The sequence below is a fragment of the Grampus griseus genome (genome assembly GCF_964374135.1).
Source record: "Grampus griseus genome assembly, chromosome: 18".
In the NCBI taxonomy this organism is placed as follows: Eukaryota; Metazoa; Chordata; class Mammalia; order Artiodactyla; family Delphinidae; genus Grampus; species Grampus griseus.
Window position 1 is genome coordinate 73571808 of NC_139012.1, and position 407618 is coordinate 73979425.

General features: G+C 44.0%; 1 protein-coding gene and 1 pseudogene across 4 annotated transcripts; both read right to left on the reverse strand.

Moving 5' to 3' along the window:
* Positions 1–8786: 8786 nt before the first annotated feature.
* MTUS2 (microtubule associated scaffold protein 2) lies at positions 8787–336066 on the reverse strand (the record flags this gene model as incomplete). 3 transcript variants are annotated; one of them, XM_082675664.1, is made up of 14 exons in its annotated part: positions 8787–9358; positions 10464–10561; positions 12939–13058; positions 14151–14249; positions 18865–18938; positions 22182–22287; positions 29901–30115; positions 57778–57844; positions 120025–120236; positions 140350–140448; positions 169062–169223; positions 302470–302667; positions 328781–329021; positions 333856–336066. In XM_082675664.1, 14 exons carry the CDS (start codon positions 336064–336066, stop codon positions 9145–9147), a joined length of 4116 nt encoding a protein of 1371 aa, XP_082531790.1. In that variant the 3' UTR covers positions 8787–9144. The 3 variants fall into 3 exon arrangements, with proteins under 3 accessions (XP_082531790.1, XP_082531791.1, XP_082531792.1); XM_082675665.1 differs by lacking the exons at positions 120025–120236; positions 140350–140448; positions 169062–169223; ... (1 more) ...; positions 328781–329021; positions 333856–336066 and adding an exon at positions 68461–68555; XM_082675666.1 differs by lacking the exons at positions 14151–14249; positions 120025–120236; positions 140350–140448; ... (2 more) ...; positions 328781–329021; positions 333856–336066 and adding an exon at positions 68461–68555.
* On the reverse strand, positions 101160–101573 carry LOC309836176 (2-iminobutanoate/2-iminopropanoate deaminase-like; annotated as a pseudogene). Its single transcript has one exon. The product of its transcript is annotated as a 2-iminobutanoate/2-iminopropanoate deaminase-like (transcript).
* Positions 336067–407618: the final 71552 nt, after the last annotated feature.

A 407618-nucleotide genomic window follows, 5' to 3' on the forward strand; every position in this document is an offset into this window, starting at 1 on the left:
GGGTCTCCGGAGAGGCAGTGGGCCCCGAGCCACCCCCCGCCCTGGGGTGGGGGATGGGGGCCTCGGGCAGGAGCTCGAGCCTCCGCACGGCCCCCGGCTCACCTGCTCGCATCTCCTCTGCCCGACTTTGGGCCGGCTTTGCTTTTACAAACCCAGAGGGCCGCGGGACGGAGCACCTTTCCAGGCCGGCTTGCAGAAGCTGCAGAGTTTACACTGTCGTCAGGGTCACGTGCGTCTCCCCCACGCTAGGTTTTGTTCCGTTGAGTCCGTGCCCATCAGGTGGTCGGCTTCCTGGTTCCGTGTAGTTTGGACACCACGGGCCTTGCCCTGCCGTGTCCACTGGCGACTGCAGCAGCACTGCGGAGGCTTCTGTGCCCACCCAGAGCCCCTGGGCCCGCGGCACTCCCTTCTACACCTCTGACACATCTGTTCACACCTGAGAGGGGCGCGGGCCCAGCAGGAGCCTCACGACGTGTTTGCTGTGCTTTGTGCATGGCGTCAGGGGGGCGGACAGCGGGAGGCGGGGGGCGGGGGGGGGGAACGGGGCTGTACCTGGCCTCCTCTCCTCCACCTCGTCCTCCAGGCAGGCAGGGTGAGTTGACAGGTCTTGCCGTCCCGCCTAGGATGGCGTCTAGCCTGACGTTGTAGGCAGAGCTGTCAGCATCGGGTGTGTGGACACGTCTCCTAACGGCGCCACCCAGACTGTCGGCGAGCCCACGGGCGTTTGACGGGGCCTCGCTGCTGGAGAAAAGCTGCCTGGCTTCACGCTGGGACCTGTCTCTCCTGACCTGGACGCCCCGCCTTGACACATTCAGAGCCGCTTGTTCTGTTGGCACCCGAGAACCAGCCCCCTGGAGACAGGCGGGAGGGGACTTGGTGCCGGGCCCGGTGGCCCGAGTGTTGTAGGATGGATGGAGAGGCATGGCCGGCATGGCCGCACTCTGGGCGCAGGTGTGTGACGCTTGTGTGAGTTAACTTCAGACGGAACTGAATATATGTTGTGCATAATTGTTAGGTGTAATTTAAAATGCATGTTTGCCTTGGGAATGAGAGAATTGTATGTGAGGCTCCTTAGGGAGAGCAAGATGTACATTTTATCAGACTCTTGTGGACTTTTTTGGGTAATGAAATGCTTTATTGGTCCAGTGGTGCAAGAAGCTACATACATTCTGTATCTCGTCATCGTAGTTACAATACCTAATGGGAGGTTAAGTCAGAAAAAAAAAGGCAACTGACCTTCCCGTTCATCACTATGGCCCAGTCTTTCCGTGCCCGCTGCTTCGCTGGGTGGCAGTGCTCTTCCAAGAGGGGCGTGGACTGGCCAAGGGTCTGGGGGCGCAGTTCTCCGAGCCCCCCGGGCCACCTTGTAAGTGTGTTGAACTGCTGAAAACTCCCGTGAGATGGAAGACCTTGGCTTGAAGTCCAAATGGGATTTCTCCGGAGTCGCGGAGGAGGGCTGGGGAGATGCATTCAGGCTTTGTTAAATTATTAACAAGGTGTATGATTTTGTGTTTCTTGATGACAAACTTTTTAAGTTTGGGACTTATTTTCCCATTGGAGAAGTTATATATTTAAGATAAGTTTCCTGCTTACGTTGTGCCTTTCAGCATTGATGGGTCTAAGGAGCACAAAGGGTGATGGTCTTCTTGAGGGTTGGTTTATAATCAAACCTGAAGAGCTGTGGTTTCTTCAGTACTCTTTCTTCTACTGATCGTGGAGCCATTATTAAGAGAATTGTTTTTTTTATTATGTAAATTGTATAATATTTTTGCTTGTTTGATGTTCTATTTTTCTAATAGTTTTCTTATAGTTTCTTATAATTGTGATACTAGATTTAGATTCTGACGCTAACTGCAAATCAGATTGGCCTCTGCTGGTCCCCCCCCCCCCCGTTTTTATTTTAAGGACAAGAGTAGATGTTGTCCATCGCCTTTAAAAAATGTGAACCTCTGCTCTGTATCCCAGTTTTGCTGGCAACACTGTGCACTGATGCCGTACTTCATGTTGTAAAGTCAGGCTGTTTTGTGGTACATCCTCTCATGCTTCCGCAAATCCTAATAAATTCCGTCTATGGCCTGGGCGTGCTCAGTGTGAGCTCAGGAATTCCGGCAGCTCTGGGGGGGGGGGCGGGGGGGGTGCCCCGGGGTGGGTGCCCCGCAGGGAGTTCAGATCCTGCTCTTTGCTTCTTGAGAATCTGCCTGCTTCCCCACAACCGGAAGGATGTCGCGTTGCCTCGTTCTCCTTCAGCCGTTTGGTGGAAATCCTCATTCCGGCTTTAGCGCCTCTGCCAGGGAACCCCTCGACCCTCATTTAGGATCCTCTGATGCTGTCTCCCCACCTTGCACTCTTTTCCGGACTTGGCTTGGGTTTGGGCCCAGAGGTCTTCCTGCCAGTGGGTCTGCGGGGCATGACGCTGCTCGTTTGCAGGACTTGGGTGTCAGTGCAGCAAACCCCTCTGCCTTGGGCACTGGCCTTGTGTTGCCCGCCACACGCCCGCCACCCATCTGGAGGGTGGGGTGCGCGCAGGAGCGGGAGGGTATGGGGAGGGCTGTAGCTGTAGCTCTTCTCATAATCCTTGATCTCTCACCACCCCCCGCCCCGCTTGAGAAAGGAAGCGCTTGCTTACACAGGAGGCACACGCAGTCAAGGGGGCCTGAATTCACGCTGGGAGGTCTGCTGCCGGCCCCGCACGCTCAGCATCAGGGACGTGAGGGGCATCTGTCGGCCGCGCGGTGAACCACCCACCAGGCCTGGACCGCGTGGACGCTTTCCCTCCTTTTCCCCAGGGCTCTGCGGGGACGAACGCAGGCAGGGTGCCCCTTCCTGCCCTCAGCCGCCCCGCCCTCCCCCGCCCCCAAGGCGATCTGTGACAACTGGCAGGCGCCCGTGAGCCCAGACCCCGACTTGTAGACGGGCCGGCTTCCCCGGGCGCCCCCGAGCAAGTCTTCCCGGGAGCCCGCCTCGGCGCGGTGCGGCCAGTCCCGTGGCGCCACACTGCCGCCTAGCGGCCGGTGCGGGCGGGCGCCTGAAGCGCCCCCGCCAGGCTTCCGGGCAGTTTCCTAGGAAACCCTGACGGGGCGGGGGCGGAGGCCTGGGGGTGGGGAGTTACCTGGAGCACAAGTTGGTGATGAAACACGTCTGGTGAGTCAGACGGACAGCTCAGCCTCCGCAAAGGGGAGGAATCTCACGGACTCCTTGGGGGGGGGGGGTGCTGTTCAGCCACCAGACGGCCGGGAGGGTGGGGACACCTCCCCGGGGTAGCCCTGTCCGCCCCTCTTCCAAGGGGCATCGTTTCGCTTTACTGTATAAGCCTGTCCACCAAGCCATAAATAGGGCCAGAAAAAATGCGATGTGAGAGAGGCTTCGGGAATAAAGCAGGTGGTACGTCCGCTGATGACGTGAGCTCTGGCCTCCTCCTCCTCATCGATCCGCGGGCACTCAGGACTGAGGTGCGGAGCCGGGAGAAGCTGCGCGGTCGGACTTTCCCACGGACGCTTTACATCTTTACTCCTTGAAGCCGTGCGGTTACTTGTTGAGCGTCTGCTAACGCAGCCCTTGCTACGTGGATTTGGGTGCAGGTGAAAGACAGCAGCAGCTGAGCCTGTCCAGGTGGTCTGTGGGGAGGGACCCGGGCATCCCGCAGGGACGGGAGGGCCCAGCTTAGGCTGCACCGCACTTTATCCCGCGTGGTGCTGTCTCTGGAAAACTCGCCCAGACTTGGTGAGGGAGGCAAATTCGCCTGCATGTCCCCCATGCTGAGGGGGAAGGAACAGAGCTGGGCGTTCAAGAAACCCGAGGTGTCCTGCTTTTGTTTTTAAAGAGGTTTGAGAAAAGCAGACAGGTTCAAAAAAAAAAAAAAAATTTAGCAAACTTAAGCGAATGAGCTCTAGCCTGTGATGGTGGTGGTGACTGTTTAGAGCATTTGACCCAAACTCCCCAGCGGGCAGGACCCTGCCTCTTGCCTACAAGGGATGCAGGGACGCGATGCGAGGGTGCCCGTTCGAGGATGCAGCCACGGAGTGAGAACAGCCTCCAGCAGCGGGTGGGACGCCCTGCCCCCCGGTTTCTACCTGAGCTTCGCTCTCCTCAACTCCTTCCAGCCTCACAGGCAGGGAGAGCCGGCCGTGGCCTCCCTTGGCACAGCGGGGACCGAGCGCTGACTTCAAAGGGCTCTCTGCCACGGCAAGACAGCTGTGCGGGACACAGCTCTCCACGGATGCGAGGCCCCTCCACCCTGGTTTCCTCCGTGGGCCGGGCGCCAGCGCCCCTCTGTTAAGCGGCTGTGCTGACGGGGAGGACAACGCAGGGTGGGTATGATAAAGGTGGTGGCACAAGACCCCAGAAAAAACGAACAGGTGGGGACGGGTCGACAAGCAGATCATGAATAGCAGCCGTCGCCGATAACCTGGACACGTGGGTGACCCAGGGGGTCCGGCAGTGGTGCTGGCGGGTCCGGAGTAACTCAAGGGGCTATATCACCTGCCAAGGGGCTCCTGTCCGGCAGTGGTTCGGGAGGGCAGAGTGGCTGGAGTCTCCGGAGGTCCCTGCAAACCCCACAGGGAACCAGCCTGCGACCCCAGGCAGGGCAGGCCCCGAGGCTGAAGGCCCTGGTGGGGGAAGTGAGCGTGTTTAGGTTCAGGGAGTGGCCTGGCCCCCGAGAACCCCGAGGGCATGAGAAAGCGCATGACAAGGCAGTGCTGTGCCCACGGGGCCCCCAAGCCGGGTGGGCCTTTTCCCAGTGCTCTGAGAGGAGAGCTCTGTGACCAGCCGGGTGCAAAGGGACGGGCTTGAGGACAGACCGAGCTCACTCTGGGGTAGAAGCAATAGGTCCACGTCTGAATTCGACGCTGATGGTGAGGGGACTGGCCTCAATCCCGTGTCCTTTTTCCAACCTCCTCCAACCCACCCGGGCCTCCCCAGGACGGCGGAGACGGAGCAGAGCCGCTGAGCCCCCAAAGCCTGGGCAAGGCTGCTGAAGGATCCGGGCTGGAAGATGGGTGCAGGGATCCTGAGTCCGCCGAGTCGGGGGAGACTCAGTGACGGCAGCCGGCGCACACACAACGCGGGGGGAGACTCAGTGATGGCAGCCGGCGCACACACAACGCGGGGGGAGACTCAGTGATGACCAGCCGGCGCACACACAAGGGTGGGGTGGGGGGGAGACTCAGTGACGGCCAGCCGGCGCACACACAAGGCGGGGGGAGACTCAGTGATGGCCAGTCGGCGCACACACAACGCGGGGGAGACTCAGTGATGGCAGCCGGCGCACACACAACGCGGGGGGAGACTCAGTGACGGCCAGCCGGCGCACACACAAGGGTGCGGGGGGGAGACTCAGTGACGGCCAGCCGGCGCACACACAAGCGGCGGGAGACTCAGTGACGGCCAGCCGGCGCACACACAACGCGGGGGAGACTCAGTGACGGCCAGCCGGCACACACACAAGGCGGGGGGGAGACAGTGATGGCCAGTCGGCGCACACACAAGGCGGGGGGAGACTCAGTGATGGCAGCCGGCGCACACACAACGCGGGGGAGACTCAGTGATGGCAGCCGGCGCACACACAACGCGGGGGGAGACTCAGTGACGGCCAGCCGGCGCACACAAGGCGGGGGGAGACTCAGTGACGGCAGCCGGCACACACACAGCGCGGGGGGAGACTCAGTGACGGCCAGCCGGCGCACACACAAGCGGCGGGAGACTCAGTGACGGCAGCCGGCGCACACACAACGCGGGGGGAGACTCAGTGACGGCCAGCCGGCGCACACACAAGCGGCGGGAGACTCAGTGACGGGCAGCCGGCGCACACACAAGGGTGGGGGGAAGACTCAGTGACGGCAGCCGGCACACACACAACGCGGGGGGAGACTCAGTGACGGCCAGCCGGCGCACACACAAGGGTGGGGGGGGGGAGACTCAGTGACGGCCAGCCGGCGCACACACAAGGGTGGGGGGGGGGGGACTCAGTGACGGCCAGCCGGCGCACACACAAGGGTGGGGGGGGGGGAGACTCAGTGACGGCCAGCCGGCGCACACACAAGGGTGGGGGGGGAGACTCAGTGACGGCAGCCGGCACACACACAACGCGGGGGGAGACTCAGTGACGGCCAGCCGGCGCACACACAAGCGGCGGGAGACTCAGTGACGGCCAGCCGGCGCACACACAAGGGTGGGGGGGGGGAGACTCAGTGACGGCCAGCCGGCGCACACACAAGGGTGGGGGGGGGAGACTCAGTGACGGCCAGCCGGCGCACACACAAGGGTGGGGGGGGGAGACTCAGTGACGGCCAGCCGGCGCACACACAACGCGGGGGAGACTCAGTGACGGCCAGCCGGCGCACACACAAGGCGGGGGGAGACTCAGTGATGGCCAGTCGGTGCACACACAAGGTGGGGGGAGACTCAGTGACGGCCAGCCGGCGCACCCACAAGGGGAGCCCGGCCTTCTGACCTCCCTGCCTGACCCCACCGGACCTCCTGCAGCCTGGGAGGGCCAGGCCAACGGTCACATCAAGTGCATGTCACAGAGGTCCCTCAGGTTCATTTTAGTATGCTTCAAACACAAATCGGCAACACAGAACCCGCAGGGGCCGTAAGAGGAACGAGCGACCCCATTCAGATGGCCACCAGGTGTCCCACCCCGCCAGAACCTCGCCGGGTGTGTGCTGGGCGGCGGGAGGGCAGGGCGCCGACGGGGTCCCACGCGCCAGGAAGAGGTTGGTGCGGTTTCGCGGGTCTGTGAGTGGCAGGCGGGGAGACTGCGGCATCTCCGCGTGGCAGCAGCTCTGGCCTGGGAGGTGGACGCCAGGGAGACAGAGGTCCAAGTCCTAACAGTGTGGGGGCTGGAGAGGCACAGAAGGGGCCCGGTGGCCGCCACCCCTCGTGTTCTGGGATAGGAGCCGTATATGATGGGCGTCCATGACAGGGAAATGAAGCCAGGGCAAGGGGGGAATTAGCTCAGGCACCCAAGGTCAGGGCTGGTTAGAGCCACGCTCTAGTCGCCTGGTGAGGGACTGCTTCGTTCTAACACCACTACAACTTTGACTGCAACAGGCTAACACACTGGACCCCATTCTAACATAACACTGGTGTCTGTATTGCTGCGTAACTGCATTTAGCAAGTGCCGTTAGGGAAGCAGCTCCTAGTTCAGAGGGCTGAGCGATCGTGTCTGCAGGTGTGCCTGCTAGAAGAATAAACACGTGTGTGTCTCGTCAACGTGGCATGATCTACTCTAATGGGAGGCCCAACTCAACATCACAGCATCATGCAGAGCCACTAAAGGAAAAAAAAGTTTCTTCAGTGGATACTCCTGCGCATGTCCCCAGGATGGGCAAACACCTGGAGGTTTGCTAGAAATGAGATGTACACGAGGCCGGGAAGCCCAACCTTGACTCACGCAAGGAACACAGACCAGGTCTGTCTTTACGCCGGCCCCGTATTCACAGAGCAGGCAGGGCTCTGGGCCAGCCAAGCCCTTGCGTGGGCCGTTTCTTCCCTGCTCTGTGGCTCTGGCCCACGAAGCAACCCTACATGAGGCCGCCCGCCTCGGGTAAGCTCAGAGCCAGTCCTGTGCTCAGGACCATTTTGAGGGGCCTTAGGGAGAAAAGCGCAGGGTCTTCGTCACAAACAGTGAACAAAGGCATCCTTGTCATCACCATATCAACTGTTGAAACCGCTTCTTTCTTTTGTGTGTCTTGCTTCTAATCGTCCACAGCACTACAGGAATACCTCTCAGGTTCTAATTCTACCGTTTCAGAGCCAAACGCCAGTCCAGAAGCCAGCCACCGCTGGCTGGCTGTTTCCCGGGCTCCTTCCTCTGTGTGGAAGAACCTCCTGGGCCAGGGACGGGACCTCTGTCAGCTGTGGCACTGCTCGATCACCCGGCAGAAAATGCACCTGGGTTTCTGGGAGGCCACGGGATGGTCTAGCACAGCTTGGAACTGATCCCCCAGGATTTCTGGAAGCCCCTGCTGGAACCCCTGAGCTTCTCAAGGTACAGGAATGAGGTTGGGTTACGGAACCAGGCCGAAGGGGGCGCCAGTGAAGTGGGGCTGAGGGTCACATTTTGGTGGGTTGACCATTTTCAGCATCACATCAGAGTAAAGCAACTAGGATGGCAGAGTACGCTTTCCTACCCTACGCCTGGTCAGAACACAGACCCTATCAGCGGTCTTCCTTCTTGAGGACGGAGCGTGAATGGTCTTGGCCAACTCCAAGGTCACTCTCACCCTCAACCTATAAGGTCATGTGCTTCCATATTTTCCCAAAGATGAAAGAGCTTAATGATGGATTCCAAGATGCCATTTAGGGAAAAAAAGCAGAACTTGTGTTTACAAGACTATAGATGATCCACTGTCATGAGTGACACCTGCCAAACTCCTCACCCCCTCCAGGTTTCCCACTGCTGCCCCTTATCCGCTCATGACAGAAGTATTAATGATTGAAACTCGCGGACGGAGTAATGGTGACCTCACATCATGTGGACTAAGAAGCCGATTGTTCCGAAGGCAGGTACCGTTCGTGAACGGCCGGTGCTGGTGTTGAACAGAGTACCACGTGGTGGTAGGTCGGAAGGCGCTGCTTCTCTGTATCTTTTTTTTTTTTCCTTTTTCTATTTTGGATAGAAATATTCCCGGGAAGGTAGATAGAAATGCATTTTCATTTCCCAATAATTCTTAGGCACGAGTTAGAAAACTGCTGACCTTCACCAAAATATGTCAGCACTTCATGTTATAAAAAATGCAATTCAGAACCGCTGCACGTGTATATACGTATATCTAAATAAACACACATATCGGTGCAGTACACAATGATTGTTCAATGGATATTCAAAACTGAGCTATTTGTAACTAACCTGATATTCTGCAGTGAAAGTTCATTGCTCAAGAACAGTTGGCGTTTCTTTCTTTTGGCTCTAACTACTGTCAAACGTTTGCACATCAGACGCTACCATTTACACTTTCCGAAGTGCCAGTACCAGGACAGTCTTACACGAGGATCAGAAAAGGACTCTGCCTAGGATGCAGCTATACAGCTACTGGGCATGCGCGCAGGGTCAGTCGGGCCGGTCCACAGTCACCACTCCCTCGAGGCGGAAACCCTCGTGGACCAGGCGCCGCAGCTCGACCCGCAGCGTGGTGGCGTCATCTGGGCGTCATGCTGACTCTGGCGGGAGAGGAGGGCCCGGAGGAGGAGCCTCGGTAAACGGGGGACGTGGGGGACAGTTTAATCGGGCTGGTTGGGTCCCCCGTTTGCAGCTTCCAAAGCAGCTCTTCGTTGGTTCGGCTCAATCTTTTCTTCTCCTGTGTTTCTTTCTCCACGTATTCCTGGAGGTTAGCATTCTCCTCTGACAGCTGTCTGCACGGGGAGAACAAGCAACTGTCGAGCAGCAGTCACGCCGGAAGGCACTTAACCTGAGGTCTGCAAGGCCGAGGGTTGCAGGGAAAGGGGGTAGGTGGTGGGTGCCCGCGAGGAGAACAGGGTCCTGCCAGACCCCAGGGACCAAGAAGCGGGGTTGAAACGCGATTGCTACTCATCCCAGCCACACATCCGTTCCCAGAGACCCTCCGCCAACAGCCGATCTGCCCACAGCCCCTCTGCCCGGGTCAGGGGAGGCGCTGGGGGCCAGGGGAGAGAGCAGAAGCCGCCGGGAGAGAGAGCGGGAAGTGCAGCTTGGTGTGGGACGCCCTGCCCCTGGCTCAGGCCTCCCTGGCAGCCATCACCTCTGGTCTGTGCATCTGGCCGCCTGCTGGACCGGGAGCCCTGGAGAACAGGCCCCAGAGCGGTCCTCCTCGAGTGCCCGGCACCCAGTCTGAGGCCTGGTGCGTAACGGATGCTTAGTTGATGTTTGCGGCTAATGGATGCTAAATGAAAAAGGAACCGAGGCGTTCTGTGCCTCTGTCGTGACAGCAGTGGGTCTGCCCCCCCCCATCTCCCTTCCTGGGGCCCTCCGAGCAAGGAAGGCAGCACCAAGATGGAAGCAGTGTCCCTGGGGAGCAGCTGCATTGGTGCATCCCCTCCCTGCTGCCCTTTGGCCAGGCCAGCTCTCCTCTGCCATGACCACCTGGCTCAGCGCTGGCGCAGCAGCCGCAGGCCCCCGCAATGGAGCTCGGCGTCGGCTCACACGGTGGTTCTCTTTAGCCTAGGAACCCCCAGCTGGCAGCCTCTCCAAAACCTCCTCCAGAAACATCCCCGTCACCTCCCAGCTGTGCCCCAGGCTTTGGCTGGTGTCACTCATTTCCACCAAGGTGGGACCTACCGCTCTGCGGAGCCCGGGCATCGGCTGGGTGCTCAGAGCGGTGTGTTCTATGCTGCCCTCGGCGCGGGGAGTGCCAAGAGCCTGTGTGGGGAAGCCTTGGGGCTCGGAGGGGTGAGGATAAAAGCAGAGTGCTCCAAGGTCAAGAGCAAAGCCATCCTGTCGGCGACACATGCTTTGGAAGCTCCGACGCCCAGGCCCACCTACCTCGTGACGACGGTGTTCTGGTCGATCCTGGCTTTGAGGTCTTCATTCTGCTGTTGGAGAACTTGGATCTTTTCCTCCAGGATAATGTTCTTCTCTGCCTATAAAAGATGCAGTGTCAAGAGCTGCTCAGCAAGGCCCTATGGACAGATGGCAGACCAATGCCCTCGGCTTCTGGGCTTTGGAACTTTATCAAGAACAGTGTTTTCCAAACCGCGGTTTGCAATGCATCAGTCGGTTGTAAAATCAGGTTAGAGGGACGTGACCAGCATTTCTTTTTTAAACAAAACAGAATAGAAAATACCAGAGTGCACCGTGTGTAGTAGAAGTATTGTTGTATGTATTTTAGATACAGTATATATTTCCCTCTTAGATGTATTATGTGTGTATATATTAGTGTATATAGTGGATCGTATGTACTGTATATCTACAACTTACGTGTGTGCCTGTACTGGATCCCTATGTAGAATATATCTCTCACAGTGAGTGTCCCCAGACCCCTGCCATTGTCGGAAACGAGCTGCGAGCACCACCTGGACCCCGTGTGGCTGATGGGTCCCCCGGTTCTTCCCATCAGGCCGTCTGCCCTGCACTGGCATCTCTGGCCAGGCCTGTGTGCATTCTACGACATTCTGAATTAATGGAGGGCTGGAAATGCAAACAGCATGGACACGCTCTTTTCCTTCTGAGGCTCTGGGCAGCCGGGAACGTGCAGCGCGAGCCCAGCGTGGCACACGATCAGAAGAGAACATCCTCTGTGGTTGCCACTCCTCTGCAACTCACGCCCCGCTCTCTCTGTCGGTGTGTCCCCAGGGCCTGAGACCTAGCCGAAGCAGAGCTCCATTCTAAGATGCACTGAGAAATAAATGCTAGAGGAATCTTTAAAGAAAACCGCCGCTTCTCCATGACTCAGGCTTAGGCATCAGAGCCAAAGGACTGGGCTCTGCCCCTGCCCTTCAGCAAGGCCCTCCTAGGAAATGGGAAGTGATTAAATCAGTTCTTCCCCCCACCCCTACCCACCCCTCTGCCTGGAAAGATTTCAGGAATGAGAACTCTTGTGTACCTGCAGAAGGCCCGGAGCATGGCTAAATACAGCCAAAGCAGCCCGGAGGCTTGTGGCTGACCAGATAACGATGCAGGTGGCCCTGCCTGGAGGAGGAGGGCTGCAGGGCTGAGACGGGAGGACTCTGTTCGCGAGCCCCCCGCTGGCCTTAGCTCTGGCCTTGCTGGGAAGCTCTGGGCTGCTGGAGGGCGCCAGGACGCCAGCATTGCCTCTGATGCTGGCAATAGGCACTCACACCCCCGTCTGCCCTTATCCTGACTGACAGGCATCCGTGCAGTGAGAGATGTCCCCAGAGAGGGATGGTGCTAGATCAGGAGAGGGGACGTGCCGACTGAATGCAACAGGTGGTCTGGGACCAGCTCCTGGTTTGGATATAGCGGCTTCAAGGACATTTCCGAGACATACGGAGAACTTGAAAAGTTAGAGGAGGTGATCAGTTACTGAGATGGTAAGCTGAGGGTTTGCTAACTGAAAGAAAGCAGGATACAAAACACTCGTATGTATGTGTGGGTCGTATATTAGGGTGTGTACACTTGTACAGAAGAAAGGCTCTGGAAATATTAACAGTGTAGAAATATGTCATTTAAATTTTCTTATCTATATCTTATAATTTCCTTTTAGAGGAAATTATATTTCCTTTTAGAGTATCAAAAATTTATTTTAAATATAACAATAAAAAAGAAAAAATTAATCTACCTGCGACCCTTGGGCCAACCTTCCCCTCAGAATGGCATCTCCCTGGAGGCAGGCTTCTCTGCTGCTGACTCTGGATGACTGTCTCGGCTTCAGCCCTCGCACCCACAGGGGCGGGGAGTGAACTCTGGCTGCTCTACTCCCCCACAGGGGTGCCCTTTGCTAGTTCTGCGGGAGCCAGGCTGAAAGGCGAGGCAGAGCGTGTGCTGAAAGCCGGGGCCTGGAGCTCTGGCCCAGGGCTCACGCCTGGGCTGGACCACTGTTTGGCCCTGGGTGAGACAGGACCTCATCCTAAGCCTCCGTCTCCGCATCTGTGAAAGGAGGCTCCTGACAGCACCTACGCAGTGGATTGCTGTCAGGGTTAAAGAACAAACGCGCACAGCGTGTCTGCGCCGTGCCTGGTGCACAAAAGCGACGCTCCACAGATGCAGGCTCACCGCACACCTGCCCCGGGGGGGGGGAGGAACTGGCACGTCACAGAGGTGGATGCGGAGCCGGGCGGGGCATCAGACGGCCTCCGGGTTTCTACAAATGAGGCCACCTCTGAGACTTCGGAACTCCTGGCTTCCTAAGAAAGGCGTTTTCTGCTCACTTGTGAGCAACGGACATGTAAGGGCCCCCACCTGGATGGGGCCGTGGGTGCTGTTAATATTGACATCCACCGTGGCAGCAGGGATATCATGCAGGTTACTGGGGCCTCCCAAGGTAAGAGGCCGACTCACCAGCTTTTCCAGCTCAATGATCTTCTTTTCCTGCTGGTGTATTTGCTGATTCTTCATCTCTAATACCTGCTTCAGACTCTTCATGTCTTCTTCCAGGTGCTGATAAGGAGCCAATGCAATCTACAGGGGCAGAGAGCAAGGGGCTGTTTACCAGGCAGCCCGGCGAAGCCCAGTATCCACCAGCACCATGAATTCAGTGCAATCTAGTCATCCGTTAACAAGCTTCCTAACGGGCACTGGAGAATGAGAGCGAGAGGGCGAGAGGGAGACAGTGCTCACAGCCTTCCTGATAACGATGCCCACGAGTTTCCACTGGGGGAGCGACTGAAAATCCAGCTCCTTGGGGAGCAGGAGAGATGAAGCCGTCGTTCCCTGAAACGTCGGATCCTGGGGTGGCCGGATACTACCAGCCTATCGCCCCAAGGGAATTCAGTGGGCAAAACCAGTACATTCAACATTGGCTTTTAACATTCACGCAGAGTACTTGATTCAACAGACAGGTGGGGATTGAAAGGTCCCAACTGTGCCCATGGAAGGCCCCGCCCCCTGCCATGCATAGCAAATGAGCAAAGTGGTTTAAGAAGCAGAAAAGGCTGTTGTAGAAAAGTAAATGTGAGAATAAGGTTGCCAGATGTGACAAATAAAAAGACAGGATGTTCAACTATGTTGGAATTTCACGTAAGTATTGCATGAGACATACTTGTTACTAAGAAACTCACTGATCTGTAATTCACGTGTAACTGGCTGTTGTGTGTTTTGCCTCGTGTGTTTTATCTGGCACCTTACATCAGAGGGAAGGAATTGTGCCAGCCTGAGGAAAAACCCCTCACCCTACCAACTGGGGCTTCAGGGATGCCTCCCTTGCAGGCGGCACTGGGAGGGAACGGGACGTGGGGCTGGAATGGGGCCTGGCCAGGGTGGGGTGTTTCCAGCTCGTCACAGCAGCCCAGGGACAGGGGCTGGGGAGCCGTGTGCAATGAGGCAAGAATAACACTTAGATGGAGAACCCAGGGCCATCCCGACTCAGCACAGGTGCTGACAGGCACATGCTTAAAATCCCGGGAGGCCCTGACCGCTGTCGCTCTGGCGTCAGATCATCACAGGGGCCCTGCCTTTGGGGTGACTGCTGGGGGAGCCCCGGGTTTCCTGGAGTCCAACAGAACTGCCTTGCAAGGGCCCTGCGGGTGCTGGGAGACCGGAAGCGCATGATACCTCCAGCTGCTCCTCAGTGTTTTTCCTCAAAGCTTCCTCGAAGCGTCTGGCTCGGTCCCGCAGAGACTGGCTCTGGAAGGTCAGCGTGTCCACCTGGTCCTGCAGGTAACACACGAAACGTCCAGCCCGGTCCCCTGCAGACGTGGCACCTGGGAGGCGGTGATGACGGCCACCACCCTGCCCTGGGGGCTCTTCCCAGGGCGTCCAGATCAGAGGTCCCCCCCACCGGGCTCCACCAAAAGGCCTTCGCATGCAGCAGGGAGAGGCCCCCAGTCTCCCTGCCTCCGTGCCTTGTCCAGAATGGACCACAGAACACTGACAGATGCATGTTTCTGTCCCACGGAAAGTGCACGCACACTGGTGGGGCACTCGAAGCAGGTGGCCCGACTCAGCGCCTCCTGAGATCAGAGAGCTGTCCTCGCCCCCCACCCCCAGGAAAGCAAGGAGCTTGCGGAGCGGAGGCGTTTAATAATTTATCATCTGACTTCACAAAAGCAGCCCATCAGCAGAGAGGCATCTTAGTCTGGGGGGGCTCTAGCCCCCCGCTTCAGGAAGGACGGTTAATCCATCTCAGAGAAGAACTGTGCTCATCTGTCAAGTTCAAGCCAGAAGCTGTCGAACCAACCTTGACTTCTGGCTCTGCCCGAGCCCCTCCCCCCACACTAAACACAGCAATGGCAGGGCCCGGAGGATGCGGCCTCCCGCGTCACGTCCCCGGATCCACACACACTCCTGATCCTACTCCGTCCACCGGGTGGAGCCACTCGCTGACTTTGTCCCGGACCCGGCAACTCGTTTGCCCTCAAGGGGGAGTCAGGGTCGGGGCGCGGGGGAGGGGGAGCTTTCTAAAGCGCAAGTCTGAGCCCCTCACCCCCCTACGTAAAACCCCGTGCCCTCGGGACCAAGTGCCGCTGACGCAGCGTCTGCACCCTCCGCATCCGCCTTTCTCGTCTCGCTGCCCCCAACCCACCTTACATCCGCTCTTCCCCCACAGCCAGCTCCCGCTCACCCCCGGCCCTCTTCTGGCCTCCGCTCGGCGCCCCTGGGTGGCAGGCCCCTGGCCTGAGCTGCCACGTGAGTGAAATCTGTCCCGTTCAGACGCTCCCCCCCGACCCGGAGGGCCCTCCTGACCCCCATCCCAGCACGTGCCCGCCACGGGGCTGCTCTGTGTGTGAAGGTGGAGAGAATGGAGGCGTGTGTGGGGAGGCCCGGGGCCCCAGCCCTGCTGCCAGCGCAGGTGCCACCACGCTGAGCCCTCTCCCCGCAGCCCTGGCCCTGACCGATGGCGGCGGGCAGCAAAGGGAGCCGGGCAGAGCCTTGACGCCCAAGCAGAGGGAAGAGACGGTGCCTTGCTGGTGCCACGTGTTCCAAAATTCTCCACCCCCATCACCACTTCTGTAACATTAAAACCCAGGGACTGAGGTCTTCCCGTGAACACTTCTGGCAAGAGAGATGGCCCCGCTCACCACATGTGAGCAACTGGGTGCGGTCAACGATAGAACTGCACACGAGAGCACTGCCACATAGCACGTGCTGGCTCGACCGCTTTCTCGTCATCACAGAGAACCCAGCCTTGGCGGGTTCCTTTTCCTTCTCTCCTTTTTTGTTTCCAGTTACTTCCATTTCATTTTTAAGAAATAAAAGCCCCCCACAGTGCCATTAAGTGCACTTGCTGCTGCATGAGGGCAAGACAGTGTCAGTGGAGCTGGAAGGCACATGAGCCAGCAAGTGTAAATCAGGGCTCAGGACAGCCGGCTGGGCCGCAGCACGCATGCGTAGAACGTGACTATAAAATGACTGGCGCGCTCCGTAGTTTAACCACTGTGTCCAGGTTTCCCCATCTGTAAAATGGGTACGGTAATAATAATACCTAACCCAGAGGATGGTGGTGAGTTAATACTTAGAACAGTACCTGGCATACAGTAAGTGCTCTATAAATATTAGCTATTATTTTATTGCAAAAATTAAAATCACTGGAGTGCTACCCACCTCCTATACAAGCCTCGTCAGAGCAAGCATTCCTCTCGAGCCTCTTGTCCTCCATTAAAATGTGAAACAGTGCAACACTCAGGCAAGTACCATCTAGGCGGCATCTAAACTATCACACTGTGTTTTTTCTGCTTTCTTCGCCATTATTCAAAACAGATCCTCAGGCACACAATGGTGCCCCAGCAATCAGACAGGACGTGCTGTTCTTCAACTTGGATTGGCTACTTTATGCCAAGGTAAGAGCACCAAGACCCAGCTGGTGACCTGGCCCGGCAGGGACCACTTGGAGTTAACCAACGGCCCCATAATAATGATGATGATGGCAAATGTAACAACGCCTGAAACTATTATAATAGCACTAGCTGCTGCCTAGTGCTCTATGCCCTTTACACACGATGAAATCAATTTATTTTTAAGGCAGGATCAGAAAATTTTTAAACAGAAAATTCTCTCTCTGCCCATCTGGGCCACTACCCCTCTTTAGTGTGCACGGTGCATCTGCATTATACATTAACTAGATCCCCTTAGAAGACACAGGAATGCCTGCTCACCGGAAAAAAAAAAAGCAATTTTCTCCTGGAGCCAGCAAGGTAACTCCTTAGGAGATAACATTCCTTTCTCAATCCTGTAAGGGGTCACGATGACCCACTACTTGCCCTGTTGGACTACGTACACTGTCAATATGTTACTTTGATGTAAGACCCTTTGCCTCAAAAATTTATATAACTGTGCATTGACCTCTAAGGGACAGTCCTTGGCGCTTTGTCTTTTAATCTTTAAAAAAAAGTTAATACAATTTTTAAAGGTTACTATTTACAGTTATTACAAAATATTGCAATTACAAAATATTCCCCGTGTTGTACAACACATCCTCGAGCCTATTTACACCCAGCAATTTGCACCTCCCCTCCCCCATCCCTACGTGCCCTCCCCCCACTGGTAACCACTAGTTTGTTCTCTGTATCTGTGAGTCTGCTTCTTTTATGTTACATTCACTAGTTTGTTGTGTTTTTTATATTCCACATATAAGTGACATCATACAGTGTTTGTCTTTCTCTGACGTATTTCACTTAGCAGAATGCCCTCCAAGTCTATCCATGTTGCTTCAAATGGCAAAATTTCGTTCTTTTCTATGGCTGAGTAGTATTCCATTGTATACCACATAAAGACTGTCTCCTGGGTTCTAATCCTCAGGTTGGTTCAAATAAAATTCTCCATTTCTTTCTTGGATTGACTATTGATTAATGTTTTCATTGACACACATATTATTTCCCTTAAGCTGCTCACACTTTGAGGAAGGAATTGGCATTATCCCCATTTTACAGATGGGTAAACTAAGGTTTACAGCTTATGTAGCTGTCCAAGATTTCAAAGCTATTAAGAGAAGGTACAGTGGGGATTTAAACCTCAAACTCAGATCTTTTACCCCAAACCTGTTTCTCTAGCTGCCAGCAGCCCAAGGAGACTGGCCTAAGCAACTGTACCCACCTCACACCAGAAAATCTCCAGCTCAAATGCATTCTGCCCATGAGTTACCACTAAAATGTGCACAATTCATGACTGTGTGATGTGAGTGGCAAAGTGAAGACTCATGGATGAAGCAGAACTCTCCCTTCTTTTGGTTTTGGACCGTTTGGGGTTTTCTGATACATCACAGTATGGCTGTTACCTTCCTGGGTTGTGTTCCTTAAGGGTAATGTATCTGGGTGGTGTGGGATGTGGGGTACACAAAGAAGTTTGGGGTTAATTTGCCAAGGACAAGCCACACAGGGAGCACGTGGGCATGTGAGGCCCCCCGATGGGTCCATGGATCGACGGACCGGGGGTGGGTTTGCAGCAGGTGGTTTCCCATTTAAAAACTTTTGAATAGTACACTCAATAGTGCGACACTCCATAATCCTAGATTCTTTTCTCGGCAGGGCAGGCTCTGTGGGAGAAACACTGCCTGGGGAAAGTGAGCCATTGAAGAAACAAAACTCCTGCCTTTGTATTAGAATTATGGTAATCACCTCCCAAATTTCCAGATGTGAATGTCCCTAATATTTAAAAGGTAATCTTTCTATGACTGGGACGTCCACAGCTGGCAATGGAAGCAGGGCCACCAGCCTCCCCCTGGCTTCCCAGGCAGCCCCTCTCTAGGGCTGGGGGCGGTCAACATCTTTTCACAGAAGCAGCTGATTGGGGTCTCTGGAAGGCAGAGACCTCCATTCTCCCCTCCGAGATCAGAAGGAAGCCAGGCAGCGCCCCTGGCATCTGAGACCCACACTCTGTGTAGGTTTCAAGCGGGACGCCAAGAAGCTTCGTTACATCTCCAGGGGATTGAAGTTGCTTTTACAATTCCCAGAACATGTCCTGTGATTTCTGCCCTACATGAGTCTCCTTACCCCGTTACCTCTGCCTAGAATGCTCTGCTCCCTAATCCTCCCCTTTCCCCAAACATGACTCTGACCGCAAGCACATGGGCCGTCTCTTGGAACCCCTGTGGCGCTAACGGTATTATTCATTCTGTGCAAGTATGTGTTACCTTCCGTGCTGGTCTGTCACTATTTGTATCACAGCTCTGAGTAGACAGTAAACTCCTTAAGAGCAGGGAGTAGGTCTTATTTACCCCTGTATTCCAATGCTTAGTACAGGATCCAGTACACGGTAGGTGCTGGATAAATGTCTGTGGACAGGAATAACAATGCTGTCATTACCTTGATGTTGGAGTTAAGGAAACACTAACCTGTAATGACAGCCGCAGCTTTTCAAAATTTTCTTCCAATTCTTTCTTTTCAAGCTCGTGGGTAGATATCAGTTCTGTTGAGAAGACATCAAATTGTTAGGTTGATCTTTCTTTTGAAAAGGGATCAAACAAGATTCTTTTGCCACGCTAAGACTAGTGACGTAGGTGAGTAAGGGACACCAGTATATAGCGGACTTAAGCCTAAGGAGACCTCTCCATTAGTTTGAAATTGTATGCAGTGTTATTTAGGAGAGAGGGAGAAAGGATGAGGAAGGAAATAGGAGAAAGGGCGAGGGTTAAGAGGAAAGAAAGGAGGGAGGGAAGCAAACAGAGCACACGCACGCGTGCGTGCGCGCGCACACACACACACACACACACACACACTCTCTCTCTCTCTCTCTCTCTCTCTCTCTCTCTCTCTCACTTTTATACCCAGCTCTACCAACACCCTGGCCAAGTCAGATTCTCCATTCACAGCACTCACTGAATTCTCCAACTATTCCTAATGGTAAAACCACTAGGTAATTAATGTTAAATCTCCCTTTTCTTCCCTCCCAGGATCACTCTTCTTTTCTACCACGAAGCCGCAATCTCGGGCTGAAGCAGGGACCTTTCCAAGGAGAGCGGGGCATGGGCTGGAGAATGGACAGGTGAACGGGACCAGTGCTGTGCCTGCGAAGTCACCTTGGTGGCCTCTGGGCCACACTCTGGAAACCACAGATGCTAGGATTTGCTTGAGCAAAGAGTCGATGTTAAGCCACTCAGAAGGAAGGACTCATTGGACTGGTTCCTCTTGGGGAGTTTGGAGCAATTCTATTCCGTGAAAAGTGTCATTCCAGTGATAATTTGCAAGATAGGCAGCAAGAGATGTCATGTAAGAGTTATTAAGCAAATGGATTCTATTTTCCTCCAGATGGGAACAGTCTTATTAGCTGGGTGAAGCCCGTCTCATTCTAGCTACACAAGCAATTTGTTTTCATGTTATAACTGGAGAGAGGAAAGGTCTCATTAATCAACCTGGATCATATGCTTAGCACAGGAGAGTACTGGAGACCAATAATTATCATTCCGGCTGGCATAAGCTGCAATTAAGAAAAACTTTGTGGTTTCCATTGACCCAATCTTTTAACTAATGATGGTTAAAGGTCTCTTAGAAATCCAGTTGTTATAGCTGAAATTTACATTTGGGAAAAAAGAAAAAAGTTTGTGCTTATTTTATTGACATAAAACCACGTGTGTTTCTGGTCTACCTGCCTTTGTCTAGATGATTACTTTTAATAGGCATTGAGAGCACCATCCATAATAATGAAGGCTTTAGCTACCATTACACACGCCTACATTGTATCACATCATATGTAATTCAAAGGCCCTGGATGTGGCGTCTAAGCGAGACTTCATTAGTCAGAAAGATCTACCAAGTCTATTTATACGAAGATCCGGAAACAAAAGGCAACACTCCTTGTAACATTTCCGTTCCTGTTCGCTTTCCTGAGACCATTTTCCTACAGCGCAGTGATGGGCTCTAGGGCATTTTCAGATACCCTAACCTCACAAGCAAAGAAAAGTCCGTATCTATTAGGTGGCATAAACCATGGCGACTATCTATGTACTCATAATGTATTTCATTATTGTAAGGTCCTGACACTCTGTCCCATGCTTAAGACTGTGCTCTAAGAGAGTGCTTCTCCAATTTTGCTACATATTAGAATCACCCGGGGAGCTTTAAAAAAATCCCGATGCCTGGGCTGCACCCCAGAGCAATTAGATCGGAACCTCTGTCAGGGGAGCTACACGTCAGTATTTTTAAAAAACTCTCCAGGTGGTTCCAATGTGCATCCAGGGGTGGGAGCTGGTACTCTAAGCATGAGACACGCTCTCAGGAACAGGTAATGCATTTAACCAGTTCTCAGGAAATTCCTCTCCCTTGCGTCCAGCTTGGACTTTTCCACGTATGGGTAGTTCCCAGAGGCGGTGGGGTTGGTGCTCGAGGGGGCAATCACATGAGTATTGACTACTGCACAGTGGGCCTTGCTGTTTACAAAGAACATTTTAAAATAATTTTAAAACTCTGATATTAATTCTCAAATTTTTGGAATTTATTAATCTATTGTTAAATTAACTGTGTTTCATATACTTGAACAATCAGCTGACTGGGGAGGAAAAAATGAGGAAAGGGGAAATTGAAAAACAAATTCTCTATATGACGTAAATGCACGTTAACGTGTAAAAAGCTTCTTTCACAGTCAAAATCTTAGTAGTACTTAAACGCTGTCGCTATTGTTACAACCCACATAAAATCCTACATATCCAAAGATAAGTCAAAGTTATAAAAAATGTAAAAAGAAAGATCCTGAGAGTCCACTTACATCCATGGTGAATGTGGTCTGAGTGCAAGGTGTGGAGAACCAGGCCCAATCAGATGCTGGCGTGGCCGTGACAACACCACACCTGTGGGATGGTTATAAGGCCACAAAACAAGACAAAGCCTAGGATTTCTACACTTACTGTAGAACAGTAGGTCTCAAGCTTGGCTACCTGTTACATTCACCTATGAACTTTAACAAGCCCAGGCTGTAACCCAGACCAGCTACCAAACCCTGCTCTGGGACCAAGGCTCCAGTATTCAGGCAGGGTTGAGAGGATTGGCTTCAGAGGAAAGTACAGTAAGTCCCCTACAAAAGAACCTTCAAGCTGCGAACTTTCAAAGATGCGAATGTGCATTCCATCAACGTCAGGCGTGAGTGACACTGCAGCTGGCCCTCCGTCCCCTATTGCTGACGATCCTTCAGCTCTACCATCTCCTACCTCCTCTCTCTCCTCCAGTCAGTAACTCTTCTTGCCTGTTCGGGCAATGCCAGCCCCTGGATGCCAGCTGTTGTACTGGACTACTGTACTTTTCAAGGTACTGGACTGTAAGATTAAACATGTTTTCTTTACTTTTGTGTTGTTTGTTTTTTATGTATTATTTGTGTGAAAAGTGTTATGAACCTGTTACAGGACAGTACTATATAGCTGATTGTGTTAGTTGGGTACCTAGGCTAACTTTGTTGGACTTACGAACGAATTGGACTTACGAACGCGCTCTCGGAACGGAACTCATTCATACGTAGGGGACTTACTGTAGTTACCCGGGTCCTGGATTTCTGTCTTTTCTGAACCCAAGAAGCAACACAAAGGACACACCAGGAAGGAAAGGAAGGAAGAAGGGAAAGGGAAGCAAGAGAGAAAGGGAGGGCTCCCCATGTCTGCAGCCGGAGAGGGTCAGTGCGCACAGCCCACCCTGCCCGCCCACCGCGCGCACCAAGCCTCGTAGCTACCTTGCACCTTGTGGTCGTGGTCATCCTGCAGGAGCGAGATGGCGACCGTGTGGCTGTTTTCCATCTCTAGGAGAGCCGCCTCATGGCTGGCGGTGATGTCTTCCACCTGCAGGAGATCACAGCTCTGGTTACACAGAGAGCCGGGGACCGGGGGCTCCAATGGCCTCGCTGCTTGGAGGACTGAGGTGGACTGCAACGAGGGGAAATGTCAGTGGCCCAAACGTCAAGGGCAGGACACTCTACTGTGATGGCGGCTACCTCCAGCCTTGTGCCGAGGCAGCAGAGCCAGGATTTGTTGGTGACGCGGGAGTCCCGGAGTCAGGGGCGGCGGGGCAGGGGATGTCACAGGGAAGTCACTGCCACAGCCCTGCCGCTCATGCAACGGGAAGCAGCTCCCGGGGTGGGGTGGGTAGCTGCCGAAGCCACCTCTTTACTGCCCTGCGCCCCCTCTGGACCATTTCCTTCCACCCCATTCCTTCCCCTTCCACCAAGCATTCCGTGAGGTAATAAGGGACAGAAGACGGTCCTCCCCTACCAGAAGGTCCGTTCTGCTTCCTGGCAGCAGGTGGGAGCTACCGCACGCGAGGTATCTGGAGGGAGCTAACATTTATTAAGCTACACTCTCGGCTTCTCCACTCAAGCCTCACAGCGATATGATAAAGTAAATGTTTTCATGTTCATTTCCCAGACGAGGAAACTGAGGTTCAGAGAGGCTTGAAGTGTTTTGCCCAAAGGCTAGTAAATGGCAGAGCCAGCAGTCAGCACAGGGCTGTCTGACATCCATGGCGAAGCTCTGAAACGCACTGCCCTTGCCTCCCCCCGCAAGACCAGCAACCAGTGCCCAGGGACCCTCTCACCAGCCCCAAGGCAAGTGGGCAGGTGTGTGTGTGTGCTCGCCACCCGTTCCAGCCGTGAACCTGCCCCCCGGATCACGGTGCAGACCTCCCCCTGCCCAGGCTGTGGGACCTGCTCCCAAGAAGCTGCTGTTTCTCTGGCTGATGGTACATTTCCAGGAGTTTAATCACAGGTAGTGCAGCCAGCCCAGGATTTTTTTTTTGTTTTTGACTGTTTTTCATTATATATATATATATTTTTAACATCTTTATTGGAGTATAATTGCTTTACAGTGGTGTGTTAGTTTCTGCTTTATAACAAAGTGAATCAGTTATACATATACATATATCCCCATATCTCTTCCCTCTTGCATCTCCCTCCCTCCCACCCTCCCTATCCACCGCCTCCCCCAGGTGGTCACAAAGTACTGAGCTGATCTCCCTGTGCTACGCCAGCCCAGGATTTTTTATTTTCCCCCTTCCTGATCTCTGGCCCCACCACACACCTTCCATCTTTACTGCTTTTGTTACTTTTGTTGTTGCAGCTGTTATTTTAACTTCAAATGTATGACTTACAGGACTCATTGCATAAGACGACCTCTCCCTGTGATAGCAAACCAGAACAATGTTTTTCCAAATTCTCTGTCGGTGACCCACTGTAAAAACACCATTGTACATTGTTACACACACACACACACACACACACACATGCATACACGGGGCGTGTGTGTGAAACCAAAGTTTCACAAAATGACACTTTCCCCTCTTACCTGCAGTAATCTCGTTTTTAAATTTTTATTCTATGTTCCTTTGTTGTTTTTCAAAATGCAGTTACAAACCACTAAATTCATTTCACAACGTACTAAGGTGTCAAAACCTAGCATTTGAACAACACTGAACCAGCGCACCTGCCCATGCCCTGAAGCTCTGTGGCGGACCGGCTCAGAACACTGTCCAGCCACCTCTCAGAGGGTCTCATTTCTCTGGGGATAATTCACAGGCTGATCTTTGATCTGTAAAAGGAGGAAGAACTCTTCACAAGAAAGGAAGCCCGCTTGTGAAGGGGATGCATGGGAGTGTTTGTATTGTAAAATGGGATAGATTCCCATTCTGGATACCATCATTGCTTGGGAAAGTTGGCCCGACTTCTGTCTCCTATGGTAAAAGGAAGTGTCATCCACTAAAACAGAAATATCACTGCCAAGACCAACAACGAACTTGGCAGCGTCCGGAAAGCTGCATTACGCCATGAAAATGGACGTGGTATGCGATGGTTCACTTTTACCTACTGGCCATTCTTGATTAAACAATACTTCACTCGAGGCTCGGAGCTATGAATCCACTCAGCAGAAAGGCCGATTACTGCAGTTTTTAATTGCCCAAATCCTGTTTATATGAAGGTTTTTTATGGAATCTTTGTCCAAAGACTTTCAGTCTCTTGGAAAAACAAATCATCGGTTAAAAAAAATGGAACTGGTTTTCCTTATGCTCCGCTGGTGACTTCCGTTAGAAACAAGTACCCACACATTGTTTGGAGGTATGTTAGTTCAGTAGAAAGAAGAATCTTTCATCCGTCCTTAGTATGATTCTAATTTATTGGGTTCTTACCCAAATTGCCACGGGTGGTTTCAGAAAAGAGAGATGGATGCCGGGACTACGTTCCAGAAGAGTCCCTTTCGTCCTGGCGGTGGGTCTGCTCTGATCAGCAAGGGTGGCGCTTCATCGCATGCCCTCCTGCCTTGGTGGAGTCAGGTCTTTGATTTAGTGGTGATGGAATACCACACCCAATATACCAAGGATGATGTAAGGGTGTGATCTGTCTGTTACAGCCTCTCAGAGGGGCTTCTGGGGATGAAATACTGATCCCCGAATTCCTCCACATGCAATGAGAGGAAAGCCCAGGATGTTCTGAAGGAAACCAGTGAGAGTCAGTGAGCCAAAATCTGGGCATCATGGTCCTTACTCTCGAGTGATTGAGGTTTCCAGACATGCGTATGGTTTTTAAAGACTGTTCCCTCTACAAGGAAGGGGCCGTGCACTGTTGGCCGTCCCCTTTCTTATCCCAGTTTCAATCCCCATGGCTTCTCCTCTATGGCTCTAGGCTTCTTTCCAGAGCACGGGGCAGCAGCCCGTCCGAGCTCTCAGCCTGAGAAGACCTCCAGGTCGGCAGGCATTTGAGGGGATTCAGACAAGCTGACCCAAGGGACACACAAGATATGTTTTGCGTTGCAGATCACCGAAAACGAGACAGAGGCGCTAAGCCATTATCCGGCCACAGCAAACTTATGCTGGGTGAACCTTCATCTTCTTCCTTTTAGAACCCTGGGTGCCCCCGTCCCCCCAAAATCTCTGCTGGGCCAGCCTCCTCCCTCTTCCAGGAGGACAAAGTTCTGAGCTGGCTGCGGAGGTCTGTCCATGTGCCCATCAAGTAGTCCCAGGGGTACAGAGCAGCAGCTGGTCCCTGCACCAGGCTCTGTTCCTGCAGCTGTTTGCTGTTTAGCTGAGTTCCAGCAAAGCAAAGGGCTGGGAAGCCGCCCTCTCTGATGGGTAAGAATAGAGCTGTGGGCTTACTTCATTCAGCCATTTGCAAAATGCAATTATGGGAGCCTTCGGCAATTCACTGAGAGAAGACTTCCATTTAGAATGAAGACGCATGGCCTTTACATTGTCTCGGCTTTCCTCATTAAAGAAAACCAGATTAAACTCCCATTTGCCCCCATCTGCGACGCGTCTTCCTATCTGATGAGACAGAGGGAGCTGCCCCTGTCTTTTCTCTCCAGGGCTCTCTGAACGACTCTCCTTCCGGATAACAAGACGACTCACCATCCCTTCTGTCCCTGCATCCCTGCTACATCATCCCGGGTACCGACTCCGAGCAGGCAGCCAGCCCTGCCAGAGCTCCTGGGCTGACCTCATGCCCCTCCGGGCTGTGCCTTTGCCCCTTTGCCGCCCACCACGTGGGCAGGTGTTCACAGAGGCTTCTATCTCCCGGCTCTGCCTCTTTCCAGTGTCCGGAGGCTCTGGGCTGCGATGGGCGGGGCTCTGGCGCCGGAAAACAGAGGGGCCCTCGGGACCTCATTCTATTTGATCAGAGAGTGTGGTTTCGCTGATGGCAGCTGTGCACCTGCCGTGCGGGACGGATATGGGACAGAATGCGAGATGATGGCCGGAGTGGCCTCTGCACGGTCTGATTAAGTGTGGGCACGCTGGGCCTCCCAGTTAAGTCTAAAAGGATGATTTCTTTAGGAAAGGTTACAAAGTGTGTCCCGGATATGAGACAAAGCCAACGTAAACGCCAAAGGCTGAACGCTACTGCTCCTCTGGAAAGGAGTCTCTGCTCAAAATGCAGAATCCAGAATGCCTTTAGGAACCAGGGGGCCCTGCACGAGGGGCTTCCGGGCCGGGTCAGGGAGAGAGACAAACTACCATAGGGTCTTGGAGGGAGAGGGTCAAAGGTCACAAGTCTGATCACTGAACACCAGGCCCCGTGGGCGAGTACCTTTGGAGCAGAAAAGGAAAAGCATTTGTGTTTACGTTGAAAAATCTGTTTCGTGTGCCCTGAGATAGGGAAGCTTGGGAAACCTGGCTTCTGTTAGTGTGCGGCCAGCTCTAGAATGAGCACTGATCTGATGAAACACCTTTATAATCCGACTTTAAAGATAAGAGTCCTAGCATGTCTTTAAAGGCACGTAAGAAAGCCAGGAGGCCAGGCCACGCCCCTGCTCATACCCCTGCAGGGCTAAAGAAGGAGGCCCTGCACATCCCCCGACACCAGACAGCTGCAGCTCTGGGCCCCGGGAAGCCCCAGTCCGTGACTCTGATTCCATCAGCGCGGGGTGCAGGCAGGAGCAGTGCTTTGCCAGAAGCTCCCCAGTGACTCCCATGTGGAGACAGAGAGAGAGAGAGATGGTCTTTGCCGCTCGAGGCAAGTGGACGGCTGGATCTTCCTAGGGGCATCCTGCGGTAAGGTCAGAGGTCAGCCGGCCTTCTCGAGGGAGTTCCTCATGAGAGAAAAGCCTCAGAACTTCCTGCGTCAGAACGGAAGCAGCCTCCGCGCTGCCGGCCGGGGCACCGGGGCGCCAGGAGAGGCCCCATTGGTGAACTTGAGTTTTAAGGCTCGAGATGGCAGGATCTATGGGTCAGCCTTGCCGAACGCCGACTGTCCCCCACAAAGAGGCCCTGAGTGTGGAGGGTCGGCACAGATCGCTGGAACCACGGACGTTCCAGACCCCCACTGCGGCCAGGCACCGAGCCCCCTCCTGGACCAAATACATGAGCATTTACTCTACCTGGAAATTAGAATATGGCTTGATGCGCACTTCACCTTCTTCCGGGTTGCCTGCGCGCTCCCTGCTGGAGAAGCTGAAGGTCAAGACAACAGCCAACATCCAGCAGCAGGAGCCAACATCCAGAATCAGGAGCCTGAGTGATACGTAGATTTCAACCATCCATCCCTCCCCCTGCCCCCAAACCAGTGGGTTTCTATAGGAATGATTTACTCGAATGTAAAGCGTGCAGATGCTCTTTCCACCATAAAGCTTTCCCTCATCCTCCCATCTGGAAGGAAACTCTCAGTTCCTAAACACAGAATCTGCATTTCCCACCCAGTATTACAGTTTCTGGAGAAAGTGCCTCAGAACTTCCCTGGATCTATAACCCGAGGCTACGGAACAAGCAAGTCCACGTTTTATAAATGTTGGCATCCCTTGCAGTGTGACGTCATGAGGCCGCGTGTGCGGCGGACCTTCACTGACTATTCTTTGCTTAGATGGATGAACAAGCAAATGAATCACTTTAGCTGTAAAGGATCAGGGAGAACAGGATCAGAGCTCTCAGGAGACGGAGCACTTTTAAAATATACATAAGTGGCTCATGTAACTCACTCTCAAGTGGGAAAGTCAGGGCCTCCAATCTCTCCCGGTATGATATCTTTAAAAGGCCGCTGTCCCAGCTCAAAGGCAGATGAGGCCACAACCCCCCAGCACAGGCTCCTGCACCGACAAAACTTAGCGAGGTTCTGCCCCGGCTCCCTCCACTGGCGGACGGGCTCCGCTCGGCAGTGGCCCTGGCCTCCCGGTTTCCCACACACGACACCCCAGCATGAGCGTTTGTTCAGAGGCTCATCCTTCTGCCAGGGGACCACCTCCTGCCCTTCCTTCCATCTCTTGGCATCTTCTCAACCAGCCCAGAACTTTGGACCCAAAGTCAGTGAATATGGGTATAAATACATTCTTTGTGTAAAATTGGGAATGAATAGCCCCAGGATACAGGGCACAGAACAAGCCAGTATCTGCACCAGGTCTGAGCTGTATCAAGGGACCACGAAGCAGGTAAGACTAAAGACGGCAGCCGTGCAAATGTCCACTTAAAGCCAGCTGAGAAGCCAAGGTGCTGAATCTAATCTTCTAATCTTAGCCCAGCAGGTAACCTTAGCTGTAACCTATCTGTCTCCCAGCCTCTAAGTCTGTACCACCTCAAGCAGGCAGATGCGTCTGGTTTCCACAGGCCTCTAGAAAAAGGGGGATGACTAACCCAAGATGCTGAATAGAAGAAAGTGTTGTCAAACTGGAGACCGTTTATCCCAACAATAGCACTTATTATTACTCTGAGATTTCTCCCATGCCCGCCATGATTCACAAGCCTCTGGGGACCAGCGCCATCCAGATTACCTACCGGGGAGGCAGCCCAAACGTTCATGATAGTGAAGGGCCACTCGGCACCAGCCTGAGATGTAAAGTGAGCTCTTCACAAATGCCAGTTTACCTTAGGGATACCATGAGCAGACCAGGAGTAACGATACACAATTAGAAGGTGGGCATTAAGGCGTCGGAGCCTTGGGGACTTAGGAGGAAGAGAAGAGGGAGGGGCAAACGAGCTCTCTCGGAAGCAGGGTGGTCTCGTCTTAACCTGCCTGTCACACCGGCGCCAACACGGTAACGGACACGGCAGCTGGCCGTGGGGATGGGCACGCCAGGCTCCTACCTGCTTTCAGGCTGACAGGCTCCCTGGGAATTCTTCCCCAGCTATGCCAGGATGAATGACCCTCTCTAGGAAGACTGCTGGGCTAAGGTCGATGAGCGGAACCCTTCTTTCATTCAGCAAACACACACTGAAGGCTCGCTCTGTGCAGGCAGGCAGTCCCGTGCCAGAGATTTAGCAGTAAACCCGGCAGAAAACTCTAGTTCAGTGCTCGAGAGCACGGGCCCTGGGATCAGACTGGGTCCAACCCTGGCTCTTTCATAAGCGTGAATGCTGGCAAGTTATTTAACCTCCGGGTCTCAGTTTTCTCACCTGTAAAATGGGGACAATAATGGTACTCCCTCTAAGAGTTATCGTGGGGGTTAAATGAGTTAGTACATGTAAAGAGGGAAGAGCAGGGCCTGGCACACAGCACGTGCTAGATACACACGTGTCTGTCATCATCACTGTCCTTATGGAATACGCAGAAGATCAATAGGGTACAAAGTAAAAGTTCTCATACATTAGGTAGTAGTAAGTGCCGAGGAAAAACTAAACAGGAAAAGCGTGCACAACGTGGGGAAGGAGCTGTGATTTTGGATCAGGAAAGGCCTCACGGAGAAAAGTCTGCAAGGGAGGGAGAGAGGGAGCCATGGGGTTTCTAGAGGGAGAGCATTCCAGGCAGAGGGCACAGCGAGCAAAATCTCGGAGGTGGGAGTGTGCCTGGGAGCACAAGGCGGGGAGACCAGAGTGGCTGCGGGGGACGACGGGAGGGGACAGAGGAGAGAAACGAGGTGGGGAGAGCGGGCTTGACCGGAAGCTCACCTGCTTGCTGCACGGACTCCTGGCCAAAGCGGCTCCCCTCCACCTCCCACCCACGTCTCCCGACGACGGCAAGGACAGGGCCCGGGCCGGGGCGCAGACTGACCTGCCGCTGGTGCTGACACCCGATCCGCAGCAGCTGTGCGCGGTGCTCCTCCTGGAGCTGGGCCACCTCGGTCTCGAACTGCAGCTGCAGCCGCCGCTCCAGGTCGCGCAGCTCGGCCTGCTGCCGCCAGCCCAGCCTGCGCACCTCATCCTCACAGCGCCGCTCCAGCTCCGCCTTCTCTCTCTGCAGCTTCTCGCACTTCGCTGCATGGAAGGCTGGGGACAGGGAGAGTGACACTTTAAAAACTGGCCAGGACGCACCGAAAGCGCTGCAGCCCCCACGAGTACCACATCAAGGTGGACGTAAGGACCAAGGCCAGGTCCCCATCCTTCTGCAGAGCTTCACCGTTTGTCAAGTGCTTTCCTCCCTACCACATTTGATCCCCAACACAGACCCTGGATGCTGGGGGTGAACCTGGGCCCTGGGGAGCTCCGGCAACCGGCCCAAGGTCCCCACTCAGCGTGTGAAGCATGAGCTGCGAAGGCAAATCTGGGCTTTCTGACCACAAGCCGCATGTTTCTGCCGCTAGATCAGGGCTCGCTGAGGGTCCACAGACCATGGGCATCACAGATACTGGGTGCTTGTTACAAATGCACGCTCCTAGGCACACCCTGGTGGATCAGAAACCCCAGACGGGAGCCCAGCACGTCAACTCTTCACAAGGGCCACGGTCTCTTACACCCATCAAGGCTTGAGACCCGGGCACGCCTGGAGGCTGGAGACAAGACGGGATGCACGGGATTCTCTGCAGGCTGACATGCCGCATGGGACAATCGCAGAGGAAGTGTGCGTGCGGGTCCTTTCAGTGACCGAGACCTCACCAGCAGCATCCTTCCCCACTGGAGGAAGGACGGGTAACCACTCAACGCCCCTTTGCACGGGTGGGTCGCCCTGCCGCAGTTCTGGTTTGCTTCGCGGGGAGGGGCTGCGACAGCACTTAGAGCTCGTGCCTCCCCTGGGCCAGAGCGGACTGCTCTCATTTCAAAGTCTCTTCCTCAACTGCAAACTGCTTCCAAGAAGGAGAAAGCCTTCCCTGACAAGCTAGTCTGTTTAGGTCCCGTGGAGGTGACGATGCCCACGCACGCGGACATCAAAGTGGACGGACACCTCACTCGCTCCACAAAGACTGGGGCCTCTACGCTCCCTGCTCTGTGCTGCAGTCTGGGGAGGCTTGTCGCTTACTCTGAAGTTGAGTGAGCAGTATCGGTACTGGTTCAGGATAATCTGCACACTAGGGGTGGCTGTTATGATCAGGACCCTTCATCCAAGGTAGTTACATGGCGTTTGAAACACCCTAATCAGAAGTCCCACCCTAAAGGTGCAGCTAATTCAACGGTTTCTTTGCCCCACTCGGCTCTCAAAGGGTTTGTTCATTAGCACAGGGGATGTTTAAAGACATTTGTTCCCTGGCGAAATGAGCTGTGGACGGGCTGGATCTTGCCCTGTGTGCACAGCGTGTAAGAGTCTGGCCAGCCCAGCAGCCTAACGCTGTCCCCAAAGGCCTTCTTGGTCCAGGGCTTCACCTGGCCCTGTGTCCTGTGTCCCATCATTGTTTGGAGGATTCTGACACACAACCGTGAAGAGTTGTTAGGATGTGCCAGTGTAATCAGGGTGTGCTGAGGGTGGGTGGGGGGAACCCCCATAGAGGACGCACCGTCTGCAGGGAATTTTAAAGCAATAACCACACTGACTTGAAAAGCCCTCTGCTTTTTGCTGTCACCTGTGCCAGCAACTCTAAAGCATGTTGGTGAAAAAATACTCCTCCGAAGCTTTTGGTTGGTCTACGTTCTAAGCAATTGCTACAATTACCGTCGAGGTTTTTCAAAGCAATTTCTGTATTTAAAAAAAAATCACAAACAGAGAAAAGTCGGAAGTACGGTACAGGGACATTATTGTCCAAATGACGTTTTCCCCCTGAACCATTTGAGAATCAGAGGCTGACTGCTGTCTCATCAACCCCGAATTCCTTAGCATATATTCCCTACAAACAAGGACATTCTCTTACGTAACCACAATGCAGTCATCAAAGTCAGGAATCAACACTGATCCAACAGTGCCCTCCAATGCTCAGACCCATTAAAATTTCACCAGTGGTCCTAATAATGTCCTTTCTAGAAAAAGGATCTCGTTCTGAATCACGAGCTGCATTTAACTATCCCCAGTCTCCTTTTGTCTGGGATACGTCCTCAGTCTTCCCTGGATTTTCAGGACCTGGACACTTTTGAAGATGACAGGCCAGTCTTTCCATTTGGCCTCTCTGAGCTTTCCTCATTGTTACATTCAGGTCAGGTAGGCCTGGCAGGAATATCACAGACTTGGCACTGTGTGCTTCTCATGTGAATATCAATCGAATCATCTTTAAATTGAAATTTCTTTTTTCTAATTGTTTATAGAGTGAGTCAGGAAAGTTAGGCTTCTGACTGATTATCACGGCGTTATCCTGAAAATGATTTTGTGGTATAGAGGGGGGAGTGTCACAAATGCTGGGTGTCAAATATGCTAGGGATTCCCTTGAACATATATCTTATTGTCACACCTGCTGTGAGTAAATCCTTCCGGTCAGGTATAGGTACCTCAGGACGAATGGCTGGGCGTGCACCGGGCTTCCCACCACAAGTAGTGAAAGGGCGTTTTGCTCGATCGCTAACAAATACAGCAGGAACAGCAGACTCGGGCTGAGGCTTTCTGGTCCCTGGTAGTGAGGTCACGGGAGGCTACAGTCCCCACAGAAAGAACCTACCAGGAGCTAAAGGTCACAGTGGCTCAGGCCTGGAGGTGGTGGTGAGGAATCACCTGTTCCCAGGAGTCTGAGCCCCGGCTGAAACAGAGCTCCAGCTTTCCCCAAAGACCCTCCAACTTGGGGAAGTTATTAGAATTTCACCAGGGACCCTAGCTAGTGAAAAAGCTATCAGGATCCACAGACTAGGGAAGAGGTGTATATATAAAGACAGGTTTATCCTAGGGTGACTGGGTTTTAACAGAACAAAGACCATGGAACGTCCATTAAAAAACAGTGTTTCATGGATTGAGACAAAGCCAGATTGAGGCCAACGGAGAAGCACTTAGTTACACACACAGACACTCTTTTTCCTCTTCGTTTCCATCATGGTTTATCACAGGAGACTGGATATAGTTCCCTGTGCTCTGCCCATCCTATATGTAATGGTTCGCATCTACTAACCCCAAACTCCCAGTCCATCCCTCCCCCACCCCGCCAAGGAGCAATTATTTTACCTACATTGGGGGAGGGTGGAGTGTCATCCAAAACACAAGAATGGCAGGGGGCGGGCACAGGGTAATGACGGGTAAGTCCCGGGCAGCGAGCCCCGGGGCGGGTTTCTGGGTGCATGGGGGGCCTCTTTGGAGGGTGCTCTTGTTTCCGTAGAACTAACTTCCTAGCCGTCTTTGCCCCATGCATCCTGCCCCGGTGGATGGGATCAAAATGAAGCAGTGACAACAACATGTTTGTTTGTATTTAAAATAGGTCCACAAAGTGGTGCAGAGATGAAGCATAAACAGCCCAGAAACATGAGAACAGATGGTCGGCACCATCCATGATTCAATACGTGCAGATCGAAGCAGGAGATGTTGTCCACCTATGAGGCTGATCAAATGAAATATTCTGATAATACAGGGAGGGTCTGAGGAAACCGGCCTTCGAGGGACCGATGGGGGGGTATAACTGAGAGCTGCTTTGGGGGGCACAAGTATCTTTCAAAATTTAAAAGCTAGGGATGGGAGCTTGAGAAGGGTGACAGCCAAAGGATTTCTTTTTGGGGTGATGAAAATGTTCTAAAACAGATTATAGTTACAGCTGCATAACTGTGACTATACTAAAAACCACTGAATTGTTTTCAATTCACATTTTAAATGAGTGAATTTTATGGTACGTGAATTATACCTCAATAAAGTTCTTACCAAATATGGAAAGAAAATCTGCAAAATAACATGACAGGAAAAATATCTCAGGGGATAAATTTAGATGTTTTTGTAGAGGAAAAGTTCACGTTTGAATTTTGAGATTCTGTGTAACAATGATGACGATGTTTGCTGACAAAATAAAAATTCCACCACTACACTGTTTTATACGCGCGCACACACACGCACACACGGATATCTGTGGAGCCTAAGGGAACCTGAGAACCACTCTTACTGTTTCTTAACTAGAAATAGCACATAAGACTCAAATGAAGATAATAAAAAATGCTCATCATGTATTTTTCTTTAACAAGTACTATTTTGTATGGGAAAAATGTATTTGTCATATACTAATATCAGTATCTTTAGGAAATCAGAACAGTAAGTTGACTATATAGATCGCATAGATGGAATAAAACAAAAAGGTAAAGAAACGAATAATAACAAATCAGTTACATTGGAGGAAAAATTAAATGACACCTAACTTTTAACCTAACAATTTCCCAAGGGCACAAAAAATTTGGTCAAGGATGACTACTACAGCACGATTTGCGTTCAGGAAATAGTGGAGGGCTAGTTAAATAAATGATGATAAATCCACTATTCACATAGGACAAATCCTACGTGCCATGGGATACGGGTAACCAGTAAAAAAATAAGGTGAATCTTTTCATGTTATCCTGGAATGATCTGTAATACACCGTTAAACAAAAAAGGCCAGATGCAGAAAGAGTATGACCGTGTACTTCTACTTGGAATGGAAATGCATCTGTATTTCTGACCCTCCCTTAGAGGCTGTGCGTTTCAGTTACAGGGATCACTGCCCAACAAAACACCTGCAACAGTATGTATTTGAGAAAATCCTATTATGTGTTTTCATATCTTATGAGTTAAAACATTTTTAAAAATTACTACCATGACTAAGGAGAAGACTAGGTTTTAAAAGGTTATGTAGCCTGTGGTCAGAAAGGACAGGACTTTTCCATCTAACGTGCGATTTTATTTGTGTTCGTGGCAGGATGATTCATGGGCCTGGCACTCTTTTGAGGGGTCAGAAATGACTGATTTTCATCCGACAGCTGTCCCTGAACTGTACTGTTGCCTTAAACAAATCATGAGCTTGGCAGGCCTCAGTTTTGCTGTCTATGAAGTGGCAACGTAATCACTTTCCCACATATAGCACCAACCCCCAAATTCCCAAGCGCTATTATATATGAGAGGTGACACTTCTATTCTTGAAATGACCCCATGTCATAAGCCCCAGGCCTGCAGAAGATATTGGATAAGAAGCGCAGCTGAGGCACCAGGGAAAGAGCTCCAGTAACAGAGTCCCTAAAGAAATAAACATCCTCTTGCCTCTGGTAAATCTTGAAAAATGTATCTATTGGGGCAGATAGGGATTAACGTAGGCTAACTTAATGGGTAACATCTGGAGTCTTGCTTTCATTATTTCTATTCATGAGAAAACATTTGGTACTTTATAGTGTGAGAGGCAAACACCACAATAATAAATCCCTAGAAACTGAGAAGCTGAGAAAATAATTTCTAAAAGAACAGGATTATGACAGGCCAGGAGTATTATGACATTTCTAATTCATAAGCGTGAGTTTGAAAAGCAAAAACAAGATTATTAGTCTGTTGTACAGTTTTAAATCATGGAACATACAGATGTACGTATGCATGAATAGAGAGTGTGTGTACCCAGTATATACATATATACCACAGTTCATAAATCAAATGAGAGAGAAAAAAACCCAGTGAGTAAGATCAATTTTCTTTAAACAATTGCCCCAAATGTCCCTTGAATAATTACAACTTGTTACTGGTTTACCAAAGAGGCAGCAAACATTAGTAATTACAGCACTACACTTAAACTGGAGAAAATTATCTGGCTCTAACTCATGATAAAGCATGAGGAATGATACTATACTGCCTTTTATGTCACAGGAAGTGCTTTAGATGTAACGATCATAAAATAAGCCATCTAAATATGAAGGAATGAGACTGTACACAAATACGTGGTACTACTGTAACAGTCACTGTTACGGGCTCAACTGTGTGCCCCAGAATCTATATGGTATATTTATTATATTATATATATTATAATAGATATATTATATATATAATATATATAATATATATTACATTATATATAATATATATTATATTATATATAATATATATTATATAATTATATATATTATATAATATATATTATATTATTATATATATTATATTTATTTATATTTATATTTATATGTTATATTTATATGTCCTAACCGCCAGTACCTCAGAATGTGACCATGTTCGGAGACAGGATTTTTACAGAGGTCATTAAGTTAAAATGAGGTCACTAGGGTCAGCCCTAATCCAATATGACTGGAGTCTACAGGACACAGACACCTGTAGAGGGAAGGCAAGGTAGCCATCTATAAGCCAAGAGGAGAAGCCTCAGAAGAAACTAACCCTGCTGGCATCTTGATCTCAATTTCCAGCCTCCAGAACTATGAGAAAATTAATTTCTGTTGTTTAAGTCCCCCAGCCTGCGATACTTTGTACGGTAGCCCTAGTAAAATAATAGTATCGTTACATAGTGACAGGACATCTCACAGTAGATAAAAGATTAAGTTGTTTCTTTGAGAGATGGGGAGTAATTGAAAAGACAAAATAACTTTCAAGGAAAAAATGTAATTTAAAAATTACCCGCAACTCACTACACAAAGAAAATGAAATTTTCCCTTTGTGTTGTCCCTTCATAGCTGTTGCAGTGGTATGACTTCTGAATATTCTGTTAGGAAGTTTCCATGTCTTCCTAGTTAATATTTTTACGGCTACCTTGTACTTTCATGTGGACGCACCGTAATTTACATGTCCTTATTGTCGGACATTTGTCTTGTGTCACTCATATACTGTTCTGCTTTGTTCATCAGGGCACATTTCTAGGAGTAGAGTTACGTGGGGTTAAAGACTGTGAGCGTCTTTGTGAAGCTTTTTTGGTTTTTTTTTTTTTTTTTTTTGATGGCAGTGATCCTGTAACAAATCAGTGCCCACCAGGCGGAGCTATAATGCCTGGGAAAGCCCTCTGGTGCCGAAGGTCTCTGTCCACACTTGTCAAATCACAATGACCCACAGGAGGCCGCAGGCTCAGTCCATGAAACGCGCTGCCTGAGATCCTGGCCACACTGCCCTCTACTGCCCCGCTCTCTCTTTCTCTTTCTTTAGGACCTTCTTTTTGATGAAAATGTCAACAAGAGAGAAAAGGAGGGGCTGAGATGGAGGAAAGGTTCAGAGACTAGGAGTAGAAATGGGAGTGAAAGAGCCAGGCGGAGAGTCCTGGGTCTCCTGGCATCTTTGCAGGTCCGTGCGGTATCCCCAGGGCCCGGTCAGAGAGGCAGGTGGAACATCAGTAGACAGTAATTGAATTTACTGAGCACCTGCTACGGGCCACGCCCAGTTCCATGGTGAATCAGACACGCTGTCAGGTGGGCAAAGACAGACGCGGGCAAAAATTTTAAACGGCAAAAAGTTAGATCGTGAAAACCTGAGACAACTGTAGTGAAGGACGTTAAATGAGAGCAACGCTAGGGAAGGGCTAGGGCCGGGGTCAGATTCCGGCGGCCGGCGGATGAAGGAGGTGCCGTAGAAAACACCACCCAGGTGGATGTGAACGACGGGGAAGGGGCGGCGTCCAGAGAGCTAGAGGTAGGGGTTTCGAGGCGCAGGAACCGCCACAGCAAAGGTCCGGAGGTGGGAACACTCGGCTCACTTAAGGAACAGGAAGACAACACGGGGCTCGAGGACCCGTGATGGAGCCAGTGGGGGGAGGTGAAGATGGAGAGAGGCGGGGTCAGATCACGCGGGGGCCCGTGGTCCCCGGAGAGGAGTGGGGATTGTAGTCCTCTAACTGGAAGACCGCCCTCCCCCGCCCCCGCCAGTCTTAAACTGGGGAAAACAAGAGCTCATGAAGCTTTTACAAGAGCCCCCTGGTGGTTGCATGGAGAATTGCCCGACAGAGGCAAGGAAAGCCGCGCGGAGGACATATCTGGGGTCCAGGCGGATATAACGGTGCCCGGGACTGGGGATGCAGACTGGTGAGGGCTGGATGGGTGTGCGAGGCATTTGGGAGGCACAGTCACCTTCATCTGCTCCTGGATTGGACGAGGGAGGTGAGGGAAAGCCAGGAATCGGCATCGAGGATGACTCAGGCTATTGGTCTGAGCGACTGGGGACGGTGGTGCCGTTTAAGGAGAGGCAAACATCAGAGGAGGAGTCGAACCGGGGAGAAAGGCACACATTAGGCACCAAATAAATCTCTACTGAACTAATAGCCGGATTCATGTACATATAAGGGCCCATGGTTCACAAACGTTATGGTGGAATTCACCTCTGGTTCGCGGTACTCAAGAAGGGCCCTTCTGGATGCTGTCAATTAGTATGAAAAATGTGAAATTCAGGACTGCTGAATTTTGACAAGCCTTGCGACACTTCAATCATTAACGATAATATTTCATTTCGCGTGGGCATATGCTGTGGCCTATTTTATAAGTGTTGAAGTCTTAAAAGCATGAGACCTCAGGATAAACTCTCATTATTAAATCTCCCCCAGTGAGGCGGGCACAGGTTGACAGATGTGCTTCCCTACCTGAGGGTGTGTAAATGGTTCGGGGGAGAACACGAGAGGCATGGGATGCAGTAAGATGAAGGGCACTTTCTAGCTGCTAGGCGTTTCCAATGCTATGGAACAAATACGGAAAGGTTTCTCATCAAGGTGGCTTTTTAGAGTGCATTAACATTTACCTGGGGGTCAAATTTTGGGAACACGGCCTCCAAACTGGATGACTATATATATATAGGAGCCTCAAGATCCCCAAATATGTGTCCTGAAGTGCCCACTTACACCCCACCCCTTTACAACTTAAACTTCCACACAGTAAGAAACCCTTCCTGCACACTGAATCCGGACTGTCAGAGTTTCCAACAGATTTAGAAGGAGTGGGGAGGGGTTGGGGAGTGAGAGCCCAGAACAGAAGTGGTCAGATGACACCCGGAAGGGACAGGAGACAAAGGCAAGACTCAGTAAGGCGGGGGAGGCAGAAGGAGCCCTGGTCTCCAGGCCAGCCTCTGTCCCAGGCTCTGCGGACACGAGCTGTGGGAATTTTGGCAACTCACTCAACCTCTCTGGGTCTCCACATCCTTATCCGTAAAATGAGGTGGTCAGGCACTGTTACAGGCTGAAGTGTATTCGCCTTAAAGTCACATGTTGAAGCCCCCATCCCCAGGACCTCAGAGTGCAACCCTATTTGGAGATGGGGTCTTTGAAGGGGTGATTAAGTTAGAATGAGGCCATTACAGTGGGGCCCTAGTCCAACATGACTGGTGTCCGTACAAGAAGAAAAGCCACCAGGGATGTCTCAGAGGCCAGGTGAGGACACAGGCGGAAGATGTCCTCCCAAAGGCCAAGGACAGAGGCCGCAGCAGAAACCAGCCAGCCCCCGATCTGGACTTCAGCCTCCAGAACTGTGGGAAAACAAATGTCCGCTGTTTAAGCCACCCAACGTATGGTATTTTGTTATAGCAGCCCGAGCGGATGAAGATAGGCACCTTTAGTGTTAAGCCCCCTTCCGCCCTGGCATGCTAGAATTCTATGGATATTGGAATGGTGACCAAGGGTCATCAAGAAGAGTTTATATTTGCCCACTGTCCTCTCTTGAAGAAGACAGGGAAGGGTATACCATTTTTATGATGATCTCCCTCCAAAATGGAGCCCTAAAGAGAGAAGCTTCACCTGCAGAGAAAATGTGCTTTGCAGAATGACTCGGTGCCCAGCGACAGGAGACATTAGTAGCAATATCAACGACTGACGTTTCTGTGTCTTCATTTATGAAGCTCTTTAACACACAATATTAACTTGTTTAAATCTTTGCAACAAATTTCAAAGCTGGGGGAAGCCAGCATTTTTGCTCTGATTTTATAGAAGAGAAAATGGAGGCTCAGAGGGGTTAAATCACTTGTCCAAGCTGACACAGCGAGAACTCGGGAGGTGGAAGTCCCTCCAGGTGCTCTGAATCTCAGCAGTGCTCTTTCGAATAGTAATAGTAATACTGCTCTTATGTTTTGGGAGAATGGAAACAAAGAAATATAAGGAGAAACAGATACAAAAATCCCAATTAGTTTAAGGTGCTTTTCGAGTCATAAATTACTTTGTGCCATTTCTATGTGTTCCTTAAGATAAAGGATGAGCCTTTCAACAAACGGATAATGACCGATCCTGTGTGTGAATGTAATTGCAATGCTTAGAAGTAACCTTCTTGGTCTGAGAGGAGAAAAATGCAAGTATGGGGGCAAAGGAGGAAAGAGGAAATGGATGTAAGAGGATGGTTATAATGATGAGTTTTGAAAAGAGAAACCAATGCCATCTACATAAGACCTAATAACACCACTGCCCATAAACAGGAAGCGGCTTTCTGGGGAGATGATTCTGCACAGAATCTGCTCTTTCCTCTCCTCCAGGTTAATTTGGGCTGCAAAGCCGGTGCCGGCTCATCTAACACACCATGGGAGCCGCTCTGACGGCTGGCTTTGAACAGGCCAGATAGTGGGTCCAGTGAGCATTTACTGCTTTTAATATTTTTAATATTTTTTTTGTCCTGTCCAAAATGGTATTGAAAAATGACCCTTTAATTTTACCTCAAATTAATATTTGTTACATAAATTGAACAGTGAACATTATCTCTAGGTTGGACATCCTTTTTAGAAGGCGTTTTCAATGACTTCCTGAAAAATGTTTAAACAGAAGCTTCAGTTGAGATTTTGGACCCCTTCTCACTGGCTAGAACCCACCCTACAGGGTTCTAACCAGTGAACTCCTGTGACCCTGTCCCTTCCTTAGCTTCCTAGCTGGCGGGGATTCCACGGCGTGTTGCTGACCTCCACCCTCTATCCCAGTTTGGGGGCCCCATTCCCCTTATTTGCTTTTGGAGGGGATGGAGACCAAGGGGCTGCTAGATAATACATCTCAGTCCATTTGATGGTGGTGAGTTTAAATACTGTCATTCCCTCCTTTAGGATGTCAAATGCATGGCCTGGATATTCTGTGTTCTCCATGGGATTTGGGACATTTTCTCGGAGGTTTTCCCAGACTTATGACTCTTTACTTGTTGTTCGAGGGTTTATCGCTTTTAGTTTTGCACAGGAATGAAGGGTTGATGTTTGAAATCTACAGAATCTAACTTTTAAAGAGGTGTGCATTTCCCCATGAACTCGTCCCATGTGCATTTCCCCATGAACTCGTCCCATGTGCATTTCCCCATGAACTCGTCCCATGTGCATTTCCCCATGAACTCGTCCCATGTGCATTTCCCCATGAACTCGTCCCATGTGCATTTCCCCATGAACTCGTCCCATGTGCATTTCCCCATGAACTCGTCCCATGTGCATTTCCCCATGAACTCGTCCCATGTGCATTTCCCCATGTGCATTTCCCCATGAACTCGTCCCATGTGCATTTCCCCATGAACTCGTCCCATGTGCATTTCCCCATGAACTCGTCCCATGTGCATTTCCCCATGAACTCGTCCCATGTGCATTTCCCCATGTGCATTTCCCCATGAACTCGTCCCATGTGCATTTCCCCATGAACTCTTCCCATGTGCATTTCCCCATGAACTCTTCCCATCCTTTTGCTATACTACTTCCAAATACATCAAGTCGACTCCAAGGAACAAAATGGACCACCTCGAATTATTTCTACCCACCAGTTTTAAGCATAGACACAGAAGAAGTTAAATTTTTAGGCAATTAATGATAGCTCAAGAGTATGTTTATGATGAGCATTAATACTTGTCTATTACTCTATAGACCCCGTGCAGCCTTCCTCTATGGACGCCCATCTCAGCACAATGCCAGGCCCGGGCAGATTTCCATAAATACATGCTGGCTTGAAGAGTACCAGGGGATCACTTCCCTCAGAGGAGACAGCGGCCTGGGCAAGCCACACCCCTTTTGAGTTACCCAGGGCCTTCTCCAGTTGCAGCGAGCAGGGGCTACTGTTCGTTGCGGTGTGCAGGCTTCTCATTGCGGTGGCTTCTCTTGCTGCAGAGCACGGGCTCTAGAGCACGGGCTCAGTAGTTGTGGCGCACGGGCTCTAGAGCACGGGCTCAGTAGCTGTGGCACATGGGCTTAGTTGCTCCGCAGCATGTGGGATCTTCCTGGACCAGGGCTCGAACCCCTGTCCCTTGCATTGGCAGGCAGATTCTTAACCACTGCGCCACCAGGGAAGCCCATGGCTGTTTCTTTATGCTAGGTCCCACCCTAGCATTCATGAAGGGTGGGAAATATTCTTACTGTAATATTTCAGTGATTCTATGTACCCCCCCCTCAAAAACAATAAACAGCTAATAATAGAGGCCAGGCACGATGCTGAGCCTGGCACTTACTCTGAATTATCCCATTTCAACCTCACACTAGAAGCTGGGAGGTAAGTCCTAATGCAACCCCCATTTCACAGATGAGGAAACTGAGGCTAAGAGGGCTTAATCTCCTGCACAGGAGCATTGACTAAGACCAAGTCTGTTGGACCCTGCAGCCCATGCTCCTGCCACAGCACTTGGAGGAAGGAGGTCTTTAACTCAGCACTGTGTAAAGACAATAACAGGACTGACCAAGAATGACTGAACCTCTTCTGAAATAACCGAGGATTTTACTTCACTGAAATACGTTATAACCTTTCTTAAAAGCTATAACATGGACCTCTGATATGGTCCCCAGATGTCCCCTACTGGGGATACCCACAGTCTTACTCAGGCCCCCCACCAGCACAGCCGGGATCCTGCTGGTCCAGAGCCAAGCCCAACCTCTCCATACTCATGCCTGTGTGCGCGGTGACTCTGCCTCTCTTACAGGGTCTCACCTCCATCTAACAGCTGCCTCCCACCCCAGCCTGTCATGTACAGTAAGCACTGCCCGACTGGTTCCTTATTTATTGCTGGAGATTGTAAGCTCTTTGTGTCTCCATCACCCAGGAGCCTTTTGTACACCTGAAACTAACAACACTGTAAATCAACTATGCTTCAATGCTTTAAAAAGCCAAAAAAAAAAAAAAAAAAAAAAGAAGAAGAAGAAGAATAGAGAGGCAGACATGAAAACAGAACCAAACAAAAACGCCGTCTCAGAGTAGGTCTGGGAGGCACGTTAGACGCTCTAGCTAGAGGCGAGTGCTGTTTTTGTCACAAGCATTTCTGGTTACTGATGGTTTTTAATCGGGGAAGTGACAGGGGATGGACGCTAGGGGCAGGAAGGAAAGGAAGGGAATGAGTGAGAAGGCGTTTGCAAAAGGAGAGATGAGGTCACTACAGGAATGAAAAGGAGAGGACAGAAGTAGGACGGACCTCCGAGCTAGAATCAACAGAACCTGGGACTTCCTGGACATCAAGCATGAAGCAGACGCAGAGGCAGAGTCGGCGATGCCCCCCATTTCTGTACCGGTTTCCTCTGCAAACTGTGGTGTCAGTAACTGAGCTTCAAACTGTGGTTGAGCCTACCTGTCCCCCATCTCCCTTTCTTTCTTTTATTCAAAATACTCTCTAAGTGTTAGCAGAAACGGATGCCCTGCTGGACACGCCATCTTCCAGCCTCCCTTGCAGCTCCATGGGGCCACACGACTGTCCTTGGGTCAAGGGATGTGAAGAAGTGATGTGGCAACTTCTAGACCAGATTCTTACGAGGGAGCTGCTTGCCCTTGACTTTCCCTCCTTCTCCTTCCCTCAGGCTGAAACCTGGGGCTTCTTGTCTGCGGACAATTACACGAGAGAAAAATACCCCTGTTTCTTATTTATTCCATTGAATCTGGGTGCCTTTTTGTTACAGCAGCTTAGCTTGTACCTGAAATAAATCAGGACTGTGACAGGAGAAGTGGCGATTTGGTTCTGCTTTGAAGTGGGGAGCGTGGGGTACGTGGAGACGAAATTAATTGCTCCTGAAGAGCTGTACTGCCTGTGGTTCACCAAGAGGTGACCTCAGGAGAGACCAGGACTGGAGCCATGGTCTCGGGAGGGCACTGCTTAGGGGGTAGCTGAAGCCACGGGGGTAGATGAGATCACCAGGGAGACCACGGAGAGCGAGGAAAGGGGGCTTAGGACAGCATCAGGGGCAAAGAGGGATTTTTAAGGAGAGAGCCACTAACTTTATTTCATGCTTTAATCATTCACTGCCATGTCTGCTTTTCCAACTAGTTACAAACTCTTTGAGTTCTTGGATTATAGCTTACTGACCTCGGGACAAAACACTGAGAACACGTTTGTGCGAAACAGGCACTCAGACACCTTGAGGGCGGCGCCGCACACGGTTCATATTTCAGGAACAGAAGCCAGATCATGAGCACGAAGAGGGCGGGCCGGGTGGGAGTGCGGCAGCCTTGAGAGCACCTGCGTGCCCAGGTGAAGGGGCCGTCTGCCGTTCAGCAAAAAGACAAACCGCGCAGGAAAAAGTGGGCGACAGACGGCTCGCGGAAGATATCCAATAGCTAATTAGCACATAAAAGTGCTCAACTTCCTTAGTGGTCAGGGAAGTGCAAATTAAAACCACGATGAGATATTGTTCACACCTGCTCTAACGGCGAAAACAACAACATAACTGACAACACCGAATGTTGGCAAGCACGTGGAGAGACTGGAACCCTCAAACACAAGCGCAAGAATGGAACAGCCATTTCCAGAACTGGAAGCTTCTCCTAACGTGAAACTCACATCTGTCCTATGAGCCAGTCACTTCTCGTGTAGGAATTTAACTGAGAGAAATGAAAAGCATCTCTGTCCACAAGAAGACCTGTGCGACGATATTCATAACAGCCTTATTTATAACAGCAAAATGTGGACACAACCCAAATGTCCATTAGCGGAAGAGTGGATAATTCATGTTGGCATATGCATGCCAGTGGAACGCGACTCAATGAAAAGGAACAAACTACTGATATGCTCAGCGACATGGATGAATCTCTCATGCAGGGCAAAAGCACCCAGACACCCAGACGCAAAGGACCATACACTGTCTGATCCCATTTGTAGGAAATCCAAGACCAGGCAAAACTAATCTATGGTGACAGAAATACGGAAGTGGTGGCTTCAGAGGTAGGGAGGGGGTGGAATTGACTGGAGAAAGAGGCCTGGGGGAACTTTCGGGAGTGATGTAAACATCTTAGGTCTTGTCTTGGGTGGTGATTATATGGATGTATTCACAGACAAAGATCATCAAGCTGAACACTTAAAACAAAATGAATAATCAGGGCTTCCCTGGTGGCGCAGTGGTTGAGAGTCCGCCTGCCGGTGCAGGGGATGCAGGTTCGGGCCCCGGTCCGGGAAGATCCCACATGCCGCGGAGCGGCTGGGCCCGTGAGCCATGGCCGCTGGGCCTGCGCATCCGGAGCCTGTGCTCCGCAAGGGGAGAGGCCACAACAGTGAGAGGCCCGCGTACCGCAAAAAAAAAAAAAAAGAATAATCACCTTAAAACAAAATGAGTAATCTTTTATATTTATCCACACATTTACCATTTTGACAATCTTATTTCTTTCCTATAATTCCAAGTTTCTATCATTTTTAAAAGATGTTTTCTCTGGATACTGACTTCTGCTTTTGTTTTTTTTATTATTCTTTAAGCAGTTCAAACGTCATTCCACTGCCTCGGTCTGTTTCTGGCGAGGTTAACTGTCACTCACAGCCCTGTCCTCTGTATGTGATGTGTGTCTTTAGCTAGGCTGTCTTTGGTGTGATGTGTGTATTTGCATTTATCCTGTTTGGGGTTCACTGCTTCTTGGGTCTGCAGGTTGCTCTTTTAAAAAACCAAATTTGGGATGTCTTTCCACATCATTTTTTCCAAAAAGGTTTCCCCCAATCACTCACTCTTCTCCTTCTGACAAGCCAATTACACATCTCTTACACTGCCACAGGTCCCTGACACTCTGTTCATTTTCTTTTAATCTTTTTTTTCTCTCTGTTCTTTAGATTGGATAGTATCAGTTGATTGTCTCCAATTCACTGACCCCTTTTCCTGCGGTCTCCAACCTGCTGTAAAGCCCAGCCAGTGAGTCTTTCATTTCAGAGATTCGACTCTTGGGCTCTAACATTTCCGTTTGGTTCTCTTGTAGTTTCTGTTTCTCTGTTGTGCTTCCCCACCTGGTTACTCACTACATTCCTCTTTTTCTGGAAGTGCCTGAACATGTTTATGACAGTTTTTAAAAATTTCACATCTGCTAGTTCCAACATCTGGGTTATTTCAACACGCATGTCTATTGACTACTTTTCCCCTTGATTATGGGCCCTGCTTTTTGCAGGTCTAAGTTTTAAAAATAAGTGTTCAACATCATGGATGGTATACTGCAGGAAGCGTGTACTATTTTGTCTTCCTTTAGCAGGTGTTGAGTTTTGTAGGCAGGCAGGTAAATTACTGGATGCCTTTGACTCCACCACACTTGGTTTTAGTCTTTGTTAGGGTGGGTCCACTTGAGTTTCCTAGAGAGACCCTTACTCTCGGTCATGGTCCTTACTCCTAAAGCCTGGCCTTTCTCAGGTCTTGTCTCGAGGTGCTCAGTGAGGTCTATCCACCCTGGCTGGGCTGGAATCCAACGTCTCCCAGCACGATGCAGCCTCTGTTGCCCTCACCCATGTCAGTCCTGCAGCAGCTGCCCTCTGCCAGGTCTCCCCAGACATGTGATGCCCATGCTTCATCTAAGACCACCCGGGAACCCCCCGTGCAAACTCCTGGGGCCTCCTCTGCATAGGTTACTGCTCTCCACTGCTCGGCCCCATGATTTGTTTCTTTTTTTAAAAAATTTTTTGGCCACGTGGCACGTGGTATCTTAGTTCCCCGACCAGGGATTGAACCGGCGCCCCCTGCACTGGAAGCACGGAATCTTAACCACTGGACCGCCAGGGAAGTCCCGATGGCCTCACGATTTTTAGCTGCTTTAATCACTGGATCTCTGGTAACTGCTCCTTCAGCTCAGCAACATGGCGGTCACTGCTGGAGCACCTCTCTGTGCTGTGGTCTGGTAAGTGACTCCAGGCAGAAAGCTGGGGCCAACAGGGGACTCAGTGTGATCCCTTTTCTTCAAGGATCACGGGCCTGTGCTGTCTATTGCTTGGAAACAGCTGCCTTATATATTTTGTGTCTTATAGCTGTGTACAGTGGGATGTTAAGTCCAGTACTAGTTACTCTATAATAGCTGGAAGCAGGGCAGGCATGGGTACTTGGTAGAAGCTCCCAGGTGATCCTAATAGGCTTCCATCTCCTCCCATGGGGATCCCTGGCTAAGAACTGAGGTCCCAGGAACAAAAGAGGTATGCAGATGGCTGCCCAAGGCTATCTCAGTGAGATGCCATTATTATAATAGCACATGATTGATTCTGGTCCACTAAGCTGTCCTCTGATTACAATTTTAGCTTTCTAGGTAGATGTGCCTACAAGGAGACATATCATTACTTATTGTAAATTAATAAATTGGGATTTTCGTTTTCTATATCAGGCTCTAGTAAACTTACTTAAAAGGCGTTTCCTTGAAAGTCAGAGCCATTCCTGGTGCACTAACGATGCCCACACTTAGGCGCCAGCCTGGTCTGTCCATCTGGAACCGTCACTCTGATTAGCTAAATTCTGACCAAATTCTTCAGCACTAGCTTTTCCTTTTTTTTTAAGAAAATAGCTGTGCTAAGGGGCCCTGAGATCAGAATCAGATTCATCATCACCAAAACCTAGTAAGCCTTTACACGGTTCCTTGCAATGCAGAGTTGGTCTAGTTCTCATCTTCACCAGAATTAACCTCCTGAAGACCTGCCATTTGGCTGAAAAACTGCAATTTTAATCAAAAAGAGTGATCTGAACATAACATAAGCATATACTGCAATTTATATATTACTTGATTCAAATTAACTGCCAAATTAAGGAAACAGATTGCCAGTACTCTGGAAGCTGGACCTGGTATCTGTGGTTACCTGAATGAGTGAGAGTAATTTCATAATGGCATTAGACAAGAAAAACCAAAGGTCTAAAAAATCTATGAAGAGAGATTCACTGGAGTCTAACATCCCAAACACTGCCCTGCTTTGTATGCAAGTAGTTTAAAGAGTTTCACAGATAAATTCATTTGCCCTATTCCTCTGGTTTAGGGGTCACCCCATGGAAAACCAGTCTTTACTATTTTTCCCATCTCCCAAAGGAGAAATTGAGTCAATGACGTCATTAACGCTGTTGATATAATTGCTCAAGCGTAGAAGAGCCACTTCTTCAATGACTCCTCCATTGCCTTTAAGCTCAGCTGTTTTACCCCTAAAAGCCCTTCCTGGACCCCTGACTGGGTTACAAACCATCCTCTGAACTCCCAGATCTCCAGCACCTTACTCAGTACCCTGGGTTTTAAGTACCTGCTTCTGCATCTGCCTCCCCAGTGCCCAGGTGTCCCCTGAAGTCAGCGACCATGTCGCATCCATCTTCCACTCCTGGTACACTAACAGGTGCATCTCCTGGGTTCAGTCAAGTTTATACAATGAAGCAATGAATGGTTCCCATTTAATGCGCTAAGCCCTGGGATGGGGCTCAAGATACAAAGAAAAATAAGAGGGATCCAAGTGCACGGGAAACTCACAAGTGGGCGGTGATTACATTTGCATAATTTGTATGTGATTGTCATTTAAAGCACTGTGTTTTGCAAGATGCTCTTCAGCAATTTTCAGGTTAAATCTACATAGCAGGTCACGTCTTTTCCTGCTTTTTCTTATCTTCCCCAAGACACCACCTGAAATCTTACAACACAAAGGCAGCATGCTATGGTCATGCTGGAACAAGGTAAGGACCCAGCTCCATTATCCTTAGTAGCTACGTGATTTGGGGTTTGCTTTCATTCTCTATAGCCACAATTTAGTCACCTTTACAACGGTGGTGGTATTATCTACCTTACCTGTCTGTCTCCTAGGGTTGTTGTCAGGATTAAATGAAATAATATGTGAAAGAGCTTTGTAAACCATACACCACTGTAGATATTGGATTTATTATGAAGTCACAATTGTATGGAAGCTGCTGACTCCAAGTTTCAAGACACTGCTTGTCCGCAGGGTAGTTTACGGGCAGCCCTTGGTATCCTTATTTTTTTCGGTCTATTCAGGTTAAGGATTAAACCCCCAGATTTAAAAATATTAACATTTTTCATAAAGGAGTAAATATTTCAGAGCATCACAAAACAGACATCTCCATATAAAATAACTAAAAGGTGCTATACCTATAGACTTCAAAGAATTTTATAAATATCAAAAAATGTGTTGCTGCCAGTTAGAATAAATCATTGTCTCAAAGAAAGTAGCAGCTTTGTGGAACTGTAGCTGATGATGTACTTTCCATGGCAACCAAACCCAGTCTCTGGTACATCTAAGGGAGTTTGTGGTTTTGATATTACTGTGCATGGGTAAGCACCTGTTTGAGATAGAAACTAAAATGACTTTTAAAAATTACATTTACTGGGATAAAATCTAATCATGGCAGTTGACATCACTGGCTTGAATTTTTCCCAGCTCAGAACATCATTTTACCATAGGAGGGACAGGTAACTCCCAGACCTCGTCACGCTGAGTGGTCCATCTTGCAAAGAAAGCAGTATATTTGAATCTCTACTGTCACACTCAAATTTCTGACAGCAGACCAAACCTTCTAGATCAAATCTTCTAAATAACACTATTTGCACCCCACCATAGAACCTAGGACAGTGATAGTTAAATAGTAAATAAGTATTTGGGTCCCCCCTGCCAAAGTTGTTGAGAAGATTAAGAAGATTCAACTCTGCTGATCAGAGAGAATTTCGCATTCCAGAGAGGTTGTGTTTTTTTTTTTCATTCAATTCAACATAAATGTCTAATTTACTTTGTGGTTTTCTCTTTGACCCATGTGTTAGTTGTGTGTTGTTTAATTTCCAAGTGTTTGGAGTTTTCCAGGTATTTTTGTGCTACTGCTGTATAGTCAGATTCTGTTAGAGTCCAAAGCAGTCTGTATGGTTCAATTCTTTTATATTTGTTGAGGTTCGTTTTATGGCTCAGCATATGGTCCATGTAGGTCAATGTTCCACGTGTATTTGAAAAGGATGTACATTCTGCTTGTTGGATGCAATCTTCCATGAATGTCAGTTAGGTCCTATTGGTTGATACTGTTGTTTGGGTCTTTTAAATCCAACTGATTTTCTGCCTGTTCGTTCTCTCAGTACTGAGAGAGGAGGGCTGAAGTCTCCAACTGTAATAGTGGAATTGTCTATTTCTCCTTTCAGTTCCACCAGTTTTCGCTTCATGTGACTTGAAGCTCTATTTTTAGGCGCACAGATATTTAGTATTATTATGTCTTTTTGGTGAACTGACTCCTTGATCATTATGTAATGGCCATCTTCATCCTTAGTAACACTCCTGGTCTGAAGTTTACTCTGTGATATTAACATAGACACTTCAATTTTCTTTGGATTGGTGGTAGCATAGTATATCTTTTTTCTATCCTTTTACTTTTAAATATCTATATCTTTATATATGAAGTGGATTTCTCTTCGGCAGCCCATAGCTGCATCTTGCTTTTTTATCCAATCTGGCAAACTGTCTTTTAATTGGTGTGCTTCGAAGAGATATTTTTATAAATCAGAAAATGTACATTATTTTTGTGATCCCAAGATTAGTTATTTTTTCTGAGGTGTCCTCTTGGGTTTTGCATTTTAACTCATCTTTTTTAAAGCTGTGAGGGGAAGGAATACAACAGAATCTAATCTGAAACTTAAGGGAATTAGCATATGCTGTGCCCTCAATTTTCTGCCAAACATCCTGCTAGATCCTTTGCTCTCATTCAGCTCGTGCGACAGGACTATTCCCTCCATCTTACTGACGGAGGCAAGTGAGGCTCCACAGCACAGCTCTCCCCTTCCTCCACAGTAACAAAATATCTGGGCAAGGTCACCAAGAAAAAAGAGCACATTTCCCAGTCCCCTTGTGACTAGGTTTGCCCTGTGACTTAGGTCTGGCCAAGGAGATATAAGTTCCGGGAAACTTTTCCCCAAGAGGAGCTGACTCACTGTTTCTGCTTCTTCGTTTGTTCCCTCCTCCATCCTACTACTGGACTAGAGATATGATGACCACGTGGCACCCAGTGCTGACCACTGCCACCCGGGACCACAAGGAGAAGTACCACTGTCTTGGGGATGGGTGAACGCTGAGCTGTTGGAAGCCTGGGCCCCCTGTGGACTCTGTGGAACAGAACCACACCTGCTTCTGGGTGCTTACCTCCTGACTTTCATATAAGGGAGGAATAAACATCTAGCTTGATTAAGCTACCATTGTTTAGGGAGTTTGTTATTTGTTCCTGAATCCGATCCTAATGGCTATAGCTTAGGGATGAATTAACTGTTATATAATTTAATCTACGTTTGGACAGATTCACACTGGCATCTATCATGGTTTTGGGTGGGAGTCATAGAGAACTGGGATACAAAACTATTTTGTTTATCTGATTTTTCAATCTATTAAATTAAAAGTTACCAAAAAAAGGTGGTGGGGGAGCTGGGGATGCCGTGGTAAAGTTACGCATGATGTGTAAAGTCACGCACCATGTGTAAAGTTACTCACGATGTGTAAAGTTACATACGATGTGTAGAAAAATTCTAGACTTGGGTTAAGACCTGACTCTGTCCCATCCCAGCTGTGTGCTCTTATGGAAGTCACTTAACCTTTCTGAGCCTCAATTTCCTATCAAAGACACCAGCACCTACTTCACAGAGCTGTTTGAATGAATAAATAAAACATACCATATGACAGAGCTTGGTAAGTACTAAGTGCTTTGTAAATCCAAGGGATTATGATCATAAATTGGAAGACACATTTTATGCATAAACCCTGGAAGGTCATCTCACAGATACACTTACAATGGTGTGTGTAAACATATTTAGGTTGCTAGTTATAAATGAGAATAAGTTGAAAAGTTCATTCTATTTAGTAACTTAAGAACGTAATAACAAGTCAGTGTTTACTGTCATAAACTGAGATTTCTATCATACCTTTATATCAAGCTCTCAGAGGTCTTTAGTATGACTTTATTTCATGTTATAGAAAACATTCAGGTATGATGTTTTGTTTCAATAAGCTAACTTTAATCTAAACGGGGATTTAACCATTTAGTTTCCTGTACAATACCTGAGAAACTTTAACAGAAGGATTGCTTTGTTAATTACCGCTTTCTGTTTTAAAACTGTATTTCATGTTAAGTGTTTTTAAAGTTTTCAGTAGAGACGAAAAAGCAAAGTCCATCTTAAGTTTGAGGCTGGCAGAAAGCTAAAAGCCCATGGCCTTGGCTCGGGAAGCGCCAGAGCAGAGCTAACAAGTTCAAGAGAGGAAGGGGTGACAGAGCCACACGTGGGTGCAGAGAGAAGCTTTGTCCATCAGCAGTGGGACTGGGGCAGTGGCAGGTAAAGAAGCCTAGGAGGAGGGCGGCTGGGTGACTGAGAGCTTCAAAGATGAGAGGCAATTTCACAGCACATTCAGACAGTCACAGTTCTGAGCGGCCTCGAGGAAGGAATCTGGTGGGAGATGTGCAGTGCTGTTAGCGTTGGTCCAACTTGTGTCTGCACGTACATCTCAGCAGGGCTCTGGTCTGCCTGTGAGAGCACTGGGGCTAAGTAAGGAGTGTGAGCCAGAGGCCTCATTTGAACCTAGCTATTTATTGCATGTTTTTCTGTGGAGTTCATCTAATTCATATTTTTTTAATTCGCATTTCTTATAGCTCAGGTTTTCTAATAAGGCAGCTTTGCTGGAGAGAAGACCATAAATATCTACCTGATGGTGGTCAACAACCTGAAGCGTAACGTCTCAAAAGGAAGTAATCTGCTTCCGGGAAGAACATCTCACAAATCTATCTCGGCATCTACAAATGTAAAGGATGAACCTTCAAGGATCCAGTATTTGACTTCCAAATCTGGAGAATGCCACTTTATCCAAAAATCAGGGCTCATATTTTAATAACTGTACTTTTGGGGAAATTTTAAGATGTGATTAAAAAATCATATATTAAATATGTTTCTAGCATCTTTACTCCTCCTTCCCTGGATGTGATGCTGGATTCTGGTTTCCTGGAGATCCGAAATGCCCTTTCATCCCACAACCAATACAGCTAGAGGAAGGCTTTTCCAAGGATAGACCCAATTCAGGCCAACTCCAAAGACAAGGCAAGAGCCATCAACCCTGGAGGGTGACCTGAGATGAGAAGCTTTCAGGAGGATTACTAGAGATCCCTGTCTTCATAGGAGATACAAATACCACAGATGACAGAAATTTCAGCCACTCCACAGGGACTCTACCCTTGGACCACAAAAAGCTCCATCCCAAACTACATCTTGGCATATGACTGGCAATTACGTGTCCCTTCTCAGGTGTGTGTGAGAGAGAGAGGGAGGAAGGGGGGAGGGGGAGGGGAGGGGAGGGGGAGGGGAGGGGAGGGGGAGGGGAGGGGAGGGGAGGGGAGGGGAGGGGGAGGGGAGGGGAGGGGAGGGGAGGAGAGGGGGAGGGGAGGGGAGGGGAGGGGGAGGGGAGGGGGAGGGGGAGGGGGAGGGGAGGGGAGGGGGAGGGGGAGGGGAGGGGAGGGGAGAGGAAGGAGAGGGAGAGGGAGAGGGAGGGAGGGAGGGAGAGAGAGAGGGAGAGAGAGAGAGAAATTGATTTAATTCCCTTCTTATAAGGCAACCCTAGCTACACTGAGATTAAATCCACCATAATCTTGTGCAGTGATTTACAGAATAAATATCCAGGACACTGCACATATAGATGAGTTTAAATCAAATGTGAAATCCTACCCAAATTATTGGTCCACACTTTTGAGATTATATTCCAACAAAATAACACAAGAGGAGAAAAGTAATTTGCAAACAGTACACTCACTGTAGCGTAATAGCAAAAACTGGTAAAACCTCAAACACTCAAAGGCGAAGAGTAGCTGATTCTAGTTTACGACAGAGTGTTTTATAACTCTTAAGTGACAAGTGCGATAAGTGTTTTTAATCCATGGAAGGAGGAATGGGTTTTCCTTTCCAAAGGTACGCAGGATGGGTAATGCCCCCAAATGGTCATGGCGCCTATAGGTCCAGGGCACATTCACTGGGGGCAGCAGGCACAGCTGGTGCTCAGTAATTGTGCTCTTTCCCTTCCCACGTGCATCTACCCGAGCCTCAGTCACTGTACAGGCCCCTCTCAGATGGCCCCTCCTGCACGGAGTCCTGGGTCGTAAGCTCCTCGAGGACATGAGCTGTGTCTTATCCACCACTGACTTGTCCGTATACGGCACCAGGTCATAGCTAGTCCACATGGTGCCTTTGTGCAAACCAGAAAAAAAGACCCCTTCCTGTGGGTGGCAGCAACCGCAGGCTGGGGTCCAGGGCTTGGTGAGCGGCTGCAATGTGGGTGCCTTTCAGCCCCCACTCAGAGGGGTGCCCCCTGCAAGCTATGACCGCTTCACCATCCATGGGGACCCTGCCTAGCCTGTGCCTGGCACATACTAGGCACCTAATAAATATCTGTTGAATGAACGAATGGACTGAGATTAAGGAGAACTAAGGTCTTCTTCTTGGTACTTCTTACAGACGTCCCAACTTTAGCCAAGATCTTTGACCATGTCTCAGTTTACCGATCTCACAAATGCGGTGAATAGACTATAGTCATTAAGACCTGGATCACCTCTGAAATGCTATGAAGCTGCCTGCTGCATCAAGGTGCTCAGAAGCTTGTTAAATGAAGGAACTGGGCAGAGCCTTGGCGAGGTACCTGGGCTAGGTGTGGTAGAACAATACATTGCTTTTTGTCCCTGGAGCTCCTAAAACCCTTTGGATTTCCTGAGTGACACGAGTGCCTTTGTATTTACGATGAGCTCCTTCTCTGAGTTTATGCTAACGAGGTAACTTACTGGGGGGCCCCTAGAGAGCCTCAGGATGGGGCTGGTCACAGGACAGACCAGGTGATTAGAGGGATGGAATTTTCAGCCCCACTCACCAACCTCTAGGGAAAGGAGACGCTGGAGAAGGGGTTATAAAATCTCTTGATTCAGAGAGCTCCCAGGTCAGTGAACACAGCTAGCTCCTGGGGGAGGGACCTGTCCTGGGAGGGTGTGGAAGCTCCGTACCTCCCCCTCCCCCCAAACACCTTGTCCTGTGCGTCTCTTCCACTTGGCTGTTCCTGAGTTGTATCCTTTATGATGAACTGGTAAACGTAAGTAAAGTGTTTTCCTGAGTTGTACAAGTCATTCTAGGATGGGAATGGGAACCCCTGAATTTATAGCCAGTTGGTCAGAAGTATAAGAGGCTCCTGGGACTTAGGACTGGCACCTGCAGTCTAGTGGGACTGGCCCTTCACCTGTGGGGTCTGCACTCACTCGGAGAGTTAGTGTCAAAACTGAACTGAACTGTTGAACACCCAGCAAGTGTTCTCCATGTGGAAAAATCTCCTACACACCTGATGCCCGAAGTGGGCTCAGAAAACACCACTTGGGCTTCCCTGGTGGCGCCGTGGTTAAGAATCCGCCTACCAATGCAAGGGACACGAGTTTGAGCCCTGGTCTGGGAAGATCACACACGCCGCAGAGCAACTCAGACTGTGTGCTACAACTACTGAGCCTGCGCTTTAGAGCCCGTGAGCCACAACTACTGAGCCCATGAGCCACAACTACTGAGGCCCACATGCCTAGAGCCCGTGCTCCGCAACAAGAGAAGCCACCACAATGAGAAGGCTGCACACCACAACTAAGAGTAGCCCTTGCTTGCCACAACTAGAGAAAGTCCATGCGCAGCAACAGAGACCCGACGCAGCCAAAAATAAATAAAAATAAATTAATTAAAAAAAAAAAGAAAACACCACTTATTTGGAGATGTCCTCAAAGTTTACTTGTAAGTCAATTGCCAGAAATTTCCTACTTAAAAACTACTATGGTCAGAGATTCCATCAGTGTGGGATGACACATCTCAAAATCTCTGAGAGGGATTCTAACTACACGCCTTCTAGAAGATTCTGTGGTAGCTCCCCCAGAGAAGTCACAGATGGAAATGTATTGTAAATGTGAACTGTGTCAGCGAACACACTAGGGGGTTCCTTTTTGTGTTTAGTTCCCGGAAGCTCATCTAATCCAGATGGGAGCGGACTCAGAGGATGGACACCCAGCCTGACCGGCAAAGGCGAGGGAAGGAGGATGAGAAGGGAGGGGGACCTCCCTCCCCTTTCCCGGGAGCCAGGCCAACCCTAAGGGTGAGATCAAAGCAGGTGGAATCTGTCTTCTTTCGGCACCCTCCCTCACCCGCCTGGCTCCTCTGCCTGGGCCCCTCCTGCTGCCCGGAGCCCTGGCCTGCGGGAGCCTCCCACTCCCCGGCCTCGTTCCCGATCCAAATCAAAACCCCTCTTCCTTCAACGCAATTCAGTGATTCTCAAACTGCACCTAAGGAACACCTGGGGAATGAAGCAATGCCTCAGCCTCACCCTCAAAGATTTTGATTCTGTTGCCCTCGGGAAGGTCCCGGGAATCGATGTTCTAAAAAGCATTCCAGGTGATTCGAACACGCACCAGGGCTGGGAACCACCAGCAAAGCTGATTCTGGCTGGAGGCTGAAGACCTTTGATTGAATTTCTTCACATCAAGGGTGCAGAAAGCTGACGGGTACTTACGAGCAGGTATCGGTAGAATTTAGGGCAGCATTTTAATGGTCGTGAAGAATTTTAAGCAGCGATTTTTGAATGTGGGGGACAGGCCAGCCCTGTTCTGGGATCTGTAGAAGTGCCCCTAAAGGATTCTGACTTTTCGCAGCTTCTTTGTTTTCTTCTATGTCAAATTTACAATCTTTAGAAATTCCATCTCCCCGTCAGAACCGCACCCCTGGCCCCTCCCCTCCAGTGACCCCGCCCCCCAGACTCAGCTTATAAGAGGTCCAAATAAGGCTGGGGGGTAAGAAGACAGGACTCATCATCTCTCTACAGGATCACTGGGAAGTCTGGTTTGTAAGCTCAATACCCCTTTCCCTTCAAGGGAATACCCTGCAGGTCAAGACAGTGGAATTTATGACTTTACGGTTAACAGACGATCCTGATATTCCCGTCTTTCCCTCTCACAAATGCAGCCTCTCCAGTGGTTCAGGAACTCGCTGCTAAAGTGTCCTCTGGGGCCGAATGCTGGGCTGAAGGGCCCAGGCCGTGGTGCTGCCTTCCCCTCCCCCCATGGCTTTTTCATTTGGCAGATGAATTCTTGTTCTGTTCTTAGCACTAATGCAGAAATCAAGTAAGGCTTAAACACAAAATCCCAGCATGATCCCCGTGTGGTTCCTGCCGCACTCAGAAGCTTCGGGAAAGCACAGAGGGAGGGGCGCTGGTTACCACATCCCAGGCTCTGGGGATCTTCCTGTCATTGGCAAGGTGTCCTGCGGGTCAGCCAGAACTACACCATCGTATCAAAGAGAAGGAGTTTCAACATGAACCCTAGCATTTTCTAAGCCATCCAGATCCGTGTTCTAGATCACAGAGTATTTCACGGCAGGGTGTACAGTGGCAGGAAGGAAGTTACAGGGAGCACCTCAGTTACCCACCAAAGCTGAGCTGCTTCTGCTGGAGCTGTGCCTGTCCAGGGGTGGGGCGTGACACGGAGGGGTGCTTGTCACCCCACACAAGGCAGACAGAGAGATGTGCTGCCATCTGGGAGGAGCAGACTCAAGCCTGATTAGTTCCACCGTGAACTGTTAGGAAGCTGCCCGTATAACAACGGAGACATGACATAGAAATCATAGCTCCCCGCAAGGCTACAAGAACCCACCACTGTGCTGGGGATGATACTTCCTTTTGTCCAGGCAGGTGTGCTCTGGTCATTACCTGAGACATAACTGCTTTTGTTATACATTCACAGATAGCAGAAAAACACTTTTTACGTTCCTCATTGTCAATGCCCTACTTACCAACTTCATCCCTGATGTTTGCAAGTTCGATTGACAGCTCTTTTTCTTTCACAAGGGCACTTTCATTCTGAAAAAACAAAATGGATACCGAGAGTCCCCTCGTTTTAGGCTAAGTAAGCACTTTCACATGTTCAATTGATGAATCATATTAAGCAAATATTTATAAGTTGAGCCCTTAAGGAGATAATTTTCTCATTATATAAGCATATAAAAAACGTACAAAGCCATGTCTGACTCACTCATTTGTATCACATTCAAATCGCAAAGCTTGCCGTATAATAATATTAATAATACCCATGTATTATTTCTGCACTCTGTATACCTGTACTGCACTCTGTATACCTCAACCTACAGTAATTCTTTGCATGTCTATGTCCTACGCATTAATCTGCTGTTATATATTATTATATATTTTTAATTATTGTCACTATTACGAGATTTTTGACCATGAAAATACCATATTTCTCTGAGGGACAGATGCTTATTTTCCCAGCTGTCCCCTTAAACTTACCCTTTTGTCCATACATGCACTGTTACCTACCTAATGAATAATGGGCAGAAAACCTAACATGAAACATTTCTCTTTGTAATAAGACCAACACCAAAACTTAAGTTTCCAAGGTTTTTTGTTCCATTCTCTGCATCGGTAGAAGGAAGACGAAGAAAACTCACACTCGAAGTGTTACTTACTGTGAAGAACGCCATTTGTCACTAAGTGATTGCTTAGCTGTTTTCAAATCAAACACATACTATGACATAAAACAGATGAGTTGGAGGCATGAGTCAGCACCAATATTTACATTTGTTGTGATTTTTATTACTACTAAAAATAACTAGGAAAGATGTGGTACATAAATTCTCTTCAAGTGACAGATGCCAAAAGTACAGGCCCTCAAGGAAAGGCTCCTTCATCATGTAGAATGTACTCCCAAAGCAAACGTTTCCAAAGAGGGAATTTTGGCCAAAATGGGTACCAAGTATCTAGCACAGACATCCTCAGGGCCTCGTGAATGCTCTTTCTTTCTTAAACTTGCTTTGACTTCGATGTCAGCACCTCTGGACAACCTGTGCCGAATGGGAACAGACAGCTGTCACGATCTTGTCTCTGTGTCTGCTGCGTTTAGACCCCGGTGACACGTGTGCTACTGTGGCTTGATGGCAGGGTCGCAGGTTATCCAAAGGGCATTTGCTAAGCAATGTTAGAATGTCATGCCTAGGTAAAACTCTACTTGCATAATAAGCTGCGAGCTATTTTAGTCACAGGCATTAACAATGAGTAAGTCATGCTTCTCTTAAGACTAATGTAGCAACCATACACTACTTGAGGGACAGTGGACCCCCATCCCACTCATGGAGCTCCCTCCTCACCCCAGCCCATAGCATCCTCGCCTTCCCTGAGTTTGAAGGCTGGAAATCACCCTGAAAGTGTACATTCTCCTAATCACTACGTGACACTGCCTCGATGCCACGCCCACGGCACAGGGCTGTCCTGAGGGTTAAATAAATTAACGTACGTGAAGCAGTTAGAACGGTGCCTGGCACTTACAAGCGCTATACAAGTGCTAGCTGTTACTACAACTCTGTTGTTTCCTTTGATTTTGTTTGCCACTGGATGACTTCCTATAGATGACAGGTGCTTTTCCACGTTGAGTGCCTGAATGTGTTTAGAGTTGGCATATGTCTTGTTCTCTGCTTTTTTTTTTTTTTTAAAGCAACTTCCTGACTCTGTCTTGATTCTACTCTAAGTTCAAAGACTAGAGAACTCAGAACAGGCAAAGTGTCTAGTCAGACTGATCACAGGCACAGGTGCTCGGTCTAACAGCAGCGTAATACAGCCGGCTGACTTGTTACTACAAATTAAGAAAACCTGGTATTCCTGAGAGGGTAAGTTTCAGTATTTACCCTGAAATAATCTCAAACTAGTGAAAAAACTAACTTGTTTCTACTATCAAGAATAATTCTGGGGCTTCCCTGGTGGCGCAGTGGTTGAGAATCTGCCTGCCAATGCAGGGGACACGGGTTCGAGCCCTGGTCTGGGAAGATCCCACATGCCACGGAGCAACTAGGCCCATGAGCCACAATTACTGAGCCTGCGCGTCTGGAGCCTGTGCTCCGCAACAAGAGAGGCCGCGATAGTGAGAGGCCCGCGCACCGCGATGAAGAGTGGCCCCCGCTTGCCACAACTAGAGAAAGCCCTCGCACAGAAACGAAGACCCAACACAGCCATAAATAAATAAATAAAATTAAAAATAAATAAATAAATAAAAGAATAATTCTGAACGCTCCTATCCTCAATTTCCAAAGCACAGCCAGAGAATTGAAATATTGTCCTCACTGGTCCAGAAATAGCATCACCAAGGATTCACTCTTGGGCCGCTGAGAGTTGCAAAGACTTAGACGAGGTTAGGCAGGGATCGACTAGAATGTAACAAAAAACAACAAACTGACTCTAATCTTTCACCCAAAGCCAACGTTTCCCTCAGCGCCTGCAGAAGCCCTGGGACGAAGCCCTGGGTGGATGTTACCCGTGCAGAGGGATCCTGCGTCACAACCCATCACACCCCGCTTTCCAGCCACGGAAGAATCAGGCATTTGGGGACGGAGTGGCTTGAAGGTCCAGCGAGGAGGACAGGCCTCAGCTGGAGATGGTAATGATGCTCATGAAGATCTTCAGACTCGAGTCACTTAGATGAAAAGCCACCGCTGGTATCTGTGGCCAGGCCTGCCCACCCATCTTTGCTTTAGGAGAAACGTTAAGTGAGAGAATGAAAGAGAAGACGCAAGAGAGGAAAGGGAAGAGGATGGGAAGGGAGAAGAGATGCAGGGGAAATAGGAGGGAAACCAGGGAGGTGAGAGACCCTGCACCTTCTCCCTTTTGAGAGGCAGAGAGGAAGACGATCCATGAAGACCCAGGCCCCCCTCACCCCCAACCTTCTGCAGGCACAGATGACAAAACCAACTGATCTCAGAGTCATCAAATAGACAAAGACAAGCAACAAACCTGGTGGCTAAAATGTCACGGAAAACGAGCTTGGGTAAGGTTTGCTGATCACTACGTCAGTATTAACACCAACCTTGACCAAACACTTCCTAGATGCCAAGGCACAGTGCTGGGTAAGCCCTTTTGCTCACTTACTCCCCCAAATACTGTCAAGCAGGTCCTGGGTTTTATTTCCCATTCTGGAGGACGGGACTGGGGTTCTGTGGTTAGGTAACTGGCCAAGTAACCTGCACAACCAGCCAGGAAGTGGCCAAGCAGGAGTTTTCACCCAGGCTCCACACTCTTTATCAAACACTAACACAAGGAGAAGCTCCCCTCTGTCCCGTGCTTACCTAGACCCAACACCGAGATCCCAATTGCACCCATCCTCAGCTTGGATCCGAGCTCTCATTACCACGAAGCTTTCCCCGTCTAACTGGAGGAGAGGCAGCGCCACCCTGATGACTGCTCCATGGAAGTGTTGCCTGGCTGCATTCACACCCCACCCGCCCCAGGCCCTCGCTGTGTGTGTCCTTGGTGTGGATTTGTCAGTTGCACTTCATTTCCATTCTAGCCTCTGTGTGGCGGTAACATCGGAGAGGGCAGCTACTTCGCTTTTCCTCAGTCAGCTTTCTCAAGCCCTTCCCGATGGCCTCCCAACGTGCTCCTCCTGCAGGCGCTGGCACGGCTCTGCTCACGGAGGCCAGCCGGAGCAGTCTGGCTGCAGCCCTCCTTCCTTAAGTGCTTGATTTTGAAATGATATCAACTCTTCTAATCTGTGAATTCTCTGCATCAATTACGTTACGTTTTGTTTCCTGCAAACCAAAGCAGAATGATGCGATGCTGCCCTGCAACGGAATGAGTCAACAACTGAGACTTCAGGGACACTGCTCCTTAGGCAAGAAAGGGACCTAAAGGGAATTGCCACTCTCCACTCCCTGCCTCAGAGAGTCACCTTTCCAGCCACTGTGGCTCAACGGAGCCCAGCAGCCTTCCTGCCGGGCCCTGAGGTTCTGCTCAATGTCTGGAGTGGGGCTGCCCCAAAGGCTCCCTTCCGAGGGCTCTCATGCACCATCCCCCCTCCCCCACCCCAAGCCAGGTCCGGAGTCATGATGCAGTGGGAGGGCTGAAATACAAGCAGGGCCTCCTCGAGGCCTCAGTGTCAGATCAGTGCTTCCCTACATGGGGAATGAGTGGAAAATTCCTCGCTGGTGCCAAGCACACGAGCCCCTGCGTTCAGTCCGATGGGCTAAAAATAGAACTCAGCATTAGGCATCCCAACTCCCCTAGTGATACAGTCCAGAAACTGTCAAGTCGAAGACGCCCGTTTCTCTAAAATTACTGTTTACTCCAGGACGGGCTTAACTAGAAACGGACACTTGGAGAACATTCATCTCGGCCCCTCACCAGCAGCTGTGTTTCTTAGCCGCCTCTTTTATGTTGTCACGCACCTCTCCTTTGCAGTCCGAGTCCTCTAGTGTCTCTGGTGTGGTCCGCTGCGCTCACAGACGGAATCCCAGATGTGCTCTCCCCACGGAACATCCGAGTCTCCCCTCCACCTCTTGTCCTACCAGGTCTGCTACAGTGAAGCCCACATTTCTTCTTAGACATGGCGCTGCAAACTCTGAAGAAACGCTGCCTTTGATCTTTCCTAGCTACAGAAGCCTGGCAAAGGGTACAACCCGCTCATCAGCCCATTAACTTCGAGCAACTGGATGTGTGGCCAAGCCCCAAGCAAGCCTGCCACACTCTGTCATCCTAACATGCTTGGTCAACGGGGGGCTGTCTGTTCTGGGGCTGCTGCTGCCTGTGTGACTGGTGGTGGCGGAAGGGAAAACGCCCATCTGTGTTATCATCATCCACGTGACCCTACCTAGGCATCAGCCACCTAAGCCCCTCCCCCAATTAGAAATCGACAGGACAGTCTGGTTTTGATTAAAATTGAACAGATCTGTTTTGAATGATAATCAACACATAAAACGCTGCGTGAATCTGAGGTGCTTTCACCCCAAATGATCCAGAAACAGGAATGTATCCAACACTACACATACTTACTTAGTGTCTACTATGTGGCAGGCAGACAGGCCAGGCAGGATACTTCTGCCTTCAAGACGCTTAAGAGTCTCCCAGAGAGTCAGTAAATAAATAAGCAATTACAAAACAATGTGATACAACTCAACCAGGCAGGGCTGGCTTGGAGATTTCCTGAGACCGGAGGATGCGTAAGCAGGGGGCCCAGGAAGGGAGCAGCCCAGGCAAAGGCCAGAAGGGCCATCGACACAAGACAGCACCTGGGGCTATTTCTGGGAACCTCTGTCACCCCCATCAGAGGGGCCCTTTGCCTTTTCTTGCCAAGTGTCTGCTTCTGGTCTCTGACTGTCCCTGAAAGAATGCTTGATCAGCTAAAAGCGTACTGATGACAACTTCATAAAATTCACTGTAGTTCTGAGTGTTTTTATCAGCTCCCTCTTCCCCATCTGATTTTTTTTTTTTTTTTTTTGCAGTACACGGGGCCTCTCACTGTTGTGGCCTCTCCCGTTGTGGAGCCTGGCCATGGTTCAGGGACCCAGCCGCTCCGCGGCATGTGGGATCTTCCCAGACCAGGGCACGAACCCATATCCCCTGCATCTGCAGGCGGACTCTCAACCACTGCGCCACCAGGGAAGCCCTGATATATATTTTTAAAGAGAGACATATGTATGTACATTAAAAAAAATATATATATATGTAAGCTTAAAGTCTCCCAACTAATCTTTCCTATCTTTTTAGCCTGCCCTGAAATCGGTGCAGATCAGGAAAATTCAATCATGTGAGCTGGGCCACTTTTTCCCAGGCTAAACAAAAGAACCCTAACGGGGAGTGAAAAATTAAAATATCTACAGAATTCTGGTATTTGAGGAAACATCCAGATCCTTTTTATTATGAACTGTTGAAATCCTAAGTCATATACCTACACATGAAATGACAAAGAGGTTAAGGGATTTTTTTCATTCTTCCCAGAAACAATATTGCTTCTCACTCATGAGTTCACAGCTGAGGGTTTAATTCTACACGGCAGAACTTGTCTTAATAGGGAAACATTTTCTTTTGTATTTCAAAATGAACCAGCCACCAGGTGACATCAACAGAACACCTAAGTCTTCAGTGTTGCTCTCTTTTCACCCTTTGTGAATACTGCATTCATTTTCAATATTAGTATTATTGTGAAGATTGGCCAGATTCATAATACAGCTCTGTGGAAAATTCCTTTGGGAGGTGAACTGACCTTTTATTCATTTCAGTTATTATGGCTTTAAGGCAGCATTGATGCCATGCTTTGACTTAATCAATAAGTATTATTTCTTTCACATATAATTAACACAGCCCACTGTATTTTATGTCTGCTTTTCTACTCGGAAATGAAATCTAATATAGACTGGTCAAAGGGAAAGCATCATTCACATTTAATATTCTTAAATACGTGTCAGTGTCTAGTCGCGTGGAAAATGAGCAAAGCCATAACTGGTTTCAAAAGAAACCAGACTAAATTTTAAGATGCATCATTCCAGCCTTTGCCTTTGTGCATGCTTGGGTGTTGACGACCGCAAAACATCTAGCTTACCTAGAGGCGGTAGTTAATAGGGGGGCATCAGAACAAACCTGGATAACCTAGGAACATTTAGGAAGGACAGAGACTTGTGGGGCCCAAGGAGAAGAAATGTGAATCGAAAGAAGTAAGGCTGGAAAATTCTGGATCCCAGAGCAAGCAAAAGAAAGGAAAATTAGCCAGAACCATGATTTTTAATCCACTTATGTCTCACTGAAGAAGTCTCTTGACCTTTCTGGATTCTATCGTCTTTGAGTGACCTTCCCAAATTTATTACTGTCCCATCACCCGTGCATACCTGGGAGAAGCAGTGAGGTGCCTTCCCCCAACTCACACCCCTACCAAGAATTTAGAGAAAAGGTAAGTAAGATTAGCCTCTGAGATGATAAGCAACACAGAAAAGGTTAGGGTAGAGACATGCAAAGTAACCCCTAAAGGGAAAGGACCGGACCTAAAGCAGTAAGACAAGAGCGGGTCATACAAATGGAAGCAAAGCAAAGGGAGACTGGAAGAGGCAGTCACCAGGGTGAGTAACAATCGCACAGCCTCCCACGTGATTTCAGGCTGAAGTGGGGATGGGACATGAGGTCACTGGATGCCTAAATAACATTCCATCCTCATCAAAGCTTCTTATGAGGCTAGACTTTGACTCTAAAAAGAAACCCCATGTTTATCGGGCTTGTAATCATTCGCTTGCTTGTCAGGTGTATTACTCATTGTTAAAAAACAAGTTGGCGTTCTAATTGTACATCTACTCGATTTCTCTTAGTACCTCAACGTTCCTAAGAGTGACCAACTCTGGGAAGTGTCTGCATGTGCAGAGCTGCTGGCTTGGGCCTGGACCACACTGAGTCCGCTGGTGAATGGACTCTTGGGGATCCATCTGGGTGTCCCAGGGGCCTTCCTGGGTCATACTTGTCCCTTCCAAATAACTGTAGAGAACGAGTCTTTCTACAGACCGCCCCTCAAATCCCAAGATGGATCCCTACTTCTTAACTCAAGTTAAAAAAACTGGGTCTGGTTTTCAGCCTAGAAAACATTTCCCCACACTCCTTATGTGCTTCTGTGTCCCCATGTTGACTCTCATCTTTCACCAAAGTGGGCTAAAACATCTTCACCCCTGCACTCTTTGCTTAGAGGTACAGTCCTTCTCAAAACTCTACCCCATTCCTCAACGTGCAAGTCAGGATCCACTCCTTCCAAGAAACCTCGCCTTTGATTCCAGCACTGACTTCTCCTTTCACTGGATGCCAGAAACAGGCAGGATCAGTACCACATGACTTTCACTTAATGATACTCCAGTCTTGTACTAATGCTTGAATTGCCCTGTATGTGTTACTGTTGCCTACCTCACTTGCAATTTCTCTGGAAAAGTGGAAATACAACCAAACAAATAACTGGTAAACTCCATAGGACAGGCTGTGCCTTTTAAGAATTCTTTGCTAGTCCCCATAATAACTGGGCATAGAGCAAACGAGTAAGAAATACCGTCGATGTTTTTACAGGTGTTTTCAACGTTAAAATGCCTAGGCGTGATCAGCTTTTAAAAACTATTTGTTCACTTAACAACTTTTTATGCATTTTATACTCTAGGTAAGATTCCTTACTTTCCGCCCCCCCCCCCAATAAATTCATGTTAAAGAAGCATCTTAAGACTAACATTTCTTGGGGCTTCCCTGGTGGTGCAGTGGTTGAGAGTCCACCTGCCGATGCAGAGGACATGGGTTCATGCCCTGGTCCGGGAAGACCCCACGTGCCGCGGAGCTGCTGGGCCCGTGAGCCATGGCCGCTGAGCCTGCGCGTCCGGAGCCTGTGCTCTGCGACGGGAGAGGCCGCGGCAGTGAGAGGCCTGCGTACCGCAAAAAAAAAAAGACTAACATTTCTTGGCGAATCTCTGAACTGATGACTTATCTACAATTGTCTCCCCACTCTTTTCAAAACATCTTTAGCCGCACTACGATCAAACTGTTAAAGACATTTTTACTTCACAAAATAAAGTTTTCTATTTTGTATCTATACAGAGTTCGAAGGGAATGTTTCTTTTCTTTTTTTATGGTTTATTAAAATGGGCTAAAGTAATCAGAAACAACTTTATCGACCATTATATCAGGTCTCTTTCAAACCAGGTTGATGCTGGGATTGTCAGAGCTGATCAGCAAACTGAAGGATTTTATTGTGGGACTTAAAGAGTAAACTGATTTCCAGAGTTTGGAATGGAATCCCATAATAGTCCTAGTAGACCATGCCTGGCCCAATAGGTAACTATTGAATAAACAAATGATTTTGGCATACTGCCTGCGAAGTTACGCTGAAAGGTGGGTAACTAAATAAAACAACAAATTTTTTAATGAAAAAAGGAAAGCCCTTAATTCCTAAAATGAGCACCTATGAACATACATCTATAAAACCACCAATGGGAATACCATTCTAAAATATAGCAAAGAAACATCAAGAAATGAGGGTGTAAACTTAACGAGAAAGTTTATAAATGCTGTGTAAGCTTTTAAGTTTGCATCAGGAAAGAATAATTTGCCTTAAGTTTGAAGTTTCAAAGCTAAAACATTTGCAAGTCACTTAAACATCACACTGCGATGAAATAACATTTAATTATCTTCCTAAAATCTCCAATTTAAAGATTGACACAGGGATAATAGTTTTCAACAACTTGATTTGAAACAAAAGAGGAGGATGGATTCACTTCAAAATATATTTTCTCTAAAAAGACCTTTAATCGGCTACTATTTCGAAAACTTTTGTACCAGAGCTTAGAAATATGAACATTATAATATTGTTGTACTTGTAGCAAATCCTTCCCTTTTATAATAATTACTGTTACAAGGCTTCCTTCAACACCTTTTGGTGACCATTTCTCTTGAAAAAAGGCTTAATCACTTCCACGTTGGATCTGCAGATAACTGAGTGCAAATGTTGCATATTTCTACTTGTCAAAAGCACATAAATGTATACATAAATATCTCAGTTCTTAGTCATGGTAGCAAAAGCCAATCCCACTGAGATAGTTACTTCTACCGGAAGAGAAGGACCAGGGGACTTGTAAGGCATCAGTTTAACTTTCCTAGGTGGTACGTAACCCTCCTTTAGGTCAAGGTTCATAAACACAACTGATAACTAAGATGTTCCCAAGTGACCTCCTCGTAATGTGTTTTATATTAAGCCATTCACTTCCCTTCACCTGGTCACATACTATACCTCAAGCCATACAGCTGACGCCCATGAGTAGAAAGGAGGCAACTTCAACCTCTCGTTAAACTCCATTTCATGCATTTGGAGAAATCCAGATGTGTGTGATAATAAAATATACCACAGAGACAAGGGTGATATATTTTATTTTATATCACTACTAGGAATGCCAGCACATTTCTAATAGTGAAATTCAAAGCATATCTTAATCCCTCTGCAAGCTCACAGGCAAATGTCAAAAGCAAAGAGGCTTTGTGTCGGAATTGTCATACAATGCTTGCTCACACTCTGTTCTCCATTCCCTGGCTGTGAATTTTCCTTCCAGTGAAAACTGGAACACACCCTCAGGCTCTCCAGCTTCTTAAGTTTTCACCTCTATGTTCTTCACCCCTACGTGAGGCAAACACGTACAGAGAGAATAACTGGGCCGGTGCTTGCTTCTCTGACCTTAAGAACAGAAATTACAAGGATGGGTGCTGTTTGTCAAAAAGAGTGGCAAACTTTCAAAGTTACCAGTTGGCCAAGGGAAACACGTCTAGCTAATCTAAATTCCCCACTGGACCGTCTTAGATTTCGCAGGTACATTAAAATGCAGTAAGAATATTCCAAGGATTTCTTGGCAGTTTGAATTTCAAGATGTTGGAGCAGAGCCCTCCTGTTTCAGGAGAATGCAACAGTTACATCTGAGACTGCAGGAAGGCAATTATGTAAGGCACTGCAGAGTATGGGAGACCCTGGTGTTTCTGCCAACACCGCTCCCATTCGGCACCGGGAGCCAGTCAGGGCGGCCTCATGCTCACCCACAAGACAAGTGCACACGCATGCCGGGGACAGGGACAGAGGCGCTGGCTCTGGCCTTCTCTCTGCCCTTTGGAAGGAGGAGGGGAGGGAGAGAGAGACAGGGAAGGCAAAGTACCGTCTTGTCCAGGCACTGAAGGCAGTTATAAGGCTTGCAGCAGCAGTGGCCCATCTCGGCAGGCTGGCTGGCAAGGGGACCTCCTTCATTCAGTGTGTCGGCGGGTAATCGCTAAGGCGAGGTGATGGCTCCAGCGAGAGGGGCGCGCCGCTGGGAGCTGTCACAACTTCCATGTGGTCCCCTCGGCTACCTTATTTCTCCTAATAACTTCTGGAATCCGGGAACCAGAGGAAGGAGAGGAGGAGGAGGAACGCGGGGCGGCCGCGTTGGGTTCCCGCTGCGGGGAGAGGCAGGGCGGGAGCCAGGAAGGGAGGGGACAGTTGGAGGGAGGGTCACTTTGCCACTGGAATCCTCAGAGTGAGGCAAATCAATCGTCGCGTAACAATCGAGCATTTACCAATGCCACCTCCCGGAGGGGACAGCCGGCGCGCCGCTCCCGGCCCTCCCCCTCGCGCGGTCGCGCCCCAGCGCGACGCAGCCACGCCTGGAGAGGACGCAGGAAACACAAAAGGGCTGGTCTTCCAGGGATGCTTGGGCTGAGGACCACGGAGAGGACTGCGAGAGACGTGGCTCTGCTCAAATACTGGCTTTCTATTTTCCCGAGAAGTAAAGACGCTTATAAACGTGATGCATAATACACGGCCTTTCCTCCATGTAACCCGCCTCTCAGGGCATCGTTGCCTGGGCGGAGGGGGGCGGCGCGGAGGGGACCACCCATTGCTCCTTTTCAAATTTGTGTGCCACGAACAGTTTTGCCCCATTGGAGGAAATCTTTATATTTGAAATACAGTCGTGAAATCGCTTGTCTTATTTGACAGACCAAACCATTCAAGTGGCTTAAGTAATTAAAATTGGGGTGTGGGCAGCTATATCTCGTGGGCATATCAGCATAAAAGTCTTAGCGGACTGGATCTTTCTGGACGATTTGTAATTTTTCAAAAAGTTCAAAATCAAAAAGGGACAGGGGTGGGAGCGAAGGTTTTTTTTTTTTAATTTCAAAAGAAACGTGGTATTTAAAAATATGTTTGTGTAATCCTGAGAGAGATGCAAATATTTATGAAATTAACTTTATACTTCCTGATATCTCAGGGGAGAAATCCTGAAATTTACTGTCTGCAGAAGTATACAATTACATTTTTGCCCATTAAATTTACCTAAGACTGGAAGCAGACAATAGTAAAAATTAGGTAATCTTACTAACTTGAGATTTTTCCAAGCCGATTTTAATTAAGTAGCACAGGCGACTCAGATTGCTTGCAGAGAGGTCAAGGGTATTTGGTGATTAAATAACAACAGACCAGAATGTCTGTCCCGAACTTGAAAGAATAAACTCAAATCTTTCTTTAGCACTAACAGGTAAACTGGTATAATTCTTTAGGCTGTTTCTATCAAAATTTTAAATGTACATACACTTTGACCCAACAGATCGACTTCTATCCTACGGTAACACATATATACGAGAGTGTATGCATAAGCATATTCAGTTTAGCATCATTTGTAACAGCATAAAAATGGGAACACCCTCGATATCTAGCACCTTTCCAGTGTATGGAAACTTTTATGAAAAATGAAGCAGAACTGTACACACATATGCGTTTGTATATGTCTACGATAAATCTGTTAGAAAAAATCCCACCGTTCATCCAACAGCAGCTGATCCTTGGGGAATGGAAAATAGGGGTGAGGGAGTGAATTTCCACTGTTTACCATCTTGCCAGAATGTATTACTTTTATTGTTTTCAGACAAAGTGTATCAGGGGAAGGCAGTGGCCACCGCCTGGGCTCTTTGATGTCAGGAGGTACACAGGTGCCTCCCTCTCACACAGGCTTGCCCTCTCTGGCAGTGAGCTCAGGCAGACCTCTCGGAGAGAGAAGAGCTGACAGGACCTTGAGCTTCAACCTGGGCTGAGAGCTGTTGCTGGAGGCTTTTGACACCATGGGAGAAAAACTTGATATTGCAAGAAGCGATGCCTTGGTACACCCATGTTCATAGCAGCACTGATCACAAACCAGGACACTTGGGAAGCAACCCAAGTGTCCATCGATGGATGAAGGGATAAACAAAATGTACCCATCCATACAACGCAATATTATTCTGCCTTAAAAAGGAAGGAAATCCTGTCACATGCTACAACGGATGAACCTGGAAGACCTCACGCTACGTGAGATAAGCCAGTCACAAAAAGACAAATACGGTATGATCCTACTTACATGAGGTCCCTAGAGTCCTCGAATTCCTAGACACAGATAGTAGAACGGTGGTTGCCAGGGGCTGTGGGAAAGGCGGGAATGGGGAGATACTTACTGGGGACAGAGCTTCAGTTTTGCAAGATGGAAAGAGCTCTAGAGGCTGGAGCCTCATAATGTGACTGCACTGAATGGTACTGAACTGTACACTTAAGTGGCTGAAGTGGTAAATGTTATGTCATGTGCATTTTACGATAGATAAAAATAAAGAAGTGGTGGCGTGCATTCCCCTGGGCGTAGGCAGTCCTTGCACAGTAAGTTTCTGATCAAATGAAAACAGAGCAAAGCCTTTCTTGTGGGTGGAGCAGCAGGGCAGGGGGGCTCTAAGAAGCTGGCCAGCGCCGCGTGCAGAAGGCTTTCTTCAGGCAGAATTGCTTTTCTGCACCTGAGGACACCCTTTCCTTCTAAATTAGGATTTAGATTGCACCGTCCTAGAAAATGACTGCTTGTTCTTGTGCAAGGTCTGAGCATGCTTGCTCCCGCTGCTGCCCACAGGAGAGAGGGTGAGAGGCGAGGCTGCCCAAAGAAAGATGGATTCAGCTTCTCTTCCTGTGCACAGAGGGCGCCAAGGGGCCCGGGACTGGCTGTGCTCAAATCGCACACATGGTGAGATCTCAGAGCAAACAACCCAGATTTTGAGAAATGTACCAGTGTCCTAGAGTTACACCGTCTTTATTTTGTCAGTGAAAAAACTTCAAATGTACTCAAAAACAGAGGGATAAATATGAAGGACCTTCATATACCCAGTTTCAACAGTTACCAAGATGTTGGCGCATATGTTACATCTATCCCTTTTTTATTTAAACTTTTTTTCATACGTCCATCACCCAGATTCAGCAATTATCAAGATTTGAAACTTTATTTTCACTTGTCCCTTTTCTTTTTTTTTTTTGTTAAAGTATTTTAAAGTCAAGCCCTACATATTTTAGTATGCATTGCTGAAAATTCTGAGCATTTTCACATAATCACAATGCCGTTAAAACCCCGAACAAAACTGACAATATATCCTTGGCATCTAACACTTAGTCTGTAATAACATTTCCCTGGCTTCTCTGAAACAAAATTATTTTACAGTTGGTTTTCTTGACCCAAACTAGGTTCACATATTACATTAGGTGTTAAGTCTCCTAGGCCTCTTTTATCAACCAGTAGGGCCCACCCTCCCCTTCCTATCTCCCTGCCGCCATTGATTTGTTCAGAAACTGGGTTGTTTGGCTTATAGAATGTCCCACATTCTGGACTTGCCTCTTTGCTTCCTTGTAGTGTCATTTCCCTTGTTCTTACAACCCTGTAAATAAAATTCAGTTCTTGCGGCTGGATGAGATTCGAGGTTGAATGTACCTGGGCAACAATACCTCGGATGTGATACTGTGGACATGACCCTGCAACCCATCGGGAAGCACACAATGACTGGGGGTTCCATCGTCAGTGACACTACAGTGAATCAGATGTGATGGCTTCATCTCTTCCATTAGAAAGTTCCCCATCATCAGCTCATCTAATGCTTTCATTAATGATTATTACCTGAATCGATTATTTCATTAGGAGTTACAACATGATGTTCTGACTCTATCATCCTTTTGCATTTCTTGGCTAGAATTTTTATATAAGAAAAGAAGTTTTCTTCATCAACTAGGGCGATTTCAATTCCCAGCAATACAGGATGTACAGGAAAGATGGGATAAATGCTCACTCCTTTCCCTTTAAGTGCCAATTTTCTGAATAAAGACTTGGGGTTGTAATGGTACCCAATGAGGTTATTTGCTTTCTCTCACTTCTTCCAAACATCATTATAAATTCATGTTTTTATGTTAATATACGCAATGTGTTTTAGTCGATTGCATTTATTACCCTTTTTAGATGCTCAGTTTATCTCATCTCTGACCAATGGGAGCACCTTCTTAATAGCCCCTGTGTCCTGTTGACACAACTCATTCGTCTCCCTTTCTTGCTTTCTGACACAACACGGTATCTTAGGCTCACCTGGGATGTTTCCTGCTACAGATCTGGGACCAGCCATCCCTCCCCTCCAGGTGCCCTGGTTCCTTCTAGTTGGGGATGGGAGTTACACATCACAAATCCCGTGTTGTTCGTTGTCTTTTGAGGGCCACCTGTTTGGACTGAGATTTCCCTTGAAGGAAGTAGTCCTTCCCTCAGACAAAACGTCCTTGGAAGATGTCATGAAGAAATCAAGATGGGGCCTTAGGATGGAATGAGACAGTAACAGCTCCTTCTCTTGGGGCCTTTACATGAGAAAAAGTGCTCAATGAAACTCAATTTGGGGGAGATCAACTGGCCTATACAACATGCCCAAGCCAAGGGCCGGCATAGGAATTTTCTAAAGAGTTCCCCAAATGCATAGATATCTGAAGAAAAGGCTGAACTTCTTGAAGGCATATAGAATGGGGGATTAGACTATTGTAATTTAGCACAAAGGAAGCTGTGACCTCGCAGCCTGATGAAATCTGGGACATTTTAGTTCCTAATATTTAAAAAAAGCTTGAGATGAGTTTTATTCCTGGTATATATTTTTTTGCATGGGAGTAGGAACAAACATTCAGAAAAGTTATAAGAAGGTCTACTGGGATACCTCTTCAGAGAAAACCTCATAAACACGTGATGTTTTAGAGCAATAAATAATGATGAACATTAACTGATCATTAGTAGATGCCAGGCACTGTGCTTAGGGCTTGCATGCAAACAGCTCATGTAACCCTCAAAGAGCAACGCGAAATCAGCCCTATTATCGTCTTCATTTTGCAGATGAGGAAAATGAGGCTCAGAGATCGGACATCCTGCCATGCAAACATCAAGCGAGGAAAAGATGGAGTGGGGTCCTGAACTCAGATCTGACTCCGAAGCTGTGTCTTTACCACGGTGCTTTTATCTGTAAGGCCTACATAATTGTAAGTCTGTGTTATAATCTGGATGAGGGATGTGAGTATATAAAAATATAAAAGAAATTCAAACATACTTATGAAATTGCCCCACATTTTCAGAATTTGGAGCAAGAGCCTCTACTGTAGTGTTTTTTTTTTTTTTTTTAAGGTACATTTACAAACCAATGTACGAATAACTTTAAACTGACACAGTAGAAACCTTGGGCATAAGTCAACGTTAAAATAGTCAGTTTTATGATTCTTGTTTCTCTGTCTTCCTTGAACTTGGAGTTCCTGACCTATCCCCCAGCCCCAATCACCCATCAGACGCAAGGCTCCCTCGGCTCAAACCCGACTGCGCTGTCCCCTCAGTGCCGCTTCACCTCTTCTGCCTGATCCTTCCACTGCAGTGAATTTTCTCCTTCTCTCTGATTTCACATCACTGTGTGTACTTGCTCTTGCTCATGACATTCTGCTCCATGTAATCATAATTGTTTACATCTGCCTTCCCCAAAATATCCCGCCCCCTTGCTGTGCCTCCCTCAGTTCACACCCACGGCACCAGGAGTCTGCCTCGGGACTTGGTCTCCGTGACCACTGCCTCAAGGGACGCGGGAAGGACCTCGCAGGAGTGGAACCCAGTGATCGTGGCTTCCTGGCAGAAGCGTTTTGTTGTTTCGTGCGTTTGTCAGCCATGGGCCATGTGCAGGAGGTCAACGAGATCAGAACTGTATGTCTGTCTCACTACTTATTTCAAAAGAAAAACCATGAAAAACGATCATGAGAGAGCCTCTTACAGACTGTCAAGGCAACCATCTGTTTATTGTGGTTCCGCCGTCCATGCCCCTCCTGTCTCCATGCATCTAAAATATGGGCTGCAGCTCTTGCACTGGATTTCAGCAACGGGGACGCCAGGAAAATAGGCACAGCATTTACCAGACACAAGCCATCTAGAGATTTTAATGAGGTGGGAACGGGCTGGAAAGCGAAAATATGAAACAGAAATTTTGAAACTGGAAGTAATTGATGGTTACAATCATTTGCATACAGACAATAGATGCTCTGAAACACCTTTCATGTAATAACCAGGATCTAGAATATTAAGAGTATTAAAAAAAAAGAAACAAATGACATATATACTATTCTGTTCTTAGATACTTGTCAAAAGAGCTGTCACTTTTCTGTAATACCCAAGTAGGAAGGCTGCTATTTAGGTATGACAATCTTTTTTGTTTTGAATCTGTTAGTCTTTGACAGTACCTTTATTTTTTTTCCTTTTAAGTCAGTGACTAGGATGACTGCAGGAGAGGTATCCTCCTTAAGTTTCTGCATTATATTCAGAAGAGCTGTCTACTCTTGTAAGAGCCGTGAAATTCAAAATGACCTTTACTAGCTGGATAAAGAGGCTGGACAAGACTGGATAACTGATAGAATCAGATACAGAGATGGGCAACAGTTGGCAAAGCTGCAAAGTGCATCTGTCTATTTGACATACATTAGATAAGAAGGGTGGTCACTGTGGACCACAAGCTGAATATCCATCAGCAGTGCGACTGACTGGCCATTATAAAGAAAGGGTGAAAGGACTTGGACACTGGAATGGTGTCTGTGACCAACCTAGGTGTCTATCCCAGTGCCCTAGCCCTTCTTACTATACCATGATGAAGCAGCAGCCTCTCCAAGGACAGACGGGATCACTGCAGGAATGGGAATGATGTGTAACTCACTGAACTCGGCATATGGCTTCTTCCTTTTGTTAAGACTAGTCCCCAGCACCTCAGTTAGGTGAAGGTTTTCCCAGAAACCTCTACTCTTCCTTTGTAGCACCTCTCACCATGGCAATCAAACAGTTCTCTGACCTGTTTGCCTTCCTGTATAAGGTCACCAGCTCCGAGAGAGCCTCTAAGGACCTGACAGCATCCTTATCACTCAGCACGGCACCAGGCACACAGTAAGTACCGGTACACGTTGAATAAATACATTAAACGTTGAGCAGACTCATCCTAGTTAAAGTCGAAGAACTTCAAGACATAGAGACCTGCTAATAGGGAACAACACAGCTGTTGCTCTAATGTTTGGTGGGGGGTGTTTACGACCCCTGCAGAACATTAATCCTCAGGCCCAACTGCATAGATATCATCAAGCAAAGACAGAGAAACCGCTCTGACATCCGCCTGGACCTTTCTTTCGATTTGCAGCTCTGAAGAAGTACAAGACATTAAGGGTGCCACTGCGCGTTGTTATCTTTACTGCCTAAGCGTGGGAGAAAGCTGACTCTCCCAACCGCCCTACTATTTTCCTCTTTCTCTTTTTCCACTGATGAGAAGACCCTGGCCATTTACCTGTGTGGGTCTGTCGCTAAACGTTATCAGCAATGCTCACTGGAGATTTGCCACATGGCCTCCAACCAACGGCTCCATAGCTTCTATGCTACATCATATGCCCAGATTCTCAAATATGCGACCACTTCAGGGAAGGAAATGGTAGGTGCCTCACAACTAGTGAGTATACCCAATGTTTGCAAAAAGTCTGCACTTGCAGTGAAGGTGACCACAATTCTTTGAAAATAATATAATGAACTCTAATCCTACATACAGTCCAGCAGCAAATCCTGTCAGCTCTCCCTGAAAAATAGCCCAAGAATCTGACCACCTCTTACACCTCTGCTATTGATTGAATTTTGAAATGGAAGAAAATGACAGTGATCTCAAAGATGAAGATTAAATTACAAAGTACTCAAAGCAAGATAAATTAAAATGAAAATTTAATAAAAGGCACTTTAAAAGGCAGAAAAGCAAACAAGAAAATAAAAATGAGAAAAAGAAAGAATTAAAAAAGGGCCATGGAGAAAATACAGGAAATGAAAAACAGATAAAGAGGGATTAATACTCATATTATTAGACTCCTGAAGAGAAAAAACAAAATAATGGAACAGGTATGATACTTAAAAAACATACTGTAGGACAGGAATAAAGATGCAGATGTAGAGAATGGACTTGAGGACACAGGGAGGGGGAAGGGTAAGCTGAGACAAAATGAGAGAGTGGCATGGACATATATACACTACCAAATGTAAAATAGATAGCTAGTGGGAAGCAGCCTCATAGCACAGGGAGATCAGCTCGGTGCTTTGTGACCACCTAGAGGAGTGGGATAGGGAGGGTGGGAGGGAGACACAAGAGGGAGGAGATATATGTATACGTACAGCTGATTCCCTTTGTTATAAAGCAGAAACAAACACACCACTGTAAAGCAATTATACTCCAATAAAGATGTCAAAAAAAACACTGTAAGAAAGCTTTTCAGAGAACTGAATCTTCATTTTGAAAAAACACACTGGGTACCTGGGAAAAGTAGCCCAGATTTAAACAGCGCTAAGATGTTTAACTTCTACTAAGTCTGTTAGAATTTAGAGATTAGAAAAAAAATCAAGATCTCTAGGCAAAAAGATCACCTAATTACAAGGGCAGAAATGTTAGATATTCAAAGTAAGACAACAATGGAGCAGTATTTAAAGACGAACAAAGAACAACTTAATGAAAGAACATATAAAACAAGGACTTTCTAAAAAGTCAAGCTTCCCAAGTATCAAGGCTATAGAGAAAGTTTAAAACACAAGGACGTAGGGAATTTTGTACCTATGAGTCTTTCTGAAGGAATAGCCTAGAGTTTGTGTGTCATTCAACTGAGAGATGACTGGGAAATTTTCATCAAAAGGACTGACGTAAGGATTTATGCACAGAATTGTAGATCTAAGACAAAACCAAACGTGAGTACGAGGATGGAAGACTAATGTACAAATTCTATATGCCGTGACAACTAAAAAGAAATAATGCAACTAAAAAACTAGTAAGAAAGAAAACTAGGAAGACGAAAACTAGAAAATAGGAAGAGGATAAAGAAGGTTAAGTTAAGCTCCTTGGCTGCTGTGAAGGCAATAGGTAGGAGTTAAAGGATACAATTAAAAACTGGCAAACCAGATGGTCAAAGGTTAGATAAGAAAACAGGACTGGGAACACTGAAAAAGGTGTAAGTGTAAAGGTAACCACTAAAATAAAAATAAAATGTTCCTAAATTCCATTCTTTAACCTTAAAGGGCAAAGAATATACAGCTTTAGAAAAAGAAACACATCAACAGAACATAATAGATGTAATTATAAAACATTATGATAGAATTGAGACCAAACGTATCAGCCATATCGATGCGTGTAATGGGCTAATTTCACCAATTATAAGAAAAAGATTCTCAATTCAGCTCACAACGTAAGACCCAACTATATGCTGTATTCATGTGATATATAAAACAAAATGATTCAGCACGGCAAAATATAAATGGATGGATAAAGGTATTCCAGGAAAATGAAAACAATAAGAAAGCAGAAGCAGCAATCTTGATATCTAACAAATAGGAATTCAAGCCTAAAAGTGTTAAACACAGCAAAGAAGGGCACCTTTTAATGCTAAAAGCCAAATTTACAATGAAAATAAAATACTTATGAATATCTATGCTCCAAATAACAAAGTAACCAACTTTATGAAGCAGATTTACCACTCCCAGCTCAAGACAGATCAAGTGGATAAACAAACAAAGCAGAATCAATTAGGTAGGCCTATTGGATATATACTGAACTTTATATTTTGATAATTTAAGCAAATATACCTTGTCAAGAGCCTTTGAACCACGCATAAAAACTGATCATAAAGAAACATCAGTAAGTTCCATGAATGAGAAATATTACAAGCAATACTCTGATCACAGCGCAATAAAAGTAGAGATTATTAACCAATGAAATGAAAAGAGAAATCATTAATCAAAACTAAAAACAGAGCTTCCCTGGTGGCACAGTGGTTGAGAGTCTGCCTGCCAATGCAGGGGACATGGGTTTGTGCCCCAGTCCGGGAAATCCGACATGCCACAGAGCGGCTGGGCCCATTAGCCATGGCCACTGAGCCTGCGCGTCCGGAGCCTGTGCTCCGCAACGGGAGAGGCCACAACGGTGAGAGGCCCACGTACCGCAAAAAAAAAAACCCAAAACTAAAAACAATCCCATTAAACAACTCTTGGGTGAAAGAGAAAATACAAATTGAAATTTTTTAAAGTTTTAAAAACAAACCACCAAACCCCTAACACATGGGATACATTTAAAGCAGTTATGAGAGGACAACTCATAGCTGGAAATGCTTTCATAAGTGAAAAATGAAAGGATGCAAATAAATGACTCATATACCTAGCTGAAAAAACTGAAAACAACAACAAAGTAATCCAAAAGAAAGCCCTGGGAATGAAAGAGTAAAGGCAAAAGCAGAAATTAATGAAGTAGAGAATAGGAAACCAGTAGATTTAATTGAAAGAAGTTAACAAAATTGCAAGCCACTAGCTAACCTGAGCAAGGAAAAAGAGAGAATGTACAAACAAAATAAGAAATGACAAGAAGAAAACAGAAACAAGAATTAAAAGTTGTAACAGGCCGCTATACAAATAAATTTGAAATCCTTTATTAAATGGATAATTTTCTAAAGAAATACAGATAACCAAAACTGAGCCCATCAGAAAAAGTTTAAACAGAGCAAATTTCCACAGATTAAAGCACTACCACACACACACAAAAACAACAGGCCCAGATATTTTCACCGTGGTCTTCTATCAAACCTTCAAAGATCTGACTGTTCCGGTGTTCTATAAATTGATCTAGAGCACTGAAGACTGTGGCAGGCAGAATAATGCCTCCCTTCGCCAGAAGGATGTCTATGTCAGAATCCCCAGAACTTATGACTATGTTATGCTCCATGGCAAGGAGGAATTAAAGTTGCAGGCAGAATTAAGGTTGCTGATCAGCTGACCTTAAAATAGGGAGATTATCCTGCATTATCCAGAAGACCCAAAGTAATCACAGGCACTTCTAAAGGTGGGAGAGGGAGGTAGGAGAGTCAACGTCAGAGAAACGCAATAAGAGAAAAACCATTGCTGGCTCTGAAGGTGGAAGACCGTGAACTGAGGATTAGAGGCAGCCTCTAGAAGCCGGTACAGGCAAGAAAGTGGATTTTCCTTTAGAACCCCCAGAAATGAATGCAGCCTGCATTCAATCTTAGCTCAGGGGGACCCACTCTGGACTTCTGACTTTTACAACAGTTAGATAACAAATCTGTTTTATTTTAAAGCACTAAGCTTGTGGTGATCTGTTACAGCAGCAAATAGAAAACTGGCTCAAAATACTGATGCAAAAATAAAGGAAAATTTCCTAATTCTTTTAATAAATTGAGTATTTTGATACCTAAACCTGATGAAGACTCCAAAGAAAGTAGAAAAAAACTTGCCGATCATCGTCACTCGTGAATATTGATACAAAAGGACTGAAAAAAAAATATTAGCAAACAGAATCCAATAGCATATAAAGAAAATAATACACCATGACCAGTTGAGATTTATTCCAATAATTTAAGGTCATTTCAATATTAGGAAATCAATATTGATAGATCAAAGGGAAAAAATATAATTATCTCCATAGATGCTGAAAGAAGACTCTGACAAAAATTCAATACCCATTCCTGTTAACAGCACTCAAGAAAACAGGAATTGAAGGACGCTTTCTTGACATGATAAAACACCTTAACACGGGCTTCCCTGGTGGCGCAGTGGTTGAGAGTCCGCCTGCCGATGCAGGGGACACGGGTTCGTGCCCCGGTCCGGGAAGATCCCGCATGCCGCGGAGCGGCTGGGCCTGTGAGCCATGGCCGCTGAGCCTGCACGTCCGGAGCCTGTGCTCCGCAACGGGAGAGGCCACAACAGTGAGAGGCCCGCGTACCGCAAAAAAAAAAAACCAAAAAACAAAACTTAGATAACGAGCACATACGTGTCATTAAATAATTCCTTATACTTTTCTGTATGTTTGGAGTACTTCACATGCGTAAGAACCTCACTTGTAGCAAGACATTCTCCAGTGTCATGGCAAACCTGCAGAGGTGACGATTCTGCTCTCTCACTACTAAATATGCCAAGTCTTTTCTGAAAGGTTTTATAAGTCATTTATACTCTGCAGGATTAAAATACAGAACCTCAGAAGCTAACTTTTTTGGGTGGGCTGTGCTATGTAATTTGGGTTTCTGTTCCAATAAATAAGAAACAGTATTAAACTGGACACTTTCATTTAAAAATTTTTGCTGCTTATAAAATTTCTAAAAACCCTTACCCTCAGGACTTCCCTGGTGGCACAGTGGATAAGACTCCGTGCTCCCAATGCAGGTGACCCGGGTTCGATCCCTGGTCAGGGAACTAGATCCCACATACATGCTGCAACTAAGAGTTCACACGCCACAACTAAGGAGCCTGCGGGCTGCAACTAAGGAGCCAGTGAGCCACAACTAAGGGCCCTGGAGCCGCAACTAAGGAGCCTGCTTGCTGCAACTAAGACCTGGCCCAACCAAATAAATAAATAAATAAATATTAAAAGCCCTCACCCTCATATTTGGATAATAAAGTCAAGAACAGGTTGTCAATATGATTTAAAGCTGAAAAAACTCTGTCGGGATTCTGATAAGATTATTTATGAAGCAAATCAAAATGCTTAAGCCATAGCTATTTAACATGATTATAAGTGCTGATTACTCAAATGAAATTAATCACAAATTCCCCTAAGAACATTAAACTACTCCTCAGTGAAAAAAAACCAGGCACTTTTCCTCCGTCATTGACTATAAGCTGGATTATTTTATTTTCCTGAAAATATGAAAAACAATTGAAGATTTACTGGTCAGTATTTAAAAAAGATAAAAAATTTAGTTCCACAATCAATATAGCAATGGTGAACAACAAGAAAAGCTTCTTGAAGCTTAGTAACTCAATGTAACATTTAAAAAACAAAACTTGCTATTACTGAATCTCCAGTGACCTCTTATTTGGAGTTAAGTAAGGATTCCAGGAGACTGGGCAGAAAGATTTCAGGAAGGCAGAAGGAAACCCGGATTTCGCGTTTATCAGAAGTTTAGCCACAAGCACAACTTTGAGCACATCTCCCTTTTGGTGACAGGGCAGCTATTTGCTTCACACATTCTGATTTGTCATGAGGACAAGTCCCAAGGGAAAAAGAATGGAGCACATCTTTTTTCTACCCAACCTCTTCCCCTTCCTCATTCTGTCCGTGATGTAGGTTTAAAGTCTAGAGGTGGTTCAGGGAGTCTGATAGGACACAGGGCTGACTCAGGCATTAGCACAGAATTGAATCTATCCGTTCGGTGGTCTCCGTCTGGGGTAAGTAAGCCAGGGAAGCCTCCGGTGGCTCCAAGGACAATGCTAAAATGGGATTTCTGTGGAAAGAAATAAAGCCAGGGAGGCAGGCAGGGGACAGGTAATGGCCTAGACACGCAAATCAAGGAGCTTGGCTCTATTTTGTTGACCCTGTGACCCTGGAGGGCTGCTGGAAGGTTCTTAACAGGGAAGGGACATGGTGACTGCTATTTCAGGTAGCTCCTTCTCAAGCAATCAAGACTTGAGACAGGTGAAGTACTAGATGGACTGACTGTGGATGGAGTGTCCTGGAGAGACAAGATAAACAGATGTAAGAAAGGTATATAGATGTAAGTATACATATTCATGAGAAAACACGGGAGAGAATAAGGCAAGGAGGGTGTATCAGTCCAGGTTCTCCAGAGAAAAAGAACCAATAGAGATATACATATCTCCAATTACATATCCTATATATATGCATCTGCACAGTTACACAGAAAATGTATGCTATGTATAATGTATATACATGTGTATATGCATATGTATACATACGTATGTTTTAAATATAAGAAGAGATTTATTTTGAGGAATTGGTTGATGCAGTCATGGAGGCTGAGAAGGCTCACAGTCAGCCGCCTGCAAGCTGGATCCCAGGAGAGCAGATGGTGTAGCTCCCAATCTGAGTTCAAAGGCCTGAGCCAGTGGTGCAGGTCCAGTTGGAAAGCGGGCTTACTCAAGACCAAGGAATAGCCCATGTTTCAGATCGAGTCTGAAGGCACGAAAAAGCCAATGTGCCAGCTTGAAGGCAGTTAGGCAAAAGAATGCTCTCTTACTCAGCCTTTCTGAGTAAAAGTCTGTTCTGGATCAACTGATTGGATGTGGCCCACCCTTAGTGGACAGGGCAATCTGCTGTATTCAGTCTACCGTTTCAAATGTTAATCTCATCCATAAACATCCTCACACATACACCAAGATAACGTTTGAACAAATGCCTGGGCACCCCATGGTCTAGTCAAGGTGACACGTGGAATTCACCAACAGAGAAGACTACCAGTTTCCTAGTTTAGGTGACGGTGGTGCCAAAATGAAATAGAGTGAACAAGGGTAGGAGAAGGTATTACAGCAAGCCCAGGAACACTGTTTGAGATCTGCTGAATTGATGTTCTTGGCAGCTGGGCGGAAACAAGCAGGAAGCTGGATGTACACATTGGGATGCTCAGGGCTAGAGTCTGGGCAGCCCTTAGTAGTAGCCTAGTAACCAGGACAGGATTATCCAGGGATGGGATAAAAAAGAGGAGCTCAGTTTAAAAAGAAAGAGAGAAAAGAAATGGTAAGAAGTGGTAGAAAACAAGGAAAATCAGAAGAGTGTGATATCAGAGGCTAAGGAAGTGAAGTTTCTAGAATTAAGGCACAACCAAAATGATCAGCAAAGAGAGTCTAGATAGGGATTGAAAAATACCCTTTACCACCGGCAACTCGGACATCGTTGGGGATGCCCTCCATGAATGCAGCACCCACAGGAAGCTGATTAAGATGGGTGAAGGAGCAGAAAGATTAGACCACAGATAGAGAGGGGGCATGACAGGAGCTGTACCTTAGGGAGAAGAGCATGTTTATAGGGTGAGAGGGGTCAGGAAGGAAGGAGGAACTAAAGAAATAAGTAGGGAGGGTGGTTGACGAGCAAAGCCCCCAGAGTAGAGGCCAGGGATTATAATCAAGAGCACAAGCCTGTGTGCATGGGGTCAAGAGGTGGGGGGAGAAGACACTGAACTTGAATCAGACGAAGGGGCTACTCATCCTGAGACTGGTGAGAAACAAGGGAGGAGTAATAGAGAGGTATGTTTGCAGGAGAGCAGGGGTGGGAGAAAGTGAGGGAGATCGTGCTTATTAGTCTTATTCTTCATGACGAAGAAGGTTTTCTGCTAAGTAGGAGAAATAGGTTTTTCATTTAAGATGGTAGCTTGAGGACATGCATCTAACTCCCTGCCCTCCCTCCCAAAGCTGAGCTTTAAGTTTATGGGCATTTATTGGAAAGAAATACAGAGAAGTGAAAAACAATATCACAGACCAACTTCATAGAAGACTGGAATACACAAGAGACAAAACAGCTCTGGGTGGCTCGATAATACGACGATTCAAGAGGCTGCCCCAGTGATCGTCTCATCCTTCAGTAACAGGTGTTCCCTGCTTCCCACACTCGCAACTCTGCCATACGCATGATTCAGCTTTTCCTATATTTTGTACTTGCTTTACTGCAGCTGATGCCCACTATCACCTCTAAATGCTTTTCTTTATCACGTGCTTTATGCTTACTCATACTGCCTCTTGGCTTTTGCTCACTGCTTTCTCTTTTTCAGCTTCTTGACTCCACTACCCCTGCGGATTCTATTGCTATATCTCAAAACAAAATCCCTAAGAGAGAGGCTCTGACTGGTTCAAGCAGACACTCTCCAGGACAAAACATGCCACTGGGCAGAGTTCTTGTCTGTTGATGGTCAAATTTGTCGGGGCCAAGGTGCTGGGGTTTGGGTACCCAGCACAGTGACATAATCAAAAGGCACTCGCATATCACTGGTGATTCTTATATAGGTGGTTGTGGGCGGAAAGTTGAAAGGAGGAACAAACCCATGCACACATTTCATATTCAGAAAGGTACAGTACCAATACGAAAACGTATGGATATCGACACAGACACATGTGCGTGTGTGCACACGCATGCACACACACACACACACACACACACACACAACTTAATTCCTGAATAAATGAGGTAATACCATTTTTTGCTCTTGATTAAATGATCCTATATTGTAAAGATGTCAATTCTTTTCAAATTAATCTCCAAATCCGGGGCAATTAAAATTTAAATCCCAATGAGCCATTTTTTATTAAAATTGACAAGTTGTTTTAATAATTCAACTGAAAGAGAAAAATGCCTGAGAATAGCCATGAAATTTATTTTTAAATAGTGATGAGGAAATGCTTGATATCGCTATCTCTATCAACTAAACTACAGTAATTAAAACAGTTTGGTCTGGCCCAGGTAAGTTGATCAATGGAACAAAAGGAGGCAGAAACAGAACAATGTACCTTTTGGAACTCATAATATAATAAAGGTGGCATTTCAAATCCATGGGAAGTAACGGAGTATCCATCAGTGGTGTTAAGACAATAGACTACTTACGTGGAAAAACAAAAAGGTGAACCCACTACCTCAAACCACATACCAAAGCAAATTTCATATGGATTTAAGATCTAAACATTGAAATTAAAACTATCACGGTATTGGTGGCAAATATATATGAGTATCTTTACCATCTTGGGGATGGAAGGTCTTCCTAAGTATGAAATCAAACCCATAAGACATAAAGGGAATAGTCATAGACTTGACTACAGAGCAAAGCAATCTTATATATGTTAAAAGACAGCATAACCAAGTAAAAAGAAATCTACAGATCAAAGAACATTTTTGCAACGCTTATGATAGATAAAATGCTAACGTCTCTAATATATAATTTATCATAAATCAACATGCAAAAGACAAACAACCAAAGGGAAAGAAGATAAGTAGGAGATTTTAAAAATGATACCCAGGCCCACTCTGCTAAAGCACCAGGTGCACCTCTGAACTGCTATGCATACTATATCCTAGGGAGAGGGTTTGTTTAACTCGTAGGAATGAATAACTAATGATGACGTTTCAGCATTAACTCTGGCCATTGTTGACAAAGGGCCATCCTACGACTCTCTGTTCAGTCCATGGAAGAAAAAAGGCCAGATTTCAGAGATTCCAGGAGAGATTACTATCTTCTCTGATTAGATATTAGGTCTTTTCAGTTTATTAAACATATGCCGCAGTAATAACATCACACAATCTCCTCTTTTCCAGAACCTTGGGTCTTTATCATTTCATCATTTCTGTGCCACTCGGAGATGTTCTTAAGGTCTCAATCAATTCATAAGCTCTTCCAAGGCAGTCTGTATCCTTATTTCTTCTTTATTGCCGCCCACTGTTTTACTGGGGTTCTTCCTTCATTCCTCATTAAGTGCTGACTGCTTATAACACATCCATTTCCAGACATAACATCTCTTCTTCCAAATCAGACCTTCTTTCTGAGATTATTTTTTCTCATTTTTGTTATTTGTAAGTTCCTTTAATGAGAGTCTGTAGGCGGGTAAATCTTTTTTTTTTTTTTTAACATTTTTACTGGAGTATAATTCCTTTACAATGTGTGTTAGTCTCTGCTGTACAACAAAGTGAATCAGCTATATGCATACGTATATCCCCATATCCCCTCCCTCTTGTATCTCCCTTCCAACCTGCCTATCCCACACCTCCAGGGGGTCACAAAGCACCGAGCTGATCTCCCTGTGCTATGCTGCTGCTTCCCACTAGCTAGCTATTATACGTTTGGTAGTGTATGTATGTCAATGCCACTCTCTCACTTCTTCCCAGCTTACCCTTCCCCCTCCCCATGTCCTCAAGTCCATTCTCCACATCTGCGTCTTTATTCCTGTCCTGCCCCTAGGTTCATCAGAACCAGTTTTTTTTTAGATTCCATATATATGTGTTAGCATACGGTATTTGTTTTTCTCTTTCTGACTTACTTCACTCTGTATGACAGACTCTAGGTCCATCCACCTCACTACAAACAACTCAATTTCGTTTCTTTCTATGGCTGAGTAATATTCCACTGTATATATGTGCCACTTCTTCTTTATCCATTCATCTGTCGATGGACACTTAGGTTGCTTCCACGTCCTGGCTATTGTAAATAGTGCTGCAATGAACATTGTGGTACATGTCTCTTTTTGAATTATGGTTTTCTCAGGGTATATGCCCAGCAGTGGGATTGCTGGGTCATATGGTAGTTCTACTTTTAGTTTTTTAAGGGACCTCCATACCGTTCTCCACAGTGGCTGTATCAATTTACATTCCCGCCAATAGCGCAAGAGAGTTCCCTTTTCTCCACACCCTCTCCAGCATTTGTGTTTTTTTAAACATCTTTATTAGAGTATAGTTGCTTTACATTGTTGTGTTAGTTTCTGCTGCATAACAAACTGAATCAGCTATATATATACATATATCCCCATATCCCCTCCTTCTTGCGTTTCCTGCCCACCCTCCCTATCCCATCCCTCTAGGTGGTCACAAAACACTGAGCTGATCTCCCAGTGCTATGCGGCTGCTTCCCACTAGCTATCTATTTTACATTTGGTAGTGTATGTATGTCAATGCCACTCTCTCACTTCTTCCCAGCTTACCCTTCCCTCTCCCCATGTCCTCAAGTCTATTCTCTACATCTGCGTCTTTATTCCTTTCCTGCCCCTAGGTTTTTCAGAACTATTTTTTAGATTCCATATATATGTGTTAGCATACAGTATTTGTTTTTCGCTTTCTTACTTCACTCTATATGACAGACTCTAGGTCCATCCACCTCACTACAAATAACTCAATTTCATTTCTTTTTATGGTTGAGTAGTATTCCATTGTATATATGTGCCACATCTTCTTTATCCGTTCATCTGTCAATGGACACTCAGGTTGCTTCCATGTCCTGGCTATTGTAAACAGAGCTGCAATGAACACTGTGGTACATGACTCTTTTTGAATTATGGTTTTCTCAGGGTATATGCCCACTAGTGGGATTGCTGGGTCGTATGGTAGTTCTATTTTTAGTTTTTTAAGGAACCTCCATCCTGTTCTCCATAGTGGCTGTATCAATTTACATTCCCACCAACAGTGCAAGAGGGTGCCCTTTCTCCACACCCTCTCCAGCATTTACTCTTTGTAGATTTTTTAATGATGGCCATTCTGACTGGTGTGAGATGGTATCTCATTGTAGTTTTGATTTGCATTTCTCTAATGATTAGTGATGTTGAGCATCCTTTCATGTGTTTGTTGGCAATCTGTATATCTTCTTTGGAGAAATGTCTATTTAGGTCTCCTGCCCATTTTTGGATTGGGTTGTTTGTTTTTTTGATATTGAGCTGCATGAGCTGCTTGTATATTTTGGAGATTAAACCGATGTCAGTTGCTTGGTTTGCAAATATTTTCTCCCATTCTGAGGGCTGTCTAATTTCATTCTTTTACAGAGAGCTGTCCAGTTTTCCCAGCACCACTTATTGAAGAGGCTGTGTTTTCTCCATTGTATATACTCTTGGCTCTTTTATCAAAGATAAGGTGACCATATATGTGTAGGTTTATCTCTGGGCTTTCTATCCTGTTCCATTGATCTATATTTCTGTTTTTGTGCCAGTACCATATTGTCTTGATTACTATAGATTTGTAGCATAGTCTGAAGTCAGGGAGCCTGATTCCTCCAGCTCCATTTTTCTTTCTCAAGATTGCTTTGGCTATTCGGGGTCTTTTGTGTTTCCATACAAATTGTGAAATTCTTTGCTCTTGTTCTGTGAAAAATGCCATTGGTTCTTTGATTGGGATTGCATTGAATCTGTAGATTGCTTTGGGTAGTAGAGTCATTTTCACAATGTTGATTCTTCCAATCCAAGAACATGGCATATCTCTCCATCTGTTTGTATTTCTTCAGTGTCTTATAGTTTTATGCATACAGGTCTTTTTTCTCCTTAGGTAGGTTTATTCCTAGGTATTTTATTCTTTTTGTTGCAATGGTAAATGGGAGTGTTTCCTTAATTTCTCTTCCAGATTTTTCGTCATTAGTGTATAGGAATGCAAGAGATTTCTGTGCATTAATTTTATATCCTACTACTCTACCAAATTCACTGATTAGCTCTAGTAGTCTTCTGGTAGCATCTTTAGGATTCTCTATGTATAGTATCATGTCGTCTACAAACAGTGACAGTTTTACTTTTTCTTTTCCAATTTGGATTCCTTTTATTTATTTTTCTTCTCTGATTGCTGTGACTAAAACTTCCAAAACTATGTTGAATAATAGTAGTGAGAGTGGGCAACCTTGTCTTGTTCCTGATCTTAGAGGAAATGGTTTCAGTTTTTCACCACTGAAAATGATGTTGGCTGTGGGCTTATCATATACGACCTTTATTATTTTGAGGTAGGTTCTCTCTATGCCTACTTTCTGGAGAGTTTTTATCATAAATGGGTGTTGAATTTTGTCAAAAGCTTTTTCTGCATCTACTGAGATGATCATATGGTTTTTCTCCTTCAGTTTGTTAATATGGTGTATCACATTGATTGATCTGCATATATTGAAGAATCCTTGCATTCCTGGGATAAAGCCCACTTGATCGTGGTGTATGATCCTTTTAATGTGCTATTGGATTCTGTTTGCTTGTATTTTGTTGATGATTTTTGCATCTAGGTTCATCAGAGATATTGGCCTGTAGTTTTCTTTTTTTGTGACATCTTTGTCTGGTTTTGGTAGCAGGGTGATGGTGGCTTCGTAGAATGAGCTTGGGAGTGTTCCTCCCTCTGCTATATTTTGGAAGAGTTTGACAAGGATAGGTGTTAGCTCTTCTCTAGATGTTTGATAGAATTCGCCTGTGAAGCCATCTGGTGCTGGGCTTTTGTTTGTTGCAAGATTTTTAATCACAGTTTCAATTTCAGTGCTTGTGATTGGCCTGTTTATATTTTCTATTTCTTCCTGGTTCAGTCTCAGAAGGTGGTGCTTTTCTAAGAATTTGTCCGTTTCTTCCAGGTTGTCTATTTTATTGGCATAGAGTTGCTTGCAGTAATCTCTCATGATCCTTTGTATTTCTGCAGTGTCAGTTGTTACTTCTCCTTTTTCATTTCTATTTCTGGTGATCTGAGTCTTCTCCCTTTTTTTCTTGATGAGTCTGGCTAATGCTTTATCAATTTTGTTTATCTTCTCAAAGAACCAGCTTTTAGATTTATTAATCTTTATAAATTGTTTCCTTCTTTTATTTTTCATTTATTTCTGATCTGATCTTTATGATTTCTTTCCTTCTGCTAACTTTGGGTTTTGTTTGTTCTTCTTTATCTAATTGCTTTAGGTGTAAGGTTAGGTTGTTTATTTGAGATTTTTCTTGTTTCTTGAGGTAGGATTGTATTGCTATAAACTTCCCTCTTAGAACTGCTTTTGCTGCATCCCATAGGTTTGGGCTGTCCTATTCTCACTGTCATTTGTTTCTGGGTATTTTTTGATTTCCTCTTTGATTTCTTCAGCGATCTCTTGGTTATTTAGTAGTGTATTGCTTAGCCTCCATGTTTGTATTTTTTACAGTTTTTTTTTTTTACTGTAATTGATATCTAGTCTCATAGTGTTGTGGTTGGAGAAGATTGTTGATATGATTTCAATTTTCTTAAATTTACCAAGGCTTGATTTGTTACCCAAGATATGGTCTACCCTGGAGAATGTTCCATGTGCACTTGAGAAGAAGGTGTATTCTGTTGGTTTTGGATGGAATGTCCTATAAATATCAATGAAGCCCATCTTGTTTAATGTATCATTTAAAGCTTGTGTTTCCTTATTTATTTTCATCTTGGTTGATCTGTCCACTGGTGAAAGTGGGGTGTTAAAGTCCCCTCCTATGATTGTGTTACTGTCGATTTCTCCTTTTATGGCTGTTAGCATTTGCCTTATATATTGAGGTGCTCCTATGTTGGGTGCAAAAATATTTACATTTGTTATATCTTCTTCTTGGATCGATCCCTTGATCATTATGTAGTGTCCTTCTTTGTCTCCTGTAATAGTCTTTATTTTAAAGTCTATTTTGTCTGATATGAGAATTGCTACTCCAGCTTTCTTTGGTTTCCATTTGCATGGAATATCTTTTTCCATCCCCTCACTTTCAGTCTGTATGTGTCCCTAGGTCTGAAGTGGGTCTCTTGTAGACAGTGTATTTATGGGCCTTGTTTTTGTATCCATTCAGCCAGTCTATGTCTTTTGTTTGGAGCATTTAATCCATTTACATTTAAGGTAATTATCAATATGTATGTTCCTATTATCATTTTCTTAATTGTTTTGGGTTTGTTTTTGTAGGTCTTTTGCTTCTCTTGTGTTTCCTGCCTAGAGAAGTTAAGGTTTTAATTTCTTCGTTGAACCTGAATGAGATCCTTGCTGGGTAATCTTGCTTGTAGGTTTTTCCCTTTCATCAGTTTAAATATGTCCTTCCACTCCCTTCTGGCTTACAGAGTTTCTGCTGAAACATCAGCTGTTAACCTTATGGGGATTCCCTTGTATGTTATTTGTTGCTTTTACCTTGCTACTTTTGATTTTTTTTTTGTATTTAATTTTTGATAGTTTGATTAATATATGTCTCGGTGTTTCTGTTTGGGTTTATCCTGTATGGGACTCTCTGCACTTCCTGGACTTGATTGACTATTTCCTTTCCCATATTAGGGAAGTTTTCGACTATAATCTCATCAAATATTTTCTCAGACCCTTTCTTATTCTCTTCTTCTTCTGGGAGCCCTGTAATTCGAACGTTGGCATGTTTAACGTTGTCCTAGAGTCTCTGAGTCTGTCCTCAGTTCTTTTCATTCTTTTTTCTTTATTCTGCTCCCTGGCACTTATTTCCACCATTTTATCTTCCAGCTCACTTATCCGTTCTTCTGCCTCAGTTATTCTGCTATTGGTTCCTTCTAGAGTATTTTTAATTTCAGTTATTGTGTTGTTCATCACTGTTTGTTTGCTCTTTTAGTTCCTCTAGATCCTTGTTAAATGTTTCTTGTATTTTCTCCATTCTGTTTCTGAGATTTTGGATCTTCTTTACTATCATTACTCTGAATTCTTTTTCAGGTAGGTTGCCTATTTCGTCTTCATTTATTTGGTCTTCTAGGTTTTACCTTGCTCCCTCGTCTGTAACATATTTTTTTGTTTGTTTGTTTGTCTTTGATGGCTGGGGCTGTATTCCTGTCTTACTGGTTGTTTGGCCTGAGGCATCCAGCACTGGCATTTGCAGGCAGTTGGATAGAGCCAGGTCTTGGTCCTGAGCTGAGGACCTCTGGGAGACCTCACTCCGATTAATCTTCCCTGAGGTCTGAGGTTCTCTGTTAGTCCAGCGGTTTGGACTTGGAGCTCCCACCACAGGAGCTCAGGCCCAACGTCCAGCCTGGGAACCAAGAGCCTGCAAACTGGTCACTGGGGGTTCCTCCTGTCACCTTAGGTGTCCGTGGTGCCCCACTAGTGCCTGGTAGGGGCCCTAGCTGTGCGGAGACACGAATTCCATGTCCTCCTAGTCTGCCATCTTGACTCCGACCCCCCGGTAAATCTTGTTTGTTTAAAAATGTCCTTATTTTCTCCACATTTTGGGAGTAAGTTTTATTAACATGGAATGCCAGTTATTTCTTCCCAGAACTTTATTCCACTGTTTTCTCTCCATTCTTGTTGCTATGGAGTTACTCCCCAGTTTGTGTTGCTCCTTTTGTAGATACTCTTTTTTTTTTTTTTGGCCCCTATGAGTGCTATAAAAATCTTTGTTTGTTTTTTGTGTTCTGCAATTATGCCACACAGTATGTGCGTGTGAATTTCTTTTTATTTATTTTGATTCATTGTTCTTTTTAAGTCTGAGGGTTCGTGTCATTTATTAATTCTGAAAAAAGTCTTGGTCATGATAGTTTTTAATGATGATTCTTCTAATTCTCTCTCTTCTTTCTTTCTGGAAGTCTCATTACATATGTCGGCCTATTTCATTCTTACCCCCACCACCTCATGTCTCTTAACCTTTGCTATTTTCCATTTCTTTGTCTTTGTCTTCCTGGGCTACACGCTGTAATTTCTTCAAATCTTCAATTTCATGAATTATCTCTTCTGTAGCTGAACCATAAAGTTTTAAATTTCAATTAATTATTTTTCAAGTTCGAGAATTTCTACTTGATTCTTTGGTGATTTTTTTTTACAGTCTTTGAGTCATACTTTGGATTGACTCTCTTCTAAAACCACATATTGCTCGTAGACCTTTTGAGGATGGCCATTCTGACTGGTGTGAGGTGATATCACATTGTAGTTTTGATTTGCATTTCTCTAATAATTAGCGAAGTTGAGCATCCTTTCATGTGCCTCTTGGCCATCTGTATGTCTTCTTTGGAAAAATATCTATTTAGGTCTTCTGCTCATCTTTTGATTGGGTTGTTTGTTTTTTTGATATTGTGCTGCATGAGCTATTTGTAAATTTTGGAGATTAATCCCTTGTTGGTCTCATTGTTTGCAAATACTTTCTCCCATTCTGTGGGTTATCTTTTCATTTTGTTTATGGTTTCCTTTGCTGTGCAAAAGCCTTTGAGTTTGATTAGGTCCCATTTGTTTATTTTTGTTTTTATTTCCATTATTCTAGGAGGTGGATCCAAAAAGATACTGCTGTGATTTATGTCAAAGAGTGTTCTGCTTATATTTTCCTCTAAGAGTTTCATAGTGTCTGGCCTTACATTTAGGTCTTTGATCTATTTTGAGTTGAGTTTTGTGTATGGTGTTAAAGAATGTTCTAATTTTACTGTGTTACATGTAGCTGTCCAGTTTTCCCAGCACCAGAATGGCCATCATCAAAAAGTCTACAAACAATAAATGCTGGAGAGGGTATGGAGAAAAGGGAATCCTCCTACACTGTTGGTGGGAATGTAAGTTGGTACAGCCACTATGGAGAACCGTATGGAGGTTCCTTAAGAAACTAAAAACAGAGTTAACATATGATCCAGCAATCCCACTCCTGGGCATATAACTGGAGAAAAACATGGTTTGAAAGGATACATGCACCCCAATGTTCATTGCAGCGCTGTTTACAATAGCCAAGACCTGGAAGCAACCTAAATGTCCATCAACAGATGAATCGATAAAGAAGATGTGATATATGTGATTCCATATATACAATGGAATATTACTCAGCCATTAAAAAGAATGAAATAATGCCATTTGAAGCATTAGGGATAGACCTGGAGATTATCATACTAAGTGAAGTAAGTCAGACAGAGAAAGACAAATATCATATGATATTGCTTATATGTGAAATCTAAAAAAAAAAAAATGATAAAAATGAACTTATTTACAAAACAGAAACAGACTCACAGACTTAGAGAATGAACTTACGGTTACCAGTGGGGAAGGGTGGGAGGGGATAGATTGGGAGTTGGCGATTGACATGTACACACTGCTATATTTAAAACAGATAACCAACAAGGACCTACTGTATAGTACAGAGAACTCTGCTCTATACTCTGTAATAACCTAAATGGGAAAAGAATTTGAAAAAGAACAGATACGTGTATATCTATAACTAAATCACTCTGCTGTGCACCTGAAACTAACACAACATTGTTAATCAACTATACTCCAAAACAAAATAAAAATTTAAAAGTCCCACATATTACGCACACTTTTTTTTTAAGCAGACTCTTTTTTTTAATTGGAGTAAAGTTGCTTTACAATGTTGTGTTAGTTTCTCCTGTACAATGAAGTGAATCAGCTATATGTATACCTATATCCCCTCCTTCTTGGACTTCCCTCTATGCATGCTTTTGTTTTGAACACTGTTTATGATAATTTTAATAATGAAATCTTCTGTATGTGGTTCTCTTGTTTGTTGTTTTCTGCTGGCTCTAACGTGGGACTTTTTGTGTGCATGTTTCGTGATTTTTTAAAAAATTGTGTGCTCCTCTTTTTGGAACTCTGTCTGCAAGAATTCTTTGAGGTCTGGGTTGAGAATGCATTCCTCTCAGGAGATTTTTCTTTTATTCAGACCCAAGGTCATTTCAAATTTAAATTCTTGATTTGCAGTTTTTCAGATTAGGCAAAGGGTATAATGAGAGACACGTGGGCTGGCCAGTGTACATATTATCAAGGGAAACTTTTAAATTCTCTTTGCACCAGCATGATCTTTAAATTTCCTTTGAAAATATAAAACATCAAACTCACAGAGAAGTACAGTAATAGAACAGATATCTGCAACGGTAACACAAGCAAACAGGTGGTTTTTGTTCCATTTGTTCACTTTTTTTTTCTTTCTAATTCCTAATTGTTCCACAGTTCTCTTTCTTTCTTGGAAAAAATTTGTATTAACAAAATATAACAATTACATTCAAAGAGATTAAAAACATGAGCAAATATTTTACTCTAATACATATTAAACAAAACTAGTTTAATTTATAAAGAGGAGTCGGGGTTTGAATCAGGGCTTGAAGGAAATGGTAAGCATGTGGAAAAGCTGTTGAGAGAAACTGCAGATGACAAAAACAAATAAAAGGGTTGATAAACAACAGCCTGACCGCTCCACCGTGACTGGAGGCACAGATCAGCCATGGCTCGTAACTGGGAGTATCCACACTGCAGTGTCCTCGTAGGACCGGAGTTCTGCTGGGTGGATCTGGCAGAAGGACAACAGTTAGGGAACCTGCAGGTAGAGCAGCTTACAGAAGTGCTGCTTAGATTTACTGTGCATATAGATCACCTGGGTATCTTGTTAAAATGCAGATTCTGATTCAGGGGGTCTGGGACGGGGCCGGAGACTAAACATTTCCAAAGTTCCCAGGCATTGTTAATGCTGCTGGTCTAGGGACTCACCTTTCAGCCAAGGGGCCCTGGGTCATGGAGGGAATGGAGATAGGAAGGGTCCTGACACAGTGGAAGAAACCAGACGGCCCTAGCAATTGGAGGGAGGTCTTTGTGTGTTGAAGAAGAGGATTAGCAGGAGTCAGAGATGAGAGCTGGGCAGAGAAAGCAGACTGGTCAGAACGAGATATGACACTTTAGGGTATAAAGTGGATCTGGCTGAAGGCGGAATCCAGGACCTATTCATGGAGCAGATAGCTGAAGTGGAATTGTAAAGGTATCGGGAGTTAAGAAGGCCCAAGATTTGGAGGTTTAGTTGTTAGCTGTTGGTAAAATCTACAGTAATTGTGGGAGGAGTCGGGGTAGCAAAGATGGGGAGCCTGCCTGACGGTCTTTGATGAATGGGGCTTGATGGGGTGGTCATGAGAGCATCTGAGAAGTTGGTAGCTGAGCCTGGCAAGGAGGGGTAGCAGGCAGACACAGCCTCAGGCTAGGATGAAGTTTGAGGTTTGGGTGGGAAACACAAGAAATAGTTGGTATGTGCACAGTTAAGAGCCTTAGTTAAGGCAAGGAAATGGAGAGAACATTTTAGAAGAAGGTCAATGTGGTTGTCCTAAAGCTTGTTACCTCTGGACAGGAGAACGCTGGGGGCAATTTATGTCCTTGAGGCTCTTTGTGGATCAGGCATGACTAGACCTCACCCAGGCCACACCCTTGCTCAGCTGCTTCCCTTTTCTTGCGCTGCTTCCCTAATGGCTTTTTCCTGAAGATTACACCCTCAATAAATGCAAGCACCTGAGTCTCTATCTCAGCTCTGCCTCTGGGGAGCCTGATGTAAAGCAGGTGGTCCCAGAAGTAGTGCTGGGAAGCAGACCCTCAGGATGGATTCTGGAGGTGAACCATCCACCAGCCCCTGGCGATGATGGGGCAGGAGGAGTAGCGATGGTCCCTGGAATTCTACAGCACGTGTGCTGAACTGGGAAAGGACGTGTGGGGGGAAGGACACACTGGCTCGTGCGTTGTCTCTGGCTTTGTGAGATCTGAAGGGATACAGGGATTTGGGGGACCACGAAACTGGGTGGCTACTGCTGATGCTTTGATGCTTTGAAGAGAAAAGGACAGACTGGGGCAACGAAGCATCAATCGAAGCTAAGTATGAGAGCCAGAGGTCTCCATGGCAGCACATAAGGAACCCTTCATCCCCGTCAACTAGACTCAGGATCTAATCTAAGAGTAGAGGCATGTCCTTTCAGAGAAGGAAGACTCTCAGCTCTGGTAAGTCTCCTACATCACAGGCAAAGCCCTGAGGGGGAAGGGGTGGGATCTCGACACTCAGTATGAAGGTATCTGGGTAGATGTGCTCATATTTCCCTAAATGCTGCGGGCTGCAGAAGTGATTATCCCCACTTTGTTGGTGAACAGAACCCCCCCCCCTCCCAAATGAAGCGGGTGCCTTAGAGGACCACGCTTGTCCTCCTCAGGTCTGCCCCACCTCCACTGGTGGTGACCACACTAATAACTAGGGTCAGATCTCAGCAGGAGCCAACCAGAAAGTCCTGGGCCTGCAGAGGGAGGAGAGAGATTAAAAACCAAAGGACCGGCAGGAACAGGAGAATATGCCTGGGAGTGGATCCCAAGGGTGCGGGTCGAGGGGAAGAGCAGAGTGTGAAGCTGGATGACGGGGAGACTGTTGATATGGCACTCTCCATGACAAAGATTTCATTCCCTGCAAGGGTTTGGGATCCGGCCCAGAGAAGCCTGGAAAAAGCGAGAGCCCACAAGAAATGAAGAAGGGACCTCAGAATTGCCACAGCAGCCCACGGAGGAAGGGACACAAAGCTGGAGAACTGGGCAAGCTGGGAGACTGGAAGACCCACCAGCTGACTATGGTCCTCAGGAGGACCTTTTACTAAGGTGACAGGGGTTACACCGCTGTCACCAAGAAGCTCAGCAGAGGCTCTCCTCTGTAAGCCCCAGCTGATAGCAGGAGATGCTGTCACAAAACAGGACTTTCCAGTATCCATGGGAATAAGAGGACCCCAGGATGCCCAAGGCCATGTGGCAGCACTCAGCCATCAGCCAGACTCTGAGGACAGTATGCTGGGTGAGCTGCAAGACCTACAGAAGAGAACACAGTGTTCCTGGAGACAAGACATATGGGCACCCAACAGGGCACTGCTTGACATACAACCAAAAGAAACCAGGAGTGGGCAAGCCAAAGACTGAGGTGAGTCACCCCAGTGGAAAGCCAGGATGCCTTGTCCAGCTTCCAGACTGAAATCAGTTCTCAGACACAAAACCCATTTACTGAAGAAGAAACTGGGTCCCCAAGACTCTGAAACACCATGACACACATATGTATAGTGATTCCTCTAGTCCTTCAGCAAAGAAACTACGGTCTTGACTTGGCTAACTGTGTATTGTAGAAAGGGGAATACCCAGACCTCCTGAGGGATGTTGGATCCAGGGCCGTGGCAGACACTGGCACCCAGTGGCCTGGTACTAAGCACTATCAGGCACCCCTGCTAGAATAGGCGCACATGGGACCCAGGTAACTGATGGAGTCCTAGACCAGGTTCAAGTCATGCTGTAGCCATCAAGTCCATGGACCTCAGTGATTATTTCCTTAATTCCTAAATACATGATCAGAATAGACATTCTTAGCAGAACCCTCACGTTGGTTCCTTGACTTATGGAGTAAGAACTACTGTAATAGGAAAGTCAAAGCAGCAGTCCACGAAACCGTCCCCTCCCATCCCAGGTAAGACAGGACATTACGAGCACGACTGTATCCTAGAAGGCATGGCAGAGGTTAGTGCCGCTTCCAAAAGCTTAACAGATGCAGGGCTGGTGGTCCTCATCATACCCCACTCAATTCACTAGCCTGGCCCCTAGAAAAACCCAGATGGACATGGTGAGAGATACAGCTCCACCACAAACCTAACCCACCAGCTTCAACGTGCCTGATGTGGTAATACTTTCTAGAGCAGGTGGACACGGACCTTGGTGTGTGGTTTGTGGCTACTGAGTTGGCGGATGCATCCTCCACCCTGATCAAAACAGAGGATCTGAAGCAGCTAACGCCACAGGGAATGACCATTACTCATGGAAGCCTCGTCCCAGGGCTGGGTTAATACTTCTGCTCTCTGTCACAGTAAAGTCTGAAAGGACTTAGGCCATCTGAACATTTGCAGAAGATCACACTGGTCCAGGACATTGATGAAACTGTGTTACTCCACTTGGATGAGCAAAGAATGACAAGTACTTTGAAGGTCTTGGTCAGAATCATGTGCTCCCGAAGGTAAGGGAAGAACTCTTCAAAGATACAGGGGCCAGCACGTCAATCAAGTTTTTAGGAGTCCGGTAGTCTGTGGCAAGGGAGAACATTTCCTCCAAAGTAAAGGACCAACTACTGTACTTTGAACTTCCTGACACCAGGAGAGAAACATGGCCTTGGAGGCTGCTGTGCGTTGAGGGGGCAGCATATCCCTCTCTCGGAAACACTGCTGTGGCCCATTCATCAGGTTTCAGCATGATCCTAGCAGCCCTGCCATTTCCCTACCCTGACTCCCTCATGGGTGTTCTTAGAGCACAATTCCCTGTAACTCATGGGCACCGAGATCCCTGTCTCAAGCTCTGCTTCTAGGAAACTGAACCGAAGACAAGTTCATAAAAGGGATGAGGTAGTCATGGACGAGGGAGCAGGGCTGGCTTTTATGTGATGGCTAAGGAGTACAAGGATGAAAACAAACCATAATTAAGTGTGGTCGGCCTCAAGTATCCTAACTGGATGCAGGTCTCAGACAGAGGCTGCCCCCTGGGCAGTGAGTGAACAAGAACGAAAACCTTGCTCCACTCCCTCGTCACTGGCCTAGCATCTCCCCAGAAACGTTTGATTTGGGGGAATTGCAGACATGTGGTTCCCATGTCCCAATTCTCCAGACATATTTGGAGAAAATATTTTGACGAGAGGCGCTACAAGCAAGCCCCCCAAACCCACTAAGAACGTGGCTGACTTGGATTCCTTCTTTGGATTCCATGCAGGCATGATGGTAGCTACACAGGAAATCCTTCCTGAATTTAATTTTATTAAAACAGCAAATCTGTACCAAGCACTGTGATAGTCACAACCTCCACTCCTAACATTACATTTTCAAAGGTTACAAATTGTACGGCACTTCGTAATAATCCTTTTCATGTCATTATTTCATCCAGCAAATATGACTGATGGATCTGAAGATGATCACACTAAGTGAAGTAAGCCAGACAGAGAAAGATAAGTGTCCTATGGTATCACTTATATGTGGAATGTAAAAAAAAAAAAAAAAAAAAAAAGATACGAATGAACTTATTTCCAAAACAAAAAGAGATTCACAGACATAGAAAACAAACTTTTATGGTTACCAAAGGGGAGAGGGGGCTGGAGGGAGGGATAAATTAGTAGGTTGGGATTAACATATATACACTACTATATATAAAATAGATAACCAGCAAGGACCTACTGTATAATAGCATAGGGAACTATACTCTATATTTTGTAATAAACTATAAGGGAAAAGAATCTGAAAAAGAATATATATATATATAATATATACATAATACATATATTTTATATATATATAAAACTGAATTGTTATGTTGTACACTGAAACTAACATGATACTGTAAATCAACTATACTTCAATTAAAACAAATTTAATTTTTTTTAATTTTAAAAAATTAAAAAAAAACACAAATATGATTGAATGCTTACTATATACCAGGCATTATTCCAGGCTAAGCTAATAGTGACTCTGGGATTTTTTTCAACACATCATTTACCTATATAGATTCAAATGCCAGAGAACTGAAACATATAGACCAGGACTTTTTACACACTCATTATAGGTTCCCTTTGTTTGTGTTTCCTGGTGTTTTGAGATGTGGTCCTCTTTCATTCTTTGGAGTATAAGCTTCTAAGTGACGCAAACTATGTGACTGTTCTTTTAAGGAGTCTTTCATCAATGTCTGGCAGTGTTCTCCCACAGGAGGTGACTGAGTGACATCCTTCCCACAGATGAGCACAAGACCACAAAAATACAAGTTCATTAGTCCACAAACAACTGTAATTAGTTTCATGAAGCTCGGAAAGCAAGACCCCCAAACTGTGTCAGTGTAGGAGTCCTGGATGGGTGTTATGTACTTCACTTCAATTCTGACAGCATGAGAGACAGACCAGGACTACTTCTCCTTTTCTCAGTGTACTGCTGATGAATTTTGCAGGACAGCAATTTTAAAACAATCCAAAAGACATTATGTTTTGGAAACATGACATGACAGTGTTCCCCCAACATAATGAATGTATTAATGAATTCTGACACAAAGAGTTATATTCTGGTCTTTTTTTTTTTTTTTTTAAATCTGCATGCTATTTTATTTCCATTAGAAAAATATTACCTATATAAAATTTGGTCAGCTGCTTCTCCTTTACCTCTACCATTCAAACTTAAGTGCTTTAATTTTACTCAACTAAAAGCAGAATCATGTTATCTGACACGAGAACTAAATACTTCACACCATTAAATTAACAGGGTTTAATTGAATTAGGTGTGCTCTTTAGTATTTCTCAGGAATAGGAACTCATCTTTCCTACATGGCACTTCCCTTTACTTTTATTTTTCTGAGTAACTATGTAATGCGTGTCTCTTCTCCCACATCCAGTAATATGAGTGTTATAGAGGTGTAATTTATAACATCAGTAACTAGATTCATCATTAATCTTCAATTCACATTCAATTCCCCTTATTATATGGTGTTTCCAAAATAACTTCAGATATTTCAGTCAACCTTACACTTCCCAACAAAGATTGTAAAAATTAAGGTGTTAATTTAAAAACATTATTAAGATTCCAGACTAAATAACACTGGGCCCACTCAGAGCGATGCTGTCATGAGGGGTCCTTGCACAGCTACTGCTTCAGTCTCAACACTTTGCCCTCCTCTGGGCAAAGCAGCAACCTGAGCAGCTCTCGCGGGAAAACTACTCTGGAAATACTGCTTGTAGATGTCATTGACAGTATTGAAGTCGTTTATGTCAGCCGGCAGAACAGCTGTTCTTACCACGTTCGTGAAGTCACAGCCCGCTGCTTTCAGGATTTCACCCATGTTTGTAAGAGCTTGTTTAGTCTCTTCTGCCACCCCTCCTGGCACAAGCTATCCACTTGCAGGACCCACGGCTAGCTGTCCTGAAATGTAAATGGTCCCGTCAACTAACACAGCCTGACTGTAGGGACCAATGGCCGCTGGGGCTTTCGCGGTGCTGATCACCTTTCTGATCAAAGACGACATGGCTAATGCTTTTCCCTTGGAGACAACTACCCCGTATACTGCTCCTACACGCGTCTCACGGGTCTGTTCTGGTCTTCTTAAAATTGCCATTTAAGCAAAACAGGTAGCATCCCCAGAAGGGTTTGTTAAGTGGAAGTACAGCATAGCCTAGTGAACAGATGATAAATATGGATTTTAGGCATTCTAATTAAAAATCTTGGCCCTGCTGTGCATAAACGCTATGGATTTTCCTTTTTTTTTTCTTTTTTTTTTTTGCGGTACGCGGGCCTCTCACTGTTGTGGCCTCTCCCGTTGCAGAGCACAGTCTCCGGACGCGCAGGCTCAGCGGCCATGGCTCACGGGCCCAGCCGCTCCGCAGCATGTGGGATCTTCCCGGACCGGGGCACGAACCCGCGTCCCCTGCCTCGGCAGGCAGACTCTCAACCACTGTGCCACCAGGGACGCCCTATGTATTTTATTAATAGGGCAAAACTCAGCCTGACTCTCTACGTGCCCTTGGAGCAAGGAGACCCCACCTTTTCAACGGCATCATTTGCAGTGACTCTGCTCCCAGCCAACGCCTCTTTCAGTTCAAAACATCTTTTCAGATTCAATGTAAATGCATCTTACAAACCCACTGTTTGCCCAACGCATCAATTGATTTGACTCATAAGCCACTCTTGACCCTCTTGTACATCCCTCTCCTACAAATAATTTGGGCCTCATGCTTCCTTACTCTTCCTTCCTTCTAGTAGTTTCTCTTTAATAAAAAAAAAAAGATTATTGTCAAAACAACCTTTGGTTTCTCCTTTCTGTCAGTAAAAGGAAACAATGATTGAAACAGCTGTGCCCAGGAGCACACAGCCATCCAGAATGTAACAGCGTCTAGGAGATGTTGACAAGCGTAATTTACAGATCGTCACTGTTACAAGAAAAAGAAGGGATGGATAAACAAATGCAATGGCACTTTGTGATGGCAGTTCCACTAGGACAGACAGCTGAGGGCAAGACAACAGCCTTGGGCAAGATATATACAGTGAGACACAAAGTATGAACCTGTCTTTTCAGTTCAGATGGAGACAAAAGGCGAAAACGTGCCCATCAAAAATCATATACTAACAGAGTCAAACTCAAATTCTACTCAGAGGTGATAATCCGATATAAGTCATTCACAGACCATGTATCATAGGGCATTTCCCTCGTTTTTAGCCCAATTTGCAATGCCTGCAAAGGTGGCTTAATTACTTCTCAGTTTGAAGATAAAATGACATGTAGTAGGAAAGTCAAAATTGACTTGATTATTGTAAGCTATGAACGTGGCTTTTAGCTGTCTTGATAGCTAGGAAGCCAAAATAAAGAATGAAATCCAAGCTCTGCGTGTGCAGACAGAAGCCGGACTTTGGATCCTAGAGAACCAAGTTTAGTCTGAGCATTCTTTCCGTTTGGGGAGATGGCAGAGGACTCTTCTGTTTAGAAAGCTCGGAGTGCTGCATTTCATCAAATGTCACCTCATTTACCCACAAAATGAATCAGGGAAAGCGTAAAAGATGAAGAGAAGAGGACAAAGCCAGCCTTCTGGGTCGCACCTTGATTCTTCCACTGTTGAGATCCACAGCTCCCCAGGGCCTGGCGCCGGCGGACTGAATGCCAACCCTGGGCATATACGCTGGGGTTGAGAGCAGACTGAAGGCCAATCCCGGGGACACGCTGGGGTTGTGAGCAGGCCCGGGATGTGCCGCAGCCCCCTCATCCTGGTTGCTGCCCAACCTCGGGGTGATTTCTTGTAGGCTGGTAGAGCTGGGGACAACCCACCTTGGCTCTGGGGCAGGGGCTGTGCTGGGTCCTCAGAGCCACACAGCTGTGGTTTCACAGGGCAGCACAACAAAGTTCTGAGCTCCAGCAAACGGTGCACAGGGCGAAGCGCTGCCACCACCATATATGCACTGTGTTTCCTTCTTTCTTTCTTTCTTTCTTTTTGATTATTTTACATGAAGTATAGTTGATTTACAATGTTGTGTTAATTTCTGCTGTACAGCAAAGTGTATCAGTTATACATAGACATATATCCACCCTTTTTTAGATTCTTTTCCATTGTGTTTATCATAGGATATGGAATATAGTTCCCTGTGCTCTACAGGAGGACCTTGTTGTTTATCTATTCTATATCTCATAGTTTGCACCTGCTAATCCCAAACTCCCAGTCCATCCCTCCCCCTCCCCCTTGGCAACCACAAGTCTGTTCTCTATATCCATGAGTCTGTTTCTGTTTTGTGAATATGTTCATTTGTGTCATATCTTAGATTCCACATATAAGTGATACCATGTGGTATTTGTCTTTCTCTTTCTGACTTACTTCACTTAGTATGATCATCTCTAGTTGCATCCATGTTGCTGCAAATGGCATTATTTCATTCTTTTTTAATGGCTGAGTAGTATTCCATCGTATATAGGTACCACATCTTCTTTTTCCATACATCTGTCGATGGACATTTAGGTTGTCTCCAAGCGTTGGCTATTATGAATAGTGCTGCTACAAACATAGGGGTTATGTGCTCTATTTCTAGGTGGGACAGGCTAACGGAGCTTCTGGTTTTTATAATGATAGCTGTAAATATCACTAAGAGGATTTTAAAATGCTAACTGCCACTGATAGGACCTCAGTTCCTCAGATTGTGGAAGGTACCACATCAGTCTCAGCAAAATGGCATCACCGTCCACCCAGCTAAGCAACTGGAAACCAAGCTCTCCCTAAACACCTTTCCTAAGCACCCCACACCTCACAGCCAACCCTTCACCCACTCCTACCGTTTACCTTTCCCAGTATGGGAAGATGCAAGGAAAGGTTTGATCAGAAAGCTAAAATAATCATGTCTTTCTCCCAGTGGGTGAGAATCTTTCTCCTCTTCTGGCAAACAAGAAAATGTCTCACTTCGTTTCACGTCCGGATGAGATGGTGGTGTAGGTGCTGGCGATTCTGTCACTGATTGACTTGACACATGGCTGCTCCATCCTGCGTTCATCTGCCCCTAAGCTGGGGTGACAGGACAGATGGCCACCAGTGGAGGGAGGGCTCCAGTAATGCCAGGCAGTAGGACACCTGCACTAAAGACTTCAGTGCTGGGGAACACCGGGGCCCCTGCCCAGTGTGGGTGTGATGGGGCAGGGGGCTAAAGGAATTCTCTAGCCCCCTTTTCTGACGGGAAGCGCAAGACCAGTAAAGAAAAGGCTCTGGAAGGAAGCAATTGGGACCTTCTTGGCTGTCTCTGCCATCTCTAAACTTCCTAGCCCCTCTCTGCCTGGGCATTTGGGCAACAAGGGCGGCAACTCAGTGACCTGTGGGTGTGGGGTGCGCAGCACCCAGGGGTGCTCCAAGCATCGCTCCTCAGAGAACAGGGACAGGCTGAAAGAGTTACTCTCGGCGCCACTGGGACAATGAAACCGGAAATGATCTGGTCAGACCATAAAAGAACATGTGCTGGGAGAGTATTTTGGTAGAATCATCCTGTATTTCTTACAAATGATGACACATCTTCAGCCTGCCTTACGACGCTCCTGATACCTTACCTCACGCTCACCCACTGCAGCCCAGAAGTCAGGGTGCCTCTTGTTCCCTGAGGGACCCTGGGGGCCCAGCAGCATGGCTGGCACACCAGAGACCCAGAAGAAAAATGAAATGAATGGATGAATCTAACTGGGATTGGAATTAAAATCTGGTCCCAACACTAGTGTTATAAACTGATATGGTGGTTCCCCCAATCGTATTTTGAAAACTGTAGTTAGATGTTTTCAGGTCACCAGTACTATCTGAGCAGCAGCTGTGGTCCGTTTTCAGCTGGGAATAACTGTCTCAGGTGAAGGGGCTTACACTAAGGCAGTCTGGACACAGGAGTGGGGAGGGGACACTGCTGGCTGGCGCTGCCGCGTTTGAATGATTCCCAGGCTGTACTCGTGGCGGCACTGGCTGTCTGCAGTGTGTGGCCCGGAGTGAGGTCGGCAGCTGTGGCCGCACAGCTCTCATGTATCCGAGCTGTTGTCGGGACCGAAGATGAGAGAAACAAACCACACAGAATACGCGCCTCGGCGATCCCAAGTAGCAGAGGCCCTTGTTTCAGTCCTGTTGCTCTCCAGGGGCCCAGACTGTTCAAGGATGTGGGAATTCTATAGTTTGGGCCGAGCCCTTCTCCTGGACTGTTTGGGTTCCCACCCTACGTGCTGAAAGAGCACCCAGAGCATGAACACACGTGCTTCTGCATCTGAAACTACTTTCTCCTGGACAGAATATAACAGACCAGACCCTGGACTGCAGAAAGCTGGTATTTTTATTGAGTGGGAGCATAAATCCTGACTATATCAGAAGTTTCGGATAATACCAAGAGTCCAATGAACACAGGATCTCCACTGGACTTGGACAAGTAAATGGAATGAACCCATCAGGACTTTGTTTCATTATAAAAAAGTCTCTTCCAACGGAAGAGAAGATAATCCTTTTGGCTGTGATATTTCCCCTTGCTGTCTTCCTCTCACAAAATATATTCATCCAAAGAGTATGTCTTATAAATACACACAGATATTTTTTCTCCCTTTCTTTGGGGATTCTGCTGTGGTGCACTGAAAAAGGATAAATCAGCTTAAGAGAATTTTTCAAAACGCAATCCCACTCCAGGTTTAATTATAGACAATATAGGTCAAGTTATTTTAAATAGGCCCCAAAGTGGTTGTCCCTGAACTACTTTGTATGTTTCGCATGAGTCAGTTTCCCTATTACTGAAAAAAGTGGACAGTCAGAAGTTAGACAAACGCCTCCTCTCTGTAAGTAGCCTGTGGACGGGCTCCCTTGACAGTAATAAGCAGATGGAACTAGAAGATGCTGATGTTATGGTCACTGGGTCTCCTTTCCTAGCACATCAGGAGGGCGAGCCCACACCCGCAGCTGCCCTCTCCTATGCTCCCGTGTGAACACTTTCTGATGGGCTCTGAAATCACAGTGGCTGGCTCCCACTCCCAAAGGAGGCAAGGGGAGACGGCAGGCCTGGCGTGGCAGCAACGCAAAGCCCAAAGCCTGGGAAGAGACATCCTCCCTGTGCCGACACATGTTTTTACTCAAATCAGAAGACATTTTTCCAGGTGAACCAAAATCCGAGAATAGTCATTTACTCCATTTCTGGCTTGGCTCTCCAGAGCTGTCCATTCCCTCTCAGTGCAGGGCCCCTAGGTTTGATTACAGGTCACCCCAGCTGCCCCCAATAGTTGAGATTAGGAGTGGAAATAGACATCATTTCCTTGAGACCCTCACATCTATTTTAAAATATCATTTTCACTAAGCTGGCTATTAGATACTGCCTAAAGCTTTGCATGAGGGTGGGAAAGAAACACACATACATAAACGCGCACGCGCACACACACTCAATTTTCATGTCATTTGAACTTGGGTTTGCCATTTGCCATGACTGATCTGTCTTTTAACAAGACCAGAAGCCACTGAAATAGAAAGTCACAATTCCAAGAATACAAGTCTCATCTTCAAATACATCTCTGTGTTAAGCGGCTGGATGCCGTGACCCAATGTCTTATGTATACGCTGCAATCTTCAGTCGGCCTCCCACCTCGCTCCCGCTGCCCGTCACAGCACAGAGCTGTGTTTATTCTCTCTTCTCCTGCTCACGTCGGTGTATCACTGTCTTCCCTCCCACCTGTCCCTCAGCCTGCCAGGTGTGTCCCGTGTATCAGTTTTCCCAGGAAGCCTCTGCACTCACTTCCAGCACACCCCGAGCTCTGCTCATCAGTCTCACACTGACTTATAATTTCTGATTGTGTCACGTGGTCATCTGATCTCACAAACGAGGCCAACTCCGGAAGGAAAAGCACTGTGTTTTATACCAAAGAAGAATCTCTTTGGACCCAGACCATGAAGGCCCCCAGGAGATGCTCTGTCACTTCCTCTTAAAAGTCAGACAACACGTACCAGCTACTGGTGTCAAGAGCACCAGTTCTATTTAGCCTACTGGAGATCTTCAGTGGATGTCTCAAAGGACCTCAAACTCTTCATGTCTGAGAACTCAGTCCAGGAACCTCCGTGGAGCCCACCCATCACATCTTCCATCTCAGTGAGTGGTACCCCATTCATGTGGTTCCCCAGCCAGAGACCTTGACCTCAGCCCTGGCAGCTACCTTTTCCTCACCCCTTATTCCAACACATCACCACTCTTACCTGACTTACCTCCTAACATCTCTCCCACCACCATGGACATCTCTCCATCTCCACATCCATCACGCTGGTCCAAGCCACCACCATCCACGCCCGTGTGGACCACAGCCTTAGCTTCCCATTTGGTCTCCCTGCCCGTCTGTTCTGGAAACGTGAGTCTGCTCAGATCACCGTCCACACAGGGTCTTCCTTTTGCTCCTCCGTAAGGAGCGGGCTCCCCCTCACTGTTTAGGAGGCCCTGCAAGGTCGGGCCTCTCAACCAGCTCCCCAGCCTAGGGCTCTATCGGCGCCCCCTCAACTCCATGGACTCGCACGTCCCCTCCCCTCCACAGTGATTTTCCACACAGGCCCCTCTCCCCGCCACACCTGCTGCCATCGTGTCCCCTCTTTCTTCCATTTCAGAGCCTGCACCCCGGAGCTCCGAGACGAGGTTGCACCCTCCAATACCGTTTCTTGTATTTAAAAGACGTGCCCAATCCCTCCACCAAGCTCCACGAGGGCACAGAGCACGTCTGCTTTGCCCTCTGTTGTATTCCCAGTCCCGAGCACAGCTGCTGGTCCAGAGCAGGCACTTGACTTGAGGATTACTTCCTGATTCCACAGTCATCGTCACCAAGTGGTAGCATCTCCCAACCACTTTCGTGGACACTAGCTCGGTTCACCCTCAGAACGGTCTCCTTTCACAGATGAGGAAAGTGAAACAGACAGAGGGTCTGTGGACTTTGCAGACCGCAGTGCTGACAAGGATCGGGCTGGATCCGTTTTCTGATGCCCAGTTCTGTGCTTTCTCTACATTGCGCTTTCTCACTTTACTGTACCAAGTATGAATGTAGTGATGAAGTCTGAAGGACCCTGCCCCTGGGTCAGACTTCAGCCTGGCTCTGCGTCACTGTGTGACTTCAGGCAAAGTGACGCTTCTCTCTAGGTCCCAACAGTGCCCATCCACAGGGCTGCGGAGAGAATTAAACGGGACAAGGGGTGGTGGGCCCCTGCCAAGGGCTTGGTCCACAGTAAGATACATAAATGTTAGCTAGTAACAAGGAGGGATAAGCAGTCTTACTTCCAGTACCTCTACGTAATTCCCCTACGCTAGCAGGTTACTTTCTACACTGTAACTACGCTAAATGCCATAAGCACTACAGCTTCTGATTATATAGCATCAAACCCTTTTGCTTCGTCGTGTTAGGGATTTTAGCCCTTCTTTGCTTGCTACAGATGCAAACTTCCTCCTCACTCTGGCTAGCCTACTTTATATGCCCCAGAGCTTCCCCTCTCTTCCTCAACTCCGGGACCACCTGTATCCGGGCAGAAGCCCAGAAATCTGCCCCTTTGGTCCCCCGGCTATAGACTCCCAGGGGCAGGAAGGATTCTAGCCAGCCACAGATTCTCATTTGGGTTGTTCTACCTCCTTCTTCCCTGGCTAGGCCCAATTCTCCTAAAATCAGTGTAGATTTTCCTAGAAGGGAATGCAGGAGCAGGCGGCCACGGCTGTGCCCGGGCAGGCACTTGCTCTGGGGCAGCCTAAGCTGACCTGCTTCTGCTTTGCTGAGAAGCGTACTCTGTCCATCCATCTCGGGTGCATTCCTTCTTCTAGCAGAACAACTTACCTATTGCAGATAGAGGTTAATGACTGAGACTACCAACACGGGACAGCTCACTGGCTACGCCAAATCCACCCCACGGAGAAATGAGTCCCCCGTCTCCTGGGAACTCCCCACTTTAAACCCTGTTATCTTTAAAGCAAGCGCTAACATGTGTTACTTGAAATAACAATACAAACTCACGGAGTACGGGTGAGTTCACGGTCTGAGACTGTTCTCCGGGGTCAGCTGAGATTCACAGCTGCCCAATGTCAGGACTGATGATGGCCACTCTGATGCCAGCACGACTGTGTCCCCTAAGCCTCTCTATGTCCCCGGCTATGGGACAGGGGTACCCTGGGATCTGAACGGCTGGTTACCCTTGTGTTTCTTCCTGTTGTGAGAGGCTTGTGAAACACCAGGGAAATAGGACAGGTTGAGAGTCAGATGCCTTCAAATCCTGGCTGTGCTATGCGGCCTTTGCGACTTAGCCTCTCTGAGCTCCAGTGTTCCATCTGAAAAAAGAGACTGTCTCATGTATAGTCTCTGGGTGGTTGTTATAGCCCTGGGGGGCCTCATCTGGCGGCTAGAACATATTACCAGGTCAAAACACACGACTTGCACCATTCCTCCCTATTTTCAGTTATAACAATTCTTTAAAGGTATGTTATATATATGAACTTCAAAAATTCAAGTACTCCCAAGTACAGTTTTCTTTTTCTCTGACTGCCCGTAATCTCTACCTCAAGCCTCTGATTTTCCTCAGTTTGGGGAAAGGTAGTCTAGTTGCTTTTAGGCGAAAGTTAAATCGCATAATTTCTCAATTTAGATTGACAGAAATCAGCCACTTTCCAGTTCGAAACCCCCCTCTCCTGGGTTTTCTTCTCTCCTATGCCACCCCGGCTTGATTCCAAGTGGGTCCTGGCGTGGGCAGGGGCGGGTGGCCTCTGTTTCTCCTTCCATCATGCTCCTGGGCTGGCAGCCTTTGAGCTGTGACTCATCTGGAAGGATTCTGAGTGTCGTCTTTCACATCACACCCACTGCTGTGTATAACCATGCCTTAAGGGCTGTGATCCCTGGCTCTGTCCTCACAACGTCCTCACTGTGGCCTCTCGTTGTCACGTCCACGCCCATCCCCTGTTCCACCTCATGTTGGTGGTGTTCTCCATCCTTTGAAGCTCTCGGGAGTCTTATTCTGCCCTCCCCGCTCTCCACCTGCCTCTGCTCTGTCACCCTCAATCCACTGCAGCTTGAGGAAGGTCAGGGAGGTCTGTCACCACCAGGAGTCCAAGTGAGACGAACAAGGCAAAGCTCCCCATCACCCTGGGATCCCCCAAATTATGGGGGTTCCACTGGGTTTTAGTCTCTCCTCTTGGACTTATCCTGAGGCAGGTGCATACAGACTAAGCTTGCATCTTGAGATTCTTCTGGAACACTCTTCCCCCTTCCCAGCTTGGATAATTTCCCTCTAATTGAGGAAGAGTGGGAGGCTGGAGATTAACAGCTGCCCAGATTAACGGCCCCCTTCAAATCTTCTGGCTCTCAGGCTTTTCAGGGCGAAGCTGAGAATCTGAGTCCTTGCTGAACTACGAGGCTGTACTGTTTCGAGTGGTTACCCTGTCAGAGGCCAACCAAGTTAGAGGCTGGGCCAGAGCACATCGACAGATGCTTTGAAGATGACTCACCACAAACTGACACTTTACACACTGTCCTGCTATAGATGTAACTTGTTGCCGTGAAGAAGTGAGAATCTGTCTCACCAAACACTAAATCTATTTGCCTTTCCTATAAGCTTCAAAAGAATAAGACCCAAAGGATAATAAGAAAATGACCATATGGACTGTGACTTTTTCTTTTCAAAAAAATTTACTTAAAAAATTAAAAAATAGTATCATTGACTGTGTTGTGTGTGTGGGAGACTTTTATGTGTACGGTTCTATGAATTTAAAAACATGTATAGATTTATGTAACTACCGCCACAATCAGAATATAGAACAGCTACACTACTCCAAAAATCTACCTTTGCACACCCCACATCCCTGAACCCTGGCAACTACCAATCTGTTCTCCATCACTATGGTTTTGCCTTTTGGAAAATATCATATACATAGAATCAGAGAGTATATGCAAATTCTCGAGTGTAGCTTCTTCAACGCAGCATAATGCCTTTGAGAATCACGCGAGGTCTCACGTGTATCAATAGTTCATTCCTTTTTAACACCTGTGGGGTCTGTGGAGATTTCCCCTCTTTCATTCCTGATGCTGGTAAGTTTGTCTTTTTGTTTGTCAGACTTACAATAGGTTTATCGATTTTACTGACTGTCTCAAAGAACCAGCTTTCAGTTTCATTGATTCTATTATTCTTCTGTTTTCAATTTCATTGATTTTTCCTCCTATCTTTATTATTTCCTTTCTTTTGCTTGCTCTGGGGTTATTTTTGTGCTATACTGTACCCTACGATACATGCTACAAGCACACATTCTTTTTCTAGTGTCTTGAGGTAGAAGCTTAGATCACTGATTCAGACTTTTTGTCTTTTCTGAGTTTCTAATAGTATAAATATCATCCTAGGCACTACGTTAGCCATGTTCCACAAATTTCTAAATGTTGTAATTTTATTTTCCTTCAGTTTAAAGTATTTTCTAATTTCCCTTGAAACTTCTTTCTGATACACGGGTTATTTGGTAGTATGTTATTTAATTTCCAAATGTTTAAAGAGTTTCCTGTTATCTTTCTCCTACTGATTTTTGTCTAATTTCATCAAGGTCAGACAACATATTTTGTATGATTCTAATTATTTATTTATTTATTTTATTATTATTATTTTTTTTTTGCGGTACGCGGGGCTCTCACTGTTGTGGCCTCTCCCCTTGCGGAGCACAGGCTCCGGACGCGCAGGCTCAGCAGCCATGGCTCATGGGCCTAGATGCTCCGCGGCATGTGGGATCTTCCCAGACCAGGGCACGAACCTGTGTCCCCTGCAACGGCAGGCAGACTCTCAACCACTGCGCCACCAGGGAAGCCCCATGCTTTTATGTCTTTTGGAGAACTGACCCCTTTATACATAATGCAGTGTCCTCTTTATCTCTGATGATCCACTTTGTTCCAAAGTCTGCTTTGTCTGAAATTAATATTGCTACTCCAACTTTCTTTGGATTAGAGTTATTTAGCATGGTATATCTTTCTCCATCCCTTTACTTTTGTGAGCATCTTTATTTTTATTTCTTTTTCTTTTTTTTTTAATTGGAGTACAGTTGATTGACAATATTGTGCTAGTTTCAGGTATGCAGGACAGTCTTTATATTTAAATCGGGTTCCTTGTGGACAATATATAGTTGGGTTAAAAAAAATCCTTTCTACCTCTGTCTTTTAATTGGTATGTTTAGACCACTCACATTTAATGTGATTATTACTCTAGTTGGATTAATATCTTTGTAACTTTTCTAATCATTGCATTTATTCTTCGTTTCTTTTTTCCCCTCTTCTTCGGCCTCCTTTCTGCCTGTAAAATAGATATAAAATTATGGCCCTGCATTTCTTTCGAACTGAAAAAATAATGGGGAAATACTGTTGCAGAAAAGTTTGAGAAATGATATCACTTCCTATTTATTTTGTCAGCACAGTTCGCACGTTGTCTCTGTTTTCAAGAGAGTACTGTCATGTCACAGAGGCTCAGTACATTTGAATTTTAAATGTTTCTTCCTCTGTTCCTGGTAAAGCAGATGTCACGGGCCTTCACGCTCTCCAGGGACTGAATTACAGATATAGATTGTTTGACTCTCAGGTTTGTGCAATATATAATTGCTTTTATGAATTATCTCTTAGGGAAGCTGCTTGCAGTGTGTGACATCAATCTTATTCTTGCTTAGTACTTTGATTGTCAGGAATAAAATGAAAAATGAAAGCAGTTGTGTGATTTTAGTATCAAACCTAATTTCAATTACGTCTGTGGAACAGGCAGGTCTGCAGTTCGCACTTTAGTGAACAAGGGGCGGAGAGTGGCACCTGCTTTTTGTAAAACGCCCTGGAATTTAAGGGAATATTTGGCAAGCACTCTTCTGCGGGCACAGATTTCATTTCCAGCCAATGCCCTGTAGATGTCACCATTGCCACTTCTCACAGGGAAACGTTCACCGCGGGCTGACAGAGGCCAAACTTGCTAAACCATTTGGTTGTCAAGGAACCAGGAGAATCTGGTCGTCCTGACCTGTTCACAGATACTCCTGTGAGCGTGCCAAACTCTGGGATATATCCTCATTCTGTGTCATTTTCATCCACTGCCTGGTACCTGGTATTACAAATCACTCCAACCTACAGAAACTCCTCCCTCGTTTGGCTTCTTTGAGGTGGGACTTCCCCTGTTTTCAACAGCCTTTCTCACCATCTCCTGAGTTTCCTTTCTCTCCTGCTCCTCCTTGGGCTGAGGGGCTGTCCTGTGTCTGCCTTCCTCTTCTGTACACATGCTCTTGTCAATTTCCTCCCTCTATAATGTCACTTCTATACAAATGTCTCCCAAGTCTACAGCTTCCTTTCTACAGCTTCCTGTTTCCTCCCCTGACATCTAAACCCATGTTTAACTCCCTAATGGAGCTCCCAGCATCACAAAGCACAAAGAATCTTGGAAACCAGCAAAGGGGAGCCACACCAGGTAGGCAGGGATGCTGCCTGTGGGATGGCCGGAACCCATCAGCTGAGCTAATTTAAAAGAAGCAGAAATTCAGAGCCACAAGTAACTATACAAAAATAAGCTCATCCCACCTGAAATTCCTGAGAGGATGGGAGATAGGGAGGATGCTCCTGGAATGTGGGATGGCTTCCATAACTGACACCCCAGGCCAGGGATTCTTATTACTTCAAAGAGCTGCTTGGCATAGCTGGGGCGGGGAGGGGGTGTTCTATCCCTTGATATTGGGAATATTTTGATATTTGGGGGTTACGCTAAGCATTTCCTTAAGCTCAAGTCCTAAGGGTAAAAGCTAACACTCACGGTTCTCCCAGCAAAGGAATGTGGTCACAATGACCTTTGGGACACAAAAGTTCTTTTAGAACAACAATCGTTGGAATAGCCAATTTACTATTTCATCAACATTCCCATCAGGTCATATACTGAACTGTCAGAAATGCCAACCTAGGTGCTCACTTTTTCTCTAAGGCTTTAGTTATTCAAGGTAAAATTAAGGAAGAAAAGATAATCACAGGGCACTGTTTATAAGGGGGAGAAGCACAAAATACTATATTTAAATGGACATTTTTAGGATTTAGGGAGCAACAGAGAGCGTACGGTTTTCAGGTTTTTTTTTTCTTTTTTCTTTTTTTGGTTGCATTGGGTCTTCGTTACCGTGTGCAGGCTTTCTCTAGTTGCGATGAGCGGGGGCTACTCTTCGTTGTGGTGCGCAGGTGTCTCATTGCGGTGGCCTCTCTTGTTGCGGAACACAGGCTCTAGGCGCGCGGGCTTCAACGATTGTGGCTCGCAGGCTCTAGAGCGCAGGATCAGTAGTTGTGGTGCACGGGCTTAGTTGCTGCGCGGCACGTGGGATCTTCCCGGACCAGGGCTCGAACCTGTGTCCCCTGCATTGGCAGGTGGATTCTTAACCACTGCGCCACCAGGGAAGCCCCTCGGTTTTCAGGTTTGATCAGGTGTAATCATTGCCCTGAAGCTCCCGACGGTGGGAAAGTGTCCTGACACATAAAGTCCCTTGGCAGCCGGATACAACAGCTTCTCTGCTGTTTTGGGGCCCTAGGGCAGACTTTCATCCGATGATCCATGCGAATGTTATCAAATGGCAAAAGCAAGCAAGCATGCATTTATTTTCCAAAAGGATTCTACACAGCCTGCTCGGATGGAAGCAGCCAGCTATGGAGCCCGGAAGGTGAATCTGGGCCACCTTGACCAAGAGGAGCCGCCGTCTGTTACAGAGGAACCTTCACACTTCCAAAAACAGTTCTGAGTCCCTGGATCTCCATCCGCAAATCATTAACTAATCTACCCTGGGCTTCAAGATAGGGAGGGGCCACCACTCTGCAGACAACCAGGTTGGACTGTCCTCTGCCCGTACACACGCTCCCCCTCCTCTTTACTCACAATAATCCCTCCCAGCTCTCTGTCCCGGCCCCTGCCAGTCTCCTTCCCAGGGCGTCCCTTCCCACTCACAGTGGTGGGCTTCTACCAGAACATACACCATTTTTGTTTGTGACTTCAGGTTGACTATTACCTTAGATCATTTTCTCTAAGCATCCTCTACATGTGTTTAACTTTTAGATTACTGTTTCACATTTTGTTCTTCCCCCTTAACTACATCAAAACCTTGAAGGCTGGGTGGAGAGAGAGAAAAGACCACAATATTGTGGGAAAAATATGAGGTGGATACGGGCTGACCTGCATTTGTATCGTGGCTCCACTGCTTTCCAATTCTGTTGTCTTCGGAAGGCTACATAACCTCCCTGAGCCTTGGTCTCCCCGACTGTCACATGAGAATAGTGTCCACACCAGGGCGGGTTAAAATACTATATGGAAAGTGTCCAGGACATAGGAGATGGTCAATAAACAGGAGCGATATTGTTATTAAGGTGCTTTGCCTTCTACTTTTTTGAACCCTCCACAGAACCTTTCATATGGTCGGGGCAGGGTTGATAAAAATCTACTAACGTAAGTGAATTAAAGATGAAAAGTTAAGTATATGAACTATATTTAAAAATATGTATCCCTAACTAACAACAAAAACATAGATAAAATGGGACTAAAGCTGCAACTAAAGAGCTGGCAAGACGCAACTAAGGAGCCTGCCTGCCACAACTAAGACCCAGCACGACCAAATAAAGAAATAAGTAAATATTTAAAAAAACATAGATAAAGTGAATAAGGAAACATGTCATTAAGTATTAAACCTAAATGGTGAGTATTTGGGTGTTATTCTTTCCATACTTCTCCACAATTATTCAATATATTTTTGTGATAAAACGTCAAAGAGTAAAAGAAAAAAATATACATTCATATATATACACTTTAGGGAGAAGGAGGCTGATGCATCATTAATTTTGATTAAGCTTAGAAAGTACACAAATGCTTGACATAAATTTTCATGCCTTGTAGGCCTAAACTATTTAATAATAAATAAGAAATAGTTAAAAACCATCGTCTATCACAGTCATAAAGTTAATGATAAAAACGACACAAACCAATATGAAAAAATATAGAATAAATATAATAAATCTGATTAAAACTAAAACGAAAATAAATACACCCTCAGATGTAACCTGTGTAAAACCTGATGCTACAGGGCGAGGCAGGACCACCTCCTGGATTAGCCGCCAGGGGCTGCCAAAGAGTAGCGTTCCCGGGAACCAGGCAGCAAAAGGTAAAAGTCTTTTAACTTGACCCTGAGAAGTGAGAGTCCCTGAGAATCACACTTATCAGTACAGTCCCCCCAGAGGTCTGGGACCACGGATTTCAGCACAGCTGTCCGGCCTGTGGTGAGGACCGTGCCTTGTTAGGGGGAACAGAGCTGCCTGGAACGAGCACAAGCGTGAGGTAGGTGTTGGCACCTAAATGTGGCATCTTAGCATCCCTGGACGCTGGGCTCAGGCTGTACCACAGCTGACAGCTTTCACAGCCGCCCTGCCAGGAGCTGTGAAACATGGGGCAGAAATGAAAGATCCCTATCCGGGCTCCAAATTCCTTTTTCTAGTGACCTCCCATACTTAATAGCATCAGCACATTCTGGAAAAAATATACAGCAGCAGCAGCTGAACAGCTGGACTAGAAGATTAATTCTATTCTTAAAGTTCACCCCAAGCCAAATTCTTTATATACATAAAATGAAATAAGAGGGGTGTGGTCTGTGTTTCAGCTTTACATTCCTCACATATGTCTTATTCAACCCGCTGGAGAGTAAAACATTTGTCACATTTTCCTTGTCCTCAAAAAGAATGTTTTACTGAATATTTGTTCAAAGCACCTTCGCCCATTAATTCACTCCATTCTCACAATAACCTTGTAAAGAGTTATTATCAAACCTACTTGAAATTGAGGAAACTGAGAGTCAAAGATGACTCTCATCAGAGGTGATTCTGCAGCGGGAAGCCGAGGGGAGCAAGGATGTACTCCCGTTGGTGATGCTGTCACGGCTCAAAGAGGGGCCGCAACTCGCTCAAGGTCTCGTGCAAGATGGAGGTGGAGGTGGGACCGGCTCCTTGCTGGCACGGTCCCCTCTCTCCACTACGCCTGCTTTGTAGACGCATATGCTACAGCGTAGAAAAGATACAGGTGTAGAGTTCCAGCAGGGTCTTCTAAGCAGAAGAGCAAAGAGATACTGCTTTTTCAGGCTGGCTATGGAGGCCACGCCCTGCACAGCTGCCATGCTGGGCTGTGACCACTGCCCCATATATAACAATAATAATAATAATGCATTGGCTTCCCCCAAGAGGGACACGGGTCATGAGAGCATCTCAGGATCCTGAGCCCTTGTAGTAGGGGCCCCATCATCAGAATTCCCAGGTTGCCTGGCCTCCACTTCCCCGCGTGCTCCACTCTGGTCACACCCCCTGGTCTAGTCTGGTATTCCTGGAAAACTCTCAAATCAATCATCTTAAACCATGTAGAACACATGCCAGCCTGAGTGGAAGCCACTTATGTTCAACTGCAGACTTTAAAAATGTCCATTTTTTCTTCTGAGGTGTCTCTGGAGAAAGAGTTGAGATCAGAAGGACGGAAAAAAGAGCACACCGTGTGGGAAGTGAAATGCCATGGCCATTGGGGAGGCCTGTCTGGAGCTGCTGGCTGTGACTTACTGCAAAGAAAATGAAATTCGTGCCCACCATCCATCTTGCTGAAATGTCATGCCGAGTGCGGCTCCAGCCAGTAGGGGGGTCTGATGGAGATGGCTACAAATCACCTGCCTTTGGGTCTCTGCTTGAAGAGCCATGTGTATGCTGCAGTGAAATAAAACTCGTGGTCCATGGGCCAAAAGGAATTTTCCTGGGGCCTAGAAATGCATCACTACAGGAAACTGACCCTTATTCAACACAGGAACTCTCTTCTCTGCCATGACGCCATAAATGGGGTCCAAAAGTTCTAACTTGAAAACACAGCGCATGTTACCAATGTGTTAATTCGATGTCTGCTGGCATATCTATCCACACGAAACCTTTATCAAGGATTTGTCATGAAGCTGGATGATGTATGGAAGGTGCAATCCCAGAGCGGGCAGAGTTACAAAGTAAATGTTATCACTGAACTGCAACGAACAACGCTGTTTTCCTCTCTTTATTAAAGACTTCACAGTCAGTGGAAAATACACATCCAGCTGAAGAACGGAAAACACGTCACTCTTTGTCTAATAAGAAAAATGCTCAATATTTACCATGGCAAGTCTGGCCCCTTTGGCACCTCAAAAATGTGTTTGTAACTTTAATTCTTACAGGGGTGAGAACGCAGCAACTGCAGCTCTTTAAGGTTGACCCCAGTGGTACTAGACCAGAAGGGAAGACATAAAATTCAAATTGGCCATTTACTGCTGGTGTTAACACTTTGATCAGGGAAGAGGCAGAAACTATTGGTAAAACTGAAACCTGTTTGTCTGTCTTCCATCACAACAATAACTTGGTAATTAGCTCTTTGGGCCAGAAGCTTTAAGCAAGAAAGGAAACAACAGAACAGGTCAGCTCAGGCTTCCACACTGTAGGGCAAGAGAGGCTGCAGGCTATCGTCAAAGGTCAGAGAGCCCTCCACACTTCACGGTACAGATAATAAAGGAAACCAGCGGGCATGGTGCTGGTTAATATTCTTCTGATTTTCTTCTTTAAATTAGTTAGAAATTTAGTTAGTTCATTTTCTTAGTTGGGGGGCATTTATATAGCATTTTTACCTTCATTTACAGATACCGGAAGGTCCATACATGAAACTAATGCCTTATGGGTTACTGATGTGCTAACTGATAATGTTTAAACCTCAAAGGTAAATGTTCAAGTTCTCCCCCAAATAGGGCTTGGCCACCTCAGGGTGGAGCACAAACGCACAAAGTCAGACAGACCCGCGCTCCCACCACCGCCCTTTCACATTCAGAGGCAGGAAAGCCAAACTACACCATGGCTGGTAACAGACTCGGAGTCCGGATGGCCCAGGAGCCTCTGGACACTCAGGCTGAGGGAACCAAGCCTCTCTGCACTGTCAGAAGAACCGAGGAGGCAGGGAGGACGCCCCTACCCCATGCTGTCCCGCGTGCACTGTGAGCGTGGCCCCGAGGAGAGGCCCCAGCCCGGCACCTTCCAGGTCCCCTCAACAGCCAAAGTGGCACCGCCCTGTGGCCCTGGCTCCCTCTGTACTGAAGGTGTAGACAGTTCAGACCCTGGCCGTCTCGGGTCTAAAATGCACACAATCACGTGCTCCATTCTCTTCCAAGACCTCACCTTCAAAGCGTTCATTTATGCCCTTTCCCTTCTTTTTTACACCATTTTCCCTTCTGCAGTCCAGGTTATGGATCCTTCCTCCCAGACTAACGTCTTCCACGCTCAAGTCTAAACTGGGCACCCAAAACATTACGCGGTGCTGGCGGAGATGCTGTATGACCTGAAAATCAAACTGGTCTCTAACCCCAAACTCGAACTGAAACACACACACACAACAACCGTCACCACCGCCATCCTCCCCGCAAACCGAAAGCCCTTCAACATTCACCAGATGTGGACTCACCTTCCTGAAGAAAAGCTGAGTGGACACGGCGAGTGCCTCAAAGCCCCGGACGGCCTTCCTCAGCTCCCCCTGCACGAGGCCCAGCTGCCGCACCTGCTGTTCGTACCGCTCCTTCAGCCGCTGCACCAGCTGCCGCTCGGCCTCTCGGGCCTGCGGGTCCGGCTTGGGGGAGGCCCCGTTGCGGGGGGCCGTGGGCCTCTGCTTGGGGTATCCTAGAAAGAAAAACAGTCACCTGTGAGTCACATTCAGCCCGAATGTGACAACCGCTCCTTATGACCGAAGGATTCCATCAAGTAGCTGACAAGGAATTGCCCATCATTTGTCATTGTAGGTGTTACAAATTGAAAACAGGGACTTTAAATATGGCTCTGTTGATGTGGTCTGAAGCGCAAGGTTTCAGGCCTGGAAAAAAGAGTACCAGACAAAATGGCCCAATTCCTTCTAGCTGCCTGCATTCTTCTGGGTCTGCTTAGAGAGACTGGAGCTGTTGTGTTTTTGTTTTTGTTTTTGTTTTCTTCAAGGGGATTCCTCTTTGAAAATGTCTAATGGGAAATCAATCAGTCAATCCAGGTCGAAGTCAGAGTTAACACCTAGCAACTCTTTCACTGGGCATCGGGGAGTAACGCCTACACGCCCTCCCCTCCCTTCAACCCTTTCTTTAATGTCAGGTTCAAGTCACGTGTCTGATGACCTCTGCTGCAGGGATTTCTGGCTTTAAATTCCTACAGCACCCATGCCCTGCATGTGAGCATTCACTCCACCTCCACGGCTGAAGGTCCAGCCCCAGCCACCATAACCTCTCACCTTCTAACGGGAGCCCTGCTTTTTCTCATCTTTCACTGCACAGAAGCCAGAATGATCTCTATAAACAGAAGAGAGCCCACGGCCCGCGTGGACCCCTCCCTCCACTCCTTATGCTGCGCTGCAGTAAGAAGAAAGTGCTCGTTCCTTACACGGCCCACAAAGCCTCTGAGATCTGGCTCCTGCTGGGCAAATGTTAGGGGTGTGTGTTGAGGAGGGTGCACAGAGGAAAGAACCAGAAATTCTGCCTGGGGTTGGGGAGGCTTTAAGAAGATTATTAGGCTGAAGCATTAAGGCGTAAAGGCCCAGGAAAGAGCTCAGAGACAAGCACTGCATCACGGTCCCAGATCCTCGGGTAAGCCAGAGTCTTCCTCGGATCGGCTGTACTTCTAGCATGAGGCTCAGACAGACCTGACACCCCCAGAGAGCCCCTGCGGTGGCCAGTGGACTTACGTTCCCAAGAATATTCCTTCCTTGGCTCCAACAGGTCACGTCCTAGAGGTCATGGCAGGGACACTGACCACACAATCATGAATAAACTTTAATGTTTCCACCGTTCTTTCGTCTCCCCGCTCTGCCTCCAAAACATCAGGGCGTAACATATAGAACAAATCGGAAAGCAGTGGCCTCTTCAGTACCTGATACCGTGAGCTGCAGCAGAGTCATGGGCCTGCGAACACACAATGGCCTCACCTTTTAAGGGGAAAAGATTGTTAATTGATCTAAATACTTCTGATTGTTAATTTAATGGTAACCATGCTAATTTTAATCAAATCTTCCTCCTTTTAAGAAATCATCAGAGGGCTTCCCTGGTGGCGCAGTGGTTAGGAGTCTGCCTGCCAATGCAGGGGACATGGGTTTGAGTCCTAGTCCGGGAAGATCCCACATGCTGCGTAGCAACTAAGTCTGTGCGTCACAACTACTGGGCCTGTGCTCTAGAGCCCATGAGCCACAACTACTGAAGCCTGCGTGCCACAACTACTGAAACCCGCGCTCCTAGAGCCCGTGCTCCGCAACAAGAGAAGCCACCGCAACGAGAAGCCCGCGCACCGCAACGAAGGGTAGCCCTGCTCACCGCAACTAGAGAAAGCTCGCATGCAGCAACGAGGACCCAACGCAGCCAAAAATTAATTAATTATAAAAAAGAGGAAATCATCAGAGACTGGAATATGACATATCTTCAACTAGTATGGCTTAATGGAATAGGTGAAATTATTGCTTCTTTAAAACTGTCTTTGCGGCATAAGAGTATACAGCATTCCAGAAGGCAAATCAATCTTAATATATACTTAATCCCAACATTCTCAATACTGAAAACAAAAGAAAAATAACTACTGACAAAGTGTGAGAAATTTCACTGCCTGCATTAAATTCTAAGGCACAGTCTAAGGCCCAAGGCACACTTTCCTCAGGGTTACCGTCTGCCGTTTTATCGCTGCGGCTAGTGATTTTACAAACACTCCAGTGTTTGTAATGTGTTGAGGTACCGGGGGCCTGACACCATTACAACAGAAGGTACTTCTTTTAGAAATCTAAAGAAATAATAAAACATCCTTCCAGCTCAGCCAATTAAAGCTAATTGCAATCTATAGCATACAGAGTTACCTCTGCACTTGTGGATATTAGTAAATGTTCACGTTGCCCTGTGTTTCTGGCTGTCAGATTTATCCTCTGTTATTATTACCATCATCATCATTGTTTTTAGGTTAGCAATTATATTGTAAACAGCCGATATGAAAGGATTTGGTGAAATCCTATTCTTGGTGTTTACTTTGATACTGGTGTTGTTATTAAACTGGTTTTATTCACACACTCAATATTCGAGGGTTCTACTGAACACCGGTATACTCAGTCCACGTTTCTACTCCTGGGGCCACCAAACCGATGTTCTGAGCCAGGACGTTGGCTCCCCTGTTAACATCAGCTTTTGACATGAACATATCAAGCCAATGTTTAGCCGTACTGTGACACCACACCGCCTGATGAAACCAGTCCTTGCGTGGGACTCCAGGCTGGCTGCCCTTCACAGCACAGACCAACGCTCAGGCCTCAGTGCTAAGACTACTGGAAGGAAACGTGGAGAAACAAGGTTGCATGTGAAGTTCTCTATCGCTCTTAGTTGAAAAGGGATATGGGGAGGGGGAAGGGTAAGCTGTGACAAAGCAAGAGAGTGGCATGGACATATATACACTACCAAACGTAAGGTAGATAGCTAGTGGGAAGCAGCCGCATAGCACAGGGAGATCAGCTCGGTGCTTTGTGACCACCTAGAGGGGTGGGATAGGGAGGGTGGGCGGGAAACGCAAGAGGGAGGGGATATGGGAACATATGTATATGTATAACTGATTCACTTTGTTATAAAGCAGAAACTAACACACCATTGTAAAGCAATTATACTCCAATAAAGATGTAAAAAAAAAAAAAGAAAAGGGAACTGCCATCTTTTTAAAAATTGGGTTGGCCAAAAAGTTCATTTGGATTTTTCTGCAAGATGTTATAGAAAAACCAAATGAATTTTTTGGCCAACCCAATATATCAAATATAACTTTGCCTGTGACTAATAATCATTTGACTGTCGTCAGCATAGCTCTGATCCTCGCTAAAAACAGCATTCTTTTCCTGTGCTGTGGATTTTGTCAAATATGTCTACAGTTATTCCCTGAAGTATCGTTCTGTCACTCACTTTCCTGTCCGCCCATATGTCCGACCATTCCCAGGACGGTACGGAAGGACAGCCTCACAGCCTCACCCACCGTCCTGGGGACAGAGAGCTTATGTTGAAAGAAGATGAATGACACTCAGCCAGCTTCACCTGGTTCATTAAAAATTAAAAAGGATTTTGCTTCCTTCTGCTGTCTTTTCTTAAAAGCCAGCACATGATGAAGTTTAAATACAAACCTGCTTAGGAAGTAAAGGGTAAATGGGAACATGGGACAGAAAAGTTGTGAGCCAGTGATCACAGGCAGCTCATGGAGCGCACGGTCGGCACTGGAATGGCTGTGATGACGGTGACCCACTTCTGACCTCTTACACCCAAACTTCTCTGGAAAAGCCACCATACACGCTTCAAATGAGGGCCGTGCCACATCCCCTGAGGACATTTCCATGCGCTGGAAGATTTTATTACCTCCTTCCCTGTTCTTTGTGGTACTTATATTGCTTCTGGGGAGGTCAAAGGTTCAAGGCAGGCAGACATGCCACTGACCTCTGTCTGCAGCCAGGCAGAGTCAAGTTACGTGTGTTTAGTCTCTTTCCAAAAAAAAAAAATCAAAACTCTGGTCGCCTAGAATATTCTGATTTCCATCCAGTTAAACTAGGAAACTGAGATAGCCTCATCCACCAGAGGGCAGACAGCAGAAGCAAGAAGAACTACAATACTGCAGCCTGTGGAACGAAAACCACATTCACAGAAAGATAGACAAAATGAAAAGGCAGAGGACTGTGTACCAGATGAAGGAACAAGATAAAACCTCAGAAAAACAACTAAATGAAGTGGAGATAGGCAACCTTCCAGAAAAAGAATTCAGAAAAATGATAGTGAAGATGATCCAGGAGCTCGGAAAAAGAATGGAGGCAAAGATTGAGAAGATGCAAGAAATGTTTAACAGAGACCTAGAAGAATTAAAGAACAAACACCTAGAAGAATTAAAGAAAAAACAGACAGAGATGAACAATACAATAACTGAAATGAAAAACACACTAGAAGGAATCAATAGCAGGATAACTAAGGGAGAAGAACGGATAAGTGACTTGGAAGACAGAAGGATGGAATTCACTGCCACGGAATAGAATAAAGGAAAAAAAATGAAAAGAAATGAAGACAGCCTAAGAGACCTCTGGGACAACATTAAACACACCAACATTCGCATTATAGGGGTCCCAGAAAGAGAAGAGAGAGAGAAAGGACCGGAGAAAATATTTAAAGAGATTACAGTAGAAAACTTCCCTAACATAGGAAAGGAAATAGCCACCCAAGTCCAGGAAGCACAGTGAGTCCCAGGCAGGATAAACCCAAGAAGAAACACACCGAAACACACAGTAATCAAACTGACAAAAGTTAAAGACAAAGAAAAATTATTAAAAGCAACAAGGGAAAAACGACAAATAACATACAAGGGAACTCCCATATGGTAAACAGCTGATTTCTCAGCAGAAACTCTATAAGCCAGAAGGGAGAGGCATGATATATTTAAAGTGCTGAAAGGGAAGAACCTACAACTAAGATTACTCTACCTGGCAAGGATCTCATTCAGGTTCAACGGAGAAATCAAAAGCTTTACAGACAAGCAAAAGCTAAGAGAATTCAGCACCACCAAACCAGCTCTACAACAAATGCTAAAGGAACTTCTCTAAGTGGGAAACACAAGAGAAGAAAAGGACCTACAAAAACAAACCCATAACAATTAAGAAAATGATAATAGGAATATACATATCGATAATCACCTTAAATGTGAATGGATTAAATGCTCCAACCAGAAAACACAGGCTCGCTGAATGGACACAAAAACAAGACCCGTATATATGCTGTCTACAAGAGACTGACTTCAAACCTAGGGACACATACAGATTGAAAGTGAGGGGATGGAAAAAGATATTCCATGCAAATGGAAATCAAAAGAAACCTGTAGTAGCAATACTCATATCAGATAAGATCAACTTTAAAATAAAGAATGTTACAAGAGACAAGGAAGGACACTACATAATGATCAAGGGATCAATCCAAGAAGAAGATATAACAATTATAAATATATATGCACCCAACATAGGAGCACCTCAATAAATAAGGCAAATGCTAACAGCGATAAAAGAAGAAATCGACAGAAAGACAATAATAGTGGGGGACTTTAACACCTCACTTACACCAATGGACACATCATCCAGACAGAAAATTAATAAGGAAACACTAGCCAATAGACCAGATAGATTTAATTGATATTTATAGGACATTCCATCTGAAAACAGCTGATTACACTTTCTTCTCAAGTGCACACGGAACATTCTCCAGGATAGATCACATCTTCGGTCACAAATCAAGCCTTGGTAAATTTAAGAAAACTGAAATCATATCAAGCATCTTTTCTGACCACAACGCTATGAGATTAGAAATGAATTACAGGGAAAAAAATCGTAAAAAAAACACAAACACGTGGAGGCTAAACAATACGTTACTAAATAACCAAGAGATCACTGAAGAATTCAAAGAGGAAAGCAAAAATTACCTAGAGACAAATGACAATGAAAACACAATGATCCAAAACTTATGGGATGCAGCAAAGGCAGTTCTAAGAGGGAAGCTTATAGCAATACAATCCTACCTCAAGAAACAAGAAAAATCTCAAATAAACAATCTAACCTTACACCTAAAGGAAGTAGAGAAAGAAGAGCAAACAAAACCCAAAGTTAGTAGAAGGAAAGAAACCATAAAGATCAGAGCAGAAATAAATGAAAAAGAAACAAAGAAAATAGCAAAGATCAATAAAACTAAAAGCTGGTTCTTTGAGAAGATTGATAAACCTTTTGCCAAACTCATCAAGAAAAAGAGGGAGAGAACTCAAATCAATAAAATTAGAAATGAAAAAGGAGAAGTTACAATGGATACCACAGAAATACAAAGCATCATAAGAGACTACTACAAGCAACTCTATGTCAATAAAATGGACAACCTGGAAGAAATGGACAAATTCTTAGAAAGGTATAACCTTCCAAGACTGAACCAGGAAGAAATAGAAAATATGAACAAGCAATCACAATTAATCTGTGATTTAAAATCTTCCAAAAAACAAAAGTCCAGGGGCCAGATGGCTTCACAAGTGAATTCTATCAAACATCGAGAGAATAGCTAACAACCATCCTTCTCAAACTCTTCCAAAAAATTGCAGAGGAAGGAAAACTCCCAAACTCATTCTACGAAGTCATCATCACCCTGATTTCAAAACCAGAAACAGATACTACAAAAAAAAAATAAAGCTACACACAAATATCACTGATGAATATAGATGCAAAAATCCTCAACAAAATACTAGCAAACAGAATCCAACAACACATTAAAAGGATCATACACCATGATCAAGTGGGATTTATCCCAGGGATGCAAGGATTCTTCAGTATATGCAAATCAATGAATGTGATACACCATATTAACAAATTGAAGGATAAAAACCATATGATCATCTCAATAGATGCAGAAAAAGCTCTTGACAAAATTCAACACCCATTTATGATAAAAACTCTCCAGAAAGTGGACATAGAGGGAAACTACTTCAACATAATAAAGGCCATATATGACAAACCCACAGCAAACATCATTCTCAATGGTGAAAAAATTAAAGCACTCTAAGATAGGAACAAGACAAGGATGTCCACTCTCGCCACTATTATTCGACATAGTTTTGGAAGTTCTAGTTTGGGAAGTTCTTCTCTAGAACTAGAGAAATAAAAGGAATACAAATTGGAAAAGAAAAAGTAAAACTGTCACTGTTTGCAGATGACATGATACTATACATAGAGAATCCTAAAGATGCCAGCAGAAAACTACTAGAGCTAATCAATGAATCTGGTAAAGCTGCAGGATACAAAATTAATGCACAGAAATCTCACGCATTCCTATACACTAACAACGAAAGATCAGAAAGAGAAATTAAGGAAACAATCCCATTCACCATTGCAACAAAAAGAATAACATACCTAGGAATAAACCTCCCTAAGGAGATAAAAGACCTGTACTCAGAAAACTATAAGACACTAATGAAAGGAATCAAAGATGACACAAACAGATGAAAAGATATACCATGTTCTTTGATTGGAAGAATCAATATTGTGAAAATGACTATACTACCCAAAGCAATCTACAGATTCAATGCAATCCCTATCAAATTACCAATGGCATTTTTTATAAAACTAGAACAAAAAATCTTAAAATTTGTATGGAGACACAAAAGACCCTGAATAGCCAAAGCAGTCTTGAGGGAAAGAAACGGAGCTGGAGGAATCAGACTCCCTGACTTCAGACTATACTACAAGGTGACAGTAATCAAGACAGTATGGTACTAGCACAAAAACAGAAATATAGATCAATGGAACAGGATAGAAAGCCCAGAGATAAACCCACGCCTAATCTATGGTCACCTAATCTATGACAAAGGAGGCAAGGATATACAATAGAGAAAAGACAGCCTCTTCAATAAGTGGTGCTGGGAAAACTAGACAGCTACATGTAAAAGAATGAAATTAGAACACTCCCTAACACCAAACACAAAAATAAACTCAAAATGGATTAAAGACCTAAATGTAACACCAGACACTATAAAACTCTTAGAGGAAAACGTAGGAAGAACACGGTTTGACATAAGTCACAGCAAGATCTTTTTTGACCCACCTCCTAGAGTAATGGGAAAAAAACCAAAAATAAACAAATGGGATCTAATGAAACTTAAAAGCTTTTGCACAGCAAAGGAAACTATAAACAAGATGAAAAGACAACCCTCAGAATGGGAGAAAATATTTGCAAACGAATCAACGGACAAAGGATCAATCTCCAAAATATATAAACAGCTCATGCAGCTCAATATTAAAAAAACAAAAAAACAAAACAAACAAACAAAAACAAACAACCCAATCCAAAAATGGGCAGAAGACCTAAATAGACATTTTGCCAAAGAAGACATACAGATGGCCAAGAGGCACATGAAAAGCTGCTCAACATCACTAATTATTAGAGAAATGCAAGTCAAAACTACAATGAGGTATCACCTCACACCAGTTAGAATGGGCATCATCAGAAAATCTACAAACAACAAATGCTGGAGAAGGTGTGGAGAAAAGGGAACCCTCTTGCACTGTTGGTGGGAATGTAAATTGATACAGCCACTATGGAGAACAGTATGGAGGGTCCTTAAAAAACAAAAAATAGAATTACCATATGACCCAGCAATCCCACCACTGGGCATATACCCAGAGAAAACCATAATTCAAAAACACACATGCACTTCAATGTTCACTGCAGCACTATTTACAGTAGCCAGGCCATGGAAGCAACCTAAATGCCCATAGACAGACGAATGGATAAAGAAGATGTGGTACATATATACAATGGAATATTACTCAGTCATAAAAAGGAACGAAATTGGGTCATTTGTAGAGACGTGGATGGACCTAGAGACTGTCATACAAAGTGAAGTAAGTCAGAAAGAGAAAAACAAATATCGAATATTAACACATATATTTGGAATCTAGAAAACTGGCACAGATGAACCAGTCTGCAAGGCAGAAATAGAGACACAGATGTAGAGAACAAACGTATGGATACCAAGGGAGGAAGTGGGGGGGGGGGGCTGGGGGGATGAATTGGAAGATTGGGATTGACATATACACACTAATATGTATAAAATAGATAACTAATAAGAACCTATTTTATAAAAAAAAAATAAAATTCAAAAAACAAACAAAACAACAAAACAAACACAGACCTTCAAAATGGGGCTTAGTGATGGTTTGGGAGTCGTTAAATGAAAGAGTAAAAGTACTAGTTTTTTACTCTCTGACCCTTGTAAACTTCCCAACTGTTAATGAGGCTTATCCCCAATGCAAGTGTTCAATGTGAAATATATGAACAGAAATACCTAGACCAGTGTCTTGTGGTGACCTTCAGACGATTTCACGTGTGCACTTCATGTCATGTGTTTTGTGGGGACCAAAATATCTGACGACTTTTACCAAGCACCTGCTCTGTGAATGACACAAGCACAGCCCAGTGGATATGCAAAGGAATGAGGTCCTGCCCTTGCCGGTAAGCAAGCGTCAGGAGGGGCCCGGACGCGGCTGGGTTTCTAGTATTGACTCCTCACCGGGGCTCTCACCGCTCAAGCACACTGCTGATCCACTCTGCAACATCTCTGACAGATCTCACGGGTTTGGGGGCATACCCTAAATCCAGAACATTCTCCCATTATCTCGGTCTTGCCCCAATCACATCCTACTGGTTGCATTACTCTGATTAGGGGCAGAGAGAATCTACGATGGTCCCAGTGACAGCTGACAACCCAGAGGAAAGAGCTAGTAACCTTATATTGTTACAAAGGTGAATGCAAACAGTTTGCGTGCAAAGGCTGAGCGCCAGCAAGAACACGACCCTTCAAAATGGAAAGAGAACATGAAAAATTCATCTGCAGTCATCTGGTCACTATCCAGAGGATTCTAATGGAGGGAAAAGCCTGGTTTAATTTTAAAGCTGGAAGCTTAACTGACATTATAACAAGCAAACCGTGCAGCATTGGGACCTGCATATTTATAATCTCAGAGAAGGCCCATGATCTTAATACTTGTAAACGAGAAAGAAAAGAATGAAAGGACACAACTTTGACAGCCCTCCAGCTTAAGGAAAAGCACTTCATGAGTTTGGTCCACATCCTAACAGAGAGGGGGTCTGTTTCTTGCAGGCTAGCACCAGCATGACACCCCGGGGAGCACCCCAGGCCAAATTCTTTGTGGTCCTGGACAGGCTTTTTCTTAAACGGATCTAAATTTATTTCAGAAAAATTTGCCCAGCGGCACACTCCCTTCTACTTAGCACTGGCACTCGTTTGCCTGCACGTGGTTAGTGGTGGGGAGAGGTGAAGGGCAGACGGCAGCACGGTAGGAAATTTCCTTCCGGCCAGTTCCGAGCACGGGTGAGAGCAGGAATTACTAAATTGGGCAGCGCCCGGCCGTATAATAAGTACCCTAGAAAGAAGAGGTTTACCTTTCCCACTCCAATGAAAGAGCAGACTTTTCTATTTCGATGTATAGAAAAAGAGAGAGAAAAAAAAAGGATGTTACAAGCAGAGTTTCCAAAGACAACTATGAAAAATCTGTTACTATAATCCACGCTCTAGACAAAAACTGATGTAAAATAGTGTCATCTTCAGGAAATTTCTTATTATTTACCAGAAGTACAAGTGCTATTTATGAAGGTAAATCTGATTGCCTCCTTTCTTTGAGGGTGAAAAATCATGGTTTAATAGTATTATAGCAATTGCTTAATTTTTATATTAAAAATTATAGCTACTTCTGGCCAAGATGAAGGATGGGATTTCCCTTCTCATCTGAAACTACCCAAAACACTTGACCAAAATATATAAGTCAGTGGATTTCAAGACATTAAATATTAGGAAATGAAGCACAGTGAGCCCCAGAGTCAGAAAACAAATGAGGTGCTCCCCACAATCCCTACAATCACCTGACCGTATGGCCTGGGTGGCCTTCCAGGCCATGGCACAGAGAGGAAACCCACGGGGAGCCTGGTGGCTTCCCCAAGTCGGGAAGGTGGAGCTGCGGGCTCGGGAAGTTCAGAGGTCAGAGGTTACAGGTCAGAGTAGTCAAGAGGACAGAGACAGACAGAGACACACAGAGGGACCCCTCGAGTATCTGGACAAGTCTGATCAGTGCAGCCTGTGAGGACAGTGTCCAAGGCCAGGGAAAGCATTCCAAGCAGGATTAGAGGGAACACTCCCAAGAGCTCACAGGAGGCCAGGATTAGTTCTTGTTCCCACTGGTAGAGTGGAAAACCTCACGATTCCCAGGGCATCTGAACACCCGGGAGGGTCATGCCCTGGTGCTGTGCTAAAATCAGCCTTAGACTGATCCCTAGTCGGGACCACGTACCAAGGCTGATGAGAAAGACCCAAGATGCTCAAACTCTTTCCAAGTCACATAGTTTCACCCAAGAACAAAGCTTAAGAATATTTACAGGATTAAAAAACATCCAGTACCCAAAAAGGAAAAATTCACAACGTCTGTCAGCTAAAAAAATATTCAGGCATGCAAATGTGCAACGCATAATTGGGAGGAAATGCAATCAATTGAAGCCCGCCAAGAAATGACACCTGTGATTAACAGTCATTATAACTATATGCCATATAGCAAGAAGCTGGAGGAACAATTGAACACGTCAAGTAGAAACAAAGAAGACAAAAAAAAAAGATCTAAATAAAAATTCTAGAGATTAAAACCTCAAATGCCTGAGATGAAAAATACACTGGATGGGATTAAGAGTAGATTAGACACTGCATAAGAAAAGATTAATGACATGGATTTTCATAGCAGCATTACCCACAGTAGCCAAATGTTGGAAACAACTCAAATGCCCATCAACTGATGAGTGGATAAACAAAATCTGATATATCCATGTAACGGAATATTATTTAGACAAAATCAGGAATGAAATATTGATCCATGTTTTGACATGCATGAACCTCGAAAACATGCTAAATGAAAGAAACTGATAGAAAAGGGCACATACTGTATGATTCCACTTATGTGAAATGTCCAGAATAGGCAAATCCCTGAAACACAGAGTAGACTAGTGGTTGTCAGGGGCTGCGGAAAGCAGGGGATGGGAGTGACTGCTGAGGGGTGTGGGTTTCTTTTGGGGGTAAGTGAAAATGCTCTGGAAGTAGTGGTGTCAGCTGCACAATTCTGTGAATATACTAAAAACCACTGAATTGTACACTTTAAAAAAGTGGAACGTACAGTATGTGAACTACAGTTCAGCTAACAAAAAAACTCAATCAGAATGTTCTGACAGACCAGTCTGGACACGGGGACTCGGGGCGCTTTGCTGCCGTGTTATCAAAATGCCAGGGTCAAAACAGCTGCCTCAGAATGTCCTGTGTCCCTTTAAAATATGCTTTCTGTTATCAGAAGCTTAGAGTCATGGAAGGGTAACAGGTCTGACACGTTGGTGCAGCGCATGACCACGACCTGCAGCACAGACGTAATTCCTATTTTACCAAAGAAGCAGCTGAGACTCAGAGAAGTTACGTTATTTGTCCAAAGTCATATATCACGTGAGCTACTGAGCCAGGATTTGAACCTGGTTCAGTCTATTCTTTTGGGCCAAGCAACCTGGCAACCTTTAGAATTTGCAGAAGAGTTTCGAGTGAAGGCAACTCAGTGTAAGCATTTTCAGATGCAGGAAGAGAGCCAGTAGGAATTGCTGTCACAGAGTTGAAGGAAGGAAAGTTTCAGGAAGGGAGTGATCAATAATGCCAAATGCCACAGAGATGTGATAAAGAACAGGACATGTCCACTTAGACCTAGTAACCAGGAGGTCATTTGTGGCCTTTGCAGGGCAGTGGACTGGGCGGGGTGGGGTGTGGCGCTAGCCGGCAGCGACGGGAGGAGTCCCTTGTAAGCAAAGGGACAAAGACGGGGATCATGGAAGACTCTTTCCCAAGCCTGGCTACAAAGGTGGGGAGAGAAGTGGGTCAGAAATACGCAGGTCAGGGGAATTTTGTTGTTATGGCTTGTTTTGTTTTGGGGATGGGACTGATGACATAAAACACAGTGACCATCCTCAGCTAATCTACAGATCAGCAGGGGAGGGGAGCACACCTCAACTTCACCAGTCACTCCTCACCCAGATGACAGTAGAAGGCTCAAGGCCTGATATAGGCATCACTGGTCCAGTTCCCTTTCTTCTTTGGTATCCAGTAATCTGAAGAAAGGAGAGTCACCCTCAGAGAGGGATGAAGGAAGCAAGGAGGGGAGGCTGGAACCAAAATACTATGCCCCCAGGTCTGTCCATTATCCATTACATAGGTTTCTATTCACCAAAGCTGGCTTGAAATTCCCGTGGTAATCTGGACTCGTGTTTCTGCTCCCTTGCATGCATATCCTGCTGTTTTGAACTGAATGTTCCGGTTCTCCCAAAATTCATATGTTAAATCTCTAATACCCGATGTGATGGTATTCTGAGGTGGTGCTTTGGGGAAGTAACTAGGTCATGAGGGTGAAGCCTTCATGAATGGAATTAGTGGTCTTAAGAGAAGAGACACGAGAGAGATTACCTCTTTCCCCCACATGATGACACAGCAAGAAGGCATCCACCTGAAAACCAGAAAGAGGGTTCTCACCAGTAGCCAAATCAGCCAGTACTTGGATCTTGGACCTCCCAGGTTCCAGGACTGTGAGAAATACATTTCTGTTGTTTAAGCCACCGGTATGGTATTTGTTATAGCACCCTGAGCTGACTAAGACACCTGCAGAACGCCCTTGAGTGTGAGTGGAATCTGTGAATAGGACGATTATGTAACATTATATACAAAGGGGGAGATTATCCTTGGTGAGCCTGACCTAATCAGGTGAGCCTGTTAAAAGCAGAGTTTTCTCCAACTGGTTGCAGAGTGGGAAGTCAGAGATTTGAGGCCTGAGAAGCATTCAACACCAACACTAGCTGTGTTGGGTCTTCATTTCTGTGTGAGGGCTTTCTCTAGTTGCAGCGAGCAGGGGCCACTCTTCATCGCAGCGCACGGGCCTCTCACTGTTGCGGCCTCTCTTGTTGTGGAGCACAGGCTCCAGACGTGCAGGCTCAGTAGTTGTGGCTCACGGGCCTAGATGCTCCGCGGCATGTGGGATCTTCCCGGACCAGGGCTTGAACCCATGTCCCCTGCATTGGCAGGCAGATTCTCAACCACTGCACCACCAGTGAAGCCTGGGTGTTATTTTTTAAAAAGAAAAGGGAAAGGAAAAGATTAGCAAACATATAGCAGGAGAAACTAGCCAAAATTAAACACACAGAGAAAGAAGACTGAAAGAAATGAACAGAGTATCAGTTTGGACAGGTGTGGGGCAACTACCAGGGGCCTAACATATGCATAATTGGAGTCCCTGGAGATGAGGCTGTTAGGGTGGAAAATTTTTGAAGAAATAATGGGCAAAAATTTTCAAATTTGATAAAACGTACATACCCACAGATCAAAGAATCTCAAGAAAATTCAAGCACACACAAAAAAATCCCACAAAGAAAATAACACCAAAGTATAGTGTAATCAATTTGCTCCAAACCAGTGATAAAGAGAACATCTTTAAAGCAGTCAGAGAAGAAAAAGACACACAGGCACAGAGAAATAAAGATAAGGATGACAGTCCATTTTAAATTGGGAACCATTCAAACCAAAAGACAGTGGAACAACATCTTTAAATACCTCAAGAAAAAAATAATGCCAACTTGAATTCTGAACCAAATAAAAGTATCTCTCAAAGATGAAGGTAAACAAAAACAGGAAGATTTTATCACCAGGAAACCTCCACTATAAGAAATTTTAAAGGAAATCCTTCGGGTAGAAGAAAGATGATACCAGACAGAAATCTGGATCCACATAAAGGAATGAAGAGCACCAGCAGTGAGAACTAATTGAGTAAATCTAAAAGACTTTTGCTTAAGAAGAAAACTGAGTGCTGATAATCAAAAATAACACTGTCGTGTGGGTTTATACACAGAACGTACGTAGAAGGAAAATGTTTGCTAACAGTAGCACAAATGCCAGGAGGAGAGAGATGGCAGCATACTGTTGTAACTCTTATACTATATGTGAAGTGATATAATAATACACTTGAAGCTAGAATGTGTAAAGATGTAGACTCTGAACCTTAAAATCACCACTAAAATAACACGACAACGAGATATAGGTAGCTAATACATCAACCAAGGGGAGGAATGGAATCACAAAAAATAAGTAATGTAAAAGAAGGTAGTAAAATAGGGGGAAAAAAGAACATGTGGGATAAATAGAAAATAATAGCAAGATGGTAGATTTACTCCCAATCAAACCAATAACATTAAATGTACATCAAAGGTAGAGATTTGAGACTGGATAAAAATGGAAGAGCCAATGATAAACTGCCTATAAAAAACCAACTTAAATATAAAGAGACAAATAGATGAAAAGGAGAAGTATGGAAAGAGGTATTCCATGCTGAAATGAATAGAAGGCTGAGTGGCACTATTAATACTGAATAAAGTAGACTTCAGGGAAAAGAATATTACCAGGGATAGAGGTTCATTTCATAACGATAGTGGAAAATTCATCAAAATGATAAACAATCCTAAACATTTATGTACCTAATAACAGAGCTTCAAAATACACAAAGCAAAATGATGATAGAGCTGAAAGGAGAAAGACAAGTCCCCAATTACACTCTGAGATTTCAATAACCTTCTCTCAATTACTGATAGAACAGTAGACAGAAAATCAGTAAGGCTATAGCATACTTGAACAATGCTATCAACAAACTTGAACTATGACACTGTAGAATATTCCACACAGAAACGGCAGAAAAGGCATTCTTTTTAAGCACATATGAGAGATTCACCAAGACAGCCCTTGGTGTGGGTCATAAGACGAAGTCTCAATAAATGTGAAAGGATTCAAGTCATCCAAAGTATGTTCTCCAACCACAATGGAATTAAATTAGAAATAAAATCAGAAAGATCTCTGGAAAGTCCCAAATACTTGCAAACTAAAAAAACACATTTCTAAATAATCAAGGGGACATAAGAAATCAAAAAGGGAAACTTGAAAATATTGTGAACTCAATGAAGATGAAAACCCAATATATCAAAATTTGTAAATTATATATCTAAAAGCAGTATATAGAGGAAAACTTACTGTACTAAGTGCACACTAGAAAAGCAGAAAGACTTCAAATTAATGACATTAACTAATTAAATCCAGTGTAAGCAGAAGAGAAATAATAATGGTCAGAGTAGAAATCAATTGTATATCCTTCTGCAAAAAGAGAGTCAAGCCATACCTCACACTATATACAAAAATTAAATTAAATGGATCATAGACTTAAATATAAACCCTACAACTATAAATCTTTTTAGAATAAAACGTAAGAGAGAATCTTTGTGACCTTGGGTTATGCAAAGATTTTTTAGATAACACTCACAATATGGTCCATAAAAGAAAAAAAGTATGAATTGGACTTCATGAAAATTAAGAACATCTAATATTCAAAAGACATTGTTAAGAGAAGCAAAATAAGCCACAAATTGTGAAGAAAAAATTGCAAATCACATAGCTGAAAAAACTGTATCCAGAATATATAAAAAGTCTCAAAATTCAATAAAAAGAAGGCCAAAAAAACCCAAATGATGAAAGACTGGAATATATATTTTATCAAAGAATATACACAGATGTCAAATAAACAAAAAGATGCTCAACATTATAACATCATTAGTTATTAGGGAAATGCAAATTAAAACCACGAGATACCACTGTGTACCTACTATAATGTATACTATTAAAAAAACTGACCATACCAAGGGTTGGCAAGGATGTGGAGAAACTGGATCTCTAAGACACCACCGATGGGAATATAAAATGGTAAAACCACTTTGGAAAACAGTTTGGAAAACGTTTAAACAGTTTTAAAAAGTTAAACACATAGCTACCACATGACTCAGGCATTCCACTCCTAGCTATGTGCCGAGAGGACTAAAAGCAGAAGGCCATACCAAGACTTGTACAAATGGGCATAGTAGCTTAATTTATAACAGCCAAAGCCTTGGGGAAAAAACCCCAAAGTCTCTCAATAGGTAAATGGATGAACTGTGGTATTTACACAGTGGAATTCTATTCACCAATAAAAAGGAATGGACTATTGCCATGTTGGATAGATCTCAAAAAAGCCATGCTGAGTAAAAGAAGTCAGATAAAAGTACAGTATACATGATTCCATCTGTATCAACCTTTAGCAAATACAAACTAATCTTTAGGGACAGAGTGGGGACTGGGGTGTGGGTGCAGAGGCCTAGGTGGAGGGGATGACAAAGGGGCACCAGGAAACTCCAGGGGATGGTGGACACGTTTGCCGTCTTGACTGTGGTGATGGTTTCACATGTGCATACACATGTCAAAACTCACCAAACTGTACACTTTCAATATGTGTAGTTTAATCTTTATTAATTATACCAAATAAAGATGTTTCAATACAGAATACCACACACTTTTTTTTGTTTCGTATTTTCTTGGCATAAATATTTCAGTCCTTTTATTTTCAACCTTTTAGGATTTTTTTTTTTTTTTTTTTGCCACGTGTCATGAGGGATCTTAGTTCCCCGACCAGGGATTGAACCCGTTGAGGAACTAAGATCCCTGCAATGGAAGTGTGGAGCCCTAACCACTGGACCACCAGGGAATTCCCTAGTATTCTTATATTTTAGGTGTGTACTTTGTAAAACAGCCTAAAGCTAGATTTTACATCATACAATGTGCACTTAATAAATCCTGTGTGACTGTTCAATAAATGAATCCAGGCTGGTAATCTAAATCTGTGATTTAGTCTAAGAGTTTAGTTCATGTACATTCATTATGACATATTTAAATTCATTTCTTTTTTTTAAAAAATTTATTTATTTATTTTTGGCTGTGTTGCTGCGCGCGGGCTTTCTCTAGTTGCGGCGAGCGGCAGCTCAGCTACTCTTCATTGTGGTGTGTGGGCTTCTCATTGCAGTGGCTTCTCTTGCTGCAGAGCATGGGCTCTAGGCACGCAGGCTTCAGTAGTTGTGGACGCGGGCTCAGTAGTTGTGGCGCACAGGCTTAGATGCTCTGTGGCATGTGGGATCTTCCCGGACCAGGGCTGGAACCCGTGTCCCCTGCACTGGCAGGCAGATTCTTAACCACTGCGCCACCAGGGAAGTCCCTGAATTCATTTCTAATACCTTATTTTATTCTTTCAATTTCTTCCATATCCCTACCTCCTCCCTTCCTTCTTTCCTCTCTCTCCCTCTCCCTGTTTTCTTTTTCCTTTCTCCCTCTTTTGCTTTCATTTATATAGATTTAAATTTTTCTTAACCCCTCTTTTCAACTTTTCCCCTTACTGGTTCAGAACTCTATTTTATTGGTAATTCTAAAAATGTTAACATGTATAGTTTAACTTAATCAAGTCTGAAATTACACAATTAATTATTGGTGAATAGAATTCCACTGTATAAATACCACAATTTATCCATCTACTTACAATATAAGGACCTCACTCACAGTGGCTTATTTCCTTGTGTGTGTAGCAGTTTCACATTTTATTCACCAAGTGGACACAAGTACTGTAGCATTTTAAGTTGAATTTTCAGACTGTAGCAGTAGCAGGCATTCCAGCTCCCTGATTGAGGCAGGGCGGATTGAGGTGAGGATTTCCTAAGGGAGGACTGGTTCCCTTCCCACCTTCTCTCAGAGCCAAAGCACAACAGGCCAGACTCCTCCTGCAGGGTGAGCTTTTTTCCCTTCCTAATTTGTCTAGTGAGGGTGTTGCCCTTCAGAAATTCCAGATTTATGAAGGGTTCTCCGATCTCATCTCCCACCCTCTTTAGGCACTGGGCTTGTAATAGGGAAGAACAAATCTGACTCCATATTAGATCTGTTTCTTTTGCTTTGCTGCCTGTGCTTAGTCATGCTGGCTCTGCACCTTTTGTAAAAGAATGTTGCCTATAGCCTGAACTATACAGGATAGCCTATTCTCAAGGCGCTGACCTTTAAGAAGGTCATTCTTATAAAGAAAAAATGTTGCAGAATAGAGAAAAGCATTTGTCTTGTTGGAGGTTTACAGGAACAGCCTAACCTGACCTACACCCACAGCTGCAAGAACAAAGGATTTCGACACCAAGAAGTTTGCAACAACTAACCACGCCCCTCCCTTACCTTGCCTTTAAGAATGCTTTGCTGAAACCCTTTGAGCAGTTGGGGGTTTTGTGGGCACAAGCCACCCATCTCCTTGCATGGCCCTGCAATAAACCTTTCTCTACTCCAAACTCCGAAATTCCCGTTTGTTTGGCCTCGCTGGGCATCACGCACACGAACTTTCGATTGGTAACAGGTTTTGTCTCCTGACCCTCTCGTGTGTGGCTTTGGATTACTTCCTATACATTTTTAATTTACCAGAAATATTAAAAAGTTCACTATTCTCCAAGCTTTCTGGTTAACAGTGTGGCAACTAAGAGTGCAGTTTTGGGATTCAGAGTGTCTGCATTCAAACCAATACTCTACTACTTACTTCCTGTGGCTCTGGGCAAATTAACAAAAATCTCTGTACCTCAATTTCCTCACGTGTAAAGGGAGAGGCAATAATAGTACCTGTCTCCCAGTTACTGTGGGCCTTAAATACATGGATCTATCTAAAGAGCTTAGGACTGTGCGTGGTAGACAGTAAGAACTCAAACATTAGCTGCTATTACTGCTACTACTTGTGTGCTTAAAGAAAATGTTCTGAGGTTATATCGCACTCTATTCTACAAAGGGGTTGATACCTTACAGCATGAGTTTTCTTAATAAACCATTTTCAGCTTTCATGTGACATTACATAGCCTATTCATATCAGGATGTAAATAAACAAAATAACAAGTATTTGATATCTACCATTTATTTCTCTGTTTTTCTTCTTTTTGGGAAATATTCTCTCTTGAAGTTAGATCTCCAAAGTCTATTTTTCAATTATAAATTATTTTATATTCTGTTGGAATAGCAGATACTCCTACACAGAGAAGATTCTACCACTTAAACGTAGCATAACATTTTGTGTTTTAGGACAAAATGATGCCAACAGCTGGTTCATTTCAGCTAGACTCAGAACACATCCATACGTGTATGTCAAGCCCTGGAACCATCACTCATACCACATGGGCTGGCACTGCTCCACTAATGACATTTGAACACAATAACCTCCAAGTTCAAGTCTCTGCAGATAACACAGTTCACGTTTCTTAAATACCTGGCGAATGAAGCTTGGCGGCTGAAGCCGACATTCTCTTAGGAGATGAAACTGCAGGTTTATTAGCATCTTGATCTTTCTGTACTTCTTTCTTTGTTCCTATATACAGTTTAAAAAGAGAAAAAGAAACAAAGAGAGTTCATTACAATTGAAACAAACACAGACTGTTTGTGCAAAGGGAGGCTTAACAAAAGGCACAGAGAACAAATAATATTTGGGTGATTTGTTGCTATGGTCACCACCCCCTGCGCTTCAGGAATGACACACTTGTTTATAGCAGAGGGAATTTCGTTTTGAGTGGTCAGAGGAATAAGTACACTGCTGTCTCTGATTTGATGAAAACCACCCCTATCTCTGGAGGTCACCGCACCCCAAAGACCCTGACAAACTATCTGGGAATTAAAATTGTGCTGTCCTCAGTCTGCCTGCCTCCTTCTGCCAAAACAAATTTTCATGACATGGAGAAGGAAGCTGCAGCCGAATCTAACTGCTGACGACTCCACCATCATGACAGTCGAGCCGCGGGGGACACAGTCTGCCTCTAATTAATTTCCACGCAGCTGGTCCACCGAGGTGACCTGGACAGCCTCTGAGCTCTCTCTCTGCTGCAGCTGAGCCTTTGTAGAACCTGCTGGCAGAGCCGGCTGCAGCAGCACGGGACAGCCTGAGCTCGGGCCATGTCTAAGACCAGGCACTCAGGACACAGCACCGTTTCTCCCTTGTGTGCTGGGCACAGACCCTCCCCGTCACATCCCCTTCATCAGAAAGTCCAAGAATGATGGATGGAAGATCAGGAATAACGCCGACCTGGGTGTACCTAGACCCGTCTCCGCCTCAGCACAGTTTATTATGTCGTTTCAGAAATAAACCCTCGAGATGGTGATGGCTCCTTAGAAGCGGAACACAAACTTCCCACTTTGCCCCATGCCCTGCACCCTTACTCCTCTTCCAGAGGTAACCAGCTAGCAATTTGGCGTTTACGCTTCCAAACCTTCTTCTAGGTATTTCTAAGTATATCTACCCAAATACAAATACAGCTATTAATTAGCTAAATGCATCCCATACTGCAATTTCTTTTTACGTACCCACACTTCTGAAGATCTTTTTCATATCATGTATTCATAGGTCTTTAAAAAAATGCCACATCATATTAATGGGCAAAGATGTACCATAATTTACCCATCCTCCTGTTGACGAACGTTTAGAGTGTTTGCACGTGTTAGCTATTAAAATAGCTAAATGTGCTATAATAAACATACTTCTACTTGTTTCTTTGTACGCATGTACCAGTATCTTTACAGGATAAATGCACAGATACACTTTTGCTGGATTAAGATCCTGCTCATTTGCAACATTACCAGACACAGCCCAACTGTCCTCCATAAAAAGCTACTAAATTTACACTCCCAACCACGTGTAGGAGGCCAGTTCTTCCTACACGCCCCATGCCCTACCGACACTGAAGTCTCATCATTTCAATTTCTGCCAGACACTTAGAATCTTTTCACATTGGTCATGTGCATCTCTTTATTTGAAAATTGCCTAATTAAACCCTCTGCCCATTTTTCTTACTGGTGTGTAGGAACTCTTCATTTATGCTGGATATTAATCCCTTGCCTGCTATACAAATTGTATTTTCCAGCCTTTCACTTTTTACAACTTATTTAGAGTACCTTTCCTTGTACAGTAGTTTTAAAATATTTAAATGTTCAAATATGTCAACTTTTCCCTTACAGCTTTAAAAGCACTATTACAGATCATTTATACGTATGTGTGCGTGCAAGTGCGTGTGCGTGTGTGTGTGTGTGGATGACTGGGGAGAGATCATTTCCAGGCTTTGGAGAGGGAGGCAGGTATCTGGAGCCAAGCTCTCTGTCCCTGTCTCCTTTTCTGGCCGCCTGACTGGGCTACTGCTTCTCCCGACGCCACCGGACCTGCCTCAGCCCTCTCTATCCTTGTCCACCTGTCTCCTGCGGCTCTTCCCACACACCTGTGAGCACCTCCTCTGTTTCACCGCCTTTGGACAAACTGTTTGGGTCTCGTTGGTTTACCTCTTCTTTGCATGTCTAGCCACTACTTTTTTCTTCCTACTCTCAAAAAAGGTGCTTCACGCATTTAGCGAACATACCCCAAGCCTTTCCCGTCTCAGCAAACGGCTCCACCCTTCACTCACTGTGCTCAGGCCGAACACACAAGGAGTCACCTTGTTTGGCTCCCAGCCCCCATTCAGTCCATCAGCAAAGCCTGCTGGATCTCCTCGGTGAACATCTCCCAGGTCTGACCACTTCTTCCCCCTCCCCACTGCCCCTGCAGAGCCCAGGTCACCATAGCCCCTTCCTCCTTCTTCAAGGCCTCCCACCGGCTCTGCTGCCACCACCGCCGCCCCTCTACTGCATATGCCCCCAGGGCAGCAGGTGAATGAACTTCAACCCAACTTAGAGCAAGTCATTCCCAATCTCAAAACCCTCCTCTCACCTCCCAAGCTACTCAGAGTGAAATGCAGACTCCTCGCCACACTAACAAGGCCCTACAGACCAGCGCTACCCAACAGAAATACAATGTGAGCCACTTATGTAATTTCAAATTTTCTACCAACAACATGTAAAATGTACAAAGTCCAGTGCGATTACCTGTAATAATACGTTTTATTTAAACCAACGTGCTGAACATCACTTCAGTGTCCAGCACTGGTCATATTTCAAGGGCTCACTGACTGACTGTGGGCCAGTGAACAGCACAGCCCAGAAGTGCTGGTCCCTAGGCTACATCAGACACCTGTGGGAGTTCATTTTATGTGTCAACCTGATGGGGCTACGGTTGCCCAGACATTTGGTCATACCTTATTCTAGATGAGAGTAACATCTGAACTGGTAGACTGAGTAAAGCAGACTGTCCTCCCCAGTGTGAGGGGGCCTCATACAATCTGTTGAAGGCCTGAGTAGAACAGAAGGTTGGGTAAGATGGAACTTCAGCTGCCTGACTGGTTGATCTGGGACATCAGTCTTCTGCCCTTGGACTGGAACCTACACCATGGGCTCACTGACTGCAGGCCTTGAGACTTCTCAGCCTCCATAATCATGTGAGCCAATTCCTCACAATAAATCTCTTTTTATATATATGTATTCTATATTCTATAATATATATAATATATACTATACTATACTATATATGTACTCTATACTATATTCTGTAATTATATATATACTATATATAAGAGTATATATAAAGCATAGACATAATTACATATTTAAAATATATAATATATTTTTATATATTATATATATATAAATATATTAAAATATATTAAAATCTATATATTTAAAAATATATTTATATATTTATTATAATTATATATTAAAATATATTATATAAAGTATATATGTAATAGTATATATGTTATTCATAATAAATATAATAGGATATTCTGTATTATAAATGTATTAATACATAAATATATATTATTTTCCTATATAAAATATGCTATGTATGTACGTATATATCTCCTACTGGTTCTGTGTCTCTGGAGAACCCTAGCTAACACACACACACACACACACACACACACACACACACACACACACACACACACACACACACACACACACACACACACACACACACACACACACACACACACACACACACACACCTCTGCACCTGCTCACACACTCCAGCCACACTGCCAGCCTTGCTGGTGCTCAGACTCGTTGTACTTCCTCCCATTCTGGTCACGTTAGCTTGAGCTCCTTCTGCGTGGAATATGCTTCCCCGAGACCTTAGGCTTGGTTCACTCATCTGCTCATTCAGGTCTGCGCAGATGGCAATCTTCAGGGAGGCTGTGCCTGACACTCCAGGTAAAACAGCCCTCCTGCCACCTGCCACTCTGCCCCTCACCTGCTTCATTCTTCTTCACAGCACTTGTCACCGCCCAAAACATCCACACATCTGTTTGTTTACTGTCCACCCTCCCCACTAGGACATAAACTTCAAGCAGAGGACACACCCTGCCCTGGACAGCGTGGCCATTCAGTCTATGCCCCACTGTCCGCCCATCTCCTACCGGGCTCTTTTCAAGGCAGGCCATGTCCAGGCATTTGGGGGTTACAGAAGGCTGGACCGGCGGGGTCGTGAAAGCCCAGCCCTGACTCCACTCCACTGAAGCCACGCCCACTCTGCAGAGTATCCCACTTATGGATCATCTCTCTCTTCTATTGCCTCCCTCTGCTCAGATTTTAGGTTTCAACGAACACAGAAAGTCAGCCAGACTCCTAGGAACTCAGAAGGGAAGAGTTAAAGGCCAAAGTGTGTGCTAAACACCACACTTTAAGGGGTAACTAAACGTAAGTATTTATTCAGAGTCTCAAGAGTTTCCATCCAGCCTTCATGGAGTGCTATCTGGCAGCTTCCATCAAAAATTTAAACAGTGACAGACTTGACCCAGCAATTCTGCTTCTACAGATCTCTCTTTGGAATACTTCTGCAAGTGTGAAAAGATGCACATTTAAAGACATTTCATACATTATTCACAACAACAGAGATGTATAAATAACCAAAAATGCACACAGGGGAATGATTAAATAAACTACTGTATAACCATATGATGTAGCACTACGCCACCATTAAAAAGAATGAGGTTGTTCTGTATTATACTGGCATGGAAAGATGTCCATGAGAAATAAATTAAAAAGCTAGCTGTTGAACAGTATGCACGGTATTATCCCATATTTATGATGCAAAAATGTTACCTGTATTATAGTTGTAAATATATAAAAATAACTGAAAGGCCATTTACTAGTTTTTTTTTCCATTTACTAGTTTTTAAATGTTTTTAATAATGGTTACTTCTGAGAAGCAGGATCAAGGGAATTTTACTTTTTATTTTAATATGCTTCTGCATTATCTCCACTTTTAATGATGAGCACACACATTACTTTTATAATAAAAAATAAAAGGCCTGAAACCAAAACCAAAATGAAAATAATCTATCAGCTCTCTGAAAGGATAAGGAAGGAAACCAGCCTAGTGCAACCAATTCTACGAGAATCACTTTGATCGGAAGTTCCACGACCCTTCCCCCAGGAACACAGCGCTGCCTGGAGAATTCCTGTGTGGTTCTGGGAGCTCTTGACGGCACAGAAAATTAAGGCGATTAGTCAAGACTTACAGCTGTTCTTGCAGTTTTCTTGCAATCTGGACTCAGCTTAAATGTTTTTTGAGTATACCGTCAGCTTTCGTTTTACTCTGTAAGATCCCAGAGTACCCAGCAATGCCAGTTTTGGTCTCACGGTTTTCCTGCTGCCCCTCTGGCCACTCTCCCTTAGTCCTTTCCCTACGCCTAGTAAAGCTGCCCCAGGATTCTGCCTCGACCTTCTCCAGGCCACTCTTCTGGATGAGCCTGTCCATTCGGCGTGCTTATACCACTGAATTATACCCACTGATGACTATAGAAATCTGTTATTTCCAATCCAGATGGGCCCAGACACCTCTCCTGAGATCCAGACCCGTTTCAAGGTGTCAACTAGACATGACCACTTACCTACTGGATGACCAGATCATCACACCCTACACGGAGCTAATTATCTTCCTCTCCAATCCACTCCTCTTCCAATATCTGCTTTCCTGGCCACCTGTCCCCCTAGTCACTGAGACCAGAAGCTAGTGAGTCCTCGGCCTTATCCTCCCAAATCTAATCGGTTACTCAGTCTCTCTAATTCTGCCCCTTTATCCACCCTCACGGTTTCCCTTAGCTAAGTCCTCCTCATTTCTTGCTGGGACAACTAGGAAAGTCTCCTAAGTGATTTCTCAGTCTGTGTCTCACATTCATCTTTAGTCAATTCACCCTCCTTACAGCTGCCAGGACGACCTTTCAAATTACGTGATTTTACTTTTAAACGCTTTCCAGGGGCTTCCCTGGTGGCGCAGTGGTTGAGAGTCTGCCTGCTAATGCAGGGGACACGGGTTCGAGCCCTGGTCTGGGAGGATCCCACATGCCGCGGAGCAACTGGGCCCGTGAGCCACAACTGCTGGGCCTGCGCATCTGGAGCCTGTGCTCCGCAACGGGAGGGGCCGTGATAGTGGGAGGCCCGCGCACCGCGATGAAGTGGGTGGCCCCCACTCGCCGCGGCTGGAGAAGGCCCTCGCACAGAAGCAAAGACCCAACACAGCAAAAATAAATAAAATAAAATAAAATAAAAGCTTTCCAAAGCTTTCCCTGGTCTTCAGTAGGAAGCCCCAGTTCTGTGTTGTGGAACAGGCAAGCTCCAGGATTGCACTTCCTCTGCTGCGTGTCCCCTGCTGTGACACCGTGGTCCCCTACGATGCTCTGTGCTCCCACTGTGCTGTCTCGTAGTCTGGAGGGCTCAGTCTCTCCCTCAGCTGCTTGGCCCACCTCATCATCCTCAAATTCAGCTCATCCCCTCTCTTAAGCCCTTCTGTATGAGTTTCTGGTTTGCCCCTGGTACAAATTACCATGATCTTGGTGGTTAAAAACAACACACATTTATTCTCCTACAGCTCTGGGGTGGGGGGTTGTCAGAAGTATGAAATCAGTCTCACTGGGCTACTGTCAATGTGTCAGCAGGGCTGGTTCCTTCTGGAGGTTCTGGTGGAGAATCCGCTTCCAGCCTTCCTTGGCTGTGGTCCTTCCTCCACCTTCAAGGCACTTCACTCCGGGCTCTGCTTCCATCATTACACCTCCTTCTCCTCCACCTCCTCCCTCCTTCCTCTTATAAGGACCTTGTGATTACACTGGCTCTATCTGGATCACTCAGCACACTGTCCCCATCTCAAGAGCCTTAACTTAATCGCATCAGCAAAGTCCCTGTGGCCTTGCAACGTAACATTCATAGGTTCCAGTGACTAGTACATGGACGTATTTGGGGGCCATTATTCAGCCTATCACACCTTCTCTGTCTACCTGAATGAAAAAATGAAGAAACTCTTTTTGCTCACCAAAAAGGTACTCAGTACTTGGCCTATATTAGCACCCTGAATCCCTGTCACTCATTTATGAAGCTTTTCCTAATTTCATCAACTCCTCTTGAATAGCAGTCTTTCCTTAGAGCCCATTCAGCTTTCCCTGTTTTCTTTCACCCAGCGTAGACTGTATGCCTCTAGTGGATGGATGTCTCTTATCTGGCCTGACCAGCTTCTATTTACTGAACCCATTGCTGACCTTTGAGGAACCAACTCTTCCCTGCTCTTGGTCCATGTGGTTGGGTGGGGCTGACCTGCCTGGATCTGGAGGTGGGCATGTGACCTAGGCCTGGCCAATCAGAGCTCTGCATCACGCCAGTGTGACAGAGCATCTTGGCTTAGAAATAAAAAGATCCAACCTGGGATAATGAGAACCCTACCTTGAGAACTTTGCTGGAATTACTAGAAAAGAATTCTTTTTCTGATAGATACCTAGGCTGGTGGGATGTAAATCCGAACTGCCTTTGACCAATAGAAAAGAATTCTTTTTCTGATAGATACCTAGGCTGGTGGGACGTAAATCTGAACTGCCTTTGACCATCTTTGACCAAAGGGGAGAGCCTTTGTGAACAAGAAGCTAACCAAGGGGAAAGAAGGGGCAAGAGTTGGAAAACATTGATGATGACCTTGTTTAAGTACCGTGTACAGCCTCACCTTACATTAGCATCATCTCCTGAACTTATCAGTTATATGAGCCAAAATCTCTCTGATCTTTTGCTTTCTTTTTTGCTAAGGCAGTTTGAATTGGGTTTCTGTAACTTGCAACCAAACAAGACCTGAATTACAGGATGCCAGCCAGTGGAAATAGCTCCTTAATGAATACATATACACACTCATCTCTCATGGGGCTGTATATTGGCCAAAACTACTCCTTGTGTACCTTACACAGGCTGAGATTCAGAGCTATATAAACGAATGTGTATATACAAGATCCAGAGCCCTATCATTGGGGTGGAAGGAAGAAGGCGGCAGGTGGGGAAAGAAATGCCAGCCTCACTCTGGTCTCAGACAAGAAGTCATAGAGTTTCATTTGAAACATGGTCACAGATGGTAGTCAGCCATTTCCAGACGATCCCTACACAGTCAAATGGCCCTAAAGCGTTTCACCATAAATAGAGCAGCAGAACGCCACCCTAAGGCCTAAGCTGGAAGGTGCTCCCTGGCAAAGTGTACAGAGCTCCTTGGAAGAGGGAAGAATAGTGTGCAAGCTCAGCTTCTCATGCGGACAAGGTCTTCCACGGTGATCTGAGTGACCCTGACAAGTGTTTGTGTTTTATTCCAAGACCCACCTTGTGTTTTATTACAACCTGTTCATCACGATGCTTAAGGCCAAGCCCACCTGTGTGGGACCCGTGAGAATGTGACTAAAGCTGCCCAATCAAGAGCGATGGATGAGCACGAGGCTGTCCTCTTAAAACAATATGATGGGCTTCCCTGGTGGCGCAGTGGTTGGGAGTCCACCTGCCGATGCAGGGGACGCGGGTTCGTGCCCCGGTCCGGGAGGATCCCACATGCCGCGGAGCAGCTGGGCCCGTGAGCCATGGCCGTTGAGCCTGTGCGTCCGGAGCCTGTGCTCCGCAACGGGAGAGGCCACAGCAGTGAGAGGCCCGCGTACCACAAAAAAAAAAAAAAAAAAAAAAAAAAAATGACGACAAGTGTCAATGGCTAAGTCAGGATCCTCACTGAGCACATCAAAATGGAAAGAAAAATTCAATTTAAGATAACGGTTAGAAGAATGCTATATACTTTTTTTTACAATATGCACATCAAAAAAAAATCAAAGGGAATTTGCAGAGGCTCTTAACCTCACCCACAATAGGCCACAAATCCCTGCAAATCAATCTTGGTAGAAGTAAGAAAAGATAAGAAAAAAAGGATAAAGAAAAATGCACAGTAACTGACTTTATCCCCCAACCGTCTAACCTTCTCACTCCATCCACCTGTGAAAGCACAGGTAACAGGGCTAATTCTTCCCCCAGCCCTACAGACCCCACCCAAACAACATGAAAAGCCATGTTAGGAAGATGAAGGGGAGCAAGAAGAAAAAAGAAAGGTCAGCGTGGCAACAACGAGTGCTATGAGCATCAGGAAGGGAATTGGAGGAGGTGATTAGGAAAAAATGAACTATGTCATCAGGAAGTAGGGATTCTGATGTCACTTATGAGACAAACAGAATGAGGGAACATTTCAAGGGAAGATTTATAGGGGTTGAATAGGATGAAGAAAGGAAATGTTATCTAGATACGAATACATCAAATAAAAGAGGAACCTGGATGAGGTATAAATGAGAGACAGAGTGCGTAAGAGAGGATTCAGGAGGGCTTGCAGGGATAAAAGGAGGAAACAGGTTTTAGCTGCTTTTAAAAAAAATCAACAGGAATATCTGATGTTGGTGGAGAATGGAGTTAATGAGGGAACAATCTGAATACACTCGAGAAAATGCTGGATTTAACCTGTTTAAGGTTCATTCCATGTCAACTCCATTTATTGCACGCACGAGGGCAGACCTTGTAGCTGGAAATTTAAAGTAAAATAAAGGAGGTCTCTGTCCTCAAATAGAGACCTACAAAAAAATCAGACTCACAACAGAGACCTAATTACTTCCTGGGATAAAAGCAGGGATGATTTAATTCTGAAGATTGTTATGAAAAGGTAAGGATAAGAGAATGAAGAAGTGGGTTTGGGGGGAAAATATTATATCTGTTTAAAAGCTTTGTAACCCCCCCAAGTATATTCTTATTCATTCATTATTAAGCACCAAGGAGGCGCCAAGCACTGTCCCAGTGGAAGAGAAGGTGAGAGCTGTCACGGAAGTCACATCTCAAGGAGTGTGTTTATTAACACAAGCATTTATAAATGCCAGGCAGCACCCCGCAGTTGCTTCTAGGTATATCACCTCCCTTTAACCCTCTCTCATCTCTGCTGGTATTATTATTGGTATTATTACTTTGTAAATGAAGAAACTGAAGGTGTGGAGGTAGTGACATGTCCCCGTTTACTAGGTGGCTGAGCAAGATCTAAGCTTGCGCCTTCCTGCCCTCACTTTAGCTCGCATTTCACTGCCCCACAGAGGCCTCGGTGAGTCCTGAACGTAATGAGCCCTACTGCCTGCCTGCAGTACGCAACGCAATGAATCCAGGTGAGTCTGACTCCACAGGAAGGTTTAAAGGGAAGCAGGAGGGTGTATGGGGGAGAATGCTCGGAGCAGAGAGCGGGGATGGAGCAGGGGAACATAGACGCTGAAGGTCTTCTGTTTGGGGGTGTGACCAGGAGACCAGGGAATGCTCAAGCCATTTGTTCTCTAAAGCTGGAGGCCAATAAATCCCAGCATTCTTTCCATCCCTGGCCCCAACGTTCCTCTCTTTCACTCAGTCTGCACTGTGTGGAACGACTTACTCCTTTGGTAAATAACCTCCCTCTCCCACTTCCATGCTTCATCTTTCAGAGCAAAGGTTCTCAAATGGTCCCCATCCTGCTCATTAAACTTATCTTTGAGTCAGGAGATTTCTTTCAAACGATCCAACACCGCAGCAGAACCTGAAGCCCCCAGGCTCGCGTAAAACTCCCTTCCCCCTGAGGTTCCAAACTTCTGGCTCATGTGTCGTAACACTGCTCCCTGCTGTCACCTCCATTATAGTCACCATCCCTCACTTACCCTTAGGCATGGTCTTCCTCTTACCCCAGGTCCTGCCATCATCCGGGTAAACGTCGATGACCCCTGCATAACTCATCTGACATCCCAGCCTTTCAGTACTTAGACATCTGCTACTCTTGCCGGGCACCTTTAATCGGGACACCTGGGTATCACCCTGGACCGTGTCATCACCTAGAACTTCACCTCTGAAAATCACACACCACACCTTCTGAGCACAACCTTGTATCCTCCAGCTGTGTTACTGCCACTCCATCAGTTCATGAATCTAAACAACAAATCCCTTTACTCCGAACTGCCAGGCTCCTCCTGTCTTTGCCTCCTTTCTTATCCAACCTGAAGTTGCCCCCAGTGTCCTTCACCTCTACTATCCTCTTGTCTGCACTCTTGCTCTAATATCACAGAGGCAGCAGAACCACTTGGTCACAACCGTCTGCAGAATCCAACCCTCCCTTAACCCAGCTGTCGCCCTCCCCTAGTCCAGCTGAGCACACGCCACCACAGATGGAGGTGCCAAGTTTACAGTCGGTAGCCATAACTGCGGCCACAACCCAGTCCAGCAATTCTCCTATTGTTTTCTTTTCATCTTTTGCGTTCTTTTTTTAACCTGTTTTTTTAAAATCATAGTTCTACACCTGTACCTTTCTAAAAGATTATTCCACATGGCAAAACAAAAAAGAGCAGTATCTTGTCCCACCCTCCATATGCCCAATTCATAATCATCACTTTCAACTTTTTAAGCTGTTTTTCCTAGTATTTATCTCCATACATGTAAGTAACATGTCTATACTGCTAGTTTTTTTAAAATAAGTTTATTTTATTTATTTATTTTTGGCTGCACTGGGTCTTCGTTGCTGCGTGAGGGCTTTCTCTACTTGTGGCAAGCGGGGGCTACTCTTCGTTGCAGTGCGTGGGCTTCTCGTTGCGGTGGCTTCTCTTGTTATGGAGCACAGGCTCTAGGCATGTGGGCTTCAGTAGTTGCAGCACGCGGGCTCTAGAGCGCAGGCTTAGTAGTTGTGGCGCACGGGCCCAGCTGCTCCACAGCATGTGGGATCTTCCCGCGTCAGGGATCAAACCCGTGTTCCCTGCACTGGCAGGTGGATTATTAACCACTGTGCCACCAGGGATGTCCCATATACTACTAGTTCTTGATACTTACATTTTAGACATTTTAATAGCTCTCTACTACCGAAAATGACAAATTTTCTCTCTATAGGCTCTCTATAGGCACTACCTCCCTCTTCAATACAGCTGTACGATAATTTTTGTTTAAGTCAAAATTCATTGTTCATTTTGTTACAATTACATAAATATTATTCACAACTGAGCAATTTCCTTACTTGTATGACTTTTTGTTTTCCCTGGATTTAACAGGAGCCTTGGTTGTTGTTTGTTTAGATTGTTTATATCTATGCATTTTGCTAATTCTCCCCAGAGCTCTTTATCAGTCACAACTCTCCTCTCACAATTATGTAAAAGGTTTCATTTTTGTTTCCCTGGAGGCTTCAATTCTCCATTTTCTTCTGGACTCATAACTTCTTGCACTGTTGCACAGCTGTCATCCCAGAATCTCCCTTCGTCATCATTCCGCGTAATACCTTTGTCTCTTTCCCATACTGGATCCCTTTTTTCTGGACCTCTCATGTATTCCTTTTTCTTGGTCTGCTTCCTTATTTCGGTAGAGTACCTTTTTTTTTTTTGAGTTTCCAGAGAAATGTACATGAGAAATAAATTATTTCACATCTTCCATGGCCGAAAATTTCTTCTTACAGTTGACTGGCTTCACACAGAATTCCGACGTGGCAATCATTTTCCCCCAGAACTGTGAAGGCATTTCTCTTTTAGCTTCCAGGTTTGCTACTGGAAAGTCTGATGCCACTCTAAATTTTAATCTTTTGTATGTGATCTGTTTACTCTCTTGGTACCTCTTTTTTCCCCAGTGTTGTGAAATTTCGCGATGTGCCTCGTGTGCGTCTTTTTTCATTCATTATGCTGGGCATTTGGCAGGCTTTTCTAGTCCTACAGTTCTGGGAAATTTTCTTGAAAGGTTGCTTTGCTAATTTCCTCCCCTCTGATTTCTCTGTTTTGTTTTTATGGAACACCTATTATTGTGTGTGTATATTTATATATACAACCTATATATAAATATCTCTTTTTGGATCTCTCCTGGTGCAGATGACACTCAGTACTCCCAACAATGAACTCTGTCACCTAACGAAACTTCCTCTCAGTCCTATTTTCTCTGTCCCGGTAGATGTGTCTTTTGCCTGAGCCAGTAATGTTGATCGCATCCTTATCCCCTCCCTCATTCTTACTTCTTATATGCAATAAGATGCCAAATCCTATGAAACATACATCTTGTATCTCTCTTAAATTTAGTCCACCTCTTTTTTTCGTAGTCACTGCAACTCCTTAATTCAGATCACTGTCACTTCTCTTGCAGAACTGCACACCACCTCCTACCTTCTCTTCTCTCCAGTGAACTCTGCTCCAACTCATCCTCCAGACCTCAACCTAGAGGTCTCTGGATACTGCTAATATGCTCTGTGGCTACAAGCTTATTGCACTATAGGTTGAAAGCCCTTCACCTGTCCGTGTTCCCCATTAGACAATGCATCACATGAAAATCACCCACTCAGTAAATATTTGTAAATAAATAGAGCTGGTTATCATTACTAACTAATCATGTTCTTCCTTTGTGGAAAATGAAGTCAACCTTGAGATTAGGTAAATTCCTGATATTCCGAAACCTCTTGTTATTTTCTTTCTCTTTTTCATTTCTTCTGCAGTACCTCTCTCTCCCCACCTAATAAACAGGCACATCCTAAGTGAGTAATGAGAAATCCCCTTACACACTCTTAGAAGAAAAATAAGTAAAGCTCTGCATATGATGGATCTGTGGGTGGAAAATAATCCAGTTCTGGGGAATCAAGACACTGCGTGATCCATTAGGCACTGAGAAAATGTGAATAAGTAAGTCGTGGTGCAAAAAGTACTTTGTATTTTTGAAACTACCCAAATAGATACTGGGGCTTCATGCATTGTGGCAGTTTTAGTTAGGTAAGCCCAAATGAAAGAAATGGACTGGGATTATTTGTCTCATTCCATCCAATAATTTACTTTCACATTAATTCAAGAACACAATAAAATTGTGCTTTTCACAGCTAACGTTTTCCCCATATAAATATGGTCTACTTAGTATTAAATGAGTGCCCACACGTTAGTTCCCTGTAGTTTTATTCCAAAGGCTGCATCATCCCTTTCTTATTTTCTGAACTATTCATTCCTTGAAAAATCCAAAGCATTCCCTTATTCAGTTGTTCATCATGTATTTATTGGGTGGGTCTACCGTACTTGATGGGGTGTTAGCTGTTGGAGAGTCCAAGGTGAAAGACAAAATCCTTACGTCCAGAAATTCACTAACTAGTGGGACATGTAAGTAGTGACAAGATGATGCATCAGGTGCCAGCCCAGTGGTCTGGCTAAAGATTTCTCAGGGAGCTCAGAGGAAGAGTCAGGTAGGGCCTCACCGAAGAATGTTATGTTTGAGCTGAGGTGTGAACTATGAAGGACAATCACCACGAAGGACAGGACACAACAGGCGTGGGACCATGTGCAAAGGTACAGCACGTTCAGGGGCAGCAGGGTGGGGTATGAGACGTGAGGGTTTGCTCGAGTCCCACCTTCCTGGTCTCTAGCCCTCTACGACCTCCAGCTGCACCAGGCAAATATTAAAAATGCTTAGCATAATGCCAGGCACCTACAAACATGGTACTTATTAACAATATTAACTTAATTGTTATAAATGTTTGTTTAGAACCTATGGATTATAAGTGCAGTGCCAGTGTATTAAATCATTTCTGAATCAGGGTGACAAGAATTACACATTCTTCTTTTTCCAATAAGGAATTGAAGATTAGAGAAGTCAGGTAACTGAATTAAAGTCACCCAGCTGTTGCTGGGTCTAACTTCAAAGCTCACTCCCTGTTTCCTCTGCCATCCGAAGTCTGTGTGGTAGAAACTCTCAATTAACAGTGGCTTACTAGTAAAGTTATTCCACTCATTGGAACAAAAATCATGTGGAGACAGAAATATGTCCAAGGTATCTTTGTTTTTTTAAACCTAAAAAGATGTAGCCAATGAATAAGAAAAGGGTCCCGTAACCTTGCTGTTATATTTTCCCAGGTCATGGGCACAGAAGCACTGCAGGCTGGCAGCCCAAGCAGGTGGGTTCTCTGCTGGGTGATGTTGGTCACAGCAGCTGTGTGAAGAGGCCCGTCACTGTCAGGGCTACAGAAAGGGCACCGGCACCAGGTGCAAGTACGGGCTCTGCAGCTGGATGCCGGGGCTTACACCCAACCCGTAAATCTCCTCGTTTTGTTATCCTGGGAAAACTACTTGATCTCTCTAATCCACAGTTTCCTAATCTATAAAATAGTCTTAAGAATAGTACCGACACATCATAAGGTTTTTAAGTGAGGATGAAATGAAAAGGTGGGTATGACTAAGCATACAGTAAGTACTCAATAAATGCTGGCCATTATTATTATTACAGTTGCTCATCAATGAACCATCACATCTGTTTGTCCTGTTTAATATTTATCCCATTGTCCCAGCTCGGATACACAGCATGGTACTGTCACATCACTTAAAGCTGCATATACTTAATGAGTGAGGCATTCGGCTTTCATTCATTCCCCATCTACCTGCCATGTGGACTGTTCAACAATCAGAGCTACTGCTAGGCTGGGGGACTCTGTATTTCAGGGTCCTGCGTCTGGTGGTCGTGTGCAGGCTTCTCATGTTCAGCATGGGCTTTAGACTCCTAGCAGTGAGGCTGCTTTGGGGCCCAAAGCGGTTCTCCACACAAATATGCTGATTGATGGACTGAAGACGGACAATATGAAGACTCTGCAATGTCCAAGAAACGTGTTATTCTTTGCCACTTATCTTAGAAAACGGATGGCTGGCATTTGTCTCTTTCTTATTATATTTGCATTTATTCTAGCTCCCCCCATCCCTGCTCGAAGACAGTAATTAGTATTTGGTATTTCATCAGTGTAAGGTAGCTAGTAAAACATATAAATCTGGGATGAATTGGAAAGTTTTAAACACTGACATGTAATTAAAAGTTCCATGATCCTCAGGCTAAGAGATGGGGCTACACCATGGTAGCACTTTGCATAACAATGCATTTATAGTACAGGAGGCAGAGTTCTGAAGCATATAAATGTCAGAAATCACAATGGAAAACCGGCTCTCCAGGACCATTTGCATTAATTACTTCTGGACCAGCTCCCATAGCTCTTCGAGGCTGACAAGCAGAGTGGGCAAAAATACCAGGCGTGTAACCTCTGAGATGCAATGCGTGCGTACACTCTTAAGTGAGAGCTAGGGTTTTGCGCCTTTACCTTGGAGGGACCACCACACAATAAAAGGTTTCACATCAGCCTGCAGGGGGCCTAACAGCAAGGAGGGTCACGGCATTTTATAAATTCTCTCTGGTACAGTGAGCGCGTCCCCCAGTGCTTCCCAAAATATTATCCATGCCGCTGTTTCCATGGAAGAATTTGAAAGGCAAAGCAGAGAAAGGGAAATGTATCCTGTCCCTTACTTGGATCCTCCTGTGGCATTTCATGATAATTGTTAAACAGCCCTCTAGGCCACTAAACTGGCAATAGAGGATGAGGGTATCAGAGCTTTAAACTCAAGTGTCCACACACACACACACAAAATCAAACTGTCCCAAAGAACTGCTTAAAGGGCAATGTTTGTGTAATGATTAAGGCCAGGGTGGACTCACCAGGAAAATCAGACACTGATGAAGCAGCTGTAAATTTTCTGTACATTTTTTTCACGCTGTCTGTCTTTTTACCACTTCACAGCTTGCAAGTTTCTCCATAAAAGGGACGGAAGGGGAAAGGAGGGTGTTTATTTTAAAATTAATAAGGAGTCTAGTTTTTAGCAGTCCTAGCCCAAGATTTTAAGGCGAGGGAAGCTTGGGAACCTCTAAGATTTACAAAGAGGGAATCCATGTGTTCACCTGCACGAAATGCTGTTCCCCACCATTGGTGCCTGGCAACTTCGACTGACCCGTTAGGTCTCTGCCTGCGCAGTTTTTCACTACAGTAGGTCTGTATGATACGCCTCCACTGTGCACTCAAGCATAACTGTAATTAAATAATTACGTGTGTAAGTACAAGTTTTATGTTCCTCTCTCCTGTTACACCATGGGCTCTGTAGCAACAGAGACTGTTTCTGTCTCATTCATCATGATTTCCCCAAGCATCCAGCACGGAGCTCAACTCAAAGAAGGTGCCCTGTAACGTCCGTGGAATGAACGGATGCCCGTCACTCCCCGGGGTGACTGAGCTGGACCCTGGGGTCACAGCGTGTGACTCACAGCGCCTCCTGGCCGCTGCGAGGAACCTCCCCACTGCTGGCCAGAAAGAACAGCAAACAGGCCTTCCAGGACACCCACGAATGCCACCCTCTGAACGATGAAATGGACAGTCACTCCATCCATCATCCCGCCATATTTTCCTGTCTCTATGACCTCATGCAAAGGAATGGGTCTCAAATGTATCGATTTTTCTCCCACAAAAGTTCTTTCTAACACTTCTACTCTCCTCTATCCCCAACTCATTGCAGGTTCCCCTTTGGCTTCACAATGACAAATGGGCTAAAGTTGGGCTAGCCACGGGGACCCCTCAGGGAGAACACAGCCAACACCAAGTGATAACACCATCTGCACTGAAAAGCCCAGCACAGCCTAACTGCTTTGAACTTGCCTCCTTCAGGTCCCACTCCCGGGTCAACGCGGGCTTCCACATCGTGAGGTGCCGTGATCCCCTCACTGTCAGAGAAATGATAGGCTCTTAGAGCTGTTTATGTTAAAAGAGCATATGCGATGGCAAGGAGAACCTCTCAAACCATCCAGACCCAAGATTCCAGTGGCACAGTGATCCCTTTACCTGTCCTGTCCTTTCCTAGAGCAGAATATTTTATTTCAGCAAGCTCTTACTCAATCTCTTCATTGAAGATGTGCCCGGAGAGGGGAGATGATGCTTGGCCAAACTGAAGAGAGGCAGGGGAGAACGTGCTAGAGCAGCTGTTTCCGGAAGCCTGCACCTTAAAGTGCTCAGGAAACACATTCTGATGGTGTTGACAAGCTACTTGTCTTTTTAAATTATAGTATGCCCAGAAATACCTAAACGTGTGGAATTTAATGCAGAAATAATAATCCCCTGTTCAAGAAGTAAAATTAAGTTTTATGATACAAGTGGAGTTTCTGTAGCCCATAAAATAACAGCCTCATTATTTCCAGAGAATATTTTCCTTAGGGCGAGAGGAACCCAAACAATAAGACATCAGCTGTTCATCTGCTATATAACCATGGGAAATCCTTCTACAGCTTAGTCTGAATAAAGGAATTTTATTTTCTGTTATACATCATGTCAGCATGACAGTACCAGAAGGCATACTGACCTAGAAGTAGTCTATCACCAGATCAATACTTCAACTGAAAATATTTTCCTTTTTGCTACAACAACTGAAAACCAGTTGGAAAAGTCAATCGGTAAAGCCTGATTATTTGTGTAAAATTATACGGATCAAAACCCTGGTGAAATTTTGTATTTGACATACGAACAACAGAACAACTTTTCATGACAATTCTGAGAAAAAGAGTCACCAAAAGACCCAGGTTACGTTTCTAGAATTCTTCCCTTTACACAGCCACAGAGAGGATGTTCAGTACTTTTTTTTTTAACCATTAGCACTAAATCCACAGCAGTTTCCTTTGTCGTCACACTGATGTCAAGAAGGCAATGGGGCTTCCCTGGTGGCGCAGTGGTTGAGAGTCCGCCTGCCAATGCAGGGGACACGGGTTCATGCCCCGGTCCGGGAAGATCCCACATGCCACGGAGCGGCTGGGCCCGTGAGCCATGGCCGCTGAGCCTGCGCGTCCGGAGCCTGTGCTCCGCAACGGGAGAGGCCGCAACAGTGAGAGGCCCGCGTACCACACACACAAAAAAAGAAGGCAATGAAAAGAAAAATAATAATAAATAAATAAATAAAGGGAATTCCCTGGCAGTCCAGTAGTTAGGACTCCGCGCTTCCACTGCAGGGGGCATGGGTTCAATCCCTGGTCGGTCGGGGAACTAAAATCCCACAAGCCGAGGGGTGTGGCCAAATAAATAAATAAATGAGAAGGCAATGATCATTATTAACTTACAGGAAGATGATATTATAGGAGTGGATCATGCTTAGCACAGTGCATTAGTTTTCAACCTGTGTCTGGAAACCTGGGGAAAGAGGGGCATGGACAGAATACAGAATTATTATAGGGGTTCTGGGCGCTGTACGTGCAGTAACTAGCATTGTCCCAGAAAGAGGATTCAACCTCTAACCTCTAACTATCAATGATAGTTATTTCAATAAAATGTAATTAACTGGCCTCCATCTGTGTAGGAATCTGTAAGTGGCACAGCACAAAGGTTAGGTATATACCTTTTAAAGTCAGACAGATCTAGGTTGATTTCATGTTCTGCTGCATAGAAGCTGTATGACCGTGGGTGGGAGGGGGGTTTACTTAATTTCTCTAAACCCCAGTTTCCCCTAGAGCTAAATTAGGTAGAATATAGAAATCCCCAAGCAAACTGCATGGTACACAGAGAATGCTCAGTAAACATACCTTTGAAAAGAAGAAAAGAAAAAAGGAAAAGACCTGAACAAAATAGTTTTGTTATTTATATTCCTGATATCTAAAACATTTAAGCATCCTTCCAATTATCCAACATAGAATATTACACTTAAGACAAATTAATATTGACTTATTTGCCATCATAAACTGAACTAAGACAACTCTTACTTTAGAGGGACAGCTGAGAACACATGCCAATCATTTCCTTCTAAGGGTCCTCTAAACTCTCGATTATAGAGTTAAATTTCATAAAGGATGTACTCCTAGATTATACTTTAGCTCCAGTAAAATATCTCTCCAAACAACTCATTTAATATTGTTTCCTTGATTTAGTTGATTTATGGCTATAAGAAATAGCTACAGTCAAAATATGTCTGCGTTATTTGTAAAGCCATATTTCAATGTGACTCCATATTTCTGCCTTTAGGAATCCATCATAAAAACACCCTGCATTGCTCAAGCCCTGCCCATTCCCAGGAAGGGCTTGTTTTCCTGACTGGCCTTTGGCCAGCTCCTGGGAGCTGAGCTTCTGGCATGTTCTGACTGAGGAAAGCGTTCTGCCTACCTGAGGTCTTGGGTCACATGGTACCAGTTTGCCTAGACAGTCCAGCAGGTGCTATATGCCAATGTAACTGACCCATAATAAAAACCCTGGACAACCAGACTCAGGTGATGTGCTGTTGCATATTGCTGCTGAAGGAATTAAGCACACCTGTATGACTCCACTGGGAGGGGACCCTTGGGACCTGGTGTCTGGTTTTCTCTGAACTTCGCCCCGTGAGCTTTCTTCCTTTGACTTTTTACTCTGGATTCTTCCACTTTCACAAACTGTAATGATGAATATAACAACTTCTGAGTCCTGTGAGCACTTCTAGGGAAATCATCAAGCCTGAGGGTAGTCTGGACAACCCCAGCAAAATATGTTTTTGCAAAATAAGCTTATTGCAATTCCTTGCTTTGTGGTAATGAAACACTGAAAACAACCTAAATGCTGAACAAGGGATAAAGAGTCCTACAAATTGGGGTAAATCAACATGAAGTTCTTACGACAGGACTAAAAGTTAAATTTTCACATGTTTATCGTGACATTGGAAAATGCTTAGGATATAATGTTAAGTGAAAAAGCAAGATACAGAAGTATCTATAAAGCATCAGCTCAATTATGGGGAAAAAATCCATACCTGTTTAGAAAAAAGAGTGAAAGGAAATATGCCAATATGTATTATTGGTAGCTATTCATGGACTGAGATTATGAGATATTTTATTGTTTCATTTTTTTCTATATTCTTCATGCATTTTTCTGGGAGCAAATTATTATCCCATTTTTTACTGAGTTGTTTTTATGTATTTCATTGTAAAAACTGAAACATTTGGAAAAATTCTAACTATAGAAGGAATATAAAACTTAAAAATGCAAGTTCTTTTTCCTAATCACAATTTTTTCTCCAACTGGACACCACACTGATAATAGCTATTAACTATTTAAATGATACTTTCCACCTTTTTTCTATAAATATACAAAAAGGTATACGTTAAAAAAAGATTTATTTTCATTTCGGGTTTTGAAAAAATGAGATCATGTTCTGTAGCTTTTCTTGCTTTAACAATATATTATGGACAGTTTCTGAATAATTCCTATCGATCTAGCTCAATCTTTTCAATAACTAAATAAGCGTCTATTGAATGGATACATATTGTAACCTATTTAAATATGTCCATATTGATGGATATTTAGATTGTTTCTAATTGTTTAGTACTATAATCAGTGTTGCAGAGAATGTTCCTATACATATATCATTGCTGCTTGAGCAAGTATTTTTGTAAAGGAGAGTCCCAGATGTAGAAATACTGGATTACACGGTAAAGATAGTTACATTTTCATAGATATTAACAAACTGACCTCCAAAAGACTGTCCCAATTTACATTCCCACTAATGCTACAAGAGTGTTTTTTTGCCATGTTCTTACCAACACCGGCATGTAATAAACCTTTTTATTTTTTCTAATCCAATATGAAAAAGATGGTATCTTATTGAAAAAAACTGAACGTATCTAGTCATTAGTGAATTCGAACATCTCTTCATGTTTATGGCCACTGACCTCTTTGCACTTGTATTGTATAAGTCACCCATTCATATATTTTACCTACTTTTCAAATGAAATTGTACTTTTTCTATTGATTTTCATAATAACACTTTGTTGAAGCATTTTCATTCAGTTTACCATCCTTCTTACCTCTAGGATGTCCTTTATTGCAGACAATTTAAAATTTGTATGTAGTTAAATCTATCATTTTTTAAAGGTTTCCAGGTTTCACATCATGTTTAGAAAGGCCTTCCCTATTCCAAAATTTTAAAATATTATCCAATTATTTTCCTATCAGAAAAGATATGTTTAAACCATACAATTAAAATTATTGTCCATTATGTTGTTCAATATGATTTTTTTTAATTCACAGAGTTAAAATTTTACATATTTGTGCTTAAAAAATAAGTTTCTCTCTTCTGATAAAGTGGCGCACTCTTTTTTTTTTCCCCCGATTGTGTTTCTTCTTTTGCCCTTGCAGTCAGGAAGCTCTGAGCCCAGTTTTATCAGGCTCTTCTCTTTTTTATCATTTGGATTTTTATCCTTGTATCTCTGTTATTCTGTGCCCTTTACTACATGCTGCCTTGTATCTTTTCTGAAATCAGAAAGTGAAAACATAACGCATAAATTAGAAAATGATTAAACATAATAAATAGAAAGTGATTAAATAATTTTAAAAGCCTATTATATTTAATTTAAACATCTTCAGGTCATTTGTTTCTTAATCCATCTTACTATGAATTCCTGGCAGCCAGCTGATCGGATTATAGATCTCTTGCTCTCACTCTAATTCTCAGTGTACAAGTCTGTTTACCTTATTTTGAGCCCCTCAAGGTTAAGGACTGTTCTAATTATTCTTGAATCCAAGTCACCTGGAATCACCAAGGGACAGAAGCAAAGCATCACAGTTTAGAAATGTTTCCAACAGCATGCCCTTAAAACAAGGGTTGGTGTTACCTAAGTAATTAAAATAACCCGAACACCTCACAGTCCCAGGAAATACAATTATTTGGAATTTAACTGTAATTTGCACGCCTGCCTTCTGCTTTTTAATTAGCTTGATGACAGAACAAGGTGATGTGAAAGTTGATTTGGTAGCAGGAACTAGATTTTATTTAAATGAAAAATTCATAGCAGTGGAACAAATGCAAACCTAAAATCCGGTAATAAAATTTATCTTTTAACCACAATTTTATACTTGTTGTTAAATTAGGTGTTGGAGTGGGATGCAAGTTAGAAGAGAACATCCTGAAATCTCTCAAGGGAGACTTCTGCTTCATTTTCCCAATCCGTGCCTTCCCCTGATGACTGCATGTCACAGGGGTCACAGCCATAGTCTACACAGCGGCTGGCCTGGGGTCCTCCGTCTAGTAAAGGGTGGTGCTTAATCCTCGTTCTAAAACACCCTTGGGGCATCCTTGGCAGTCCAATGCCTTCCAATGCAGGGGGTGCAGGTTCAATCCCCGGTCAGAGGGCTAAGATCCCACATGTCTCACGGCCAAAAAACCAAAACATAGAAAACAGAAGCAATATTGTAACAAATTCAATAAAGGCTTTAAAAATGGTCCACATCCAAAAAATAAATCTTAAAAAAAACAAACACCCTAGCACCTCCTCCTTATGTCAATAATGGGAAAATATCTAAGAAGCTTTATGTCTTTGGAAAAATCGAACACAGAGCCTTAGGGCGTCATTGAAATAGGCTTCCGAGCAGACCTTGACTAAGGCTCGGGAGCTCTGTCCACTGCCTGTCTCACCCAGTCCTCCAGAGTCTGGGGCTACCCCCTCTGCCCCCCACTCCCACCCCTGCGGACCCTGGAGAAGGAGGCTGCAAGTAACAGAGCAAGGCTGGCAGAGCTCACAGTTACAGAGAGGAAAAACTGGGGGAGAGAGAGAAGGGAAAGAGAGATGTGACTGGGGGCAGCTGCCAGCTGCTTCTACCGGACGAGGCCTGTGGAATTTGCCATCAGAGCCTAAGAAGCTGACCTCGGGGCAGCTGCATAAGGGATGTGAAACAGGTGGGAGTCTCCGAGCATCTGCTGGAGGCTGTTCTAGGACACGGGGAAAGGCAGGACTCTCACTTGTCCTCAGGAACTGGTCTATTGCTTCATTATGTAACAACCTGCCCAAGTCACAAGTACTTTCTGAGCACTCGGCGTGGAAACTGGTAACATCATGGTGACCCTTTCTCTGCTGGGAACATCCCTTACCTCCCATGAACGCACAATCCCTCCTCACACAGTATCATTCCTTCCCCTCTCTTCCTTCTGGTTAAACACCTACTTTTCATGGCATCACCAACCGAATTCTAACCAAGACGTCTCAAGGAGAGCCTGGCCTGAGGCAAGGAATCCTGTGTACCATTTCTGTTTACCACCATCCCCAGTTCACACATGTGAAATCTAATGGTAATGGTGGACCACAGATGGAATTCTTATACTCCACAGCGGGATACTTATATTATTGTGGAAAAAGCACAGGACACATACACAACCTATGGGATTTCCTGATGCCACCACATGACTTGGGGCAAGTCCTTTCACCTCTGAATCTTGATTTCCCATCTGCAAACTAATACTTTCCTTGTCCACCACTCTAGGTTTTTGTGAGGACCAAATCATATTTAGCACATTAAAGTGTTTTATAAAGTAATACAAAGTGGAAGAGAATTCTTGTTATCAAGATCACATGGCTTTCCAAAATCCGCTACAGAGCAGAAGTATTTGAAAAAATAATGAAATTTTTATGGTCTTAAACACTGTTGCTGCCTTGCCCTCTATTCTTCGCACCTGAAATACCTTATTTCCATTTAGCTCTACCTCCACTAAAACAGCTAAAACAGCCACTCTCTCTGCACAGTTTTCAATGGAACACTTTAAACATGTACTGAAGCAGAGAGACTAGTCTAGTTAACTATGTACTCTATCACCCAACTTCAACAACAAGCAATACCCATGTTTCATCTTCTGTAACATGTTGACTCCACGTGCCACCATCCTGGGTTATTCTGAAGCAAATCCCAGAAAGCGTATCACTTCATATTTGTGCGTTTCTAAAAGACGGCTTTTTAAGAAAACATACCCACAGGGAGGGATAAATGAGGAGTTCGGGATTAGCACACACACACTACTATATATAAAACAGACAACCAACAAGGACCTACTGTAGAGCACAGGGAACTCTACTCAGCATTTTGTAATAACCTCTAAAGGAAAAGAATCTGAAAAAGAATAGAATATATGTATATGTACAAATGAATCACTTTGCTGTACACCTGAAATTAACACAACATTGTAAAGCAACTATACTTCGATTAAACAGAAACAAAAACATAACCACAAATACTACCATCATACTCAGAATAGCAATAATAGTTTCTTAATGTCATCTAAGAGCCAATGTTGGTTCACATTTCCTCAGTTATCTTTAAAAAAAATTTTTTTTGGTGTGTTTGTTTGAATTGGGATACAAAACAAGATCCGTACTTTGCAACTGGATGATAAGTCTAAGTTTTTTATAATCTACAGGTTCTCCCTCTATGTCCTTTGTCCCCCTCCCAGAATGTTTGTTTATCTGCCCTTTTTTTTTTGCAATTTTTGTTGTTATTTCTACTGTTGAGTAAGTTGGATGGTTTGTTTTATAGAGTTTTTCAGTCTGGTTGGTTGATTTTATTCCCATGGTGTTATTTAATATGCTTCTTTGTCCTTTCTACTTCTGGTAAATTAGTAAATCTAAAGGCTAGGGCGGATTCATTTTTCCCCCGAGACTAACTCACATGTAATGTTGTAGATCAGTATTAGTTCGTAACGTCTGGTTTTCCCTTTCCATTGATGATCATTGCCTTTACCTACTGATTCACTAAAGCTTTGAAAAGATGATATTCTATCATACCTTATTTATTAACTAGAATGCTTTTAAACACTAAAAGAGAACTTTCCCCTCACCAACTATTTGGTTATCATGAGATACAGACTGAATAGGAGAAGTGGCTTAAATATTTTATTCTTTTCTTTCTTTACCAAATTTCAAAAAACGTTTCTTAGCATCAACCAAAGTGACTAGTTTTTATCTTATTTTGTATCATTATGACCTCATGGATACACATATATTTTGATTTGATGAATATTATTCTACTGCAATTATGAATCTTATTGATATTCAATCTCTTCCTTCCTTCCTTCCTCCCTCTCCCTCCCTCCCTCCCTCTCCCCTCCCTCCCTCTCCCCTCCCTCCCTCCCTCCCTCCCTCTCTCTCTTTCTTTCTTCCAGTAGGAGCTTATTCAGTCTGACTCTCGAGTTGATAGAATCCTAGTAGTCTTTGAATTCCTCTTGGCTGTCTGTTCTGGGGTCTACAGTTCCTGCCCTAGACCTGGAACCAGCCATTTCTTCAAAGACCCTTATCTCCTGTTAATGCAAAATGTATTGAGAGATCACAGTCTGGGCACTGGGGGTACGCCATGCTATTGGTCTAGTCACTGTTTATAACTTTTCAGTGGACAGAGCTGGCAATACTTTTTTTTTTTGCGGTACACGGGCCTCTCACTGCTGTGGCCTCTCCCGTTGCGGAGCACAGGCTCCGGATGCGCAGGCCCAGTGGCCATGGCTCAGGGGTCCAGCCGCTCCGCGGCATGTGGGATCTTCCCGGACCGGGGCCCGAACCCGCGTCCCCTGCATCGGCAGGCAGACTCCCAACCACTGCGCCACCAGGGAAGCCCGGCAATACTGTTTAATGATAAATTTCAGATAAGTTCATACTTTATCCCATTATGCCCATATCCTATTTTTCCCATAATACACACATTCAGAATAACAGCAGATTTGGAATCGCAATAGCCACGCTACCACCAATAATGTAATTACTAAAAACAGTTTAAGATTTTTTTTTGCAATTCTTTTTGAACATAGAGTACATGCTATTAGGGTGGAACAACCAAATTACTCTTTTAAAGTCACTTGGAATAAGTCTTCTTATTCCATGGATGTATGACAATCCATTCAGCTGGTCCCCTGTGGATGGACAGCTGAGTCGTTTCAGTATTTTGCCATTTCAAATAGCACTGCAATGAATCACTTAGTGCATTCTGCTTTTGCCAGTCTACCTTTGGGAAAGATTTCTGGAGGTGGGACTGCTAAGTCAAAGAAAAAATGCACATGTGATTTTATTATTAGATATTGCCCATTTCCTTTCATAGGAGTTAAGCTATTTTATATTCCAGCCAGTACACGTACGAGAATGCCTCTTTTCCTGCAGATTCACGACAGTGTATGTTTTCAAACATCTGGATGTTTGCCCATCTCACAGGTAACATACCATAGTCTATTGTAGCTTTACTTTATGTTTTTCTTATTATGAGCGATGCTGATTCTCTTTTCATATGGCTAGGAGCTATGTGCAGTTCTTTTTCTAAGAACTGTCTGTTCAAATTCCTAGTCCATTTTTCTGTAACAGTGGTTTCACAAGTGTGATCTCTAGACCAGCAGGATATGCAGCGCCACCTGGGAATCATTAGAAACGCAAATTCTCAGGCCCCACCTCAGACCTACTAATGAGATGCTAGGATGAGGCCCAGTAATCAGTGTTTTAACAACCACTTCAGGTGATTCTGATGCACTAAAATTTGACAAACACTGGTCTATACGATTGATTCAACAACTGTATTTTAACTCAGTGCAGGCTTGTCTCGTTATTTTCTATTTAAACCGAGGCCAAACGTTAAACTGGAACCAAGAGTCAAAGGCCGTGTGACATTCATTCATTGATTCGTTGATGTATCCAACCGTTAACAAGTAGATGCTAAGTAGCCACTGCGTGTCAGTCACTGGGGACACTGCAGCAGCGGGGATACTGTGCTCAATAAAATGGACAAGTCACTGTCCCCAGGAGCTTCTCCTCCACTGAGGAAGGGCAAAACCAAACAAGTCAATTTAAGTCTTACCAAAGGGGATTACAAGGTGGTACTCCATTGAAGGGCAAGTGGTCAGGGAAATGCAAATTTAAAATAGCACTTCCACCAAATGGACGAAAAATTTTTAAAATGCTATCTATTCTTAGCAGGGGTATGGGTGGATATGGGTGAAGCACGGCAGCCTCTTTGGAAGGAATCTAATCATACCTGTTAATGCATCAAACACAGCCATCCCACTGCCGGGGACCAAGCCCGTAGAAAGAATGCCACCAAGGACACGCACTGCAGCATTGTTTACAGCAGCAAACACCAGTTTACAAAGTGAATGTCCACCAGTGGGGGAATGGTTCAATAGACCATGGTACATCCACACCAGGCAGCCATTGAAAAAGGAGCCATACACTGACTTGAGGGCAGCTCTATGACATACTCTGAGTAAGGAAAGTAACATGTAGAAAACTGGGTACAATCCAATCTTACTTTTAGGAACTCACGCAAGCCCATCTGCGTGTGTACGTATATGCACTGGTACATGAGTATAAGAGCACAGAAGAATAACCTGGAGCAATGAATAGCCACAGGGGTGAGCCATCTACCGTGGATTCAGGCTCAACATCCAAGCTTCCTTCCTCTTAGTGTGTCTTCCTACAGCGTGGAAGATGGAAAGCTAAGCCACATGCCGCGTGCTTGGACATCCCGCGGGCAAACGTGTACGCTTGCGATCTGGGAGGAGAAGGCGGGGCAGGGGCCGCACCGGGCTGCTGACCAGCACCTTCGTTTGTCACACCTTTGCGTCAGCTGAATTCCCTGTGTCCCTCACTAGCTTCCTGGGTGTGGAGGCGCAGGGCTCGGGGCACTGGCTTTGTGGGTGTGGATAGAGCAGGCACGGTGTGAGCTCGGGAGCAAGGCTTTCTGCGGTAGCCGCTGATCCCTGCATCCCAGCATGGGTGGTGCGGGCCTGGGACCAGCAGGGGGATGGAGCCCCTGAATCCCTGTAGAGGCAGCAGTTGCCCCCAGGGATCAGGGACCCACTCCCGGGGGCACAGTCTGCAGCTCACTCCTACTGGCCTTCCAGTGATTTCATCAGCGCCTGCTTCCCTGAACCAAATTTGCCTAAAACAGCTTGATCCTTTTTTCTTTGCAATGAAAACTGTGTGGTCTGATGGGCTACCAGTCACAGAGAGGAGTGAGAGGGAGTTGTGAGAATTTAAACACAGGAATATATGAAAGTGCCTTGAAAATTGTGGTAGTGTTATTATTATTAATTTTAAATGCCATCTGAAACTCATCTGTCATCCCATCTAGACAACTGATTTACCCAAGGACTTTCAAAAGACTTTAATGCAGAAGAGGCTCTCCACTGCGGAGCTTCTCCACAGCGCAAGTCTTACCCGCCGGTGTGGTCGTGGATTTTGGCGCTGGAAGCAAACTCCTGCGAGGTGTTGTCACACTGGAGGATGCTGGAGGGGCCGCCCGGGCAGCCCCTTTGGGTGTGTCTTTGGAAGGCAGAGCTGCCTTCAGAGCCGGCTGGTCTTCAGTCCCAAAGGCTGAACCTGTGGAAGCATACAAGTTCATGAAAAATGGATGGACCCCCTTGCCGTGTGACACTGTCGACCATCCTACCGCTGCCACCTGCTTTAGAACCTGACCCGACTCCTAGTGAGTGGCCCTGAAAAGCATTTCTCTGGGACCAGATGTGGAAAAGAGCTCCCTTTAGCCACCGCAGGGAAGTCTGTCATCCAAATCCCCACGCCAGGGGCTCCACCAAGGCCACGAGCAGCCTCACTTCTCTGAAGATTTTACACATGTGCTCACGCACACACAATCTGCTTGTGTGGATGTGGAGCTGCAGACACACACGGTAAGCATTTATTTTGTGACTCACAGGGGATGAGCAACAGTGAGAAACAGTGTGAGTGACCCAGGGGAGACGAGAGTAAGAACGCACATGTGCACCACTGGTCCAGGAAGTGTATTCGGCGCTCCCTGAAACCCAGCTGATTTTACCTTGAGAAGAGGAGGCTTGGGATGAAGGTAGATGGGTGAGAATATGGAGACAGAGAATCCCTTTGAAACTCACGAAGCTTTTTGTCTGAAAAGCTGAGGCCTCATCAAACTAAGAGGACCTTGCATTAGAGTCCAGTTTACTGCGAAGGCAGATATTTATTCATCATTTCGGTTTCCTATTCAACACAGAACAGGCTCTGCGTCTATAGGACAGCTTGTTTACAATGGACTGCTCTGAAGATAGGGCATCCTGGGATTTGTGTCAGATTTAAATGCCCGGAATGGCCGTGGTCTAATTTTTTCCTCTATATCTTTTCAAACCTATTATGGTTTATACATTTGTAATCTCTTAAAGACAATGACACCACCATCTATTCCTATTAAAGGATAAATCTTCTAAATGTACCTCTGGGTACAGCTGCAAGGACTAATCTACTAAATTAAACAGAGAGCCTGAATATACTGAGATTACCGCTTGTTGGGGATAAAACTATCCAGTTAGGAACATGACCATCTACTGTGGAAAACAGGCAATGACAGGTGGAAGAAGTATACAGAATTTTAGTGAAAGATTAAATTGTTTTGTTTTCATCATTTTAAAAGGATAGTCATAACATTCTATTTAGATAGGGCCTGCATCAAAATGATAACATTATTAAGTGGCTTTAGTGTTAAAATACTCAGGAGTTTTATTCAACCCCTTAGAGTAAGAGATGGCTGCTCTCCTCCCTCTGAAAGTCTGTTTAAAATGGGTAAGATCTGTTTGGTTTCTAAAGAAAAGTGTATTTAGGAAGGAAAACTAAAGAACGTGTGATTTCCTAACAGAGAACCTATGCCCTATAGTTCTTTGAAGGTCCCGTGCAAGGTTTTAAATAGTTTTAAACAGGGCTAGGAGAATGCATTTGCTCCACACAAACAGAATAAAAATGATGAAACTCCGCTGAAAGGATGTACACTGTATCCTGAATTTCAGATTAAAAAGCAAGCACAGGACAGCCATATGCAGAAAAATGAAACGACCGCTATCTCACACAGTGCACAGAAATTAACTCAAAATGGATTAGAGACTTGAATGTAAGACCAGAAACCATAAAACTCCTAGAAGAAAACATAGGCAGTACACTCTTTGACATTGGTCTTAGCAATATCTTTCTAGATGTGTCTCTTCAGGCAAAGGAAGCAAAAGCAAACATAAACAAAAACTATATATAGAAAACTATATATAGTTTTCTATATATAGAAAAAAAAACTATATATAGTTTTCTATATATAGAAAAAAACTATATATAGTTTTCTATATATAGGAAAAAAAACTATATATAGTTTTCTATATATAGAAAACTAAAAAGCTTCTGTATAGCAAAGGAAACCATCGACAAAATCAGGGGACAACCTGGCAAATGCAAGGAGATATTTGCAAATAATATATCTGATAATGGGTTAACATCCAAAATATATAAAGAACTCACACAACTTAACAACAACCCAAACAACCATATTAAAGAAAGGGCAGAGGAGCTGAATTTTTCCAAATAAGACATACAGATGGCCAACAGGCACATGAAAAGATGTCCAACATCACTAAATTATTAGGGAAATGCAAATTAAAACCACGAGACATCACCTCACAACTGTCAGAATGGCTGTTATCAATAAGACAAGAGGTAACAAGTGTTGGGGAGAAAGTGGAGAAAAGGGGGCCGTCAGGCACCATTGGTGGGAGTGGAAATCGAGGCAGCTACTATGGAAGATAGTATGGAGGTTCCTCAAAAAATTAATGATAGAACTACCATTTGATCCAGCAACTCCACTTCTGGGTATTTGTCCAAAGAAAACAAAAACACTAATCCAAAAAGATACCTGCACCCCCGTGTTCACTGCAGCACTATTCACAATAACCAAGACATGGAAACAACCTAAATGCCCATCAGTGGATGAATGGACAAAGAAGATGTGCTACATAAACACATACCTACACACACACCATGTAATACTACCCAGCCATAAAAAGATAAACTCTTGCCATTTGAGACAACATGGATATACCTCAAGGGGATTACGCTAAGTGAAATAAGTCAGACGAAGAAAAATACTGTATGATTTCACTCATATGTGAAATTATAAAAAGCAAATACCCCCCAAGCCAAAATAAATGAAAAAACTAAACCAAACAAACAAACACATAGATACAGAGAACAGCGGTTCCCATAGGAGAGGGCTCTGGGTTGGAGGCTGGCGGCAGGAGAGTGAAATGGGTAAAAAGGATCAACTGTATGGTGATGGATGGAAACGAAAATTTTGGTGGTGAGCATGTTGTAGGGCATACAGAGGTAGAAATATAATGGTGCACACATGAAACCTATATGTTATACATCAGTGTTACCTCAACAGAAAAATAAAGTAAGCACGTGTCTGATCGAAACCTCATCAAGAAAAGGGACACCGGGCACCTGCAGAACAGTGAGTCTTAGCTTCTGAATCACAGCACAGGCTCACCAGTCCCATCCTAGGACTCAGAGAATCTCTGGGGGTTGTAGGACATTTTGAGGGGGGATGGCAATGGCTCGGCCACTAGAAATATTTCTCATGGAATTATCTAATGTTCAGCCTCTGCTGACACACTGCCAGAATCATCTATTCACTGGAATGTGTAGTGGAAGTTGAACTGAACGTAAAATCTTCCACACAGAGCCTTCTATTTAACTATTCAGGTTTCTTAAGAAGGGGAATATTTTGTAGCATTTGTGGAGTTCAAATGCCCTTTTATCAAATGCTCTTGTGCCTGGCATTATTCTCTTACGTGAAATTTATAATTCAGTGAACATGTCAATTTGGAGATCCGGCTGCTCTCCAGGCTGGGAAGTAATTCATCTGTTTGAAGAAGGAAGCATCAAGGAAGCTCTGTACTCCCCTCTGAGAGAGGTCTTGAATACCGAAAAGTAAAACAAAACAAAATAATACAATACAATAAAATAAAACTGAACCCTGCTCTTGTCCCTTATTGTGGGAAACAGCTCAGCAGTGAACAGTACCCCTCACTGAAAACCAGCTTAAGTCAGCCAGTACTTAAAGACACATGATTCAGTAAATGACAAGTACTCTGAATTTGGAAACGGCTGCTGAATTCTGTAACTGCTCGGAGACTTCACAACAATGCAGACGACATCAAACCACGGCATGGTAAGAGGAGAAAACAACCGGAAATACACCGTGCCTGTGTGAGCCGGAAAGATGCTCTGGAGGATACAGCTAGTGAGAGTGGTCCACGCATCTGATCAGTCATCCCATTCCCAACCAGTCAGAACCTACTGTGTCCCGAGCCATCCACATGATAAATGGTGCAGACTCGGGGGAAAGACAACCAGGCCTCCTCTCCCTCCCACCTCCCTGCTCCTCGTTTCTTCATCTGTAAGTGACGATAACGATAATTGACTCCACAGAGCTGCTGTGAGAATTAAAAGAGCTAATGCAAGTGGATTTTTAAAAAGGTGATGCAAGAGTTAGTCAAAAAAAAAAAAAAAAAACACACGTTTAGAGTGGTGTCCGGTGCATGGTATGCTCTTATGTGTTAGTTATGAACACTTACAGGCTAGCAACACAGCAAATGAGCTTTTCATAGGAACCTGGAAAGTATTCAAGGATTAATATCAGATGTCACATCATCATCACCAAAGTATGAAGGGATTCCTCTGCTCATAATAACCAAAGGACTACAGCGTCCTGCTTCACTGCCGGATAGGGGCCATCTTTTGTAGATATCCAAATCACCATATCATTGACTTGCTATTTGGAAAGTAAGATCTCCTTCATTAGAGTGTGAGAATTTGCAAGGCCTATATTCTGCACGGTTATAGAATTCAGCTGGGTCCATTTCTATACATAAACCTGATCTCTCTACCTTTTTCTCTTCAAACTGTCAGGACAACGATGCTTGTTCAGCACCAAATCCTAGGAGAAAACCAGCTTCTTATTCTTCCTCCAGGGACAGCTCCTACAGTTCATTCCCCACATGCCTGAACACCCTGAGCTGATCAACTGAGTCTTTCAAATTTTCACTGGCGGTCCACTGGTTAGGACTGGTATTCAAGTGGTTGGCGCTTTCACTGCCATGGCCCCGGGTTCAATCCCTGGTCGGGGAACTAAGATCCTGAAAGCCGTGTGGTGCAGAAGAAGAAAAAAACTTCATGAAGTCATGAATTTCAGACCATATTCAAAAACTAATTAAAGGGCTTCCCTGGTGGCTCAGTGGTTGAGAGTCCGCCTGCCAATGCAGGGGACACGGGTTCGTGCCCTGGTCTGGGAAGACCCCACATGCCGCGGAGTGGCTGGGCCCGTGAGCCATGGCCGCTGAGCCTGCGCGTCCGGAGCCTGTGCTCCGCAACGGGAGAGGCCACAGCAGTGAGAGGCCCGCGTACCGCAAAAAAAAAAAAAAAAAAAAAAAAAACTAATTAAAAATGAATCAAAGACATAAATGGAAGGGCTAAAATTATAAAACTCTTAGAAGAAAACTGAGATTATGGTTTCTCAGATATGACACCTAAAGCACAAGTAACTAAAGAGAAAAACAGATAAATCAGACTTCATCAAAATAAAAACATTTGTCCTTCAGAGGGCACTATTAATAAAGTGCAAAGACAACTGACAGAATAGAAGAAAATATTTACAAATCATATATCTGATAAGGGTCTAGTATCCAGAATACATAAAGAATTTTATAGCTCAACAATAAAAAGACAAGTAACCCAATTAAAAATGAATGCAGGATTTGAACAGACATTTCTCCAAAGAGAGATATTGATACAAATGGCCAATAAGCACATGAAAAGATGCCAACGTCACTAGTCACTAGGGAAATGCAAATCAAAGCCATTAAATACCACTTTCAACCCAGTAGAATGGGTATAATTAAAACACAGACAATAAGAAGTGTTGGTAGAGATGTGGAAAAATTGGAATCTTCATACATTGCTGGTGGGACTGTAATACAGAGTAGTCTCTTTGGAAAACAGTTTGACAGTTCCTCAAAATGTTAAACACAGAGCTACCATATGACCTAGCGGTACTACTCTTGGGTATATGCCCAAGAGACTTGAAAACATATGTCCACACAAAGCCTTGTACACAAATATTCATAGCAGCATTATGCATAATAATTTAAAAGGGAGAACCGCCCAAATGTCCATCAAGAGATGAATGGTACATAAAATGTGGTTTACTCATACAACAGAATAGTACTCAGCCATAACAAGGAATGAATTATTGATAGAAGCCACAACATAGATGAACCCTGAAAATGTTATGCTAAATAAAAGAAGCCAGGCATGAAAGGCGACGTATTATACAATTCCATTTATATGGAATGTCCAGAATAGACAAAGCACAGAAGCAAGAGTAGATTAGAGACTGTCAGAGGCGAGGGGGCCAGGGGAGAGAGGACTGACTGCTAATGGGTAAAGGGTTTCTTTCCGGGGGTAATGAAAATGTTCTGGCATTAGGAGTGATGGTGTATAACCTCGTGAATATACTAACAACTACCAGATCTATGCATACAAGGGTGAATCTTATGGTATTTGAATTATCTACAAAATCAATCAATTAAAAAATTCTCATGCATCAGTTTTCTTTCCTGGATCCCCTGGTTGGAACAGGTTCCTCGAATTGGGATTCAGCTCTCAGCTCTCCCGAGAACTCCTGTTCTCACGCAGGAGTGATTATTCCTACTTCCCATCCAGCGCCCCTGCACTGTGGCTACAGTAGATCCCAACCCGTCCGTCCCAGGGTGCTTCTGTCTCCTGGTGGCACACTCTCGAATAACACAAAAAAGAACACCCCTGGAACCCACTACTGCATCCCATCCACTGCAGCAGAAGGACCAAGCTCCCAAGTGGAAGGATGGCATCGCTAACTCCTTCACTTTTCTCATCTACTCCCACCAAATCAGGTGTGGGTCTCAGCGGCTCTGGTCCTACGCCACAGACAGAGGAGGCCACGTGCAAATTCAGGCCAGACAAGGCTGCACTAAAGGAATGAAAGTCCCTCACAGGACCTGAGGCACTGGGCGGAGGAAGTGTAGATTTATAGGAGCCCTGATAGCCCCCCACAAAGCGATGAGTGGGATCTACCCAACCTGCTCGAAAGGATCATTCTGACCAAGACTGCAGTCAGGACGAGATGTTAGGGTTTGCGATGCACATCCCAATGCGCTTGTTACCACTTCATTTACTGGGAAGGCCAATAACTAAGACTGAACTTTATTATTTTTTTGTAAGTATACACAGAAATTTTATTTATTCTTTTTTTTTAACATCTTTATTGGAGTATAATTGCTTTACAATGGTGTGTTAGTTTCTGCTTTATACCAAAGTGAATCAGCTATACATACACATACATCCCCATGTCCCCTCCCTCTTGCGTCTCCCTCCCACCCTCCCTATCCCACCCCTCTAGGTGGTCACAAAGCACCGAGCTGATCTCCCTGTGCTATGCGGCTGCTTCCCACTAGCTATCTATTTTACGTTTGGTAGTGCATATATGTCCATGCCACTCTCTCACTTCGACCCAGCTTACCCTTCCCTCTCCCCGTGTCCTCAAGTCCACTCTCTATGTGAAACTGAACTTTAAAAGAAGAAAGAATGGCAAGGAGGAATGAACACTAACCAGACCAGGATGAGGCTCTTAAGGGGAAAGTTGCAGAAGAAAAGCAAATCAGTTATTAATACTGTGAAGGCATTACAGCCAAACTGGAAGAAACATGTTTTCCTGATTCTGAGTATTTATCCATATTACAATGATTAAACTAGTCTCTTCACTGATTTTTTAAAACAATCCCAGGCAATCAAGTTGTATAATGTTCTGGCTGCGCGACTGCCTAATTGATGCATATTTCATTGATTTAGCAGCATTTATCACCTGGCAGCAAAATTTAGTTTAATTATTAAGGTACCAACTGGATGTTTTATTTACCACCTCCTGCATATTTTAATCCAGGTGGATGCTTTATTTCTCACTAAAGAGCTAAAGTAAACCTGCTAGCTTACCATTTCGGCAAAGAAATATCTTTGTCAAAATGAAGGAGACTAAGCCTTCTCTGTGCCACGCTCTGCCCCAGGCAGGAGGCACAGGACAGACGTGGTCCTGTCTTCACAGCACTTACATTCCAGTGGGGGGACACCTGGAGCACAGACAGGGACGGACAAAATCATCTCAAACTGCGACCAATTACAAAAGAAACACAGGAGCAGGACAAACTCAGGTTGAAAGGGGTACTTTAAGTGGAGAGGTTGGGGAAAAGGTAACGTCTAAAGCAAACATTTCTCTCAGCTGCACACTGGCCCCCGCCCTCCTTTATTCTTGATTATTAATGACCATCATTGTTCTGGAAACTCAGAATTAAAGCGTCAGAATCCTCCTGACTCTCTCCCTTCTGTCGACCAGTGCAAGTCAGTGGGCTTCCATTTCTGTTACAGACTCCAAATTGAAATCCCTGTCTGCTCCTGCGGGCACCCAGGTCAGCCCCTTAGCACCTGCCGGGGACACCATGGCATGGACCCCAGTCTTCCCCCGTCCTCCCCTATTCCCTCATTCAGTGAATCCGCCTCCCTATACCTCTGTGTGGTCTTCCACATAAACTCCAAACTCTTCTTTGTGGCCCTCGAATTCTTGCATTATCTGGTCCCAACGTATTTTTCCCACCTCAATTCCCACCATCACATCAAGAACCGTACAAACTCCAGGCAGGCAGGATTCTACCCTGTGAATTCCTGCCCCGCCATAAACAAGGCTACGCTTCAGAAGTATATGCTGTATGAACAAAGTACTGAGTGCAAACCTGTCCCGTGGGGTCAGTGCTTCCTTTAATAGTCAACTCTTCTTCTCAATTTCTGAGCCCAGAGACACTAAAAGCTTCACACTTTCCTCAACAGCTCCCACGAATGCAGTCACTGAGCACGGCCAAGGTGGGGCATCGGTTGCCTAAAAGGTGGGGACTGTCTATGGTAGTGCGGTGGTTTTCAAACATTTTTAAAAACAGCACACAGAAAGATAAACAGAATTTAATGGTTTCGGGGTCTTTTTGCCCAAGCACCCCTACCCCTCTCCCCAAGAGAGGGTACCACTTACCTACTACTTTTCCTCTATATCATTTCAGTACTTGCTTTAGTCTCATCTCACACATTCATCTCTGGGTTTCGTAAAGTTTGAGAGGATAACAGTTAAGTGGTTAAGACTGCCTGGGTTCAAGTCCTGGACAAGTTGTTCATTCTCTCTGAGCCTCATTTCTTCAACTGTAAAATGAGGATAACAGTGGTATCTACTCATTAGAGTTGTTGTATTAAAAGGGTTATTACACATTTAGAATAAAGTGCTTACGACAGTATGAGGCACCTATAAGCCCTTAGTAAAGGCAACATTGACCTTACGCCACTAACCCAACACTGAGCCTCATTCAAAGCCCATCAGCCTTGTCAGCCTACTGTCTCTTGTCTTTTCTTCCAACCACCAACATCTCATGGCTTCACATCTTTCCAAGGCAGTAACTGGAGTCTGGCTCTGAAGAGGCAGCTCTAAAGGATCATGGTTCTTCCTCTATCCACCTTTCCCCAGTAGCCTAAGTCCTAGTGAAAGAAGGAGAAACACATGGCATGCGTTTCACTACTCCCACTTCACCTAGAGTGAATGTTAACTTCTCACTAATCCAGGGCTGGCCTTAGCATCTTCCTCAACACAGTACTCCAGGAATCTGGTAAATGATTCCAGCCCTGGACCAGAGGACATCATGGCATCCTAACCATCATGGCATCCTGATCAGGATGCTGGATTACACAGCATCCTAATCAGGCAGCAGGACACACTTCTCTAGGTCAGGTACTGGGTAGAAGAGGGCTCCTCTAGGTCCACGGAAACTCTCTGGATTCCTGCTGCAGGGCCTCCCCTCCTGAGCTCTGCTGGCTGGACTTTGACAGCAAGGTCTTAAGAATAATAATAGTAATAGTGCCATATAGCAGAGTCACAGACACCACAGGCTCTGCCTAAATTCAATACCTGATGTGAAACCTACTAGTAATATTCTCTTTAAAGAGTTAATTAATTAAGCCTCTTTTATGAAATAGCTTATTTATTTACCCTCTGTCATTAGGTTAACCTGAGAATTATGTTCCTTTTTCAATTGTTTTTTGTTTTGTTTTGTTCTGGCTGTGCCACGTGGCATGCGGGATTTTCGTTCCCCCACTAGGGATCGAACCTGTACCCCTTGCAGTGGAAGTGCAGAGCCCTAACCATTGGACCACCAGGGAATTCCCAACCTGAGAATTAAATGAGAAAATACATATAGATCACTTTGCAAAGTGCCTGGTACTCAATAAATGTTAGCTGTCATCACAAGTACCATCAGCTGTCATTCTGTCCAGTGCCCCATCTGTCCCACGTGACTCCTAATGGCACCTTGTTTTATGAAATCCTGTCCCATGCAAGCCCTACGGAAATACCTTCAAGACATCCCTAACTCCACCAGATCAATAAGGGAAGCAGACTAGCGGACGACGCCAACACTGACAGCCATCTCTACCTTCACACGTTCCCACTGCTTCAATAGGTAGTTTTCACAGGGCCCCAGGGCTAGGCATACTTTCCCCAAATTTCCTTCTTTTAACAATGATCACAATGAAATCATCACAGAGGATTAGAAAAAAATCCCCACCTTTGTCCCCCTACTCTCTACCCACCCCTCCCCATCCAGACTCTCCAGAAAAGCTTCCTCATCTCTTCCTGGAGTTCATTCTAATACATAGCAAAGAGGGTCCTCTTTTTTTTTTTTATGTCTGCTCAGGAAACAGGGGGAATATGGGTGCAGTTGAACTGGTAAGGTGAGATTCACAGTCCAGGAACACAAAGGTTAAAAGGAGAGTGGGCCTGTATGAGTGGTGCCCTTCCCTCCCATCTGTGACATCCTACAACGTGGGCAGGCCTTCCTGTCTTTCGTAGCCTCATTAAATGCCACCTTCTCTATAACATCTTCTCTTAGTTCCCCTCTAGGGAACAGAGCTACTGTAAGAAAAACCAAGCTGGTTAACAAAGAGAGCAAAGGCCAGGGGTGATCATACCATCTCTCTTAAAATCACAGATGTAATCATGGAAGATAAAAACCAACATCACCCAGCCCAGGACATTTGTGACTTAAAGCTTCTTTTTGACTTGAGAAATTCTCTTTAATATTTACCAAGTCACATTCCCAAAGGAGAGACCATGGTCAAATATTGATGCAGGTTAGTGACTTAAAAGACCAAGGGCTAACACGGTATTTCAAGAGACTTTTGAGTAATTAAAAGCCACTTCTTACCATTCCTCTTTTATATCAATTAGACCAGTTGTAATAAATCCCTTTTCCTTATCTGAAGTACTTAAAAGCTTGAGGCCTCATCCATGAATACTCTGGTTCATCACTGTGTGAATCTTTTAGTAGTTAATACCTTGGGGAAAACAGTTAAACTGGAGCATTTTAATTATATGCTTAATATGGGAGTTGTTAAAAGATAAGAGCAACTGATCTGAACTCAATTTAAATTCTGCTGAAGTTATTAATAAGGTATAAGAAATTACAGAAATGATCAAGAGCTTATCTACTGGCTTTTATTAATAGAGCAATAAGAAAGGTTAGGTGTTCCACTTCCATAGCTTGGATTTGGGGCTCTAATATAGTTTGCTATTTGTGTCACAGATCTGTTTAATTAATTGTTTTGAAGCATCCGAGGAATGCATGAGTTACTCCACATCAAACACTGCTTCTGTAAGCCACAGTCTGGCAGCAAACCAAGTCCAAATCCTGAGAAACCAAGTCAAATGTTGAAAAGTGGGTCGTTGCAACTGAGCCCTAACCTTCTTTCCTATATATTTATAAACCCTTCAGGGGCTGCTAGAAGAAGTCAGAATTGTACCGCTAGCCGGGATTTCTTGCCCTCTGAAAAAGAACCCTTTCTACTTAGTAGTTTCTGGAGAATATGAAACCTTTAAGAGAGAAGAAACTGAACAGCCTGTTAAAAAATGAACAACCGGGCTTCCCTGGTGGAGCAGTGGTTGAGAGTCTGCCTGTCGATGCAGGGGACGCGGGTTCGTGCCCCAGGTCCGGAGCCTGTGCTCCACAACGGGAGAGGCCACAGCAGTGAGAGGCCCGCGTACCGCAAAAAAAGAACAGCCTATTGGCTTTAGGAGGTTCGCCAACTTGTAAATCCAAATAATATTCATCCCTTGAACTCTAAGAATTTTCTCTCCCCTCCAGAGAGCTAGAAAACTCTCCCTTTTCCTTTAGGGTCCAAGAAGGTAGTTATCTTCCTTTTTTTTTTCTCTCTCTTTCAACATAGTATTGGTTTTGCTCCTCAGTGACAACTTCATTATTTTTTCCCTTTGGCCCAGAGCTTTCCAAAGGGCACTATCTACATCTTGGACTGGATACGTCTTTGCTGTGGAGGCTGCCCTGAGCGTCGTAGGATGTTTAGCAGCGTCCCTGGCGGCCTCTACCCAGTGGATGCCGGTAGCACCCGCTCTCCCTGCCCACCCCCAATCTGATTTGTTGTGACAATCAAAAAATGTCTCCAGATATTGTCACATGCCCTCTACGGGCAAAAACCATCTCCAGTGAGAACCACTGCTCTAGTTGAATGAAAGACTGAAAGATTTAGTGAAAAGACAGTACTTACTCGTCTTAGTGGAAAACGAGACTGGTAACATCTAAAATTCTGCTGGGTTAGCTTTGTAGCTAATTCTTTAATAATTCTTGATAGCTAACTTTTGGTTACTTCTTTAGCTAAACTAGGGCTCTACAAAAAATACCTTCAGTATTCAACAATGCTTTAATGCCTGTCAAGTAATGGACCTTTCCTGCTTTCCATATGTAACACCCTCATCTGTCTCAATCAGAAACTGGGAAAAGGTACTGAAATCCTCCTGATTCTGACAGCCTTGGTCCAAAACCATGAACCCCCAGGAGCTGTACTAATGTCCAAATAACATAAATAGCAACTGTTTTCAACTGAAATTGTATGGGGAAACCTCAGCAGAAAACAGATGGTAAGCTCTTCAAGCAGTTTAAATCATCATGGTTTAATGGCAAATACGTCATTCCTTGGAAGAATCCTAGGGTTATAGAGAGAAATAAACAGTTTTTAAAGCATTATAATTACTGGACTTATGAATCAAAACAAAACAAAGAGAATCCTTTGCTTTGCTTTGGCTGTGCCCTTCTGGCTCCAGTGAAAGAGTACTGTGGTCGCTGAGGCCCGTGGTAAGCGCTGCACACTGAGAACACGGCAACCCTGCGACAGTCACTAACTTTTCCTCCCCTGCATCTTCATTTGTAACATTAGAAGAGCAAGCACCGCTGGGACCACAAAATCATGTCTAGACTATCTCATATGCAGTAAGCACTAAATAATGGTAGGCTCCCCTCTCCTGGCCTCTGCAAACCATTTGCTCTTCCTTAGTTTATGGACACAATCCTTTTCCTCAAAGTCCTTCCCAATATAAATTTCAAAATCGAAATCCCTATTTCCATGCATTGTGAGGGGTAAAGGTATGACTGGTACCTGCTGTTCAACCATCATCTACGCAAAATAAAATCACAAATATTGAAGAACCTATCATGAAATCACTCAGGCAAACATTACTCAAACTGGGTTTTGCAAATTATCGCCAACAGACTCGTCAGTGAACCTCACAACCCCTTCAAAGGCTTCAGATTTCATGATGTGTGAGCAAAGGCCTCAGCTGACCGCCTCCCTTAGGGAAATTTCTCAAGGATGCTGCTAGCAGCCTCCACACTAAGCCTGAAGCAGTGAAGCCACGCCTGTCTCTTGGCTTCTGGAGTTTAGGAATCTCTGATCCCAAGCTCATGCTTGTGAGTTTCGACTCTTCTGCATCTCCTCTCTCCAAGGGCTTTCCTCTCCATTCCTCCAACAATGGCGATGTCTTATGCTGGGTAACCATGAGGTGCAAACCAGGCACGGGTGAACACCTGGGGTCACCCCGCAACCCCAGAGGGCAGGGAGTCCCATGTCTGCACTGGGCCATGTTCAGCATCCGTTCCTGCCTGCTCTCCCACAAACTGAGGAACTGACGGCTCATGAATTCTCTTTCACTTCTTGTTTTTGTCGTTGTTAGAAATTCATAAAGTTGAAAAATGTTTGTAAATAAAAAATAAGTATAAATATTACTCATAGAGCTGAAAATTCATAAATTAAGGTGCATAAGCAGAAGCATTTCAATCAGCAGCAGAATCTGAATTCTGCATTAGTCAGAACATGTGTCTGAAGGGCACAGAATTCCAAGAAAGCCTCGCCTTAACTAAGTGGCAGTAGCTCTGGGCCAGGTAGGTACAGGGAATGGGGACTGGAACCTTCTTTGTGTTCTGCCGTGAACACAGCACCTAAGGCTGTGTGCACAGAAAGCAAAGAATGGGCCAGCCTGCTGCCTAGGGGCTTAAGGAGAAGTGGAATAAATTGTTTCCTAAAATATCAATGAAATGGAACATCTGCTAAGGTCTCCTTCCCTAAGGGGACTTCTGGCAAAGTGTTAGGCAACAGATAGGAACGAAATCCTGGGCTATTCCAAGGAGGAAAATTTTTATTTTAAATAAAGGCAAATTCTAAACATAAGTGTAATCAAGATATGTGTGTGAGCTGGATGCTAAAATGTCTTCCAAGAGTGCTGCTCCCCGGTGTACATGCCCTGCATTATCCGCAGGAAGGTGAATCTGAGGGATTTGACTCCAGCGAGTAAGCTGCATTATACAGCACACTGGATATTAGGAAAGGGAGTTATCTGGGTGTGCCTGACCTAATCACACTAGCCGCCATTTTTTTTTTTTTTTTTTTGGCGGTACACGGGCCTCTCTGGTTGCGGAGCACAGGCTCCGGACGCGCAGGCTCAGCGGCCATGGCTCACGGGCCCAGCCGCTCCGCGGCACGTGGGATCTTCCCGGGCCGGGGCACGAAGCCGCGTCCCCTGCAACGGCAGGCGGACTCCCAACCACTGCGCCACCAGGGGAGCCCCACACTAGCCTTTTAGAAGCACAGCATTTTCTCTGGCTGGAGGCAGAAGAGCAAGTCAGAGATTCAAAGCACTCGAGGGATTCAACGCCCCATCCCCAGCTTGCAGGTTGAGGGCACCAGCAGCAGGGAGTGTGGGCAGCCTCTGGTTGCTGAGGGTAGTTCCCCCCTGACAGCTGGAAAGAAAAGGGGACCTCAGTCCTACAACCACAAGGAAGTAAATTCTGCCAACAGCTGAATGAGCTAGGAAGTGGATTCTTCCCCAGAGCCTGGAGGGGAGAATTTCAGCCCAACCAACACCTTGACTTCAGCCTTTGAGACCTTGAGCAGAGAACTCAGCTCTGCCATATGTGAGCAAATAAACAGGTATTGTTTTAAGTGGATAAGTTGGTGGTAGCTTGTCAGGTGACACTAGCAAACTCCCACAGACTACTAGCTAGTGCATCAGCCGAGTAGGCGTGAGAAGCTGGTCCAGCACAGTGCGGCGTGGAGATGGGCCCCAGGGCAAGTAGACGTGACGAGCTGGTCCAGCACAGTGCTGCACGGAGATGGGCCCCAGGGCAAGCAGACGTGACGACCTGGTCCAGCACAGTGCTGCACGGAGATGGGCCCCAGGGCAAGCAGACGTGATGAGCTGGTCCAGCACAGTGCTGCAGGGAGATGGGCCCCAGGGCAAGGGAGGCTGCAGCAGAGGCGAGGACAGGCCAGGACACCCCAGCTGTCGCCCTGATCCCCTGAGCTGGCTACCCTAGTGAAAAGCACATGGATCCACCACATATAAGCTGGAGTGATTCAGAAAAAAGGCTGAGTCCTTCTGAATCTACGTTTCCTCATCTATAAAATGGGCTCTGGTGCAAATCAGAAGAAATAACCTAGATGAAGCATCTAGCAGGGTTCCTGACACACAGTAGATATTCACTGAATGTTACCTTCTTTCTCCAGTCTCTTTCACATCCTCCTCTTTCTCAAAAACAAAACGAATTATTTTCAACGATCCCTTACTTCATCTTCTTTTAATTTAATTTATTTTTTATACAGTAGGCTCTTATTAGTCATCCATTTTATACACATCAGTGTATACATGTCAATCCCAGTCTCCCAATTCATCCCACCACCACCACTACCACCCCCGCCGCTTTCCCTCACTTCTTATAAAGTAAATCCAAGCTCCTTACTAGACCAAGGAAGGCCACTCCCTCCCTGGATCTTAAAGTCTGATATTAGACTATTTATCATGCTATGAATATACCATGATGTTTCTTGCTTTGTTGCCTTTAAGCATGTGGTTCTCTCTATCTGGAGTGCCTTTCCCATGCCCCTCCTGCCAGGTGAACTCTGTTTCATTCTTTAAAACTCAGCGTAAGCGTTACAACCATAGTAGACTCTTCTGGGAAGGCTGCAGATAATGGTAATAACACTTTGCTCTGAGGTTCCCAAGTCCTCTGCATGTACATCTACTTGCCCCATGGTAGCATGAAGGAGTTTGGACTTGATCCTGAAGGCAACAAAAGGCCACCGCGGGGTTTCAATAAGGAATGACATGGTCATGTATACATTTTAGAAAGACGGCCATGGCTGTGGAATGGGGAAAACGGATTAGAATGGGGCAAGGCTGGAAACAAAGATGCAAGCCAAAGCTGTTTCAGTAGCTCAATAAGACAAAGTAAGGGTCCTAAGTAATATGTATTGTCAACAGTACTGGGTACACCAACTGTTCTGCAACAGCGAAGGTCTGACCAGAAGAAGGCAACTGCAGAGGAAGCATTTAGAAGCAGGGGAGGGGCCGACATTACTATTGGTGAGCCATCACTGGGTTGAGAATACCTGCTTGGACAAGTCTTTAATGAGCTAAGATGTGCTAATGAGCCCTGATCTGGACCAACTCCAAGCCTGGGAGGGTCCTGAATGAGGTGTGAGGAAAGTTCATTCCAAAGCAGATAAAGCTGGTTTATGATCAATTAAGAGTGAGAAAAGTCATGGTGACTACAAACCACTTAAGAGTCCCACAGTAGTAGAGATGCTGCTTGTTTCTTGCAAAATGTCAAACATTTTTAAACACCAGAATTAAGTCTTCTGTTTCTTTCCTTCCCTGTTTTTAGGAAGTGAAATACCCGTCTATTCTGTTGACGATCGTTCTCAAAGCCACATGCATTTGCAGACCTTAAAGAAAATAGGACATGAAAATATAGTGATGACAATAAAATGTAATGATGCCCTCTTCCCTTTGTTGGTGCTTTGCCTTCCTCGTCCCTCTGTCCAGGCTCGGCCCATGCCCCTCACTGGGGCCCTTCCTGCCCTGAACAGTCAGCATGGGGGCTCAGGCTCACCAATCTCCCTTATAGGAGGTGGCAACGGGGCCCATTTCAATGCCAGGACAAGCTGTCCAGTGTTGGCCACCAGATTCCTGCTCCCCAAGTTGCTATCTGGCAGACACAGTGATACACCCGTGCTGGTCACGGGGCTCCCCCCTGGCTCACTGCCCTGTCATTTTACAAACCACAGCCTCACAGCTGGAATCCCCAACAAGGACCTTTGCCTCTGATTTACTGCTTCCTATGATGCTAATGCTAGAGTAGACCTCTGTCACTGCCCAGGCCTGCAGGAAACAGAAACTAACACTGGCGGAGGGCTAATACCAGACAAATGACTTTTACTAAACACCTACACAGATGCCCTCATTTCATCTGTGCAATCTGCTGCTCATTTTGCAAAAGCAGAAACTAAGGCTGAGTAATTTGAGCCAGGACAGATTACAAAGGCAATAAATGCATAGTCAGCATTCAAATTCGAGTCTGATTCCAAAATCCAAGTCCTTTCAACAATTCAACACAACCTGCCCAGAAACTGAAGGCTGTTCCCGAACCTCAGCTGTCTGGCGGCCTGGAGGGGTGAGTGATGCCTGGGGATCGATCCATCTTCTAGAAATCAGTGTCCCTGCACCTGGAGCGCCCATTACCTTCTACCCCGCCGCCCCCAGGCTCTGGCTGACAGCTCTGCTTCACACAGCAGTTACGAGTCCATGAACCACAGAACTGCGCTCTCCTGGCTTCCTCAAATCCCAAAGGGTAGAGCCTGGGATTTTCAAAGTGTGGTCCTAAGAGAAGTCTTCAATCTGGTATATTTCTGACACTGTTAATTAGCCTTTGATGGCATTTTCTAGACAGATGTAAGACCATCACAGAACAAGGTCCCCAAATGAGCCAGAAGAAATTCAGAACCAACATTGAATATGGGCGAGATCCTTTACCTTCGTGTATAAATAGTCAGAATTTTAATTCTGGGGTAATGACAGTTTGACAGATGGACCAGAGGGGGCTGCAAGCAATCCTAACAGAAAAATCACGTAACAGAGGAAGAGATCCTCACTTAATCTCATCTGAAATGGAAAAGCACCAGGATTGGTCTCAAAAACAAAGCCCAAGGCTGATCCGCCTCCCTTGCCCCACCCTCATCTGGATGCTTCCATCCCTACTCCCTTAGCCAGTTCTGCTCACACGTGCCTCCAGCTACATGGGGTGCAATTACAGTGGCTGCAGTCGTAACATATTCACCTGGGAATGACTTCGTGCTGATGCAAGTGTGCACCGTGGGCAAAAATCATTTTGCTTGTGAGCTAGGGGATACTCAGAACTTGGCATCTTTCAGAAAAAAATCACAGGGCACGTTTAGTTCAAGTCAGCAATTTTGTGAAAAAAAAAATTTAAGTGGTGGCACGGGTATTGTAACTTTAAAACTACCGAACAGCGGAGAGAGAGGGAGAGAGAGAGGAGAGCAAGGCAGCAAGTGGTCCATGATTATATAGTCCGACTACTAGCTCAGCTGGCAGTTACGTGTTTCCCGATCAAGAGTACAAATAGTTGAGAACGTGCAGAACGAGGGAGGTGGAGGATCTGAGCTGACAGTGTTTTCATATTTCTATCAAGTGCTACTCGATTTTCCTGTCACAGGGAAGGAATCACTGGGGCACAGGGAGAAAGCTAAATGGATTGGAAGCTTAGCAAAGGCAAGAGACACTTTTAAACTGAGGTGGGGTTCTTCCTTGAGTGACCTGAAGTTGTGTTTCTTGGAATGGAGACCCCACTGCTATGCAAGTGAAGCACTGAGAAGGCTAAGCTCGCTGGACATGTCCAGCTGCCCTAAAGCAGCGGCTCATGGTCACATGGCACCCATCTTCCCAGTAAGCAACCTCCTGCCAGTAAGACGCACTGCTGCCCTGCACTAGGGCACATCCAGTCAACCGGGTGGCCAAACACCACTGCCTGCTCTTGCGTGAAGTATTTCTTAAATCTACTCTTCCATTCCTATGCCAGTGCCTGGGTCCAGGTCCAGGCCGTTCTTTTCTCTGTCTTCACATTTCTTTGTTCATTCACTTATTCATTCATTCATCTCATTCAAAAGACCCTCCTCTGTGCCTGGAGAAGACTACACCATGTAAGCCCCCGTGGAATGAAACATTTAGCAAGGAAGACATTAAGCATATAATCACACTTGGGACTTCTCTGGTGGTCCAGTGGTTAAGAATCTGCCTTCCAATGCAGGAGACTTGGGTTCAATCCCTGGTCGGGGAACTAAGATCCCACACGCCGCGGGGTAACTAAGCCTGTGCGCCGCAACTACTGAGCCCACGCACTTTGGAGCCCGCGCACCACAGCTAGAGAACCCTGCGCACCGCAACGAAAGATCCCGCATGCCGCAACTAAGACCCGACGCAGGCATAAACAAACAAACAAATAAATAAATAAATATTTTAAAAGAAATAATAAAGTCATTTGAAATCTTTAAAAAAAGAAAAGCATATATAACACTTAAAATTATCCACAGTTAGACATAATGGCAACCAAACCCCCCACCATCAGTGTTGCCCAACTTTCCAACTTGCTCTCTTTTTTTTTTCCAGAGCCCAGGTCACCTTCTAACAAACTATCCCATTTCTGGGTTTATTATGTTTGTTTATTTATTTAGTCTCACCTGTTAGAATGTAAGTCTACAGGGATTTTGTCTCTTTTGTTCACTGATATATCCCAACACCTACGAGCGCCTGGCTCAGAGAAGCTATCTGATAGATAGCTCTTTAGTAGATGGATGAATATCCTCAAGCCGACCGAAGAAAAGTACAAGAAAAGAATAAGTTCTAACTTAATCTGGGGGTGGGGAAGGTCTGGAAAGACTCATCCACAAAGTCGTATGTAAACTAAAACCTGAAGGATGAGGTTAGTTAGGTGAATGGGGTGGGGAGTGTTTGGGGAAATGGAGCGGCCCGTGCAAAGGCCCTGAGATGGGAAGGAAGGATGAACTTGTCGGTGGTCTGAAGGATGGTGAAGTCAAGAAACAGGGGCACAAAGGGTGGCGGTGATGCTTGGTGAATCTGAATCCGGTAAGAAGGCGGAGCCTGGATCACATATCTGGCTTTTAACCACAGAGCTACTGGAAGTCACTAAAAGGCCCTCACAGGGGAGCTCATGATCTGATGTACTTTTTTCAAAGATCCCTCTGGCTGCAGTGAGGAGACAGCAAGAGTGGTTATCGAGTGAGGGGTATGCTTTTGTGGTAGTCCAGGCATGAGATGACAGAGATGGTGGTAAAGACAGACAGGAGGACAGATCCAGGAAATACACAGTGGGTAAAATGGACAGGAGTTGGTGGTTGACTGGAAGCGGTGGCAGAGGAAGTTCTTACAGATGACTCCCAGGAGGAGGATGGTAGCATCACTTACTTTGATAGAATATTCTAGAATATTTTAGAGTGGGGACAGATTGGAGGGAAAGGAGGCAGGTCATGAATTCAGCTTTGGGCAAACTGAGTTTCAGAGCTTGGTGTCATCCAGATAGAGATGTTGAACAGACATTAGATGTCTGTTCAGATGTTAGCTCTCAGGGACAGCTGGACCATCCTACTGAAGCATCCTCCCTGCACTGTCATCCCCACTTCCACATCAACATCCAAGAACAAGGACCACATCTGCATCTAGACCAGCATCTAGAATACTGCCTGGCCCATAGTGAGGACTCCATAAAATCTGCTGAACAAATAAAGAAGCCCAGAACAGACACTAGGCTGGAGGTGGAAAACGGGGAGTGGACAGCGTAAACTGTGAAGCCACTGGATGGATGTGATTGTTGGAGGGAGAAGAGAAAAGGACTTAGGGTGCAGCCCTCAGAAGAAAGGGAAAAAACTCAAAATGTAAAATGAGGTGTTAAAGACAGGAAAGTCCCAAAGAAGCACATCTAGTATAAATATCCAATTCTCTCTCTAGGTTGCCCTTCTGGCAGAATGTTCTTCCTGCTTTATCTCATCAAGAAATGTCCTTGTGACACCTAAAATTTTCTCCCATTTTAAACCAATCTGTCCCCTCCAGCCACTTACCTTTTCTCAACACACAGTCCCCACACATCCCTTGCTCAGTGTGGCCAGGACACTCTTATCCTGGCTCCTAGAAAGGGCTAGTTAACAGGACGAGTCCCAAAGGTATACATTATTATTATCGTTTGGTTACCTTATGTTTTAGCTAGACCTAGTTTAAGAACTCAGTCAGAAAAGACAATGTGTCCATGGGAACAAGTTATTTCATGCTCTAACTAGAGCCCTCGCTTGGAAGTACTTCTCCACTGATTTGGAGAAAGGGGATTACTTCACCTGTAAAATTAGTTTGGACAAGAGGTGGGACCCTAGAGCCTGAAAGACAAACCAGTTTTATTTCCATTCCAAGCTTGAACTGCCAGGTTCAGAGGATTCCAAATGCTTGGTTCTAACTTCTTACTAAAACTTCAAAACGGTATGGTGGTTCCTCAAAAAATTAAACATAAAATTACCGTATGATCCAGTAATCCACCTGGGTATATATACCCAATTGAATTAAAGTAGGGAGCTAAACAGATATTGGTACACCCATGTTCACAGCAGTGTTGTTCATAATAGCCAAATGTGTGAACACCCCAAACACCCATGGACAGATGAACGGATAAACAAAATATGGTCTATACTTTACAACGCAACATTATCCTGCCACAAAAAGTAATGGAAATTTGATATGTGCCACAGCATGGAGGAACCTTGAAGTCATTTTGCTAAGTGAAATAAGTCAGACACGAAAGAAAACAGAGAGTGTAACTGTACTTATGTGGAGTGTCTGGAATAGTCAAATTCACCGAGACCGGGGCTTCCCTGGTGGCGCAGTGGTTGAGAGTCTGCCTGCTGATGCAGGGGACACGGGTTCGTGCCCTGGTCCGGGAAGATCCCACATGCCGCGGAGCGGCTGGGCCCGTGAGCCATGGCCGCTGAGCCTGTGCGTCCGGAGCTTGTGCTCCGCAATGGGAGAGACCACAACAGTGAGAGGCCCGCGTACCGCAAAAAAAAAAAAAAAAAAAAAAAAAAAAAAAATCACTGAGACTGAAAGGAGAAGCCCTGGTGATTGCCTGGGGCTGGAGGGAGGAACAAATGAGGAGTTACTGTTTACTGGGTGCAGAGTTTCAGTTTGGGAAGATAAAAATGTTCTGGAGATGGATGGTGGTGATGGTTGTAGAACAAGGTGAATGTACTTAATTCTACTGAACTGTACTCTCAGAAAAGGCTAAATTGGTAAGTTCTATGTTAATGCATGTTTTACCACAATTAAAGACAAACAAGGAAGCAAACAAACCAAAAGCCCTCCTAACACCCCAGATGTCAGGCATTCTATCCCAACCTCACAGGCAAGGAAGGCGAGGCTGAGTGATACTACCTGAGTGAGTACAGAACTTGGCTCTTAATTTATGCTAAATAGTGTTGCTCATATGAACTTGGGTGGAACATCTTATGTTCCTTCTCCAATTTCCACCACAGCCTCACTCACAACTTTAAATCTGAAATCAGCATCTAGTCACCTCCTTCTTCTTCTTCACTTTGAACTGTCACTGAAAAGAGGGATGCTTTCATGAAGTTCAAGAGAGTTGGTGACCGGATGAAGAAAACACAGCCTGAGTGACAGGATGACCAGGCATCCCTGCTGCCCTGGGTTTAAAGCTCGGTTGGCACAGATCTGTAGGAATCTCACATCTTCTGAGCACTGAAGATCATTTTTGTTTTCCCCATACAGGTGTTCAAACTGGAATTTATGGGCAGTAAAACACTGGAAATTCTTGGTACTTAGCTAAGAAATTTTCCAACATATATTAAACTTGTAGTTTATCGGAAGAGCTGATCAATATCTTTTCAAATTGAGAAGACCTATTTGAACTAAGTTTAAACTGAAATTTCTGAAAGCCTAAAATCCAAATCCTTCCCTCCTCTCTGTGAAAGCATGAGGGAAAGTGAGACCCTTCATGTCACAGGGACAATAAATGTCTTCATTCTCTCCTTCCACGTGCTTCCCTGGGGAGTGGGGCTCAGAGATGATCTAGCATGGAGAACTCAGCCGTGCAGGAGAGAATGCATTATTTCCGAAGATGGATTAGGACAACAGAGCAACTCTTCATCTTTCAAGTGAACGAGAAGCGTACTGTCCTGAGCAGCTGTAATCAATAGTGCTGTTCTGAGGCCATTAAGAAGAGATGCTGACATTGAAGCTCATTAATTTTCCTGTCCAAAATCCCACAACCAAATTCTTTGGGACTCTGGTGACAGAATGAAATGTTCCCTGCTCATAGCAGAACTGTAAGAGCCAATGTCTCCACCACATAATCCAAACACTTCAACGTAAATATTTTATTTTCCTCCTTGTTCACTGGAGTACTAGTTCGCCAGCCGTTTCCCCCTATCCACTTCTGTAAAAACCTCTTAATGTTGCCTTTGCCTGATTTCATTGCCTAAAAGCCCAAGCGCCCTTCAGCAACACTTGCTTGGAACCTTGGTCCTAGTGGAGTAAGAGCTGGGGTGGAGGGAGGGGGGATGAGGAAGCCCAAGCAGGGGCTCTTTGGGTTCAGCTGGTTACATCTGAGGCTCTCTACAGTTTCAATAGGGACCTTCACAGTGAACACGAGGGACGCTTGCTGCTGGGGAGCACAGACGGGAAAAGGATGTCCTGGATTGGCCATCCCTCTGCCTTGTTTCTGGTCTCATGTCTGGCGGCAGTGTGAGATCTGAACTGGAGGAGCTCTGGGGGTCTCTCTGGTTCTGGAGACTCTTTGGGGGACTCTGGAGGATCGGAATGATCTAGAACTCTGCCAGGTCAGTCTCAGGGTGCCCCCACGTCAGGTCCTTTTCTCTTCCCACGGTTTTCATTCTCAGCCTCTTGCCTCTGCCACTACTGCCCTCCCTTCCCAATTCTCCCCCTGCATCTTGTCCTTCACAAACTGTCCACTGGGTCAATACCTCCAAAGCCTCAGTCATTCCTGTACCACCTTGGCTATTCTTGCCACATCTGCTCACCACTCTGCTATTATTTACTGAATATTTAGAAAATGAACTCTTTTTTAAAAAAAACTTTAAAACGTTTTTAATAATGGATTTTATATCAAACATAAACACACCAGTAACATTTTCCGTAAATACAAGGTAACTATTCAATGGAATGCCCGCAAGACCATGTTAAAATCTAGCTCTACACCTGAGGCCACTCTCTCTCTGGGGAAAAGAAAGGTGAGCAAGTGTTAGAGGGTCTTTAAAGATTTTCTCCTTGGTGAGTGATAGGGTGGAAGGGGAACTGAATCAAGCTCTCACGTGGCGAGTCCCCAGGACCTGACACAGGTGCCCCTAACTCAATGTCACGCTTTGAGAAACTCTTCCTTTCCACACCAGCCTCTGCTTGGAACACACTCTGGACTTCCTTGCCTCCCCCAAACTGATCTCTTCCAAGGCTTCCTTTTCCCCTGCACCCTTCTCCAGACCAAATTCTTATCCTTCCATGGGCCAAATACTATGGAGTTGAGTTGGAAGGAAGTTTTGCCATCTCTGCTCGCCTCATTCCCACCAAAACCATTAATCAGCCACCACATTCCTGTGAAACTTGCCCGTTATTTGAGGCTCATGCCTGAGGCTCGACCTCCCCTTGTCCTCATAATCCTGTTCCAGTACCATGATTATTCCCTCTTATTCATCAAAATCCTTGGCATCTGGCTCATGTTTTTACAATCCCATTGAAGCCCTTACCAGGATGTTGTCAACATCCAAATGAATGATACATCCAACACTCTTGCCTAATAATTCCTTTACACCTTCAATTCAACTGCCTTTTACTTTCCATCCACCTCATTCAACCTTAACCATAGCCAAGCACCGCACTTCGGAGCCGATCCACATTCGACACCATAAACTCCCATATCATCGCCAAGCACGAGTCCCCATCCTGTCAGTTTTCTCACGCCCCTGACCTCACTGGCACTTCCCTTGGACCTGAGGCGGCCATTCAGCCTCCATATCCTTCCTTTGCTCCTAATCAGCTTCCTCCTGCTTTCACTTGCTTCTTACTCATCCTGAAATTTTCCATCAGTAGGGTCTCCCGTATGCACTACCCCTTCCTTACTGAGCCCCTTCTTGGCAAAATCCCAGCCCCGCGTCAGGAATCCAATTCTCGCTCTCTGCTCTCAGGCTGGCAGAGGAAACGGCCCTTCCGTGTTTGTATTTGCATCAGAACCGTGTTAGCGCTGTGCGTCTCTAACTACTGATAGGCCAGCAGCACCCAGCGGACCACTGTCATCTGCCGCTCCCGGTCCCTTCAGCAGGTATCCCAAAGTTTTACCTTCTTCTCAAGCCGTCTAGCCTCAGCTCCTCTCATCTTACTATGAGCCTCACACTTTAATTGAGAAAGTTGAGGTCAACAGGCAGAGACTACTTTATCTTCCTACTTCCACATCTGGAAACCCATCTACGAATATACCTGTCCTTGACTCTTCCTCTTGGTCAAGGCCAACTCTTCCATGTCGTATTAATCCCATCTCCTACCATCTCCTCTGGAATACCATTCCATCGATTATTCCAGTGCTTTTTCAACCCTGGCTATAAATCAGGATCATCTAGGGAGCTAAACAGTATATTATGAGTGTCTGAGCCCCACTACCAGGTCAACCGGATGAGCATTTCTGTTCTTCTTAAGTAGCATCCCTCCCCACTGCCCTCAACCCGGATGGTTCTATTGGTTGAGGACCACAGAATTGTTCCCTTATTCTTACGTCTTCAAAACTTCCTTTCTCGGTTCCCTGCCTCACGCTTATAAAGAGTCTCAAGGCTGTGACATTGAAAAGACAATCTCCCTTGATGCTCCGAGCCTCCAAGGCTTTAGTTCTTGAATGTCTTCAAAGAGCAGCCGCCAGTGTGACCCTACTAATCATGGCCCTTTGATATCGAAAGCCACTGCTAACTGGCTTCCAAGCTCTCCAATGCCCCGAAAGCAGATGTAATCAACAGCCTCCACATTCCCGTATCAGGAGACACTTCTGGTCTCATCTTCCTGGGTCTTCCAGCTGCACCTGCTGCCTTGACATTCCGCCCATGGGCTTCTGTGGCTCCACCCTTTTTTAGTCCCTCCTCCCACGTCCATCAGCGTTTCCCCCTAATGCAGAGCTGCCTGCCTCTTGCTGCCCCCCTGCACAGAGGTGCTCCCCAAGACTCAGCTAAGGCTCTTCTCAAACTACACATTCTCCCAGGGTGACCTCATCCCTCTCATGATTTCTCCTCCCCTTACACGCTGATGATACCCGATTTCCATCTCTAGCCTTGACTTCCTGCTGCGGCGTTACACGAGTACATACAAATACTTGGTGGACAACTCTCCTTGAGTGCCTCAAATTCAAACTATCTCAAACTTTTCTGGTTTTGCCCCCACTAAGTGTTCCTCTTTCTGCATTTCCAATCTCAGTTACAGGCACTACCATCTAGCCAGTCTCCTAAGCCAGAGCAAGTTACTTAACCTCTCTGGGCCCAGTTTCACATACAAAAGGAGGATGATAAGGATACTCTCCTCCTCAGATATTACAGCAAGGATTTAATAAGACAATACACGTAATGTACTCAGAACCATCTGCAGCAATAGTAGGTGCTCAATTAACGTTAGCTGTTATCGTTAGACTGTAAGGTCTTCAAAGGCAGGGATGATGTCTTACTTGTTTCTGAATCTGTACTTGTACTTGTTTCTGAATCTGTACTTGTACTGAGCGCAAGGGTGCTCAGTACATGTTGATATGAACAGAAGTTGAACCAGTGTGGCTTCCAAGGGTTCTCTACCCCGGAAACCACACATAGACAGGTTGGCCTATAGCCAGGGTAATGATATCATCCTAACACACAATTCAGAGGGGAAAGGGGGCACTAAAATAATTAAATTATACAATTTTTGAAATACATATTATCAAAATATTGGTTTTAAATGATAATACAGTTCTACTAAGCAGGTAGATAAAATGAGTTGCATCCATAAACTTGAATACTATTCAGCAAAAAAAAAGGAATGAACTACCAATACAAGATATGACATGGACGAACCACAATCCTTATTGAAAGAAGACAGACGCAAGAGACCATATGCTGCATGGTTTCGTTTATGGGAAATTTCCAGGAAAGGAAAACTTATAGACAGAAAGTAGATTCCTGGCTGGGAGTAAAAGGGGGCATGAGGGATCTTACTGGGGTGATGAAAATGTCCTAAAGCTGGACATGTTGATGGATGAACCACTCAGTAAATGTACTAAAGATCACTGACTTTACACTTGAAATGGGTGATTCTATGCTACGTACAAAGCTATTAAAATTATACAGAGCTATTAAAATTCATAGCTATTAATTTTAGTAGCTAACAAAGCTATTAAAATGATACACATTTATATTTATAAAAAAAATTATAATACAGTTTTATTTAAAACTACATTCAAAATGAAAATTATTTCTTAAACATCAAAATAACATACATCTGAGATGACTACTAAACTGAACGGGACGCTGGGGTAAGCAGACCTGAAATGGGGCTGGTACAAGCGAGGCAGGATGGACAGTAATCCCAGCCACAGCACACCTCTCAGACCAACATATCTCCTGCTAACCCAGAAATGGGCTCATTTCTGGGGCTAAAAGGACAGAGTGCCAGAGAATAAGTCAATTTGCCTACTGTGCTAGGCCAACACCCACATGTTAACGTTTTTCATCCACCTAAAAATTAAGCATCTACTATATACTGGGCACCATCCTAGATGCCAGGGATGAGAAGATGAGTGAAAAAGGATCCTTGTCTTACAGAGGTTAAATGACTTGCAGGAAGAAAGAGACTTAAAACAAATGCAGTTAAATGTATGACGTGCTTTTATTTTTCAGAAATAAGTACTGGGTAGGTGGGCGTTTGAAGAGAGACTGAGTGTTAATTCCACCGATCAGGGAGAAGGCAGAGCAGTAAAGGCTTCCAAGGGGATGTGACTCTAGAAGAAGGAGAGGGTCGGCTAGCATATGCCAGGCACTGTGCTAGGTACTGGGCATGTAAATCCCTGTCCGCATGAAGGTGAAAGGTAACACACAAGAAAACAACAAATTAATACATCTTAACAAATAAGACAATGGCTAAGACAGGAAAAGATTAAAGTATTGGGGGGCTGTCCTATACTGAGCTATTAGGCATTTGATTTTCATTTAAAGTCACTCTAGGGGGCTTCCCTGGTGGTGCAGTGGTTAAGAATCCACCTGCCAATGCAGGGGACACAGGTTTGAGCCTTGGTCTGGGAAGATTCCACATGCCGCGGAGCAACGAAGCCCGTGAGCCACAACTACTGAGCCTGAGCTCTAGAGCCCGCGAGCCACAACTACTGAGCCTGCGTGCCTAGAGCCCGTGCTCCACAACAAGAGAAGCCACCGCAATGAGAAGCCCACGCACCGCAACGAAGAATAGCCCCTGCTCGCCGCAACTAGAGAAAGCCCGCGCGCAGCAACGAAGACCCAACGCAGCCAAAAATAAATAAATAAGTTTATTTTAAAAAATAATAAAAGTTAAACAAAAATAAAGTTACTCTAGAAATATGTCAATTTTATAGACAAGAAAAGAGAAACTGACAGAGGGAAGTGGTCTGCTCAAGGTCACACAGAAAGTGGCAAGGTCAGAGCTGGGAACAGCCCCTCGATATTCTAACCCAGGTCTGGGGCTCTTCAAACTATGTTCAAAGTTCTTCTCCTCTTTCTAATTTCAGATTAGAGCAACCTGCATTTGATTCATGCCAAATTTAAAATATATTTGAGCTTTTTCTTCTCTCCTTTATCAATAATTACAATATAAAAACAAATACATAACATCTTTAAAGAAGCTGGTAGGTAGAATGAAAGAATGAGGCATCTTTGGTCATTTAGAAGAATTATAATTTTTCTTTTTTGTAAGGTTGGATTTTATGTCTAAAGTTTTCATGAAACTGTCATACCTACAAACTCAAAAAAAAAGAAAGCAAATCAAAGGTAAAAGGATAGATTCGAGATAAAAACAAATGCAGTTCATGGAAAATACTCTTCATAACATAAAATTCTAAGAAAGGTAAAAATTGCATTTGTTTGCTGAGAACGTTCATCCCACAATCAGAACTTCCCCACACCTGGGGATTTTAATCATATGAGGTCACTCAGAACCAAATCATCTACAGATAATAATGCAGGGAAATGTTCACTGTGCATCGAGAATCCCACTGGAGAAAAATTAATATTTTATTTATTTTTACCTTACACTGGCAAAAGCTCATGTTTCTAGCATTACATTTGTGATTCATGCAGTGCAAAGGCAACTGAAAGATAGCAAAAGCGGGAGGAAGTGTCCTCGACTTGGCAAACAAAGATCAGATGTTCGATCTCACGCTAAGAGTGTTTCCGACATCATTACAACAGCAGTAAATCTGCCGATGGCCACTACCACGGCACATCAGGTAGTTGGGATTTTAGATGCTAGGATTCTTACAGTTAGAGGATGGCTAATTAGGCCAGAGCTGTCAGCACACTCTCCCGTGCGGGCACTGAGTTTTTAAACATCTCCACAGTTTGTTAGGGATAATGCTAGTGATCGGATTAGACAGTGCTAGGAATAATAACGTACATCCTGATGAAACACTGGCCACATTATCTGCAGTTCTCATGGCATCTGTGGTCTCTGTTTACTGACTGCGGGGCTGAAACAAAATTACTTTTCTTTCCCGAAGGACTTGCGATGGAAACCCGAGCAGCTTTGTCTTACGTTGACTTCAGCAGTTTCTAACCCTATGAGGTCTTACAGAGGGGCTACTGGAACCCAGAAACCATGTGCAAAATGAATATTTTTCTGAGAACAAGGTCCATAGGTATTTTTTTTCAGGTTTTCAAAGGAGTCTGAGCTCCTCCCAAATGTAAGAACCTCTTGGACTGTTCCCACATCTGTCTACTCTGGTGAGATCTACCCCCAGAATCCAACAAGTGGCCTGACCCCTGAGGTACCCCAAGCACCACAGAAGAAAATGCAAGTTCCATCCATTCCATGCTCTGTCTGTCCCTCCTACTGGACCATGAATCACTGGTGATTAAGACTACTTCTGTCTTGTACAGCACCCAACACAGTAACTACCCTGTAACAGCTTCTCAGTGAGTATTCGCTGAGTTTAATTGAAGTGAATTAATTGAAGAAGGAGATGTGTATAGGCCATATAACTGTATAAATTGAGGTCCCTAACTGCACCACTAAGCATGGTCAGTGTAATCATCACTCCAGATTCCCAGGCAATGGTGTGCACACGATTGGCACACAGGGATCCTTTTCTACCTTTGCCCCTTTGTTTCTCATGGGAAAATTCTGGATAAAACAGAGCCAGATAATTTTTAATTGCATAGTTGAGCTGAAACCAAGAAAGGGAAATAAATCACCAGCTATAAAAAGTCAAGAAGGAATCAAAGTCACAGAAGTAGGAGTCGAAGCCAAATGACTCCCTGGACGTTCCCTGAACATCCAGGGTTCTGACAGCCCTGTGGGCACCGAGGCCAGACCACGAACCACAGGGAGCTGGAGACTGAGCTACCTGCCCCAAATCATGACATTCAGGGACCAGAGTATTCCGCCTTTGGCCTGGAGAAGTAGCAAAGAAGCTCCCCACTTGCCAGGGGACTGGTACAGGGTCACCCAAAGAAATGGGAGCCTCCTTGGCCTGAGATGGGATGGATATTAGGGCACAGGAAACCCAGGCTGAGAAATGACCATAAAATGGACACAGGGGCTTCCCTGGTGGCGCAGTGGTTAAGAATCCGCCTGCCAATGCAGGGGACATGGGTTGGAGCCCTGGTCCGGGAAGATCCCACATGTCGCGGAGCAACCAAGCCCGTGAGCCACAGCTACTGAGCCTGCGCTCTAGAGCCCACGAGCCACAACTACTAAGCCCACGTGCCACAACTACTGAGCCCGCGGCGCCTAGAGCCCGTGCTCCACAACAAGAGAAGCCACCGCAATGAGAAGGCCGCACACTGCAATGAAGAGTAGCCCCCGCTCGCCACAACGAGAGAATGGCCACGTGCAGCAGTCAAGACCCAACGCAGACAAAGGTAAATAGATAAATAAATAAATAAATTTATTTATTTAAAAAAAAGGACCCAGAACTGGTGCAAGCCCCTGGGCCCTGTTAGAGACACAGAATCATCTAAAGGATGCTTCTACGACCCAGGGCACACAGGACTGCCCTGGAAAGCCACAGCACAGAACGTGAGCTCACAGTCAATTCCAAAATGTTAAAAACCTTTAAAATCACTTCCGGTGCTCACGGTTCTATATAACTCAACGTAAATACCTAAAACAGAAGCAAACCAGACCCACTGGAGATTTTTTTAAATGGTTTTTTTTAAACAAGTCTTGGATCAAATAAGGTATCAAAGTCACAATGGCAGAAAGTCACAAAAATTCAAAGGATACAAATGAAAACAGTTGGCCTCTAGGGTTAAGCTTATTTCCTGTGTGTGTGTTCATCTTTCTACCTTCCTCCTGGTCTTCACAACAAAGAATAAGGATTGGCAACTGGTCACATTCCAGGACCTGATGGGGACAAATCTGCTAGCGACCAATAGTAAAAACAGAGCCTAGGTGTGACTGCTCTGCACCTCCCTTTCTGAAAGCTGGGGTGATGACACAGCACCTGCTCCTGCATGAGAGGAGGAAGGAACATCTGGTTCTCTCTCTCCTCTTCCTCCATTGTATAGGCGCTGCCATGGCCCAGACCAGTCCAACACCAGACATTCTGAGCTAATGTGCCTCTTCTGGCTCAACAATATCTTCCTCTATTTCCCTTTCTCATTATGCTGATGGGCATGGACTATGCTTTTCTAATACTATATTGAGTTTGGGCTTGCATACTGAAAGCGATGGAATAGAACAAGTCTCTAGAAACTAGTGCTATTTATCAGAAGCTATTTAAGTCTATTCTGGCTAGGAAAAATTAAGTGTTTTACACTGTTCATCCCAGCTTTCTAGGTTCTGTATACTGGGGCTTAAGTCTTAGGGACCTTATGGGAAAAGGTGAATGAATGAGGTCAGGATTCTGTATCCTTGTAGTTCCAGCCAATAATATAATCAAATAGGATCAATCTCACCCTAGTTATTTAATAAAACCTTCAGAATACAGTCAGGTGTATATTCAGAGTAAATACACCTTCGGTGCTAATACAAAATAAAATAAATGAAGTAAGCAATCAATGGAAGAGGTTATAAAAAATACACATAAATATGCCCATGGAAAGGCAAAAGATTGTCCTAAAGATTTTAAAAAGTAATAAATTAGGAAAAAGAAGTCATGGTAGATAAATAAATTAGAAATTGTATTTTGAGACAACAACCTCAATATACCACACAAACCTCTACCTAGTCAAAAATTAGGTAAATATATAATAGTGGATATAAGAGGGGAAGACAGAGATACAAGTAAAACTTAAAGAACTGTATGCTAATATTTTAGGAAATTGGGGAGAGTGGATAGTTTTACAGGAAAACATGTTACAGAAATTAACTGGAACACCTAAATAGGCCAAAAAACAAAGAAATCACTGAGAAAGTTGCCAATTACTGATTTATAATAAGCTCCAGGCCAAAATGGTTTCATGAATGAATTAGTATGCCAATTAATTAGTTCCAGAGTACAGAGAAAATAACTCAGTATCAGAAAAATCTATTTAAATAATTGAGTATCAAAAACTCAAGGAGGAAAATCACAGGAGTCTGCTGATTATTGATTTAAACAATGACAAAACTGACCATCTATTCCTGATTGGAAAAAAAGACTGAATAAAAATAGAATAGAGATAATTCCTTAAAATGATAAAAGCATGTATTTCACACCATCAGCTGAACCACTAAGATTAACAAACACTAGAAACACTCCCAACAAAGCCCAAAATGAGATAAAAGTATTCATTAACACCATTATTATTTAATATTATTTAAAAACTGCATCTAAACAAGAGAGCAAAAGGAAAGTTTTAACATTATAAATGAAAAATAATCATCATTATTTGAATTCTTTGTTAGTATATCATTACTGACATACCTGGTAAAAATATATCAACTGAAAATACAATCAGTAAGCGTTCAATCAAAGGACCAGTTAAAAGTATAAACAGCAAGAGTTTCACTGGTTTAAGGAAGCACACAAAAGATCCCATTCAAATTATTGACAAATCAATTAAAAACTTATATACAAACTTACCTGAAAATGTGTGAGGCTAATAATAAAAAGAAGTACTAACTCCTAGTTTGTGGGGAGGTGATCTTGAAAAAATGACTTTGAAAGGCCACCCTGAAGAATGAATTTGTGAGACTAGCTGGAGGTGTAAGAAACAGAAAAGGAAGAAGTAAAGAGGTTGTAACACTCACCAGAGAGAAACGCTATAGAAATACCAGCGCTAATGCTATAGAATTACACGGTATGAAACAGACGAATCCATAAATGGAGAGTCCAGAAGGAAATCCCAGCCAGTGATAAAGGTGGTATTTATATCAGTTAAAAAAAAAAAAAAAGGAGCTATTTTCTAAGTGTTTGTACAACTGGCTAGATGGCTACAAATCAAGCTTGACCCCATTCTCAGGCTTTCCATAAAAACCCATTCCAGGTGAACCAAAGATACATATTTTAAAGACTAGAGGAAAATATGGCTGAGCAAAATCCAAGACCAAAATCAAAATAAACAACCGAATATGTCAGGAATGGGGAAAATCTTCGTTAGAAACATTAAAAACAAGAACAACAGAATTAACGGTAAAGGTATACACACTTTATTAAAAAAGTAAAAAACTTAACAAAAATCCTATTATAAAGTTAAAAATATAAACAACATACATGTGGAAAAAACATTTACAAAATATAAGATAGACAAAAGTTTACTAACTTAAAGTAAACTTTTTATTAATTAATAGGAAAAAGATGAACATCCACACAGAGAAACTGATGAAACACACAGGTAATTAACAAAAGAAGCAATACAAGAGACCAGTATATGTGAGAAGATAGACTTACGGTGGAAAAAAAATGCAGGTAAAACTAGAAGACCTCTCTTTCTGCTTATCTAACTGGCAAGGATACAAAAGTCTGGCAATAGTCAATGTTGGTGAGAGTCTGTGGAAGCAGGCAAAGTCATCCATGCTGCTGGGAGTACAGTGATTTCACCATAAGGAAATTTGGCCCAATACACATCAATTAGTATTTTGTATAACCTTCAATCCACTTTGAAGAGTCAGTCTACAGAAGGCAACTTGTCATATATGCAAGGTTGCAGTATTGCTAATAATTGTGCAAAACAAAAGCAAAAACAAAAACACTCAGCCCACATACACACAAAATCAAAAAAAGGCTAAATTAAACACAGACTTACAGACTTCAGTTTCTAGTCCGGAATGTAAGAAACTTAGAAGTCATCACTCACATCCACACAGTAAGAAAAAAGCTCAAAAACTTAAAATCAATAAATCTTCTTAGATCCATCAGAAAACTAAGGACACAGGGCAAACTGCTGCCCCCAAAGTTGGAGAGAAAGACAGACAGGCAGATACAGAGAATCACAACTTCCTGGAGAAACCCACAGGCAGGAATCTCTGCAGGAACCAGTACTGGGGGCATGAAAACTTAATTGTAATTGAGGAGCTGCTAGGGGCTGAGTAGGGGCATTTCTGAAAGTTAAAAACTCCAGGGGGGCCCAGTCTTAGTGGGTGACTCACACTTTTGTTGAGTATTACCTCCAGATGCCCGACCAGCTTCCACAGTGAAGATCAGAGAAAAATCCCATGCTTCCGGCAGAGGGAGGGGAAAAGTGGGCATTCTGAAATAAGTCCAGTGCCCATTCTGTTCTCAAAGAGGCCTGCCCTTAAGAGAAACTATCTCACCAGAGACTCACCAACTGTTACTAGAAATATGAACGTTAAAGGCGCTTCTGGTAGGTCTCAGATGGAAACGAGGAACATGTTATTAGAAAGTGGAGGAAAAATGATGCTAAAAAGTGACAGAGAACTTGGCTGAATTGCATTCTGCTGTGCTGTGGAAAGTAGACCTTGTAAGTAATGAACCCGATATTTAGTTGAGGTGATTTCTAAGCAAAGTGTTGAACGTGAGGCCTGGTTTCTCTTTGCTGCTTATAGTAAAACGCAAGAGGACAGAGATAAAGTAAATTAGATATAGGAGTGATGTGTCTACAAAACAAAGAAAGTGCCAAAGACTGTCAGCAAACCACCCAAAGCTAGGGGAACGGCATGGGATAGATTCTTGCTCTCAGAGCCCTCAGAAGGAGCCAACCCTGCTGACACCTGGATCTCAGACATCTAGCCTTCAAAACTATGAACAGTAAATTTATGTTAAGTCACTCATTGTGGTACTTTAAGGTAGTACCCCTAGAAATCTAATTTAACCATCAAGTGGGATTTATTCAAGTTATACAAGGCTGGTCCAACATTAGAAAAATCAATCAATTAATGGAGTCTACTGCTTAACATACTAACAAAGAAAAATCATATGATCGTATCCATAAATTCAGAAAAGCGTTTGACAAAATCCAACACCCATTCATGATAAAAACTCTCAGCAAACTAAAAATAAAGAGAAGCTTCCTCAATTCGATAAAGAACATCTACAGAAAACTACAGCTAACATCATACTTAATGCAGCGAAAACAGGTGCTTTCCTAATAAGATCAGGAACACGGTAAGATGTCCACTTTCACCACTCTTGTCCAACACCATACTGGAAGTCCTAGCCAATGCAATAAGTCAGGAAAAGGAATAAAAGATATAGAGATTGGAAAGAAAAAAGTGAAGCTGTCTTTGTTCACAGATGACGTAGAAAATCCCAAAGAATCAACAAAAAATTCCTGGAAATCCTGGAATAAGTGTTTATATCAAAGTTGCAGGATACAATGTTAATATACAAAAGTCAATTGCTTTATTATATACCACCAATGAACAACTAGAATTTGAAGTGAAAAACATAATACCATTTATATTGGCACCCCAAAAGTGAAATATTTTGATATAAATCTAACAAAAAAAATGTACAAGATCTATAATGAGGAAAATGTAAAACACTGATGAAAGAAATCAAAGAAGATCTTAAAAAAACACAGAGAGGCATTCTATAAATATGGATAGGAAGGCTCAATGTTGTCAAAATGCCAGTTCTTGTCAACTTGATCTATATATTCAATGCAATACCAATCAAAACCCCAGCAAGTTATTTCGTGGATATTGACAAACTGATCTTGAAGCTTACATGAAACAGCTAAAGATCCAGAAGTCATCCCAATATTACAGGAGAAAAAGAGATGACTGACATTACTCCACTTTAAGACGTACTCTAATACTACAGTAATCAAGACAGTGTGGTACTGGAGAAAGAACAGACAATATAACACAGAGCCCAGTAACAGACCTACATAAATATAGTCATCTGATCTTTGACAAAAGAGCAAGGCTGACTCATCAGAGAAAGGATAGTCTTTTCAGCAAATGGTGCTGGAACAACTGGACATTCACATGCAAAAAGCTGAATCTAGACACAGGCCTTCCATCTTTAAAAAAAAATTAATCCAAAATGGATCATAAACCTAAATGTAAAGTGCGAAACTCTAAAATTCCTAGACGGTGACATAGGATAAAGGTTAACAATCAGGTGATCTTGGGTTTGGCAATGACATTTTTGATATAACACCAAAATCAAAATATATGAATGAAAAATTTAATAAGTTTGTTTTCATCAAAATTTAAAATATACGCTCAGGGACTTCCCTGGTGGTTCAGTGGTAAAGAATCTGCCTTCCAGTGCAGGGGACATGGGTTCGATCCCTGGCCAGGGAACTAAGATCCCACATGCCACAGGGCAATTATGCCCACACACCACCACTACTGAGCTCACTCGCCTAAACGAGAGAGCCCGCATGCTGTAAACTATAGAACCCACGTGCTCTGGAGCCTGTGTGCCACAACTAGAGAGAGAAAACCCACACGCCACAACTAGAGAGAAGCCCGCACACCATGATTAGAGAGAAGACCGCACGCCACAATGAAAGATCCCACATGCCTCAATGAAGATCCCGCATGCCTCAATGAAGATCCCGCATGAAACAACTAAGACCCAATGCAACCAAAATTAAATAAAACAAACAAAATGTATGCTCTATGAAAGACAATGTTCACAGAATAAAAGAACAAGCCATAGTCTGGGAGAAAATATTTGAAAATATATATTTCATAAAGTACTGATATCCAAAATATACAAAGAACTCTTAAAACTCAACAGTAAGAGAACAACCCAATTTAAAAATGGGCATGAGATCTAAACAGACACCTTACCAAAGAAGATACACAGATGACAAATAAGCATATGAAAAGATGTTCAACATCATATGTCATTAGGGAATTGCAAGTTAAAACAACAATGAGATACCACTACAAATCTACTGAAACGGGAAAAATTCAAAACACTGACAACACCAAATGCTAGAGAGGATGTGGAGCAACAGGAACTCTCACTCATCACTGGTGAGAACGCAAAATGGTACAGCCAGTTTGGAAGAGAGAGTTTGACAGTTTCTTTCAAAATTAAACATACTCTTAAAATACACACACACACACACACACACACGATCCAGCAATCATGCTCCTTGTCGTTTATCCAAATGAGTTGAAAACTTACATCTACACAAAAAGCTGCACATGGATGTTTAAAGCAAATTATTCACAATTGCTAAAACTTGTAAGCAATCGAGATGTCTTTCAATAAGTGAAGGGATAAACAAACTGTGGTACATCCATACAATGGAATATTGTTGTGCAATAAAAGGAAATGAGATTTTTAAGGAAAAATAAAAGGGGGGGACCTTAAATGCATATTCCTAATTTAAAGAAGCCAATCTGAAAAGGTTACATAATGTATGTTTCCAACTGTTTGGCACACTGGGAAAAGCAAAATTATGAAGACGGCAATAAGTTCAGTGGTTGCCAGTTGTTCAGGTGTCAGGGAGGAGAGAGGGATGAACAGTTGGAGCACAGGGGATTTTTAGGGCAGTGAAACTACTCTGTATGACACTGTAACAGTGGACACTTGTCATTATACATTTTGCAAAATCCACAGAGTATACAGCACAAAGAGTGAACCCTAATGCAAACTACTGAATTTAATTAATAATAATCTGTCAATATTGGCTTATCAACTGTAACCAGCGTATCACACTAATACCAGATGTTTTACCCTATTATTAATAGAGTAAACTGGGACAAGGGTGAAGGGGTATATGGGAACTGTCTGTACTTTCTGCTCATTTGTCTGTAAACCCAGATCTGTTAAAAAATAAAACCCATTCATTTTAAAAAATAGCAAAAAAATTAAATTAAATAAAAATTAAATAACTCTAGAAACAATCTAAATGTTTTTCAGTAGGAGATGTTTTACTTAAATAATGGTGGAAACACAGAACTGAACACTATGCAGTCTTTAAAGAGTGTGACACAGTTATGTAGTCCTCAGTAATGAATTGCCGTTTACAATAGATCACATTATGCAGCAGAACTACTCACATCATATGAGATGATCTCTTACAAAGTTATCCATCAACAATATGCATGTATATCAAGCAATGTCTGGAAGAACCATTTCCAGTGAAACACTCAGGCAATGGTGAGAAGGGGCAAGAACTGTGCCTGTCTGAATACTGATGAAAGCCCAGCACCCAACCTGCACACAGTAGGTACTCAACAGATACTTCTGAAGTGAAAAATTGAAATCAATTCTTTTGTGTGGTTTTCTCTATTGCCTGAATTTTTTCTTCACGTGAAACCATACTATCATCATAATGGGACAGAGACTGGAAGCTATTTTCTCTCTAGAAAAGTCCATCTACATACTTTACGGCAAAAATCATGCTGGGTTCTTGACACTGTTTGAAATTCATTGAATAACTGCTCAATTCCCCATTTTACCTTATGAAGGTCGGCCCAGTCCTACATAGCTTTTCTTATGAGAAGAACCTACAAAAATAATTGCCTATTACTTCTCTTCAATATGTGAGGCACAGCAGTGGCAATATTCCATTTCAACCTCTCAAATGTCTTTCTCAGATGAGAATAACCTTCTGAAATGGGAATGCCTAAAATGGCTCAGTTTTTTTCCTCTTCCCAAAAAGCATTAAAAAAAGTTGTTTTCCTTCTTTTCCTATCAACCTCCAGGCGATATGGCAGATTTACCTCTCCCTTTCCAAATCACGGCAGAAATGTTTCCCTGGAAATAGCAACTTCTTAGAACTAAAAAGCTGAGATTGGATCACTGCAAATACAAAATGTCTGTGGGTGGGTGGAAGAACAAAGTTACGTCTCTCCCAGCACACTCTGAATTACGGTTTGTCATGGCATACCAGCTGATGGCTGTTAACCATTGGTGGTAATAAAGCTGTTTAGTTTTGTGCTTCAGATGATCAAACTTACATAAAAAGAAGTCTAAAATGACATCCACATTGACTGCAATTTGACCTATTACACTTCTGGGTACATTTATGCCAGCACACTCACTGACTCGGTCCCAAGAAGCCAGTGGGCTCTGCGTCACTGTCCCCCTAGGGGCATCATGTCTGTCCTCCTCTGTCCTGCCTGAGCAGAGTTCACATCTTGGTTACCTACCCCCCACCATGCCAGGCTCAGGGTGTTTCCACATTGCCAAATACATTTTTAAACATACTTATAGTTACCAAGGGGGAAAGGGGAGGGGGGAGATAAATTGGGACACTGGGATTGACATATACACACTACTATATATAAAATAGATAACTAATAAGGACCTACTGTAGAGCACAGGGAACTCTACTCAATACTCTATAATGACCTATGTGGAAATAGAAACTAAAAAAGAGTGGATAAATGTATCTGTATAACTGATTCACTTTACTGTACAGTGGAAACTAACACAACACTGTAAAGCAACTATACTCCAATGAAAAAAAACACTGTACTCCCAATAAAAATTAACTTTAAAAAAAGAAGGAAATCCTGCCATTTACTACAACATGGATGAACCTGGAGGATATTATGCAAGTGAAATAAACCAGACACACATGAACACACACAAAATGCAAAAGCCCAAACCCTCAATAAATGGCCCCAGACAGTGGTGGAACCACATCACAACTGGAAGGAATAGAGTGGAAAGAAAGGTGACAACTTGTTAACGTAGATTCTAAAAAGGCAACAGCAAGGCCAGCATGTGACTGAGCCCACATTTCATATGGTGTTTATTCAAAGTAATTGTGATGTTCTTTTTCTTCATACCCAGGCCCAATGCTTTCATGTCCCCTCTGGACAGGAGACTCTGAACTTTTAGAGACATTCACTGTCAAATATATACACTACCAAACGTAAATTAGATAGCTAGTGGGAAGCAGCCACATAGCACAGGGAGATCAGCTCGGTGCTTTGTGACCACCTAGAGGGGTGGGATAGGGAGGGTGGGAGGGAGACGCAAGAGGGAGGGGACATGGGGATGTATGTATATGTATAGCTGATTCACTTTGGTATAAAGCAGAAACTAACACACCATTGTAAAGCAATTATACTCCAATAAAGATGTTAAAAAAAAAATCCTTTCTAGTTTGGTTTAAAAAAAAAAAAAGCAACCCTAAATTCAAACACTTTAACTCTTGTGAGGAATGCTTTCACTCCCACAGCATTTAATATGGACATTTCTTGTGGAATAATGAATACCCAATGTTGTGAAAAAAGAATTTTCTACCTACTTGAAAGAAAATAGAAGCATATTAATTAATTCTGAGTCACAGATAATGCGGAGAAACCCAGACAATACTAATTCCCTCCTGCCCCCCACCATCATATCTATTGAGGTAAAAATGAGAAAAACATGGATGGAATTGCTCAGTTAATTCAGGTCAAAACGAGGAAATTTACAACCCACCAACCACCCACCACTCCCTGAACTCTTTCTGCTTTGACTATCTGGTTATAGCAGGGTTTCACAGTAACAGTGCAGATCAAAAACTCAACAGATTAGAAACCTGCAGTGCCCTGAAATGGGAGTCAGGAGTCTGGGTTCTGAATTCTTCCCCCTCAACAGCAGTTTATTTTTGATACGCTCTAAAGTTTCTTCCAGCTCTAACATTCTTGGAGTCAATGAGGATATAAAGCAGAGATTCCAAACGGACACCTGCAAGCCAAGACAGCTCAACAGACACAATGTTTGGCCCACACGTTGTTTTTGGAAATCATGGAATTCATCATATTCAAAATGGAGGGATTTCACCAAAAATATGAATTTCTGCTTTAATTTAAAAAAAATCAGAAGATATGGAAATATACTAAATGACACCTGGCTGGAGTTGGGTAGTGGCTTCCACCTTCAGACAGGGCACTGACTCTTCAGTTTGCCACAGTCTCCACTGTTCTCTAATGTCTACCCAACTCCAACATCCACCCAACTCTAACATGCAATGTCAGCCGCCATCAGTCATCAAGCTGTGCCACTGTTTCTCTTACACTTGAATGGAAGGAAGTGAAATATTTCTTTATCCATATTAAAAGCAGGAAAACACAAGACAGATCCAAAAAGCTGAATGTGCCATAAAAAACCTGAGAAAGTAATATTCTTCACTTCCACACAGCAATATGCTAGGTGTTTAATACGCAAACATGCATTCTGCACTGAAAGAGTACGGCATAAGATGCCATTTTTAAATAAGCCACAATAAATGCTGGCATAAGGAAAGATTTGTAAGAAAAACTTAATAAAATGAGGAAAAAATTCTACTTTGTTTCTATTAAAAACTATCAGATTTGTTTCTAATAGAAACAAAGTGAATGAAATAGCTGCAACTGTGAAATAATGAATTAAGTGAAACAACTGCTGAGCAGTCAACCTTTTAGGGATGGTGAGTTTATAAAAACGCTAATTGAACACAGCTGTAACTATGTATCCTGACCAGACAGAAATAGCCTTGTGGAAATCTAAGTGTGGTTGGAAACACTGTTGTTCAGGGTGTTGAGGAATTAGTGGAAAACTTGCAGGAGAAGTCGCATGAAAAAGATAAATTGTGACATCTTCTCTTGCAGCTGATGAGAGCACTGTAAACTACATTTACTTGTGGGTTGAAGAGAACACTGGTGGGATTGAAGAAGTGTTGGACATGGTGCCCACGAGATAGACAGCAGCAGGAAATTATTTATATTGATGGGTTGGGAAAAGCATTTAAGTGGGTTTTGGGTTTTTTTTGTAATTTAATGTAGTAATAAGCATGTCTAAAGATAGTCCTCCCATGTGTGGTAAAATCACACGACATAAAATATAACACGTTCGTGTTATGTTACATAACATTCAACAACAACATGTATAAGAATAATCTGAGTCAGTTCACTGAATCATTCACCAAGAAAGGCTTTGCACTGAAAAGTTAAAAACAGAACATAATAAAATTATGAACTAGATACACTCCTACAGCTTGAACCACAGCAATTCAAAGCTTGGCTGGACGGACCAGATCTATAATATGGTGTTTAGCAATACTATATAAAGTCAGGTGGTGGTGCTGAAGATATTTTTTTGTGTTGAGAAGTCAATTCGTCCTCATCATGCAAGCAGAATCCTGAGGGTAAAAAAGTGGATCAAAGACTTGGCATCCTTGGATGCTGCTGCAACCCATCTAGATAATTTGGATCCTCTTTTGTTGAGATACTCACAAGCAGTACACAAATATAGGAACTATTAGTGAAGTCATATGCATGAATAATTCAACTCATTTTCCTATACTTAAATTAGTCTCTAGAAATGAAAATGAAGGCCCAAATTCTAGTCCCCAGATTGTGAAGCTGAAACCTCAATTCCTCCAAAATGTTATCTGATTTTAAAGTTTATGAAACTAAATTACCCATGTTTAACTGACACTTTTCATTATCATGTATGTTCAGTCTGCTTCTGACTATGAAGGAATAGCTTGCAGTGCATCAACCTTCCTACAGAAAATAGTGACAACCACCCACACACAAAAATACAGAATTTAGCCGCTTGAAGACATCAGAGAGCAACCAAAGCAGCCAACATACCAGCACGAAGCAAAACACAGTAAGATGTGAGCCAGACCTTCCCTCTGCTTTCTCCCTGAAGCTTTCAGTGACTTGCAGTGCAGGCCACTATGCAGAGTAGGAAGCAGCACTCTAACCTTCCAGCATCTCACAAGGTGATGTTATCAGGGTTTTTTCCTCTTGGTTTTCAGTTATTTGGTCCTCTCTTCTGGGATGCCTGGTAGTTTTTGCCACAATGCTACTCATTGTGTATGGAACATTTTAGAGGCTCTTGATGATGTTAGCATCAGCAAGAAAGGATCCGATTTTCACCTGGCTGCCAGTAAGAGTAGAGAAAGATCCCTGGTCAGATTCAAATTTAATATAACTAAGGAAGAAATGCCCACAGATGAAAATGAGTTACCTCTGGAGACAGTGAGCGTCTTATAGTGACAGGAAAATGTTTAGAAATTTGGCCAAGCTCTCTGTGGAGATGTTTTAGAAAGTATTATTGTACTTGAAGTATGGTTAGATTAGATGACCTTTAAGATTCCCTTCCAAAAAGATCCCATGCATCTGTTTTCAAGGCAAAGAAACTAGTAAGCTAAAATGAGCCAGAGTCCAACCCAAACATCCAAATTCACTTATAGGATTCATGCTTTTAAAGCAACATGAACAGATCCACCTGACTCTCTGCTGTTATCAATAACACAATTGTTCCAGAATGTTCCATGAAAAGTCAATGAAAGGAAATAACACTTAATATAGTATATCTTAAAACTATCCTTGGGCTTCCCTGGTGGTGCAGTGGTTGGGAGTCCGCCTGCCGATGCAGGGGACACGGGTTCGTGCCCTGGTCCGGGAGGATCCCACATGCCGCAGAGCGGCTGGGCCCGTGAGCCATGGCTGCTGGGCCTGCGCGTCTGGAGCCTGTGCTCTGCGACCGGAGAGGCCGCGGCAGTGAGAGGCCCGCGTACCGGAAAAAAAAAAAAAGAAGAGAATGAAGGGAAAAGGGAATAAAGTACTTTATAGTAAAGGGATGGTTCAAATGTAGACATTACATGAAAGTTAGAGGTCAAAACAAGAGCAAAGCCTATAACCAAAGGTGAAACCAGAGAAACAACCAGTAATCACTGCAGAAAGCTAGAGGTCAAATCAGATGATGACTTAAAGGCTTAAAGAGCCAGCAGAAATCAAGCCTCAGAATCAAGGTACCAATGTCTAGGGAACCTTAAAAATGTCTACAGCCTGCCTCAGTCAGGAAGCCCCTTCACGTTCACGTCACGGCAGGACCAACAGAACCTCCCCAGAGGGCAGGCACTCCAGCAGATGGAGGCAGCATGGTGGCTTGTACCTCTCGGACCTTCTTACTGTGGATGTTGTCAGGTCATGTATCTCAAGTGAGAACACCACTGCTCCCAGGGCTATGCTGTGATGAGACAGGGAGAGGGCAAAGCCACTTAGCACGAGCCTGTCGGCTTCCGAATTTACAAGAGAGGGGCAATTTGTTTGTTTAAAATTTGTATTGCACAGATCACACATACATATCTAACTTCACATGATTATATAAATGCAGTATTTTCTTTTCCCCCTCCCTCCTCCTCCTTTCATCCCTCCTACCACAGGTAACCTGGTGAGCTACCTGTTTCCTCATGCTAATATTATTTACAAAACATACAGAAACATATACCGTTATTCTGGCATTGTTTTATAAACATGGGCTCTTAGATGTATTCCTTGCATTTTGCTTTACTCGCAGAAATCCCTTCAAGTCGCCCAGCAGAATTCCAATTCATCCTCTTTAATGGCAGCACAATTCCACAATGTGGTGGCTCCACAGTTTATATTCAATGACTTCCCTGTTGAGTGCCATTCATTCTATTCCAATTTTTGCCATGACAAGTGGTCATATGTATCGTTATACATGTATCTTGATGTACTGATGCTTTTATTTCTATGAGACCAATTACCAGAAGATTGCTGAGTGAAAGGGTACATGTATTTTTAATATTAACAGATAATGCCAAATTGCATTTCAAAAAGGCTGTAATAATTCACAAAAGTGACACTATAATTCTATGAATGTAAAACGATATATTTTGGAATAAGATGCAAAATTCGCACGATTTTTTTGGAAAACACATAAGGCTTCAATGAAACATGAGACCTTCAGCTATCTACACTCTAATATTCTCTAGGCTGTGGGTTTTCTCTTCTCTGCCAAGTTTGAGATGTCCTAGATCACATGAGAGAAGCAGTACGTAACCTATAGGAATAGTGCGTAACTCTTATCTGGTGGAGTTACAACAGCAAAGCCTGACACCAGTTCATTCCAAGGATAAAGTAACTTCCCTCCCAGAGGCTATGAGAGTATCAGCCTGACTGTAATTTTATCCTCCTCTGTTTTTCACAGAAGGAAAGCATCCCAGCCCAAGTGGCAATAGAGTGTTCTCAGAGTCTCCTCAGCATGCCGGAGAGGACGCTGTCTAGGGACAGCCTGAAGAAGTTGACATGATGGGCTTCTTCGTTCCTCCCCAGCTAGAAGAGAAGCCACCAAGCTCGGTCTCTTGCTACAGCTCCAGGAAATGGGCCTTGGGTCACATGCGCCCAGGTTACAGAGCCATCCATCACGGCAAGGAGACCTTCAATGATGGCCGACACCCCCAGCCAGAGGCGGGGCTCTCTCAACTTTTCATGACCTAACAGGGGTTTTTCTGTGTGAGATGGGGCCACCTCTCCCCCCTCAGATTAGGGTTCCAGGCACAGTGCAGAAAAGAAAGAAGACCCAGGAATCCTGCTGTCATTCTAAAACCTGTAATCTTCTTGAAACAACTCTAAAATCAAACATCATCTTCACAATGGTTTAACTGCGGCACTTAAGCGAAGCTTGACAAGTCACAAAGCTTATCTGTGTGGTTATCTCTAGTTACACGAATTTCTTTCTTTGGCTAAAAAGGCATAAAGAGATCCCCTTTCCTCAGCAAAGATTTTAATATTAAAAAGGCTCCAGGGGCTTCCCTGGTGATACAGTGGTTAAGACTCCACCTGCCAATGCAGGGGACACGGGTTCGAGCCCTGGTCCGGGAAGATCCCACATGCCGCGGAGCAACGAAGGCCGTGCGCCACAACTACTGAGCCTGCGCTCTACAGCCTGTGAGCCACAACTACTGAGCCCGTCCGTGTGCTGGAACTACTGAAGCCCGCGTTAGAGCCCGTGCTCTACAGCAAGAGAAGCCACCGCAACGAGAAGCCCGCGTGCAACGAAGAGTAACCCGCGCACTGCAACAAAGAGTAGCCCCCGCTCGCCACAACTAGAGAAAGCCCGCGTGCAGCAAGAAAGACCCAATGCAGCCTAAAATAAATAAATTTATTTAAAAACCAATTAAAAAGGTTCCAAGTGTAAATAAAAGCAATTCAAGTTTTTAAGAATTTATTTCCACATTCTATGGATTTTGATGATCCCTACTGAATTCCACAGTCTTAGAGATTTGTAGGGGAAAAAATGTTTATGTCGTGTTTAACATTTAAAGAATGAATCTCGGTCTTGTTTTGGGAATTCAAATGGAGTTTCCACGAAGTATCAAGTGATGTGGCCTCTGATGGAGCGAGGGTGTCCAGCTCTCTGAATTCTTCACATGAAACGCTTTGCTATTACAAACATTTAAAATCTAATGCCGGGACTTCCCCAGAGGTCCAGTGGTTAGGACTCCACGCTTCCCCTGCAAGGGGCGCATGTTCCATCCCTGGTCAGGGAACTAAGATCCCGCATGCTGCATGGTGCGGCCAAATAAATAAATAAACAAATGACCAATACTGACAGGGTTTTTAAAAAAAATCTAATGCCAATCAATCAATACATAAAAACAAACCAAAAAGCGTTAATGAATGAAAGTTTACATATAATATAAACACATTAATCGTTTGTTAAATGAATAATTCTTTTTTACAATATGTCCAAAATTGTCATGTCTCGATTATAGCAAAAAAACTACTTAATTAAAAAAAAATGTAATGCCAACATCTTCTCTCCATAGTGTAAATGAGAACATAAAAAGCCACTTAGACGCTGAGCGTTAAATTTGGCCATAACGTCAAATATTATTTGGCAGAACCAAAAATGAACTATCCCGCGAGTACTTTATACCATTTTCATTTTAATTTGAGATAAAAATGAGGGCAAATCTGAAAGGTCCACTTAGAATCTGTAATGTTATCTTTTTAATCTGAAGGAGGTTGCTTCATCAGCACGTTCTAAGATTGATGGCTGAAGAAGATGAGATACAGGCTAATATTAACTCCGTGCAACACTGGAAAAATACGGCCGGCACTAACTTAAATTTAATATGGCATCTTGGGAGACACAGCCCTAATTCTACAGGACATTGTATGCTAGAAGCATGAAGTAATGAACAGAGAGAGTTTATTAAAGAGGAGGCACAATTTCTGATTTACTTAGACTGCTGACAAATTGTTGAAAAAATTACACAGAGTATGGTACATCCCAGAACAATATTAATGTTGTATTATCATTCTTGTTCCAAAAGGGAAACTGGGTATTTTAGTGACAGAAAGTATTCTTTCAGTCAGCACACACGAACTGTGATAATTTATGACTAGCAAAGCAGTTAGACTTTCTGACACTGCCTTACCTAAACTGGTAAAAACATTTTGATGCTAATTGGGTAAGACAAGAAAACTAAAGAGAATTCATTGTAGTTATTTAAATCCTGTCACTGATGTCCACGCCTTATGTCTCAGATAAACTATTCAGATGTCTCTTTCTAATCATGTTTTCTGAATTAATCTTTCAGCTGGTGGATCATGATATGATTCACTGAAAGAATGTCACCCTCAATTCTATGATCATAAAGACTGATGGGAGCAGGGATTGAAAGGATGCAGAATTGCACTGTTGTGATAGGCAAATGTGAAGGTAACACCACACCACTCTGCAAATTATCGTTTCTAAAATCAGGTTTGGGGACTAGTCAAGATGGCAAAATATGATCACATCTTGATGTATATCCTCCGCTCCAAACATACGCCCATGACAGATTTAAAATATAAATAGAAGTAGCCATGGTCGTCTTCCAAACGGAGATAGATTTGTGAATCAGGACTGGAACAGAACATGAAGCCGTGGGAAGGGTCCACGAGGCTCCCAGTCTGGAGATAGATTCCCATGGGGCCAGGGATACACTGCACTGCACTGCACTGCCCAGAGTGGCCATCAGAGATGGCGGCCAGCCTTGTGAAGGACGCTGAACAAGTCTGCTGTTCACTGCAGACCTAGCGAGGTTAAAGGAAGCAGACACAGCCTGGTGACGGGAACCGTGGCAGCCTCCGCCCGCCTCTCCCCGCCCCCCCACCCCCACCGTCCCACCTCTCACTACATCCCACTGCACTGGACCGGATCAGAGTCATCATGGCACAGGAGCTCAAGTCACCTATGAGGACCTCGTTTTGACTGGACAACTCAGGGCCTGGCAGACACAACCATTAAGCAGGGAAGGCAAACGTGGAGGGAGAAAAAGAGAAACAGTAATAACAAAATGAGTAAGTCAAAGCCTCAAAATATTAATACAGCTAATGCTAAGAAACACAGCCAGCAAAATCTACATGAATTTACCGTGAACGAATTCATTTCATGGACTAGTCTGACAAAGATTTTAAACTAAGTATGTTTAGCATACTCAGAGAAATAAAATACACCCATTAAAAAAAAACAAACCACCAAGACTTTACGGAATGAAAACAGGAAGAAATGTAACAACATATAGATCCAGAAGAGAAATAACTAGAATGTCTGGAAATGGAAGATACAGTCATTTAAATAAATAAAAACAGTCCAGGTGGGATGAACTCTAGACTGGATGGTGGAAGCAAGATTTAGTGAATTAGAAGAGGGCTCTGCAGAATTCACCCACGAAGCAGCAACGTAAGATAACAGTTAAGCGACCCAGGAGACAGATGAAGAGCAGGAGAAACATTTGAAGAGGTAACAGCTAGGAAGTTACAAGGCACCCAGGACTAAATCATACAGAAGATGCGACGGGTCATTTTGAAGTATCAATAAATTACAAAGTGCTACTGAGAGACACAAAAGAACACTTGAATATATGCAAAGATAGAGCATATTCATGAAAAGAAAACAATACTATAAATATTAGTTCTACCCAAATTATTCTATTAACTCAAAGAATAATTATAATAAAAAATCCTAAGAATTTTACTTTTTAGCTAAACAAACTGACTTTAGACTTCATATGTAAGAACAAAGGTCCAAGAATAGGCAAGATAATGATAAAGAGAGAAATTTCCCTGCCACATCTCAAAACGTAGGGTAAAGCTATTGTAATTAAGACAGTGCAGTGCTGACACAGAGACAAACAGAATGCAGCAGAGCAGAGAGCTCAGAAACAATCCTAGACACATTTAAAAGCAAGGAGATGGGGGTGAACCCTGGCCATGTGCAAAGACTGTTTAATAAGCAGTTCCTGGGCCCCTGGTTATCTCTGAAGAACAAAATGAAATGAGACCTCTACCTCATGCTAGACATAAAAATCAACTGATCAGGGGCTTCCCTGGTGGCGCAGTAGTTGAGAGTCCACCTGCCGATGCAGGGGACGTGGGTTCGTGCCCCGGTCCGGGAAGATCCCACATGCCGCGGAGCGGCTGGGCCGGTGAGCCATGGCCGCTGAGCCTGCGCGTCCAGAGCCTGTGCTCCGCAACAGGAGAGGCCACGACAGTGAGAGGCCCGCATACACCCAAAAAAACAAAAAAAATCAACTGATCAGTTGCAGGAGGAATAAAAACTATAGTATGAAAAGTGAATTTTTAAATCTTTAGAGAAATATACTGGGGGAAAAGCATGGGTAGGAAAGAATTTCTCATGAAACACAAAGAGCACAAACCATAAAGGAAAAGATTGATAAATCTGTTTAAAATTAAATTAAAGTGAAAAACCTGTGTCCAAAACAGATGCCACAAGTAAATTTAAAATATATCTGATATTCGTATAATGAACCAAGGATTGGTAACCAGAATGTATAAGAATAAGATAAGTAAGGAAAAGGCAATACCTGAATAGAAAAATGGAAAGCATATAAATCAGCAACTAGTAGAAGAAATCCAGTCACAAAAATTATATTCAAAAAAGGTGCTCACACAGACTAATAATTAGGAAAATGAAAATTAAAACGCTACAATACTATTAACGCCCCTCAGTTGGCAAAGACAGAAAAATCTGACAGCAACAACTATTGGCAAAGATGGGGAACAGTCTTTTTATACAGCGAATTGGAGCATCACTTTGAAGGGCCTTTGCCCACACCCGGTTGAAAGAAGAACTATGCACATACCTTATGACATACCCAGCAATTCTACTCAGAGATTTTCTCAACAAGTGGTTCTCATCTGAACCGTAATGACTGGAGGATTATCTTCTCAAAACTCCCAAGGAGCAGTCCAGTGGTTAAGACTCCACGCTTCCATTGCTGGGGGCACAGGTTACAAAACTAGCACAGTTCTGGATGCGTAGGCAAGAAATTAATTCATACAAATAATGGGTGATTTGGGGCATTAGGGCTTAATTCTCCAGGGGACTCTCAGTGAGGTAGGCTGTGACAGCTGCTCAGAGCCCGCTGCTAGAAACAGTCTAAAGTGAAATAAACTATGTGTTCATCCACAGTACAAATATACACACTGCAGTACACACCACAACACTGTATAACAGTCAGGAAAAGCTCAAGCTAAATGATGTATCAACATGGATATACTTAAAAAATAATGGCAGTGAAGTAAGTCAGACAGAGAAAGACAAATATCATGTGATATCAGTTATATGTGGAATCTAGAAAACTGATACTAATGAACTTATTTATTAAACAGAAACAGACTCACAGACATAGAAGACAAACTGATGGTTCCCAACGTGGAAAGGGGGAAGGGATAAAATAGGAGTTTGGGATTAACACATACACACTACTACATATAAAACAGATAACCAACAAGGGTCTATGTATAAAGCACAGGGAACTATATTCAATATCTTATAATAACCTATAAAGGAAAAGAATCTGAAAAAGAACAGATTTATATATATATATATGTGTGTGTGTGTGTGTGTGTGTGTGTGTAACTGAATCACTTTGCTGTACACCTGAAACTAACACAACACTGTAAATCAACTAAACTTTAATTAAAAATAAGTAAATAAAGGGGGAAAAATCATCATGCTGTACACCTTAAACTAAAAAAAAGGAGAATGGAAAAAGTAAGTTATGGAATATTACACACAGTTTGATAACACTGACGTAAAAATGTAAGATATGTAAAAACATACTATATTTTAAGTGTAGGTACAAATATGTGTAGCAAAATATAAAACACACGCAAGGGAATAATAAGTACCAAATTCATATGGGGAGGAGACTGAGACTGAGGAGAGGTTCACAGGAAAATCTAACTAAACTGTAATGTTTTAACTCCTTAACAATCAAATTACGTTAAATATTAATACCTGTTAAACCTTTGTGGTTGGGAGATGGGTGTTTGTATTACCTCCTATGCTTTTCTCCGTGTTTACAACAGCTCTTACTTTAAAAAATAAATAAATAAATAGACTAGGGACTTCCCTGATGGTCCAGTGGTTAAGAGTCCACCTTCCAGTGCAGGGGACACGGGTTCGATCCCTGGTCGGGAACTAAGATCCTGCATGCTGCAGGGCAACTAAGCCCGCGAGCCACAACTACTGAGCCCATGCACCTCAACTAGAGAGCCCGTGCACGGCAACTACAGAGCCCACGTGCTCTGAAGCCCGCGTGTGCCATAACTAGAGAGAGAGGAGCCCAAACAAGACCCCACACAGCCAAGATAAATAAAGAAAGAAATACTTTTAAAAATAGCCTAAAGAAATCCACAAAATGTAGGTGTGCACATCTTTCTGTAACACCTGCAGGACGTGAAGCCTGCGTCATCTCAGCTGGGTTATCTGGACAGCCTCTGTGATTCTCAAATTCATCTTCCTCCCTTCCCTGCTGCCAGAGCCATCTCTGTAAAACACCCACTGTTCACGTCAGTCACCTTCAAAGGCGCCACCTTCAGGCTCCGGAGCCAGTGCACAGGCCTTCCTTGATGCAGCCCAGGAAGCCATTGCCAGGCTTACCTCTCAGTGCCCCGCCCCCTTTGATGCTTCCAAAATATGCATTTCTTTTAGTTCCTTGAACACGTTACACTGCTTTTTGCTTCTGTTTTTTTTGCTTAGGTTGCTTCCCCTCGTGAAGCACTCCCCCGACAACTGCTCAGGCCCCACCTTCACCGGGATGACCCTCCTGACCGGGCCAGGCTGAGCTGAGAGCCCTTCCATAGGGCTTTCCCCCCCCATAGGGCTTTCAAATCTTCTCTCTTTTGGAAGATGACACTCTGTATCTTTCAACACCAATCCAAGAGCTGTGACCTATTAACTATTGTACCTCTTAAGACTTAACACAATGCCTGGCCCAGAAGTGCTTAATGGAACTGCATGGTGAGCTCTACTACTCTCCCCCTTTCTAGTTTTCCCTGACTCAGTACTCCACATCACTGCCTGAGAAAACAAGAATTACACCCAAGGAGTATCAGTCTCCTATCAGCTCCTGCATTGTTTAGCAACCGCAGAGGGATCTCTGCTGACCTGAAACAAACTGACTGCCAGATATCTCTAGAGCAAAGATGGGTTTATTCAGGATCAGAAGAGAACTGCAATTCAGGGTCTGCAACCATGGCGAGTCATGTGCAAGTCCCCACATGGCAAGGGAAGGAGAAGAATTTTATAGAGGGGAAAGGAAATTGGGAGGGCTAAAGTCAAACAGTCCATGGCTTTTCGTTGGCTGAAAAGGGAAAAGGAAAGCAGAGGAGTTTCACAGGTCCTGAGAGCTCCCTCTTCTGGGCCCCCAACTCCATTTAATTGAGGTTTCTGTTTGTTAATTTACATCTTCAAGTTATATTAACATGACTTCTGCAGTCAGAAGGCTGGAAATAATCCATTTTCAATGTTCTGCTCATTGGTCTAATATGTAAACTTATGCTATTGATTCAGTCTCCCCAATGAATTAATCCCGGATGAAAATACGAAATGCATCTTTTGGTTATATCTTCTCTTCCAGTACTTCCATGATATCTTCTCCCCCACCTCTGCCTCTCACACCGAAGGCATCCTACTGTCTGTCTTACATCTTAATTTACCATCTCTGCTTTTCAACCACTCTGGGATTAATAAATTTAAAACACAGAGTGCCGTTCCTAAGTATTCTGTAGGCAGCTGGACTATGGCCTCAGAGATAATGCACCAGTTTGGGTTTGAAAACAAACGACTGAAATTTCAAGTGGAGTATGGGAAATGAGACATGGCTAGCTTTTTTAACAAGCAGGTTTCATGCCTTGAACACAATTACACACCTATTATTCCGTATACTTACTAACCTCGACCTTTTCCCAAGCATGACCTCCACTAAATCCCAGTCTCAGAAAACTTGAACAAAACATTTAAGACCTAGATGAAGTTTATGAGCGTATACACACAAACTGTAATCACTTAATTTGACTGATTTACTACTCATTAAATTCTGCCCAAGTACCATCAATGCTTCAATAAAATATTTTGACACAAAGCAAATTCTGAGATTTATGACATCCTTATGGACTTGCAGGCTGTTAACAGCTCTTCCCAGCTTTCTTTACTACTTGGGAAATAACTCACTGCATTATACTCACCACATCACTGACATATTTCTTTGCAGATACCGTACAAAGTCCTACTCTGCAAGGTCCTGGAGACTTCGCTATGGTAAAGGGGCCGGTATAAGAAACTGATTATGTGATTTCACAGTCATTACTGTACAACCACACCCATTCAAAAAAGTCAGAGAGACACTGGGGAAAATGTACCCTGAGCTACTGCTCTTTCTTTTCAGGTCTGAATATGAAGGCTCTCATGATCAGGGAGCAGTAGGTTGACACTTAGCCCCACCCCCAAGATTTCCCAGGATCATCATCCACTGAGTGGTCTGATGTTCAGCGCTGGCTCAGTCCAGCTGTGGTCTCTTGGGCACAGCAGCCCAGATACCCCACAGTCCTCACCCCACCATTTGCACATTAGTTAGCCTTCTTCACAAACACTGCAAAAGAGCTTCCAGAAGCATAGAGAACACAGGCTCATTCCCTAGCTGCCAGGATGTCAAAATCTCAGTTAGGCTGGTACCCAGGGAGACAAGAGTTAATTATCACCTTTCTCCTTAACAACTGCTTCTCATCACTCTTCTTTCTTTTTATTGTTTTTTGTGGGTTTTTTTGCGGTACGTGGGCCTCTCACTGTTGTGGCCTCTCCCGTTGCGGAGCACAGGCTCCGGACGCGCAGGCTCAGCGGCCATGGCTCACGGGCCCAGCATGTGGGATCTTCCCGGACCGGGGCATGAACCCGTGTCCCCTGCATCGGCAGGCAGACTCTCAACCACTGCGCCACCAGGGAAGCCCTCATCACTGTTCTTATACCTGTACTTCTCCTCATAAATCAGATTCCCTCTGAGCCAATTATGCAAACGAGGCAAAAACAAAAACACATTGATATCTTGGAACTCCTAGTGCCAGCCACAGAATGTTGAAGCCAGCAAGAGACTGAAATTCCCTGTGACGTTTTCCCATTTCCTACTGCTCATCACTGTCTGAAGAGTCACGCTCAAACGCAGACTGGATTTCTGAACCTCCAACAACAGTACGACTAACAATGATTACGACTTGGACAAGCTGAGGCACCCTGAGACTCCGGAGCAATGGGTCTGAGGATGCCCAGGACCGAAACCTCTAGGCCCCGACATCCGGCCACGCGGCAGCTGTAGATGTGCTCCCGCTTCTCTGCACAGGGTTCCAGAGAGCCCTTCTGTAATGACGTGGCTATGCCGATATATTCTCAGAGCAAATCGCTCACACCTGGCTGTTTGAATTAAAAGGGGAAAACACGTAGTCACCAGAGTCCACTATGGTGATGATGTAAATGCCCCCAGGCTAACTGTGGGCGAGGTTTCACGGTCCAGAAATGCCTGGGAAGCAGCCCTTGGCTGATAGAGTGCCACGACACTGTTACTCTGATAACCTCCAAAGTGCTGGAATGACAAGGCACTAAGTTACACACACGAAGTGCTCTAGCTTGAGAACGAGAGCACAGTTAACTAAAATGCCAAGCAAGTTCATCCTCTCTATCCAGCAGCACTGAACTGCTGTGTCCAATCAATGCAGCTTCTCATGCTCGCCTGTGCCTACTACCCACAGGCCCCTGAGCTCTCCTGGGAGTCTGTCAAGGCCACAGTGAGGTCAAACCAATTCCAAGACACATGAGTGTTCCGACCACCTCCACAGCCTGGGGCTTAGCAGAGGTGGCCGAGCATGTGGACCATGGATTCTGGAGCCAGATGACCTGGGTTTGAATCCCAACTCTACCATTTGCTAGCTTTATAAATCTAGGCATTTTTCTTTGCCTTGGTTTTCCCACCTGAATAATGGGGTTAAAAGAGTATTTAACTCAATAGATAAACAACAGGAGTTTACTGTACAGCACAGGGAAATATATTCAATACCTTGTAGTAACCTATAACGGAAAAGCATAGAAGAAAAAGAATATAGATACACACACACACACACACACACACACACATACACACACACACATATATGTATCACCAAATCACTTTACTGTACACCTGAAACTAACACAATATTGTAAATCAACTATCCTTCAATTTTAAAAGAAGTACTTAACTCATGGGTGGCATAAACATTGAGTTAATATGTGAAAAGCACATATTAACGTAGTGCCATACTGTGTCAGCCGTCACGATGTTACTTTTCTCATTACTAGAGCACATGGGAGAAGAAAAAATAGGTGGACCCTCGAGGATTAATCACTGAAGACACTGTCCCCTCCTTCCATAAGAGCGACTGCTTGGGGTCCACTTCAGCTGTGAGATGGTGCTTCCCAACTTAATCCAATGGGCAATAAATTATATTTTAAGTGTAATAAAGGAAAACAAACAAAAAGACATGTGGTTGGGCTACATAAAAGAGCAAAAGATTAATCAAGTAAATTGGCAAGTTAAGTAATTACAGGAGAAAAAAAATCTCTTTTTTTTTTTTCCCCCTCCAGTGAATTTCTTTAAGGGTCCCCTTGCCTGGGCTAGAGAAAATGATTTTTATCCTAAGTGGGTATTGCCAGTTTTAATGACTTAACTAAAACAAAGATAGCTTTATAGCCTTAATATTGTGAAGATAACATGAAGAACTGTTATGAGAATTTAACACATGGAGGCTGTCTCTCCACGGAGTGAGATAAATACTAAAAATTGTAATCGTCTCTTCCTTAGGAACAAGAAAGATCTCCGTAACAAAACAAATTACTTTTGGCTTTCTATCCTCTGAAGAAGTTTCTAAGAAGTTCCCAATGATGAACTTCTTGAACCTAACGCTTGTGAAAGTCCTGAACATTCTTTCCCGTGATCCCGAGTGCCACACCTTCTAGAGATGAGGTGAACCTGTAATTGACAAGTCAGCTGAGCACCCCAGGCTGGTGTGAGGGCCGCTGGGGACTCCAGGACCTCCACACTACCCGCATCCCGAGCAGGATCCTGAGTTCCGGGCTGCCAGACTCAGGTGCTTCCCAGGCTCAGAGCTGACCTGCATCTGATCTGGCCAGCAGTGCTTCTCTTTCTAATGTTTTCTGACTTCCAGAATCTACATGTTGTCTGTTTACCCCCATGGTGCCTGTGTAGGGGATTCGAGGAATTTCAGGGCTGAGCAAGGAAAGATATGACCACAGGTGGCAGTAGCACACATAAGCGTTACTGGATGATGCTCTGACGGCTTGCGTGCAGGGCAAGTCCCTCACAGCCTAGGCTGGTCCAGAGGCTACCACACTGGCTTGCTACTCAGAAGGAAAGGAAGGCCAGGGGACTCCTGGGGGAGAGAGGAACAGGAGAGGACACTTGGTGACGTTGCTCAGCAGTGTGGCAGGAGTCTCTGGGTCTGAGTGCTCCAAAGGGCAGCAGCAGCTTGGGGTCCTTATAGCCCATGGCTTATCTTACCTGTGGCTTGCAGATGCTGGGTCCAGTTTTACCGTGTATGGAAAGCAGGCAGGCTATAAATGGCTAAAAGTCTGTTTATCTGGGCTATGTTTAAAACAGTTGGAGGTATAAAAACTTGAGTATGGCGTTCGTGGGCTTCTGAGCTCGTAAGTCTCAGCCTAGGGGTCCGGCATCAGGAGGAGAAGCCCTCAGAGCACTTGGCTTTGAAGGCCAGTGGTGCTTGATCACAGGAACTGCACAGGACTAGAGGAAACAGAGACTCCACTCTCGGAGGGCGCACACAAGGTCTCACAGGCACCAGGACCCGGGGCAGAAGCAGTGACTCCACGGGAGCCTGGGCCAGACCTACCTGCTGGTCTTGGAGGGTCTCCTGGGGAGGTGGGGGGTAGCTGTGGCTCTCTCTGGGGTCATAAAGCTGGTGCTGGACATACTGGGGAGTGTCCATCTAGCGGTGAGTGAACTCAGGCTGGAGGCAGACAGCTTGGGTCCTTGGCGCTGAGACCTGGCCCCACCGAACAGCCTGCACGCTCCAGCACGGGGACACCTCAGGCCAAGCAACCCACAGGGCGGGAACACAGCCCCACGCATCAACAGACAGACTGCCTAGAGATTTCCCGAGCCCACAGTCACCTCCAGACATGCCCCGTGGCACGGCCCTGCCCACCAGAGGGCCAAGACCCAGCTCCACCCACCAGTGGGCAGGCATCAGCCCCTCCCACCAGGAAGCCTGCACAAGCCTCTAGACCAGCCTCACCCACAACGGGGCAGACACCAGAAGCAAGAAAATGACGATGCTGCAGCCTATGGAACTGAGTCTCCAAACACAGGTCAGAACCTACCCTGGTCCAAAAATTAAACTAAATTACATTAATTTTGGTAACAGGTAAAGTAATCTGCAATGGAAAGTGAGGTATCTTTACGGAAATTTTTCTGAATTTATGACACAAGGATGGATAGGAATGAATAAGTCTATGTGTTTAACAGTAGCTAACATCTATTTAGCAATAACTATCGGCCAATACCTATAATAATAGCTCTACAAACATCCCATTTAATGCTCAAAGCAGTTTTATTTCTAGGAATGTGTCCCTTTCATCCACATCATCTAATTTCTTGGTATACAAATGGTCATAGTATCCCCTTACAATCCTTTTTATTTCTCTAAAGTTGGTAGTAATGTCCCTCCCCTCTCTCATTACTGACTTTAGTAATTTGAGTCCTGTCTTTTTTCTTATTTTTCAATTTTGTTGATTCTTTTTTAAGAACTAACTTGTGGTTTCATTGAGTTTCTCTATTATTTTTCTGTTCTCTATTTATTTACTTCCTCTCTAATCTTGTTTCCTTCCTTATGCTTGCACTGGGTTTTGTCTCATATTCTTTTTCTAATTTCTAAGCATGGAAGATTCTTATTTGAGGTCTCTCATGTAATTTAACATATGCATCCACAGCTATAAATGCCCGTCTAGGCACCACTTTCGTTGTAGCCCATAAGTTCTGGCATGTTATGTTTTCATGTTCATTCATCTCAAAGTATTTTTCAATTTTTCTCTTGGGATTCTTCTTTGACTCATGGGTTATTTTGGAGTGTGTTTTTTATTTCCCAAATTTCTTTCACTTGTTTATTCCTAATTTTATTCCACTGCCATTGAATAACATAGTTTGTATAATTTCAATCCTTTTAAGTTCACTGAAGCTTGTTTTATGGCCTAATATATGGCCTGTCCTGGAGAATGTTTCATGTGCACTTGGGAAGAATGTATGTTCTGCTACTAGTTAGTTGAGTGTCCCACAGAAGTCTATTAGGTCTGGGCTTCCCTGGTGGCACAGTGGTTGAGAGTCCGCCTGCTGATGCAGGGGACACGGGTTCGTGCCCCGGTCCAGGAAGATCCCACATGCCACGGCTGCTGAGCCTGCACGTCCAGAGCCTGTGCTCCGCAACGGGAGAGGCCACAACAGTGAGAGACCCATGCACCGCAAAAAAAAAAAAAAAAGTCTATTAGGTCTAGTTGACTTATAATATTGTTAAAGTTTTCCATTTTCTTATTGATCTTCTCCCTAGGTGCTCTATATATTATTCAAAGTGGAGTGAAGTTTTTAACTATTATTGTTGAATTCTCTATTTCTCTCTTCAATTCTTTCAATTTTTGCTTCATGTATTTTGGGTCTCAGTTGTTCGGTGCATGTATGTTTATAATTGCTATGTAATCTCAATAGATTAATCTTTTATCATGTTATTCTTCTTTGTTTCTAGTAACAATTTTTATCTTCAAATCTATTTTGTCCGATATTAACATACAGATTCTAGTTCCCTTTTGTATATTGTTTGTACAGTATATCTTTTTCCATTCTTTTATTTTCACCTATTTGTGTCTAAATTAAATCTAAAGTGTGTCTCTTGTACATAGCGTACAATTGGATACAGTTTTTTTTAAATCGTGTTCAACTCTCTGCCCTTTAATTGGAATGTTTAATTCATTTGATTTAATATGATTATTGATAAGGCAGAATTTGTGTTTGCCATTTTGCTATTTGCTTTCTATATTACTTATATCCTTTTTATTCCTTTCTTCCTCCATTACTGACTGCTTTCTTTTGTGTTAAATATATAGCTATTGCCTAGTTTACTATATTAATCCCCTTGTCATTTATTTTACTGAAGGACTCTTTTTAGTATTTCTTATAGGGAAGATCTGATAGTGATGATTTCGTTAAGGTGGGGATGTTTAATTTCTCCCTCATTATTGGAGGACAGTTTTGCTGGACATAGAATTTTTGGTTTATTTTTTTTTTCTTTGAGCACTTTGACTATGTCATCCACTGCTTTCTGGCCTCTACAGTTTTTGATGAGAAATAAGCTGTTAATATTTCTGAGGATTGCTTGAATTTCTGACAACTTTCTTCTCTATTCAAGATTCTCTCTTTATCTTTGGATTTTGACAGTTTAATTCTGATGTGTCTAAGATAATTCTCTTTGAGTTTACCCTACTGGGAGTTTGTTGGGTTTCTTTGATGTGTAGATTCAAACTTTTAATCAAATTTGGGAAGTTTTCAGCCATTATTTCATCAGTGTTTTTTCTTGCCCTTCTTCTCCTCTCTTTTTGGAACTTCCATTATGCATGTGTCATTATGTTTCATGATGTCTCACAGGTTTCTGAGACTCTTCGTTTATTTTCATTCTGTTTTCTCTGTGTTCCTCCAACTGGATGATCTTAATGATCTATCTTTGGGTTATGTGATTCTTCTGCTTGCTCAAATCTGCTGTTGAGCCCCTCTAGTGAATTTTTCATTTCAGTTATTGTACTTTTTCAATTCCAGAATTTCTATTTAATTCTTTTTTGTAACTGCTATCTCTTTTTTGGTATTTTATATTTGGTCAAGGCATTTTTCTCATACTTTACTTATTTAGACATGGTTTCCCTTCATTCTCTGAATATATTTAAAACATCTGCTTTACAGTTTTTGCTAATATATCCAAGGTACGGGCTTTCCCTGGGACAGTTTCTATTGACTGCCTCCTCCTCTGTGCAGCCCCCTCCATCCTGTGTTTGGCCATACTTTCTTAATTCTTTGTGTATCTCATTAATTTTTGTTGAAAACTGAGCATCTCAAATGATATAATTTGGCAATTTTGGAAATCAGACTTTCCTCTTTCCCCAAGGTTTATTTTTGTTGTTGTTTGTTTAGTGACTTTTCCGAATGAATTCTGTAAAGTCTATATTCATTTGTCAGGTATAGCCACTGAAGTCTCGGGTCTATTATCTTAGCAGACAGCTAATGATTGAACAGAGGTTGCCTTAAATGCCTGGAACTAAGAAGTCTCCTGTCTTTGCTGAGTGGCTCTGTGCTGTTGGCACAGGCCTTCAATACTCAGCCAGGCAGTTTACACTCCACCTCAGCCTTTGCTTCCTGCTTGCCTAATGCCTCAAGTTCAGCCAGAGGTGAGAGCTTACGGCCTCCTCAGGTCTTCCATGAGCATGCACACAGCCCTGGGAATATACACAGACCTAAGTATGAGCATGGCCTTCTAGATTACCAGGAACATATCAGAGCTTTTCCAAGCCCCCCATGGATACCTCATTCCTCAACTTTTTTAAACTTTCTGGTTAGCCCATTGTTTGCACAACTGTTATCCTCTGCCTCAAATCACTTTTCCATTTTGGAATCAAAGTGCCTGGAAGATTTTAGGACCTTCCAGATCTGGCCTATACAAGAGGGAAGAGAGTTCAATCCTAGGACAGGCAACAATTTTTTCGAGGAGATACTAAAATGGGTAGGCTTAAAATCAAGTGGATATAAGTAAAGTCTCTTTTCAATCAGGCTCACAAGTCCTGTTATGAATATCTGTATATTGAGGAGAACATCATTTATGGAAAATTATACTTTAATCAGAAGACCAGGACATGAGTGTACCAATAAGGTCAGAAGACCTACCCTGAGACATCTCACAGGGCACTGTCCCACCAACAGTAGCCAAATCTAATATTATGTGAACAACCCAGTATCCCTGTTCATAATGGACTGAACCAGAGAAGGCCACTGGACTCAAGGGAAGCCAGTACACAGGCTGGTCAGTGACCCCTGACCTGGAGCAAAATGATGAGTTGGTATAATCAAAAGCTTAAAGAAAACAGAAAATAGATCATGAACTACTGTGTGAAATGCTGCAGATTTATCTGAAGATACAGACGTATGGCCATGGATACCCATGCAAGTCCAACCTCTCAGGAAACATTTCAGGCATTTCAATTCCAAAATGAGTGAACTTAAACACCTGCAGACTTACCACAGTAGGGCTGCAACTTAATCTGCTTTTAGTGAAACACAACTTCTGCCTTTGCCCTACATCCCACTTCTCTTTCTTTATCTTAGGGATGTTTGTTTTTTTCTAATACACTAAAATTAATGTTGTGTCTGTGTCTGTGTCACTGTGAGCCTCTTCTTATGTGCTCAGTACTGGAGTTCAGTGACCACGGGGTTGTGTGCTTCGTGCGGCTGTAGCCTTGTGAGTAGAGAGATCAATCAGCCATGGCAAAGTGGTTATGAAAAGCTAGCCTTCGAGGAATAACCTCCCTCTCCAATATTAAAGACTCATAAATTATTCAACCCCCTTGGAAGAGGGTTTTACAGAGAAGTATTCAAAGTCATTAAACACCACTTTTCTTTTTAAAAGAACATCTTCATTTGGAAACCAACCAAAGACAAAATAGTGCATCAACCAAATTTAGGACTGAGAAAGCGTTCTCTTCATGTAACATATTTTATGTTCCTATTTTTGGATAAAGTATTTTCACCTCACAGACCTACCCAGTATGGATGCCTAAGAACACAGCAACTGCTGACTAATTTTTAAAGAGTTTATTTATGGTCCACCCATAAAATTTCTCCTCAGTCTGAGGAAAAAAGTCCTACAGGTATTTTCAAAGGAAAGGACCTAGCTGTTTTTATATAGAAGTGAGATAAACCAGAAAATCTGGAAACCTAAATGAAATCAGAAATCATAGGTACAACGTGAAGCAACAACGTACCTACTGGAATCACAGCGCAAATCAAATGTACTTTCAGATTTTCCAAATAAAAATTTTAAAAATAATCAAATTTTCAAAGTTTGCTTTTAATTGTTTGAGAAAGATATTTACTTTCTGTGCTTTTTTCCCCCTGGGTTGAGGACGCCTAGCATCACTGTATAGTATTTAGTTTGCTGAGAGTAGGTATAAGAATTTTAGGAGACGCAACTGAAAAACCCCTTCCTCAGCCATCCAGATGGGGGTTTCTGTCTCTCTCCTCTAAGGAAGAACCTCTCCATGGTTATTATCACAGTTCCTGCTAAGTATTTCCAGTGGCATTGCCTCAAACAATACCTTTTGACAAAATTCAGGCCAGTAATTGATCTATTAAAATCGTAACCCCCTTTACATTTAAGTTTACAGGTTTCTTTCCACTTCCATACCATTTCTTTGTAACTTACTACATGAGCCCATGTTAAACAATCCCTTGCATTAACATCCCACCCAGCCTTAGAGCCTGTAATGACTTCCTTTAAATTATGATCATTATTTACAGTAGCTTTTCAGGTTTCTTCCTTCCTTTAGATGAATCCACCTTCTCTCCTCACTTTTCTATCTACATTTACTCTCTTTGTGGTCTTATCCAGGCTCATAGCTGTCAGTATGACCTAAAGGCTAATGGCTTCCAAATTCTTATCTAGAGTCCAGACCTCTTCCCTGAACTCCAGATGTGCATATTCAACTGCCAACTCTGCCTGCATGTCTATTAGCATCCCAAATGTAAGATGTCTAAAAGTGAACTTCTGGTTTTCCCCTCAAACCTGCTCCCTGCCCCAACATGGTGGCCATAAGGAGAGTGAGGAAGACATCTGGGCAAATCTTAAGGTGAGAGGACCCATCATGGCTCCCTGCCCAGGTATTTGGGCATGGAAGAGATCTGAAAGTCCTCCCACAATTTAAGGTAAGGTAAGGTAAACAGAAGACAGCTGAGAGTCAAGAGCCACATGCCTACTGGGGACAGCCACGATGCAGGGCATGGGGACCCGTTAGCAGAAGCTCGGAGAGAAAATAGATAAGGAGGACCTCAGGAAAGCAGTAGTGCCAATGAAAGCTGAGATATGGAGATGGCCCAGCCAACTCGAGAGCTCGCCCAGCCCTGGAAACAGTACTATGTACCACTTGCACCAACAGACAATGAATGACACAGTTCAGCTATGGAAAAATGAAGAAAAATATGACTCTCTTCATGACCAAGTTGGGATTGTAAATTGAAACCCACTAAATATATAAAGAGAACATACAAATACATGAGGCTGTTGGGTGACTCTGTCTCTGGTACAGTTGTACCTGAATGTTTATATAAATTTATATTTAAAATATGTATGATATTTAAGTAAATGCTCATCAGCCACACCAGGATTCAAGCAAATCTCTGTTGTAAGTTTCAAGAAAAAAAACCAAAAAAGCATATTTTTGAGACCCTGCATAATTGAGCTTTGTACTTCCAGACAGCAATTGGTGGCCATGGGCACGTAAAGCCAAAGGTCTATTTCTGTTAGCTACACTCAACTGTCTTGCTCAAAGGCAATCATTAGTGAATTCAATATATGCAGCAATCTAACCAAGCACTCAAAATACTGTAGCCCTCCAAGCCAAAATGCTACCCAAGGTCATCGACAGTCTGTACACATGACAGATACCTACACAGGCTGCTTTCTTTGTTATCATCCTAAAGCGATTTTTTTTCTAGCACATATATCAAGTGGAGAACACACCTTGTCTAATGGCTATTGCAATGGGGTATTGTCATTTTCTCCTCTGTTACTGCCTATGGAAGTTTCAAGTGGAAATAACTATAATTATGGAGGGAGGGACAGCATATCCACCTCCCCTGGGGGTCAGTGGAATCAAACCCCTTTCCTTTACAATCAACCATAAATAATTATGCTTTACTGTCCATTAGTCTTTGCATCCTGAAAATAAGAGGCATAGTCTTATAATCGGCGTTCATCATTCAAAGAAAGGATTTAGACTTTATCTTTACGATGTATAAGTAATACTGGACTTCAGTGTCAATTTTTCTGTTTCAAATTCTTTTCAGCTTGTAATAAAAGAATGTAAATTTTCTAAAAACAGCACTAAACAACGATATGTTAAGAACCTCAAAAATACGATTCTCAGGTCATGGATATACATAAGACTTAAACATTCTACTCAGATTCAAACTATCCATTTGATTTATGAACATATTATTGGCTGAAAATATAATTGAGGTATGAAGAGGCTGAATGACTGTCAGCAGAGGAAGAGTGAGCTGCTTCAATTTAGGGGCTAGAAAGAGGCTGGCCAGACACAGTTCAGCATTTCACATTTACTCTGCAAATAGTTAATCTTTATAAAACATAAACAGCAGGGAATTTAATTTTCATGAAATACTGACCATAAATAATCACCATCTGCCCCCCTGGGACAAAGGAATCAGCCCTTCAATTTATTCCACCCAAGGTCTGCAATACTATGCAGAAGGGAAATTCCTGTGCACGTGACCATGGGGGTGTTAGGAGAAAACTGTAATTTGCTGCAAACCAAGTTGGACAACAAAGTCCCTAGTCAGTGGAGGGCAATATATTTATTAGGCAAATCGAGAGTAATTTTAGAATGCAAAACAGAATGAAGTTTGGCTAACCTTTTATTCGTGTACCACTCCTTTTTACAGTTCAAACCTAACCTTGTTTCCATGGAATAAAATGCTTTCAAATTCCATAATTTAATATGGACAACCATGAAACACTAATGAATAGAGCATGCCAGCTACTGTTCTGCCTCTGATGGCTCACTGGTTATTTTAAATGTTGAGGCTTAAGCAGTGTGAAGGATTTCTCAAGGGTAAAACAGTAAATAGAAATGTGCAAACTACCATTGGACCCTCCTTCATTTGTTGTCAGGAAATTGGTTTCTTGATAAGCTCAGAGGTAACAGAATACATTAAGAGTGCACCAAACATGCAAGATGTCACATTATGCAAAATAAATGGTGCAGGCATATCACTGTATGTCCAGGTAGCATGGAAACATCTGGGATCGATGAAGCACACTTTCCAATAAAGTAAAGAAAGCCTCATTTAAGGGGAAAATGACAGTGAAACAGCTGTTAACTTGTAAGTGTGATGTTTCCAATTAATATAAAATCAAATAAAATCAGGCTGCCTTTGCAAGGACAACGTCACAGTTTACAGTCTGCCTTAAAGGGAAGGGAGTGCAGAAGGCGGTACTCCCTGAAGAGAGCAGGAAAGTATCATCCTAAGGGGGGAGGGGTAAAAACAGCTCAATTCAAATCTAAGTCTAAGTCTCAGAGGCTAGCAGACAGTAATATATGCAAAAGATATGCTTTTTGCAACTTCCGTTTCAGGAAACAGACAAAGGGGAGTTTAAGACGTTTACGTGTGTGTGTACTTGAGCCACAAAATAAGAGTGGAAAGAGCCACGTCATTTCTTTGAATGCAGTACCGACGCAACCATAACCTTCTCAGAAGGTTCGAATAATTCATCATCTTGACCTTCTTCGGGAGAGAATCAATATGCTATTTCCATCCTAATCATTCACGCTGAACTACAATTTTTTCCTAAGGAAATGGAAGACATTTAACACAGTACTGAAGGCCCTAATATCTCCAATTACTAAGCCCTTCCACTCACATGTGAAAATTATAGATAGGCAACAGACCAAAAACTGGAGCTTTATAAGCAAATAAATTAAAATGTGAGGGTGAAACCAATATGTAAAACGTTTAGCATCACATAGGTGCTTAAATTTTAATTTATTTCCTTAAGATCCTTAACATTTAGGCCTAAGGAGGAAACAAAATAAACTCGAAAACTGAAGCAAGCAGCTCAGCTACTTACATTTCCTGAGGTTCAAACTTACCAAGGAGCAGCATCCTTTCTCGATGTTTATTTGCAAACAGACAAACCCTTACAGCAGAATGGCTGACTCTAAGAAGTAAAGATCGAGGATAGAGAGATACTGATTTTAACACATTCTACCAAATATCAGTAAAGAAAAGAAAGATAAGTCATGGGAAAAAATCTGTAATAAAAAATCAACAGGTGCAATTATTTTGCAACCAACACAGACAAAATCCCGGATCAAAGAATGAACTGCCCGGAAGGGTGTCTGGCATGCAGTAGGCACAAATCCCATGTATGTTAGAGGAAAGAATGAATGAAAGAATGAGGATGAGAACCTATGAAAAATGTGATTCGACGATTTCTATGATCTTCCTTAGGGCTGGGACAGCACTTGCAATCCCAAAGCAAAATTTTAAACCAGGCCCCTTGTTTCAAAATTATTAAAAATTTCAAGATGGTGACAACAGAACATGAAAGCAAGTGTGAGGCCCTGCTGAGAGCCGGGCTCTGTGTGGCTGCATGGCTCGTTCACCCCCAGAGCTGGCCCTGCTCCTGTCCACGGCATCCTATCCCAGGCTCGCCAATGCTTGCAGGTCACCGTGGTTCTGAGTTCAAACACGCTCTTCCCTCTTCCTTGCCCTCAGGTTCTGAGCACACACAAGGGCTTCATTTCCTAATGTGCTCCTTCACGTTTGACCCTTAAATCTCTCACCTTCCCTTCTTGCCCCAGAGCATCTCCACCCCACACCCTGTTCATAGCTCACCTACTCCAAAGTGGTGTCTAGCCCCACCTCGCACCTACAGTACCCTTCAGTTCCTAAACCCAATGGACACTTTCTATTCCTTACTTATATTTGTACACATTCATCTGTTCACTATGCATTAATCCTTTTAGTCAACACATACTTATGAAGGGCTGCAATGACCCCAATTTTATGCTAGTCACTTTACAGTGTTTACAGTGGTCAACAAAACCATTGTTCGCGTGTGTGCACGCATGCACGCACACACACGCGCACACACACACACACACACAAGGGCTGCTCCTCATAGAGAGACTTCTAAGAAGCACTGATCTCCTGAGTTTCCTCCTACCTGTCAGCTCCTCCCAACTCTCTCCGCTAATTCTTCTCTACCCTAAACGTTGTCATCCTGAGTCCCTAGCCCAGGCCCTCTTCCTAGGTGAGCTCGTGTCCACCACTCACACAGTGATGATTTCGCAACCTACATATTTACCCTGAACTCGACCCCAAAGTTCTCTGCCTGCATATCGACTCCCCTGCTGCACATTTTCACGTAGGTGGCCCACACGCAACCCACACCCAGCCCGCCCCAATCTGAACTCACAACTCTGCTCCCTCCTCCGTTTCCCTCTTCCACTTTGTACACAGCTTAACCTGATCTCCTGTGCTTGTGTGGGACCCTGCACTAGGCTGGAAATGTCCCTAACGCAGTGCCTGGCGGTAGGTAGACACTCAAATTTTTGTTGAGATAAACAATCCCCCAGCCTAGCGTTCTTTTTGTAATTTTACCTCCTTGAACGATTTCAAGCTTGAGTGTGCAATTGAATCTTATTATAATAAATTAGAATGTTAAATTCCGTCAGAGCCAAGAATCTTGCACCAAAGAAGATGCTGAACGGGACACTGCCAACATTTAATTCCCCGTGAAACATCAGGTCTGACTAATCTTTTAATTCATGACGCCACTTTATTCAGTTTATTAAATGCTTTGATTTGCTGGATGCCTTTTCTCTTCACAGGCCAAAGAGCATTCACATGGACAAGAGTAAATCCTTGATGTATTAAACCCTAAATACCTAGAATCGTAAATCACTTTGGTCTTGTTTTGACCAAACACTTTCGGGAGGAGAGGAGACAGAGCATGTTTGAGGGGCAGTGACCTTACAGAGCATCAAGTTCTGCACCTATACTTTAAAAATGACAGAGCTGAAGCTCAGTAAAGTCAAGTGGCCCAGCCGTGTCACACAGGGAGGCACTAGCAAAGCAGTCATGAGATTCCAGACACAGATTCCTACTAACGGGTGTTGTTTCCACGATACCACAATCATCCATTGTCTCCAAACCTCATGGCAAAGACCGCTGGCTGTCTCCCCATGTGCATTTCTCCTTCCATCTTAGTACTAGAACCCCATAATTTTAGTGGAGTATGTGGTCACCTGGAAGAAGAAAGACGCTTCCCAGCCTCCCTTGTAGCTAGGTAGGACCAAGTAGCTAAATTCTGATGCCTGAAATGTAAGCAGAACTAAAGTGTGCATCTTTCGGAAACTGCTTTGAAAAGAAAGGGACTAGCCTGTGTTTGGCTCCTCTTCCTTCCTACGGACTGGAATGCTGACAGAATGGCTGGATTTCAAGCAGCCTTCTTGGACCATGAGGCAAAAGCATTGAACTGAAGTTGGCAGAGAAATATAGTAGAAGGAGCTTGAGTCCCTAACACCAAGTCATACAGGCCCTCCAGATTTCTCCAGATTCCTTTCACATGAGAGAAAGATTAATTCTGCCTTGCTTAAGTCACAATTATTTTAGATTTTCTGTCATATGCAGGCAAACGTAATCCTGACTGATATAACCCATCTGCCCTATCTTTCCTCCATTTGACTCTCGCCACTTGTAGATCTCACCTCCACTACTGTGAATATCAGGTCTACACTGTCTTCCCCCTCCCACCCTACAAGTCTCATCACTGCTCACTTAGAAGAGGAAGTTCTCAAACAGATCACACTTCTGCCCAATTACCTGTGCTTTTTATGTCAATACGATTCTTATTCACTCAACCAGGATTTAATTGTATCCAATGCTCTATATTTATAAGGCAAAGGAGTACAATGAAACATTGGAGAAAGGTTTTTGCCTAGAACCTGAACAAAAAGAGCTCTACGTTAACCCAGAAATTTAATTCGCTAGAACCCTCCATCCCCACTGACCAAGTCTTGCGGCTAAATGAAGAGACTGTGTTTACAAATTTCCTTGTAAGAATATGCACCACAATCCACAGTTTAAACACGGAGAAGAGGAAACTGGAGAAGGTACAGCAAATTTCTAAAAGTCAAACACCAGTCAGTGAACATCTTATTTCCTGATGCAAAGACGAGTGAGATAGAAAGCCTTGCTCCCTCAAATGCAAGCCTGGGATGGCTGCCACGTTTTAGAAAGATTTTTCTTTTTTTTCTTTTTAATCAATGGTCTCTAAACATAGAAAGCTGTTTCAAAGAACCACGAACAACAACCACAAGAGACACACACTTAATGGGAAAGAGAACCGCCATCACCGTCCGGGGCTGGAGGACCAACTGGGTTTCACAGCCATTTCTCCAAGCTGCCTGTCAGCCCTGATACAAGGTGTGAGCCTCACCCAGGACCTGAGAGCAGATACCTGCCCCATTTGAGGGACCTCAGGGTGGAGGAGCAGTAAGGAAACCAGATAGGTGGGCTCCGTCGGAAACACGCTTATGTTAGTAGCATTTGTGTCCAGTTTTACGGTGCACGAGCATCTTTATACACAATCTGTCATTTGATTTAAATAATTCAGCCCCAGAGTCTCCTTGGCTCTCTAGGTCTCTTGGAAGTAGAAGCTGATAAGGAGTGGCATGAGTATTAGGGGCGGGGTTGACGAACCTTGAGTGGGAATTCAGCTCCAATTCATTAGTGCTCAATTTTGTTTCCGGTGTCAGTGCTCACGGGAGCAGAGTTAATAGCAATGCAGTAATAATAGTAATAATAATAGCAATAGGGTAATAATGCAAGCTTCCTTGCTTTTTAGAAGCTCTCATTAAGAAAGGCTCTTTCTGCACTTATGCTATGATTTCCTCTTCTCAGATTCACTGCATCCTTGTACATTTTCCTCCACCTGGTCTAAGTCAGTTGGTCCCTCATACCTGAGCATCTTCCTCCCCTAGGCTCTCTGTCCCTGCTTCCTAGTTTTCACTTCCACAGACAATTCATATCAGGCCTTTACTTCCTTCTCCACGCCCTTAGTAGCCCCTGCTGTACCTCTTCTTTGAATCTTTTCTAATATATCAACATGCTCTTCACAGTGAAGGATCCAGGGGTCTCTTGACAGGGGAACACTCTGAATTGACAGGTCTGGAGGATTTAGCTAGAGGTGAGACAATATGAAAGGCACATGCAAATCATCAAATCTTTGTTCCAGGCACATCTGCAACTTCCTTGTCATCACCTTTACTTTCTGCAGATTTGGCTAGACAGTCCTTGTGATGGAAGAGAACAACCCTTATGTTTATCACATGAGAACTGGCTGGAAATGTCCTCAGCTGCTGGCCCAAATTCAGGAGAACAACAGAAAATTAAATACTTGTAGAGCAAATAGGTAGATAAAATGAGGATATCTTTAAATTGAGAATGAAATATATAATTATATTTATGTGTATAAAATACATACACACATAATAATACATACATAATTATCTATCTATAGATATCTATCTATCTATCTACCTATCTGAAATTTTGCCCTGTCCCAGCATAATCTCCTGTGTACAATGCAGATACCTAATGCTTCTGACACACATATAAATTAAAAGTCTGCCTTATTCTGATATAAGCTCACTGCTGCAAGCACCTCCTCTTATTTTCCAATGCAAAAGGATGAATCACACACTCGAAACCATTTTATTTTCCAAACAACTATTTTTATTTTACTTTTAAATGCTTAGAAACTGTGTTACCTAGACACACGCATGCTATCCATTTCACTCTTTTTTTTTTCTGTGAAATGAAAGGCCATTTCACCAAAGGACCTAAAAAGCACCCCATCCTTGGGCTAATATTCCACTTTCCTTTTAAATCCCGCTTTTATAAACGCGAACCACTGTGTTTCACTCTGCAGTTTCATGAGAATTAGTGAGATCTGTTTTAGATTTCACTTGCTGTCTTGCCCCAACAAGCCTGGGGCACAGAAGTGAGAACTGAGGCAGCTGTCCCACTAAAAGCCGGGGCAGGTCACAAACCTAAAAGGAAAGTTACCTCACTGGTGACTACTCCACAGCTAATTCCACTGTTAATAGATGGGCGGGACTGACGTGTGCATGACCTAGAAATGATACACGGTACAACGTATTCTTTTCACATATACACACATGGATTCATAAAGTGAAAGGAGTCGTGTGTGATGTTGTATGCAAAACATTAGCATTATCCCCGCGCCCCGAGGCGAGGCTTAAATAGCAGAATCAGCATTTCCCAGCTTGACTCTCCTCCTGCTTTGAACTTTACTATAGTGATCCTGGAATAATGGTAATAAAGACTCAGGGAGGAATGACGAAGGGGCAATTTGCTCACGAGGCTGCAAATAAAATACTCTGGCTGACAGTAGTGTCATATTTGAAGGCCTCGCCCATCTTCCTGCTTGAAAATTTGTGCTTCCTTGTTTGGGTAAAATTAAGTAAAGCAAAGGCACAGACAGAAATTTCTGACCTGTGCATTCTGACCCCCGCTCTGGCACTGCCTAGGCATTGGTAGGTTATTTAATCTGTTCAACTATAAGACGAGGCGAAGGGCAACTACCCTCCTTGCAAGAGTGCTGAGAGAATTCACAAAAGAACACTGACTGCTACACTGTCAAATCCAACACAGTTTTATAAGAACAGGGCTATCATCTCATCTAATTTATTGAGTGAGGTGCTTTTCTAAGCGCCCGAACGTGTGGAGCTCAGCTAAAATGTGAAACATCATCAACGTACATAACAAGCACAAGTCACGCTCAGGGCTAACGTGAGTCTGGAAAGTCCAATTGTTTCTTGTTTAATGACCAACAGTCAAGGGCAGTCATTTGGGTAACATAAAAAACATTCAGAATAAACCCTCCTCTAAATTTTCTGGGATTTAGTAAGTTGTTCTGGCTTTTTTCCAAGTTTGCTCATCAATGTAAACTTTAAATAAATTTGTCATACTAGATACACTAAATGTCAGCTGATATCATTTAAAATGAGATTAAGCTCAACAAGATTATACATCTCACCTGTCCCTCTGTACTTTGGTTAAAAGGACACAAAAGCGTTGGTTTGCTTCCCTCTTTGTTTCTCTGTTCACGTACCCTTTCTATTTCTTTCGGTATTATACACACGTGACTTTGAAAGGGCAAGTATAATATTAATTAGGTTCTTTATTGTGGCTCATTCCTAAAATATATTCTGATTTTAACTTTTCTGGTTAAATAAGACAATTAAAAAAATCTAATTATTTTCTAATGGTCAAATTTAGAAGCCATGCAGATGGTTCTGAGTTATCAATATGGGAAGACTGTATTACAGTTCAACTTACATAAAGCACTAAGCTACTTTTATTTAGAAAGGAGTTGCTTTTAAAAAATGATTGTATTATTAGAAGTACTTTATTTTTAAAAACCCTAATAATTGGTTCTAGAGAATACCTGAGAATTAAATCCGAAGAACACAAGGACCTATATGTGACATTAAACGTAAAACATCCGGCTTGATAGATGCCCCTGTTCTTCCAAATTACATTGTTGGAAACACTGAATTAATTACACAGACGTGTACTGAAAGGCAGTTGAAATTCAGTTACTTTCTTCAAATCATCAATTGAGCTGTATTACTTTAAAAGTAAATTAAATATTATTGTTAATAATGGTAGGCTACTGACCTGGTAAGCATTTAAATGCCAAATCCTTAAAAAACATTTTCAGAAGCGAAAGTCTAAAAAGATGTCTGTATAAAATCTATTTGTTTTGAACATCTATATGTAAATACATATAAAAACCACCACTTCAAAGAGCTACTAGTCTGCGTTCCCAAATAAAAACCTATGTATTTAAGTATGTTACAAACATAGAAAAAATAAACCATATCCACTTAAATCCTGGACATTTATTGCTGAGAATTCCTGGAGGATGAAGAAACTTTCAGAAAGGTAGAGGTAGATAACGGGCCTGGAGCAGACACCCATCAACAGTAGCAAGAAGACTCATGGGTTGTTCTGTGTCTAGAAATGGGGGTACAAGGAAGCCCACTTTATATTTAGGAAGAAATGACATCTCAAGAAGGTTTGCCGAAGGGTTCATTTGTTGGAAGAATCCTACAAGAAATTCTACTACAACCTTTTCTGGTTTTCTACGTCAGTCTATTTTTCTCTTCAATTCTATGGATCCATAAAATTGTGTCTCAAAGCTCCTGCAACGTAAGTTTCCAATCCAAAAGTACTGATATTTACAGATAAAAATCCTAGTCCTAGAGAAACAGATATTGTACGAAATTTAAAATCCTGTGTCCTCACTCCAATTAGGATGAGTGGGAGGCCATTCTTTTGACAGTAAGAGCAGAGTTCACCTTTCCCCGGTAGCTGTACCCTGACACGAGTGTTTTGGTAAGAAACATGCTTTCTCACTGCATCAGTTTTGTGGAAATTCAACTTCTCATGGCATTTAACTATCCCCCACTGTCCTTAGTAGAAAAGAAAAAATGCTTCAGAACAGCAGGAACTGCATCTCAAACAGTTTGCTTCCAGCCAGAGCACAGTGGACAGGTTAACGTTGTATTGCTAGCGGAAATGTAATGACGGCCAAATAAATATGGAAGAGAAGAATTTGAAATTAAAAGATGAATAAGTTCTGGAGATCTAATGCACAGCATAGTGATTACAGTCAACAATACTGCTTTATATACTTCAGACTGCTTAGAGACTACATCTGAAATGTTCCCACCACAAAAAGAAATGATAGTTCTGTGACCTGATGGAGGCGTTAGCTGTATCAAATCAACACGTTGTACACTTTAAACATACACAACGTTATACGTCGACTATATCTCAAAAGAGATTCTCTGCAACATCGTCTACTCATGAAAACACGAAACTTCTATCGGAAATACAGCAAGCGTTTTAAAAGAAATTTTTTTTAATGTTAAATAAAAGAGCCATTAAAAAGGACCAATCTCACATTGACTGTCTTCTCTTCCTTCCAAAATGTTTATTAAGGCATCAGGGTAGACAGAAGGGATATCACACCAAGCAAAACCAGGCTTAGGTCTCAGCTCTTAAGCAACTCACGGGCTATACAGAGGTTGAGGGAGATGATTAAACAACCTTAAATGTAACTGTGGAAGTGCAGCTCTGATAAGAGCTATGAAGGAGAGGAATCTGAAGTGGGTATTGTGTGTCTGGTTGTGGAGGGTGAGGATTAATGTGGTCAAGAAGGAAAGGACAGGCTCCCCTGAAGATGAGATGCTTTAGCTGAGATCTCTTACTTAGTGCGAAAAAGAAAGGGGAGGACAGGCCCAGGGTGGGAGCAGAATATGAAAAGGTCCTGGGGCAGGAGGAAGTATGCAAGCACCTGAAGGATGGTCAGGGCTGTGTCAGTGGAAAGAGTGAGGGCAGCTTGTATGTGATAACACCAGAGGGAGGAGAGGGTCATCTCACAGCTCCCGCCGAGCAGCGCAGATTTTATCCTAAGAGCCATGGCAAACCCTAGACTCAAGCTTTCCAACATTTTCCTGATTACAGAGAAATTCATCCCTGTTCCTAAAGTTGAACCTTTAAGAATATTTTTCAATATTTCATAATGATACATTTCTGCCTTAAATGAAATGCCTTTTCCATAATTTCAATGCCTAAGTAGAAAAAACCCACATAATTATTTTAATTTGTTTCATTTATGACTAGTAGTAGAGCACCTGATTTTAAATTATTTGTACTAAGGTGGAAAAAATTATTTCCTCTTTGAAATTATTTCATAAGACCAATACATAATGTGGTGACATTATGTCACCACATAATTATGGTGACATAATTATGGTGGTGACATTATGACACCACCACCACATAATGTGGTGTCAGGATTTTCTCAGAAAATTTTTTCATGAAAGCACTCTTTATACTAAATATTCCATAAAAGGATCTTATCTGCAGTCATTTCTCTTTGTGGGTTCCCACTCCAGTGCAAAAATGCTACGAATTAAGTTCACATATCTGTTATCCCTAAACAAAGGATGGTAATACCTCAAACCATATTACCTAATAGAAAGGCTTTTCTCCAAGAACCCTGTCAATAGCCAATTATAAAGAGATCATCTCTGAGCACTCAGGCGGTTTATAATCACTGACATCATTAAGATTTATGTAAGGCACCTGTCTTCCCACCACAGTTCACCTTAGCCAAAACTGCTGTCAAAAATATAGGCTCAATGCCCAGGGCTGCTAAATTTAGGACAGAAATAATGGTGCAAATAAAATGAGCAGACAGAAGAAATGTCACCAGATAAAACAATGCTGCATGGAGCCTGGAAGGCAAAGGAAGAAGGGCCTGTGTATTTCAGTCCAGCGCGGGCACAGGGTCACTTCCGAGCTGGACCCACAGGGCAGGCGTCTGGGATTGTTCAAGCTGCTCCCCATTTTGTCTGCCACTAATCTTGCCTCACCACCTACAGGCAGAGCTGGGTAGATTTTACAGCGTCGGGAAGGGGAGATGCTGCCTAACGATTCTTTTTTCGGGATCTTCTGTTCTCCCCGCGGCAGTGGGGACCGGCCCGACAGCCTTGCTCTGGCTTTTCTGAGCTTCTTTCGGGGCAGGTAAGAAAGGATGGGAACTGGAGTTTTCAGCAGAGTTCAATCACAGGACACATGAGATCAAGAAAAAGGTGTCGGAAACAACCTAAGTGCCCATCATCGGATGAATGGATAAAGAAGATGTGGCACATATATACAATGGAATATTACTCAGCCATAAAAAGAAATGAAATTGAGCTATTTGTAATGAGGTGGATAGACCTAGAGTCTGTCATGCAGAGTGAAGTGAGTCAGAAAGAGAAAGACAAATACCGTATGCTAACACATATATATGGAATTTAAGAAAAAAAATGTCATGAAGAACCTAGGGGTAAGACAGGAATCAAGACACAGACCTACTAGAGAACGGACTTGAGGATATGGGGAGGGGGAAGGGTGAGCTGTGACAAAGCGAGAGAGAGGCACGGACGTATATACACTACCAAACGTAAGGTAGATAGCTAGTGGGAAGCAGCCGCATAGCACAGGGAGATCAGCTCAGTGCTTTGCGACCACCTGGAGGGGTGGGATAGGGAGGGTGGGAGGGAGGGAGACGCAAGAGGGAAGAGATATGGGAACATATGTATATGTATAGCTGATTCACTTTGTTATAAAGCAGAAACTAACACACCATTGTAAAGCAATACCCCAATAAAGATGTTAAAAAAAAAAAAGGTGTCTTCATCCATTTAGGGATTCAGGACTCATGATGCCTGGAGTGGAGGAAAGATCACGGAGGCTATTCTGAAATGCTTTCCCTGATGTGTGCCGACATTCATCGTGAAGTTCAGAAGTGCCCCACGGGTGGACTACAATGTTGGTTCTGGTAGGCAGGACAGACTGTGCGGCACCGTCCTCTGTGGGCTCAGGAACAACCTTGCCCACCCTGGGGTCAGCCTGGCTGGGCCTACCCTTCTAGTGGTGCTGAAATGAAGTCAAACTCTGGGGGCTGTCTTAACTGAATTTGACCAAGCACCACATAACCAGCTGTAGCTGTTCTAGAGCCAAACCCCAGAACAGAAATTGAACATACAAACACATCCATGCACAAACATGCGTGAACACACATGCAGCCTGGCATGCGACTCATATTGGAGTGTGAGGAAACACTTATTAAACACTCCTCTACAATAAAAAATGACTGTGTGTGGTACCCACTTTGCTCCATCTGTGCCCACACAATGGTCAGCCCTTGTGAACCCATCCAACGGGGACGGAAGGACTGGCCACATGGACCCAGAACAGCTCTCTGGCCTCATGCATGATAATCTAGGGTCATAAAACAAAGTAGCAACAGCCTGTTTTATTTTTACATTCAGTATTTTGTTTGCTGTGGATTTTTAACATTATTTTTTAAGAATATTGCGTAAAAATATTATTTTACTTTATCGATGAGTTCTTTGGCATCTAAGGTGAAGGTTTCACTCACATCACCCTAATTCTGGTCCTGTGACACACACACGACACACACACCCCACACACACAAAGGCTGGACTGGACAAGATCTGACTTGTAGGGAGTGGGAGAGACAAGACACAAAGTATTTTCTTCAAGTCCTTCAGAATCCACTCAGCTCTCTACACTCATCCGTGACCCCCAGCAGACAAGGATCAAACCCCTGGGCAGCATCAAGGAACAACAGCCAGCCTCAGACACACCGAGTTTTAGATCCTCAGGGGTCTGATCTGACTCTAGTAACTCCAAGTCCATCAGAAAGCAAGAAAGGAAGCATCTTTCCCTTAAAACACTTTGTTTACAAGTACGTATACACTCTGGATCTTATCACCAAGAATCTTATCAAGCAAGAGTGAAATTTTCACTTAAAAAGAGCCAGGCTTCCGGGAAGATGGCGGAAGAGTAAGACGCGGAGAGCACCGTCCTCCCCACAGATACACCAGAAATACATCTACACGTGGAACAACTCCTACAGGACACCTACTGAACGCTGGCAGAAGACCTCAGACCTCCCAAAAGGCAAGAACCCCCCCCACGTACCTGGGTAGGGCAAAAGAAAAATGAATAAACAGAGACAAAAAGATAGGGACGGGACCTGCACCAGTGGGAGGGAGCCGTGAAGGAGGAAAGGTTTCTACACACTAGAAGCCCCTTCGCCGGCGGAGACGGTGGGTGGCGGAGGGGGAAAGCTTCGGAGCCGCGGAGGAGAGCGCAGCCACAGGGGTGCGGAGGGCAAAGCGGGGAGATTCCCGCACAGAGGATCGGTGCCAACCATCACTCACCAGCCCGAGAGGCTTGTCTGCTCCTCCGCCGGGGCGGGCGGGGCTGGGAGCTGAGGCTCGGGCTTCGGTCGGAGCGCAGGGAGAGGACTGGGGTTGGCGGCTCGAACACAGCCTGAAGGGGGCTAGTGCACCACACCTACCCGGGAGGGAGTCCGGGGAAAAGTCTGGACCTGCCGAAGAGGCAAGAGACTTTTTCTTACCTCTTTGTTTCCTGGTGCGCGAGGAGAGGGGATTAAGAGCGCTGCTTAAAGGAGCTCCAGAGACGGGCGCGAGCCGCGGCTAAAAGCGCGGACCCCAGAGACGGGCGGGAGACGCTAAGGCTGCTGCTGCCGCCGCCAAGAAGCCTGTGTGTGAGCACAGGTCACTCTCCACACCCCCCTTCCGGGGAGCCTGTGCAGCCCGCCACTGCCAGGGTCCCGGGACCCAGGGACAACTTCCCCGGAAGGACGCACGGCGCGCCTCAGGCTGGTGCAACGTCACGCCGGCGCAACGTCAGGCCGGCCTCTGCCGCCGCAGGCGCGCCCCGCCCTCCGTGCCCCTCCCTCCCCGCGGCCTGAGTGAGCCAGAGCCCCCAATCAGCTGCTCCTTTAACCCCATCCTGTCTGAGCAAGAACAGACGCCCTCCAGCGACCTACACGCAGAGGCGGGGCCAATCCAAAGCTGAGCCCCGGGAGCTGTGCGAACAAAGAAGAGAAAGGGAAATCTCTCCCAGCTGCCTCAGGAGCAGCGGATTAAATCTCCACAATCAACCTGATGTACCTGCACCTGTGGAATACCTGAATCGACAACGAGTCATCCCAAATTGAGGAGGTGGACTTCGAGAGCAAAATTTATGATTTTTTCCCCTTTTCCGTTTTTTGTGAGTGTGTATGTGTATGCTTCTGTGTGAGCTTTTGTCTGTATAGCTTTGTTTCCACCATTTGTCCGAGGGTTCTATACGTCCGTTTTTTGTTTATCTTAATAATTACTTTTTATTTTAATAACTATTTTATTTTAATTTATCTTCGTTCTTTCTTTCCTTCCTTCCCTCCTTTAGACAACGAATCATCACAAGTTGAGAAGGTGGACTTTGAGAGCAAGATTTATGATTTTTTCCCCTTTTCCTCTTTTTGTGAGTGTGTATGTGGATGCTTCTATGTGATATTTTGTCTGTATAGCTTTGCTTCCACCATTTGTCCTAGGGCTCTATCCGTCCGTTTTCTTTTGTTTTGTTTTTTCTCTTAATAATTTTCTATTTTAATAACTTTATTATATTTATCTTACTTTATTTTATTTTACTTTATCTTCTTTCTTTCTTTTTTTCCTTCCTTCCCTCCTTCCTTCCTCCCTCCCTCCCTCCCTTGTTTTTTCCTTTCTTTCTTTCTTTCTTTCTACTTCTACTAATTCTTTCTTTCTACTTTTTCTCCCTTTTATTCTGAGCCCTGTGGATGAAAGGCTCTTGGTGCTACAGCCAGGAGTCACCGCTGTGCCTCTGAGGTGGGAGAGCCAACTTCAGGACACTAGTCCACAAGAGACCTCCCAGCTCCACATAATATCAAACGGCGAAAATCTCCCAGAGATCTCCATCTCAACACCAGCAGCCACCTTCACCCAACGACGAGCAAGCTACAGTGCTGGACATCCTATTCCAAACAACTAGCAAGACAGGAACACAACCCCACCCATTAGCAGAGAGGCTGCCTAAAATGATAATAAGTCCATAGACACCCCAAAACACACCACCAGACATGGACCTGCCCACCAGAAAGACAAGATCCAGCCTCATCCACCAGAACAAAGGCACTAGTCCCCTCCACCAGGAAGCCTACACAGCCCACTGAACCAACCTTAGCCACTGGGGACAGACACCAAAAACAACGGGAACTACGAACCTGCAGCCTGCAAAAAGGAGACCCCAAACACAGTAAGATAAGCAAAATGAGAAGACAGAAAAACACACAGCAGATGAAGGAGCAAGATAAAAACCCACCAGACCTAACAAATTAAAAGGAAATAGGCAGTCTACCTGAAAAACAATTCAGAATAATGATAGTAAAGATGATCCAAAATCTTGGAAATAGAATAGAGAAAATGCAAGAAACATTTAACAAGGACCTAGAAGAACTAAAGATGAAACAAACAACGATGAACAACACAATAAATGAAATTAAAAATACTGTAGATGGGATCAATAGCAGAATAACTGAGGCAGAAGAACGGATAAGTGACCTGGAAGATAAAATAGTGGAAATAACTACTGCAGGGCAGAATAAAGAAAAAAGAATGAAAAGAACTGAAGACAGTCTCAGAGCCCTCTGGGACAACATTAAATGCACCAACATTCGAATTATAGGGGTTCCAGAAGACGAAGAGAAAAAGAAAGGGACTGAGAAAATATTTGAAAAGATTATAGTTGAAAACTTCCCTAATATGGGAAAGGAAATAGTTAATCAAGTCTAGGAAGCACAGAGAGTCCCATACAGGATAAATCCAAGGAGAAATACGCCAAGACACATATTAATGAAACTGTCAAAAATTAAATACAAAGAAAGCATATTAAAAGCAGCAAGGGAAAAACAACAAATAACACACAAGGGAATCCCCATAAGGTTAACAGCTGATCTTTCAGCAGAAACTCTTCAAGCCAGAAGGGACTGGCAGGACATATTTAAAGTGATGAAGGAGAAAAACCTGCAACCAAGATTACTCTACCCAGCAAGGATCTCATTAAGATTTGATGGAGAAATTAAAACCTTTACAGACAAGCAAAAGCTGAGAGAGTTCAGCACCACCAAACCAGCTCTACAACAACTGCTAAAGGAACTTCTCTAGGCAAGAAACACAAGAGAAGGAAAAGACCTACAATAACGAACCCAAAACAATTAAGAAAATGGGAATAGGAACATACATATCAATAATTACCTTAAATGTAAATGGACTAAATGCTCCCACCAAAAGACACAGATTGGCTGAATGGATACAAAAACAAGACCCACATATTTGCTGTCTACAAGAGACCCACTTCAGACCTAGAGACACATACAGAATGAAAGTAAGGGGATGGAAAAAGATATTTCATGCAAATGGAAACCAAAAGAAAGCTGGAGTAGCAATTCTCATATCAGACAAAATAGACTTTAAAATAAAGACTATTAGAAGAGTCAAAGAAGGACACTACATAATGATCAAGGGATCGATCCAAGAAGAAGATATAACAATTGTAAATACTTATGCACCCAACATAGGAGCACCTCAATACATAAGGCAAATACTAACAGCCATAAAAGGGGAAATCGACAGGAACACATTCATAGTAGGGGACTTTAACACCCCACTTTCACCAATGGACAGATCATCCAAAATGAAAATAAATAAGGAAACACAAGCTTTAAATGACATATTAAACAAGATGGACTTAATTGATATTTATAGGACATTCCATCCAAAAACAACAGCATACATATTTTTCTCAACTGCTCATGGAACATTCTCCAGGATAGATCATATCTTGGGTCACAAATCAAGCCTTGGTAAATTTAAGAAAATTGAAATTGTATCAAGTGTATTTTCTGACCACAACACTATGAGACTAGATATCAATTACAGGAAAAGATCTATAAAAAACACAAACACATGGAGGCTAAACAGTACACTACTTAATAACGAAATGATCACTGAAGAAATCAAACAGGAAATTAAAAAATACCTAGAAACAAATGACAATGGAGACACGACGACCCAAAATCTATAGGCTGCAGCAAAAGCAGTTCTAAAAGGGAAGTTTATAGCAATACAATCCTACCTTAAGAAACAGGAAACATCTCGAATAAACAACCTAACCTTGCACCTAAAGCAATTAGAGAAAGAAGAACAAAAAAACCCCAAAGTTAGCAGAAGGAAAGAAATCATAAAACTCAGATCAGAAATAAATGAAAAAGAAATGAAGGAAACGTTAGCCAAGATCAATAAAACTAAAAAATGGTTCTTTGAGAAGATAAACAAAATTGATAAACCATTAGCCAGACTCATCAAGAAAAAAGGGAGGAGACTCAAATCAATAGAATTAGAAATGAAAAAGGAGAAGTAACAACTGACACTGCAGAAATATAAAAGATCATGAGAGATTATTACAAGCAACTCTATGCCAATAAAATGGACAACCTGGAAGAAATGGACAAATTCTTAGAAAGGCACAACCTGCCAAGACTGAATCAGGAAGAAATAGAAAATATGAACAGACCAATCACAAGCACTGAAATTGAAACTGTGATTACAAATCTTCCAACAAAAAAAAGCCCAGGACCAGATGGCTTCACAGGCGAATTCCATCAAACATTTACAGAAGAGCTAACACCTATCCTTCTCAAACTCTTCCAAAATATAGCAGAGGAAGGAACACTCCCAAACTCATTCTACGAGGCCACCATCACCCTGATACCAAAACCAGACAAAGATGTCACAAAGAAAGAAAACTAAAGGCCAATATCACTGATGAAAATAGATGCAAAAATCCTCAAAAAATACTAGCAAACAGAATCCAACAGCACATTAAACGGATCATACACCATGATCAACTGGGGTTTATTCCAGGAATGCAAGGATTCTTCAATATATGCAAATCAATCAACGTGATACACCATATTAACAAATTGAAGGAGAAAAACCATATGATCATCTCAATAGATGCAGAGAAAGCTTTCAACAAAATTCAACACCCATTTATGATAAAAACCCTGCAGAAAGTAAAAATAGAGGGAACTTTCCTCAACATAATAAAGGCCATATATGACAAACCCACAGCCAATATCGTCCTCAGTGGTGAAAAACTGAAAGCATTTCCACTAAGATCAGGAACAAGACAAGGTTGCCCACTCTCACCACTCTTATTCAACATAGTTATGGAAGTTTTAGCCACAGCAATCAGAGAAGAAAAGGAAATAAAAGGAATCCAAATTGGAAAAGAAGTAAAAGCTGTCACTGTTTGCAGATGACATGATACTATACATAGAGAATCCTAAAGATGCTACCAGAAAACTACTAGAGCTAATCAATGAATTTGGTAAAGTAGCAGGATACAAAATTAATGCACAGAAATCTCTGGCATTCCTATACACTAATGATGAAAAATCTGAAAGTGAAATCAAGAAAACACTCCCAGTTACGATTGCAACAAAAAGAATAAAATATCTAGGAATAAACCTACCTAAGGAGACAAAACACCTGTATGCAGAAAATTATAAGACACTGATGAAAGAAATTAAAGATGATACAAATAGATGGAGAGATATACCATGTTCTTGGATTGGAAGAATCAACATTGTGAAAATGACTCTACTACCCAAAGCAATCTACAGATTCAATGCAATCCCTATCAAACTACCACTGGTATTTTTCACAGAACTAGAACAAAAAATTTCACAATTTGTATGGAAACACAAAAGACCCCGAATAGCCAAAGCAATCTTGAGAATGAAAAACGAATCTAGAGGAATCAGGCTCCCTGACTTCAGACTATACTACAAAGCTACAGTAATCAAGACACTTTGGTACTGGCACAAAAACAGAAATCTAGATCAATGGAACAGGATAGAAATCCCAGAGATAAACCCACGCACATATGGTCACCTTATTTGATAAAGGAGGCAGGAATGTACAGTGGAGAAAGGACAGCCTCTTCAATAAATGGTGCTGGGAAAACTGGACAGGTACATGTAAAAGTATGAGATTAGATCACTCCCTAACACCATACACAAAAATAAGCTCAAAATGGATTAAAGACCTAAATGTAAGGCCAGAAACTATCAAACTCTTAGAGGAAAACATAGGCAGGACACTCTATTACATAAATCACAGCAAGATCCTTTTTGACCCACCTCCTAGAGAAATGGAAATAAAAACAAAAATAAACAAATGGGACCTAATGAAACTTAAAAGCTTTTGCACAGCAAAGGAAACCATAAACGAGACCAAAAGACAACCCTCAGAATGGGAGAAAATATTTGCAAATGAAGCAACGGACAGAGGATTAATCTCCAAAATTTATAAGCAGCTCATGCAGCTCAATATTAAAAAAACAAACAACCCAATCCAAAAATGGGCAGAAGACCTAAATAGACATTTCTCCAAAGAAGATATACAGACTGGCAACAAACACATGAAAGAATGCTCAACATCATTAATCATTAGAGAAATGCAAATCAAAACTACAATGAGATATCATCTCACACCAGTCAGAATGGCCATCATCAAAAAATCTAGAAACAATAAATGCTGGAGAGGGTGTGGAGAAAAGGGAACCCTCTTGCACTGTTGGTGGGAATGTAAATTGATACAGCCACTGTGGAGAACAGTATGGAGGTTCCTTCAAAAACTAAAAATAGAATTACCATATGACCCAGCAATCCCACTACTGGGCATATACCCTGAGAAAACCATAATTCAAAAAGAGTCACGTACCAAAATGTTCATTGCAGCTCTATTTACAATAGCCCAGAGATGGAAACAACCTAAGTGTCCATCATCGGTTGAATGGATAAAGAAGATGTGGCACATATATACAATGGAATATTAATCAGCCATAAAAAGAAACGAAATTGAGCTATTTGTAATGAGGTGGATGGCCTAGAGTCTGTCATACAGAGTGAAGTAAGTCAGAAAGAGAGACACAAATACCGTATGCTAACACATATATATGGAATTTAAGGAAAAAAAAATGTCATGAAGAACCTAGGGGTAAGACAGGAAAAAAGACACAGACCTACTAAAGAATGGACTTGAGGATATGGGGAGGGGGGAAGGGTAAGCTGTGACAAAGCAAGGGAGAGTCATGGACATATATACACTACCAAACGTAAGGTAGATAGATAGTGGGAAGCAGCCGCGTAGCACAGGGAGATCAGCTTGGTGCTTTGTGACCGCCTGGAGGGGTGGGATAGGGAGGGTGGGAGGGAGGGAGACGCAAGAGGGAAGAGATATGGGAACATATGTATATATATAACCGATTCATTTTGTTGTAAAGCAGAAACTAACACACCATTGTAAAGCATTTATACTCCAATAAAGATGTTAAAAAAAAAAACACAACGAGCTATCACCTCACCAAAAAAAATAAATAATAAATAAATTTTTAAAAATAAAATAAAATGGATATCCAACATGGACCTACTTATAGCACAGCGAACAATTCTGCTCAATACTTTGTAACAACCTAAATGGGAAAAGAATTTGAAAAACAATAGATGCATGTATATGTATAACTGAATCACTTTGCTGTACACCTGAAACTAACACAACATTGTTAATCAACTCTACTCCGATATAAAATTAAAAGTTAAAATTTTTTTAAATAAATAAATAATTTAAAAAAAAAGAGCCAGAATTATATGATTTAGAAAACATAACATTTTAAAGGGCCAACTAAGGTCTCTGTTTTAACTCAATCACTTGGTAGTCTATTTGTTGAATAAACATTTGTCTAGGGGGTTGAATGACGTTGCTCACGTGTAGAATACCACAGAAGTGTGTCAGTAAACCCCTGAAGTTCATTCTGTGATATGTAAGGGTACTGTTTAATTTACTGAGATTCTACTCTTTGCTATGAAACATTCTAGGAACTTGGGATACATTCAGGACCAAACAGACAAGTCTCTGCCTCTAAGAAAGTTACATTCTAGAACAGGCAGCCACCCAATAACAAAATACATCAACTGTATAATCATATGGTATGGGTACTGTTTGAATAGTGTCCTCCCAAAATGTATGTCCACTAGGAACCTGGGAAGGTGACCTTATTTGGGTCGTGGCAGATGTAATCCAGTTAAGCTGAGGTCACACTGGATTCGTGTGGGCGCTGAATCCAGTATCAATAGTGTCCTAAGAAGAAGAGGGAATCTGTACACAGAGAGACACACAGAGGAAAGACGGCCACGTGGAGACAGAGGCGGAGATTGGAGGTATACTGCCGGAGGCAAAGAATCCAAGGATTTCTGGCAAGCACCGGATGCTAGAAGAGTAGGAAAGTCAAGGAAGGATTCTTCCCAAGAGCCTGCAGAGTGCGCACGGCCCTGCTGACACCTTGATTTTGGACTTCCGGTCGCCAAAACTGTGAGAGAGTAGATTTCTGTTGTTCAGTTTGTGGGACCTTCTTACAGCAGTCCTAGGAAACTAATGCAGGAGGTTAAGAGGCGGTTAAGTGTCTTGGAAAGTAAGGGACTGGGCATGCTAAATGGGGGGAGGGTTTTCACCGTTAAATAGGAGATTCAATGTAGGCTTCACTGGGAAGGTGAGAGTAGAGTGAAGATTTGGAGTTGGGAGAACTGGTGATGTGGATCCCGGGTGAGGAGCCCTCCAGGCAGAAGTGGGAGTGAGCCTGGCAGACCCGAGGAAGAGCAAGGAGGCTCGTGTGGCTGGAACGAGTGAGGGTGGGGAGAGTCCAAGAAGTTTATGGAGTTGACCGGGGACACGGGACCATCACGGTAGATCGGCTGACTGCGTCTCGCGGTGGGTACTCCTACAGTTTTGAGCAGAGGATTGACATCATCTAATCTGGTTCTAAAAGGATCACTGCAGAAGCTCCGGTGACTTTAGGGATAGGTCTACTGGAGAAACCCATTCAGAGACAATGGAGGCTTGGAGCGCAGAGGCAGCGATCTAAGTTTAAAGATGTAGTTTAATCCTGAATGTGCTTCGCCAGGATTTGCCGACCGACGACGTGTTGGCGTGTGAGAGAAACAGGAGCCAGAGGCAGCCTCAGATGTCAGGGGTTTGGGCCTGAGCAGCTGGAAGAACGAAAATGCAACAGCTGAGAGGGGGAAGCTGTGGGTGCAGAAGGCTCTGTTGTGGCGGGGGTGGGGGGCAGTGCTGGAAGTCAGAGGCTTGGTTTGCCGCCTGCTAAATTTTAAGACGCCTGGTAGGTATCCAAGTGGAGATGTCAGGCGTGCGGCTGGGTGTATGAATCCACGGTTCAAGAGGAAGGAGTGAGCTGGAGTATAAAACTGAGTCATAGGCACGTAAATGGAATTTAAAACCATAAACCAGGTGAGATCACCAAGAGCATGCAGGCAGAGAGGAGGCCCAGCCACTGATCCCAGGCCACGTCGCTCTAAGGAACCGGGAAGCCACATGCAGCAAGTTGTCAAGGAGGACTTCATCCAGCAGGACAAATGAGGCTGCTGGGTTAAGAGAGGTGGGGACAGGGAAGGAGTCTGCAGTTAACCCTGTGTGTTCAGTACCTTTGGATAAAATGCATAGGTGAAACCTTAATGAAAACGGGTTTGAAAGAGAATGGGAGAACTGGGTACGATGAGTACCGATAACCCTTTCATAGCGTTTTGCTGAAAAGAGGAGCAAATTATTAATTTTATTTTGCAACGATATACGTATTCCAATTGGTCAAGTTCTTCAGTGATGTATTAGTAATTAATCTATTTCTTATAAATACCAAACTATAATATATATACTACAATGTTATACACAAATAATACATGTTATGTAATTATGTAAATGTAAGTCAAAGAGAAAAACAAATATGGTATATTAACACATACACGTGGAATCTAGAAAGATGAACCTATTTGTAGGTCAGGAATAGAAAGGCAGATGCAGAGAATGGACGTGTGGACATGGGGTGGGGAGGGGAGGGTGGGATGAATTGGGAGATAAGGTTTGACATAAATACACTGCCATGTGTGAAATAGATAGCTAGTGGGAACCTGCTGTACAGCACTGTGCTACACAGCACAGGGAGCTCAGCTCGGTGCTCTGTGATGGCCTAGTTGGGTGGGATGGGGGGCGGTGAGGGAGGTCCAAGACGGAGGCGATGTGTATATGTGTACGGCTGATTCACTTTGCTGTGTGGCAGAAACTAACACAACATTGTAAAGCAATTATACTCCAATAAAAAAAAAAAGACAAAATTACTCAGTTGAAAAAAACATTATATAATGTTTTCAATCAAACTTTTTATTTTGAGATCATTGTAGGCTCACATGCACTCATAAGAAATAACACAGAGAGATCCTGCATACCCTACACCCAGTTTCCCCCAAGAATAATGTCTTGGGAAATTCTAATACAATATAACAACCAGGATATGGACACTGAGACAATCTTGTTCAGATTTCCCTAGTTTTACCTATATTCATTCGTGTGTGTGTGTGTGTGTGTGTGAGAGAGAGAGAGAGACCACAGCATCCCTCGTGTTGGCCTCTCATAACCACACCCATCTTCCTCCCACCTCCTCATCTTCCAGCCACAACCCCTTGGACTGTTTACAAATCTGTTCTCCATTTCTATAATTTTGTCTTCTCAAGAAGGTTATACAAATGGAATCATACAATATATAACCTTTTGGGCTTGGCTTTTCTCACTCAGCAACACCTTGGAAGATTCACAGGTTGATATGTATTGTGTATCAACAATGTGTTCTCAGCTGCTGAGTAGTATTCCACAGTATGGACAGACCAAAGTTATTTGTTTACTGAAGGACTTGTGGGTTGTTTCCAGTTTGTGGCTATTACACAGAAAGCTGCCATGAACGTTCATGTACAGTTTTTTTGTGTGAACATAAAACTTCATTGCTGTGGGATAAATGCCCAGGAGTACAACTGCTGGATTGTATGGTAATCGAATGGCTAGTTGTACATGGAATTGCCAACCTTTTCCAGAGTGGCTGTACCATTTTATCTTCCCTCCAGCAAGGTATGAGTTGCCTAGTTTTTCTGCATTCATCAGCATTTGGTGGTGTCACTATTTTTCATTTTGGTCATTCTGATAGGTGTGTAAAGTGACCACACTGTTGTTTTAACTTGCATGTTACCTACTTTTTCCTTGATGGACCATGCTTTTGATGTCTACTCTAAAAATTCTTTGCTTAGTCCTAGGTCTTAAAGTTTTTTCCTATTTTTTTCCTAAAAGTTTTATAGTTTTAGGTTTTACATTTAAGTTTGGAGTATGTATGTGTGTACCCATACATGCTCCTTAGGTATATACAGACTATTAAAATAAATCCAAAACTTACTATAAAACTACGCACTAATTTTTGCTATATGTCCGTCCAGTCTTGTTTTTGTGTAAAAAAGTTTACATTTATAGATGTGTATTTTAAAGTTTACACACACACACATATATAACACATGTATACATAAACTTTTAAAACACAAAATTAGGATTGTATCACCTGAACTTTTCAGTAACAATCACGAACATTCTCCACGGTAATGCTCTGTAACATCATTTTTAAAGCTATGCAGTATTCCATCACACAATTTTTTTTTTTGAATTTTATTTATTTTTTATACAGCAGGTTCTTATTAGTTATCAATTTTATACCCATCACTGTATACATGTCAATCCCAATCTCCCAAGTCATCCACCCCAACGCCCACCCCCCCACCACTTTCCCCCCTTGGTGTCCATATGTTTGTTCTCTACGTGTGTGTCTCAACTTCTGCCCTGCAAACCGGTTCATCTGTACCATTTTTCTAGATTCCACATATATGCATTAATATACGATATTTGTTTTTCTCTTTCTGACTTACTTCACTCTGTATGACAGTCCCTAGATCCATCCACACCTCCACAAATGACCCAATTTTGTTCCTTTTTATGGCTGAGTAATATTCCATTGTATATATGTACCACATCTTCTTTATCCACTCGTCTGTCTATGGGCATTTAGGTTGCTTCCATGACCTGGCTATCGTAAATAATGCTGCAATGAACATTGGGGTGCATGTGTCTTTTGAATTATGGTTTTCTCTGGGTATATGCCCAGTAGTGGCATTGCTGGGTCATATGGTAATTCTATTTTTAGTTTTTTAAGGAACCTCCATACTGTTTGCCATAGTGGCTGTATCAATTTACATTCCCACCAACAGGGTAAGAGGGTTCCCTTTTCTCCACACCCTCTCCAGCATTTGTTGTTTGTAGATTTTCTGATGATGGCCATTCTAACCGGTGTGAGATGATACCTCACTGTAGTTTCGATTTGCATTTCTCTAATAATTAGTGATGTTGAGCAGCTTTTCATGTGCCTCTTGGCCATCTGTATGTCTTCTTTGGAGAAATGTCTATTTAGGTTTCTGCCCATTTTTGGATTGAGTTGTTTGTTTTTTTTAATATTGAGCTGCATGAGCTGCTTGTAAATTTTGGAGACTAATCCTTTGTCCGTTGATTCGTTTGCAAATATTTTCTCCCATTCTTAGGATTGTCTTTTCGTCTTGTTTGTAGTTTCCTTTGCTGTGCAAAAGCTTTTAAGTTTCGTTAAGTCCCATTTGTTTCTTTTTGTTTTTATTTCCATTACTCTAGGAGGTGGGTCAATAAAGATCTTGCTGTGACTTATGTCAAACAGTGTTCTTCCTATGTTTTCCTCTAACACTTTTATAGTGTCCAGTCTTACATTTAGGTCTTTAATCCATTTTGAGTTTATTTTTGTGTATGGTGTTAGGGAGTGTTCTAATTTCATTCTTTTACATGTAGCTGTCCAGCTTTCCCAGTACCACTTATTGAAGAGGCTGTCTTTTCTCCATTGTATATTCTTGCCTCCTCTATCAAAGATAAGGTGACCATATGTTTTGTGGGTTTATCTCTGGGCTTTCTATCCTGTTCCATTGATCTATATTTCTGCTTTTGTACCAGTACCATATTGTCTTGATTACTGTAGCTTTGTAGAGTAGTCTGAAGTCAGGGAGTCTGATTCCTCCAGCTCCGTTTTCTTCCCTCAAGACTGTTTTGGCTATTCGGGGTCTTTGGTGTCTCCATACAAATTTTAAGATTTTTTGTTCTAGTTCTGTAAAAAATGCCATTGGTAATTTGATAGGGATTGCATTGAATCTGTAGATTGCTTTGGGTAGTAGAGTCATTTTCACAATGTTGATTCTTCCAATCCAAGAACATGGTATATCTCTCCATTTGTTTGTATCATCTTTAACTTCTTTCATCAGTGTCTTATAGTTTTCTGAGTACAGGTCTTTTACCTCCTTAGGTAGGTTTATTCCTAGGTATTTTATTCTTTTTGTTGCAGTGGTGAATGGGATTGTTTCCTTAATTTCTCTTTTTGATGTTGAGTGTATAGGAATGCAAGAGATTTCTGTGCATTAATTTTGTTTAATACATCTCGTATCATCGGTCATTTTGGTTATTTGCAAACTGCTGCTCTATCAAATGGAGCTTTCCACATTATCTGGGGTCTGCTGGTTCCTCTTGTGTCCTCTGGCTAGTGTGTCTCCTCTGGAGGTGGCAGCATGGAGGATGGGCCGGATGCACTGAAGAACAGACCTGGACCCATCGTTCCTTCTCATTACTGTCACCCTCGGACAGTGAGTTTCCTGAGCGTCTTGAAATTTAAAGAATTCAAAAATCATCTGGTAAAGACTCAAGGCAAAACATGAGGAAGTTTGGGGGTGAGGAGGCCAGGGCAGATTTGGGAGCCAGCCAGCTGGAATGACTTATTTTTCTCTTTGCCCTGCGTCATCCCTTCTCGAGAGGTGGGCACAGTGTGTGTGTGAACCAGAGGACAGACAGAGGAAGAAGACGCAGAAGCTCCCCTCACTTCTTTGAGACTCCCTGAGTGTGACAGAAGCCAAAGAGGTATTTTTTCTTCTGTGGTTTCCTTGCTTGACAAAGAGCAGCTCTCCTGAACTGCTACAGGCTTTTGTTTCCTGATCTAGTTGCCTCTGTGGTCCTGATGCTGCCAGGGTATGGAAAGACAGCAGTGATTTCAAGCTTCCCAGACCGACCTAGGCTCAGCCCTGGCTCTGCCATTTCCTGCTTTCTAACTGGCAAAAAGGAAGGAATAACTTACCTTGTGGAATCATCCTGAGGATTAAATAAGAAAATACGTGAAAAGCACCAGTGCCTGCTGTTTAGCAGGTCCTCTAGAATTGGTGGCCTTTCAATCCATTTGTAGGGGGTCCCTCCCAGGGATCAGTGTCCCGCTTCCCGGGAGCAGAGACATGTGAGGGAGTGAAGGGTTTTGCTTGTGCTTGGGTGCTGGCATGTGCTGTCCTCAGCAAGGCAGAGAGGTTAGAATCCACCATGCGGAGGCACTCACGCCATGAGTCAGAGTTCAGTTTCTAAAAGTCAGAGACACTTAACCTGGCTTTTCATGTTTCCTTGGAACTTCTTTCTCTGTTTTTATCTTGTCTCTTAGACCCTTTAACAAACTTTCTGAATTAATGGTGATGGACCTATGTCCAACACTGATCTTTCCTACCTCATTTGAAGAGCAAACCTAGGTGTGAAGTTTCACCCTGGGGGTCCGTCGGAAATGCAGATTTCTGCCTCTAACTCTGGTGATTTTGACTAGTGGCCACACACAGTATTTCATGTATTCCTCCTGATCTGGGAAAGTCAGTCCCTCCAGGACCGGAAGAGATGTCTGAAGCCTGCGGCACTCATCGCCGGGAGAGGCAGTGCAGCTGGGCTTCCATCAGCCTCAGAACCCAAGGTCGTGGGCGCTTGCTATATTTTCACGGTAGGTATTTAGTTTGGTTACCACAGTTCAATATTGAAACCAAAATATTATCATTTTCTAAATCAAATAAAACCTCAATATTTATTTGTGGACCCGTTTTTCACTTCAAGATACTATTAAAATTAAAAAGGGAAAAACACCAAGTATGAGTGAGTATGTGGAGAAACTGGAACTTCTTTTTTTTTTTTGGCCACACCGTGCAGCGTGTGGGATCTTAGTTCCCCGACCAGGGATCGAACCCGGGTCCCCTGCATTAGGAGACTGGAGTCCTAACCACTGGACCACCAGGGAACTTCTGACACTGGAACTCTTATACACTGACGAAGGGAGGATGCAAATTGTTAGAACAAGGTATCTGAGGGTATTTTGCTCTAATTTAGTAAGGGTGGAGATACGGAGGTGTGTGTGTGACCGAACAATTCCACCTCCTGAGCTAGAGAGACATTCACACACGTGCACCAGGACACGTGCGCAGGCACGCTCAGGACAGTATGGGCTATCATAGCTCTGCACTAGGAATAAGCCCAAACGCCCAAGAGCAGTGGGACAGAGCACACACAGTGGAGTTCAAGGCGGAGTTCCACTGCAGTCATGAAAATGAGTGATGCAGGGCTGTGCGTGTGAACGTGAGTGAACCTCACGGACGATGAGTAAGTCACAGAATGCAGAGCATTTTGATATCATTACCTAGTATTTAAAGACACAATACTTGATGTTCCTCACAGGCACACATTATCTCAGGGATGAAAGTCTTAGCAGTGTATTTGTCAGTATCAGACTCCAGGGTGCCTCGGTGGGGAGGGGAGAGGGGTGTGGATTGGGACTGATTTATTTCTTTCAAAAGCGATCTGAAATTTGGCAAAACTTCAGATTTTCTCATTCTGCGTGCCGAGCAGATGGATGTTTGTTTTTGTTCTTCTATAGTTTTCTAGGTTCACAGAACTTCAGAATCATTTTTAGAAGATATCAGTACAGATGTTCTGCATCAACTAAATAATAATCCTTCTCATTCCAAACTTGGGAGTTTATAAGACTCTCTGCTTGTGTCATCAGAGTAACCCCAAAGTAGGCAGGGGAAGTGCTGGTTCCATTTGAAGAGAGGGAAGCTCAGAGCAGCTAGTGACCAGCTCAACGTCACACAGCCAGTAAGAGGTAAAGCCAGGATTCAGACCCAGGTTCCAAATCCGTGCTCTTCCCCTGCCCCAACCCCCCATCATCTGACACCTTTCTAGATCTCTTTGTTTGTAATGAGCGCTTCAGTGCCCTGTATTGTATAACTCTGAGAGCCTTTTTTCAATAACAGGAATCACTTTCATTTGGTAGACTGAAACGTCAACATAGACAGCTATTTCAAGATATATTAATATATTAAAGTGACATATTCAGGAGCATAGGGTAAAGCAGTGTTGGAACCTATACTGCCACCCATGAACTCCTAATTCATGTAGGATTTATTCTTTTCAGCCACAAACTAATCAAGTTTATAACCGTTTATAATCCAATTCTTATAAATACTTTAACATAATTTGTTCATTGCATGATTATAACATTAAAACATGGTAGGCCCCTAAATTATTAACAGTAGGGCAAGGGCTAGGTAACTGTGGTTAATTCAGTCATTAACGTTTGCGTCGTGAAGACTCTTCAGCAACGGATAAGAACGGTACTTAGCCAGTGTGCACAAGTCCGGGTGAGTGGCTGTTTATGGCTGGTGTCCATTCTGATTAGCTACTGCCCATGACTCCTGTGTCAACACCTGTGCTGTACCAGTTGTTAAGTATCTTTAATAATGCCCTTCTTACAATGCACCATTAAGTGGGTAATAGCAGAAATCAAGTTATATTACACTATGATTACAATCATAGAGATATGTATACACAAAAACCCCATATATGCACACGCACACATAACCGACTTATGCAGCTAGAATTACTGGTGGGTTTTCCTCTATCACACACGTTTTCCACAATTCAATACTGATTTTATAATTTGAAGATCAAATATTGGAATCTGTTCTTAGAGTACATCTGTCCTGAGTCAGCCACTTTACGACCCTATCCTAGACTTTTCACTCAATTCTGCTCTTCCCAGGAGGGCACAGTTTATGTGCCGAGGCAGTGAAGTGTAATTCCTGGCTGAAAAAGGAGACACGATGGCTCTGCTTTGTTTTCAGATAAGATCAAATGCACTGGACTTATTTTATGTGCTTCTATTTTGCCAAGGGTACTACAAATTATATAGACATATGGAAAGACCAAATGCTATCAGCTCCTCTTAATGAAAGTCTGATCCTCAAACCCCACAGTTCTCTCAAGTCTTCTTTTTCCTATTGGGATGTTACAGACACCCACACATCACTTCAAGGCTGAAAACGCATGCTTAGTACTATCAGATGAAGTACAGTTTCATCAAATATAGGTAAACCTTTCAAATCTTATAAACCCTTGTGATGGTATTATATTTTATGTTTCTCAACCTTCCTAACCACGAGAATTCATCCTTACAATTCAGAGGGATGAAACCGGAATTTTAAAAAATAGGTCCAGGTCTTTTGTTACACATCCATATGTGTTCCGAATGCTCACTCTTGGGACTTCATTCCATCAACAGGAGTTGACATCAGTTAAACTTACCTTCTTTTCCACTTACCCTGATGAAAGGGGCTATTTGAAAGTGACTTACATCTTTACACCAATAGCTACTTTCTCTCTTTTTGAAATGATCAGTTTCTTAAGAAATTAGAGATTCAAAATATAAGGGGTAGCCATGAGGTTACGAATTAAGAAGCAGAAACACCAAAACAGCGGAATATTTCACTATATGTAATAGTTAACACATAAAATCCAATCCAGCTCAGCCATATTAAGTGATTTCAAGTTGGACGTCAATTAAATATATTATGTAAGCAACAGCTGTAGCATATGGCAGGATGGTAGGTAATTTGAATTCTTTTCATGCACTGCTTTTCCTGCACAAGTATCTAGCAACATCCCAACACTTGGCTTTTTATCTGGCATTAGCTGTGCAGAAATCCCATTTTGCACTATCATTGCAAAAGTGTATCACTTATGAAATTGATTCCTGACACATGGTGTTGTAAGAAGGTTAATGGTTAATTAATTTAGCCAGTGGTAGGATTTCCTATGTTTAATAATGCATGAGACGACGGCCTTTTGATTCGTTTATATTTCCAGTAAGACGATAAACTTCTGCAATATTATGAGAAAGATATGTAAAATGATTGTACGGATTAGTTCATGTTTTCAAACACTGGAAGCATTTGCAAATTCAAGAGTAACCAAACAAATGAGCTCAGATATTTAACAGCGATGTACTTCATGATGGAAATCCATGCTGAAAACTTAGTTCTCCATAAACCTTAAATGCTCACAACTAAGAGTTTATTTTCTATTAAGAGGGTCTACAAAACTCAGTGATATTGTTTCTCCCTAATTTTTCTAGCCAGATCCAGTGAACAATGGGAGAGCAAAGCCAGGGTTGGAAGAAACAATAATAATAATCTGACCTCCAACATCTGAATGTGCCTCTATTTGCCACCCTTCAATGCCTTTTGAACGGGGAAGATTCGATTCTTTTAGGTGCCCATGGCTGGGTCTTCTTCCAGCCACCTTGATACTCTTTTTGCTCTTAAAACTCCTTGACTGAGCAACCGAGAGTACAGATCGGCATGACAACCTTCTATTTTCCTTCCTACCAAGTAAAACCCAGAGTCTCCAAAATGTTAAAAGACACAGTGTCGTCACCTGATCCTTTTCCAACTCAGGTGAAAGGCTGTTAAAGAAAACCAAAAAGGAAGAAGGGGAGGAGGAAGAAGAGGAAGTAAGCGGGAGGGAGAAGTGGCGGGATGGGTGGGCAGGGGGAGACCATGCTCACTCAGCAAGAGCCAGGGGAAAACTAGAGAATGGGCAAGATGGGACCAAGGCCCTGGCATCAGGGCAGCAGTAGAGCTGGAGACAGTGCTGGGACGGAGGGAGCCTAGTGCCCGCCACCTTCCCCTCCAGGAGATGGAAGCCCGCAGCAGGAAAGCGCTGTGCACCGGGAGTCCCCGGATTCCCTTTCAGAGCATTTCCAGTTGTAACGTTGGGCAAGAAGGGGCTCAGGTAGGGAGGCTGAGAGACGGTGTGCCCGGCAGCCAGGATGGAACCAGGACGGGGTAGGAGTTGAACCGGCTCATTTGTTTCCAAGGAAAATAAATGACTGTGCGTTTGAGGGCAGTTAGTTAAACTTAGCAGTTAGAGTCTGTCATGCAGAACTGGAAATGTGAGCTTTTATTTTATTTTATTTTATTTTTTAACATCTTTATTGGTGTATAATTGCTTTACAATGGTGTGTTAGTTTCTGCTGTATAACAAAGTGAATCAGCTATACATATACATACATTCCTATATCTCCTCCCTCTTGCGTCTCCCTCCCACCCCTCCAGGTGGTCACAAAGCACCGAGCTGATCACCCTGTGCTATGAGGCTGCTTCCCACTAGCTATCTATTTTACGTTTGGTAGTGTATATATGTCCATGCCTCTCTCTCACTTCGTCCCAGCTTACCCTTCCCCCTCCCCGTGTCCTCAAGTCCTTTCTCTATGTCTGTGTGTTTATTCCTGTCCTGCCCCTAGGTTCTTCAGAAACTTTTTTCTTTTTTTTTAGATTCCATATATATGTGTTAGCACACGGTGTTTGTTTTTCTCTTTCTGACTTACTTCACGCTGTATGACACACCCTAGGTCCATCCACCTCACTACAAATAACCCAGAAATGTGAGTCTTTAAACTATGTCTTTAGGCTGTTAACAGGTGAATGGTAATGACAAGGCAATGAGCCTGCCCTGTCTAACCAGACAACTGAGCTTCCGTTTGGCCTGCACTACTGCAGTACGCTGAAGTGGCAAGACCCACCGGAACTGCCGATTGGCCCAAATCAGCCAACTTACAAAGAACTTTGGACGATTGAAGTGCAAGGCACTATGGAGCTCATCTGGTACAACTCACATTCTGTGTGTGTAGACTTGAAATGCAGAGGGTTAGGGGATGCTTCCAAGGTCACACAAATGATCAGCCTCCGAAGCATATAAGGTACTTTCCCTTCACACATGAAGGCTCCCAGATAAGAAAAATGAAAGCACCCCGGTCATACTTTCAGGAAACTCCTATCCTAACAGCTCAGAAGTTATTTATTCTGTGGCGATTATTTCGCACTAGTCTTTAAGGAAGATTCATTGGTGACAACTGCGACGTGGTGAATATCAGAATTATGCATATAAAATTCTCCTTTTACAACTAGATGACCGGGAAGACAGGAAGTGTCTGATTTCAGATTGTGGCTCTGACAGATAACTGTGACTGCAGAAATCACACACCATCAGCTAGCTGGTAGCCTCTATTTTATCAGCTATAGGAGTTCTCCAAGGAGAGGAGCTGATGTCTATTGTAAGGTGACAACCATGACTTTAACGTAAATGATATCACAGGCTTCTTAGATGAACATTACTTCTTTCTTTCTTTCTTTTTTTTTTTTTTGCGGTACGCGGGCCTCTCACCGCGGCGGCCTGTCCCGCCGCGGAGCACAGGCTCCGGACGCGCAGGCTCAGCAGCCATGGCCCTCGGGCCCAACCGCTCCACGGCATGTGGGATCCCCCTGGACTGGGGCACGAACCCGTGTCCCCTGCACCGGCAGGCGGACCCCCAACCACCGCGCCACCAGGGAAGCCCACATTACTTCTTTCTTGAATGTACTTCATTGATGGTTAATGAATGTGGCTTAGAATCAGCTGAGTAATAGATTCGGCTTTGACCTCATGATATATAGGCTTTATTTGGATTTTTTTAACATATAATGGGTCTTAGAGCCACCTTGCTAAAGTTAACAAGAGTATTCGCAACAACTGTTGTTACCTGCTAGTCCTTGGTTTGCTATCTCATTGGTTTTTCCACCCTGAGTGAAAACTGCCCCACAATAATAATTCATCAAGTTATTTGTTCATCCATCCATTCATTCACCAAACATGCATTACATACTTGAAATATCCTATACAGTGCTAGGCACTCTGCATAAATGATCTTTCACCCTTAAAACAATCCTGCAACACAGAGATTTTTGTGTTTCCCATAGTACAGACAGGAGACCAAGGAACTCAGGCCTGTGTACCATCAGGGCACTCCAGTCTGCTACCCCAAGAAATGTGAACACGACAAGCCAAATACTATTATCTCCATATGGACATTTAGCCATATTTGCATAGGAGGTAACTGGCCTTTCTTGTTGGATAATTTATTTAGCTCAAGTTTCCAAGTAAACATTTTTCTCCTGGCATGTCTACCAAACCTTAATGGTTCTTGGTTCAGAAATGGCAAACACTGCGCAATTCTAAAATAAAGACAGCTGCTAAGGTTGGATACATGATGGTCTATAATATGAATTGTCTGGTCATTTTTGTTTTAAAGTATCTGTGTAAAGAGCTGAAATCTTTGGATCAAGAAATGGGAGTGTAAATCTGTTTTAAATTATAGTAACCACTTCTCAAAGATTTAATTCTCCACTTTTTTCTTAAATTGAACATGCACGCCATGGATGTAACTCAAGTGCCAAGAAAAGCGGGTTAATAGGTGACTAATAGGTTAATAGGTGACTCTTCGAATGTATTTGTCTCAGATGTGCTCTCTGCTAGGAAGCCTGTAGTGTATTACTTGGCAGACAGGTCCACAGGGCGACCTCACCCCCATAATTTCCACCTCCTATTGCTTATGCCCTGTGTAACCCCTTCACGTTTGAGTGCAGGTGGCGCCTGGGACTGGCTTATAAGCCACAGAAGATGGCAAAGGTGATGACATATCACTTTCAAGGTTAGGTCATGTTATGTAAATCTCTATCCTTGACTGGAAGAAGAGACTCTCCTTGCTAATCTGAGGAGGTAAGTGGTCATGCTGGACAAGCCCATGGGTCAAGGAAGTGCAGGTGGCATCTAGAAGCTGAAGGTGACCTCCAGACGACAGCGAGACAAAAGCTGGGACCCTCATCAAATAGCCCCAGGAAATAAATCCTGCCAACAACCTAAGTGAGCGTGGAAACGGATTCTCCCCCCACCCCCAGCTGAGCCCCCAGATGAGGATGCAGCTAGCCAAGACCTGACTCTGAGTCTTGTGCCCAGACTCCCAAGCCATGGAAACTGAGAGAGAGGTGTGTTGTTCTAAGTCACTTCTGTGATTAGTTACACAGCAATTAAAAAAACTAACCTAAGTACTCATGTGGTGGTTTTGCAGCCTCATGTGTTTACCTTTCCATCCCCCTCATTGGGCTGTGAGCTAGCTTACAGAATGCGACTGGACTGTGTTTTGGTTTACTTTTGTTCCCCACTCCCCCTGGTGTTTAGCACACTTACGTGACACACAGACAGTCAGGAAGTGTGCGCTGAATGAATAATCCAGTGAACGGACAAATGAATGAATATGGTACCTTAGCATTCCGGTGTCTGTATCAACCACACGCCGCTTTTTCCTCTAATATCTCTTGGTTAACCAACGTGCTGAGGAAACTGAAACTATTTCCTTTTCTAGGCAAGTCGTTTGTCTTCGTTAAAATGGAGCTGCTGTCCTATTTTCCGGTCATACTGTTTGATTAGACCCTTCTGGAATATCTGGAAATTCTATCTGTAGAACTCTCCGTGGTTTTCACTAGCCTACATAATTCTGTGCCATCAGCTACTTCGATGAGCTATAGCTAGTTTTCTCCAACTAATTACTTCAAACGCTAGGCGCCAATTCCTGAGGCTCCCCATTAACTCCTTTCTATGAAGGGAATCTGCACAAATTTCCTTTCTCTGAACCAATTTAAATCCACACGACGAGAACTTGATCTCTTATTCTGTCGTTAGCAATAATAATTATATTCAGACTTTTAGATGATGAAAGCACTTTATACCAATTATTTTATCTGTGTTATGCCCAGAGGTAGGCTTGCTACGTAATCCCCATTTTTTGGATAAGAAAAGAGAGGCTGAAAATGTTTTTGGAAGTAACCTGTAGGTTATTTATTTTCTCAATCAACAATTTATTAAGCACTGAGAATATGTGGAGAATGGTATTTAGAAAAAATGAAAGGAAGGAAGAAAGGGAGGGAGGAAGGAAGGAAAGAGGGAAGGAAGGAAGGGAGGGAGGGAGGGAGGGAGGGAGAGAGGGAGGAAGGAAGGAAAGAGGGAAGGAAGGAAGGAAGGGAGGGAGGGAGGGAGGGAGGGAGGAAGGAAATAGGGAAGTAAGGAAGGGAGGGAGGGAGGGAGGGAGGGAGGGAGGAAGATGTGTCTTGCCTGCCTTATTAAATTATAAGTTCTCCATAGTTTCATCTGTGTTTTTTCAATTTTACTTCCTCTACTAGTAATTCCACAAGAAAAGCTGGGCATAAGGCTTCATCACCTTACAGCTAGAAAAATACAGCAGACTTCTACTTGTCTTAGTGCTTCTGGGTTTTCCCAGCCTCTGTTTATCCAACTCAGGATTTGGAGAATATTTTGTTAAGCTCGATCTTATTGCTTCTGAGGTTCCTACAGTGATTTCCTGTGACTAATATTTAAGATACAATCATTCTTGCTTGGTTAAAGACCCTTTTAGACATTTCATTCACCCTTCCTTCCCAATCTAACATCCTCTGTTAATGTCTTCCTTATTTCGTAACCAGGAATTCTCTACATCAACTGTGATGACTAGCTTATCGCCCCTTTAAGCAAAACTTCTCCTCCACTTGTTTTCTATACACCATCTCTTCAAGCCAACATGCCCTCCTGGATCACGCAGGACAACCTGACTTCTCTCTCCTCCTATAAAAGCGGGTACAACATTAACCTCTGATTCACCTTTTCCTCCTCAATTAGGCCTTAACTCTTTGCCTCTCATACGCCTGAACTTTTTCATTTTGCTGCATTTATACCAGTGGTCCCTCAACCAGCAGGATTAGCATCACCTAGAAACACACATTCTTGGACCCCACCTCGAATATACTGCATCACAAGTACTGAGGGTAGATCCCAGAAAACCATTTTAAAAAACCCTCCATGTGACTCTGATGCCCTTTAAAGTCTGAGAGCAAATGACTGATATGTGTAAATATAAGTAAAAACACATACAAACATACACACACACACACAAACACAAATTTCCAAAAGGGTATGTCACTGAAAAAAATCAGATCCCCATTTAGATCGTAAGCTATTTCAGATGGCAGGAAGCATATGATAAGATTTCACTAGTATTACGAGTGTTTTTCTAACACCCGTAGCACCTAGAGCAGGATTTTGCACATATTTTGTACTTAACTACATGTTTAGCTAAATGCCACTTGTTCCTTTATCCCACCCTGGCTTATTAACAACGCGTATTCGACCAAAAGGGTACAAAGGGAAGAAAATAAATGAAGCACATTCTTCTTATTAAGTATGTATTTGCAGCTCTGATTAAGTCTAGGAAAACCAAAATGAGTTCTGCACACAGAGCTCTTGCCCTGGGGCTCCTGTGTACCTTCTATAGCTATACCTTCTTCAAAAGGTTCCAGTCAAACTGAGCTATTTGTGTCTCCCCAGCAGTATCTCTAAGCTGTACCTTCTACCTGGGATGCCCTCTGTTCCTTACCTGCCTGCATAACTCCTCTGTATCCTTCAAGGTTCACCTTCAAGAAGCTTCTCTGCCCCCCATTCCATCATAGTGAGACACCCCTCCCTCGTGCTCCCGGGGTACCCTCTATTTATCCCTACCCTGGCACTCACTACACTATATTACAAAATCACCTCCACCTGTCTGTCTGTCTGTCTGCTCCACAACACTGCATAGTAAGCACCTGAAGACAGACAGGTTTCACGGAGGTATTCTATTCTGCTTGTCATGTAAGTTGTTGACCAGGAAAAAAAAATGGCTAAGATTAGATATTAGCTGTAATTCAGTTTTCTATGCTTTAATTTCCTCAACAAGCAAACATGAATGTATTTTATGCCAGCAACCTATGTAGTTCAGAATTAGAATGCAGCTCATCTCTGCTGGTCCCTGAAGGGATCGGGGATCCCCGAGGCAGTTTCGGTTCCCCTCCTGATGTCCAGGGGACACTGCCACCGCCTTTCTCCAGCAGCTACACCAGTGATCCAGAAGCATAAATGTCAGACTTGGGAGAAGCTCCGGCACAGGCTGTGTTGCATTTTCAAGCACGACCTGCAGCTCCCGTGGGCAAGTTTGCACAGGGCTGCTTCCCATGAGGACAGTCTCCTTGACTGTGCACTGCATGGGCTCCACTCAAATCTATGCAGGTGATGGGTCACTGCGCTCCGGGGAGGAAAAGCTCATTTTCTTGTGATTGGTGCTTCCTAATCACCTAACAGGGCACTGGGGCACGCAGAGGAGAAAAGACAAACAAATACCTTTGGGTGATCATCTTCCAGGCCGGTGAACCCCACTCCACTGCTCAGGACAGAGAACAATTTGTTCAGGACACCACCAAGCACTAGCGACTTGGTTGCCTACAAAAGGAAACCATCCCATAATTGCTGCAGCATTTAGAGCTAATTCCTGTTCTCCTTCACGGTCTCTGGCATCCTGTCCTACAGGACACAAGGCTGCAGAGAGGGCAGCCTCATGGCAAAGCCATGTAGGCACGGGACCCCAAGAGCTGTGTGCAGTGCCAGGAAATATAGTGGCGCTGGGAATAGCCCAGAGATTCCTTAGGAACTGTCACCCCTCTGAGAAGATGACCTTCCCATCCTGTGGGCATCCGTCTCCTCATAGCTTGTTCCTAAGCGTCTGAAGATTCCAAATTTAACATTTTTCCTCCGTATTCTTAAATGAAGATATTCTCCTCATTTAAGAAACTGCTTATCTTGATGAAATCAGGAGAGATTTTCTGCATATATTCATAAACATATTCTGTCTCTCAGTTGTGAGGGGAGGAAAGCTAAAATGAGGGTTTAAAATGGCATCTGGTTAGCAGCCCCCAGTGCAGTTCCTCATCCGTGAAAACTCAGAGGAAGAAGAAAACCCTCCCAGCTGACAACCATGACTACAGGCACCCTAACATTTCAATGGGATGTTTGGGGAAACAGTTGCTAATCACTGGACAGGTGATGCTTGGTGGAGAGAATCCAACCTAGGAAATGCTGGCTGATGGAAGATGGCAGAGGAAGGGGAGGATAGCTACTCCTCTGGCCCCAGACACCTCTGTCTCAGGGACCCAAGACCTGCACAAGTCAGAAATTTAACAGCACAAGAGTGAGGAAGTCATGACCCAAAAGGACTAGAGCTAAGTATCAAAACCAATGAGAATAGATATGAATCTAAAGAATGGTTGTAGCATTATTTGCAAAATGGGGCAGCTTTCCTTACATGGTAAGGAAAACAAGACCCGTATATATGCTGTCTACAAGAGACCCACTTCAGACCTAGGGACACATACAGACTGAAAGTGAGGGGATGGAAAAAGATATTCCATACAAATGGAAATCAAAAGAAAGCTGGAGTAGCAATTCTCATATCAGACAAAATAGACTTTAAAATAAAGACTATTAGAAGAGACAAAGAAGGACACTACATAACGATCAAGGGATCGATCCAAGAAGAAGATATAACAAATCTAAATATTTATGCACCCAACATAGGAGCACCTCAATACATAAGGCAAATGCTAACAGCCATAAAAGGGGAAATCGACGGTAACACATTCATAGTAGGGGATTTTAACACCCCACTTTCACCAATGGACAGATCATCCAAAATGAAATAAATAAGGAAACACAAGCTTTAAATGATACATTAAACAAGATGGGCTTCATTGATATTTATAGGACATTCCATCCAAAAACAACAGAATACACTTTCTTCTCAAGTGCTCATGGAACATTCTCCAGGATAGCCCATATCTTGGATCACAAGTCAAGCCTTGGTAAATTTAAGAAAATTGAAATCGAATAAGGCATCTTTTCCGACCACAACGCTGTGAGACAAGATATCAATTACAGGAAAAAAATCTCTAAAAAATACAAACACATGGAGGCTAACCAATACACTACTTAATAACCAAGAGATTCCTGAGGAAACCAAAAAATACCTAGAAACAAATGACAATGAAAACACGAGGACCCTAAACCTATGGGACGCAGCAAAAGCAGTTCAGAAGGAAGTATATAGCAATACAATCCTACCTCAAGAAAAAAGAATCGTCTCAAATAAACAACATAACCTTACACCTAAAGCAATAAGAGAAAGAAGAACAAAAAAACCCCCAAAGTTAGCAGAAGGAAAGAAATCATAAGGATCAGATCAGAAATAAATGGAAAAGAAATGAAGGAAACAATAGAAAAGATCAATAAAAGTAAAAGCTGGTTCTTTGAGAAGATAAACAAAATTGATAAACCATTAGCCAGACTCATCAAGAAAAAGAGGAAGGGGACTCAAATCAATAAAATTAGAAATGAAAAAGGAGAAGTTACGACAGACACCACAGAAATACAAAGCATCATAAGAGACAACTACAAGCAACTCTATGCCAATAAAATGGACAATCTGGAAGAAATGGAAAAATTCTTAGAAAGGTATAACCTTCCAAGACTGAACCAGGAAGAAACAGAAAATACGAACAGACCAATCACAAGTAATGAAATTGAAACTGTGATTAAAAATCTTCCAACAAAAAAAAGCCCAGGACCAGATTGCTTCACAGGTGAATTCTATCAAACATTTAGAGACGAGCTAACACCCATCCTTCTCAAACTCCTCCAAAACATTACAGAGGAAGGAACACTCCCAAACTCATTCTACGAGGCCACCATCACCCTGATACCAAAATGACACAAAGATACTACAAAAATGAAAATTATAGACCAATATCACTGATGAAAACAGATGCAAAAATCCTCAACAAAATACTAGCAAACAGAATCCAACAACACATTAAAAAGATCATACACCATGATCAAGTGGGATTCATCCCAGGGATGCAAGGATTCTTCAATATATGCAAATCAATCAATGTGATAAACCATATTAACAAATTGAAGAATAAACACCATATGATCATCTCAATAGATGCAGAAAAAGCTTTTGACAAAATTCAACACCCATTTATCATAAAAACTCTCCAGAAAGTGGGCATAGAGGGAACATATTTCAACATAATAAAGGCCATATATGACACACCCACAGCAAACATCATTCTCAATGGTGAGAAACTGAAAGCATTTCCTCTAAGATCAGGAACAAGACAAGGATGTCCACTCTCACCATTATTCAACATAGTTTTGGAAGACCTAGCCATGGCAATCAGGGAAGAAAAAGAAAGAAAAGGAATACAAATTGGAAAAGAAGAAGTAAAACTGTCACTGTTTGCAGATGACATGGTACAATACATAGACAATCCTAAAGATGCCACCAGAAAACTACTAGAGCTAATCCATGAATTTGGTAAAGCAGAAGGATACAAAATTAATGCACAGAAATCTCTTGCATTCCTATACACTAATGATGAAAAATCTGAAAGAGAAATTAAGGAAACACTCTCATTTACCACTGCAACAAAAAGAATAAAATACCTAGGAATAAAACTACCTAGGGAGATAAAAGACCTGTATGCAGAAAACTGTAAGACATTGATGAAAGAAATTAAAGATGATACAAACAGATGGAGAGATATACCATGTTTTTTGATTGGAAGAATCAATACTGTGAAAATGACTATACTACCCAAAGCAATCTACAGATTCAATCCAATCCCTATCAAATTACCAGTGGCATCTTTTACAGAACTAGAACAAAAAAATCTTAAAGTCTGTATGGAAACACAATGGACCCCGAATAGCCAAAGCAGTCTTGAGGGAAAAAAATGGAGCTGGAGGAATCAGACTCCCTGACTTCAGACTACTCTACAAAGCTACAGTAATCAAGACAATATGGTACTGGCACAAAAACAGAAACATAGATCAATGGAACAGGATAGAAAGCCCAGAGGTAAACACACACACCTATGGTCAACTAATCTATGACAAAGAAGGCAAGGATATACAATGGAGAAAAGACAGCCTCTTCAATACGTGGTGCTGGGAAAACTGGACAGCTACATGTAAAAGAATGAAATTAGAACACTCCCTAACACTGTTCACAAAAATAAACTCAAAATGGATTAAAGACCTAAATTTAAGGCCAGACACTGTAAAACTCTTAGAGGAAAACACAGGCAGAACACTCCATGACATAAATCACAGCAAGATCCTTTTTGACCCACCTCCTAAAATAATGGATATAAAAACAAAAAAAGCAAGTGGGACCTAATGAAACTTAAAAGCTTTTGCACAGCAAAGAAAAACATAAACAAGACGAAAAGACAACCCTCAGAATAGGAGAAAACATTTGCAAATGAAGCAACTGACAAAGGATTAATCTCCAAAATTTACAAGCAGCTCATGCAGCTCAATATGCAAAAAATAAACAACCCAATCCAAAAATGGGCAGAAGACCTAAATTGACATTTCTCCAAAGAAGATATACAGATTGCCAACAAACACATGAAAGAATGCTCAACATCACTAATCATTAGAGAAATGCAAATCAGAACTACAATGAGGTATCAGCTCACACCAGTCAGAATGGCCATCATCAAAAACTCTATAAACAATAAATACTGGACAGGGTGTGAGAATCCTCTTGCACTGTTGGTATGGAGGTTCCTTCAAAAACTAAAAATAGAACTATCATACGGCCCAGCAATTCCACTACTGGGCATATACCCTGAGAAAACCATAATTCAAAAAGAGTCATGTACCACAGTATTCATTGCAGCTCTATTTACAATAGCCAGGACAGAAGCAACCTAAGTGTCCATCGACAGATGAATGGATAAAGAAGATGTGGCACATATATACAATGGAATATTACTCAGCCATAAAAAGAAACGAAATTGAGTCATTTGTAGTGAAGTGGATGGACCTAGAATCTGTCATACAGAGTGAAGTAGTCAGAAAGAGAAAGACAAATACCATATGCTAACACATATATATGGAATCTAAAAAAAAAAAAAAAAGGTTATGAAGAACCTAGGGGCAGGACAGGAATAAAGACGCAGACATAGAGAATGGATTTGAGGACATGGGGAGGAGGAAGGGTAAGCTGGGACGAAGTGAGAGAGTGGCATGGACATATATACACTACCAAACGTAAAACAGATAGCTAGTGGGAAGCAGCCACATAGCACAGGGAGATCAGCTCGGTGCTTTGTGACCACCTAGAGGGGTGGGATAGGGAGGGTGGGAGGGAGACACAAGAGGGAGGGGATATGCGGATGTATGTATATGTATAGGTGATTCACTTTGTTATAAAGCAGAAACTAACACACCATTGTAAAGCAATTATACTCCAATAAAGATGTTAAAAAAGGAGAAAGAAAAGTTCCCCACTAGGAACCGAAATTTTCAGTGTTATAACTCCAATTGTGAAAAGAACATCAATATACTATTCCACAAGTTCTGGGCCCTGGCACAAGGACAGAAAAACAGAACTACAGATCTCCCAAATAACAGAGCTAAACGACAGCCAGTCCTTTCTGAATCTTAATGTCATTCCAGATGAAAAAACAGACTGCCAGGAAAAAAAAGTTCCACAGCGATGCCTGGATTTATGAGTAATCACGGTACTAAATATTTATAAAGCAGGGGAAGTGTGCAGAGTGTCCATCATTCTGTAAAACTGTGCCTGCCAAAACTGAGAAAAGCTAAAGAAATGCTCTACTCGGCCCCATGATTAGGGCCACGGTTGGAATACAGTCACAGTTTTATCATTTACAATTTCCTTCCAACTGGGGTCATCGTTTGATTTAGAAAATAAAAGCATCAAAGATGAAAGGTTTCCTCTTTTTCTTATTTCCCATTTAATCACTGAATATATTCAGTCCTTGTTCATTTTTATATGTGAGCAAAACGTCAAGGCTCAGAAAGACTCAAAGCTGTTAAGATGGTCCTTTTTGATAAACACAGATGAAGGCAACCTGGCATTCCCTTATACATGTACTAACTGCACAAGTACTACATGGCTGTCATCAAAATTTTAAATAGTGGTAAGGAAAAGAAAAAACGAAACAAAATAAAACCGAAACTGCCTCAGAGGCCACCATTCAGAGATATTCACTGCTGATTTGGGAAGTGATATGTTTCTTCATCCTTGCTCTTGTAGGCTTCGACAGTTCTTTTTTTTTTTTTCTTTTTATTGACATATAGTTCACATATAAGATAGTTCTTTTATTTATTTATTTATTTATTTTTGTGGCCACGCTGCAAGGCATGTGGGATCTTAGTTCTCCAACCAGGGATCGATCCCGTGCCCCCTGCATTGAAAGTGCAGAGTCTTAACCACTGGACCACCAGGGAAGTCCCAGTTCTTTTTTTTAAGTTAAGAGTAGTGAGATTTAATTTCCATGCATTGATATTTGGTTTTGTCCCTACGTTTTATGGCACTCCGCAATTTAGAAAGGGAGGTCATCCCGAAGACCTCTCACACCCAGCCCTTCCTCTCCACCCTGCCTCTGTCCAGGTACAGGCCCCGACAATCTCTCCCCGGACCACTCCTCCCTGGTCTCCTTGAGTTCCCCCTCTCCGCACTCACACCCACTCTCCGCACTGCCTCTCGGGCACTCCTATTTAACTCACAAATCTGAGTCATTCCCGGCCATGCATTTCCTTAGGCCCAAATGCTTGCCTGGCAGTGGGCCCCGGAGGACCTATTCCTGCTGGCTTCCTGCACATCAGGCCTCTGAATTCACACTGCTATTCCCTCTCTGTCTGTCCCCCCTCATGAACTCTGCTGTGCCTTCCGGTCTGTCTTCTCTTCCTCCACCACCTTTCTGATGTCCCAAGCAAACTATACATTTGCCCCAGAGGCTCACTTTCTCTGTACACGCCTCCGTCATAGCATCTTACAAACATCTGCTTCAGTGTTGCTCTCCCCACCCGACTGCAGCTCTTGGAAAGAAGGGATGTGGGGTCTTTACAGGTTGGTATGTATAGCACTTTACAAGATATGCGGCGTGCAGCAAATAGTCAATTAAAGCATTACCTGAATACATTAATTTTTTCCCCAACTTAATTGACAAATATAATTGTCTATATTTAAAGCGTACAATGTGACGATCTGATATATGTATACACTGTGGAATAACTACCAAGATCAAGATAATCACACATGCATCATCTCACACAATTAACTTTCTTTCTTCCTTTTTTTATTTTGAGATGAGAATGCTTAAGATCTCCTTTCAGCAACTTTCAAGTATATGATACCATATTAGTAACTATAGTCACCATTAGATCCTCAGAACTTATTCTTACAACTGAACATTTGTACCCTTGGACCTACATCCTCCCATTTCCCCCGCCCCCTGGCCCCCTCCCTCTGGTCCCTTCTATTCTGTTGCCATGAATTTGGCTTTTTTCCCCCCTTAGATTCCACAAATAAGTGACACCATGCAGTATCTGTCTTTCTCTGTCTAGATTATCTCACTTAGTGTAATGCCATCCAGGTTCATCCACGCTGTCACAAAAGGCAGGACTTCCTTCTTTTTTAATGGATGAATATATATACACATATATATATGTATATATATATATCTCAGTTATATATATTTTTTTCTCACATTTTCTTCAACTCTTCATCTGTTGATGGACACATAGGTTATTTCCGTATCTCACCTATTGTAAATAATGCTGCAATGAACGTGAGAGTGCAATATTTCTGTGATATTTTGTTTTCATTTCCTTTGGATGTATACCCAGAAGTAGAATTGCTGGACGGTACACAAGGGTTCCCTTTACCCACACGCTTTTGTTATTTCTTGTCTTCTCGAGAAAAGATAACCTAACAGGTGTGAGGTGATACCTCATGATCTTGATTTGCATTTCCCTGATTAGTGATGTTGAGTACATTTTCATGTGCCTGTTGGTCATTTGTACGTCTTTAGAAAAAAATGTCGATTCAGATCCTTTGCTCATTTTTAATTGGGTTATTTGGGTTTTTGTTATTGAGTTGTATGAGTTCATGTATATTTTGGATATTAATCTCCCATCAGATATGTGGTTTGCAAATATTTTCTCCCATTCCATAAGCTGCTTTTTCATTTTCTTGATGGTTTCCTTTGCTGTGCAGAAGCTTTTTGGTTTGATGTGTGCAGTCTCACTTATTTTTCTTTTGTTGCCTGTGCTGTTGGTGTCAAATCCAAAAAAATCATTGCTGAGACCAGTGCCAAAGACAGGACCCCCCTGTGTTTTCTTCTCGAACTTTTATAGCTTCAGTTCTTGAATTTAAGTCTTTAATACAGTTTGAGTTCATTTGGGGGTATGGTGTAAGATACTGTCCAGTTCCATTCTTCTGCATGTGGCTGTCCAATTTTCCCAGCACCATTTCCTGAAGTGACTCTTCTTTCCCCACTTTGTATTCTTGGTTTCTTTGTCATAAATTAATTGACCACATATGCATGAGTGTCTGTTCTTATGCCATTAGCATACTGTTTTGATTACTATATCTTTGTAATATAGCTTGAAATCAAGAAGCATAATGCCTCCAGTTCTGTTCTTCTTTCTCCATATTGTTTTAGCTAATCAGAATCTTCTGTGGTTCCACACAAATTTTAGGTTAGTTTTATTCTTATTTTTCAATTTTATTTATCTTCTTATACAGCAGGTTCTTATTAGTTATCTATTTTATACACATTAGTGTATATATGTCAACCCCAGTCTCCCAATTCATCCCACTACCACCACCCCTGCCCCCCAGTGTTTTTCTATTTCTGACAAAAATGCCATTGAATTTTGATAGGGATTGCACTGAATCAGTAGATTGCTTTGGGTACTAAGGACATTTTCACAGTATTAATTCTTCCAACCCATGAGAATGGAATAGTTTTCCATTTATTTGTGTCTTCTTCAATTTCTTTCACCACTGTCTTATAGTTTTTAGCATACAGGTTTTATACACTGAAAGAATAGTGTATAGTGTACACCTCCTTGGTTTAATTTATTGGTTAAATAAATTGATTAAATTTAATAAAAAGCTTTTTTATTATTTTTTGTAAATGGGACTGCTTTCTTAATATCTCTTTCAGATAGTTCATTGTTAGTGTACAGAAACACAACTTATTTTTGTACGTTGATTTTGCATCCTGCAATTTTACTGAATTCATTCATTAGTTCTAATCATTTTTTGGTGGCGCCTTTAGGGTTTTCTATATTTAATATCATATCATCTGCAAACAGAGACGATTTTACTTCTTCCATTCTGATTTGGATGCTTTTTATTTCTTTTTCTTTTACTATAGTTAGGACTTCCAGTACTCTCTTGAGTAGAAATGGCAATTTTGAGCATCCCTGTCTTGTTCCTGATCGGAGAGGAAAGGCTTTTAACTTTTTGTCATTGTGATGTTAGCTGTGGGTTTTTTGAATATGGCCTTTATTATGTTTAGGTACATTACTTCTATACCTAATGTGATGAGATTTTTTTTATCACAAATGGATGTTGAATTTTGTGAAGTGCTTTTTCTGCATCTATTGAAATCAGCGTATGATTTTTACCCTTCATTCAGTCAATGTGATGTATCACACTTATTGATATGGGCTTGTTGAACCATCCTTGCATCCCAGTGATGGATAATAATGGTGTATGATCAGTTTAGCATGCTCTTGAATTCCACTTGCTGGTATGTTGTTGAGAATTTTTGCATCTAGGTTCATCAGCAATATTGGCCTGTAATTTTCTTTCCTTGCAATGGCCATCTTTAAAGCCACACTGTGCAGCAGGAAGGATGGAATTATTAATCCCATTTTACCACGTGGGGAAACTAAAGCACAGGTGATTTCACAACTTGAGTGACATGGTTGGGGTTCACACCTACACTGTCCAGCTCTAAGTTCACATTCCTTCTGTAAGACTGAAGCCAGCCTGAGCTGCTGCCAGGATGGGGAAACTCAGCTTAATAGCCCGACTCTCTTACAGAATTTGTGTGGCAACCATGTATCTATCCCTTGTCAACCTGCATGGAGCAATTAGCGCACAAAGCTCATCTTCTAGTGAGGACAACCTTGCTGAACGTCCCAGTCAATGACCTAAGTTCAAATTGCAGACCACCTTCCCATCCTGAGCCTCTCTTTGCCCTCATCCCTGTAGCTACAACCCCACCTCCTGCTCTCTCAGTCTGGATCGAGGCTATCTCTCCGAAGCTCTGACAAATCCCTGTGGTTCAGTCCCCACCCCCCTTTTTGGTGCTGAGCTCTTCTTTCTTAGGGGCTGGGGAGGCACAAAGACTGAACAGGATCCTCAGAAGGCACAGGACACTGACCTCCACTGTCTGATTATACTGTGGCTCCCCTGGGACTGGAACCAGAGACACTGTTTCCCAAGAATCAGGAGACAGAGTGAATAGAAGTCCTTCCAAAAGGGGAAATGCCCAATACACTTCTCTCCCTGTAAAGCTATTTTTAGTTCCTTCAAGTGTCTCTGAATCCAAGCAAACCAGGGAACTGCCTGAGTTCGTAGTTTCAGCATGTTCCAACTTTGACAGAATACATTATGTCATGTGGAAAGAGAGCCAGGCAGCCTAACTGCATCACAGACCCACGGCGCCCGCTCAGAAACAGGGTCCTCATCAACGCTGGCGGCGTCCAGACATGATTTCTGAGGACTGGTGACCCTCTCAGCAGTATACGGAAGAAAAGCAGGGATTGGGTTTGTGCTGGGCAGATCAGCCGCACGAAGAAAGAGTGGAAACAGTGATCAGTGCAGGACAGCTTCCAAACTGAAAATAAAAATGTTGCACAATAACGTTAGAGAGAAACCTGGACTTTGGAGTAAATAACGCATCATGTATCTATACCAGCATCTTCACACGCAGCCTCAGCCTGCGTTTCAGAACAAACCTCTTGCCAGAACTTTCAAAGAATCCGATTATAGAAAGAGAAAAATACTAATGAAGGGTGAAGTGGGGAAAAAAAGTTACTCAGCCCCGAACAGCTGTTTATGAACTATTTTCATCTAAATGCTGCATGTGTAGGAAAATGAAAGAGCTAAATCCCAAAGTGGGTCACAGAAGTGGAAAGAATAAATCAATCATGACCCAAATAAATGACTGATTCTATCGCTGAGGCCAGTGGGTGACGTAGGAGGTGAGGACAACAGCCAAGTCCCTTAATGGCTGAGCCAGGGGTTAAGGGAGACAGCGCTCTTTGTGGACTCCGTCTACAGGGGTGACGGGAAATCACCTGCCAATTAGGAGAGTTATTCTTCTCTACATAATTGTTTTTATTATGCTCAAGGATATGGCATGATACGTTCTGACGGACTTCCCCAGTATTCATTCATTCAGGACAAACTGAGTTGTGGGATTGGCACATGGAGAAACGTGGGTCCTGCCTGCACGTAGCTGTCAGAGCAGAGGAGATTCAGAAAGCAAACGGGGTGTGATGCAGTGTGCGTGCAGGGAATGCTGAGCCAGGCGGCTTCTCCAGGGAAACAGAGCCAGCAGAATATGAACACGCGTATGTATGTGTGAGTGTGGGAATAAATATATTTTCATACACACACACACACACAGAGCTATTTCAAGACACTGCCTTACACAATGATGGGGGCTGGTGAGTCCAAAATCCATACCGCAAGCCTGTGGGGAAGAATCTCCCAGGCAGGAGCCGATGTTGCAGTCTTGGGGCAGAATTTTGTCCTCTTCAGGGAAGCCTGTTTTGCACTTAGGGCCTTTGCAATGATTGGATGAGGCCCACCCAGATTATAGGGGATAATCAATCTCCTTTACGTAGAGTGGACTGATTACAGATGTTAACCACGTCTACCAAACGCCCCTATAGCAATGCCAGGATTGGTGTCTGACGGAACTCGGGAGACTACAGCCCAGCCACGCTGACACATAAAACTGACTGTCACGGAGCGGAGGTCCGGGGAGACCCTCACTCACACTTGGGCCTGGAGTGGGGCGGGGAGACGGGGAATCAAGTAAGTCTCCTGGAGGAAATGTTAATAAAGACTGAAAGCCTGGAAAGAAGGGCTGTGGGAGAAGCCGGACCACCGCGGGGAGCAGGCAGGCAGGAAGCTGGTGGGCACAGGAATGGGCTCCCAGGAGCCCAGGTGGAGGCCCCAGAGCCAGCATCCGTGGCAGAGAAGTGAAGATGCTGGAGCCAGGCATCACAGTGCTTCCCATGCATCACCTCCTAATCCTCATAGGTACCCTGTGACCCAGGGCCCGTTAACCACAGTCTGCTGATGAGAAGCTGGTGCATAGCAAGGCCAGCTAGCTTCCCAAGGCCCCACTGCTCCTAGGCACACAGGCAGGATCCCAACCCAGGCCTGCTCACCAGAGGTGGGGTCTGCAGGTTGTGGGATGAGCTGGGGTCAAGGGCACACATGGAGAAGTTACTTTAGCTTTGGACAGAAATAGGAAAGAAAGAGCTCAAGGTGAGCATGGAGAGGCAGGTGGATAAGCAGGAACTCCAGAGAACCGGGGAGCTTTGGAGCAGCCACGGTAGGAAACAGGGCAGGAGGGGAAAGGGTGGGAAGGATGGAGCAGATGGGCTGTCGGCGTGCAACTGAGGTTCACTGGAGTCACAGAGGCAAGAAGCTGAGATGACCGGGTACCAGATGCCTCAGCCGCACGAGCTCCCGGGAAAGAGTAGAGTTTAGGCAAACAACAAGTCCGGGTGCCAGGACTCCCCACCAACCTGATGGGGGCATTTGGAGAAAGCAACGGAGTGTCAGAATAATTCACGTGCTTAACCATATTCCTCCTTGGTCTGCCCCAGATACAGTCAGTCAAATACGGTGAAGGCTGCAGTCCAAGTAGAACACAAAGCTCTGGCTTTAGAAGGAAAAAGAATCCCCTTTCTTCCATATGTAACCTTTGGCCAATCCAGTTGAATCACTTCAGTTTTGAACATTTCCTACTGACTCCATTTCTGTGGATCTCAGGCATGAAAACGAGAATGCTTCAAACAAAAAGCTTTCTCGTTTAGGTCTGTTGTGATGCTCCGTGCAGGAAGTACAATGAGTAATTTAACTTCTATCTTTTTCTTTTTCTTTTTTTTTCCTAAGCTTAACCAAAGGAAGTCCTCTGGATTGGGGAAAAAAAATCATCATTAAAGAAAACGTTTGCCACTGTGAGGCGTTACTTTGTTGAGTGACTTCAGAACATCTCGGATGTACAAAGCTCAGCCCTCACAGTGTGAATCCGACACCAGATACCCACTGGTGTCCCCTGGTCTCCTGGAAGACACTTCGACAAAAAAGGCAAGACGCGGGAGCTGACGCATGAAACGCTGTCCTTGTGGAAACGGCATGGCGTGTGACAATCCGGGTGTTTATATTTTTCGTTGGAGTAGGTGGAAATGAAAACATTTAGATTGAACATTTCTTCTATCATTTTAAGCGATTATAAAATTAATGTTAGATGTGCTCCTGTTGATGGCAGTCACATGTTGCCTGGCAACCCCAAGTGTCTCTCGCGTTGAACTGCAAACTACTGGAGAAGCTACTCATTTTTAAACCGATGAAGCTGCTCAAGAAACTGAATGTGGTGCCTACCACACCCAGACCTCACAATGATACAGGATATTTACACGTAAGACGCCCCCACAATTGGATGTAACACCAGATGCCCCACTGGACCTACAAGCTTTCCTGAAGTCATCAAAATGACATCCTGGCCCACTTGATCCAGTTTTCTATTTCCTTCGTGGCTACTGTATCACCGGCTCTCACCAGATTCTTTTAAATTTATTTTTAAATTGTGGTCAAATATATATAACATAAAACTTACCATCTTAATAGTCTTCAGGTCTACAGTTCTGCGGCATCAGTACATTCAGCTGGTGCAACCATCACCCATTCATCTCCAGAACTTTTCTCGTCTTGCAAAAATGAAACTCTACACCCATTCAACACTAACTCTCCACTCCCCCTCCCCCAGTCCCTGGCAAACCACATTCTATTCTGACTCTGATTTTTGAGTATTCTAGGTAGTCATATATATGGAATCATACAATATTTGTCCTGTCTTGTCTGGCGTATTTCACTTAGTATAATGTCCTCAAGGTTTTCCCATGTTGTAGCATACGCCAGAATTCCTTTTTAAGGCTGATTAATATTCCATTATATGTATATACCACACTTTGCTTATCCATTCATCCGTCAATCGACATTTGGGTTGCTTCCACCTTTTGACTATTGTGAATGATGAGTGGTTCTATGAACATGAGTTTACAAATATCTCTTCAAGACCATGCTTTCAATTCTGTGGGGTATATACCCAGAAATGGACTGCTGAATCATATGGTAATTCTGTTTTTAATTTTTTTTGCGGAACAGCCATACCGTTTTTCATAATGACTGCACCATTTTACATTCCTAATAGCAATGCACAGGGATTCCAGTTTCTACACATCCCCACCAACACTTATTTTATATTACTTTTAATAGTAACCATCAGTAAATGTTGTTAATAAGAAACATAATCATTAAATCTAAGTATGGTGAAAGGAAGCTAAAGAGATACTTATTAGAGAAGTTAAATCAATGAATAGTGATTGTAAGCTTGAATAAAATGTTCCAAGAACTGATAAGAGACTATAAAATGATAAGCTTTAAAAAAATGACCCATCCAAAGATCAAGGATAAAGAAAAGGAAATACGTATGTTAGAAATTATAGTCAATTTTATCTTTACCAGTTTTAAAGTTATTTCCAATTTTTAAACCTTTACTTAGCACCTAAAATAGAGCAGGCACAGAACTAGGCAGGGAACACTGCAGACCCAGCAATGGAAAAGCTGATGGTCTAGCTGGAGGACAATCAGGTACTGGTCACAAAAGCTACATTTTTTTATTCCTTTGCTATATGGTATGTCCCTCTGACAGAGCTTAAAGGGACTGAAGGAAAGAAACAGTGATATGAGTGGAGACAGGAATTTGTTGAAAGTCACATTGTTTAGTTTCTTTTCTGTTTCTGATCATTGGGCCGATGTAAAGTTCAACTCCTGTAAGAGCCTCTACAAGTAATTAAATAGCTCTTGTTTTCAGCCTGATTCTTTACCAATCTACCCATGTCCCTTCCTCAGCTAGACAGAGATTAACATGAGTGCAAGCACGAGAAGCCACTCTAGACAACATTGCAAAAACACGTCTTTTTGTCTCTATTAACAGATGCCACTGAGGAGGGAAAGAAAAGTAACCTAGATCCTCCCAAAGGAGCTGTGAATACGGGTGGGGAAAAGCTATGCCTTGCACGAAATAGCAGGAAAACATATTCTCCTTTTTAGTCATCAGCAAAAAGTGAGTGTGGCTGGTAGAGAAGATAATGTAGCCCAGGCAGTGACAGGACCCACAGGGGTGAGGGCTGATCTAACAGTCCCCTTACTCATCACTCCTTCTGGGGAAATGTGCCCCCGCTCACTTCCACCAACACAAAGCCTTCTGTCCTTCAAGACCTACTGCATCTCAGCCCCTCCCTCTCCCTCCAATGAACCTCATCTGCTCACCTAGGATGACTGTCCCAAACTCAGGGGCAGGGGCCCAACCCAGGGGCAACAGTAGAGCACAAATTTCTGCTCCGCACTGGGTTACATAATAAGTAGTCCTATTCATACTACATTTTATAGCCTTCAGCCTACTGCGAGCCTCAATTACATGCTCTCATTCTCACAATACAGTGGGGAACGAGGTTTGGAGAAGTGCAAGGGTGAGTGGGGCCTTGAACTACGACCTTCTCCATGAATTTCTGGGCTCTTTCCACACCCCTGCTTTAGCCTAAATACACCTTGTACAGAACTTCATTTTATTACCGTAGTTCTTTAAAAAATTCCCCATATTTATCTATATGATATTGCCTGTCCAAAATCAATATATATATAATTCCTTATATAAAATTAGTTTTCTAGAGAGAAGTCTTTTTTTAAAAAAAGAATAACAGAAGTATAAGCTCCTTAATGCCCAGACCCTCATCTTTAGCACGTATTTCTCCCTTGCTCCTCCAGCGCCCAGCACAGGACAAAAGCAATGGGCTATTAATGAATATCTCTGGAGTTTTTTCACTACTATATATAATATAGATCACCAACAAGGACCTACTGTATAGCACAGGGCACGTAACTCAGTATCCTGTAATAACCCATAATGGAAGAGAATGTAAAAAAAAGAATACCTATCTATCTATCTATCTATCTATATGTATAACTGAATCACTTTGCTGTACACCTGAAACTAATACAACATTGTAAATCAACAATATTTCAATATAAATTTTTAAGGTATTTCCGGAGTTTTTTGAATATGAGCATGATCAGAGATACACGCCTGACAACATCTGTCCAACTTATACTGACACCGTTTTCTTAGGGATGAGTGCAAGTTATTCCTTATAGCTGTCTCATAGAACATCTATATGGTTACCTCTTGAGAAGTAATAAGGAATTACGGGGAATTTTATCATCACTGAAAGAACACTCCCTCGAGAAAGAGCGAAAGATGGGAAACTGCAAACGTTCTCACACGGTTAGGGAAGTGATCCGGCGTTTTGTTCCACATATTGTCTGTCCCATAACCTGACATAACTTATAAAAGAGGCTGTTATCAGTCTTTCCCAAAGACAAGCAGGTTCTGCTTTTTCTTGCTATATTAATTATTTTATACAGCCTCCTTTCATCTTTTAATTTTCGTCAGAATGTTGTAGAGATTACTGCTGCCCCACATTGATCTCGTTGCCAGAAGTAACTGAATTCAGTCGTGGAGGGGACTGTAATGCACACCAGACCCCAGGGGCACCAGGCCATCCTTAGGTGGGGGACTCCCCAGTCACTTCCTACTGAAATTTAAACTCCTTCTCTGGTCTCTGATAACAATGGGACCATTAGCCATTTGTTCCCTTTCTTTTTATTCTTCTCTTCTCTTAAAAATGTGATATATTTCCATCTTCTTTTTTCTTCTCTCTTTTTCTTTTCTTCTCACTTCGCTCCCCATGCTTAGAAAATATAAGTGAGCAAACATATTTAAAAGTCTCCAATAATTCTAATTATTAACGTTAATGTAGAAAGAAATCTAGGCATTGATCTTTGTTTCTTCATTGAGATATAACTGACATATAACATTGTGCAAGTTTTAGGTGTACAGCATAATAATTTGATATATGTATACACTGTGAAATGATCATCACAATAAATGTAGTTAGATCCATCAAAAGTCTCATAGAGTTTTGTTTTGTTTTTTTACTGAAGTGTAGTTGGTTTACAATGTTGTGTTAGTTTCTGGTGTACAGCAAAGTGACTCAGTTACTATATATATATATATATATATATATATATATATAGTAACTGAATATATATATATATGCGCACGCACACACACACACACACACACACACACACATATTCTTTTTCAAATTCTTTTCCATTATAGGTTATCACAAGATATTGAGCATACTCTCTGTGCTATTCAGTAGGTCCCTGTTGTTTATCTATTTTATATATAGAATAGTGTGTATATATAGAATAGTGTGTGTAATAGTGTGTTAATCCCAAACCCCTAGAGATTTTTTTCTTCTGATGAGAACCTGTAAGATCAACTCTCTTAGCAATATATAGAGACAGCATAATTTGTATGTCCTTCAATCATAACAAAGGAAAAATATATGGGAAACGGAAGGGGTCTTTCCTTACAGTTTCCGAATGAAAATGTAAGAAGCAACAAACTTGTGCCCTCGGGGCCCTGGACCCCCTGAGAATCTTCTGCTCAAGAGTCTTGGGACCAAAGACACAGGATCCATAGAAGGCATGTCAGAAACCATGGTCCCACCCCTCACTTAAAAGGGAGGACACCGCAGGCCCACAGATATGTGTGACTGGTCCAAGATGACAGCCCAGGGCAGCATCTAGATCCGCGTCCTCTGAACTCCCAGCTACCCTTCACTGCCCCCACCACCTCTCTTGGAGTCTGGGAATGAGCACAGGGTCCTGCCAGTCTCTGTGCTCAGCACACAACACTCGCACCTCCACCCTCGCTGTCTCTGGGGATCGCTCACACAGAACTGCAACCAGTACCGACCCACGGCTAACAGGCTCCCATGTACTGCAGGCAGCTGGACTAGGCTTCCCGCAGATCCTCAGCAGAGAGAACGTCACGGGAAACTGCTAGATTCCAGTTGCTGCCAATTTGCATCGTAGGAGCTCATTGATGGAATCGAGCTACACGTGGAACGAGCATCCATTTCTCCAATAAACCCTCCTGGAGCGACACTCAGTGCCTCTCAGCCTGGTGGGCATCATGGGATGAGGCGTCGGACTGATGCTCCAGCCCTGGGTTCATCACTAACTCAACCTGGCGTGGTGATGTCACCTCGACTTTCCTTACATCCTCTCCTTTTTTGTAGAATGGTCACGATCACTGGGATGATACCTGAGGTGCCAGTGTGGACACTGTAGGCTTCCGTGATGGTAAAGCAAGGCTTCTGGCAGCAACAGACAGCTAAGGATACAGGAAGAAGGAAGATGGTGCAAGCACGAAGATGCCCAAGGCATAGAAAGGACCAGCCGGAGGGAACTGACATTTCCTGGACAGGTAATCAGTCACCAGCCAGTGAGCACATATATTCCTCAACTGAAATAAAAACTAGGAAGAACTGGACTGTTTCTTGTGTTCTTTCAGAGCCACTGTTGGACACAAACTAATAACACCTGCTTGAAACAACACCTGCTCCTTGACCTCTGGCTTAATTGGCATATCTGTTCAGTGAAACCACTGTGACAGGTCCATCCAGGTTCATTTGCTTTCATTAGCAAACCTCTCTGGTGGGGCTTCCCTGGTGGCACAGTGGTTGAGAGTCCGCCTGCCGATGCAGGGGACACAGGTTCGAGCCCCGGTCCGGGAAGATCCCACGTGCCGCGGAGCGGCTGGGCCCGTGAGCCATGGCTGCGGAGCCTGTGCTCTGCAGCGGGGGATGCTGCAACAGTGAGAGGCCCGCGTACCGCAAAAACAAAAACAAAACAAAACAAAACAAAAAAAAAAAAACCTCACTGGTGGCAACAGAAGTCTCCTGTGTAGGCACCGACTTTAGAGGCAAACCTCGGGGCTAACGGCACCTGAGATGTGTTGGCATTTTTCATTTTCTATTCAAAGGGGTGAGAGTAAATGGGTGTTGGCAGTTAACAGCTGAGGCTGTCTGCTTGTCATCTCCCTGCCACACGCAGTTTCTAATAAAGAGGGCTAGGGAAAAGATTCGAGCCTTGGATTTCTGTGACAGGGGCCATGGTAGGAGATTCTGGGGTGGCCGTTTCCCATCACATTTATTTGTGGCAAGGGCAAGAGGTCGAGGTGGGGACACTTCATTGTGACTTTTGGCAAAGTTGTAGTAAGGTCGTATGCATACACACATACGTCCAAAACACACACACACACACACACACACACACACACACGTCACACGTACAGGAATGGAGTGAGGATCCCTGCGTTGCTGCTGTCACAATTTAGGAGCCAACCCTAAAGGCTGACGAGAGGGTGTGGCAGAGGGACCAGCAGAGGTAGAAGAGAGCAGGGCAACCGTCCTGCGGCTCTGAGAGCTGCAGGTGGCCCTCCGCTGCCACACCAGTGGCAACAATGACGGCCCTTGCCTGCTCAGGCCAGGGCTGCGTGTGCTCAACCCAAGTCCCTCCCAGGGCAGCAGGCAGGGAGATGCAAAATCTGTGTGTACAGCATCCGCGTTTCTGCTGGAGAAATCCACGACCCATGTTAAGAAGTTACCTAAGAAAAAGGGTTGTGAAGTATCTCATTCTTTGCCCTCAGGAACCCCAATACACAGAAAAAGGACAAAGCACTCCACACAGATGTAGAAAACTAACATGGTTACCAGGGCGGAAGCGGGGACGGATAAACTGGGAGACTGGGATTGACGTATACACACTACTATATATAAAAAAGATAACTAATAAGAACCTACTACATAGCACAGGGAACTCTACTCAATACTCTGTAATGATCTATATGGGAAGAGAATCTATACATATGTATATGCATAGCTGATTCACTTTGCTGTGCACCTGAAACTAATACAACATTGTAAATCAACTATACTCTGATAAGGATTAAAAAAAGAACAAAGCACTCAAATTAGGGAAAACATCACGGGCACAGTGAGGAAGTGCTCTCATGTGGAAAAGAAAGTGGACTGAGGGAATTTTCTGGAACTTATGGGAAGAAGTAACCCTCCTTACTAAGACTGTGACAAAACTCTTCCCTTGGGGTCAACTTGAAATTAGCACATAAATGGAACCAGAGACTAAGGCCTGTTATACGAAAGTGACATCGCAGCATCTTAGCTGTACTGGGAGAAGGTTCTCACCAGTTCCTTAGGGAGGAAGAACTAGACCTTTAGATCAGAACCTACCACTTACAATCTAAACTGACTGCATATATTTAGGGTAAAAATAATACACAGTAAGTGCATCTAATTCTATCACATGGGTTTAATTATTCTCATGTACCCCTATCGTCTTCACGAAGTCCTGACCTGCTTGACAAGCAGATCTCTGAACTGAACCCCATGCAGCCCCCCACGTAGCGACACTGGGGTCAGCCAGCCAGGTGTGGAGGTGGGCTTGAGGGAGGTGGGCTCACGTTTACCTACGCCTGAGTGTGCTCCCCCAGTTCTGTGAGTGGCCCCCTCACCCTTCCTGTCACCCCACCCTCTCAGGCGCTCTTGCCCTCTCGGTTCTGACACTTTTCCATCTGGTCCTTTCTTTCCGTGCCCACTGCTGACACCTACTTCAGGCTCCCACCAACCCTCGCCTCCCAGTTGCTGCCTGTTATGGGAGCCAAAGAACCCTCTGACATCACCATTAATTGATTTTCTTTCTCATCAAAAGCAAAAGGGATTACTGATCTGTGCTGCCCCATCTGCTGCCGTAAGGAAGACCCTGCAAGGATCTCTATGAACCTTCCCAGATGATAGACTGTGCGTATTACAGCAATATAGGAAAGCACGTACTGTTGGTCAAGTTCCCAGGAGAAGTCAGTATGAGTCTGGCAGTCATGCATCTCCCTGTCTCTGTTCTGATGCTGGACCAATAATCCAAGATGCTCAGCATTAGGCAAAGGGCCGGAGCAAGGTGACTTCTAAGGTGTGACTTTCTATATTTTATAGGAAAAAATCAGGGCAGTAAAACTTTTGAGCTGTTCTCTGTCTGTTAGTGTCCTGAAAGGTCCATCTCATATGACAGGAGAAGAATAACAAAATAAGGTCAGGCCAAGACGGGAAGAATCCCTAATTTTGGCAGAACTGAGACCTCTCACTCTCTGTCTCTCTTCTCCAAACTAATTAACTTGCATTTTACCATATTAATGTTTCTCAAATACGATTCTGATTATTCACCACTGAAGAACCATAAATGATTCCACACATTGATAGAATTCAGCCACAAGGTCCCAGCTCTGAGAGCCAAAAGTGGTCAATTCATTTAATTCGATACCTTCCAACTTTTATAATAAAAATCTGAGTCCACTGAGGTTAACTGACTTTCCCAAAGATTATTCTATTACCATAAATGCTGATTTTATTACATATTATGCATGCAAGTGTGGCATATTTCTTATCTCAGTTCATAGTTCAAAGCATCCTTTCTTCATAAAATACCTTGAATATGCTAAAACATGCAAGAATACGGCACTATTAACCTTTTGAAGGGCTATGTGACTTCTAACAGTTTTGCTCACATATCTGATTCAAAATGGATAAACTAGGTGTTACTTAAGCAATAAAGAAAATATTTTCACTTACAGGCAACACCGAATAACACCCAGAAGAACTCATTCTGATGTGAGTGTATGAAGGAAGCAAAGAAAGGGAAAAAAGAAGGAATTGAATGTGTGGGAATCACTGGGAAAATTAACAGCGAGATTCAGTGAAAATGATTCTGTTTTTTTCCTTACAAAGAATACTTTACCTAATTACAGATACCAGGGAAATAGGTATTTAAATCCACCAGTGGCATGTGTTTGACTTCCTCATTTCCAGAGAAAATCAGGAGTTATTTTGGGTTTTGTTCTCACTATTCTCTTTTCCCCACATACCCAAATCGGGTTGAGATATCCAACAGAGTAAAACCCTAGTACAATGGAAATTAGACTCTAGCAAAATGAAAAGCTGTGTGAAGCCCTTTTCACACTGCAAAATCAAATGTTCCCATTTGTTTCCTGCAGACATTAGAGGCACAGAAATAAAAATCAGATCCAACTCTCAGTTTCTATTTTGAGCAGAGGTTTTAAAAGCCATCAGCTTAGATTAATGTGCTATGTATTAGTCACCTTGCATAAATACATTTCATTTAAAGGGAGCCCAACTGAATGTACTCTCTTAAATGATAACATGCTAAGGGCATGGCAGAGCCCTTTTAGATAAAGAGATAAAAACATGACTTTCCCTGCCTATGTTTTATAAATAGCCAAACAACCAGAAGCTTGTAGCCCAAAAGTAAGAGACGCCCATGAAAATCAAGAGATGAACTTCTAGAACTGCCACCTTACGGTTTCATGAATGATGCATGTTTTAGTTTAGCGCTCAGAAAGGCATTCACCGTACATGAGAGAGTTGATGATAACAACTGTGAAATGGAGTGAACGTCGACTCCCTGACCTAGATGTTATCAATACCAGTTTCTTCAACCCACACCAGACATGGTTAATCCACCACGGAATTTTTCCGTCTGAGCTTTTAAATCCCTCCCAACAGAGAACTTTCTGCATGTGGGAAACGGATGGAAACAGCCACTGGAACATTATTATTATTATTGTGCAAGGCCCTGTTTGCATACATTAATTCCATTTAATGTTCTCATCAATCCTACAGTGGCTTTTGACATTATTTATTAGTAGTAATATTATTATTATTTTACAATGAGAAAGTAGAGGCACAGAGAGAGTAAGTAACTTGCCCAAAGTCACAGAACTAGCTAGTGGCAGAGGCAGGATGCAAACCCAGCAGTGCACTTGCAGAGACCACTATGCTATACTGACTCTTTTTATTTTTAAGGATGTCACTTTATTTTATTTATTTATATTTTGTAACATCTTTATTGGCGTGTAATTGCTTTACAATGGCGTGTTGGTTTCTGCCTTACAACAAAGTCAATCAGCTATACATATACATATATCCCCATATCTCCTCCCTCTTGCATCTCTCTCCCACCCTCCCTATTCCACCCCTCTAGGTTCGGTGCTGATCTCCCTGTGCTATGCTTGGAATGTAAAAAAAAAAAAAAAAAAGGTTCTGGAGAACCTAGGGGCAGGACAAGAATAGACTGACTCTTAAGAAAGGAAAACCAATACAGAGAGAAGATGGGATTTTAACCTTCTTCCACGGAAGGTTAAATAAAAATGGAAATTTTCAAACATACCAAAAAAAAAAAAAAACCCCCAAAACCGGGAAGTAAATAGTGCAATGAACCCTCAGAGTTCCATCATCCAGCTTCAAGGATTATCAAACTTTTGCCTAACTTTCCTTATCTATACTGCCCCCCCTCCAGTTTTGCTTTGTTCTTTTCTTTGCTGGATTATTTTACAGCAAATCCAGACCATCTGTCATTACCTAGACGCAGAGTGGAATAATTAGATCTGAAGGTATAACGCAGTAGGGCTGAGACAGCCCAAGGGGACTTGAGGGGCGTGGGGTCAGGACGGGCAGGTGCTCCGTCCTTCGGGTTCCTCCTCCCCTTACCCCTCCCCAACGCTGTGCCATCTCCAGCCACAGCCCCCTCACAGCTCCCTGCAGGATGCACTTGGATACCCCATCTCCCCACCAGACACTAACTACACAGGGTGTCCTGGCCCCAGCACTGAGTTCCATGCTCACCCCATAACAGATGCTGCAAGACTTCAGGACTGGGGAAGGGCAAGTAGACAACCCGATCTTCACAAAACAACACAAGCCCCCCAAATGAGGCAGTTCAATTAGACATTACGTTTACTACATACAAAACTATTATCATCCCAATTCCAGTTTATCTTACTTTCAACCGTTTAATGGTCAGTTTTCTTTGAAACAAAACAAAACACATTTACGCTCTAACCTTATCTCTGGGTAGACGTGATCGGTGTCCGAGTGTTTTGAAAAGGAATGTACAAGGACATCAATAAGGCTCAATCTCAAACAGGCAATAGCTTCTCTGAAATTTAACCTCACAGGTCCCATTCAGCTCCTTTTTCCATGAATAAAAAATGACTCCCTCTTCGCCAATGGAACATGAGACAGGTTGATGGCTGTTTCGGTAGGAGTTATTAATAATGCTTCTTGTCGACTCTCATTTATTTATTTTTATTTATTTATTTTTGGCTGCATTGGGTCTTCATTGCTGCACGCGGGGGCTACTCTTCGCTGCGGTGCGCGGGCTTCTCTTTGCTGTGGCTTCTCTTGTTGCGGAGCACAGGCTCTAGGCACACAGGCTTCAGTAGTTGTGGCGCAGGGGCTTAGTTGCTCCCCGGCATGTGGGATCCTCCTGGACCAGGGCCGGAACCCGTGTCTCCTGCATTGGCAGGTGGATTCCTAACCACTGCACCACCCGGGAAGCCCTCTTATCTCATTTAGAATGCATGTCAGTTACAGAAAATCAAACACGTCATGTATGCAGAAGAATTCTATAGTGTTCGTAAGCATAAACGCTGAAATGAACATGCAAAAAGCTTTCATATTAACCTTTACTTTCACTGACTAACTTCCAAAATGGTTAGTGATTTCCACTTCAGATCATTATCTCCAGAACCCAAATTTTATTCAATAATTAAAAGACCACCTACCTATTTATTTTAAGTATGAAAATAAGAACTATAGCTCTAGAATTTAATGAGAATATCCAGTCTCCCTAAATTGAGATGTCTAATTGGAAACTAATTGGAAACTTTGAAATTCTCTCATGAAAAGCCTCAACAGTTGGGTTTTAGCCTAATTCTTTTAAAATGGCTAATTACATGCAAGGAGATATATAAGATCTTAGACATCTGTGAGACTAGTAGGTCAGTCCACATAACGATTTAGCTCTGAATATAATTATACTACAAATAACCTATTATCTTTTCCATGCTTTGAGTTGTATAAATTATCTATGGGTACACCACAGTCAATGGAAGCAACATTTTAGAGATAATTGAGGTAATTTAGAAAAGTGTGAGAACCACAGTGATGGAACTTCAACTATCAAGACGTATGAAAGTCCTAATAGACTGAAAATGTGTTCCTGGTACAAAATACTTCTGAAAGTTGCCCAAGTTCCTCTCTCAAAAGTCTCTCTTGGGCTTCCCTGGTGGCGCAGTGGTTGAGAGTCCACCTGCCGATGCAGGGGACACAGGTTCGTGCCCCGGTCCGGGAGGATCCCACATGCCGCGGAGCGGCTAGGCCCGTGAGCCATGGCCGCTGAGCCTGCGCGTTCGGAGCCTGTGCTCCGCAACGGGAGAGGCCACAACAGTGAGAGGCCCGCGTACCGCAAAAAAAAAAAAAAAAAAAGAAAAGTCTCTCTTGTTCTATACCCTCACATATGAGAAAATCTTTCCACTGGGAGAGAATTTCTCTTGAAATTCTACTAGTGGAAAGCCCATGCTAGGTAGTGTGAGGTATACTAAAATTATTAAGAGACATACCCTGTATCCTCAAAGAGCTGACAGTCCACAGGGGAGACAGGACATAAAAACAAATAACTATACCAAGATGGTACGTGATAAGCCACAAAAGTGATACAAGCAAGGGGCAGTGGGAGTTCCTAGGAGGAAGGACCACTTCAGGTTCACAGATGAAGGAAGGCTTCTTAGAGGAAATGGTATTTGAATCACACTGAAAATGACTGAGTCCACAGAGAGATCTGTGGGAGGGGAGAGCATTCTAGAAATGAATAGTTTAAACCAAGACCCAAAGGCAGAAAAGCACAAAGCCCTCAGAGAAAAATGTGAACAGCTCTCGTTGTCTGGTTGAGAGTGTATGTCAGGGGACTGGGTGAGAGAAAGGTGAGAAGGGGGCTAAGCAAGCCACGGAGGGCCTGTAACTTCTGGAAAGCAGTGGAAGTGAGTACAGGGACACATGGAGCATTCCCAACAGGCTCAAAAGAAAATTGTCTATAGGACCATGTGCCTGTGGATTAGAGAGTGAGGATGTACTGGGAATAGTTCAGGTGACATAGATTTAAACAAAGATGAGGAGGAGAAAAGAAAGAGAATAGAGTAAATGTAAGAAAGAACTGATCAGATTTGATCACTGAATACAAAGGAAGGCAAAAAAGAAAAAAAAAATGGTGAGCGGTAACGGCTGATTTTAAAATTTCCAGCCTCCGTAGACAGGAGATCATAGATGTCATTACATCATAGAGCAACTTTGAGAGGCGGCGTCACTTTGGAAAAGATAACGGAAGATTCATTTTGAGGGAAACGTTTAGTTTGAGGTGACTTGAGTCACCCAGCTGGAGATATCTGACAGGTCATTTGAAATGTAGATGAGAAGTTCTGGAGAGAAGTTGGGGCTGGAGATATGGATTTGGTACCGCGACCGAAGTGCCAAGAGCTGAAACTGTGGAAAAGAGGACCAAGGGGAAGATGGCAGCATTGGGATAGATGCATTCTGAGGACAGACCCTGGGGACCTCAAACACTGGACTTCAGCACCAAGGAGACAGACCCCACCGTGATGAACCAGCAAGGCTGCATCAGAAATGGCAACCCCTTGGCTTCCGGAGGTTTTCTGGATGTACCAACAGCTCCTCCCAAAGGATCTCCTAGGTAGAGCCCACCTCTACCTCCCCAAATACCGCCCAGCTCACAACCCCCTCTGAGGAACTCCCTGATCACCCTAATCAGAAATGAAGCCTCCACCCCAACTCATTTAGAAGGCTGTCGGCACATATATCCATGCAACATGATTATTTATACCGATGTCAGTCTCTCTGTCCACACCCAGCTCTGCCCCTACATCTCTAAACATTCTACTACTTTCCTGCACCAGAACAAGAAACAACAGAAAATCCTTCAGATTTCTTTTTTATTTCTCCTTTCAAATTCTTTGTCTCATGATTTCTGGTCTCAGTTCACCGCACAAAGAAAACATGAGAATATTGCAGGGAGAAAAAGAGGAGGAGAAACTGGAAAGGACAGCTGCAAAGGCCACCTTCTTCATGTTCTTTTCTGATAGATATTTTCTGTTTCTTGAGCACCAATAGATTAGGTGTTATTCAGAGTCCACAATGAGAGATGATCCTCCACATAAATTATTCTATCCTTGTGTGATATGATCTATTTTCACTAATGATTAATTCATGAAACCCTAAGTCTTCCTATTTCCCTTCCCACACACACACTCCCCCAAAGGTTTTAACTTTAAATTATACCTCCTTACCCACCAGAAAAATCAAGTCTATAAGCCTAACTGCTGGTTAATTTGACAACTAGGTATACTTTGGGCTATGGTTTGTTACCAACACTAAATTACACTGTAATTGTTTTTCTCCAAATTTCTATTGCCTGAAGCATACTGGAGAATTTTTTAAATGATGAGCTACATATTAGGTCAGACCTGCTCAAATACTGTGATTTTGAGCTTAAATTTAAGTTTTAAGGTAGAGAATTACTTTTTTCCTGTTCACTTTCAATCTTAAAAAAGCTGTGGGTCACGACGTAATGTCATTTGAAATTTTATTTGAGGTTCGAAATGGGCCAACCTCATAACCTCGACGTGATGAACCCGTACAGGAGTGAAGGGAGGGTGATGTCCTGCAGCACAATGAGGATAAAGGTCGCGTGTTAATCCAGAGAAACTGAGCTGCTAGCAAGAAATTACAGGGAGGCAGCCTGAACCCACAAGGAGCACGGCCTCACCATGCGAACTGCTCACCAAACAGCTGGCTTCTTCACATGATGGAAGGTTCCCCATCACCTGAAGCGAGTACACACCTGGGAAGGGGTGGGGCAGGGACAGGTGGGTTGGGCCTGAGGGGACTCTCAAGGCAACTCAACTCTAAGATTTGCTTCACTAATAGAAAGAAAGGACTTCACATCATGGGTGTGTCTTTACCACACATGGCAGCTTTGAGAACTAAACAGAGGAAGAGGAATACTCCCTCCTGCTCCCAGGATGGGAGCAGGTCACTCTGATCTCAGTTCGCTCAGCTATAAAATGCAGGGGTGGACAGGATGCTAAAATACCCTCAGGTTCTAAGGACCTACAGCCGGTTCCTTTCCCTGTGTCGGCCCCATTTGCCAAAGCCTCGTGGAAAAGGTCAGAAAACACAGCAGGGCACTCGCCTTGGGAAGCCCTTGCCCAGCGGGGTTGAATGAACGGTGCAGAGCCTGAGCCCGGGGTGGAGGGTAGACTCCAAATGGAACAGCTGAGACCCGCACTCAGGGGGCTCCCAGGCCCCCCTCTACAGCATCACTTGCCCATCTGGACCCAGGAAAACAGCACAGAAAAGTCGCAGCTAAGCCAAGGTGGCCCACAGAACACTAGTAGGTTCACAATGAATCACTTAGAAGTGTCCCCCACACAGCATTCAGTCACGTGGACGCTGTCAGACTGTTTATAGGCACGTGAGTGTCTAAAATCATGAGTCGCACATTTGCAAATAGTTCCTCATTGTAATCATGTTTCAGATTTTGAGGCATCTACTTACTGTGGTGCAATCCCTTTTTATAGTAATATTCCTAAAATGAACCCTAAGTAGTGTCTAAAGAAAGACAAGACAAGGAACAAAAAAGGAACCCACGCTGACATCATGTTAGCTGTTTCCATGAGCTAAACTGGCAACATTTGCTCCTAGGGTTTGTCTAAGAACTTTCAGCTCTTGCAAGAGCTTCGTATTTTACTTGATCCTTGTCATCAAAGCATCATTTATTTGCTAAAGAACAGGAACAGGAGTTTTCTTGACCTTAAGTCTGATAACAGGCATAAGCATAATGGTTAATGGCACTAAGACATCGATTCAAACATGGGCCAAGTTTTTCTGTGATTTACTGGTGAAGGACAAATTTTATATACAGTTAGGTGGCAAATAATTACAGATCAATTCTAACATATTGCATTTTAGAAACAGAAAACAGTTCTGAATAGAGTAAATATTTCTTTTCCTATGAAATCTTTAAACCAGGAGTTACTTTCTCTGGCACATAACAGCTCTCATCTCGGCTGCTCAGGGAGTCCCTAGCTAGTATGCTTTGAAGCACAGGTGAGAAGAAATGCCCTAAGCACACCTGGAATTATTCCGTCCACACCTGTCAGCTCTCCTTTTGAAAAAGTGGCTGCCATGGGGACATGCCTCAGGTCACCTTGAGGTTCATTTTTTTTAAGAAATCAGAATCTTAACTCCTTCCTTGGAAAGATACAGACCATGAGATTTTTTATTATTCATGCTCCATCTAAAACAGAAACATGCCACTGAGAATTTCACTCCTAAAAATGATGACAAATCGTCACTCCTCTATTTCAAAACCTTCAGACTGTTAACACGCACACACATATCGAAAAATTAAGAGTTACGCGTTTGCAAATTTGAGACTGGCACTGTGCTATGATGCAATCCCTAATTCCAGTGGGGTTTCTAAAATGATCCCCATATGGAAGTAGGTCTGAGACACAGCACCTTCAGGAAATCAAGTGAACCAAGAACCTCTCAGAAATGCTTACAAACACGTCGAGATGCATTACTTTTAGGAATAACCAGGTAGACTAAAATTTAGAACTACAGAGGTACAAATGTTCCACCCACGAGCTCTATAAAGCCGAGAAAGGATAGGGAAAAAACAAGCTTGGAGAGAGGAAATTGAAAAAAGTAATACAAAATCAATCTTATTCTCAATCTCTCTTCCCCTTCCCCTTCCCCCTTCCCGTCTTTCACTCTGTCTCTATCTCTTATTCCAACTTTATTCAACTACTATAAACCCTTCAAAACAGCTTTCCACATGAAAACTGCTTAGATTTCCCTGGCAAATTCTTACTACCCAACATCTGAGGTGTCATGGCTTCAGATCCAGTAACAATGACTTTGAAGTCGATGAGGCTGAGATGGGGTTTGGTCCTCAAAGGCTCAGCCCAAATGGGGCAGCCTTGGGTCTTCTTTAGGGACAGCAGCTGATACGACGTGCTCGGACGCTATTAATTCATACTTTAAAATGCAGCTTATAACACCAGTGTCAGGAACCAGGCCTGGAGTGACACCATCTCAGCTAACAGGGACCTTCCTGGGCACAGACTAGAAGAAGCTCCGCTGGGCTTCCCTATTTTTAACATCGTTTAATGAACTTTTAGAAATCAAGAGCTCCACCAATATGAAGGCATGACAGGTAATCACAGGTGACTAAAATGATTTTCCCACTAATATTTCATGTCTTTTTCTGGCACATTAACTCCCCATAACTTAGAAAACGGTACTGCCAAACAGGCTTTTATTTTTCTTCAGCAGATTATCTTTAAAGTCCCAACAATGGGAAATTAAGGTAGTCAACCCAAATTCTTAGTTAAACGCAAAGAAAATGCAACCCTGTTGTACCCACACGCTGATTCGCCCTCTGCTGGTCCTGCCTGTCTGGGATGCAAGCCCGCCCACCCGTCCGCCCCACTTACGGTTGGCCAGCCGGCTGGGCTCGGGATGGGTGCTGTCCGCTGACTGGGTGCTGGACACCGAGGACACGCTGGAGCTCCGGACGAAGCCAAAGGCCGCCAGCTTGGCTGCCGGGAGGCGCGAGTAGCCAGGAGGACGAAGTCCAGATTTGGGTAGGTTGGATTTTGCAGCATTTGAACCGGAAGGTTTCTTTAAATCTGCTAAAATGAACCCAAGCCAGAAAAAAAAAATCTCAGTTGATAGCAAGATAGAGAAGACACAGATTGTGAATATTAACCCAGATCCAGCATAAACAGACCACAATTACTCTTGCACCGTCTGATTCAACACATTCACAAAGGCGTCTTTATGAGAAAGGCCCCTCACTGCGGGCCAGGTGCTAAGAGGAGGAGAGACAGCAGGCAGACGAGACCAGAACAGACAACTCACCCTACAATATGGCCATAAAGAAAGGTATAAAGTGCTTAGGGGCTGAATGGAATGAGGACACATACTGTTGCAGGTCACCCTAGAATTGTGAAGCTGAGATATACCTTGCTTCTGACATATGATGAGTGAAGAACCCTTGTGGTCAAACATCAGCAATTATAAACTCTATGTAGTAAGTCACAGAGACACATACAAAGAATCATTGAGTGGTGGCAGGAACGAGGTGAAAGAGCACAAACTGTGTAGCTGGCTGAAATCTAGTCTCTACCAATTACTACTGTGTAATCTCAGGCACCTGACCTAACATTAAGAACCACAGTTTCCTCCCGTGGAAGGAACAGGGTTGATAAAACTGGCCTGGAAGTGTTAGTGTAAGTACTACTGCTTGTAACACAGAACTTGATAGGTGCTTAAACTGAGGCTAGGTTTCATTCTCTCCTTTTTCTAGTATCTGTTTTTATGTTAGTCTAAACTTCAAAATTAGTTCCCAGATACGTGCAAAGCCAGCTAATTTGAAATAATAGAACATTATTATAAGTGCATGATCTCAGCACTCCCGTGTCTGAGCCGGGCTCCATGCATAGCTACTGTGACGATCGTCCCAACCCTATGAGAATTCTCTCAATATCAGATAGAACCAGAACATTATCAACACGCAAATGCTCGTTTTTTATAAATTCATTCATTTATTTATTTATTTTTGGCTGCGTTGGGTCTTCGTTGCTGCACGCGGGCCTTCTCTAGTTGCGGCGAGCAGGGGCTACTTTTCGTTGCAGTGTGCGGGCTTCTCATTGCGGTGGCTTCTCTTGTTGCGGAGCACGGGCTCTAGGCACGTGGGTTTCACTAGCTGTGGTGCACGGGCTCAGTAGTTGTGGCTCACGGGCTGTAGAGCGCGGGCTCAGTAGTTGTGACACACGGGCTTAGTTGCTCTGCGGCATGTGGGATCTTCGTGGACCAGGGCTCGAACCCATGTCCCCTGCATTGGCAGGTGGATTCTTAACCACTGCGCCACCAGGGAAGCCCACAAATGCTCTTTAATATGACATTTAAAAGGAAAAAGGGCCAAGCATCCTGCTATTCTGTATAATTGTCCTAGTCGAGCCATTTAACAACTTTCACTGCAGCCACATCTACTGTGAGTGCTTGTTCTTACACTACAGTCAGGCAACTCTTCATTATCTACTGAAAGCTCCACCAGGTTGCAGATTAAAATTAAAATGGGCTATCTGTAAAAAAAATTCAAGGTCTAAAAAATCAGTGAAGAGTCTACATATTAGAAAGCATCTATGTGTGGAAATACATCAAGAACCAACAGATGCCAGGCTGGGCCTGCAGTGCCCTTTCCTCTAGCAGCAGCTCCCCCGAGAGTGAGGCCATGGTCACTCGTATGCCCAGGTGATGGCAGAATCTGTACAACTGTGGTTTCCTGACGTCTAGGTCAGGACTAGGAAGGGGAGGAATCAGGTGAGTGCAAAGGGAAGAGGGGACAGGGAGCTGGTGCTGCGAATATTCCCAACTCAGGTCTGTTCTAACGCTTGGAAAAAAAATGTTCAACTAGGACAAAGAAGAAATAATCACTGTTTAACGAGTAATATTGGCCCCTCTGTATCAGAAAGTAAATGTCATGTCAATGCCTTAGAATTATTGTTCTCTGCTTCTCTAAAAGACATAAAGTTATATGAAGTAATAACTAAAAATATGTATTACTGGGTTTGTAACAGACATGGATGTAAAAAGGAGAAAGATGGAATAGAGCTAAATAGGAGTAACATTTCTGTATCCCACTGACATTAGTATAAATATTACGTAGATTCTGATAATTTAAGATGACATGGTAAGCCCTAGAGCAATCAGTAAGAAGATAACTCAAAAAAATATACTGAAAAAAATCACTAAAGGAATTAAAATGCTACCTTGGAAAATACTTACTCAGTGCAAGAGAAAGCAGTAATGAGTAGAGAAACAAAAAAGACATGAGGCAGACAGAAAACAAATAGCAAAATAGCGCATGTAAATCCAACTACATCAACAGTAACATTAAACGTGAATGTACCAACCAATCCAGTCATAAGGCAGAGACTGACAGACTGGATGAAAAACAAGACTGAAACATATGCTGTCTGCTGGACAGACATTTTAGATTCAAACATACAATTAGTTTAAAAGCAGAAGGATGGGAAAAGACATATCATGCAAAGAACAACCAGCAGAAAGCTGGAGTGGCTATACTGATGGCAGAAAAAACACATTTCACAACAAGAAAGAGATAAAGAGGGATATTTTATCATGATCCAAAGTCAGTAAATCAGGCAGATACAGCGGCTGTAAATATATATACATCTAAAACAGGGTCCCAAAATACACAAAGCAAAAGCTTACAGAATTGACAGGAGAAATAAACAATTCAAAATAATATTTGGAGACTTTAATACCCCACTTTCAATGATGGAACAACTAAGCAGAAGATCAACAAGGCAACAGAAGACAAACACTATAAACCAACGAGACCTACAGACATGTATAAAACACTCCACCCAACAGCAGCAGAATATACATGCTTCTCAAGTGTACACAGAACCTTCTCCAGGATAAACTAAATATTAGGCTATAAAATAAGCATCATTAAATTTAAAAAGATTGAAATGATACAAGTACATTCCTTTCCTGTTTCTTTTCTGTTTTTTGCTTGTTTCTGTTTTTTCATCTAACGTTCCAACGAACGTTCAGCCCTGCAATACACACAGATTCAGTACTTCCATTGCTGAGACAGTTTATGGTCATTGCCAATCTACCATTGTCCAACTTACCCTCCCTGACCTTTAACAGCAGAATTAGGGCCCAGCAATACCTTGGCAGAGACAGGTGCTGGTGACATAATCGAGTAGCATCAAGGTCTGAATATATAGGAGATGAGACTCTGTAACAAAGTAATGACACCATTTTTCTTGTACCTGGTTTTGGAACACATTGCTATTGACTGTACTGTATATTTGAAATCAAAATTGTCCATCACAACTCTGCTCCTCTGAGCTAGTCCTACCCATTCACATTCATTATGCACAGCAACTGGAAAGAAAAGCCATAAGAAATTCACCTCCATTTGACAACATATTAAGATCCTTGTGGGTTGCACTACCATCAACTACATTCGGCAAATTCCTGCTCCCTGGATTTCTGCCCATTTTTGAATCCTGCCCCTGTCTCCTTAAACATGTCACCTGTGATTCCCTGATACTCCCTATCCCTTCTCAAAGGACTATGGTTGACTCAGCTCTGTAGACCCCCTTCTCTGTAGATGCCTGATATCAAGCCTGTTCAGCCTAGTCAAGTTGACTTTAGCCTTACAAGGGTTATCTATGATTTATTTCCATGCTTGGGTTACACAGGACTGAATTAGTTTCTAAGTACAAGCTCTAATTCTCTCCAGAAGTGAAATGTTAATGGATTTAAGTGGTGTTAACACAACTCTAAACACACGATAAAATTTCATAGAACTAAATATACATGTACAAACACACACACACACACACACACACACACACACACAGGAGTGCCTGTAAAAATGAGTGAAATCAGACTAAGTTCTGTAGTCTAGTTAATAGTATTGTCCCAATATTAATCTCCTGGGGTTTTTATTCCTTTTTTTAAAATTTTTGTTGCTTATGGGAAGCAACTAAAGCAGTACTTAGAAGGAAAGTTATATCTATAAATGCCTACATTAAAAAAGGAGAAAGATGTCAAATCAATAAAGCAACCTTCCACCTAAAGACATTGAAGAAAGAAAAGAGCAAACTAAACCTAAACCAAGCAGAAAGCAGGATATAATAAATAAGACAATGGAAATAAATGAAACTGAATGGAAAAACAATAGAGAGAATCAATGAAATCAAAAGTTGGTTCTTACAAAGATCAACAAAGTTGACAAACCTCTAGCTAGACTAAACAAGAGAAAGGGAAGACAAATTTTTAAATTAGGAATGGAAGAGGGGACATCACAGCTCATTCTTCAGAAACAAAAATAATTATAAGGGAATATTAATGAACAACTATATCTCAACAAATTAGATAATCTAGTGAGACTGAAAAGTTCCAGAAAGACACAAACTATGAAAACTTACTCAAGAAGAAATAGAAAATACACCTATAACAAAAAGATGGAATTCATAATTCAAAAACTTCCCAGAAAGAAAAGTCCAGGCCCAAATGTCTTCCCTAGTGAATCATGTCAGACATTTAAAGAAAAATTTATACCAATTCTTCACAAGTTATCCAAAAATGGGGGGAGGGGTGAAGAGAACACTTCCAAACTCATTCTGTGAGGACAATATTACCTTGATACCAAAACCAGACAAAAATATCAAGAGAAAAGAAAACTACAGACTGATATCTACTGTAGATGCAAAATCCTCATCAAAATATACAGCAGGGCTTCCCTGGTGGCGCAGTGGTTGAGAGTCTGCCTGCCGATGCAGGGGACATGGGTTCGTGCCCTGGTCCAGGAAGATCTCACATGCCGCAGAGCGGCTGGGCCTGTGAGTCATGGCCACTGAGCCTGCGCGTCCGGAGCCTGTGCTCCGCAACGGGAGAGGCCACAACAGTGAGAGGCCCGCATACGGCAAAAAAAAAAAAAAAATATATATATATATATATATATATATATACAGCAAACTGAAACCAGCCACCTATAAAAAGGATTATATGCCATGACCAAGTGAGATTTATCCCCAAAATGAAAGACTGGTTTAACATGGAAATCAGTCAATGTACTTACATTAATAGAATAAAAAAAAACCCCACACAATTATCTCAATAGATGCAGAAAAATCACTTGACAAATTCCAACAGTACTTCATGATAAAACACCTAACAAACTAGGAAAAAATGAAAATAATCTCAACCTAATAAGGGTATCTAGGAAAAACTCACAGCTAACATCATACTCAAGGAAAACAGACTGAATGCTTCCCCCCCAAATCAGGAACAAGACAAGGATGTCTGCTCTCACCACTTCTATTCAACATTTTATGGAAGTTTCTAGCCAAGGCAATTGGGCAAGAAAATAAAATAAAAGGCACACAGATGGGAAACAAAAGCAAAACTTGCTCTAGCTGTAGACGACACGAACTTGTATATTAAAAAAAAAATCCTATAAAATCTACTAAAAAACTATTAGAACTAATACATGATTCAATACATGAAAATCAATTGTATTTCTATACACTTGCAATGAATAATCCCAAAACGAAGTTAAGAAAATTTCACTTACTATAGTAACAAAAAGAATAAAATACTCAGGAACTGTAATAAAGGGTCAGACTCTCTTTTTTCAATGTTTGATTGATCACAGCTGTCAACTTTCAAACGCTGCACCCCCTTCTGTGCTCCCCATGCCCCTCTGTCCCACGTCTGAGAAAGCTGGAAAGAACTTAAGCCCAGTGCTCCCTCCTTTGCCGCTGGGAGGAGATTCAAACTACACAGGCCCCTACCACTTCCACTGAACCCTGCCCCATCCCACCTCTAACCTCTAACAACAGTAAAAAAGAGCTGAGCCAGTGTCCTTTCCTGGCTCTCTCAAGCCATGCCAGGCATGTTTGAGAGGCCTGCCGATCTCTCCCCAGAGACCTCAATTATGTGAGTAATGAACTTCCTCATACCCTCTTGCTTTGTGTATGGCATCATCAGTCTTGACATCCAAAACAAATTGGGGGTGGGGGTCCCTCCTACTGAGACAGGCTGGGACCTGGGGCCCTTTGCTGCAGGGCTTGCACCTGGACACACATTCCTCAGGTAACAATACAAAGAAACGATAAAGGACTAAAAATAACTGTGTGCATGTGCACTTGGGGCAAATCATAGACAAGAAGACACAGAAAGACCCAAAAAACCCAACTGCCACTTCTGAAGAGCTGGGAGCAAAAACAGGGTGTCGGGAGCCAAAGCACGGGACTGTGCATGCCCTCCTGCACTCGACACCACCAAAGGGACGGGCAAAACCCCTAAGTCACCCTCCAGCCTGACACACCCCTGCTCTCACCCCATATAAGGAACCAGCCAGTCCCTCTTCAGGGAGCGAGCAAGGGAACCTGTGGTGTTCTCGCTCCCCTCTGCTGCAGCAGGGGCCCCAATAAAGCCTTGCCTGAATTTCTTGCCTGGGCTCTAGTCAATTTCTACTGATTGTGGAAGGCCAAGGACCCTGGTCGGTATCACTGCCTCTCCAGGGTGGCCACGACAATAGGTGCTGTGATCAGGATACTGAGACAGTGACCACCACCACAGGGAGTCTTTCTTCTCGCCTTGCTTACTAACTAGCTCTGCTGACTAATAGCGAGCACGCGCTTCATGCTGCTGCTGGCTGGTTAGCTGGTGCTTTGAGCCGTGGGGCTCTGTGCTGCATTAATGAGTCCTACAGAACCTCCGTTACACAGACTTCCCTGACCTAAGGTGGAAGTGTCAGTCATCAATTGGCTTTTAGGAGCAGGATTATGGGATTGGAGTGGGCCTTGGGTCACGTAGCTTCGCCTGGACCTATGTGTACATCTTGGAATGGAGTTGTGACTGATCCCTGGTTCAGGGGAAAGACTACCCTGTCCTATATGCAGGCCCACTGGGTGGTCACTCATGAAAAAGCAGTCACTAGGGGGAAAACAAGACCAAAAAAAAAAGCCATCATGTGAGCGCTGAGGTCTACATTCCCAAGAGCAGATGTCTCAGCAGGACCCTGAAATGTCTCTGCTGCCGCCTGTACCTCTGTCAGAAATCCTGATCTCAGGGTTATACAGAAAAACACCCACAGCGTCTCTGGGGACAGCAAAGGAGTTAATTCAAACCCTACTGAAGCCCAGGGTCCTGAAATCTTACAAAGCAACCACTGCCACGGGGAGGCCCCACCCCAGACGATGCTGAGCTGAAGCTCTCTGGAAGAACGTCATCAATACAAGCAGATTAGAGAGACACCCCGCCCCCAGTAAAAACAATAAAGGAAAAAATGACTGCGGGTGGGCGGAGGGGGAAAGAGAGAGAGAAAGAAACCCGCATTATTCATGAGATACAAGGTAGAAACAATACAAATGTGCATCAACTGATGAATGGATAAACAAGATGTGGAAGGTCAATACACTGCAATATTTTTCAGCTACAAAAAGAAAGGAACTACTGATACACGTTATAACATGGATGAACCCTGAAAACATTAAGGCAAGTGAAAGAAGCCAGACACAAAAGGCTGCACACGGTATGATTCAATTATATGAAATGTCCAGAATAGGCAAATCTATAGAGACAGAAAGTAGGTTAGTGCTTGCCAGGGGCTGGAGTTTGAGGAAATGGGGAGGGCCTGACAACAGGCATAGGGTTTCTATGAAAATGTTCTAAAACTGATAGTGGCGATGGTCACACAATTGTGTGAATAGACTAAAAACCACTGAACTGTATCCTTTAAAAGGGTGAATTCTATCTACTATATGAATTGTGTCAATACAGCTGTTATATTAAAACAAAACTTTTTTTAAAAAGAATAAATCTTGTCTTCAGTTCAGGAACAGGCTTACACTGAGCTGGAGCAATGATGACATTCCCAATCTCTATCAGTATCTTCAACTTCCAAAGGGCCTGTGACAGACAGAGGACTCGGTCTGTCGTCGTGAGTCCTCCACAAAAACCCCTTCTAACCGGCAGATGGAAGAAATGTTCTCTACAGCAGATCAAAGACCCTTCCAGATGAATATGACCATAATGGGGAAATTAAATAACTTTGAAAATTAATGAAGATTTTAACAAAAAACCTCTAGGATCAAATATTCAAATCCCATGCAAAGGAGCTTACGTGGCTCACTTCTTTTATTTTTATCAAGGCTCTGTATTCTGTCAAGATTTTGCCCAAAAAAAGATACAAATTCCTGTGTGAACAACAAAAGGGATTTTGCTGCTATTAAGTGCTTAAAAGATGTGTTGCTCTTTCAGAGTAATACCGTTTTTCTTTTGAAAGATGAATCCTCTGAAGAATGCACATCTTCACATTTAGAGGAAACATGAAAAGCTGTATTTATTCTCACCGCTTTTCCTTTTGTATTGATTCTCCTTTAAAAATGACTTTGTAATGCTAGAATACCTCAATCAACTAAAATCAGATTACAGTGCCTTATGGTTCAATACTGTATTGATAAAGGTCCATCCATCATTGTCCAACATTCTTGACATCTGAGGCAGTAAGATAAAAACTTTAAGAATGTAAATGGGGAGTCAAGATGGTGTACTAGGAGGACACAGAATTCGCGTCTCCTCACAATGAGGGCACCTACCAGGCACCGGGGGGGGGGGGGACCACGGACACCTAAGGCGATGGGAGGAAACCCCAGCGACCAGTGATCTCTCCTTTTGGCTTGTTCCCCACCCTCTCTTTTTTTTTTTTCTTTTTTCTGTTGTGGTTTTATTTTACCTTGTTGCAGTTGTTTCAAATAGTTTTATTTTTCCTGATCTTTCTAATCTTATTTTGATTTTTATTCTTTCATATCATACTGCTACTTTTTTTCTTTCTTCCTTCTTTTTTTTTTGTGGTATGCGGGCCTCTCACTGCTGTGGCCTCTCCCGTTGCGGAGCACAGGCTCCGGACGTGCAGGCTCAGCGGCCATGGCTCACGGTCCCAGCCGCTCCGCGGCATGTGGGATCTTCCCGGACCGGGGCACGAACCCATGTCCCCTGCCTCGGCAGGCAGACTCTCAACCACTGCGCCACCAGGGAAGCTCTCTTCCTTCCTTTTTTTTTTTTTTTTAATGCGCCACAAAGCTTGTGGGATCTTGGTTCCCAGGCCAGAGGTTGGACCTGAGCTCCTGTGGTGGGAGCTCTGAGTCCAATCCGCTGGAATAACAGAGAACCTCAGACCCCAGGGAATATCAATCAGACTGAGGCCTCCTGGAGGTCCTCATCTCAGCAACAAGACCCAGCTCTATCCAACTACCTGCAAACTCCACTGCTGGACGTCTCAGACCAAACAACCGGTAAGACAGGAATACAGCACCACCCATTAAAAAAAAAAAAAAAAGAAACAAAAAAACACTTTGTTACAGATGAAGGAGCAAGGTAAAAACCTACAAGACCAAATAAATGAAGATGAAATAGGCAACCTACCTGAAAAAGGATTCAGAGTAATGATAGTAAAGATGATCCAAATTCTTGGAAACAGAATGGGGAAAACACAAGAAACATTTAACAAGGATCTAGAGGAACTAAAGAGCAAACGGTGATGAACAGCACAATTACTAAAATTAAAAATACTCTAAAAGGAATCAATAGCAGAATAACGGAGGCAGAAGAACGGATAAGTGAGCTGGAAGATAAAATAGTGGAAATAACTGCTGGGGAGCAGAATAAAGAACAAAGAATGAAAAGAACTGAGGACAGACTCAGAGACCTCTGGAACAACATTAAACACACCAGCATGAGAATTATAGGGGTCCCAGAAGAAGAAGAGAAAACGAGAGGGTCTGAGAAAATATTTGAAGAGATTATAGTCGAAAACTTCCCTAAGGTGCGAAAGGAAATAGTCAATCCAGTCCAGGAAGCACAGAGAGTACCATTCAGGATAAAACCAAAAAGAAGCATGCCAAGACACATAGTACTCAAACTATCAAAAATTAAATACAAAGAAAAAATACTGAAAGCACCAACGGAAAAGCAACAAATAACATACAAGGGAATCCCCATAAGGTTAACAGCTGATCTTTCAGCAGAAACTCTGCAAGCCAGAAGGGAGTGACAGGACATATTTAAACTGATGAAAGGGAAAAACCTACAACCAAGATTATTCTAGCCAGCAAGGATCTCATTCAGATTCAACAGAGAAATTAAAACCATTACAGACAAGCAAAAGTTAACATAATTCAGCACCACCAAACCAGCTTTACAACAAATGGTAAAGGAACTTCTCTAGGCAAGAAACACAAGAGAAGGAAAAGACCTACAATAACAAACCCAAAACAATTAAGAAAATGGTAATAGGAACATACATATCGATAATTACCTTAAATGTAAGTGGATTAAATGCTCCAACCAAAAGAAACAGACTGGCTGAATGCATACAAAAACAAGACCCGTACGTATGCAGTCAAGAGACCCACTTCAGACCTAGGGACACATACAGACTGAAAGTGAGGGGATGGAAAAAGATATTCCGTGCAAATGGAAATCAAAAGAAAGCTGGAGTAGCAATTCTCATATCAGACAAAATAGACTTTAAAATAAAGACTATTATAAGAGACAAAGAAGGACACTACATAATGATCAAGGGATCAATCCAAGATGCATATATAACAAATGTAAATATTGTTTACCTAACAGAGGAGCACCTCAATACATAAGGCAAATGCTAACAGCCACAAAAGGGGAAATCGACAATAACACAATAATAGTAGGGGACTTTTAACACCCCACTTTCACCAATGGACAGATCGTCAAAAATGAAAATAAATAAGGAAACACAAGCTTTAAATGACACATTAAACAAGATGGACTTAATTGATATTTATAGGACATTCCATCCAAAAACAACAGAATACACTTTCTTCTCAAGTGCTCATGGAACATTCTCCAGGATAGCCCATATCTTGGATCACAAATCAAGCCTCGGTAAATTTAAGAAAACTGAAATCGTATCAAGCATATTTTCTGACCACAATGCTATGAGATTGGAAATCAATTACAGGAAAAAACTGTAAAAAAACACAAATACATGGAGGCTAAACAGCGCACTACTAAACAGCCAAGAGATCACTGAAGAAATCAAACAAGAAATGACAAAATACATAGAAACAAATGACAATGAAAACATGACAATCTAAAACCTATGGGATGCAGCAAAAGCAGTTCTAAGAGGAAAGTTTATAGTAATTCAATCTCACCTCAAGAAACAAGAAAAGTCTCAAATAAACAATCTAACCCTATACTTAAAACAACTACAGAAAGAAGAACGAAGAAAACCAAACGTCAGTAGAAGGAAGGAAATCATAAAGATCAGAGCAGAAATAAATTTAACAGAAATGAAGAAAACAATAACTAAAAGCTGGTTCTTTGAGAAGATAAACAAAATTGCTAAACCCTTAGCCAGACTCATCAAGAAAAAAAGGGAGAGGGCACAAATCAATAAAATTAGAAATGAACAAGAAGAAATCACAACTGACACCACAGAAGTACAAAGGATTATGAGAGACTACTACAAACAACTATATGCCAATAAAATGGACAACCACGAAGAATGGACAAATTCTTGCAAGGGTACAATTTTCCAAGACTGAACCAAAAGAATTAGAAAATATAAACAGACCTATCACAAGTACTGAAACTGAAACCATTAATTAAAAATCTTCCAACAAACAAAAGTCCAGGACCAGATGGCTTCACAGGCGAAGTCCATCAAACATTTTGAGAAGAGCTGACACCCATCCTTCTCAAACACTTGCAAAAAATTGCAGAGGGAGAAACACTCCCAAATTCATTCTACGAAGCCACCATCACCCTGATACCAAAACCAGAAAAAGATATCACAAAAAAAGAAAATTATAAACCAATATCACTGATGAACATAGATGCAAAACTCCTGAACAAAATACTAGAAAAACAGAATCCAACAACATATTAAAAGGATCATGTTAAACACCATGATCAAGTGGGATTTATCCCAGGTATGCAAGGATTCTTCAATATATGCAAATCAATCAATGTGATACACCACATTAACAAATTAAGGAATAAAAACCATATGATCATCTCAGTAGATGCAGAAAAAGATTTTCACAAAATTCAACACCCATCTATGATAAAAACTCTCCAGAAAGTGGGCATAGATGGAACCTACCTCAACATAATAAAGGCCATATATGACAAATCCACAGCAAGCATCATACTCAATGGTGAAAAACTGAAAGCATTTCCACTAAGATCAGGAACAAGACAAGGATGTCCACTCTCACCACTCTTATTCTACATAGATTTGGTAGTCCTACCCACAGCAATCAGAGAAGAAAAAGAAATAAAAGGAATACAAATTGGAAAAGAAGAAGTAAAACTGTCACTGTTTGTCGATGACATGATACTATACAAAGAAAATCCTAAAGATGCCTCCAGAAAACTACTGGAACTAATCAATGAATTTGGTAAGGTTGCAGAATAGAAAATTAATGCACAGATCTCTGGCACTGCTATACATCAACAACGAAAAATCAGAAAGAGAAATTAAGGAAACAATCCTATTTACCAATGCAACAAAAAGAATAAAATACCTAGGGATAAACCTGCCTAAGGAGGCAAAAGACTTGTACTCAGAAAACTATAAAACATGGATGAAAGAAATCAAAGATGACGCAAACAGATGGAGAAATATACCATGTTCCTGGATTGGAAGAATCAATATTGTGAAAATGACTATACTACCCAAAGCAATCTACAGATTCAATGCAAGCCCTATCAAACTACCAGTGGCATTCTTTACAGAATTAGAGCAAAAAATTTTACAATTTGTATGGAAACACAAAATACCCCAAATAGCCAAAGCAATCTTGAGAAAGAAAAACGGAGTTGGAGGAATCAGGCTCCCTGACTTAAAACTATACCATAAAACTACAGTAATCAAGACAGTATGGCACTGGCACAAAAACAGAAATATAGATCAATGGTACAGGATAGAATGCCCAGAGATAAACCCACACACATACAGTCACCTAATTTATGACAAAGGAGGCAAGAACATACAATGGAGAAAAGACAGCCTCTTCATTAAGTGGTGCTGGGAAAACTGGACAGCTACATGTAAAAGAATGAAATTAGAACACTCCCTAACACCATACACAAAAATAAACTCCAAATGGATTAAAGACCTAAATGTAAGACCAGACACTATAGAACTCTTAGAGGAAAACATAGGTAGAACACTCTTTGACATAAATCACAGCAAAATCATCTTTTTTGACCCACTTTCTACAGTAATGAAAATAAAAACAAAAATAAACAAGTGGGACTTAATGAAACTTAAAAGCTTTTGCACAGCAAAGGAAACCATAAACAAGAGAAAAGGACAACCCTAAGAATGGGAGAAAATATTTGCAAATGAAACAACAGTCAAAGAATTAATCTCCAAAATATACAAACAGCTCATGGAGCTCAATATCAAAAAAACCCAAACAATCCAATTAAAAAATGGGTGGAAGACGTAAATAGACATTTTACCAAGGAAGACATACAGATGGCCAAGAGGCACATGAAAAGATGCTCAACATCACTAATGATTAGAGAAATGCAAATCAAAACTACAATGAGGTATTACCTCATGCCAGTCAGAATGGCTATTATCAAAAAATCTAGAAACGATAAATGTTGGAGAGGGTGTGGAGAAAAGGGAACCCTCTTGCACTGTTGGTGGGAATGTAAATTGATACAGCCACTAAGGAGAACAGTATGGAGGTTCCTTAAAATTCTAAAGATAGAACTACCATATGACCCAGCAATCCCGCTATTGGGCATATACCCTAAGAAAACCATAATTCAAAAAGAGTCATGTACCACAGTGTTCACTGCAGCACTACTTACAATAGCCAGGATATGGAAGCCACCTAAGTGTGCATTGACAGATGAATGGATAAAGAAGATGTGGCACATATATACAATGGAATATTACTCAGCCATAAAAAGAAACGAAATTGAGTTATTTTTAGTGAGGTGGATGGACCTAGAGACTGTCATACAGAGTGAAGTAAGTCAGAAAGAGAAAAACAAATACCATATGCTAACACATACATATGGAATCTGTGAAGAAAAAAAAAAAAAGGTCATGAAGAACCTAAGGGTAAGACGGGAATAAAGACACAGACCTACTAGAGCATGGACTTGAGGATATGGGGAGGGGGAAGGGTCAGCTGTGACAAAGTAAAGAGTGACATGGACATATACACACTACCAAATGTAAAGTAGATAGCTAGTGGGAAGCAGCCGCATAGCACAGGGAGATCAGCTCCGTGCTCTGTGACCACCTAGAGGGGTGGGATAGGGAGAGTGAGAGGGAGGGAGACACAAGAGGGAAGAGATATGGGAACATATGTATATGTATAACTGATTCACTTTGTTATAATGCAGAAACTAACACACCACTGTAAAGCAATTATACTCCAGTAAAGATGTTAAAAAAAAAAAAAAAGACTGTTAAAGGAAGGAGGACAGGGACTGATCTGCTGAGCAGAGGATGAGTTGGGATATGTCAGGACTAGAGGTATGGAAGTCAGCTGGGGGGCAGCAGATCAGGAGAGAAGTCCGGACATTCTGGGAGCAGGGATGGAGTAGATGTATTCAAGTTACAAAATCAGCAGGTCTGGCTGACTGATTAGCTGGGGGAGTGGTAGGAAGGTGGGAGGGTGAGTAAAGAGAAATCTTCTTTGTTGTAGGAATAAGAAAAGGCCGACATCCCTGAGAAACCTCCAAGGGAACCACTGTGGTTAAGCCATGCCCCACTGGGGTCATGCACACCTGAAGACACAGCAATGTGTAGGGACTCTAGGAAGATCCTTCTCACTGCAGAAACAACAGAAGCACGCTGTGGTCAGAAGAGCCCCGCGGAAGGCTCTCCTGCAGAGCGGCTGCACCGCCTGTGGGCCACTCCCTGTGAGCAGCAAAGCAAACCCCAGCAAGGCCCAGGGTGGATGCGCGGCACCTCAACGGGTGAGGCTGCAGAGGGACGCAGGGGGCTTAGACCCCGTGCTTTTGCTCCCTTCATTACAGGTGTGTCTGTCCACAATCCGGGAATGATGATCAGGGGAAAAACTTAACTGAGATTGCTGGCTCACTGGCATTATTTAATATCCAGGCTGGAAAGGGAACTAGTGAAAGTTTTTTGTTTTGGTTTGGTTTTGTTAATGTTTCTGGAGTTGCAAAGAGATGGGTCTAAAGGTAAAAACAGAACTCTGTGCTAAATGAGCAATAAATCATCTGCAAAACCAAATAAACCTATGTATGCAGTGTGTCTTTAATGGAGGCCCAAATCTTGAGTTTTACTTCCTTATAATTATCTAAAAAATTGAGACTAAGCATTTTTGCGTTATCGGAGTATAACCGGGATCTGAGCATCTGCATTTGCATTTCTGTTTAGATCTTGTTATCTCACCTAAAGCGACTGGATTTAATCCAGAGATTCACAAATATCCAGTGACATATTTTCCACTGTATTAGAGTAAAAACCCCGCCTTGGGAGAGTTGGCCTCTCTATACATAATTGGTCGGTGTATAAATTAGTCAAAGCCTTTGTGTAAGAGAAGGGAACTGGAAAGGGTCGGTGGGGGAGCAGGCATGAGAGAGTGCTACAAACAGAAGGACATTCGCAGCAGGGACAAGTAATGTAAATACTGCCAATGTCATACTTCTGCTGGACAGATCTGCTTATAAATAGAAGCTGTTTAAAAAGAGACGTCAAATACAGGTGACCTTGTATTAGCGCATCTTACAGAATTAGAAGCGTTAGTCAATTACTTTTAACTGACTCTAAACCTACCAATGCTTCTAAACTGCTGTGGGTACACGTGAGGATGGAGAACGTTCCTGGATCCTATATGTATTTGTAGTTCTCGGGGAAATCATCAGAGGCTCAGGGCTCATCGAAAGGAACAATATCTTTATGAGCAAATGCACTTGAATCATCTGTTTTCTGATAATGGTTTTAGCACTGCAAAACAGAGGAAAAGCAAAGCACTTGCTCTCTTTGCTAAGGAAAAGACTCAGAAGATTCTGATGACCTAGCATGTCTTTTCCATGGAGCGCATGTAAAGCACAGTTCTCACACTGCTTCTGCAATACTGACGGAACAATCATGTTACACTACTGAGCAGAGCCCTAAGAGGCGCTGGTGACTAGAGTTAAGTAGAAAAGGAGACCGCCAGCTCGCGGTGGTGGACAGAACGCAGGCATTTTGTCCCTTTCTTACCAAAGGTGCCTTAAAGTGAGAGTAATTCAATTCTAAGAGGTACAATTCATAATAACAGCTAATATTTACCGACTTCCTTCTATTAAGCACTTTACCTATTTAAACCTAGAACAAGAGACAGGTACTTACCGAGCCAGATATTTCGAAAGTTTCTGGAACAGAGACGGAGGCCCCCGACTGGCAGGCAGAGGAAAGCGCAGCCTGCAGCAGACGGGAGAGCCGCGCTGCCCTGGAAAAACGAGTGCTGACCTCCAGCCGGACAGCCAGGGCCACAGAGCCTCCGATCCCAGGAAGGAGGAGCGAGAGGCTGAAATGATGAGGGAGACACTGTAGCCTCCACCCCACTGTCTCCCACATCAGGTCCTGCAGTGTCCAGCAGCCAGGAATTTACCCCTACCTGGCTACCCCGTGCCAAGCCCCAGGGTTAGGGGAAACAGACTCCTAAAGAGTCCGAACAAATGGACTTGATGCCCATCCAACTCAATAGTAAGCATGAATGATCACAAAGACTTCGAGAAAAGCTGCCGGCATAACACAAACAACAAAAAAATTGAGAAAAACAAAGAGAAAATCTGCCCCTGAGCATATAGAGAGAACTCAGGAAACAAAAGCTATCTTTAGGATGGGAGGGAGACGCAAGAGGGAGAGGCTATGGGGATATATGTATACGTATAGCTGATTCACTTTGTTATACAGCAGAAACTACACACTATTGTAAAGCAATTATACTCCAATAAAGATGTTAAAAAAAAAAAAGCTACCTTTAAAAAAATCTAATTATCCCTAGAGAAATTTGGGAAGATATGGCAACAATAAAAGAAAGTGCAGGGCTTCCCTGGTGGCGCAGTGGTTGAGAGTCCGCCTGCCGATGCAGGGGACCCGGGTTCGTGCCCCGGTCTGGGAAGATCCCACATGCCGCAGAGTGGCTGGGCCCGTGAGCCATGGCCGCTGAGCCTGCGCGTCCGGAGCCTGTGCTCCGCAACGGGAGAGGCCACAACAGTGAGAGGCCTGCGTATGGCAAAAAAAAAAAAAAAAAAAAAGAAAGTGCAATCTGCTATGAAAAGACGCAATCAGAAACCAAGACGGCATCCTTGGAAATTAAAAATACCCAAACAACAATTCAAGAGAAGTGTTAGAAAATAAAGTCCAGTCAGATGGTCTACAATGAAAAATGTAAAGAATGAAGTAACAGAAAACATGTGAGAAAAACGAGACACAAGTAATCACTTTGGGAGATCCAAAAATCAAATAATAGAAATTCCAGGAAACAGAGAATTAAAACACCAGGGATACAGATGATTCTAAAGCTTCCAGAGGGAAACAAAAGCAGGTCTCCTACCAAAAAAAAAAAATATATATATATATATATATATATATATATATATATATATATATATATATATATATTTCTCAGACTGGCACCAGGTTTCTTTAGAGCAACAGTGGAAGTCTGCATGTTTTGAAAGAAAATCATTTTCAACCTAGAAAATGATATTTGATCTAGTGAATGCACACTAAAGGCTGTCTCAGAAAGGCAAAAACTCTGTGAGTTTGCTTTCCCTGAACCCTCTCTGAGAAAATTACCGAGGATGTACTCCAGCAAAATGAACCAGGAAACACGTGGATCCATCCCAGGAGAAAGAACGAAGGGAAGTTCCAGAAGAACAACATCTAAGCTGAGGAGGCAAACAGAAGCTGTAGGACTGCAAGTCCCAGAGGCAGGCACCAGGAGAAAGCAAAAGGCATCTTGAAACCAAAAGCCCGGGACACAGTGGGTGTCCAGTAAATACATACTGCATGATTCCATTCCTCACTTCGGTTTGAGACTTTACCTGCCCAAACCACTCAATACTCTCCAACTTCTGAACCTATGCTTTGAAATCATGTTTTTATATGGTTTTGGATTAAGGAAGGACAAGAACGTATAAAGATAAGGATACAGCCCCTTTCCATGGTATAGAAAAATCCGGGAAGACAAGCTTTGTGATGAGTGCTCATATACAAGGAGAAATCAGACAGAAGTCTTGAGATTCCATATCAAACAAGGTCAAAATGGCAAAACAAAAAAATCTAGATGATTCATCCTCATCCTTTACTGTCACTTTAAAAAGCAAATAAACGGAGCAGCTAATTGCAAGGTCCGTCCCCTTCAGCTGTGTCCCGTTAGAATTAGTAGTGGATTTTTGCCTGTAGAGTTGAGTTAGGGCTGCCATTACTCTTCCTTGCTTTTTATCCTTGAAGGATTTTCCCACAATCTATTCTGATGTGAACTCGACTCACAGGGTCGGGGGTTAGTCAAAGTCACCCCCTAGAACCTATCTACTTCTCTCTATACCCTACCACCACCTTGGCTATCATTTAGGGTATCCTGCATCAGTCTCTTAAAAGGTCCCTGTCTCCATCCTTGTTACCCCATCCCACTCCTGTCCCTCAGGACCTCAATACACCTCAATCCATTCTCCAAACTTCAGTCTAACAGATATTTTTTAAGTGAAATGTGATCCTATCAGTCCCTTGCTTAATATCCTTTAATGGCACCATCTTGTTCTTAGGAGAAAAGGCCAATTCCTTAACACAGCTTACCACGTCATTACAATCTTCTGTCTTTTTTCTCATCCCTCTTTGACATCCTATGTCCCAAGCATACCAATCTTCACATGTAGCATTCCCTCTGCCTGGAATACCCATCCACTCCCATCACCTCCTCATCCCTGACCCCCATACCTCAAATCCTTTGCTCCTTCGTACCATACTTCACCTAAGAAACTTTCCTGGACCCCAACTTGGGGTTAGATCCCCTCCTATGTTCTTCTGAGCCCAGAAGACTTTGCCATCCCAGCACTAAGTCACACTGCATCATAACGGCCTGTGGGATCTCTTCTATCTTGTTCATGGTTGTATCCTCAGTGCTGAAACAACTTGACACATAGTAGGTGCTCAGTATTCATTACATATACTAATAGTGTTTGTCCAAATAAATAGAAGAATAGTTGTTACGCCTGTGATGCACCCCAGGGCCCCTGAAGCTGACTCTCTGGGTCTGGGCCAAGGAAACTTACATTTTTAATAAGTTTCTGCAGGGCATTTTAGGCATGCTCAGTTGCAATGAAAGTAAGTCAAAGATGGGATGGCTTTGTTGGCCGAATGCACAATAAAAAAAATAGTCACTGTCAATGTCCATTTCAACAGTATGTAGAAATGGGTGACATTGAGAGATATACTAAGACAAACACCAGTACAAACTTAATGGTTCCTCCGAAGCCTCCAAGATTCGTCCCAAGGTCATCCAGTGTTATTAAGACACCAAAGGAACCATAGTTATGCCATGTTCTCTTGGACCATCTCAGGAATTCATCAGTTTGTCTTACAGGGATGTTTTCCCACCTGATTTAAATTTTTCTTGGTAGATGCTATAGTTGTCATGAAAGTAAGTAAAACTGTGATAAAAATAGTAATGTGGCACTTAAGCAATGCCAAAAAACTTGTTATTTTTTTTTTGAAATCGAAGTATAGTTGATTTACAATGTTGTGTTAGTTTCTGGTGTACAGCAACGTGATTCAGTTATACTTATATACACACACACATTTTTTCATATTCTTTTTCATTATGGTTTATTATAGGATATTGAATATAGTTCCCTTCGCTATAATAGTAGGACCTTGTTCTTTATATATATAGTAGTTTGTATCTGTTAATCCCAAACTCCTAATTTATCTCTCCCCCTGCCCCCTTTGCCCTTTGGTAACCATAAATTTGATTTCTACGTCTTTGAGTCTGTTTCTGTTTCGTAGATAAGTTCATTCGCGTCATATTTTAGATTCCACATGTAAGTGATATCATGGCGTTTGTCTTTCTCTGTCTGACTTACTGCTCTTAGTATGATCATCTCTAGGTCCACCCATGTTGCTGCAAATGGCATATTTCATTCTTTACTCTCATTCTTAACACAGGAACCAACACCTCACCCACTCTGTGTTTCTTCTCTTTCTCTCTTCCTTTGTCTTACAAGAATCAATGCTCTGCTTCTGTTCCAAGGTCCACCCTCCACATGGGATTGCGATCTCATTGTCTGCCACCCACCTGGGCACCATGTTCCAACAGTTAATACCACCACACCCTTCAGCCTCTCTCCCCAGGCCACTCCCTCTCGCTCACAATTCCAACTAAGTCCGACCTCTCACACAGGCTCTGAAAAACAAAACAACACACAGCCCTGCTTCCCCTGCAGCGAGCACCCAGGGCTCTCCTCCACCGGTGCACTTTTAGAAACAGCGGTCTATTCTCATTGCTTCCACTTCCTCACTTTTCATTCACTTCTCAGCCTTACTAAGACGTGACTTCCACCCCACGTTTTACTAAAATTGCTCATTCAGAACTAGGTCACCAACTGCTTCCTAATTTCCGATCCCAGCCTCTTTGCATTTTTCCTTGTCCTGTCTTCTGTGAGACAGACTTGACCATTTTCTACCTTGGAAGCTCTCCCTTCCTTAGACTCCAATGCTACATTTTCCCAATGGCCTCCACCCACCCACCCTGCAGTCTCCTGCCTCTTGCAGGCGTCTTTCTTCAGTTACTCCTTAAATGTGGACACAAAGTCCTCTTCTTGACCCCTTCCTTACTCTGTCCTCCCTCTCCCGCCCTGACCCTGCTCATCCATTTGCACGGCTTCGACTCACATCTAGGTGGCAATGACTCCTACACTGACCTTTGGCTCCAACTTCTCTCCAGTCCCCATTTCTGCCCTTTGGAAATTTCTACCTGAATGTTCCCAAGGAACCTCAAACTCCGCATGTGTCCAATGACTAACTGTCCATCACTAGCCCCACCCTACCAAGCATCCTCCAGTCCTCCCTACTGAGTAATCGGTCCCTGTGAGGGATCTGAATCGCCCAAACTGATGACCCCTTTCTCTGACAGATACACATTCTACCATTACCCCTTCTGGTAAACTCCTGTTTATCCTGCAAAATTCAATTCAACTCACCTCACTTGGAAAATCTTTCCAGAGTCCCAACCTGCCCGAGCTGAGTTGGATAGCCCCCTCACGTGCATTCTGCATGTCTCTATCAAGTATGTCTCTCTTCCTGTTGTAATCACTGGTTTAACTCTCTGTGTCCCCACAAAGTGGGGATAATGCTCTCACCTCAGAATTCTTCCTTTAGAAATATTGAATATATGCTCACAATTTGCTAAATTTCTGACATCATCATGACCACTCAGAGTTCTCCACAATCACTACTGTGCTTGTGTTTTTAAATTGTTCCAATCAAGTTTACTTGTTCTTCAATATATATTACATTAACTTAATAGCCTACATTTTAAAATTTGGCAGGATTCAACCTGCCTTTTGAAAAAAATTACCAAAGAGGTATGTTGAACTCTAAAATAAAATTTATTTTAATAAGCAGAATTCATAACAAAACTGAATATAAGTTGAGAAAAACTGTCTCAACTTACCTGATTGAACTTCTCTGGTTATTTATAGAATAAAGTATTTCTCATCTAGTCTTTAAAAAACTTCTATTCTGACACTTTATCCCTATCAAAAAATATTATAGTTCTTTCAGGGTGCACTGGCTGACACAAAAACGTCACGCTTTCAGCAACACTGGGTACAGTTATTTTCATGAAAACAAATTACATCCTGATATGTTGTATACCAGTTAACATTTTTTACATAATGTATTACATAATGCTGTGAGAGATGTTTTTCAGAAAAAGGAACATAAAACATATAAATCTACTAAAAAGGCAGTACAGAAAAGAACTATCTTTTTAACTCTTTAGATGTGAAGGCTCTAATAATGAATTGTTTTTATATACAATCTTAGGTTTCACTAGTACAGATTTTACGTCCACCTAAAGGGAGGTAACCGTCCTGCTGTTGTACTTTGAGTACTTAAATAGCATCCTGAGTTTCATACCCAGGCCTGATGACAGTAAAACTTCATAGGTTTACGCATGACTGTGGAGTCAGAAGACACTGTATACAAAAACACAGAAATTATCTAAGAAGTAAGCAAGTGCTTAGGTTTATTTATTTTTCAGCAGACAGAATCACATTAAGATCTGTAAGACTTTGGAACTTCCCTGCCAGTCCAGTGGTTAAGACTCCGTGCTTCCACTGCAGGGGGCACGGGTTCGATCCCTGGTCGGGGAACTAAGATCCCACATGCTGCGTGGCACGGCCAAAAACACCAAAAGGATCTGTAAGACTTTAAGGGTCTTAGGAAAGAGTATTCATTTATAGCAAAGAAACTGTGTAAGAATATGCTTTGTGGGGTAGTATGTACTTATTGCACATCTGGTTCTTCTAAGCCACTTTAAAGCCATGATACACATAATGGTACTCACAGAGCCAACACAGGAGTGGAAACAACAGGAATTCTTCCCAAAGTTTAAGTCACAGGTTTACTTGTCTATAGGAGACCTAAGTGTTTTCCTACCTAAGACCTGAAAAAAATACAGTGTATGCAGTTCACATATCAAACCAGATCTTAGGATTCAGAATGAGGGACATCACCTGAGTCTGGAAATGTGAACGCTAAATTACGGGCTGCAGCATTGAGGGCTGTTCCTACCTCCTGTTCTCATTGCCAGTGTGATGCTGCTTAGAGCCTCGAGTGACCACGTAAAATAAAGATCTAAGAATAACCAAGGTAAGAGTGACAGAGAATCCCAACGTGCTGAATATGTGATGCCAGGCACAAAATTAAACACAAACTGCAAACAAAATACAACCATATACAGAAACATTTTAAAAGTATTCTTAAAGTAATAACAAAAAAACCCCAAACAACCATTATAGTCTGAAACTAAAAGAGCAAACACAAAAGAGAAAGTTTTCTCATTAGCTACAACAAACATCATCTGACGTCAACAATCTCTGATGAATATGTAAAAGCAACTTCACCCATAAAGATTTAATTGATATGGAAACTGCCATAAACAATTACAAAATGAAACAAAATATATAAAACTAATGTTTTCAGAAACTGTACAACAACCGCCCAGGAGGGAGGAACTCAAAGACAGTCTGTCCGTCACAGTGAGTTGAAGACACAGAGATCAAAGTTTGGAGAGTCAGAGGCAGTGAGAATGTGTGGGGCAAAGGGAAGGGAGATATGCAGACAAACTGTCCCCTTAGAGCGTGCTCTCAACCCGCCACAAAACTCAGATCACACTGCCCTACTTCCAAAGCCTCCAATGGTCTTCTCACTCAGACTAACAGTCACATCCTTATGACCTTCTTAGGCCTTCTGCAAGCTCCCTCAATGCCAGCCACCCCTCTACTCTCCTCCCCAACCACTCTTCCCGCTACTTACTCTGCTCCAGCCTCCCTGGCCTTCTTGCCACCCCAGGGCCTTTGCACTGGCTCTTCCCTCCCTCCCATCTTTGGGGACTGGCTTAAAGGTCATCGCCCAGGGAGGCCTTTTCCAGCCATCCTATTTAAAATTGGAATCTCCCTCCTTCTTGGCCCAAATCCCAAATTCCCCCTTCTCTAATGTCTCATTTTCTTCAATACTAGTGATTTCTCTCAATAGACCATGTGCTTTATTTATTCACTAAAAAAAAAAAAAAAAGTTTGCCTACCTCCATCCTAAAATTCTAAAACAGGGGCAAGGATTTTTGCCTGTTGTCACTGCTTTCTGCCCACACCTAGAACAATGCTGACATGTAACAGTCCCACAGTACTCATTGTTGAATGAGTGACTGAACTCATAATTGACCTGTAGCAGCTATGTAGCAGCAGGTAGATCCATCATAATAAACATATACCATGGGAACCATTAAAAAATAATTTGTTTTTATAGAAGGGCTTACCAGGAAAACAACTAGCCATTGAGACCATCAGTTATTACCTGAGTAAATGACAAGTCACAAAATGGCAAACAGGTACAAAAAAGTTCCCTTCCACTAATAGTAAAAGAAATGCAATAATAATAATAGGAGGAGGAGTAATAATAATGGTAGTACTCAATCCCGGCAAGGGTGTGGCAAAGAGAAGCACCTTCCAGAAACTCTAGTGTGAAAATAATGACTACACATTTTCTAGAAAATAAGTCAGTCTTAAAAAATGTTTGGATATGTATTTATCCAATAATTAAACTTCAAATAATCTATTCTGAGAAAACAATATGAAAGAAGACAAATAAGTACAGAGATTCAAATTGCAACATTATTGAAGATAGTGTAGAATAAGCAGAACCCAACTTCCATGAATGACTTCTGGTGTTATTCCCCGTGCATTCTTCCCACTTCCTCAGAGAGGCTGCCCCGAAGCGCCTCTGTCCCACCCATAGAGCACTCTCCTGGTTGCAATTTCTCAAAACACTGTGCTTCTTGCTTTGCTGACACTTATCACAATTTCCAATTATGCATGTATCTTTTTATTGTCTATTTCAACCATTAGACTATGTTGCACAAAGGCAGGAGTTCTCTGTTCACTGCTGCAGTCCTCGAGTTACACCTTCTGGCACCTGGTAAGTATCCAGAATTTGTTAAATCAATGAATAAATGAACAAAACAGAATCTTACGTGGCCATTAAAATATTTCTGAAACACTGATGGCATAGGAAATGCCTACAATATGATATTACTAGGAAAAAACAAAATTCACGTCCAGTATTAACTCAACTATTTAAAAATGCATATGAAGAAACACACGGGAAGAAAAATTTCCATAATATTAACTCTGGGCTGGATGCTAAAAATATAAGTACAATTACTTTCTTCTTCATATTTTTCTATATTCAAAGTTTTTGACAAAGGGTATATATTATTTCTATAATAAAATAAGACATAAAACCTAGAGGAAACCACATGAGCAGAAGAAGGGATGGAGAGAGGAAAACAGAGAAGTGCAGAGAGCATCAGGAGAGGACACGGGCCAGCCACTGCAGAGCAGGAGAATGGGGCTGGGATGGGGCGCTCAAGACGTGTGAACAGCTGAAAAAAGAGATACGGTCACCGCTGTACTGCAGAAAGGTCTCCCTGACACACTACAGCCTGGATGCCAAACCCAGCCCACTACAGGTATACCTCATTTTACCGCACTTCGCAGGTACTGCGTTTTTTACAAATTGAAGGTTTGAGGCAACCCTGCCTCCAGCGAGTCTGTCGGCACCATTTTTCCAACAGCATTTGCTCACGTTGTGTTGCTGGTGTCACATTTTGGTAATTCTCATGATATTTCAAACTTTTAAATTATTATTATGCTTGTCATACCGATCTGTGATCAGTCATCTCTAATGTTATTCCCACGACTTGCTGAAGGCTCAGATGATGGTTAGGATTTTTTATAAATAAAGTATTTTTTAATTAAGGTGGATACATTGTTTTTGTAGACATAATGCTACGGCACACTTAATAGACTCCAGTATAGCGTGAACAAAACTTTTACATGCGCTGGGAAACCAAAAACTCGTATGACTCTCTTTATTGCAATATTTGCTCCACTGCAGTGGTCTGGAACCGGAACTGCAGGCACACCCAAGGTGTGCCTGTATCTCTTTTTGTAAAATAAGTTGTGTTGAAACACAGCTGCACCCACGCATTCACGGACTGTCTATGGCTACTTTCATGCTAAGTAATTACAATACAGACCATTACGCCCCGAGGCGTAAAATATTTACTATCTGGCCCTTTCTGAGCCCTAGTCTATAGGATGTATCAGAGAAACCACATGTATAGGAGAAACTACAAGAAATGAGGTGGTGGTCACAAGGGCCATCGTTTTGAGGGTGACATGGAGAATGACAGTTGCAGATAGATGAGTCTTGACAAATGTCTGTATCTACAATCGGATGGAAGAACAGAAAAAAGGCTCTTTTAAAGAAGGAGAGGCATTCATACTTTAGGCGGTTACCATCACTTTACGCGATTACTATTTACAAGTACAGCAGGAAAAAGCAGCCCCTGTGGCACTGGTTACCTGCAGGGTCGGAACTGTAGAGGCTGGCAGCTGCCGCTATGGTTCCTGGTGGGTGAATGGCACTCGCTGAAGACCTCTGGCTCGCGATCAGGATCCTGCTCTTGGCAGATGGTAAACGTGACATTGCACCCAATCCCAACTGGGGCTTAAGGAGCATGGCCGATCGATAGAACGTTGGAGGAACTTCGTAGTGAGTATAGGGAGGAGAACAAAATTCTTCTTTTCCAGGGCGTTCTGTAACCTATGGTAAATGACAAGAAGCTCATTCAGAGAACCGCACATCACGGGACGAGTGCAGAACCTGGTCCGGAGACCAAGGCTCCGACAGTGACCACTCTGGAACCACTGTGCTGCTTCATCACCCATCTCTTACCTTCTCTGGGCCCAATGTCTTCATCTCTAAGTTGACAACAACTGGATGATCCCTTAGGTCTATGCTGGTTTTAATACTCTATGAATCTACATTTCGCTGGGAGGAGAAAGAATTCCCTCCATCAGATTTTTAAATTTGATCACTACAAAATCATTGGAATTTGTGCAAGGAGTTAATCTATAAACGAAAAATGTCAATGACGCAAGGAAAGAATTGAGCAAATGTTCACAGAACTATGACAGTCTCATTATTCCTAAGGAGAAAAGGCACAGTTTTCCTGGTGACCTAGTCTTACAATAAGTTGATGAACCTTATCAATTTATGTTAGGTATTAGGCTACTTAGGAAATAAAATATGCATTGTTAATGAGGGGGAAAAGGTTATTTGGAAGAACAGAGAAGTTAATGGAAAGATGTGTTTTCAGGCTTCTACATTCTTTTTACATAATTAAAAATGAGAGACTGTGAATTACCTCTGATTGTCTTCCCTAGTAAGGTGCTGCCTCCAGGAATGTCTGAGCAAGTTTCACTAGAAGGGAAGTTTTGGGGCAGAGTCTTGCTGACTGCTGAATTCAGAGCACCTAGAACAATGCCTAGCACAGAGCTGAAATCAACAAACATCTATTAAATGAAGGAATCATGTTTCGTTCTTTCGTGAATCTAACAACATAACATCACGTTACTGTTGCCTGTGATTAACAGTTTGGATTAGAATACAACTGATGGCTACCTTTTATATATGCAATTCTGTACTCACAAAGCCTGTTCATAGTATCAGTGTTTCTTCATGTTAAAAGTGGGAAAAAAAAAAAAAAAAGACAACGAAATAATCTTATTTCCTTTAAGTTAAAAAAAAAAGTGCCAGAGGCTATGTATGAAAAGACCTAGATGTCAACTAACTCTGCTCTAAATCATAATACATGTTACGTGTCAAACCTCTATGCAGGAATCACAGGCATTTAACAATATTCTTTATAGGGGCTATAAAGCTTTGATCCAGGCTGTTGAAGAGATAAACCCTTAATTTAATACTCTTTTACTGATGAAATAGATATGAAGTTCTCCTTAAATTGACGTTATTGAAACAGAAGATGAGGCCTTTAAAGTTTTATCATAATCACACTGTAAAGTATGCATGATTGCTATAGTAGTAGATGGAACTCAGGCCCCAGCAAATTATATTCCTGTGAAAGAACATTCTACATCTGCTCGCTGATAAAAATTTTTACCAGTTTCTACTTTCTTACTGTCAATCTTTGGTTTTTCTATTATACTCATATTTGCTCAATTTTTTTTTATTTTAGTGTCTAAGTGTTTGGTGTCACTGCTCACTGCTTTTAGCAGGTGCTCCCATGAAGAAATTATTATCATTTCTAACCTACATCTGTCAGGGTTTTAGGATTGCCATGTCTTATCTCAGTAATTATTCTGTTCTTTCAAACTGTATAGGTTTCAGGGGTCAAAATCCATCATTCCATCATCTGAAAACGACCTTAACAATTTCAGGAACCTCAATGCCTGCCATTTTGTTGGGTAATTTGTCTCTGGTAAGATAAAAGATTCTTTGAAAAGGTGAAAAGTACTCCTTAGATGCCTAATCTACGCATTTTTAATAAAAGAAGAGAATCTACAAAAAGCTTCACACTCTTTTCTTTCATCTTTATTGACAGAACCCAGCAGGTATCACCGTACAGTCATAAACACAGTGAGATTAACCCCAAATGGGTTTTTTCCCTCTTTCTCTAATGCAGTAGTTTTAGAGAAATAATTCTGAAACTAAAGAATCCTTGTGATTTCAAACAAACTCCTAAAACCCATCAAGGCACACACCACAAGCAACTAAGTCTTTACTGGACTGTCCCTCTTCCTATCTGCCCTGTCCTGTTCTCAGGGGACGGCAGGCTGGGGAGACAATGGGGCAGATGCAGAGGCTTCACTGAGAAGCTACGGCAAGGAGAGGGCTTGTGACGGCTCACTTTGTCAACGTGATAGGCCACGTCACCCAGATATGTGGTTAAAGATTATCCTAGATGTTTCTCTAGTGCTGTTTTTCGGATGAGATCAACATTTAATTCAGTAGACCTTGAATAAAGCAGATTACTCTTCATCATGTGGGTGGGCCTCGTCCAATCAGTTGAAGGCCTTAATAGAAAAAGACCTCCCCTAAAGAAGACGGAAATCTCCCAGCAGATGGCTTTTGAATTTAAACTGTAGCATCAACTCTTCCCTAGGTCTCCAGCCTGCCAGCCCACCCTGCGTATTTTGGACTTGCCAGTCTTCACAACTGCATGCACCAATTCCTTAAAGTCTCAACAGATAGAAAGATACATACATATACGAACCTGTATGTACAATCTGTTTCTCTGGAGAACTCTGACAGGCACAGTGTCCTACAGTGATGAGGTGGTACCAGGGAGGAGCAGCAGGGTTCAGCCCTAATCACACACCTGTATGCTGTAAGCACACAAGCTCACCGGGTCCTCTCCCTCTTGCTCCCTTCCCCCCACTTACACCAGTAATTAAAAGGATTCCAGGGCTTCCCTGGTGGCGCAGTGGTTGAGAATCCACCTGCCGATGCAGGGGACATGGGTTCGAGCCCTGGTCTGGGAGGATCCCACATGCCGCGGAGCAACTAGGCCCGTGAGCCACAACTACTGAGCCTGCGCGTCTGGAGCCCATGCTCCGCAACAAGAGAGGCCGCGATAGTGAGAGGCCCGCGCACTGCGATGAAGAGTGGCCCCCGCTCGCCGCAACTAGAGAAAGCCCTCGCACAGAAACGAAGACCCAACGCAGCCAAAAATAAATTAATTAATTAATTAATTTTAAAAAAAATAAAAAGGATTCCCCCAAGAAGTCAATAGGAGGGAGTGTCCCAGAGGCCTCAGGATAGCTGAGAGCAGAAAGCAGTCTAAACAAGTCAGCGTATTTTATCCTCCTGGCATGACTAGACCCACGATGACCTTCAGAGCCACTTCTGGGGGCTGAACACAGGAGGGGGACTCTCTGGGTTACACCAAGTCACAGCTACAGGAGCAAAGGGCAAAGGCCAGCCCATTCTCCACTTGTGATTAGAGACTACCGCAGAAATGAGCCCAGCACAACCCCTGGGGCTTCTCTGCTCTATCCTGTAGCCTGAGGAAAGGACCTGGGCCTCGAATGCTCTGATTACAGCAGAAAATGGTCCTCAGAGCGGCTGGTGCACAGTGGCACTGCTGTCCCCACACCAACGGGGTCTCCCCAAATCCCTCAGCACTACTAAAGCCGCACAAACACTCATACTATCCTACTTCCTGGAGACTTGGGGTGGTTTCTACAGGATTAAGAATAGAGAATATCTGGGGGGATGTGCATCTAATATAGACATTACTGTATATTTTATGGAGACAGTGGAAGCAACAAAGAAAGGACACATACATAAAAAAATTAAGAAGGGTCAAAGAGATAGAACAGTAACAGGATTTTTGCCTACATCTCCAAATAAAGTTTCTTTCACAATTGTGTTTTGCAGAGAAAAATCTAGGGTATCTTTTTGTTTGGGGGCGGGGAGACGGTAGAAAATTACTTTATTTAACGAACTGTTACAAATGAAAGTCTCCAATGAAGTGATCATTGAACAGAGACCTAAAGAACATGAAGGAGAAAGACATTCAGATATCTGGGAGAAGAATATTCTGAGCAGAGGGAAGTGCAAAGGCCCTGAGGCAGCAGAGGGAGAGAGAGAGTGAAGGAAGGAGAGGTGGTCGGGAAGTAAAGGAGCCAGATCGAGTGCATCCTAACAGCTGAGCATCCTAGAGGCTCCAGCCCGTGTTCTGAGTGGCCTGAGCAGACGTGGAGAGTGTCGGGGAGAGAAACGATCTGACGCTGCTTTCCTCTTAATTGACCTCTGGCTGCCGTGAGACTGCATCCAGAGAAAACCTTCTTTCTGAGCTCTGGGAGCACAACTCGCCATAGCGCCCCAGTGCTGAGAGGGGCCACAAAGTGAGGAGACTGGGTGGGTGTGGGTGAGCATCTCAGTGCTGTCCTTGTTTTGCTGCCTTGGATGAGTGACTCAGAGCTCTCCAAGGCTGCTTCCTCATCTGAACAATGATAAGAACCGCAATCCCACCCTCCAGAGAATCACTGCAAGGATTAGTGAAGACCGGCAAAGATTAAATGTGATGTTCTGTGGGCCCAATGCATAGTAGACACTCAACTAAATGCTAGTTGTAATTACTGTTTTGACTTAAAACAGAGCCCGTGCCTAACACATTATTTTCTACTCACTGTGCTCTTGACATGGACGAATACAAGATTCTCCCAGAAGGGAAATACTCCCCCTCACAGGATGAAGTCTGACTAATTTGAACGATATATTTATTTTGGATTTTTTTCCATTGACCTAGAAGAATTATGCTCCCTTATTTAAACAAGGAAGCCGGTTTGAATGCACACCTATCTAACTTTTGTGCATTATGTCAGGGAGAATTTAAATGACTCTCTTCAGACGTTAGCTCCATCTCATCTGATCATCAAACTCTTCTCATCGGAAGTGTCCATTTGCCTACGACCTCCTCTAGCTAAAACCGTCCATTTCTGTACAAGCGCATGCATCAGAGTCTGCAATTTGCTAAGAGAGGAAATTCTGTTTTCACCATTCATAGAAAATACACAACAAACTTTAGGACGTTCAGCTTATAGCCCGTATCACAGTGGCATTCTCTTACCTCCTGTAAAAACTTCTCACTCATTTGACTGAAGGGGTGTCCCGGTGGCTTGATCCCAGACACGACCAGTCCAGAGCTGAACACCCGGGGCCGCTGCAGGTCTGGCTTGAACTTGTCATAGAGGCTGGCGGCCGGCTTCAGGTCTCCACCTGCCGCCTTCTCCTCTTTGGGGAGAGGCATGTTACACGAGGGCGGGGCGTAAGGTAGCCCCACGGGAACCAGAGACGTGTCCACCTGGCCGAGGGCCTGAGGGCTCCTCCGGATGTAGGTGATGATCTTGGGCCTCACGTGCTTGGGCTTGGGCATAACGAGGGGCCGGGGATCCGCCCTTTCTTCCGTCTTTTCAACCTGGGGGCCCTCCGTTCCCTCCTGTGAGGCGGGTGTGTCCTCGGGACGGGTGAGGCCAGGCTTGGGGATCCCACCAGTGCAGGGGTTCTTGTCAGGCACTTTCAGGGAAGCGTGTGACAACCTGGAGCTGTTGGCAGAAGGCGGGGCGGCCGGGGGGACCCCCGCGTCCACATTCAAGGCACCCAAGTCCGGAAAACGGCTGCTGGGTTGCACGGGCTGCCGGGCCACATTCACGGTTGTCTCTGGGTGGAGGGGCGCTGGGACTCCGGGAAGAGAATCTGCCCTTACTTGGGGGGTGCTTTCAGTCTTCACTGCAGTCTCTAGACGGTTCCTAGTCTCAGCAACGGATGTAGCGATCTCTGTGCTTTCCCCGGCTTCTGAGCTGCTGCTTGGAGGGTCGGGGGGCTCAGGGACCCCAGTTCCGCTCTCTCCAACAGAACGATCTGAGTTAAAAACCGTAGCGCCGTCCCCGTTCCCACCGCCCAGAACCCCTCTCTCCTCTCTGGCACCTGAGGGCCTGCTGTCAGTCAGATCACCAGGAACAAAAGCGACGTGACCATCCCTGGGTGAAACGCTGCTAGATGGGGCTTCACCCGGTTTCCTAGCTGCACTTGGTGAACTTCTGCCCGCGGGCTGATGCCCAGCAGCTCCCGAGGAGGCGGGGCTCGGCTTGGGGGTGGGCTGGAGAGACCCCTCCTCACCGCTCTTTTCCTGCTCGCCCCTGCCTCTTCCCATGGCCGGCGGGTGGGGCCCGCTGTGCGCCGCAGCCGAGGCTTCCTGCTGTGCTCCCTCTGTACACGGCTCCTTTCTCCCTGGGGATGACACGCCATCCTCCTGAGGACATCCCAGCCCGTCCGCCTGGGTGGACGGGAGCTCCTGCGCGGCCCTGAGCTGCACACGTTTCAGCTCCATCTCGGGCTCGGGCTTTCCCTGACCTGGCTGTGCTTCTGGCTTCCTCAGGACGTCTCTCGAGGCAGGAGAGGGACTGGGAGCACACTCTGGGTGGGCGGAAGGCTCTGTGCTCTGGGTGCTAACTTTGGGTATCTGTCCCCCATCCGGCTGGGTCTCTAAGGGGGTGGTCTCCTTGATTACTGAGGTAGATGGTTTAGGATGACGTGAGCTCTTTCCCTCTGAGGTACCATCAGCTGGAAGACAAGCCAGCCCTGGAGAAGGGGCTGCCCCCATCTTCTGCGGCCCCTCCCCACCACTGGGTACCGGACGGGGGGCTTCTGGGGACCCCAGCACTGCAGGCTGTGGAAGCGGCCAGGCCAGACCCCCAGCCCACTCCTTGGTAAGCATGTCCACTGCTACGGCAGAGCTGCCGGCTCTCTCCAGAGAATGCCTCCTCAGTTCCGCATTGTCAAGGGTCTTGGCCAACTTATCCTTGGGAACATGCCGGGGAACGTCAACCTCCCTCTGAGCCGAAACCTCTGGGCTGGCCTCACCTGTGACAGTCCTCCAACTTGACTGACATTGTCCCTGAAGACCCCGAGGGGCCTGCAGGGGATCTGTGCCTCTCTCCAGCATGGGCTCTTCATTCCGTTCTCTCTGAGCCATCGGAGAAAATTTAAAATCCTTCAGGCTGGCAGGGCCAACCTGAGATGCCTTCGAAAAGCCCTGAAGGGGGTGAAACTCCTTCTGGACACGGGTACTACTTTCTGGCCCCCTTGAATTTGCATTTCCAATTTCATCTGTCAGGGCACACGTCACAGGCTCATCAGGAGAGGAGCTGACCTCCAACATGACGGGGTTGGCATTGGTGTCTCCCAGACTTATGATGCTCTCGTTGTTGTTTTTCACTCCATTTCTGTCATCCCGTAACTCAGTGTAACATGATTTCTTAGGAGCCACTGGGACGCTCATTTTCCAGCCTTCAGTGGGGGCTGCCTGCCATGCAGTCCTCCTTAATGGAAAGGGGCTTCCTTCAAGCTGCTACCTGGTGAACAGGGAATTCTCAAGCTGCTTGTTGCCCCCTGACAGCATCACTGGGCGATCCTGTCTTCATCATTTTCAGAGCAGTTTTAAAACTGGGCATTGTCTTGATACACAGCAGGATGACTTCTCTGTTAGGTTCCAGCTGAACGAGAGCCAATTAGCCCATGAGACCTAGAGAGAAATAAAAAGAAAAGCTCGCTAGATTGACAGATATAGAGTCTCGGGAGAAAAGAGAAGCATGGTAAACACAGATTTATTCATCACTTTCCTACTATTACTTCATTCACTCAATCCAGGTACTACTTCTCAAAAGCCTTTTAGACAGGGGCTCCTGCTGGCCAAATATGGGAAACTGTAACATCAAAACGATTCATGTTAGAAGTGGATTATAAATACACAGTAAATCTTAAATTTGTATTTTAAAAATTCACAGGTTCATACTGATACGGATTAAAAAGAGCGGAGGAGAAAGGAAGGCTCTTCTTCACAGAATACCAACTAATATACAAAAAATTAGACAATTAGAAAAATCACCACTTTGCATTCACCAGAGTAACAATTATCTTGGACGAGGGATGCCAATAGTTGCTAAAATCACTGAGTGCAAAATTGTTGGGGAACAGGATATTTACAGAATCTTAAAGCACCACCCTCCAGATTATTTTATTTCTTACAAAGGAAAATTTCATGTGTACAATGGAGAAAGCTGGTAGACACCATCAAATGTAACATCATCATTATGGAAAGTGCAATCATGTGCTCCGGATGTTAGGGAGTTCTCAGGCCTCACATCCCCTATGAGAGTATCCCTGCTGTAAATGTTCAACCTGAGTTTAATCATGAGGAAATAATCAGGCAAATTTAAATTGGTGGGCATTCTACAAAATAGCCGGGCTACACGTGCCCCCCAAACACCAATGGACATCTGCACACAATGCATGATCCTTGCTGGATCCTGGAGTTTTAAAAAAGTTAGCAGAGAACATTGGAACAATTCAAGATTTAAATGTGGACAATCTATTGGGTAAAGGTATTTAATCAATGTTAACTTTCTTGGGTGTGTAACAGTATCACAATTATACCAGAGATAATCTGTGTTCTTGGAAGATACATGATATTAAACATGACATGCTTGTTAACATGACATGTTGTCTGTAACTTACTCTCAAACGGTCAGCAAAGAGAAAAATGTGTGTGTGTGTGTGTGTGTGTGTGTGTGTGTGAAAGAGAGAGAGAGCATACAAACATGGAAAAATGTTAGCAATTTGAAAATCCAGGAGATCCACTCGACTACACCTGCAACCTTTGTACAGGTTTGACACTTTTCAAAATAAAAAGCTGGAGGAAATTCTAGTAGCCTGCGAGTCCTGGATGAGCCAGCCCCTACATACCTTTCTAGCCTCATCTCCTCTCATCCTTTCCTTTACTAGGCTGCAGCCACACTCCTCATTCCTCACGTTACCATGTTCCTTTCTCCCTGCTTCAGGGCCTTTGCACATACCCTTCCATCTGCATGGAATATGGAATCCTCCCCTGACCTCACCCAACAAACTCCCGTTTAGTCTTCAGTTTGCAGCTTAAATGCCACTTCCTCCAGGAAGCCTTCCTGATCCACTAGATCAGGCCCTTCTATGATGAACTTTCAAAAACCCTGTATTTTTACTTTAAAAAGAAAACTTCAAATGTGCTAGGCATCAAAGAAAATATTGTTAAACACCTGGCACATCTATCTATCTATCTATATGGAACTTAATATGTACTCTTAGCATGAGCGAATGAATCCATGACAAGATGAATGATGAAGATCAATGTTATTTCTGCCCTGATGGAGATTAAACTCTAATAAAGTATTTAAATTTCTACCAAAGTAGCCTCACAGATCATCAGTAAACCACTCAAGGCTAACACTGTTTTATCCACTATGATGAATGCATTCATTAGGCCCTGGGGATGGGAGACTTTAAAAGTACCAAGGTTCTGCCTCGTACCCAATTCCCCCAGTGGGGAATCAAAGTGAACAGCCGCCTTCCACGCCTTCCTCTGCTTCGTGCAAACATGCACGAGTGCGCACGCACATTACACGGGAGACTGCTACGTTTCTACCAAAATAGGTTACGTGGCAACCCAGTTGTCTTCCCCTCATCATTGTTTCATATGCTACTTCACACATTCAAAAGAGTGTGTGTGTATATATCCACACATGCATGTATATTTGTACATATACTAAATATGTACTTGTGTATATATACCATATATGTATATCTACATATATGTACACTTGTATGTATCTATTATAAAACAAAATAACATAATAAACAAGAAAAGCAAAGGACTGAAAAATCACCAATAACTTGCAGCCACCCTCACGCTCCTCTCCATGCCAGCCCCCATCTTCCCAACTTAACTTTTCACTTGACAGCCTCCCATGGGCACCCCTAAGAACTCAGCTGATGGAGCTCTCTTTTCCTTTCACTTGTTTGCATCTGTACATAAGCATGTACGTCTTCCATAAATGACATCACTTCCTATAAGCTGGGTTTTGGTCAGTTATTTTTTATTTCCCCCTTCTTCCTCCTCCCCCGCCCCCCACACAAGGCACAGTGACATCCTGATCTAGGTCTTTCCATTCCTTTCCCCATGTTCGTAGAATCCTGTCCAAATACACACACCTGTGCACAGGTTTGCACTTGCATCTCCCTGCTATGCCGCACTTCCGTTCTGTCCCTGTCGCACTCAGGTCCTCATCCTCCCACCCCCTTCAGCCCTGGACCCTGCTTTCTTTTTCTCCTTCTCTGCCTTCTTCCAGGCCTGTCTTCAGTAGGCCAGTGGTACCCGCAGGTCCAGCCTCAAGCCTAACCAAGGTGCTGACACTCTGATCCCAGCCTCCATTCCCTGATACAGAGGGGAGTCTCAAAGCATCCATATTTCTTTCATTATTCAGTTTTCAAGGTGCTTTCCTTGTGCCTCTGGGCAGAAATACAAAAAGCATGTAGGCAAATCATTAAGACAGCAGTTTAAAAGAACACCGTGCTCTCTGGGTCGGGAAATGGGCGTCCTGGAAAGTCATGGAGAGCAAGACATTCCATAAATGTGAGCCAACCAGGCAAAGGAAGCATCTCTAATTCTCTGTGGGCAGAATTATAAGCATGAAGCCAAGAGCCCTCTTGGGTTTGAACTATCGAGGCTGGAAGAAGGAAATAAATGCATTCTTCTCAGCAGTGACAAACCAAACCGGAGCATTCAGACACCGCAATCCACAATGTGATTGCTAGAGAGTGACAAGCAGGTGTAAAATCTTGCTAGAAAGAGTTGTACCTTAATATTTAAGAATTACATAACAGATGTTCTCTGTCAGTAAACAATAAACATTGCTCATTGGAAAGAGGATGGAAAGCTAGAACCTTCTAGGGGCCAAGTATTATTCTCAGCACTAATACATGTTTGTAAATTTTAAGTTTTAAATTATAATTACTTTTATTTAATTTTTAATTTTAATTTAAGTTAAACTATTTAATATTTGTAATGGCCTCCAGAAACAGATCTTCACATCTCCTTGCTTTTTTTCTCTCTCTCTCCAGGTAAGAAAATGACAACACAGAGAGGGTAACATTCCCAAACTCACACAGCTAAGATGTGACAGAGCAGGGATAGAGGCAGGAAAGGAAAATCCATGCAGAAAGTGGAAGCCGTAAAAGGAAAGCTGCCTATTGGTGAAATTATACAGATCACAGGGGAGAATAAAAGGAAAAGTCACTATCGTAAGAACAAAGAGAGAAAAGCAAAACCAGAAACCAAAAAAGGATAGGAAGCTCACACAAGACAGGAAAAGCAAATTTTAAAACCTTCTTCAATTATAAAAGGCAAAATTATATACAGGAGGTAATGTTTCCTGTTTCCTTCCCTTCTTGCACAGATTCACTCCTCCCCCCTAGAGCACCACTGTTTCACCAGAAGACAGTCACAGAATCTACACGGGCAAGAGGTTTTCTCTGGATCTGGATTTCACTCCAGGGTACTCTACTGAGATAAACATCCCTCCCACCCCAGCACAAACATGATCATAAAAATCCAGACTTATAGGGCTTCCCTGGTGGCACAGTGGTTGAGAGTCCGCCTGCCGATGCAGGGGACGTGGGTTCGTGCCCCGGTCCGGGAAGATCCCACATGCCGCGGAGCGGCTGGTCCCGTGAGCCATGGCCGCTGAGCCTGCGCGTCCGGAGCCTGTGCTCCACAATGGGAGAGGCCACAGCAGTGAGAGGCCCGTGTACCGCAAAAAAAAAAAAAAGAGGTATGGGTTTTAAAAGATTGAAAAATTACTGCATACAGCCTTCCTGAGCTGCCAGGTCTGCTGTGGAATGCTTTATCAGTTGTGAATTTTCACATAAATATTCAAGCCCTGTGCCTTTGAATGTAAAGGCAATTCCATCTGACTTAATAAAATTTAGTTGCCAAAGAAGCTCCAGCTACAATTCCTACCATGCAATAAATAATCCTTCAGAAGAACTCTGGGATACAGAGAAATGTATAGGCTATGAACCCAAAATGTAATGGTAAATATAATAATGATGCAAAAAAGTCAAAATCCCAACTTTCAAAGTTTAGTTGACATTTTTAATGAGCGTATATTGAGGTCTATGATGTCCCACCACATTTAAAAGGATAGTTTTATGTGAAGTGACTTGCAAACATTTACATACAAGTCAGTCGATTCACCTGCTTTAGAAAGTTTTGTGGTTATCACTCTTCTATGCTTTCGGCCATGGTAACCATTTAGGAATAGCCGGGCTCTTGGTCCTATTTCATATTATTTATTCATATTATTTAGGAATAGCTGGGTTCTGGGTCCTATTTCATAATGTTTATATGTTTCATAATGTTATATATATTTATTCTCAACAGGTATAGGTATAGTTTAAAACTTGATGCACCACAGACTGAATGAACTTTACAAGTTCAGTTTCACTGCAATATGATTAAAAGTTGAATCACTGGTTGGGGGATGATAAGGAAACCTTCTGGGACTCTGTAGCTATCCGTGGTGCTGAATCCTGTGAAAACGTGCCAAATTATGTTAAAAATATAACCGCTCCATGGAGCCTGCTTCACTCTCCTTATCTATGTACATATCATGAGTAGTACATCACATTTTCTTTTAATGTGTAATCAGAACTGTGCTCAGAAAAAATCTTTTTTTCTTCTTTTTTAGCTAGTAGAGGCTATTTTATTTTACCTTGAGTAAAAAGAGTGAAGAAGAATATACACATAAACGAAATGCTCTCTTTCCCCCTTTATAAAGGGCCAGGAAAAGAGGTAACCTGACTTTTCAACGGTTAGACTAATCTGACATTTAAGCAAAATATTAAACTAACTGATATTTTAAGTTTCTCCAATAAAAATGTCGCATGTTTCTCCAAAAACAGCCTCATTCGCATTTGCCAACAAAAAAGCATTTGTTTCCTCCTTTAAAAAACAAATCCTAAAAAAACAAAACAAAACAAAAAAACAAATCCTTCCTTCTAGAACAGAGTTTCACTCAGAAAATAGAGGGTATTCATTCCTTGCCTATTATGTTTAATATTTATTTTGTTTTGTGTTTGTCTTAAATGATTTTTTCCCCAAATGGAAATACTTAGATTGCCAATTATTTGAAAAACAATGGATCTTCATTGTGTAAAAAAAAAGTAAAAAATATATCAAAGTCCCCTACTCCCACCCCAAGAAACAGAGATTAATGTGTAGTATCCCAGATGTTTTTAATACTTAGGAAATGAGTATTTTACCTTCAGTTTTATACTCTGCGTATCACAGACACCTCCCACATAAATACATGTAATAAATACTTTATCATTTTTAATGACCACTTTTACCATAATTTACCCACCAATCCCCCATTGTCAGACTTTAGGTTGCTTTCAGCTTTTGCCTTTTAAAATAATTCTTCACAGAACACTGCTGAATGCATATCTTTACGGCCCCTCCCTTACCTCCTTACAATATATTCCTGAAGGTAGACTCACTATATAAACAGGAATGCACATTTGCATTTTAATACACAACTCTAAGCCCCATGAGGGGTTTTTGTTTTCTTTACAGGCACAATCTGTGCCCAGACTATATGCCAGGACCTGGCACATAATGGGTGCCTCATAATTATTTGTTGAATGAATACATATTGCCCTCAAGAAAAAAGGTGTCAATCTTCCTTCTATCCCTCTATTTCCCTGCTTCCTGCTCCATCACTGCTCTCCCAAAACTCTTCATAACTCCAATGACCAGATCGTCTGCCATTCAAATAGCGAAACTGTTTCCTTTCTTGCTTAGGAATTTTTTCCATGTTTTATTAAAGTATAATTTACATATGTAAATTTCACCCTCTTTGCTGTACAGTTCTGCAAGTTTTGGCAAAAGTAGTCAGTCTTGTGACCACCATGACCACAATCAAGATACAGAACAGTTCCAAGAGTTCCAAAATCCCCCCTTTTGTAAGTCAACCCTTCCCTGACCCCCAGGCCCTGGCAACCAAGATCTAATTTCTGTTCCTACAATTATGCCTTTTCCAGAACATCACTGAAATGTCACTATACCGTGTGCAGGCTCTGTGCCTGGTTTCTCACACAGCACAGGGCATCGGAGATTCACCATGACCGGGGGTCTATCGGTAGCTCGCTCATTTCTACGGCTAAATATGATTCTGTGCTACGTACCACAGTTTGTTCATGCCTTCCCCAGTTGAGGGACATTTGGGTTATTTCCAGGTTCGGGCAATTATAAATAAAGCTGCTAAATACATTCATGTACAAGTTTTTGTATAAAACTGGAATGCTTCTGAGAGTTCAAAAATGCTAAGCCAGACAGAATGCCAAGACACCAAGTACAAACTGGACATATGGGCGCCCTCTTTAGAATACACTTCTCACCACCCCAGATGATCTGGTTCTGGCGCTTATCTGCCTGTTTATTATCTGCCTCCACTCCTCCTGTATAAACTCCAGGAGAGCAGGCGACCCCCTCTCCACCCTCTGTTCACCACTCTATTCTTTTTTTTTTTGGCTGTACCACACGGCATGTGGGATCTTAATTCCCTGACCAGGGATCGAACCCGCGCCCCCTGCATTGGAAGCATGGCGTCTTAACCACTGGACCGCCAGGGAAATCCCTGTTCACCACTCTATTCTCAAGTCCAGAACAGTAGCTGGCACATGGCAAGGATTCAAAAACATTTTTTAATGGAATGAAGTTCACTCAACACTAGGAACTTACTTTCCACACCTGAATAGCATTTACCATTACCAGGTGCTGTTGTCAGTGCTTTACTGCACTGAATCCATATAACAACCCTATGGCTAGAATTTACTATCTTGTTTTTACAGATGAAGAAACTAAAGCAGAGAGATGTTAAAGAACTTCTGAAAGTAAGTGGAAGAGCCAGAATTTAAATCCACAGTCCATGCTCTTAAGCCACCAGGCTAAGCTTCCCTGAAATCCTCAATTTTTAAAGTTAACAGGTTAACAAAATCTTGTTACTTTATTTTGTTATTACTTTACGTCTACGGAAGTTACAGGCCATTTCATATGATGTTTAGCTATCTGTATCTCTTCTTTCATGCTGTGTGTGTATCTCCAAAGGGAAATTCTTTTTAACCATTATTTTTAATGGCAAACGTGAGAGACAAGCTATTTCCAGAATACAGATTTTATCAAGAGAAAATGAGGTATTAGAATTTTAAGGACTGTTCGAGGCAATTAGGGCCAGATGAGAGACCTCCCAGGTCTCCCTGCCCCCCCCCCAGGTCTCTTCTACCTGGATTACTGGTACCATCACCCACCTCATGACCAAAGCTGGAAACCTGGAGCTTCCTTGGCCCTTTCCTGTAGCTCCATCCATCAGCAAGAGTGTATCAGATGGACTTCCACGGCTCATCCCAGCCATTCACTTTTCTCCATCCTCACTGCCACCATCATCTCCCATATAAGCTACTTACAAATCTCCCACCAGATCTCCCGACCTCCATTCTTGCTTCTCTGAAGAGCCGTTCTCCCTTCACAAGGTGTTCAGAGTAACATCTTGACACATCAGTCAGATGGGGTCCCTTCCCCACCACAAACACACTCCATGGCTTTCTTGCTCTGACCTGCGTGGTCCCCTCTCCCCTCCCGCACACTCTCCTTCCTCACCATCCCCTTCAGCCTCCCCACGGGCTTTGCACTGCCACTGTCGCTCCCTGGCACCCAATGCCAGGCTCTCTGCATGGCTGCGCCCCCCTCAGGCTCTCCTGAGGTTCATCCTCTGTCCCCTGTCACAGCCCCCACGGCTTCCTTCCCAGTCTGTCCCAGCTATTCCATGTGTTTATTCGTTCACTGTCCTCCACTCCCAGTAAAACATACTCTCCACAAGGATGAAGATCATATAAGCCCCCCTCACCACTGGTCCCCCGTGACCAGAAGGCTCTGCTACACACTGTAGGTCCTCAATAAACCCCAACAAATCTTTGTTGAATGCATGAATATGGTAGCGTAACTGAACCCTTCCTAATGTGTTTGGCTCTCTGGGTAATTGCCTCACCGAGCACATATTCATCACAGAATCACTGAGTGGGAAGGAACTGAGACATTAATGAGTTTAACCCTCTCATTTTCTATGAGGAGACTGCAGCCTAGAGAAGCTTCAGGACTGACTCAAAGTCGCCCAGCCACGACCTGTCACAGCAGGGGGAGGAGGGCAGGCCCCTCATATCCCTTCAAGGACCTGACAGCCTCAGGCATCGGGAAGGCCAGGGAAACAAGGGCTCGTGGACACAGGACTCGAAAGGGCTCTGAGATGGAGCCAACTTATAACCATCAGCCAATAAAAAACACAGTGCGAGGAACAGTGGGAAATAAATCCATAAATGAAAGGTCCTGAGCCTCAGAGAAACGGTAATCTGCTGAGGGAAAAGGGATATGATGCAGATGCAACTAATAACAACGGTAATAAAGGCCAGGCAGGGTGTACTCGAATATGCTGTTAAAGAGAAATACTCAGGACCACATGATGACAAGGAGGGGGGCAGTAACTGCAGCTGAGAGGCTGGAGAAAATGAGGTCTTCGCCCCTTCTTGCAATTGATGAAGGGGTGTGTGTATGTGTCTGTGTGTGAGTGTGTGTGTGTAGTTTTACAAGGATTCCAGCTGGCCACCTTACACGCATGTACACCAGAAGTACTGCGTCGTTCAAGGTCTGGGTACTGGGTGTGTGATGCTGCGGTCACAGGTCCCCCTTTCTTCCCCATGATCCCTTGACCTCTTACTCCCCCAGTGGGGAAGGGCTAAGGGAAAGAAGCCACTTGGAAGATTCAATCTGTCAAACACCGCTTGCTCTCAAAAGCATTTCTGACAAAAGGGGGCAAAATAATTGCTAAAATGAGGCATGGGACTATCTGTGGATCTCATTTCTCCTTGCAATCCCTATATTCTTAGCAGAAGAAAACTCAAAGAGTTATCCGTTCTGGTGAAGGAAGAAAATGTCATCATCCAGTTTAAAAGACTGGCAGTTTCAAAAGGTAGCAAGAACAGCTGAATTTGACCACCAAGACTTGGTGATAAATTCCCTGCCATTACTTCATGAGACAAGTCAGAAAAGCTAATCTATTGAAGACTAATACTCCATCTACAAAATACCAGAGGAGACCCAAACTCTTCCAATACCATTAGCATGGGCTTGTGTTTATTAACAGGAGACTGAAAAGAGAGACAGGCTTCACACTCAGATAAAAGCAGATCCTTCTTGACTTACAGGAAAGGAAGTGTATTCACACACAAGCGGTTCCACTGGCATCCCAAGTGCTGAGTCAGGCGAGGTTTTGGTTATAGAGTTACGGAGGAGTGAGGAGCACTTTTTAAAAGACTGAGCTCCAATGTTCGTTTGAAAGGCATGTCCTGCCTCCTTCTCCAGTGGCTATCTGGCCTGTGAACTCACACCTGGCTGCTTCACAGCCTATGTCACCTGCCTGGCACCTGAAGGCAATTGAGGACACACTCTAAAGAGCGTCTTAAAAGAGCATCTCCTCCCATGCATTTACCTGCCCAAGTGTTAATATAACACTGTAATATTCATGAGTTTATTCCCTTCTTCTTCGTTTCTAACCACAAATGGCTTATGTGAATATTCCCAACAAATCCACCCTCCCCCTTTCTTCCCCACTAGACCTATGGCCCAATCTGCTCTGCAATGCGGACGCTGGGTCAGGCAGTTACGGGAGAATCCTGAAGTCTGCTCGAGCAGGTGGGGAGGGAGGCTGCTTCTTGGGGGCTGGGGCTGGGCCTGGGGGGTGGCTTTGTACAAGCTGAGAGGCAGGACCAACACCTTCTCAAACTCCTCTGCCAGGCCCCGCTCGAGCTCGCTTCTCCAAGTGCGTTTATTTCAAAGCAGTAGGCGTGCTCGAGCTGCACACCTTGACTCTCTTCTGTGTGCCTCAGACCCTGGCAATGGACTTCAGCATTCATGGTGGGTGTGACACATGACCCTCGTTGATCTGCGGGACTGCAGGCTGTAAATCTCAGGGATTGTCTGCTATCTGAAAGGAAGAGAGAAGTCTCTCTCACACCATCAGGGATAAGGTGAGAATCACCTTCAGCTCAAAAGCCTGCGCTGGGTCACTACGAACAGGGCTCTTTCAAACCACTTTTTTCCGGAAGGTGCATTTCCTTTATCTTTCATCAGAAGCATATAACCTTTCTTCTGTCAAATGAGCCAGATACCTAGAAGGATAAAGCTAAATATTTAACACCATGATGCAGTCCAGGCAAAAAAGTTTGTAACAACCAGACAGCAAATAAATAAACTTCACGGTGACTGCAAAAAAACTACAATTAAATGGAAAAGGATATACGTTCATGGCCCAGGGCCTTTTGTTAAGAGTCTCTGTATTTTCATTAGTTATACTATGTAATGAATAAGGCATTTTTGATCACCATGTTTGGAATGTCTTTATCTCTATGGGAGAGATAAAGAAATGAAGATAAATAGAAAAAGAAAAAATATATTCCTTAGTTAGGAACCAACTTGGCCTAGAAACACACAAGAAAAATAAATGATCTATGCTGGGGAGAATGACTGGTTCTTCTATACAATCAAGCTGAATGAGTAATATTGCTTTAGTGAACTTGTATGATTCCTCCAACATTTCACCAAAACTTGAAGAAAAATAGAAAAAAAAAAAAACCCGTAAGATTCCCAACAAAATTCAAGAATGCTTCCTTAAAGAGCAACATGGCGATGAGTATTTGCACAGCACTCAGTCTACAATCCCAGGGTGGAAAGCCGGCTTGCTAGCATTTTCGGGATAGGTCAGGGGCTTCACGCATTGCACCTTAATGATCAAACCTGACAACTTCCATAAGCAACAAAAATCAAACACTCCCAGAAAGCACAAACCTGAGTAAGGATGCATTTTAATGGTCATGCTTTAAATATTTAAAAGCACAGTTTAGAAATTCACTCTTAAATAACATGAGATGCTCAAACATCCATTTTAATCAAAAGAAACACCATGAAGTCTCATGCTTCTCATCTTTTCAATAAAACAGCCGAAAAGCTAATTAGTCACTTTCATTTAGTGATTCACAATCACATCCTCGTACATGCAGGACATGTGTGCGTAAGTTTCAGGCATGGGAAAGGGAGCCATGAAGCTAACTGGCCCCCCAACGTGCAGTCCTGACAGCGTCCAGGAAGCCTCCTGACCCGTGTCTGGGGACTGCTCCTCTAACTGGGCAGCTCTCCGAGGCTGCAAGAGCACGTTTACACACTGACTGTCCTCCTCTCGACCAGAGAAATAGGATCCAGGTTTACCCTTCGGGCCTCTTCCGAACTAAGTATGAGCACAGCTCAGAAGGGGTGGAGACAAAGGAATCTCCAGGGAGCAGGCTGGTGTCAATAGAGTCGTGATGCAGTGAATAAATCAGGAGAAAACCTCTCTCCAGGCAGACAGGCCTGGCCAGGGGTCCTGGGAGCGTCTGGGGTGAGGGAAATGGTCTGCTCAACCCCATGGGAAGGCAGGTAGAGTCGCACCAGCCTGGAAAGACCAAGGCCTGCAGCCTGAGAGCCTGGCAAGGGAGCGGGGAGACCTGTACCAGGCCCTCTGATTAACGTGAAAGGAATAAAGTGATACTGGAAAAGTAATTGCAAACTCTCCGCTCCCCACCAGAAGCTAGGAGGCCAGAGAAGAAACGAGAAAAGGAGAGGAAACCCAAGGATGCATTGAAGTAGAAAAAGACAACTGATTCAGAGAAGAGGAAAAGAATTTACTACTTCTTTGTACTGGAATTACTACTACTCCTTTGCCTGGAATTCCACCTGCGCGAGTGTGTGTGTGTACGTGTGTGTGTGAGAGCACGTTGTATAGCTCTTCAGCCTACACACTCTCAACACCTCCACAACAGCAAAGGCGTACACAGCACAACACATGGCTCTGGATTCCAATCCCACTCACAGGTAGGAATGGACAGCTAAGAACTACAAGATTCGTAAGGAAGGCCTCAGATGAAAAAGAGACAAGGCATTAAAGAAAATACAGAAAACAGAAGAAACCTTTTTAAAATGTATGTTCTAATTGGCATACAATACAATCCACTCTTTTTACTGCACAGTTCTGAGTTTTGACAAATGCATTGAGTAACCACCAATCAAGATGCAGAAGAGCTGCGTCACCCCCCAGATTTCTCTCCCGTCATCTCTCATAATCAGCTCCTCCCCCACCACGACCCACTAGCAAACACTGATCTATTCTCCATCCCTGTAGTTTGCCTTTTCCAAAATGTTTTACAAATATAATTATACAGCACGTAGCCTTTTTTAAAATTGAAGTATAGCTGACTTACAATCAATCTTACATTAGTTTCAGGTGTATAACATAGTAATTCAATATTTTATAGATTACACTGCATACAAATTTATTATGAAATATTGACTGCATTCCCTGTGCCGTACGTTATTAAATCCTTGTACATGTACCCATTTAAATCTGGCTTCTTTCACTTTTAATATAGATGAATCTAGATAATAACACCATATTATTATTATTTTATTAATATAGTTAGTTATATTAACATTGTTAATATGAATATAGAATGCATATTGCATTCTAGATTCACTCATATTAGCACTTGTATCAACAGTTCATTCCTTTTTATTGCTGACTGGTATTCCACTGCATGGCTGTACCACAGTCTGTTTACCCATCACCAGCTGAAGGACAGAAGAAAACATTTTAAAATTCTAATTAATTCCCTCAGAGAGAGAAGAGTGTCCATAAAACAAGAATAAGATGCTATAGAAAGGGGCAGTCTGGGAATATATAAGAGCTCATAGGAATTAAAAATATGACAAAATGCAACCATCAATAGAAGGTTTTAAAGATAAAATCTAGAAATTCGATTAGTCTCAGAAATTAGAATCCCCCAAAAGGAGAAACTAAGAAAGACAGAATAATTAGTGTATCAATGCAGGCGCTCTAAATTCTAATAGAAATGCAGGGGGAAAAAGAGAGAACAGAAAAAACAAGAGAAAATTACCAAACAAATAAAACAAGAAAATTCTCAACACTGAAGAACATAAATGTCCAGATTATAAGGGCCCATTGAGGGCCCAGAAAATAAAATGGCGCCTACGGCAAAGCACAGCATTATGTACCCCGAACGCACCAGGAATAAAGAGAAGTTCCAGGGAAATAAACGGAATCACTGGCAACAGATCCCCGAACAGTAATAACAAATATATGAAGTCAGGGAGCAATCCTAACACTTCAAGAAATAATGATTTTCACCTAGAATTCCATACCCTGCTAAACTATCAAATCAAGCGTGAGAATAAATTCATTTTCAAACACACAGTAATTCAAACACATCTGTTTTCCAAACCTCTGAAGAATATGCTTCTGCAAAATGAATACATAAATGAAGAAGACAGGGGATCCAGGACAGGGGACCGAAAGAAAATCCCAAGAAAACAAGGGTGGGGCCCAGGCCCAGAGATGCACCGGTTCAGACAGGAGCAGAACAGTAGGCGTGGAAGGCAGACCCAGTAAAAAGAGGCAGCTGGTGGTCCTGCTGAGCTGGGACAGTTGCGCTGAGCGAGAGTGTCCTGCAGGCCCTTGGCACTCTCTTCGCCAGGTGATAGGGAAGGCTGTTTCTTCCTTGCTTGTCTCTCTAAGAACAAAGAAACCTTCCCAGAAGCACCCCTGAGGCCACCCCTCGCAGGGCAGGGGAACGGGGCCCTGGTGACTAGCTTGGCATCATCAGGAGTTACTGAGTCAAGTGGCCAAGGGGTGGACATCAGAACAAAATCAGGCTGCACCAGCAAAGAGGAAGAGGAAGGGACTTCTGGGCAGTACCCAGCGATGTCCCATGCGGTGTTCACTAACCTTAGGGAAAAACCCAAAGGAGAGAAAGCTGCATAGTACACTAGTGGGCTCCTCAGTAAATGTCACGGAATGTAATAATGTAAAACGTTTCTGCTGATGTACACATATTTGGGAAGGCTGGGAAGGGAGTGTGCAGTCAGAGCTGACCTCTCCACTGTGTGATGAAAAACCAAGTGCTGATGTCCAAAAGGGACAGAAGCCGAGTTAGCGGGAGAAAACAGCAAAATGATTTGAAATCAGTTGCTCCGAGGGGTAGGATTTGGAATGGGGACGGGTGGGCAGAGGACTGCAGCTTCTTCTTCTAAGCCTTTTACCATTACAGTAAAGTAAAAGTTAAACATTTTAAAACCACTGTTTCTTATGGAATATTTAAAGAAAACTGAAGCAAAGTGTGAATTTTTTTATCATTTTAATGAAGATCTAAAGCTACAAACTCATCGAAAAAAATCTATGCAGTGATTCCTTGGCTTAAATTTAAAATTTACAAGAGCTGGGATTAACAGTTCAACACTAGTATATATAAAACAGATAAACGACAAAGACCTACTGTAAAGCACAGGAAACTACAGTCAATACCTTGTCATAATCTACAATGGGAAAGACTGAAAAATCAGTCATATATATATAACTGATTCACTTTGCTGTACACCTGAAACTAACACAATACTGTAAGTCAACTATACTTCAATAAAAAAAAGTATAATTAACAAAATACAGACAGAAATAATAAATGAATGAATCAATACCTAAATAAATAAATAAAATTTATGAGATCTGAGGAGATCGTGGTATCAGATGCACTGAAACTCAACAGACTGGCTGTTCGCATTGAGATGACAGGACACCTGAAGCTGTGGCTGAATCAGCAGGAGGAAAAGCACCGTATTTCTGGTTTGCTCAGAGGAGAATAGACCCTAGATTCACCAGTGGCCTGAGCAGGTAAAGCAGACAGCATTCTGAACTCAACAGGAGGGTTCTAAAGGAATGGAGAGCTTCCTAGGAAAATGAAGTGACAATTTCAGAAGAGAGTGGTGGATGCATATGAATGAAATTTTAAGATTCTCCAGCTGCCTTTGGAGTAGCAACTCAGGACGTTTCCGAATTATCCAGCACATGCTACTAGAAGACACGGCCCCCCTGCATCACCACTGAAAGAGCTAATAAAGGTCTGCCTATCTCTGGGCCTCTCAGAATGCCACACGACCACCCTAAACATAAAGCAGGTCCGCTGGAATAAGGGACAGAAATGTGGCATCCTTTGCTTTGAATCCCTTCCTGCTGTCCTCTGCTGTGCTGTCACTCACCAATTTCACCCTGTTTCCTCATCTGCATTTTAATGCAGCTAAAAATAGTAGCAGCTTGTAGGGTTGCTGTGAGGGCTTGAAGGTCTGTAGCACACCTATCACGTGGTGGGGCTTAAATAAATGGTAGTAGTATTGCATCACTGCAGTAAAAACATGTGCACAGACTCATCGCTACGTGCTTGAGGGGGCCACAGAGGGGGTCATGCCTGCAGACGTAAGAACGAGTTCTGCTGTACCTGACTCAGCTCTGAGCATCCTCCACTTTTCCCTGCTCTCTACTCTGTCCATTCTGAGCCCCAGCCACGCCTCCCCTCTGGTTAGTCGTCACCCTTCTCTCCATTCTAGAATTTGCACAGCTCATCAACACTGAATAAATATTTAGCCTGTGTTCCGGAGACTGACTCCCTATCTAGGAAGGGACTGGTGAAAGCATCCCCTGGGCAGAATCTCATCTTTAAAAGAATTGGCTATAATCAGATAAAAAAAGAAATCGTTACTATAGGCCATGTGCCAGGACACAGAAATAGTTTCATTTTGGAAGAACAGATGACACAGCACGATTCCCTTCCAACACCATCTCCGTGCTGCAAGTTCCTGGAGAGAAGATTCTGTGCTCAGCAGAGTCTCAAGAGTCCAGAGAGGTACTTGGATGGATGAATACGATGTACTAGCTTAACAGGACCAGGTTAATCTGGGATAGGAAGAAGCAGGGTTACAAGACACTGGTATCACTACCAGAGAGCCGTAACACAGACCGTAACATGCGCAGTTCACACCTGCCAAAGCCAAGTTTCCCACCTCATTGCAGCCAGAGGGCGCTGGCCAACACTTTCTCCAAAGGAGCCTCACTTCCGCCCTTTCTGTCCTGACGGTTCAGTCATTTCTATAGATGTCTGTCTCTCACCCAGCTTTACCCTGCTTCATTCACAAAGCCTGGCTGCTCTTTAAGGCATGGCCCTTGCCTTTTAGCAACTGTAGATCCCTTTTCCAGACCTTCTGCATAACAAGTGCTCAAGAAAACTTTGCTGGATCACAGATAACACTTGTGATTTCTGATGGGGGAATGGGCAAGCACTGCCGTCAAAGCCATGTTTGGGAATCCTCGCCCCTCTCTGGCTGCTTCCCCCTCCATGAGCTCCCACAGGCATCTGGACCCCACGGAGGGCTGTGCAGGGTCCCTCTGCCATTATGCTCGTGGCTGAGCCCTCACCACTGTCCACAGGAACTCTGTTGCCAACACCAGGTTAATTCATTCACTGCATACCTACCGAGCATCTACTTTGTGCCAACGTGGCCCAGTGCTAGGAACAGAGAGGGACTAAGACGGGCATCCTGACTGCACAAAAGCCCTTCCGGTCCACAGCCTGGGTCGATCCGCACGGGCCCGTGGGCTGCACCGGGGCGGACACCAGGTCACAGGGGAATCCGGCTCACAGCCTCTGACATCCTCCTTCGTTCCACAGAACCTGCTCCTCAGGAACTGGGCATCCACATTTCTCTGCATTTCCTTTGTTCCTTTCTCAGGATCCTTATTGCTCTCCACCTGGCACAACTGTTTTCTACATCCTTGTCTTCTCGTCTCGACTAGAATTTGAGCCCAAGAGCCCAGCCCAGGCACCTCTGTACCATTCCTAACACCCAGCAAAGGGCCTCACCCGGGGCAGGTTCTCAGTTCATACTTGCTGCATGAAACATGTCTGGTTAAATGACACCAAAAATTGAAATCCCATTGCTTTCTAGCAATATCACTGATTTAAATTTTCCTGGAAAGCTATATAAACATGCTGAACTATTATACTGGGTACTTTTTGATTATATGATTGGATATTCTGTTTGGAAACTACAAAGTGCTGTTTTTTTTTTGTTTTTTTTTTTTTGTTTTGCGGTACGAGGGCCTCTCACTGTGTGGCCTCTCCCGTTGCGGAGCACAAGCTCCGGACACGCAGGTTCAGCGGCCATGGCTCAGGGGCCCAGCCGCTCCACGGCATGTGGGATCTTCCCGGACCGGGGCATGAACCCGTGTCCCCTGCATCAGCAGGCGGACCCTCAACCACTGCGCCACCAGGGAAGCCCAGATTGCTGCTTTTATTACACAACAAATTCGTGTTTTGTCCTCCCCCTTCTCCTTTCTCTTGTTCTTTTTTTGCTCCCTTCATTGTCAAAGTAATAAGTGCCTTTCTTCAAGGATCTGCTTTGCAAACATTTGTTTAAAGACTGGAACTGTGAAAAGGTGTGTCTAGTGTATAAATAAGCTTTTCATGCATAAAACTATCACTGCGAGTATTTTGAATATACCACACGGAGAACGCTGTAGGGCAAGATTTTCAAACTGAAATCAATTTAGTGCCACATGACCTGCACTTTTAAAAATGAGAATATAATAGAGAAGATCAGTTTAATCACATTTTCATGGGTAAGTATTGTTTCCTGAAACTTTTTTCAGTTAAGCATGTGTGTGCATGAGTGTGTGTGCAGGTGTGTGTGTGTATATGTGCACACATATCCTTTCTAGGTTGCAGACAAAAATGTTTAAGTGACATTGCTGTAGGGATGTCTGTCTTTGTTTTTGGCCGCCAGGAACGCAACCAACTTCCTATTTGGGGGCAATTCTCAATGCTGTCGGCCTTGGTGGAGGCAGGGAATCGCCACCCATTGAAGAAAAAAAAGACAGGAGCCCCTTATCCCCTCGTCCCTCTAGGGAAGTGAACCTGACTTGGTCAGGTGGATGCTCTCACTTGGGACTTTGAACCTTGAGCACACGACACAAAGACCGAGACGATGGAAAGATCAGACGTGAGCCGCCCACGTGAGCAGGAGCTGTAGCAGCTGTACCCGCGCAGCAGGGACTGTGTGTTGGGCAACAGCAGGGCAGCCTGCCTCACTCGTCCTGGCACCAACGCGCACCCCCCGGCTGTTGCCCATCACCTAGGCATCAGCCACAGCCTTCCTCTTCTGCTTCCTTTTCAGAGTGGGTTTCTCTTGCTCACAACCAAGATCTTGAATGATGCAAATGTCAGGCTAAGGAGTTTGGCCTCTACTCTAGGACACGGGAAACCCATGCATAATTGTAAACAAGAAGGGTGACAACAGGTCAGGCAGTCCTAGGTAACTTGGACTGGAGACCAGAAACCACGGCAGCAGAATAAACAGTTGGCCCAGACCAGACAAAAGATGAGGACTGAACCAGGACAAGAAGCATTAAAGAGAAATCTCATTAATACCTTCTGTGCAGGCTACACTGCAGAGGACCAGGCGCCTGTGAAAGGCAATCCCAGAGCACAGCTGATGGCGAGGATGTGTAGAAAGGGAGCCCTCGTGCACTGTCGGTGAGAATGTAAATTGGGGCAACCACTGGGGAAAACAGTACGGAGGTCCCTCAAAAATTAAAAATAGAACTGCCATATGACTCAGCAATTCCACTCCTGGGTATTCATCAGAAGAAAATGAAAACGCTAATTGGAAAAGATACATGCACCCCAATGTTCACGGCAGCACTATTTACCATAACCAACATGTGGAAGTAACCAAAGTGTCCATCAACAGATGAATGGACAAAGAAGATGTGGTCTATATATACAATGGAATATTACTCAGCCATAAAAAAGAGTGAAATCTTGTCGTTTGGGACAACATGGATGGGCCTGGAGGGTAAGAAAGTGCAGTTTGCCAGGAACTGAAAGCCACTCGGTATGTCCTGAGCAAAGATGGGATACAATGCAGCAGGCGGGAAGGGGAAGAAGCATGGGGAGGATGCTGGAAGGGGCAGCAGAGACAACGGGGAGTGGGCAGGTTCATGGCCACTTAGGAGGTCAAATGGCAATAGTTGGTGGTGGCTAAGATTTGAGGTCAAGGACGACCCCCAGCACTGACTTAGCGAACGGGTCTCTAAGACAGAACAAGTCAGCAGGAAGAATGTCGGGCTGTGACACGCCGACCTTACATGTGGGAGATTTTCAAGTCAGAATGTTGGAAGGCGGTTGGCCATACAGAATCGGATGGTAAGTTAAGAGATGCTGGCTGGAAATGTGTATTTGGAAGTCTTCAGTTTGCCAATGGTCATTTACGCCACAGAAAGAGAGAAGAAAAAAAACACCCAGGGTGAGCAGATAGAAGGAAAAGCAAAGAGGGCTCAGGACTGAACCCTTTTAGGGGGAGAGAAGTCTACCAAGGAGACGGAGAAAGAACAGCTAGAGGGTTCAGGAACAAGCAGTAGAATCTGGTGTTGTGGACAGAATGCAAAAGAACCCAGCGTTTGTAAGAGGCGCGGTCACTAGAGTCAGATGCTGCCGACCGGCTAAGCGAAAAGGCGAAAAATGTTCTGTCGGTTTCATGTCAAACAAGTGGTGAGAGACCCCAACAGGGGCTGCTGCAGGAGAGTTCACGCCAGGTGCCTATGGAGTGAGAAGGGAAGGATGCGTAAGAGGAGAAGCGTCCACAGGGCGTGGCCGCAGTGACAGGGGGCATCAGCCTCCCAACTTCTTTTTTCCTTTCCTTCTTCTTTACTTGCTTCTCAGTGTCTATCACATAGTTAAACTCTGATGGGAAGAAGCTTTCAAGGAGAGAAACAGGAGGTTATCGACATGTGAGGTCTCAGAAGAAAAGACGGGACCCAGAACACAGGCGAGCAAGGTCAGCTTCGGGTCTCTACCACAGTGCCCCCTTGTCAGAAAGCCATTCCCCGACGCTGCAGAACAGCTCTCCTGCCTCCGTGCAAGGTGCTGGGGGTCAAATGGACAATAGGATGGTCCCTACACTTAACGAGCTCCCAGCCAGTAAGGGGAGAGGAGGCCACTAGTCAAGCCACACTGGCATTTCAGACACTGCGGTGTCTGCCTGGTAACACAGGTGCCAATAGAAGCAGCCAGGACTGCAGTCTTCTAAAGGCCCAGAGGGGCAGCGAGGGACAGCCAAACGGAGTCCTGGAAACGTCCAGCACAAACCAAGCTATGGGGGAGGCTGTGAACTGCCAAAAATACAAATTACAAAAGAAACACTCTTAGCACCTTGCTGGAAATGTGTCAGGAGTGGAATCTGCCTACAAGTCTCAATGCTGCTGACATCCATGCACAAGGGAGGCCGAGGTGGGGCCCCACTTTCCTCCCTTGCCTCCCGTGAGGTCCTCCATCGAGAGCACGCAGCGACAGCTCTGATCACCCTCAGGAAGACAGCCGGGCAGCTAACCCCAGGAGGGCGAAGACTCTCTTCCTTTCCCAGTTGAGAGCTGTGAACACCATCCCTCAGAGCTGGGCATCCCCTCCCAGAGCCCCAGGCCCAGGGCCAGAGAAAGTCTTCTCACAGGGGCCAGGAAGCCCAGGACCCAAGACCAAATCTTCTCCTGGGTTCTGGTCACCTGCAGCTGGCACAAACCAACTCCTGCCCCTCTGCCTCTCCTCTGCCCCTCCCCTGCCCCTCCCCTGTCCCCCCTGTCCCTCCCCTTCCCCCTGCCCCTCCCCTGCCCATCCCTTGTCCCCCTGCCCCTCCCATCCCCCTGCCCCTCCCCATCCCCTCTGCCCCTCCACTGCTCCTCCCCTGCCCCTCCCCTGTCTCCCCTGCCCCTCCCCTGTCCCCCCTGACCCTCCCCTGTCCTCCCTGCCACTCCCCTGTCCCCCCTGACCCTCCCCTGTCCTCCCTGCCCTCCCCTGCCCATCCCCCACCCATCCCCGTCCCCTCTGCCCCTCCCCGTCCCCTGCCCACCCCCCACTCTCCCTCTCACCATCTGGTAAAGGCTGCTCTCAGTCCCACAGGGGGACTGAGATCAGGGGGGTCCTGATCCCCCCTCCTCCTCCCCTCCTCCCCCACAGCCCTCATATCTGCTCCCTTTTGGCCCTAAAACCAAACAGTTACATCAAAGTGCCACTGTGGGAAAGCATTTGTTGAAATATGAATTTCTTCCCTCTGCTCTCCCTTTCTCCGCGCAAGCAGGTAGCTGGCTGTCAGCTTCTCGACCTCAGGAGGGGTTTGACTCAGGTGAACAGATGCTGCAGGTGAGGTACTCCCTTCCTGGCTTTTGTTTCCAAATCCTTAAACCCACGGAGGAGAAAAAGGTTTCCAGGCCAGTGGAGGAGCCCCATGAGAACTACAGAGAGGGGGTGTGGGCAACTGAAAGGTTTCCCCCGCAAGGCTCTGAGGCCTGAAAAGGAGAGAGGGCTGCAGTGCCCCATGGCAGCTGGGACTGTGCTGGCCTTGCTCCACAGCAGCAAAGCCTGGGAAGGAAGAGCCTGGCCGGCCAGAGTCGCCTCCAACCCCAGGACATTTGCACAAAAAGTTATAAGGGAGGAAGCGGAAAAAAAAAAAAAAAAAAAAGCTAAGATTAAATCTCCTGCCAGCCCAGAGCAGGAAAAAAGCTCAGAGTCAAAATTCAATTCGTTTGGGCTTCCCTGGTGGCACAGTGGTTGAGAGTCCGCCTACTGATGCAGGGGACGCGGGTTCGTGCCCTGGTCCAGGAAGATCCCACGTGCCGCGGAGCGGCTGGGCCCGTGAGCCATGGCTGCTGAGCCTGCGCATCCGGAGCCTGTGCTCCGCAACGGGAGAGGCCACAACAGTGAGAGGCCCGCGTACCGCAAAAAAAAAAAAAAAAATTAAATTCGTTCTAGAAAATGAAGAGTCACACCTGAGTTTCATAACTACTCCACCACCTCAACAGAAATAAACCAGAGAAAACGTGCTCATAAGGCAGGCAAAGCATTTGTCCAGCACGAGCTGGGCAGCACTGGCGAGTCTCTAACGCACACGTGCGGCCCCACGGTGCTCGTGTACATGCTTCCCGACGACCAACAGCAGCCAAAAAGTCTCCTTTTTTTTTTTTTTTTTTTTTTTTTTTTTTTTTTTTTTGCGGTACGCGGGCCTCTCACTGCTGTGGCCTCTCCCGTTGCGGAGCACAGGCTCCGGACGCCCAGGCTCAGCGGCCATGGTTCACGGGCCCAGCCGCTCCGCGGCATGTGGGATCTTCCTGGACTGGGGCACGAACCTGTGTCCCCTGTATCGGCAGGCAGACTCTCAACCACTGCGCCACCAGGGAAGCCCCCAAAGTCTCATTTTTAAAAGTCTCGCCCTCAAATTAAACGTGCCCCGGCCCACAGGTGCCCTTCGCCAGGCCCTCCCGCAGCAGCAGGTGGCATCTTGTAAACATGCGAACGTGGCCAAGCTACTTCTCCGCTAAGAGCTCCTTTCTGCCGCCAGGGCACAACCCGATTTCTCCAGCAACCATGAAGCCCTTCATTCTCTTAACTACGATTGAACTTATTATTATCACACCCTTTTGCCCACATGGACTTCTCTAATCACACAGAAAGACATCCTCCCAGGAACATCGCAGCTCCTCTCAAAGTCCCAGGCCGCTAACGTCTTCCCACCTGGAATGCCCCAGGCCCCCAACCCACCTTGTGCTGGTTCGGATAGCATCGAATGAATGAATGACTCAGTGAAGCCTCGCAGGCAGGAGAAGGTTCTGGTGCCCCCGCACACACACAAGCCCCGGTGAAGACAGAAGGGCAGGGGGCAGAGGCCGCAGACGCATGGGCCCATTCTGTCCCACAGAGGCATTTTATGCGACTCACCATGAAATGATTTACCCTCAGTACCATCACACATAAATCAGGGAATCCTCCAGAAATCATCCGGATTCCTGACTTCAGGTGGAAAAGCAGGCAACCTGGCAGTGAGGGCCCAGCATCCCCACGCGGCAGCCCTTTACCGCAGCGGCACCGGCTCCTGTTCACCTCAACCCCGCCCCTCACAGGCACCCCGACACGAGGCCCAAGGTGGCTGCCGCCCATCCTCGCCCTCCCAGCCACACACCAGACTCCCGCACTGGGACCCCCTGTCCGGCCACTGGGGGCACCCAAAGAGACGCCTCTGGATTAGAAGACCCAACCCCATCACATGGCGACCGGGATCCAGCGACTCCTCTATTCCCATCACCCACAAGCCGAATCCAAGCCTCTTCCACGTCTGTTTCCCCCTCCCACTTCCTGGAGTTTGCTGGGGGATATCTTCCTGGGTGAGGGAAGCTGGTGATGGACTCCGTTAATGAGGCCAATGTTTTTTAAATGTTTTAGCCGAATATCTGAACTAATGTGCTTCCCTAACGTGTCCTTATACGTTTATCCCTTTTCTGAAAAGGTGTCACTATCCCGGCCTCATTTCCATAAGCTTCTTCCACTGTTTAGCTTTGAGGCACGAAGAGAATGCATCCCCAAAGGCCCCCGATTACCAAGCAACGATTTTTCCGTGGCAGCCTCGATTCTCTGGCTCCTTCTCAAACCAACAGCTGACCCAGCATGCTGAATCGCAGTCCCCGGTGCTCTCCCAGCCTCGAGAACTGTGTAACACATGCCCGGCAGAGCATCTTAAATGACAGGGAATCAATACAAATCTCCCTCAGCAAACACATCTAAGCCGAGGAAACTGTTGACAAGAAAGCATTTGCATCTCTTGATGAGAATCTGGTCCAAAACCAATTGAAACCAAGTACCGCAAAGCTATTTTACAAACAATTGCTTTTGATTACAAGGGAAGCTGCATGAGCAACATCTCTGTGCTGGAAAGGGGCTTGTTCTCATATTAAACTAATATTTTAGGCACGGAGCTTCCATCACTTGAAACTACATTCAGTTCAGGGGGGAAATGCAATTGCATTTCCCCCCTGAATTATTCAAAACCTTCTCTAATTTTCAGTACGCATAAATATACTCCCCTTTAATAAAAATGCTCCTCCGAGGAACACCTCTGGTCTTTGTCTCCCTCTTTGAATAGCTGATCATTAATGGACTTTTAACATTTTTGTACCAAAAGTGATAATTATATTTTTGGAAATAACCGTCCATATTCAGTAAATATTTTGGACTTGTTCAGCTCACTGAAAGCTTTGTTAGTGGCTCTGTAGAGTTAGACTTTCATCTTTTTCCTGATGGATCTCTTTGCTCACAAATCCATTTCTATAATTTGCTGTTTTCTCCAAAATGATAATCTGTGACTTCTTCGGTGGTGGAGTGGGGATAGGTATCGAAAGGTAAAGCGATTCCTAAAAGGTGGTCACTCCCACCTACGACACGTTTGCTTTATAACACATTTGTCCCAAACCAGTTCCTAAGGAGCAGACAGATTTGCACACACACGAGGAACATGAAGACACATGGTGATGCAGCCGGGCAGGCACACAGCTCCTTCCACTTCACAACTGGAGGAGCTGAGTCTCTGTTCTTCCGGTGGCAACAGCCTCGTGCCCTTTATTTTAAACAGAATCTGGCACGTATACAATCGAATATCATTCAGTCATAAAAAGAAGGAAATCCTGCCATTTGTGACAACATGCATGGATCTTGAGGGCATATGTGCCACATTTTTAAAAATCCATGAACTTGTTTCCATGTCTTGGCTATTGTAAATAATGCTGCATTGAACACTGGGGTGCAGATATATTTTCAAGATAGTGATTTTGTTTTCTTTGGATAAATACCAAGAAGTGGAACTGCTGGGTTATATGGCAGCTCTAGTTTTAATTTTTTGAGGAACCTCCATAGTGTTTTCCATGGTAGCTGCACTGGTTTGCATTCCCTCCAGCATTCCCTCCAGCATTCCCTCCCTTTTCTCCACATCCTTGCCAACACTTGTTATTTCTTGTCTGTTTGGTAATGGCCATTCTTACAGGTGTGAGGTGATATTTTATTGTGGTTTTGATTTGCATTTCCCTGATGACTGGTGATGTTGAGCACCTTTTCCTGTGCCTGTTGGCCACTTATATGTCTTTTTTGGAAAAGTGCCTATTCAGAGCCTCTCCCCACTTTTTAATTAGGTTGTTCGTTTGCTTCTCTATTAAGTTGTATAGGGGTTTCTTTTTTTAATATATTGTGGATTGTAAGTCAACTATAGTCCAATATAAAATAAAAAAATAAAATAAACAGAATCTGCACATATCCTTACTTGGTCCCTCCAGTCCCAGAAGCAGAGGGGTTCCCTACATCTGGGGTCTTAATGTGATTCCTTCCTATCTCTTCAGGGTCTTTATCCTCCAATGATCTCATCTTCTACACCAGAGGCTCTCAGCGTCGCTTGCACATGGGAATCACCCATTCATCTGCAACAACGCTGATGCCTGGGTCCTTCCCAGCGCCCCACATTCCAACTTAGCTGTTCCAGGGGTGCCTGGGCTGTAGGACTCTACTGCACGGCCAACTGTAAGGGTCTATCCCCCAGCCCAGGAGCACAGATTTACAGCCTGGGTGCCCAAATGGCCTAGAGACATATGTGTGCGTGCGTGTGCTTCTGTGTAGCTCAAATCCACAGAACGTAAAATTTACCGTTTCGACCGTTCTTAAGTGTATAGTTCTGTGGCGTCAAATCCATTCACATTTCTCTGAGTGGATATATACTTCTTACGGAAGGAGTAACCATGCTATTTTTTAAATGTTTATAAATCAGGGACATTTCACCAAAAAATGCACGTGTCTGGAACCTGGCAACAGAAAATTAACACGACCTCCCAGCCACAGCCCCCTGGGACAGCATGACAGCTGCCCCTGCAGACAGAGCGCGTGTCTCAGGGCTGCAGGCATCTCGCCACTCCTCCACCACTGCCCCAAAGTTACTCCCAGCCTGGTTCCCACAGACAGGCGTTATCTTAGTTCAGCAACAGGCTCAAGCCCCCTCAACCCTGAAAACGTCCTCTGTCTTCTGATTCCACTTCTCTTTCTAGCATCCCTCTCTGTCTCTTTCCCTTCTCTCCTTCACCTCCCATTCACTCCCCAAAGCCCTGAAATCCAGCTTTCTCCCTTCCTCTACACTGAGCCCACCCTAGCAAAGATCACTGCCCTCACGTCACCAAACCCCAGGGACATGGTGTCATCGCCCCTAGCTCCCTGTGCTGCACTGGATGGTCTCGGATGCTGCGTCCTTCTGGAAATCCTGTGTTCCCCTCCCCACTCTCTCCCCTCTTCCCTCCTTCTCACCCAGGCTTCTATCCCTGGCCCACAGTGGCGGAAGACTCACCAGGACCCGCCGGCTGGCAAATCCAAACAGCGGGTTCCTCGGGACTCCACGAGAGTCTGAGAGACAGGTTTTGAGTTCCTGTCTCTGTCACTTAGGAGCTGTGATTTGGGTCAAGTATTCAGCCTAAGCCCCAATATCTTCACCTAAAAAATGGGGATAATAATTCCCACTCCAAAACACTGTAGGAGTACGTAAGAGGACGTGTACAAAGCTGGAGACTAGAGCATCACTTTCTGTGGTGATGGAAATGGTCCACACCCGCGCTGCCCAATACGGAGGCCACAAGCTCCATGTGGCTCCCGAGTACTTGAAAGGTACCTAGTGTGACTGAAGAATTAGACTTTTAATTTTATTTAATGTTAATTAATTGTAAATTTAATAGTTACATGGGGCCAGTGGCTCCCTACTGGATGGACAAACGCTAAACCAGCATCAGTAAACACAGCTATTATTACTGTTACTAGGAACAAAGGGAACAATAACAATAAACTCCTCCAGCTCAAACTTCCCACCTGAGGCTCAGGCTCTGCAGGAATAGACCTCAGTCAAGTCGAGAGCTGGTCCCGTTAGAAAATCCTACGTTCGGGACAGTGACCAAAATTCATCCGGGGACACGGTAAACATTCAGGAATTGTTCTGTCCAGCTATTTGCATCTGGTGAGGAGGCAGGCTGGGGCCACTGTCTCCGGGACACTCAGGACGGCATCGTCACTTCAGTCGGGTGGAGGCCCCAGCTGCAGGGCACCCGTCTGGGGCCTGAGCCTGAGAAGTGGGTTCCTCCCTCCTGGAGTAGCACCCCAGAGACCCAGCAGGTAGGTTCTCATATCCTGCACCTATTGACATCCCTCTGTGACTCACCCTCATCCCGTGACACCCACAGTCCAAGTGCCCGTGGACACCTCCACGTGGTTTCCCCTCGGGCCATCACCGGCTCTGAACTGAGCCCCGTGTCTCCAGCCCCTTCGCAAAAGCCCAGTTCCCTTCCTACCCCATCCTCCCAAAGGATGGCCTGAGTCATCTTAGACAACTCCCCAAGCCCGAACTGAGCTGCTTGCAACCCAAATAACTTCTCACACTGCTAAAAAGAAGCCTTGGAAATCATCTTCTTCCATCCTCTTATCTTATAAATTAAGAAACTAAATGAGGTCAAGAGAAGGTGTATTTTTCAGAGTCTCTAGAGAAGCAGAACCAACAGGATGTGTGTGTGCATGCGTGTGTGTGTGTGTATATGTGTGTGTGGAGAGAGAGGGAGAGGGAGATTTATTTCAATGAATTGGCTCATACAATCCTGGAGGCTGGCAAGTCCAAACTCTGCAGGGTAGACCAGAAGGCTGGGGAAGAGCTGATGCAGCCATAAATCCCAAGGCCATCTGCAGGCTGAATTCTTTCTTGCTGCGGTGGAAGGGTGTGGTGGGGAAAGGGGAGGGGGCCCTCTTTTCTTCTGTCCAGACCTTCAACTGATTGGATGAGGCCCACTCACGTTAGGGAAGGCAAGCTGCTTCACCCAAAGTCCACTAATTTAAATATCAGTCTGATTCAAAAACACCCTCACAGAAACATCCAGAATGATGTTTGACCAAGTATTTGCACACCATGGCCCGGCCAACTGCACACACAAAATTAACCATCATAGAGGGTAACTGACTTGACCAAGGTCACTGAGTTAAAATCCAGGGAAAATCTAAGATAAGCTTTTTAAAATACAAGAATATAATTTCCTCCATTGTTATAAGTATTTTAAAACACAAGAAGCAAATTTAGATAAAAACCATTTTATCTGGCACAACAGGCAGTGCTACTTATTATTAACATGTACAATCATAATAACAACGTAACACGCAGCTAACATTTACTGAGTTACCAAGGACCGCGCTCCGTGCTGCCTGCTTTATATACAATGTCACATTCAATCATCAAACAAACCTATGACACTGTGGTGTAAGTTTGCATCAACTCTGGGTTTTATTTTCACACAAATAAAATTGTGCTAAATGTGTGTAGCATGCGTATAGCCAGATTCAAGGATGCAGTTGAATTGGGATAATTTATTTTCTGTCTAAAAATCAAAACCACTACGTTAGGCACCAATATCTGGGAAAGCCCCTCTATCCTTCTGAACAGCAAAGCCCAGTACTCTTAGGTTGCTGGTGTCAATATCAACTATGAGAGGTTGACGATGTATCAGCTCTTTGGAATCTCCTTCCAACCCAGGGCATTCCTCAGCCATTCCAAAGCAAACCAACGCTGCACAGTTGCTAATCTGGGTTTTTTTCCATTATTTCAGACAACACAGTCAATACCAAAGTCCACAACCCCTTATCCACAATACTGAACACCAAAAGGTGTCAAAACTAAAGGTTGTTTTCATAATTCATTTGATGGTAACATGTTACCTAAACTGATAGGAAGCTATATATAGTATTTTTTCAATATCCCACTTAGTGAGAATGTTTTATTTCAGAAACATTAATGTATTTGATTGCAGGATGTTGCCTCAGACCCTAGTAGGAATGCCATGCTCTACATGGTAGAGGCACAAACCAGAATTCTGAAAAAGATGCAAATCCCTGCATGTATTTGGCCCCAAGGGTTTTAAAGAAAGTATTAAGGACCTACATTATCCTCATTTTACAAATGAGGCCACCAAGGTTCAAAAAGAACCCAAATATAGCTTCCTTAGATGTCAAAGCCGGTATGGGGATTCTTAACCACTGTCCCATATCTGTAAGGCACTCCCACCCTCAATGACAGAATGTGAGCTGCAAAGCTTTAAGTGACATTGGAAACCATTAACTCTGTTTTGCGGACCGGGAGTTAGATGCAATACATTTGGTCTCATCAAAACCAGATGCAGAGGGACCTCCCTGGTGGCGCAGTGGTTAAAAGTCCGCCGGCCAATGCAGGGGACACGGGTTCGAGCCCTGGTCTGGGAAGATCCCACATGCCGCGGAGCAACTAAGCCCGTGCGCCACAACTTCTGAGCCTGCGCTCTAGAGCTCACAAGCCACAACTACTGAAGCCCGCAAGCCTAGAGCCCGTGCTCCACAACAAGAGAAGCCACCGCAGTGAGAAGCCCTTGCACTGCAACGAAGAGTAGTCCCTACTCACCGCAACGAGAGCCCGCGCGCAGCAACGAAGACCCAACACAGCCAATAAATAAATAAATAAATTTTTTAAAAAACAAAAACAGATGCAGAGCTCTCCTAAAGATCCCTTTGGTTTATACTAGAAAGAAACCAAAATTTCCCCCAAAAGAAATTAAGGGAGGGACACACTTGGATTCTGACTTTTCCCCACGAGACTTTCAACTACGTGAGATTTCAAAACCCCTGCTGCTTCAGCACCTTTGCCCTGACTTACTCTTCTGAACGTCTTTCCCTCCCTTCTAAGCAGGACGAAGACAGCATTCAGAACCCAGCACAGTGCACGTGACTACACTCAGCCATCAGCGTCAAGTTAAGGGCACCGCGTAGCAGAAACAGCCCCGGATGAGCGCAAGCCTCCGTCCCACGGAATGATGAAAAGGGAAAAAGCCAACCTCTGTTGTCAGGTCCACGGGACTTGGGGCTGGAAATGGGAAAAGAAACAAAGTGGGTCAGAGGCCAGGCAGGCAAGAGAGTGGAGAGAGATGGAGAGAGCCCGGGGCAAAGCAAGAGTCCAAACCACGGCCGCCTCGTGAGGGTGCCACCCAGGGCCCTGCAGCCCATCCTGCACGCGCTGAGATCCAAGGGCCAGCAGCGTCTCAGCTGTGGCCACGGGTTCACGAATACCCCCGCCTCATTCACTGATACCAGTTGGCTCTCCCCTTCTTATTCATTGCCTTTCGCTGTACATGCTTTCCATAAAATCACTAGCGACTTGGAAACTGATTGAGAGAGAGTCGCTCAAACTTGATCTGCGTCAGAATCACCTGGAGGCCTGGGGTGGAGCCCCCACAGCTCGCTGGGCCCCACCCCAGAGTCTCTGCTTCCCTGGGCCTGGGGTGGAGCCCAAGAACCTGCATTTCTAACCAGCTTCCAGGTGATGCTGCCGCTCTAGTAAAGTGCTGACTGAGAGAATGACAGCTGCACATGTAACTTCAGATCTCCTAGTAGCCACATTTTAAAAAGTAAATCCAACACGCAAAATGAACTTTAATAATGTATTTTATTTTACCCAATATAACCTGTTATCATTTCAACATATGGATATAAAATAATCGATGAGGTCTTTCTACGTGTTTTTTTTTCATGCTCAGTCTTCAAAATCTGGTGTGCATTTTACATTCACAGCAAATCTCCATTTGGACTGGCCACCTCGAAAGCCCTCCATCGCACACGTGGCTTCCGGCTGCTCTCTTGGACAGCATAGGTGAGGCTGATGACCACTGCATGTGAATAGGAGTGTGTGTAGCAGGCGATTAGACTGAGCCCAAGTGACAGTTATGGGGCATCTGTGGAGGGCTGAGGAGGTGGGATCTCCACGTGAGAGATCTCAGGGCCCCCTGGGAAAATACACCCTAAAGGATGTGAGAGTGGAGGCCCTCATACTCCAGTCAGTGAGGCAGGAGGGGGGACCTGGGCCCTCATGCAGCCCACAGCTCAGAGTGTCCTCTGTCCAGCCCATGGCCTCTGCCCGAGTTCTAGGTAGAAAGATTATTAAGCTACAGGATGACTAAACCCTAAAAGAAAGGCCTTCTTATACAGCCTCAGGAGCTCAACAAAGCCCCCCTACGTAATACCTGTAGCCAAAAGACACCAAACCCACTCCCTGCTGCCTCTGCCGCCACCCAGGCACCAAGGCCAAGAAAGTCCAGGGGGTGTCCTGCACCGGACGTCTGTGGGGTGGGAACAGAGTTTCCCACCCACCATTCTAGCCTCCGTCCAGACTCAGGGCCTGGGCAGCAGGACCCACGGCTGCAGCCAGCCGGAAGCAGGGCTGAGCAGGAAGGCCCCCTGCCACTCACGAGACGCTCCCTGGGAGGACTGAGCAGGACCAGGTGACAACCATGGCTCTCTGGAGGAAGGGACAAGGCCAGGTGTGCCAGCAGACCCTGACCACTGGGTCCCTGCTCATCTCAGGTCAGGCACCTGTATCATCCCGACTCCCAGGAGGGCACACAGGAGACAAAGGAGTGACAGTGCATTGCCTGCGATGACCACGACCCTCCGCGAGCGGGCAGAGCACACACTCTGCACCCACGTCCCCGCCTCACCCACCTGGGGAGACTGCAGGATCCCCCCCGCACCCGGCTTTTCAGGGGAGGCTCACTTGATTCGGCTCACTCCCCTCTGATTTGTGTTTTGTTTTGGTATGGTTTTTTTTGCGGTGCGTGGGCCTCTCACTGCCGTGGCCTCTCCCGTTGCGGAGCACAGGCTCCGGACGCGCAGGCTCAGCGGCCATGGCTCACGGGCCCAGCTGCTCCGCGGCATGTGGGATCTTCCCGGACCGGGCACGAACCCGCGTCCCCTGCATCGGCAGGCGGACTCTCAACCACTGCACCACCAGGGAAGCCCTGATTTGTTTTTTAAGATGACTTTTCTTACGGTAAAATATATGTAACATAAAACGTACCATTTTAACCATTTTCCAGGGCACGGTTCTGTGGCATTGAGTAAACTCACATACCACCATCCACCTCCAGAACTTTTTCACCTTCTCCAGCTGAAACTGTACCCATTAAACACCAACTCACCACCTCCCCTCCCCCCACCCCTTAACCCCACAGTCTACTTTCTGTGTCTGTGAGTTTGACTCCTTCCCATGCCTCATATAAGTGGATCACACAGTCTTTTTTGTGACTGGCTTATTCCACTTACTGGAATGTCCTCAAGGTTCACCCATGCTGTAGCGTGTCCGGATCTGCTTCCTTTTCAAGGCTGAACGATATTCCACTGTATGGATGGACCACATCTTGTTTGTCTATTCATCCGTCAATAAACATTGGGTTGCTTCCACCTTGTGGCTTTTGTGTATAGTGCTGCTATGAACATGGGTGTACAAATATCTGTTTGAGTCCTTGTTTTCAATTCTTTGGGGAATATATCCAGAAGAGGAATTGCTGGATCATATGGTAGTTTTGTTTAATGTTTTGAGGAACTGCCATACTGTTTTCCATAGCAGCTGGACCATTTTACCAACTGTGCACAAGGGTTCCAATTTCTCCACCTTCTCACCAGCACTTGTTTTTGTTTCTGTTTCTATGATAACTATCCCAATGGATGTGAAGTGGTACCTCACCGTGATTGGATTGGCATTTCTCTCGTCATTAGTGATGTTGAGCGTTCCTCTCATTGTGACTCTTGACTGCTTCCGAGGGCCCCCAGAACCCTTTCCACTTCCCTGTCTTCATGACCCTGGACTCTACTTAACCTGTGGGACCTTCTGTTCTTGCCCATCTAAAGGTTCTAATTACTTGGTCCAGATGCAGCAGATATTCACCTTGGGCATCAAAACTGGCACCTTCTGTCACCGCCAAGACTGATCATCAGAATCAGGATTCATCAGAATCCTTTCCCGACTCCAGGAAGAGATGACATCGAACCCTCAGGGCAGGCAAAGAAAGTCCGGGCACTGGGAACCGGTCCCCTGGCTTGCTCCTTCCTTCCAGGTAGACAGAGAACCAGACCTATTTGTACCCAGTTGACCTTGTGATGATGACCTCGGGGGGCAGACGAGCCTGGGACCCTGACATTGGCATCTGCAAGGTCCCTGAGGCGGGCCAGACAGATGCTCACAGACCCAGATGTCTTGAAGCAGCAGGGCCACCGACAACAGCTAGACAAATGCAAGTGACACAAGTGGTCACCAGGCAGGAGGCCCACGGGCAAGTGCCACTCAGGGCACCTGCACTTGTGCAGGAAAGAACACCGTCAGTCAGGGCAACTTCCCGGAGGCCCAGGGAAACAATCCTGGGTGGCTTTACTTGTTTATTCCATTTCTTTTTAATTTTTTTTATTAAGGTATAACCTGCATACAGTAACATGCACCCCTTTGCGTGTGTAGTTCAGCAAGTTTTGACAAACACATACAGCATGCGTGTGATGATTACCGCAACCAATACATAGAACCATTCCAGCACTCCCAAGATTTCCCCCTGCTCTTTACACTCAACTCTCCCCCATACCCCAGCTCCTGGAAACCACTCATCTATCTTCTGTTTCTATAGCTGCACCTTTTCCAGAGTATCTTATGAACAGAATCATACAAGATGTAGCCTTTTGAGACTTTCTTTCATTTTGCATAATTTGAGACTGATCCATACAGTTTCATGTATCCATAGTTTATTCCTTTTCTTAATTTTTATTTTTTAATTGTGGCAAAATACACGTAACATAAAATTTACCATTTTAACCACGTTTAAGTGCGCAGCTCAATGGCATTAAGTATATTCACACTGTCGTGCAACCATCTTTGGTAATTTTACTTTTAAAGGCTGGCCTCATTAAATGCTTACGTTTGAACTTTAATTCCACTCAAGGTCCCTTGAGAACAATGTGAAAGTTTGACAGCACATTCTGTTGGCGAGACCACGAGTAAGTCAAGATATGTCCAGGCTGCCAGCAAAGCCCTGGCCCCTGCCTGCTGCCCCACTATTTTTAGAGCCACTTTCACTCTTAAGAGTGTCCTGGTTTGGACGATAAGCTTTGGTCACACTTTGCCACAGGGAAAGAGTTTCTCTCTGACATTCCTGGTGAAAGACCAATTTTTTTCCTAAATGTTTAAATAAAAACCTTATGGTCTATCAAGTTACAGCTGTCACAATTACAGATACATTTACCTTTGACCCAACAAACTCATTTCTGAGATTTTATCTTAAAGATGGAGACACCTGCACATGCGCGTAAAAGATCACAGCAGTGTCCGCAGAAGAAAAACATCAGAAACCATCCAAGTGGCCATCCATAGAAGCAGGTCACATAAATGAGGTGCACCTACCTCCCCCTCCCCCAAAGAATTAATGTGCAGCTCTAAAGGAAACGGAGAAGCTCTCTGTGTTCTGATATGGACGGAGCTCTAGGACACACCCTTAAGTGAAGAAAGCAAGGAAGAACAGTATGTATGAAGGGCTACCTTTTGTGTAAGAAGGTGAGGGGGCAGACAATATATCTGTACATTTGCTTGCATATGCATAAAGGAACACTCCCACAGATCCTAACTAACCTGTCTATCTGTGGGGTGAGGGGTGGGATGAGAATGGAGGTGGCAGTAAGGTCTCTAAACGTCTTTTAAAATGTTTTCAACAGCGTAAGCGTATTACTGGTTAAAATAATAATTAAATAAATTGAAAAAGCCAGAGTGTAAAATGTTCCCTGGGAAAAGAACTGCTCCATTTGATGGCATGGACTCTTTATTATAATCAATTTCTTTCCAATATCCACAAAATCGATAAAACAATCAATGTACCCTTCAAACACTGAACGTACCCCAAAGCCCTCAAATTATCTAGAAAGTGATGTCCTTTTCAAAATTCATCATGTAGTTTGGCGAAGCAAGAGAAAGTTCCTTCTGATGATGTCCTTTTTTGCGGTACGCGGGCCTCTCACTGTTGTGGCCTCTCGCGTTGCGGAGCACAGGCTCCGGACGCGCAGGCTCAGCGGCCATGGCTCACGGGCTCAGCCGCTCCGCAGCATGTGGGATCTTTCCGGACCAGGGCACGAACCCGCGTCCCCTGCGTCAGCAGGCGGACTCTCAACCACTGCGCCACCAGGGAAGCCCTGATGATGTGCTTTTCAATTTAAACCCGTCATCACAAAAGCAAAGGCCTCCTTGGTTCTCTTCTGGATGCCATGTTCAATTCTTTTGAGGGAGAAATGTTTGATAATTGGAATCGTTTTAAAGCCAAAAAATAGTCACTAGTGCCCCTGACAATGACCTGGGCAGATGGTGCAGGGTCCGAGTGGCCAGTCATGAGAGAGGGAAGGCTGGAGGGCCAGGCACAGAGCCCACTGGGTCACGGCGCCAAGGACGTGCTGCTGTCTTAGAACCAAAGGACATGATCACAAGTAATTACACGCCACAGGACACACATTCCTGTAATTCTTCTGAGTCTCTATTTTAAAACAGACTATACTCACAATCTTCATATCACAGTAATTTCCAACAGACACGAGCAATCACTCTCTCAGTCGAGTTCCAATACGAGAACGACATGATTCTAAGTGGACAAGAATGCTGTAAGAATTCACACAAGTCCCGGTATACGATTTCTACATTCTAATGAGAAAACAAAGACATAAACGATGCTCCCTTTCCCACTCTTCTTCTTGCAAATGATGTTATTTAAACTCTTCTGTGTTGCCTAATCCAACAAAGTTTGCATTTCTGAGTCGGCTTCCTTGGATATTGTATGCTATTCACTAAGCAAGACTGGATCTACAAAGTGAGGGGTCAGGGCTCCATCTAGTTCATCCTTGTCTGAACTGTTTTATGAAACTAGGAAAATCCCTCTGCTGCAAGTTCTTTAAACTATGGGGAAAGTTTTCACCAGCAGACATTCGCCTATTTCACTAAACGTTCTATGTTCTTAGCATACTCTAATAAATGTCAAGTGCAAGAAGAATGCTCAAAGAAAAGAAAGAGCACGTGACAAGAGAAATGTAGTCGAGAAAATACAGTTTTCTGAACTTGGCAGAGAAATGCTATTTCATGGAGCAGTGTCACCACACTTTGTGCAACTGTGATTAAGAAGTCATTTTCCTATCTTCTTGACCATTGCTGGGCTATGAATCTCTTGCAGAGGGCCGTGCTGGTCTGAGAAAGAGATAGAAAATGGATTATAACCCACATCAAAGTGTGTTGCTGACAGGGGTCAGTTTTGTAAATTAGTATTTTTTCTTTTTTTTAATTTTTTTTGGCCATGCAACGTGGCATGCGTGATCTTAGATCCCCGACCAGGGATTGAACCTGTGCCCCCTGCAGTGGAAGCGCAGAGCTAAAAGAACAGCTCTAACCACTGGACCACCAGGGAATTCCCTGTAAATTTTTAAACTGAAAACAGTACTTTTTAAACTGAAAACAGTAAACAGGCAAAAATGGTAACTTTCTGCATGCCTAATGCTTGAATTTCCCATTAAGAAAATAAGTAAACCCTGAACTCCGCCAGCTCAGAAACTGAGTTAGCACAGTGCTGCTTTGTTTAATTCTCTTTTTCCCTGCCTGCTTCCCAGTGAAGAGAAACACTTCTGTATCATTTTGATTATAATAAAGGCTTTCATCTCTTACCTGATAATACCGCAAAGTAACATTATGATGGCGGGTGAACATGTGAGGCTGTTAACGGGCTATAAATGCCTATAACTCAAACAGCTCTGTTCTGTCGAGTAACCGATGAAGAGAGAGCAAGTAAACATAGCTCGCCTCTTACCAAATCGGTTATATTCTAAAAGTTTAGGGATAAGTAAATTGTCAGGGACTAAGAAAACATTATCCCATAAAAGATACAATAGTGTTTCCTCTAAACTGTAAACTAAGTGTTTACCTTACAGTAGTGTTTAATTTAAATTTTTAATCAAAAAATATTATAGTGTTTAAATGTCCAGGTGAATTCCCCAGAGTCGATTTAACTCATGAATGACTGATTATAATAAGTGCTAAAGTTCTGGTCATTAAGACTTTCCTTTCCTTCTCCTAAGAAGAGTGTCAGCCTTGGACAAGACTTTTAGAAACACATAAAGGTTCTCTGCTTTCCTCTGGGATCACTTTGTAAGTCCAACTCTCCACTTCTAGAACTGTCCTACACCTCCCACCATGGCCTCCCACCAGGCCTGTCCATTTTCCCCAAACTGGTCCGCGTTCCAAATGGCCCATCTGTCAAACTTCTTAATCCCAACGCCAGGAACCTGATTCACAGAACCTTGGAGCTGGAGGGACACAGAGGTCCTCTGATCCACTCCCGCCTGCCGCCCCGTCGCCACCGAGCGCTCCTGGAGGTAACCCAGACCAATGTAAGAATGCCTAACTGCACCATAACCTATCCAAAGACATCTGCATGCAGTAAAAGTTGGCCAGTAACCCAAAGGGTTACATAAGGTATAGAATTCCGGGAAGCATACGCAGTAAACATGAAGACATCTAAGCCATCTACCTGAGGATATCCTGAACCCAGGACACCCACAAGAGCAGGCTGACACCATCTTAGGTCTGCCCCCAGGGTCAACCCTTCTAAGCTGGCGCTGCTTTTCACAGCTTCTAGCCTCCTCCACTTGTGGACGCCCTCTAAGAGCTTCCACAGAACCTCTGGAAGGATGGAGCCAGGGCAGGGAGGTAGGGGGCGGGGCAGCCATGTGCACTTAGTTCTGCAGTTTATGGTGGCGGCCGCGCAGGGGGCTGCGAGGGAGTGCTGCTTCTGTCACTGGAGCTAAAGGAACAGCTCTAGCAGCTGAAAGGGATCTCCCTAAGCTAAAATTCCTCCTCTCTTAAAATTGGTCTAGGGCTTCCCTGGTGGCGCAGTGGTTGAGAGTCCACCTGCCGATGCAGGGGACACGGGTTCGTGCCCTGGTCTGGGAAGATCCCGCAAGCCGTGGAGCGGCTGGGCCCGTGAGCCATGGCCGCTGAGCCTGAGCGTCCGGAGCCTGTGCTCCGCAACGGGAGAGGCCGCAACAGTGAGAGGCCCGCGTACCACACACACACAAAAAAACTGGTCTAAACGAAGGCCAGTTGGGTTGAAATACCTTAAAACAACACTTTGGGCAATTTTAAACGGAAAAGCGATATGGTAATGAGATTGATCGATCATAAATTTCTTAATCCCACTGTGAGAAAAATATATACAGCTGTATGTACAACTCATCATCTCGTCACCATTCCTCCAGCCTGGACCCCACCTGACTCTTCACCTACATTCCCAAACCTGGGGTCACGGACGGCTCTCTCCTCTCCCTCACTCCTCAGACCCAATTCACAAGAGGACTGTAAAGCTCAGGTCATCTGTACCCACGGCACCAAGTTCAAAAGATGGAAGGACCCACCTGGTGCTGGTGAAATCCACATCCCTTACTCCATCCCTTCCCCCAACTACCTATCTGTCCTGGAAGAGCCAATTACCTCCTTCCAGAGTTAGTGTACGCACATTCTTTTTTTTCCAGTCCGGGTTAGCACAGTATGCAAACAGTTTTTGCACCTCTCTCCTCCCACCCACCTCCACTCTCTTGGAAGCTGGTCCTTCCAGTCCACACAAAGCTGCCCTTTTTCTTTGTAACAGCTGATCGTTTTCCATTGTATCTATGAACCTGATTCAATCATCCTTCACCAGCAGTCATTCAGATTACTTCCAGTCTTCTGCCATTATTAAAATGCTCTGCTGATTTTAACTTCTAATGTTTCTCATATGCACTCTCTCTAGTATCCTCCTGCTAGAGATACTTCCACTGACTCTAGTCTGTACCTCACTATCCCTCCCCTGGACTGCCACCACAGCCGGGTAACTGATCCCCCTTGATCTGAACCCTCCCCCCACTATCCTTCCTCTAAAATTCACCGCAATCTACTGAACTACAATTCTGTCCACGTCTATCCCAAGCTTAAAATTCCTCAACAGCTGCCACAACGTTACTTAGTGAAGGCCAAGTTCATTAGCACCTCACACAAGGCCTCCTCCAATGTTCACCTAGTGCAGTCCTATCGACGTAGTAATGCCACACTGTCTGTATCCTCAGACATCAGGCTGCTCTGTACCCTCTGCCTTTGGCCGTGCTGTGCCCTCATCCTGGAACATGCTCCCATCTTATCTCAACAGGCTTCCAGACGGCTGTAGTGCCCCTTCCCCAGAAGACGTCCCTGACCCTCAGGATAGACACTGAGCTTCCACAGCTGCCTGTACCTACTTCAACTTTCCCTTGTGCAACTCACAGTGAAGCCACACCCTAGAACGCTCTCCCGCTCTGCTGTAAACTCAGGACGGAGAGAGTCCTGCACCTCTCCGACTGAAATACAGCAGGCACTTAAATGTTCATTGCAAGGAACCGGTATGGAAAAAAGAGAGAAGCTGAGTTTCAAAATGGCAAAGGTACAGCAGAAATTAACACAACGTTTTAAATCAACTGTACTCCAATAAAAAATCAATTTTAAGAAATGGCGCAGGTGGTCAAGATGTTACCGTGCCTCAGTCTTCCCACCACAGAAATGAGAGATTACAGTATACTCCCCATGTAGCTGTGGTCAAGACTAAACGAGGTAATATGCATCGAATACTTAGAACAGTGCCAACGTATGGAACGCACTCAGCAGATGTTATTACAGTGCGAGGAAGGAGGATAAGGACTGCGGAAAAGACCTTCCAGTTGGCTGACCAGCCGTGGCCATGGTCGTCTGAAGAGCCTTCCTACAGTGCAAAGGTAAGGCTGGAAGGCATGGCCGTGATGCTGGCCTGGGGACCGGAAACTCCCGCTGAGAAACCAGCCTGAAGACCCACTGTGGAGTGCTGGAGGGGAGCCCGGAGACTGAAAGGACCACGAGAGTCCCACGGACCACACGTGCACCTCTGTGGCCCAGGCCCGGGGCGGGGGGGAAGCGAGCCAACAGGGGGAGCAGCCAGAAACCGCCCACGAGGAGGGTCAGGTCTTCAGGTGGGGCCTGAGGATCAGGGAGGAAGCAGAGCTAAGAATGGCTCTGAGTCAGCTTTTAGAATCGAGACACTTAAATAACTATCATGCCTTGATGACTGGCCACCAGGGTTGGAAAGGGCTGTGGCTAAAATTCCAACCCACTCAACACGGACAATTTCAATGTCGTCCTGCTGCCAATCCAGTCGGGCTGCCTACGGAGTTAAGGGCGGAAGAGTGTTAATTGTTCCCGAATTCCGTCAGCACTGCAGTTTTCTGGGCTCCATCACATGCCCAACATGGAACTTCATTTTCTTCTTTAATGACTGAAGGATTATCACTCCGTCCTCTCATTTCCCCCAGGGAAGCAAAGGCTCCAGATGGGCCAACCCCCGTTACGTGATTCTCCAAGAGCAATGCATATTTGCTTTGTATACATAGCTCTGCCATTTATTATTCATTCTACCGACTATCTAATCTATTAATGTGCTGAGCTTTCTTTATGAATCATGAATTAGCTATGTGGCATTTTGGTGAACAGCAAAACTGTCGGGGAGTGACACGGGGAGGGTCTTTTTTTTTTTTAATATCTTTATTGGAGTATAATTGCTTTACAATGGTGTGTTAGTTTCTGCTTTATAACAAAGTGAATCAGCTATACATACACATACGTCCCCATATCTCCTCCCTCTTGCGTCTCCCTCCCACCCTCCCTATCCCACCCCTCTAGGTGGTCACAAAGCACCGAGCTGATCTCCCTGTGCTACGCGGCTGCTTATGGGGAGAGTCTTGTTAGAAATCTCCGTTTGCTACAAGTCTAAGGAAATAATACAAATCTGACAAAGAGTAACCACAATTTTTAAGACCGTCAGTTCTAAAGGAGCCCCGGAACTGTACGTTTTCATCATTCATGTGTTCACTCATTTAACAAATGTTTATTAGGAACCTACTAAACAAGCTCTGTAGGAGGTACTAAGGAAAAGGAAAAAGGGATGTAATTCTGTATCTCACAGCTCCTTCAACACCCACTCATGCACCTAGGAGGAGACAAGCAAAATGACAAAGTAGGTCATAAGGAATCAACCTTAGTGTTCACGATTTTTTAAAACTGAAGCCATTTCACAATTCAATTCTCCTAACAGAAAATCAGTGCAAATCAGTGGCCTGAAGACTAAATTCAGATAGGGTTGTTTGTCCAAAACTGTTTTGGTTTTTTTCAAAGGTGGGTCAGTATTTTAAAAACAAAATCAACAGGTTCACAGAATTAATTTTTTAAAAAAATATTTCTAATTTCTCTTGGAAAACACATGAAAATATCTAGCAACACTGGAGGCACAGTCCCTCAAAACAAAAATCCTCCAAAGCGGAGACACAGCTGTCCCGTGAGATGGGCCCCGCCCCCTCCAGGACATGCCCCTGTCCATCACCTCTCAGTCCGGACACGCCCTGGCAGGTACCACTCACCAGCCCCAAGAGTGCTCTGCACCCACACAGGGATCAAAGGTGGAGAATAAAAGACAGACTAAGAGGGAGGCCTGACTCAAGAAAACTAGGGGGGAGAAGAACTCTTTGAATCAGTGAAGAACAGTCCTACGTGTTAAACATGCAAATACACCACACCCAGCACACTTTATGTAAAGCATTTTATAAAACTGCAGCTATGGAAGGCAACTATTTTCACTCTCTGCCCAAGCGTAACCACTGTTTACACTTAGCAATACCATTCCCCTCACATACTAGACAGCAGAGAGCAACATAATTCCAGTTCCTTTCTAAGGCTAAAGTCCTAAAAATCAGATACCAAAATATTAGATATTTCTCACCTTCCTTCTTCCCTATCAACCTAGTAAGGACCCCAGCCTCTACTTTTCACTTTCCTTAGTCATTTTTCTCATGACTGTCCAGGACTGTGCTAAAATAAAAAATACAAATTTTCCCCCCATTCATTTTCAACACTTTGAAATGACTTATTATCAGCCTCACTAATAATCAGGAAAAGCAAACTAAATTTACAATTAGAAACCCCGGTCACGGACTTCCCTGGTGGCGCAGTGGTTAAGAATCCACCTGCCAAGGCAGGGGACACGAGTTCGAGCCCTGGTCCGGGAAGATCCCACATGCCGCGGAACAACTAAGCCCGTGCGCCCCAACTACTGAGCCCACATGCCACAACTACTGAAGCCCATACGCCTAGAGCCCGTGCTCTGCAACTAGAGAAACTACTGCATTGAGAAGCCCGCACACCACAATGAAGAGTAGCCCCTGCTCGATGCAACTAGAGGAAGCCCGCGCGCAACGAAGACCCAACGCAGCCAAAATTAAATATAATTAATTAATTAATTAAAAAGAAACGAAATCCTGGTCACAAAATCCCAGGGCTAAAATAGCGAAAGTAGCGAAACAGGAAGGAACACTGCAATTAAGATACAGCCACTTTGAAGAGCAATTTGGCAACAATCAACAGAGCTGAAGATGCACGTGGCCCAGGACCCAGCAGCAGGACCCAGCGTGTGCTCTGAGTGGTGAATCCTTACCTTCCTTTACTAGGACCCTCAGTAAGAAATACACTTGACTTCACAACCCAGTGAACCCACACACATACACATCTAACTAAAAGAAAAGCCTAACAAAACCCACCCACGTAATGTGCAGTGCATTTTGATATTATTTATATAACATATAACATAATGAACCTTTATTAGTTTTTAATGGGTTAAATGGGTTTAATGGGTTGCAATCCATTAAACTGATTTCATGACACATAAATCTGTGACAGCTTTGAAAAATGCTCAAAGAGGATACCTTTGAGTGTTAGAGGATACCTCTCCCCTGTGTCTATGGACTTATCCATCAGAAATCCTGTTGCATTGCTTTTGCTAAGACTGAAAATGTTTACATAATCTCAATGTCCATCAAAGCAGATGGGAAAAATAAAATTTCATGTTCGTATCACAGAACCGTGAAAACTGAGTAAACTAAATCCAGGTCTTCATTTTGATAAAGCTTAAAATTAATGTTACATTTTCTTCTAAAAAAAAGCAAGTTATCAATACATACGCAGAGTGTATGTAGACTTAAAACACCAACAAATGAGCTATATATTTCTTTGGATACACACACACATAGTAAAGGGATAACACCACACAAGGAAAGGAGTCACACCTACTTCTGCACAGAAGTTTTCCTGGGGAGGGACGCATAGGGAAGGGATTAAGGTAGGGGTGTGAAGCTGTAGCTGCATCTGAAACAACATTTCTTTAAAAAAAACCTTCAGCAAATGCAAAAACGCAGCATCTCTTAAACGTGGATGTTCATACAAGATGAATTATTTTCTGTGTTTTTGTATGTCTGAAAAAATTCACAAAATTTAAAACTAGTTTATAGAGTTACCTTTTCAAGGTACACACTTCTCCCATAAGACAGGAAATGAACATGCCTGCAGCTCTTAGAAGGTGGGGTGTCAGTGGGAGGTGTGCACTACACTGTGCACCAGAAGGTGAGACTAACCTACGTGGCTGTGCTTCTGGAATTTTTGACAACTGGACACATTAAAACACCAAGATCATTTGGGATTTTTAAACATCGAAATGTTCTGCTCCCAAACACATACTGCTTTTTCTGAAGCTCTGGTGGTTGACATGCTGCCTGGTGCTGAACAGGCATGATTTTAGCTGACTCCTCGCAAGGCCACCTGCTAAAATAACGCGGAAGGACTCTGTGGGGACCAATTACTCTATGGATTAATAATGCTGACTAGCTCTGTGGTGGAGGGCCCTGGAAGAACAGAGCGGCGCTGCATCAGAGAAGCCAGCCATTACCGCGCCTGTGACGCTGTGATGCTCGGAGGGCTGGTGTCCCCCATGCCCCCACCATAGCCGCACCTGCAGACACATTCTCACACCCTCCAGAGGCAGCTTTCCTTATGCACATCTAAGATGCTGAGATTTTTTTCAAAAGCTGTTTGAGGGCTTCCCTGGTGGCGCAGTGGTTGAGAGTCCGCCTGCCGACGCAGGGGACACGGGTTCGTGCCCCGGTCCGGGAAGATCCCACATGCCGCGGAGCGGCTGGGCCCGTGAGCCGTGGCTGCTGAGCCTGCGCGTCTGGAGCCTGTGCTCCGCAACGGGAGAGGCCACAGCTGTGAGAGGCCCGTGTACCGCAAAAAAAAAAGCAGTTTCAGCTAAGCAAATATTTCTTTCTCTGCAGTAGTCGCTCCGAACGTACAGTTTTAACACCCTCTGACTCAATCCTGTCTATACCTTGCGAAATTGGAAGTTCTCGTTAAAGTCACAATGCATAGGTGGGACTTCACCCTTGGCTATTAACACCTGGCAGCAGTGCTACCATGACTGGTCCAGTGTGGCTGTTTGAGTGCAGCCCACGGACTTTATCCATTACTTTACTGACAAGAGAAGCTTTGCCATCACAGAAAGAACATGGCATACGGGATAAGAACACCTAAATCTGTGTCCCATTTTGGTGTCACGGAAGCTTTCAGACCTCGGGCAGGTCCCGTCGCTGTTTGGGACCTCAGTTTCCGTCTCTATTTTCTCACATGTTTAAATGAGAACTAAATGAGGCAAAGCACCTGGGAAGTTCCATATAAAAGAGGCATCACGAACACATGAGGTGGAGCTGTTATTAGAGGCAAAAGCAATACATGATGTCTGAACCCCATTATATAATGCAAATAAACACCCGGGAATGCTATTTCGGTACACTGCAGCCCATTCAATTTTTCTATAGCCCCTTTTGCTAAAATCCTAATGGGTTGCATGTTTCTCTCAACTATTAATCTGAATTTTTCATCACAACTTCTTTCTCAGCTTGAGAGAACAGACACCCAGTTTCTTTTTCTTTTCTTTCTTTAGGCCACACCTTGCGGCATGTGGGATCTTAGTTCCCCAACCAGGGATCGAACCCATGCCCCCTGCAATGGAAGCTCTGAGTCCTAATCACTGGGCCGCCAGGGAAGTCCCCCCTGGCGGGAAAGAAGCAGCTCATTTCTTCACATCTAACACACGTGTATTCCTATCACATGTTCAACGTGCTCCTGTTTATAATGGGGGGGAGGAAGGCATTTGCTGAAATTGTCTATTCATCTGACACCTGTTAGGATGGGTATTGTCAAAAAAATAAATAAATAAAACCAACAGACAAGTATTGCTAAGGATGTGGAGAAATCAGAACCCTGTCGGTAGGAATGTAAAATGCAGCAGCCTCTGTGGCAAACAGTATGGAGGTTCCTCATCAGATTGAAAACAGAACTCGCATATGATCCAGCAAGCCCACTTCCACATATTTATGCAAAAGAACTGAAAGCAGGATCTTGAAGAGAGATTAGCACCCCCACGTTCACTGCAGCACTATTCACAAGAGCCAAGACGCAGAAGCAACCTAAGCGTCTGTCTATCAATGGATGAATGGACAAAGAAAATGTGGTGTGTATATATACAATGGAATGTCATTCAGCCTTTAGAGAGAGGAAATTCTGCACCATAAGACAACATGGGTGAACCTTAAGGACATTATGATCATTGAAATAAGACAGTCACAGAAGAATAAATACCACGATTACATTGACATCAGGTACCCAAACCCCAAATAATCACACTCACAGAAGCAGAGAACAGAAGTGCGCTTAGAAGTCCCAGGAGCTGGAGGGGAGCAGGAAATGTGGGTTTGCTAATCGATGGGTATAAAGCTTCAGTTAGGGACTTCCAGTTTCTGGCTCCACATATAAGAAGCTTGCAAGTTACCACTCTGTCCTAAGAAGTAAAATCAAATAGTCTGAAAAAGCACAAACTCTCCTTGGATCCTGAAGAGATGGGGAAGCAACACAGGGCACAACTCGGCCCCCGAGATTGGAGAGACAGCCAGGCACATACGGCTTCCCCAGCAGAAGCCACGGCAGGAGCCGGTGCCGGGGCAGGAAAACCTGAACTGTGCCTGATGCTGCTGGAGGATCGGCGCAGACAATGCTGAGAATCAGAGGCCGTGGGGGACCCGGTCCTGGGGGGCCCACAGCATTGTGAGATTTACCGCCAGGAGCTCAACCAGGTTCCCACAGTAAATATCAGAGAAAAGGCGCCCCCTGCTCCCAGCAGCTGGAGGTGAAAGGCACCATACTGAAATACACCGGAGCCCTCTGTTCCTAACAAGGTCTGCCCTCGGGGGAAACAAGGTAACCAGAGCCTGGCCTGCTGGGATGTGCTCGGAGCCAGACTGACTGGGGAAGGGACACAGCCACCTCCAGCCCGCCCTAGCCATCCTGTCCCACCTAAAAGAGGAGGAAAAAAAACTGAGAAACACTTGTGAAGCTCACAGGCCAGAGGCACAGCTCCTGGAAACACAGTGACCCAATCATAGGACCACAGGACATTCCCCAGCCTCTCACGCCTCACCACCACATAATTCAAGGCCTAGTTACAGCAGTTCCGTTTACCTGGTACCTCATGTCCAGCCATCAAAAAACAAATCCCAAAGCATACCAAAAGGCAAAAAACATAATTGGAAGAGACAGTGCAAGCATCAGAACCAGACATGCAAGGGGCTGGGAATCTAAAATAACTCTGACTCATGTGCTAAGGACTCTAATGGATAAAGCAGACGGCACACAGGACAGATGGACAATGCCAGCAGAGAGATGGAACTCCTAAGAGAACCAAAAAGAAATGCTGGAGATCAAAAACACTGTAACGGGGGCTTCCCTGGTGGCTCAGTGGTTGAGAGTCCGCCTGCCGATGCAGGGGACGCGGGTTCGTGCCCCGCTCCGGGAAGATCCCACATGCCGCAGAGCGGCTGGGCCCGTGAGCCATGGCCACTGGGCCTGCGCATCTGGAGCCTGTGCTCCGCAAGGGGAGAGGCCACAACAGTGAGAGGCCCGCGTACCAAAAAAAAAAAACCAAAAGCAAAACAAAACAAAAACACTGTAATGGAAATAAAAGAATGCTTTGATGGGCTTGTTAGTAGACTGGTCACGGCTGAGGAAAGAATCTCTGAGCTTAACATGTAGATCAATAGCTTCGAATAACTGAAAAGCAAAACAAACAGTTTCAGTTATGCAAGAGGAATAAGGTCTCGAGATCTGCTGGACAACACCGTGCCTAGAGTTAATAGTACTGATGTGTACACTTAAATGTAAGAGGGTAGATCTCATGTTAAATGTCCTTACCGCAATGAAAGAAAGAAGAAGAAACATGAAGAGGCACTGTGGTCTTGTTAAGGGCTTGGGATTCTATTCATAGTCGTATGGGGAACGATACAATCCAATTCACGTTTTCAAAAGCCCTCTTAATCGCAGAATAAAGACCAGTTTACAGGAACAGGTATAAGGGAGAGTAAGTAGTTGGACTAGAGTAATATCAGTGAAGAAAGAAAGTAGGGGACATATTTCTTTGAAAATAGAGGCAATAGGACTAAATAAGGCTGTTGACTTAGGGAACAGAGTGGAGGGTATCGGCATTTGCTAGAACGGGGATGACTGCGGAGGAACAGATTTGGTAAAAAAGATTTAGGATTACTGCTTTGGAAATGTTAATTTCGAGATATCCATCAGACATCCAAGTGTGGGTATCAAGTAAACAATTAGCCAAGCAAGTATGGAGTTCTGTGGAATGGCTGGGGCTAGAGACGAAAATTTCAGAGAGATCATGGCTTTTACAGTTAAGAACTTGGGTGAGACCATGTGGGAGAAGTGGAAATGAAGGCCAGCAAGCCCACAGCTGAGCCCTGGCTCACTCCATCATTCAGAAGTCGAGCTGAGGAAGAGAATGAGACACGTGGCCACGAAGACGCAGCAAAACCACAGGTGACAAAGAAGGCAAGAAAGAGCGTTCCAAGGGGGAGGGAGTCGGCGTTTGTGCAAAGGTTCCTGAATGAATAAGTAAGATGACGACAACCGACCGCTGGGGACGCCAGATGAAAGTGGCTGGCGAGGCTGGCAAGAGCAGTACCCATGGAGCGATGGGGCGGGGCCTGACTGGAGTGAGATCAGAAGAGCAGGGGGCGATGAGAAGGTAAGGACAATGTCCGCAGATGACTCTCAAAAAGCCCTCCTGCAAAAAGGGGATGTGAAATGGACAGAAGAAAGAGCAGGGAGGAGAAAGGGTTTTTCTTGTTTGTTAAGGAAGGATGCATTACAGCACGTCTATGTGCTCTTTGGGAGTGATACAGTAAAAAGGGAGAATTGATGGTGCAGGAGAGAGAACCCCACGGGATGCTCAGGACATTCCATCTGCAAGCTGGACCCCACACTCCCTGGGGCAATACTGACCAGGATGGTTGGGATGCAGGACACACAGACCCTGTGTCCATGACGCTCTACCAGTTCCCACGTAGCCCCCCATGCAGCACATCTGAGGTCAGGGTGAGGCTTGGGTAGAGAGGACTCTGAATTCTTTCCTCAAACACTCCTCCCCCAATCTGGCTGATAAGACCAGTAATTGTGGATCTATTCTATGAAATAATAATAAATATAAGACTGAGGCAAAAGGAGACCAAGAGATGTCATCAAAGAAATCTCCAGAGATTCGAAAGCTATAGTGATCAATGGCAGAAACTGGCTGGAAACAGAAAACTATGTTTTTCTTGTTGTTTCCTTTCAAAAAAGTAGCATTTCCCCTAATTCCTCAGAATGTCCTGCCATCCGTAACATTATATTAAAGATATACTGGAAGATACATAAAAATAGAAATGGTGGCAAGAGGAAGACGTTAACTCAAAAAATAATAGAGAGCCAGAAAAGCAGATTAAGTAATTTTATTATTTGAGAAAACATTAGGGACGTTCTAAAACTACTATCCCAGAAAATCATAACGTGGGAAATATCACAAAGTTGGGGCCAGGAACAGTGTGGGATATGAGGAGAGAAGAGAGAAGAAGGCATGTCAAGATTCTTGACTGTGGAAGGCTGCATTTGATAGTTTTTTAGGAATACACGCGCGCGCACACACACACACACACACACATATATTACCATCACATAAACTAGTATTATTTTTCTTGGACAGCAAATTGACAAAATATATCAAGAGATTTTAAGTTTATTCTCATTAATCTAAGAATTCTACTTCTCAGACCTTAACCTAAGAAAACATTCAGTATTGCAGTCAGAGATCTATATTCAATGATGTGCATGGGAGTGTTATTTAAAATAACAAAAATTCGCAGACCACCAAAATGACCAAACGTAAGTCATTTTACCCTCATAGTATGGAAGGTAATACAGCCATTAAAAATCACATTCATGAACACTATTTAACCAAGTGGTCAAACTCTCATGATACAAAGATAAGTAAAAAGGTATACCACAAAACTGTGTGTCTTAGATGATCTCAGTTTTGTAAAGTGCACAGTAGAAAGACTGGAAACAAACATAACAAAAATTAACAATGATTTTCCACGTGGTGGGATTATGGGACATTTGCATTTTCTCTATGTTAATTTGTATTTCCCAATTTATCAACAATGAATACTTTTATAATTGGAGGTTTTATAATTTGAACTTTTAAGTTTTAACAGAACTGTGGGAGAGGAGAGTCAGTGAAAGTAATTACAGTGGAATTAAACAGAATGTCCAGATTTCACTTCCATAGTTTCTGATGAGAAATTCAACGTCATTCTAACTGCTTTTCCTCTATAGATAAGATGTCATTTCTCTAATGTTACTTTCAAGATTTTCTGTCTGATTTTCAAAAGTTTGACTAGGATATATTCTGGTGTGGATTTATTTGCATTATTCTATGCAGCATTCCTTAGGCTTCTTAGATTTGTAGGTTTATGTCTGACAAATTTAGGAAGTTTTCAGCCATTACTTCTTTAAGTACTTTTTCAGCCTACCCTCTCTTTTTTTTTCCTTTCTTTCCAGGACTCTGATGACACAATTGTTAGATCTTTTGTTAATGTTCCACAGGTCCCTGAGGTTCTGCTAATTTTTTTAAATCTCTTTTCTCTCTGTTGTTCAGATTGGATAATTTCTATCATTCCGTCTTCCATTTCCCTGATTTTTCATTCTTCTGTTGAGCGCATCCACTCTACTGTTGAGTCCATCCACTGTTTTTTTATTTCAGTTACATGTTTCAGTTCTAAAAATCTCCATTTTGTTCTTTTTTATATCTCCTATGTCTTTGTTGAGACTTCCTATTTCTTTCATTCGTTTTAAGTGCGTTTGTAATTGCTCTTTGAAACACTGCTTATTGAGATGTAATTCACATACCATAAAATTCATCACCACTAAATAATTCCAGAACTTTGTATCACTCCAAAATGAAACACCGTGCCCCTTAGCAATCACTCCCCATGCTCCTTTCTCCCTAATCCCCAGAAACCATTAATCCACTTTCTGTCTCTGTAGAGTAGTCTAATCTGTACATTTCACATAAATGGAATCAAACAATATGTGGCTTTCTGCGACTGGTTTCTTTCACTTAACATAATGTTTTCAAAGTTTATCCATGTTGTGGCATGAATCACTACTTCATTCTTTTTCACGGCTTAATAATATTCCATTAAATGGACATAGGACATTTTGTTTATCCATTCATACTGCTTCCACTTTTTAGTTATTATGAATAATGCTGCTGTGAACATCCATGTACAGACTTTTTTGTGGACATGTGTTTTCAATTCTCTTGGGTATATACCTCGAGCAGAATTACTGGTCACGTGGTAACACTGTATTTAACTTTCTGAGGGACTGCCAGACTGCTTTCCAAACTGGCTGCACCATTTTACATCCCTACCACCATGTATGAGGGTTGCAGTTTCTCCACATCCTCGCCAACGGTTCTTATTGTCTGTCTTTTTGATTATAGCCATCCTGGTGGGTGTGAAGTGGTATCTCACTGTGGTTTGGGTTTGCATTTCCCTAATGACATTAACAACCTCCATGTGTTGTTGAAGCATATTTGACGATGGCTGCTTTAAAATGTTTGTCAGATAATTCTAACATCTGTGTCATCTCAGTGTGGCATCTGTTGTCTTTTTTCTTTTGATTTGAGATCTTCTTGGTTCTTGGTATGACAAAAGCTTTTTTATTGAAATCTGGACATTTCGGGTATTATGATATGAGAACCTCTTATTTAAACCTTCTGGCATTGCTCTGGCAGAAAAGGATGAGGGTAGGGACACTGCCTCATTATTGACCGGTGGAGCTGGAAGTCCAGGTTCCCCACATGGCCCCCAATGAACCATGGAAGGGTGTGTGGCCTTATTACCATTAAGGGTGGGAAAAGTCATGACACCCCACTAGACCTCCTCTGACACCACCACACTGGGGAGGGGGAGGGGGTCTTGTTACTACCAAGTTGGGGCAGAATCCCAGGCTCCTTACCCAGAGCCACCACCCTGGCAGGGATGTCAGGGCACCTCATTACTGGCTCACAAGGGAAAGTCTAGATTCCCCACCAAGTCTTTGCTGGCATGGGTGGGAATGGGACCACAACCTTTTCTATGGTGCTTGACTAGAGCAGAGTGGTTACTGTCTAAAAGTTTTCTGTCTTGCGAACCTGCTTCTTCCGTGGCCCTTTGGTGAGAGAAACCAGGCATCGCGGGGGGTGAGGGAGAGCTTTTAATCTCTGCCCATGACTGTTCTGGGTTGCTGGCTTCTTCTGCTCCAAGTCTGGGATAGATTAGGCAAGAAGAAAGCCCAGAAAACTCACCACAGAGTCATTCCTCAAGGTCCCTAGCTGGCCTGCCTTCTTCTCTCCACCTTTGAGACCCACTTCATGTTTGTTTTATGTATAAAGTACAAAGTTTGTAGTTGCGTTTGAGAAGAACAGGGGAAAGTATGCCTACAACATCTTCCCAGAGACAGAAGTCCAGCTTGTCTTTTTAAACAAAAAATTTTTTTTTAATTTTTAAATTACATCTTAAACATAGAAATAGTTTCAAAGTGAAAAATGTATGTCCTTATCCTTCTGAAACGTAAGCCACTAAAATTAATTTAACCTTTTTGACAAGGTTCAACAATACAACCTCCACAGTTGTACATTTATTTATTCCACAAGACTCGTTTCACGTTTACTACGTGATGAGCACTCCTCCGTCACATTAAGCGGGTCCTGCTGACCCGGCTTTGGAAGTTCCTGTGATAGCCTGCTCCTTTTTCTACTTCTCACTCTTGTCAGTGTGGCTGCCTCCAGAGAGTGCCCACACCTTTTAATCCGCTACTTCTAACAGTGTGCAGGCTGAGCAATCAGACAGTTCTTTCAGAGATATTTTTAAACCATAGTAAACAGACTAAGAATAATAGACTCTCCACTTTAACAGCAAATTTGCCGACAGCTACTTGGGCTACTCCGACGTCCCTTTGGCTGTTTCCTCATCATATCCCAGTTAGCTGAAATTGGGCGGCAAATGGTCTCCAATAACATGAAGTGCTGCTGTATATGTAACATTCATTTCACCTTCCTCAAGGTCAGATCAAGCAAGCAGAAGCCTGCGGGAAAACAGGCGACGCAGGCCAAGTACAGACCACCGGGGAAATGTTCTTCTGGTGCCTCTGACAAACCCACTACCCGGAAGGACGCCTGAGTTCACAGGCAAGCTGGAAACTGAGGATGCCGCACTACTGGGATAATTAAGCACAAGAACAAGTTAAATGCAGATACCTAATAAGCACTTTGAAATTTTTCTTACTTCATTACTGTTTGAGTATAACCAAAACTGACACTTCTAACACAGCGGTCCTAGCACCTGTTGGTTTCAGGAAGTGTGCTGTGCTCAGGGAACACGTCCCAGAGGCATGTTTTTCCAAGATGCCGAGGCTAATAATTGGTTAAAGGCTGACATCAGGGCTCAGTCTCACACCTTCTCCCACACGCATATCACAAAATACAGAACACGACGTTCCTGAACTCCATGGCATTCATAATCAGTGCCTGACATCAGACTGTAGACCTCATGCCCAGCTACGCTCCTGAGAGAGAATACTTGGTCCCAAGAGAGACTGTACGTTCTAAACTCACCTCTGTGGCCTTGGAAAGTTATCTGAAGGAAAGTATAAGGTATAAGGAAAGTGTAAAGTATAAGGAAAATATCCTCTGCATTACTGAGTTTTGATGAACTCTAGAGAGGAAAAACCACAGTGCAAAAGAGACATAAATATTTAATGAATGCAGGGACTTCCCCGGTGGCTCAACGGTTAAGAATCCGCCTGCCAATGTAGGGGACACGAGTTTGATCCCTGGTCTGGGAAGACCCCACGTGCTGCAGAGCAGCTAAGCCAGTGTGCCACAAATACTGAGCCCGTGTGCTGCAACTACTAAGCCTGTGCTCTAGGCCCATGAGCCATAACTACTGAGCCTGTGTGCTCTAGGGCCCAAGTGCTGCAACTACTGAAGCCCGCGCACCTAGAGCCTGTGCTCTACAAGAGAAGCCACCGCAATGAGAAGCCCGTGCACCACAATGAAGAGTAGCCCCCGCTCGCCACAACTAGAGAAAGCCCGTGCGCAGCAACAAAGACCCAAGGCAGCCCCCCAAAAATAAATATATTCAATGAATTCCAAATACCATGACTGTTATTGATTTTTATTATTACAAGGAAAAGACGGCCTCTCTATGAAGGGACAGGATACCAGATACTACCCTCAAGTTACCGCCATCTGTAAACCAAAGTACTGAGTTGATTTTCGGTCTAGACAACTCGGTGTCTCTGAATCCAGAGTTCTTTGTGTGATGTGGTACAGTTTTTAGCACATGTGGAAAGGTAGTTGCAGAGTCCAGGTCTTAAAAGTTACCTGCATCTTCTCTGGGGTGGTGAGCAGAGAAGGTCACTTCCCCTCTGTCCCCACCAGCTCTAACCAGTCTCCCCATGACTGCCGCCCACACTCCGTCACCCACTGACTCGCTCTCCCTTTAATATTCTAGGTTATGGTGTCTGGTTTGTTGGTGTTGGTTTTCTTCTTTTTCTAGCCATACACAATCCCCTAGACTCTGGGTCTTTATTCTATATGTTTGCTACCCACCAGTCCCTCTCCTTTCGGTGCCATCCTCCTGACCTTTCAAATCTCCAGTTCTACTGGAGTCCACTGTCTTTGAAAAGGGAGACTTTGGTAGTTAAACTACAGGTCTTGGTGGGGAGACTCCAGGTCTTGTTGGAATGCTCCACACAAAGGTGGGAGCCCAGCCTTGACGCAGGGGTGGGGCAGAAAGAAAACCAGAGGACCACTGGTGCTGCAGCCACACTGCACTGACATGGAAGACATCCAACCTGGGGAGAGAGAGAACCCCAAGGGGGGCTGGGAGTGGAGGTGGCAAAGGCTGGTGAGGACTGTGGCAGAGATGGTCTGGTTCTGGAATCAAGAAAACTCATCAATGCCCAGAGCACAGCAAGGCGTCCAGGCTCCCATGGCTTCCCCAGGCAGCAAGGGAGCATGCCACCCATGCCTGTGCGGGTCCTCTTAAGGCATCGGACTGGGCTGCAGTAGGCACTTGTCTGTCCGTGTCAGGCCAAGTGAGTGGTGGAAATGTGGTTGGGATGAGAGAGTGACAGAGTGCCAACTACAACCTGACCACAGATGCAGGCACACAGGAATGATGGGGACAATGGCATCTGGAGGGAGGGAGGTAAGAAATGACTGGCTTGGAAATTAAGCCCACGTTTCAGCAGTGAAAACCATCTCGTACAGGAGCATCAGTGTTCCCGGACACGGACACCTAGAAAACCATCATATATGTGGGTCACACTGAGCCCCTCAGTCATATCAGAGTCCTTTTATGGCAGCATCATTAGGCTATTTATAGTGAGCAATTAAAGATAGCCTAAGTGGGCCACCAAACTCCTATCTGGCTGGCTCTGGCTGGTGTGGGGTACTGCAAACAAGATAAAGCCTTTCTTTAAATGCCATGCTACACAAAAGCCTTCTCTAGATACTTAGAAGTCTGCCTTTCGTTCGTATTCGTATGTTATTTTTAAAGGCAATTTAATTATTCATGGGATGCAGTCTCCATAATGGGAGCTACACTGTGGGAAACGTCACAAAAACTGTTCAATGCCCAGTAGGAGGCGGGCACGTGGACGTAACATGGGGGTAGGAGACGGTGTGGGGGGGCATGGGGGGCACAGTCTTTGGACCCAAGCAGACCAGAGTCAGAATCGCACGGCTGCACAGAAACCATTACACAGGGAAAGTCAGCCTCTCAAACCTCAGCTTTCTTACCTGCAAAACCAGGATCTATCAACTGACTTTAGAGCCCTTTTGTATAGGAAGTGCCTAATGAATTCGGGTACCTGGCGATGCTCAGGAAATGGGAGCTGTTTTAGGGACAGTCAACAGGGCACATGAGAAATGAAGTCAGGGCTACGAAGAGACTTCTGGATATACTCCACCACCGTTGAGGGACACTTCCAGAGACAACTCAGCCCCCTGTGTGGGTCCCTCGTGCTAGGACCCTACTCGACTCACTCCTGCCTAAACCTGACCACTCCCTCCCTCTCCTCACACATCCGCTCCTCCAAACCATCACGCATACACGTCTGCGTCCGTGGCTCGAGGTCCTGGAAGGCCGCTCCCCAACCCAGGCCCCAAATATCTACCTGCTCAAAATCATACCTGTGCTTCCTGGCCCTACTCAAATGAGATCTGCTGTCTTCAAGGAGATGCCCAGCCCGATACCTCCCCACCCAGAATCTCTCGGCACTGGCCACCTGCCAGGGTGGCCACAGTGAGAACATCAATGCACGCATGAGCACCTCCCCCTCCTGATCCAGTCCAGGTACGTTCATTTAGAACACGCTGCTAAAGGCTTCGGGTGCACGGGATAACGGGAGAGAAACTAACGGAAGGCAGCAACGTGATTTTGGCTTTCAGGACAGAAAGCTTGGGCAGTCTGTATCATCTGCAATGCTTTGAAATTAAGAAGCGCAGTGGTTAAGAATCCGCCTGCCAATGCAGGGGACAACACTTGATCCCTGGTCTGGGAAGATTTCACATGGCATGGAGCAACTAAGCCCATGCGCTGCAGCTACTGAGCCCGTGTGCTGCAACTACTGAAGCCCGTGTGCCTAGAGCCTGTGCTCCGCAACAAGAGAAGCCACCACAATGAGAAGCCCGCGCACCGCAACAAAGAGTGGCCCCCGCTCACCATAACTAGAGAAAGCCCGCACGCAGCAATGAAGACCCAACGTAGCAAAAAAAAAAAAAAAAAAAAGAAATGACTCACTGGGATCTTAACTCAGACGTGTCAGCACACACAGTGAAGCCAGGAAACGAGCTTTCACTGTCACATTCACGGAACTACACTGAAGACAAGCCACTGGGAATTTGAGTCAAGATTACACATTTTTCTGCAGAACTTACTGGCAAGTGGCACAAAAATTCTTCCACATTGTTAGCAAAAATGCATGTGCTCTGAAAGTTCTTTCTTCCCCTGAAATTTTAAGGAAATGGGTAAAACAAATAGACTGCTCTCTACCAATGAACCTTAAATGTCACTTTGTCGTATATTAAAATTTTACTTGCACCTGGATATTTCTGGAGTCTCCATTCTGTCTCACTCTAGTAGCCGTTATGGTATGTTTTCTTCTCTGATTAGGGAAGTCTCAACTCTCCCTTCAATATTTTTTTGAGTTTAAAAACAGTGCTGGCAATTTCAGCTGTCTATTTGGAACAAAATAATTTTCTTACACCACATGTAAAAATAAATTACAGATAAAGTAAAGGCTAGATGCCAACAATAAACTCAGAAACTCTTCAGAGAAAATCTAGGGGACTATGTGTGCAACCTAAAGACGCGTGGACACCTTATCTCCCTCTGAAAACAAAGAAATATAAAAGATGTATTTTGCTATATGAACTTCTAAAACTTTTATAGAGCAAAAGGTATCATAAGCAAGGTGTACATAAAAACAATAGATTTGGAAAATATATTTGCGATAAAATGTTTAAAATAAAGTGCTAATATCAATAACATGTAGAAAGCCCTCTTAGAAACAGATACAAAAAAGAAAAATAATTCAATAGAAATATGTGCCAAAACATATGAATAGGAAATTTGCAGAAAAGCCATGCTCCAAAAGACCAAACATAGGAAAAACGACTCAAATGCACTCTTTCCATTCAGACTAGCAAAAGTTATAAAGATGATTAACACCTATTGCTAACAGAAATGTCAAAAAAAGACATTCATAAATTGCTGGTGGCAGTGTAATTGTTACAGAAATTTTGGAAGCAATCCAGCAATGTCTATTGCTAAAAATACACTGATGAGATTTCAACTACTATAACATTTTCTTAAAAAAAAAAAAGTGCAAAAGAAGAGATGTACAAATACGTTTACTGCACTGCTATTCCTAACGGCAAAAAAGGAAACAAAATGAATGTTTATTAATAGGGTAACAGTTGAATAAATAAAGATGAGTCCATACCCATACCATGGACTACAGCCATAAACTGAATGAATGGGAACTATACTAATGGAGTCGGAGGTACTTCTATGAGGCGTTGCTGAACGGGAAAATTAACACAGAAAAGTGTGTTTAATATGACACCAGTTAATAAAGCAAACAATTACCCCCAAATCCTTATATATTCGTATGTTTATATGTTCATATATGGTTATCTGGGCAAAGAGGAAAGCACAGGAGGATACACACAGGGTAATTCACGTGGGTTATTTAGGGTGACAGAGGAAAAATAAGTGAAAACAGAAAGAGAAAAAAATCCCAAAGAACACCCAATGTGTATATGATCTCATATCTATATATTTATTTAAAAAGAAAATTTTTAAAAAGAGATCGGATTAGATCTGTATCTAGCAATTTGCAGGGGTATACACGAACTGCTGTTAAATTAAAAGAACAAACTGCATAATAATGTGTAAAAATATTCTGTTTGGATAAAGACAAAATATCACTATATTTATAAATAAGCTGACACATTTGTTGGAGCAAGGAGAAAGATTTGGGAGGCTATACACCAGGCTATTAACAGTGATTATCTCAGGAAGGTTGTGTTGGTTCAGAAAGAACATTAGATCAGTAACTTTGCCCATATATGATCTTTGTACAGAATTGCTTCAGATACTAAAGCAAATATGTTTCACGTCTATAACTAAAAATAAATACAGAAATTTTGTTTTCTACAAAAGGAAAAACAAGTGTAACAGTGACAGGGAATAAGAAGTACTTCATGGAATTCTTTTTCGAATTCCATCCTAGCATCTACCACTGGTGCATACCCACATAAAAGTTGCATTACCTGCTTGTGCTGCACATACACACTCCATCACTACGCCCTGCCCTTCAATAAACACCACTCCACCCTAGCCAGTAGCAGAGGCTCTATCAACTGTTATCATTTGTTTGTCGATATTATCTCCAGGTCAGATCCTTCATCTTGGTTTCCTAATCATGGTGCCTGGCTTTAATTTTTTTTTAATTAAGAGAATGTACTCAACAGACTAGGAATGGAGGGAAACTACCTTAACATAATAAAGGCCATATATGAAAAGCCCACAGCGAACATCACACTCAGCGGTGAAAGAATGAAAGCTTTCCTTCAAAATTAAGGATAATTTAAGGATGCCTGTTTTCACCAATTCTATTCAACATAGTACTGGAAGTCCTAGATGGAACGATTAGGCAAGGGAGAGAAACAAAGCTTCCAAATCAGAAAGGAAAAAGTAAAATTATCTCTGTTTTCAGACAACACGCTCTTATATGTAGAAAACCCCAAAGATTCCACACACAAAACAAGCAAACAGACAAACAAAAAAGACTTGTTAGAATGAACAAGTTCAGCAAAGGTGCAGAATTCAAAGTCACACAAAAACCAGTTGCATTTCTGCACATTAACAATGTCAGAAAAGAAAAGAAAATCAGAAAAGAAAGTTAAGAAAACAATTCCATTTACAATCGCATCAAAAAATAAAATACTTAAATATTAACTTGACCAAGGAGGCAAAAGACTTGTTCATAAAAAACTGCAAAATGATGCTGAACAAAATTAAAGAAGACACAAATGAATGGAAACACATCCCATGTTCATGGACTGGGAGACAATACTGTTAAGATGCCAATACGACTGGAAGCAATCTCAATCCCTATCAAAATCCCAGGGACATTTTTTGCAGAAAATAGAAAACTCCATCCTAAAATTCATATGGAATCCCAAAGATGAATCCCAAAGATGACAATAGCCAAAATGATCTTCAAAATGAAGAACAAAGTTGGAGGTCTCACGCTTCCCAATTTCAACACTTATTACAAGGTATAGTAATCAAAACAGTGTGTTACTGGCATAAAGACCATATGGATCACTGTCACAGAATGTAGAGTCCAGAAATAAACCCTTGCATATATGGTCAAATGACTTCTGACAAGAGTACAAGAACACTCGATGAGGGAAAGGCCATCTCTTCAACAAATGGTGCTGGGAAAACTGGATATCCACAGGCTAAATAATGAAGTTGGACCCTTACCTTAAACCATATACAAAAATTGATTTGAAATAGATCAAATAAATAAACCTAAGACCTAAAACTATAAAACAGAACACAACATGGGAGATAGCTTCATGATATTGATCTTAGCAAGAATTTCTTGAATATGACACCAAAAGCAAGGCAACAGGGTAGATAATTTGTACTACATTAAAATTTAAAACTTCTGTGCACCAAAGAACACAACCAATGAAGTGAAAAGGTAACCTTCAGAATGGGAGAAAATATTTGCAAATCATATAGCTGATAAGGGGTTGATATCCAGAATATCTAAAGAATTCCTATAATTCAACAACAAAAAAACAAATAATCCAATTAAAAAATGGGCAAATGGGCTTCCCTGGTGGCGCAGTGGTTGAGAGTCTGCCTCCCGATGCAGGGGACACAGGTTCGTGCCCCAGTCCGGGAAGATCCCACATGCCGCAGAGCGGCTGGGCCCATAAGCCATGGCTGCTGAGCCTGCGCTCCACAACGGGAGAGGCTACAACGGTGAGAGGCCCACGTACCGCAAAAAAAAAAAAAAAAAAAAAAAAATGGGCAAAGGATTTGAATAGACATTTCTCCAAAGAAGATAAACAAATGGCCAACAAGCATACAAAAAGATGCTCAACATCGCTAGTCATTAGGGAAATGAAAATCAAACCCATGAGATATCATCTCACACTCATCAGGATGGCTACTGTCAAAACAGAAAACAACTGTTGACAAGGATGTGGAGAAATTGGAACCCTTGTGCACTGCTGATGGGAAAGTAAAATGGAACACCTGCTATGGAAACGAGTGTAGCAGTTCCTCAAGAAATTAAAAATAGAGTTAACATATGACACTTCTGGGTATGTGTCTAAAAGAATTGAAAGCAGGGTCTCAAAGAGGTATCTGCACACCCATGTTTACTACAGCATTATTCACAATAGTCAAAAGGTGGAAGCAATCCAAGCGTCCATCAATGGATGAACAGATTAAAAAAACATGTATACATACAATGGAATATCATTCAGTCTCAAAAAGGAAGGAAAGAGGAGCTTCAAGATGGCTGAAGAGTAAGACGTGGAGATCACCCTCCTCCCCACAAATACATCAGAAATACATCTACATGTGGAACAACTCCTACAGAACACCTACTGGACACTGGCAGAAGACCTCAGACCTCCCAAAAGGCAAGAAACCCCCCACGTACCTGGGTAGGGCAAAAGAAAAAAGAATAAACAGAGACAAAAGAACAGGGACGGGACCTGCACCAATGGGAGAGAGCTGTGAAGGAGGCAAGGTTTCCACACACTAGGAGCTCCTTCGCAGGAGGAGACTGCGGGTGGCGGAGAGGGGAAGCTTCGGAGCCGCGGAGGAAAGCGCAGCCACAGGGGTGCGGGGGGCAAAGCGGAGAGATTCCCGCACAGAGGATCATGCCGACCAGCACTCACCAGCCTGAGAGGCTTGTCTGCTCCCCCACCGGGGCGGGCGGGGCTGGGAGCTGAGGCTCGGGTTTCGGTCGGATCGCAGGGAGAGGACGGGAGTTGGCAGCGTGAACACAGCCTGAAGGGGGCTAGTGCGCCACGGCTAGCCAGGAGGGAGTCCGGGAAAATGTCTGGAGCTGCCAAAGAGGCAAGAGGCCTCTGTTTCTGGGTCCGCAAGGAGAAGGGGATTAAGAGTGCTGCTTAAAAGAGCTCCAGAGACGGGCACGAGCTGTGGCTATCAGCCCGGAGCCGAGAGACGGGCATGAGATGCTAAGGCTACTGCTGCCGCCACCAAGGAGCCTGTGTGCGAGCACTCTTAATTAATATTTAACTGATATTTATAGTACATTCCATCCAAAAACAACAGAATACACTTTCTTCTCAAGTGCTCATAGAAAATTCTCCAGGATAGATCATATCTTGGGTCACAAATCAAGCCTTGGTAAATTTAAGAAAATTGAAATCATATTAAGTATCTTTTCGGACCACAATGCTATGAGACTAGATATCAATCACAGGAACAAATCTGTAACAAATACAAACACATAGAGGCTAAACAATACACTACTTAATAACCAAGAGATCACTGAAGAAATCAAAGAAGAAATCAAAAACTACCTAGAAACAAATGACAATGAAAACAAGACGACCCAAAATCTATGGGATGCAGCAAAAGCAGTTCTAAGAGGGAAGTTTTTAGTAATACAAACCTACCTTAAGAAACACCTCAAATAAACAACCTAACCGTATACCTAAAACAATTAGAGAAAGAAGAACAAAAAAACCCTCAAAGTTAGCAGAAGGAAAGAAATCATAAAGATCAGATCAGAAATAAATGAAAAAGAAATGAAGGAAACGATAGCAAAGATCAATAAAACTAAAAGCAGTTCTTTGAGAAGATAAACAAAATTGATAAACCATTAGCCAGACTCAAGAAGAAAAAAAGGGAGAAGACTCAAATCAATAGAATTAGAAATGAAAAAGAAGAAACAACTGACACTGCAGAAATATAAAGGATCATGAGAGATTACTACAAGCAACTACATCCCAATAAAATGGACAACCTGGAAGAAATGGACAAATTCTTAGAAATGCACAGTGTTCCGAGACAGAACCAGGAAGAAATAGAAAATATAAACAGACCAATCACAAGTAATAAAATTGAAACTGTGATTAAAAATCTTCCAACAAACAAAAGTCCAGCACCAGATGGCTTCACAGGTGAATTCTATCAAACATTTAGAGAAGAGCTAACACCCAACCTTCTCAAACTCTTCCAAAATATAGCAGAGGGAGGAACACATCCAAACTCATTCTATGAGGCTACCATCACCCTGATACCAAAACCAGACAAAGATGTCACAAAGAAAGAAAACTATAGGCCAATATCACTGATGAACATAGATGCAGAAAATTCTCAACAAAATACTAGCAAACAGAATCCAACAGCACATTAAAAGGATCATACACCACAATCAAGTGGGGTTTATCCCAGGGATGCAAGGATTCTTCAGTATACGCAAATCAATCAATGTGATACACCATATTAACAAATTGATGGAGAAAAACCATATGATCATCTCAATAGATGCAGAGAAAGCTTTTGACAAAATTCAACACCCATTTATGATAAAAACCCTGCAGAAACTGGCATAAAGGGAACTTACCTCAACATAATAAAGGCCATACATGACAAACCCACAGCCAACATCATCCTCAATGGTGAAAAACTGAAACCATTTCCACTAAGATCAGGAATAAGACAAAGATGTCCACTCTCACCACTATTATCCAACATAGTTTTGGAAGTTTTAGCCACAGCAATCAGAGAAGAAAAGGAAATAAAAGTAATCCAAATTGGAAAAGAAGAAGTAAAGCTGTCACTGTTTGCAGATGACATGGTACTATACATAGAGAATCCTAAAGATGCTACCAGAAAACTACTAGAGCTAATCCATGAATTTGGTAAAGTTGCAGGATACAAAATTAATGCACAGAAATTTCTGTCATTCCTATACACTAATAATGAAAAATCTGAAAGAGAAATTAGGAAACACTCCCATTTACCACTGCAACAAAAAGAATAAAATACCTAGGAATAAAACTACGTACAGAGATAAAAGACCTGTATGCAGAAAACTATAAGACACTGATGAAAGAAATTAAAGATAATACAAACAGATGGAGAGATATACCATGTTCTTGGATTGGAAGAATCAACATTGTGAAAATGACTCTACTACCCAAAGCAATCTACAGATTCAATGCAATCCCTATCAAACTACCACTGGCATTTTTCACAGAACTAGAACAAAAAATTTCACAATTTGTATGGAAACACAAAAGACCCCGAATAGCCAAAGCAATCTTGAGAAAGAAAAAAGGAGTTGGAGGAATCAGGCTCCCTGACTTCAGACTGTACTACAAAGCTACAGTAATCAAGACAGTATGGTACTGGCACAAAAACAGAAATACAGATCAATAGAACAGGATAGAAAGCACAGAGATAAACCCATGCATATATGGTCACCTTATCTTTGATAAAGGAGGAAAGAATATACAGTGGAGAAAAGACAGCCTCTTCAATAAGTGGTGCTGGGAAAACTGGACAGGTACATGTAAAAAAATGAAATTGGAACACTCCCTAACACCATACACAAAAATAAACTCAAAATGGATTAAAGATCTAAATGTAAGGTCAGACACTATTAAACTCTTAGAGGAAAACATAGGCAGAACACTCCATGACATAAATCACAGCAACATCCTTTTTGACGCACCTCCTAGAGAAATGGAAATAAAAACAAAAATAAACAAATGGGACCTAATGAAACTTAAAAGCTTTTGCACAGTAAAGGAAACCATAAACAAGACCAAAAGACAACCTTCAGAATGGGAGAAAATATTTGCAAATGAAGCAACGGACAAAGGATTAATCTCCAAAATTTATAAGCAGCCCATGCAGCTGAATATCAAAAAAACAAACAACCCAATCCAAAAATGCACAGAAGACCTAAATAGACATTTCTCCAAAGAAGATATACAGATTGCCAAGAAACACATGAAAGAATGCTCAACATCATTAATCATTAGAGAAACGCAAATCAAAACTACAAGGAGATATCATCTCATACCAGTCAGAATGGCCATCATCAAAAAACCTAAAAACAATAAATGCTGGAGAGGGTGTGGAGAAAAGGGAACCCTCTTGCACTGTTGGTGGGAATGTAAATTGATACAGCCACTATGGAGAGCAGTATGGAGGTTCCTTAAAAAACTAAAAACAGAACTACCATAGGATCCAGCAATCCCACTACTGGGCATATACCCTGAGAAAACCATAATTCAAAAAGAGTCATGTACCAAAATGTTCACTGCAGCTCTATTTACAATAGCCAGGACATGGAAGCAACCTAAGTGTCCATCAACAGATGAACGGATAAAGAAGATGTGGCACATATATACAATGGAATATTACGCAGCTATAAAAAGAAACGAAATTGAGTTATTTGTAGTGAGGTGGATGGACCTAGAGTCTGTCATACAGAGTGAAGTAAGTCAGAAAGAGAAAATCAAATACTGTATGTTAACACATATATATGGAATCTTAAAAAAAAAAATGGTCATGAAGAATCTAGGGGCAAGACGGGAATAAAGATGCAGGCCTACTAGAGAATGGACTTGAGGATACGGAGAGGGGGAAGGGTAAGCTGGGACAAAGTAGAGAAAGGCATGGACATATATACACTACCAAATGTAAAGTAGATAGCTAGTGGGAAGCAGCCGCATAGCACAGGGAGATCAGCTGGGTGCTTTGTGACCACCTAGAGGGGTGGGATAGGGAGGGTGGGAGGGAGGGAGACACAAAAGGGAAGAAATATGGGGACATAGGTATATGTATAACTGATTCACTTCGTTATAAAGCAGAAACTAACACACGATTGTAAAGCAATTATACTCCAATAAAGATGTTAAAAAATAAAATAAAGCATTTAGTGATTGGGAGTGAAGAAAAAAGGAAGGAAATTTTGACATAGTCTGCAACATGGATGAACCTTGAGTACATTATACTAAGTTAAATAAGCCAGGTGTTGAAAGGCAAATACTGTGTGATTTCACTTGTATGAGATGTGTAGATTAGTCACATTCATAGAGACAGAAAATAGAATGGTGGTTGCCAGAGGCTGGAGGGAGGGGGAAATGAGGCACTGTTGTTTAATGGGGATAGAGTTTCGGTTTTACAAGATGAAAAGAGTTCTAGAGTTTGGTTGCATGACAACGTGAATGTACTTAACACTACTGAACAGTACACTTAAAAATGGTCAAGATGGTAAATTTTATGTTATGTGTATTTTACCACAATTAAAAAATTTTAAAACATTAAGAGAATGGGATATTGTAATTAAAAGATAACAAGGTGAGTGAGGTATTGGTAAGAAGTGGGGCTAGAAACTGAGAGAGGCTGAGAAAACCCAAAAGTATACTAAAATCCAGGGCCCCCAGGCAGGAGAGTAGGTCCCATTTGGAATAACCGAGGTGCACATTAAACTCATGCCCAAATCGTATGCAACAGAAAAACATTCCTGCTACTCAACGTGAAAGCCTGGTCATACTCAGTGGATGGGAGAAGGGATGTCAATATTCCATCCTGGGGAAGGCCAGTCTTCCCATAAAATGGAGAGAAGAGCCCCGTCCTATGCAGCCAAGATTGAAAAACAAGTTGTTTGCCTCATTTTAAAAAAAAGTTTGAACATACATATCCTACTACCTTGTTGGGAAAATTAATAAAGCAGTCTTGTTCAGGCTTCAGAGGCAGACGCAGGCCTCTGCCCGACCTGTGACCCTGCCTGGACTGCGCGGCCTGCTTGCACACCTAACAATTGCTGCTAGCAAGTCAAGCGGCACTTACCATAAGAAAGGGAGTGGGTCTTGGAATTTCTTGAGCCCTGGGGACCTGGCTAGTCCCCCAGGGTCTGGAAAATCTTGTGACTCACCTGGTGAAATTAACAGCATTGTTACAATTGAACCAGAGCTGCATTGTTGTGTGCAAACTGATAATATCAGTTTGCAGCCTGGAATTATAAACGGAAGCCCCCAGGACTCCATTCTGAAATCTCACCTGTGGGGTGGACGCACGGCCCAGGGCCCTTCCCAACTGGGGCTCCAGAGAGCTGTTACCCGGGACTTCCCAGCTGCCGTTTGGATTTGGAAGTAGGGGTCGGCCCAATGCGGTGATGTATACCTTGTTATGTTTCTCTAATAATCTTACTCCTTTCCTTCTAATGATTGCATATTAAAATTCAGTTAAATCACCTTTCATTAAAGGGTTGATTAAAGCTGTTTATTTGTGTGAGATGAGCGCTTATTTTGCCAGCGAATCCAACAAGCCCTAAAACTGAAAGCAAGCTTTCAGCAAAACATACCTACACATGTTCTCTTTTATACCCTTTAAAATATACATATAACCTATAAGGTGAAAGAAAAACGAAGCTCAGAGATGTTAAGTGACTTCCAAGATTTACAAGTTGGTCGCCCAAAGGGGTAGTGGGGAGGAGATCCACCCCCCGACCAACCTGTACTCGGGACCTGCACTGAGTTTGTGATGTGAAAGCTCCAGCTGGGGCAGCGGACAGTGGCATCTGTTATAATACAGAGTCAAGCGCAGGCCCAGGAAAAGTTGGTCCCTGTCCTCCCCGCCACACCTGTGAAACGAGCGATGGCTGACATTATCACAGTGAAAGCTACGTGTCTACCATGGTGCTCTGAAATACGTTGCCAACAAAGTCATAAAGCCTCCTCCTCTGACATTTAAACACATGGGAAGCAGCAATTTTATGATTACAGAAATAAGCCATCTTGAGATGAGGAAAAAACCTTAGGAACCAATAAGACTAATTTCTCACCTAACAGAGGAATCCCACCCACAGATTCTCCGGCAGGTAGGAACACTTCTAATTGTAAGGAATGTCACTACCTAACGAGACAAGCCCATGCTATTTTGAACAGCCCTACAGAATTATGAAATGCCTTCCTATACAGAACCAAAAACTGCCTCCCTGTAACTTCTCCCTCTAGACCTGAGCCTTATCTTCTTAAAATAGAGAGATGATTTCAAATGATTCAGGAAACTGACGATCATTTGGAAACACTCCTACCCACCATGCAGTAACACATTACTTGCTTAGAGGTAAACGTAAGCCACACAAGCCAGTAAATAAACAGTTGTTCCGCGAGTTGGGCACAAATTTCCAGCTCTGAAAAAAAGCTTAAATCCTGGACAACAGGGCAACAGTACAATTATTTTGTTAAAGAAAATTAGTTAACATTATGCTCAATAATTTTGATTGCATAAATATGCTAACTGTGAAAATGATCTGTCATCTTTGAACAAGAAAAAGATGGCCTGTAAATTCTGTTTGAATTTCTAAAGAAAATTTCCCTCTAGGCATAAACAGTACACTTAAAACTAACTGTACTCTCAACCAACCCACTGAAATTTCGAGTTGCCAAGAATCATAAATTGTCCCTATCTCCCATTACCCTCCACAAATTAATATTCGAAAGTTGTCTTTAAATTCTGTATAAAAATTTAACCATGTGGCCAATACATGCCATTTGCTTAAAAAAAAAAAAAGTAATAGGTTCTAGTACTTTCTTGAAAAAACAGTGGCATACGTACAATTATTTATTATTTTCCTTTCTCTGATGAAAGATACAAAAAGTAAAATGAAACAAAAAACTGACTTCTCATCTTTTCCTTAAATAGAACATTTAAATTGTCAATTAACTAACAGTGGCAAGACCCAGGAGGTGTTGGTGATACTAGTGCTGAGGCACCAGATTCTTTACATGTGAAGAATATACTGTGAAAATGTTTTTAAGTAGGAGGCTGCTTCAGGTCCACAAGAAGAGCTCACTCATAACTTGTTTCCATCAACAGGCACAAACAGTTTTTTGCAAAGCCCAAAAGATCTCTTGTAACTCTGGTAGATAGTTGGAAGACTCCTTTTCTAAGTGAATAAATCACTCACAAACACATGGGATATTAACTTTTTTGGTACTTCATCAAAATAAAATTATAAAATTACACGGACAAAATTTTTTCGTCCACAGTACCTTCTATAAAATCAACACTGGCCCATGCATCCCAAAGCAACAGTCTGGCCCCTGATCCTGAATTCTGTTCAGGATATATAACCATCAATAAGCAGCTACCAAGCAGAGCGCCAGGACTTTGAAAGCATCCCTGGCTTTTGAGAAGCAGACATTCCTTTCAGCCATATTCCTTAATGCCCAAAACATAAAATTCCAGTGAAATTTTAATTAACACATTCAAGGCTCAATTAGGAGGCTCACATAAAGTAATATAAAACCTCATGTAAGCCACAGGTATGAGAGTGAACTCAATCACAATAAAGAAACATTTAGTTAAATAAAAATATTTTTATTATTGCCTATTCAGAGATGTATATAAGTGGCAAACGCAATTAAATATCCCCATAAAATGAAAACTAACTGTAAACAGCCCCAGCATACTTCTTTGCTTAACATCCTATAGCTCCAATTAATTTTATTTCCCCAAACAGTCGCTCACAACCTACTCACATAAATTTTTCTCCATCTCAAAAGAAGTCGGCTCCTTTGGCTGTATCAGCATCCCAGGCAAAAAGGACCATGCGAGTCATACTTGCCCAAGGGCTTCAGTTTTGGACATTGGATACGTGGCTTCATCCAGGGGCCTGTTAGAAATGCAGACTCTTAGACTCTACCCCAGACCTGATGAATCAGACCCTACATTTTAACAAGCTCCCCAAGTGATTTCCAAGCATACTATAGTTTGAGCAGCACTGCTACAGACCAGTGGTTCTCAAAAGGTGGCCCCAGGACCGGCGGCAGCAGCATCAAATGGGAAATGCAAATTCTCAATCCTCACATACAACTCAATATAAAAACAAAAAAAACACCCAATCAGAAAAATGGACAGAAGACCTGAACAGACATTTTTCCAAAGAACACATACAGATGGCCAACAGGCACATGAAAAGACTCTCAACATCCTTAATTATTAGAGAAATGCAGATCCAAACAACAAGATATCACCTCACACTTGTCAGAACGGCTATCATCAAAACATCGACAAATAATAAATTCTGGAGAGGATATGGAGAAAATAGAACCCTTGTACACGGTTGGTGGGAATGTTGGTGCAGCCACTGTGGAAAATAGTATGAGGTTCCCCTAAAAACTAAAAATAGAACTACTACATGACCCAGTGATTCCACTCTGGGTATATAACCAAAGAAAATGAAAATACTAAGTCAAAAAGATACATGCACCCCTGTGTTTATAGCGGTATTATTTACAACACCCAAAACATAGAAGTAATCCAGGTGCCCATCAACAGACAAATGGAAAAGGAAGATGTGGTATATATATATATATATATATATATATATATATATACACACACACACAATGGAATACTACTCAGCCTTACAAAAGAATGAAATACTACCATTTGCAGCAACATGGACAGACCTAAAGAATATTATGCTTAGTGAAATAAAGCAAACAAATACTGTATGAAATCACTTATATGTGGAGTCTAAAAATAATACAAATAAATGGATATGCAAAACAGAACAGACTCACAGATATAGAAAACTCAGTAGTGGTTACCAAAGTGGGAGAGGGAAGGGCGGAGGGACAAGTTGCGGGTATGGGATTAACAGACACAAACTACTATATATAAAATAGATAAGCAACAAGGATATATTGTACAGCACAGGGAATTGTAGCCATTATCTTATAATTACGTAACAATGGAGTATAAGCTGCAAAAATACTGAATCACTAATGCTGTACGCCTGAAACTAATATAACATTGTGAATCAACTATACTTCAATTAAAAAAAGAAAACCCTGGAGGTGGGGTCCAGCAATTCATGTTTTTTACAAGCCCTCCAGGTGAAGGACCAGATAGTAAATTTAGTCTCTGCGGCCATATGGTCTCTGTCGCAAGCACTAAATCACGCAGCCGTAGCACTAAAGCAGTCGTGGACAAAACATAAACAAATGAGCTTGGCCGTGTTCCAAGAGATCTTTACTTACGGACTCTGGAGTTTGAATCGTATATAATTTTCACGTGTCATGAAACATTCTTCTCTTGGTTTTTAAAAATCATTTAAAAATGTAAAGCCATTCTGGGCTCACGATGCATACAAAGCCAAGCGGTGACCGAAACTGACCCGTGGGCTCTATTTCAGCAGCCCCTGCTTTAGAGGTGAGATGATTCTCCCCAGTTCCCACTGCCCTCCTTTCCCGGCCCACAGGAGTCCTTAAGGTCACGGCCCCAGGATCAACGCAAATCAGAGCACTAAAGCAACCTAGCCTCTCAGCAAAACAGCAACATTTCAAACACATCCTGTAATTTTGTAGAAACAGCCTAGCTGAGGAGGGGATACCAATTCCCCATACTAATAATGCTCAGGAAATAAAGTGAGATTCTGTTGAGAAAGTATAATAATACTTGTGAGCTTTGAAAAACTTAATTATAAATGTTCAAGGGAGGGAGAAAAGCAAATGAAGCAATGCAAAGGTGTCCGCGATCGGGGTCCAGCCCATCTTTCTAATCTTGCTGATCTTATCTACTACCTCTTCCTAAAACCCCGTGCCCCAAATGAATGTAACCGCCCTCTGTTCCCAAACCGCAGATCTCCCCCACTCTCTCCCCATTAGGAAGGCCCTGCTCCCCAAGCCCCGTGTGTCCAAAACCTGCTCATTCCTTGCTGTCCGGCACAAACACAAGTCCTCGAAGGAGCACTCCCAATCCTCCAGCTACAATGAATCCCTCTGCAGTCTGTCCTTGTGTTTCTGTTCTCCTGATTATCACATTCTATTCCTTATTTGTAGATTTTTTTATACCCTGCACTAAATGATAAGCTTCTTGAGCATAGGAATATCTCACTCATATTTCTTCAACACGTTTAGTCCCCTAGCAGAGGGACATAGTAATGGTGACTTGCATATTTTCTGAAATGATTTTTATTTCATGAAAACAATATAAAATTACTATAGAAACAGCAGCAGCAGCTACCATTATTGACACTTTAGTTATTGTCAACGTTATAACAAAACTTCCTTTCAGGTAGGAATCCTTGGGGCTCACGGGACCCACATCCCGCTCAGGTGATTCTTGGCACTCAGGAAAGGACACTGAACTTTGGTAAGATCTTGCCACAGCCTTCAAGGGAAAATGCAGAGGGATCATTCTTTGATACAGCGTGGGTTAGAGACCATCTTCTTCCACAAATCCTTGCGTTAATCCCAACTCAACCCAACCATTGCGCAGTGGATGGAGAGGGAAAGACGTCGTATGTGG